Consider the following 475720-nt stretch of genomic DNA (forward strand, 5'->3'; position numbering starts at 1 on the left):
GGGAGGGGTGTCCACGAATAGTGGGCGGGGGCAGGGGGTCCGAAAATCGCAGGGGGGCGCGAATCGCGGGAGGGGGGGTCGCGGGAGGGGGGGGTAGCGGGGGGTGCCACGAATCTCGAGGGTGGGTCATGGGTGAGGGCAGTACCGCGTATAGTGGGGGGGGGGTGTGTGTGCCGCGAATCGTGGGAGGGGGGGTGCCGTGAATCGCGGGAGGGGGGTGCCGCGAATTGCGGGAAGGGGGGGTCACGGGCAAGGTTCCCTCTAATTTTACGAAGGCTGTGTGCGGCAATAAATATTGCCTGTGCAACTTTGGAAGGAAATTAAAATTTTTGTGCGTCACATATATATAACTGGAAAACAACGTTCAGCATTTGTGTTAACTTTACTTCAAAATGATATTAAACATTCAAAACATTTAAACATTCAAAACACAGCGCACAATGTCTTAAATGGGTGAAACTGCAAAAAAGGGGACCACTGCTGCTTTGTGCGCTCTGTTGTAATGTCTGTGCGCATGCGCGGCTAGTTGTGTGCGCGCGCACATGCGCACAGCTTAGAGGGAACACTGGTCACGGGGGTGCCGCGAATCGCGGGAGGGGGGGTCGGGGGGGGGGGGGGGTTTGGTGCTCACCTGGTGGCTGTGGAGTAGCAGTGTCTTTGCCGGGGGGCAGCATGGGGAGTCAGAGGGTGTCTGGCACTGTAGGCTCACTGGGATGGTTCTCTGTCATGTGAGTCAGATGCTCCACCCAGCGTTATAGACACACTCACACATTTTGAGTGACAGATGTAGCCAAATATATAAGAGATTTATTTATTTATAATATTCATATATTCACTGCACTCTGGTCCTGGCTTGTTACGTGCGGGATCAGAGGAGCGGCTTCCTACCCCTAAACACCCCCCCCCCCTGCCCCCCTGCACAGTAAGCCCATTAAACCATAGATTTTGAGTTAAATACTCAGAATGTATATAAATTTATAGAAATGGCTAGTGACAAAGTTCTATAGATACTATACTGTAGGTTTGCAAATAAAGCTGCTCCCAGTTTATAAATCAACATGTATATGCATAAAAAACATTAGGAAGCGCTAAAGTTCTGAATTAATAGAAATCTAAAATATATATTTAATATTAATAAGAAAAATACTTTTATAAACAGATGTATAACCTATATATTTGTCATAAAAGGAAAAGAAAGGGCACTCGCAATAGTGATATACTGTTTTTCGTATTGTGTGGGTTTACATTGCACAGCTATGATCTCATGTATCATGGTACCACTTGTTCCCTTATGGCAGGGGTGGGGAACCTCTGGCTCCCAGGCCGTAAACGGCGCCCGTAGCCAGTTTGACTGGCCAGCCCACCCACCCGACGGCTTGTCCGGGATTCAAGGAAGGGTGTGTTCTTTTGATAGGTCTGGAGATCTTGCGAGAAGTGTCTTAATCAGTGGCAGCCGGAGCATGGGACGGGAGTGTGGAACAGGTAAAGCTGCCAGCCTGTGAGTGGGACTTGTGCAGCAGAAAATTTGTAAGTGTCTAATCTAGATATGGCCCCCGAACGCTTTTTACACATTTGAAATGGCCCTTGGAACGAAAAAGGTTCCCCACGCCTTCCTTATGGGGCCTACACATGGAGCGATTTCAAGGCATTTTCTAAGTGATCTCACTAAATTGCGTAGAAAATGCCTCAGTATCCGTCTGTGAGTTGGGGCTATAGCAATAGCGATGCATGGCCCCATGCGATGCTATCGCATGGAGATTAATATCCAGCATGCTGGATAAATCTAGTTTATCACCGGTCAGAGCCAGTGTTCTTACGGGAGAACACTGGCCCTGACAGATCTTAAGAGAGTAGGAGGCCCGTGTGCAGCCTCCTCATCCAGGCCCTCTCCTCTCTGCCGGGAGTGGTGCCAGGAACATTATGGTCTGAGCGCTCTAGTGTTCAGAAGCACTAGGGCTGACTCACTAAGCAGCGGTAGTTTGCTGCTTAGTGAGCCTTTAAACGCTGATAATGCTCCGAGAACTGGGCGGGTGGCTGACATCCTGTGACATCAGCCTCCCGCCCCAGCCAGACAGGTTGCATGGGGACACCCAGTGTTTCTATCAATGCAACCATCCCTTGCATTATCCTCTACACTTCACGTTTATGTGCTGTAGTCTTGTCCTTTCCCAACACAGACTCATTAGTAATATAGCATAGAATATATTAGAACAATAGAGCCAACAGTCAGTAAGGCAAAGAGAAACCCGAGGGTTAGGTTTTATTTCATATTACCACATGCTCTACAGGTACCTTGGTCAGCAACTGGCTGAACATTTCCTCAATCCTTCCTATGATGTGCCGACAAGCCCTGTACACCCTTTGCTTCTTGAAAAAGGAGGTAAGTACATCCTGATTCATTACCGAGGGAAAGAACTCATAACAAATATCACACACTTATATTTATGACAAAAGTACCATCAGACACACTGGGTGAGATTTAATAGGATGAGAGATTCAGAAAGTGAGAGATTTAGTAAGAAATCTCCAGGTTTTTTAAAGCGGCAATCATTTACACTGCAACATCAAACTGGTTTTGCAGTGTAAATGATTGCCGCTTTAAAAAAACTGGGGGTTTCTTACCAAATCTCTCACTTTCTGAATCTCTCATCCTATTAAATCTCACCCACTATATCTACTGTTACAAAGTTATGGCTTTCAGAATAGAAACTATACTTAGAGGCCCATTTATCATTGGATCGTAAATGCAATGTGATCTGAGCAGCATTTACCGCCCAGGATCGCATTGTAATATGCTATCCTTTTGGTTGAATGCATCATCCTGCAGTCACAGGGACAGAGGCTCTGAAAAAAATCTGTCCCTGCGCTCTGCTTCGCCAGGTGCCGGGGTTCTGCGCAGGTACGGTTAGTATTGATCCTCAGCCGACCTGTCTGACCGCAGTGCCCCATCTCAGAATGGCATTAGCCCAGAAACCCACTGCGATGCTGCCTGATGTTGATACATTGGACAGCATTGCATCCCCCTACTAACCTATGGGTGGAGTGGCTGCAAATGGGGCAGGAGGGATCGCAGCAGGGTTTGGAGATTCCTGCTGCGGTCCCTCCTAAACAGATTTGGGGGAATACTTAATATTTGTGGCTAACCCCTGAAAACAACCATTAGCTGAAATATTATTTACTGAGATGGGAGTTCTATTGAAGATAATAGATAGAGGGCCAGATCCACTAAGCTTCAAACGTGAAAAAATGGAGTGTGGTAAACAACCAACCAATCAGCTCCTGTCTGAAATTTTTTAAACCCAGTCTGTGACATGGCAGATAGGAGCTGATTGGTTGCCCATATCAACATCCCATCTTCAATAGAACGCCCATCTCAGTAAATAAAGCCCTTAAAGTTTTAAAGCTCTGAATATAGTGGAGATGGGGAACATTATTATTTTAAATAATTTGTTATTTTAGGATTACTACTGTATGTACAAAGATATATTTTTGAATTTTACAGATTTCCACACATCCCAGCATGCCCTGCATCAGTTTTAGCATGGCCAAATAGAGCTTTAGCAGGGAATGCTGGGATGTGTAGTTCAACAACAGCTGGAGTGTCAAGGTTAGCCATCACTGACCTAACCCCTTACTGTATATTATGTGCCATTCTTCAGTTATAGTTGAAGGGCTGCAAATTTGTATTGATAGTACTAAATAATCATTAAAGTGCTTATACATAGTGAATGCAGTCTCCGAGTTAGTGATTAGAAAACATGTATACCCAATATGAAGCACTACGAATGTACGTCAGCGCCAATGCTCCATATAAATAAATGTTAGTAAATGTGAGTTTGACACCACGGCTGTAGAGGCTGACTGTTACCAAGGCAACATTCCATGAGGCAGCGTTCAAAACTACTTACCTAGTTACAACATTTATAAAATGTAATGTGGGACTCTCACGGGGACGCTCCTGAAAGGGGGGTGTGACTTACCAAAAGTGGGCATGGATTCATGTGAATGCAGCGCTTGTGAGCCGCATCCCCATTTTCATCACTGTGGGTGCATGCCCAGCTGTGAGCTGCTGGCATTCCCCCAGTCCCTCTGTCTCCTGTAAATAGATGTTGTGCGCATACACACAGCATCTATTCACCATTATAGCGCACGCGGGGGGACTACCAACTGCCCCCCACCCACAGGTGGCACTGTCCCTCAAAAATCGGGACAGTTAAGGCCCCCATACATCAGCAATCACAATTTATGGATTTCCAGATCCAGGGATTTTTTGGCCAGATATATGGATTTTACAATCTATCTGACTTTGCCCACACATTACAGATTTATTTCAGTGATCGGCAGATTTTTCCATCTAAAGATTGCATCTTCATATCTGGAAATTGCCCAATCGATTGCTGTTCATAAGGTAAATAGATGAAGAAGACGAATTGGGAATGCCCACACATATAAAAAAGATCTGCAGATAATACCAGATTATTAAACATGTTTAAAAACCTGATTAAGCAATCGATTGGCGATTTTGATTGGGATTGCCAAAAGGGGGAGCCCATACATCTAAAATTAATTGTGGCAATCATCTCCATATCTGAAAATTGTCACAATTAATTGCTGATGTATGGGGCCCTTTAGGAGGTATGAAGTAAAGTTATGCAGACCTGGACATGACTAAAAAAGAACCTGCTAACAGGTGTATATTTGCAGCCAGTTTAGGTTAACTGTAAATACACACTGGAGACAATGATTTACTTCAACCTTGCATCAGGCCCTACTGTACTGCGCTGAATACTTTGTAATAAAGGCCAAAACTTTACATGTGTTCCATTCTCCACAGGCCAAAGCGCTAAGGATTACTGGCGGCTCCTCAGACAGCACTCTGAAGCACGGCTGATGAAACACATTACTAATGTACCAGGAGCAATGATGGTAAAATATATTTTCGTATAATTTTTAGCTATTAATTTTACCTGTAGATTCTTTCACATGCTTATCACAAACACTTTGGGGGCCTGCAGTGGCGTGCAGTAAGGTCAGTGGCTAGTGAGGCACCTGGCCAGGCTCCCGCACACACACCCCCTCTCGCACCTGCAGCGTGCTGGACTCCCGCAGGGCTGGACTCCTTCAACGGTAGGAGCTTCAGACAAGTTTTTTTTGTTAGGGGGTGGAATAGAAAAAAAATCTGTTTAGCAGCGTGCACCTCCTCCCCACCCCATTGTAGCAGACACCCAGCATTTCTAACATATTGTATGTCAGTGTGCCCCCCACCAGTTGCAGTAGCACCCACCTCTAGATACACTTAATATATTAATAGTAGGCAAGCACGGTTTCCTTTTTAGACTTTTCTTATTGGGTGCATCCTGGGCCTCCTGATTCCACTCAACACAACATGGTAGAAGGAACTATCATGCCCCCTGGAGAAGGCACCTGAGGGGCAGTCCAGCAGCTTACCTAGGTGCTGGGCTTGTCCCCAGCATGGCGATCGGCGGTCCCGGCGCATGGAGATGATATCATCTCCAAGCACCGCTCCCGTTTACACTGCGGGTCGGCACCGCAGTGGAAACGGGAAAAATTCCTGATCCAACCTGGATTTCAACAGTGTTCCATATACCGGGTCGGATCTGGGATTTTGGTGTAAAAGGTACATAGGTCCATGTCCTTTTAGGACAGGGGACTCCTGTCCAACTCCGGCCCTACAACATCATCAGGGTGCCCCAAAGCCTACTCTTTTAGTTGTTAGGGACATTAGTAGAGTTTTTTTTTGCCTGTGACTTCAGTCACTGACAGGCAGACTGGCAAGGTCACCGAAGGCTCACAGCAGCCCTGTTTGATTGACAGGACTGCTCTGTCTTAGATTAGCCTGGCAAAAAAAACAGGGGAACCCACAATTGGTGTTCCAGAATTATAGTACCAGCCTTGTCTGATCCTTTTAGATCCCCCAGTCTGTATTTTTATACTAGTAATCCCCCACTTGTCTGTATATTTCATATAGTGCCCCCCCCCCCCACACACACACACCTATATTATGTTTACTAAGCTCCTTGATCATGCCTTCACCCCTTCTGATTCTATCCAGATTCTGTTGGTATTCCCCAACTCTTCTCAAAAGCATACCAAAGAAGAAGGGCATCCCATGTTCCTTCCATTGTTACTCTTAGAAAATATAGCCATGGTTGGCTGTAATGGAATGACCATTCCTTTAAACCCCAATGCTCATGTATTACACAAATTCTGGGGCTAACTTAAACCAGGTGAAATGCAGGCTTGAAGTCAGCCAGCCACAGAAGCTGTGTAATTCAATTCTCAGTTGAAATGGATAGTATGGTAAGCCTAGTCAAATGTGTACCTGCGATTGCTCATTCACGCAGGTTCCATGCAATATCTTCACGGCCAACCAAAAGAGAACATGTGCAACCCATTCCGTTGCAGGGTAGTGAAGAACAGAACAAGATGGCAGTCTATCATTCATAACTGTACGTCATGTAATACAATATGCACCAACAATCTGATATGGTCTGGGGCAAAGGAAAATCACACCAACAATCTGTATGATTGAAGGTTGTTGTAGTGTGTACCTGACCCAAGTCTAACAGCTCTTCAAGTCCTCTCTGACAGGTAGCATGAGTCAGTTATTGACAGGGGAAAAGGTGGTGGAGGGTTTAAACCAGGCTTGTCCAACCCGCGGCCCGCGGGCCGCATGCGGCCCAGGTTGGCTGGTAATGCGGCCCAGTGCAATTTTGCGGGCATGATCATTCATGTTTCTTCTGATTCCTGAAGTCCGGTCCCAGCAGTCCTTTGCGGAGGTGCGCGAGTGCACGGGTGACGTCACCACGCACCCGCGCACTGGAGTACGGCGCTTACACTATGTCAGGCGTCGGTGGAGGCGGGAACTCTAGTCTGCATGCAGTCGGCAGCCATAGGGAGGGAAGGACGCATGTCTGGCGGCACAGCGCTGTGTGTTGCTGGTGTCTTGGGGCGGACAGCACTGGGTCCCACTGCAGTGCTGAAGGTGGAGGGGCGGACGGTGCAACTTAATACAGTTCTGTTGGGGCATATGTGTTATATGGCACTGTGGGGATATATGTGTTATATGGCACTGTGGGGGCATATGTGTTATATGGCACTGTGGGGGCATATGTGTTATATGGCACTGTGGGGGCATATGTGTTATATGGCACTGTGGGGGCATATGTGTTATATGGCACTGTGGAGGCATATGTGTTATATGGCACTGTGGGGGCATATGTTTTATATGGCACCCTGTGTCAGAATGTGGATTTCAGCTTATTTTCTGTGTCACAATGTGAATTTGTACTCATTCCCTGTGTCACATTGTGAATTTTGGCTTATTCTCTGTCAGAATGTGAATTTCGGCTTATTCTCTGTGTCAGAATGTGAGAAACAATGTCAAACATCTCACTAACTTCATTTCCAAGTAAATTTAATCTGTTAACTATGTTTTCTATGTTTTTTTGGGATGATCAGGTATCGTTACTGTTATTTTATTTTATGTGCGGCCCAAACCAAATTTTCATCTTCTGATGTGGCCCAGGGAAGGTGAAAGGTTGGACACCCCTGGTTTAAACCAAGCACAAGTAACACATATGTTATGTATATGTTATGTATTCTCAATGGTAGAATAGAAGTATTAGTTGAAGAATTTAGGTAGTCCACAATTGTAAGTATGATACAGCCGTATCACTTACTCTAGTGGAGGTGCTCCCCTGACAGTAAAACAGTAAATTTGGAAAAAAAAGTAGAAAGTACTCTCTCTCTTTTGGGGGCACACTTTGGATGATATGATTACAAAATTTAAGATCACATCTTTATTACGTCAAAAGTTTAAAATAGTAATATTGGGGTTATCAGACACTACAAGAAAGAAATTCCCCTATATTGCGTAGATTAATTAATTATCACCTGTCAAGTTTAATTATTTGAGGGAGAGACAGGAGTCTCAAAGCATGTAGTAGTTTTTATGCATATTGTTTTGTTTGTGAATCTACCATCATAAGCCCTTTACGTTTACTCAAACTAAACACTGTCCGGAATGTCTATATTTTTTTGAGTGTATTTATTCCTATTTTATCAATGTTTTTATCCATCCCCCTTCATTAATATAATAACATAGGAGCACCAATTGGTACACAAAAGTTGCATATCAGACCTGCACAATGGTCAGGAGGAATTTTGGACCATTCCTCTTTACAAAACTGTTTCAGTTCAGCAATTTTCTTGGGTTGTCTGGTGTGAATTACTCTCTTGAGTTTATGCCACAGCATCTCAAACTTTTTCTGCCATCATAGGAATTGCTGTGGATCTCAAAAAGATACCTTTATGTGTACATAGGAATCATTCTCTAGGTGACTGTTGTTCCTTTGGTTGTTGTTTGGGGATAGCATAAGTGTCACCCATCCATTCATACCACGTGCCACCTGTAAAGAAACCTTTATAGGAACGTCACCCACATATGTGAGGTGAGTGTCTATGGGTATACCCCATTAGAACATCATCTAATAATCCCAATTTTTATTTTCCTGGGAGCACCCTGGGTGGAAAGGAGAAGATCTGTAAAGACCATCCTGAAAAGATATAGAAGGCCGTTTGTGATGTGACAATGCTGAGGGGAACATTTGTTTCTAGTTTCATTCTTAATTGTAGGTCTTCTGAGAGCTCTTTTGTGTGAGGCATGGTTCACATCAGGCAATGCTTCTTGAGAATAGCAAACTCAAAACTGGTGTGTGTTTTTTATAGGGCAGAGCAGCTTTAACCAACACCTCCAATCTTGTCTCAGTGATTGGACTCCAGGTTGGCTGACTCCACTTAGCTCTTGGAGAGGTCATTAGCCTAGCGGTTCACATAAATGAAAAAGTTATGGGTGAAATTTACTAAGATACGTAGTCTACTTCACATGTGATGTTGAAATGGGCAACCAATCAGAATCTACTTCTTATTAATTTAGCACCCTCTAGAAGATAGTAGACATGGTCTGATTGGCTGCCCATAGCATCTTAGTAAATTTCCCCCATACTTGTTTGTGTGGTATTAGTTTAAGCAGACTGTGTTTGTCTATTGTTGTGACTTAGATGAAGGTTAGAACACATTTTATGACCAATTTATGCAGAAATCCAGGTAAATCCAAAAAGGGTTCACATACTTTTTCTTGCAACTATATATTTTCTGCTTTTTATATTATTCTTATGTAAAAAGATCAGTATTAATGGGAAGTAAATACATAGATTGTTTCTTTCACTTAGAGCTCAAGCATCACTCAACTGGCACCTTCAAAATATTCATCTCGAATCCAAGATTTTCGAAAAACACTGGCATGGATGTGCAGAGCATCAGAGATGAATCAGGACAAAGCCATACTTATCATGACTAATAACCAGCTCCCTGACCTGGTGGCTGGGCAAGAGAACGACACACCAATGCAGTACATAGGCGAAGGCATCTTACAAAGCAAAGAAAGTATTTTAAACATTCAGTTTCTAACGCCAATTTTTGGTCCTTGACAGAAAATGGACAATACAGTGTTGGGCTTGGCAGATGTAACTCCCAAGAGCTTCTTGGCTCCCAGCCCTAAAGGACATGTACATCTGTGGGATTCACGGTGGGATCAAAGTGTGACCACTGCTCTTCCAACAGAGGTGTGCAGCTCTTCCAATGGAGCTCTGTGGTGCAAATAAAATTGTAATGAGCAAAAATCTCTATTTTCACTAGTCCAAGGAGGCTGTTCTTTAAACAATGGGACCAGACTCACAGTGAGTCCTGTGAATCTGCCAGCTGAAGCCATTTTTAAGGTAGTATATTTGTCCAGATCGAATTAAAGGGTTTGGAGCAGTTTTTCACAAAAACTGCTCCAAAAGCCATTTAAACCATTTAGGCTAAGCATGGCCAAACTGTGGCCCTTCAGCTGTTGTGAAACTACACATCCCAGCATGCCTTGCCATAGTTTTAGCCTTCCCTAATAGCAAAACTGGGGCAAGGCATGATGGAACTTGTAATTTCACAATAGCTGGAGGGTCATAGTTTGGCCATGCCTGATTTAGCCGATAGTTAAATAATGGGTACTTGTGAGTTATCCGGGCGTCCGATTTTGTACTTACGATTTGCATGCGATTTGCATGCGATATCGCATACGATATCGCATACGATATCGGATCCGATTTGCGATTTACATGCGATTTACATGCGATTTAGCATGCGATTTGCATCAGATTTGCTATTCATTTCATTACCCCACTATCCCCAAAGTGTGTCTATCAACGTGAACCCGAAGCGTGGCGAGCGCAGCGAGCCCGCGAGGGGCGGCGGTACGCGTCCTCCGACCTTTTCATGCCCTACTATCCACTAGGGCGTGGAGTGAGAATAGAATAGTGTGGCGAGCGCAGCGAGCCACCGAGCCCGAAGCGTGGCGAGCGCAGCGAGCCCCGCGAGGGGACGCGGACACCTGTGAAGCCCGCAAGGGCACGCGGATACCTGTGAAGGTGTCCGCGTCCCCTCGCCACGCTTCGGGCTCGGTGGCTCGCTGCGCTCGCCACACTATTCTATTCTCACTCCACGCCCTAGTGGATAGTAGGGCATGAAAAGGTCGGAGGACGCGTACCGCCGCCCCTCGCGGGCTCGCTGCGCTCGCCACGCTTCGGGTTCACGTTGATAGACACACTTTGGGGATAGTGGGGTAATGAAATGAATAGCAAATCGGTACTTGTGAGGCTCCCGATTTTGTATTTACGATTTGCATGCGATATCGCATACGATATCGCATACGATATCGGATCCAAAATCGGACGCCCAGATAACTCACAAGTACCAAATAATGTTAATAGATTGGTCCCTGTGTGGGGATCTATGTAAAGTTCCAAATAGTTCTTATGTGTGATTTGCCCTTAGCAAAGGAGATGTTCTGGTGATGCACATCATAGAGATTATTATTACTACTACTACTACATTTTATTTATAAAGCGCCTTACATATGAGGCACAGAACAATACAGGGTACACATAACTAAACATTATAATAATTGAAAAATTAAAAAACAGAGCCCAGGTAACAGTTATGCCGCCCATACACAGTGCTATGCGCAATGCGCGTTTTTGATCTAGATTGCCTCACATCTAGTTCAAAACGCATGTGATGTGCTAAAGCAGCATGTGTTTTGAATTAGAGGCAGTGTGGTCTAGTTCAAAAAGTATGTGCAGCACATACATTTTGTGCTGTGAGATATGATGTGTGCGCATCGCATCACACACGTTAATTGCACCATACATGGGCACCTTTAGAACCACAATTCTCAGTACACAGTACAGCTGAGATGTACTAGGGAAGTAAAGGAGTTGTCTGCGTACTACCAGGGAAAGGTTTTAGATGGTAATAAGCCAGGGTTGCTGACTCTCCCGGAATGTCCGTGAGACTCCCGGAATCCTGGGACATCTCACAGACTCCCGGAAGAGGACCCCTTTGTCCCGCAGCTGCTTCTTCGCTTCCGCGGCAGCATCAGCTAGGAGACGTCCCCGTTCTCTGCATACGGCACACAGTACAGTGTGCAAGTGAAGCCGTCCCTAGCAGCAACAGGTGATAGCGGCTTCCATTTCCAGGCAGTGTACAAGTAGTGAAGTCTTTTCCAGCAGCACACAGTGACAGCCGCCTCTGGCTTTCAGACAGCACACAGAGACTGCTCCTTTCCACACTGCAGCACTAAGGTAACGGTGGTCATCCTGTACTTCTGATCCTTCTACAGGGCAACCAGTGTGCTCTTCTCCGGCATTTTACCCCTTCTGGGACGCTCATTCCCCATCTATGCATGTTGGCAAGTGGGGAAAAGAAGCAGTTTTGACTGTGGAGGTTTATGCCACTATTCCTATCACTTGCCTTATTTTGGATACTCATCTAGGGCGGGATGTATTAAAATACATCGCTGCCCTTCGCGCCCCCCGCCGCGATGCCGCCGCATATGTACTAACATAGGTACTTATGTAATATCTGGACTCCACTATATAAAATCAACTCCATGCGTAGTTGGATAGTAGGGGTATGAAAAAATGGGGTGCATTTAACATGGGAGTCCAGATAATACATAAGTACCCTAACATATGCAGCTGGCATCGCGGTGCGGTGACGGAGGCACCCGCGATACCTGGAATGTGGTGTGCGGGGGTTTCCGTCACCTCCCAGCCGGCTCCTGCATCCCTCACGCGGCGTCACGCCGGGGACAGCTAAGGAAGCTGTCCCCGGCGCCTCCTCCTCCCCCCTGCAGCCGGAAGGACGTCCGGCTGCGTCACTAGGGGGAGGAGAGGTTTACATTCCAGGGTCCAGGAGGACCCTTCAGGAAGGTAAGCCAGAGGGGGGGTCAGCGTGGCGGCGGGTTTGCGTCGGCGGCGGCGGGCGGTGAAAAGAAGCCCATAGGCTTCTATAGGGTATCGCCATCCAAAGGTGGCGATACCCTTCACTGCGGTATCATTTTTGATACATAGGAAAATGCAGTAAAACCGGGGTTTTACCGCATTTTCCATTTGATACATCTCGCCCCTAGGCTTCTAAATGTGAGTTCCCTGCACAGCAGATACTTACTCACTTGCCTAAAGGTAAACAGTGGCCGGCAAGCAGCAGCAGCAGAGTTGCCACAATAATATTATCCTCTCCCTCCTTAAGTCTGTCCTCCTCCACCTTCCTCCAGAAAGTAAATGTTACATGTTTTGAGCTTCATGCATATAGGCACATCGCAAAACCATATAGCCCTTTGAGGTCTACAGTGAAGGTGATCCACAGAGATATTTTTCTGATTGGTTGCGGACCATAGTAATACAGAACCATATTTCATGCCCAAACCCAAATCTGTCTACATGCTTATCAAAATACTGTAGGGGCCCCCTGGTGATGCAAGGCCCACCCCCTGGTGATGCAAGGCCCACCCCCTGGCTCTTTTCTCCCCTAAATGATTTTTCAAAAGTAGGCAACCCTGTAGAAAGCTGGTAGGTGGGGCTTACGCACAATAAATGGGGACATCCAATTGCTAGGCAGTGACAAGCCTCCTTTAGAAATTAAATGTGTTAGCACTCTATTCACAGCTCTCTGTTACATTTTACTATTATTTCTATTTTCAGGAATCATTAGATCCTGGGAAACCTTTCCGGTTACCATCTCTGAAGTCCACAACAGTGGCAGCTGCAAAGAAAAACTACAGGTTGGGAAATGTTACAGTTTTTACGTTTAGTCAATGAAAAAATGGTTATTAGACAGATTACTTAGAGTCTTGGTTTAGGAAAGCGAATGATTTCAGGTTTTTAATGAGACTTTGCAATATGCACACTAAAAGGTGCCAATTCAGAATTCTACACAGTCAGTGGCGTAGCTTCAGGGGTCGCAGCGGTCGCACCTGCGACCGGGCCCCTGAGCCAGGGGGGCCCAGCCCCCGCCACTGTCCGGCCGCCTCTGCTCCTCTCTCACTGATCATCAGCCAGTGGCGTAACAATATAGGGTGCAGGGGATGCAGTTGCTATGGGGCCCGGGCCCAAGCTAACAATCCCCTGCACCCTTTTAATGTTTAAATAATTTTGCGGGCAGTGGTAGGCTGACAGCGCAGATGTCCCATGGACAGCGCTGCGCAGCACTGTAGCGGTAGTCCAGTCTCCTGGGGCTCAACGTCACTTTCCAGCCCCAGCGCGACAACATACTTTATAAGCACTTGTGTAGTTTCCGGCGCTGCGGTGAGGACTTGGGAGACCCAGCTTCCGGCTTATGACTCGGAGGCGTGGCGGAGATCAGTGGTGTGCTGTGAAGGAGCCCTGACGGTGCGGAGACCCGTCAGGGTGAAGACTCGGTGTAGAGGACACACACCGCCAGAGGTATTGTCCTCTCCTGGCGGTGCATACTGTACATAGCAGGGAGTGGGGAGAGGAGGTAGGAATATTCCCAATAAAACCCGCACACACGTGTGATCCGTGACAGGACCATGTCTGCTAAGCAGCGCTGCCGCGCTGCTGTGTTGGGATGTAACATATGCACTTTTATTTCTCAGTGAAAGGAAAACGGTCACATCTTTCTCTCAGCCCAAACTCTCACACCTGTCTCTCTGCCCCTAGTCTCAGTCCTCTCTCCTCCCCATGCTTCCTCCCTCTCTTGTTCCTCCATCTCCTCTCTCTCTCTCTCTCCAACCCCTCTCTCAAATCTTACCTGTGCTTTCTCTCTCTAGCCCTATCTCTTCCCAACACCTCTCTGACAGTCTTTCTCCCCAACTCTACCCAGCACTGCTTCTCTTTTCTAGTTACGCCTCTGTCATCAGCACTTCTATCTGCAAATGTGGCACCCCCATCGGTGATGCCCCAGGAGCAGGGACAGTGTATGCTGGGTTGCTAGGCAACCGCAGCACCAGAGGAAACCCCGATGCAGCACCTAAGGGGTTAATAATAGAGGCAGCGGAGCGCGCGAAAAAGAACCCCCGTTTCTGATAACAGAAGCGGGGGACCCAATGGGGAGAAGGCGGGGAGGCGGAGCTAGAGGTCAGAGGTGCCGGAGGAGAAGAGGCACCTGACCAGGAGCGAGGAGACAGCGTGGCGCCCGACAGAGGAGAGCAGAGGGCGGCCAGACGCAGTTCAGCCAGGCAAGGGGACGGAAGACCAGCCGGGAGACAGCCAGCGCCGCAGCAGCACTCAGAAGACGCCGCAAGGTGAGAGAGGAGCGGCGAGAGTCACGGAGGAGAGCCCAGCAGAGCAGGAGCGCGCGGCTGAGTGTGGCAACGCTGCAGTAGCAGCGCCCACACTAGCAGCCCTCCTGCAAGAAGAGGACCGGCGCCAGTCGACTCATATACAAGGGGACCCGATCGCGATGGGCAGGAGCCTGCACCTTGCTCCTGACGCCAGGTACCCCCGTGCTGATTACCCCCTGGCCTGTCTCCCTGTGTCCACTCCCTGCCCCCAATGTAGGGGGGCCCCAAACTGACCTTTCGCACCAGGGCCCATGAACCCTTAGCTACGCCCCTGTACACAGTTCATATGTTCAGTAATATTGGTAACTAAGGGTGATGCTACGTTGTGCGCAAAATCAGTCGCATCTCAGCTAGCAATCAAAGGGTTCATAATAAAGCATTGCCTATTATGAAGGAGATCCCTGACCTCTTCCCACCCTCTAAACGCCATTGACATACCTCGTTTTTACAAGTGGAGCCGAGGCCATTGCCACTTCCTCTTCATTCCCCAAATTGCAGTAGTCTGCCAATCAATGACAGTCTGCTATCTTCCTGCTTTGGACATTACAGGACCTATTCAGGCACACGCAGAGTGTGTCCTGTGCATTTGCAATTGCACCTGATGTCCTCCAGAAAGGCAAGGTCTAGCCACAAAGATAAGATGCATCCAATTCAGCATACATGCAAACATTCACATTTAGGCCCTAATTTAGGTTGGCTCTGTAAACTGCGAATATCACAGCTTGCCTAAGACGCCGCCTGGCCGAGTACCTGCCCCCATGGCTCAATCTCTTCAGCATGCCTCCGCTAGCAGGAGAATTAATTTGATGGTCGCTGACCATCAAATGATTTCTCCTGCCATTTAGGAGAGCTACGACGATAAAGAGGCGGACGGCTGACTTCCTGTAATGTTAGCCGCCTGCCCCCGGTACCCATTGGCCATCCGCGTACTGATTGAAACATCAAGCGTTTTTATGGGGACGCCCATAAATCACTGGTCGTTCCCATGGTCCAGCGTCGTCACTGCCCCGGCCCTCCCTCTCTGTAAGGAACAGCCCGGTGAGTATCTTACTCACTGAAGTAGTTCATTACTGGGGTCTGCACATGCACAAAAATGTGCTTATGCATGCGCAGACCCCCCACCATCGGAACAGGGCCAAATTCACCCCGTTCCGATCATTAATTAATTAAGCCTTTTGTGCAATGTGGAACCTGTTACAGCGGGTTTGTATTCAATTCCACATTAGTCCTTAAGCCACTGGGATAGTGAAGAGTAGAGATGCATTTTATGGCATACATAGCCATGTTCATTCCCTATATCTGCAAAGAAAATAAACAAATGGAATGGAAAAATATCTACAAAGCATTGGTATATTCATTACAGATTTTAAAGATCCACAGGTGGTCATCATGGTTTCACTTGTAATTATGGCAGTGGTTCCCAAAATGTGTGCCTAGGCACCTTGGGCTGGTGGTCTAGGACTAATGCTAATTATTTATGGTCATTGTGATAGGCAACGCCAGTGCTGGACTGGTAGCATTCAATCTTAAACTATGTGGACAAACAGAAGTGAGTCCTGTCCCCAGCTTTAGGTTCAGTTATACAATGCGGAGCACATTAGCAAATAATTAACTATCGGTATATTGGCGGTGCAGTGAGAGAACGATATAGGACATACACAATGACAGATATTGTTCATGATTTCTGCCAGTGTGATGTCACCCGCCCCCTCTGCCATACATGCAGTCACTGACAATATTGTCAGATTGACGGGGGGGTCGTTAACGACCCATGGCCACGTGCATCTTTAGCAATATTGAACGTGCACACTGGACTATATGCACGTGCTGTTGTTAAAGATATCAAAATTATCCATATCAATGATATTTCGCTCCAGTGTGTACCCAGCTTTAGAATAACAAACACAATTTGCTTACTTATTTTTTTTTTTTTATTTCTCAATAATAAACTTTTATCCTAGGGGTGTCCTGAAAGAAATTCTGATACTTTAGGGTGCCGTGATTCAAAAAACTTTGGGAACCACTGGATTATGGGATGATGCTAAATTGACTGTAGTTGCAGGCATCCATAAAAGTCGGGTTGACTAGATTATGCTAATAGGACAGATCATTGGGTTAATGCGGGGGTATGTGCATCTGCGGACAGAAAGACTTTTGATTTTACACCAGGCTCCGCAACCATCATCATAAGGGCTGTCATCAGAAATTGTGGGGCCCAGGACTGACAAAAAAGGAAGCCCCCACACACCTATTGTTACACAAAATATTTTAGTCAGATATTTTGGCTGCACCCCTCTAGTTGGTGCCTCATGGATGGCGCAATCATTTTGAGTTTCAACTAAAAACCTAAATGAAAAAAAGCCTAAATGACACATTGTCGTACACCACAAATGCCGATTACATATTATACCATTTACCGTAATGCACATTATATATTACACCACACAACATAATGTCCATTACAAATTACGCCCCACACCGTTATGCCCATTACACCCCACACCGTAATGCCCATTATTCATTACACCCCACACCATAATGCCCATTATTATACCACACACACTGTAATGCCTATTACACATAATACAACACACCATAAAGCCTAAGCCTTTAACATAATATGCCACCCACCGTAATCCCCATTACATATTATGCCACATAACTGCAGATTACCTACATGCTCGTTGCATGCTTGTTGCCAGGGGTTAAATGCCTGTTGCCAGGGAGCTACATCTTGTTGCCTGGGGGTTGCGTGCTCCTTGCAAGTGGTTTCATGCTTGTTGCCACAGGGTAGGGAGGGGGGTAAAATGCCCATTGTCAGGGAGTTACATGCTCCTTACCATGGGTTTCATACTACTTGCCACGGGAAGGAGGGGGTTAAACACTCAGTGCCCAGTGGGACTTACTTGATTGGTGTCCTGGGGACACATGTTACTTGCCCACGCCAGCGCTCTTAGAATCTGCCATTCATGCAGGTCTGAATCGGGCATAAAGAACGGACTTTTATTGAATTTGTATTTTTTTTTTTTTTTAAGGTAAGTAGTGACATACTGTAGGTAGCAGCTCTGTGAATGCAGTACTGATTTTTTTTTAAATTCAATAGTTTTTATTGATTTTGGCTGGGGGAGGTGATTGGGCTAGGTTGAGCCCTGACCATTTCAGGAGATGGCCGTGGAGAGAGTAGATCTTGCCGGTTCGCTATATCTTGCAGTCTTTGTGCTAATTGCCTCTGAGAGGCCTCTAACCCCTCTAAATGGGTGGCAATCCTCTGAAGCAACTTTGCTCCAAAGTCTGAACCCAAGGTGGACTCCATGTGGCTGGTGCAAACTTATCACACTGGGTGGAGGTTGAGGATTCGTCTCAGGCTGCAGTCTTGGGACAGGCTGCACTGGTTGTGCTAGAAGCTTAGCGGGTAGGATGTAGGACCTACGCATAAACTCTCTGGTCGTGAGTTTTGACTGAACTCCTTGGCGAAGGCATGGAGTCTAACTGCCCAGCAGTCTTCGCAAGGGAGTTTGGACTGGACAGCAGCACTGGACGGCCCCTCGCTAGGAAAACTCACTGGAACTTCAGGGATAACGAAGAACTGAAATGGCTGACTTGGCATAGACAGTCTGGGTCTGAATAACAGATAAATCGAAAGGCCTACTGGGCTTAAAGTGTAACAGAACTTAGGTAGCAGGATAACTTAAAAGGGCCGACTTGGTACTTGTGTATTATCACGGCGCCCGCGAAATCGGCCGCAAATCGCTAATCCATCCTCGCACACCTCCACTATCCAAGTTAGGCCGAAGCGTGGCAAGTGTACACAGTACGCATCCTCCCAACCTGTTTATACCCCCACTATCCACATTGGCGTGGCGAGCGCAGCGAGCCACTGAGCCCGAAGCGTGGCGAGCGCAGCGAGCCCCGAGAGGGGACACGGAAAACGATCCCGAAGGGTGGCGAGCGCAGCGAGCCCTGCGAGGGGACACGGATTACTTGACATGTATTCCGCGTCCGCTCGTCACGCTTCGGGATTTTCCGCGTGCGTTTACCGCGCTTCGGGCTCGGTGGCTCACTGTGCTCACCACGCTTTATAAAATGAACTCCACGCTGACATGGATAGTGGGGGTATGAACAGGTCGGGAGGACGCGTACCGCATCCGCTTGCGGCGATTCGGCCTGACTTGGATAGTGGGAGTGTGCAAGGATGGAATAGCATGCAAATCGGCAGGAAATAGCAGAAAAATCGGCCGCTAAATCACATCGCTGATCAAATCGGCCGCTAAATCGTATGTGATTTACTTTAAATCGGGCGCCGTGATAAAACACAAGTACCGCCGACTTTGCATAGAAACTCCGGGTTCATATAACTGGATATCTCAAATGGCCTACTTGGCTTCAGGGAAACTAAACTTAGGTCGTAGGATAACTCAGAGGACCAACTTGGTAAATGGAGGATACTGGCACAGGCAGAGATAGGAATAACTGAATCAGTACACAGGGATTGGACCAGAACTACTGGTTCTGTACAAGCACTGGTAGAATGAGAGCAGCAACTGCAATTTAGAAGTTGAATCCGCTCAGAAGCACACAGGTTGCTTGGATTTATTTGCCCTGCAACACAGAGATTGGGCAGGCTCACCAGAAGAGGGGATAAGGAGGCCCCACCAGTCACGTGACATGGCCAAGATGGCGGCACCCAGTCCCAGGAGCCAAAGCCACCACCAGAGACCATGGACCCACCAGAGATGCCTACCTACCGGACCTCATCGGCCAAACACCAGGATGGCGCAAGGACTGATGCGCCCGGCGGGGTGAGTAGCCGCTACCGCCACCGGCTTGCAAACGGCCATGACACACCGACAGGAAGGATGGAAGGTTGTGAGGTGGTGCCAGAGGCAGAGATTTGGCTGATAGAAGGTCATTGGTGACTTTCACCAGGGCGGTCTCAGTGGAGTAGAGTGGGCGAAAGCCAGATTGAAGGGGATCAAAGATGGAGTGGTCAGAGAGGTAGCTGGTAAGACACCTGTAAACCAGCCGTTCAAGTAGTTTAGAGGCGAATGGGAGAAGAGAGATAGGGTGGTAGCTTGTGGGTGATAAAGGGTCCAGGTTGGGTTTTTTAAGAATAGGTGAGATCAGAGCATGTTTGAACGGTGAGGGAAACATGCCAGTAGAAAGGGATAGGTTAAAGAGGTGAGTAAGGTGGGAGCAGCCAGTGGGGGAGAGGGAACGGAGGAGAGGGGAGGGGTTTAAAGGGAAAGGTAAAGGTGGGGAGAGGATGAGATGAGAGAGTATGATCACGTGGACGATTGAACCTCTTTATAGAAGCACTAGCCGAGGTAGGTTCAAACCTAGATCTCCTCTGGAGCTTTTGTAGTTGAGCTGGAATGTCTTGTGCCTTTGGTATAGTATTTTTTTAGCTCATTTTTTGAGCCTTTAAAGAATTCTTGACATTTCAGTTGTCGGTTTAACTTATATTTTTCTATTTCCCACTGCATGGTGTGAAATTTGCAAGTGGGAACAAACTAAAGTCCTTTTTGTAAAACATGGATTTCTGGATCGGTCAGTTGGTGCTTTGATAAATTAAAAATTAAACTCTCGGTTGGGCTGGCGGTCTGCCTGCTCGCCCGTGACATTTGCCTCTGCTGTTGTCCCACTCTTCTTTCCCGGCTCTTGGACAGCCTTGGCCATGGCGGGTTCGAACGCCTAAAGGGCGGGCATCAGTTTTAGTAGGGTTATCAACTGTTCCTTTGGAGTCACTGTTAATGCCCCTCTCTTGAGATGAATTGGACGGCCACAAGTGTTTGTAATTCTGGAATTTGAAGAAGCATGCTCACTGCCTCTCTCCTCCATTGGCCCATTGGTACACTCTGTTATATTCATAGTCGCCATTAACTTCAATCATTTTTGTTTTTTTTAAATGTATTAAATCGCTTTTATAAATAGCAATCTGCCCATTAAGTTTATCGACCCAATTCCGGGACTCGACTTTCTGAAATGCAATCCGATGGATTTTTTTGAATGCAGCAATTTTCTCTTGGGAGATGGCCAACTCCCTAGCAGACTCTTCGATGACCAGTAAGAGTAAATCATAGCTACATTTATTTAGTACTGCCATCCATTGTTTGCAAAACTGTGAATTGAATCTGCCTATAGAAGGAAAGTTGCATATCCGGAATCCTCGGCGTATGCACTTTTTCTTTATAATAGGTCGCTGAGCGTTATTCCGTTCTAGAGATGGTCTATCTCTTTTTGCTTTATATGTTGCCAATCCTTGTAAAGAAACGCCAATGTTTGGGCATCAGCATCGTTCTGGGTGCTCAATGCTCCTATGTTACTGGTCCTGCCAGAACATTTATAAAACAGCATCTCGTAGAGCAGAACTCCCAGTAATAAAAAAACATAAGCAGGTGCCTTCCAGGTATCCACAGTGGGATCCAATGAATATATGCACTGTCAGCGGCACGCAGAAATAACTTAATACTTAGACAGGTGTTGCTATGGGCAACCAATCAGAATCTAATTGATCATCTTCTAGATGATAATAGATAGCATCTGATTGGTTGCCCATAGCAACATCCCATCTGATACTCTTATTTTACTAAATTTCCCCCATACAATCAAGCATATATAAAGAACATTTGTGTATAGTCTGAATAAGACATGAGATTTATCACAAACATATATAGTTGTGGGAAAAAATAAAAAGAGCTGTGCTGTAACTTCAAAGCCCAAAGGTTTCCCAGCCACTTTGTTTTCTTTAATTATTTAAAGAGATTGTAAACTTAAATGCATGGAATATCATAAAAGATTTTGTATTTTTAGTTATTGATCAGAGGGGAACGTTGTGCTCAGCATTACAACCCTTGAAATTCAATATGGTATTGTAGCAATTTATTATCTGCTTATATATATTTACATTCATTTATTTTGTAGGTTTCTAACTGAAGAAACATGTAACAGATTTAAAGGGGATTTTTCTAAACGCTGTAGTGAAAGAAGAGAGAAAAACCAAAGACTAGACTGTAAATACACCAGCAATCCAATAACATGTATTCACTTTCCTAACGTTAATGCTGGTAAACATGGTAAGTCTTGCATACCTTTTTACTATATCATATGCTTTTTTACCTTTTATTTGACCTAAACCTAAAACCTAGAAGACACATGAAACCCTTGTTCCTTATTACAACCAGTATCTAACTAAAGGAATTCCACCCTCTGTTGACAAACATCACAGATTAAATATAGTTTGGGATATAGAGCCTGATTCTGGTTCACTCGCAAACGCAGATTCTCTCTCTAATGGACAAAAACATGTGCTCTGCATGTGGGGCAGATGTAACATTTGCAGAGAGAATTAGATTTGGGTGGGGTTTGTACTTCAAACTGATATCTATATTGCAGTGCAAAAATAAAGCAGCCAGTATTTACCCTGCACAGAAACAATATAACACCCAAATCTAACCCTCTCTGTATATGATACATCAGTCCCCTGCAGTGCACATGGTTTTGTCCATTTAGAGAAAGAATTTACTTTTGTGAGTGAACCAGAATCAGGCCCATAGGTTTTTAAACAATTTGCCGCTGTTTTTGCTGATGCACGGACTCTCCGACACTCGATAGTTGGAACATTGAATTCCCACTGTCTAGTTACTATCGGATAAGACAAAACAGCCCAGTATTCCACCTGTCGGGATGCTCCGACAGTCGGCATCACGGATTGAATACCCCCCAATGTGGCATACAGTGCAGGATATAGAGCAGGTTGGATAAGGTGCGGCATATAGGGCCAAATTCAGGTCGGTTTGCAGGTGAGGCAGATGTAAAATGTGCAGAGAGAGTTAGGTTTGGGTGAGATGAGTTCACACTGAAATCTAAATTGCAGTGTAAAAATAAAGCAGCCAGTATTTACCCTGCACAAAAACAAAATAACTCACCCAACTCTAACTCTCTCTGCACATGTTACATCTGCCCCACCTGCAGTGCACATGGTTTTGTCAATTAAAGAAGGAGTTACATTAGGTGTGTGCAGACAGATGCACCCAGAGCACAGATGTGTGAAAGGTACCACTGACAAACACCTATTTATGGCCCTGCATACAGCTATGAGATACAGGGGGTCATTCTGATTAACAAACATCCATGTGTGTTCACACGTGGGTTCAATGTTGAAACTCTGCTTATGCTCATGTGCAGGGCTTCAATGTGGGCGCCTTCGGAGATTTGCATAGTCTTTGTGGCGCTCGCAAAGTGGGAGGTGCGAAGGCGGCATTCCAGTAAGGAGTAAAGGGGGCATTCCAGTAGATAAATAAGAAGGCCTACCTGGATTTTTCTCTACCTTTTCACCTTCTTTGGGGGAGGGAGGAGGTTGGCGCACATTTTATTTAATTTCATCTGAAAAAGCAATGAGAGATTTGCAACTTCACCTTGGGAAGAGTATGCAGGACCCAACTTGCACCTAATTGCATTGACCGCTAACAATTCTAACCCTGAAAATAAATACAAATGAGGGACCTTTATTCTGGTTGATTCACAAGGCTTGTGAGTCCACCAGATGCCACCCTGGAAATGCAATCCCGATCCGATTCCGATGCGCGTTCACGTATCGCAAGGCAGAAAGTCTGCACTATATAGTCAGACTGGTATGCAAATCGGATGTGCCTTGCGATCTGATCCCGATCTGATCTCATCGGATCGTGGATAGTATCTGAAGGCACATCGGACCGTGTGTACACACCATAAGAATTGTCAATTGCATGCCACTTAAAAGAAGTACCACTAGGTGGTGCTATAATAAAGTTTTACTCTATTAATAACATTTATATACTGTACTGTATATATCTGTGGAAAGTGAAATACTGTAGGAGTATGTGCTCTGTATGCCGGTGTGTGAGGAATGCTTAATTTTTCACACCACCCCTAAAAAGATTTTTTTTTAAATCTTATTTACTTTCATTTAAAAGTGAGGTTGTTGGTAGGGTGGGACGTTGATAAAAGTATGTTTCACAAGGTTTTTAGCAGTCATGCTTCACAGTAAAACTGGAGAGTGATAAACAACCAGCCCCTAATTGCCAATTTTATAACCCATCTTGTAATGTGATACTTAAGAGCAAATTAGCTGGTTTTTTTAATCACTCTCCACTTTATCACTAGCTTGATACATCTGGCCCACAGCATCTCTGTGACTGCCGTAAATACAAAAAACATCCTAGTGACCATCAAACAATGCACAGAGCATCCTAGTGACCCCCATACAATACAGAAAATAGCTCCTTTTTAGTAAACATGGTTTCCATTTATTTTAGCTTTTGGGGTAAACGAAGATGATCTTGTGTTAGAATTCAAAACGTAATAATATTTTAAATATTATTAAAAGAAATCTTACATTTACATACAGTCCAGTTTAGAAGAAATATGTAAGTGTTCATAATCTTAATTTTAGTGCGCAGTGGCCTGATCAGTGTTCCCAAATGCCAGTTTCCCTAGGGTGCAGTCTGACCAGCCTATTGGTTGTTTTGATATGGATGACAATCACATAAAAATCTACTTTAAAAAACATGACATTTTGATATTTTATATCAATATTTTACAGAAACCACTTGCAAAAGAATGCCAGGAGATAAAGGAGGAAATCTCACTTGGGAGCCCCTCACCTACAGAGCATTGATGGATTACAGACCCTCTAGAACACAGCCTGGAAAAGGTTACTTTACCGCCAGTAACTTATTCATTTAAAAGCAACACTTAATGAACCCTACAAATAAGCTGAAAAGGCCAGTAAACAGCTTGTAATTCAAAGCATAAGATAACAATACAGAACCAGGGCTGGAAATACCATTCGGCAGCTGCATATGGGATCCAGAATCTGGGGGATAACTCTGAGGTGTGCCCCACCCCCTAAATTCACCACTGATGTTATTCAATACGTGCCAAATTTTCCTATAGTCAGAAAAGTCATTTTGGCCAAATTCGACAATCTAGGTGCTCCAAGCACTGTCTTCTCCATTATGGGAACAGGAAACTGGTCGCTCGACCCGATTAACCCATTCACACTGCAAAGCAACATGAGAACGAACCAGTAAGAACCCTTTTTTTACCGGTTGGTATTGCTATGTTGCTACTGGTGGTTTGCTGGACCCGGTAACCCCTTTCATATCGCACCAAGTACCGGATGAAACCAGCATGAACCCAGTAATTAGGTGCGATGTGAAAGGGGTATAAGCCAGAGGCATACGAGGACTGCAGACGACATTGCAAGGCGGGTTGTGTGCATGCGCACAGATTTATGATAACCGGGAATGCTGCCACACTCCTGCATCCATCTCTGAATAAGGCCTTATGTACCAGTTTTTCATTGAATTTCCATATTCTGGAGTTTTTTTTAAGTTAATACTAGCCTGATTTTACATAAATAAGTCAATCCTGCTTTAAATCTAGCTGGAAAAAAAATCATCAAAAACTTTTTTGGGAAAATTCAAAATCGTACTTAAAACTTTTAGTTTTGCTATAAAAACAAGGAGCACACAAACGACAATCTAAAAACTAAAATAAACCGCTCAAATTTACCTAATTTCCAATCACTCTCTTTTTGGTCTTCAAGGCAATCTCAATTTTTCCTTAAGTAAAAAATGAGTGGTAGCAATTATTTGGATAAAAAAATCAATTTGCACTGAAAGGACAATGTGTTTATTGTTGTGAAAATGTTAAAGATTTTGTATACAAATTGTAAGCTTGTTAGTAGGGCAGCTTAGTTATTATCTAGTCTTGTTTGTTCCCAATTGGTAAGCAGTGGAAAAGTATGCTAGGTTAGGATTTCAAGTTATACAGTACATAGTATAATAGTACAGCAGTTGAGGACATGCAAATCATTTTATATTGTGTAACTACATACATTAATACACTTTTGAAGCTCTTTTTATTACATTTAATTTATTAATGAACACTTTTCACACAACTATAATTAATAACTTTAGATGGGTTTCTGGCAAGAGCACCAATAAGGATTTGTATCACACTAAAATATTAAGAAAAGGACTCCTCTTCTTCAATATCACAATATTCTGCTGCCACTTCTTCATAATCCTTTTCTAGGGTTGCCATATATTCTCTTGCTTCAGAGAACTCCCCTTCCTCCATCCCCTCTCCCACATACCAATGTACAAATGCTCTCTTGGAATACATTAAGTCAAACTTATGGTCCAGTCTGGCCCAGGACTCTGCTATAGCAGTAGTGTTACTCAGCATACAGACCGCACGTTGAACTTTGGCTAAGTCTCCACCTGGGACCATGGTGGGTGGTTGGTGGTTAATTCCCACCTTAAATCCCGTAGGACACCAATCAACAAACTGGATGGACTTTCTGGTTTTAATTGCGGCTATTGCGGCATTGACATCTTTGGGCACCACATCACCTCTATATAACAAACAGCAAGCCATGTATTTACCACGTCTGGGGTCACATTTCATCATTTGGTTACAGGGCTCAAAACAAGCATTAGTAATGTCCGTAACTGACATTTGCTCAAGATAGGCTTTTTCTACAGATACAATTGGTGCGTATGTGACTAAAGGGAAGTGTATTCTAGGATAGGGTACTAAATTAGTCTGGAATTCAATAAGGTCCACATTTAGTACTCCCTCAAACCTCAGAGAGGCAGTGATAGAAGATACTATCTGCCCTACAAGTCTATTTAAGTGTGCATAAAATGGACGCTCAATATTCAAGTTATGTTGGCATATGTCATAAATAGCTTCATTATCCACCATGAAGGAACAATTGGAGTGGTCCATAGTTCTATGAACAGCTAGAATGGAATTATATGGTTCCACCACTGCAGAGGACATTCTTGGTGCAGGATAAATGCAAAACTCCAAAATGGACTTTTTCTGATAGTCTGCAGCTACTTTTTCCATCAACAAGGAGCTAAACCCAGACCCTGTGCCACCGCCCAAACTATGGAAGACTAGAAAACCCTGGAGTCCTCCACATTGATCTGCCTGTTTAGAAAAAAAAGAAAAAAAGTAGGGATGATTTCAGAATGTTAAAGATATGCCTGTAATTCATATAGATTTGTTTTCCTAATACATGAGGAATAAACAAAAAAAATAAAAATCAGCCCAGTATATATGGATGCCTAAATAAACAACTATTATTGAACACTAACCTATCCATGGTAGTCCATGTTTTTTTAGATCCAAAATACTAGAACACTCATCAACTCAAAAAGAAACCAGATGGCACATATTGTATCCAAAATTCTGTGAAAAGTTCTGAAAGGAAATATACCGGAAATATACCGTGACCTATACCCAGATTTATTAGCCACATTTGTTTTAACTAACCTACAGGTGCTACAGTCTATTTCATAATAACTGGTAGAGCACACTAGAAGCTTCATGTCTGGTGATCATAACCGGAAGTGATCACTTCGGAAAACATTCCCTTCCTATTAAATTGTCCAGAAAATAAAAAGGAATAGATCAGTCTTAAAAAAAAACAGACAGACAGAACTAAGCATACGATAGGGAGTAGCAGCACAAACTATTAGCTGGGTGTTTATACTTGTGTTAGAAAATAACTAGTTGCAATAAGGGAATAATTTGGTTTAAGTTATGAGAGAGATTCAATGAAAAGCATACCTACTGTATACTGGATATGAGGCCTGATTCTGAGTGGTCACCTCCTTCTTTAAGCATTTCACCTGCTTCTCATTTAACGCTCCATGCTCTCATTATTGGCTGCTCCAAGCCCCTTGTCCGACCTCCCCTTCCCTGCACCAATCTGTCCTAAATGTCATGGCTAGCCTACAGTTACTTCCTTTCTCCGCAAAACAGCTCTTAGTAACCTCCAGAATCCAATTCAAGTTACTCCCTTTCAAAGCCCTTACTAATATCTACCTGACCTTGGCACAATATACTGATAACCAATTCACTCCATGACGTCAACTGCTCCCTTCTAAAATAAACTCATCTGACTGTAAACCTGGAATGTTTTAAGCATGCTCTGAAAACCACCTTCTACACCCTATCACCACCCAACTCTACACATTACCAGATACAATATAATTAGAATATCTTCTGAATGACCAACTCCCTCTAGTTTGTAAATATTTGCCTTTTGAGGTATGAAGAAATGAATGAATGCACCATCATTTCTTAAGTGCAAACAATTTAATGAAAACAAGATTCTTGGAAGAGTCACTGGTGCAGATATTGATTCTTTCCATGTTATCTACTAAATAATCAAGAGACTATACAGTGTATATACTTGCCAGCTTCCGGATACGATCCATAACCTTATCGATCACCTGCTTTCCAATAGTGTAATGACCACGGGCAAAATTATTAGCTGCATCTTCCTTGCCAGATATAAACTGGTCTGGGTGGTACAGGGAGTGCATTTTACCTCTTCGTATTTCATCTGTAAATATTTAAGAGAAGATATTCAGTGTCCAGTCTACATCCGCAACTACTACAGTTATCAAGTAGAGTAGTCAAATGTAGAGATCTATGGCTGAATTATCAAAATGGAAAAAAAGTCCTATAGCTGCCAGAAACAGGAGGGGGAGAATATCCAACGATGTGCAAACCTTGTATACAACCTTGTAGCATACATTCAGCACAGATTGTTTTTAAGCCGCTTTCAATCTGCATTTGATTCGATGTGTGCTCCCGTTTTCTCTATATCGAAAAGAAAAATAAACTGTGCAGGCAATCACATTCGATCCAGTATATCGAATGCACATCGACATCGATATTGAATGCAAAAGTGGAACTGGGGAAATCAAAAGCAAATCGAATCAAACTCAAATCGAAAGTAAATTGATGCGTGTGTACACACTTTTAGTTCTGCATAATGGGAGGTCATTCTTCTTACCAATTACTGACGGTTCCAGGTCTATGAACACAGCTCTGGGTACGCATTTTCCAGATTCTGTCTGTATAAAGAAGGTTTCTCCAGATGAATCATCTCTATCATCCACAATGGTTCCATCTAGCTGTATCCCATGTTCCAGGCAATACAGCTCCCAGCAGGCACCACCAATCTGCACTCCAGCTTGGCCGATGTGAACAGATATGCATTCCCTCTGCAAAGTACATAATACGGTACTTGTTTCCTATCTGGGCGCCCAGGTTTTCTACGTACGGCACCGTAATGAAATCGGATCGCATCGCATCGGATTCGGTACTCGATGATGTACGATGGTATACGATGCGATGCGATCCGATTCGATTTCCCATAGGAAACAATGTGAAATAGCTCAATTTAGCCAAATTATCATAGGAACAATAGTAAATGGGCCAAAAACACCCCTGAACATTGAAATGTCCCCCCAAAAGTAGTTGACGCCACCCCGCCATCAACGTGAACCCGAAGCGTGGCGAGTGCAGCGAGCCCGCGAGGGGCGTCGGTACGCGTCCTCCGACCTTTTCATGCCCTACTATCCACTAGGGCGTGGAGTGAGAATAGAATAGTGTGGCGAGCGCAGCGAGCCACCGAGCCCGAAGCGTGGCGAGTGCAGCGAGCCCCGCGAGGGGACGCGGATACCTTCACAGGTAAACGCGTCCCTTCGCGGGCTTCCCAGGTGTCCATGGCGACGCGGACACCTGGGAAGCCCTCGAAGGGACGCAATTACCTGTGAAGGTATCCGCGTGCGCTCGCCACACTATTTTATTCTCACTCCACGCCCTAGTGGATAGTAGGGCATGAAAAGGTCGGAGGACGCGTACCGCCGCCGCTCGCCACGCTTCGGGTTCACGTTGATGGCGGGGTGGCGTCAACTACTTTTGGGGGGACATTCCACTGCTCTGTGGGTTTTTTGGGGGTTTCTGGCCCATTTACCATTCTTCCCTATGCTGATTTGGGTAAATTGATCCATTTAACATTGTTTCCTATGGGAAATCGAATCGGATCGCATCGCATCGCATCGTTCAATATCGTGTATGTGTATTTGTGGTATCCGATGCGATGCGATCCGATTTTTATACGGAGAATAGCACGGTGCGCAATTAACTTAGCGGGCGCCCAGATAGGAAACAAGTACCCATAATACAGTTAGATTAATATCAACACATCCTGAGATGGTTAAAATTAAAAAATATATATTTTTTTTAATGATGAAAATAGTAATTTAAGGAAGAGAATCAAAAGTTTGCCTGCCCCCACAAGGGTCCAATTTATTAAACAGCCAATTAAACCTTAAAAATTTACCTGGACTGTTTGATGAAACCCAGACAAGCACATGGAGAACAATACAACTACTCAAATAAGTTGGCATCAAATACAATAACGATTGTGCTGTCAGTTAAACAAATAACAAGGAGACACTGTGATCCTAATAAATGGGGGTATTTAATCCCTGCCGCTATTTCCGTCAGGAAGGTGCCTATTCAATACTGTCCTACCCGACAGCATTGAAGAGACAGCTGAACAGATTGGACCTGTTTTCGCAGGCACTCCCCTTTTCACCAATCGGCAGGCTCAAAGCTCAAAAATAAATTCTAGCCTCAAAAAAACAATTGAAAGAAGCAACTGGGGTTTATTACAGATCTAATTTTTGGTTGCTCTGGGTAGATGATGCTTGCATTTAGGACAGGGGTGGCCAAACCAGTATCCGGACTCATGATAGATTGACTCTAGGTCGACAGTCATAAGGTCAACTACTATTGGCCGACAAGGTCAAAGGGTCAACATGGTCAAAATGTCGACATGAGTGTTTTTTTTTTTTTATTGAGCCGGCATGTGCCGACAGGCGCCATTTCATGCCCTACCATGCACTATAGTGTACCCAAACCATGGCGAGCCATGCGAGGTGACGCACTACACTTAGACGGTGTCCATACCGACCTATGTCGACGTAAACGCCCAAAAAAACATGAAAAACTCATGTCAACCTTTTTCATTTCAACCTTAAGACTGCTGACCTTCTGACTCTGTTGACCTTTTGACTGTCAACTTTGACATTGTAGATCTAAAATACCATAACCGGCCAAACCAGCTCATGTTGCCCAGACCTCCTGTGGATCTGTAGAATGCAGATCCACAGTTAGGAATGACTGCCAGCTCGCTGGTCTGGAAAACAGTTTTTCCTATTCAGGTCTCAGTGTCTTAATAAGCATTTCATTTAGCAGCATTTAGTTTTTTAACTGTTTTTATTTGATTGTCATTACTTCATGTTATCAATTTATTATTACATTGTGATTTTATCACTTAACAATATTTGGCACCCCAATATTTACCATTTATGGGATTATAATTTGAGGTACTTGTTTCCTAGCACGGCCCCCGTCGTGGTACATCGCATGCCTTAAGTTAAGGTACTTAAGACATGCGATGGACGCGATGGACCCCATTTTCTGTGTTTAACTGGCTCAATTGCCGGTAAAACGGAAAATCTAATAAGGGGCCGCGATACGACCGACGCGATCAACGCGATTTCCCCATAGGGAACAATGTTAAAGTGAAAATCAGGTTGATAGCGTCCGACGCGGGTCATTATAATGGCCCGCGATGCGATCAACCCGATTTCACATAGGTGACAATGTTAAATGGGCCAATATGGCCCATTTAACATTAAATATGTTAAAGCATGGTTAATGTCCCCCCCCCCCCCATTTTAAACGCCACCCCGCTATTGACGCCAACCCGAAGCGTGGCGACCTTTTCATACTACTATCCCCGTCGGCGTGGAGTTGAGAATAAAAAGTGTGGCGAGCGTAGCGAGCCCCGCGGATACCTGTGAAGCCCGCAATGGGCCGCGATACCTGTGAAGGTATCCGCGTCTGCTCGCCACGCTTCGGGCTCGGTGGCTCGCTGCGCTCACCACACTTTCTATTCTCAACTCCACGCCGACGTGGATAGTAGAGGTAAGAAAAGGTCGTAGGACGCGTACCGCTGCGCTCGCCACGCTTCGGGTTGGCGTCTATAGCGGGGGTGGCGTTAAAATTGGGGGCCATTTAAAACATCAGGGGGGTTTCTATACAAATGGGGTGTTTTGGGGCATTTCACATTAAAATCAATGGAAAATCGAGTTGATCGCATCACATTTGGTTGGCATGCGATGGACGCAATTTTTTCCGATGCGATGCTCACAATCAAAATCAGTGGGGCCGTGCTAGGAAACAAGTACCTAATTTGATAGCCCTTTGATGTACACCGCAGCTTGGCAGGACCACCCATCTACTGTGCCTCATTTTGGTAACCAAGTTACCATCCTCTTCTTTTTTTAAACCAAAATGAGTAAGAATGCATGGGAGTATAACATACTGCAGGTGTAGTTTCCATGGGGCTGTATTTACACAGGAAATTTGGGAACCTTTCTTATACAAAGAGATCCATAGTAAGCCGTCATTTTAATAAACAATCACACTTTTTGATTACTCGTAATAAAGTTAAAAATGATCAATGTGTATACAGTATATTAAAGATTTTCATTCTATGAAAGATCTTGATACTCCTGTATACAGGTTCTGTAGCTAGCTGACTTCAAGCCTACATTTCACTTGGTATAATCAACCACGGAACTTGAATAACACGTGTCCCAGTTTAAAGGGAATAGTATGAACCCTAATCTAGCCGTAAGAGAACCATAACCATTCTATAGCAACATTGCTGCCAACATTTTTAAATGTATTTCAGGCATAATTTTTCATGAAAGCAGGTTTGGTCTAGCTCTACACTAATGCACTATAATCCTAGTCAGGACCGCAGTACTAAACTTCATCATCAATAGAGAATGGTTTTAAATACTCCTAGAAATATTGATGGATAGGAGGGTCAAAGCATAGCAAGAGATAAAATTGTGAGATATGAGGTACCAGCCAATCAGCTCCTAAATGTCATTTATCAAAAAACCCTGTAAAATGTACATTTGAACGTGATTGATAAGTACTTTATCCAGAGGGGAGTGTGCTTCCCTGCACCCATATGTGGCAGATTAACCCTGACTTTATCACTTAACATTTTCTCTCTCACCACACTTTAATAAATACACCCCTTAGAAACAAAACAAGAATAATGAGGTGTTTTACAAAATGAAGAGGGTTGTGTGACTTGTTGTATTCAGGTAAAAGGAACATTGTGCAGTGATTTTATTGTATTAGCAGTTCTCCAAGCATATCTGTAAAATCTGGGAATCCCACAGAACATGACAACTACAACACAATATTTGAAACTGAAGAAAATAACCTAGTACAAACAATTCAATGGATCATGGGCAGCAAAACTATTTCCAGCTATTGCATTAGAAGTCACTCACCATGGTGTAGAAAGGGTTTAGTATTCAGTAGAAGAATTTGCAGAGCATTCTTTCATAGATTCAGTTTATGACAATTGGTAAGTTCTGGTCATTATTTGCAACACAGCCTTAAATTGAAGAATATATTCTAAATCAAATAGTGATTCCTAATTCAGTCACAGTAAACCCTCTGACAGAGTTCCTCAGTTCTTTTCCTGAAGTACTACAACAAGACACAGTCTCCTGATTCCTTAATCGTATTCATCTGGATTACTTCATTTGGCTGGGTTTGAATTCTGTCACACCTGCAGAATGAAATCTATTAAGAATGATCTGTTTGGGCTACCAACATTTATAAATGATTAAAGTGCGTACACACTGGCCGATATATTGGTAGTTCGACTGAACAGCCGATATATAGATGCACCATCGGCCAGTGTGTATGAGCGATATATCTGTAAACGGTGTCGTTCACAGATATATCCTTTCAGCTGGGTACACACCTACAGATTTATCTGTCCAATCTGTCTGTATTGGAGAACATGACAATCAACTATTTGCTGCCAAACACTGGAAAACAGAAAATGGTCATTCAGACATATTGGTTAAATCTGTTTAATTTAACAAATGTATCTGGACAATATTTTTTGTCCAATTCCCAGCAATTGGAAAAAAATGATTAATTGTCATTTGCTCCCATACATTACCAGATTTGCGATCACACCAGTAGGGTGACCAACTCATCCCTTTAATCCGGGACACATATTAATTACACAGGTTCTGTGGCTGGCTTTCACCTGGTTTTAAACTGCCACAGAACCTGTGTAATTAATATGTGTCCCGGATTAAAGGGATGAGTTGGTCACCCTACACACCAGACAGATACATTTATAGTTGTGTACCCAGCTTTAACTAGCTAAATAATCAGGAGTAAATATTTCATTAAACTTGCCTTTGTGTCCCAAGAATTTTCTTAATACTTTGTTTGCAAAAAAAGTAATACATATTACTAGGGTTACCACCTAGTCCCTTTAATTCCGGACACATATTAATTACACAGGTTCTGTGGCTGGCTGACTTCAAGACTCCACTTCACCTGATTTTAAACTGCCACAGAACCTGTGTAATTAACATGTGTCCGGAATTAAAGGTCCTAGGTGGTAACCCTACATATTACCCAAAATCTGTAACATACTTGCCTACCTGACCCTCTCCATGCGGGAGAAAATACTCTGTTTCTGGACTTCCCTGGTAATGTATGATTGCTATCACCTGTGGGGAGCTAGGTAAAGGTGTTTCACCACAAGTGATGGCAATCATACATTACCAGGGAAGCACAGGAACAGAGCATTTTCTCCCGCATGGAGAGGGTCAGGTAGGCAAGTATGATCTGTAATGTATTAAGCTTAAACTGGGTACACACTGGGAGATATATCTGCAGATCAATCAGATTGGGCAGTGCGTTCTCCATACACCCGATCCGTCGGGACTGACATCTAAAATGTAAACGCCCATGAAACGTGGGGCGTACGCATATGGTAATGAGCCCAAACAGCCCTTCACGCCCCTCTCCGACCCCTGCTCGGATGGTTCCTTACGATTATTTTCTGCACGGACCTCACGCCATGTTCGTTCGTGCGAGGCAGTCACACATGTGCAGATACGCCTCTGCTCATGCGCAAACACCAACCATCGGCTGTCCGTCCGCACTCGGAGCCATCCGACTCAATCAGAATAAAGGCCAGTGTGATGTGAAGATATATCTTTAGTGTTGCAAAGTCGACGCAATATATCTGTGAACAACGCAGTTCACAGATATATCGCTCGTACACACTGGTACACACTGGCCGATGGTGCATCAATATAATCGAACGGCCGATATATGCACCTTTAAAAACAAGGGCTGAAAATGTGCACATCCAATCAGCAAAAAGTGTGCACGTCCAATCCTTGGGAGAGATGCAGTGGTGAAGTTGCCCATAGCAAGCAATCCGCTAGTAGTTAAGGTGAGAACGGTCATAGGGGGTTATGATTGTTGCTGTGCAAATTTGCAGAGCCCTGCGATCAGATAGCTGCCATTCTGGCTGGAGCTGATGTCACACACCCTCTTTAAAAATGCCTGCGTTTTCATGACACTCCCAAAAAATGTCAGGTTAACACCCCCAAATGGTGACTTCCTGTGAATCAAATTTTGGGCAGGCTGCAAATAAAAAAAGTTGCCAATTTTTGGCTCGGTGTGTGGTCGCGCACCAGGCTGCAACCCAGATGCATGCGCAGTTGTTTGATAATCAATCGGCTTGCAAATTCGCACAACAGCGATCAGGTCTATATAACCCCCATAGTCTCTTGGGAATTTTAATCATAAATCTTGTAAAATGCCTTTTGATTTGTTTTATAGGAATCAGTCTTTTTAACCTTACCCTTACCCTAAGTTGATTATAAACTGTCCATTAGGTTGTCAAAAGCATCAAGTATTTAGTTTAGATTCAGTTTGGCCACACTTTGACAAATTATAGTATGTAGATGTAATTAGAAGGGATGCGCACCTGCCACTTTTCGCGTTTTGGGTTCTGATTACCTTCAGGTTTTGGGTTCCAGGGTCGGAATGGCTCCCGTAACCGGCATGCGGAGCAGCCCCCCCGCGGCCATGTTTGATTTGGGCAAAGTGCTGCGGCCACTTCCCATGGCCCAGCCAGCCCAGGGGCGAGTGCTGCCGGACCCTTTTTTAAGAGTTTTGGGCCGGCCCACCGGGAAATAGCCCGGTTTCCCGGTGGGCCAATCCGCCCCTGTTGGGTACTACTGGGTTTTACCAAAACACCCCCTCAACGTTTTGGTTTTTGGGTTCTGATTTTTTTTTTAAAGCATAAAAAAACACTAAAATAACAGAATTTAGGTGTTTTTTTTTTTCTCCTACGCTATTATTAACCTCAATAGCATTCATCTCCACTCATTCCGGATTCGGTATGAAATCCCGACGGTCAAAATCCCGACAGGGTCAAAATCCTGAATTGGTCATAATACCGACAAGAACAAAATCCCGACATTTAAAATCCCAACAAGGTCAAAATACCAACATATAGAATGTGCAGGGGAAACAGTCAACATGACTTTCCGTCGACAGGTCGCGACTCGACATGGGTTTTTTCACTGTTTTTTTTTACCCGAATGTCAACACAGTCGACATGGACACAGTTGGCAGTGAACCGCAGCCCCTCGCTGCGCTCGCAATACTTCGGGCACGGTGCCTCGCTGCGCTCGGCACACTATTTTCTTCTCCCACCACGCCCTAGTGGATGGTAGGGCATGAAATACTGCCTGTCGGCACATGTCGGGTCAAAAAACAGTGAAAAAACCCATGTCGACCTCGCGACCTGTCAACAGAATGTCATGTTGACTGTTTCCCCTGTACATTCTATATGTCGGTATTTTGACCTTGTCGGAAGTTTAAATGTCGGGATTTTGTCCTTGTCGTATTATGACCCATTCGGGATTTTGAACCTGTCGGGATTTTGACTGCATCCCCTCATTTCTAGTCAATTCTGAACACCATACACCTCACAATATTGTTTTTAGGACAAAAGGTTGCACAGAAGTAGTTGGATAACTATGATAAGCGACACAAGTGGACGGCACAAACACTAGACTGATACGGCACACTTAATAGCACCCCTGGACTGATATGGCACACTCAGCATCACCCCTAGACTGATATGGCACACTTAGCATCACCCCTGGACTAATACAGCACACTTGGCAGCACCCCATGAATTATTACGGCAGACTTGGCTCACCCCAGGATTTATACGGCAGACTTGGCTTACCCCAGGAATTATACGGCACAGATGGTGGCACCCCTGACCTGATAAAGCACACATGACGGCACACATGGTATTATACAGCACAAATGGCGGAACCCCTGGACTGACACAGCACACTTGGAATTATACGGCACACATAGGGCCTTATTTTGGTTCATTCTTTCTGACAAAATCCTTCTTAGATGGGCAAAACCATGTGCACTGCAGGTGGGGCAGATGTAACATGTGCAGAGAGAATTAGATTTGGGTGGAGTTTTACTTCAAAGTGAGATCTATATTGCAGTGTAAAATTAAAGCAGTCAGTATTTTCCCTGCACAGAAACAAAATAACTCACCCAAATCTAATTCTCTCTGCACATGTTACATCTGTCCCCCTGCAGTGCACATGGTTTTGTCCATCTAAGAAGGATTTTGTCAGAAAGAATGAACCAAAATAAGGCCCATAGTGACACTCCTGCAGTAAAAAGAGTTATTCTTTTAATAAAAAAATGTCAGCACCCCTGGATTGATACAGCAGACTTAGCAGCACCCCATAAATTATACAGCACACTTGGCTCACCCCTGGACTGATACGGCACACTTAGCATCACCCCTGGACTGTGACGGCACACTTAGCAGTACCCCATGAATTATACAGCAGACTTTGCAGCAACCCATGAATTATATGACACACTTGGCTCACCCCAGGAATTATGAGTCACACATGCGGGCATCCCTGACCTGAAACAGCACAAATGGAATTATACGGCACAGATGGCGGCACCCCTGGACTGATACGGCACACATGGCGGCAGGCATGGAATTATACGGCTGACAAAATCCTGCAGTAAAAATAAAATTATAGATTATTTTAATTAAAAAAAAGAGCAACACACCTGGAATTATACGGCAGACTTAGCAACACCCCATGAATTATACAGCACTCTTGGCTCACCCCTGGACTACAGCGCATTTAACAGCCCTTGCAGTAAAAAAAAAAATAACACCTTATTTTTATTTTCATTAAAAAAAGGGCAGCTCCACTGGTCTAATACGGGACACATGGGGGCACCCCTGGAATTTTATGGCACACATGCGGGCACCCCTGGACTGATACGGGACACATGGGGGCACCCCTGGACTGATCCAGCACCCATGTGTGCACCCCTGGATGGATACAGTACACATGCGGGCACCCCTGGACTGATACAGCACACATGTGGGCACCCCTGGACAAATACAGCACATATGTGGGCACCCCTGGATGGATACAGTACACATGCGGGCACCCCTGGACTGATGCAGCATCCCTGGACTTATACTGGGCTCTGGCAGCAGTAATTAAAATAATGCAGCCCCCTCTGTAGCACTAGCGGCCCCGTCTTTGCATTAATAACCCCCCCCCCCCCCCAGCAGGTTTCCCCCTCACCCCCCTCAGCAGACAGCACGGACACATCCGTGCTGTCTGAAATCACCAGCCTGTTTGAAAATGGCGCAGACCGCCGGGAACTGTATATCCCCAGGTCTCACGAGAATCCGACGCAGGATGATGACGTTTTAGCCTCGATTTGGACTCGGAAAGATGGCAGGAACCGGTGAACTCCTCGGATCCGGCCGCGGATCAGGTAAGCTTGGGTGCGTTCGGATCTCTAGGATCTGAACCCACTCATCTCTAATTAGAATCTTCTAGCTTAGGTAGAGGTATATAAAGGGTAGTCAGGTGATCCATCTTCCTCTTGAGTCTGGATTTTTTCTGCAAGATCAGGGGACACATCGTGCTGCAAGGGACAGGAATCAGAGCTAAGTACCAGGCAATTACTAGTCACCTATTGCTGCCCACTGCAAACACTTTCTGCCCCCAGCACCATGCGCCGCTCTCAAAGGCATGCCCCCCCTCCCCGCTGGCTCTCCGACGCGGCGCGTCCCCTGTCTGCTGCAGCAGCGCGTGGGGTCACCGCTCGGGAGTCGCGGCCTACCGCCGCTACACCAGCCAGCCCGCTTCTGTTCTCCGGGCGGGCTGCCTCCTCAGCGTCCCCCTCCCCACCTCCAGCGGCGAGCGTGGTAGGCGGGTCCTTGCCGGCATCGCCGCTGGATCTATCCGGCGTGCGGCCTACGCACGCGCCGAGCGGGGCGCGGGGTGTGCACACGGTTGCACCGTCCCCGGGCCCCGCTCTGCCGCTCGGATCACCCAATTCAGCCAGCTCTGGTAGAGCTAGCGCTACATATCTCCCCAGCCCCCTCGCGGCAGGGAATGAGCCCCGAGCGGTGGCTGGGGGTCAAAGACACCGCACAGGAGCTCCACTCCGGCGGTCATACAGGCCCCCTCCACTCCAGACATTAGGTCTGATTGGCCCATAATTCAGGGGGGTGCCAGGACACCCGTGCAGGGGGGTGGGTATGATCCCATACAAGACCTTCTTGCCACAGGCCACGGTACTCTAGCACCACCTGCTGGGCATCTGGCCTCCATGCTCTCCCAGGGTCCCATTAGGGTGCACATAGGGGGTTTCCTGCCTGGCCAGGGCACCCCGTCCGCCCGGGCTCCCCTGGTGGGGCCCTTTCACCAGCTCCCCACACTGCCACCCCCGGGTTGGGGGGGTCTTGGATGCCATCACACGGGGCCACCCGCAGCAGGGACCCACTGCAGGTACCCTACCCCGGGCCACTTCACCGTTTCCCTACTGTGTTCCCACCGGTGCAGGGGCAATAGTTCACCCCTCCATGGCCCTACCCAACACAGCAGGTACAAGGCCCCGATATGCAGCATGCCTACCAGCCGCACTGGGTGTACCCCCACGCAGCGGGTCAAAGCCATCAGGGGTTCCAAGGATCTGGTATGGGGGGGCACTACCCCAACTACTTCGGGCAGGGCTGGCCAAGCCAGCAGCACTATCCCCCGCAGTTCCCACCGGGCTCACACTGGGGTTTTAAGCATAACTTCCCGCCCCCATCCAGTTCAGGGTATCACCAGGCCCCGGCTGCTAGCAGCGCCACCATGACGTCAGCCACGGCCACCTAATCCCGCAGGGAGGTAGGATTACCTGTGACCACCAGTACCTCGTTAACCTTTTCTGCTTCTCCCGAGGTATCGGCAGTACGGCAGCAAGTGGTTTCAGAGGCGGAACGTCCCTCCAGAGACAGCGACAACGAACCAAGGCCGGAGGGCAGGCCAGCATCAGCGACAAGGGCTTCAGCAGCTGACGCAGCTTCGGGCGTCCCTTTGGCCGTTGCAGGAACATCACAGGAGGCCGTGTCGCTGGGCAATGGGGACATACCGGGTGATGGTGAGCACGATGATGACGATGTTGATTCTTCTTGTTCCACATCTGGCCACTCCTCTGATAGCAGTGATGGGTCGGGTACCGGTAGACGCCCCCGTAAACTAGCCAGGTTGGTGGCGCGTGCGGTAGCAATAAAGGTGGGCGGTAGTAAGCAGGCCAGTACAGTCAAGCCCGCGGAGGCACCACAGCCCTCCACAGACATGGTCCATTGCAGCAAAACGGCGGTATCCTGCGGCTTTCGCAAAGGCATCAAGGGTAAGATAGCCAAGGGGAAATTTGTGGACGTCTTCACATTGACTAGCGAAATTAAGACGGAACACGAAAAGGCCAAGAAAGCTGCTGGTGCCGGTGAAAACCCTTACAGGAGTTTTCACCACTGGCTCAAAGGGTTCCTCATATTTGGGTCATGCTACCTCGACACCAGGCCTGAGGAACATAACAATGTGCTCAGGTACATATTTGTGGTGAACGAGACATTCATGGCTTACAAGGGCACGGCGTGGAGGGACTACAACGACAAGTTTCGTCTGACCCACGACGGCACCCGTGTAATGCCCATGGGTCTCAAACATGTCGAAATTTGGTTGGAGGTCATCGGGAAAGGCCATCAGGGTACAGAGGCAGCCCACAAGAAGCCATTTCTTGCGGGGAAAAAGGGGTCCAAGCCCGCCGCCAAAGGCAGATGCTATGCGTTTAATGACTCCAAATGCGACAGGGCGCGAAATGCCGTTTTCGCCACGAGTGCCGCAACTGTGGAGCCAACCACCCCGCCAAGTCCTGTAAGTCAGGCACGGGTGGCGAGCACAACGCTGGCACTAAGTAAGGCCCCCTCCCCCATAGTCTTAGACGAGTTGGTACTGCGGTTGCGTTCCTACCCCAATAGGGAGGACGCTTTGTTTTTATTACAAGGTTTTCGTTATGGCTTTAGTTAGGTGGTGAGACAGAAGGTGCAGGCCGAAGTGGCGTTGGGCAGAATGGTTGGCCCATTCGCCTCCGAGCCATAGAGCAACTTGTGCTTCTCGCCGTTAGGCGTGGTGCCCAAGAAAGCTCCAGGTAAATACAGGCTCATCCAGCATCTGTCTCACCCTCATGGGTCATCCATTAACGATGCTATTCCTGATGAGGTGTGCAGTGTTCGTTACCAACTTTTTGACGAGGTACTTGCATTGGTGCGGGGATTTGGCAGGGGCGCCCTGATGGCAAAGTTGGACATTGAGTCCGCTTTTCGCCTGCTCCCGTTAAACCCTAAATCCTTCAGATTTATGGGTTCCTGCTTGGATGGTGGGATATTCCTCGACAAGTGTTTGCCCATGGGTTGCTCCGTCTCTTGCTCCTACTTTGAGAAGTTCAGCACTTTCCTTCATTGGTGCGTCCAGGAAGCCTTAGGGTGCCCTGGAGTGGCGCATTACCTGGACGACTTTCTCTTTGTGGGACCCGGAGACGGGGATACCTGCGCTTTCATATTGTCCACGGCGATCAAGGTGTTTCGAACCCTCGGGGTGCCTATCGCCGATGACAAGACCAAGGGGCCCACATGTGTAATATCTTATCTCGGCATTGAGATCGACACTGCTGCAGGCTGCTGTCGCCTTCCGGCTGACATAGTCAGCAAGTTGCTGGGGCTCATAAGGGAATGTTTGGCCCAACTTCGGCAGGTCCAGTCCTTACTGGGTTCACTGAACTTCGCATGCAGGGTGATACCAATGGGCAGGGTGTTCTGCCGCAAGTTGGAGAGGGCTACAGCAGGGACACGGGACCCCCATCACATGGTCAGGTTGTCACTGGAAATTAGAGACAACATGGTCGTCTGGGCATCATTTCTGGTAAACTTCAACCGGGAGTTGCTCTGGCCCTCTGAACCTGCGCCTAATGCGAGGCTTCAGCTATTTACAGACGCTGCTGGTTCCACAGGTTTCGGGGCATTTTTCCCAGGGGAGTGGTGCGCGGCTCCGTGGCCTCAGTCATGGGTAGACAGAGGTTTTACTGCCAACTTATTGTTATTGGAACTCTTTCCAATAATCATGGCAGTGGGGTTGTGGGCTCAGAGGTTAGCGAACCAGACAATCGTGTTCTGGTGCGATAACCTGGGCGTGGTGCACGCCATTAACAACCAGCGTACCTCTTCACCTCAGGCCCTACGTCTGTTGCGGCATTTAGTTTTACACTGCCTGCAGCATAACATTCATTTCATGGCGTGACACGTTCCGGGGGTAGAAAACGGCATAGCTGATGCGCTGTCGCGGTTCAACTTCGCGAAATTTCGTGAGTTGGCTCCTGACGCGTCCATGTTCTGTGTGGCAGATTGTAGAGCAGACATGATGGGGCTAGCATTGCGATCCCTGGCCCCTTCCACCAGTAGGGCTTACTCTGCGGCACAACAGGACTGGGAGGCCTTTCAGGAGTCCCCGGCGAACCGCGGTAAGTCAGTCGATGACCGTTTGCTGGCGTTCGTATGGGGGCATTACAGTTCTGGCCGGACAAAGTCCACCATGTCGGCAGCCCTAGCAGGGATAGCTTTCCACGCCAGGCTGCGCGGGGCACACGACCCCACCAAGTCCTTTGTATTGGCAAAGGCTTTGCGTGGGTGGGCGAAAGAACGCCCGGTAGCAGCAGATGCACGCAAGCCGATTGATCTGCTGATGCTCCGTAAGTTAATTACCTGTGTACAGGGCATGGCGGAAAGCGCAGCGGAGGCGTCGCTCTTTCGAGTGGCATTCTCGTTTGCGTTTTTTGGGGCCTTTAGGGTAAGCAAACTTGTAGCGGCCAATAAGAGTGCCACTGATTACGGTTTGCGGTATGAAGACATGGTCTTCCAGGAAGGTTTAGTCCTTTGCAAGATCCGCCGGTCCAAGACCGATCAGTTGGGCAGAGGCCGCTGGGTTACCCTGAAGTCCCAGCCGGAAGGGGAAATATGCCCCATGCGTTTGGCCGCGGCATACCTGCCTCTGAGGCCGACCCCTCCGGCGCAGTTCCTTGCGCATGCAGATGCATCACCTTTGACGCGCTTTCAGTTCACTCCGGTGTTTAAGCGATGTGTGACTGCGTTGGGTTTGGAGTTCGCCGACTACGGGAAGCATTCGTTCTGTATTGGTGCGGCCACCAACGCAGCAGCGGAGGGTCTTCCAGTGAATGCCATACAAGAACTCGGCCGCTGGAAGTCCTCCGCTTATAAATCTTATATTCGTTTAGATAAGGTTTAGCACGCGCCTGTGGCGCAGGATACAAAAACGATGTTTACACTCGGTTTTGGAACGGCAGCGTTCCGAAATCGAGGGTGTGAAGGGAATTTTTAACTTTTTCCTCCGATAGTGGGCTGATTACAATTGGCTTCCCCTCTCAAGTCCACCGGAGGTTTTTTAAGGTTTTCCTCTTCACTTGGATTCTAGTGTACTAATTCATGTTGTGCATTATCTGTTTAACCCTAAGTTGTGCATCGTACAGTTTAAGTTTGAATGCTAACAGGTTAGGGTTTTCTTTTTCAGCCCTTCCCCCCCTTCAACAACTCATGCCACTGTCTGGTTCGTCGGGCATTCATTTTCTGGGCATCCAAGCATCAGTTAGCTGTCAGGGCCCGGGTAGAGCTAGGGGCAAGGGCAGTCCATTGGTTTGGTGTCAGGGGTCTCCGGTGGAATGGTCTTTTATCATTGTTGTCCGACAGAGAGCGTCGGTGGGGTCGCCCGGATGTGTTGGTTGTCCACTTAGGAGGGAACGACTTGGGTCAGGGTACCAGCATAGGCCTTATTTTGAGGATCGAGGCTGATCTCAAGACTCTGGTTGGCTGTTGGCCCGGATTGCGGATCGTTTGGTCCGACATAGTGCCTCGTTTTAATTGGAGAGGCTGCTGGAACCCCAAGTCTTTGGAAAAAATCAGGCGCAAAGTAAAATTTGCGGTCTCCAAGGTGGTCATGTCCATGGGAGGTAAAGCTGTCAGGCACCCCTCTTTAGTACTGAAGTCCCCATCTTTCTACAGAAATGATGGAGTCCACTTGTCAGAATCAGGCATGGCCGTCCTCCTTCAGGATTTGTTTAGTTGTTGCAGATAGGAGATTATGTTTGTTTTACTCTTGGTTTGCTTTAGCTTATTGATAGGGTTGGCGGGCTAGGGTTCTGCAGTAATTGTCTTTAACCCCTTCCCGCCGCAGCCTGTTTTTGCCTTCCTGACAGAGCCCTTTTTTTCAAATCTGACAGGTATCACTTAAGTGGGGATAACTTTTTTTTGCTTTTACTTATCCCAGTGATTTTGAGACTGTTTTCTCGTGACACATTGTACTACAAGTTAGTGGTAAATTTGGGTCGATACAGTCTGTGTTTTTTTGTGAAAAATACCAAAATGTCGTAAAAAAATGGAAAATTTAGCAATTTTCAAAATGTTAAATTTTCTGCTTGTGAGACAAATAATCACACCACTCAAAATAGTTAATAACTCACATAGACCATATGTCTACTTTATGTTTCCATCATTATTTCAACATCCTTTTAATTTTTTTGGACACTAGGAGGCTTAAAATATGAATAGCAAATTCTCAAATTTTCAAGAAAATTTCAAACACTGATTTTTTTAGGGACCAGTTCAGTTCTGATGTGACTTTGAGGGACTTGTATGTGAGACACCCCAATAAATGATGCCATTTCAAAAACTGCAACCCTCACAGTATTCAAAACAGCATTTTGGAAGTTTGTTAACCCTTTAGGTGTTTCACAGGAATTAAAACAAAGTGTAGGTGAAATTTCAAAATTTCATTTGTTTTGCAGATTTGCAATTTTAATACATTTTTCTAAGGAACACAGTAGATTTTACTAGAGAAATGTGACTAAAAATTGATTCCCCCAATTATTTTGTTTTCATAAATATCCTATATGTGGCCCTAGTGTGCACGTTGACCAAACCAAAGGCTTCATAATAGAAGGAGCACCTACTTGATTTTGGAGCCTCCTTTTTATGAGATTATTTTTTAGGCACCATGTAGGTTTCTAGGCACCATAAGATGCTAAAAGTTAAGAACCCCCCCACAAGTGACCCCATTTTGCAAACTACACCCCTCAGGGAATTCATCTAGGGGTATAGTGTACATTTCAAACCCCCAGGGGTTTCACCAATTGTGGTACAACTGGGCAGTGAAAATGAAAAATTAAATTTTTTACACAAAAATGCAGTTCTGGCTCAAAATTTTTCATTTTCACAAGGAATGAAGGAGACAAAGCACCCCAAAATATGTGCCCCAATTTCTCCCGAGTACGGCAATGCCTCACATGTGACCAAAAAATACCATTTGGGTGCATGGCAGGACTCAGAAGGGAAGGAGTGATATTTGGATTTTGCAGCACAGATTCTGGTGGAATGTTGGTGGGTGCTATGTCGCATTAGCAAGACCCCCGAAGCACCAATACAGTGGAACCCCCCCACAAGTGACCCCATTTTGCAAACTACACCCCTCAGGGAATTCATCTAGGGGTATAGTGTACATTTCACCAATTGTGGTACAACTGGGCAGTGAAAATGAAAAATTAAATTTTTTACACAAAAATGCAGTTCTGGCTCAAAATTTTTCATTTTCACAAGGAATGAAGGAGACAAAGCACCCCAAAATATGTGCCCCAATTTCTCCCGAGTACGGCAATGCCTCACATGTGACCAAAAAATACCATTTGGGTGCATGGCAGGACTCAGAAGGGAAGGAGTGATATTTGGATTTTGCAGCACAGATTCTGGTGGAATGTTGGTGGGTGCTATGTCGCATTAGCAAGACCCCCGAAGCACCAATACAGTGGAACCCCCCCACAAGTGACCCCATTTTGCAAACTACACCCCTCAGGGAATTCATCTAGGGGTATAGTGTACATTTCAAACCCCCAGGGGTTTCACCAATTGTGGTACAACTGGGCAGTGAAAATGAAAAATTAAATTTTTTACACAAAAATGCAGTTCTGGCTCAAAATTTTTCATTTTCACAAGGAATGAAGGCGACAAAGCACCCCAAAATATGTGCCCCAATTTCTCCCGAGTACGGCAATGCCTCACATGTGACCAAAAAATACCATTTGGGTGCATGGCAGGACTCAGAAGGGAAGGAGTGATATTTGGATTTTGCAGCACAGATTCTGGTGGAATGTTGGTGGGTGCTATGTCGCATTAGCAGGACCCCCGAAGCACCAATACAGTGGAACCCCCCCACAAGTGACCCCATTTTGCAAACTACACCCCTCAGGGAATTCATCTAGGGGTATAGTGTACATTTCCAACCCCCAGGGGTTTCTCCAATTGTGGTACAACTGGGCAGTGAAAATGAAAAATTAAATTTTTTACACAAAAATGCAGTTCTGGCTCAAAATTTTTCATTTTCACAAGGAATGAAGGAGACAAAGCACCCCAAAATATGTGCCCCAATTTCTCCCGAGTACGGCAATGCCTCACATGTGACCAAAAAATACCATTTGGGTGCATGGCAGGACTCAGAAGGGAAGGAGTGATATTTGGATTTTGCAGCACAGATTCTGGTGGAATGTTGGTGGGTGCTATGTCGCATTAGCAAGACCCCCGAAGCACCAATACAGTGGAACCCCCCCACAAGTGACCCCATTTTGCAAACTACACCCCTCAGGGAATTCATCTAGGGGTATAGTGTACATTTCAAACCCCCAGGGGTTTCACCAATTGTGGTACAACTGGGCAGTGAAAATGAAAAATTAAATTTTTTACACAAAAATGCAGTTCTGGCTCAAAATTTTTCATTTTCACAAGGAATGAAGGAGACAAAGCACCCCAAAATATGTGCCCCAATTTCTCCCGAGTACGGCAATGCCTCACATGTGACCAAAAAATACCATTTGGGTGCATGGCAGGACTCAGAAGGGAAGGAGTGATATTTGGATTTTGCAGCACAGATTCTGGTGGAATGTTGGTGGGTGCTATGTCGCATTAGCAAGACCCCCGAAGCACCAATACAGTGGAACCCCCCCACAAGTGACCCCATTTTGCAAACTACACCCCTCAGGGAATTCATCTAGGGGTATAGTGTACATTTCAAATCCCCAGGGGTTTCACCAATTGTGGTACAACTGGGCAGTGAAAATGAAAAATTAAATTTTTTTACACAAAAATGCAGTTCTGGCTCAAAATTTTTCATTTTCACAAGGAATGAAGGAGACAAAGTACCCCAAAATATGTGCCCCAATTTCTCCCGAGTACGGCAATGCCTCACATGTGACCAAAAAATACCATTTGGGTGCATGGCAGGACTCAGAAGGGAAGGAGTGATATTTGGATTTTGTAGCACAGATTCTGGTGGAATGTTGGTGGGTGCTATGTCGCATTAGCAAGACCCCCGAAGCACCAATACAGTGGAACCCCCCCACAAGTGACCCCATTTTGCAAACTACACCCCTCAGGGAATTCATCTAGGGGTATAGTGTACATTTCAAACCCCCAGGGGTTTCACCAATTGTGGTACAACTGGGCAGTGAAAATGAAAAATTAAATTTTTTACACAAAAATGCAGTTCTGGCTCAAAATTTTTCATTTTCACAAGGAATGAAGGAGACAAAGCACCCCAAAATATGTGCCCCAATTTCTCCTGAGTACGGCAATGCCTCACATGTGACCAAAAAATACCATTTGGGTGCATGGCAGGACTCAGAAGGGAAGGAGTGATATTTGGATTTTGCAGCACAGATTCTGGTGGAATGTTGGTGGGTGCTATGTCGCATTAGCAAGACCCCCGAAGCACCAATACAGTGGAACCCCCCCACAAGTGACCCCATTTTGCAAACTACACCCCTCAGGGAATTCATCTAGGGATATAGTGTACATTTCAAACCCCAAGGGGTTTCACCAATTGTGGTACAACTGGGCAGTGAAAATGAAAAATTAAATTTTTTACACAAAAATGCAGTTCTGGCTCAAAATTTTTCATTTTTACAAGAAATGAAGGAGACAAAGCACCCCAAAATATGTGCCCCAATTTCTCCCGAGTACGGCAATGCCTCACATGTGACCAAAAAATACCATTTGGGTGCATGGCAAGACTCAGAAGGGAAGGAGTGATATTTGGATTTTGCAGCACAGATTCTGGTGGAATGTTGGTGGGTGCTATGTCGCATTAGCAAGACCCCCGAAGCACCAATACAGTGGAACCCCCCCACAAGTGACCCCATTTTGCAAACTACACCCCTCAGGGAATTTATCTAGGGGTATAGTGTACATTTCAAATCCCCAGGGGTTTCACCAATTGTGGTACAACTGGGCAGTGAAAATGAAAAATTAAATTTTTTACACAAAAATGCAGTTCTGGCTCAAAGTTTTTCATTTTCACAAGGAATGAAGGAGACAAAGCACCCCAAAATATGTGCCCCAATTTCTCCCGAGTACGGCAATGCCTCACATGTGACCAAAAAATACCATTTGGGTGCATGGCAGGACTCAGAAGGGAAGGAGTGATATTTGGATTTTGCAGCACAGATTCTGGTGGAATGTTGGTGGGTGCTATGTCGCATTAGCAAGACCCCCAAAGCACCAATACAGTGGAACCCCCCCACAAGTGACCCCATTTTGCAAACTATACCCCTCAGGGAATTCATCTAGGGGTATAGTGTACATTTCAAACCCCCAGGGGTTTCACCAATTTTGGTACAACTGGGCTGTGAAAATGAAAAATTACATTTTTTTACACAAAAATGCAGTTCTGGCTCAAAATTTTTCATTTTCATAAGGTATGAAGGAGAAAAAGCACCCCAAAATCTGTGCCCCAATTTCTCCCGAGTACAGCAATGCCTCATGTGTGACCAAAAAATGGCAGGACTCAGAAGGGAAGGAGTGATATTTGGATTTTGCAGCACAGATTCTGGTGGAATGTTGGTGGGTGCTATGTCGCATTAGCAAGACCCCCAAAGCACCAATACAGTGGAACCCCCCCACAAGTGACCCCATTTTGCAAACTATACCCCTCAGGGAATTCATCTAGGGGTATAGTGTACATTTCAAACCCCCAGGGGTTTCACCAATTTTGGTACAACTGGGCTGTGAAAATGAAAAATTACATTTTTTTACACAAAAATGCAGTTCTGGCTCAAAATTTTTCATTTTCATAAGGTATGAAGGAGAAAAAGCACCCCAAAATCTGTGCCTCAATTTCTTCCGAGTATGGCAATGCCTCATATGTGACCAAAAAATACCAGTTGGGTGCATGGCAGGACTCAGAAGGGAAGGAGTGATATTTGGATTTTGCAGCTCAGATTGTGGTGGAATGAATGGTGGGTGCTATGTGGCATTAGCAAGACCCCCGAAGCACGGTGAAATGATGAACCTAATAATCCATAGATGTGTGGTATATTTTAAAACACTCCTTTATACATAGGCCGGGTTTGTCGGGGCAAGTTTCACAGTGGAAAATAGTATCCTTTCTTATTCCCTTTTTATAGCAAACTTTGCACCTTTTTTGTGTCCTGCCCTTTTTTGCAGTGGAGGGGATTTCGTTAGGAAAATGCTGCCCTGGTACAATACGGGGGCCAGTACTAGAAGTACTGGGGCCCTCTGCCTGCTGGTTCCCAAATATTAGGCCCTTTATGACTTCCTCTTGAAAGTGCATAAATGTCCCCCTCTGGCTGGTAGAACGGAATAGCACGTAAGCGTTATACAGTGCCATCTGGATGATATACACGGCCAGCTTCTTGTACCAGATTTTTGTTTTCCGCAGGGGACTGTACGGCTTCAGTACCTGATCTGAAAGATCCACTCCGCCCATGTACTTATTGTAATCTAGGATACAATTAGGTTTTGAGGTGTGGGTACTGGTACCTCGTACAGGGACGGAGGTGGTACTGTCTCCATGAATTGTTGTCAGTATTAGGACATCCCTCTTGTCCTTATATTTGACCAACAACATATTTTCGGTGGATTGTGCCCTGCTTTCACCCCTTCTCAGTACAAGGGCAATGTGCGTTTTTGGGAGGCCTCTTTGGTTCTTGCGCACAGTACCGCAAGCTGCTGTACCTCTTGAACCAAGGGCCTTAAACAGGGGGATGCTAGTGTAAAAGTTATCCACATAGAGGTGATAACCTTTATCCAGGAAGGGGTGCACTAAATCCCAGACAATTTTTCCACTAACACCTACGAGGGAGGGGGGGCATTCTGGCGGTTCAATTCTTGAATCCTTCCCTTCATATACCCTAAACCTGTGGGTGTACCCTGAGGTGCTTTCACACAGTTTATACATTTTTATGCCATACCTTGCCCTCTTACTGGGAAGGTACTGGCGGAATTTAACCCTTCCTTTAAAATGTATAAGGGACTCGTCGATACAAATAAATTTTTCAGGGATGTACATCTCTGCAAATTTGGCACTGAAATGATCAATGACCGGCCTGACTTTGAATAGCCGGTCAAAGGTGGGATCATCTCTGGGTGGGCACTGTGCATTATCGTTGTAATGCAAAAATTTAAGGATTGTCTCAAAACGAGTCCGAGTCATGGCCACACGGTAAAGTGGGGTGCTGTACAGAACATCTGTACTCCAATATTGCCTAATTTCTGGCTTTTTTACTATGCCCATATGTAATACCAGACCCCAAAACGTCATCATCTCTACTGCATCTACAGGGGTCCACCTAGCAAATGATGACGTGGGGTTTTGAGCAATAAACTGCTGGGCATATAAATTACTTTGGTCCACCATTAAATTTATAAAATCATCAGAGAAAAATAATTTGAAAAAGTCAATTTCTCTGAGACCTGTTGAATCAAATTGGATTCCTGGGGTGGCCAAAAACTCAGGAACCTGGGGCTCAAAATTGTCTGGTGGTGGGGTCCATACGGGATCAATCATTTGGGGGGGGGGGTCTCAGCTGCTCTACGGGGGCGTCTTTGAGGGGGTCCCTCATCACTAGAGGAGGAAGATGAGGTTAAGACGAATCCTTCAAATTCCCCGCTTGCATCACTGGCTGTGTCAGAGTCAGAGGCAAGCATGGCATATGCCTCCTCCGCTGAATACATTCTTCTGGATGACTGGGATGACATTTGGGATGACATTTGGGATGCCATTTTTATTTTTGTGTTTCTGTAAGTGTAATGTTTCAACACGTGTATAGTGTAGGGGGGGTACAAACTTTATTTCAACACGGGGGGTATGTAGTGTGTAGTGTGTATGTAGTGCAGAAAAAAAAATACTTTATACAGGAATTTGATCCCAATAAAAAAAAAAAAAAAATTGAAGGGGTTAAAAAAAAAAAAAAAGGTCCTGCGCCAAAAATTTAGCACAGATGTTGGTCAGTAACGTCCGTCACTGAACAGCGCTCAAAGGCAACAGGAATTTGATCCAAAAAAAAAAAAAATTATATCAACCCTGTGCCGAAAATGCTGATCAATGATGTACGTCACTGATCAGCGCTCAGCGGCCACAGGACACCCACAAAAGCAACGTGGGTGTAAAAACTATTTAAAAAAAATAAACCACAGCACTCTCCAAAAAAAAAAACAATTTAAAAAAACTGCAGAAAAAAAATTATATCAACCCTGTGCCAAAAATGCTGTTCAGTGATGTATGTCACTGATCAGCGCTCAGAGGCCACAGGACACCCACAAAAGCAACGTGGGTGTAAAAACAATTTAAAAAAAATAAACCACAGCACTCTCCAAAAAAAAAACAATTTAAAAAAACTGCAGAAAAAAAATTATATCAACCCTGTGCCAAAAATGCTGTTCAGTGATGTATGTCACTGATCAGCGCTCAGCGGCCACAGGACACCCACAAAAGCAACGTGGGTATAAAAACAATTAAAAAAAAATAAACCACAGCACTCTCCAAAAAAAAAACAATTTAAAAAACTGCAGAAAAAAAATTATATCAACCCTGTGCCAAAAATGCTGTTCAGTGATGTATGTCACTGATCAGCGCTCAGCGGCCACAGGACACCCACAAAAGCAACGTGGGTGTAAAAACAAAACCCCACTGCACTCTCCAAAAAAAAAAAAACTGCAGATCAGTGATGCAGTGATGCAACACTGATTAGCAGTGAGGGGCAGCAGGCACACAACTGTGGGTGCAACCTGACAGGGTATATATAAAAAAAAAAACCTGGACCCCCAAAAAGTTGCTGATCAGTTAATTTATACTGATCAGCACAAAAGGGGGGGCAGCAGGGGGGCAGCAGTCAGTTGCACAGGCAGCACAAGCGTTGGTGCAACTGACAGGTATATATATAAAAAAAAAAAACCCTGCACCCCCAAAAAGTTGCTGATCAGCACAGATATACTGATCAGCACAAAAGGGGGGGCAGCAGACACAAAATATAGCACTCTCTATCACTCTCTGTCACTATCTCTCACTATCTCTGACTATCTCTCACTATCTCTCAATATCTGTCACTCTATGACACTGCAGCAGCAGCACACAGGAAGTGACAAGATCCAGGAAGCATCCAGCTGCTGGCAGCACGCTACCAGCGGTGGTCAGGTAAGTATCAGGCAAGGATCAGGTATGTGTATCACGACAGATTGGCACGGTGACCGTTCTGCACGCAATTCCAGACCGGAATGGCGTCTGCAGCGCAGTCACCGTTAGTTTAAATCACGCGCCATGGCTGTGATTGGTCCGTCGGTCCGACGGACCAATCACAGCCTTGGGGGCAGGTGGGGTGAGGTGTGGTCATCACCGGTGACCCCCTCACGCCCCCTCCCACCCGGCGGTGATTGATCCCTGTGTTACCGAGCGTCTGATTCGCCGGTAACACAGGAAAACGCTGCGACTGGCTGTTCACATTGAACAGCCAATCACAGCGATCGCCGACGGGGGGGAGGCATCGCCGACGGGGGGGAGGCATCGCCGCCCCCCCTGGGCATGCAGGGACATGTCTGCTGTCAGGGACAGCAGACATGTTTAAACTGTCACCGCGTCTATAGACGCGGGGACAGTTTAAAGTCATGACGTATATATACGTCATGTGTCGGGAAGTACATCCCGGCCATGACGTATATATACGTCAAATGTCGGGAAGGGGTTAAGTGGCAATTTTTGAACCTAGCTGTGGCGGGAGGGCGCTCTCGATCAGCGGTCAAGTTTGAAGTACAGGAGGTCACTGTGAGGTATTGCCACCCTCTGCCAGGAATGCTGGTGAGTCCTGCCCCCTCGGGACGTTGGACACTTATTAGAACTGTCCTCACCATGCACTAGGAGGGGCGGCAAGACAGTCACAGCGCGGGCTGTGCTTTGAATCCAATGGGGGCGGTTCATCGCCCTGGTTACAAGTTGGGGCGTTGTAGTCACCGCCATTGTTAACGTTTTATGACTTAGCTGGTCTCCAAGCGCTCTCCAGGCCATCCCTTTTCAATAGGGTCATACCACAATAAATACCGTTGACCTTTTAAACTTACGCAGTGGTTGTCCGTGTGATTATTTCAGGTCATGTGTCCGTGTGATTTATTTCAGGTCATGTGTCCGTGTGATTTTCTTCTAAGGGTAATCAAGGTTTAAGTTAAAAGAAAAGGTTAATCACAATAATGCAATAGGCGCCTTATTAAGCTGGGTACATGCAAGTAAATATATCTGCAGATCATAGGGGGAGGGGCCCTAAACTGCAGATCAATTGATGGGATTGGCAGTACAGGAGGAACTATTTAGCCTACAGGGGGGATAGTACACGACACGATAAAGTGGGTACACGCTAAATGATATGCACAATAATATCATTAACAACATCGTTATCATGCATACAGTTGGCTAAAATAACATAGCTTATACCCAGCTTTAGGAGTTGATTGGTTGTAGAACCATTTATCATAGTCTAGGCCAGTGGTAGCCAACCCTAGCCCTCGAGAGCTACCAACAGTTCACATTTTCCAGACAACCTAGCTGCTGCACAGCTGCACTCATTAATCACTGACACAATTTAAAAGATCCACGGATGGAGCTAATTTGCTCACTTGTGATTCTGTGAGGAGACCTGCAAAACATGCACTGTTGGTAGCTCTCGAGTGTGGCTACCCCAGGTTTAAAAGGTGCCCACACACGACAGCAATTTTTTTGGCCAATTTATCTGGCAATTTTCCTGCAAATCATTTGCGATCATAAATGACCACGATACGATGCGCACACCCGCGGATCTTAAGCTGCATCTTCAGATCTTGCATGTTACAGGGAAGATTCGAAGATGCAGCTAAAAATCTGCTGGACTTGCTTGGTGCTTGGGTACTCAGGTGTTATGGGGCAGTCGGGCATTTAGGAGTTGGGATGCTCGGGTGTTCGGGCACTCATTTATTTGGGAGTTGTAGCACTCTGGCGCATTCAGGCTTTAGGATGAGTATTCAAGGGTTTGCTGGTATTTGGGAGTTGGTGTCCTCGGGCGTGCTCACGTACTCAGGCACTCTAGTGCACTCAGGGAGTTGGGATGTTATAGTATTTGGGAGTTGGGGTGCTCAGGTGTTCCGGCGGTTGGACACGTTCAGGCATTCAAGCGTTCGGGCTTCCAGGCTATCGGTGGGGGTCAACGAAGTGAGTGCAGATTGTGCATACCTACAGGTCAGTAGCATGCAATCTTCCGGGGGAGCCTCAACCGGCAGCATAGCTCTCCCTGGAAACTTACCGGGCATACCACCAAAAATCTTTGGCAAAATGTACTCTTTGCACATTCTGATTCATTCACTCGGATACCAATTTGCATCCTTGCGAGTAACCCGAGCGTCCCATCCTGTGATGTCAGCTGCCCGCCCCCCGCATGTTCGTCAAGGCTCTATTAGCATGGGAATGCCCAAGAAATGCTGGGCATTTCCATATGATAATGGGCCAGCCCGCTGCACCCCCCTCTCCCCCCCCACATACACACAAGCATGGGACCAGTTGCACCAAGTGCATACACATGCACAAAAATGATCATTCTAGTGTGTGGGCATCTTAAATTTACTGTATCAGGCTTTAACAGGATAGATCTTGTTTAGGAGTTGGAGCCCACATATATCAAGCTTTTCCTCAGTAATGGTAATTTAAATCAAACTCTTTGTTGGTACTATTAAATGTAAGCAAAGGTCTTCTTAGTTGCTACGGGTTACTGCATGTTACTTCGTATAGCACACTGGGCCTAATTCAGCATCGCTAAATTAAGAAAACGCAATCTAGTAGACCAGGCATTCCAACCACGGTCCTCAAGGCACACCAACAGTGCAGGTTTTGTAGATATCCAGGCTTGAGCACAGGTGACAATTAGTATCTGAGGGATTCTGATTAAACCATCTGTGCTAAAGCCTGGATATCACTAAAACCTGCACTGTTGGTGTGCCTTGAGGACCATGGTTGGGAATGCCTGTAGTAGACTATCAAATGACTGCACATGTGCAATTTTCACATTGTGTATGTGCACCCGCAATTTGTGTATGCATTCTTCTACAATCCATACAGCCAGCACTCTCTGCCTTCACAACAAATCAGGCATGCGGCGATGGCGGTTTTTCTTATACCAGAATCTCCTCTTTAGCTTCCACAATCAATCATATATATGAAAGAGAAAGAAGAGAACAATGCAATGTCTAGTACGTCTATAATTCAGATCATACTCAGGGGGGGGGTTTATATGGTGACCCCAGAAAGATGCGTACCCTAACTCACGTCAAAAGACGTGAGAACCTGTGTATAAAGGTATCTTTAATCCGGGTCACTCTGGTGATGTTAGTAATAGTTCCCTCCACCAGATGGTATTAGAAGGACGTACCGTAAGGCTGCAGCCTTGACAAAGATAGGAGTACCTATCGAAACGCGTCGGTGGAGAGGGGTGCCAACCTTTGTGTACTGTGATCTGTATTTGGGCGGTAAAGTGTTTGCGCATGTGGCCACTGCGCACTTTCAGGTACCGCCTATTATTTCCAACTTCCAGCCACTATTCTGTTTTATGCACCTTGAATAAAAAATTGAAAATAAGAGAGATTCTCTCGTTATTTTTCATTTGCAATACATGCCTGAGTCTATGCCCATGGAGTGACTATCCTAGTCCATGGAGGCCAAGCTTATGACTCTAAAGATAACATTATAGGAGTTATCAAAGTGTACGTTATGTGAGTACGGAACATCCTTCTAATACCATATGGTGGAGGGAACTATTACTAACATCACCAGAGTGACCCGGATTAAAGATACCTTTATACACAGGTTCTCACTTCTTTTGACGTGATTTAGGGTACGCATCTTTCTGGGGTCACCATATAAATTATAGACGTACTAGACATTGCATTGTTCTCTTCCATATATATATATATATATATATATATATATATATATATATATATATATATTTGATTGTGGAAGCTAAAGAGGAGATTCTGGTATAAGAACAACCGCCATCGCCGCATGCCTGATTTGTTGTGAAGATTGTTGCTGAAAAAGGACTGTGTGGTGGTCCTAGTTTGAAGGCTTGGCAGAAGGCATTGGGTAGCGCCTTGGGACTTTTTTTCTTTTCTTGTTAGCACTCTCTGCCTGGCTGCCATTTCTTTAAATTAGCTGTGTCCAGCGGCGAGAGACATCCCCCTTGGCAACGAGCAATTTCACTCCCTCTTGGCAACAAGCATGTATTCCCCCTTGGCAATGAGCATGTAGGTAACAGGCATTATGGTGTGTGGTCTTATCTGTAATAGGCATGTGGCTTTATGTGTAATGGGTATTAGAGTTTGTTAAAATGTGTAATCTAAAGGTTAATACCGTGCCCCTTTTGTGATGCCACGCCTCCTTCCCATGAGGCCACACAGCTTTGCTGCGCAAAGGTCCACCTTGCTTGTATCACAGGGTCTCTGCAATGCTGTCTGAGACACTGCGCCTCTGCAGCACCACCACCCCCCCCCCCCCCCCAACTAGTTAGCATGTTCACCCAGGAGCTGTGTGTTATTTTTGCAGGATTCTGTTTTCTTCACAACCTGCCGTTTTTTTTTTAATTCTGTCAGGGTGCTTTCTGGGTACTCAGAAGCCCCCCCCCCCCCCCATGAGCCACTGCATTTTTCTGTCCAAAAGTATTGCCAGCCATTTTCAAGTACCTATTACGCAACATGTGTCATAGGTAGCCTGTAGGGTAGATGGCATTACCCTTTGCAACTGAACCCCGCTGGGAGGTGCTTTAGAAATCTGTCCAATTTCTATGGTGGAAACAAAGGGCGGTATTCAATGAGCTGAATCGTTTGTCACAGCGATTCAGTTTTTTCATTCGCCAGCCAATCGCCGTTTTTTTGCTGCCAATCGCCATGCATGGGGATTCGTGTGGAGTCGCCGAGTCACCCTATTCAACGTGGCTGAGAATCGCCGGCCCTAACGGCGATTCTCAGCCAACCCTGCGTTTCCCAAAACAGCGTCAGTAATGTCGTCAGTGTTTAAAAAAATGCAGTGAAATGCAAGAGAAATGCAAATTACCCTGAATAAACGCTTCCAATACTGCAGACGGCAAAATCGGGGTAATCTGCACAAAGGGCAAACGAAGGAGTGAGGTGGGGAGGAGAATCATGGGTAAGTGAGGTGCACCATGGGTAAGAACAGTGCTTTGTGGGAGAAAAAAAAAATACCTCAAAAAATTAAATATATATTTGTATAGCACTTCTACGACCATCACATCACACAAGGGCAGCAAATAATAATACATTACACTTGCACAGTTAAATAGAACACTTAAAACCAATTATTTGACATGTTCCTATCAAAGTTCACCAGAAAAAAATGACGAGGGACACTCGGTGAGGAACGGCGATATGTAACAAGAAAAAGGAATCGCCAACTTCACATTGAATACACTTTTGGCGATTCCCCTCGACTACCGTCGATTCCCCATGCAAAATCCTATAGACTAAAAACGGCGATTTTTAGAGAATTACATTTGGCGATTGGTGCTTCATTCACCGGTCCTCAACGGCGATTATAGGTCATTGAATAGGGTGATTCGCTTATACAGCTCATAAAATCGCCGGCACACATGAAAAAAAACACAGAATCGCCATAAAACTTGGCGATTCTGGCTCATTGAATACCGCCCAAAATATGGTGATGTATGGAAGCAGATTACAAAAAAAGGAGTTCTCCCAAAAATTCTGGAGCATAACTTGTTCATACAAAACTTAATCACAAATTTTTACCAATTTGCTATTTTTGTACCCAGCTATACAGTAGTGGTAGGTAATTGGCTTCAGATGACAATAACTCAGGTATACTTACTGCTGTCTGGTAGGATCTGTATTCTGAACACTGGCATCGTAAACCCCCTGTCATTCATAAGTGTACCCAAATTACCCTTTACTCTTATATTAAGACAAAAAAAAAATTATATTCTATATAAAAAATATTGGACATGGTTGGAGGATGCTTTGATAGAACCTATTGATGACATTAGGTAAATATTATTTGGGCTGGTGCTAGGGTGTCTGGCGCCCCCCTGCAAACTATAAATTTGGACCCTCCAATACTTTACAAAGAGACAGTGCTTGCCAAAGGCATACGCTAAATAAAAGTATGTATATACAAATAATGTGCCTAGTAGATGCACTAGGGTATCTAGACATTTAGGTACCCTGTACCAGAAAAGGAAATTGTCCCTGCTCACCACACTCCACATGCACAACATAAAACCAGTGATAGTGTGTAAATTTTCGGCGCACACTATTGCCGATTAAACATTAAGTCACACATCGTAACGCCCATTACATATTATGCCACATGTCGTACAGCCCGTTACAGATTACGCCCCCCCCCCCCCCTTCTACACCAGGGACGTCAGTTATACACTTTTCTCGGGGGCGGGAGTGCTGCTGGCATGAGGGGGGGCAGGTGTCTGCGGCGTGCTGGGATGTGTAGTTTCACAACAGCTGGAGGGCCGTAGTTTAGCCATGCCTGATCTATGAGATGTTTAGCACGTCAGCCATTTTAATATGATTGACCCTTTAAAATAATTGGACAGCTGGTCAAGATAATTATTTTTTTTTATTAGCATCAGATAAACAGTATTACAACTGAATGCAGAAAACAGGTAAACTGTTTGCAGTCTTGTTAATCATTACATACCAAACATTCTAGGCCAATGACAGTAATGTGCCTACAATTCCAATCTAGAATATCCCTGGATCTAAAAGTGCTGCATGGACAAAGCGCAAGTCAAATTAGACTTCAGTATTCATCATCTTCCTCATCTGCACCATCATTAGAGTCAGTTCCCACCTCTTCATAATCCTTTTCCAACGCGGCCATATCCTCTCTTGCTTCAGAGAACTCACCTTCCTCCATCCCCTCTCCTACATACCAATGTACAAACGCCCTTTTGGAATACATTAGGTCAAACTTATGGTCCAGCCTGGCCCAGGCCTCGGCTATAGCTGTAGTATTACTCAGCATACAGACCGCACGTTGAACTTTGGCCAAGTCCCCACCTGGGACCACAGTTGGGGGTTGGTAGTTAATTCCAACCTTAAAACCAGTAGGACACCAATCAACAAACTGGATGGACTTTCTGGTTTTAATTGCGGCTATTGCAGCATTGACATCTTTGGGCACCACATCACCTCTATATAACAGACAGCAAGCCATGTATTTACCACGTCTGGGGTCACATTTAACCATCTGATTTGAGAACTCAAAGCAAGCATTTGTTATCTCTGGCACAGACAACTGCTCATGGTATGCTTTCTCTGCAGATATTATGGGCGAGTATGTGACCAGTGGGAAATGAATTCTAGGATAAGGTACCAAGTTAGTTTGAAACTCTGTTAAATCAACATTCAACGCACCATCAAACCTCAAAGAAGCTGTAATAGAGGAGACTATCTGGCCTATTAATCTGTTTAAGTTGGTATAGGAGGGACGCTCAATGTCCAGGTTCCTGTTGCATATATCATAGATTGCCTCATTGTCTACCATAAAGGCACAGTCTGAATGTTCCAGAGTTGTGTGGGTTGTCAGAATAGAGTTGTATGGTTCCACCACTGCAGTGGAAATCTGTGGCGCAGGATAAACTGAGAACTCCAGCTTTGACTTCTTTCCATAGTCAACAGAAAGTCGTTCCATCAACAGTGAAGTGAAACCAGATCCTGTGCCACCGCCAAAACTATGGAAGATGAGAAATCCTTGAAGGCCACTGCATTGGTCAGACTGAAACACAAAACATAGTATTAGAATAAAGACATAATGTTATTATATATTTCTAAGCACTATCTAGCTTATTTATTCAGACCATGGAGAAGACTTGCAAAAACATAGTACCCAACATTTTTGCAGCCAAGTAATGTTTTATGGTGAGCAGAGGTTACACTATGCTATTAACCCTTTTTATCAGACATCCTTTGTACAATCAGGAAGCCATGGTATTCAGGCAGTATTTTACAGGTCATATGTACAAAAACTTTATACATGATGCGGAAGCACATGAAGTTTACTAGTAGCAGCATGATATTCTAGTAGTCTTTCAGAGTACAGAGGTGTCCTCATACATCTAGCTTCAATATTCCATAGTGCTCAAAGCCACCAGATCTTGTGCACCTGGCTAGCATTACTTATATTTTGCAAAAATGCAACTAACCACACAGCAAGGTGACTAGGATGCACCAGGAGACCGGTGGAATCATAATGGGGCGAGGCTGCAACATCAAAATACCAGATCCTGCAGTGTAACATCACACTGTAGGAGCCAATACTGTAGCAACAGCACAAAATTGTGGGGGCCCCCACAGACTCTGTTGCACACAGATATACATCATATACCGTAGTCTCACATTGATACTAACATTTTTTTTGTCAAACGAGATGCCCGATGCTAGCAAAGCTTCATGGGGCTGGTTTGATGTGACTGCAGAAATGTATTAGGACACATCTGTACCAGAAATGCTCTACCAAATAGGTATTTTTGGGAACAATTAAAACAAAGCTATAAACTGCAATCGTGTTCCTTTAACCTCGCATACTGGACACCTATTGAAACACTTTGCTTACCAGGCCAGGTAGACTTCAGAATGAGGTGTACCCTAGCTATAAACATAATGATGCATGGACTTTGCAGGGGAAAATAGCACAATGTATCGCTAGCCAACACATTTAAATGCTTGGTTTACCGATGTGTCCAATTGGAGAATTAAGGCAAAGGTTATTTGGCTACAAAATATAAGTCTTACAACATCATTGCATAACAAAAAAGTCTTAGTTTATCCAAACTCATGGTTATCAGTAGGTTGCAAAGCCAGTTATGTGCCATTTTCTGATTATAGGCAGATGTACTAACCCCCCCCCCCCCCTTAGTGCTTCTCAAATAACTGGTCCCGCTTCTCCTGTGGAATGAGATGCAGGCACCCATTATTGCCTAGTGTATTAACCCCCAGCAAGCCGATAAGGAGAGCCGTTATGCCCAGCGTTTTGCAGATTTTATATAATGTATAGCTAAAACTGTGGCAGGGCATGCTGGGACATGTAGATCCACAACAGCTGGAGGGTCATGAGTTTGACTACAATGGTCTAAACTTACAGTAGAACCATTGTGGCTAGTTAACACAAGCAGAGTTCTACCACTTACCATTTTACGTAATCTATCCATAACATTATCAACTATCTCCTTTCCAATTGTATAGTGACCTCGGGCATAGTTATTTGCTGCATCTTCCTTGCCAGTAATGAGCTGTTCTGGATGAAACAGTGACCGGTACAAGCCAGTTCTTATCTCATCTGTAATGATAGAGACAAAGAAGTACTGTGCTTAGATACATTTTCTGGATTTGCAAACAAAAATAAAGCATAGTTTACTTTTACAAGGCACTGGACCTGGCACAATAGCAGGCTGCACAGACCATAAAGGAAGTCATTAAGTCACTATCCCCATCCACAAACCCAACCCATTGCAAAAAATAAAAAAGTTACTTAAACTGGGTACACACCTAAAGATTTGTCCAATCTGTCTGGTGGAAACAAACAAAAAAAAAGTGTAATTAAGCAAACAATCAACCATTTGCTCCCAAATGGACAAAAAAAATAAATTGTTCTTTATGAAATAAAACAGAATTTACTGATGTGTGAGCAACCTTTGTCCTTTTGCCAGCAAACTGTAGATTTTCATTTGCTCAATTACATTGCCAGATTTGTTTCCGCCAGACAGATTGGACATACAGTTGTGTACCCTGCATCAAAAATATGGTATAAAAGGGTTTCCATAAATGGAGCCTCCGTCTCCCCCCTCCCCCTCTCATTGCATGAGAGTTTAAATACTTGTAGATAACCTCCCTGCTGGACAGCTTCATTATTTTCAAATGCTGGTTATTTTTAAAAAAATAAAAACACCCCGCCACAAACTTACCAATAACAGTTGGCTCCAGGTCAACCATTACCTTTTTAAAAAAATAAAAACACCCCGCCACAAACTTACCAATAACAGTTGGCTCCAGGTCAACCATTACCGCCCGTGGCACATGTTTGCCTGCCCCAGTTTCACTGAAGAAAGTCCCAAAAGAGGAATCCAACTGTTTAATCTTATCCGGAGCAATAACACCATCAGGTTGGAGTCCATGCTCTAGACAATACAGCTCCCAACAGGCATTGCCCATCTGGACTCCTGCTTGGCCAATATGTATAGAGAGGCACTCCCGCTGTAAAGTAAAAACATATTAGACAGGAACAGTCCCACAAACATTATAATAATCGTAGACTCCCAGCTAGGAGAGGAACCATTCTGCTTACTTAAGGTGCGTACACACGGGGGCGATTATAGCAAATATCGCTGAGCGACCATATTGCTCCCGTTTTCTGACCTTAGTGGTCGCAGGAGCAAGCTCCTGCGACCAGCTGATTTCCACTGCTGGGCTCCCCCGGCAGTTTTTTTAATCAGCGACCATCTCTTGTCGCGGATGCAAACGGGTCTCCAAGCAATATATTGCCCCATGTGTACAGGGCTTTACAGAACCTCCAACTCAAAAGAGGAAAGTATTGTGAACAAGCCAGTTAATCTAGCTTTGCAGGTACATATGCAGAGTTATGTAGGATACACACCAGGACAACCATGATCCCACAGATCATGAAACTAATTCCTTTTAAATCGCACAATGGACTGGAGTACACTAACTGCACCCAATCCACTGTAAACAGCAAATCTTCACTGCAGCAAGTAAAATCTCCAATCCAACAGAGGACTACAGGGGCACCCATCGGATCAGAATCTTACTGAAAACAGGTCAAATTCTGCTCTTTTTAAATAAATCAGTCATACAGTGCATCAAAAGGGGGCTGGAACCCAGTATTACATTGCTATCCACTTATGAAAAAAAAACCCTCACAAAATGGAACTGCAAAAGCACCTTAAAATGAAAGACAGATTTTTTTTTTTTTTTTTAACATTACCACATTAAATTGAATGGACTTCAACCCCACCCCAGAAAAGACCAGAAACAACCACCCTCACCATTAACAGACCTACAACGCACATACATTCTTAAACATTTATCAAAAAAAGAAAATTCTGCTGAGATCTATGGAAAAACTTACAATCAAAAATTCATTTTTAAAACACTACATCATAAAATCAGTAATAAACAGTTACACAATGCCTATAGACTAACAGCTCAACTACAAACTAAAGAACTCATATTCATGCACTAATATGAATAAAAGAAACCCGGTTACAAATAAACATTTCATATCCTCCGTCACTCACCATTGTCTTGTCTTCTACTAGTCTGCTGCAAACAGAATGAACAAAAAGGCTGTACAGGGCCTACTCCCAGCTGGAACTATAAGAACTTGTGCAAATTAAGCAATCCCAGCTGTGGGAGATGGGAAGGGCTCAGATTCTTAAAGTGGAACGAACACGTCAAAATGAAAAAAAAAAAAAAAAAAAACATTTCCACATTTACAAAACAAGATTGGCTGTTGGAATTGTGTTTGTTCTCATTTATCATTAAATACCATACAAATTACAGCAAAAAATAAGACAATGTGCAAGAGCCATGTTTTGTTTACCTTGAGAGCAGGTTATCGTTCTAAGGAGTACATTTTATAAAAGCTAAAATGCATACCCTCCAACATGACCCATTCCATTAGGTACAAAATGCTCTGTTTCTGGACTTCCCTGCCAGTGGCAGTAACAGAGGTGAGGCTCTAGCACAGTCCAATATTCTAAAAGGGGAGCCACACCTACTGCCACCTCAAACATCACTGCCTGGATCACTGGCAGTTGATGTGACCTCCCCTCTTTGAATTTTGGACTGTGCTGGAGCCCCACCTCTGTAACTGCCACTGGCAGGGAAGTCCAGGAACAGAGCATTTTGTACCTAATGGAATGGGTCATGTTGGAGGGTATGAAAATGAAAAGAGGTTACTGCTGTATGTTGCCCATAGCAACCATTTGGATTCTGTCTATAATTTCTTTATTGCATCCTAGAAAATTATAGACAGAATGTGAGTGGTTGCTAATGGAAACATGACACTGCACTCAATGCAAATTTTCCCTAAATTATCCACATTAAATGGACCGTCTGGGTATTAACGTGCAGAGAAGCCCATAGATTCCGGGTACTTCATTCTGATCTATGTGCTCCCCGTGCGTTTGCACTGGGGAGCAATGTTTTGTTTTTGCGCATGCGCATAACCATTTATGCGCATGTGCATGCTCTGTTTGCGAACGGATGTGGTGCCTTGTATAGGCACCGGCCCATTCACACAGAGCAGTGCGGGCAGGGGCATGGGGCGGCGGGCACAGGTTGCGCAACGCTGGGCTTTCCCATGCAAATGGTGCCGTGACGCGGGTGCCTCGGATGGGCAGCTGACGTCACCGGATGTCAGCTGATGTCAGCAGGGCGCTGCAAATCTGAACTCATTCGATGGTCAGCACATGCGTTGGCATGCATACTGGTGGTGGGCGCCATTTAGTTAACCAGAATGACCCCCTGCAGAAACGGGATGCGGTTGGCATATCGACAATAAAAAGGTCAACAGTGAATAGGTCGACCACAATTGGTTGACAGGTGGAAACATGAAAAAGGTAGACAAACCTTAAGGTGCGTACGCACTGTCCTATGTATCGGCCATTCTAGTGAATGGCTGATACAGTATATCGATGAACCATCGGCCACTGTGTACAAGCGATATATCTGTGATCAGCGTTGTTCACAGATATATCTCATCGGCTCAACAACACAGCCAATGCTCAATATATCTAGATATATATTGGCGCATTGCGCGAGCCGACAACCGCCTGTACAGCCAGGCCAGGGGCCATCGGAGATTGACAGCTCAGTGGGCATGCGCATGCAAATGCACCCCCACACTTGTGATGTCAGTTCCAACGTATTGGGCAGTGTGTATGGAGTACATGCTGCCCGATCTGTCTGTAGATATATCTGTAGATCAGTTGATTTATCTCATATAATATTCCAGGGAGCTGAAGGCAGGAAGAAGGAGAATTAAAAACAAAACACATGGAATGGACAGCCGCTAATTGGCTGAGAGGTCTATCAGTCAATCAACGGCTGCCTATTCGTTTGAACGTGTTTTTTTTTTAAATTCTACTGCCACCCGCAACCCACCGTCTGCTGCCCACCGCCCGCCGCAGAGCGGTGATAGCGCCTTATCTTATGCACAGCCCATCCGACTTCCGACTCCTATAAGATGCGCACAGCAACGCGCATTGGATCAGATTGGATGTCAGACACATCCAATTTGGGCCCGATCTCGGCCCGTTCTGTCGGAATCGGGTGAAATCGGGCACAAATCGGACATAAGTATATGGGCAACTTAAGGCTTTCACAAATCTGCTAAAGAAACAGGCTGGAAGAGATCATCTCTGACATCAGAGACCCACCCCAAAAATGCCTTGGCATGCCATTGTTATGACAAACACACCCAGAAAATGCCATGTATCTGCCCCTAAATCCTGGCTTCTCGTATAACTGTACCACATCCCCTCGCTTGCCATGCTTTGGGCACACTATTAGGTTCTCCCTCTTTGTCCATTTGGATATTAAAGAATAAAAAAAAACACCTGTTTTAGAAAAAAAATGTTTAAAACTCACGTCAACCTTTTTCATGGCGACCTTTCCCATCTCGACCTATTGTATGCATCGACCTTTTGATCATGTCGACTTATGGTATGTAGACCCTTTTCATGTGTCGACCTATGGCCTGTCAACCAATAGTGGTCGACCAATTAACTCTTGACCAATTTATTGTCGACCTGCCGACCGCACCCCCTAGATATATGAGACAAAGTAGCACTATGGGCAGAGGGGTAGGCAGCAAATATATAGGTCAGAGTAGTACTTTGGGTAGAGGCAGGGCCAGCACTACCTGCTCAGCAGAGGATGCAGTGCAGGGTGGCACTAGGCTGGAGAGGCGTTCTCCCCACTCTGCCTCCCTTGCTGCTGTGTGTTCAGTTGCTCATGCTGGCTGCTGCTGTACCTGTCACAGGGTAGAACAGGCATCGGCGGCAGCAGCAAGAAGAGTCCTCTCTAACACCCCCTTTGACAGCACCAGACAGCGGGCCCTGAATAGGGGTGGAGCTACATAGGTTGGAGGGGCGGGGCTAAATGGCATAATGGGGCGGATCTACATAGAAGCCGATTTGGGGCCTAATTCAGACCTGTTCACTAGGCTTCACTCGCAGCCTATTGAACAGGTAAATGTTTTTTTGGTACTTGTGTAGTTTCACGGCGCCAGTATGGCTCTATGCGTCTGAGTCCCCTTGCGGGGCACGCTTCGCTCGCCCACGCTGTGGGCTCGGTGGCTCTCTACGCTCGCCACGCTATTTAAAATCAACTCCATGCTAACATGGATAGTGGAGGTATGAACTATCCATGTTGGCATGGAGTTAAGTTACTTTTTTTAACATAGTTTGTGGCGAGCGTAGAACCCGAAAGTAACACGGCGCCATGCTGGCGCCGTGAAACTACACAAGTACCGTTTTTTTTTACTTGTTCCCAAATTAAAGTGGACACTCAGCATTTCTCTGGGCGCCTCCACTGTTTTTGTGGGAGATATGGTCATTGGGTCATCAGCAAGTTGTTAGACAGTCATTAGGCCGACACGTGACGACAGGTGGTATTTCATGCCCTACCATCCACTAGGGTGTGGTGGAAGAATAAAATAGTGTGCCAAGCATACGGAGGCAGTGAGCGTGAAGCATGGCGAGTGCAGCGGTGCACTTTAACCTGTGTCCATGTCAACTGTGTTAACATTCGGGTCAAAAAAACTGTGAAAAACCCCATGTTGACCTTTTGACTGTCGACCTAACCCCTGTTGACCTAATGGTCCTGTCGACCTTATGACCCTGTCGATCTAACCCATGTCGACCTAGACTCATGTCGACCTTCCTGCATGTCGACCTAGACACATGTTGCCCTAAATGCAGGCGACCTAATGGTGTCAACCTAATGACTGATCCACAGCCTTTTGTGGGCACGCCCAGGAAATGCTGGGCGTTCTCATGCTCCAGCCCACTATCCGCCTCCTTCATACTACCGTCTGGGCGAATGCCTCGGCTAGTGTGATACTCACTGAAGGCATTTGCACAGCGGGTCTGCACATGTGTATTTTCACCCAATAGCATGCGTAGACCCGCAACAACGATCCCTGGGCTGAATTTGCTCAAGAACAAGCGGACCTGTATCCACATACCCTCCAACTGTACCGAATTTGCCGGTACAGTACCGTTTTTTAACAGTCTGTACCGGCAAATCCAGTATGTACCGATTTTTCAATCACAGCGGGTGCACGGTGAAATCATTCCTGTTGCTCCCGGGCCCCGCTCCGGCGTGTGCTGCTTGGTCCGCCGGCTCTCCCCTCTCCCCCTCCCGTTCCCATGAGTGCGTCATGACGTCACGCGCCGGCACTGGCACCGCGCACTCAGAGTCAGGGGAAAGGCGGCTGGGCGTCTCTGCCCTCACTGTCTGTCTGGACACCAATCTCTGTGGGGGAGAGGGGTGCGGTGGGCAGCTGAGCCGCGGCACGCATGAGGGGGTATCCATCCCACAGATCCGACTTCACAGCGGACCGTCCAAAGCCTCAGCCGGTGCCACACATCACCTACAATGCAGAGCAAGTAGGTGGCTCTGCTCAGCAGGCTGCACTTTGAAAATCACTCCAGTCTTGTCTATCCAGGGCTGCAGCTCATGTCACATGTGGTTTGGTGGGCTGCTGGCATATTAAATAAGTATACTTATTTATTAACTAAGTATATTTTATTTAATATACTTAGTTAATAAATAAGTATGCTTATTTAATATGCCAGCAGCCCACCAAACCACATGTGACATGAGCTGCATCAGGTGCTGTGCCGGGGGGCATGGTGGCTGGGGACATGACCACGCCCACTTTTACTCAAGGACACACCCACTTTACACATGGTCACGCCCCTTCCTAAATGTGTACCGATTTCTGCCCTTCAAATGTTGGAGGATATGTATCCAGTCCTTGATGTCTTCCACAGGGTCAGCCAGGCATTCTTAGATAAGTGAAGGCACAGTCAGTGAGTGATGAGTGTGTGGCCATTATGTATAGAAGCATCAATACTACTGGGGGCATTATAGGTATATGCAGCACTGCTACTGGGGGCATTATGGACCTTATTTAGGTCCATTTGCAGTGGCCGTTCGTTTGCATGGGGACTAATGTTTGGCGCATGAGCATGTGCATACGCCGGGTGCGTGCGGCCAACATTGCGGGCGGTGGGGCGGGTGTGGTTCGGTGGGCCGGGGTATTCACCCATGGGAATGCCGTGTTCCCATGAAAACGCTGAGCGTTCCCAAGGAAATCGTTTCAATTATACCAATTTCACACCACACAAATAACACGGGTCTGAACTGGGTTGTTCCTGGGTCGACCAGGGTCACTTTGTGGTGTGAAAGGGCCTTTTCCAAGGTTAAAAGAAGGGTTTTTACCCGGGTCAGACCCAAGTTGCTGGGCAGTGTGAATGGGTAACCCGGGTCCGTTCACGCTATAGGGAGGAGGCAGGATCAGCTCCAAGCGCTGCCTCCTCCCTCGTCCCCGATGATGCGCCATAACTCCGACTTATCCACTCCTCCCCCGATAATGTCATCAATCCGGGTTGCTGCATGGAGCTTCCAGGATGGACCCATCTCCAAATCCATTTGCAGTATTAGCAATCTCTGAGCCTCTGACTCAGGGTTGAAGGTAAACCCGATAGACTATGGCCCTAAAGGTGTGTACACATGGGGGCGATTTTTGCTAATATCGCGAGCAATATGGTCGCTGAGCGAGCATATTGCCAGCGATGAGAGTGTGGACCGGCGATATATCGCAGGGTGCGCGCTCCTGTTTTTCCCCCCGTAGTGATCACTGGTTTCCACTGCCAGTGACCAGCTGATTTGCACTGCCAGGCTCCTCCGGCAGTTTCTTTTTCATCTCCGTTCGCTGATGCAAATGGAATACTGAGCGATATATCGCTCAGCGATATATTGCCGAGCGATATATCACTCGGCAATATATCGCTGCCGTGTGCACACAGCTTAATTCAGATCTGATCGCTGTACAAATTTGTTCTCAAAATGGGCAAAACCATGTGCACTACAGGTGGGGCAGATGTAACATGTGCAGAGAGAGTTAAATTTGGGTGGGGTGTGTTGAAACTGAAATCTAAATTGCAGTGTAAAAATAATGCAGCCAGGATTTACCATGCACAGAAACAAAATAACTCACACAAAATGAACTCTCTCTGCACATGTTACATCTGCCCCACCTGCAGTGCAGCATGGTTTTGCCCATTTTGTGAACAAATTTGTACTACGATCAAATCTGAATATGTATTTTAAAGAGCTTTCAGAGTTCAGTGCATTCGCAGTTTTATTATTGGGAGATCATTCGCAAGCGGTTTGGGAAGCAGACCATCTGAAACATCTGTATATAATCTATACCTACTTTCATCTGAACCACGGGCCTAATTCAGACCTAATTGCACTGCAGGTGGAGCACATGTAATCTGCAGAGAGAGTTAGAATTTCGTGGGTTATGTTGAAACTGAAATCAAAATTGCAATGTAAAAAAAGCAGCCAGTATTTACCAGTGACGTGCAGTAAGGGGAGGCAGTGCCTCACCTGTAATAAATGATAACAAAGATATTTATTCCACATATAAGGCCTGATTCTGGTTGGCTCGCAACGCAGTGGTAGTTCGCTGCTTTGTGAGCCATGTAACGCCGCCTGTTGGCCATGTGAACGCCCCAATTTCCCCACAGCACTGCAAATAGATGATTTCTGTAACTGCTGCTAATCTAAGTCACTCTCTGGTGGCGGCTCAAAAAACAGTGAAAAACTCATGTCGACCTAATGACTGTCGACCTAAACCCATGTCGACCTTGGCACATGTCGACCTTAAGTAATGTCGACCTTGACCCATGTCGACCTTTAACCCTGTCGACCTTGGGGCCAGTCGACCTTCCGGGGTCAACCTAATGACTGTCGACCTAAGTCTGATCTGACAGATGACCGTTTCCCCAATATAATATGATGTGTTTGGTAATGTATGGGAGCAAATGGCAATCAACCAATTGCCCTAAAAAGCTGCAAAATGGACAAAAAGAACGGTTTGACAAATTTTTAAATGACATTTTTGGGTTTAAGAGCAAATGTTAAATCGTCATATGCTCCCATATATTACCAGATTTTTGTTCCTGCCAGATAGATTTACAGATATATCTTTAGGTGAGTACCCAGTTTAAACCATAGCAACAAATCCATGCTCTTTCTTTTCCATTACCATTCTACTGTAGTGTCCCTTTAAGTGCTCTTCCTTTGTCAGGTGATGCATTGACTTTCTCTATAAATCAGGGTGTGCATCAAGCACCTGATTCCAGCATCTGTTATACAGGCAGTGTGTGCAGAGTGGAAGGTTGCTGTGTGCCTTTGGGTTGAGGGGACATCATGGTAAGAAGACGTTTTTATGTGTTTGTCATGATTTAATACAAACAGGCAAAGGCGTAACTACCATAGGTGCAAGGGCTGCAGCTGCTATGGGGCCCATCTTTACTGTCTATGTAATATGTTTTACATACATTTATCACCATCAGTTGCTAAATAGGGGGCCCTTACAAACTTTTGCTATGGGGCCTACAAATATCTAGTTACGCCCCTGCAAACCGGATTGTGGATTTATTTTTCTGTGATAATTTATTGCTAGACATTTGTTTCTATGTATATAATGAAACCCTTTATGTACCTTTTTTAAATGAATTATTTGTTTAAAGCCTAACTTGAAACTGTGTTAGTTAAATCCATATTAAGTTTAAGTATAACTGTCTTCAATCCTGGTTGAATGCCTACATAAAAAAATAAAAAAAATTTGTCTTGTAATGGGTCTTAAAATGGAGATAAACATGCCAATGATCGATCATACTAGAATAAGGATCAAGTGCCAGATGCACTGTGTCAAAGTGATAAAGTGGAGAGTGATAACCAGCCATTTGGCTCCTAACTGTTGTGTTGCAGACTGGGTTTGAAAAATGGTTTGTAGGAGCTGCTTGTTTCTCGCTCTCCACTATATCACTTTTTGCTGCTTAGTGTATCTGGTGCCAAATGGTGCAATCTGTGGCACATGACTTATACTTCTCCCCTTTTTTTTAATTTGAGGATTTGGTACTCCTAAAGCTGGGTACACAAACAAATCCTTATCTGACTGAGACCAACGATCTTGTAATGAAAAAAGCATGAAATTAAATCCCCTGCTCACACCATAAATGCTGAAATATGGACAAAAATTATTATTTGGATAAATCTGTTCAGTCAAATAGATAAGTGGTTCTCAACCTTGGTCCTCAGGACCCACCCAACAGTGCACGTTTTCCAGGTCACCCAGCAGGTGTACAGGTGAACGCATTATTCACTGACTTTTTTTAAAAAGATCACAGGTGGAGCTAATTATTTCACCTGGAATTCTGTGTGGAGTCCTGAGGACCGAGATTGAGAACAACTGAAATAGATGACATTTGTGGGTCTGAATGACCATTGTATGTTTGGAAGCAAATGATTGATTGCCATTTTCTCTAATACATTGCCAGATTTTTGTTACCACCAGACCGATTAATCTGTATGTACTCAGCCTTAGAAATTGGAGGACCTGCTTTTGTGTTAAAGAACTGCATGTGTGCTCATTGTGGGTTTTAGCAGCTCAATCAGACCTGGATAAAGACTCAGTTTGCTGTTGAGGGTTGCTATTTATGTGTACACAGGGCCGGCTCTACCATTAGGCAGCTGCCTAGGGCGCCACCAAGTCTATTAAGGGTGTCTATGAGGATCCTTGTTGTACTTAACACAGGTGGCATTAAGTACCTCCATACTTTCCCTTGAGGCTTACTTCCCTACTTTGCTGCCCCCTCCTCCTTGTACTATTTTGTGAGTGGCAAAGGGGGCCTCGAGGGAAAGCAGGGGACTTGCCCACCTTCCCGAGGTGGGTCTGGGAGGACCACCCAGTATTTTGGGAGCCTTCCTGCCCTTGCAGAATGTTTAAGTATGCCTTAAGGGGTTGGAAAGTGAGTATTGGTGGCAATATGGGGGAGAGGGGGGGTGCAGTAAGTTTAAGTTTTGCCTAGCGTGCTGTGAAGCCTTACACTGGCCCTGTGTGTACAGTGTATATATCAGAAATATTTCATAACCCACACCACTCTTTGACTCATAGTAAATGGAACTTGCTAGGTCTCTGAAGTCTTAGTGGTAATACGTGCCTCCTGTGTAGTTGTATAAGGTAAGGGAAAGAAGGGACAAATGTATTAAGCTGTGATGAAGTGGACAGTGGCTGGTACTTTATTAAGCAACCTATAACTGCCATTTCCCAAACACTGGGGCAGATGTATTTAGCCTTGACAAGAGATAAATGCAAGGGTGATAAGGAGAGATAAACGTCCAATCAGCTCCTTACTGACTTTTTTCAAACACCGCCTGTAACATGGCAGTTAGCAGGTGATTGGCTGGACGTTTATCTCTCTTTATAACCAGCCAGCTCTTAATTTTCAGGTTACCAACAGGGGGGCAGATGTATTTAGCCTTGACAAGAGATAAATGCAAGGGTGATAAGGAGAGATAAACGTCCAATCAGCTCCTTACTGACTTTTTTCAAACACCGCCTGTAACATGGCAGTTAGCAGGTGATTGGCTGGACGTTTATCTCTCTTTATAACCAGCCAGCTCTTAATTTTCAGGTTACCAACAGGGGGGCAGATGTATTAAGCCTTAACAAGAGATAAATGCAAGGGTGATAAAGTACCAGACAATTATCACCTAACCAAACTTAATAAATCTGCACCTTTATCATCCTCCACCTTACAACTTTTTAAGGCTTAATACCTTATTTGGCCCAAAAGCACCTAGAGTAGCTTTGAGATTATGATAATAGAGCTTTGCTCCTAAACACAAGGAAACCGGACAATGGTCATTCAGACAAATTGGTTTAATTAATCTAATAAAAAAAGTCAAAACAATACTTTTATTTTTAGTTTTATGGGGCCAGTTTCCAGCATTTTGGTGCAAATGGTTGTCATCTGCTCCCATACATTACCAAACACTGTCTGTCTTCCAGAGAGAATGCATATCCGTTCATATTGGCCAGGCTGGCGTTCAGATGGGGAATTCTTGCTGGGAGCTCTATTGCTTAGAACATGGAATACAACCAGATGGCATCATTACATGTGAGAAGACTACGGCAATGGTTGATTCTTCATTTGGCACTTTCTTCAGTGAGACTGGATCAGGAAAGCATGTACCAAGAGCTATATTTATTGACTTGGAGCAAACAGTCATAGGTACAGTATGCTTGGCAATTCTCTAGTCCTATGAAAGCTTGGTAATCTGTGGCCCTATGAAATATATTTACAAAGCCATGCCATCTGTAAGCTGCTGCTTCTTGGTATGCAAGACTTCAAATTCAAATCTATAAGTGCAAATCCCACTGTTTTGCACTATGTGTGGCTTTAAGTTCTGTGATTAAACTGATAAGCAGAGACATTACAAATGCTGCTTTGGAAGTCGTAGGGCTGCTGGATCCAGCAAGCCCTGCAAGCTAAAGTACTGCAAATTACCTAAAGCTATCTGCTTAACATTTAGACCAATTGCAAAAGGAGATGTGGCATCATTGACTCGGCTCTCCTCTGTGCTTGCAAAAACAAGAGAAGCGCATTTGTTTGTTACTGTATATTTATTACTTTGCAATATTTCCTAAGTTAACTAGACCTTGTCTAAACTCTGAAACAAACTCAGTGGTGCGAGTAGAAAAAACGACTTAGTGGTACTGTGCTGCGCGCCTCCGGCGCGCAGCGAAAAATGGGCGTGGTCAGGGGAGTGGCCATGGGCGTGGTCATATGACACAAGGGGGGGTGGTTACATGCCACCGCCCCCCCCCCCACAGAGTCTGTACTACAGAGACATACTATATAACACCACAATGCCCATGACATACTATATAACACTCCGCGATGCCCATGACATACTATATAACACTCTGCTATGTCCATGACATACTGTATAACACACCATAATGTCCATTACATACTATATAACACCGCAATGCCCATGACATACTATATAACACCGCAATGCCCATGACATACTATATAACACTGCAATGCCCATGTCATACTATATAACACCGCAATACCCATGACATACTATATAACACCGCAATGCCCATGACATACTATATAACACTGCAATGCCCATGTCATACTATATAACACCGCAATACCCATGACATACTATATAACACTGTAATGCCCATTACATACTATATAACACACTATAATGCCCGTTACATACTATATAACACACTATAATGCCCATTACATACTATATAACACTGTAATGCCCATTACATACTATATAACACCGTAATGCCCATTACATACTATATAACACTCCGCGATGTCCATGTCATACTATATAACACACTGTAATGCCCATCACATACTATATAACACACCGTAATGCCCATTACATACTATATAACACAGCGTAATACCCATTACATACTATATAACACACCATAATGCACATTACATACTATATAACACACTGTAATACCCATGTCATACTATATAACACTACGCAATGCCCATGTCATACTATATAACACAGTGTAATGCCCATCACATGCTATATAACACTACGCAATGCCCATGTCATACTATATAACACTACGCAATGCCCAACACATACTGTATAACACACCATACACATTTGACACATAAGTGCCACTTACCTACATGCTCAATGCCAGGGGCTTCATGCCGATGCCAAGGTGGACTGAATTTGCTCGTTGCTCAGGGGGATAGATCTGTGCCACTGTGCTCATTGCCCAGGGGGATATATCTGTGCCACTTTTCTCGTTGCCCAGGGGGATAGATCTGTGCCACTTTGCTCGTTGCCCAGGGGGATATATCTATGCCACTTTGCTCGTTGCCAAGGGGGATATATCTGTGCCACTTTGCTCGTTGCCCAGGGGGATAGATCTGTGCCACTTTGCTCGTTGCCCAGGTGATAGATCTGTGCCACTTTGCTCGTTGCCCAGGGGATAGATCTGTGCCACTTTGCTCGTTGCCCAGGGGGATAGATCTGTGCCACTTTGCTCGTTGCCCAGGGGGATAGATCTGTGCCACTTTGCTCGTTGCCCAGGGGGATAGATCTGTGCCACTTTGCTCGTTGCCCAGGGGGATATATCTGTGCCACTTTGCTCGTTGCCCAGGGGGATAGAACCCCCCCCCCCGGCAGGCAGGCACATACACAGCCCCCTGTGCCTGCCCGCCCGCACGCTCTCGTCTCCCCCGCTGTGTACGCGGGGGAGACGTGCTGCTGCTGCTGCTCCTGATAGTTGCAGCTCCTGCTGCTGGACCGCGCGCTAACCAATAGCCGCGCGCGGTCCAGCAGCAGGAGCTGTAACGAAATCATGAGAGCAGCAGCAGCAGCAGCAGCACGTCTCCCCCGCGTACACAGCGGGGGAGACGAGAGCAGGGAAGACCCGGCGGGGGGGAGCGGCGCTAGCGCGCATATGTAAGTGGCCACGCCCCCCGCCACTTACATATGCGCACATGCGCAGTAAATATTTCGGCCTATTTGTTATGGTGGTACGGGGTACCGGCACCATTTGTTTTAATGGTACGCCGTACCACCCCGTACCGCCATAGTTGCACCCCTGAACAAACTTGACCTCCTAAAGCAGGCATGTCCAAACTATGGCCCTCCAGCTGTTGTGAAACCACAAGTCCCATCATGCCTTGTCACAGTTTTGCTATAAGGGAATGCTAAAAGTATGGCAAGGCATGCTGGTATGTGAAGTTTCATAATAGACCATTGTGAATGAAATTACAAATAGCATAACCTTCCATACTTTGGTACAGTCATCGCTTTACCCATTGGCTCACTACAGTGTGGATCAGGCATGTCAAACTCGCAGCCGCATGCGGCCCAGCTGCCTACATTTGTGGCGCACATGCTGCGAAAATGCTGCTGATGGGGCTTGAAGTTTCTTCTGAAGCCCGGTCCCAGCAGTGCTTTGCGGAGGTGCACTGGTGACCTCACCAAGCACCCACGTACGGCGCTTACACATCAGGCACCAAAGGAGTCGGTGGAGGCAGGCAGTTGGCCATAGGGAGGGAAGGATTGCTGAAGGCAGAGGGGCGGAGGGCGCTGATTTTTTTGCGGCTGAAGGCGGAGGGTGCTGATTTATTGCGGCTGAAGGCGCTGCAAAGTCAGTTGGTGGGGGGGGGGGGGTGGGGGTGAAGAAGGAACAGGGTCTGTTGATCCTACCTGACCCTGTAGGCAAGCTATGCTCACATGTGTTATATGAAATAAAAATTAACACTCGGTGACCCTCATTGGTGGGCATAGCTTGCTTTTGTGGTGTCTAAATCATGGCCCTCCAACTGTTGTGGAACTACACGTCCCAGCATGCCCTGCCACAGATTTTATATAATGGATTGCTAAAATTGTGGTAGGGCATGCTGGGACATGTAGTTCCACAACAGCTGGAGGGCCATGAATTTGACACCGCTTGTAATTTATGGTTTTAGGTGTCAGATGAGATTCCCTGTGCCACAATGTGCATTTGGTGGCTCCTTCCCTGTGCCACAATGTGCATTTGGTGGCTCCTTCCCTGTGCCACAATGTGCATTTGGTGGCTCCTTCCCTGTGCCACAATGTGCATTTGAAGGCTAAATACGTATGTATGTCTCCTTTTTTTTTTTTCTTGCGGCCAACACAAGACTAAAGGTGCGTACACACGGGGCAGTGTAGTATACAACTTAATCTGATGGTCCTGCATACGTATCGATCGGTATTTAACCCTTATTAACCTCCTATGGTGGCTTTATTTCTGGAATGGTCTAGCCTCATTCTCATTAGAACTGCTGTACAGACTAGCTAACTTGTTGATATTTGTGCCTATAATCTAGTTTTGCCATGATAAAGGCCACACTAATGTGAAAGCTTTCTGCATGTTACTTGAAACAGATGAGATCAGAACCGGGCGCTACAGATGCTTATTCCATCCAGAACAGCTAATTACCGGAAGAGAAGATGCTGCTAATAACTATGCCCGTGGACACTATACAATTGGCAAGGAAATAATAGATTCTGTACTGGACAAGATCCGAAAGATGGCAAGTACATTTGATAGCTTCAGTGGTGCAAATAAGGAAAAACATCTTAGTGGCACTGTGTGCGCACCAAAGTGGGCGGGCCACACGGTATAAGGGGCATGGCCATGGGAAATAGGGGCGTTTCGACCACAGTGGGGGGAGTGCACAGGGAGGAGAGAGACCACAGTGGGGGCACAGGGAGGACCGGAAGATCACAAAGGGGAGGGTGGGGACACAGGGAATAGTGTGGAAGCTATTTCCTCCAAACATGAGGCCATCCTTTACTAATTCAGCATTTCCATGTATGACATTCCAATGTGCTTTCAGTCTGTGTTTTTGGAGTGGATACATTTATCACCTTATCAAACATGTAGATGTCCTGTTTGGGGTCTCTTACCATCATTGGGCTGATGATGGGGTCCCTCAGACTGTTGTGATTTCTCTCCCAGGTCCAGCCCTCTCTGGGGAGCTGGGTGGCTCCTTATCACTGGTAGCAGCAAAACCAACAAAGGGTGGATTCTTAATGGCCAATTTAAAATAAAAAGATGCAAAAATGTTGTTGGCTGCTTATGATTTCTGTATACCATGCATAAATGACACTTAAAAGGCTAAACTGTAACTAAACCAACTTATGCTGGGTACACAATAGCTGATTACACCAGCTGCAGATATAGTTTACTAGACAGACTGTCTATATAGTGCTTAAACATGACCCCCCCTGTTAACAACCTGAAGCAGCAGTCTTCGCTAATGATATTGACCGTACACACTAGTCGATATGCATGCCATATCGTTAAGCATTGCATCCATATTTTTAACAATATATTGCTCAGTGTGTACCCAGCTTTAGGCTTTACATTGGCTGTTTTTAATGTTTAATGGAAATGTTTAGTATTGCTCAAATACGGCTCAGGCTTCAATGTTTAAGATTTTTTTTTCTTTTTGTTTGCAGTCTGACCAGTGCAGTGGCCTTCAAGGATTTCTGGTTTCTCATAGTTTTGGGGGTGGTACAGGTTCTGGTTTTACATCCTTATTAATGGAACGTCTTTCTGTTGACTATGGGAAAAAGTCAAAGTTGGAGTTCTCGGTTTATCCTGCCCCTAGGATCTCTACTGCAGTGGTAGAACCATACAACTCTATTCTGACAACCCACACAACTCTGGAACATTCAGACTGCTCCTTCATGGTAGACAATGAGGCAATCTATGACATATGTAACAGGAACCTGGACATTGAACGTCCTTCTTATACCAACTTGAACAGATTAATTGCCCAAATAGTCTCTTCTATTACAGCTTCTTTGAGGTTTGATGGTGCGTTGAATGTTGATTTAACAGAGTTTCAAACTAACTTGGTACCTTATCCTAGAATTCATTTCCCACTGGTCACCTACTCGCCTATAATATCTGCAGAGAAAGCATACCATGAGCAGTTGTCTGTGCCAGAGATAACAAATGCTTGCTTTGAGTTCGCAAATCAGATGGTTAAATGTGACCCCAGACGTGGTAAATACATGGCTTGCTGTCTGTTATATAGAGGTGATGTGGTGCCCAAAGATGTCAATGCTGCAATAGCCGCAATTAAAACCAGGAGGACGATCCAGTTTGTTGATTGGTGTCCTACTGGATTTAAGGTTGGAATTAACTACCAACCCCCAACTGTGGTCCCAGGTGGGGACTTGGCCAAAGTTCAACGTGCGGTCTGTATGCTGAGTAATACTACAGCTATAGCAGAGGCCTGGGCTAGATTAGACAATAAGTTTGATCTAATGTATTCCAAAAGAGCATTTGTACATTGGTATGTAGGAGAGGGGATGGAGGAAGGAGAGTTCTCTGAAGCAAGAGAGGATATGGCCGCTTTGGAAAAGGATTATGAAGAGGTGGGAACAGAATCTGGTGATGGTGCAGGTGAAGAGGAAGATGAATACTAAACCTTGTTTTAGATAAATTGGAGCCACACTGCTTTTGGGATGTTTGTATTAAAGGAGTGTTACATTCTGTAATACTGTATACGAGAAACACACTGTATCAGACCAGGCCCAGAATATAAATTTATATTGCATTGGAATGACATTTATGCTCTTGTATAAATAATAAAAAACAATGCATTATTTTGTTTCAATTTTAATCATTCCATAAACAAAACAATGGCACTTTTATAAACTGAAATTGACTTGTGTAGACTGAGCCTTGGACTGCGATGTGACTGAACACTTAGGGGGTTATTCTAGTTCACTCGCAAAGGCACAATCACTCTCTAATGGACAAAACCATATGCACTGCAGATGGGGCTAATGTTACATGTGCAAAAAGAATTACATTTGTGTGGGGTTTGTACTTCAAACTGATATCTATGTTGCAGTGTAAAAACAAAGCAGCCAGTATTTACCCTGCACAGAAACAATAAAACACCCAAATCTAACTCTCTGCACATGTTACATCAGCCCCACCTGCTGTGCATATGGTTTTGTCCATAATAGAGTGATTGTGCCTTTGCGAGTGAACTAGAATAACCCCCACAATGGGCTCTTTCTTGCCTCTGGAGACCCCCATTTTATTGTGCAGGGAATAACTGTTGAAGACTGGCTAAGAGGGTATCTTTTCATACGGTAATAAAAAATTTTAAAAGCTTGATTCCCACATTTAGAATCGGGTTTGTTTATGTAGGTTGGGTCCTTTTTAAATGTTCTTCTGAAATAACAATATTATGAAACTTTACCTGGTAGTGGAGCTGGGGCAGTGATCTGCGTTTATTAGATGCTAATCCTAAACCTTATACAGGGAACTACTGTAATTATGGCACTTGTGTTTCAGGTATTGTAGGAAGAGGTGTTGCACTGATGCCTAATTACATCCCTGTGTTAACTGACCAATTGTCCAGATCACTATTTGTGAGCCTAGCTTACTGAAGGTCTAAAGCTGGGTACACTCCTACAGGTTTGTCAGTCTGGTGGGAACAAAAACCTGGTAATGTATTGAAACACATGAGTATAAACTATTAGCTCTCAAATGCTCTAAAATAATCACTCAAAGTTTTGTTAAATCAAATGCAATTAACCAATTTGAATGACCATAGTATATTTTCCAGATTTTGGGAGCAAATTGCTGATCTCTGCTCCCATACATTACCAGATTGTTCTCTCCAGACAGATTGGCGAGAAGGTTTTTAGGTGTGTACCCAGCCTTAGACACAGCTAATAGCTGCAACTTAGAAGGGTAAATGGGCAAGGGTGGGTATACACTTTACAATCATTTTGACTTGTTTCTGGGCACATGGGAGTGACTGGATCATACAGTGTACAGTATATGCCTTGGGTCAGTTATGCTGAACCTGGAGATAGCGCATGATGCCGGGTTGCCCACATCAGTCATCTCATGCAAGTATTTACACAGCCCAAATCAGGTTCCAATTGTTTGTTTTTGTTTGCGCGCAAGTGTAAAAGTTGTTTTGATGTGTACCCAGATTAAGTGCCAAGCAAGGTGGGATTTTCAGTGAAGTAGGAGGGTAGGTCCTAACGCAAGCAATATGTGAAATTGCTGATTCCAGCCAAGGTACTGCATGCAATTATTCCTTTTCAGGTGTGAAGTGTGTAATCCTTTTATGGTTCCTATCTTTTCAGAGGCCCAAAAACAGAGCCTAACCTATAAATGCTAGTTTTATCGTTTTCACTGTCTACTTGCTGCATATTCCATGTGATCAGTCGACTGTTAGTAACCAGAATAGCATTGCAATATATGGCTATAACTGCACCTTCAGTCTAATATAGAGCATACACAGGAATGGGCTCTGAAAGGATTCTGTCAATTCAGTATGCTCTAAATCAAGCATGTCCAATGTTGGCCCTCCAGATGTTGTGAAACTACACATCCCAGCATGCTTTGCCACAGTTTTGCTATTAGAGAATGCTAAAACTATTGCAAAGCATGCTGGGATGTGTAGTTTCACAACATCTGGAGGGCCAACGTTGGACATGCCTGCTCTAAATGGTGCCAGGGCTCCTGAACATGTGTGGTGGCCATTGCTGGGAGAACATTCTATGATAAACACTTGGTTGACCGTAAGACATACTACTGAACAGTTTATTAGCTTGCTCAACTAATGCTTAATACCATCTAGATCAGGGATGGGGAATCTTCGTCCCTCCAGCTGTTGCTGAACTGCATGCACTGCTACATTTTTGCTATTCGGTCATAGTAAAACTGTTGCAGGGCATGCTGGGGTGTGCAGTTCAACAGGTGTCCTATCAGCCAGTCCAGTGAGGTAAATGGTTGGGGAGGAACCAGTGAGCAATAGAGCTGGAATTCCACACAATAGGAGTCCTAGGGATCATGTGGCATTGTACACAGCAGTACCTACTGCTGGAAATTTTGAGTCGTGAGTGGAGATGTGTGGATAAGGTAGTGTCTCAGTAGTTCAGAGTTGTTACTATAATACAAAGACCTCTTTGTATTGTAGTAATTTTAATCTTATTTTTATAGTCTAATCTTATGATGAAGAGGTTTGCCATTACTACCATCCTTTTGCTGTTACATCTTGCCTAACAAACTGGGTCAGATGGACTAAACTTCAAAAAAGTGATTAACAACCAACCAATCCGCTCCTACCTGACCTTTTTCAAACCCAGCCCGTGACATGGCTGCTAGGAGCTGATTGGCTGGTCCCATAGTACTCAGGCAGTTTATACTGCCAGTTGCAGTTTGTGACTGACTGTGAATGCCTATTTGAAGACCAACCTGTCAGTCACCAGTAGAAAAGAGTTATTCCTCTCTGGGGCTGCAATTAGCAGGGAGTACCTTTTGATAAGGCTGCCTAGTGCAGCGAAACGCATCGGCACGGTTGCTGCCTGCTCTCTACCTTTTGTATTGGATTGTAGTCTGGACCAGCCCCAGGACCTTATTGCCCCAAAAATCTACATCTATTAGGACCATTGGAATCTGTCGTTTTTCCAATCTCAGGATACTTTTTCAATTGGAAATCCAAGACCCTATAGTAAAGGCTCAATCTAGTGGAATCGTGATTTGTGCCAACTTTTGGGCCGACCACATACATCTAAAAGCCTATACTACCAAAGGCGGTAAATATCTGTTTATGCTATAAAATTGTGGAAGCTGGCTACTTATTTTTAGTTGCTTTTAAGATGTGTATATGATGTATTACATTTTACAAATTTTTTTTATTCTTTAATGTCAATGAAAGACATTTTTTTTTTCTTTGTCAAGATCATCCAATTTTTTTTTTTATTAGCGCTGCTTTGTGTTCCCTTCTTTGTTTGATTAGCAGGGAGTAGCTTATATGCCATGCCTAATCAATCATCCCTAGCTGGCATTTATAGGCTGCAGTCAAGCGGCCACTTGTGTACATCCACTGGCAATGCACTTCCTAGTGCATTACAATAGCGCACTTTCTCCAGCAGGACTATGTAAATAAAACGTGCTTACTTGGTCAGCAGCAGTGGCTTTCCACCTCCAGACAAGCACCATAGCATCCGTAACTCAATGTAGGAGAGATCTAATGTCTAGGTGTCCTTTACCATCACTACACCTATTGCTAAAAAAAAAAAAAGCAAGAGTACTCAGGCACTGTGTGCGCTAATGGTATGGGGCAGAGAGTTTAGTAATGATGAATGTGTTGCCTATAGCAATAATTACATAGCCAACATTTATCGAATATATTCCATTAAATGATAGCCAAAATATGGTTAAAAACCATCTACCGCTTTAATACTTACATAAAAATGCCAAATTGTACCCAGCTGTATTGACTTGGTTTACCACATTGCACTACAACTTGAAATCTTACTGGCTTCAACCCTGCAAACTCACCAGGTTCAGCAGTGTCTGCTAACAATAACTTGGAATCTTCTTCTCTTTGGAAATGGGCTTAATTAGAGGGGTGTTTATGCATGGAGAAAGATGAAGCACTAACCAATCCGTGTCTAAAGAAAATTGTGGGGGAGGATAGACAGTTTGAATACTTTTTACTATTTTTTTTTCTATTGTGTGATCAGCATCTAAGCCCAGGTCAACATCAGATTATGTTTTACTTTTTCTAATGACTATTTTAAATGTTGTCTAGTGTATACTCACCACACTACTACTTCTGTGGCTTGCTATTAACATGATCTAATAGCAGGGGTGGTTTGGTATGCAGGGACACCGGGTAGATTTCCAGTGAGCCGGTCCCTCACTCCCACAGCCATCACCTGTACATGCAGCTTGGGGGGCTGTTGCTATAGATGCCAAATGCAGTATTTGCTGGGTGCATTCATTATTTAGTTTCAACCAGCTTAACCCTATGAGTACTAACATATCTGTGAAAGATGTAAAAAAAAAAATGCAGACCACCAACTCGGACAATTTCCTGGCTGTGGGGGATGGGATTGCATATGATATATTACATGCAAAAGAACCGTATCGATTGTGAATTCTTCCTTTGGAGAAGTTGCAGTAATGTACAGTATGTGGGCCTTAAATCCTACCACGCTGCCGAACCTACCATGATTGCAGAAGTATGTGATAACAGGGTGAGGAGCAAAGGCTATTATCTGCTTGCCACCTGTTCACTAAAGACAATAGATGGTAATGTGGCTAATGACAGTGAGTCTGCCGACCTTGTTCCTTTCCCTGATGTGTGTCACTTATAGCTGCCTACCATCCTGTGTGAGACTCCCTAAATTAACAGCAATCGACACTTGTGTCGTTTCACGGTGGCAGACTATGCTTTCAGCATAGCCCAATGGCTGCCTAGCTTAGTCAGCGTAGTGACTTCGCAGAAGCCTTGCATAGTGTCCCTGTCAGGCAGCTAGTCACCATACTGTCCCTGGTAGCTGCTGCGCTGTCCCTGGCAAGCCTAGCAAGTGCCTCACACAATGCTGGTAACAGCCAAATCCCCTGCGCTGGCGGAGAGGCGCTCCGTGGTGTGGTGGTGCTTTTTCATGCGCAATAAATGTCAGTGCTCCATGTTACATACTGGCAAATGCCTCAATTTCAAACCACCACTATCCACGCCAGCACGAAGTGTGGCGAGGGGATGTGGTACGCATCCCCCCAACTTGTTCATGCCCACACTAACCACGGTGGCGTGGCGAGCCACCGAGCCTAAAGTGTGGTGAGGGGATACGGATTACTTGACGTGTATTCCGCGGCTTGCTGCACTCTCCACACTTTATAATAACAACTCCACGCCGACGTGGATAGTGGGGGTGTTTCAGGAACACATTCACACCTGTCATATCAGGCAGGTTCAAATGGTCAATAGTTTCCACATAATGTAATAAGTGCTGACTGACTACGCTAACTGCCTATACTAACTATGTAAGCTCTGGCTAGCCGCGAACGGGTGGGAATACTACGCTGATACTGACAGGGACCCTACGCTAGCTACGTAACTGCCGCTGTGAAACTACACAAGTACCCAGCAATCTCCCTCTCTCCCTCATTAGTCTAGCAATCTCCCTCATTTCACCTAGCCCACATTACACTGTTACAATTTTGGAGAAAAAAAAGGAATGAGAGACAGATACATTTACATTGTATCATCAGCACCATTTCCCAGCATTGGTGATAAAACACAATGATCCCTGTGTCTTCATGCATTTATTGTGCCCATTTATATGGAACCATGTGTAAAACACAAAAGATGAAATCAGTAACTTTTTTTTTTAACCAAGTACAGTAGCTCTTACTAACTGCTTTGGAGGTCATCTACATTTGCATAGAAGTCATTTTAAAAGATTCCTCTCAGATGTAGCAGAGCACAATATTGCTTCTAGGTCCCATGTTCACAATCTCTCTATATATGGAACATGACATGCCACCTCAATGGGGTGCTTTGCAAAATTCTATAACCAACTATAATCTTCCTAAAACTAGTTTTCATAAGTAGTCAAGTATGGTGTCACATGGTTGTTTATCAAAAGTCTTTTTAGGCCATGGTCAAGTCTAGATCCTGGGTTAAACGATTCCTTGCATCACTAGAGTGTGACATAGCACAACAGGGGCAGGAGCAAGGTCTGAACATGGAGCTGAAATGTACCCTGCCAGTCTTACTTTACTTGTCATTCTTTGAGCATTTGTTTTTGTTTGTTAACACTTGGTAATAGATTGTAACGTCAATAGTGAGTGGGTCTTGTATACTAAAGGCCCCCATACACAGTGCGACAGCACTGTGCAATGCGATGCGTGCTCCTGTGGGCATAGTATCGCACAGTACAAAAAGTATGTGCTGCACATACTTTTTGTACTGCCTTTTGATCGCATCGCACGCATGCGATCCGATGCAATTTAGTACAAAATGCACAAGTGCTATCACACCGTGTGTGGGCACCTTAAGACTTGGAGAGTGATAAATCACCAACCAAACAGCTCATAAATTCACTTTTCAAACAGTCTGTGACAGGATAGTTAACAGCTGATTGCCTGGTATCACTCTCCATTATCACTTTTCTAGCTTAATACAGCTGGCTGAGTATGAGTGGAACCCTTATGTATAAATGACGAAGCGTACGGTGAGTTCACATTAGCTGAAGCGGCAAACAGTGATCGTGCTTTCTAACATCCTCCTATTCATCACTCCTGAGTTCTGGGACTCCTGGCACATAAAGTACGCGTAGTAGTACAATACCACTTGTTGAGCCCTTAGACAAAATGGCCGCCTGCAGGCACGTCAGTCGTACGTTTCAATGACGTAGCTGACTGACAAGCGTCGTGGTATGACCGTGCCACCTCGCTAATCCGTAGCCTAGCAACTAGGTAATCGGCATCCGATTGGCTACTACCTGGCTTCCGCTTCTTTCAAACTAGCGGCGCGGCGGTTGGCGCTGTGGCGGACGTTCCGGATTCAGAGACCGCCGTTTAATAATAACTGAGCCCACCATGGAGGGGGAGGAGGTGGAGGTGATGGCGCCTCCGGCGGACCCCGCTCCACCCACCGGGAATAACAAGTCCAAAAAAAGAAATGTTCCTAAACGGAAATCCTCTGTCAGTAGCTTGGCCAGCCAGACCACCCCGGAGAAGTGCAGCAGGTAGGCGAATGAAAGGGGCCAGCTGGGGTTACTCTGTGGTGGTGATGGTTGATGTGTGATGTCCGGTATCCCTTGTTGTGCCTGGCGGGTGTGGATGTCACCCAGGGCCAGTGTCAACAGCCTTCTGCCCCTCCTCATTGTGATCTGCCCATGGCTGGTAACGCCTGACAAAGGCCCATATGTATGTACTATACCCTGTCTGACATGTTTGAGGATGAGTTAGCTTCTTATTCGAGCTCCAGCTTCTTATTCAGGACATTCAGTTTTGACACCTGAAGTGGACACATACCTGCACACCATATTTAACCATATTGTATAAGTAGCTGTAGTTCTGCAAGGGTTGAAGAGATTTCGGACACAAATTTGACACCTGAAATCAGCAGAGGGGGTGTCACTTACATGTGATCAGCATGTATTTTGGGGTATGGGTAAAATCCGGAATCGGATAAGACACCGGAATGCCGGACTGGACATCAAACTCTGCATTCCGGAGCTTGTAGTATCCGGTCTGGGGGTGTCCTGTCCGGGGGTGCTCCATCTGATGGGGCTGCTCTCGCACCTGTCACCTGGGAGAGGAGAGGGGGGAGAATACAGCCTCACCGCATGGTCCGGGGGTGTAATAAAAACTGGAACGGTCCAGACCACACAGGGAGGCTGTAATCTCCCCTTCCCCATGTCCCTGGTGTGAGCAATCACAGGCATCCCCCCGGACAAGACACCCCCCGCATGGGACACCCCTCGGACCAGACACTATAAGCTCCGGAATGCAGAGTTTGATGTCTGGTCCGGCGTTCCGGTGTCTTATCCGGGTCCGGTTTTTACTTAGTCCCTGTATTTTGTCTGGCCCAACGCATAGACCTAATAATATTTATCATTTTGAATAAGTAGCTGTAGTTTTGAAAGGGTTAACAAGTCTTGAGTCAACAGGTTGGGGGTGGAGATGGTGTCCCTTTACATAGGACCAGTATGTATTTTGTTATGGTAAATCATTATTCTCCTTTTATAAAGGTCTACTATACCTAACTTTTCTGAGATGTCCCCTTCCTTGCAGCTCAGATGGTTTCATTGACTTCCACAGTCAATCTTGTCTCATTCAATCACAGGATCATTAATTTGAATTTGTTCACCCCTTGACTACACATTGAACCGTCATCAACAAGTGTGGCAGATGACTTGTGTAGTGCTGGTCTACTGCCAGCACTCAAAAGTGATAAAATGGAGAGTGATAAACAACCAGCCAATCCGCTTCTGCCTGACATTTTTCAAACACCGTCTGTGACATGGTAGGTAGGAGCTGATTGGCTGGCTATTTATCTCTCCATTTTTTATCACTGTTGAAGCTTAGTGCATCTGGCCCTTAAGCTCCACAGCCAGTATCTCCTCAATCACTACTACAGGGAAGTTAACATCAACTTTGTTCACTGCTTTAGTATCTTGATGATCACTTGGGATGTTTCAATCTATTTAAGAACACAGCTACAAAGGATGTTTGTTTCTTTACTTGGAAGGGATGCAGTTAAAATCCCGGCGGTCGGAATCCCGACTGCCGAAAACCCGACACTTTCTCCCTCCGTAGGTATCCACGACACCCCTGGAGGGAGAATAAATTAGCGTGCCGAGCGCAGCGAGCCCGCAAGGGGGGGCCATCCACGTTCTCCCCCCCCTTGTCGGGATTCCGGCGTCGGGATTTTGAATGCCGGGATCCCGACCGCCGGGATTTCATACTGAATCCACTTGGAAGACTCCTTCCTGATTAGGTTGTTTGACTTATTTGGTTATTTTACGGTATGGTATAATAGTGCCCATACACTTATGTGATTAAATGCGACATCGCACTGCGATGTCCGATTGTATCTTGTGGTGCTTAAAGTACCCTCTTCCAGCACCCGATGTCGCATGCCAACTGCGATGGCACTTTGGGTGCTGGAAGAGGGTGGGCGGTGTCAGTCTGACTAGCTTAGCACTGTGAAGTAGCACTGTGAAGTAGCGCTAGCGGGGGTCAGTTTTGTCGGCAGCATTTGAAAAAAAAAACAGGGTGACCCTCTGGCTGAGAGATTCTCAGCCAATCAGGTCTGCCCAGTATTTGAAACCGTTTTTACAAATTCTGCAGCTGACCCCTGCCACCCGCTAGCACTACTTCACAGCGCTAAGCTACTCACTGATGCTGCCAGCAGTCCCTCCGGTCCCTTCTCACCAAACCCATCGCCAATGAAAGCAAACCCTTTGCCCCCCCCTCCCCCCGTTAAAGACTACATGTGGTCACCTCTGCAATATGGTAGATATTATGTGCAGCACATATCTATCAACGCAAATTCGACCAGTGGGCCCGCCCATCATGTCACCTAAAATGGGCATACAATTGTTTGATTTATCGAACAGATGTGGTCAAAATCTAATGATTGTAGGCAATATAGTGTTCATTTTAGCACTCGCCATCTTTGAAAACCCATGCAGTTTCTGTTCCCTGCCTGGGGTGTCGCTGTCTGCTGTGGTGTTTCTAGCCCAAGTCTGGTTTGCATATCAGTACTGATATACAGATCACACTGTGCTGGAGGCACTACAGCAGGCAGGGAAGTAGTAGTACGTTTATTTATAAGGCGCCGCAAAGTGTCCGCAGTGCTGTACATAGCAAACAAAAAAACAAATTACAAGGTAACGTACAGGGTGTGTTGAAAAATACAGTATAAATAGGGGTATAGCTGGTAGAGCTAAAATCAGCATCAGTTCAGAAGTAGGTGTCAAAATTGTCGAGGAGACTGAAGATGAAGTAGAGGAAGGGAAGAACAGGACAGGAGCATAGGTGAGGTAAAGAGGTAGGGTGAGTACGTGAGTAAGGAGGGCCCTACTCATAAGAGTTAACATACTAAAAATAGGTGGGTGGACAAACGAAAAACAATAGGATAAGTAGGAACGGAGGCAGGATAGGAGGATCAAAAGATGTTAGGAGGAGGGATAGGCTAGTCGAAAAAAGTGGCGGGAGGTTGTTCCAGTGCAGGGGGGCAGCGCGAGAGAAGTCTTGGACACGGGAGTGTGAGGAGGTGATTAGGTGAGAGGTCAGTCGGCGGTCAGCGATGGAGCGAAGAGGACGGGAGGGAGTGTGGATAGAGATCAGTGGAGGAGGAGAGAGCCTTGTAGGTGGTGGTGAGGAATTTTAAAGAGAACTCGGAAAGGAATGGGGAGCCAGTGAAGAGATAGACAGAGGGGGGAGGCGGAGGTAGAGCAGCGGGAGAGGAAGATGAGCCCTAGCAGCAGCGTTAAGAATGGATTGGAGAGGTGCGTGGCGGGTGAGAGGTAGCCCAGAGAGAAGGATGTTGCAGTAGTCAAGGCGGGAGATGACAAGAGAGTGAATGAGAATTTTGGTCGCGTCAGTGGAGAGGAATGGTCTGATGCGTGAGATGTTGCGTAGGTGAAAGCGGCAAGACTGTGAGAGAGCACGAATGTGGGGGGTGAAAGAGAGGGAGGAGTCAATGATGACACCGAGGCAGCGCGTTTGGTCGGTGGACGTGATCTCGGTTTCACCAATGCTGATGGAGATAGTGGGAGAAGAGGGGATGTTTGGGGGATGGAAGATTAAAAGTTCAGTTTTAGCCATGTTTAGTTTCAGGAATAGAATAGAATCAACTTTATTGGCCATGTGTGCTTGCGCACACTAGGAATTTTTTGTGGATATACAGTGCAACATCAGCAGGGATGAAAAGGGGGGGGTGGGGGCATTACATACATTACATTGAGACATTACATGTGGGGAACGCAGCCCGCCGATCAGCACAGCGCCTAGGCAGCCATCCGCGGCGCCACTGGCCGCTGAAGTAGCTGTGGAAGGTAGCAGTAACAGTATGAGCACAAACATTGCAATTAAAGCAGAGACAGTACAGTTATCACATAGGGGGCACGGGGTTACATATGGCTGAGTGCACAGATCCTAGGCAGCCATTTGCGGCGCCAACTTGTATCTTCCTGTCGGTGGTGGTTGTGGTGATGGTGGCGGGAGGAAGGGGCAGAAAGAGTCAGTGAGGCCGGGGGAGAGTCAGGGAGGGGGGTGGAGGGCTCGGGGGTCCTGCAGAGTTACCCGGGGCCGGTGCGGCCTGTCTGGGGGGGATCCTGCCAGACTGATGTGATGTGGAGACCTGCCCTGCCCCCAAACTGCCTTGTTCAGCCATATTCCCCCAATGCAGTGTGCAGGGGATCTTCTGACCCTGAAGTTGTTTCTGGGGGGGGGAGAAGATGGTACTGCAGGTGGGGGGGCCGCGCTGCCCGATGGTGCTGCTGGGGGGGGGGCCCGCAGTGCTGCTCGCTGGTGCTCGATCGATGGTGCTGCAGGCGGGAGCACAGCTCTGTCCGCCTCTGGCCGGGTGCCGCCGCATCCTGCGCCGAGGGGACACGGGGGACACGGTTCTCACTTCTCACCCTCTCCCGCCGCAGGTCACCTCCGACCTCCTCCGCTCTCCTCAGCTCTGATCCCAACGACCGCCTCCTCCTCTCTGCCCGCCGCTGCCGCCACGCTGCTCCGGAGGCCGGGGGTAATGGAGCCTCTCCTGCCGCTGGTCACCTCCGGCCGCCTCCTCCTCTCTGCCCGCCGCTGCCGCCACGCTGCTCCGGAGGCCGGGGATGGTGGAGCTCCGTGGATGGGAGATCGGAGCTCCACGTGATGCGACCATCCCCGGCCACCACTGGAAGTGTTGGGTCATCCAGGCTGAGATGGCCGTGAGGCATTCGGAGACCTTGGACAGGAGTGATGGGGATAAGTCGGGGGAGGAGAGATAGATTAGGGTATCATCAGCATAAAGGTGGTAATGAAAACCATAGGAGCTGATGAGGGTGCCCAGAGAGGTGGTGTAGAGGGAGAAGAGGAGAGGGCCAAGGACTGACCCTTGGGGAACACCGACTGGCTGGCTGCTGGGTAGTAGGAGAGGAGGAGCTCGGAGTGGAGACGGAGAAGGAGCGATCGGAGAGGTATGAGGTGAACCAGGAGAAGACCGTGCCAGTGAAGAGGAACTGCATGGGTTTCAAAGATGGTGGGTGCTAAAATGAACACTACAATATCTCTTAGTGTATGTGCTACATCGGGATGCCGATGGTCGTTATCCCGACTGTCAGGAACCTGACTGGATGAGCGCATTCAAGTCCCCTTGTGGGCTCGGTGGCGAGCTGTGCTTGCCATATATTCTCTTCTCCCTCTATGTGGGTCATGACCACCACTAGGGAAAATATTCCATGTAAATTGGGATTACGACTGTCGGGCTCCTGACATTAGAAGGCCAGCTAAGCAGCAAATTTTTGCAGCTTAGAGTGTCAATCAGAATCACCCCTAAAGGTGTAGAGCTGTAGAACTACCCAAAACAGGGAGCCCTGTACACACTAGACGACAATCCTGGGTGAACGATCTCTGTAAACTATATAGTCAGTGACATCACTTGCCACCTGGCAGTTGCATGCCTTGTTGAAGATATACTGTAGTTAACAGTGAACATGCAGCACAGACCACAAGGGGTGGTTGAGGAAGTGTAGTTAATGATCTAAGCCAATGGTTTCCAACCCTGGTCCTCAAGGACCCCTAACAGTACACGTTTTCAAGGTCACCCAACAGGTGCACAGATAATTCAGGTACATTTTTAAAAGATCCACAGGTGGAGCTAATTATGTCACTTGTGATTCTGTGTAGAGACCTGGAAAATGTGCACTGTTGGGGGTACTTGAGGACCAGGGTTGGGAACCTCTGATCTAAGCATACACATATCCTTTGTCACTGCGTTGTGAAAAGGCATTTTGAAAAATACCATTTCCAGCAAACCAACCTGGATAAAAAGAACGGTTTTACCCAGGTTGGACCCGGCTTGCTGGGCAGTGTGAATAGGTAACCCTAGTTGAGTGACCTGAGTCCTTAGGAGGCAGCAGCATCACCTCAGTGGCTCTCTAAGCAAAAAAATAAAATAAATAAAAGATATTGCTTAGAAGGGCTAAAATGAGTGATACCTTTTTGAAAAGTCATCTAGTGTGTGGAGCTTCACTGTGCTTTAATGGTGTGTACACACTTGTACAATTAGACTATATTACAATTTAGTCTATCTGCATACAATTTAGACTATATAGCAGGGCTGGGCAACACCGGCCCTCCAGATGTTAATGAACTACACATCCCAGGATGCTTTGCATTAGTTTTGCTATGTGGCCATGCTGAAACTGATGCAAGGCATTCTGAGATGTGTAGTTCATCAACATCTGGAGAGCCAGTGTTGCCCAGCCCTGCTATATAGTCTAAATTGCAGATCTGCCCTCTATAGTCAATGCAGCCAAGACTTTCTGGCTGCGATACGGGAGCGCGCATTGGGATCGCAAGGGTTAAAACCTGTGCGATCTGCATGAGATCCAGATGAGATTTTGACTATATGGTCAAATTCTCATGCACATTGTACAAGTGTGTACACAGAAGAGATGAATTGTTCTGTAACCCTATTCGTAAGACTGTCTGATAGAGCTGCCGCTGATTGATTGAGAGTGCTCTATCTCAGCCATTCAAAAGCCGGACAATCATTTTGACATGTTATTTCAAAATTGTAATAGCCTCCGCTGCCCGCTGCACACAGTGACAGCATGCTGATGATCACCGCCGCTCGCCCCACTGTCACCGGCATCCCCCGCTGCACCCACCGGACACTCATTTCAGCGATGCTGCCGCCAGCCCCCACTACCGCAGCTGCTCACTGGCACTGCCGCTGCCCCCCCCCCCCCCCCCCCACACACACACACTGCTCCTCACGGCCCTGCAGCTCCCCGATTTTTTTACATGTGATAAATTGCAAGAGATTTATCACATGTAAAAAAATGGCACTTCAAGTGCCAAATTGTTTGTTAGCCTCCCGGGGTGCTGCCGGGCAGCTCGCAGGAGAATTGGTTCCGACTTGTCCCTAGACAAGTCGGCCTAATGTATGGGGGGCCCTTCGTTTTTTATTTCTGTGCTGAAAGGAGACCCCTAGATCAGATTCAGGGTCAGGGTTTAGGCTTTGCAGAGTAGGTTCCTAGCGGAACTCTATTATAAGCATCCCCTGAGTCATGCTGGAGCATGGACATACATAGATACACCTAGAAGCATCAGTTGTAGAAGCCTTGATTAAAAAAAAAAATAGAGATATATATATATAGATATAGATAGATATATATATATCTCTATCTCTATATCTCTATATAGCAGCACGGTCCGGCGGCACTCAGGAATAATAACTCACGACAGCAGCCTGTGTGTAGTCAACGTTTCAATAAGCTTTACTTCTTTTCGTCAGGACGAAAATAAGTAAAGCTTATTGAAACGTTGACTACACACAGGCTGCTGTCGTGAGTTATTATTCTTGAGTGCCGCCGGACCGTGCTGCTATGTGGGAGCTATATGTTTTCTAATTACGGAGGGCAACAGGGACCAGCTGGGGCAAGTTTGTTTTTCACACTTACCAGTTAAATCTTACTCTGAGTCTATCTGCGGAACATAATGGTTGTGTATGTGAGCTGGATGTACGTCTGCCCTTAGTTCTTCAACCTATCCTTAAAGCCTACTGGGCGGTAATCAATTGTTCCCCATGCCTGCCGACCATTTTTCAATTGTTTCTGCCAACCTGCAAACTAAAATCCTTTCCGCTCACTACTCCCAGGGATGATGAGATAAAATATAGAATGTAAGCTTGCAGCAGGGCTCTCCTACCTCCAAGTCTGTTGTTACCCAGTTTGTTTTATCACTGTCTACTATTGTAAAGCGCAACGGAATCTGCTGCGCTATATAAGAAACTGTAAATAAATGTGTAATACGGCCTACACACATGCCGATATTAAGGCATTTTCTAAGCGATTTTGCTTAGTTTGGCAAAGTAGCTTAGAAAATGCCCTCACATCGGTGTGGGGGCTATATCGACAGCAATGCGCATCCCCGCACGTCTTTGTCGCTGGCTGAGATTGATGAACAGTGTCCATCAATATCGGCAGGGTTCTCCCACCGGAGAACACTGGCGCTGTCTGCTCGCTTAGCACACAGAGCTGACAGCTCGCTCTGTGTGTGGGCTGTCAGCTCTGTGTGCTGAGCAGAACGGCCCGACGTAGCACAGCTAGGTCGCCCTACACACATCGGCATGTGTGTAGGGCCCATAACAGTCATCTGTTGAGGAGCTAAATCGGGACTTTTCGCATCTCGTCCATTAGTTTATCCATTAGTAATGAGTACAATAAAGATCAATTGAATAATGCTATGTGATCTCCCGCCAATGTAGACATGAAATCGGACACAATATAACAATTGAATATCATCCATTAAGTTCAAGCTGAGGAAGGGGTTGGAGGGAAGAAGCTTATATACCTGTTTTAAAAAGTTAACCTATTAAGTGCTGGCTCCTCGATTGTTAGTATACCCCATGGTAGAAGTGTCCCCCAGGAGGACTGGGGGGGGAGATTTAAAGGTAAGTACCAAAAATCTTATTTATTTTGGATGGTGATCCCTAAGCAAATGTATTTGTGGTGTATAATGAACCGACTTACATAGGTTAGCAAATACTGTGATCCCTGTACAAAGAGGTTAGTGGTTTTTAGGCCCGTACAAATGGGTTGATGCAGTCTCTGTGCTAAACGAGATGCATCAGCACAGATTGCTCAGCACGAGCGATGTGTGCTGACTAGTGTTCTTTGGTGAGAACACTGGCGATCTAGCTAGATGTATACTGCATGCCGTATCTATCTAGTCAGGTGATGGCGACGGGTGGGAAAGCAAATCACCATTGCATGAGGGTATACACATTGGCCCTTTAATCTGGTTCAATCGCAAAGGCAAATTCCTTCTTAGCTGGACAAAACCATGTGCACTGCAGGGGGGCAGATGTAACCTGTGCAGAGAGATTTAGATTTGGGTGAGTTATTTTGTTTCTGTGCAGGGAAAATACTGACTGCTTTATTTTTACACTGCAAAATAGATCTCACTTTATAGTTAAACCCCACCTAAATCTAATTCTCTCTCTGTACACGTTACATCTGCACCACCTGCAGTGCACATGGTTTTGTCCATTTGATAAGGAATTTACCTTTGCGAGTGAACCAGAATAAGGGCCATTGAGCGAACCATGCTTAATTTCTAATCTATCTAGTCAGATCCCTAAGAAATAGGGCTAAAATTGCCCCATTTGTCTTTGCTCAGTGTACATGTACTTACAGATGGCGTGCCTCTCAGTCAGCACCAGGAATCGCCAGATTCCCTGCGCTAGCGAGAGCAGGCGGAGAGGCGCTCCATCTGATGGGGACGCGCGTGCGAGCCTGTCAACACTGTGGCAGGGAGCGCGTCCCCTGCCCGTCTCCACTTCAGGGAGGGCGGCAGGGTGCGGGCAGCTGCGGCGGGGAATTGATGGGAGGCGGCGGAGAGCTCAGACGGAACGGGGCACGCAAGCGTCTTGTGCGTCCCTTTCCGTCTGGCGGTTGGCAATAGTATCATAAGGACCCGCAAGAATGAGAGGCGGTCCATATGTACATTTTCTCTACAATTTGTATCATTTAAATCCTTTTTTACATATTTTTTTTTTATTTTTATTGCTGTATAGGTTTATTAAAAGGGACAAAAAAAGACTGCTGTAAAAAAGGGGAAACCTGTAATTAAAGGCAATGGCATCTTCTGTTTATAGGGTTTTTTTTCCCCCCAAAGAATTTAAACCTACACATGAAATACCATGGCTGTAAAAATAAGTCTCAAACCTTTTGATTGTAGTGGATGCATATAGCCACTAGATGGTGCATTATCACAAGACAAAAAAAAAAAAGAAAAGGTTTTGCTATAACTTTTTTTTTTTTTATAACTATTTTTTGATTGTCAGTTGCTCCCATACATTTCCAGGTTTTTGTTCCCCCCCAGATGGATCAGACAGAAAATCTGTACTGCTGCTTTCACATTACAAATCTGCTTTCAACCCGTTTTTGTAAACGTTTCTTAAAACGGGTCTAAAGCCAGTTAAACCCCTTTCACATTGTATGGTGTAACTGGTATATTACCATTTCAATACCGTTTTTGTACCATTCACATTCAACCCATTTTACCCATAGAAAACAGTGGATGACATTTCTGGGACACAGGCTCACATCTGAGGTTTTTTTACAGCATAAAAAGAAGGGTGTGGGTAAAAATTAAGTAAGGTAAAATAAATGAGTATAAATAAATAAGGTAAAAATAAAGTCTCCTCTGCACAGAGGATACAGTCGATGGGTTGACCATAAGATGGTCGACAGTCATTAGGTCGACACTGTTGGGTCGACATGCTAGAAGGTCGACAGGTGTCTAGGTCAACATGGCAGAAGGTCGTAATGAGTCTAGGTCGACAGGGGGCAAGGTCGACAGCTGTCTAGGTTGACACATGCGCTAGGTCTACATGGGGTTTTTCACTTTTTTTTTGAGCTGACATGTGCCGACAGGCGGTATTTCATGCGCTACCATCCACCAGGGCATGGTGGATGAATAAAAAAACACTGTGCTCAAAGCATGGCGAGCGCAGCGAGCCATTTGAGGGGACCTGGTGCACTGTGTCGACATTTGGGTGAAAAACCCCATGTTGACCTTACCCACGTCGACCTTGTCCCCTGTTGACCTAGACTCATTTTGACCTAGACACCTGTCGACCTTCCAGCATGTCAACCCAACAGTGTCGACCTAAGGACTGTTGACCAAATGATCCCAACACCTGCACAGTATGCACTGGGTTAAAAAGTCTCCTCTCTGCTCTTTACTTCCTGCCTGTTCCTGGCGAGATCACAAGGGAGATAGCCTATCACCCTCTGTCACCTGCTCATGACTTGTAAATACCGTTTCAGAGCCATTCACACTACAAATGGATTGGCTCTGAAACGGGTAGGACACTGCTTCTAACCCGTTTTGGATTACAGGTATTTTAAAAACGGTAAATTCTCTCTGGACCTTTCACATTACAGCTAGAAACGTTTTAAAGCCATTTAAAAATATACCGTGTTTTAGCTGTAATGTGAAAGGGGTATACGTGTGTACGCACCTTTATTCCTGATTCACTGAGAAACCTTTAGCATTGAAAAAACTGTTGTTGAATGGAAGCAGTGCTTTGCATGCAGCTGTTGACATTGGTTTTTGGGCCTAACTGGCAAAGAAGATGATTACGATATTCAGCCACTGAAACTTAATGTGTATTAAGAGGTTTTTTTTTTCTTTACTTTTAGTTTGTTTCTATTTTTTTCTTTTGCCATACAGTGGTGGAGAAATTAGTTATAGCATACATACAATACGTTATATTTATATATTATTTATTTAAGTTTCTTAAATAGCTTAAACATATTCTGCAGCGCTTTACAGAGTATACAGGTTGAGTATCCCGTATCCGTTATCCAAATTATTCCGAAAACCATACATTCCAGAAAGTGAAAAAAAAAAAATTTTTTTTGCTAAAAACTCACTGGGGACATTTGTAACAGCACTACTGGTGACATATACCCGCCGAGCTGCACAGCGCCTAGGCAGCCATCAGCGGCGCCACTGGTCGTTGCAGCAGCCGGTAGGTAACAATATAAGCAGGGACAGTACAATATCATGGTGGGTATATGTTCCCTGTGTGATATTGTACTGTCCCTGCTTATATTGTTACCTACCGGCTGCTGCAACGACCAGTGGCGCCGCTGATGGCTGCCTAGGCGCTGTGCAGCTCGGCGGGTATATGTTCCCTGTGTGATATTGTACCGTCCCTGCTTATTATGTTACCTACCGGCTGCTGCAACGACCAGTGGCGCAGCTGATGGCTGCCTAGGCGCTGTGCAGCTCGGCGGGCATGTGTTTCCTGCATATAATGTCTCAATTTAATGTATGTAATGTCTGCCCCCCCCCCCCTCCCTGGTTGATCCTGCACTGTAAAATCCACAAAAAATTCCTAGTGTGCGCAAGCATACATGATACATGGCCAATAAAGTTGATTCTATTCTATGATATGTAACTGGCACTATATATGTGCAAGAAAATGATTGCTTGGCATTCAAATTCAATATCTGAGATAGTACACAAATTTTGTTTCATGTTTTGAAACCTTGTTTTTTGAACAAATAAAATATATTTGTGTGTATTTTATGTGTTTATACAGCATACATGCAAGATACTTCAAAATACATAATTGAAATATTAAAATATTCCGAAATATGGAATAATCCGTTATCCAAAATTCTCCTGGTCCCGAGCATTTTGGATACGGGATACTCAACCTGTATTTGAATATTCAGTCACTGCCCCAGTGGAGCTTACAATCTCTTTTCCCTACCACATGTACACGCACACAGACATTCTAGGGTTAATAGTTGGAAGCCAATTAACCTACCAGTATATTTTTTGATTGTGGGAGGAAACCCACGCAAGTACGGGGAGAATATACAAACTCCCCAGTTAGGGCCATGGTTGGAATCGAACCCATGACCTCAGTGCTGTGAGGCAGTAATGCTTACCATGACACCATTAGAAGCACAACCTGGGTTTGTTCCATGATGCTTATAATTGTTGTAAGGGTAGGCAGTATTGCAGTGTGTCAAGCCTTTATTTTTTTTTTCACATTTTCCTGGGGGAGTTCAATAATAAATCACTCATTTGATTTATTCTCTATCTGCAACTTTTTGAATTAATCTCTCCTGCTTTCTAAACACAATCTCCTTTCATTTGTTCGCTCCCTGGTTACAACAGCCAGATTCACACACAGTAAAGTTTTCAGGACCCTGTCTTTTTTTTTTTTTCATCCTTTTACACTTCTCATTCGTTCATGCCTCATTTACTGGTCTAGCTATATACCCTGCTGTCCACTCGGCACTCAACTCAGCTGTCCTTGGCACTCTAGTTCCCATCTGTGGAACTCCAAGCAGGCCAATTACTTTTATAAATGCTCCCACACTGAGTGCCACTTGAGGATATGGGCTTCATATGCATTCCTTCATTGTATAGCTCTGCCCTCCATCTCTTGTTAAACAGACCCACTGTTGAGTCTTCTTTTTCCCAGTTTTAAAATCTTTAACCAGTATTGTATAAGGAAGCTAAATATTACACCATATTTACATTTTCCTTTCCTATGCTATTGTATATTTGGTTCCATGTTACCTTTTTGTTCTGCCAAAATGTATATTAGTTATGTTTTCTTTTGGCCTATTATCTATAACACACTCAGGGGTACACTTATTGAGATGGGAGTTCTACTGAAGAGGGGAGGTTGCCTGTAGCAACCTATCAAATTCTACTCCTTTATTTAGCACCATCTAGAAGTTAATTGATTCTGTTTGGTTGCTATAGGCAACATCTCATCTTCGATAGAACTCTATTCTATTCTGCTATTTTGCAGTTTTTCCATAGAATAGGAACATTAAAACCCCCTTTTAAATATGAATACGGATATGTGATCTCTGGTATTGACTATATATTTTTCTGTATGTTATTTTTCGATATTATTGTTGTTTGTTTGTGGGGACCCTTTTTCACTGAGTCCCAATTTTAATAATCCGGGATATAGCAAGAGTTTAACTCTACCTGAGTGTTCATTCTATCACCCATCATCTTTTAAAACCAATGCAGTTCCTCTTCCCTGCCTGTGGTGTCACTGTCTGCTGTGGTGTTTCTAGCACAGGTCTGGTTTGCATTTCAGTGCTGACATACAGACCATACTGTGCTAGACCACAACAGACTGCACAAACACTACACCTCTTAAATTTTTGTCATTATTAACACTTATGAGGTGCAATTGATATTTTTGGATAATCTTTTTAAATGTTAAGTGGAAAATAAGTACCTGTCATGTATCAACATTTTGATTATTTGGCATACAGTGTATATATAATCCATTTATTAAGTATGGCATTTTGACATATAAATGATACTAGTTATTTGGCTACATTGTTAATGTTTTCCGGAATCGCTATTTAGTTGTGATCTTCTTCCTTTCAGATACTCACTTAGAAGAGGAAGCTCTTTCACCTTTCTGACCCCTGGAACACAATGGGATTTCACTCTGGTTAGTACTGTGACTGTGTGCATACAGTTGTTATGCAATGTTATAATAAAGCTACATTCTTTAGTCAACATGATTACATAGAATGATTGAACAAGTTGGGATTTCACGCACAGAATTTATATAAATCTGACCTTAGAATTTTCTTTCTCCATGTACTCTAATGGAAATGGCGTTCTACCATTGCTAAAACTATAGTGCTAAATTACCATTGCTTGTGAATTGTGACAAATTGGTTTCCTTTTGAGAGGATCTCAATCAGATCGGTGCATCTTACATGCACCCTTGGGTTTACTCATTAACCCAAGGGTGCATGCAAGTAGATGTGCATGCTACAGGAAGATGCAGAAGTCTCCATTAGTGGGTATGGGATGGAGAGAACCAGTTTTATAAACAAAACCTAGATTACTCATTGCATATTTATCCACCAAACTACTTACGTTTCAAATATTAAATGTAGTTGTGAATTATAAAAATATATATGGATACAATTTAAACCATAATCTACTCTATTATATACTTTGTAAAACAAGTCCACTTTGATTAATATTTGTATCCCAACATGGCATTGTAGGGACTGGGCATGGTGTTTTCTGTGAGCGTCTATACACAGTCTAGCTAGCAGATCTGAATTACCCCCACAGTGTGCTACAATGTAGCAGCGGTAGCTTTTTTCCAAATACAATTTCTGCTCCGTATACAGACTGCGTCATATGCAATATATGAAAATAATCCGCAGATTTTCCTTGTGCATTCCAGTTATATTGTTTTTGTGATGAAGACGCATTTTTGGCAAAAACAGGTTCTCATCTTTAGCAGAGTTGCATGGAAACTGGCTGCTAACTCACTCCATACATCTTGTGCTGTGTGGAACATTAAAGCTAGGTGTATAAGCACGCATCTGTAGCTGTGTGTCTGTACGAGAAGTGTTCAATAAGTTTCCTGATGTGTAGGGCATAGGCAGTTCTATGCCTTGATTTAACTTTGGGTTAGAGATTACAGTTCACAACCAGACAAACAGATTGTGTCTACTACACAATCTGTCTGGTTGTGAACTGTAATCTCTAACCTAAAGTTAAATCAAGGCATAGAACTGTTTATACGAAGCGCTACACACCCAAGAAATCAGTGTATACACAAAATAGGTGTATGAGGCAGTACGTGGAAGTCAAAAAGTGCTGCGGCCAACCTGTGTCTGCCATCGTCTGGGAGAACGTTGCTGTCATGAGGCCCACAGTTGTGGTAGATACCAGTTCGAGAAGGAGATGGGCATCTTATTGGGATCTATCCGATTCATATTCCTGAAAAGCTTGGCCTGAGCAAGGTTACCTGGGTGTTCCACCAGCTGACAGGAGAGTAATTGGATGCTCGGTGAACTTGGTGCCCAGTTTTGGTGGATGTGCAGTTTCATCCCTGAGACCAGTGAGTCCAGTAGACCCCAGTTGGAAGTGCACAGCCACAGAAGATCTAATGTGAGTGCAGCATGGCCAAGCAGATGGTGGCTGTTTTTGTGGCGAAGACTGGTCATGTAGCTGCTGTACCACTGGTGCAGCAGGACATTGTCACTGGGGACAGTAATGACAACCAATGCACGCCGCAAGTGCTGGTTTACTGCTACCATTCAAGTACATGCGCTTGAGGTGTCTTTCTCAATCAGTGCAATGCCCCTCCCCACAAGTCAAGGTAAATTGTGGATATTCTGGCCCATGAAAAGCAACTTTGCTAAGTTTGAGGAGTCCTTAATGTATATAAACTGGAAGGAATGATTTAGATGGTTACTACTAAAAGGTAGCAAACTTTTAAAGAAATACTGCTGGAGGGCACTGATAAATGTATTCCTAGGGTAAATAAAAGAACAAATGTAAAAAGGTAACAAACCTATTTGGCTTAACAGCAAAGTCAAATTTGAAATAGCTATAAAAAGGAGGGCATTCAAAGCGTTTAAACAAAATGCACCCAAATCATTTGCATATAAAGAATGTAATAAGAAATGTAAAAATCCAATCAAGATGGCTAAATTAGAGACTGAACGTAAAATAGCCTCTAATAGCAAAATTCTACAGTTATATAAACTGGAATCGGTTAAGGAAGGAAAATATTGGCCCACTAATAAGCAGGGTACCCTGGTAATAGAAGGAAAACAGAAAGCGGAATTATTCAATTAATTTTTTTGCTTCAGTATTAACAAGGGAAGAATCTTTAGAAGATCTCCTGCAGATTAAATCCTTGGCTTTTGATGTCTCCCAAACTGTGTTTGAATGCGTATATAGTCAAAAGAAGATTACAGAACCTAAATAGTAACAAATCTAGCCCAGACGAAATACACCCAAGGATACGAAAATAATTGAGTTCTGTCCATAGTACTACCATTATATGTGATATTCGAGGAATCAATATACTCTGAGAAACTAACCCTGAAAATTATAGACCGTCAGCCTTCCATCCATTGTGGGGAAAATGTTAGAAGGAATAATAAGAGATATTACCCATATTTTTAAGAACAGGAGAAAGTGATCACTAAGGTTCAGCATGGGTTTGTCAAAAATAGATTGTCAGACTAATTGAATTAGCTTCTATGAGGAAGTCAGTAGGCGGCTGAACTTAAGGAAATCTGTTAACGTACTACTGCTTGATTTCACTAAAGCTTTTGACACCGTGCCTCATAAAAGGTTATTAATGAAAATAGGTAATTTAGGGTTAGGAAACAAAATTTGTAATTGGAGTAAAAACTGGTTGCACAACCGGGGCCAGAGAGTGGTGGTAAATGGCATACAATCCAGCTGGAATAAGGTCCAAAGGAGTCCTGCAAGGTTCAATATTAGGACCCACCTTGTTTAATGTATTCATTAATGATATTTGAAGTGACATAGGGGTAGATTTATTAAGCTTGGTGAAGTCATTAAGTGTCTGTTTTTCACCATCCAATCAGCTCAAACCAAGCCTGTAACCTCACAGTTAGGAGCTGATTGGCCGATGATAAAAAAAAAAAAAACAGACACTTTTTATCACTTCACCAAGCTTAATAAATCTGCCCCTTAGTGAGTAAAATTGCAATATTTGCAGACTACACAAAATTGAGTAAGGAAATTAACTCAGGCAAGCATGTGGAAACACTACAAAGTGACCTAAATAAACTGGAAAGGTGGAAAATGCAGTTTAACGTTCATGTAAAGTTATTCATTATGGGAACAAAAATGAACAAGCTACTTAGACTTAATGTAGTTATTATAGGGAATTCAGCTGTAGAGAAGGACTTGGGGGTCATCATAGATGAAAAATTGGGTAATAGTGCACACTGCTCAAGTGCAGCAACAAAAGCAAAACAGACACTGGCATGCATTAAAAGGGGTATGGATTTAAGGGATGCCAATGTGATAGTGCCTCTTTAGAAAGCATTGGTGAGACCACACTTGGAATATTGTGTTCAGTTCTGGGCACCGCACCTTTAAAAAGGACATAAAATAATTTAAACAGGTACAAAGAAAGCTGACTAAGCTAGTAAAAGGTCTCAAATCACTAGAATAGAAAGATAGGTTAACCAGGCTGAATATGTTTTCACTGGAGAAACGGAGGTGGAGAGGTGATAGGATTAGTATGTTCAAATGCAGGTTTGGGAATCATATGGTACTGGGAGATGATTTGTTCACGAACAGGCCTATACTTAGGACACTCAGACATGTACTGAGGCTCGAGGAAAATAAATTCCGTACTGAATTAAGAGGATTCTTCACCATTAGAGCAGTAAAATTCTGGAACTCATTAGAGGGGATTGGTACGACAAAGGGGGGGTGTGGATCGCTCGCCACACCGCGGGCCCGGTGCTTTGCTACGCTCGGCACACTAATTTAGAGGGAGGGAGAAAGTGTGTCTGGATTTTGATGGCCGGGATTCTAACCGCATCCCCATTAGAGCAACTACTGTTATTGAATTTAAATCAAAACTGGATGCATTTTTAGCCACTAAGGGAATCCTATAGATATGACTTACTCAAGTCAGTAGTTACAAGTTAGATGGGTTGAACTCGATGGACTAATGACTTTTTTCAGCCTCAATTACTATGTTACTATGTAATACCCGGAGCTTGGTCATCCATTGTAGAGTCCACACCTGGCCCCCTGTGGCATAGGTGCGTGTGTGTGTGTATTTATTCTCAGTTTAAGCATATCCATGCTTAAGCACAGATTACTTGATTAATACCTCTCTGTGTTTGTGCCCTGTTGATAAAATCTAAGAAGAAATAATTTTTTTTTTTTTTTTTTTTTTTTTATTCATAATTTACAAAACCTTAAAGTGGTGTTTTTACAGATTAAAATTTGTCAATTTTTAGGGACAGATTTATATAATTGACATGTCATATGTACTGTGTTGGGTTCTTGTTTTTTGTATTTTATAGAAAAGGAAGCGCAAGGAAAAAGAGGACGACTCTTTGAGCCTTTGCAGCTTTGATCTCAAGGTAAGAGCGGAGCGATGTACTAAACAACCTATTGAAATAGGCTACACAATTAATCCAAAGTGAAATTGTCCTAGACATATTTTATGTGCATTCTTTGCAATTTCAATCGTATATTATAATTAAAGCAGACCTATGTGGGGGTACACACTAGACTGTATATATCACCCATGTATATCTTTCCAATGTGAACCACAACAATATATTGATTTTATGATCTAGTGTGTGCACCTATTTATATGCTCCCACCATTGTTAGCATTGCTTCTAGTCAGCCCTGCAGCAGCGTCAATCAGAAGACATTGCTAGCCCATGGTGTCCCTCATTGCTTGGTCATTCCTCCTGCATCCGCATGTGTGCATGCCCTTGCCAAAGCAGGTTAGTCTCCTTTAACATTGGCCAAGTACACATCGCTCTAGTGTGTGTACCTGGTTATAAAAAGATGTCCTCCTATACTTAGCATCTTTGTCATAGTGACAGAGCACCTTCAGACTACTGTGGTGCTTTGATGCTACTATGCGTCTTAGTTACATATTGGCTGCATATACAGCCGCTCAAAGTGTGTGAGAGATGAGAGATGCAAGACCTGCAGCTTTTCTCACAAGGGAATTTGCAGACTTGGCATAATGGAATGTGGGGAAGGAATAGCCGTATCTCCTTTTTATCGGCAGCTTAGTCACACTAAGATGTAAAAGTACAACAATCCTAGTGATCAATGTATGCTAGGAATTTTAATTTTGTGGCATAATTTTATTTTTAGCAAAGTTTTTACAAAACTTACTGTTGTGTCTTATTCATAAGGAGCTCATGTGTATGAGAACATATTTAAAAAAACTATAAAATACTTAGTAAAGTTTTAAATTAAATTAAATTACAGTACAGAGGTGTGTGTGTGTGTGTGTGTGTGTGTTCAGCTACACTACCCGTAATTGCACAGAAATGGCAGTGGCAAATGGCTGCTTGATTATGGCTGACTTGTACTACTTTTGGGATGTGGCCACTAGGTCTACAAGCATTTGGTTGAAAGTCCATTAGGTGTACCACTATAGGTAGACAGTCTCTAGGTTGACACAAGCATTAGGTCGACATGAAAAAGGTCAACATGAGTCTTTTTCCCAAAAAAAAGTGCAAGCGGGCATAGAGAGAGAATAGAAGTGTGCCAAGCGTAGCGAGGCATTGTACCCAAAGCATGCAGTGAACGCAGCATTACACTTATATGGCTGTCATGTCAACTTCATTCAGCATAGACAAAAAACATGATAAAACCATGTTGACCAAATGCTTGTGTCGACCTACTTCATTTATCGTCCTAAGTTGTCGACCTTATGACCCATACCCAATACTTTTTTTTCTTTACAATAGCCACACACACTTTTCCTAAAAACTGCTGCAATTCTTATTCTTTGCTATGCAAAATATATATAGTTAACACTGTTGTTAAGAGAGCGCACATATGACACTTGAAAATTGTTCAGTCAAGCACCATTAATTTTTATTAATAAGCAACAGTCATAAAAAATAAAGATATAACCATTAATTATAATGTATAAAATCAGTAAAGGGCAGTAGACCTTAGACACTTTATAGGAACCTCTTAAACCAGTCCTTTGTATAAGTATATATTTGGGAGGTATATTGGTGTGACTTGGATGTTAAAAGCACAACTATACACAGTCCAGAAGAGTTGGTCCGGCTAATGGCAATTTCAACTAGGAGAAAGTCTTTGGACAAGATTTTTGATAAGGTTTGAGCATATGTAAGCAAATATGGAAGATGACTGTATGTAGTCAAAGGGGTTGCCCAGAGCTATTATGCAGAAATCTGTACTGTTTAATCGCTTTAAGCCTCTAAACCCAGTCTATTGGTGCAAAAGAGCAGTGGGTGCCCAGTTACTCATGTCTACTGGCATAATCAATTAAATATTGCCCTGTCTAAAGTGATGGGAGATTAGGTGCAGAAACATTGTTCCCGTTATCTCAACAATCGATGTTGGGGTCGGCTATGTTGACATGCCAGCTGACCTAATGCCTGTGTCCACATTCTGATGTCAACATTTTGTACCACACTCAAGGGCTACAAATAGTCCCTTACTGAATTTTTAATCACACTAACCAGCTCCATTGATGACAGACATGAGGGCTGCATGATGTATGAGGGCACATCTGTAATATAGCAATTGACTAATAATTATTGTATCACCTTAGTATTATTGTTCTGTTACATGTGTGTGTTATTTGGATTTGTATACCAGTTTTAGGTTGGTGGTAACTTTTATTTAGCAAAGTGCTGGCAATAACTGCAGTTCCCATCCCCCTTCCCCACAATTCTTTGTGATACCACTCCAAAAGACATGTACCAAAAAAGGGTACTTGTGTATTATCACGGCGCCCGATTTTTCCGATCAACGCGATTTTTCCATAGAAATCAATGTTAAATGGTTCCAAATGTTCCCTGACACCCCATTTCACAGTAGGGGCAATGTTAAATGCCCCCCAGGCCCCCCCATTAGGTGTATGCCCCCTCATTATTAACTTCACCCCACCATCAACGCCAACCCGAAGCGTGGTGAGCGCACCGGTACGCGTCCTCCGACCTTTTCATACCCCCACTATCCACGTCGGCATGGAGTTGATTTTATATAGTGCGGCGAGCCACCGAGCCCGAAGCGTGGCGAGTGCAGCGGGGACACGGAATACGAGACCGAAGCGTGGCGACCGGACGCGGATTACTTAACCTGTATTTCGCGTGCGCTCGCCATGCTTCGGGCTCGTATTCCTCGTCCCCTCGCGGGGCTCGCTGCGTTCGCCACACTATATAAAGTCAACTCCACGCCGACGTGGATAGTGGGGGTATGAAAAGGTCCCCCTCTCTATTTTCATAGTACTATCTCTGTCCAGGATCACATTGTTCATGGTTATTGCACTGGGAAAATAGGCTCTTTGATGGATTTGGCATCAGCATGATGAACATGTTGCGTGATAGTCAGCTCTGTATGTTCAGAGTGAAGCCATGCATAAATGGCTAATGATCAGCAAGAGGATATAAGGAATCTCATTTTTTTTTTTTTTTTATTTTGGAAAGTTATATATATATATATATATATATATATATATATATATATATATATATATATATATATATATATATATATATATATATATATATATATATATATATTTTGTACTTTGGAGGGCTTATTAGGGACCACCTTGTTCAGTTTCTATTTTGTGGAGATTTGACAATACAACATACATGTACTAAAAGGAGGCTGCCTGCTGTGTGTGGATTTATGTATCTGTCAAACCGGAGCAAAAAGAGATGATATTACTACATTGCTTCTTTAAAAGTGACTCAGCTGCATGTTTACTTAGTTCAGGTGCTACCCTTGTTTTCTAGCAACCATATCCAACACAAGTTTGCGATAAACCTAAGGGAAGTCTCCCATTGCTAAATCCAAGGCACATGTCCTTTTAAAAACTATTTTTCGTGGAGCATATGTTTGCCTAGAATTACCTATTAAAATTACAATGTTTAAGATGATTTCTAAAGCCCCATACAAACTAGACAAGCTTTTAAAAAAAGATCACCCTTCTGGGCGATATTTTCTAAAAGAAAACAGTCTAGTGTGCGTGCCCAATGGCATTAACAATGTTTGTGCCCACCAATAGGGGAGTTCTTGGAGCAGTTGCATCACAACATGAGAGCAGGGTGCTGCATAAGGTTCCTGGCACATCCAGCAAGTAGTATGGCCCTTAAATGCTGTTTTGTTTTTACGGAGCCGTTTTCTGGGAGTGGCTGTAAAAATGCAGGCATGCCCAGGCGTTTTAGGGAGAGTCTCTGATGTCAGTGCTGACTGCATCCAGCCTGGCTCAGTTGCAAATTCGTAGTAGTCTCGGACCTACTCACATTTGCTCAGACCGCAAAGTTTTAGGATTTCTGTATGGGTCTGCGATGCATTCACAAATTTGCACAGGGCATTTTTTCTATCAGTCTGTATGGAGGCTTTCTGCTGCTTTCCATGCTTAAAAAGGCCCTGAGTTTTTGAGAACCAGAGGGGAACCGGTATGGGTCAGAGGGACGACAATCAAAAGGTCAACCGCTATGGGTCGACACATGTAAAAAAGGTACCTTGGATACCTTGGATAGATATTGTCAAAAGGTCGAGACAAGCAATAGGTCGACATGAGTTTTTTTTTTTTTTTTTTTTTTTGAGTGTCTGTCGACACAGGTCAACATGGGCACCAAATAAGTGTATAGTGTCTCTGTGCATGCTTCAGTCACGGTGCCTCCCTACGCTCAGCACACTATTATAATCTAACTGTATGTCCACTTGGATGGTAAAGCGTGAAAAAAAGGTGTTTTTAACGTGAAAATCGGTGGACCTAAGGTATGTCAACATTTTTCATGTGTAGTCCTATGGCCAGTCGACCTATTGACTGTCAACCATATTACTGTCGACCTGCCGACCGCATCCTGAGGGGAACACTTGATAAATGAGGTAGAGAGATAACTATTGGTGTGGAAAGTACATGTGATAAAGCTGTGGAGATGGGCATTTCTGTGCAGCTGCTGTACTTGTGTGTCCCGGGTTTTTGATTACAAGAGGTGGGAGGTTACACAGTTACTGAGCACACTGGGAGACTCGCTTCTTTGCAAACATCTTACCTCTCTCCACCTTGGAAATGCCACACGTGTTAAGGACCACTTTCTTTGGGCATCTCGCTTCTGAGGGGCAACTTTGGGTTTCACTCAAATTTCAAACGCAATACTGATTGCTGACTTGTTTGCATCACTAAAGGAGGCCACACACGCACCGATGCGGGCGGTGCGATGCTGTACGATGGGGTGCGCGCTCCCGCAGCACCTCATCGTACAGTACAAAAAGTATGTGCTGCACATACTTTTTGTACTAGCTTTTTCTAGCACAGCATCGCATCGCATGCACATCGTATGCACAAGGCATACGATGCGATGCTATGTGTGCTAGTTAAGCCCACAATGCACGCCGGGATCGGTGCGTGTGTGGGCTGCATTACAGGCTGCCTACCCAGTCACTGTTTTAAGATCATTCTTCGTATATGCAGATGTTTTACAGTGTCCTTCAGCCTGGCAAGTTGTTTCCTTTCCGTAAAATATCCTGTCTTTAGCTTTGAGCATATTTAACTTCTGCCAATAGTGGTTTTGCATCAAATAGCCTGTAGATGGCAGTTTTTCCTCTATTCATTACAAGACTGGTTGGCTCAACTGTGTTATACTGCCTGGATTATTATTGATGTTTTTGTCCACCTCCTGACAGGTTTGTGCAGTGTTTTTTCACACAATCCTGTCCACCTCTGAATGGCAACCAAGAACCTAGGCAACTTTTCCATTTCATTTTTTAGGCTTTATACATTTCCTGAACCCAGTATCTACTTCTAGGGGAGCAAATCTAATAATAGGAAACTAGCTTTGGCTCTTTGGAGGAAACGAACAGTGTAGATGCCTTTGATGAACCTTCTAAATGGGAAACATATGGATGACAGTGGGGATGCTGGCATTCAGACTACAGTCACTGGCATCCTGATGGAGGAATCCCAACAGGGTCAGTTCAGTATACTTACCTGCCCACCTCACCCTCCATGCAGCCTAACGCTCCCCACTAGTGACTAATCCTAACCCACTGTTCCCCCACCACCTATCCCTCTCTAAATAATTGAAAGGGACTTCTATATTTTATTCAGCCCTTCCCATCTGCCTGGTATATTAAAATAAATGTTTTGCTCGAATGCAGTATAATCATGAGCGATGGGAGCTTTAGAACACATCCTAAGGTCCTGCCCTTTTTTTGATGGATTTAGGGTCTTGCCTATTTAATCTGTAATTTGGTTGGGACAAGGACAATACAAAGATCTGTTTTTCATGATTTTTCTTGTTGTAAATTAAACGATTCCTATCAAATTTAGCATATATCAGATCCCATCATATATGCAGCCCATGCTCCTTTTATAGCAAATGCCTGTACAGGGCGTAAACCACTTCCCACTACTGCCTAAGTGACTATTCTACGATAGTATTGGTTCATCAAGACGGGAACAAATTAGGACACATTACCATAATTTAGATCCCACCAAATCTCTCCTATGCAATTGTTATGTTACACAGAGCGATATTCAGCCACGTTCTGAGCGATTTTACTAAATCACTCAGAAAATGGTTCAACATCGCTCTGTATGTAGCTCACACAGCGATGCAGTTGCGCGGCCCCGCTGGTCCCCGATTCACAACAGCACCGCTTGTCAATTCTTTAGTGGTCGCTCAGAAGGCCCTGCACATCTTTGTTTGTTTGTGGGGTGGCCTTCTTAACCATCACCGAAGCCGCCCTGCCTCTCCCACCTATGGCCAGGACAGCCACTTGCACCGCACCACCATGCTCAGCAACTCCAGCATGCTCCGCAGCCTGGAAGGAAGTGAGGTGCTGCTGGCCGGAAACTGATAGATGGAGGAAGGAGATGCCGTGCACTGTCCGGGAATAAGGGTAGATGCCAGGATCTGCTACCGTGGCGGTGCACCCTGTCTGAGCCGCTGCATTGGGGGGTAGAGAAGAGGGACCCGCTCTGTTATGGGGAGGCTAGGGTGACCTGCTCCCGTGTGGGCTGATGATCCTCTGCCTGGAGCTGCTATGTGGATGGAGGGAAGGGCCTGCTGTCAGAAGCTGATCTGTGGGTGGAGAAGGAGCCGCTACTGCTGTCACTACCCATATGCACACCAGAGCAGAAGATGTAGACAGACGACTGTTGGAGGCTACAGAACTTGTGATGTGAGCCCCACCCCTGATCTGTCCCCCCTGATCTGTTCCACTATATGGTGCACTATTTGTCTATACTACATCCATGCCCATCAGTCTGTGCCCCGTGTGTTGCTCTGTTTATAAATTGATGACCCCCACCCTTCCTTCTAGGCTGTCCCCTAACCATCTCTGTGCCCAATGAGATGGTGTGTCCATCTATGCCCCCCACCCTTACATCTATCTCTGCTGGCCCCTTCCCTTATGTCAGTCTATGCCCCCATGTCATGCTCTGTCCGTCCGTCCGACCATCTAAGCTGCCCCCGTCAGTCTGTCAATCTGTGCTTGCATATAGTGTCTGTCCCCTTTGCCTGTCATCCATTCGTTTTTCCATCTATGCCCCTGTAAGGTGTTCCGTCCACCCATCTGTCAGTCTTTGCCCCCATGTCCATCTGTCAGCTTATGCCCCTTGTGGTTTTGTCTGTTTGTCCATTAATCTGCCTCGCTCCCCATCTATACTCCCATATAGTGCATTGTCCATCCATCTAATTGTCCTTGTCCCCCATCTGCCCGTCTGTTATTTGTCCATCTATGTCCCCGCATCCCCCCCAGCTGAGATAGCAGCCACGTTCACCGTGTGTGTGAGGGGTCTGTGGCCGGGTGATGGTCCCTGGTACATGAGTGCTGCTGTCCCTCTAATTGAGCCGCTCCCCCCTGGCAGACTAGGTAGGGATTGCGGTCATAGGTTTTAGTTGTAAGCGCTGGCACATACATACAAACTGTACCATAGATGAGAGCGTTTCAAAAAAATTGGCACTTAGACTGATTGGTTGGCATGGATTCCTATGGCGAGTTTTTAAATAGTATGTGCCAAAATTATAATATGTGCATTTTTTTGTATGTCCGTCCTGTTCTGAGGAGCATGCGACTTGGACATATGTATCTTTTGGTGTAATTGGGCTTTTCAGGGTGGGAACTGCAATGCGAGCGGACAGAAACACGATGACTTTCAGAGGAGGTACGGTGGTTTCTGATGCATATATTGTAGGTAGCATTATTTCTTAAGGAATTTTATTTATAAGTTTATTTAGGAAATTACTGTTTATACCATATAACATTATTTTTGTATTTGTGATAAAGTGCAGTTTTTTATGTCCCTTTCTGTGACAGATTTGAAATCTTCCATTATGAATCTCTGGCACAAATCTCTGCGTATGTAGGGCCCTTAACAGTGAGACAAATGCAGATGGAGACCTGTCAAGCAAAACAATAGAACTGCATTTGTAATAAGTTTTTTTTTTTTTTTTTTTTAAATTCAAGAACATTTTAAATAAAAGTAACCTGTCAGGTCTTTGGGATTTTGATGACTTGGGTAAGGAACCCTAGGGCTGGCTTCTGTATTAGGATAGTGTATGAAGTTTGGTGACTTGATGAAGGAGATGTGTTCAGAATCCCAGCGGACAGGAAGTCGGCAGTCTCAGTACCCATGTCGGTGTTACGTCTACTGCAGAAGACCAAGGCCCCAATCCTGACTGTGGGCATCCCAAACATAAGTATGTGAGCAGTGCTAGTGTAGAGCCAGTGTGGAGGGTTAGGTTTAGGCACTAGTGTTGGACTGTGTTATGGAGGGGAGAAGGTTATGATTATCCTGCGGGATGTGTGGAGGGCTGGGCACTGAGAATAGGGGGTTTAATTGTAGGTGGCGTATTGGGTTTAGTCTGTGGGAAGGGATGGTTGGTGGGAGCTAGTAAATATACTTACCTGAACCTGGTCTGGATTCCCAGTATTGGGATGTCGGCATCTGTTCATTCTGACTGCTGGCATCCACACTATCTGTATGTATCCCTGATGGAGCTCCTCATGTAGGTTGGTAGTAATATGGGTGAGCAACAGAATGTGGAGTAGTCTGAAGAGACGCCTTGAAGTCTTCTGTAGCTGAGACCATCTGGATCAGTCCCTGGGATTCCCTCCAAGTCTCTAATTCAATGAGACTAAATGGGTCGATGAAGCAGATAGCACAGGCTAGGTTGGACGGATGCGTACAGATGACACCAAAGTAACAGGAAGCAGATAGGAGTCTTGGCAAGTATAGAGACTGGATAATAGGGTCTTGTGCAGAGCCAGAGGGTATCCGGACTCCTGATAGATTGACACTAGATCAACCACTAATGGACAGTGGGTAGGTTGATACCTTTTAACAGAAGGTTGACACAAGCAAAAGATTGACAAAGAAATGGTCGACACAAGTTTTTTTTGGGGGGGGGGGGGGGTTAGACCAACTTGGTTCATTCTTTACCATCCACTAGAGCGTGGAGTGAGCATAGAATAGTGAGCTGAAGTACACTTATATGGTGTCCATGTCGACAAAGGCATCAAGAAAACCAATAAAACTTGTCGGCCATGTCTATGTCTACCTTTTGCTCGTGTCGACCTTCACTCAGTTGTGATGTCACCGATAGGCTCTATAGCAAGCATATGGGCGTTTGGCTGACTGCCTGCACACACCACACCATTCACTGATATATCGGCCATTGGCTGTGCTGCAAAGCTGATGCGATAGGTTTGTGAATGATGTCCTTCAGACCTATGGTTGGTACATACCTGACAACGTGTCCACGATGTATCGGCTGTTCAGTGGAGTGGCCGATATATTGGCTAGTGTGTGTCTAGCTTGAAATTTCCCCTCTGTGTCAATTGTGGCACCTATACAATTAACAAAACAAGATACATTGTTTTGAGCAATATTAGTAATTGGCAGATTACAGCTGTGGAAGTCTTTTTGAATGTGGAATGAGTTTTAGTTGCCTCCAAGCATTTTGGGGCTATTCTTCAAAGCTCAGAGAGATAAAATTGTGAGAGACACAGTACTAGCCAACAGCTCCTAAATATAACTTTGAAAACACAGTCTGTAAATTATAAGCTATGGGGCCTAGACACAGGGAGACTTGCTGTGCGATGCTAGATCGCTCAGCACACAGCAATGTGTCAGGGCTGTGTGCTGAGAGACCTGTCAGGGTCAGTGTTCTCCGCTGAAAACGCTGGCCCTGACAGCGGAAATAGATTTATCCAGCATGCTGGATATTAATTGCCAGGTGATACACTATGGCCCCTCACTAGGAATGGGTTGGGATCATTTGGTCTATTGCATTATGGTAGAAAGTCATTAGGTCGAATCCATGAGGTCGACATGCTAAAAGGTCGACATGATTCTAGGTCGACATGGGAAAAGGTCGACATGATTCTAGGTCGAAAGGTCATTAGTTCGACAGGTCATTAGTTCGACAAGGTCATTAGTTCGACATTGTCTATGTCGACATTCACAAGGTCGACATGGGGTTTTTCACTGTTTTTTTACCTGAATGTCAACACAGTCGACATGGACACAGTTTAAAGTGCACTGCATCCCCTCGCATCGCTCGCTGCGCTCGCTATGCGTCGGGCACGGTGCCTCGCTGCGCTCGGCACACTATTTTATTCTCCCACCACGCCCTAGTGCAGGGCTGGGCAACACCGGCCCTCCAGATGTTGATGAACTACACATCCCAGCATGCCTTGCATCAGTTTCAGCATGGCCACATAGAAAAACTAATGCAAAGCATCATGGAATGTGTAGTTCACTAACATCTGGAGGGCCGGTGTTGCCCAGCCCTGCCCTAGTGGATGGTAGGGCATGAAATACCGCCTGTCGGCACATGTTGGCTCAAAAAACTGTGAAAAACTCCATGTCGACCTTGTGAATGTCGACATAGACCATGTCGAACTAATGACCTTGTCGAACTAATGACCTGTCGAACTAATGACCTTTCGAACTAGAATCATGTCGACCTTTTCCCATGTCGACCTAGAGTCATGTCGACCTTTTAGCATGTCGACCTAATGGATTCGACCTAATGACTTTCTACCATAATGCAGTAGACCAAATGACCGCATCCCCTAGGAATGTAGGGACATTTTCTAAGCCATCTATTGAGATGGCTTAGACAATGCCCTGAAATTGCCCTGTGTGTAGGCCCCTTTAGAAGCTGATAGGGTAGTACTTTCTCTGTCAGTTTGATTATTATTATTATTGTTTATTTATATGGTGCCACAAAGGTTCCGCAGCGCCTAACAACAATAGTTTGATATAAAGCAACAAGACCTGAGGACCTTTAAATGACAGGATGTGTCTACATTTTGCAAACTGTCATTATGTTTTTGCATATGTTTTACACTGATGCAAGCTTTCTATTGCTTGTTTGAGTACAGCTGAGTTTAATGCCTGATCATAAAGCACTTTATTTAAAAACATATGCAAAGAAACACACTTTCTATGTCATCCCCCTTTTTGTGCAGAGAAAGACTGCACTTCGATTGTTCAGTTTTATAGATCAGTGTTTTTAAATTAAACTGAAAAACAGCTTCTCTTTGGTTAACAGCTAAACAAAGAAAGCAACTACAGAGGTCACAGCTCTAAACTAAATGCAGTATGTAACTTGATCTGTAGAATGTAGGTGTACCAGCTGTCACACAAATGACATGGTATTCCATGGAAACCCGCCCAGCAGGCAGCTGCTTCTGCTCCTCCCACCTTTAAGTGTAGAGCAGTCTGTGTAGACTTTCCAAAGTTCACTATTTGCAGCAAGGGAAGTATGCAGTATGGGAAGGAGCTGTGAATGTTTCCTATCAAACCGAAGACTCGTTTATGAAACGTAGCCACTCCACAAGGAGCTTGGCCTCAACAGTGGATTAGTGGCTACTATTGTGAGGGAAATATTATAAAGTATGGTGGCTCATGATGAAGTTGGGGGTCTCTTGCCTATCAAAAGGACTATTCAGGTGATAGCTGTTCAAAATCAAGCTTCAAAGGAATTTGAGGTATGTACACACATTAGTGATTACATGGTGGTCATTCTGCCTATGTGTTGCAATTGCTGTATGTGGTGTGAATTGTATTTTTCACAGTAAAGAGCATTTTATTGGTATTTTTACTGCAACCTCTACTCTTCATACTTTAAAATCAAGGAGGTATTTAGCATAGCTTGGAGAGAGATACAATTGGGAGAGAGAAAGTACCAGTCAGCTCATAACTGTCATTTTTTCAAATGTCTCCCTTTAAAATGTAAGGTTCTTCAAGTTTTGATACATACCCATCCTAATTGCTTATTTAAATAGAGAACGAGTAATGTATGTTTGTTACTTCTAGACTATATAGTTTCTATGAGCCTATGGATCTCTGACTTTATTTTTTATTGACGTGACCTGGGCTCCTTTAAAATATCTGTATTATAAGGGAATAAATCATTTGTTAGTATATGTGTGTTTCTGCAGTAATAGGTTTATGAAAATGAAATTTGTGTAGATGTTCCGTACGCTGCAGATGCTAGTGGGTCTGGTCTGTAATCTGTTATCCTATTCGTTTCTTTCTAAATAATCATGTGAAGGGATATTCTGCAATACATCCTTTCCAGAGAGAACATTGTGGTGTTGTACTGGGGAATGTAGGACAAGCTACACTCTCATAGGATACATATGTTACGTGGCATATAGAGTTAGTGATGGTTATACTGTCTTTTTTTTTTTTCTTAAAAGGTCACCTTTTATTTGAATGTTGTATAATAAGGAGGGGGTGTCCATGAATTGGAGATTAACACTGTATTCAGCTTTTTCGCAGTGTTGTCTTTTTTTTTTTTTTTTTTTTAATAATCTTTTTGCGTTTTAGTTCTGGTACTTTATAGTCACACAATTCATCAAGTGGTTTATAAAGGCTGCTCCAGGGCTTTAAGTCAGGCAGCTGACCATGACGAGGAGTTTTTACAAGTGCCGCATAGCCTTTACTTTTCCCATGCAAATGATACAACATTCACTAAAAAAAATAAAAATCTATACACACATATACATTTTTAATGGAAGACTGGCTCTGCTGGACATTTTCTTGCTATTTGTGTTCAGTTGTGGCTGCTGCGGACCCTTAGTACATTGATCAGGCAAAACTTGTTTTTTCAGTAGTCGTGTAAACGGTCATAGAGAATAGCCTTATTCTTGAAGGCGGTGTTTATCATTTTAAAACAAGGAGCTCCTTGTCCTGTCTTAAGCAAATGTGGGTTTACCGTGTTGTCAGTGCCCCTGTAATGTGAAGCTGATACATGTGCCTTAAAGACATTAACACCTGTCTTTCATTGGTCATGGGCAGCTATTGTTCTCTATTTGACTTTTTATTAAGTTAGAGGAAAGTATTCTATTACTTTAATTATACATACAATGCTTTAGACTAGTGAAAAAGATCCTAATAGCTAACAGATATGATTCAGATACAGTGATGGTTATATAGTGAGAGGTGTATGTTCCCCTCAGCAAGCCCTTTACTACTAATTATGTGGCATTACTTTGGACTTGAATGTATTGTTGTTGTTCAATAATAATGCTCTAATAATAAATCTGTGAAACATTACGCATACAACAGTTTGTTTTAATGAATAGTTTCATTGGTTAGGTTTGATGTGAATGACTTCCTGAAGGTGAGGTTTGAAGCCTCCAGCAGATATATCATACAATGAGTTAGCGGCTATAATCTGATTGCATTAGGAGTACCTGTTTGTGGTCTTCAATCGTTACAATGGCAGGAAATTGGTTTATTGTGTTTTAGGTAGGTTTCAGAATGTTGATAGCTTATTGCTGAATCTTTTCTATTAAGCATAGATGTGAGCACTAGGCTGGTAACACTACTTTCATAGCTCTAGATAAGTTCAGTTTTGTAATGAGGCTGCAGATTAAGGTTATCGCCATCTTTATTGAAGTATGAGCTTTGCAAACGGAACTACTTACGCAGATTTTCAGGCTCCTTATAAAATAGTCAAAATTGAGCTTGAGTAAGACGGACAGATTAATCACAAATGTATGCAGTCAGCAACTTACCGGTCACTACAAACCTTTGAGAGTAGCCTTAAATCACTTGGCAGACCACTGGGGACTACTTGAAGGAGTACACATTAAATTATCTTTGGGTTCAGATTTAAAATGAAACTTGTCTGCACATTAAAATTCAGCAAAACGGGAACAATCTTTTCATTAGGGTTATATTTTGTGGCTTTTGAGTGTAAGCATACTATACAATGTTAGCATCAAAAATAGTTATGCCATACTCCTCTTTAATGTCCAGTCCTTTGACATAAACACACGGTGTTTGACTGGCTCAGTCCAGCTAATCATTCATGCAAATGCTTCATATATAATCGCCCTAGGTATGTTTCTACATGAAGAGTTTGCCCTTTGAACGTTTACTTGGATTACGTTTGTTTCTGTTTAATGCAGCTTGCGTGCAGACAGACTAAAGTACATAAGGCTGTATTGTCTGAATTCCATTACATGCTAGTTAGCTTTTCACATTTGCTTTGTGTTTTAAGAATGCCTGTGATTTGATAGCATTCTTGTAGCTGCCACGCTTGGGGAAGGGGGAATTGTGGATCACTGTAATAAATGCAACATGTTTTTGCTTTTGTAGGAGCCGAGCAATAAGAGAGTACGGCCTTTAGCACGTGTAACGTCACTAGCAAATTTGATCTCTCCTGTACGAAATGGCGCAGTCCGGCGCTTTGGCCAAACCATCCAGGTAAAATTAAATGTCAAAGCACATACAATGGTTGTTAACGTTTTATGTTACAGGTAACTTCTATGATTGATTGCAGTCATAAAGCACAAGATTGTGCCTGTCTGTTTAGCCAAGTCAATCCAAACCTAGTAACATGGCCTGTTTGGGCTATGGTGTCAGAGTATCTTCTTCTGCCCACTTTTTCTCTTTAAATGTAATATATAAGCTGTATTACCCTTTGCGAGAGCCAGGTGAATTTGTCAAAATAAGTGTAAAAATTGTCAAGCAAACATTTTTATTCATCATAATGACTTGAAATGAAATGTTTTATTTCTTATATTCTATAAGAAACAAAATCTTTTTACACAACTTTTTTTTTTATTATTTATATAACAAATGTGAGCAGCGCTGGCATTTTTAGTAGATATTTTGCGCATCTCTCACATGTTGAAACTCAAAGGGTTCAATATTCACCCTTCCCACTTCACACTGTTGGCATTAAACGCCAATACACACTAGACAATTTGTTCAATGTTTGTCAGTGTTTTCTCTGAGCTTCCTTGGCAAACTATATTGTGCATACACACTGCACGGTATCGGTAAAAGATATCATTCAGTGATGTCACTGTCGACTCACTGAACATGCAGGTCGTTGGCTATATAGCCAAATTGACCTGCATGTTTAGAAGACGGCAGGGGTGGTTGTTGATGCACAGGAGCGCAAATAGTTAACGATATTGAGTGTACACACTAGAGGATTTTGTAAAGGATTGCTTTTACAATATCCTCTAGTGTTTGAGGCTTAAGTTGGTCTCATGGCCTTTACACAATACAGTAAAACACTGTCCAATAAGCATGATTTCCCTTTTATTGAAAATGTGACATAAGGAATAGTTTGAGGGCATAATTTTATTTCACAAATACTGATTTGTTTTCTGATTCCCCTGTCAGTCATTCACAATGCGAGCTGAAAATAAGTCTCCAGGAAGTACGCACAAAACTTGTAGTAAGATGGCTGCACCCACGCCACCAAAAAGAAGAAACAGCGTCCTGTGGTCTGAGATGCTAGATGTCAATATGAAGGAAACTCTAAGCACCAAGGAAATTAAACGGCAAGAGGTATGAATTACATCCACTGTATGTTTGCATAGGATAACCATTGAGATTATTTGGTTTTTAGTAGATTACATATATTGTGAGAATATCAGGTGCTGAGAAAAATAGGATTTCGGTATTGTATCCACCGAAGCTGCTTGGTAGAAGCATTAATTCTAGAGATGGTTAAATGAAGAGCTTATTACACAGAAGCTTTTTGTTTTTATACTTGGGACTAGTAGATATCTTTGCCCACGATGATGCTGATTCACTTTCATTCATTTATATTGTTTTCATTAAAGGCTATATTTGAAATGACCAGAGGAGAGCAAGACCTCATTGAAGATCTTAAGTTAGCAAGAAAGGCCTACCACGATCCAATGCTGAAACTGTCTATTATGTCCGAGGAAGAGCTGGCACAAATATTTGGAGATTTAGATGCCTATATTCCTCTACATGAAGGTACAATTCAAGGCACCAATAATATAGTGAATCGTTCCTGACTTGTATATGTGGTGTGATAAATGTCTTCATGATTTTTTTTTTTTTCTTTTATAGAATTTCTGGCTAAACTTAGAGAGGCAACAATGGCAGATGGGACAGTTGGTCAGATCGGCCACATTCTTATTAAATGGGTGAGTTGCCAAACTTATATTAAGCCAAAGTTAGAAAAAAAAGCAAAGTCTTATTTTGCTTGTATGTATTTTTAACTGTCATTTGTGCTGACTGGACACTGTCTAAATGGATAACTCAGTAGTCCTTTTATTCAACTTTTTTGTTGTTTTTACTAACCAACTCAAAAATCCTATTCTTCTTTAGTTACCTCGGCTCAATGCGTATAAACGCTATTGCAGTAACCAGTTGGCGGCCAAGGCTCTTCTAGATCAGAAAAAATTAGACCGCAGGGTTCAGGATTTTCTGCAGCGATGCCTTGAGTCCCCCTTCAGTCGCAAGTTGGACCTGTGGAGCTTTCTCGATATTCCCAGAAGCCGCCTCGTCAAATACCCACTGTTACTGAAAGAAATCCTTCGTCATACTCCTAAAGACCATCTGGATGTAAAGAGTTTGGAGGAAGCTGTAAGTTATTAGCAAACTGCATTTTTACTAAAGGCAAAATCTCCTACAAAATAAAAATTGGGTCATGTGATTTACTAGATCTACATTTACTAGGATTATTACAAACCAGGTAGAATTAGTCATTAGCATTTGGCCCTGTAACTATACTTGTGGAGAATTCCACACCACATTCTCCACAATGTACGTTTAACTTGTGCAGCTTCAGAAACCATTTTTTTTTTTTTGTACACTTCATATTTTATGCCTTATTAATGTTGTGTTAATACTTTTTTCTGCAGCTATGTTTAATCCAAGGCGTTCTCACAGACATTAACTTGAAAAAGGGGGAGTCTGAATGCCAGTATTATATCGATAAGATGGAGTACCTAGATGATAAACAAAGAGACCTGCGGATAGAGTCGAGCAAGTCGCTATTATGCCATGGCGAATTGAAGAACAAAAATGGGCATGTAAGTGTCTGCTACATTGCTACTAGTGTCAACATTCTTAATTTTATTTTGTTAAACATATTTGGCGTGAGACTTAATTGATCACAGATGCTTCTTAAGTCTGTACCATGCTGCTTGTCAGGGTTCTTGTGCTGTACCACCTGAAGGTCTGTAAACAATAATAGATAAACCGTGAGATCCCATTTTCAAATTTATCAGTGTAAATATACTACATTTCCTCCTTTTGTGTCTTGTTACACAGTACAAAATAAACAAAATGTTGTTTGCAAAATGTAATTATTTACTGATGGAAAGGGGTATTTTGTTATTTTACTGGCTTATTGCAATGTTGCAATTTTGCATCCTAGTGTAACTTTGGTTGCGATGACTATGAAACTTATGTATTGTACACACGGTGCGATTCTGGCTAACTTTATATTCAGTTTTGACTTATAGTTGAAATCAAATGGAATAGACACCCAATGGTTTTCAGCCACATTCGATGCCGATTCACTCCCGTTTAGTGGAAATGAAACCGAAAATAGACTGTGCAGGCAATACTATATAGTACAGATCTGTACTATATAGTCCAAACCAAATTAGTTTTGGTTGCCGTGCCATGCAATGCCAATCGAATCTGGATAGATTTGCAAGGCAATTGCCCAGTGTGTATGCACCTTATAAACTACTTTAATTAAACAAACCCCACCGCTTGAAAACTTTATATTACTATATGTAAAGATATGCAGTTTTTACTTTGCTGGTTTTACAGCATTATATAAAAAAGAATGTTCAATGAAGAGTGGTCTAATGCCACATTGTTCTTTATCCACAGAAGCTGTACCTGTTCCTTTTTCAAGATATATTGGTTTTAACCCGGCCAGTTACCCGGAATGAACGTCACTACTACCAGGTATACAGACAACCAATACCTGTTCAAGAACTGGTGTTAGAAGACCTTCAAGATGGTGATGTGAGGATGGGGGGTTCCTTCAGAGGAGCATTCAGTAATTCAGACAAAGGTATTTCATTTTACTTAGTGTTTCTTGAATTTATTGTATTAGACAAGAACTACCTGCCTGGTCGCTTTGCACCAAATGCCGTTAATGTTACTGTTGGCCTTATTGATCGATGCAGGGCATAAAGAGTTACTGTGTGGTCATGTCTGTAATTATCCTCTTGAACTCCTGTACTTCTATAATATTTTGGGGCATAATGTATGTGGGTGCAGAATATCTCTCACATGGTTTTTCTATTGTTTAATATATTTATTTTTCTCCATCTCAGCTAAAAATATCTTCAGAGTCCGGTTCCAAGATGCCAGCTTAGGACAGAGTCACACACTTCAGGCCAATGATGTGTTTCACAAACAACAGTGGCTAAACTGTATTAGAACAGCCATTGCTCCATACCAACATGCATCGCCAACAGAATTAAAGGAACTGTCTGACCTCAATGAGGAATGTGAAGAAAATCAACCCCCCGTCCTGAACACCAAAGAACAGAGAAGATTGTCCACGATATCTGGCATTGTTGAAATGGACCTTGAAGAAAATGCAAGCAGTCCGGTTGTGGACTCAGCAGCTAGTCCTAAGGTTGAAAAAGCCCAAAGAGCACAGTTTGGCAGCCGGAAAATACGAGAGCGAACACAACAAAGTGCTAAACGAAAAGAGACTTTGGTTTAAGTTGCTAAACACATTTCGGCTGGACTTGTTATTTATAAATATTGTACATTTTCTTCTTAATGTGAGCATACTGGGATTATTTCACTGATCCTACTGTATTTGTTACCCCCATTCCCTTTCAGTGGCAGCTACTGGTATGCAGTGAACACTGTTAAAAAACAGAGTCTTTGGTTTTACTTCATTTTGAATAATTGGGTTAAAACAGAAATAGTAAAACTTTTAGTTTTGAAATGACTCCTGTGTCTTCAGTGTAGACCATTGGGATAATTTCATAACAGCTAAGTTATCATATAATGCGAAGAATGTTGGAAATTCCATGTAAACCCGTATCTAGTAATTACACCTACATTTACGGTTTTGTTTTAATTGGACTTGCCCAGCAGTACACTTAGACTGTAACCTGAGCCAGTAATTGATGCCCAATCATTGCAATTGTTCGATCTATATAAAAAGACTCTAGGTTTTAACAGGTTTTCCATGTTACCTACTGGAATTGTCCTTTTTGTTTACTGTACATTCCTTCATTTCTGTGTTTGTGAGAAGTATTTAATTTTTTATTTAGTATAGAGGGTTTTTTATTTTTTTAAACTGATTTTATTGTATTTTTTGAAGATTCTGAAAACTTTTTTTTTTAGTTATTCTCAAATGCATTTTCAAATTAAATTTTGCAGGGCAGATGAATTCTGAAATGCTATTAAGGTTTGTCTCTATTTATGATAGAATGCTATGAGAAAGGTAGGCACTAGTGAAGGATTTAAGTGATGTAGACGTTGAGTAATGGTTACCGTGTTTTCGCAAGAGGCTTTAGACTTGATGGGCTATGCACATAGCAAAAGTGTGACTTAGGTTGGTTTTCTGTATGTTGTAGAAGGTCAGAAGAAGGTATGTTTTGAAGAGAGAAGCAGAAGTGGGCTAACATAGTTGAATATGGAATGTTTGGTCTAAACTTATTTTTTTGACCAATTTAACATTAGATGGTTTGAGAAACTAATTTCATGTTTTGTCGAATTATGGTAGTTTATATTTTTTTATTTTTTATCCTTGGAATACAAATTTTAATAGCAACTAGTCCAATCAGTGTTGTAAAGACATTCACTGCCTGTATTTACTGTGCTGTAATCTTATACTGTAAATACTACTTTGGATATGGGAATGCATTGTTGGGAATTCAGTGTCTGTACATAAATGAAATGCGTGCGTTTTATGTAAATGTGTACAGCAATCAGTCTTCAAATACAATAAAAAAAAAAATCCCTCATGTTCAAGGAGTAAAGTATGTACATAAATATTCAAGTCTAGTTCCTCAATGAAATACAACTTCTTAAAATATCTCTTGGGACAGCTGCAATGTCTAACAGACACTGAAACACATGTTTCCTTCAGTGTAAAGCTGAAATAACTTGCATTCTTCTCCAGTAAACCTGTTTGTCCCAAACCATTCAGGAACATGTATTTTAATGTAGCAATTATGTTTATTTGTATAACTTTAATCGTAGGAACAGTAAACCAGATTCAATGCAATGCGAGCTACTGACCTCTGTGCACTTATCTGCCGGTTTCAGTGGGCACACTCTGTTTTGTAGCTTGAAGGCTGTGAGTAGATTCTGCCTTCTACAGTCAAGGTTCATGTGGTTTCTAAGCATTGCTAATTTTTATGTTATTTTGAAGGTAGCCTAGTGTCCACATTTGTATGGCCTATATATATATTCAAACAATGTTTTGTGTGGAGAATGTTCATATTTTATATACTGGATGTTTTACATTAGATTGTGATTTTAACAATGCAGTAAGAAATCTATAAAGTTGTAGGTTATCACAATTTGTTTTCTTATCCTATGGGCTGGGGTGCTGGGGCCATTCAGTTACATTCTGGTTCTCTCTAATGGACAAAACCATGTGCACTGCAGGTGGGGCAGATGTAACATGTGCAGAGAGAGTTAGATTTGTGTGTTATTTTGTTCCTGTGCAGGGTAAATACTGGCTGCTTTATGTTTACACTGCAATATAGATCTCCGTTTGAAGTAAAACCCCACCCAAATCTAACTCTCTGCACATGTTACATATGGCCCACCTGTAGTGCACATGGTTTTGTCCTTTGGAGAGAATTTGCTTTTGCAGGTGAACCAGAATCAGGCCCTTTATGCAGATTTCTGTTAAGCCTAGAGGCTACCGCCTGTTTTTTGTGCTGTAACTTACTGTGGCTAATTGATTCTGGCCCTATATAGGTTTACTTGTACACATGGTGGATTTGGCTATCTACAACTTGTTGAGCTCTCTTTGATTGGGTTCTGTGTATGACATTTGACAATCAAATTGATATACATTCATGATTGAATTACAGAAAAATTGTTACAGGTTATGGTTAATCTAACAATTAAAATATTTCACTATAAGAATGGTCCTCGTATACATCACGCTAAATATTTTTTAGTACTGTGACTAGATTTCTATTGGCATTTGTAGATTTCACTTAAACTGCGTGGGCTTGAAAAACAAGAGACTGGCTTTGTTGGAGAAGCAGATTTTTATAAAATCTTGGGAGATCAGAATTCCCTATGTATGATGCAGGCATGTATACAGTTTGGATACAGCTTAACTTTGTTGACAAAAATCTGTGTGTGTGTGTATAGATAGATATTCAACCTCAAAGTCCTGGGGTCCAACTCTACACTCGCCATTCTTAGGATTGGGGTGCAAGTGACCTAATCTCTTACATATTTGTTGTCTGGTATTTGTCGGTCTGTTTGTCTGGTATGCATTATAATACTGCTGGACCGATTTGGACGAAACCAACGCAAGGTGTTTTGATTGGGTCCAGATTAGGTTCATAGCAATCCAATTCCAATTCGAGTCGTGGGGGCTCAAAAAGGGGTTCCACTACTACACAAAGTGAGTCAAGGAAGCAAGTTCAGGACCTTCCATGGATGGAGTTGGATGAGAACTTCAGAGAGGGTTGGCAAATGTTCTGGGATGCCTGTTGGAGTGGCCAGGTCCTCTGTCCAATGTCAAGTCAATGTGCGCTGGGTAGACCTTATACCTGTGGCGTGTGGTCTGGGCCTCCCACTAAATGGAATTTGATGGAAATGTCAAAAACCATGACAACTAAGTGCTTGGGTTCCAGCTGTGACTTCTAAAGGTGCCCATACACGTTACAATTATTGTATACAATATCACATCTCATCAGATCTGTTTTGCGATGAAAGTATGTGCAGCACATACTTTTTATACTACATCTCATCACAAAACAGAGATGCAATATTGTATACAATAATTTTAACGTGTATAGGTACCTTATACAGAAAAATATAGAAAATTCAAAATATTCCCAAAAAATAAAAACTTCTACAAAAATATAGAAAATGCTACAGAAAAAAGGCAAAGGCATTGCCCCCAAAAAACATTGAAGAAAAAAATAGATGCTCTGAGAGTCTGTGGATTATGGCTACAAGCAATATCTAACTAACAAAAATTACACTAGGCAGCAACCTCCTGGGTCTGTTGGAAGAGCTGTCAAGCTTAAAACAAGAGAAGGATAAAGTTCAATTAATGCTAAATACAAAACCAAACCCGAGCAACGCTGGGTACCTCAACTAGTAGTATAAATAAAAATCACACCGTTCAGCACTCCCCATGAACAACTTATTCAGCATAACAAACAGCAGGCTTTTAGTTCTTGAATCCATTTCACTGCATGTCTTATGCAATCACTTCTATATACCGCTCTTATATACAGTGTGTATGTGTGTGTATGTGTGTGTATGTATATGTGTGTATATATATATATATATATATATATATATATATATATATATATATATATATTGTCTAGTGTCTGTTTGTGTGTCTCTGAAACACTGCCATCTGTTGGTGAATGAAACTACATCGCTTTTTCTCACACATTCACAAGGTAGACTAGCTTTCGAAGCCTCTGCATCGAGCAGGCTTACTAGTATAATGTGTGTGTGTGTGTGTGTGTGTGTATAATATATATTCACAATTTGAATGGCAAATATGAAAAATACACACATGCCACATATAGTCAATCCATATGTGCCTTCCCCAAAGTATCCACAAATTAAAGGGATCGTTAAGTAGTATGAACGTGGCCTTTAATGTAACAATTACACTTTTATTCAAAATACACTTCATCAGGTTTTTTGTGTTTTTGCCTTCCTACAAATGTGTCTGCACTTCTACCCTACTGGGATAACAGCCAGGAGTTGGAGCATAGGTGTGTACCTTCAACTACTTTGGGTGTGCCTCTTTGATTTGGTCTGGTGAGTGTAAAGTTAGATTTGTGAATATTTATTTTTCTTATTTCATTGCATAATTAACCATTGTTCTTAAGAGGTGGCTCCACATAATGTATATACATTTGTTAAACACCAAACTTTTCAGTACAGGCTTTCATGTGACTGGCTAAGAAGAACATGGTTTGTGCGGTGACTGAGCTAAATGATGGAATCTAAATACGCGTGCCAACATGGGAGCAATGTTTATTTATTAACTGTTACTTATATAGCGCACACATATTTTGCTGTGCATTACAGGGAACAATCATTCACATCATTCCCTGCCTCAGTGGAGCTTACAGTCTATATTCCCTATCACCTGTGTACAGACATTCTAGGGTTAATTTTGTTAGTAGCCAAATAACCTACCAGTATATTTTTGGAATGTGGGAGGAAACCCACACAAGTACAGGGATAATATACAAACTCTGCACAGTTAGGGCCATGGTGGGAATTGATCCCATGACCTCAGTGCTGTGAGGCGGTAATGCTAACCATTACACAATCTGTACTGAGTCATATGAGTGTGATCCTGTGGACGAATGTGAGAAGCAGTAAAATTCTACTATTTTCCTTTGCTTTTTGCCCCCAGGGTTTGTCATAGCTGGGCTTAACTATACATTTTTAGTTTGCACTTAAATGATTGGTTGCTTTTCAGGCTTGAATTATCACTAGAAATAATGTGCAGGTATATTCGAAGCATGTGAGTCCATAAAAGGGCTCTGGAGTTGGAGTAAAACAGATTGGAAAAGAAAATTTAACAGTGGAAAAGTCTACCTGTTAGAATCTACACAATATTTATTTATGCACTAAAGCAGGCATGTCCAACGTTGGCCCTCCAGATGTTGTGAAACTATACATCCCAGCATGCTTTGCCACAGTTTTGCTATTAGAGAATGCTAAAACTATTGCAAAGCATGTTGGGATGTGTAGTTTCAAAACATCTGGAGGGCCAACATTGGACATGCCTGCACTAAAGTATGAGGGAGAAGGAATATTCTAAGGGACCGCAGCCACAGTTTGGTGTTTATTTACGAAGATGGGAGTTCTGTTGAAGGTGGGATGTTATGGGCAACCAATCAAATTCTGTTATTTTCTAAAAGGTGCTAAATAAGTTGATTCTGTTTGGTCGCCCATCGCAACATCCCATCTTTAATAAAACTCCCATCTTGCTTAGTTTAAGTTGATCTAAATACCAACTGTTAATAATGGACACTTAAGTGTCCCTGGATATTTCATTTGTATGCCCTCTTATGTGGTCCTATTAATTTTGAATCCTAAATAATTGCTGCAATCCTCTAGTCTAGTACACACATCGGATCCGATACGATTTGCCGGCGGTCGGAATCCCGACACTGGAATCCCGACCGCCGAAATCCCGACAAGGGGGGGACATGGATCGGCCCCCCTTGCGGGTTCGCTGCGTTAGCCACGCAGCGGGCCCGGTGCCTCGCTGCGCTCGGCACGCTATTTTATTCTCCCTCTATGGGTGTCGTGGACACCCACAGAGGGAGAAAGTTTCGGGATTTCGGCGGTCGGGATTCCAGTGTCGGGATTCCGACCGCCGGCAAATTAACTGCATCCCCACACATCGGCCAGTTACTGTTCCCCCTAATCTTGCAAGTTTGGTGAAACTTGTGTTGATGATGGCCACAATGTCCCATTCTGGAACAAATTAAATCTGCTCCTCTTTGTCAAAGTTGCCAGAGTCTTTGAGTATGTTTTGTTTGAGAATGCCAGGAATGGGACGAGAAAGTATTAAAGAAGAAAGCAAGTCAGGTCTGTGAACAATGGTAAGACTATTAATATTGACCTCTAATAAATATGGTTTCTCTTTCGTCCGTCCTGGTGACACAGCTTGACCTTGGTATGTAGGACGGTCTGCCAGGGGCCAGGCACCTATGCTAACATCTTTGAGAGGCAGGCTCCTCCCTTCTGCATCCCAGCATTCCTCAGTTTCGTTTTAGGTGCCCACCGGAGTGGGTGCCATGCTGACAGGCTGCGGTAGGCAGCCATGTTGAGAGTAGCTAGTGTTTGTTTTTTTATTAATATTCACATTAGTTAGTGCAGTTTCGCAGTGGGAAATTTCTAACAAGTTTCTTCCACTGACAGCGCAGCAGAGGCTGACAGAAGCACGTCCTGTCAGGTCTCTTGTGTGCGGAGAGTTGCTGTCTGCGCTCTCTACATAGCGCTCAGCCACCTCTTTTAGGGGGTCTCCTCGGCCCTGGGAAGGTTCCTGATCTGACTCCCCGGCTAGGGAATCTTGTGAGACGGACTCCTCCCACGATGGCCCTGCCATTTTGATGGGTTTTTCAGGCAGAAATCCTATTAGTTGATGCATGTGACAGGAGCCCAGCATTGCTGGGCGCTTCCAAGTGATCCCTGAGTGGAGGGGAGTCACCGGAAGAAGAGGAAACTCTCACTGGGAGCGGCTTTAAGGGGGAGGGTGTCAAGACGCGCCCCTCCCCGCTGAAGCAGAGATTTGGTCTCTTCCCAACTCTGGTCTGGCGCCCTTTTCTCCACGTCTGTGTGGAGCTGGAAGGAGGATTTCTCACCACCAGGCAGAGTTACTGTTTCCTCTGTGCAGTGCTTCTCCCGGTGACCGCTGAGGTCCTTACAGCAGACCGATAAGGACTCTGATACATTAATCTGTACAATCGCCTGACTGTGTACACTGTGAGTTATCATGACAGAAAGGTGTAGCACTGCTGTTGTGGGGGAGGGAGCGGCTGCCTTGTTAATAGACTGCAGGTCTTGCAGGGTCAAATTAACAGGTGAACAAATGGACCATGGTGACTTATGCCCAGCTTGTGAGTCTGTGCCCTGTGGTGCCCAAGCTCAGAGGTCTGAACAACCTGAACCTGCGTGGACGGTTGCACTGGGGAAATCTGTTACAGCTCTTGTGCAAGTGTTAAATAGGCAAAGGGATGATCTGGCTAGGTCACATAGGCTATTTTCTTCCTCTCAGCATTCAGGGGGTTCCATTAACCCTTCACAGGGGGACCCTGCATTACTGCAGGTCATGCAGGATACTGCACAGAGTGTGCATAAAATGAGTTCCTTTATGGAACAATTTACTAAGGTCCCTGAGGCATTTTCTCCCAGACACACTGGGGGAAATTTACTAAAGGAAATTTGTAAAAAAAAATAGGTGTATTTGTATCCCGAAATACACTTATTTTTGACATTTACTATCCCGAAAATATAGCAATTCGTATTCATATTGATGGGCTATTAATACAAATATGAATTGCCGTATTTTCGGGATACTAATGTAAAAAATAAGTGTATTTCGGGATACAAATACACCTATTTTTTACAAATTTCCTTTAGTAAATTTCCCCCACTGTATCTACCCTTCCTCTACTTAATTTAGATTCTAACTAAGAGAGGGTGAGCGTGCAGACATGGTTTAGGACCAGAAAGATCAGCTGGAAGCTTCTACTCCAGGTATTGAGGATTTAATTTTGGCTGTTAAACAGACATTAGACCTGGCGTAGCCAATCCTAGTCCTCGAGAGCTACCAACAGTGCATGTTTTGCAGGTCTCCTCACAGAATCACAAGTGAGCTAATTAGCTCCATCTGTGTATCTTTTAAAAGGTATCAGTGAGTAATAAGTGCAGCTGTGCAGCAGCTGGGTTGTCTGGAAAATGTGAAATGTTGGTAGCTCTCGAGGGCTAGGGTTGGCTACCACTGCATTAGACCTTGCAGAGGATGATAAAGTACAGCACCCAGGGGAGTTCAAGAAACGTCACAGAGATTTAGTTACTTTTCCTGCTAATGAAGGCATGAAAGAACTGCTTGGGGAAGCATGGAGAACGCCGGATAAAAAGCATATGATGCCAAAAATGTTTGCAAACTTCTACCCTATGCCAGAGGAACAGGTTAAGCTATGGGAAAAGTTTCCTTTGGTGGATGCCCCCATGGCAAGACTGTCTAAAGCTATGGTATTGCCTGTTCAAGGGGGTGCTGCCTTTAAGGACCCTGTCGATAAGAAAATGGAAGGCTACCTAAAGGCGGTGCTTGAAGGAGTAGGATTTACCCTGCGGCCTATTATTGCTTCAGCATGGGTGTCCAAAGCTATGATTCGCTGGGCTGATTCCCTGTGCTTTTAACTGCAACTTGACTCAAAGGCCTTTGTTTTAGTAGAAAAACTAAAGTGTGCAGCTGAATACATGTGTGAGACTGGAGAAGAGGGCGTCAAGATGGCATCCAAGGTATCGGCCACGTCTGTTAGGGCCTTGTGGCTAAAGGCATGGGAGGCGGACAGTGACTCCAAGAAGTCTCTAAAAGCCCTGGCATTTAAAGGTGAACTTCTTTTAGGATCTAAGTTAGAGTCTGTAATTAAGCAGGCCACGGGAGGTAAGAGTACTTTTCTTGGTACTTATGTAATATCTGGGCTCCCGTTTTTCTTATGAGACCGCATCCCCTCGCGGGGCTCGATGCGCTCGCCACGCTTCGGGCACGGTGGCTCGCTGCGCTCGCCACACTATATAAAATCAACTCCATGCGTAGTTGGATAGTAGGGGTATGAAAATATGGGGTGCATTTAACATGGGAGTCCAGATAATACATAAGTACCCTTTTCTTTCCACCCCAGCAGCTAAACAAGCAAGCTCCAAGTTTGGGGTTTATCGTTCCTCCTTTTGTCCTTCCTTTCGAGGCGGTACGGCCAACAGAGGACAGTCTGCTGGGGCAAATTTCCCTCCACAAAAGGTAGGGCTAGATCCCGTTTTGGTGCCTTTGCGAATAAGCAATCTTCCAAAGGTGGGGAAAAGCCCTCTGCATGATGGGCTGGAGACTCCCTGTTCTGGGAGCAGAGTGGGGGGTCACCTTCTACAGTTCCAGGACACTTGGTTATCTTCCACTCAGGACAGTTGGGTTCAAGATATGGTTTCCAGGATGCAGAATAAATCTAAGAAGCTCCTCCGAAGAGTTATCTGCCTACTCCATTGCCGAAGGAACCTCGCTTGAGAAAAGCCCTGTTGGGGGCGGCAAGGTCGCTTCTGGAAGAGGGTGTGGTTATCCCGGTTCCGAGGGAAGAAAGGCTTTTACTCTATTCTATTCCTGGTTCCCAAACCAGACGGGTCCTTCAGACCTATTCTGAATCTGCAATCCTTAAACCTACATTTATGGGTGGATCATTCCATACTTCCATTTCTATTTTGTTTGTTCTACACAGTGTACATGGAGCGAAGGTCCATGGTGTACGAACAATGCCAAGCAGCACCATTAACCATACATGAATTAGTTTACACACATACAGATGTAGCGCCGCTCATCCAGCGCCGGGACTCTCCAAACCACCCCCACTGGCGAGCGGCGCTACATCTGACTGGGATGCAAATCCAAGGCCAGCCCCTGCAAAGATGAAGGCCGCTTCATCTGTATGTACATCAAATGAATCAGTACAATCTAGCACTGTAGCTTCTCATTCAGAATTTTATTTATGCAAAATAGACCAGTGCATCCAAGTTGCATACAAAATCTAATATTACAGTGTTTTTCAGTAAAACACAAGCTTTTAGTGTGCAGCAGTGGCGGGTTGCCCCAGGGCCCCCACACCCAACCAGCCCCTCCCCTGGTACCCGGCCAGCGTGGGGACTGCCCATCCACCGCAGAGACCCCGCTGCCTCCCCAGCGCTGCATGGACCCGCTGCACGGATCCCTGCGCCAGGCAGGGGAGGGGGCTGACCTAACTCCGTCGGCGGGGGGAGGGCGGATTGTCTGCCTCCGTCCAGGGCCCTTTTGTTGTCCAGGGTCCCCCCAGACCTTAATCAGATACACTCACAGTCACCCACAGAATATAGGCATGCTACATATCATTTCATTTTGCATAAGGTTATTGGGTATCTTATTTTCATAGCTTTGCTTATAAGGTGTGTTTTTAATGAAAAAAGTAGCATGAAAACATGATTTTGCTTTACTGCCAAAAAGAACTGTTTAATGCGTAAGGAGGCTAGATGTATATTGACATCTACATTTTATAGCTTTCTGACAGGTGCTGCACCTTCAGACTTCCATTGGCTACTTTCCCCAGGAGTCTGTGGGCATGCTTACATTGGAAGGAGAAGTGAAGCCAAGTGCTGAGCTGGAGAAGCAATCAGGCCATTAATCTGTTTGTGGTTAGGCAATCCCAAATTCCTTTCTGTATTTATTTTATTGTTTTTAAGCAGTTTTCAATATGTGCTCTCTCTGTTTGCAAAACTCTTGGAAAGTCTACCCCAATTCTGGCCTAATACCTCCTATTAATCTCATTCTTTGAGATTAAGGACCTTAATCTGGCCATGGTTCCTGGGGGTTGCTAACAAGAGTGGTGACTAGCCTTAATTAAATACAGCATCTCTTTACTACATCAGTTATATGCTAAAAATATACTGAAGTCCTTTTCTAATTTTCAGTCGGATTTCTGGTTACAGAACAAATACTGATTACAGCTCTTGCGTGCACTGCAGAAATATTCTTAATCTTAAAAAATGATTAACCCTAAATTCACAACAGGCATAATCCTTTGAGACATTATGATCACAGAGTTGCTAATTTTTGAGCTATTTAGGGTTTTACTTTGCAATTAATTTAAAAAGACTGATCTGGCCATAAAGAAAGAAAATGGAATGAAATTAAATGTTTTCAGGCCTGCCTGATGAGTAATGCCTTTATATAGTCCAGTAGTAAAAAAAATTAAAAAGGAACATAGGCTACACCAGCCCACTGAGCCCCTCTACAGGACATGCTACAGTGACATTCCACAGTGTATGAAATGTCATTTAGATACTGATGACTATTCTTTTTTTATGGCGTTGCAACTATTTAAAGTGCATCTGAAAAGTATTCACATTGCTTCACTTTATCCACATTATGTTATTTTACAGCCTTATTCCAAAATGGAATAAATTCATTTTTGCATTCACAGCCTTTGCTTGGATAGTATTGGCCTGGTGATCAGTGGTGCCTGGTGTCCTTCAAACATGACGCTTAGCATTCACACCAAAGAGTTTAATCTTTGTCTCATCAGACCAGATCATTTTGTTTCTTCATTTAAGCTGTAGGAACCTTTTGAGCTTCATGGCAAAGGCTGTGAATAATTATTTATTTTTAATACATGTGCAAAATCTCCCCAAAACTTTTTTTCACATTGTCATTATGGGGTGTTTATGTGTAGAAATTTGAGGGGAAAAAAATATTTATTCCACTTTAGAATAACTCTGTAACAGTTAAATGTGGAAAAAGTGAAGCACTGTGAATACTTTATGGATGGCCTGTATTGGAAAGGTGTATAGACCATGGGTGCTGTTTGATCCAAAGTTTATTTGTTAAGAACAGTCACATACGACAGTCAAGGGGTATGTGTTAATGATTGGTCTTCCAATTTAAGGGGTGATTCAGGTTGGTTTGCAAAAGCAAACTCCTCCTTTAATGGGCAAACGCATGTGCACTGTAGGTGGGGCTGAGGTAACGTGCAGAGAGAGTTACATTTGGGTGAGTTATTTTGTTTCTGTGCAGGGTAAATACTAGCTGCTTTATTTTTACGCTGCAATTTAGTTTTCAGTTTGAACACTCCCCACCCACATCTAAATCTCTATGCACATGTTACATCTGCCCCACCGGCACTGCACATGGTTTTGTCCATTAAATGAGTTTGCAAACCAACATGAATTAGGCCCTTTTATCACAAAATGGTTCTACATCTCTTACATTTTGCTCTTTTGTAATGTAAAATAAGGTTTGTACTAGGAACTCCACTAAGGAGGCACCAGTCTAAACTGTAGGTATGGATCCATAATTGCATGTAATGCTGATATCCATGAAAGATCTTGGCATTCCATGGGAACACAGACTACTACCTGAACAACAGAATAAAAGTCCCCTAGGCTTCCTCTAATTATAGCAATTACAGCATTCCAGAAGTTGTTCGCACTGCACTTTATTGTACTGGACTCCAAAAACTGAGATGACCGCAATGAATACATTTATCTCATTATTATCATAATTCACAAAAACATTATCACTGATTTTAGTGGATGTTATTAATAACATTACACATTTGGTTATTTTCACTGAAAGTTCTTAAACATGGTATATTTGTTACATTTCGGAGTGGAATGCTGAATAAAAGATAGGACAGTGTGCTTTCTATCTCACCATACAGTTGGGGATTTGTAGCATATTGTCCTGCATTTCTGTGAATGGGTCCCGTGCTTTTCTCTTTTGTTAAAGATTAATACATTTTACTGAAAGGATCCAGAATCAATGTGGTGTTACATGCTTTTTAGGGCCATTCATTGCTTTATTGCTAATTTTCCTATGTCCATACCCTAAATTGTAATGATGGTATTTATTACAAACTAAAGTACGTATCAAGGTGAAATAACAGTTAGCACTGATGTCTTTGACCGCTGGGGTCATGAGTATGATCCTGGCCTTATCTGTGTGCAGTTTGTAACTCGTTCTTGTGGTTATATGAGTTTGCTGTCAGTGCCCCAAATTACTCCCAGAGGTATATTTACTCAAGGTTAATTTTGACTGATTTTAAGTCGATCAAAATGAATGTGGTGTTTCAGGGGCTATAACTCAATTACTAACAGGAATTTTTTTATAATTGATTTAAGATGTATATTTTGGTCCCTGAAACATAACATCTACGTAGATCAATTTTCACTGATTTAGAATCAAACTAAATTAATGTAAATTGGCCTTTAGTTAATATGCCGCCGAGTCCAAAAAATGTACTTTGGTGAATAGGAGAAGTGTGGTTCAATCAGCCATTATATTCTGTTCCTTGAGGGAATACTAATCTTAGACATCAACCATTACAGAATTGCTGTTTACTGATTACTGCAATAGATAACAATCTGGCTGATTGGAAATTAGCTCAGTAATTCCAAGATCCACCACATTCAGCCTGATACAGTTACAAAATTCCTTTTGACTAAGTAACTAGTAAAATATAACAAATGTAACAAACTCAGGCAGGCTGAATTGATTAGGCCAGTGGTTCCCAAACTGTGTGCCTAGGCACCCTTGGGTGCCTCAGGACACTTGCAGGGGTGCCTTGGGTTGGTGGACCAGGATCAATTCATATTATTTATGGTCAATGTACCAGGCAAAACCAGTGCTTGTGGCTGCCAATCATAATATATGTGGACAAACAGAAGCAATACCTGTCCCTCACCAGATAACTGTGACATATAAACACAATGTACTTAATTTAATATTTTATTCCTGAATTTCTCGATAAGAAGCATTTGGCCTAGGGGTGCCTTGAAAATATTTTGATGCTCTAGGGTGCCGTGTTTCAAAAAAGTTTGGGAACCACTGCAGTAGGCAAACTTCATCACTGAGCATTCAGACTGGCTCCCTGGTAATAGAACCACAGTAAACATATAGTTAAAACTAACCTTCGTCACCACGTACCACAGAAGCAATATTAGTGGAAATATTATAAACATTCTACACATCACGGCTCCAGGATACACAAATTGTTTTTGCTCACCTTTTTTTCATCACTTGTCTCATATATTCTTGATTATATGTACCTTTTACTTTTGACTACCTTAAATCCATCATATATTGAAGGTTATTGTTGTACACTTAATGTAATCTTTTATGGGAAAACCAATAAAAATTATTTTTTAATTCTAAAAATAAAAAACGACTAAATGGAACTTTAAACTAAGAATCGCAGAGTGCACCACAAAAGTCTCTATCTTTTCCTCTTTGTTCTGTCCAAAAATGTACTGTAAGTTAATTAGCATCTGATAATACATTAATTAAAATCTTATAACAATGGACCCTTGTGTGTGTGGTAGACAATTTAGGCTGTTAGCTTCAGCAATATACTGTAGGGACTGCATAATTACATATTCTCCATATAACGCAGTGTAATTGGCGCTATTAAAACAAAACAAAACAAAAACTGTTACTAAGCCCAAACCCCAGAGTCAGAAAACGTGAAATAAAGGGAGTATATGCCTTCCATATTGGAAGTTCCCACTAAGCAGGAATTTTTCTTATAATTGATCCAAAAGGGGTAAACTATCATCCCAACCTGTTCATGCTTACTTCTACCCATTCTATCTGTCTGCCTCTTCCCTTTAGAATGTAAGCTCCCATGAACAGGGCCCTCTCCCATCCTCTATTAATTCCATACTCCTTTCAACAGCAACTAGCCCTAGGCCCTCAACATCTCTTAGGCCCAATTAGTTATCGACTTGGTTTTCACTTACCATGTATTTCAGAATTTTGTTGTAATAAATAAAAAAAGAGGCAAATCTGGATGGGTGAATTATAGAACACTTTGCATCTGCTGTGTTTGTTGAGTTAGAACATTATTTTCTTGTCAGATAGGTGGGTCATTCCATGGTAACAAACGCTACATTTTGGCTAAACAGATCAGGTGAAATATATTTTTTGAGCATGTGTTTTGAATATTTTGTGCAAAGTAAATGTTTGTGTGGTACATGTAATGAAAGCTGGTAACAAACATTGGGGTTTATTCTAGTTCATTCTTTCTGACAAAATCCTTCTTAGATGGGGGGCGTGGCCTAGCGACCTAACGAGACAGACGTGCTAAACTGAAGCTCCTGCCCTATCTACCGCGAAAGCACCCTTATCCCCACCAATTCTTAAACCTCAACACCCTACCCTCACCCTATCTCCATTTCTCCCGTGCCCCGATCGCCCCTGACCTTTTCCGCGGAGCCGGGGAGCTCTTTTCAGGGCTCCTGCGGGTTGCGGCCTGGTCGTGAGGTCGGGACCTCGAGTTCCCTGGAGGGGGCCACCGGAAGTCGCTGCGTAGCCGCGAAAAGAATCTTCTGCCGCGGCGGGGGACGAGACTGGGATCTCCCCCGGCACGCTGCCCGCCCGAGCAGGCACACCAGAAGCCCGGGTGCTCTCCCCGCCGCCTGCGACACGCCGGGATCCAGGACTCCACCGGCGCGAGTGACGGAGTTGCGGTGACGCGCCGCGAACTCCCCACCCGCCGCATACCCTGCAGATAACCCTCCGGCGGGGACCCGGAGGTTGAGGAAGACAGCCGACAACCGCAACGGGCTCACAGTACGCCCAATAGGTGAGGGGACCCAGCCACAGTATCACCACCGCCATCTTGGAAGGGGCGCGATCCTGGGACCAGCGCACATTCAGGCATTTAGCCCTACCTAGCCTGCCCATCATACCTGCGCAGCCCCACCAACCACCCCAGCACAGCCCTACCAACCACTAGCCCTGATCACTAACTCTGCACATCTGACAATCTGGGCAGCAGCAGTGGTGCACATTCCCTGTAGTGGGTGACCCCTGCCTTACACTGGTGCAGGCTAAATACCACCACCCCACCAATCTCACCAGGTGCCAGGGCTGACCAGTAGGTAAAACAAAAATAAAAAATAAGATACCACGCTGGTTGGGACTGACATCCTGCATAGCAAGTCTGGCAGCAGTCAGCCTCTCACCGCCTGCCCAACTTCCTGCACCTCACAACTACCTGCGACGCCCAAACTGGGCTGTGCGCAGCCTCTCTGAAACCCGCTCTCCCCCACGGCTACGGCTGGCCCTTTGCTCTGGGTGGGGACCCTCATCCTACAGGAATCTCCGACCAGCTCCTTCCCAAATTTGAGGTGCTGAGGTGTTCAGCTGACCCTCCCTGCACTAGGGAGACGCTTCCCACCACCACTTATACCCCTACTGCCCCGGGTGTCCGCCATACACCGGCCCGAGACACAATGACGTACTCCACTCTGATGTGACTTTAATCTTCAACATGTCACCGCCCATGTGACCCACAACCGCATACCTATTGCTCCATCCTACCACTCTAGTGCGTGTAGCCCTGTCCATCACTGTCTCCAAACCCCAATAGTTACAAAAAAAATAAAAAGAGTATTGAAAAATAAAAAGGGAAAAAAAATATATATAAATAAAAAAATAATAATAATAATAAAAAAAAAAAAAAATACAAAGGCTTGAGATGGCTCCTAAGAAAGCCAAAGGGGTCCCTACTCCCCGAGTCTCCTTCCCTGCACAAAGGGCCACGCAGGCCCAAGGGACATCCCCGAGCACCTCCATGGTAGTGCTGGCAGCTGATACCCCTGTACACGGCCCCGGCCTGTCCTCAACAGCAGGCGTCGAATGTGCACCTGACACCCCGCTCACAGCTGGGCTACTATGTCAAATACTATCTACCTTCAAATCGGACCTGACTAGAGACCTAACAACTGCGATCCGTGAAGTCAAAACCGACCTGATAGCTGTGGGGAACCGAACAGATCATCTCGAGAGAAAAATGGAGGAACTGGTGGCATCCCATAATGACCTCCTCTCCTCCTATGACCAACAACAGGCTAAAATCGAAGCAGTCCAAAACAAGATGGCCGACCTCGAGGACCGATCCAGGAGGAACAACATAAAAATCAGAGGGATCCCAGATTCTGTATCCAACCCTGAACTGGAGGGCTATGTCATCGCTCTGTTCCGAAAACTACTACCCTCCGTGGAAGACAGAGACCTCTTAATTGACCGTATCCACCGGCTCCCAAGACCCCGACAAGTCTCCTCGGCTCTTCCCAGAGACACCCTCCTACGTGTACACTTTTTCACTATCAAGGAGCGAATCCTGAGAGCCGCAAGATCAGCTGGAGAAGCAAATACCTTGGGAGGCCTACAGATTTTCCCAGACCTCTCCACTGTGACACTTGCCAAAAGAAGAGCCTTAGTCCCAATAACAGCAGCCCTTCGAGCCAACGACATTCCCTACCGTTGGGGTTTCCCTGTGAAGCTTTTGATTACCCACGAAGACTCCACGCACACCGTCTCGTCCCTTGACGCAGGAACCGCACTCCTCTCAGAATGGGACATTACGGTAAAACACCCACCTGCATCTAAACAAGCTCCTGCCCCAAGAACAGAATGGGTGGACACTTGAGAGACTACTCCGCTGCCCTCTTCGTGGCATATGACCCATAAGTCCCGGTCCTGGACGTTTTCTCTCCGCACTCCGGAGTTTGACCCCGTGGCTAAGTATCACAACCGTTAGTTCCTTAGTCTCACTGTTTGTTTAAACATTCCATGCTCTTTGCTTTACCTTTAAGATAATATTGTCTTATGTTAGCTGAGATGTTTGATGGTTACGTTGATAGTCTATATTATTCTTCAAGTTTTGCACAGGGTTTGCAGATATGTGTTTTAGTTAATGATTCCTGTGAGGTCTACATGGGCGGTGGCGCTAGGCCACCTTCAAGCCCCCACCTCTCCTATACTACTGCACTTGTTCCCCCTTCCCTCTACCTGCAGTAGTCATGTCGGTCCGATATAATGGACCGTTTTGGTTTGTTCTTTTCCCTCTCCCTGTCAACTTTTCCTTCTCTCTCCCTCTAAGTCAAAATCCCCCCCACCCACTAGTCTCTGTCTTGTACCCCACAGTGTACGCACCTTATATACCAGGTTAACACGCCACTATCTCTGGACCACTACACCCATCATCCTATCCATGTGGATCTATGGCGACTAAGATCTTATCTTTAAATGTAAAGGGACTGAACTCCCCCAACAAGCGTAAACTTGCCCTCACCTTTTTCCATAAACAAAGGGGAGACGTGATCGCCCTACAGGAGACTCACTTCAATTCGGTGAACCCCCCTATCTTTAGAGACAATAGATACCCACTAGGTTTTTTCGCCAATGGTCAGTCTAAGCGTAATAAGGTTGCCATCCTTTTCAGTAATAAAATGACTTTTACTCAACACTCTCTCACGGCAGATAAGAACGGGCGCTATTTGATCCTGACTGGATTGATAGATGACAAACTTGTTACCCTAGTCTCAGTGTATGCCCCTAACTCCAACCAGATTCCCTTTCTGTGTAAACTATTTATTCTAATTCGCAAAGTCGCCAAGGGGTCACTGCTGATAATGGGAGATTTCAACTTAGTATTAAACCCATATCTCGATAAATCCTCCAAATCTTTCACATCTCGACTCCCTCCCACTTCTGGCCCTTCCCTGGCATTTCGAAATATGCTGACAGAATTTGATCTATACGACATCTGGAGAACACACAACCCTTCGGGCCGAGAATACACTTTCTTTTCAAACGTTCACAACTCATATTCTAGAATTGACATGCTCTTATGTGAAAAATGGACTCTACAACATTCCAAGGACATAGACATCCTCCCCATCACCTGGTCCGACCATGCCCCGATCCTGTGGAAATGGTCGTTAAACAACTTCCACATGCCGCCTAGACCCTGGCGTTTAGCTCCCCATCTTCTAATCGACCCGCTGCCCAAAAAAATTATATCTGACTGCATCTCCTCGTACTTTACCAACAACACCCCCCAAGACACATCTATATTCACACACTGGTGTGCCTTTAAGGCGGTTACCAGGGGTGCCGCTATTCAGGCCGGGGCTACCCTCAAGAAACAAAACATCCAAAGACAAACCGACTTAGAAAACAAAATAAAAGACTTAGACAGTAGAAACCAATCTTCCCCTTCAGCTGCCCTAAGGAAAGAGCTTTCCGAAACCCGCAGCCAATTGCAGAAAATGCTCTTGGCCCGAACTCAAATAGCCTTGAACAGACTCCGTACAAAATTCTACCTATCAGGGAATAAATTTGGGAAAATGTTAGCACGCAAACTGAGAATGCAACATGCTAAAAATAGAATTAAGCTCATACATTCCCCCTCAAAGGAGAAACTTCTGAACCCAAAAGATATTTCCAACCAGTTTGCTAACTATTACTCACAACTATATAACCTATTCCTGGACCCAGACACCCCCCAACCCTCCAACGCCACCATCTCCTCCTTCTTAGATGGGGTAAACTTGCCTTCCCTGACCAATGATCAATTAGAAGTCCTTAATGCCCCTTGGTCCCAATCTGAAGTGGACGCCGCTGTCAGATCCCTACCTAGAGGTAAAGCCCCGGGACCCGACGGATTCATCAATAACTTTTATACTACTTACCGTGAAACCCTCACGCCCTACTTGACTAATCTTTTCAACACCATAACCTCTTTGGGATCTTTTCCCAAAGAAATGCTAGAAGCACAAATAATAACCATACCCAAACCGGGGAAGGACCCGGCCCACTGCCAAAATTACCGTCCGATAGCCCTGTTAAACGGCGACACTAAATTGTTTGCAAAACTCATAGCCATCAGAATTAAAAACTATCTCCCCATGCTAGTGCACCCGGACCAGACGGGGTTTGTCCCGGGGAGACAATCCTCTGACAACACCCGCTGAGTGTTCAACTTGATTGACTCCCTTATGGATGATCAGGGCCTTCTGCTGCTGTCCTTAGATGCGGAGAAGGCCTTTGCTCGCTTAAACTGGGAATACATGCAGGCCGCCCTCTCAAAATTTGGATTTCGGAATCAGATTATGTCATCTATTCTGGCATTATATAGTTCCCCCACGGCCCGGGTGTTCAGTAATGGTTTTCTTTCAGACCAGTTTCCCATATCCAATGGAACGAGACAGGGTTGCCCCCTCTCACCATTGATATTTGTACTATCTATCGAACCCCTCGCCTCCAGAATACGGGCCGACCCTGATTTCCCTGGACTCCGATCTGGCCCTTCTTCACACAAACTGAGTCTCTTTGCTGATGACATTTTACTTTTTGTCTCTGACCACCTACGTACTTTACCCCACCTTCACAACATTCTTGACAGTTTCAGCAAGGCCTCATACTACAGATTAAATACCACCAAAACAGACGCCCTACCCATTAATTTAGCGGACTCATACTCAACCCTATCTTCTAAATTCCCATATAATTGGCAGAAAATATCTATACGCTACCTGGGCATAAACATCCCATCAGATACTAGGAAAGTCTTTGAAGTTAACTTACCTCCCCTCCTTAGCTCACTGGTAACCCTCACTAAATCCTGGCTTGCGTTTGACATATCTTGGATGGGACGCATGGCTGCCTTTAAAATGTCTCTACTACCCAAACTCATGTATCTCTTCCACACGATCCCCTACACTTTCCCCAAGAAAGAGCTTGCTGCATGCAACTCAATTATGCTTAAATACATTTGGTCCTCAGGTCCCCCCAAACTAGCCCGTTCTAGAATGACCCTCCCTAGAGCCAAAGGTGGACTGACCCTCCCAGACCTGACACTATACCATGAAGCTTGTAAACTAGCCCAGCTTAAATCTTTCTTTGAACTGCAATCAGAATCTCAGTGGGTGGACCTTGAGAAATCGCATGCCCAGATTTCAATAGAAGATCTATTTAGATTGCCCAAACAACTCCGCCCTGATCTCTCCTCGCTTCTCCCAGCTACTAGGGCCTCCGTCTCAGCCTGGGACTTCCTGAATTCTAGACTCCCACAACCCATATCTCAACTCCCATTAATTTCATTAAAATCAATTTCTAAACTAATACCCAATCTACACCTGGCTAGATGGAATGCTTTAGGTATAACTAAGTTAGGAGATATTTTGGAAGGCCAGTCCGTTCTCACCTTCTCTACCCTCCAGCAGAGACTCTCCCTCCCTAAATCCGAACTACTGCATTAATTTCAAATCTGCCATTGGTGGAATCCCGCCTTAACCTACCAAACACCAAAGGGGATGTTACATTTTGGTACAAATTATTACAAGACATTCCGAATTCCCCTAAATCAAATGCACAGACTAAATGGGAAGCTGACCTGGGTATACCCCTGTCAGATGCTCAATGGAGCAAAATCTTTCTTTCTTCCTATACCATGTCAAAGTGCATAAACCATGCCGAGATGCACACTAAGCTGATACATAGATTATACTTAACCCCAGCTAGACTAAACTCCTTCTGGCCCTCATGTTCTAAATTTTGCTGGAGACAATGTGGTAACATAGGTCATATATTTCACATATTCTGGTCCTGCCCCCTCCTCACCGTGTTTTGGTAAGATGTATTTGACTTCGCAAATCAGGTCCTAGATACAACAATAATGCCCGCTCCTCTAATAGCTTTATTCAATATCTTCCCTGACATGGTCGCACCCAATAAACGCTATGTTCTAGGCCACATATTCATTGCAGCTCGCACAGCCCTGGCCCAGTGTTGGAAACAACCCACTCCTCCCCCACTTTCAAAAGTGATTCAGAAACTCAATTTTAACTACACTATGGAAACGCAATATTCCCCTGACTCCAGCTCTACACCTTCCTTTATAGCCCGCTGGTCGCCATGGCATGTATATATCACTGTTGGAGCGGGTACATCGCATGCTCCCAAATCACCCCAAAGCGACCCCCTTCAATTTAGCCTCAACGAGACACAGGACGCCTCCACAAACTCTCCATGATCCCCTATTCCCTTTACCAGGGTCTACTTGTGTTTATTGCAACAATGTTATTTGCTTAACTACCTCGTTAAATTTGTTTAGACCAGATAGATTTAACCTACATCATTATTATGGGTGATATCTTATCTGTTGTACCTGTTTAGGTTTACTTAACTCTCAATATGTGATGTTGAAGATAATTACTGTCTATGTATGTACAGAGCCTATGTATCCCCCCCCTAAACATCCCCCTGTATCCCCCTCCTCTTTTTTCCCCTTTTTCTGTATTGTGTAACCCCCCTCCTAAAATTTAAATATTTCTCAATAAAATATTGATGTTAAAAAAAAAAAAAAAATCCTTCTTAGATGGACAAAACCATGTGCACTGCAGGGTAGCAGATGTAACATGTGCAGAGAGAATTAGATTTGGGTGAGTTATTTTGTTTCTGTGCAGGGAAAATACTGACTGCATGATTTTACACTTCAATATAGATCTCACTTTGAAGAAAAACCCCACCCAAATCTAATTCTCTCTGCACAAGTTACATCTGCCCCACCCGCAGTGCACATGGTTTTGTCCATCTAAGAAGGATTTTGTCAGAAAGAATGGACTAGAATAACCCCCATTACGTGGAAAGGAGATAACCAAAATGTTGACATGGTAATGGTCCAAATGTGAAAAGTGCATATCAACCTTTTATCAATGTCGACCTGTTGGTGTTGAGCTATTTACTCTTGACCTAGACATTGTTTGTGAGCTGATATACTGTATACCTTCCTCTCCCCATTAAGAATATGTAAAAAAAAAAATCTGTTTAATGCTTTAAAACTGTAACTTTAAATGATGACTCCAAATATATATATATATATATATATATATATATATATATATATATATATATATATATATATATACAGGTTGAGTATCCGGTATCCGGACATCCCTTATCCAAATTATTCCAAAAACCGTGGTTTTTGGAATCATTCGAATTTATTTATTTTTTTTAACCCCCTAACCCTCTTTTCATACTTACCAGGTCCCCGGGCGTCCACAGCAGGCCTCCGGCATCTTCTCCAGGGTCTGCAGCGGTCCCAGGAATGCATTGCGCGAGTGTGCGTGCGCGCCGGTGACGTCACAATGCATTCCTGGGACCGCTGGAGACCAGGAGAAGATGCCGGAGGCCTGCTGTGGACGCCCGGGGACTGCGCGGACGCCGAGGGACCACCGGACACCATCAGGGGACAGGTAAGTATGGCTAAAATATATATTCCAAAAACTGGAAAATTCCCGTATCCGGAATGCTCGTGGTCCCAAGATAGGGGATACTCAACCTGTATATATATATATCGCAGGCCACTGCACCCCAACCTAGGAAGTGTGGGTGCTGTTTGCACCCCATTCATAGGAATGGCGTGTGTGTTGGTACTTCTGTATCTATATATTTGGGTTGATTTTTAATTAACCTCTGTTACTGTGATCATAGCTTTCTCATGCACCCTAGATAAGCTCATTTACCTGAAACCTGTGACAGCTGCCCCTTTAATACTAATTCAGGTGCTGTGTTTGGGATTGTCTCACCTTTAAAAGCCATAAGGTACTTGGCATGTGAGCTTTAACCCAAGAAAAAACACATGTTCATTTTAGCTATGACGTGTCAGCAGTTGCCAGGTTCCCATGAAAACCAGTTGTTAGTGTAGGACTTGCAGTGAAATGGGGTCCCTTGGCGATGGGCTGCAAGCTTAAATGCATTGATCAATTCATGAACTAAACCCCATTATTTATTTAATTGATGATTTGAATGTTAAGGTGAGTTAGTTTGTTTATTGAGTGCTGGGCCCCCTGTGTTTGTATTTACTAGAGTGTGTGGTCACAGGCCACTGCACCCCAACCTGGGAAGTGTGGGTTCTGTTTGCACCCCACTCATAGGAATGGCGAGTGTGTTGGTACTTCTGTATCTATTATATATATATATATATATATATATATGTATATATATATATAGCAGGTTGGTTCGTTCGGCACTCCGGACAAAGGAGCAACTACCTTGGTGCCTTCCCGGGGATTGTAGTAAATACTGTTGTTCCCTTAGGCTCTTGAATTTGAGCTTCAGGAAAAAGAGGCGGCACTCCAAGGGTTTGGTGAAAATAGCAAAACTTTTATAAGTTCATTGTAGGAATTATGGACATCAACAGCATTTTGTATATATATATATATATATATATATAAATATATATATATATATCGTCCACTGTATGTCGGCACGCCGCACATTCATATTTCTGGTGCACAGCAAGTCAAGTGATTGCTGTGCCCTGACAAAGAGGTTGCTACCTCAGTGCTTAATAAAGCCATGATCGTTTGAATTGCTGAGTTTGACTATTTATTTTGTCTGAGTGCCGCTAAACCATTGGGTATGGCTACCAACTGTAACCATACCCCTGCCGAAGTCCCTTGTGACGAAACGTGTTGATTTTTATGAATAGAGGACCATTTGTCTGACGTGGTCATCTTCTTGTTTGAAAAGTGGACGGAAGAACTATGTGTGTTTTTTAAATTACTGATAAACGCATCAGTGGAATGGACTAAATGTGGAAATTGGCTAGATGGTACCCTGATTAGCGCACCCTGATAACCCCTCGTTATATATATATATATATATATATATATATATATATATATATATATATATATATATATGTGTATGTCAAGTGTTGTCTATATAAAATAAACGTGTACATTAACAGTAGTTATATTTGGATGGATCTATAGAATAGTTGTCATATCAACACATTTTAACTGCTGGTCTTGGTAGGTAGCATGAGCTAGCAGCACAAATTAAGAACCAGTAAACAATAACCTATACATTTCAGGTGCATTATTTAAGTTTAGCTATAATATATATTTAATGAAAAAGCAATGTAAATAATTGTCCTACTGTATTTTAGTATAGTACAGTACTTTTATGTACTTCAGTTGATCTGTCAACTTGTTCCTGTTCCTATGTATGTTTTTCTATAAAGACCTTTTTATCTAGATCTATATATATATATATATATATATATATATATATATATATATAGACTCGGATAGAGGATGCGGCACACCATTCACGTACAAAACGATTCTTTAAAGAATCGTTTTGTACGTGAATGGTGTGCCGCATCCTCTATCCGAGTCTACCTACTTCCATATGCAGGCACCCATGTAGTATTCCACGTAGGAGGCTGTGCCAGACACCCTGGATCGCTATATATATATATATATATATATATATATATATATATACATTTTCATCCGGAGTGCCAATCACCTGCTGGACTATATATATATATATAGAGAGAGAGAGAGAGAGAGAGAGAGAGAGAGAACAGACTCTTGTTTCGCGCCACTTATTTGTTTGATATTATACTCTGGCTGCCGTACTCACAAGAACCCCTGTTGGATTGGGTTATATATATATGAGCAATTGAGCCTAGAGTCTCAGTAAGACATCTACAGGGATGGGCAGTTACAGTGGCTCACAACACAAGTTAAAGACAATGGTACTTTAAAACTTTATAACAGTTTATAATAGAATAAATGTATTCCTCAGAAAAGATGCATGAGGACACTTCTTTTGCCAGGATTCTGATAATGTATTTGAGGGCACATTACCAGACAATCTCAGAGGAATCACATATAGCTTCAGTTGTTTGTAGGAAGTGCCTTAGGTTACATAGGAAAATAGAACATCTATTAAGTGTCATATCTATGTTTTATCTGGTTCATTCCAAATAAACTACAGTTGTGAACATATTGGAACATTTTGACAGTTGCATAGTGTTATTTGTGGTTATGTTGGGTGTATTTTGTTTTGCGTTGTTACAATAATTATGAAAATTATTTGTTGCATATTAATGTTTAAATATTTATAGTTTACACCTTGGCCCGAACCTTCTGTATTTGCATTTGTGAAGTCTTCTCTTTATGGTAGACTTTGTAATAGTCATACCTCCTGGAGAGTGTTCTCTTGGCTGAATGTTATGGCCTCTTTCATTTACATTGAGAACTCCTTTGACTCTATGTTGTGGGTTCACTGCAACAGCTTCCAAATGCAAATGAAATCTTGGGATCGATTCCAGACCTTTTATCTGCTTAATTGATGAAAAAATAACAAAGTAATAGCTTAGACCAGGCATGCCCAAAGTCAGGCCCGGGGGGCCAATTGCGGCCCGTGCTGTCATTTCAAGCGGCCCGCAGCCTCCAGCTGGAAGCGGGCAGAGCATCAGATGTACAGATGGGAAGCACAGGACACTAAAATTGGGGCCCCGGCGAGCGCACCTTTACCTTGCTGTCTGCTGCAGTGAGGAGGTGCCGGCCGCCACAGTCAGATGTGTTTGGCGTCCTACCCCTGCTGCTGCAATCGTATATCACCCTACTCCACAATCACAGTGACAGCAGTGTTTGGGGAGGGGGGCAGCAAGGGGGAAGCTTGCTCCCGTAACATGCAGAGTGGAGGAGGGCAGCAGCGGGAGCCCAAGCATCTCCTGTCCTTGCAGTGCCTGCTTTGCCTCTCCTTCCTCTGGCTCACACAAGGGGCTGGGAAACATACAGAGAAGGGAGAGGGCAGATTGGCGGAAATACAGTGAAAGAGGGTCAGGCTGGGGGGACATACAGTGAATGGAGGCAGTAATGGCCATTCAGAGAAGGGGGAGCAGGGGCAGGCTGGGGGACATACAGTGAATGGGGGCAGAGTGGAGTACATAGTGAATGGGGGTCATACAGTGAAGAAGGGTCAGGCTTGGGGACATACAATGAATGGAGGCACTGATGGACATTAAGAGAAGGGGGCAGGCTAGGGGACAGAGTGAATGGGTGCAGAGTGGGGAACATACAGTGAAGGAGGGGCAGGCTGGGGGACATAAAGTGAATATGGGCAGAGTGGGGGATCATTCTGATGTGATTAATGATTCAAAGAATGTCAGGCTGAATGGTCAGCCCCGCACATTTTCACCTCACCATATCTGGCCCTCGTCGCAAAAAGTTTGGACACCCCTGGCTTAGACCTATCCATGAAACAGCTTTTGAGTCAGTTGTCCAATTACATTGGGGGCCTGATTCAGAGCTGTTAGCAAGGATGCAATTTTTGCAGATGTACAAAAGCATGCTGCACTGCAGTTGGGGCAGATGTAACATATGGCTGTATTTCATAAACATTATTTAATGTTTATGTGACTATCCTCAAATTAATGCTCACAGTCTTTATATATATTTATTTTGGTGAGCAGCTAATATGACAAAAAAAAGTGTCAATGGCAAAACATAAATGGACCTTAGGGGCTGATTCTGGATCACCCATAGTGATCTTAATTCGGCCCATGGGGATGCAGTCAAAATCCCGATGGTCAAAATCCCGACGGTCAAAATACCGACAACCATTGACCGAAAGGTCAAAATCCCGACAAGGTCCTTTCTTCCTTCTATCACTACCTGGGTGTCTAAATGCATCCAGCAACATTAAATCTATAAAACTTAGACTCATCATCTTTTGCTGTTGTTGCTACCCCTTTGACTTTATCCATCACTGTCACACTCTCTCCATCTGTCACACTGATTGCCTTTGTATCATCATCAACTTTGCTTCATTATGCATATCCTGTCATAGTCCTGTCATCTATTTTTTTAAACAAATCCATAATACACCCACACAAGACATAACTAAAACACTAGTCCACTCTAACACTAGCTTGCCGCCATGTCGACTGGAAACTCCTCCGAAGGTGGCCTTCCGCTCACTACTGCTTCACTTGCGTCTCACTAACCTTCCTCTGTAATTCACAGCACCACTCCGCAAATCCCTTCACCAGCTACCTATTTTCTACAGAACTGAATTCAAGCTGCTCACTTTAATAGTCCTCACCAAACACTTTCCCGTAACGCATTTCTGATCTCATCATAAGATATAAAGCAGCTCCAACCAACTCCACCGATCCTCTCAACTATGCCTGCCCTGTCCTCTAATTACCACTTCTTCACGCCATCTGCAAGACTTATCCCATGCTTCTCTGGTGCCTTACCCAATCAGTTTCTCACCCAACCTCCACTATTTTAAACACTCCCTCAAACCCATCTTTTTACTAATGCCAACATGTAACTCCATGGCCCTTTCGGAACCAGTTAATTTACTTCTCTTGCCATCTCCCCTTATGATGAAGATAGTACTGATGATGATGATGATGATGATTGTGATGTTTAGGTCAAACTTTGCCACATTTTACACACATGGAGAAAACAGGCAAGGAGAGGGTAGTCCTATAACCTTATTCTGTTCTTCCTAAAGCATCACATAATTATGTTTTTATTGTATTATTTAAATCAACAACTGTTATCTTATTGCATACAATACAAAATGTTCGGTTAGTGTTAAAATGTGCTGTGCCGCAAAATATTGCTGTTATTTGGACACAAGGAAAAGAACATTATCTTCCAATTAGGGCTGCCAGCTTTTTATCCCTTGATTACATCTAAAGAGTTCCTTTTAAATGTCAACATTAAGCAGACTTTGCCTGGTTGCAATTGTTTTCTATATCGCTCTCACAGCAGACCGATGACAAAAAAATCATATTAAGACACACAGGAACTGTAAGTGTTTTGAATGCTACACACTAAGGACCTTATTCAGGTCTGTTCGTTAGTGCATATGCACTAATGGGCGGGCAGCTGACATCACCGGATGTCAGCTGCCCGCCCATTTCAGTGAGAATGTACACGCATATAAAAGTGACTTGAGAGTCACTTTATATATGCGTGTGCGCACCACATCTTTCGATGGTTGTCGACCATTGAAAGTTGTGGTAGGTTCCCACTGGCATGCGAATTGATGTATATGTAAATCAGCCATTTGCATGCCATGTGAACGTACATGCTGTGCGAATGGTGGGCTAGCGTACCACCATTCACAGGGCAGATTCTGGTTGACTCGCGTGGAGGCAAATTCGCAATTCCGAACGGACCTACCAGAATAACCCTCTAAAAGTACTCGCACCAGTCCTGTTATAGAAACCATTTATAGGTTGATCTCATGATCAGATCATTAGCAATCATGTCATTGTGGCTCTGCTCCCCCTGCTCAGAGCAACAGTTTGTAACATATTGCTGCATGGGCAGGTCAATGCAATTTAGTAACCAGGTGGCGAGCAAAGCGGAGTAGAGCAAGCCACTGGGCCCAAAGCATGACGTGGGTAAACTTTGTGTGTCCAGTTGACTTTCCTGCTCCCTCTGCTTTCCTATATGGTATGTCCCATCAGCCAGAACACTTACTAAAGTGGATATATATCCAACCACCAGCAGATACGGCTCTCTGTTCTCTCCTGGCTGCTGACATACCGTACAGTGCCTAATTCAGGAAAAATGGGCTAAACCCTGTGTGCACTGCAGGTCGGCAGAGGTAACGTGCAGAGAGTTAGCTTTGGGTGTTATTTTGTTTCTGTGCAGGTTCTGGCTGCTTTATTTTTACTCTGCAACTGAGATTTCAATTTGAATACACTTCACCCAAATCTAACTGCACATATTACTTCTGCAGTGCAAGTGGGGCATCAGAGCGATCAGGTCTGAATTAGGCCCATAGTATTTTTCTGCCATGTATGGAAATACTGCTGTAAGCGTGGAAATTATCTGGGCAAGCACTGTAAGTGAATTGGGTACTTATGTAATATCTGGGCTCCCGTTTTTCTTATGAGACAGCGTCCCCTTGCGGGGCTCGCTGCGCTCTTGCCACGCTTCGGGCACGGTGGCTTGCTGCGCTCGCCACACTATATAAAATCAACTCCATGCGTAGTTGGATAGTAGGGGTATGAAAAAATGGGGTGCATTTAACATGGGAGCCCAGATAATACATAAGTACCGTGAATTGTTTAAAGTGCATGCTTAATTTTAACATACATTCTTGATCTATACCAATATTTTCCTTGTATTTAGTTACATCAATAAGTCAGGAGGTGCTCCTTATTAATATTGATTCAGTTACTAAAATGACAGCATGTGACAAAGGCAGGGGCAATGAAGGCTAAGCCCTGAAGGGGCACCTGCATGTATAGAAGCCTTGTGTAGTTCAATTGTGACAACTGCTCTTCGGTGAACCCGCTGTTGCTGCTGCATAGTTAATTGGCTCTTACCGAGGAGCAATGCTAACACCTGCAATAGGGGACAGGGCAGTTCCCTTATGATTCTGCTCAGCCTGTGTTGCAGGCGCTGCTCTTGGCCTGTAAAAAGGGACCTGCCAGTGAATGCTGATTCTACATGCTGACCCACCAGCCGTTGTCACACAGTGAAGTAGATACCCAGCCAATTCACTGCAGGCCTTTTTTTGGTACTCTTTACCTAGAAGGGCGCCCACGATTTTGATCGTGGGCATCGTTAGGAAAAACAATCGCGTGGGGAAAAAAAAGTGTGAAATGGCCCCCACAATTGTTAACGCCACCCCACGATCAACGTCAACCCGAATCGTGGCGAGCGCAGCGAGCCGGCGAGGGGCGGCGGTACGCGTCCTACGACTTTTTCATACCCCCACTATCCACGTTGGCGTGGAGTTGAGAATAGATAGTGTGGCGAGCGCAGCGAGCCACCGAGCCCGAAGCGTAGCGAGCCCCGCGAGGGGACGCGGACAGCTGTGAAGCCCGCGAGGGGACGCGTATACCTGTGAAGGTGTCCGCGTCCCCTCACGGGGCTCGCCACGCTTCGGGCTCGGTGGCTCGCTGCGCTCGCCACACTATCTATTCTCCGCGCCGACGTGGATAGTGGGGGTATGAAAAAGTCGTAGGACGCGTACCGCCACCCCTCGCGGGCTCGCTGCGCTCACCACGCTTCGGGTTCACGTTGATCGTGGGGTGGCGTTAACAATTGTGGGGGCCATTTCACACTTCAGGGTGCCTATTTGGCCTCTGTGGGCCATTTAACATTGTTCCCTATGCAAAATCGGGTCAATTGGGACATTGAACAGGAAAATCGGGTCAATTGGGACATTTAACATTGTTCCCTATGGGAAATCGCGGTCATCGCGTCGGTCGCATCGCATGCGATTTTTTAGTGCATGCGATGCTCGCGATGGCCGCGATGGGCGCCCTTCTAGGTAAAGAGTACCCTTTTTTTTAATGGGAGGAGATAGGGGGGCATAACTCGTCTCCGGCTGACTGGGATGAACTTACGCCCCAGGCCAGAGGTATGTCCACTTTCGTTGACAGCAATGAAGTATGATCCCCTTTAATGAAACTGAATTTTGGATATTTAAATATAATTTTATTTTTTCAGGCACAGTTATATTTCCACCAATAGTGTAAACTAGCTATCTTTATTTTAAATGTTCTGATTAAAACAATGGCAATAGTCCTCCTACCTGATATACACAGAGACCTCATTTGACTTTTTCTTCTACATATATTTCAGCTTTTTGCAATAAACATCTCCCATGCTGTATAAAAGGTTAATATGAAAATTAAACTTTGTTCTTAAGCCAACGTGTGTGTGCTTGCTGCACCTGTCAGAGATAAATGTATAGACTCTACCGTCAACCTCTCAAATATTTCTTTAAAGTTTACAGAGCAGGACAAAACATCCCTTTGAACATGGCAGACACTTAATCAATCCAGAACCTTCAGGAATTAGAGGGCACTTTATGGTATAAACTGGAGTCAACCTAGAAAGGTTTAAATAATATTGTTTCATTTATGCAGTACAGCTTGTTAGCGTTACATTTGTAAATTATAAATATCTTCAACACTTAGCAGGCAAACAAGGCGCACCATTTAGTTAAAAAAAATTATAGCAAACTTTTTGCTGCCATTCGCACATAAATACAACCCGGTGTGGTGTATTAGTACGACAGAGTCTAAGTCAACAATGTCCATGACAACACCAAAAGGTCTACACGCACAAGGTCGACACAGGAAAAAGGTTTGTCACAAGTAAAAGGTCAAAACATTTTTCATGAAAGTAAAAAAAAACAACATGGACCCCCAATTAGTTGAGCACGTCCCCTTGCAAGGATCACATTACTCAATGCTTTACCAGTCCCAACTGGAGTCCACGTGGATACTAAAGTTTGAAAATATTCACAAAATGAATCCCCCACCAAAAAAAACCCCTCATGTCAACCTTTTCATTTGTTGACCAAAGTTTTGACAATGTCGATCATATGTATGTTGCCCCCATGGTGTCGAACTATTGACTCTTGATCCCAAAATTGTCTATCAGTCATCCGGTTTCCAATAAAACCACACATATAAGCATAAACACAGACACACAAGCTTGCCAATGAAGTCCAATTTATGCAATGTGTCTATGAGGTTTGTACGTTGGGATCGTTACAGTGCCCAGTAATGTAATCCTACAATTTAATTTACACAATCTGTAGGGCAATGAAATCTGTGCAGTGTATGTCTGGGATGCAGTCTGTGTAAAGGATGCAATAGGCTCCAAGGATAGGTAACTGGTGTGATTTTGACAAGCTTGTTAATAAATAATTTAAAGCAGCAACCAGTTATAAGGTAAAGCTTGCCTTAACTTTAGCAGCAGCAAAATTACATTGGTTCTGTCAGAGGCATATTAAACCCTCCCGGGTCCCGCATTTTACATTGTGATGACAAGTGGGGCCCTCCTTTTGGTACTCTTTACCTAGAACGGCGCCCATCGGGGTGATCGCGGGATCGCGGGCAGTACATAAACGGCCGCGACGCGATGCCCGCGATCACCGCGATTTTCCCATAGGGAACAATGTTAAAAAGCCAGATTGACCGCGATTTTGCATTCAATGCCTCAATGCCCGCGATTTTCCCATAGGAATCAATGTTAAATGGGCTACAGAGCCCAAATAGGCTCAATTAACCCTTAAATGTCACCCCAATTTTTTGACGCCACCCCACGATCCACGCCAACCCGAAGCGTGGCGAGCGCAGCGAGCCCGCGAGGGGCGGCGGTACGCGTCCTCCGACCTTTTCATGCCCTACTATCCACGTCGGCGTGGAGTTGAGAATAGAATAGTGTGGCGAGCGCAGCGAGCCACCGAGCCCGAAGCGTGGCGAGCGCAGCGAGCCCCGCGAGGGGACGCGGATACCTTCACAGTTATACGCGTCCCCTCGCGGACTTCACAGGTGTCCGTGGCGACGCCGACACCTGTGAAGCCCGCGAAGGGACGCGTTTACCTGTGAAGGTATCCGCGTCCCCTCGCGGGGCTCGCTGCGCTCGCCACGCTTCGGGCTCGGTGGCTCGCTGCGCTCGCCACACTATTCTATTCTCAACTCCACGCCGACGTGGATAGTAGGGCATGAAAAGGTCGGAGGACGCGTACCGCCGCCCCTCGCGGGCTCGCTGCGCTCGCCACGCTTCGGGTTGGCGTGGATCGTGGGGTGGCGTAAAAAAAATGGGGTGACATTTAAGGGTTAATTGGGTCTATTTGGGCTCTGTAGCCCATTTAACATTGATTCCTATGGGAAAATCGCGGGCATTGAGGCATTTTACATTAAAATCGCGGTCAATTAGGCTTTTTAACATTGTTCCCTATGGGAAAATCGCGGTCATCGCGGGTACACGATTTTGATGTACCCGCGATTTACCCGCGATGCCCGCGATGACCGCGATTTTTTACCCCCGACGCCCGCGATTCTGATCGCGGGCGCCGTTCTAGGTAAAGAGTACCCTCCTTTTTCTTGGAACCATATACACAGTGGTATTCAAAAGGATAACACATATGCCAAGGGAGCAAATAATCTGGCACAGTGCCAGAGTTTTTGCTGTCAATGTGTTGTGTCATCTTCCCAACGATATCAGTTTGTATATTAATGCAATATCTGTATGGAAGGAATTTATCTGGTTGTACAGCCACAATGTTGCTAGCAATTGACACTGGCTAAATCTGAGGTAAGGAATATTATTATACTCTTGTATTATAGTATTATCCTATATTTATTTAGCGCCACAAGGGTTCTGCAGTGCCCGATTGCAGAGTGCATAAGCAAATACATAAAACAAAAACACAGTTAGTTAAAGTTCAAGACATGAGTACAGGGTATATAAATATAGATGCAGCAGCAAACGACACCAAAATAGGTGTCCTGTTGGAGAAAACTGAGGAATTACAATAAGGGGCTATGGAATAGAAGATTGGAAGAGTTGGAAAAAGCTCATGAGGGGAGAGGGCGCTGCTTGTGAGAGCATTCTAAAGGGGAGTGGCACCAATGAGAATCCGTTTTTACCATAAAGTGTAGAAGTTGGATCTTAGGTGCTCATGGGTTTCATTTTGAAGTGTTGGGTTGTAAAACCTGGTGTATCAAATCATGTTTATGTCTGATATTTAGGGCAATGCTTTACTAGCAAAAGGTCAATTACTTTACTCATTTTACAATGCGATGCTTCTTGAGAAACCACTTGGTCTTGATGGAATAATGTCCCCAATATAACATAAAATGGAAGAAAAATAATAAACCAAAATGGTGTAATATTGCAACAATAAGGACTAACACCAGTAGTGTATGTGAAAGTAAAATATGATTTATAGGTCCATAAACCAACATCAAAGGCGCACTTCACTCAGATGGTCAGACCCTTACTGGAAAACAGTAGCAAAAATGCTTAACACAGTTTCTTTTCCAAGCTGTACATTCCTGAGTGTGGAATTTCATTGTTCTCCCGAATCCTGCAATGTAAGAATAGTAGACTATTGCTACACTGTATGAGAACATGCACACATTTACTAAGTAGAATCAAAAATAATCAAAAACATAGAATAGAGAAAGCTTATTTAAAATATACTATACTTCAAAGATTGTCACACAAAAATATGCTAATAATATAAAGACAGATTGGTCCATTGATAGATTAGTCCATACATATAACAGAAAAAGCAATTGGTTAGTTTTCGAAAATAATTGTTATACCTAATGTAAATTTATTTATCTGGTGAAAACATTAAGAGGGTATCCAATTAGATGCCATCCATTTCAGACAATAAAAATGGCCTAATACAGGGATTTATGACAATGGTCATTATCATGGTATCCAATTAGAGATCATTTTTTCAGTAAATAAAAGACACACAATAGTGCAATAATACATCGGATCCAGGATAGCTCCCAATCCACGTGTTATCGCTGCTTTGAGTATCAGCTTTTTGCGGATTATGCTTAGAGTGGATGAGACACCTGAAGCATAATACCCAAAAAGTGCTGGTATCGGGGAGGAGGAGTGATCCATATTGGGGCCATCTGTATAGGAACCATCGAAGGTATTAGCAGTGGTAAATTGTCGCTGCTAATAGGGATACCCCACTCACAGGAGAATAAAACCCAACATATTAATAAATGTAGTATCGCTTAATCTGTTTTTTTTACAAATAGGCACAATATTTGTCTCACATTGTGATTCTCACTGGGATGGGGTGTGGGTTGGATCCTATCCTCTTCCACTTATTGCCAGGGAGGAAGACGACACAAAGTAGTGATAGCCTCAGTCCTGGCATGAAAAGGAGACACACAGGTGACTCACAGTGAGCACAGAAAGTGCACGTAGAACATGGTTAAATACTAGACGTCTCAGATACTAGCCTGTTAAACACTTGTAAATGTAAATTTCTATAAAGAATACATTTATTTAGTAAGAGCTGATACTTTTAAGGGTAATAGTGTCTCTCTTTGTTTCATTGCAGTAGATGGTAGGGGTTCCTAGACAGGGAAAATGGGTACATATATTTTAGTACTAAACTTTGTAACTACACCCTTGTGACCCCTTTAACTACACCCTTCTGCAATGCTACAGTCATGCAACATGATGAATACTTTGCCATGGACACAATGGTATGCAATGAGTAATAGTCCTCCAGCAACCACTCCCCCATAAACTATGCATGGCCAAAGTCTCAGAGTACCAAGATGGTGGTGGAGGAGCAAAGGGGAGGCGGGGCCCAAAGTATATTTTGCACTTGGCCCACCACTTGCAAGCTCTGCCACCAAACACATCCCTGCTCTTTATGACTTGCTCAAGTAGAATCCATTTCATAATGTAGACAGATAACCACTTTATGATTTGCTGATTCTTTTGGATATAAAAAAAGCTAGTTGTATCCTTTTGTAAGGAATTTTATTACTTATGCAGCAACATGTTATATTTACTGGCATATTGGGGCAGATGTATTAAGCCTTAACAAGAGATAAATGCAAGGGTGATAAGGAGAGATACACATACTGCCAATCAGCTCCTTACTGACTTTTCAAACAGGCTGTAACATAGCAGTTATCAGGTGATTGGCTGGATGTTTATCTCTCCTTATCACCCTTGGATTTATCTATTGTTAAAGCTTAATACATCTGCCCCAATATTACTGTATTAATTATGACCAAATATGATACTAAGGTTTACCGATGAAGTATATATCAAAGCAAATAACTAGTTCAAAATGTTTTAATTCTTGTTTTCTACAGATAGTAGACCCATGTACGGGGTACATCATCATGTACGTCACAGTTGCTTTAACAGTTTATGGCCAAGTTACTTTTGCCAGTATGTTGTCACATGGAGTAAGTTATGATTGTTCTAACACTGTTGGATAGAAATATTACCTTCTATACTTCTAACTAACATTATACACTGCAGAGAAGCTGTTTGTCACAGCGGCTTCATAACACAACTGTTATATTCTGTATAAATAGTAACTCTGGAAGTTCTTCCAGAACAATAACTTGGCAGCTAATAAGCTAAATCTTCTGTGCCCTGTGATAGGCTGCCAGATCTCCTGATTATGTATAAAACTGAACAGCAGAATGCCTTGAATACAAGCTCTAAATCTTGTTTTGCTCTAAAGCTTTGGTTTTGGCTTTGGTTTTGCTGTGTCACCTTCTCCCCTGGCAACTAAAGCTGGGTACACATTATAATATATATCGTCCTAGACATTGGCTTGTGTGTGTACACTTGATATGTCTGAATTACATTGTACACAGACATATCACATCTGGTGTGTCTGAAAGGCAGATGGCGATATATCTTGCAGATATATTGTTACATCTGCTTGTGTGGGCGGCCTACTGACCGACCAACTGATATGACTTCTGCAAGAACTGCCAACAATGTAATCACTACTGGTTCCATGGCCAGTCATGTATGGCGGCAGTATGTGTGGATGCACATATCATTTGTAAAAAATCATTGGTCCAGACGGCCCATCAGGAAGCTAATTGATTCCCAGCCATTACTGCATCCCTTACATGTAATTTATGAAGAGCAAGTCATCCTGTTCACAGTCCAAAAGCACTATAGCCTTGAAGTAGAGGTGTAAATTCACCCCAATCTCCTGGAGGCAGCGATCACACTTGGAGCCTGCTGTGATCCACACAGGTGCTGTTGTACATGCAGGTACCTCTTCTCTGCTTGGAGACAGGAGACTCCATTGCCTTTGGGAGTTACGCCTTTGCCCTCTAGTAGTACTTAGATTTGAGTAAAATCATTCATACCCAGGTGCATAGTTGTACAGTGCAAAGATTTGTATTTGTTTGTACAAGCAAATGGGAGAGTTGGTGCAGTAAGTGTGTTCAACATAAAATACCATTTTTGCACAGTGCGATGACTAAATTGAGACAAAGGAGATGCTTGCTGTATGTAGCGGGGCACAATCATTTATACGCCACAAAATAACTTCATCTTTGCAACAGTTCAGGTAGTATCATATAACTCATAAGGGGTGAAATTTAATGACATGCGATTTTTAAGCATGTATAAAAATCGCACTTTTTAAAATCCCGTTATTGGGCCGATTTTCGCATATTAAATGAGATGCGATTTCGCAGCAAAATAGCGCAATAAAGTGCGATTTTGTGCAATTTTTTAAGTCCTGAAAATGTGCGATTTTCAGTCATGAAAATCGGCACATTTTCAGTAATGTGCGGTGTGTTGAAAAAAGAAAAAAAAAACGGCGTGCGGTCCCCCCTCCTAAGCATAACCAGCCCCGGGCTCAAAAAGCCGGTGCTGGTATCATAAAATCAGAGGGACAAACAAATTGGGGTTCCCTTGATTTAATGAGACCAGCACCAGGCTCAAGGTCCAGCACTGGTTCCCAAAATACGGGGGACAAAATGACTAGGGGTCCCCCGTATTTTAAGAACCAGTACCAGACCCAACCAGCCAGCAGGGTAATGCCACAGCCAGGGGACACTTATTATATAAGGTCCCGCGGCCAAAGCATTATCCGCCGCTTTGTTTTAAACTAAAAAGCGGCGGATAAACTTAATATTCCCTTAGCCCAAACAAGGTTACTCATGGTATAATTGGAATACTGTATCCTTAGTCCAAACTATGTAATGTTGGGCGTAGCTGGAACTCCGTGCTCTTAAATACACACTAAAACGTACAAGACGGTGTATAGACTCAATTATTAGAACCACATATTGGAGGATTGGTGGTACATGTACACACTGTCCAATCACCCCGACAGTGCTGTACCCACCTACATATTAAAGACGGACGTCTTCCCACAAAACTGCCCTGAAAATTTACCTACTACCACATCATACCAGTGAAATATCACTTATAAATGAGAACACATCTGTATTACAACGAACCCCAATAACACACAAAAAAATCTTTTTTGGGGGGCATATCGAGCCCAAGTGACAGTCATTGGAAAATTGTAAACACTGTCACCCAATATTAGGAACATACAGGGATATTATAAACCTGCAAATAAAAGACAGAGCCGAGCAGCGGCCATTACATTTTAATCTTATTTCTGCTCTTTATTTCTTTCTAATGTTTTAATATTTCACCGAATTTTAATGCAAAAATATTAAAAGTTACATTTTATGTAACGTTAAAAGGACTTCCAGTGCACCTACATTATACTTTCTTTCCCTGTGTGTGTTATGTGTAGATATTCAAGTAGTAGGTAGCACCTCCAACTGTTAATATAATAAGGATACCATTACTACAAAATATCAGTATTTGAGGAGATACGAAAATCCCATTATTTAAAAGACTGGTGCGGGTATCACCCTCCCCCCCTTTTCTCTCTTAACCTCACTGTTGGTTAAGGAAGTTTAAGATGGACATTTATAAAGAAAAAAAAGGTGTTAATAAAATGATGCATAATGTGACCTAGGCGCAGGCCTGCATGGTTATGCCACTACTTGGGGCCTGGGGATAGAAAATGAATCTATCTGCACTCTAACATTTCTGTATACATTTAGTTATAAAAATAGGGAGCACTCTTGTTGACTTGTGATCGTTCGTAACCTGTTCTAACCAACTTTTGGCTAATATATTCCTTTCCCTCTTTGTAAACATTAAACAGTGATAATATAAAAAAAATTGTATTCATTCATAGCAGCAGTGATAGGGCTGTATGGTGATGCAGCATGACGTTTCTATTACAAGCAGAGACCTAAGACACCCAGAACATAGGCATCGGATCTCTCACACACTAAGGGCAGCTTGCTGCATCTATGGGAAAGTGTAAGCTGCCTATAACAGGGGCCTAGAAACCTCTGTGCAACCACAGCCATCCTTGGCCTCTTCTCTTCTTTAAACAGTGGCGTCACTCTGTCGCCGCACCTCCCCATCAGCAAAAATCAGACTGTCAATCACTGACAAACAAAGATGGTGGTGACTGCGCTAAAAAAATCTGTGTGACAACATTTTAAATATAAATTACACAATTTAATACAGGAAATAAATAATCATCACGTGGTCATAAACCTCCCCCACGCTGATTGGTCAGGGGCTTGTTACTATAGTGATCTATATTATGGAAATCTTTGCTCATTTCCCCACTCACTCTGATTTCATTGGTTTACAGCCATACCACAATTGTGTCACTTCATGAATTGTTTAAGCTACTGTATTTGTTTCATTTTAGAATATCTACATTGCACGTTTGTTTTTAACATTTTTATTATTATTAAAACTTGGTATGTTAATAAAAGATTTATATTGATCATTTCCCAAGCGTCATTTTTTACATTTATTTCTTGCTCTTTTTTCATGGGACTGACCTCCCCCACTCCTAAGTGGCTGCTCTTGGCAATACACTTCTGTATTACAATTTAATATAGTATAATATTATATAAAAATAAATATAAAACAATGATACAACAAATTGTTATATGTAGGTGACTGTGTAGCTTCACTGAATATACTGTAAGTAGTGACAAACTCAGTCTTTTATATATCATTTTTATAACTAGATCACTCATAAGAAATGCACAGTGGCCCCATGCGTGTGTGGGGTATTAAGCCATGTACATACGGCAGTGATAGGGGCTGATATCGCTGGGAATATGGTCGCTGGCGAACATATTGCCAGTGATTGGAAGTGTGCCCCGGTGATAAATCGCCGGGTGCGCGCTCCCGTTTTCAGCCCCGTTCTAATCGCTGGTCGCAGGAGCCTGCGACCAGCTGATTACCTCTGTGGCACCGCCGGCAGAGGTTTCTTTTCATCAGCGACCATCTCTGGTCACCAATAAAGAGGGGGAATTGAGCGATATATCGCTCACTGATATATCGCCCGGCAATATATCGCTGGGCGATATATCGCCCCATGTGTACGCACCCAGAGAGAGTAAATTCTCTTTAAATATTTCTCACACTTGTCTGAAAGAATCATTTCCACCACATAGCGCACTACACCTGGTATTTAACAACTTCAGTCTAACATGTGGGGCAGACCTGACTTAATAAGCAAGGAATGCACCTTCTGTTCTTTGTGTCTGAAAGTGTCTATGTAAACCTCACACATATATTATTATTATTCAGGTTTAAAGGTTGGGTACTTTGTGAGGCTACATTAACCTTACACAGATATTATTTTTCAGGTATCAAAATTAGGTACTTTGAAAATAAATGTCATTACTCCATTTTATGTACAAGCATTAAATATTACAATCAACTAAACTAGTAATCTGTTAAACACATTGAGGGAAATTTACTAGAATGGGAGTACGATTTCACATAGGATGTTGCTATGGGCAACCAATCAGATACTGTGCCAGATGTATTAAACTTCAAAAGTGATAAAAAGGAGAGTGATAAACAGCCAGCTAATCAGATCCTACCTGTCATGTCACCAAGGACGTAACTACCAATGGTGTAAGGGGAGCTGCTGCTATGGGGCCCAGAGCTGAAGGGGGCCCATCCACAGACTGTGTTTGAAAAATGTCAGGCAGGAGCTGATTGGTTGGTTGTTTATCACTCTTGATTTTATCACTTCTGAAGCTTAGTTCACCTGGCCCACCATCTATTATCTTCTAAAAGGTGCTAAATAATAAAAAGGAGATTCTCATTGGTTGCCCATAGTAACATCACCATATTTGTGGGCACGCCGGTAAAGCACTGGGCGTACCCCTGCACCCTTCCTTCCCGGACGGAACGGCATGGCGAGTATGAAACATCAAGCACAAACCCCGAACATTGGAGACCAAATTCATCCTGTAATAAACGTGTCTGAATCGACCCCTTAGTACATTTCCCACATTGATCCAAACATTAAGGACTGGGTATATTTTTGCCTAAAATCAATTATAACTAATTTAATGAAGTGAGTTATATCCCTTTTACACCAAAATCCCAGATCCCACCAGGTATTTTGAACATGGTTTCAATCCAGGTCAGATCCGGGATTTCTCCCGCTTACACTGCAGTGCCAACCGGCATTGTAAACGGCTGCACTGGGACCGCCGTTCGCCATGCTGGGGGCAAGTCCAGCACCAAGGTAAGCTGCTGGGCTGCCCACAGCCTCCGTGCATCACTAGCCCCTCCCTGCCTCTGCTGCTGTCTGCACAGTACAGCAGACAGCAGCGGAGGCTGTGTTCACCCCCGCCAAACCACTCTACTGACCACAGGGCACTGCGGTCCGGAGGTTGGGCTCCCCCATTGCTGTAAACGGGAGCCAGGTCAGATGACCCGGCATACCCATTAAACTGCCCCTCACCCGGGTCCTCCCCGCGTTCCACCCTGGTCAGGACCAGGGTAGGATTCGCGGGAAAATGGACCCATGTTTTTTTTCCAGCTACCCCTTTTACACACTGACGCTGACCCGAGTCACCCAGGTTTTTTACTTGGTGTAATAGGGTATTATATACTCTACACCTTTCATTTTTCTTTGTGGTTTTTTTTTTTTTCAATTATAGTAGCAGTGTTTCAATATAATGGTTTTAACTATATGTTGTATGATTTATTAAAAGATGACACCACTTTTTGAGGATTCCCTCTTTATTAAGAGTCCCTGACACAGAGATTAACATCACAAGTTTTTGTAAATTCTATTTTTTTTTGTTATTTACTACATACCCATACCACATACATACAACATACTTGGATCAAAGTGTTCTGACCACAAACTTTTCTTTTATTTTTCGATTACAAGCATCTGTATAAATTACTGTAACTCATGGTTACCTACCTGACCCTCTCCTTTGGTACTTATATGTTAGTTGGGCGCCCACTAAGCTTTTTTTTTTTAGTTTTATGCATCCCCTCGCGGGGCACGGGCCTAGGGGCGGCACCTGTCATGGGCGGCAGGCTGCGAACATCAGCCGCCACCAGCCAGGCAGTTCAAATTGACAGCAATGACAGCCGGGCTGTGGGCTGCCCGGCTTTCCTCAGAGCAGGTCCGCACCCCCACCCCCTCCCCACGCCGCAGCACAGATCGGATCTCTCCTCCGATCTGCAGCACTGCGCTCTGCTCCCTCCCTGCTGCGCTGATTGACAGCTGAGCCGCCGGTGCCCTGTAGCAGTACAGGGCAGCCGAGCGACGGCTCAGCTGTTAGTGTATATGCAGCCTGCGTCTCTCTCTGTCACTGAGAGTGGCTGGGCGGAAAGGAAACCTGTTCAAGGAGGCGGGATCTGGGCAGCGTCTGTTACTGTGGTGAAGAGATTGGAGAGGCAGACTCTAGTTCTACTGCTGCTGGGCTGACTGCAACTTGAAGATGAGTAAGGCAGTCAACTCTTACTGTACATCTATAATTTTAGGCAGGCTTTGGGTTATATATATATATATACAATATATATATACAGTATATATGTATGAATATAAGGTAAGAGAGCAAAATGCTCTGATTCTTTCTTTACTCTCCACTTGCACACAGCACTTTCAAAAACGCACGTCCTGAAGAAAAGACCAATGGGTCTTGAAACGTAGACGCTTTGTTTTATTTGTGCACTTTATGTACTATCATTAAAACCTCTTAAAAAAGCCGTGAGAGTGCCGCCTCCTTCCAGGGGACCCTGCCAAGGACCCAGGATACCTGCATTTGTGTACATATCTCAGGAAGGCACCTCGACGCCATTGATTGCATACTGTGAGTGCCGGACAACCTCCAGACTCTATGTGTATATATATATACACCAACTCTCCCTCATCTACAGCCTAACCGTCCGCACCAACACCCCAACACTTAACCTAACTCCCCTGCCCCACATTCTAAATCTAAACCGCCCTTCTAAGTGCTTAAACCTACCCCCCAGCCTAAACCTAACACCCACCCACCCCCCACCCCCCGACAGGGCCCCTTGCTTTCAGTACCCCGGGACCCCCAGAGCCTTTCAGGGGTATTTGGCACTTATGTAGTATAATATGTAATGGGCATTATGGTATGTGGCACAATGTGTAATAGGCATTACGGTGTATAGCACAATGGCCCTTATTCTGATCTGTGCGGCCGGAGCCGCATACGTTGCTCCGGCCGCACAAACCAATCCCCGCCTACAATACGGATCGCCACGGCCGTCCGTACGCGGACGGCTGGCGATCCGCATGAAAATGGTGGGGCGTACGCCTCCACCATGGTGGGAGCTGCCCCCTGCATTCGATGGTCGGCGACCATCGAAGGCAGGGCCGCACGCTCCACCAGCTCCCGCAAGCTTAGACCACACGGACAATCGTCCGTGTGAAAGCTTGTATGGGGGCGGAGAGCTGACATCCGGCGATGTCAGCTTTCCGCCCCCATCACTGGCGTCATAGCCTCATTACCATGCATACGCCCCGCGTTTGCATGGGAACGCCCATGAAACGCTGGGCGTATGCATAGGGTAATGAGGCTATTAAGCCCCTCACGCCCCTATACGCCCCCTTTGCGGCGTATACATTTTTTGTGCGGCGATTTCCCCTGCACATGCGCAGAGTGACCTCTGCGCATGTGCAGAGTGAAAACATCGGCGGTACGGCCGCACGCGGGCCGTACCGCCGAGATCAGAATAAGGGCCAATGTGTAATGGTGCAGTGTGTATAAGGGGCTCTAGCTGGCGGGGGGCATCTAAGGGGCGGCCAAAAATTTTGTGCCTAGGGGCAGCCTGACACCTAAATTCGCCCCTGGCTGAAGGAACTAGTTGGGCTACACTATGTAAACTGAAGAGTTCTCTGCAGACATTTTTCAGTTATTACTGTTGGAAACTGTACAGTATGTATTTTTCAGGTAATGTCAAATTAAAAATGATTAATATCGTATTTTCAATGATTTGTCCATGAAGTAAAAATATTTTTCAGCTTAATGTTCTCCTTAAGTGCTTCCTGAGAGTGATACATTTTTGTAGTTTCTGTAATAAACACAAAGTTGTTTACCTAAGAAAGGAAATTGCTGCCATGGGATACTCCTCAGCTACCCCTTAGAGCAGCGGTTCCCAACCTGTGGTACGCGTACCCCTGGGGGTACGCGTCCACACGCTGGGGGGTACGCTGCGGCCCGGCCTGTAATGGCGGCCGCGGCAGCCAGACAGGTCGCTGGAGGGGAGGAGAGTGCATTGCGCATCTCTCCTACCCCTCAGTGTGCTTCCCTGTGACTGGCCGCCCGTCCGCCAATCAATCAGAGCTTGCGGGCCGGCAGCCAATCAGGAGCCGGCCCGCGAACTTTGATTGACGGGCCGCCCAGTCACACTGAAGGGAAGGAGAGATACGCAGTGTGTTGTACTCTCCTTCCCTGAGAGAAGCAGCGGTGGCAGCTACATGGCAGGGGGACACTGGACTGTCCTCTACCCAGCAGCAGCGTCAATGGTGAGTGTGCTGCTGCTGGGAAATACTATGGGGGCATTGCTGGCACTGTGGGGCATACTTGTTGCTGGCACTGTGGGGCATTGATGGCACTGTGGGGCATTGTTGGCACTGTGGGGCATACTTGTTACTGGCACTGTGGGGCATTGCTGGCACTGTGGGGCATACTTGTTGCTGGCACTGTGGGGCATTGCTGGCACTGTGGGGCATACTTGTTGCTGGCACTGTGGGGCATTGCTGGCACTGTGGGGCATACTTGTTGCTGGCACTGTGGGGCATTGCTGGCACTGTGGGGCATACTTGTTACTGGCACTGTGGGGCAATGCTGGCACTGTGGGGCATTGTTGGCACTGTGGGGCATACTTGTTACTGGCACTGTGGGGCATTGCTGGCACTGTGTGGCATTGTTGGCACTGTGGGGCATACTTGTTACTGGCACTGTGGGGCATTGCTGGCACTGTGGGGCATTGCTGGCACTGTGGGGCATACTTGTTGCTGGCACTGTGGGGCATTGCTGGCACTGTGGGGCATTGCTAGCACTGTGGGGCATACTTGTTGCTGGCACTGTGGGGCATTGCTGGCACTGTGGGGCATTGCTGGCACTGTGGGGCATACTTGTTGCTGGCACTGTGGGGCATTGCTGGCACTGTGGGGCATACTTGTTACTGGCACTGTGGGGCAATGCTGGCACTGTGGGGCATACTTGTTGCTGGCACCATGGGGGTATACTTGTTGCTGGCACTGTAGGGGCATTGTTGGCACTGTGGGCACATACCCAGTACCATGGGGTCATACCTGGCACCGTGGTGGCATTCCCGTTTCTGGCACTGTGCGGGCATACCTGGCACCATTGGAGCATATGTGTATCTGGCACTATTGGAAGGCTAACGTGATCCGTTGGAATGTCTGTTGCTTCAGTAATAGAGATTTGACAAGGTTCTGTTATTTTATATGCTGTCCGCAGAATGGGCTGAGCTTATATTGTGGTCAAGTCATCGTCATTGCCAGTATGACTTGCCCCTGTTAAGCCACACCCATTTTTAGGCCACGCCCCCTGAAAATTTCACGAGGGGGTACTAATAAATGAAAAGCCTAATCAAGGGGTACGGGAGACCAAAGTTGGGAACCACTGCCTTAGAGTGACAACCCCGCTATGGTGTGTCCCTGATTTGGGGCGAGGGAACAGGAACCCTGATACCTCACACTGATTAGGAATAAGTGCTGAGGTAGATAGTTTAAGTAAACTAGTGTCAATTAAGACAGATAGCTGCCATTTATCAATCTAATAAAGTATAAATTGTGCTTAAACTGACCTCAGAGTTCACTCACCTGTCTGTAGCAGTATAATCAGACCTCAGAGAAATAGGGATACAATTGCCACGTGTGTATGCCACATTACACATGCAATTTGGCCTGATGTTTCGGCCTGATCCTCTGGAATCTAGTGAAATCAGGCCGAAATTGCATAGTGTATGGGTGATAAGGAGATATAAACATCCAGCCAATCACCTGCTAACTGCCATGTTACAAGCTGTGTTCAAAAAAAGTCAGTAAGGAGCTGATTGGCTGGATGTTTTTCTCTCTTTATCACCCTTGCATTTATCTCATGTTAAGGCTTAATACATCTGCCCCAGTGTTTTACAAACTAATTGTTTTACAAACTAATTGTTTTACAAACTAATTGTTTTACAAACTAATTTTTACAAACTAATTGTTTAAAAACATATTTCTGGACAACCCTATAAAGATAGATTTTCATATTTGGCTGGTGTAGTCTTATGCCATGCCTGACCTACTGTATGTAACCCATCCACCTGTTCTGCTGTATGATATCAGGATAGTACTGTGCTGGTTGGTCTAGCTTTGGTCGCACATCATGCATTACATTAAGAGAAAATTGTACTTTTTCCTTTATTACTAATGTACTAAACACACGTTGGCTTTTTTTAGTAGAACATCATAAACAAACATTTTTCACAGCATAATAATAACATGGCTGGTCTATTAAATGATGTACGCTTGCTATTTTTTCCATGGAGTAGAATCATTGCCTTTTCCAGGAAATCCTTTCAAGCTGTGCAGAACTTTTGGACATGCTTTCAAGAGCAATCCTTATCTCAGGCATCCACTCCCTCGCAGGAAACTGCCAAATGGAACATTATCATGGCCACCAAATCACATTCAGGCCATGATTATGGTGGAAAATGAATGAAAGCTTTGGCCCAGCTGTATTATGTGGAGGCTACAATACATGTAATGCCAACTGCAACAAGCTGCAGATTATTTATACAGTATATCACAGTATCAGGGTGAAATTTAATAGGATGAGAGATTCAGAAAGTGAGAGATTTGGGAAGAAATCTTCAAAATCTTTTTGTTTTTAAAGCGGCAATCATTTACACTGCAAAATCAAACTGGTTTTGCTGTGTATATGATTGCCGCTTTGCAATTGGGTCATTCTAGAACTGACTACTGAGGAGGACACTTTCAGCAACAGCAGCTGTAGACTAATATACAGGACAGACCCTGCAGCAATCAAACGATACAAACTTTTTATTGCAACGATATCATCTTGTCCAAAAATGATTACTTGCCCTCCCCCCAAAGAAAAGAATACACTATCCCAGTGGTTACCAAACTGTGGGCCTAGGCTCCCTGGGGTGCCTCGGAGCACTTGCAGAGGTGCCTCAGTTTGGTCGTCCAGAACCAATTCAAATTATTTATGGTCAATATAATAGGCAAAATCAGTGATGGTGGCTTCCAGTTTTTAAATATGTGGATAAACAGAAGTGAATTCTGTCCCTCACCACATAACTGGACCTAAGGATGACAAATAAGCACAACTTATTTAATTTAATATTGTTTTCTGAAATGCTCAGTAGCAAACTTTGCACCTAGGGGTTCCTTGACAAATATTCTGATAATCTAGCGTGCTGTGATGCAAAAAAGTTTGGGAACCACTGCACTATCCCCTTGTGTAAATGTTTATCACACCAAAGACTTCATTGTATTCAGGGGTGGGCTGGGCCGGGGGGGCAGGATGCCACGTGCCCCCCGGGCCGCTTTATCAATTGGTGCGGCGGGTTGGTTTAAATATTGAAAAGGGCCCTGGTGGTCCAGTGTATTTAGAGCCGAGCCCGCGCCCGCCCGCAGCCTGGCATTAACTACACTGGCACTCTTTGCTGCGGGCGGCGCACGCTAGGAGGAGGAGGAGGGATGCGCTCGCCCCACGGCACCTCCTGCTTCAGCGTGTGACGTGACAGCCGCGGCCGCGCTGCGATCCCCTTCAGTTACAGTTACCCTGGCATGATATTGACTAGTACTAGTGGTCTCACGGTAGAGACTAGACCCCCTTCAGTTACAGTTACTGGCTACCGTAAGACCACTAGTACTAGTCAATATCATGCCACCCGCAGCGCGGCTGTCACATCACACGCTGAAGCAGGAGGTGCCGTGGGGAGAGTCACACGCTGAAGCAGGAGGTGCCGTAGGGAGAGCTCCCAGCGTGCGCCGCCCACAGCAAAGAGTGCCAGTGTAGTTAGTCAATGAATGCCGGGCTGCGGGCTGGGCCTGGGTGCTGCCAGCCATGGCACATGGAGGGGGTTGAGCCGGTAAGGGACTTTACTGCGCCTGCTGCTTGCCGCCTGTGAGACCACGGTAGTGCTATATCATAAGCCAGTAACTGTAACTGAAGGGGATCTAGTCTCTACCCTGGCAGCACCCAGGCCCCAGTGACTGGCCCAGGCTGTGGCCTGCCTCCCAGGACTTCAGGATGCAGAGCAGCCAATGGCTTTCCTGCACCCCCCACTATGTGCCCTGTTCAGCGGTGCCCAGGTCCCCAGACTCCAGTCAAGTCATTATGTGCCCTCAATTGCACTCAGGCGGCCCCAAGAGCAAGCAGCTCAGCAAGCACGATGCCACCCTTGACACATAGAGCATGCAACCCCAGGTGTCCTAGCATGCGAACCCTGGCATCAAATAAGAAGCCCGTAGCAACGAGCATGTAGGTAAGTGGCACTTATGTGGCATAAAATGTAATAGGCATCACAGTGTGTGGTATTATATGTAATGGGCATTACAGTGTGGCATAATGTGTAATGGGCATTACAGTGTTTGGTATAACGTGTAATGGGCATTACGTGGTTTCGTATAATGTGTAATGGGCATTATGGCATGTGGTGTAATGTAATGGGTGTGCAACGTGTAATAGGCATTATGGTGTAAATTTTTGGCTTGCACTCTCCCAATTTTTGGTTTGCCTAGCTCTTTTATCCTGGCTCCTACATTAACATAAAATTTGTTCAGCCCTGGCATAACGGTTAATGAGTGTCACAGTGTCTGGCTTAACATGTAATGGGTATCACAGTGTGTGGCGTAGCGTGTAATGGGCATCACGGTGTGTGCCGATTCATGAAATGGGCATCATGGTGTGTGTGTGGCGTAGCGTGTACTGGGCATCACGGTGTGTGGCATAATGTGTAATGGGCATTACGGTGTGCAATAAGCCTGTGAAAATTGCACAGGCCTGCGATTATCTGCAAATCCATTTGCAATAATTTACCATCAAATGATTTACCTAGTGTGTGGAGTCTGTGCGTAGCCCAGGACTTACTCTGGTGCTGTGATAGAAACAGGAACAGGGTCGGAGCTGACGTCACGGTCTGTGACTGTTACTTATGGGCCAGTGCTCTGGACTTGCCCCCCAGGCTAAAAGTTGCCAGCCAGCCCCTGATTGTATTGGCTTATTTTACATTGCCATTAACTGGGAATGTAAAGAGAGAAAATGCAGCTCTGATCTTTATATCCAACTGTCAAGGGCCAGTGAGGCACAAATGCTTCCCCTCAGCTATGTACATCAGTTGTACTTGGGTCTGATACAGCTGCACCAGCTGCTGGAAGTCCACCCTGCCTGGCACTACTTTGAATAGACGCTGTGCACACAGCATCTATTCCCGGGGACAGAAGAGCTGGGGGCATGGCCAACAGCTCACAGAACCAGGCATCGCAGGAGCATCGCAAGCATAAGCCTGATTTTGGAGCGTGCCACGGTTCCGCATTTGCTGTTTGAAAAGTTGGGAAGTATGCTATACCTTATATAGCCTAAGGTCACAGCTGCTAACTTTGTGGGACTACTGGAGGGAATAATCCATGATGGATCAAACACCAAGTATAAACTAAAATGTATTGCATTTTGCAGTGGTAGACAGGGCCACAGTGTAGTTATTCATAGCAAATTGCAGAGCCACATGCTATAGTAAGTGAACTTGCCCTTCACTATAGAAGGTGACACAATGCAGAGGAACTGTCTACTCTTCGAGGATCTAGGGAGGACTCCACAACATTTTGGGGTCTTGTGGACATATTGGAAGAGTAGACAAGTAGGATAAAGGTGCAAATTTGATTTGCTTTTGCCCAACATTGGGTGAATTCTGAGTCGCGGCCTGTGTTGGACTGGGGCATGGAGGGCCCACTGGTAAAATGCTGTGGTAGGGGGCCATATTTAGGGATGTGGTCAGTCACCACAGGGGGATTAGGCAGCCAACACAGCTAACCTAACAACATTAGTGATGTGTGTTGACATGTGGCAGACTGGTCATACTCCAGTATACACCAGAGATTTGACTATAAAAATGATTCAATATAAATATCTTCTTTGTTTTGGTCTAATCATTTTTAAAACTCTGAAGTATATTGGAGTATGACAGGAGAGGCACTGCCTCACCTGCCCACGTTGTCCACACATCTCTGATCCAAACTCACCATGTCCTGTATTATATACTGCTCCACCTTTGTATAATGCCCTCATGCACCCTCACGTGTGTGAATCTCTGATACCAGCCAGTGCCTTCCCAGCTATTTACCTCACCTCATGTCACTGCTGCACACAAGATCTGGCTGCAGGACCCATTCTGCTAATACATCTCAGGGGTATTGCTTATAGCTTCGATAAGAAGTGAAACAAGGGTAGCACAAATCGAAATCCCTCCGCACATGTTACACCTGCCCCACCTGTAGTACATCTTGGTTTAGCTTGGTTGCATGATTTATACTTTACATACAAACATGAATTAGGGTATTAGTAAAGCCATGTTGCTCTGTAGCTACTTGCTTTCTTATATTAGGCTTTGCTCCCAACCCTGTATTTAAAAAAAAAAAAAAAGTAAATTTGGGTCCGAGTGTTTCAGTCCCTATGGGCTACGAGAACTTTTGTGAGAGTTTTGGCTGCCGTAATATGCGGCTGTTAAAAAGCCACATTTTAAACAGAGTTAGGATGGAGATAGAGTAAATTTATTCTGCCCTGTGTAGTGTTTAGGTAAAGACCAGATGGTACAAAAAATGATAGAGAGAATTATGTGCAGAATCCTGCTAAGCAGAATAAGAAATTTAATATATCATGGACCAATCTTCAAAAATTTGCCCATCTGTATCAGACATCTAAGCCCCATTTTAAAATGCAGTGCTTAATGCACAGATTGGGTTTCTTGCTACAGAGGACTAAATCACTGTAATTACTTATGTATTCACAGTTGTACTGAATCAGAAGCTTGGCTCTGTTACACATATATATATATATATATATGCAAAGAAATCAAAGAAGAGACGCACCAATGAGCATATATTCAACGTACATTTACTGCACACATAAAGCTCACGTACATTTAAGGTTTAAAATTATATGCTTGCCAGCCTGGTAGTACATATAGCCACTGTCGACCTCTCGTCAGGGGGTGACCGTAGTCGAAACGCGTTGGGCCTGGCTTGTTCTTGTGACGGAGTGATGTCCTTTCTTCCACTGGTGGTCCTGCTGATCCTGTTCGTCCGTGGCGAGGCTCCGGCGTCTTGGTGTTTGATCCTCTGGTCTGCAGCTGGGCGGCGGCGCTTTGTACTATCGGAGAGGTCGAAAGTGGCTATATGTACTACCAGGCTGGCAAGCATATAATTTTAAACCTTAAATGTACGTGAGCTTTATGTGTGCAGTAAATGTACATTGAATATATGCTCATTGGTGCGTCTCTTCTTTGATTTCTTTGCATGTGTACCCATTGGATCTTGGTACGATCCCCCTTCTGAAGAGGACAGCACACATTTATGGAGATTGTCGACATTACACTGCATTATTGAGGACTATTTGCACTGGGTATCCTGTTTTTTATATATATATATATATATATATTTATATATATACATACAGGTTGAGTATCCCGTATCCAAAATGCTCGGAACCAGGAGAATTTTGGATAACGGATTATTCCGTATTTCGGAATATTTTAATATTTCAATGATGTATTTTGAAGTATCTTGCATTTATGCTGTATAAACACATCAAACACATGAAATGCACATAAATATATTTTATTTGTTCAAAAAACAAGGTTTCAAAACATGAAACAAAATTTGTGTACTATCTCAGATACTGAATTTGAATGCCAAGCAATCATTTTCTTGTACATATATAGTGCCAGTTACATATCATTCCCTCAGTAGTGCTGTTACAATTGTCCCTAGTGAGTTTTTAGCAAAAAAAAATTATTTTTTTCACTTTCTGGAATGTATGGTTTTTGGAATAATTCGGATAACGGATATTCGGATGCGGGATACTTAACCTGTATATAGCCAGGGCCGGATTAAAGGGGGAGCAAAGGGAGTCAGTACCCCTGACCCCCCTACAGCTAGGGCCCCCCTGTGGTTGGCATTTATTTAAAAAAAAAATTATCTAAAGGTTTTGTACATGGGAGTGGGGTAGTGCTGCAGCTGCCCCTATCTTCCAATGTGACAATGATTAATGGTGCTGAGCATCGGGAGCCAAGGCACACTGACTGCACAAGTGTGCAGTGCATTACTGGGAGTTGACTACGTCCAATGACACTTTGCACAAGAGGGCAGAGGCTGAGAGGTTTGTGCTGAGCTCTGATTGGTTGAGCTCCTTACATGCTTCTCAGGCCCATGGAGGACAGCAGCAGCAGCCTAGTCAAGGGTTTTTAATCAGAGGCAGCACTGAGCCTATCAGGGCTCCTACAGTCCTACAGAATAAGATGCAGAAGGATAAACACAGGCTTTTCATGTGGTATGTATGTATTTATGTATATATATATAACGCGAAAACACGCCAGACACGATTGGTGCAGACCTCACCTGGGTATGTATAAATATGGTTATTTGTGCACTGTTGTTTATATATCCTGATGAAGAACCATAAATAAAGGTTCGAAACGTTGATAAAGTACTACGACTGCTTTGAGAATTTATTTGGGTGAGTGCCGCCATCTGGAAGTATTGAATAGCCCTGGAGGGCTTGGATGGCACCCCGCTGATTATGTTCTGTTGAGGAAGTGCTGCTCTACACTGGACTCTATATATATATATATATAGGGTAGTTAGATGCTCAAAGACAAACTGCGGCACTCCAGGGTCTTGTACAAAGTCAAAGTGGCATTTATTACTTAAATGCAAGAAAGATCCGACGTTTCGAGGATCAAGTCCCCGTTTTCAAGGTGTAGGTCTCATTTAAGTAATAAATGCCACTTTGACTTTGTACAAGACCCTGGAGTGCCACAGTTTGTCTTTGAGCATCTAACTACCCTAAATATTTTCCGGAGGGCACCGGGGCGATATTGTCTTGGGAGAGTGCCAGGCCGCAACGCCGAGTATATATATATATATATATATATCCCCCTGCAGTTACCCATTGACCAACTTTATATTGCCTTTACTCTGTGTTTTGACAGTGTAATATTCTCCTGTGCAGTTTGCGGCCAGTAATGACAAATGCAAGGGTACCCCTGTCTAAAGTGCCCGGGCCCCCCGAAGGCTTAATTTGGCACTGTATATAGCCAATTGGAGTGCTACACCGTATGTGTTTTTTTGGTACTTGTTTCCTAGCACGGCCACCCCGATTTACATCGGGGTGGTCGTGTCGGAAAAATCGGGTCGATCGCATCGCATGCAATTTGGTCGCATGCGATGCGATCGACGCGACCGACCGATTTTGGACCCGATTTTTTTTTTTAATGAAATGTAAATCGGGTCCATGGGACCCGATTTTACATTGGATTCAATGTAAAATATTCCCAACCCCCCCAAATTTAACGGCGTACACCGCACCCCACGATAGACGCCAACCCGAAGCGTGGCGAGTGCAGCGAGGCCGCGAGGGGCGGCGGTGCGTGTCCTCCGACCTTTTCATTCCCATACTATCCACGTCGGCGTGGAGTTGAGAATAGAATAGTGTGGCGAGCGCAGCGAGCCACCGAGCCCGAAGCGTGGCGAGCGCAGCGAGCCCCGCGAGGGGACGCGTATACCTGTGAAGTTATATGCGTCCCCTTGCGGGGCTCGCTGCGCTCGCCACGCTTCGGGCTCGGTGGCTCGCTGCGCTCGACACACTATTCTATTCTCACCTCCACGCCGACGTGGATAGTAGGGGAATGAAAAGGTCGGAGGACGCGCACCGCCGCCCCACGCGGGCTCGCTACGCTCGCCACGCTTCGGGTTGGCGTCTATCGTGGGGTGACGACGGGGACATCTATAATGTGAAATGGGTCATATTGGCCCATTTCACATTTTTCACATTTTTTCACTATTTCAATGTTAAAAAATATTTTAACATTGAAGCCTATGGAAAAATCGGGGGCATTGCGTCGGGACCATTGTTAATGGTCCCGACCGACGCGATGCCCCCGATATTTTACCTTTCCCGACACGATTTCAATGTTAAAATATTTTTTAACATTGAAGCCTATGGGGAAATCGGGGGCATCGCGTCGGTCGCGTCGTGACCATTGTTAATGGTCCCGACCGACGCGATGCCCCCGATATTTTGTCCTAGCCGGCCAAATGGACCTGATTTCAAAGGAAATCGGGTCCATCGTATGGATCGTGTACCTTAACTTAAAGGTACACGATCCATACGATTGTGGCCGTGCTAGGAAACAAGTACCGTTTTTTTTTAGTTATTTAATTTATATTATACTCTGTGACAAGCTTGGTCTGTTTAGTTGTGGACAGGGTCACTGGGAATGTCAGCAAAAGCTAGTATTGTACAATCTCATTCAAATATTCACAGAGGATTCTTTTTCCTTTCAAGAACTTTGTTTTGGCTTAAACTGTTCTTCATAAGCCTATGGCTCATACATGGCATTGTGGCAGATCTGTAAAGCACTGGTAGAAAGTCATAGCAGCGTTTGGTAATGGCACACAGGTGACTATTGCCTATAATATGAGCATCTATTTCTAAGCATGCATTTCATATGATAGTATATGGAAAACTTGGCCTGTACCAGGGGATATAGGAGTAAGGAAGCAGGAAGTAATGATCATTAGTCCAGGAAATAGCCCGTCCCTTTTGATCAGAGCCATCAGTGACAGCCATGAGCCAGAAGTCAGCTTGATGCCCTTTTGTCTGCTCATTGCTTTTACAAAACTGTTTTTTCCCCCTATGGCACCACTTTAGTTCCTTCCTGAGAATGTGTTTATAAGAGTAACCGGCAACGTTCTATCCTCAATATGTGTGGCTACGTTACTCAATATGGAGCTGTATGAAGTCAGCAGTTCATCAAGCTGCAATCAGTAGGAGTGCAAGTATACAGCAGTACCAGGCTCGCAATGTATATGGAAAGAAATAACATGATTATTGTTGGAAGGCCAAGTTCACTGGTCATATTATCATCATGGTTAGGGTTATTTTAGTAAAGATATCTGGCTGAACATATAAGAAATCAATTAAAAGCTAATTTTTGTGTTTTTTTGTGTGCATATGTTGCCTAAGCAGGAAAAAACATTCTGTCTGCCGTGTTTGTTTCCATGTACCAGTGTAAGGATTCCCAGCACCCTAGGCAAAACTTCAACCTACTGCCCCCCCCCCTCCATACTGCCACTAATAACCCTTTCCAAAAGGGGGCTGCAGAGAGAGGGAGAGGGATGAATCACATAGTACAGTACCTCCTAATCCTGCTTACTCCATGTGTACCTCGCTAAATACCCCCTCCCCCTTCAATTCAAAGCCGCGCGGTGTACCTCATTAGTGCCAGGATCTCCGGCTTACAGCTCCTGCTATAGCGTTCGGCAGCGCCAGTTCTCCCCCCCCCCCCCCACTGACGGCTCCTGCTGTAGCGATCATCAGCGCCGCTGACCCAATTCTACCCTTCCTGGGCACCAGGACTCTCGCTGATATGCGATGTCATGTGGGTAGGAAAGGGGAAGTTCAGATGACGGGGTGCCCAGGAAGGGCAGCACAGCCGCTGCCACTACCTGGCAGCACTGTTTAAAAAAAACGACTTCAGAGAGGGTGCAGGGAATTGCCTGCTGGTCCATGGGGCCCCTCAACCCCCCGGGCCCCATAGCAGTTGCACCCCCTGCACCCTCCATAGTTACGCCACTGCGGGTAGATGTAACATGTGCAGAAAGAGTTACAGTTGGGTGGGGTTTGTACTTCAAACATTATATTTATATTGCAGTGTAAAAATAAAGCAACCAGTGTTTACCCTGCACAGAAACAAAATAACACCCAAATATAACTCTCTCTGCACATGTTACATCTGCCCCACCTGCAGGGCACATGGTTTTGTGCATTAGAGAGAGAATTTGCTGTTGTGAGTGAACCAGAATCAGGCCTCAAAGGTGCTTTGCAAGTGAACCTGAATCAGGCCCAATATTTCTGATGTATTCTTTATCTGCTATATAACCTGTACTAAAAATCTTGTCATTCATTTGCTGCCAATGCAAAATATGGAGGATTATTTTCAACCAGAAATACTTAAAGTTTAGTATTTTTCATTAATGCAAACTGGAATATACAGTATATCTATTTGCTACTATCCATGACACCAAAAAAACGTTTCTTTAGAAAATATGTTAAAGGAAAACAAGCAGAAGCCCCAGCAATGTGCAATTTTAACATTCTCTGTAAGCAAGGGTTCCGGTTATAACTAATGCCGGGTACACTGGACGATATTGCAAACAAATTTGCCTAGAACAACATTTCGGGCCTTATTCTGATCTGAGCTCAGTACAAATTTGTTCTTAAAATGGGCAAAACCATGTGCACTACAGGTGGGGCAGATGTAACATGTATAGAGAGAGTTAGGTTTGTGTGAGTTATTTTGTTTCTGTGCAGGGTAAATACTGGCTGCATTATTTTTACACTGCAATTTAGATTTCAGTTTCAGCACACCCCACCCAAATTTAATTCTCTTTGCACAGGTTACATCTGCTCCACCTGCAGTGCACATGGTTTTACCCATTTTAAGAACAAATTTGTACTGAGCTCAGATCAGAATAAGGCCCTTCGTTTTGACAACTTCTTACAAGTTCTTAAAAATCATCTAGTGTGCACCCACTACATTGCCAGCAATACCCACTCACTCCCGTGGGTCACTAGTGATGTATGGTCCTGCTCCTTCCCTTCCTGCGTCATCGCTTCCGGCACAGGCAAGTGTGTATGCACTTGCCGATGCTGGCTACCCCTCCCAATGCTGGCTACCCCTCCAGTAATGATGTTGAGCATCTTATAATTATTATTGTATACAGTTTGGATGCCATGAAATTTGGAACCACAGAGTTACAGCAGTAACGGGCAGCATAGTTAAAGTGTCCATGGTGTGTAGACACAATGTAATTCCAGGCCTGAGTTTGCTCTCCCGGATATCAAGGTTCACATTACTGTGATAAGTAACTGGTGTATCAAGGACTTTTCTCATATACCAGTGTGTGTGTGTGTGTGCACTGCAAGGAGCTTCCGAGAAACGTACTCCCACTCTCAGTTGTGTGTTTATTAGTTTATGCTGATAAAAGGTTATATTTTATTGCTTGTTATACAATCCAGAATTACTCATGAGATTAGAATGATGCCTGGTACGGAAAATCAGCTTATTTTGAGCACAAATATGTTTGGAACAAACTTCATTGCATCTAAAAATAAAAGGATTTGGAAAAAAAAAAATAGAATTAATCCAAATCTTTTCCAAATAATTGCCACTAAGTCTGTGTTACATACAAATGTGTCCTAATTCACATGACATTTGTGTGGTATCTGATGCATGGAGTGACTAAGGGCCTGATTCAGAGAGGGATGTAGGTACTCCGTTGTATGCAAATTCCCGGTACTATGGGTGCAGCAACGCCAACCACATCTGAATCATTACTTTATTTCTAATTGCCAGAAACCGCCTCCATTTTCTTACCATATCCATCAGTAATTATTCAACTATAGAATGCATTTTAGCTGGTCACTTGTGTCCATATTTTTGAACCCCCTTAAAGCATAAATAATAGGAACATGGGTAAATGAATGCTGTTAGTAATTGCCATTTTCCTTGTTCTTTCCCTTCAGCTTTCCAGTAATGATTAATATTTATGATTAATTTGATAGTATCACATACAGCACATTCTTTATCTCTAATTAATTGGGGTCAATTTAATTAGGGACAAAGTGGACAAATTGCCCTTGAAACAGCGAATAAAAACCAGCAATGACACACAAACTCGCCCTGTTCCCTACCCACTCTCGCACTGGACCATATGGGGCTGCAGTCTGACGGTACTAAAGTTTGACATAGAGGGAGTTATTCTGATTCACTCGGAAAGGCACAATCACTCTCTAATGGACAAAACCATGTGCACTGCAGGTGGGGCTGATGTAACACATACCTCCCAACTTTGCCAGTTTAGCGGGGCGACGAATTTTTTGGGGTGTGGCCTAATTTGGGGGCGTGGCCTACACTTACGGCTCTCCCGTGAGGCCACGCCCTCATTTTGCCGCTATGGGGGCATGACCCAGAGGCTCTGTGAGCCTCTAGCCATGCCCCCAGCCCCTTGGCTGCAGGAATAGACGCTGTGCGCGTGTGCACAGCGTTTATTCCCCGCTGCTTAGCAGCTGACAGGGGGGACTCCCAACAGCCTCCCCACACCGCGGGACACTGCCGCCCGCGGGTGGGACAGCGGGACAGGCCCTGATAATCGGGACTGTCCCGCTAAAATCGGGACTGTTGGGAGGTATGTGTAACATGTGCAGAGAGAGTTAGCTCCTAGTTTAAATGACATCATTTTGATTGTGTTTATCTGTGCTCTGGTAACATCCTGTGCCTCCTTCTCTCTCCTCACATACAGCATATGCTAAGAGTGTGACCTGTTTTATCCATTCATTTTTCTGTACCAACCCTGTCAGGCTGTCACAAATGTAGTGACAGCACTGAGCGGTAAAAGAAGGTGCTCAGTCGCCTCTGGGATGAGCTCCGGCAATGTACGGCACCTCTCTGTAGACTCCAGTGTTAGAAGAATTTAACACACGGGAGTCCACAGAGAGCCATGCAGACACCGCACGCTGCTGGAATTCAGCCCGGAGGTGATGGAGCACTTATTTTTATTCAAATACAGTAAGATACCCCAGGGTGCAGGGGATGCAGCTGCTATGGGGCCCAGCGGCTGGGGGGGCCTGAGGCCCCAGCAGGCAGTCCCCAGCACCCTATATCACTGTCCTGTGCTCCTTTTCAGGCTATGAGTCTGCAGGGGTAGTGTGCAGACCCGAAGTTGTGAGATGCTGCCAAAAGGGAGAAGCAGAGGTAGTGCCAGGGTGACCCGAGATGGCCAATTGGAGACACGGCGCAGAGGAGGAAACGAGTCACCCTGCGCTGCCCATAGGCGGGGAACCCGATGGGAGGAAGAAACAAGGCACCCGGCACCAATGGGCGGGGAACCCGGGGTGCGGAGGATCTAACAAGGCACCCAGCGTCGGGAGGAAGGAAAACGGCACATGGCGCCGGTGAGGAGGGGACCCAGCGCCGGTAGGAGAGAGAGCAAATGACCCAGCACTGTCAGATGTATACAGGTAATTAATTTGTATTGAGGAGGACACACACACAGTCCCTGTCTGCCTGTCACAACCCTTTCAAACCCCTACTCTCTCTCCTCTCCCTTCTCCCCCTCTTCTTTCCCTTCTACCCCTCTCCATTCTTCCCGTCCCTCCCCCTTTCCCTTTCTCCCCTATCCCACCACTCCTTTCTTCCACCTCATCTCCCTGCTCCACTGTCCTCCCCCCTCCTCTGCCCCCCCATCCTATCTCCGCTCTCTATCTTTACCCTCCCTCTCTCTCCCCCATCCCTTTCCTCTCTTTAGCCCCGTACACATGGGGTGATTTAAGCACATATCGCAGAAGATATGGTTGCTCAGTGTGTACAGGGCAACGGTCACTAAGAGTGTGCGCTAGCGACCAGCTGTGCGACACGTGGCTTTCCCATTCAGCGTGTCTCGTTTGTTGCTGCGATTTGGTCGCTGAGCATTATTAAGTAAAAATTGCACATCGACAAAATCGCTCCATGTGTATGGAACTTTTCTCTATTGCCCTGCTCTCTCTGCCCTTTCTTTCTCCTCTATCTCTCCTCTCCACATTTTTTTCTTTCTCTCTCTCTCTCTCTGATGGTCTCTACCTGGCACTGTCTCTCCCTGACACCCTCTATCTCTTTTCTGTCTCCCCCTTTGGCTCCCTTACACCCCCTCTGCCACTTTTTCTCCCAGTCACTCTTTTTTTCTGTGTGGGCAGGATGCTCTAAACTGAAAATGCTGTAGAAACTCCTTTATCAAGGTTTTTACCACATTTTCATATGCTCTCAAGCCGCTCCATCGGGGCACCGCTGCAGCGGGAAATGCCAGTTGCGGCGAGAAGCCTATGGGCTTCCCTACGCAGTGCTGTGTGATGGGTCCTTCACGGATCCCTCTCAGCATGCACATGAGTGACTCCCGGGTCTCAGACCTGGAAGTTCAGGGACAGTGCTCCATAGCAAAGGACAGTTCTTATCGCAAGAGCTGTCCTTTGCGTTACTAACTGTTAGTACATATGCGATTAGTAAGAATGCGGTGGTCAGCGGAGAGGTGCGGCGGATGTTAGAGCATCCCACCCGCTATCCCTGACACCCTCATTCGCTTACTGATTCCCTGCATATTGCAGTATATGTGATTACCAGAAAATCCTGTGTTAAAAAACAGGGGATGTGGGCTCATAGGGACAGTCTAGGATCAGGGACTCCGGTGATGGCTCAGGGCCGCTAGGCTGTGTGGCATTGTAAATCACATGACACTGCGTCAGATAAATCACATGTGATTTATCTGACGCAAATTGGATGTAGAAAACGGCACATCAAGTGTCAAATTGTATGTAGGCCTCCTGGGAAGCTGCTGGGGAAGTTCAAGGGAAATCAGATGCAATTTACAGGTCAGATAAATCTTACTAGTGTATGGGGGCCTTAAAACAATAAATTTCTCCATTGTGAGACGAATAAAGGAATTCTATCTAAACATTGTAATCACCATGGACTCACACTAGAAATGTAGTTCTGTCTTAAGGTGCCCACACACTAGAACGATTTTTGGGCCGATTGGCCGATTTTCGATAAATCGGCCGATATTTACAGATAATCGGTCAAAAATCGGTCGAAAATCGGCCGATGCTCGCTCCCGTGGATCTTTTGCTAAATCTTCTGATCTTACGTGCTGCACAAAAGATCAGAAGATTTAACAAAAGATCCATAGGAACGCACACGGGATCTTAAGAAAAATCTTTGGTAAAGATGTGCGCTTGCCTGAAATCTTTTGTCCAGATTGGACAAAAGATTTGAAGGCTAATTTATGCGCACATCTTAAGATCGCAGATCTTTCTAGTGTGTGGGCACCTTTAGATTTTTTTCCTCCAACCTACATACCTCCCAGAATAAATATTTGTTTAATCCACAGAGGTATATTCTATTCTGTTTTACTAACATATAAATCACATCACTATGGGCTCAGAATCTACACTTTGAATGATTAGTGCCCGTTAGGAACATGTTGTGAAAGTCTAGGTGCACACACGCCATTTTGTGATAGTATGGCCGCCATTTTGGTTCGCAGAGTTGCGCAAATAAAGTTTCCATACCCGAGTACGTGTGACAATGTGGACCAGAAGAGTAGACATACTATCACACATAAATTCATAATAACACACTTACACGAAATGATATATAGTTAAAAGGTTTAGAACGCCACACATAGCTTAGTTAGCCCTGCACACACCTGATTGTATCGTGTTTAGTACCGTTCCGCTCAGCTCATCATGCAAAGTATTCCGGTCATTGCGAATATTTCGCAATGTACACTGTCCGATAGTTATGGATAAAATCCATATTCCAGAGACAGTTTCTGTTGTAAATAGTTAACAAAGGAAACTAGCTCAAACCGGTTCTTATCCTTGCTGACGCCGAAACCACCAAACAAAGGACTCTTAAAGTTCACTCCCCTGCACCTGGTCAGACCAGGTACAACGTCTAACCCCCAATCACAGTGGACCGGACATATGATCTCTGGCCAATGAGAATGGCCTTTGACCTCCCCCTTCTGACCCTATAAGATAGGCGACCCAGAGCAGCCAGGGTCTCTTCGGCACAACTACCTTCCCTGGACCTTCCTACCGGACTATCGCTCATTCCTGAACGATAGTGAGCTCTGACCGGACTGCGCTTCGCATACTAGATGACCACGGTAAACGGTTGCATTTTCACGGTATTTATCCTTGTAGTATTGTTGGCTGGTTGTGTCTTGTATTATTGTATTCTTTCCCCTTAGCAGAGAGTGTTTAGTATTCATTGTTATTGTATTGTATCACTTGTTATACCTGTTTATTCTTAATTCTGTAACCCCCTTTTGTCCATTAGGGACTTTAATACAATCTCTTTATGGAGTTCTAACCTCCTTATTTCTATTCCGTGGTCGTGTCTAGTTATTCGCATAATAGCGATAAGGTACATTAAGGACTCTGTCCTTACATTGCGGACTCTGTCCTTTAAGGTATATTCTCACAATTGGAGACAAGTCCTGCGAAAGGATCTCTTATTAAGGTATCGGTTCTTGGTGTATAACATACAATAGACTGTACGCTGCGCTGCGCTACGTTTTGTTCGCACGCAGTTAGGTATAAAGGGTAAGCAGGTTACGGACACATTACGTAACCTGCGCTTTCCACTTATTGTCTCCTTGGTCATATCATATCAGCATTAACAATTGGGGGCACGTCCGTCCGCTCCACATTCCAGAACTCAGTACCAGGCGTGCGACCCGACCTATACCAGCAAAAGGGTGGAAGTATTATCCATTGCTGGATAGGCCAGGTCCACGGCGGTGCGGGGTTCGGGAAGTGCTAGCGCTGAACCCGGAGCACAATGAGTGAAAGCCACGTGTTTAAAAGCATATATTAAGTGTTTAATAAACTGTACTTCTGCCTGCCACAAGTAGTTTAACGGGGTATAGTGTATTGAGTTGCTTGTTCATTACAGTATATGTACCACGTGCGATAAGGTTCGCACACGTGGAATCTGTGTTTATTATAGTACATAGAGGATCCCCTCTGTGCAAAACTATAATTGTTTATTGCTAGTTACCACAAAAACAGGGACTCCGCCACGTGGCGACAAGTCCTGGGCCTTTTGCAGTAACGTAAAGCGTCTATTGTGTATTACGCAAGGTGCGCGCGCACGTGCCCACATCGGGAAAGTTTCGCATCTTTGTACGTGGTTTACGGATTAAGTACAGGATTTATTTCGCATCTTGATACGTAACTCTCGGACAGAGTTAAGGGATTTATTCCACATTTAGGCGCAATTACTGCGTATAGCGAAACCCGAGCGCAACCTTGCAAATACACTATAGAACACGTGGGTGGCCGATTCATCGGCGGCCTGTGAACAACGCACGTACACACGTGGCTGTTCATTGGTACTGCACATGCAGCACACATAGGAATTAAGAGGTGAACAGTAATAAACCACTAGCTTTATTTAAACAGTATAGTAATATACTGCGAATGAAGCGGTGATTAATAAAAGAAAATAAGTTTTTTTTCTTTTTGTTCATTTTCTCATAAGCAAGCAACTCAAGCATTATTTTAATAGATTCCTATAGTTTATTATAAGGGATTTATACCTGCATAAGAATCTAGTGAAAAGCTACCGGCCTGGGAAAATTTTCTGTACAGAAATATTTCAAAAATTAGCATAAGACCAAGGTGTAACTAGCGCCCAGTGTGAAAAATAACTGAGGCGAACGGGTGTGTGACGGCACGACTCAGCGCAGTGTAGTCCAGTGTAGGACAGTCCAGTTAGGACCGGGTTCACGTGACGACGTGCCCATAGGAACTGCCCCTTCAGTGGAATTAATTCCGCTAGGAGGGTACAAGAAGATATATCGGAACGCACTTGTTTCCGATTAGCTACTTTAGAAATCCGATTTTTGGGGGTATAGGAAAGCAAGTTTGTTATACCCTGGAAAAATTGTGCCGCATCAAGCAAGTTGGCTAGAAGTTCGCTGCTAGTTGAGAGCTTGGTGATTGAGTATCATACCTCGCATTGTGGGCTCTTCGCTTGATTGCGTCGAAGTGTCGCTGTGTGGAGAAGTGAGTGTTTGGGGAGCTCTCAGATAATTAATAACCCACCGATTATCTATTAAGCTGTGAACGTTTATTCCTGTAACTATGGGTAATAACGGGTCACGCTGTGATAACGTGCATGTTAGGGAGGAAGCAAGCCAGCCAAAAGGATCGGCTGCTTTTATTATGTGCAAGAAGCACGGTGAACTCGCAGTTGTTTACCAAAATAAATGGAGAAAAATGACACAAGGCAGCAAGTTAGAATTTCCCAGTGTTGGTAGCTTCGATCCAGAAATCTTATCGGCAGTAAAAGATGAAATATGCCTACTCTCCAGCCGTAAGGAGAGAGTGAAGCATATAGATATTCTTAAATTGTGGCAGAAGGAAGGACAGGAACAATGGGGAATCAAAGGTCTGGCAATATCGGACACAATCAGCCACAATAAAAATGCAACCGTTGCCGCAATAGAATCAACTCCCCCACCCCCATATGTGCCGAAGGGGTTAATGACTTATAAGAAAGACATAAGTAATAAGGTATCTGTTACTAATTTGTACCCTGTCTTACCCCCTTATAAGGAAACCCGAGAGGAGAACGAGCAGCTGTTGGCACTGGCCGTCTCCCATGCCCTTAACATGCTTGAGGGAAAGGCGCAACCCACTGCTGGGGTCCCAGCACAGGAGGAGGAGACGGCTGATGTCAACAGCATAGTATTAGACACAGGTAAGTACACACAACACAGCACAGAGATAGTTGCTCCTGGGATGTTGTCCAATGGTGCAGGGGGAATACAGATCCACCCTCTGCACACAGTGGAACCTCCTTGTGGACGGGGAGACGAGGATGAGGTAATGCCTGTAAAGGATAGTGACGTACACAATACATGGACACGATTGGAACGTCATTCAATCATCAAAAATTTCCCTGATCCCAGCAAAGATCTGGCAAAGTGTCAGAAATTTGTAAGGGAGCGAGGAAATTCAGATGAGCCCACCAATAAGGATTGGCGATACATGTTGAGAGCTTGCCTCCCTTCACATATAGATGTCCAGAAGTTCATTCGAGACAGTGGTGTGGAGGGCGATAAGATCTTAACTGAACAGGGCAACCAGGAAAATATACGCCTAATAAATATACAATTGGGTGTATATTTCCCAGGGACAGTTGAAAATACCCTAGGGTTCACCATCACACAGAAAGATGGTGAGTCCACCAGCGGATATTTCAACCGTGCTTTACAGGCGTTGCCAAAACACTCTGGTATCCACAGCCCCAGGGACAACATACATCTTAAGGGAGGGATTGTCTCTGTGCTGATACAAGGTCCTAGGAAAAATCTGAGAACCAACATAAAAACCATTCACCCCAACTTCAGACAGATGTCAGTACGCACTTTAAAGAAATCTGCTGTTGATCTGGACAAACAACTTATGACAGAAAGACAAAACCAAATGGTATGTTTCAAATGTGGAAACAAAGGACACATAGCCAGACATTGCAGGGTAAGTAACCATAGAAAACATAACACACATGTAAGTAACTGGGAGACACGATGAGGGAAGACAAGTAGGTCTCAACACATAGCCAACGCTGCCCTAAGCATGACACACATATGCAAACAGGGAGTAGGACACACATACACCCCACATCCAGGTAACATAAGACAATATCTGAGGGAGGAGCCTCAGATATGGGTAAGTGGAATAGTTTAAATATAAAGGTTTTTTTTTTTGTATCTAACCCGTTAACAACATTCCCTCCTGGTCTAGGTTGTGTCAAGCAATTAGTAGCAGCAATTGGGGTAACAGGAAAAATACAGCATTACCCACTGACGAAACCAGCAGATGTTACAAGCGGGCCTCTGCATACCAAACACTTTTTTTGTTGGCTGCAGCGGCCCGACTAACCTCCTGGGTAGAGATTTACTATGTAAAATGGGATGTGTCATCTATTGCACCCCTGATGGGGTATTTCTGGACACTCCTAGAAATCTTACACAAGAAGTGCAAGATATGCTGGACAGTCCTCAGAGGCTAATGTTGTATTCCACTGTTATAGAGTCAAATCCATCTAAGGTAGCTAAAAACTACAGCACAAATACCGAGTTCCCTTTGAACTAAAGATGGGAAGGACACAGGATCAATGGCAACCATAGCTTCAATAGAAACCCTGTTAAAAACAGAAAGTATAGCGCCCCAAAGTACAGAATCACCATTCGAAATCTGAGGTTGAGCTGGAAAAATACCCAGTGAAATAACAAGGTTCCCAAAAGAGAACTTTTAGCTAAATACCCCTAGACACAGCCCGTAGTCACAACCACACTGGGAAACAGAAAGAAAGGGAGGGCTTAAGAAGCAGAACAGGAGTTGACAAGGGTAAGAACCAAATAGTTGAGAGCCAATTCCCCCATAGTGCTAAATCCTGGCGTCCTCAAAATAAAAGAAAAATGTTTCTGTTGAAAATAAATGTACACATTACTGTCATTAATATCTTCTACCTTTTTTTTTTTTTTTGAGTTTTTCTCTCTCTCTTTTTCCAATTTTTTCTCCTTCCCCTACCCTTCTGTTCCAGAGACCCACAAATCATAGAAAAACAGTTCGAAGAATCTGTCGCACTCCCAGCAGAGAAATACCATTGTGAATATGCGGTACCCTGTAAAGCGAGTAGTCACAATATAGATATTTTTCAGTAAATTTTGAACAAAGTCCCAATAACTTTAAGCATTACTCCTAATGTTACCCAGGGCAACCACAGCCACCATCTTGTGAAAAACAGTCCAAGTAATGCACAAAGCATTCCCCTTCTACAAAGAATGAAAAGGGTTGTAAAACGCATTTACATATAAATAGGTGCAATCACAATACCCATGTCTTCACAGACAGATGTGGATAATAAAGAAGGAGAAACAGGCCTGACTACAGCCTTTTGCCATGGGTAAAACTGACACAAGAGACCATGTGATTTAGAATATTAGACCTGCTGAGGGGGCGACAGATATAGTGACGTAAGAAACCTGGTGATGCCAGCCTGACCAATGTCGTACTGCAGTGTGCAATTAAACCCTATTACTTAAGCACTTCATATTTGTCTACATAGTGGAGTTGCCATAGCACTACTGGTAAACAAAACTGAGAATGTGGTGTTGGGGTGTGTTTTAACTGTTTATGCTCCTCGTATAGTCTGGACACTCCTAAAATTCTGCCAAAACATGTGAAAAATATTCATCAGCCAAGTTCACTAAATGGGAACTTGCATTGATGTTACCATGAAAAATGGGTAATATTGTAAACCCAGCAACACTCTTACCAGGTGTGCCCACTAAGGCACAAAGGGTGGAGTGGTGCTGAGGTTGCTGGAATAGTGGAATTTAGTGGGAGCCGAGATGAATATGATTGCATGACATGTTTGAATCAGACCTTTGCAGCATGCCCCCAAAGGGTGGTAACAACCCATTGGAAGAGGTAATTCATTTTTTTCCGTTCTTTCCACAACACCGAGAGGGAAAATTGTACACTGGCTATACCGTAATAGATGGAAAAGGCATAGTAGAGGCTGAACCCATTGGACGTCTCACTCAGCAGCAGCAGTCTCATTAATAGTACTGCGAACTGAGAGAAAAACAGCCAATATTCATGCCGACTCCAAGTATGTTTGTTGGGGTAATACAAAAGATCTTAGGCCCTATGGCGCCTCAGATGTTTTGTTTTAGTAGCTGGCACTCCAGTGGCGCAAGCGTTGTAAGTTTAAAAGATTCTCGACAGTCACACAGCTGCCGGACAGAGTGGCTGTTATCAAGTGTAAAGCCCACATCTTCGATGAGGATTCAGTGTCACTTGATAATGAACATGCTGGCAAGGCAGCTGGGTGAGCCATGCGCTCTGCGGATAATGTTTGTGTTCCCCCTATAAATGTCAGTATATTCACATAGTAATACAAGATTTGTGTCCCCTGCAGGAGAAGCAGTCTGGATGCCGAAGGGATGTGGACAGGAATAGAAAGATGGACAAGGTAAACCAGTGACTCTAAGAACATGCCAAACTGTCAGGACGGAGATAGCCCATGGCCTGATTTGTCTTGACAGGGAAGGTATGTGAAAAAAAATTAGTCCAAAATTACTGGTGTGCCCACAGACAGGTAAGACGACAGAATCATGCCTTACTTGTCTGGGGGAAACAAACTGCAACGGCTGTTCCCACAGAGCCATCTCCACATCCCTCCTCCAGCAGGATCCTCTGCAGGTAATACAAAATTGGCTTTGTACAGTCCACTCTAGAAGCATTTAAGTTATTTATTTATTTTTATATATATATATGTTGACGTTTGTGTGTATAGATATGGCAGCCCAGAAGCACCCTTGAGTATGCAAATATATATAAAAGGTTTAAGTCATGTGTTAACCTTCAGGGACTGATGGTACACCCCATAATCTCTTTTTGTAGTAGTAAAATCACTCTCAGAACTCCACCTCACTGGTTCCCATCGAAACATTGCTTGGCGGGCAGCCACAGGTTATGGTAATCCCACAAGGAGATCCTAGACCACAAATGCAAGTGATGTATCCACACCTGGAAAACTGCAGCAAAAGGACTTTGTTGACACCTGTTGTGAACTGTCATAACCATGAACCAGGAGATGTTGTTGTTGTTTCCCCTGCTTTGCCATATACAGGTTGCTTGATAGACCTTTGGAAAGAACCACCCCAAAATCTTGTTGACCAGCACTACCTCAATAACAAAGTCGCAGAGAGAGAGATTCGGGTACGTTCGTCCTACTGCCAAAGGAACTGAAAACCAGAAGGTCCTTACACTCGAGGGCGAAAGAAAGAAATCGCTAAGAGGCACCATTTCGGGAGGACTGGAGAGCAGCTAAGGTCAAGCAACCTGTACAAGCTACAAAAGGGACTGTGACACACCCCACTGGTAACAGGTTGAAAGGATCACTAACAAAATTTTTCCTTTCTCAGTTTTCTCTACTGTTGTGGGTCCTATTCTTGTCTTTCCCCCCCCCACTATCCGTTCTCATCTTCCAAATCAAGGATACCGCCGCCGCCCTGCTGCCAGGCATTGGACGGACGATACAGAGTTCTGAGAGTGTGTTACCCGTCCCAGCTTAGGTTAAGGTAGAATCTATAAACTTGACACCTTACCCAGGACCGGATGTTTTAATACCATCATACTTAAAAGCATATCAAAAAGAGAGACAACAAAGAGTTCAAGAGTCTGTTGTCACAAACAATACCTACCAAAGGATGCCATATTTGTGAACGTGTATATGTTGTAACCACCCCTGTTTTTATTTTTATCCCTAAATTGTACATTATCCTTCGTGACCCTGAGTAGATTGTTCGATAAATGCGGCCCATCGTTTATCCATGATCCTGGATCGGCCGAGAGCAGATGGTTTACTCCCCTTATATGTTTATTTCATGTATCCCAATTTCTCTGTTAGGATTATGAATTTCTGTTTTGTCGTGTGAAATGTTTTGTAATGTAACAGTTTTATATTTACTGTTAAAGGGTGGACTGTGAAAGTCTAGGTGCACACACGCCATTTTGTGATAGTATGGCCGCCATTTTGGTTCGCAGAGTTGCGCAAATAAAGTTTCCATACCCGAGTACGTGTGACAATGTGGACCAGAAGAGTAGACATACTATCACACATAAATTCATAATAACACACTTACACGAAATGATATATAGTTAAAAGGTTTAGAACGCCACACATAGCTTAGTTAGCCCTGCACACACCTGATTGTATCGTGTTTAGTACCGTTCCGCTCAGCTCATCATGCAAAGTATTCCGGTCATTGCGAATATTTCGCAATGTACACTGTCCGATAGTTATGGATAAAATCCATATTCCAGAGACAGTTTCTGTTGTAAATAGTTAACAAAGGAAACTAGCTCAAACCGGTTCTTATCCTTGCTGACGCCGAAACCACCAAACAAAGGACTCTTAAAGTTCACTCCCCTGCACCTGGTCAGACCAGGTACAACGTCTAACCCCCAATCACAGTGGACCGGACATATGATCTCTGGCCAATGAGAATGGCCTTTGACCTCCCCCTTCTGACCCTATAAGATAGGCGACCCAGAGCAGCCAGGGTCTCTTCGGCACAACTACCTTCCCTGGACCTTCCTACCGGACTATCGCTCATTCCTGAACGATAGTGAGCTCTGACCGGACTGCGCTTCGCATACTAGATGACCACGGTAAACGGTTGCATTTTCACGGTATTTATCCTTGTAGTATTGTTGGCTGGTTGTGTCTTGTATTATTGTATTCTTTCCCCTTAGCAGAGAGTGTTTAGTATTCATTGTTATTGTATTGTATCACTTGTTATACCTGTTTATTCTTAATTCTGTAACCCCCTTTTGTCCATTAGGGACTTTAATACAATCTCTTTATGGAGTTCTAACCTCCTTATTTCTATTCCGTGGTCGTGTCTAGTTATTCGCATAATAGCGATAAGGTACATTAAGGACTCTGTCCTTACATTGCGGACTCTGTCCTTTAAGGTATATTCTCACAATTGGAGACAAGTCCTGCGAAAGGATCTCTTATTAAGGTATCGGTTCTTGGTGTATAACATACAATAGACTGTACGCTGCGCTGCGCTACGTTTTGTTCGCACGCAGTTAGGTATAAAGGGTAAGCAGGTTACGGACACATTACGTAACCTGCGCTTTCCACTTATTGTCTCCTTGGTCATATCATATCAGCATTAACAATGTCCCCAGAAACATTTCTATCTGCCTCCTGCAGCATCAGGTTGCTCAATGTACCTGGTGGAGAGAGGGGTGTAAATGTCAGTGTTCGGGTAATCTCACCTCTCCGATAAGGATACAGTAATTGATATCAGTGTAAACAAAAATCTAAATAGGTACACAATAACAATGATACAATATTGTTGTTGAAGTAGATTAACTGAACAATGACACATAATGTCATTAGAAGAAGCAATCAATGATTGACAATACTTGTTAACAGTCAGCATACAATAAAAGAGCAATATTACAGTTATGAATATGTTGACAATAGGTGGCACAAAACAGATGAGACAGATCATATGGGAACTTAACACCTGCTGAGTATATATTTTGACTCAAAATGGAGACAGAGATGGTTGATCCAGAATGGCATGCCTATCTGCTGTGCTCATGCAATTTGCATGAAATGGAGCCGGAATACAAAACTTAGAGGAAATATGGGTGATTCCAACACCTACATACATACATACATACATACATGTTTCAGCAGCAACTTCACTTCCTTATTCATGACATATTTGCTAATTTTTAAAAAGCATTTAAGGGACATAGTAATCAGAATGTAGAAAGAATAATGAATTGCAACTCGACATGACCTGCAATACCTATAGGCGTCTCTAGTTCCAGCCATGGGGGTGTCTATTGAGGCCTTCATCATGGATTTACTTATTCTAAAATATTTTCAAATACAGCCATGAGAGATAAGGCATGGAAAGCTGCAAATTTACTAAAGCCAAAACCACCAGAAGCTGTCAAGAAGCAAGACTTTAAGTATAGAAATCCCTGATTTATGAAGACATTTCAGAAACTGCCGCCAAAACCCTCTACATAAATGACCTGTACCAGGCATGTTTGTAAAAATAACCTAGATCTCTAAAATCTAAAAGTTTTTTTTTTTTTTTTAATAATTCATAATCATCCTTTAGCCTTTGAGATTAGAAGGATAGTGGAAATAAAAATGAGGAGGGGGAAAGGGGTTTAATGTCATGGGATCCTGCCAATTCTTCCCTTATCAGAGGCAACCTAGTCGGTGGAGTTAACAACACAATAGCATGAGGTACCCTACTATAAAGACACTAGATTGGTCAGATAACATAAGCCACAATTAGAATAGGGAGATGGTGCTGTGTTTTATTATTAACAAGCTATGAAATGAACAGTAAGAATCACAATAAAGCCTATTTATTATGACAACCATCAAGTCCAGGACCATTTTTAAAAACAACTTTAAAGATGGTCAGATATTCTGGAGGCAGACATGTTGGAAAGAATGCATAGCCGTTGATGCTAAGGCGGTATAAATAAATAACAGCCTAGACTGAACCCGAGGTATATTTAAATGTTCAGCATTGTGCACTATTTGTGTAACTAAGGCATGATAGATGCTAAATTAACTGTACACTACTACACAGTTTTTACGCGATTCTCTCAGACTGTCCTGGCTCCTGGCTAACAATACACAGAGAGGACACACAGGAAAGATAAATGCAGATGTATGAAATAGAACTTTGATAATCGCTCTGCATTTTGAAGGTCAGGTCATGTTTTTTAAATTATGTTAAAGATGGGAAGTGCCAAGTTTAAATATAGGTTTAAAGGCAAGGTATTGTATTTTAATACTATCCATACAATTTAACTTGGCTGTGCTGAATAAAACATACATTATTATTATAGAAATGTTTAATATAAAATATATTCAGCCTTCCGCCAAGATTTAAGAAGTGTTGGCTTAATTGATACAAATCTACCAAGGTTTGCTCTGAGGGTTACAATAAAACATTATCTAGATACTCTTGGGCCTCCCTTCGCATCATACGCTCATATCGGTAAAATCTGTCCTTAATGTTTCAGTTTGTTAAAGCAGATAGTCAATCAATGCCAGTGTTTCTTTTTCCCTAGTAAAACTGTGCAACAGTGATCCTCTGCCACCATTCCAGGGGGGACAAATTACTCTGTTGCTGGCCTTGACTAGTAATTTATGATTGCTTTCACCTGTATTGAAACTCTTTTCTTATCAATTAACATGTTCAAAACAGGTGATGGCATCATAAATGACTAGGGAAGTCCAGGAACAGTATTGTGACCCTCCTGGGGAGGGTCATGTTGGGTGGTATGTAGTGCGTGATGCCTAGTGTTACTATGCCTCTGGCAGCAATTCCCATTCTGGAATATCATTCCCTAAATGTTTTACCTTAAATTGATTAGATATTTTCTTTCTCTCATAGTGGTATAAAGTAGAAGATTACAAATAACTCATGGCTCTTTTTCCTGAATTCCTTTGATGTTGTTAATTTGTAAATTGATGAAGATCTTCTATTTATTGCCATGGAAATCATAATGGTTTTGAAAAGTATATTTATTTAATTCTTTAAGATTTTCATTGTATGTTACTGGTATACTGGAAGTAGTGCAAATTAACGCTTTCCCTTTGAAGGCAAATACAGTATATGCATTATGTTTACTACATCTTTATAAATGCCAGCTAACAATACAAGTCACATCTTGTGTCATAGTGAGGGTCACATTATTACGAGGGTAGTGTATAAATTATATATAGTAATGCACTTTCATGGGTCAGACCCGATGCCCTCGGGAACGCGCATTGGGTCCTACAGCATGTCAGTCACATCAAATTTTGACGGATTAATTGGCCCGATCCGTCTGAATCGGGTCAAATCTGACAAAATCTCACAAGTGTATGGGGGCCCTTATTGGTGAGCAGAATTTTCAAAGAGGGTGGAAAGACAGCCCTGCACATCAAGAACATCTACAAGGTTTGAATTATTTTCAAATGTACACCAGCCGCCTGTCTATTGTTATATTTTGGAAATCAGATTCTTGTATGTATCCTATTGGCACCTACAGCATATGTTGTCATGTTACTGCTTGCCTGGGGTAGTCATTGATGTTTTTGTTATTCATTTTACAAAGAAGGATTCTTTTTATCACATCAAAGATAAGAAAGTTTGTGTTACCAACAGAAGCGTGACCTGAATGGTAAAATGAGACATGCTCAGCTGTGTAGGCTCACCGGTAACAATGATAATGCATGAATTGTAGCTTCAATAGGTGGAATCTGTGGGTTGTGCTATCAGATGACACCAATTTGCACTAGTAGTAATGGGGCCTACACACAGGGGATTTCAGGGCATTTTCTAAGTGATCTGACTTAGGACCTTATTCGGGTCCTTTCGCAGATTGCCTGCGTTTGCACGGGGTCCGATGGTTGCGCTGTGCGCATGCACATGGGCATTTCTGTGCATACGCAGGGTTTGGGCACCTATGGCAAACAGTCTGTTCTCCGAGTGCACGCACTCAACACAGTTGGCGGAGGGGCGGAGAGGGGCATGGGGTGCCGGTCAGCCCCATTAACATATGGGAACACCTAGCATTTCATGTGTGTTCCGATGAGAACGCTGGGTGTTCGCATGCTAATGGGGGGGGCAGCTGACATCACCGGATGTCAGCCGCCCTCCCGTTTCCTCCCCCACATGCACACATATGTAAGGTTGCTCAGAGCACCTTTACATATGCATGCACCTTCCACATCTTTCAATGGTGGACGGTCATCAAAAAATGTTGGAGGTTCCCCCTGCCCTGCGATTGGATGTTACTGTGTAACTTCCATTCGCAGGCCTCTGCGAGCGAGTCGCCCTTGCAAATGGGTGGCAGCAGCAAGGCGGGGTGGCAGCTGTCCACCTAACCCATGTCGACATAGTGACCCAATCGACCTAATGACCGTATCTTTACTGGTGACCCAGTGACCGTATCCCGTACACACACACACACATTCATTCTAGGGTTAATTTTGTTGGGAGCCAATTAAACTAACAGTATATTTTTTGATTGTGAGAGTAATAAACAATAAAGGAATTACCTCTTTGGAAAGAGCAACATAATTGCGGAGTCCGAAACCTGTAGTCAGGACACAAAACCCTCTGGAGTGGTAACTTTACCAACTACGAGGTCTCTCTTCAATGGGCAGCAGTCACTAAGCCCTGCACATACTATGTGATAAAGGCAAATGATATGCATGAAAACAATATCGGTAATTATATAATTATATTATCGTGCATATATTTCAATGTGTACAATGCATGCCCCCGTGGGTCGTTATCGACCACCCTTATATACTGTGAGGTATATAAAGCCTGCCGGGATGCTGACGAGGATGTACTGTTCATTGTACTGTGTACAGTTCCTTAGCTCTGTGACTCCCCAGGAGAAGATGTGATCACAGGAGGACACAGACCATGCTGCAAGCTGCACTACTCCTACTGAGACTGCTGGAATGCCTAGGCAATTCCTGGGTAAAGCCCACACCAAAAGCCACCTTGCAGCAATTACTATTTTTCTTATTTTAATTAAGGCTATAAAATGACAATCACTTTATTAGAGCCGATGTATGTGTAAAGTTCAGCAGGATCAATTGCTGGGTCTTTGCTACAGACTAGTTTTTCTACATTTTGTGTACTACAACTTTTGAGATATTCTGCCAGCAATTGTCCGTTCTTCTCATCATTGCAAGATAATATTGTTTCCTAATGTAACTTCATACAGACTACATTTCTACACATTATAATGTACACTGTATGAGAGGCAACCTTCCCTAAAGGTGCCCACACACTAGAAAGATCTGCGATCTTAAGATATGTGTATAAATTAGCCTTGAAATCCTTTTATCCTTTCTGCACAAAAAATTTCAGGCAGGCGCACATCTATACCAAAGATTTCTCTTAAGAGTCGGGATGCTCTTACATCTGCAGCCCAGCTCCACCGTACATCGCCGCCCTTCGCATACATAATTATCGCATATGCTATACGCATGGATGTTATTCAGTGGCCAAATAGATATCCTACCATTTTCTTCTTCTTTTCTTGTACATTCAATGATATTTTGATATTGTGTTCAGTGCTTTACTCAGTAAAATGTATTTCTGAAAAAAACAAAAAACATTGAATTAATTTGTGTGATACTGTACACAGAGTGCACCACTAAAAAACAGCCCCTGCAACCCATTTGGGTCACCCCCGTCTTTGTCCTGTTGAGTAGATCCTGGGCACATTCTAGTAAATGTTTAGAAACACTGTATTATGTTCACAAGCTTCAAGAAGGAGATGAGTTGTTATGTGTGCACACTGCCTAAGACGTTCTGCTGCTGATGACTTATGATAGGGATTTCATACTGCGAAACAGCCTCCCCCTCTAATAAACACATTCATCATGCAGAGAAGAAAGCTGGGAGCACAGTACATTGCGTACTGACTAAATATTGTCCTAAGTAGCAACTCCTTGGATGATGATACAAGTCTCTCAAGGAGACACCATGCTTATAAATACTCTATGATCCCAGTTATTTTGTATTATACTACTGACAAATTTTAAGATTTATAAATGTAATTTGTTGCATTAAATCCTGCCAGTGTCCTGTTCTACATCATGGTCCTCATTTTATCTCTGAAAGGCTGAAAAAGGTGAGCTAATACCCAGGGTTTTAAGAGAGAAGGTGGTCTGATACAGTCTCTAAAGATGGCCACCTCCTTTATTTCACCAGCGGCCAGGCAGTGTAGTAACTTAGAGTTACGCAGGTGCTAGAAGACTCTAGAGCAGGGGTGGGGAACCTTTTGGGGTCCGAGGGCCATTTACATTGAGGCATAATGCCTCGGGGCCATTTAAAAAAAAAACGTACAAATCGTCCTGCGGCAGCCATCCCATGCTCCGACAGCTGCCGCAGGTTAAAAGTCGCCGGTCTGGCGGCTGTGCAGGGAGTCTCATAGAGGGGAAATCTTGCGAGAGGTCGGTAGCTCTCGCGAGATTTCCCCTGTATTAGACTCGCTGTACAGCCGTCGGGCGGGTGGGCAGGCCACAAAAACCGGCTCCGGGGGCTGTATACGCCAAGGTTCCCCACCGCTGCTCTAGAGCAATGCTAGAGTATTCTGCGCATGCCCAGAGTTCAGGGACAATGATGGGTTGCCCATTTTTCTGCTGAAACTCCCCTACCTGCTGTGCATGCAAAAAATACTCCATGAAATGGCTGCATCTTCACCTGAGGGGTTGGAGTGTAAGCTCTTTTGCATGGCTGCTGCCTCCCCCTGGATTTCTATGACCTCTTTTATTTTCTTAATCTGGACTGCAATGCTTGTGAGGTTAAAAGTTCATTGCTGCTCCTCCTCAGCCGTTGGACTGCTTTCCCTGCCTCACACTGTCTAATATTAGCCAGGACCAGGGAGTGGAGTAATGACACAGTGAGCTGCTGTTTGCTCACCATGGCCTTTTTTTGGATTTTTCGAAAACTGAAACTGAAAACTGTGTAATTGCCCCACTCACTAATATTTGCCAGCGCAAGTCTGGGGAGGCAGTCCAAGAGCAAAGGAGGAGCGATAAAGAGATCCTGAAGATAGAATATGCTTGTGAAGTCCAAAAGAGCTTAAAAGCCGCCAGTCCCCAGGTTAAGAGCTCATGGCACTTGCCCAGCTCCGCCCACCCTTGTCATACCACTGCTTGGCGGACAGAGAAGAGCAACACACAGCTGCTGCTTCTGCTTCTTCCTCTGAATGAGGTCCAGTGTGTGTTGATAATCGGCTTGGGGTTTGATCTTTCCATAAAAGTAAAATGTTAATTTTAACTAAAAAGTGATTGAAAATAAAACACATGATGTACAGTTGTTGTTAATGTAATTTCTGAACAGCTCATTACACAAATCAAACTAAAAAAAGAGCTGTGCCTTGCATTAACCACGCATCAGTTTGTGAAGTAATCTTAATTTGGCAAATAGAGCATAATGTCTTTATAACTCGTGATCTATGGACTTTAACTAGCACTTGGGGTCAAGGCAGGTTTAGATTAAATCCAGTATATTCAAGATCTCTTTGCACAGGATGTGTATATTATTTTATTGCTCCTGAGAGTTTACATTAGAGCTACTTGCCCATCTATGGAGGTGCCAGCAGTAACTGTTTGGATTACATGGGGCGCATACATTACCAACAGCTGCTTGGAAGCCTTGGTAGAGGAAAGAATTATTACTGAGGAAGTTATTGTTTGAACAATTAAACACAAGCCCTGAATTCATCCATTATGCAAGTGTTACAGAACTCCCTAGTATGCAACAAAGTGCTCTGGCCATGAGGAAATATGTTACTGTTATGTAGATGCACAAAAAATGTGTTCACCTCAGAAACCGTTTATAGTATAAATGATTAAATATATCCCAAAATAAAGTTTCTTGTAATCTGGAGACACATACTTTAATTTTACTTTTGCTTGCCATCCTGACATATTGTTGTCTTCTTTCTTTAAAGGCCCATACATACTAAGTTTGAACAGCTTTCAGCTCAAAGCCGCGCAGTGTGTATGGGCCGGCGATGAGCGGTGATCGTGATGCGTGCTCACGCATCATCGCTGGGAAAGCCGCTCATCTGCTGGTATTACCAGCGGATGAGCGGCTTTGTGGATGGCTTTGCATAGCAGTCATCGATGTCCATACACGCTGGGCATAATCGCCCAGTGTGTATGAACCTTAAGAGAAGGATGTGCTGATTCATGGTAGAGCAGATGCCACACACCCTGCAGCCAGCAGCATAAATACAGCGCGGCTAGACTGGCAAATGTCCAGGGGCCCACATGGTATAGAGGGCCCACTAAACTCTGGCATCTTACCTCTGGCGCATGTATAGGCCTGAAGCTGCAACCTGAATTTTCAGAATCCTATATCATTATCTGAAGCTACCACATTGATGCTGCTGCCTACTGGGCCTACCCGACACCCTGATGTCTACCTCTTACCTGAGGAGGCTCCTCTGTCATTGAGGACTGCCTGTGGAGGTCAGTTTCCTACATGGCGGCTTGTCTGTCCCCTGGGACTGCCTGTGACCAGTGATCTGTACAGCTCCCTTCTCATCTGCTGCTTCCCTGTTTGGTCCCCGCCTCTCTACCGGCAGTCGCATAGTGCAGTATAGCGCTATAGAGTCTGAGTACTAGAGAACATGGCAGACATTTTTTCAGTGCTGTTACCATCGTCTTGAGACTCCATAGTGGTAAGTATTAAAAATATGTATTCAGCTTGTGGACTCAGGGGCCCATGTGCACCGCGCACACTGCACCCATTATATCAATTATATTAATTTATTAATTTATGATATAACACACTTGCTATTTCTGATCAGTGGAAGGTACACAGCATCTAATCAAAAGAAGATTAGAACAGAGGTGTGAAGGCTTGAGAATTCTCCTGTATGGGTGTGTGGTCATTGGGGCAGATGTATTAAGCCTGGAGAAGAGATAAACTGGAGATAAAGTGGAGATAACTTCTAAGAGTTAACGCACCAGCCAATCAGCTGTGTTTGAAATATGACAGTTGGGATCTGATTGGCTGGTGCGTTATCTCCTTCCACTTTATCTCCAGTTTATCTCTTCACCAGGCTTAATACATCTGCCCCCTTGTGCCTGATTCAGAACCAATCGCTGGGCTGTGAATTCCCAGCCTGAACGATTATCGAACAAATGTGCATGCGCATAGAGCATAGGCCTCTGTTTGCACGCTGAATGACAGATGGCAGGCATGGACAGGCATTTTCAGGGAGGGCTTCTGACGTCAGCTCTGGACCTGATCTGCCTGTTTCAAAGCAGCCACAGAGTAAGTCCAGGGTTACACAGTGGTGAAATCATTCTATAGTGAGTGTGCTGCAAATGGATTTGCCAATTTTTGCCAGGCTGCAATTTTTATTGCAGCCCATTTGCAGGCTTGCGCAGGGGCAAGTTTTCACTATGGTGGTGTTGGCAGCTATCTGATCACAGGGCTCTGATTTTAAGCAGCCCTGCATTTGGGTCTGAATCAAGCCCTTTGTGACCTAATGTCAGTGCCTATGACGGTTAGGTTAGTTGCTGCTGGTAATAGTTCATACATCAAGAACGAGGGGAAGAATAAGAAGACTCATTGCTGGGACTCTTTTTATTTATTTATTTATTTATTACCAGTTTCTTATATAGCGCACACATATTCCGCAGCGCTTTACAGAGAATATTTGAACATCAGTTTATGACCCAGTGGAGCTTACAATCTATATTCCCTACCACATGTACACACGCACACACAGACATTCTAGGGTTAATTTTGTTAGGAGCCAAATAACCTACCAGTATATTTTTGGATTGTGGGAGGAAACTGGAGTACCCGGAGGAAACCCACGCAAGCACGGGGAGAATATACTCCGAACAGTTAGAGCCATGGTCGGAGTCGAACCCATGATCACAGTGCTGTGAGGCAGTAATGCTAACCATTACATTCTATAGAGTAACACTCTTTTTTTGCATTACTCTATATTGCGAAAACCCGGCAATCGGGTTTTCGTGCATGGGAAATGCGGTAAAAACCTGATAACAGGATTTTTTTACCACATTTCCCTATAGTGCATCTCCCCCTCTGTCAATCACTGTTACTTTCACAATGGTAATTTTCCTCATAGAACAACCCATATCTGGACTATACATAGTATATTTAAAAAAAATTTTTTTATTTAAAACATTACATTTTTGTATTGTCACTGTCAGTGAACAAAAAACATCATCCTAAATAATATAGTGTAAAACAAACATACTGTACAAACATAGAGCCTTATTCTAGTTCACTCTTTCTGACAAAATCCTTCTTAGATGGACAAAACTATGGGCCTTATTTTGGTTCATTCTTTCTGACAAAATCCTTCTTAGATGGGCAAAACCATGTGCACTGCAGGGGGGGGGGGGGGCAGATGTAACATGTGCAGAGAGAATTAGATTTGGGTGAGTAATTTTGTTTCTGTGCAGGGAAAATACTGACTGCTTTATTTTTACACTGCAATATAGATCTCACTTTGAAGTAAAACCCCACCCAAATCTAATTCTCTCTGCACATGTTAATGTGGTGCCCTGCCAGCCCCTAAAAGACTTTCTTCATTAGGATGGGAGGCTGGGACACGCAGGGTTAAAGGACTGCTGCCGCAGCAGCATTCCTGATTGTCAGTGACCTGGGATTGGCCGTGGGGCAAGAAGGGGTGTACCCAGGTGGCGAGGCAGAAGGAAAGAGAACTCACGTGGGGGGCGAGAAGAGAGAGCCCACGTGGAGATTGAGAGGACACAGGTTCTGGTGTCTCCCCCAGGACTAGCCGTAGCCGAGGCAGAGGAAGAACCGTGCCGCAGTGAGAGAGAGGAAGCAGAAGCCGGGTGACAGGCGAACGCCCCGCGCGCGACATTAGGAGAAGAGGGAGAAGACGCTGCTTGATGCGTCACTCACAGCCGCCGACGCAACGGGGATCGCGGCGGTGAAGAAGAGAGTCCAAGCCCGCCCAGCGACATCAGCCCTGGGAGCCGGAGGAGCCACGGAGTGCGGCAACGCTCAGCGCCCGCACTAGTGTGCTCCCTGGCAGGAAGAAGAGGACCCGCAGAGACCTCCAGCTCCGCGGACGGAGACCAGGAGTGGAAGCACGTGACGGGCTGGAGCCTGCAACCGTGTCCAGTAAAACAGGTACTTTCTCCCTGCCCGTCACCGCCAGCAGCCTCCCCAAGTGCCCGCTACACCTGCCCTGTGGGTCCCACTGGAAGCCACCCACTACCTACCCACTCAGTTGGAGGAGGCCCCGATATTAGGCTCCCAACTGGCCACCAGCCCTCCAAAGACCGGGAGCACCCAAAAAGAGAGCTTCAAGGGCCCTAGCGCATCCCATAGGGACTTGGCGCCCAGGGAATAGTACCCTCTGCCCCCAGCAGACCTGCCTTAACAGAACTCTTCATTTTGCTAGTTGGACAGCGCCACCTAGTGGCTAAATTCCGGAACCTCGTCTCCTTATCAGACAGGGGTGACCATTCATGGGATGTGTTCAACCCACTCTTGGGTCAAGGAGCCCTTATGCTTAGAGAACACCGCGATTCTTGTTATATCAGGAACTCTGGCGGAATCGACAGTTTTCTAAACCCCTGTGCACAGGTAGGCCGGGACTGAGTTACACCAAGGTTGACGTCACCTTAGGCTATTAGTTAGGTTACACCGGTGCATCGGCTAGTCGAATTATTGCTTATTGGTATAGCTGTTGATGTGGCCTGATTCCTGTAAAGTTGTATGTATATTTCCAAGGTAGCCTTCAGTGTCAACGGTACCGTGTCGACTAATTGATCCAGTAGTAACATTAAAGCGGGGGTGTTTGACCCCGAACGCCGTCACGGTACCTTGACCACGTGGAGCCTATAGGCCCAAGTGGGTAAATGCGTAACGTAGTTAAGTTGCCTGTTACTGGTACTGCCGAGCCTAATTGCCGGCTCATAGTCATAACTGTTGTTACTTGTTCACGTGCCTTAAATCCCAAGTACTACTGTATCGTGAGGGTCAGTGGGCACAAGTGGCCTTTTTCCATAATAAATCTGAGTTATACCGCAGAACGTTGTCTCATTTCATCGAAGTGTCCCTTCCCCGTCCACCTGGAGACAGAAGAACAGACGAACCTGAGCCGCCCCTGAAGCCTCGAGGTAAGGGGAACCCGTTCCCTTCACGCACCGGCCACCACATAAAACTTGGCGTCACGAACAGGATCCGGGTGCATCAGGAGAGCGACAGCTCGGTGAAAGATGGAGCAGCAACAAGGCGGAGAAGCGGTGCAGCAGGCAAACCCGCAAAACCAAGAACAACAGGACGTCCAAGACACAACACCGGCTGCGACCATAACTCTGCCATACTACTTCGGGGCCCCGTGGCTCCCGACCTATAGTGGAGACGATGACCAGCTACAGAAGACCTCGTTTGCAGACTTCAGGAACAACATCGAATCCACGTTCCGGATGTATAAGCCTAGCGAGCAGCAGAAGGTGGAAATCCTGATGGGACAGCTAACGGGGTCGGCACGCAGAGAAGTGGCCTCATGGCCGATGGGAGAGAGAAAAAGTGCGACGGACATGCTGAAGAAAATCTTCACCACGTTCGAAACAACGACCATCCCTGAGCTGAAGATGAAACTGTACGCCCGCAAGCAGCGGCCAAATGAGTCCCTACGGGACTACGCCCTGAGTCTGCAGGAGACACTAAAGGCCATCATGGCAGTAGACCCGGAGGAAGTACGAAACGCTGATGAAACCCTAACGATTCAATTCGTTGAAGGAGCGTCCCAAGAGAACGTTAAGGTTCAACTGCGATTGCTGAAGTCACAGATGCCAGGCAAGACCTTCCGGGACTTTAAGACGGCTGCCCTCGCCATCGTCGGTAACCCCAAAGGAAGGGGGGAAGAGTACCCGGAACTGATTGGCTTCAGAGAAGGGGTGAAACCAACGGGAGCCACAGCCAGCGGCACAGAGAAGGCGAAATGGCCCCACGACTTGGCGGTACAGGGTGGCCAACAGCCCGACAGGGACGCGATGCAGACACTCCAGAAACAAATGGAGGGGTTGGCCGTAGGGATGGCAGAGATGCAGAGGGAGATGCGCCGAATGACGAGCTCGCCGGCACAGAACTATTCGGAGCCAAAATGGAGAGCCGAAAGACAAAGACCGGCCCGAAGTAGGTGGGAGCCGCCCCGAGAGTATGGCCGGCAGCCTCCCGACCAGTTTGAGGGGCAGGGACGTCCGATGCACTACCGAAGCCAAGAGGCCGGACACACAGAGAGAGGTTGCGACCAGGATGAAGATTTAAACCCCAATGCCCCGAGGTCAAGGGCCGAGCCTCGGGGAGGACAGGAAGCGTAGGTCCAGCTCCCGAAGGTGGGCAGGCTTGCTGCGGCAGACAATACTATATAGGTGCAAGCGAGTCACCTGCCACATCGGATCGTTACCCTCCAATCCGCATGAAGAACCAGGGGAGAGTGGTCTGGTTTCATGTACAACGGGGATACGGTTTTATTAATTGTGCTGACGCAGAAAGGGATATCTTCGTCCACTTCACAGCTATCGAGAAGAAAAATGCAAGAGATTCTTATCGAAGTCTTGGGGCCGGAGAGACAGTGGAATTCAACATCATCAAGGGAAGAAAGGGCCTCCGAGCAGCCGACGTCACTGGCCCTGGTGGAGTCCCCGTCAGAGGCACCCAATATGCCACAAGAAGGAAGCGCTGCTGGAATTACCCAAGTCGCCGAAGCCGTCCACGATACTACCTCCCGAAAAATCCACCTCAACTGAATGGTATGTACCCCAAGGGAACAGAAGATGGGATCGAAAGAAGTAATGGGAAAACGTCCGGATGTAGCCAACGAGTCCTCAGGTTCGAGTGCTGAGAGAGCCAATGAGGGATGAGCTTTCAAGATTCGAAGTGAACCCCAAGCAGGGGCTGAACTCGTACGCAGTCGAACCGATGTCGACAATGGCGGGTAGCCGGACCTCGAAGCTCGGCAGCGTCCGCCCAGGACCGGATCAAAAGCTAAAAGAAGCATCAAAGGATGATGGGGATGAAGAGCCGAATGGTGAAGCGGTCCTCTCGCCTCCGCTGCCCACTGACCCTTTTGAGCTATTGATGATGGTGGGCTGGCCCACTACGCCACGGCAGGCCCAGCCTAGGCCGCCAGTCGAATTACTCACGCCTCATGTGGCCGTGGAGGTGGCCCCCGAGCTAAGGCGCTCCGAAAGGAGTACTCGGGGTACACTTCCCCGGCGGTACCAGGATTAGATATTTGCCTATAACCTGTTGTGTATGTACTGTAAACTGTAAAGCACTGTCGTAAATACGTGATTGGGATGGTAAAGGACAATGTTCCACTATGTCTTCATGCGCGAGGACATGCATCTGAAAAAGCAGGGGTGAATGTGGTGCCCTGCCAGCCCCTAAAAGACTTTCTTCATTAGGATGGGAGGCTGGGACACGCAGGGTTAAAGGACTGCTGCCGCAGCAGCATTCCTGATTGTCAGTGACCTGGGATTGGCCGTGGGGCAGGAAGGGGTGTACCCAGGTGGCGAGGCAGAAGGAAAGAGAACTCACGTGGGGGGCGAGAAGAGAGAGCCCACGTGGAGATTGAGAGGACACAGGTTCTGGTGTCTCCCCCAGGACCAGCCGTAGCCGAGGCAGAGGAAGAACCGTGCCGCAGCGAGAGAGAGGAAGCAGAAGCCGGGTGACAGGCGAACGCCCCGCGCGCGACATTAGGAGAAGAGGGAGAAGACGCTGCTTGATGCGTCACTCACAGCCGCCGACGCAACGGGGATCGCGGCGGTGAAGAAGAGAGTCCAAGCCCGCCCAGCGACATCAGCCCTGGGAGCCGGAGGAGCCACGGAGTGCGGCAACGCTCAGCGCCCGCACTAGTGTGCTCCCTGGCAGGAAGAAGAGGACCCGCAGAGACCTCCAGCGCCGCGGACGGAGACCAGGAGTGGAAGCACGTGACGGGCTGGAGCCTGCAACCGTGTCCAGGTACTTTCTCCCTGCCCGTCACCGCCAGCAGCCTCCCCAAGTGCCCGCTACACCTGCCCTGTGGGTCCCACTGGAAGCCACCCACTACCTACCCACTCAGTTGGAGGAGGCCCCGATATTAGGCTCCCAACTGGCCACCAGCCCTCCAAAGACCGGGAGCACCCAAAAAGAGAGCTTCAAGGGCCCTAGCGCATCCCATAGGGACTTGGCGCCCAGGAAATAGTACCCTCTGCCCCCAGCAGACCTGCCTTAACAGAACTCTTCATTTTGCTAGTTGGACAGCGCCACCTAGTGGCTAAATTCCGGAACCTCGTCTCCTTATCAGACAGGGGTGACCATTCATGGGATGTGTTCAACCCACTCTTGGGTCAAGGAGCCCTTATGCTTAGAGGACACCGCGATTCTTGTTATATCAGGAACTCTGGCGGAATCGACAGTTTTCTAAACCCCTGTGCACAGGTAGGCCGGGACTGAGTTACACCAAGGTTGACGTCACCTTAGGCTATTAGTTAGGTTACACCGGTGCATCGGCTAGTCGAATTATTGCTTATTGGTATAGCTGTTGATGTGGCCTGATTCCTGTAAAGTTGTATGTATATTTCCAAGGTAGCCTTCAGTGTCAACGGTACCGTGTCGACTAATTGATCCAGTAGTAACATTAAAGCGGGGGTGTTTGACCCCGAACGCCGTCACGGTACCTTGACCACGTGGAGCCTATAGGCCCAAGTGGGTATATGCGTAACGTAGTTAAGTTGCCTGTTACTGGTACTGCCGAGCCTAATTGCCGGCTCATATTCATAACTGTTGTTACTTGTTCACGTGCCTTAAATCCCAAGTACTACTGTATCGTGAGGGTCAGTGGGCACAAGTGGCCTTTTTCCATAATAAATCTGAGTTATACCACAGAACGTTGTCTCATTTCATCGAAGTGTCCCTTCCCCGTCCACCTGGAGACAGAAGAACAGACGAACCTGAGCCGCCCCTGAAGCCTCGAGGTAAGGGGAACCCGTTCCCTTCGCGCACCGGCCACCACATTACGGGCCTTATTCTGGTTGGAGCGGCCAAACGTGCGTACGTTCGCTATTAACCCGTTGGGGTTAAGTCCACCCACAACTCAGCCGCATACGTACGGGCATAAACAACGTAGAAGGGGAGTGGCGTACAAATGAGCGTACGCCAACGTACACGGACGGGCCAGCCCTTACACTCCGACAACTGGCGTACAACTGAGCGTACGCCGCCGTTTACGGACGTCTCTCGTCCGTCTTCCCACCGCCTTCTTGCGGAGATCTGAGCGTACGCCAGCTTGCACGGACGGGTCCCTATTGTTTTTAATAGAAAAGTCAGCTTATGTCACCGCTCGTGAGAGTGAGCGTACGTCCGTGTACGCTGACATACCCTTCATATATATGGACCTGCAAATCTTGCCTTTCAACTATAATTATGAAAATTAATTAATTGATTGAATTAATTAATGTGCAAAATAGTGGTAATGGGCTTAAAACATTGCTGAAACATCCTTTGTAGGTGTTAGATGTGGTTTATGTTATTGTATCCTAAATACAAAACCTATGTTTGTATTAGAGTGAACACGTTGACACATGTCGACTTGTGTAGATTGAGTGTGCTACTGTGTAAAGTCTATGAAAGCACGTAGTGAATGTGTCTAACTGTTTAGCAAATACCTACCTTAGCATATATAAGCAGGTCTTAAAAAGATTCTTACCTTAAATTTAACAAACCTTTACATGTAGAGAAGTATAGAAAGATAAGCTTCCAATGTGTTTGAGTGCTGTGTGTGGCTTGCAGGTAGTGAAATCATGGTTTGGACTTAATAGACTGCAGCATTGCTTATTACATTCAGGTGTATGTGTTTGAGTAGGAATCAGCGTTAATTAGCAAACTCAGGCGCACGCTGGCATGCGGTATCTGTAGGGGTGGTTTGAGATGGCGGTTGGCGGCCGCCTGTTTTGTGTCCAAAATGAACAATGCCTTAGTCGATCGTGCGGTAGTAGCACCGCTCATTTTTGGTGCACACCCCCGTGTACGCCCATATTTACGCCCATTTTCCCTCATTATTTCGGCCGCTCCCCTCTTCACGCCCCTATGCCGCCCCCAATACCCGTACACTCGCGTACAGGTTTTTCGCACGTAGAGACCCGTCCGTAAGCGTTGGTGAGTGGTCGCGCCTGCGCATTAGCGAATGTACGCATGCGCAGATCATAAAAAAACCCAGGACGTACGCGTACGGCCCGGCCGCTCCAACCAGAATAAGGCCCTACATCTGCCCCACCTGCAGTGCACATGGTTTTGCCCATCTAAGAAGTATTTTGTCAGAAAGAATGAACCAAAATAAGGCCCTATGTGCTCTGCAGGGGGGGCAGATGTAACATGTGCAGAGAGAAATAGATTTGGGTGAGTAATTTTGTTTCTGTGCAGGGTAAATACTGACTGCTTTATTTTTACACTGCAATATAGATCTCACTTTGAAGTAATACCCCACCCAAATCTAATTATCTCTGCACATGTTACATCTGCCCCCCCCCCCCCCCCTGCAGTACACATGGTTTTGTCCATCTAAGAAGTCTTTTGTCAGAAAGAGTGAACTAGAATAAGGCCCATAGTAAAATAGGATTTTGTAAGGACTCCCAAGATAAAAAAAGAGCAAGGGAAACCAATTCAAGACCATTTCAAGAGGATGCACTCATCCCTCAACAAAATAAATAGTTAAAATTCATACTTTATTAAGAGGTTAAAATAAAACCTGGAGTCTTGTATCACGTATTCTAAGTTAAGAGTGTATTACAAAATGGGTAATGCACTCTTAACTTAGTATATTATACATGATGCAAGACTGTTGCCAGCATTTAGGGGTAAGAGTTCAGAGCTCTCCATTGCAGGGCAGAGATTTCTTGGCCTCTGCGATGGGCAGCTTGCACAGCACCATGGGTACCGTCAGCAACCAGATAGGACCCAGGTGGGATGAATACTGCAGCAGGACACATCTGCATGTAATAGATGCCTCCTGCTGCATCACCATACCATGCTCTCCTTGCTGCTTCTAAGGCAGGGGTCCTCAAACTATTTTGCTCTGGGACCACATCAGACAATAAAAATAATGACAGGACCCCAGCAAGTTACTGCAGAAGGTCATCACATCACATCACATGTGTAGTCAGCAGACAGCACATACATGGCAGCATTGTGGAGGCACAAAATGATGGGAGTCTGAAGTAACAAACAATTCAACAGATTTCTCAGACTCCTTGAATCACTGACTGTGATTAGAAAAGTCATCAAACTGATGTTCAGCAATATGGGGTCGCGACCCCATACTGAGAAAGTCGGGACCCACTTTGGGGTCAGGACCCACAGTTTGAGAACCGCTGTTCTAGAGGAATGTGTACAATGTACGTACTGTATGGCGAAAACAGGTTGGTATCTGGTCAGTGGCGTAAGTTCGTTGCAGTTGCCCGGAGGCAAGATATATATTGGTGCCCCCCCACACACATACTGTACAACCCTACATATAAAATATTTCTGTTTAGATAGATAGATAGATAGATAGATAGATAGATAGATAACACATATATTTCAGAACTCAGCCACAGAAGCAATGTCTTTTAAATAACTGATTTAAACTTCCAGGGGGAGGAGAGGTGCCCCCTTGGGAGCAGGAGCCCGGCGGCAGATGACTCCATTGCCTCCCAGAGTTCTGCCTCTGGATCTGGTCATTGGGTGACTTTACCAATGACAAACAGTGCAAGGAATTATCAGTTGATATTCAATTCTGCTGAATCCAAATTTACATAATAAGATTGTGCAAACAAACCTTTACTGTAGCATTGCTTGTTGGTTAAAATGTCCATACTATTTAATACCTTAATATACTGTATATATATATATATATATATATATATATATATATATATATATATATATATATATATATATATAATTAACTTAATAGTATGTAGATATATATCATATTACTATATTACTTTCTACTGTGTACTATCTGTGTATATGTTCCAAGGTGCCGTGGATACTGCCTTGCACTGTATGAGCACTACTAAAGCATACTGAGCAGTACGTTACCAAGGACATTTAGTTGTGTAGGAATGTAAGAAATGTAACACGTAATGTAAATCAAATACCAAATCACTTTGTCCACAAAGGTCATCACATCTCATGACATCAACTAAGCATTAAGGCTAACCCTTACTGTAAATGCAAACATTTCAATACTCTGTAGGGACATTTTGTTGCTAGGCCGATGCATCTAAGCATGGCAAAAATGATGCTCTCAGTTGCCTACTATCCCAGTACATTTGTGAGATAAAATTGTTTCCTAAAGCCTCATCCACATCAGATATTCCCCTTAAAAATAACAAACCCAGAGAATAAGATGACATAATGCAATATAAATTCATTATACATAGCAAGAAGATTGTTCTGTGCTTTTGGTCAGAGTTGCAAAATAGGAGCATATCCTTTGCCATGCAGTTTTTGAAAATAATAATTTTGCCTACATAATTAAGTATAAACATACTGTCATTGGTGGCTAGGCTACAAAACAAGGTACTTCCTCATCTTTACGGCCACCGCTTACACTAGGGAACTTACGCAGCATCATCATACCCTCGCAGGCTCGTTTCGCTCACCACACTTCGGGCTCGGTGGCTCACTCTGCTTCGCTCACCACAACTCTACTAAAGGTAATAGATGGTGGCATGGACACAGGAGGGTGGCGTAGACACAGGATTTGTAACGGTACCCTTGCCGAAAATCCTTACCTAGCATGCTAATCTCTCCGTGTCTATATCTGCTTTAAGATGGTTATAACATAGGGGAGAGCAGGGAAAAAAGTTGAAGAATTTGGAACCTTAGTCACTTTTATATGTGGTGTATTTGTACAAGAGATAAGTACATACTGGGCCAGATGCACTAAGCTTCAAAAGTAATAAAATGGAGAGTGGTGAACAGCCAGCCAATCAACTTCTACCTGCCATGTCACAGACTGTGGTTTGAAAAAATGGCAGACAAGACCCGATTGGTTAGTTGTTTATCACTCTCCATTTTATCACTTTTGAAGCTTATTGCATATGTATGCTTAATGCAGTATCCTCACTGCGGTTTATTTACAGCTCGGAAAATCTGAAAATTGCTTTTAAAATCTGATTTCTGTACCAAATTGTATATATATTCTATAAGATTTGTATAAAAAATGCTCCTTCAATTCTTATGCAATTTGCCAACATTACAGGGATTACTAAAATCATCACTTTTCTTAAACATGCAACATTTTACAATCTGTACGTTTCCAGGAAAAAGAGATTACTGTAGGTTGTAGGTTTCTTTTATTACAAAATGACACAATTTCCTCAACTTTACTGTAAATGTAGGTCTGTATAGGTTTCACTTGTGAGTAAATTGCCTAACATAAATCTGCTGTGAAAACCTGTGAGTAACAGTAAGCTGTGTATAACGAGTTTATTCATTAGGAACCATATGCACAGTGATGTTTTAGGAAGTTTATGCCATGACCTGCAGTATACAGTGACCATAAATATCTACTATGCTCAGAAGGAAAATAACTATTAGGTCACTGGCTGCAAGACATGTTGATTGGTCGATGTTATGTACAATTATGATATCATACATTAATCTTAGATAAGGCCCATAATTGACTTTCACAATCTTTACCACAGGCCTCTTATACAGTAAAAGCAATGCTAATTATAGAAAAGACTATAATTTCACAATGTCATGTTACTTCTTTTGTTGAGAGAAGGAGGATATGTTGTGTAATGGTTGCTGAGTGTTTTACTATTCTAAAGTTTCAAGTTTCCATATGAGGCCTTTTTCATACTTTCTGTTCTGCTCATTACACCACATTAGTAGAGTGAGCCTGTGTATGCCCAAGGTCATATTCATTGGAGCATACCAAACATTAAGGTAACACATTTAAGGATCATTATCGCAGGTATTTTACTAGTGTTTTATACTTTAAACAGAGCACATCTAGGACCATATGTACAGTAATAGTTTCTGATTTCCTAAAAATTATGATATTTTTAGTCCTAAAATTGTGCCGCTATATTTGATGAGGCAACTTTTTTTAAGGCCCCATTAAGAGCTGGCAGATATCCACAATAAGGCCCAATGCAGCACAGAAGCCTTCTCCAGAAACAGAAGACAATGGCCCTTATTCTGGTTGGTGCGGCCAGAGCCGCACACGGTGCTCTGGCCGCACAAACCAATCCCCGCCCACGAGACGGATCGCCACGGCCGTCCGTACACGGACGGCTGGCGATCCGCATAAAAATGGTGGAGGCGTACGCCTCCACCATGGTGGGAGCTGCCCCCTGCATTCGATGGTCGTCGACCATCGAAGGCAGGTCCGCACGCCCCAGCAGCTCCCGCAAGCTGAGACCACACGGACAATCGTCCGTGTGCTAGCTTGTATGGGGGCTGAGAGCTGACATCCGGCGACGTCAGCTTTCCGCCCCCATGAGTTGCGTCATACCCTCATTACCATGCATACGCCCCGCGTTTGCATGGGAACGCCCATGAAACGCGGGGCGTACACATAGGGAAATGAGGGTATGAAGCCCCTCACGCCCCTATACGCCCCCTTTGCGGCGGACGAAATACGTCTGCGGCGAAGGGGGCTGCACATGCGCAGATTGACCTCTGCGCATGTGCAGAATAAAAACATCGGCGGTACGGCCGCACGCGGGCCGTACCGTCCGAATTAGAATAAGGGCCACTGGCGGTTCAGCTGAACAGTGGCAGCTCCAGAGAAGGGGCTGCAGCACAGTTCAAAATTCAAATAGGGGAGCCACACCAACTGTTAGTGCGTCAGTTTGGAATGGCAGTTGGTGTGGTGCCCCTATTTGAATTTTGAACTGTGCTGCAGCCCCTCCCCTGGAGCTGCTACTGTTCAGCTGAGATAAATAGTGAAGCACGGTCACGGTTTATCAGCAGCAGATTATTTTAGATTTACAATTACCAGTTCATTTTTCACATCTCAACCTTTCACTGGCTTTCCACTATTTGGCTAGGTTTTTTGTACATTCCATTTACTGCCATTGTATATAATTTTGTTCATTAACAAATCAGTGAAGTGGTATCACTAGGATCCGTGTCACCCACTGCAAATCTTGACCCTATAAAAGGGACACTATCATGCTGGACATTGGAAATGGTGCCAATGCATGTCCTTGTTTTCATCACTCTGCGGGAGTTCCCGGCACTCTCAGAGATGCTGAGCTTCCCCCAGAGACTCTCTCCGCACTATTCTGCAGTTGCCCTTTTTTAGCATTGGTGTCACAACTTAGACATTTCATCAGGGGTAGAAATTGTCAGAATTCTTTGCCTAATTCTGCATGGATCGCTAGTTAGAGAATTTGCAAATTAGGTGATTGTCAAACGGCAGTGTATGTGTACAGTGCGCAAGGGGAATTAGCAACTGAAAATGTGTATGGATCATAAATGCAATGTGGACGAAAATTGACTGACCGGAAGCTGGCGTTTCTGGGTGGAAACCTGACATTTTTCGGGTGTGTTATTAAAATGCAGGTTTGCTCAGGCATTTTTGGGGAGGGTCTATGACATCAGCGATGACCACTTTCAACCTGACTTAGTCACAGATTAGTGGAAGTCTAAGACCTACTCACATTTGTACAGACTGCAAATACTCTTTGAAGTTTAGGGAATTGCAAATGGATTTTGGAATGAATCCATTCGCAATTCACTTGCAATTTTGCAAAGTGGGCAGGAGGACCCTGTCTGTGTTTCCATAAAATGGGGTCATTTTGGCCCCATTTGCTGAAAATGGTAATGCCAGTGTCTATCTGTTCCAATCCAGATTTACTTGCCTTGCAAGCAGGCAGGAGGCAGCGATTCTAAGTAAGCTTAGGCTTCCTCAGATGGTTGAGCTGTAAACATTGCAACTATTGGCAAATGCAGGCTTCACACCTGTCAGACACGCCAGTCACGCACCTCCTACAGCAGCAGCATCAGAAGACTCAGCTGAGGTGGAACAGTGCTTAAGATTTGTACGTGCATAAGTTTGTATAACATCACAAAGCAAGCACAACTCTTTGGGGGAGATTCTCTAAGCTAAAAATACGGTAAAAACCCCGTAAGCATCCCCCGCCTGGTTACCGCGGCAGGGGGCATCGCCAGAAAAATAGCCAATGGGCTTCTATCGCAACCCTCCGCCGCCCCGCGCCGACCCCCCGCCGCCCTGCATCACCCCCTCACCTGTGATCAGTGCAGGGAGGAGGTCACAGGTCTGGGCAGCACTGCGCTGTGCTGCCCGGACCTGTGACCTCCTCCCTGCACTGATCCTCTTCCGGGTGCAGGGAGGAGGAGAGCCCGGCGCAGCAGCAGCAGCGCCAGGTGTGGGAGGGAGGGGAGAGCCGCCGGGACCTGCTGGGACCCGGTGACTCTCACCGCAAAGGACAGCTCTTAACGCAAGAGCTGTCCTTTGCCTTAATTATCGCATATGTTACAGCATATGCGATAATTAAATATGCGATGGGGGGCGGAGATTCTTAGAGAATCTCCCCCTTTGTCTTTTGCCTTCTTTGCACGTTAGCACACAAGTTGCACACCACTACTACATGCAAATTCTGATGTGTTTTTTTACATTTGTCTCAGTCATGGTGCAAATAAAATGTAACATTTGGTACAAAATTGGGACGCACTGCGTAAGGCATTTCGGTTGCATAATCTGTGACTAGCCAAATGGGATATTTACCTCAGACCAAAGTCTGAGGTAAGTTTAGTGCAAATCTGTACATTACAATTACATGAGGAACAGTGTGGAAATGTTTGCTTTAGACTGGAACTAATGAGCTGAATATTTAAGTACCTGAGGATTCCTTTAGGACAGGTCAAACCAAATGGATAATCTGGCTACTAGCAGATGTTAGAGTAATGGAGAGACATTTCCTTTTCAGGACATCAAGTTTCATGCCAGAGTTTTAACAATAGCTCAAGCTCCAGTCAGAATCCAAGTAGTAAAAACAGAGTGGAAAGTAATGTTGGAAGAATTTACTAAACAGCCAAACAATTACACCTGAGACTACATTTGGATCTGTGCGAGGCGCACTCCTGTCTGACTATATTATTCTCACGTTTTTCCTGCACTAGTTTTAATATTAATACCATTTCGAGGAAAATCACTCAGACTTAGAACTTTACAAGTAGCTCAGTCAGCAGCAAGATTATGATTACATGTCTGTGCTGCTATTACAGGCACACGATTACAGACATACACTGAAAACAAGCCAAGCTGGAGAATCAATTTTAAAGTGTCAGCAATTCTTATAAAGACAATTAAAATACAGTAATATGACCTATTACAAAGTCACAGGCTCTATGAGAGTTTGTGTCTAACAGCACTGCCACATGCAATGGATATATATTTCTGTGCTGGATCCCACAATAAATACCTGCAATACAGAACCTTTCCTGTAAGCTCTATATCAGAATCAGAATCAGCTATCTCACTGTGGCAGTGGTAAATATTTTCTAAAGAAGCCTCTACCTATATATTAATGACTTGTACACCATTGCAGTCTAACATCTTGGGTACGGGATCCTGGTGCTTAGGATGCCGGCGGTTAGAAGACCGAAATCGGCATAATGATGCTCACGATTCAGTCACCTCATAGGTAAGTATCCTAACCCTCTCCCCCTACCCTCTTACCTTAACCCTCCCTACCTGCAGCCTAACCCTAGCCATACTACCTTGGTGCCTAACTCAAACCATACCCCATTAGTGCCTAATCATAACCCTACATTCTTAAGTGGTCATACTGGTTTTTACTCACCATTGCGAATTCGCAACGGTGAGCGATGGTGATGAGCAGCACATAAGCATATTTTCTTATGTGCATGTGCAGGCCATCTGTGTGAACGGACATGGGACTTGCATAGTCGCAGTCCCGTTCGCATGGCAAGGGGTGTTGGGGTGGTGGACACAGGTTGCGCCCATGGGAACGTCCAGCATTTCATGGGTGTCCCCATGAAAACTCTGGGCATTCCCATGGTAATTCTCCCGTGACGCGGGTGCTGGGGGCGGGCAGCTGACATCACCAGATTTCAGCTGCCGGCCCTCTTCCGGTGCAAGGGTGATGCAAATCTGAGTCACCAGAGAGTGACTTATATTTGTGAGCGCTGTAGAAACCATTAGATGCTCAGCGACTGTGGAATGATTTGGGCCCCGCACGCAAGCTGCAAATGGATGTTTATGCAAAACATCTATTCACATTCATGCGGAGAAACTCGATTGCGTGCAGCGGGCGTTCGTGCGGGTGGCTTTTAGTTGACTCGCAAAGCTGTGAATTTTTCAGCTCTGCAAGTCAACAAGAATGGCCTTAGTACCTAAGCCTACTGTAACCTGCAGCCTGATCCTATTCCCTAATTCTCACAAATTATCAAGGAAAAAAACTCTTGCACCTTTTTTTTTTTAATTGAGTCTTTATTTATACATTTTTTTTTTTTTAAACAACAAGACAATAGCCATATATATATATCACGAATTATTCACCAATATACCAACAGAGGTATAGATACATTCATGTAGGTACAGGATAAATTACAAATATTACATATGACCCCCCCCCCCTCCCCCCACCCCTCTCCACACATATCCCTGACCTATCATGTCCTCTCTAGCCTTACTTTCAACTATTCTCTATCATTCCGCTCATACTCAAAAAAAAAAAAAACACATCGTGAGCTAATAACCTATTCTTACAAGCGTGTCATTAAACTTGTGATTTGTCTAAATGTGTACAAAATTCCTCTTGGGCCTTTTGATTTTTAATTACATCCTTGATTCCTTATTTGTGTGTCCCTTTTAGTCCCATCTTTCTTTGCTATTATCCCGCCTCCCCCCCCCACCCCCCACTCCTGTTGCTAAACTCCTTCCCTAATTTATCAAGTTAATTATCCGTGATACTTATTATTTGATCCGTGTTGATATTTTAAATATCATACCTATCAGTGTTGTCTCTTGCACCTTAAATACCCATATTATACATGATACCAGCTGCATGGCAATAACTGCCTTCTAGCATGGCTACAACACAAAAAGACAGTTTTACTAGGAGCTTGTTCTCACTTAGGTCCTCATTCGGGTTGACTCACAAAGCTGCGGATTTCACAGCTTTGCGAGTCAATTAAATGCCACCCACCGCTTACATGAACGCCTGCACGCCTTACGCACACCGAATGATTCTCAAGCGCTCACAAATCTTAGTTAGATCTGCGGCACCCTTGTACGGGAAGAGGGCAGGCAGCTGACATCCGGTGACGTCAGCTGCCCGATCCTGGCACCTGCTTCACTAGCGACTTACCACAGGAACGCCCAACATTTTCATGAACCCTGGGCGTTCCCATGGGCGCAACCCATGGGTGCCACCCCACATCCCCCCTGTCCGCACTGCTGCTCGCAAACGGGCCAGCAAATAATAAATTTGCCACACCTACTCGCACAAAGAGGCTCCATATGCGCATAAATGTTTTGTGCATGCGCACTAGATAAGCATCGCTCCCCTGTGCAAAAGCGCAGTGGAGCATATGAATTTGAATGAGGGCCTTTATGTATTGCACAAATGGAGATTGCTAGTAGTAGAGTAATGTTCATGACTCCACTGGAACATTTACTATTACATTTTAGTACATGCAGGGTGTATGGGAGCAACACAGAATGGCAGGGCCCTGCAGGGATATGGTCACTATAATTGTACCACCCCCACCCCAATGCCTATGGTAGTTACACCCTTGGAAAGAGTAATAAAAAAGATATAATCCGCTACTAAAGTCAGAGAGTCTTACTTTTTACCCAGAAATATTCTAGAAGGCGTGGGGATGCCAGTAAAACATGTTAGCCAAACAAGGAACAAAATAACACAAATTGTAGTATTATGTTGTCTACACATCATAATAAGTGGAATTATATTTTGCAGTAATGTAATTACAAAACTTTCCTTTTAGTGGTCTGTGTGATCATGTTTAATACATTTCTTTGTCTTTTTGTAAAGATGTTTCTACATTTAATAATACAAAGGCCCCATGTAATAACAGTGTGGGGAGAGGTAAATCTTGCAGTTTGTACAGTATAATCTCCTCATTATTCAATTCATATTATTACTTTTAGATTTATTATTACTAGGTGACCCGTGCGAAAATTTAGCAAAAGTCAATTTTTAATCTCGATTTTTAAACAATCAATACAATGCGCAATTGTAAATTAACAATTTGCCAGAAGCGGAGAAGTTAATCCTTAAAATGTTACCTCATTTATTGCTTTTGGTTAAGTATGAAGGGAGAAAAGGGATCATCATTTTCACACAGGCCACCAAGTAGGTATTCTTTATTTTTTCCTAAATTTTAGACGTACCTCAGGAGGAGCCCTTAGTAGTAGTTTGTTTATTTATAAGGCGCCACAAAGTGTCCAAGCACCGTACATAGCAAACAAAAAAAACGAATTACAAAGTAACATACAGGGTGTGTTGATAAAATACAGCATAAATAGGGATATAGCTGGTAGTACTAAAATCAGCATCAGTTTTGAAGTAGGTGTCGAAATTGTCGAGGAGACTGAAGATGAAGTAGAGGAAGGGAAGAACAGGGCAGGAGCACAGGTGAGGTAAAGAGGTAGGGTGAGTACATGAGGAAGGAGGGCCCTACTCATTAGAGTTAACAGACTAAAAGGAGGTGGGTGGACGAACGAAAAACAATAGGATAAGTAGGAACAGATGGGAAGGCAGGATAGGAGGAGTGAAAGAGGTTAGGAGGAGGAGGTATAGGCTAGTCGGAAGAAGTGGGTTTTGAGGGAGCGCTTGAAGGATGTAAGGGAATCAGAAAGCCTGATGGGTAGCGGGAGGTTGTTCCAGTGCAGGGGGGCAGCGCAAGAGAAATCTTGGACAAGGCGCCCTTCCCCTCTTATTATAGAAAAGACCTGTCGGGGGGCGTGGCCTAGCAGGCAATGGTGGAAGACGCACTCGCTGCGAGCTCCCAACACCCACAGCCTTGCGCCTACAAAAGCCACTAATCACCCACAGCAATCCTCTCCCCAATACATCGGGGGAGCCCCAGGCACTCTCCGTCCCCCTACAGGGTAGAGCCGGCGGAATCGGGGGAGACATTAGGTCTCCCTGCGGGTTGCGGCCTATCCCTGCCTACAAGCCGGGACCTGGATTAGCGGCCCCGGCATCATAGCGGCGCGGCACCTCCCGTGTCGCGGCACAGCGGGAACTCTACCTCGGCGGCTTCCCACTTGGGGAGCCTCTGTATCGCTCCCGTGCGGCAGCTCAGCGCGGGTGGACACACTTCCCGACCGCCGGTCAGTCAGCGGCGCCCGCCATCTTGCGTCCGCCGGGGTCCTGGAGACAAAGCAGCACTGGAGCCGACGGGGAGACTGAAGCCAGCCAGAGTCCTGTGAGTACCTCCGTACACTAGACACAGGCTTCCCCCCGGCCAAGGTGTCTCCTCTTCCCCACTGTGTAGCCTGGAATCGGCTGGATACTGTTTGAATCCCTGGGGAGGGCTGCGTGATTTGCCTAAATGCTGCACTGTCCCATCAGTGTAGGCAGACTCCTTTAACAGCCCCAATCCCTAATGATCTACTGCCTTCAGAGGACCTTCCTCAGCTACTTGGAGGCTCCCATAACATTGGCTGATCTTTCTTATACAATATATACAAGGCTGCCCTACAGCTATCTACCCAGAGCTGTTGTGAATTAGAAGCTATATCTCCAGCCCCGTTACTAACTACCACATCAGACCAGACTCCAAGCAGGCTTACTTGCATGAAAACCATTACTGTGCCTGTGGCGCCCTCTTGTGGCCTTTATTCATATAACTCCTCCATATAACTGCAAATGCTAAAGGAGATGTTCTGACACACTCCACGCTATTCACCTGGACATGTAACCAGCGCAGTCTGACATCTATCAAAAAAAAAAAAAAAAAAAAAAAAATCCCGCATCTGTCTGTTTCAACCGCATAATTATTTACCTGCACTTAGATACTAACGAGGCTCCTGTCCGAATTATGCCTGCTAAACGCGCCAAAACGCCCAAGCCTGTCCCCCAAGTATCCTTTTTTAAACCTTCCCCGGCAAGATCCAAACCGATGGACGAAGTTGGTGAACACCCATCCAAGAAAAACCTGCCTAACCCCTCGGGGATGGATGCATCGCCACCTAACACCTCTGCACAAGCCGCCAATATGTTGGAGGATAGTCAAGCTCTTACGGTAGGCTCTATGAAACTACTTCTGTCACAATTTAAACAGGATGTTTCCGCAGAGTTTAAAGCAACACTTAGAGACTGCCAGAAGTCAATTGATGACCTAGGCGAGCGAACCGTCCATATTGAATCCAAGATGGGGGAGGTGGTATCCTCTCATAACCACCTAATCTCCTCTCATGAGGCCCTCGAAGCGGAAGTTGCTGCCCTACGAGATAAAGTCTCAGATCTGGAGGACAGATCGAGGCGGAACAACATCAAAATGCGGGGAATTCCAGAATCGGTCTCAAACAGTAGTCTAAACGATTTTGCTGTTAATATCTTCCAAAAACTTCTCCCTAACAGATCCTCTGCAGACTTCCTGATAGACAGGATCCATAGATTGCCCAAGGCTAAAGGTGCCCCCTCGGATGCCCCGCGAGATGTACTAATGCGGATACATTTCTTCCATGTGAAGGAAGCGATCCTCAAGGCTGCCAGACCGTCTGAAGATTCTTTAAGAATTTTAGATCAGCTCCAAATATATGGTGACTTATCCCAAGCTACCCTGGCCAAGAGGCGCTCCTTTTACCCCATAACCTCTGTTCTTCGAAAAGAAAATATTCAGTACAGATGGGGGTTCCCCACAAAGCTGTTAATTAACCGAGAGGGCTCCACGATTGCTGTGTCGTCAGTCGACGAAGGAAAACGCTTCCTATCCACACTAACCCTAGCGAGCCCTTCAACTGTTCCGTCATCTGAGCGCGGACTCCAGCTGGACTGGTCTGCGTCAGGGCCGAACCAGTGATCCGGTTACGCTTAGAAACCGTTTATTTCTCTTAACACTGCTTATTTACAGTTTTAACGATATTGTTTAGATTTAAATCGATATTTTAAGCAGTCTTGAGAACCGTTACTACTGCCTTCACTATTGTAGTTGCTCATTTGCTCTACTTTTGTTGTTATCTGTAGGAATTTACCCCTATTAGGTTACTATTCAAAAATGATGTCAGTTTTGCTAATGTTCGCTCAGTGGGTATGATATCTTTGTATATTCTCTCAGGCCTAGAAAATTCATCTTCAGCTTTCTGGGTTCTGTCCCCCCGGACTAGCGCGGGGGTTGATAGGACAAACTATTGGGAGTAATGGCCATTGATAATATTTACCCAGAGTTTTTTTTCTCTTTCCCTTAGTTAAGTAAGGTTACTGTTCCGGGTGTTAGTATGTTACCACTACCCCCACGTCACTTTCGTGTGCCGTTATGATACGGCGCCCAACTTTACCCCCATTCGGGGGTCCACTCATTTCCTCCTTCACCCCTTCCCCTCCCCTTTCCCCTTCTCGTTTTCTGGTTTTCCCCCCAGACTCCAATTGGATACTCTCGCGCACTGTTTCTAATACATTGTTTTTTTATCTGTCTCTGTTATGTCAAGCTGTCTTCCAAATAGACGATAATGGTTAATGTCATTTCCATAAACGCCAAGGGTCTCAACTCTCCCAACAAGAGGAGGTTGGCCCTTAGGTATTTCCATAAACATAAAATTCAAATCGCTGCTGTTCAAGAAACACACTTTATAGACTCAGCTCCCCCGTTATTCTATGATAGGAACTACCCACACTGCTACATGGCTAATGGCCCATCTAAAAAAGCCGGAGTAGCGATTCTCATATCGCAGCACTGTGCTTTCTCTCTCACATCCCAATACTCAGACCCTGAGGGTAGATACCTGGTTTTAACTGGGTCTCTTGAAAATAGAGAAGTGACAATAGTGTCCTGCTATGCCCCTAACTCTAAACAACTCCAATTTTGTAGAAAACTTTGTACCAAAATTCAGCAATTAGCCAGGGGAGCCATGCTGCTCTTAGGGGACTTCAACTTGGTCCCGGACCCATCTTTGGACAGCTCACGCAATTTATCTCGGTCTTCCAGTCAGCCCTGTGGCCCCTCTAAGGGACTTCGCCAGCTCCTAGCGGAATATGACCTCTTTGATGTATGGCGAGTCAAACACCCTTCAGTAAGGGATTATACCTTTTATTCCCATGTGCACGGCACTTACTCAAGAATCGATCTAGCTCTGTCAGATAGATGGTCCCTAGATTCCTTTAAGAAAATCAATATTCTTCCCAGATCATGGTCAGACCACTCCCCTATTTATATTGAGTGGGAAATAATGGGTAGGACAACCGCTCCGGGCCCGTGGCGCCTGGGTCGCCAGTGTCTCGTTCAGCCGGAGGCTCGACAGGCTATATGCTCGTCAATAGATTACTATCTACAGGAGAACTCCGCCGAGGACACTACAACCTTTACTCACTGGTGTGCCCTCAAAGCGGTAGCTAGAGGCTCTGCCATACAAATAGCAGCCAAGCTGAAAAGAGAGTATGCAAGATCCTTGGCACAAGCCGAATCCGAGCTTTCCACCCTAGAGGCCGACCACAAGTCCAACCCAGCAGATAAAGCCTTATGTAAGCTAATGAATGCAGCAAGAGATAAGGTGAACAGCTTTTATCTGGCAGAAGTCCAGCGCAATGTATACAAACTTAATCAGAAATTCTACCAACTTGGAAATAGGGCAGGTAGGCTATTGGCGAGGAAACTGAGAGGAAAGAAAGCCAAGGAAAAAATCCACATGATCCATTCGGATCGGGGATTAAAAATATATGATCCAAACGAGATAGCCAACGCCTTTTCTGATTATTATTCTAAACTCTATAACCTGAAAGATGACCCGTCCACCTGCCAGCCCCAACAAGAGAAGATAGCTAACTTCCTGGATAGAATCAACCTCCCTAGCTTACCCCCAGAGTCCTATTTGTCCCTTAACGCCCCGTGGACGCTGAAAGAGGTCCAATCCAGTATCGATTCCCTCCCTCCCGATAAAGCCCCTGGGCCAGATGGATTTCCCTCCAACTTCTATAAGACCTTCAAAGCCCAATTATCTCCGGTGCTACTCCAAGTTTTTAACGAGGCCTCTTTGGCCAAAAGCTTTCCCCCCGAAATGTTAGAATCCCGTATCATTACTATCCCTAAACCGGGAAAACCTCCAACTTCAGTTCAGAATTACAGACCGATTGCACTTCTTAACTCTGACCTGAAATTATACGCCAAATTAGTAGCTAACCGTATTAGTCCTCTTCTCCCCTCCCTCATTAAAAATGACCAGGTTGGCTTTGTCATGGACAGACAAGCCCCTGATAATACTCGCAGGGAGCTGGGGGTGATTGAATACTGCTCCTCAAAGAACATTCCCCTTTTAGTCCTATCGTTAGATGCCGAAAAGGCATTCGATAGACTCCACTGGGGGTACATGCAAGCTACCTTGGAAAAATTTGGATTTTATGGCCGGATGCTTGACTCCATCCTGGCCCTCTACTCGTCCCCTTCAGCTAGGGTGTTTGCAAATGGTTGTTCCTCTGCGGGGTTCAAGATATCTAACGGCACCCGACAAGGATGCCCGCTTTCTCCTTTGATCTTTGCACTGGCGGTCGAGCCTCTGGCTGAACATATTAGATGCAATGAAGATATCAGGGGCCCGATAATAGGCAACTCTTCTCATAAAATCAGCCTCTTCGCTGATGATATTCTTGTGAATATCTTAGACCCCGAAGTTTCCCTGCCAGCTCTTCATGAAGTGCTACAGGAATACTCTGAAATTTCATTTTATAAGTTAAATACCAGTAAGACCGAAGCCCTCCCTCTAGGTTTTTCCCCTGAGGCCATCGACAGATTAAAAGCAGATTACAACTACTCGTGGCAAACTCGGTCACTTAAGTATCTGGGCATAAACTTAGCAATAGAACGACACCTGTTTGACTGTAACTACGGCCCCCTGTTGAGGGCATTCGCAGGGCTGACTGGAGACTGGATGATGCAGGATGTGTCTTGGCTGGGGAGAGTTGCTGCAGCCAAGATGGTCCTCTTGCCAAAATTGATGTATTTATTTCGCTCCATCCCGAGAGCCCCCCCAAAACAGTGGTTTAATAAATTCAATCAACTCTTAGCTAAATATATCTGGAGAGGGGCTAAACCTAGAATAGCAAAGAAAATATTAGCCCGGTCTAAAACAGAAGGGGGTGTGGCGTACCCAGACATTGAACTTTATTACGCCTCATGTGTGTTAAACCAAGCTAGGGATTGGTTCAATCTTAAGGAGCCCAAACCTTGGGTCCTTTTGGAGAGCGCACTCGCCCTCCCTACACCGGTTGCGGACCTGTTATGGCTCCCACCAAGCGAGACTAGGAAACCCTCAGCCTTATGCAAATCCATCAAAGCAACCCTAGATGTTTGGTATAAAATGACGGCCTCCACAGCTAAAATAGCCCTCCCTGCTCCCTTTTTATCTTTTAAAACCCTGAAATCCCTAATCCCCAATCTACCGCTACAGAGGTGGATTAACCAAGGAGTTGAATCAGTGGGAGACCTGTATGTCGAGGATAATCTTGTTCCCTTTAACTACATACAACAGAAATTTAATATCCCCAAACAGGATTTCTTCATTTATCTACAAATCAGAAGCTGGTTACACTCACACCTAGGCACACCCTCCAGGAAGCCAAACTTCCCAGCCTTTCTTAAAACAAAGACCTGTGATTACTCACATAAAGGTGGCATAACATGGTGGTACTCATACTTAACCTCCCTGGACAGCAAGTCCAAATTGAAAACTCAATCCCTATGGGAGAGAGATTTGAACAAATCCTTTAATGAAGAAGAGTGGGAGAATGTTTTCAGAACCTGCTTTAAGATCTCACGCTGCATTAACCACTCCGAAATGTTCTTTAAACTCATTCATAGGGCTTACTTTACCCCAGCCAGACTTCACAAGATCTGGCCTACGTCCTCTAACCTATGTTGGAGAAAATGCGGTAATATTGGGGACATTTTCCACATATTTTGGACATGCCCACTGCTGGGGTCTCTCTGGGGTGAAGTGTTCCAGCTAATGAGCTCAATCCTGAACCGACCCATTCTCCCTGACCCATCCATAGCGCTTCTTCATGTTTTCCCAGTACAACTCTCTGTTGCAGACCGATACATCCTAGGACATGTCCTAATAGCCACCAAGGCCTGTATAGCGAAAGAGTGGAAATCGGAGGCTGTTCCATCCATAGAATGTATACAAAACAAGGTGCACAAACACTTTATGTATGAGACCTCCAATGCCAAATACTCCGCATCTGCAGACTCGCTATGCATGAAGTGGCTCGGATGGTCTGTCTTCTTGGAAAGGACGGACCACCCGAACATACACAGCAGCACCCCAGACCTATCAGTACTAAACCCCCAGTAGCTACGTGTTATCTTGTCCAGTGATGTTTCCCAACCATAATAGATGCAGATTATAACATTGGTGTAGTATCCTAACTTGCTGATTTAAATGACATTGTAATGTACTATGTATCACTCCCCTTGTGCCTCCCCCCCCCTTTTTTTTTTTTTCTTTTTTCTTCTGTTTTGTTCCTTTCTGTAACCCCCTGCTATTTTGTTTATGTTTCTGAAAAATGTACAATAAAAACTTAATATTTAAAAAAAAAAAAAAAAAAAAAAGAAAAGACCTGTCTGCAGAGACAGAGAAGGACATATCAGGGCCTGTGTATAGAGGCCTCTCCTGCGATCCCCACTGCTGGCTGCAGAAGGTAAGTAGCCTTTCTTCCCACTGCCTTTGGTTATGTATAAAGGGAGAAAAGGGGATTGTCATCAAAAATCACCTAGAAATAATATAGATGATTCTTCTTTAAAGTGCCTCCTTGTTACATAGGGCCTAATTCAGGCACTATTGGAAGGACTTTCATTGAATGTATGGCATCAGAGGTGGAGGCTGGATTACCCTGAGAATACAGCACATTCTGAACAACAAATATGCAGAAATAACTAGGTTTGTGACATGAGCATTGAATCAGCTCACTGCTGTATTCTCCTGCTAGCTTCAACGAGATGCCCTACTCCTGTAACCTGTCCTACCTTATCTGTGGGGATTTATTTGATATTTTTGCTATATATTTGTTCTATGATCTGTCATTGCATATTGTCATTGGTGTATCTACAATGAGTGCAGGGTGTGCAGTGTACACGGGCCCCTGGGTCATTTAAAACTGTTTAGATGTCACTATTCACATTATAGCCAGGGCCTGCACCACCACTAGGCAGCTTTAGGCATTTGCCTGGGGGCGCCAGCCCATTGATGGTGCATTTGGGAGCAGCTCTCCACCCCCTTTGAAACAAGGTGAGCGGCGCCCGCGCCAAACCCCCCCCCCCCAACCGAGGTCTGACTCAGTGACAGCAGCCGCATCACATCCTCCCCACAGACTCGGCGGTGGTGAGCGGGTGAGCGGCGCCCCCCCCCCCCCCTCCTTGGGTTGCTGCGGTGCCTCGCACCGGCCCTGATTATAGATCATAGCTAAACAATATTTTGGCTTTGCCTATAAAGTGACTCCCATGGAAAATGGGAGTCAGTATTGGGGTTATTGCCAGTATTGGGGCTTATGTAATAAAGTCAGAATTTTAAGACACAACATTTATCTGGCAATCTTGCTGCAGATTTAAAGTGGCAATAACTTAAAAGGCAAACCCCGGCTGTTTATTCCATTGATATTGTTGCCACTTTGAATCTATATATATCCATGTTTACACTTCATATGGTATTTCAACGGTATTTGATTTGCAAGTTCTTTTTCAGATGCAAACCTTATTTTTGCTCCTAGGGTTAGAATGGTCTTCTGGGACTTGAACTCAGTAATAAAAAAAGTGGTTATATTTATACAAGCTACAATGTGTCCAAAATATCCCAGACAGTTTTCTTTGGCTGTGCTGTAATATGGCAGGTTTTACAATTAAAACATGATTTAGTATGAACTTGGAGAAGGATTTAAGCTTTCTTCTGGATTTTCACTTATTTGTTTAAATAGCTAAGACCACACATTCATACACACCGAGGTTATATTAAGGATTTCATACAGCTTCATAGATTCAAATCATACTTCAAAGGGGCTTGGAAGACTGCAAGTACAAACCAGCTTGTCAGTTTCAAGCACAAAAAAGAATATACATTTTACAAAAACATAACACGGAAAAATAAAAACTTAAAAAGAAAAAAAACATATAGAGCGTGAAACAGAGGGCATGCTTCAGAGCGCATTATTAAAGTTATTGGGTACAGTGACAGTACACAATAGAGCCAGTGTGCATAACAATAGCCCTGCAGTCTCCGCAGAGGCATGGAGGCACTGGGTAGGTGTGGGCACTTATGGTCTGAGGGGCTACTTCTACATTGCCACCAGGATAGGCAGATACTTGTCTGCAGTCCTGTTGCATCTGCCTCCATTGAAAATGTCCCTTCCAAAGTGGCTGCTGCCTCAGAGGAGACATTTATTAAGGATGCTAGAAAAGGCAACAGACTTTTTGGGAAAACCCCTGATAATGAGCAGAACTCCAAACTGGAGACCTGCGATGATTGCTGGGGGGGAGGTGGTGGGTAAAATCCTCTTGATAATTAGCATGGGGGAAGGAGGGTGCCTGAAACTTTTGGGGCACATGTTTTATAGTTATGCTATTGAACGTTTTTGCTGCCTTGAGGATTTATTTGCAAAGTGATAGCTGGTCACAGAGAATTTGTTTGCAGTAACTGGGGGTCACCTCTATAATGCATGTACAGTATGTTGCAACAATCTCTGGAGGTTGTCACGGATTGCAACTGCAATTCTATTTACAGATAAAATGGCTTATAACGGTCATGCTGCATGACCACAGGGTTGCACAGACAAAAAGAGAAAATGTAGGTGCCTACTCTAAGCACAAATGTATATTGTGGCCCCGGAATTCTAAAAGAACTGGAATCATACCTCCTAACATGACCCATTCCAGGAGGGACACAATGCTCTGCTCCAGAACTTCACTCTTAATGTATGATTATCATCACCTGCGTTCAACAGGTTAAGTGGTAAGAAAGGTGTTTCACTAGAGGAGCAGAGCATTGTGTCCCTCCTGGAATGGGTCATGTTGGAAGGTACTGTATGCTGGAATGCGTCCCAAACCTTCCTTGTCAGTGTCAAATGACATATGCAATCTGCTTCTCAACCTGGAAGCAGAAACATAGCGCCATCGGTGCCACTGTAACATCTGCTTTCTGCCAGGGATAGACCTTGCACACTACTGTACACCAACATTGACACTGGGAGCCTGCCCAGTTACCGCCGCAGCCTGGACTCCAGATGCGGCAGCCTCACTGGGAATGAAGTGGCAACTAGCTTTAGTCAAGGTAATGGCTTTTAAACAATGAAGTCACCCGACCATTTAACCACAGCATCGGAATGGTTAAAAAGCTCAGCCGAGGCTACCATCTATCTTCAGACAGAGGTAAAGCTTCTATGACTCCCCCAGGAAACCTATCTGAATACTTTACATTGTAAATTTTGTAATGTCGGTTTGCAAGCCTTGCGGCACTCCATTATGGTGTTATAGAAAATGTAAAAGGTTGGTAGGGCTGTAGCTTTCAGTTTTATGTAAATAAATATAGGTCAGTGTGGTGATGGTTTGCAGGCTTATATCTCTCTGTTATTGCAAATGAGTCAGTAATGTTTTCTTTCTGACTAAAAAGTCCACTGACACTGCAGTAAGTTGGTAGGGCTGCAGGTTTCAGTTTTAATGTAAACTTTATTTACAATAACAGACAGATATAAGACTGCAAACAGTCATCACTGAGCTTTATTGATGACATCAAAGAGATGTCAGGTGTCAGAAAAAATCAAACATTGTTTTAAAAAAAATATATATATTTCCATGCCGTCCACACAATCTTAGACCTTGATTATTTGTCACAACTTTGATTTTAAGTTTTGCATGACTGCTCTTAGCACTAAGGGCCTGATTCTGGTTCACTTGCAAAAGCAAATTCTCTCTCTAATGGACAAAACCATGCTGCAGTGCAGGTGGGGCAGATGTAACATGTGCATAGAGAGTTAGAGGGCTGCCCAGTGTTTAAACAATTCTGCCGCCACCGCTGACTGACCCCCGCCGCCCGGCTAGCGCTCCTTGCGCTACATAACGCCGCCCTCTGCCCACCCTCTTCCAGCACCCGATGTGCCATCTCAAGATGGCATGCAACATCGGGTGCTGCAAAGAGGACACTTTAGCACCCCAAGATGCAATCAAGTTTGATGGACATCGCACTGCGATGTCGCATCAAATCCGATCGCACAAGTGTATGGGCAGCATCAGAGTTCAGGCAGGGACAAAGAACTGTAGGAGCTAATTCAGTGGCAAACGCAGGATTTTCAGAAGGGGGTTTCCAGAGGGGCGGAGCAAAGCACGGAGATGGACACTTAGGTGATCCAGTATATGCCGGGTCAGTTAAAGTATTATAGATAGACCAATTGTATATAAATAATAATAATAATAATAATAAAATATATATATATATATATATATATATATACACACACACACACATATATATATATATATATACATACATACATAAATATATATATATATATATATACACATACAGGGGCGTCAACAGCAGTGTAGACCCCTGGGCATAGTAATGTATTGGGGCCCCTACCGATCCTCCAGCGGTAGGGGTGGGGGAAGCTTTGATGTCCCGCGGGTGGTAGGGGGTATTATATCAACCGCTCAGCATGTAGGGCCTGGATCAGTAATTTCAACTAATTACCCCTTTACTGCACAGATGGTGGGAGATGGGGTGGGAGAAGGGGGCATTGGGATGAATGAAGGGGCCCTGATACCTAACTTCCAGGGTGGTAGAGGATGTGTAATACCCAGAGGAGGGGTTTATAGTGGAGTGGGATTATTATTCATAATTTTCTGGTGGGAGGACAGCTTGCTTGACTGTAGATATCTCCAGTTCCCAGAAATAGATTTCTTAGATTTTAATGGAATTAAAAACTAGAGGATCCCACCTACCAAATGGTAATGGGGACTAGGGGATCGGAGTTCAGGAGGCAGAGCAATCTGCCAAGGAGTATATAAAACTACATACCAGGAGTGTGGAGCTTGAGCAGTAACCAGCTGCTGGAAGGCTGATATCTCTGGTTCTAGGAACAGTAGAGGCAAGGTACTAGTGTCCATCAAAGGGGGAGAATCCCAGCTTTTGGAATATACCCTCAGAAAAACTCTAAGTCAGAGAGAACCTGAAATATCTGACTGGGAATAGCAATTAACAGGCTTGGATGGGGACCGCTGCTTTGAAGTCAGATATCTCTGGTTCACAAGGGCCGATTTTTAAAATTCTGGTACCCATGGAAAGAGGGGGCCCTCAGCTTTCAGCCTAAACCCCTTAGACTCCTGGGGGGGTTTCTGGGTACTCAGAACCCCCCCCCCTGCGTGCGCTACTGTAATTTGATATAATAACAACAACAACAACAATAATAATAATAATAGTTATATAGAACTCAAAGTGCTTTACATGTATCTTTACAGCACAAAATATAAAACAAACTTAACAGTGGATATTAGTGAAATGCTTGATTAAATGTTTTTTTGAAAGCTTCTAGAATGTTGGCTTCTCGAACTGTGCAGCGAAGAAAGTTCCATAGAGTCTGAGCCATCATCTACAGATCACAGTAAGGAATCAAAAGCTGCTTCAACCCTGAAAGTCAGTAATCCAATCTTCAAAGCGATATCCATATGCCTGGTGTCTAGGTGTCAAGCCACTATCCAGGAAAACATCAAGATTCTGCATGTTTGGTGTTTTGCAGTTCTTCAAGAGTTAATAAGTCCTGTTTGTAGGTTTTGCTGAAATCTTGTCCTGTGACCTACGTATAATAAGGACCTCTGTTTTGTCAGGGTTCAGTCAAAGCCAACTGGCAGCAGTCTAGGTTTTAGTGATACAAATGCATGTAGATAGATCATCTGATGGAATTAAATACTTGATTGTTTCTCAGATGAAATAATAAGAATTTAGTTGTGGTTGATACTTGATGTTTAGGTGTCAAGCTACCATCCAGGAAAACACCAGTAACTAACTATTCCGCCCCCCCCCCCCCGCAGCACGTTTTTTCGGCGCCCCCCCTCTGCACACACCTAACCTGCCCCCCCCCCCTCTTACCCGTACCCGCACCCGTCTCGCCCGGCTCTCTGCCGGGACCTGCCTGACCGTCACGGTCCCGGCCCCGGCCGCTCCTGCTGCTACAATGAAAACTGACTCTTAGAAAATGGCTGCCCCCATACTGCAGACAGAAAACTGTCTGCAGTATGGGGGCAGCCATTTTCTAAGAGTCAGTTTTCATTGCAGCAGAGAGCCGGGCGAGACGCAGACCGCAGGTAACTATAGCCTCGCAGCCCCCCGACGGCGCCCCCAATTTCTCTGCGCCCCCCCCGCCACCGCGGGGGTTGCGGAGCTATAGTTACACCACTGCTAAAATCTTGTCCTGTGACCTCTGCTCAGCCCGACAGTCATTTACAGTTGGTATTCGGTTCTCAGTACCCAGAGCAAAAAACAGGCATGTTGTGTATCATCTGCATAGCAGTGGTAGACTAGGCCATGACATATGATTATTTCACCCAGTGATAGCATGTATATATTCTACAGGAAGCATATGAGATAGTATAGAACCTTGTGGGAAATGATGAGTATATTCCAGAATACCTTTTATGTGACCTGCCAGTGAGAAATGACTTGAACCAGTAAAGGACTGTGTCATCACAAACATTTTAGGTCCTGAATTAGGATCCAGTGGCCCACAGTGTCATATTCTACAGAGAGATACTGCAGGATATAGATTAAACAGTCACCTCTGTCTGTTGCCATTAGAAAATCATTCAGCAAACATACCAGGGATGTTTGAGTGCTATGGGCCTTATTCTGCTTGGTGCAGTCCGTTCCGAATTCTATCAGAACTGACCGAGCGCCACGCCATGCAGACATTCTAAGAACACACACCCACAGTTCGTCCGCATCCCTTCGGATGGACTCACTAAGAAGAGGGAGTGTCTTCGGACCTCATCCAAACGTGCGTGTGCGGTGGGAACACAAAGATTCTGCACGGTCTTACAGCGTTCGAACGGACGCGAAGCTGGCCGTACGCACCGATTTGGTGTATTTCCGCAAACCTCACTACTCTATTCGGAACTCATGCTTCTGCAACATGACACACTTATGCAATTAGCCAACCTCATTACAAATTGTTTATTTTTACATTTAAGTAATTAATTCCTAATTGATACTTAAACACATTACTAGTACTTTAGATTAACCCTTACATCATGTTAAGTGGTATTACTTAATTGTTGCCCCTTTACCCGTCTTAGTGGTTTCAATTGAACCTGTAAAAAGAGTGTAATTAATCACTAATGAGTAGAGGAGTGGATTGTATTGTGGTCAGCTGAGAGTGCTTCAGGTGGGGGCGTACTAATTGGGCGAACCGAATGCCTAGCGCATGAACAAGTGCTCTCCGCAAATTGAAACTTGCTTATGGACACCGCGTGTTGGTTTGCTTGCAGTCGGTGTCCTGTCCGAATGCACGCCTACCACAGTTCATGCATTCCCACGTGTACGCCCAGATTTACGCCCGGTTTTGCCCACTTCTGGATGGTCTTGGCGAGAACGAGTGCGGAGACACTACGTTGCACATGCGCATTGCATTGCCTACGCGTGCGCAGACGGCTAAAATGCGCCCTCCGAAAGAATTCGGAACGGACCGCACCAAGCAGAATAAGGCCCTATGTCTTCTACTGAATCCTATTTAGAATTGGTCATACAGTGCTATGTCTTCAGTAGAAGACATAGCACTGAAACATCCCTGGTATCATTGCATCGCCACAGCTTATCATGAATTTTGTTTCACCTGCTTCAGTTAGATTAAACCAAATCTCTTAAAGCCGCCCTGTTTTTCTACAAAAACCGAACTATGGCTGGCAGAAACACACAGGACTGGTGTAAGGTTCCACGGGACCCTAAGCAAAACTTCAATCTACTGTCCTTCCCAAAACTACACTGACACCAATACTCACTTTCCAGCCCCTCAAGTGAAAGTGTGGAGTTGACGTCTTAGAAGTTCCACAGCCGCCATCTGTATTAAGTACACCAAGGTTGTCTTCCTCATAGCCATCGTAAATAATGTGGTAGGCAAATAATAGTGCCCTAGGCAGCTGCCTAATGGTAGAGACAACCCTGGAAACATGCATGTTGGACTGGACTCTGTTGGTTTCAGGTATATGGGGATGTCATGATCGAATGGCCCAAATAAAACCATTAAGAGTAACATCAGGAACAATAGCCAGTCCCTAGTCCGATGTTTCTTCAGGGCTAATTGGATATCTCCCTATGTTGGTAGACCCATCAGATTTTTGTGATTTTCCAATACACAAATCCCTTACTATACAAACCATAACAAAATACCAACCATTACAAAAGATATTAACTCATTAACTGTTTCAGGTCCAACATCTAGTCAGTCTCAACAGCCCTAGCACTAGTAGCAGATCCAATGGTGAGCCACTTTAAAATAAGAACATTAACATCGTTCAACATTCAATGTAGACCATTTTTAATAAACAAAAAAAAAAATATTTAGATTAATTTAAACATTTAAACTAGACTGTTTGAATTGCAATTTTTTTTTTAAAGTTACATTTTATATTTATTCTATTAAAAATGTAGCCTTTCTTCTATATGTGGGGCAACGCTATAGAATACACACGTTTCATACATTTGATATTTCTCTCTGCATTATTTGCATTATTTGCACTTGAGGTAACTGATTTGAAAAAGTAGAAGGAAAGTCTACATTCTGCCCACACATGAACCATCATCATCAGTCCTTCCACTTATTTTCATAGATGGGATTCTATAGGTGAGAATTATCAAAGCTTGGAGATAAAGTACTTATTTCTATGCATGTTATCTCTCTACAAGCTTTGATAAATCTCTCCCTAGACATTTTCTTATATATTACATAAACACCAACAACAAAACTGCTAACAATTCATAATTTAATAATAAAAAATTAAATCTATACGTATAAATGAAACAAAGTTTAACTTTTATACAGGAGTAGACACAAGTAACACCCCTTTCATACTACAGCTCTTAACCGGTATATTGCTGATTTTTTTAGCCTTTTAAAACGGTTAGAGCTGCAGTGTGAAAGCTCCAGTCTGCATATACCGGTTACAAATAACCGGTATTTGCAAACGGGTAAAAAGCAGAGTCCTACACGGTTCATAGACGTTTTTCATGCAGTGTGAATGGCTCTGAGCCACTCATTACATATGTGCATATGTAATGAGCACTGTGCATATGCAATGGTCAGTTCATTACATATGTGCATATGTAATGAGTGGCTCATTCATATGCACTGCACTCATTACATATGTACATATGTAATGAGAGGCTCATTACATATGCACTGCGCTCTCATAGCTACTGTCTGTCCTGCTTTTACACTGCAAACCTGCTTCAGACCCGGTATTTATGTGCGGTGTGAAAGGGGTTTAAAACGGTAATATACCGTTTTAAATACCGTTTCAAAATACCGGGTCTCAAATGTTTAGGTAATGTGAAAGCAGCATAAGAAAGATGTATTGTTTGTTTTGTTGAAACATCTTAGTCATCTGCACAGGAGAATTCTGTGTACTCTGGTTCTAGTAAATTGCTGATCTGGCCGCTGCACTTCTTCAGAAGAATTTCATTTAGATCTGTCTTTTATCACATATTATAGGTCTGTGCCTCCCACACTGGCCACACAAGGAAGCATGCATCTCTCATCTCAGTGATGTACCACAGTTGTTCTTACTTCATATTTTTTATAAATAGCATCTTTATCCTTCTAATAATATCCATATTACAACATCACAAACCCAACTTTATTTTAAATTGGCAGCGGCTTCAGCCCCTTCCCACAATGGCAACTTAGGGGTATCACAATTGTAAGTTCAGTGTGGTGTGCCTGAGTAACTCTTTATACAGAACTGTATAATATATTGTATTTATATTAATAAAAGAAAATACCATGGACAACATTCATGTCATACCTGTTTGAGGCCAAATACTATTTTATAATTGATGTCCCCTAATAGTGCAAAAAGAGTATAAGGAAGCTAGGCCCTGTATAAGCAGGATATGTTGAAGCTGCTGCATATGTTTGGGGGTAATTCAGGTGTGGACACAAGTGGCTATTGTATACATGTACTCCTCAGGCTCTGCCCAGAAAACCATGTATGGCAATGTTAGCAATGTTTCTGCAATTATGATCGCAGTGGCCGTTTTGTTTACATGGGTAAGCTTCTGTTCATAATCATATTAGCATATAATTGCAATTGCATATGGCTAATCATTGCAACAGGAGTAGGAAGAAAAACCGCACATGAATGACCCTCTTTGTGATAAGAAGCTTACGACAGTACTCCTGGAAACAACAACAGAAAGCAGTCAGCAGAAAATCAAGTCTTACCGGTACATGTACAATGTACCCACATAGTATTTGTCTCAATAAACTCTTGCATAGCGACTGCAAACAGAGATTATGCTAATTTCTTATTTTATATACACCTTCCCTTCAGGTGTTATATAGCCATTAGTTTCCTACTGTTATCACCCACCTACACGCCTGTCCCTTTCTCACTGTGAAGATCAGCTCTCTACCCTACTCCACAGAAATGTGTCCACACCTTCTCACAGTCAGGCCTACATACAACCATAGGTGCATCTTCTTACTAGTCAGCTGTGTGACATGCTGGCCCCTGCTATGCCAGACCTAATATATGTACAGCTCAAACAATTACTACAATATCATACCCTCCAACATGACCCGTTCCATTCGGTACACAATTCATACATTACCAGGGACGTCCAGGAACAGAGCATTATGTACCGAATGGAATGGGTCATGTTGGAGGGTATGCAATATGTGGCACAAGCTGAGGTAAGCTACCAGCCCTTTCCCATGATGACCCCTTACCAGGAATGGGAGAAGAAGACACATGCCAGCAAGGAGAAAGAACAGCTACTGTACAAGGAAATGTCATGCAGTGCACATGTGAAGATAAGGGCAGAAATAGAAGTAATATACTGTAATTCCAAGGCTAAAGGTTTAATGGTTTAGGGCCAGATGTATCAAGCTTCAAATAGTGATAAAGTGGACAGCGATAAACAACCAGCCAATCAGCTCCTACCTGCCATGTCACAGGCTGGGTTTGAAAAATGACAAGTGGGAGCTGATTGGCTGGCTGTTTATCACTCTCTGTATAATCACTTTTTGAAACATATTACATCTGTCCCTAAGTTACAGTATAAGACAATGGTGAGACATATTAAGGCAAGGTTTTGAGGAGGAGCTTGTCCACTTCACTAACCTGTTTCAGATAAATGGTCACTAGAAACTTTGAAACTATTTTAAACTTCATTTAAAAAAGCGGGGATGAGTTAATTCTTCTCCAGACTTACCCCCCTCCCCCCCCCCCCCAAAAAAATACAAAATAAAATAATGAAAACATTTATTTTCTTCAGAGATGATGAAAGTTGCATGAAGTAACTCTGTAATCTACTGTAGCTACACTAGGCAGCTGCCCTCTGAGCATGGTCAGGTGGTGGTCACACAATCAAAGCAGCTAGACAACATTCTCTACATACTTTGCAGCCTCTGGCTAGGCAGTGATTGGCTGTCAGCATGCTGATTGGTGGATGGCTGGAGGCAGGGGCGGATTTAGGGATGAGGGCGCCCCTAGGCACAACAATAATGTTTACTAAGTAGGACAGTTTACAGGGGCAGTATCTGCATGTCCTATCCATTTACACTCTATTTAAGATGGAATATAGTACAGTACAGTGGATATTTTGCAGTTATTGGTACATTTTGGGCTGACAGTACTATCACAGGCATCCAAGTGCCGCCCCCAAACATGTGCCGCCCCTAGGCCGGTGCCTCACGTGCCTAATGGGAAATTCGGCTCTGGCTGGAGCTACGAACTAATCAGAGCCATTCACTGTATGGAATCATGTGTATAGTTATCCTACTACCGCAGGAGGTGCATGATAAGTTTTTTTTTATTGGTTCCCATGAATTGGTGTTGTAGGGGCAACACGGCATTTCCCAGTGGCTATTGTTATACCACTGCCGATACCTGCAAATACTTGTCTGCAGTACCGTCTCACCTGCCTTCATTGAAAATGTCCCTGTTTTACATTTTTAATGGAAGCACGAACAAAAGACCCACCTGTGATGACTGGAGGGGGGAGGGGATTCCCGTGACAAAAAGCAGAACTCCCGGGGAAGACAGACAGTGGGTCTGACATGTACCATGAAATTGGGGGGCTAAACTTTTTTGGTGTGGGGGGGGGGGGGGAACAGAGTGCCTAGTGTCTAGCTACACCATTGTGCATTGCTTTGCACAGGGCCTACAATGCTTTTAAGATGGCCCTGGTCATATTACAGTTTTTTCACAGTAGCCTGATTATATGCCTTTGGAAAGGCCATGACACCATACCTAGTTGAACTTGTGGATTATCTATTCATGTCTTTCACATCATAATACAGTAGATGACCTATTACATATATATTCAATGACTTTTATGAGCCCATTCACCATTGGGACAGGTTGCAATCCCCCCCCCCCCCCCCATGCCTCTCCCTGCTATCAAACTCACTCAATTCAGTATTGCTCCAGTATGGGGACCCATACTCTGAAAAGCAGCTTTCCCCATGATCAGTATCACTACTATACAGTAGATGTAGCAGTGATGCTTACCTACAGGGCAGGCGACAGAGGGGGTCAAAGGGGACACTCGTACCGGGCCCCGACCAGTTGAGGGGCCCCAAGACTTTGAGGAATTCAGGGTCTGAAAGCATGGCTGCTTGATCACTTGTCTGGCTACCTGTACTAATGAGTTTATTGACATCACGCAACACACTAAACCACACAACGCACAATGCTGTGCCCTCCCACCTCTGACCTCCCGTATTATATTGCATTGTAAATATTAATTATCTATTTACTTCTAATAATAAAAAAAATACATTCAATATGCAATGTAATAAGAATCCGCGTTCGGTGTTGGGGGCCCCCCGAGATATCAGTGTCCCCAAGATTTCTGTTGCCAGCCCTGCTTACCTATGACAGTACGAGCGTCACCTGAGGTACAACACCAGTGGATCGATTTAATCTTATCTGTCATCAAAACCCTGGACCTCCTTCGTAGGGCAAGCGAACCAGTGCCATGTGAAGATACCATTATGTCTGGCAAGAAAAATACAAAAACTTCCAAAAACTTCGTTTTCGGCATTTGCTGAATATTAGGCAGTCCTATCAGATCCCTATTGGGCCTGTTACATTGATTAAACATGTAAAAATAAGTGTTTCTGCATGTGTAATGATTGCTTTGGTGATAATGAATGGCCTCTTAGATACAGTAAATTGTAAAGAAGAATTGAAGACTAATATAGAAGTTCTGTGGAAACATAATTATATTATGAATGTTAACCACAAAAAAACATTGTTTAATATATTGTTGTTCTTTCTCCTGCTGTTTTCTTTTATTACTTTGAGAAAATATAACCGCTATTAATAGTGTGCTGGATGCACACATCTTGGCCTGCTCTAGAAAAACTATTGATCTTTTGTCCAAATACTGTAACTGGTTTGTTTGTTTGTTTGTTTGTTTGAAATAATTATGTCCCTGTAAATGACTGGTCAAGGAAGAACAATTGATTAGTATGAAATATTTACTTTTATGTTTAATTCATCTCATTTATGGCAATCATATGTCTATCGGCCATTAATAGGAGGAAAGTGCATTACTCCAACACAAATAGAACACAAGCCAGACACTTTAAAATCGCTTGGCGTGTTCTCCGCAGCCTGGCTTGGGAATTAAGTTGTGAAACTCCCAGAGCTGAGTAGTCCAAATGAAGGTGCAGTTTAGAAAAACTGGGCAATAGGATTTTTATTAGGATGAATGTTTTTGGAGTAAGTTTGATGCTGTTTTTGGCACTAGGTTATTAGTTAGTAAGCTTTGAAGAATAATTCAGTATGTCATCACATTTCTATAATTAATATTACATGAGATTCCTATGAGAACCATTATAGAAATCATAGAAAGAAGGAGTTTCAGAATAACTGGATAGAAATCTATTCTAGATGAATGTTGGACTCCATAATATGCAGCATTATATTGCTAGTGATTGCATGTTAATATGGATCATGCATCTCTATAATAAATATGCTACAATATACATGTATTTAACAATACTTGTGTAGCAATGTATACTATTTGCATTCATTGGCTGGAGCTATCAACCAATCAGAGTGCTTTTGGCATTTGTATGCCTCCAATAGGGATTAGCTGAAATGGTGCCCTAATCAATGTATCACATTCAACCATCATCCTTTATAAAGGACAATAGATAAAGTGACCCTGAATCACAGAGTGTTAGCTGCATTCGATTCATGTTCAATCCCGATGCATGACCCAGTGGAATCGGGATCGAAATGCACTGTGCAGGAAAGTCTATTTCTGCTTCAATCTGCTCATTGCAGCATGGCCCCCGCACCGTTCCTCACTCCCTGTCAGGTCCTGGTAGCCGCCAATATAAAATCGATTCTGCACAGTGTGTACACACCTTAAGGATGCTGCATCTTGTGTCTTTAAAGAAAAATACATGGTGCAGATGCACACTCCATATTATTAATCAATAATAGAGGCTCTTGGTATATTAATTGGCCAAGAAATATTGCCCACCAACCAGCTTCACGGTGGCCTCATTTCTGGTGGGTCCCTAATACTAAGTTTGAATCTGGGGCGCGGAACCCCGAAAAGGTTGGCATAGGCCAGTCACCCCAGGGCAGCACACAAGTGAAAAACTAAGCTAAAGGTGTATTAATAAGAAAGTAGCAGAAGCTAGAGGTTAAAAAGTGAAGTGCTAGAAAGTATAATATATTAGTGGAAAATAAATAGTGCTAAATAAATGTTAGGGTGTGCCACCCCGAAAGCAACTCAGCCACACCAACCCAAGGGGAGCCGCGCCCCAAATCCATCTCCAAGACTAGCAATTAAAGTCAATTTTAGGTCTCACCTATATTGTGCCTCCAGTTTGCAGTCTGTGGCTACCAGGGACCAAGCTGGTAAAATAATATTCAAATCAGGTGGGTGGGGTGCTACTCTAAGTTGAAGGAGTCCCAACCTTCAGGTGTACAGGTGTACACAATATTAGCTTATGGGGGGATCTTAGAATGTATCTTGGGTGTGCATTCTAAGATCCCCCCCCCCCCCCCCATAAGCTAATATTGTGTACACCTGAAGTTTGGGACTCCTTCAACTTAGAGTAGCACCCCACCCACCTGATTTGAATATTATTTTACCAGCTTGGTCCCTGGTAGCCACAGACTGCAAACTGGAGGCACAATATAGGTAAGACCAGGGCTATTTTTGTGCAGGCTCTAGCAGGAACTGTGGCCCTTATTCTAGTTCACTCTTTCAGACAAAATATTTCTTAGATGGACAAAACCATTGGCACTGCAGGTGAGGCATGTGTAAAACCCCACCCAAATCTAATTATCTCTGCACAAGTAACACCTGTCTCACCTGCAGTGCACATGGTTTTGTCCATCTAAGAAATATTTTGTCAGAAAGAGTGAACTAGAATAAGGGCCACAGTTCCTGCTGGAGCCTGCACAAAAATAGCCCTGGGTAAGACCTAAAATTGACATTAATTGCTAGTCTTGGGGATGGATTTGGGGCGCGGCTCCCCTTGGGTTGGTGTGGCTGAGTTGCTTTCGGGGTGGCACACCCTAACATTTATTTAGCACTATTTATTTTCCACTAATATATTATACTTTCTAGCACTTCACTTTTTAACCTCTAGCTTCTGCTACTTTCTTATTAATACAAGGGGGAGGTGTGTGCAAAATGTGGGGAACGGAGTCACCACAAATTACACTGTGCCTCTGGCGCTGTTATTAAAAAATAAATAAATAAATGAAATAAATCAATGGAGTGATTACTGCTGCTGCATGTGGTTTATGTGAATTAGCTAAAATTCACAGAGAAGAAGAGAAAAACTGGAGTGTTTTGAACCACCTTGCGCTGCTAGTACACTATTTTATACATTGGTAATACCACTGGACAGGATGACACAGGACACACTGCTGAAAGTGTACAAAAATCTTTTTATATAAGAAAAAAAAGAATAATAATAAAACAATTCAAACATATAAATTAATAGCATTGATGAATACAATTTAATAAAATACCTAAATGGCCATTAGGTTAACGTTTAGCAAACTGTGGAGTACTCCGTGATGGATTAATAATAACAGTCACTGGGGATAGCCAGAATGGTAGGGGAATGAGGAGGGGGGAATGGTGCAAATGAAAAAGTAGCAGAGTTAGTGGATGAATGCAAAGCACATGCGGGGTTAATCAAGCTGATACACCAGTGCTCGGAATGAGGCACTGTAAGTGGTAGATGTTATCTCACCCTCCGTTGGTATGGTGATAGGAGGCGTCGGGGAGCTTCAGTTGTTATCAGCTCATACCCGGTAGATGACGCTGCCGACGGGGAGCCTGAGTTGGAGAGGCTCTACCCGCTGTGTGCTGGGTCTGATGGTTTTAGACCAGCTGTGTAAACGTAGCCTGGAGAAATTACGGCTGGATGTAGTTGCTGAGTAGCGGGAGAAGCGCTCGACCGCTGGGTAAAGGAGTGGTGGCTGCTGCCAGATGACGGTGGCTTGTAGGCTGAGGACCGCGGCAGACCAGCTGAAGATGGTGACTGGAAGGTAGGGGAATCACGGAGGTTTGCTGACGTAACCGGAAATGACGTCGACGCGTTTCGTCTCTATGGCAACGGAGACTTTTTCAAGACGGATGTTGTACTGGCTCTGCACAAACCTATTTAAAGGCTGTGTGACACTCGTTAACCAATCAGATCATAAGGGTAATTCACATATAATTAAAACAATTCTAAAAGATCGTGTGTCCAGTGCAATGACTAATATACATGATTTAAGCAGTAGTACATTTTTTTCTTTTTTTCATTTTAGCAAATCGTTTCTACAAATTATACTGAGATTCAATCTTTATATAGTAGGCAATCTGGTGGATTTATATCATTCAAATAGTTATATTTTACGTATTCAGTGTTATAACCTCATTTAAAGGGGTATATACACCCGCGATAGAGTGGAGAGAGATAGGGTACAATAAATTGAAAATAATTTAATATAAACATATAGAATTTTTATACATATATATGTATATCTAGCATATATTTATAATGAAATAGTGGAGATAGAGAATTATATATTGTAAATACCTTAATTAAAATAAATAAATAGAACTTAAATATAATAATAAAAATACACATGTAAATGAAGATCTATAAATATAAAAAATTAGGTATATATATATATAGAGATATAAGGAACTAATAAAGAATAATAATTAAAAGTTATATATATAATAAACTAGAATAATAATAATAATAATAATAATAATAATAATAATTAATGGATAAATAAATATTAACTCAATAAATAAATATATAGTATATTTCATTACTTCAAACCATTGTATTAAATAGTCGGTGTCTTTGTCATTAGTGGGAACCTAGTACAATTTTTTGGAGAACAATTTAGGGTTTTAAATCCGTGGGGGTCGGGGGAAATTTCATCTGCAAACCCGTGGTGTCATGGAGAGGATACCTCTAACCAAGCACCCTGGGTAGATGTCCTTCCCCCCGATCCGCACGGAGCCAAGAGTCAAAAGAAAATTTTAATCACATTGTAAAGGGGAATACCAAGACGAATGAATAGTTAGAGTAGTCTAAGTTCAAAGGAGGTCCTAGTCCATACAAGTTAAATCCAGGGCTTCATTTAGGCCCTGTGGGCTGAGTGTGTCTAGTTTAAAGATCCAGGAGGTTTCGGCTAGGCATAACTTTCTGAACCGGTCTCCTCCTCTTTTAGTATTTGGAATAAATTCGATAGCTGTAACGGTTAATCCACTAGGATCACTCTGATGGTACTGGGAAAAATGGCGGGGAATGCTGTGATTCATATAGTTCTTTAGGATATTTGTTCTATGTTCCCTAAACCTGGTTTTAATGCTCCGTATTATCCTCCCCACATATTGTAATTTACAGGGACACTCCAGGAGATAGACACAATGGGTTGTATCGCAATTAGTAAATTGTTTCAAAATAAAGGTCTTTTTATTGTGTGATGATGTTATATTTTTTTCTTTATTTCTCATATGTTTACATGTTAAGCAGATACTTTTGTGGCATCTATAATTGCCAGGGGGTCTATTGGGGATCCAAGAATGATTTGGAGTTACCGTTAGGGCGGGTAGCAAGCTGGCACCCAGCTTGCTACCCGCCCTAACGGTAACTCCAAATCATTCTTGGATCCCCAATAGACCCCCTGGCAATTATAGATGCCACAAAAGTATCTGCTTAACATGTAAACATATGAGAAATAAAGAAAAAAATATAACATCATCACACAATAAAAAGACCTTTATTTTGAAACAATTTACTAATTGCGATACAACCCATTGTGTCTATCTCCTGGAGTGTCCCTGTAAATTACAATATGTGGGGAGGACAATACGGAGCATTAAAACCAGGTTTAGGGAACATAGAACAAATATCCTAAAGAACTATATGAATCACAGCATTCCCCGCCATTTTTCCCAGTATCATCAGAGTGATCCTAGTGGATTAACCGTTACAGCTATCGAATTTATTCCAAATACTAAAAGAGGAGGAGACCGGTTCAGAAAGTTATGCCTAGCCGAAACCTCCTGGATCTTTAAACTAGACACACTCAGCCCACAGGGCCTAAATGAAGCCCTGGATTTAACTTGTATGGACTAGGACCTCCTTTGAACTTAGACTACTCTAACTATTCATTCGTCTTGGTATTCCCCTTTACAATGTGATTAAAATTTTCTTTTGACTCTTGGCTCCGTGCGGATCGGGGGGAAGGACATCTACCCAGGGTGCTTGGTTAGAGGTATCCTCTCCATGACACCACGGGTTTGCAGATGAAATTTCCCCCGACCCCCACGGATTTAAAACCCTAAATTGTTCTCCAAAAAATTGTACTAGGTTCCCACTAATGACAAAGACACCGACTATTTAATACAATGGTTTGAAGTAATGAAATATACTATATATTTATTTATTGAGTTAATATTTATTTATCCATTAATTATTATTATTATTATTATTATTATTATTATTATTATTCTAGTTTATTATATATATAACTTTTAATTATTATTCTTTATTAGTTCCTTATATCTCTATATATATATATACCTAATTTTTTATATTTATAGATCTTCATTTACATGTGTATTTTTATTATTATATTTAAGTTCTATTTATTTATTTTAATTAAGGTATTTACAATATATAATTCTCTATCTCCACTATTTCATTATAAATATATGCTAGATATACATATATATGTATAAAAATTCTATATGTTTATATTAAATTATTTTCAATTTATTGTACCCTATCTCTCTCCACTCTATCGCGGGTGTATATACCCCTTTAAATGAGGTTATAACACTGAATACGTAAAATATAACTATTTGAATGATATAAATCCACCAGATTGCCTACTATATAAAGATTGAATCTCAGTATAATTTGTAGAAACGATTTGCTAAAATGAAAAAAAGAAAAAAATGTACTACTGCTTAAATCATGTATATTAGTCATTGCACTGGACACACGATCTTTTAGAATTGTTTTAATTATATGTGAATTACCCTTATGATCTGATTGGTTAACGAGTGTCACACAGCCTTTAAATAGGTTTGTGCAGAGCCAGTACAACATCCGTCTTGAAAAAGTCTCCGTTGCCATAGAGACGAAACGCGTCGACGTCATTTCCGGTTACGTCAGCAAACCTCCGTGATTCCCCTACCTTCCAGTCACCATCTTCAGCTGGTCTGCCGCGGTCCTCAGCCTACAAGCCACCGTCATCTGGCAGCAGCCACCACTCCTTTACCCAGCGGTCGAGCGCTTCTCCCGCTACTCAGCAACTACATCCAGCCGTAATTTCTCCAGGCTACGTTTACACAGCTGGTCTAAAACCATCAGACCCAGCACACAGCGGGTAGAGCCTCTCCAACTCAGGCTCCCCGTCGGCAGCGTCATCTACCGGGTATGAGCTGATAACAACTGAAGCTCCCCGACGCCTCCTATCACCATACCAACGGAGGGTGAGATAACATCTACCACTTACAGTGCCTCATTCCGAGCACTGGTGTATCAGCTTGATTAACCCCGCATGTGCTTTGCATTCATCCACTAACTCTGCTACTTTTTCATTTGCATCATTCCCCCCTCCTCATTCCCCTACCATTCTGGCTATCCCCAGTGACTGTTATTATTAATCCATCACGGAGTACTCCACAGTTTGCTAAACGTTAACCTAATGGCCATTTAGGTATTTTATTAAATTGTATTCATCAATGCTATTAATTTATATGTTTGAATTGTTTTATTATTCTTCTTTTTTTTCTTATATAAAAAGATTTTTGTACACTTTCAGCAGTGTGTCCTGTGTCATCCTGTCCAGTGGTATTACCAATGTATAAAATAGTGTACTAGCAGCGCAAGGTGGTTCAAAACACTCCAGTTTTTCTTATTAATACACCTTTAGCTTAGTTTTTCACTTGTGTGCTGCCCTGGGGTGACTGGCCTATGCCAACCTTTTCGGGGTTCCGCGCCCCAGATTCAAACTTAGTATTAGGGACCCACCAGAAATGAGGCCACCGCGAAGCTGGTTGGTGGGCAAATATTTCTTGGCCAATTAATATACCAAGAGCCTCTATTATTGATTAATAATATGGAGTGTGCATCTGCACCATGTATTTTTCTTTGCAGAACTGCAAGTCCCAGCATGATAGCACCTCATGTATCTTGTGTCATTACCCAGAATGAGATTTCCCTGGAGTTGCATGGTGCCATATTTTGACACTCACCAAATGTAAGCAATGGGCTAGAAGCACAGGGACTGCTAGGGAGAGAACAGAGGTGAGACAGCTAAGAGCCAGAGGGTGAGATGTTCTAAAAATTGAAAAGTGATAAAAAGGAGAGTGATAAACCACCAGCCAATCAGCTCCCACTTGTTATTTTTCAAACCCAGTCTGTGACGTGGCAGGTAAGAGCTGATTGGCTGGTGGTTTATCACTCTCCCTTTTATCACCTTTGAAGCTTAGTACATCTGGCCCACCATGGTCAATAATGCTGCTAAACATAGAACATAGGGGTGCAACTATCAGATCTGCTTTAATGAGGGAGGCATGGCTTGATGCAGTGAGGGGGGCTATGTACACACACACACACACACACACACATATACAGAGGAGAGTGAAACAAACAATGACACTCAAAGGTATGTTTCAGCAAGTCGCAGTGTATTTCAAGAAGAATCAAACCAACGTTTCAGGGCTGGCACGCCCTTTGTCAAGGCGTAGTGTAGGGTAACACCATGATAAAGGGGCATGCCAGCCCCAAAACGTTGGTTTGATTCATCTTGAAATACACTGCGATTTGCTGAAACATACCCCCGAGTGCCATCATTTGTTTCACTCACCTCTGTATCCAGTCCGGAGGGCATCGGGGTCAGTTGCATATCTAGGAGAGTGCCGGGTCAGATACAGTAATATATATATATATATATATATATATATATATATATATACAGAAGGAAGATGATTGGCACTCAGGTAAATCCTCTACGTAAGGGCCCCGGTGCCATCCACAGTGTTTCCACACTGAATATGCAGAGTATAGGATCCAGCGGCACTCAGAGGACTTATGGATAAATGAATAAGTCAGAGACTGTCTGTAGCAACGTTTCTGTCTCTATTGACTGCTATCAAGCTCGACAACGGTCAATAAAGTCCTCTGAGTGCCACCGGATCCTATCTCTCTCTCTCTCTCTCTCTCTCTCTCTCTGGTTCATATATATGTGTGCATGTGTGTTTATATCTGGCTCTGATAATAACTAGCATCTCCCCAGCCATTGACCTCACCGCATGTCACTGCTGCCAGTGCTCATGCTATTCAGTGGCGGAGTGCCAGCTAAAATGGATGATGCACATATGGCACCCAGCTGTCTCTAGCTCCACTGAACTCTCCTGTAGGCTCCAGCTGCTGCTTACAATATACTGTAGAAGGGAATAAGATGTCATCACATTGCAATAGAAGATGAAGAGTCAGGAAGAGACAGCAGAAAGAACAAAAATAATTATATTGGAAGAAAAGAGAAGGAGTAAGAAGGCCAATGAGAAGGAGGAGCATGTAAGTTAGTAAAAAGAACAGGGTGTGAACAGGGGTTTGGCTAGAGCTTTTTAGGCCCCATAGCAACATTTTTAAGGGGGCCCCAACTCAGGTCTCCACTAGAGTGGCATACCCTCCAACATCTGATCAGTGTAAATCGGTACAAATCTGGAAAGGGGCGTGGTCACTTGTAAAGGGGCGTGGTCAGAAGCTATGTACATAAAGTTGGAGGGTATGCAACACCATCCAAGCATCATGTAAGTATGCAGGACTACTTTTCCCAGGATACATTGCAATGTACCCATATAACATGCCCGTAAGAAGCCAGCTGCCACGTCAGTCCCCTGTCCCCACAATGAGACTATACAGGGCAGCTGAGTGCATAGTTCCCGGTGGCAGAGCCTGGAGCGCAGAGTTGGGCAGCAGCTCGGACACCGGGCAGATGAGGCTGCTACAGGCAGTGGCTGGAAATATTCCGTTGGGACTGTCGCCCGTGCCGGCATGTAATATGTCCGCGGCTGGGGGGGAAGGTCCCGGCTGCAATGGTAGAGGGCACTGGGAGGAGGGGGGAGCGGCTCACACATGCCGCACCCCACAGGCGTGACGTCCCCCAACCGATGTCTCTCCCTAAGCAGGGGGGGGGGGGGCTGCATGTCCCACCGCCGTGCACCCTGGGAGATGTAGTCCTGGTCTGCTGCTCCCTCACACTCCCTGGGAAGCAGTCAGCAACGGTATTAACTACATCTCCCAGGGTGCACAGGGTCCCTCAGACAGAGCTTAATAAAATCGGTACAATCGGTACACTTTATTTTAGCCGGTACAGACTGTTAAAAAACGGTAATGTACTGGCTAAAACGGTACAGTTGGAGGGTATGGAGTGGGTATGGTTACTTCTGTGAAGGAGCACACTTTAAATTGCCAGATGATAGGTAAATTTTGCTGAGGAGACAGTCCATGAAATTAAGCATGTGGAGAACACTTATTTGTGTGTTGGTATACAGTCCTGCTTTTTTCATTAAGTAAAACAGTCTCTGAGTGCCGCTTTGTCTCTCTACATCTATCTATTGGAGGGCCTTGCATCGTCCAAAAAAGAGGTCACCTGAGCAAGCATCATTGAGTTACTTAAGTCCTGAGTGACGGGTCCACAATGCATCTGCATTACACACATGGGATTAGACACCCATCCCCAGGTATTTCCCAAATGCTACTTGGAAGGCACATCTGACTCCCTTTCCTGCTAAGATCTGTATCATACCTCCTGCTAATTGGACACTGTGCCACCGGCTACAGTGTCCCGCGGGTGGGGGTTGGGGGGGGGTGGGGGTTAGGGCAGAAGATTGGGGGAGTCAGTGATCACCACTGCTTTGCTCTGCATAGCAGCCATGATCACTGAATAGATGCGGAATACATGTGTACGGCATCTAGCATTGCAGGGAGGGGAGCTGGGGGCTGTGCAGCTGCTCAGGGAGTCCTGTGCATGCTCCCAAAGGGACAAAAATAGGGCTGTGCCACTCAGCCTTTGGTGCGGCAGCTAGCGTTTGCCAGGCAAAGGAGATTTGATAGGTATCTTGTATGTCTTGTATGTTTTATGCTATCCTAACATATATGTCCAATATTCCCTATCACATACAGTATGTCCAATATTGTTCTCCCCTGGTCTGTATATCATCTATTGTGCTTTCCCTGCTTTTCCTGATGGATTCAGGCTTGTGGGGGCCCCATGGAAAATAACTTAGGGGGCCCCTACCAATAAAATAATGAAGTTAATAAGCTATTATAATTATTATTATTATTATTATTATTATTAGTTTAAATTTCAAGTAAAGCATATCATTACAATAAGAACTCCAGATTGCTATCATTTTGCTAAATTAGCTTTCTTCTCAACAGGTAATGACCATTTAGTAGGAAATCTCAATTAAGCCTCAGCATTCATGAATACAACTTGATGATTTCCTTCCACAGGCCTCCTGCCAACACCTGTTACTACTCTATGGAATTAATCTGGGTTCATTTAAATTCAATTCTAATGTAGCCAGGGGGTCACAAATCACTGGCTGTGTACAGTATACCGCTTTCCGGGAAATATACAAGTTGAAAAAACAATTGGGACCTCAATTCACCTCGCAGTATGTTTTTTTAATTGACCAACACAAAAGCAGCTTTAAATAAAAGCATATTGGCGACCGGAAGGTGCTTAATTATGAGAATGGGCATTAACCCCTTCAATGGTGGGTTTACCTGGGGCAGGCAGTGTTCTTAACAGCACTGGTTCTGTAGCAGCTTTATTCTATCCCATAAATCAAGCTGGGACCTTTACCCGGCTTCCACTAGGTCTTGAACATACAGATTGTCATGAAAAGGCATCAGTAACAATTGGGTAGTGAGATATAAACACATGGAAACAGTAGAATTGGCACATTCAAAGCAAATATCAATGCAAATCTCTCAACATTTGTGTTCTGGGTGTCGGGACTACCTAGGGTGACCAACTCATCCCTTTTATCCGGGACACATATTAATTACACAGGTTCTGTGGCAGTTTAAAACCAGGTGAAATGGAGTCTTGAGGTGTGGCAGTTTAAAACCAGGTGAAAGCCAGCCACATAACCTGTGTAATTAATATGTGTCCCGGATTAAAGGGAGGAGTTGGTCACCCTAGGACTACCGCTCCAGGAAAGGGGGCGTGATCTCAGATAAAGGGGGTGTGGCTTTGTGGGTATGCCGGCTATTGCAAAGCCACGCCCCAGTTATGTCACAATGGGGGCATGACAATTGCTCTGAAAGCTGCTGGCCACTCTCCCCCCTTTGCCCCCATGAATAGATGCTGTGCGCATGTGAACAGCATCCATTCCCTGGGGCAGTGCAGCACCTGACAGGGGGACTCCTAACTGCCCCCAACCCCCAACACTGTCCCATGAAAATCGGGACTGTCTTGTGAACATTGGGACAGTTGGGAGGTATACTCACAGCAGTCACTGACCCCATCACAACCCACTGTCTCCAATCACTAACTGTATTACTGCCCCCTGCAGATGGCACCTTGTCTCCAGGCCCTGTGTGCCACTTCGTATCTATAACGGTGCAGAGGCCCACACTGCATGCGCTGCATCCAATTATTTATTCAATATTAAGCTTTCCAAAGTCCCGAATTAGCAGCCGCATTAAAGTCACTGAAAAAATGGCCACCACGCACAGTGGCAAATGCAGGATTTTTAGAGGGGGGTTTCCAAATGTAACCCATAATCTCCCACTCTGCAGCATATAAGAGTAAGTATGGGAGTCTGGGGGAGTTGTAACAGTCCGGAAAATTGGTCTGTTAATACACAGGATACTGTATGAAATAGAGTATTAATAATTAACAGTACAGATGGTCTATAGTATAGGCTGTTTCAAACATTTAAATGAGATAAGTGGTCAGGAAAAGGTTAAACATATAATAAATAAATACACAAACATAAATAGAATCAGTATTGCACTTTCTAAGCTCACAACCTCCCACTTCATGGTAATGCTTTTGTCTCTTCTTCCTAGAAGCTGCTCTCTGGTCCATTGCGATGTTTAAGGGCACTGATCCACACATACAGTAACCAATGCTATTGTCATAAATTAAGGCACTTGCCAAGAGGAGGGGGGTTTCTTGGAACCCTCTTCCCCCTGCGTTTGCCTATGACGCCAATAGCATTATACGGATGTGCAGTAAGAAAAAAGCAACTTAATGCTGCATTCTCATTGCCGCCCCTGCAAAATCCCAGGTTTTTGTTACTGTGTTTTTGGCGGGGCACAGAGCTTCTCAGCTCTACAAACCCCATTCATACTGCACTTAGACCCGGAAAATTCCCATGTCTGTCCCGTTCACACTGCTTCCCCTGGTATGCCTGCCATCAAGTGTGTGGCATCTAAGAGTAGCTTTGATTGGATGTTTAAAAAGTATCTTTGATTGGCTGTTTAAAAAGCAGCTTTGAGCAATGCAATGAACTTGCTTATTTGCATTTTGAGAAAAAAACCCGGGTCTAACCTGTTCTCACTGCCACACACCCGTGTATTACCCAGGAAAAACCCTGCAAAAAACCTGTGTGTAATTCCCGGGGCATAACATCCTTTCACACAGAGACGCGACACGGGAAATTACTGCTTGCCCTGGCAAATACCCGGGTTTTTGCGGCAGTGAGAACGGGGTATCAGTAGACTCTAGCACAGGAATTTGCTGCCGGCTAGTGAGGAGGGGGCTTGGAGGGTAACTGTACATGGGTCCCTTCTCAATGAAAAAGCCCCTGGCAAGAAGTATTGGCTTGATCACACCGAGCCAACAGCAAAGAAGAACTTATAATATCATGTCAATCTAGGAATCATATAAGCACATTCATATAAGACTGTTGTGCATGGCATGAATGAGTACTCTGTAGTAGGGGTCTGATACTCACAGATATCTGGCCAAATAACACGTGAGTTGATCATGCAACCTCAGAAATTGCCAAGGATGAAACTTAGCTATCATGTTCCTCACGAGTCTAATCGTAACAAAATATATATTAATCTTAGTCTATTACTATAGTTATTGTAAAGAAGCATTGGTTATCCCACTACGAGGATCAACAGGAGAAGTTTCATTGGAGAGTTGGCAGTAGGCAGAGGTGCTGTGTACTGTAATTAGTTGTGAGCAGACCTCTGAAGGTGAGGCACCTTAATAATTGTACCGTGTATGGCTGTGGCGTAACTATGGAGGGTGCAGGGGATGCAGCTGCTATGGGGCCTGGCTGATTGGGGGGCCCGTCAGCCCAGCTGGCAATCCTTTGCACCCTGTACTATGGTAATGCGTATATAGGTGATATTGCCGCCTGTGGGACTTCAATTCCGGGGCAGAGGAGCAGCACGGAGACGGAGTCCCGGATTGTACAGTGTGCTGAGTTCAGCGCACGGGCTGCAGCTGCGTACAATAGGGAGACTCGCGAGAGCTGAGAGGATGATGTTCTCATCTTGCAAGTCCTCCAGAGGTAGCTCCACAGCGGCGCAGCTGGCGGGTGGATAAGCATTGTCTACAGCAGGAATGCACCATGCATGCGGGCAGAAGACTGTCACATCAATTGGGGTTGGGGAAGAGAACACCAAATATGTGACTTGTAGCAGACGCCTGAGGCTGGGGATGGGGATGGCTGTGGTTTGGGCCATGCGGAAGCAGGACACACTTTGCAGAACCCCCCAGCACAGAGCCTTTTACTCTTCTCACTTTTGGCTTCTCCTCATAGTACTGCAGAAGCAGGATGTGAGTTTATCTGGTCCTCAATGTGCCCTCTGTCTCCATGCCCCAATTTACCTTTGTGCCACTTCTGCCCATGTCTATGTGCCACCTCTGCCCAGGTGTCCATGCCCCTTCTGCCCATGTCTATGTGACCCTTCTGCCCATGTTTCCATGCCCACTTTGCCTGCGTTCGTGCCCTCTATGCCTGTCTCTGTGCCCCTCTGTCTCCGTCTCAATACCACCCTCTGCCTTTATGCCCCCTTTGCCTCTATGCCCCATCTGCCTCTATGCCCCATATGCCTCTGTCTTCATGCCCCCTCTGTCTCCATGCCCTCTGCCTCTGTGCCCCCTCTTCCTTTGTCTCTTTGCCCCTGATATTTGTCTCTTTGCATTGTCTTTATGTCCATTTTGCCTCTGTCTCCATGCCCCTCCTGCCTTCCTCTAAGTCCCCTCTGCCACTCTCTAGCTCTACATCCCCTTTGCCTCTCTCTAGCTCTACGTCCCCTCTGCTTCTCTCTAGCTCTACGTCCCCTCTGCCTCTTTCTAGCTCTATGTCCCCACTGCCTCTCTCTTGGTGTGATGCGCTAAAGCAAAAATGAGTTAAAAACCCTGTTATCAGGTTTTTTACCGCATTTTCGTATTCCCTTACCCCCCCTCCGCTGGGGCTATAGTGGAAACCTGATTTAGGGGGCCCCTTAAATTTGTTGCTATGGGGCCCATAATGTTCTAGTTACGCCCCTGGTGTAAGTTCTTTTATATAAGGCAATTTGGGGTCCATGTACTATGCTTTGGATGGAGATGGCCAATAAGCTCCTAACTGATGGAGATGGCAAATCAGCTCCTAACTGCCATTCCATGTTGAAAAATGCCAGTAAAGCTGGGTACACATTTTAAACAATATTTCTGTTAATGACCATTTGCAAAGACAAATTCTTAAATTTGTCATACAAAAGCTGAGTATCTTCCACTCTGTGAAGTGTAAAACTTAGGGGTTATTCTGGTTCACACCTTCTGGCAAATTTCTTCTTAGGTTGACAAAACCATGTGCACTGCAGGGGGGCAGATGTAACATGTGCAGAGAGAGTTAGATTTGGGTGAGTTATTTTGTTTCTGTGCAGGGAAAATACTGACTGCTTTATTTTTACACTGCAATATAGATCTCACTTTGAAGTAAAACCCCACCCAGATATAACTCTCTTTGCACAAGTAACATCTACCCCACCTGCAGTGCACATGGTTTTGTCCATCTAAGAAGGAATTTCCCAGAAGGAGTGAACCAGAATATCCCCCTTAGCGAGGACATCTAGGGCCAGATGCACTAAGCTTCAAAAATGATAAAATGGAGAGTGATAAAAAACCCAACCAGTCAGCTCCTGCCTGACATTTTTCAAACACAGTCTGTGACATGGAAGTTAGGAGCTGATTGGCTGGCTGTTTATCACTCTCCAATTTATCACTTTTGAAGCTTAGTGCATCTAAACCTTAAACTCATACTTTAGTCAATCACTCACTCATCCTATAGATCAGGGTTGCCGACCCTCCCGGAATTCCCGGGAGTCTCCCGAAAATCGGGTCCTCCTCCCGGCCCCCCGGAAGGGTGGGCAACCCTCCCGGAATCTGGGGGACCCCCCTGAGCCCCCCGAATCGCGGCATGTAAATGCCGCAATCCGCGGGTCTCAGACGAGGGGGCGGGGCTAAAATGGCACAATCGCGTCATTTTAGCCCCGCCCCCTCCATAGAGATCAGTCATTTTTCCTGTTTCCGTAATGGGGGCGGGGCTTAATGACGTCACAGTCAAGCCCCGCCCCCCGATCGGGTAAGAAAGTCTCCTCTCCGGGCTTCTCCCGGAGAGGAGCATTTATAAGTCGGCAACCCTACTATAGATTGTGAGCAGGGCCTTTCTACTGTACCTCTATTAGTGTTTGTTATTACCCAGTTTTGTTTTATATGCGTGTCCAGTTGTAAAGCGCAATGGAATTTGCTGCGCTCAGTGGTGTAGCTAGGTGCCACGGTGCCCGGAGCAAGGGCTTGTTTCTCGCCCCCCCCCCCCCCCCCCCCCCCGATTTGTAGTAGACGTGTCTCTTGCACGGCAAAAAGGGTGCGTGGTCTAACATTATACCACACTGCCCATTGCACATTTTAGAGAATTTTGTAATACCCATTATACACATAAAGCCACATTCCATAATGCCAATTACACACAAGGCCACACTTGATGCATACTATATAACACACCGTACCACACCATAATGACCATCACATGCTATATAACACACCGTAATGCCCATTACATACTATATAACACACCGTAATGCCCATTACATACTATATATAACACACCGTACCACCCATTACATACTATATAACACACCGTAATGCCCATTACATACTATATAACACACCGTACCACCCATTACATACTATATAACACAGTGTAATGCCCATTACAGTATATACTATATAACACACCGTACCACACCATAATGACCATCACATGCTATATAACACACCGTAATGCCCATTACATACTATATAACACACCGTAATGCCCATTACATACTATATATCACACCATAATGCCCATTGCATACTATATAACACACACCGTACCACCCATTACATACTATATAAAACCCCGTAATGCCCATCACATACTATATAACAGTGTAATGCCCATTACATACTAAGGGGCAGATTTATTAAGCTTGGAGAAGAGATAAACTGGAGATAAAGCGGAGAAAAGGTAAAAGGAGATAAAGCACCAGCCAATCAGCTCCCAACTGTCTTTTTCAAACACAGCTGATTGGCTGGTGCTTTATCTCCTTTTACCTTTTTTTCTGCTTTATCTCCAGTTTATCTCTTCTCCAAGCTTAATAAATCTGCCCCTATATAACACACCGTAATGCCCATTACATGCTATATAACACACCGTAATGCCCATTACATGCTATATAACACACCGTAATGCCCATTAAATACTATATAACACACTGTAATGCCCATTACATACCAGGGCAGGCCAGGAATTCACACTGGTGGTGGGCACAAATGATGGAACAGGCGGTGGGTGGATGATGATGATGCAGCCCTCCGGCACAGCGAGGGCGCCGGAGAGCTGCGTCATCTTCATCTGCCGCCTGTCCCGTCATTTGCGCCGCCACCTGTGTGGATCCCGGCCTGCACAGAGAACCGGCAACCGGGGTGAGTATTCTCACCACCCACTGCCCACCTCCGCCGCCATCTAGCCGACTGCCTGACGCCATCCCGCCTCCTTCCCACATCAGAAAATGCAGGGACAATTCTGGTGTGAATGGGTCCCAACCCGGGAATGTCCCTGCTTGTCCCGGGAATGTAATTCCCGGGTTGGTCCCTGCATTTCTGGTGTGAAAGGGGTATGAGAGGTTTGAGAGAAAGGGGGTAAGAATAAAAAGAGAGAAGGAGAGAGAAAAGAGAAGAAGAGAGGAGAAAGGGAGAGTAGGGGGAGAAAGGTGGAGAGAGGGGGGGCAGGGGTTTGAAATGGATGTGAAAGCATGACAGGCAGCACTGACAGGAGTGAAAGAGGAAGGAGGGGGGGGGCGGAGAAGAGAGAGAGTGAGTGAGAGGGGGAGGAAGGGAGCAAGGGGTTAAATACCTTTGTGGCAGCCTGACAGGCAGATCTCTCCTGCACATGGGGGGGAGGGAGTACAGCGCCGGGTCTCTCTTGAAGAGAAGCCTCCGTAAAGTATCAGGGAATCGGTACATCTGTCAGAATGAACTTAGGTCTACAGTCATTAGGTCGACCCCACTAGGTCGACTGGCAGGAAGGTCGACCTGACTTAAGGTCGACATGGGCCAAGGTCGACATGACTTAAGGTCGAATTTGCATAAAGGTCGACATGAGGAAGGTCGACTGGTCATAAGGTCGACATGGGTTTTTAGCTGTTTTTTGATCCGAATGTCGACACAGTCAACATGGACACAGTTGGCAATGAGAATCGGACCCTCGCATCGCTCGCTTCGCTCGCAATGCTTCGGGCACGGTGCCTCGCTGCGCTCGTCACACTATTTTATTCTCCCACCACGCCCTAGTGGATGGTAGGGCATGAAATACCGCCTGTCGGCACATGTCGGCTCAAAAAACAGTGAAAACCCCATGTCGACCTTATGACCAGTCGACCTTCCTCATGTCGACCTTTATGCAAATTCGACCTTAAGTCATGTCGACCTTGACCCATGTCGACCTTAAGTCAGGTCGACCTTCCTACCAGTCGACCTAGTGGGGTCGACCTAATGACTGTAGACCTAAGTTCATTCTAATAGATGACCGCTTCCCAGTATCAGACAGTGCTTGTTCTCTAAACACACAGCACGAGGTCTCCTGCAATAACTTAGTCGCGCTGGGGCTGGTCACTAGAATGTGATGTCAAGCCCCAGCTACTGTCTGCCGGCAGGCTTTCACTTTCTGACAGTTACAGAATACAGACGCTGGAGCAGAGAGCGGCAACATAATAGCAATAGCAGCCGGAGAGCCTGCCTCCGGCAGCCGGCTTGCACAGAATAAGCTCCCTGCGTCCCCATGACACCGGCTCCCCTACGCTACCCGCTGCCCTCACTTGCTGCTGCCGGCTCCCTGAGCTACCCGATCGGAACCGAGAGTTCCGATCGCGGTAGTCAGCCCAGTGTAGGACCTCCGCCAGCCCTAGGCAGGCATGGATGCCTATGCCTAGAGCCGGCTCTAGTCGGATTGTCACTGTCAGCCCGTCGCCCGGCCCCACCGCCCGTGACGCTTGGCGGCAGGGACCAGGCGAGCAGGGCAGGAGCCAGCCTCAGCCAGGCAGTCGCGCACACTGCCCGGCGTGGCACTTGTATTGCAGGCAACATTTGCGGAGGGGGGGCGGGCCGGCGGCGCCATTCGGCCAATCGCCGCCCGGAGCATGAGCTCCGGTGGCTCCGCCCTCCCTACGCCTCTGGCTGCGCTATATAAGAAACTGTTAATAAATAAATAATCTTTACAGTAAGCCAATCAGCTGATAAACATAATTCTTTCTTTCTTTCTTTCTTTCTTCATAGATCATTGTTGCACATGAGCATCCATATATCATGGGAAATGTTGTACAGTATAAGGCAAGCTATGATGGGTGGAATGTGATGTGGGTGGCATTGCATAACTTATCTTTCTGAATAAGCCTTGCTGCTTCTTGAGCCCCTGCAGCCAGCCGTAATGATGTAATGCTAGAAACCTTTGCTGTGTGAGTGGGTAAACAAAAACTTCATTGTCACATGCAGGACAACCAAGATAAGACGGTATTTCCCTGTGTTTCTGTAAATGTATCTTATCATTCCTGTACTGCTTATTACAAGTTTGTAGAAATGAAGTTCTCTGTTGTACTGGTTTCTAGTAAGGAATGTCGCTGAAGGTATAGAAAACCTGGGTCATGTACAGTACACTATTGCTTTGTATGGTGGTAAAAAAATATATACTTATTAGTTGACACGTAATTTCCTATAAAAGACTATAGATACTGTACATCTGAATACAATAGGACAAGAGGACTTGTACCCCAGCGCTTGTAAAAAATAATAAAACAACAATGAATTCATAAACACAACTTTATGTATAGCTAAACTTGCCACACTTTTTGCCTCACCTGCTTATCAGTTTGTATCATAGAAGTGTAAAAGAAGGGGATACATATGCATGACCAGCAGTCAGGATGCTGGCAGTCAGAATACCAATGCTGGCATCCTGAAGGAGGGAATACCAATAGGGGTCAGGTAAGTATATAAGCCCCCAGCCCCATAGCCTATCCCTCTATTCTTAGCACCTAACCCATTCCTACCCACAGCCTAAACCTATCCTCCCCTTCCCTGGCTGCACGCTACCCCTGCCCGCATACTTACCGAGCGGGATGCCGGCTGTGGGGATTCTGATACCTTTTATGTGAACATAGGGACTTTTTTTAAGGTCAGTATTGGATGTACCATCTGTTTCTCCGGTTGAAGTGTCCGGGCTATTTCACACACTTCGGCCCGTATGGCCAGTAAGCCGTGAAGCACACAGCAGTTTAGAACGGAGGGCATGGCCACAGCACGGCAGCCGTCCCTTCCAGTGGTGGGATCAGGCTGCAACCGGACGGCCGGGCTGTGGCCGTCCCGTGTGAATCGACACAATAGTGTCCATTAACAACTACTGTGTGCGGTACTGCTTTTGGCCGTGCAGGATTTCGCCGCCCGGCAGGAGCCGGAGCGTGTGAAATAGCCCTCGGGATGATGCAGAGGGCTCGCAAAGAAGGAGGTGATGTTCCATAAAGAAACCACTAGATGAATATAGGGCATTTCTAAAAGGTCAGTGTGGTGACTGCTAATGCCAACTGGACATAGGAGAAGGCATTCTAATTGACACACTGGTTTAAGTCTTAATAATGTATAAGTCGTTTCCGTTATACAACCTACTCTTTCATAATCCTTTTTTTTTTTTTTTTTTTTAAATAAATTCGTTCATAATATTCTGCATATTGAATGCTTTTTTTTCTTTTAACTAGAAATGTTTTATTAAGTAAACGTCAGATTATCATGCATTCCAAAGCCAAATAGAAAATGTAGTTAAAATATTTTGGCGCAAAGATCTGCGTTCTAAAAATGTTTGTCCCAGAGGCTAAAATTAATTACGGAAACAGAAAATGCCATATAAAACCCTCCTCTTGGTCACATTCATGGTGCTTCAATGAAACCTAATAACTCATTACATACATGAAATGTTTTATTTTGTCTAAATTATTGTAATAGAACTATGCGTTTGTGTAAGAGTTCTGACTTCTCATCATTTAAAGTAAGTGTGTTAAGAAATTTATAGCCTGAGTTAAAACAAATGTTCATTTCTGGAGACTATATTTTATAATTATATAATTTATAATTGCATGGTATGCGTATAAATCCAACAAACAATCAAATGTCATCATTAGTTGCATAATAAACTACCAATGTGACCTGCTTGTAATAGTAACCGTATTATTGTAAGTTGATATTGTGTTTGTCGAGAATCCAAACTGCCTGCGGTATGAAACAGAAAGGTAAGGTGTGACTGCTGATCCAAAATGTAATTTTAGTTTTGCAATAGCCTTGTAGATCAGGCACAATATGTAATTAGCAATCGGTGGTGAAATGATTACTGTTGTTTATGAAGGGAGATGTTTACCTGAGTGACTCTCCTCGCCCTATAATGAGAGCTATCACCTATTATTTTCCCTTATAGATAGATTACTGTGTACTATGTTGTCCTTTAGCAAACCCCAATATATTAATCTTATTGACATCTAACAATACAGGAGAAAATGATCTGTGCATCTGCGAGGTGAGTGCATTAAACTCCATTTTATTGGTGTGTTAAGCATTTATTCTAGTACTTGTAAGCCCGCTCGAAGAAAAAGTTTGGAAAGCTAGTCTGCCACCTTCTGTGTTTGTGAATGTGGGCCTTATTCTAGTTCACTCTTTCTGACAAAATCCTTAGATGGACAAAACCATGTGCACTGCAGGTGGGGCAGATGTAACTTGTGCAGAGAGAATTAGATTTGGGTGGGGCTTTACTTCAAAGTGAGATCTATATTGAAGTGTAAAAATAAAGCAGCCAGTATTTACCCTGCACATAAACAAAATAACTCCCCCAAATCTAATTCTATCTGCACATGTTACATCTGCCACCCCTGCAGTGCACATGGTTTTGTCCATCTAAGAATGATTTTGTCAGAAAGAGTGAACTAGAATAACCCCCTGGGTGAGAAAGAGATGTAGTTTCACTTACGGACACTAGACATATATATATATAGATGATAGAGACTGTGTGAGATTGATGTCCCATGATGACGGGTTGCAAGCTTAAATATTCTCACCAATACATGAACAAAATGGCCATGCCTTTATTTAAGGGATATACATAGATTTGCAGTAAATAAGTGTTAGCGTTGATACCAAAAGACTTTCTGTACAATGCCTTCTACCTGTCACAGTCCTTGTTATCCTGCATACTGTACGTGGTTTGTTATGTGGTCAGCTATGACCTTCAGTTGCTGTAGTCTGTTTGTCCCAGTCTTGCTCCATTCAGACTGCACCGATGTTGACATTTCCTCACTGAGAGACTGTGCATTGCTGTTGATCTGGTTGCTCAGCTGTGAGAACCCTGGTGTGCTGCTGAGAATTCTGTTCAGCTATTGACTCCTCGGTTGAATGTTGGGTGAAGTCATGCAAGTCTCCTATTAAGCATTGATTATTCCATTCGGAGTCCATTTCTGTTATTACAGTTGCCACCAGATTAGTCAGCCAATCAGTACATGACAAGTGGTTTACATTTTCTGCTCAAGCAAACAGGCATTGACTTGAGCAATGTCACCATCCTGCTGCTGTACCTGGTTCCTGTTTGCTACTCCAAATCTACACCATCAGGCTACAGCCTCCAGCCGGTTCCTGGTATTCTGACGCCATCCTGACTCTGTGCCATATCCAGGTTCTTTCAGTTACTGTACCATGATGCGGTGTACTATCCACCATGCAGTCTGCTAGAGAGGTGTACTGAGCTCCCCTGCTAAAACTGCTGTTCACAGCCCTATTTCTTCATTCTTGAGCTCCAGTCTAGTTCCTGGTTATTCTCCGGTACTCAGTATTCATCAGTTCATCAGCTCCAGTCCAGTTCCTGGGTATTCTCCGGTACTCATTATTCATCAGTTCATCAGCTCCAGTCCAGTTCCTGGGTATTCTCCGGTACTCAGTATTCATCAGTTCTTCAGCTCCAGTTCATCTCTTTGTTATTCTCTGGTACTCAGTATTCTTCAATTCTTCAAATCAGGTCCATTCAGTCTGGTATATTCCCTGATCAAGGCTTCTTAAGTCTGGTACACTCAGCCTAGTATATTCTGGATAAAGTCTACTATTCTTCAGCCTCTGTTCCTGCCTTCCTGTTCCTGTATTTTTAGTTCTGTATTCAACAAGAGGGATATCTTTAGTTGACCCATTATTTCCTATGCTAGTTCTGCCAAGGGGGCATGTTTAGTTCCAGAATATTTCTGTTCTATTCTGGCATCCCTGCATTCTATACATTACCAAGTCACTCCGTACCATCCAGTCCAGCTACTCCGTGCCATCCAGTTCTCCTACTCTCTACCCTCCGGTTCTCCTACTCCATATCATCTGGTCCTGCTACTCCCTGCCATCCGGTTCTGCTACTTTGTGCCATCCAGTCCTGTTATCAAGTTTCAACCAGGTTCAAGTCCTTTGCGTTATTGACCGTCAGCTCCTAAATCCTCTTCAGTCATCTTTGCCTGCACAAATCGGTAAACAGAGATCTCCCTACAAGTCCATCCGGTATACACCACTGACTACCACAGTCACAACTGGGTCCAGAAAGTCCACAGTTGTGGCACTACAGATAGAGCCCCCGCCAGCTGCCGGAAGGGGGTGTGCACGCACAAAACGCTCACATGCCCTGTTCCAAAGAAGCTCTCTGCCGCCTCTAGTTGTAAGTAAGTATCATTTATATATATATATATGTATATATATATATATATATCAGAAGAAAAGGCAGCGGCGCTCAAAAGACTTCTAAGTAGTGGAAACGGTAACTTTATTCCAACATGTTTTGGGAGGGTTCTCCCTTCATTGGGGACAAAGTGATAATTCATATACAGATTTTGCAGGTCATAGTCAGCTTGATGGGACTACTAGACTCATTATGTACTTTAATGAGCCTCCTCAGATCTTGCTCCCGACCCCTCCAAAAAAGTAGCAAATCATCTATATATTGATGGTATACCATCAGAGGTTTCTGCAACATTGGGTTCCTCAAAGAACAGGCTGCGCTCGGTCTCCCACATGAACGTGTAAGCGAACGTGGAAGCCACCGCTGATCCCATCGCGCAGCCTGTTTTTTTACGGAAAAACTTCCCGTTAAACAGAAAAAAATTAAGCAACAAAGTGAATTCAAGTAGACTCAACATAAAATCAATATCAGGGCCCTCGTACCGCGCATTCCCCATGACAAGTCGCCTGACCGTCTGCAATCCTGCCACATGGGGAATGCATGTGTATAAGCTCGTGACATCAATAGTCGCCAACACCACATCATCGGGTATAATGACAAAGCTAGAACATTTTTGAAATAAAGTACTGGAATCCTTGAGATAGGAAAGGGTATCCTGTATGCATGGCTGCAAATAATAATCAAGGTATTTGGCTATGGGTTCACACGAGTCACGGGCTGAAATTATCGGCCGTCCCGGGGGTCTCTCTATATTTTTTTGTATCTTTGGGATACTGTAAAACACCGGGACCCTGGGAGAGTCAACCATCAACTTGTGCATAACTTTGGTACTAATGATGTTTTCTTCATTGGTCCTAACAAGGATGTTATGGAGGGTATGTTGAAATTCTGCAGTAGGGGCCTGGTCCAATTGTTCATATGTGTCTGCGTCACTCAATAGCCTATGGCATTCTGCAATATAGTCCTGTGTGTCTTGTATTACTATGGAGCCGCCCTTGTCGGCTTCACGAATGATAATATCCTCCCGTTTGCCAAGCGAGATCATTGCAGAATGCTGTTCCTTGGTAAGATTTGAGTGACATGGGCCCATATTGCGTAATCCCTCCTGTTCTACCAACCGGTGAAAGGTCTTGATCGATGCATTATGTGACACCGGGTCGAAGTGTGATCTGGGGCCCAATTGTTGTATCCTATCCGGTAATTGCTCACTTGCTAGGACATTCATGGGTGTCTGTCTAAAAAAAATGCTCTTTAATTTTCAAGGAGCGTTGTAATTTATATGTGTCTAGTGTCCATTGAAACTTGTTGGGATGATTCATGGGAATAAAACTTAATCCCTTGCTGTGGGAATAAAACTTAATCCCTTGCATCATGTTCGGTGGCCGTCAGAGGTTGGCTGGACAAATTGAATATAAGTTCTTGCTGACCTACCGGGTTCTGGAGCTCTTTTTGCCTCCACTTTTGACCCCCCTGCCTCGTCCTGCGCCTCTTCCTCATCCCCGAGGGGCTGTGGCTGCACCCCTAAAGGGATGGTTTGAGGGGGTGTGGTAGGTGCTCCTTTTTGATCCTCTGACTCACTGGCAAAGGTGCTTGCCCATTCTCCTTCTCCTGAACCTCGGAACTTGTTCTCTTTTACCACTGTATTGCTGGGTAGAGCAGATCCAGGAATAGACCTTGTGTGTGTGGAGTAATCTTGCTGCACCTTGGCTAATTTTTATTTTTTGTATCGCAGTAAATCGCTGCGCTAAGAATCGCATTTTATAACTTTTTACTACAAAATATAAAGTGAATGTTTACAAAATAAAGTATATACAGTAGGTTGTGTATGGTACAAATGTATTACTACAAAGAAACCTATTTTCTCCTCTGTCTGTAGCTCACAATGTGACAGCTAACCAATAAAAGCCTTTGTAGAGACTCAGACAAATCTACTCCTACTGTGTATTCAGAAGTGTTTTATCGACATAGATGGGAGATTGTTAACAATAGTTGCATTATCCACATAAGCGCAGGGCCACACCCAGAATACCACAAGGCTTTGCTTTGCTTGCTTTGTTTCATCTGTTGGAAAAAGGCAGATCCATGCTACAGGGCCAAAATAAACTGAATAGAATAACTCTGCTCACTTCTTGGTATGGACTGGATATTACAGTATACAAATACCTACTGTTCACCAGTGTCTGTAACACTACTGACAATTTAGTAAAGAACCAAGGAACTATAATTTAACAGAAATTAAAATAAAATCTAAAATGTGAAGTAGTAAATATGATGTATTTTTTACCAGTGTTCATACTTTCTGAGGCACCAGTTCTCAAACTCGGTCCTTGGGACCCCACGCAGTGCATGTTTTGCAGGTCTCCTCACAGAATCACAATTGAAATAATTAGCTCCACCTGTGATCTTTTAAAATGTGTCACTGAGTAATGAGTGCACCTGCAGAAGAAGTTTGAGAACCCCTGTTCTAAGGTATTTACAGTATGTTAGACTGAAAACAGAAAATATTCTACAATAATGTGGATATATTACATGATCATTTTTGTTACTGTCATGTTTTGTAAGAAAAGGGATTTGCAATTCCTAACTAGTTCAGAAACCTCTCTGTTCATTGCTTTCATTTAAAGCTTATCTCAGACAGGGGCGTAGGGAGGGCGGAGCCAGTGGCGTAGAATGCGTAAGGCAGCCCCCGCCACCGCTTGGAGGAGCGGGGGCTGCGTGGGCGCCTGCTCCCGCCCGGCGCAATGAGCACTTATTACTTTATGTGCTGCTGCCTGTCGCGCCGCCTGTCGCTACCGCACAGGCTAGTCGGCAGCGGCATGGGCGCAGCCATGACAGTCTGACAGACTCACTGTCAGACTGTCACATTTCTTCTTGATGGGCGGGCGGCTGAGCAATGGGTGGAAGGTTAGGCGGGCAGGCTGCGGCTGCTGTCGAATGAGAGGGCGGGCGGGCGTGTGGGCGTGGCCTGTCACGTAGTGACAGAAAAGCAGCAGTGACTGCTGGTTACACGGGCTGCTTCATTCGCCTATGCGTGCGTGTGACGTCATCACGTCAGACGTCACACGCTGGGAACAGAGGCCACGCTGGAGAGGAGCCGGGATTGGGAAGGTGAGCAGTGAGCACGCAGGCATTAGTTCCACATTAATCCAGATAGAATAAAGGTAGGAACACTGCGCTCACTCCTTCACCCATATAGTCAGTTTATAACAAGCGGATTTGTGCTTGTTATTTTTGTGAGTTGCTTATTTTTTTTAGGGTTGCTTGTTTTTGGGATTATTCTAATATTTTCCAGTAGCTTGTTTTGGGGCTGGTGGTTTTTTTTCTTGTAATTCACTAATTTAGCATAGAACTAAGTAGAGGCGTAAAGAAGTGCTAATGAATCTATGGCTGCCCATACACATCCCGATCCCAGCGCCGCGATGTGTGCTTTGAGATGCGCGCTCCTGCGACATCTCATCGCACAGTACAAAAAGTATGTGCTGCACATACTTTTTGTACTTGCTTTTTATCGCATCGCATTGCATGCACACGCAATGCGATGCACTGCTATTTTAGCCCAGAACGCACGCTGGGATCGGGACGTGTATGGGCAGTGTGTGTGGGGGGGGGGGGCGCAATAAATTTTTTGGCAGGGGGGAGCAGAATTTATAGTTACGCCACTGGGCGGAGCACAAGCTCGGGATGCAGAGAGATCAAAGGGTGCCGGAGCAGTGGCAGCCGGCTCCCCCGCACTGCTTGCCCGCTCCCCCGCTCCCTCCCCCGCCTGGCTGCGGCACTTAAGGTGCCCACACACTAGAAAGATCTGCGATCGTAAGATGTGCGCATAAATTAGCCTTGAAATCATTTTTCCGTCCTGGACAAAAGATTTCAGGGAAGCGCACATCTTTACCAAAGATTTTTTTTAAGATCCCGTGTGCGTTCCTATGGATTCCTTTCGTGCAGCACGTAAGATCAGGAGATTCAGCTAAAGATTCACGGGAGCGTGCATCGGTCGATTTTCAACCGATTATCGGTAAACATCGAAATCGGCCAATCGTCCCAAAAATCGTTCTAGTGTGTGGGCACCTTTACAGTGCTAGTACTGTGAGGAGGACACTGCCGGGATTTAGCAGCTGTTAGATGCGGTAGAGACTAGATCCCCTACAGTTTTGATTACAGGATATGATGTTCAGTGAGGGCGGAAGTTGTTAGATGCCCTCACAACGTTTTTTATTTTATCTGTAATTCACTTAGGTTATATTGTTTTATTTTAGCTGCATTGTACCCTCGCGGGCGCGCTACACTCGCACGCATTATATGCACAGATTTATAGTCCCCCTCCAGGTATACGTGGACCCAGGGCATGATGGGAAAATTGCATACCCTCCAACATCTGAAGGGCAGAAATTGGTACACATTTAGAAAGGAGTTTGGCCACATGTAAATGGGGCATGGTCATGGGTAAATGGGGGCGTGGTCATGCCTCCTTTCCAAATGTGTACTGGGCCTTTTTTTTCTTTTATAAGGGGATACTCTTAACTTTAAGGAGCACTTTCGCTGGTGCCCGGCTGCTCTTTCCCCCCCATGCTTTGTCCTTGAGTGAGCCCCAGCGTCCCCTACCAGCCACCACTTACAGCTCCTGCTGCAGTCCCGACGGTATCACCTCCCCACTGGTCACCGGGTAGTCCATGGCGTCCCAACAGCAGGGAGAGAGAGAACACACAGAGTGGCCCACACCTCTCAGCCACCGGGCTCCCACCCCCAGTAACGCCTGCCGCAAACTTCATACCGGACACCTCGCCGCTGCCTCATGGTCACGGTGTGGGCGACACTCGGATCAGGGGGAAAAAAAAGTTATTTCACTGCCACTGAGCAAACTGTGCAGCTGGGGCGGGACGCTGAGGCGCGCTCCCACGACCCTGTTGTGCACACTCCCACCAGTCCTGGTGCGCCACCAGCTCTCGCACAGGCCTAGCCTGGTGACGTCAGCACACCCCGCTCAGCGGCGGCGATAACAACAATACGAACAGGTTGTGTCTGGGCGCAGCAGGAGGGGGCATTGCTTACACGCTACAGCAATGACCGATCAGGGGGTAAGGATCGGATCGCTCATTGGTCCGAGCTGGGTAAGGGGGCGGAGACTAGTGCATGGAGTCGGGTGCTTGGCGCACCACTGACAGCCTGGGGGAGTCGGCTAAGGGCAAAAAACCGGTACTGTACCGGAAAATTGGCTTTGCGCACCAATGACAGCCTGGCGGAGTCGGCTAAGGGTTAAAAAACGGTACTGTACCGGCAAATTCGGTACTGTTGGACGGTATTAAATTGTCAAAACTGAAGGGGATCTAGACACTACCTTAGGACTATATGGCTGTTCTCTCCCTCCCCCTACCTCCCCTAATCAGCAAGGTCAGCAGCATGAGGAAGAGGACTCCCCTGCTTCGTGCACAAAATGTGATTTTTCACTGACAGGGTAAAGATCCTTTTTTTTTGTCTTGGTGCCCCCCCCCCCTCCTCCTCCCCTTTCCCCAAAACATTATTATTATTTTTTATGTGCTGTTTTGCAGTGATAATTTGCTCATTGCCAGGGGTAACGTGCTCAGGGGGTTTATAACTAGTTGCCAGTGGGGTTTCTTGCTTGTTGTGAGGGGGTTTCTTGCTGATTTCCATGGGGTTACTTACTCATTGCAATGCAGTTACACAAATCGCACTAGTGCACTTCCATGTATTGCTGTATGCGCTGCCTCCCCCTGACCTGGCAGGCAGGCTGAAGTCCTCCTTGGCAACGAGCTATTTAGTCCCCCTTGGCAACGAGCAGTTGTAGTCCCCCTTGGCATCGAGCATTAAGCCCCTGGCATCGAGCATGTAGTTCCTAGCAATGAGCATGTAGGTAAGTGGCACTTATGTGTCAAATGTGTAATGGGCACTGCGGTGTGTTATATAACGATGTGTTATATAGTATGTAATGGGCATTACGGTGTTATATAGTATGTAATGGGTATTGCGGTGTGTTATATAATATGTAATGGGCATTGCAGTGTTTTATATAATATGTAATGGGCGTTGCGGTGTGTTATATAATATGCAATGGGCATTGCGGTGCGTTATAGTATGTAATGGGCATGTGTGGCCTTATATGTAATTGGCATAATGGCATGTAGCTTTATGTGTTATGGGTAGTACAGAGTTCGCTAAAGTGTGCAATGGGCATTACGGTGTGTGGTATAATGTTAGGCTGAGTCCCCCTTTTTGCCATGCAAGAGCCCCACCTACTACAAATGGGGGGGGCGCAAAACATGCCCTTGCTCCAGGCACCGTGGCCCCTAGCTACACCACTGATCTCAGATAAAGTGATACTCCCCTAAATAAATATTTAACACTACTCATCACCCCTGGAACGCCCTCCCTGGTCACACACATTTGTACCCTCCAATCTTGCAAGCAGTCGACCACTTACCTTTACAATTTACTAGATTACTCCATTCTCTTGCTCAGCTTGTACGTTTCTTGCCTTTCCCTCATCATGTCCATATCCATTCTTCCCCCATCATAAGATTTTCCATCCTTTCACTCCACTTTTCCCTTCCACTACTGTCCTTTCAGTACTATTTTCTCTATTAGCTTTTCAATCCTTCTTGTTCCACTTCTGTCTCCTTAACCTCTTGGATTGGCTTCTTTTGTTCCAGTTATGTCTTCAAACTTTGTTGACTTTTATATTGTATTATCTTGTGTTGTTTTTTCTGCTATAATTCCTTTTACAGCTTTGTTGTTGAAAGCAAATATGCCATGTTGCTACTCCTTCAGGGAAGCTTCATTCTATGTAACAAGATGGCCACCAAGGATACTACTGAGCATGTGCAGAGCTAACTTGTAACTATGGGTCTGATTCAAGCTTACTCGATCCCATGCAAAATTGCTGCGGGGACCGAGGTTTCGGGAATATATGCATGTGCATACCCGATGTGCAAACGCCTTCGGAGACTATCACAGTTGCCAAGGCGTTTGCACACAGCGGGAAGGGAAGTGAGCAGGCAGGGTTAGCCCAGAAAGATTCTGGGAGTCCCCATGCAAATGCAGGTGTAGCGGAGCCTGCATAGGGCAGGCGGCTGACGTCACATGACGTTAGCACCTGCCCCATTCTTACCATTTCCAAAGCAAACAAAGGTCAGTCTAGACAGACTTTTATTTGCAAACGGGGAAAAAAATCATTTGATGGTTGGCGACTATCAAATGATTTTTCACCTGTACGCCTGCATGTGAATGGATGTATAAGAGTACTCATCCATTTGCATGCCGGCACAGACATTCGCGCGATGGGGGGCGAGCATTCTGCGGGTTGCATTTACCCACTCGCTAAGCAAGGAAAGAATGCTGCTTAGCGAGCGGGTATGAATCAGGCCCTATGTGAGACTGCCCCAATGGAAGACAGGATCTTACACTCAACTTCTGGGCCAAATGCACTAAGCTTCAATAGTTATAAAATGGAGAGTGATACATATGCAACCAATCAGCTCCTGCCTGACATTTTTCAAACACAGCCTGTAACATGGCAGGTAGGAGCTGATTGGCTGGCTGTTTATCTGGCCCCCAGTGAGACGACATTACCTGCTGATCCACAAGGGTTTCCTGCATCACTCACTACATGGTACCTACATACACTCAGCACCTTGTGAGCTGTATAACACCTCGGTGGCACAAGACATTACCTGCTGATCCACAAGGGTTTCCTGCATCCTGCATCACTCACTACACGGTACCTACATACACTCAGCACCTTGTGAGATGTATAACACCTTGGTGGCACAAGTTCCACTCCGCCTACCAGTGTGTATAACAGTGAGTACGGCTGTACCTGCTTTATCCTCAATAAAATCCACTCCATTGTTTAAGTAACTGGATTTTTTGTAGTTGAAAGGCATCTGCGGCTGCATACAGAAACTCTGCTATATCCTCAAGCCTGTACGCACATATGCTATGGCCCCGATGTGGACTAATCCTTCTGATTCAAGCCTGTATACACATATTTCTAACATTTGGCACATTATAAATAAATGATGATGATTTAACGAGAGAAAAATAAATAAAAGATAACAATTACTTCACAGAGCTTTAAAAGAGTGATGTTTTTTATTATATATATGAAAATGTGCGGGGTGAGTGTATAAGTTTACAATTAAGTATTATGAATGGAATTTCTATCATTTTGTTCTGCTGCTAATTGAAACCACATCACAGAGCAGAATGAACTGACAGTGTTGTCATCCATGTTCTGTTTATGGGCTATAAGTCTTGTAAAATGTGGAACGCTATATCCATGGAAAAGCTGAAGATTGTATATCACTGGAACCTTGCCCCTCTTCTTCCACTGGGAAATGAGGTTTGTGCAAGAATCCAGAGCAAATCTCTACAGCAGTGTGTTAGTAGTAGCATGCAGTATCTATAAAGGATCAGCAATTTACATAGTGGTGTGTACTTTGTAAGGGGTACCAGAAATGATACAATAAAGCAGACCATTTAAAGAAGTGTGAAGAGTACGCTGCTCATGGGTGCTTGCAATGTGTGGGCTGAGTAGGAGCATGCACATGGTAAATATCCATGGAAAATGGTGTACTAAGAGCAGTCGGTTTAAGCTGCTCTGAGAAAATAAGTGCTCAATGAGTACTTTGATCTAAAGACATGACTAAAATAACAAAGAAGAGTATTGAGTGTAAAGATTCTAATCATGTATTTGTGACAGGTAGTGAATGACAGGTTTTAGGACTAAAACAATGCCAGTACTTTAAAATGTTTCTATGTTTGTAGGATGAGTTAGAATTGCAGATGACTTTATAGATAGTGGACCATACTATATTATAAGAGGTACTGTAGATGGCACTAGCGCAAGGATTGGCACAGTGGGGCAGTTATGATTATGCGATGGCGGAAGAAATACGCCTTGAAGAAACCCTTCTATTCAATCACTGTTCATAGCTTTCACAAGGGACGGTAAAGTAACAGAAATTTAGGTACTTATGTACTAACTGGGCTGCCGATTTTGAAATCGGGTCCATCGCATCGCATCGCATCCGACCATATCGCTTGGGATGCGATGCGATGGACCCGATTTTTCCATAGGATTCAATGTTAAAATGGACTGAGTCCATTTTAACATGGAATTCAATGGGAAAAGGGGTCCTTTTCATACCCCTACTATCCAAGTGGGCATGGAGTTGGATATAAACCTGTGGCGAGCGTAGCGAGCCACCGAGCCCGAAGCGTGGCGAGCGTAGCGAGCCCCGCGAGGGGACACAGAATACCGTTCCCTTTGCGGGGCTCGCTTCGCTCGCCACGCTTCGGGCTCGGTGGCTCGCTACGCTCGCCACAGGTTTATATCCAACTCCATGCCCACTTGGATAGTAGGGGTATGAAAAGGACCCCTTTTTCCCATTGAATTCCATGTTAAAATGGACTCAGTCCATTTTAACATTGAATCCTATGGAAAAATCGGGTCATCGCATCGCATGCGATATGGCCGTATGCGATGCGATATCGCATCGCATCGCATCTGATTGTATGCCTTAAGTTAAGGCATACAATCAAAAAATCGGCAGCCCAGATACTACATAAGTACTGAAATTTAGAATAATCAAGCCAATCTATAATAAGTGACAGTATTAGGACTTCGTGGCATTGTGTGCCTGAAAGGGGGGAATGTTTGAGATGTTGGAAAAGTTAGATTGCCAAAATTTGGTACATGGTTAGGTTTCATTGAGAAAGAAAATATACTGTACAGACCAAAGATTACCACCATAATGCAATCATAGGGGTAAATTTACTAAGAATGGATGGGTACAAATGCACACATTCGATTTTAATCATGGCCAAGACCCGCACATCGGCACATATTTAAACAGCCAAATTCGCCCGAGTTGCTGTTTTTTATGAAAAACAACAAGCTCAGCCGAATTTGGCCTTACGAATGAATAGACAATCGGTAGAACTCTGCCATAAAGGGCCATAGAGTTCTATCAGATTGTCTAATTTACTATCATTGGTATGGCTGTCTATGAATTCAGTTAAAAAAATACACAGCATTTTCCAAATATGGACAAGCCTGAAGCATCGCACAAATCAATCAGATTTGTGCAATGCTTCAGGCTTGTCAGTATTTGGCTGCTGGGAAACATTAGCTAAATACTAATGACTTCAACATTGGATAATACGAATCTTGAAAATTTGGCAGCTTAGTAAATTTGCTGAGTTCTCGGGACGTATTTTCGGGCCGATCACAGATGATCCCATTCGTACCCATTCGTACAGGAGATCGGACTTCTTAGTAGATTTCCACCTTAGATTCATAATGACATAAAATGTAATTAATGCAATTTACAAAAATGCTAACATGCTACTTGTTCCTAATTTAGACCTGATCGCAAAGCACATTTTTTTTCTCAAATGGACAAAACCATTCTACACAACAGGTGGGATGGGACAGATTTATTATGTGCAGAGAGAGTTAGATTTGGGTGCGTTATTTTACATTTGTGCAGGGTAAATACTGGATGCTTTATTTATACACTGCAATTTAGATTTCTGTTTGAACACACCCCACCCAAATCTAAATCTCTCTGTACATGTTACATCTGCCCTACTTGCAGTGCACATGGTTTTGTCCATTTGATAAAAAATGTGCTTTGTGATCAGGTCTGAATTAAGCCCTGTGTCTGCAAAATGTATCAGTTTTATTGGGTTTGATGATACTGTAGCACCTTATTTTTTATTTTGTAAATAAGATTACAGAAGTAGAGAACACACACGTCCTGTCTTCGAATAGCTTGTCTAGCAGGCAAATGCAAATGGATAGAGAAATTCTGTATCTGATTTTTAAAAACAAAAGTACTAATGACCAATATCTATTTCAGGGGTGGCCAAACCTTTCCTCAAGATCTACCAACAGTTCATGTTTTTCAGGCAACCTGTGGTTCTATAGTAGGAATGACTGGAGCAAGTTTGAAAATGTGACACTTAGTAATGACTACGTCCGTGCACCAGCTAAGCGATTTGGAAAACGTGGACCGTTGGTAGATCTCGAGGACCGGTTTGGCCACTCCTGATCTATTTGAAGCAAGATGCATCTGTAATCTTAAACTCTTCTTTCACAATTATGTTAATTGTTTTTGAATACTATTGTCCATTTCATCTTGTAGGACCTTAGACCTATAGGTTACCCCTATTTAATGCAATTTATTTCCATAAAGGATATCTTCTGATCAGTGTTGTAAATGAGCAGCCCTGTGCTGGCCACAGCCTACCAGGTCCCTGACCAATGGTGTCATAAATGTTGCATGGCACTCTGGGAGGCCGCACAATCTACAAGATGCTCCAGGAGGCACTGCAGTAGATATTCCATTCACCCTGCTAGCCAGATGCAGGGACTGTGGGGCAGTGAAGGTGCTCACATAACTCTAGTTATGGCATCGCATAACCCTAGATGTGACCCTGCTTTTGATGTAAAAGTATTAATCGATACTAAAAAGCCAAATATGTACTGACTGTAGAGAACAAACAATCTTGATTTTCACCTGACTAGCTTCTTATAATAGTCATGAGCAATGTATTAAAAAGCTCACTGTGTGGAGACTAGCGCTGTATCTTCCTTGTGAGGCCTCCTGTTATATACTGTAGGTGTTATAGGTCCTGGTGGTTTGTCCCTTTCACATGGGGGCATACTAGTTGTCCTCATTCCTTCTTCAGTTGCTTGTTCTCCTCCTTCCCCAGTGTTTGTTAACTGCTTTACTGTAACAATTGGCCAAATATCTCATTCTCTGGGGGAGATTCAATTGTTTTATTAAGCGCTCTAAGTAATGGGAACCCAACTGACCTATTCAATTGTTGCTCCAATTGGGTGTGACTGCTGAAAATACCCATTACTTATCATGGTTTTAGTGCCCAAAAGCACCTAGTTTGGCACCCAAAACACATATGTACTGATGATTTCTGCTTGAAACCTCAATAGGCTGTGAGCAGGAATTTTATATGAGTAACCACAGCATTTGTTCCCATCTGCAGGATCAATTGATTTGCTCCATTGGGTGTCAGACACCAAAAAAGCCCATCTGACCACTAATGTTATTAATCACTTCAGTAATGATGGGAAAATGCTGTATTATCAACTGACATATATCTGTGGGCCAATAATTGAAGAGTGTTTAGCTGCAGCCAAGCAGTAATGATCAGTCCGTTGGACATGCTGAAATAGTTCAGTATGTCCACAAGATCTGATAATTGGTAAAGGCCCCCATACACTAGCCGATTTTGGTCAGATTTCAGCCAGATCAGTCGGATCTGGCCGAAATCGGACCAAAATTGGCTAGTTTTGATGTCCCCTCAGATCCGATGCGCGGTCCCGTGCGCATCGGATCTGCGTCGGGTGGTCGGACCTGCTGCACGTCCGACCACCCGACTTGGGACCTAGTGAGGCGGCGCGGCGGTGGAGGGAGCAGGGGGGGCTGGGGACGCTGCGGGGGACACAGGCGGCATAGAGCCGGGCAGGGGGAGCCGGGAGCTGTCAGTACTGAATTTTAAAAAAAAAGCCCATACAATGAATGGGCGGCCTGTGATTGGCTGAGCGCTCTCTCAGCCAGTCAGCAATTGGCTGAGAGAGCGCTCAGCCAATCACAGGCTGCCCATTCATTGTATAGGCTTTTTTTTCTAGCACTGACACCTCCCAGCTCCCGCAGCGTCCCCAGCCCCCCCTGCTCCCACCAGCAGCCCTGCTCTGTAGCCCCCCTCCCCCCTGCTCCCCGGGTTTTTTACATTTGATAAATCGAGACGATTTATCACATGTAAAAAATGGCACATCAAGTGCCAATCTAATCAAGCTCCCCCGGGGAGCAGCCGGGGAAGCTCAGGGGGAAGTCGGGGGCGACTTGTCCTAAGGACAAGTCACCCTAGTGTATGGGGGCCCTAAGTCTCAGCTGGCAGTGTATGTCCTGACCTGCCTGACATTTCCCCTTTCCAGAGGAGGAACAGAAAAATGTCTCCTCCCCAGGGGAGGAACATAGATATCACAGCCATAGAATTTGAGAGATCTCATTGTTTATGGCCATGATATCTGATGGCTTTAGTTTGTTTGATGCAAGTACAGCATTACACAAAAACAAATTATACACATATATATGCTTAAGTACAATGTAACATATTTTATAGAAATAAACATCTCCTTCTATAGCAAAACTCCCAAAAAAGGAATTTCAGTTATAACTGATGCTCTATTACATCATATGTACAGAACTGGTTTGGGATTTCTCAGAAAATAAAACTAGGAATACATTATCATGCTGATACTGTCTGTTACTATGTTGACAAAAAAACAGAATGTGGATCTTAGCAACAGAATGCATATACCACTAATGTTCTAGTTATCAATAGTACATCTCATGCTAGTGTATGAGAAACATCTTATTTTTGTTAAGGGCCCATACACTAGAGCAATTTATCTGAGGCTTAAAATGGCTTCAGATTTCCCTTGAACTCCACGGCAGCTTCCCGGGAGTCCTGCATGATTCTGAGGGCTTATTTCGCATCTGATATATTGCATGCAATGTATCATCCCACGTCTGATGGGCTGTACTATAAATTATTTAAAAAAACGGAGTGGGGTCCCCCCCGACTATAACCAGTCCTGGGCTTATTGAGCCAGCCCTGGTTACAGAAATACAGGGGGAAAAAAAGATGGGGTTCCCCTGTATTTCTATAACCAGCACCAGGCTCTTGGCACAGTGCTAGTTCCCAGAATATGGGGAAAAAAGTAGTAGGGGTCCCCCGTATTTTAGAAACCAGCACTGGGCTCAAACAGCAACCGGCCAATGCATGATCACCCTGACTGGTCAGCCCAGACTGGGTCCCTAGGGAGTGAGGACCCCCCCAATAAAGCGGTCCCCCCTTCATGGAACATCAGCCCGGGATGAAGCCCGGGGCTGTCCCCGCCACCCCAGGGCTGTGGGTGGCGGGCTGATGGCATTATAATAAAAAAACATTGGTGACTAGTGGAAGCAGCAGCCTTGGATTTTCTCCTGTCAGAGGGTGCTGCTTCTGCGGCGCCAATGGGTGGGAAGAGGGATCATGGACGAAGGGGAGGAGGTGTCCTCCCAGCTGCTGCCGCCGGGGGAGGGAGCACCGAGAAAGGGGGGGATGCGTCCTCCCAGTTGCCGCTGCTACCGCCAGCACAGGAGGGAGCACGTAGGAAATGGAGGAGGCGTCCTCCCAGCTGCTGCTGCTGCCGCCGTCAGGGGAGGGAGAAGAGGCAAGCCCTGCTGTGATGACTCGCAAGCAGGAGCTTGCACTCCTGATGACCTGGCGACCCAGCTACCCGGAGACAGATTTCACCGGCGGAAGGTACGACCAAGGAGGTGCAATGCAATGCACACGGGAAAGCGCGTTGCATCGCACCTCCTGTCATGTACATGCAATCTGGGCACATAACATGCGATTTATTGCTGAAAATCCATGTAAATTGCCCAAATTGCATGTATATCGCCCTAGTGTAAGGGTGCCTTTAGATACAGCCTCCTTCTTTAAAAGACAATTTACAGGTGAGGTGACACCAAGAGTTACTACTGCCCACAGTTGGCTCATTTCTGTTAGCCTGCAACATTTTGATTGTTGCTCTTCCATCAGGAACATTAGAAAAAATACTATATGGGTATAGTCAGTCCTAGGGGTGGGAACAAATGCTTATCCAGGCACAAGCCAATAGAATTTTACCTTTTCACTGCCGAAGCTGCTCCTGCCTACATTTTCTGACCTGCTTTATGTTTTATCCCCCAGGACCCTCTCCCGATGCCATCACCACTGAAAAGAGTTGCCCACTACTTCTCATTCTATAAAAACAAAGTCAATGCTTATTTTTTACCCTTGCTTTATAAAGTGGCTATGTCACTCCGTGCATGCCACATCCCTCTGGTTCTAAAGTTCTCAGCCAACCCTAGTGTTTCTTACTTCTTCCAAAGGCCAAAAAAAACCTGCTGCAATTCTGCATGCAGATGACACTTTTATGGGGTTAATTAAATTAGCTGCGAGCCGACTAGCCATTCGTGCATATGTCACCCTTATGGAGACCTCTGCATGAAAAAGTCCACCATTTTACTGACAAATAGGGCCATAATAGAGGTAAGTAAGCAGGCCCTCTCCCTCTAGTCAGTAATGGCTGCAAACTGCAAAGGAGGAATTTTGCACTGTCAAAACACTGAGTAACGGCAGTATAAACTTCAAATCCATAGAGCCGCTAATATAGCAGATAAAAGCAAGTGGCAATATTAGCAGGAAAGCCTTGCATTTGGATCATACATACAGTATGTATAATCTCACTGACTAGTACAATTAAACTAGGAGGCAAGTTCAATGTAAGGACGTTTTATAAAGCAAAGGTAGGACCATTGTACTAAGAGAGTATATGTAAACTCCAAAGTTGTTGGGAGAGTACATGTAAACTCCATGGGTACTAGTCAGGGCATCTGGATTATCAGAGAGTTGTACCCATAATATATGCGTTCTACAACTGGAGGTGGTCATAAAGAATAGGGAAAAATGATGTGGGAGAGTACGTACAAACTTGCTGGTATTAGATTTGTAGGATCTACAATGTACAACAGGCTGATTATCTGAAAGCTCTAATAGGGAAGTGCCCATAAGGGGCTCAGGTTAAAGGATCAAAAGTCAATGGATAATTGCAGGGGGGGGGGGGCAGAGATACAATACATATAAAAACCACATGGAAAGCCTGTTTTTGGCCCTCTGTACCTTGCTCTGTAGGAGACCTCACAGGCTCAGCGCTGCCTCTGATTAAAAACCCTCCCATAACGAGGCTGCTGCTGTCCTTCTCAGGCCTGAAATGCATGCGATGAGCTGCATCAATTAGAGCTCAGCACAAGCTTCTCAGCCCCTGAATCTCACAATGATGGAAACCCAGGATACACTGGCCGCCTCCTCCATGCCCACTGCAAACGCCTTGGAGACTATACAAGTCTCCGGATGTGCCCACAGAGATGACCTGCACATGCGCATAATAGCTTATGTGCATATCTTCAAAATTGGTCACCGTTGCGAATTTGCAACAGACCGATCAAAGCAGAGTGACCCCCATTATGTATCTTTTACATACATTCGGTCATAGATTGCTTCTTTTTTTTTTTAATTGTCCACATTTTGTGTCCTCTTTTTGCTTAACCATAGTTATGCCCCTGAAGTTGGAAGATAATATAATGTACAGTAGTGTAGAGCAGCTGCGCACAGAAATGTGAGTGAGCTCAGTTACCAAAATAACTTCACATTTCCTTTAAATAAGCAAACAGCTTATCACAGAGTATTCAGGAATTCCCCGGAAAAGGGATGCTTTCTTTCATGTACTATCATTTTCCGTGAAAACACATTCATTTACACAGCATAGTATATTAAATGTAAAATGATCTGGTTGCAGACACCATTGATAAGATTAGTCACAAATAATAGTCATCAGGAGTAATCCAATGGGAAGAAAGAGGTAACCATTTTAGATGTTGTAGTTTTGTTAATCACCCTGCGTTGCATGATACACAATTTAGTAAGGGATTTGCAGGTCTTTGCCTGTACAGCAGTATCTTGAGTAATAAGGGAGGAGATGCTGAGCCTGATATGCACAGACAAGCCTAGAGCAGATTTACTATATAAACACTGGCTTTTTCACCTGGCAGATGTTGTAATTGGGATATTTAGGTATTGGAAAAAAAACACAACTTTGATAGTACTAGTATTTCACACATATGTTCTCCAAGTTAATGTGAGCTGGGTAAAACAGACATGTTATCAGTGCATATATTCAAAGTACCAGACAAAACTGGTGAGAAAGTGCAGATCAACTAACCACAAAATTCCCCTTGAAGTGGTTGCGAGTTTAGCTTGGCTAAGAGATGACTAACAAGCAGCATAGGTAGGGTGTGATACTGTCATCATTCACTATGTTGTTGAGAATAAGATGGATGGACTTGTGATGTGTGGTGACTTCCTAAAGAACGCTACTGTACATCCTTGAGTGTTTGTTTCCAATAGTGAAGAGTTCTGGCTGTTCCATTATGTGGTGCATAGCTGCCTACCCTCCTGCATTCTGCTGGAGACTCCCTGAAATAGCAGCAATCTCCCTCTATCCCTTATTAGTCTACCAATCTCCCTCATTTCTCCTAGCCCACATTACACTGTTACATTGTTGGGGAAATAAAGGAATGAGAGACAGATACATTTACATTGATTCATCAGCACCATTTCCCAGCACTTTAGCAAGTATAGTTGTTCTTACTAACTGCTTTGGGGCTCATTTGGATATAAGTAATTTTAAAAGATTCCTGTCAGATTTAGCAGTACGCACCCACACTTCTAGGTGCCACGTTCACAATCTCTTTTCACAATCTCTCCATATATGGAAATAGACACGCCCTTTGGGTGGGGCATGACACGCCCCCTCAATGGGGTCGCTTTGCTAAATTCTATTACCAACTATAATCTCCCTGAAACTCCTTTTCAAAAGTAGGTAAGTATGATGTGGCGGGAGGCATTTTCCTACTATAGTTTGGTCATCGTCATGCCCAAGGAAGCAATGGCTACTTAGTTACTAGAACTATAAAGAACTGAGGGGTTGATTTATTAAGCTTGGTGAAGTGATACAGTGTCTGGTTTTTATCACCGGCCAATCAGCTCCTACCTGTCATTTTTTATACCAAGCCTGCAACTTCACAATTACGAGCTGATTGGCCGGTGATAAAAAACAGACACTTTATCACTTCACCAAGCTTCAATCTGCCCTTGAGTAATCGTCTTTTGGTTGTAGCATTTCTATTTCATCTGGACGCACTTCTTCCTGGAAGACAATGGCCCATCCAGAGAGAATGAGAATAATAAATTCAAGAATCAAACTAAATGGGATATTCTGGAATGATGCCTGAAAATGCGTTTTCCAGTACACCACTATCAGCCAAATTCATTACTTATGTTTCAGGCCCCGAAATGAACGTTCCTTCTAAACTCTCTTGAAAAAAATAATGTGAAAATCTAAAGAGTATTTCTGAAATCTCCATTGGAAGATATTGGATCTGCTTCTGTGATGGTCAAATTGGTCATACAGCAAAATATTGGAGAAATCTGACAACTTGTATTTTCTGACAACGGCTTTATAAAAAATAGGCCCCTTAGTCACAACATAAACATCCGGGTAGTAATGGAAGCAGTATGAATACTAAATTATTTTTATTCACTTCATTTGTTACAACACTAGTATGGTTAGTAAATAAAACAAGTACAGTGATTTTGGCATGTTGAGTGCAAATTGTCTTTTTTTATCTTTCCATTAAATTAACTGCACTTGTTTTACATGTGTCCCAAAAAGGAGAATGCAACTAAAGCAGATTTATAGAGTGGCAAATAGCTATGTGAAAGCTCACATGCTAAAATGGTCATCTAATAAACCATTTGTAGCTCTTTTTATATATATCCAGGGTTACAGTATTACTAAAACTTTTTTTTCTGTACTTAAGCTAAAATTATACACAGAGTTGAATTCAAGTCTATTTATGGAATGTATCTTGGGCCTGATTGATATGTGGATGGAGTTGCTATCACTGCTCCCTTCTTCCTTGATGGCAGTGACATGTTTTGAAAAAGGGAGTCTGTTGATTCCACTCTCCAGCTCCCAACTACAACTAGACTGCCAATCACTGACAGGCATCTGCCATACTGTGTCATACGTTGCAGACCCTTACTGCACACGCACACCACGGCTCCAGTGCATGTGCAAAGTACAGAGAATCTTTGCAGTACTTTGCAACATGAGATGTACCTCCAATTACATCTGAATAAGGCCCTTTGTTTGTATTTGCACCATATATATGGGGGTTAGGGGGAGTGGGATTTGGACTACACACCCTACTTTTAAACATAATGAGAGGTGCTACCATGCTGTAGTACCACACATAAAAAAGAGAACATTAATGTGCACACTGTATAAACTAAACAATGGCAATCATCAGAATAATGAAAATAAACTCTGCAGCAGCAGCTATGTATTGAGAGTGCTACATACTGTAGGTGAGAGGTAATAACTGCCGATTGCCCCCGCATGCAACCCATTCACAGGACCGTGTAAAGATGTAATGGGCCCCATACATCAGCAATCACAATTTATGGATTTCCAGATACAGGGATTTTTTGGCCAGATAAATGGATTTTACAATCTATCTGACTTTGCCCACACATTACAGATTTATTTCAGTGATCGGCAGATTTTTCCATCTAAAGATTGCATCTGGAAATTGCCCAATCGATTGTCATTTCAGCTGTTCATAATGTAAATAGATGAAGAAGATGAATTGGGAATGCCCACACATATAAAAAAGATCTGCAGATAATACCAGATTATTAAACATGTTTAAAAACCTGATTAAGCAATCGATTGGCGATTTTGATTGGGATTGCCAAAAGGGGGAGCCCACACATCTAAAATTAATTGTGGCAATCATCTCCATATCTGAAAATTGTCACAATTAATTGCTGATGTATGGGGGCCCTTAACTGTGACTTAAGGGCCCCATACATCAGCAATTAATTGTGACAATTTTCAGATATGGAGATGATTGCCACAATTAATTTTAGATGTGTGGGCTCCCCCTTTTGGCAATCCCAATCAAAATCGCCAATCGATTGCTTAATCAGGTTTTTAAACATGTTTAATAATCTGGTATTATCTGCAGATCTTTTTTATATGTGTGGGCATTCCCAATTCATCTTCTTCATCTATTTACATTATGAACAGCTGAAATGACAATCGATTGGGCAATTTCCAGATATGAAGATGCAATCTTTAGATGGAAAAATCTGCCGATCACTGAAATAAATCTGTAATGTGTGGGCAAAGTCAGATAGATTGTAAAATCCATTTATCTGGCCAAAAAATCCCTGGATCTGGAAATCCAGAAATTGTTATTGCTGATGTATGGGGCCCATTAGATAGTGAGCGCTGTAATAAAAAAAGTAGTCCCCTGTTTTGATGATTCTTTTTAACACTCCTCAGTAGTCTTAAGGGAGCCATATATGCAAGAGAAGAATTTATACAAACACTTTGTGTAATACTGATAGGTTAATTTCAGTGTTATACATTCAGTTGGGAATAACCCCTTATTCTAGTGCATATAGGTTTGATAGAAATGAATTCGGGGAGTTATCCCCTTTCTAGTAACTCACAAGTGTCTGAGTTAATCAGGCGTGTCACAATATTCTTGGTCTGCTTTGTCCAGGTTATGGATAAAGATGGTTCATATGCCACAACTAGGGTAAAATAGTTTGACTTTTATTACATACTGTTAAAATGCCAAGTGTAAAACAAGTGGGGTACTCATCTTTGGGTTTTGCAGAGGTCAGCTGAGAGATGGAAATAACAGGAAGAAACGGGGCCCCGTTCCCTGGAGTGGTCACTTGGTGCTGACTTACCTTTTTGGGGGACCTCACCATTTTGGGACAGAGGACTACTGACCACTCCAGGGAACGGGGCCCCGTTTCTTCCACTGACACTGCCCATATTAACTGTAGTTAGTAGCTGCACTGCGCCCACTGACCCCTTACTTTTGACTGGTGCCTGTGAAATATTTTTGTTTGGGGGGGGGGGGGGGGGGGGGCACTTCCCTCCCCCACACCCTGTCTCAGGGCCAATAGCTATCAGTACCAAGAAAGAAAAGATAAAAAAAAATAGATTTAACTGATTTCTACCAGACATCCCCCACTATGGAACACTGGAGAGAGATGGGATGGAGCTAGAGAGAGATGTGAAGAGAGAGAAAAATAAAAATCCATTTGATACTGGGCCCAATAGCTAGTGGTAGATATGGGTGTATGGCAGGGTGTAAATATGGCATATCTACAGTATGGACGAGTGTCAATGTAAAAATATTATTTAATAATCGCTCTTATGAATGCCATTATTTAATCCTAAGCAAAATCTTTTAACAAATTGTATATCTACAGGGTAATTCAATAACATTACTTTTTCGGCTATCAGCATCACAGAGCATTTGATCAGGTTTACCAAAAGAGTCAGTCAGTCTCCCACATGCTCGGGGGTTTGGTGACTGATGATGTAAAGTCATTTGCACTGTATTAAATCATCATGGCCACACCCCACTGTAGATAGCAAAGGCCAGACCCAATGATGTGATCATGGCAACATGCCACCACAAACCTCAGACTTACTTTACCCCTCCTAATCTCTCTTACAGGGTATTTTACAAATGGTGGCAAGCATAGATTAGTGTTAATGCTCTTGTTTATAAAGTTTAACAGTCAAAACAGGTTTTAGTCACTGTTGTACTGTTGCTGTTTGCTGGCACACATCTCATGTGTTACCTCATGTTTGCAAAGATTCTATTCAAAATGTTAAAATCCATATATAGCAGAAGAGCTGGAGGGTATAAGGAATTCTACTTTCCTGTATGATGCTGTGTTGACTCATCTGGACGCACCTAAGTAGTTCACAGTGATGCATCTGAAGTAACCTAAAAATCAAACACACACAAAAAAAAGATAATTCCCAATTTCCTCAGCTGCTAAAAACCAGATCAAGTCATATAATCCCTTGCTTACACCTCCACCATCTGCAGTCGGGCCGGAAGGTGAAAAGTTGTTATACTACAAGTCTATTTTCAAATGTGAATGTTGTTATTTAATAAAATAGATTTTTTTTTTTTTTATAGTCAACATTATTCTGGGTGGGAGATTATGATATGACACATTTATGCAGCCTTGCGAGTCCATCAGTCGCCACCCACCACCCGCAGTGCCAGCCTTCCCCCCTCGCACGCGGGACCCCCCCGCACACCTGCAAATGGATGATTTACATATTCATCCATTCCCAGCGCTCGTAGTTCAGAGACACCTATACGGTGTATCTAAACTGTGGGTGCCCTGTGCGAGGATAGGGCGGGCAGCTGACATCTGGTGATGTCAGCTGCCCTCCCCCCGGGACCTGCATTAGCCGGAGAACGCCCAACGTTGAGCGTTCCCATATGCTGATGGGGCTGCCTGGAGACCCCCCGCTTCTCCACCCGCCGCCCACTGTGTATGGTGCGTGCACCTGGCGAACAACGTCTGCACATGCGCGTCTGCACATGCGCAGAAATGCAAACACACGGAGGACCAAATAAATCGGAATAGGGTCCTTAGTCCCCAATTTATCAGTAATGATTACAGTAAACAAGCGATTCCTTGGCGTCCCCAAGGTTGTGTTCTTGGGCCTCACCTATTCTCTCTCCAGCACCTCTCGTTATGACAAAAGGGCACTTGGGCTGTACAAATACTGTTTCTGCACATTATTAACGACCATTATAGAGAGTGCATTATGAGAACTATACACACAAATTGATTAAATCTGGAGAAGTGATAAAGTGGAAGGTGATAGTGCAGCAGCCAATCAGCCCCCAACTGTCAAGCCAAATGCCTGGCTTGAATAATGCCCATTATGGGGTTAACTGACTGGTGCTTCATTAGTTTCATAGTAGATCTGCCCTTGATTGTGCCTAGTGATATGTTAAGGTTTAGTTCATGGCTGTATCATCGTAATTGTGAGATCTCTTCTTTCAGAACATCCTGAGTTTCATGGGTCAGAAACAAGTTGTTATATATTTTAAGTTAAATCAAACTAAATATGGCATGCATCACTATTAAAATGTAAATAATTCTTGAAATATTTATCCCTAACTTATGTTGCATACACTTCCATATATGAACATGATTAAAGGTTAATGATGTTTACACCTCATGTCTCTTTTCCTTGCAGGGCACAAAAAGTTTAAACATGGTTTGTGTGACAGCTATAACAAAACCATGGCAATTAAAGTCTTAATCAATCTGTCAAGAAGAACCTGCCCAACCTAAAGAGTGCGGTGGGGATTGATGACAGATATTTTCCAGGCTTCCCATAAAAACACAAGAATATCAAGTACGGACTTGCCAATATGTGTTTTAGTAAGTATATTCCTTGCTCTTGTGTTGTTCGTAATACTGTAGCATTGGGTCTGTTTATGGTGGAGAAAGATACATGGAAAGTTGGGTGCTAGCGGTGCAATGCAATCATGTAGTATAATCCTGTACAATGGAAAATGTACCCTGTAACATCTCATTGCCATCCATGCACAGCCCCAGCCAGGGTGTTATACCTAGGGTGGCCAATCACTGGATTGGGATCGGTGGGATCCCGGGACTTTACCTCAAAATCGCCTGGATTTCAATCCTGGAATTGGAGGTCCCAATCCTGTGATTTCCAGATTAGACTGCCCATGCACAGTCTAATGCTGGGCAGTGTCTGAGCTCCTACTCAGACGCTGCCCGGATTCCCCCGACGTCAAAAAGCTGCACCGCCGCTCCCGGACACGGCCGCATTGACTTTCGGCTGCACCACTCAGCTCCTTCCTCACTGCTCACCGCCTCCTGAGTTTTGCCACACCATATGTAAATATGCAGGCGGCCGGGGCATTATTTTAAATAGGGAAGCCTATCCCAGGATCCCGGGAATACCGGAATTGAGCATTTTTTAATCCCGTATCCCAGGATTGAAAAAATGCCCCGGGATTAGAATCCCTAATTATACCCCTTTCACACTACCAACAAATTACAGGGTTAAAGCTTTCCAACCCAGGAATTTGCTGAAAACCCATGTTTTTCTTTGGTGTGAAAGGGTTAACACAGATCTTAAATCCCGGCACTCTAACCCTGCTCTTGACCAGGATCAGAGTGCCAGGATTTAAGACCCAGGTTGACCCTTTCCCACCACAGAAAAACCTGGGTTTTTCAGCAAATTCCCGGGTTGGAAAGCTTTAACCTTTAATTTGCGGGTGGTGTGAATTGGGGTCAGGTTGCACCCGGCAAAATGACCCGGCACTTAAAAATGCCGGGTAATTGCCGGGTGGCCGGTGTGAAAGAGGTATTAGCGATGAGTGGATCCTGCCTCTTCATATTCTATATCTTGTCACTCAAATGTTCTACTGATGCATGCATGCGCAGTAGGTCCACAGTAGGTCCACGTGACCAAACATGCGCAGTAGGTGCACAGCATAAAAGAAAGTGCTTCCTGATGTGAGTAAATGGGCACCTTAATGTGGTATTATCTGGATAGATAGATAGATAGATAGATAGATAGATACTGTAGATAGATAGATAGATAGATAGATACTGTAGATAGATACTGTAGATAGATAGATAGATAGATAGATATATCTGTCATCCAGTAGGTGGTGTGGTGGGTATGTCCAGCTGCCCCTGAGGCCAGCGATATAGGGTCACAAAAATAAAATTATATCCTACCTTCAACCAAAAATTTGTGGCACCCGTGGTCATAAGGATATTTTTTCTCAAATGCACTTGCTCACAGAGCAAAAATCAGGATCTGTGCTGGTGGTGGCTGCAAGATGCTCAGGTCTGTATATTCTGATGGACTCATTAGGCATTGTTAGCCAAGTCGGTCCTAGCCAAATGCTGCATGCACAATGAGGTATTTATTATAGATTTGTACATTGAAGAGAGTGTATCTAGGGGCATATTCAATATTAAACAATATTTGCGGGTGTGTTTGAGGTGTACCCTCAAATAGTAACCGTCCATTGGATGTACCATTTTTGGTAGCAGAAGAAGCCCCAATATAAACCTATGCTGTCTTCACATTTTGGAGCTTGGCTCCACCAGCAAAAGCCATCTTACATATTTCTTGGTTCATGTCATTCCACAAACCATTAATCCCCTGTAATCATGTCATATCATTTCCATGAACTCTACCATAAAGCCATGCATTTTGTATAGCTTCTCTACGGTCTTTTGGACACTATATAGACTGCAGCAAAACCCTTATAGATAGAGTCCATACACTGCCACACATTGAATTAATCAGCCATGAATGATTTCTATACCTGAATAATTATTTTTTTACTAGAGTTAGCAGATCAATTTACGAAGCTGCATTATCCTATGTAAATGGATGATACTTAATTCTTCCTACAGTACTGTAACTTCCACTAAAAGTGCTAAATGTTAATAACCTCTGAGTTCTGGAGGTGCGTGGCATTTGTGTGACTCTGTATGTTTTTGTTTTTTAAAGCAGCAATCATTTACAAGGCAAATCCAACCAGGTTCTGACTTATAAATTATTGCTGTTTAAAAAAAAAAAAAACAGGCAGACTGGTAAAAAAAAAGCCCCACACCTGGAATTCTGAGACTTTTACATTTAGACCCCACTGTAAATCGTGTCTATTATCAGCCCACTGCCTATTGCAATATAAACTTCTCCACTTACAAAACTATGGCCCTTATTCTGATTGATGCGTATTTTTCCGCATACTTTCGGATAGCGTCTTTACGGCGTCTGCGCATGCGTGGAGAACGCCACGCGCATGTGCCACGCATGGACTCCGTACCTGTTCGTGCAAATCCCGTACAAAACTGTGCCCCGCAATCAGTCTTGAAATATGGGCGTATTATGGGCGTCATGCGGAATGAGACATGGGCGTAGTTTCAAAGTGGGAAAAACTGGGAGGAAACATGGGCGGACACGGGGGAGTACACTTATGTTGGGGGGCGTACATTCGGATAGCACTCCGAATGCACGCGACCAAAACCGATAGAAATGTGCGGTGTCCATAAGTCAAGTATTGCTTTGCGGAAACCACTCGGTCTTGCGGTAGCCGAACGGAACGCCTAATGACTACTAGCATTAACACCTGAACCCAATACAATCGACTCCTTTACTCATTACTCACTAATAGGACGCTTGTCAGTGCTTTAATTGAAACCATTGCTGCTTCAAGGAACCTTTACTAAACACACACATATGCTGTACTTGTCCCACACTTTTAAACTGCTAAGAATGGACATCACTGAATATTAATCCTATCAATACACATGTGTATTCTACATGTACTAATTAAACCACACAATTTTGATAAAGTAAAGAAATTTATTTAAAGACATTTCACACACAATGAAACTGTGAAGCAATTAAAAACAACAACAAAAAAATAATACCAAAAACCATGGCAGGAATGTACCAAAATAACTTATAATCCAAAATAAATATAATTGCACACATTCATAGCCACAGCAGAATCATTTGGAACACAACCGGGGACTTAGCAACATCACTTCAAGTACAGCTGACAGTAATGGCAGGCAAAAGAGGGCAACAGGGGAACCAAAAATGACATATGAAGCATATGTTACCCTCAGCACGTGATTGGACACAAGAAGCTGACACACACAGCACAATGAAAGAGTTGGGACCACATAACGGTGGAGATTAATGCAGCCACAAGTTCATTTGCGAGCACGTTTGCCCTTGGTAGGCTCCTTGGCCTGTGCAGCAGCTCTTCGGCCACGGCCAGATGCTGGGGCAGGTGGAGCAGATGCTGGTGAGGGGGTGGATGGTCTACCCCTCCTGCCAGCAGGGAGTGTTGCAGGTGGTAATGCACCAGAAACAGATGACATTAGGACCCTATTGCTGTTAACTAGCTCCACCATAAGCTCATTATGGTGGAGGAGGAGATCATTTTGACGCGTGGCTTGCTCGGCCAGCACCTGAGCACTTGCAGCCATGGCCTGATGCGCCTGAACCATGGCCTGATGCGCCTCAGCCATGGACTGCATGCTCCCAGCGATGGACTGCTGGGTGCTGACCAAGCTCGCCATGATCTCCTCGGTCCTACGCATCTGTTCTGATGCCAACTCTCCCTGCTGGTTAATGTCCCCAAGCATCTGGGCCAAGCTGGCATAATCGGCTTGGGCCGATGGCTGCTGCTGCACACGGCTACCACTGGGGCCAGGTGGCACGGACTCCTCCACCTCCTGAGAAGACTGTTCACCAAGCAGTGGGGTGTCTGTTGAAAATGAGAAACACAATTAGGACACATTCTAAGATAATTACTTGCACAAGCTTATGGCATGACAAATATTTACCTTCCAGAAAAGACGCAAACACTTCAGCTGGGGCCTCGCTATCCATCGTGCTCACCCCCCTGACCTCCTCAACTGCTACACAGCTCTCGGCCATCAACTCCAGGGGGGTGAACTCTAGCCCTGATGGCATGGGCCCGGCCCCAGATCTCTGGCTGTGTTCCCACCGCTTGGTCATCTTCCTCTTCAGGTTGGTTTTGAAGTCGTGCCACCTGCAATGTAAGTTGACATATTAATACATGTCACTCCAGATGTTTGATGTTGCAGCCATTGCTCTGTGCTACATATTACGACATGTGCTTCATGTCAAAAACATGACATTACATTCAACTATGATATCAACCGTTACAATACACATTCACACTCACCCTACTCTAACTCTCAACTAAATAACATGGCAATCATGTCTGTGTATCGTACCAACCTCACTGGCCATTTGCCAAATCCATCTGAGCATTAATTCAAACATTACTTGTCTATTACTGGGCACATGTATCACAAAACAACTTGCCTCTTCTTGACATGCTCCGCCTCACGAACTTGTGGCGCCACTTCATTAATCTCTGCCGTTATGTCTTCCCAAATCTTCCATCTGCGTGTGTGTGTCAGCCTCTCCGGTGGACACTCAATCCAATCACGTGCTCGCGGAACCAGGATTGCAAGCTCCTGTGCTTCATATGCCTTATTTCGGGAACTTGGTTCCTCTGTTGGCCTCTTTTTCCCCTTGCCACGTCCATGCCCACGCCCACTGGCACGTGGCGCTGTACTTGAAGTGCTGCCCATGGTAGTATCTTGTGAAGTCCCCGGTTGTGTTCCAAAGGATTCTGCTGAGGCTGCATATGAGGCAGCTGCAGGTTGCCCTGCTGTAGAAGGGCCAGGTGCAGGTTGCCCTGCTGTAGAAGGGCCAGGTGCAGGTTGCCCTGCTGTAGAAGGGCCAGGTGCAGGTTGCCCTGCTGGCGAAGGGCCAGGTGCAGGTTGCCCTGCTGGAGAAGGGCCAGCAGCCTCAGCATTTCCCACTGCCTGCATGTGCAGTGGCACATAGGAGGTGCTGGAGTCCATCTTGTCAAAAAGTAGCTGCAACTCTTGGTCCACCTCTGATTGGGATCCAGACATGTTAGCAGCAACTTTGTCACATTCTAATACACCTTTATATACTGTTTGTGTATCCTGTTTGGCGTACATCAGCGGCAGCTGCGTTCCGTGCTCGAGCATAATGGCCGCCTGCGTACGGCGTGGTTTTTTCGCGCCGCATACGTTGCGGAAATTCCATTGTGTAAAACCTGGCGAAACTTCTACATGAAATATTGGTCACCAATTCTAACATTGCATAGAATCTTCGGATACACCTGTGACTATCGCACAATATACATGCTATTTGGTAGCATGACATGACATTTGGTTCATGACTACTGTGGTATTGTTGATTTTTATTGCAATCTAAAAGTAGCCCAATACCTTAGAAAATCCAGGCCACAAGTCATGCAATACTCATCACTACTGTTATAGACAACACATGTGAGAGGCCTATAAATAGTGAATTGCTGCTAGAATCATTTGTCTCCAGATCTGTACTTGTCAGGGTCTAAGGTAAGCTCTTCCATGGTCCTTGTAGATATGATATCCATTAACAATGTAAGTGTATGAATGTATGCACCATTGCCTCACTGACTACAGATTGTTGGGCCAGCAAAGTGTTTGTAGCATTATAGCAACATGTCACATGTTCACTATTTCAATCACAGGTCTTAAACCTGTGTGTGTCCATCTATTGCAGGACAACATGTCCCAGCAATAGGTGAAATGTGTCAGAGTACATGATGTCGGCAACAAATGCAGACACCTTTGATACTCAAGTAGTGTTTAGTAGTTTGATGTTGTAAGCATCTGTGTGTTTAGGACGGTGTGTATTGAGTTCATATTATTGTTACATCATTATAGAGTCAAATGGATCTTCGCTATTTGACGGGGCGGCCATCTATTGTACGTATTGAAGCCTACAAATCTATTTGTTGTCGGATATGGCCATTATGTGCATAGGTGCATCATTATTTATGTTCATTTCTTTCTAGGTTGCTGAAGCAATGATGGCATTCATGGAAAGGAGGCTAAGGGCACTTGCGGCTCTCCCCACTCGTCGCCCAAGGAGGCCAGGACGTGCTAGAATCTATCGCACACGGGTGACTCTGTTTGGTATGCCCGATGATGAGGTACTTACTAGGTACCGGTTACCGCCACATGTCATTCTGGATCTGCTCTCGTTAATTGAGAGTGATCTGGAACCTCTACACGGGATCACGACAGCAATTCCGCCTCACACACAGCTGCTGGCGGTGTTGCATTTCTGCGCCTCAGGATCATTCCAACAAGTAGTGGCAGTACTTGCTGGAATATCTCAGCCGGCCTTCTGCCGAATCCTGAGGCGTGTGACGTCAGCCATGTTTAGGCGCAAGGGGCACTTCATGGCCATGACATTTGCCACCGAGACCCTGCGCAGAAGCCAGCAGGCCTTCCATCAAATTGCTGGCTTCCCTAATGTGATAGGGGCTGTGGATGGCACCCATGTACCATTTGTGCCTCCATCTCGAAGTGAGAAGATATATAGGAACCGCAAATTGTTCCACTCACTGAACGTGATGGTGGTATGTGGCCCATCCATGGAAATTCTCGCCTTCAACTCGAAGTTTCCCGGAAGTGCCCATGACTCTCATGTCATCCGACAAACCGGGATATGGCAAAGACTACAAGAGCTGGAAGGCCGTGATGCGTGGGTTCTGGGTGACTCCGGTTACCCATGTACGCCCTGGCTACTTACGCCGTACAGCTACCCAGCACCGGGCCCACAGGAGGCATTCAATGGGGCGCATGTTGCCACCAGGCAAGTGGTGGAGCGCTCAATTGGCCTTTTAAAGGGTCGATTTAGAGTGCTCCACCGCACTGGTGGGGACTTACAGTATGCGCCTGAAATGGTGTCGAGGATCGTGGGCCTGTGTGTATTTTTCCATAACATTGCTGTGCGGCGTGAGATACCCTTTGATGAGTGGGAGGTTCCATCTGAGCCGCAAGATCCGCCCATGCGCCCATCCCGCGCCCCTGAATGCCGGAGGGGATACCAGCTGCGGGACTCTGTGGCGCAAAGATTCTTCAGGTACATTTTATATAGTTGACCAGAACACACCAATTGTTGTAAAAATCACCCCTTCAAATAAGTACAGTGTGTTAGTTGTCAGTGTTACAAAACGACAATTAGCCAGCCTGCCCTCCTAATGGCAAAGAAATTGTAGATATTTATCATATGTGCTTAGTTTTGGTGGAAGTACAATATAGGTGCTCATTATTATACCTTGTGCAAGGGATCTTATGTGTTTGTTATATCTTCATTATTGTAGTTGATACTATCCCTGATGTCTGGTGAGTACATTGATTTATTCTCTAATGTGGTGGGGACTTTTTTCTGTGTTGATGTATGATTTGTTTGCAGATATATATATATATATATATATATATATATATATATATGATATTGGAATTTATGAACATGTTTAAAAATTTCAAGGAGCAGCCAGGCAGCCAGGCAGCCAGGCAGCCAGGCAGGCAGGCAGGCAGGCAGCCAGGCAGGCAGGCAGGCAGGCAGCCAGCGCTGGTGTATAATGCTGGACTCAGGATACCTGCAAGTATGTGTATGTGTCTTTTAAACATAAATGTACGCATACACATAGATGCATAGAGTAAGTAATGCTAAGTACAGCTATGCGTTGCTAAGCTATAGCACGCGTTGCTTGGCGGAGCGAGGCGTTATTGGATTTGCAAAGTGCATACACACTGTGTTTTATATATATCAGATTTGTTCATTGCCATACATCAGCACTACCGTTTTGAAGGCATGCGAATTTGTCACCATTTGTGTTGGCGCAGAGACGCTGTTCATGTCAAGATGAACAATAAAGTTATTAACAGAAATAACTGTGATAAACCAATGCCACCACATGATTGGTTGATTGATGCCATTGTTAACATGGCGGAGACACGCAGGGCAGAGCCGTTTTCGCCTGCGGAACTGAGGGCTCTGGTCTCCGTCATGGAGACAAGGCTGGGCCGTGCAGGGCCGTTCATAACAAATGGCCAGAAGCGGCGGGCCTATGCTGCGGCAGGGCGCCGCATTTTCGCCCGCACTCGGGTGCGGAGGACCATCGGCCAGCTAGAGAGGCGGTGGTCAGACCTCCGCAGGCGCCAGCCCCAGCTTCTCCACCAGATTAGGAGGGAGATAGCTGATTGTGAGTATTTTAGCTATGAAATTTCGCACTGACATCATAGCATATATAAACTATAACAATTGTTTCATGATAAGTGGGTGTCCATGGGTTTAAAAGTCCCTAGACTGTTATGTGTGCTTCTTCCTGGTTAACATGCAGTCATGTGCCTTTTATATGTAATTACATAGCATTCATGATTCTGATGCATACAATGTGCCAGATCTAATATGTGTTAAACATTGATAAATGCCAGGGTTGTAATGATTGAACAAATTACTAACAATCACATAATAACTTAAATGTCACACTTTGGAGTCCATTAACAGTAAGGAGCTACTTTCAAACATCGTTTGCCAACATTATCACCCTTCCATGTATGTCTTGTTATGGATTAATACATGTGCCCCAATGACCCTACATTGACCATGATTTTGGTTTCTTCCACACAGCACGAGCCAGAGCACGACAGGCACGTGAACAGGCCGAGGCAGGCCAGGCCGAGGAGGAGGGGCAAGAGCCTGATGAGGAGGTGCCGCCGATGGTGGAGGAGGAGCAAGTGGAGGAGGAGGAGGAGCAGATGGTGGGGGAGGTGGAGGAGATGGTGGAGGAGGTGGAGGAGATGGTGGAGGAGGAGTATGTGGTGGAGGAGGTGGTGGAGGAGGAGGAGGTGCCTGAGGAGGTGGTGGTGGAGGAGGTGGAAGAGGAGTTGGTGGCGGAGGAGGAGGTGGAGGAGGTGTTGGTGGCGGAGGAGGAGGTGGAGGAGGTGGAGGAGGTGGTGGCGGAGGAGGAGGTGGAGGAGGTGGAGGAGGTGGTGGTGGTGGAGGAGGTGGTGGTGGCGGAGGAGGAGGTGGAGGAGCTGATGGTGGCGGAGGAGGTGGCGGAGGAGGGGGCTGAGGAGGCCACGGTTGCCCCGGAGTTGGCCGAATCCGAGGGGGAGGAGGCGTGTGAGGCGCCGGAGGCCCAAAAAATCGGTATGTATACATAATGCATCATTCATGAAGTAGTTGTACTGGTATTTGTTATGTAGCACTGGTGATGGTAAATTTTGTTAGAATACTATTAATACAGAACCCAAAGTGGGTAGCTACAGATACAGGTACGGGTTAGATGGGGTGTCCAAGGCATCCCTTTCATCCAGGACACCTCTGAATTACACAGGTTTGTGGGATGGCTTGGAGCTCCATTTTGACTGCCACATAACCGTTGTAGTTAAACAGGATCCTGGAGTAAAGGGATGAGTGTATCATTTGTGGATTAAATTCACCTGCTGCAAGCGTCGATTCTGACCCATCATATAGTGGAATGTATCTTTTTGTTGAATGTTATTTATAAACTATATGATGTATGCTATAAATGGAGTATGGGCCGGCCTACCTTGGAATGGAGTCACAAATTGCCAGTGTCCCTGGAGCCTCCTCTACCTAAACACCCCCTGTAGTTCCGATTGTTTTTTTGCCCTCACAGAATTGTAGGTTGGTTTAGACTGAATTATGATTTGGAGGATGTGTACTGTGCATTCCTGACATTTGCATAACTCCCATGCCACGAACCATCACTGAACTTAGACTGAGGAGATTGTGACAAGTTCTTATTGACGGAGGCCATGACATGCTTGTCATTGGTTAGTCATGGGTGGGTTGTGAATGAGAAGAAACACTATGACTGTTATGTCTTCTGCAGAGTAAAGGGTAGAGGGACAAAAACACAGTATTAATTAAATAAGTTTGCATGTATGTATATATGTATGTGTCATATCTATTTATCTATGTGTGTCTCTATCTCTCTACATATATATATATATATATATATATATATATATATATATATATATATATATATATATATATATAGAGGTAGATTCCTTAATCCAGAAGGACTTCAGAAGGACCCGCACCAATCAAATGGAGGTACTCAATTCAATTCAAATGCATATAGTAGATTTATTCAGCCCAGCTCGCATCTCAGGTAGAGCACATGGGGCACAGCATTATACACCCAACAGGCAGATACATGACATATACATTACTGGCTCCTCGACGGCCGTTTCGGTGCTAGAGAGCACCTTTCTCAAGAGGGGGCATATTACACATGTCACCTAGCATTTCTGCAATTTATGTAGCAGTATGTGAAATGTATGCATGAATATCATGACTAATTTTTGCCCCTTTCACATGCCCACAGATGCCACAACACCGGCAGATGAGGGGGTTCGTGGGGCCCTCCTGCGGATGGGCCACCATTTGCGGCTCCTAATAGCCGACCTACAGGACCTCCGAGATTTGTGTAATAACCTCTGAGTTCTGGAGGTGCGTGGCATTTGTGTGACTCTGTATGTTTTTGTTTTTTAAAGCAGCAATCATTTACAAGGCAAATCCAACCAGGTTCTGACTTATAAATTATTGCTGTTTAAAAAAAAAAAAAACAGGCAGACTGGTAAAAAAAAAGCCCCACACCTGGAATTCTGAGACTTTTACATTTAGACCCCACTGTAAATCGTGTCTATTATCAGCCCACTGCCTATTGCAATATAAACTTCTCCACTTACAAAACTATGGCCCTTATTCTGATTGATGCGTATTTTTCCGCATACTTTCGGATAGCGTCTTTACGGCGTCTGCGCATGCGTGGAGAACGCCACGCGCATGTGCCACGCATGGACTCCGTACCTGTTCGTGCAAATCCCGTACAAAACTGTGCCCCGCAATCAGTCTTGAAATATGGGCGTATTATGGGCGTCATGCGGAATGAGACATGGGCGTAGTTTCAAAGTGGGAAAAACTGGGAGGAAACATGGGCGGACACGGGGGAGTACACTTATGTTGGGGGGCGTACATTCGGATAGCACTCCGAATGCACGCGACCAAAACCGATAGAAATGTGCGGTGTCCATAAGTCAAGTATTGCTTTGCGGAAACCACTCGGTCTTGCGGTAGCCGAACGGAACGCCTAATGACTACTAGCATTAACACCTGAACCCAATACAATCGACTCCTTTACTCATTACTCACTAATAGGACGCTTGTCAGTGCTTTAATTGAAACCATTGCTGCTTCAAGGAACCTTTACTAAACACACACATATGCTGTACTTGTCCCACACTTTTAAACTGCTAAGAATGGACATCACTGAATATTAATCCTATCAATACACATGTGTATTCTACATGTACTAATTAAACCACACAATTTTGATAAAGTAAAGAAATTTATTTAAAGACATTTCACACACAATGAAACTGTGAAGCAATTAAAAACAACAAAAAAAAATAATACCAAAAACCATGGCAGGAATGTACCAAAATAACTTATAATCCAAAATAAATATAATTGCACACATTCATAGCCACAGCAGAATCATTTGGAACACAACCGGGGACTTAGCAACATCACTTCAAGTACAGCTGACAGTAATGGCAGGCAAAAGAGGGCAACAGGGGAACCAAAAATGACATATGAAGCATATGTTACCCTCAGCACGTGATTGGACACAAGAAGCTGACACACACAGCACAATGAAAGAGTTGGGACCACATAACGGTGGAGATTAATGCAGCCACAAGTTCATTTGCGAGCACGTTTGCCCTTGGTAGGCTCCTTGGCCTGTGCAGCAGCTCTTCGGCCACGGCCAGATGCTGGGGCAGGTGGAGCAGATGCTGGTGAGGGGGTGGATGGTCTACCCCTCCTGCCAGCAGGGAGTGTTGCAGGTGGTAATGCACCAGAAACAGATGACATTAGGACCCTATTGCTGTTAACTAGCTCCACCATAAGCTCATTATGGTGGAGGAGGAGATCATTTTGACGCGTGGCTTGCTCGGCCAGCACCTGAGCACTTGCAGCCATGGCCTGATGCGCCTGAACCATGGCCTGATGCGCCTCAGCCATGGACTGCATGCTCCCAGCGATGGACTGCTGGGTGCTGACCAAGCTCGCCATGATCTCCTCGGTCCTACGCATCTGTTCTGATGCCAACTCTCCCTGCTGGTTAATGTCCCCAAGCATCTGGGCCAAGCTGGCATAATCGGCTTGGGCCGATGGCTGCTGCTGCACACGGCTACCACTGGGGCCAGGTGGCACGGACTCCTCCACCTCCTGAGAAGACTGTTCACCAAGCAGTGGGGTGTCTGTTGAAAATGAGAAACACAATTAGGACACATTCTAAGATAATTACTTGCACAAGCTTATGGCATGACAAATATTTACCTTCCAGAAAAGACGCAAACACTTCAGCTGGGGCCTCGCTATCCATCGTGCTCACCCCCCTGACCTCCTCAACTGCTACACAGCTCTCGGCCATCAACTCCAGGGGGGTGAACTCTAGCCCTGATGGCATGGGCCCGGCCCCAGATCTCTGGCTGTGTTCCCACCGCTTGGTCATCTTCCTCTTCAGGTTGGTTTTGAAGTCGTGCCACCTGCAATGTAAGTTGACATATTAATACATGTCACTCCAGATGTTTGATGTTGCAGCTATTGCTCTGTGCTACATATTACGACATGTGCTTCATGTCAAAAACATGACATTACATTCAACTATGATATCAACCGTTACAATACACATTCACACTCACCCTACTCTAACTCTCAACTAAATAACATGGCAATCATGTCTGTGTATCGTACCAACCTCACTGGCCATTTGCCAAATCCATCTGAGCATTAATTCAAACATTACTTGTCTATTACTGGGCACATGTATCACAAAACAACTTGCCTCTTCTTGACATGCTCCGCCTCACGAACTTGTGGCGCCACTTCATTAATCTCTGCCGTTATGTCTTCCCAAATCTTCCATCTGCGTGTGTGTGTCAGCCTCTCCGGTGGACACTCAATCCAATCACGTGCTCGCGGAACCAGGATTGCAAGCTCCTGTGCTTCATATGCCTTATTTCGGGAACTTGGTTCCTCTGTTGGCCTCTTTTTCCCCTTGCCACGTCCATGCCCACGCCCACTGGCACGTGGCGCTGTACTTGAAGTGCTGCCCATGGTAGTATCTTGTGAAGTCCCCGGTTGTGTTCCAAAGGATTCTGCTGAGGCTGCATATGAGGCAGCTGCAGGTTGCCCTGCTGTAGAAGGGCCAGGTGCAGGTTGCCCTGCTGTAGAAGGGCCAGGTGCAGGTTGCCCTGCTGTAGAAGGGCCAGGTGCAGGTTGCCCTGCTGGCGAAGGGCCAGGTGCAGGTTGCCCTGCTGGAGAAGGGCCAGCAGCCTCAGCATTTCCCACTGCCTGCATGTGCAGTGGCACATAGGAGGTGCTGGAGTCCATCTTGTCAAAAAGTAGCTGCAACTCTTGGTCCACCTCTGATTGGGATCCAGACATGTTAGCAGCAACTTTGTCACATTCTAATACACCTTTATATACTGTTTGTGTATCCTGTTTGGCGTACATCAGCGGCAGCTGCGTTCCGTGCTCGAGCATAATGGCCGCCTGCGTACGGCGTGGTTTTTTCGCGCCGCATACGTTGCGGAAATTCCATTGTGTAAAACCTGGCGAAACTTCTACATGAAATATTGGTCACCAATTCTAACATTGCATAGAATCTTCGGATACACCTGTGACTATCGCACAATATACATGCTATTTGGTAGCATGACATGACATTTGGTTCATGACTACTGTGGTATTGTTGATTTTGATTGCAATCTAAAAGTAGCCCAATACCTTAGAAAATCCAGGCCACAAGTCATGCAATACTCATCACTACTGTTATAGACAACACATGTGAGAGGCCTATAAATAGTGAATTGCTGCTAGAATCATTTGTCTCCAGATCTGTACTTGTCAGGGTCTAAGGTAAGCTCTTCCATGGTCCTTGTAGATATGATATCCATTAACAATGTAAGTGTATGAATGTATGCACCATTGCCTCACTGACTACAGATTGTTGGGCCAGCAAAGTGTTTGTAGCATTATAGCAACATGTCACATGTTCACTATTTCAATCACAGGTCTTAAACCTGTGTGTGTCCATCTATTGCAGGACAACATGTCCCAGCAATAGGTAAAATGTGTCAGAGTACATGATGTCGGCAACAAATGCAGACACCTTTGATACTCAAGTAGTGTTTAGTAGTTCGATGTTGTAAGCATCTGTGTGTTTAGGACGGTGTGTATTGAGTTCATATTATTGTTACATCATTATAGAGTCAAATGGATCTTCGCTATTTGACGGGGCGGCCATCTATTGTACGTATTGAAGCCTACAAATCTATTTGTTGTCGGATATGGCCATTATGTGCATAGGTGCATCATTATTTATGTTCATTTCTTTCTAGGTTGCTGAAGCAATGATGGCATTCATGGAAAGGAGGCTAAGGGCACTTGCGGCTCTCCCCACTCGTCGCCCAAGGAGGCCAGGACGTGCTAGAATCTATCGCACACGGGTGACTCTGTTTGGTATGCCCGATGATGAGGTACTTACTAGGTACCGGTTACCGCCACATGTCATTCTGGATCTGCTCTCGTTAATTGAGAGTGATCTGGAACCTCTACACGGGATCACGACAGCAATTCCGCCTCACACACAGCTGCTGGCGGTGTTGCATTTCTGCGCCTCAGGATCATTCCAACAAGTAGTGGCAGTACTTGCTGGAATATCTCAGCCGGCCTTCTGCCGAATCCTGAGGCGTGTGACGTCAGCCATGTTTAGGCGCAAGGGGCACTTCATGGCCATGACATTTGCCACCGAGACCCTGCGCAGAAGCCAGCAGGCCTTCCATCAAATTGCTGGCTTCCCTAATGTGATAGGGGCTGTGGATGGCACCCATGTACCATTTGTGCCTCCATCTCGAAGTGAGAAGATATATAGGAACCGCAAATTGTTCCACTCACTGAACGTGATGGTGGTATGTGGCCCATCCATGGAAATTCTCGCCTTCAACTCGAAGTTTCCCGGAAGTGCCCATGACTCTCATGTCATCCGACAAACCGGGATATGGCAAAGACTACAAGAGCTGGAAGGCCGTGATGCGTGGGTTCTGGGTGACTCCGGTTACCCATGTACGCCCTGGCTACTTACGCCGTACAGCTACCCAGCACCGGGCCCACAGGAGGCATTCAATGGGGCGCATGTTGCCACCAGGCAAGTGGTGGAGCGCTCAATTGGCCTTTTAAAGGGTCGATTTAGAGTGCTCCACCGCACTGGTGGGGACTTACAGTATGCGCCTGAAATGGTGTCGAGGATCGTGGGCCTGTGTGTATTTTTCCATAACATTGCTGTGCGGCGTGAGATACCCTTTGATGAGTAGGAGGTTCCATCTGAGCCGCAAGATCCGCCCATGCGCCCATCCCGCGCCCCTGAATGCCGGAGGGGATACCAGCTGCGGGACTCTGTGGCGCAAAGATTCTTCAGGTACATTTTATATAGTTGACCAGAACACACCAATTGTTGTAAAAATCACCCCTTCAAATAAGTACAGTGTGTTAGTTGTCAGTGTTACAAAACGACAATTAGCCAGCCTGCCCTCCTAATGGCAAAGAAATTGTAGATATTTATCATATGTGCTTAGTTTTGGTGGAAGTACAATATAGGTGCTCATTATTATACCTTGTGCAAGGGATCTTATGTGTTTGTTATATCTTCATTATTGTAGTTGATACTATCCCTGATGTCTGGTGAGTACATTGATTTATTCTCTAATGTGGTGGGGACTTTTTTCTGTGTTGATGTATGATTTGTTTGCAGATATATATATATATATATATATATATATATATATATATATATATATATGATATTGGAATTTATGAACATGTTTAAAAATTTCAAGGAGCAGCCAGGCAGCCAGGCAGCCAGGCAGCCAGGCAGGCAGGCAGGCAGGCAGCCAGGCAGGCAGGCAGGCAGGCAGGCAGCCAGCGCTGGTGTATAATGCTGGACTCAGGATACCTGCAAGTATGTGTATGTGTCTTTTAAACATAAATGTACGCATACACATAGATGCATAGAGTAAGTAATGCTAAGTACAGCTATGCGTTGCTAAGCTATAGCACGCGTTGCTTGGCGGAGCGAGGCGTTATTGGATTTGCAAAGTGCATACACACTGTGTTTTATATATATCAGATTTGTTCATTGCCATACATCAGCACTACCGTTTTGAAGGCATGCGAATTTGTCACCATTTGTGTTGGCGCAGAGACGCTGTTCATGTCAAGATGAACAATAAAGTTATTAACAGAAATAACTGTGATAAACCAATGCCACCACATGATTGGTTGATTGATGCCATTGTTAACATGGCGGAGACACGCAGGGCAGAGCCGTTTTCGCCTGCGGAACTGAGGGCTCTGGTCTCCGTCATGGAGACAAGGCTGGGCCGTGCAGGGCCGTTCATAACAAATGGCCAGAAGCGGCGGGCCTATGCTGCGGCAGGGCGCCGCATTTTCGCCCGCACTCGGGTGCGGAGGACCATCGGCCAGCTAGAGAGGCGGTGGTCAGACCTCCGCAGGCGCCAGCCCCAGCTTCTCCACCAGATTAGGAGGGAGATAGCTGATTGTGAGTATTTTAGCTATGAAATTTCGCACTGACATCATAGCATATATAAACTATAACAATTGTTTCATGATAAGTGGGTGTCCATGGGTTTAAAAGTCCCTAGACTGTTATGTGTGCTTCTTCCTGGTTAACATGCAGTCATGTGCCTTTTATATGTAATTACATAGCATTCATGATTCTGATGCATACAATGTGCCAGATCTAATATGTGTTAAACATTGATAAATGCCAGGGTTGTAATGATTGAACAAATTACTAACAATCACATAATAACTTAAATGTCACACTTTGGAGTCCATTAACAGTAAGGAGCTACTTTCAAACATCGTTTGCCAACATTATCACCCTTCCATGTATGTCTTGTTATGGATTAATACATGTGCCCCAATGACCCTACATTGACCATGATTTTGGTTTCTTCCACACAGCACGAGCCAGAGCACGACAGGCACGTGAACAGGCCGAGGCAGGCCAGGCCGAGGAGGAGGGGCAAGAGCCTGATGAGGAGGTGCCGCCGATGGTGGAGGAGGAGCAAGTGGAGGAGGAGGAGGAGCAGATGGTGGGGGAGGTGGAGGAGATGGTGGAGGAGGTGGAGGAGATGGTGGAGGAGGAGTATGTGGTGGAGGAGGTGGTGGAGGAGGAGGAGGTGCCTGAGGAGGTGGTGGTGGAGGAGGTGGAAGAGGAGTTGGTGGCGGAGGAGGAGGTGGAGGAGGTGTTGGTGGCGGAGGAGGAGGTGGAGGAGGTGGAGGAGGTGGTGGCGGAGGAGGAGGTGGAGGAGGTGGAGGAGGTGGTGGTGGTGGAGGAGGTGGTGGTGGCGGAGGAGGAGGTGGAGGAGCTGATGGTGGCGGAGGAGGTGGCGGAGGAGGGGGCTGAGGAGGCCACGGTTGCCCCGGAGTTGGCCGAATCCGAGGGGGAGGAGGCGTGTGAGGCGCCGGAGGCCCAAAAAATCGGTATGTATACATAATGCATCATTCATGAAGTAGTTGTACTGGTATTTGTTATGTAGCACTGGTGATGGTAAATTTTGTTAGAATACTATTAATACAGAACCCAAAGTGGGTAGCTACAGATACAGGTACGGGTTAGATGGGGTGTCCAAGGCATCCCTTTCATCCAGGACACCTCTGAATTACACAGGTTTGTGGGATGGCTTGGAGCTCCATTTTGACTGCCACATAACCGTTGTAGTTAAACAGGATCCTGGAGTAAAGGGATGAGTGTATCATTTGTGGATTAAATTCACCTGCTGCAAGCGTCGATTCTGACCCATCATATAGTGGAATGTATCTTTTTGTTGAATGTTATTTATAAACTATATGATGTATGCTATAAATGGAGTATGGGCCGGCCTACCTTGGAATGGAGTCACAAATTGCCAGTGTCCCTGGAGCCTCCTCTACCTAAACACCCCCTGTAGTTCCGATTGTTTTTTTGCCCTCACAGAATTGTAGGTTGGTTTAGACTGAATTATGATTTGGAGGATGTGTACTGTGCATTCCTGACATTTGCATAACTCCCATGCCACGAACCATCACTGAACTTAGACTGAGGAGATTGTGACAAGTTCTTATTGACGGAGGCCATGACATGCTTGTCATTGGTTAGTCATGGGTGGGTTGTGAATGAGAAGAAACACTATGACTGTTATGTCTTCTGCAGAGTAAAGGGTAGAGGGACAAAAACACAGTATTAATTAAATAAGTTTGCATGTATGTATATATGTATGTGTCATATCTATTTATCTATGTGTGTCTCTATCTCTCTACATATATATATATATATATATATATATATATATATATATATATATATATATATATATATATATATAGAGGTAGATTCCTTAATCCAGAAGGACTTCAGAAGGACCCGCACCAATCAAATGGAGGTACTCAATTCAATTCAAATGCATATAGTAGATTTATTCAGCCCAGCTCGCATCTCAGGTAGAGCACATGGGGCACAGCATTATACACCCAACAGGCAGATACATGACATATACATTACTGGCTCCTCGACGGCCGTTTCGGTGCTAGAGAGCACCTTTCTCAAGAGGGGGCATATTACACATGTCACCTAGCATTTCTGCAATTTATGTAGCAGTATGTGAAATGTATGCATGAATATCATGACTAATTTTTGCCCCTTTCACATGCCCACAGATGCCACAACACCGGCAGATGAGGGGGTTCGTGGGGCCCTCCTGCGGATGGGCCACCATTTGCGGCTCCTAATAGCCGACCTACAGGACCTCCGAGATTTACTGTTATAATTTATTATTTTTTCCTTTTATATTTAAATGTTAAATTTTCTAATCAATAAATGTTTTATGCAAGGTCAAAGTTGTTGGTTTTATTTGCACATTAAACAGTATATGTGTAGATTGTTTATAATATTTTACACAGGGTCTAATACAAACCATTGCACTTCAATTGCTGTAAGGGTTAATGTGTGCAATGCATGTGTTAGGCATGCTTGTAAGGATATATTGGCATCTAATTGATTCCAATTCCAAACAGGCATTTTTGTATGAGGATAGGTAATTGAATAAGTGGGTCATGTGATGTATTGCAGAATAGACATAATAGTTTGTAGTTTGGCGTAAATACACCGCTTCCGTGCGGAAGCACCGCTTGCCATCCGTTTGGATGCGGGATTCCCGTGCATACTCTGTAATACCGTGCAGAATCGGAGTGTTTCACCCGCACACGTATGGTTTGTATTTCGTCCGTAAACACGCCCTGTTCTTAAAGAGTGAGTCCGTCCGAATGCGGAGGACACGTGGGCGTTTCTACGGACGATGGCCGCACGCGGCAGCACACCGTGGCGTGCGGACCGCACCGTAAGAATTCGGGAATATCCGCATCAATCAGAATAAGGGCCTATGTCTGACACAACATGAGTCTCATTGGCTACCTGTATCAACCAGAACCCAATTAAAATGTATCACGCTTATATACAAAGCTTGCACCAATACTCTCCCTCTCGCATCACTTCTTACAATCACCTCTCAGACATCTCTCATGCTGATACCTAGTTATGGAATCCCCTGCCACACAGGATCAGAACTATCCAAACCTCAACTATGAGCCACACTCGCTCTTCTTGTTTCTTTTCCCTATTTCATTTAGAAGGTAAGTTCTATCATGAGCAGGACCGACAGACGGAGGCTGCAAAGGCTAGTAAAGTCAATAGAAAAGATTGTTGGGTCCGACCTCCCTCCTGTCCCGGGTCAAGAAGCCTACTGGGAAAATTGTGGCAGATAAGCTGCACCCTTGCCACAACCTATTTGAAATGCTTCAAGACGCTACAGGTCCATCCATGCAAAGTTGACCAGAACCGCTAAAAGCTTCTACCCAATAGCTGCCCGTCAACTGAACAATATCTAATGCGTAAAAGAACATTTAATCTGTCTTATATGTCAAACCCCCTTTCCACACTCATAGATGGAGAAAGTGTCCACATTGATCCTGCATGTGTAATGCTTGTAATGTGTGTTATGTATGTTCCCCTACATATTCGTGCTTGTCATATTCCTAGTACATGTGAAGATACCGGCCAATAAAGTTGATTCTGATTCTGATATGTCTACATGTACCTTGTATGTTTCTGTTATTACAAATGTCCAAACAAGTGTATGTTTGTTATACATTTATTCATCATTTCAGATGCAAAAGTTTCTAGAAAACATGTATTTTGTTTCTGTTATTACAAATGTCCAAACAAGTGTATGTTTGTTATACATTTATTCATCATTTCAGATGCAAAAGTTTCTAGAAAACATGTATTTTGTTGTTTAAAAGAGATCTCACTTGATTTTGTTTCTTTAGATTTGTGACCCCAGCCACTTTCTTCCCTTCCATCAATGGATCAACTTAAAATTCCTTCCTTCCTTCCTTAATGTTGTGTCTAAGAAAAAGGACAACACTGTGCAGACTTTAGAGTAAGTCATTCAGTGCAACATATTGATGATGTCATTCTGACCTACAGGAAGCCTGTCTACATTATTACCAGAACATTTTAACAAAGATGTTACTTCTAAATGAAGTATGAGATTCTCCCTTGGTAAACTACGTACTAAGCTGCCATGAATGGCATCCATTTACATATAAAACTATATTATTTTATTAACAGCCAAGTCCTAAATATTGGAGAACATGCAGAAGCAATACAATTTAAACAACATGTTTGCAGTTTGGCTTACAAGACATACATTATCTGTCTGATATTACATGTAAATTAAATATGATCTAATGAAAACCTGTTTTGTTTTTTTAAATAGTTCAGAAAGAATGTATTTATGTCTTTGTTGCTTTAATTGGACTGGGACTAATGTACTGCGAATATTAAAACTGGATGAAAGCATCAGATGGTTATATTACTCCAGCGGAAAGCCTAACATAGTAGTTTAGGTTGAAAGAAGACTTACGTCCATCAAGTTCAACATTTTATAGGTTAGCGGGTGTAGTCTAGATGTTAAATTCTCATTTTAATTTTTACTTCGATTCCACTTTGTGCTAAATTATGTTTATCAGCTGGAGCCCTGGATGTTTTTATCCAATAAATGCTTTTCCAACCTTCTTATAAATGTATTTATTGTGTCTGCCGACACCACTTCTTCTAGAAGAGAGTTCCATAATTTTACTGTTCTGACCGTAAAAAAGTATTTCCTTTGAAGGGTACTCTGATAGCATCTTTTCACATGAAAGTAATATGGAAGATCCATTCCAGGTTTTAGAGCAGCAGGAGCAGTGGTGTAGCTAGGTTCCACGGCGCCCGGAGCAAGGGCATGTTTTGCGCCCCTCCCCCCGCCTGATTTGTATTAGGTGGGACCCTTGCACGGCGAAAAGGGTGTGCGGCCTGACATTATATCACACACCGTAATGCCTATTGCACATTTTAGCAAACTTTGTAATACCCATTAAACATAAAGCCATGGAGTGGAGGCACTGGCAGAGAGGGAGGAGGCACTGGCAGAGGGGAAAGGCACTGGCATAGGAAGAGGGAGGCACTGGCAGAGGTGGGATTCACTGGAAGAGAGGGAGGAGTCACTGGTAGGGGGGGTGCACTGGCATAGGAAGAGGGAAGCACTGGCAGAGGTGGGGAGGTACTGGCAGAGAGGGGGGAGGCACTGGCAGAGAGGTAGGGTGCACTGACACAGGAATCAGGAGGCACTAGCAGAGGGTGGAAGCATTGGCAGAGAGGGGGTAGGAACTGGCAGAGGGGGGAGGCAATGACACTGTCACCAGGACTGAAGCAAACTTACAAATTCCTTGGGACTTCATTCCTCATTCATCCTGATTCTTCGGCTTCTCCTTGTCCTTGGTGCTCTTGGGGGAAGCCAGAGGGCTTCCTCCATAGCCGCCTCTCCCATCTAGCTGACCATGCTGCTGGCTCACTCAGGAGCTGGGGGGGGGGGGGGGGTGGTGTCACTCAGGAGCTGGGGGGGAGTGCTGCTTATGCCTTTAGCTGCGGTGGCGGTGACTGCTGTACATGAGCTGCTGCTGTAGAGACTATCCCCGCAATTCTCCCGAGTCCCGGCCACCCTGGCGCTGCTACTGCCACCCCTGACAGCTCGTCCTCTGCAGCACACATTCTGTGGAGCTGCGCACCACAGGAAACAAGCATGAGCCGCCAAGCACCCACCAGCTGTCCGATCACTGCACTGACAGCTGCCGGGGCCAGGAAGTAGTCTGCCAGGCAGCCCAGAACAAGCCCTAAGCGAGCACTTTACCAGCATAGCGGTAAATCCGCTACTGGGAGGCACTGGCTGTCTGGTGGGTGGGCAGCCGGGAAGGGGATGGGGGGTGTTCCCGGCTGCTGGTCTCGCTCTCGCCAGTCTGTGCAGCTTTCTCAGGAGAACACTCTGCTCCGGCTCTTTGGTCTCCTAGGCTACGGTGGTCAGCGGAGCAAACAGAAAGCCTCTCTCCTTGTCAGCGGCTACACCAGATTTTCCCCACTGACTGATGCCGGGGACAGCGAGGAGCAGGCGAGCAGGGCGGGGGAGCCGGTGGCAGAGCTCCGGCGCCAGGTGACATGTCGGCGCCTGGAGCTTGTGCTCCGCCCTAGCTACGCCTCTGAGCAGGAGAAACTGATATGATCAAAGTTCGGAAGATTAAGCAGCACCTGTGGCTTCCTAACAAAAGTGTTTCTAGGGCAGCGGGTCATTGCTCTTGATGGTGGAATAGCTGCCCAATTAATAGGCCAGGGCCTTGGCTATGGTAGGGACCACTGGAGCTTTCCAAAGAGTTTGTACTATGATGTGACACCTGTATGCTGCAATGCTGCTTTGCATGCTACGAAATAAAGACCAAGACTTTAACTTTATCCAGTGTATGTGATTCCTTGTCACAGTATGAAATCTCCTCTCCTCCAGGCTGAGCACACGCCCATGTGTTCTAGTCTCCACCCTCAAATGAAATAGGGTATCTGACAGTTTGTTATATTGTCCCCTGATATATTTGTACATTTTAAGCATTTCTCCCCTTTTCCAGTTTAAACCTTCCTAATTCGGCTAATCTGTCTTCATATCTTAAAGACTCCAACCCTTTTATTAGCTTGGCTGGCCTTCTCTGGACTTTTTCAAGTTCTATAAAGCACAGAGTTGTACTCCAAATTCTAGATGGGTGCTAACCAGTGCCTTGTACAGTGGCATCATTATGTCGGTGTCCCTAGCTTCCATGGACCTTTTTATACAGGCTAGTATATTGTTGTTCTGTATTTATCTAGTATATTGTTGGCCTTATTGGCTACTACATAACATTGGGCACTGCACCCCAGTTTGTTGTCAATTTGGACTCCTAGGTCCTTTTACAAATCTGATTTACCCAAATCTACACCGTTTTGATTGTAAGTAGCACACTGGTTATGTCTCCCAAGACGCATAACCTTACATTTATCAACATTGAACCTCATTTTCTATGTTTCTGGACACTCATCTAGTTTATTTTAATTCCACTGTAGTGTGGAGACATACTTATCTGTTCTAATCACCCTGCACAGTTTTATGTCATTTGCAAAGTTATATACTCTTTGCTTAGTATTCCCTCCTCTATATCATTAATGAATATGTTAAATAGAAGCGGCCCTAGCACCGATCCCTGTGGTATGTGACTTAGGACAGGTATCCAACCTGAAAATGCACCGTTTTCCACCACTTTCTGTTCTCTGTCCTTCAGCCAATTTCTTACCCAGCTACAAATTTTTACCTCTAGACCCAAATCTTCCATGTTGTTGATCAACCTCTTATGTGTCACAGTATCAAAGGCTTTTGCAAAGTCCAGGTAGACCATGTCTACAGCATACCCCATATCTAAGTTCCCCGTAAAAATGTATTAGGTAAGATCGGCACAAAATATTTTCTAGAAAACCATGCTGGTTTTTACTGATTATTCAATGCCCCTCTAAATATTTCAGGGTACATCCATTAAAATTCCCTCAAATAGTTTTGCCCCAATTGATGTTAAGCTCACAGGTCTAACATTCTCTTTTTCATTTTTTGAATAGTGGTACTATTTCCGCTATTCTTCAGTCCTTTGGCTCCATACCAGATGAAAATTATTTATCAGAATCCTACAGTATCATAAGACATTTTAAACCAGGTGGAGGCCCATATGCAATTTATGTAGACCCCTTCACCCGTGGAAAAAAAAATACAAAAGCACACAGAAGAATCTGTCACTGTGTCAGTCGTCTTGGCTGCACAATATATTTAATGTAGCAAGGTAAGTAAATGCAATGGGTGCAGGATCTGTAATGTTGACCGCTTTGGCTCAAGGGCTATATGCACCATATACCCTTCACTCACTGTGCCTATACCTGTGTATACGTTCCAATTCACACCCATAGCTGCTTGATGAACAGTATAAATTTAGTCCCAGCTTTGTAACATTCTCCTTTCTTCTGGAAAGGCTTCCCACAAAATGATTATTAGGGCTTGATTGACAGGTGGGTGCAGTTGCAATAATGACAGCATTGTATGCCACTATGGCATTAGTGCTAATTTGCCAGTGTCCGCACATCATTGCACAAGAAATATGGAATATCCGTCTAAACATGGCTGCCCATGGTTACCTTGTGTGTTATGTTATCAATTTCATTGGTTTTTCCTAGGCAGTAAGAACACTTGCAGTGTAATTGATTATAATAATAATAATAATAATAATAATAATAATAAAAACAACAACAGTATACAAAAACATAGAAATGAATATGCAGTGTTTCTTGAGAGCATTATATATATTTAGATACATATCAAAGCATATGAGAACTAGGTTAATAAATCAAATATTACATACTCCTACTATCAACATTATCATAATGCATACCGCCAAAAACAATGAACAATGGAAAAGTGATCGTAATGGAAAAACAACCAACTTCAGTCCTATCACAAGTATTTAGTGATGATATTAGTTGAAAAGCTGGTTATATCAGTAGTCAGTGAGGGAAGGAAACTTGGCTAATTTGTATTCACATAACAAAGACTACTTTTATAGCGTCACCTAGAAGAGTTGTCTGTAAAGCTCACATGAAATGCTTTTTCTACAAGTGTGTTTTTTTAAAACCACAAATGCAGTGACTCTCAAAGAACCTCTCCTAGGCTCTGTAGTTATTGCGTGGGGCAGGTGGGTGTCACATGACGTCAACGCACGCCCCCTTTTCAGCCATCTCTGGCTGAAATAAAAGTCGGATGAATTCCGGATTAATTCTCTCCTCCCCTTCAGCCACATGTGAAGGGATGTGTTCTTGGATGCATCCCCTCGCATGTTACCAAGGGAACATAGGCAGCTCTAGTGTCGTGGGCGGGAGGCATTCCTCAAGCAGGGTTTACCCACTCGCTAGGCAGCAAGTGGGTCTGAATCAAGCCCACAGTTCTCTGTTTACCATCCACGGTGGAGATATCCAAAGCAGCAGTTTTGTCAGCAAATGGTCGTTTCTACATAATGTGGCTCCCATAGGTATTTACAGCATAAAAGGGCATGGTCCTGCAGGAAAAGACTATGTTACACCTCAGTTTTTGTCTTCAGACATTGCAAGTGGCAGCAGGTGCCCTGTGTGATGTGATTCTCCTGGGCCTATAAACAACCATGTTGTCACCAAATCACATGCAGCATTCAAAGCCAAAGCACTGTGTTTGCACCCTAAATTCCACAGTGCACACCAAAATGTGGGGAGGTTTGATTGGCATGTGAGGAAGTTTAAGAGTACATGTGGGAGGTATTTAATGGCACATGTCACTCTAAGTGCTTGTGGGAGCATTTTGTGGCAAGTAGTTGGAACAAGTTAGAACTAATGCGGGGTGTGTGGCAGCATCTTGGATTAGTGATGTGGATTTGCTGTACTAATTTTTTGCTTTTTTTATTCTTAAAACTAAGACGTCATTATGAAGTTTGGAGCACTGCACATATGGCCATTGCATTATTAGCCTAAAGAGGACCAACAAACCAGATGATTTAGCAAAATAAGAGGTGTAGCTTGGAACCAAGACACATGGAGAAAGCATATGCTATGTTGTTCCCATCATTCTCCCCTCCACTCGCCCATCAATACTGAAACATGTCTGTGGAATGTGCATGAAGACCTGTGGGACCAAGCTGAATAAAATAAGACATAGTTGGCCTTGGTCATGAAAGGCCCAATTGTGGAATGCATTGTTAGGGGCTCAGAATTGTGTTTGCTGTGGTGATGTACATGTAATGATATAGGGCAGGCTTTCCCAACCTCGGTCCTAAAGGGAAACTAACAGTGCAGGTTTTAGTGCTATCCAGGCTTAAGCACAGGTGACTTAATATGTACCAGAGTTATTTAGGAAGGATACCACTAACACCTGCACTGTTAGGGTACCTTGAGGTCCATGGTTGAGAATGCCTGATAGAGGGACAAAACCAGCCAAACCATCTTGCAAAGCGATATCCTCATTTGTACTGTATCCAAAGCTTAGTTGTTAGGAGAGGGTGACAGTGGTGGCATGTCACCTCCTGCCACATAAATGTGGGAACGTCACCTGCATAGAGGTAGGACAAGGATCCAGGTTTTTCATCTGTTGTCTGGAAAACGGCAATAATAATTTCCCAGGTGTGACTGATGGACTTATTCCATCATTTGAGCGTATTTCCCAACCTTCCTTTTATGTCCGGAATGTTGGTATATTACCTTTTTGCTACAACAAACCGTAACATTTGCTTGACTACTGTATACAGTACTTGTGCAATCAACTTATGAAAATAACAAAAGAAGAGTGAATACATCAAATAACCACTCTTAAGTAAACATTCCCTCCTCTATGAGCTGTCTGATAGATTGCATGATGGAAATTTTACAGCCCTGGTTACAAGAATCTACGCAGACTGGGTGGAGGCCCATCAGAGGACAGGTAGAAAGCTCACTCATGTATAGTAACAAGTCCCCCAGACCACAGGATTTCAAATAAATATTCCTCATTTAAATTGCTTCACATCAACTGATTTATGTACTGTAGTAACTTATGGTGTTACTGATAGGAAATGTAAATATAATCATGATTAACTCACTCGCTAAAACTGCAGTTGAGGAGTTACACGCTTTGGGTCAAACTCTAAAGTATGCGCAGTAGTGTCTATAGATCAATTATGTTCTGTACATTCATTTGTCCAAATGTGCAAAGATATACACACTTCTGTGAATAATGTATTACCTATAGGTGTGTGCTTATCCCCCCACCATCGGTCACATTATGGAAACTAGCAAGTCCTATGGCAGGTATAGTTTCTCTGCCTGACCATGGCCACCTATGCCTATGTGTTTATGTTTATGCAGCCATTTGTATTGACATGCCCACAACACTCCCTTAACACACCCACAGAATGCACCATTTTTGTGTACATTTCTTGCCACCTACCAATCACTGGCCAGGAACGCCTGTTATCCACAACATTTCTGATGCCATCTGTATGGATTGCAGTAGCGCCTTTGTGTGCACACACCTGTATAATAAATGTTGGCACTTCTAAGTGATATTGTTCATTATCTTGCCCAGTGTGTATACTCTACCCAACAGCTGATGTGGGCTCCCATGGGCCAATAATGACCCCTCCATCATCTGTGCGTGTACACATGAAGGAGTGGATCATTAACAAAGGCCATGCAGTAGAATGCTGCATAGCCCACAGAAATCTGCATAGTCCACAATCCGGTCTATATGACCTCACTTACCTTAAGTGAAATGTGAATGCTTCATTGCCACCCATTCATGCCCATTGCGGGTGGAGCCGCCGTCATCTATCCCTTTCTCTGCACGATGAGAATGTTGTGTGCGTGCTTGTGCGATGCTCGTGCACCCCATTAGCAGGAATGGACACATAAGCGCATGAGACGGCACGCCAAGTCCGGTCGCTTTAGCGCTTAGGCTCCATCAGTATATATATATATATATATATATATATATATATATATATATATAGACTTGCCCTTTGGTTATTGGAGAGTACACATGCACAGGCGATACTGAGGGGATCTTTTACTCCACCCCAATATAACTAGAAAGTGTCTACACCATTTATTTTGAGGTTTGAGAATTAAAGCCCTGATACCAGTTTACATCATTGTCTCACACCCTAAAGTTAATAAAGTGATCTTTTGTTGGTTAGGTAATAGGGGACTTTGCCATAATTGCCCACCCTGATCCATATCAGTATGATTCACCCATCTGTTGGGTCATTCCTTTATTAAAGTCTATTAGTGATTGGGATCACATTTTGCACATAAACGGTTCAGCTACACTATCGTAATAAAGACTAATTATATATATATATATATATATATATATATATAGGTAGCAGTATAAATCATACAGCGGCACTCCACAGGCGATTTTAAAGAGGTGCTTTATAGTGTCCAACGTTTCGGGGGATGGATACCCCTTTATCAAGGTGTACAAAGTGCACTTTGTACACCTTGATAAAGGGGTATCCATCCCCCGAAACGTTGGACACTATAAAGCACCTCTTTAAAATCGCCTGTGGAGTGCCGCTGTATGATTTATACTGCTACCTATTCTACTGTGCCAGGAGGCACCCACAGCAGCTGTTAAAAGTTCTGGGAGTGCCAGGCTGAACGCGCATATATATATATATATATATATATATATATATATATATATATATATATATATATAAAATCCTCTAATTAAGGAATAAGTACTACAGTATTAATTTGCGTTACATTTGGAAGATCCAGCGTGAATAAATCATTCAAATTTCCTTACAAGTTAAAAACATCATCTTATTGCTTAAAGACTATATCAAACCCCTGATGAAGTCTCATAAAGAGATGAAACGCGTCGGGTTCTTGGTATGATCCCTATTCCAAGAATGTTCTTCTAATTCCAAGTGTATTACCTTATTTTATATATATTTTTAATAAATGTTTTATATTTGAAAGAAGTCTTGGTTGATGATAATTCTACATTGAGTGGAACGACTGAAAACATTGTATTGTTGAATTGTACATGGGCGCTTAATAACACTATTGGGTTGTGTATTGGATTGTGTGGATCCCTCTAGTAGGGGATCTAGTGTTAATAACTAAAAACCTGGTAACTACCGGTGCTTGGGGTGTACCACTTGTAATTTTCTTGAAATCGGAGATACATTCACACACCCACGGACTGGCAAGATTTATAAAATTAATCTATACGCGCAACTCTTCCTTCGTGGTCTACCTCATCAAATGTCCTACGTTGGTAAGACCACCTGTAAATTCAAGGAGCGCATGGCACAACACAGAAGTGCCATCCGATTAGCCATGGAGGGTAAGGACACTGAACAGCCTGTGGCTAGGCACTTTCTTCTGATGAAACATGGTCCATCGACTATTAAATATAAAATTATTGACAGTGTCCCTATGAACATACGAGGCGGTGACCGCTCAAGGATTTTATTACAAAAAGAGACGTGTTGGATTTACAAACTGGATACAGTCAATCCTCACGGATTGAATGAACAAATGAATTTAAATAGCTTTTTTCGATTTTTTCTTCTACATTTTTCTTCTTCTTTATATAGAGTACTATCATCATTTAGCTTAATATTGATATGAAATACTGCCTAGGTTTTACATATGTATTTCTTAATTCTCCCCACTATTTATTTGTTTATTTTTCAAAATTGTTTCCCTTTAGTGTATGGTTTCCCAGCAGCCGACTGACACAGAAGGCGTCACCTGTAATATGTCAGTGCGCTTTCCCGGACACCACCAAAGGTGGAAGCAGGGAGCCTGCAGCTTTACATTGTACGTGGTGCTCCCTAGCAACCTTCCGACACCGATGACTTCATCTGCACTGCGCCATAATGCTCTCGGGGACGCTGGCGGTGGTGGAAGCGTTGGACTGATGGCTGAACACTCCCCTTGCTAAGGTATCTAAGTTTGTCTTTTGCCAAATGTATTTGCTTCTGATGAAAATTCTTTGACGATATGAAACGTGAATCGAAGCAAACCTGCTCCTGTGTCTTTATTATCCGTGAGTGCCACCAATCAACTGACTACTTTCTACTGCATACCCAGGGGGGCACCCAGAGACTGTGTTATATTAGGAGTGAGTGACGATATCATTGGACTTTATATATATATATATATATATATATATATATATATATAGCTATGTGTATTGTAGCCATTTTGAGCAATAGTTTCAGGACCTGCAGAAAAGTGGGGTCCCGAGAAAGGGGGCTGCAGGCTTAAATGCATTGATCAATTCATGAACTAAATCTGCACTATTTATTCATATCAGTTAATTTAGTGAGTGCAGAGCCCCTACAATGTCTGTTTAAACAATGTGGTCACAAGCCATAGGGCACCCTAAGACTAGGAAAGGTGAGTGCCAATGTTTAGTGTATATATTGTTTATTAGATTATTTTTTAATTAATCTTATTGTGGTCACATTCTCTCATTTACTTTCTGGCACAGAGAACCAAAAAGTCTTGATACAGGTACAGTATGTGTTTCAAATAAATGTGTGTGCATAAGAATATACTGTTGTAAACTTTCTCCTTGAACTTCTATCGCTTTCTCACCTTCTTCTTTCTTTTACATGCCTGTTTTCACGTATTTGGATTTCAATATTTGCCGTAATGCATCTTCCTGACCTCATCCTAAATTTCTGTGATGACTACTCTGTCTGCTTTCTTACTTCCTCTCTTTTGAAATACCCAGCATTCTGTCACACTCCCTAAGACATGCTATGTTCATTACCATTCAGAAGAAAATCTACAACTGTCTTGGTAGCCTGCAACACATCTCATTAATCCCCTTCATAGTTCTAGAATTACTGTTTTAAAACCATTTTAATCACTAACACCCTCTGAAAACAACTCATTTAACTATTTGTAATCCAACACTTAAATTAGAGACTTATTACTACATTTCCAAATGAGGGGAGGTGTGTGCAAGGTGTGGGGAACGAAATCGCCACAAATTGCACTGTGTCTCTGGCGCTGTTATAAAAATAATTAATATAGAAGAATATATGGAATCAATTGGGAGGTTACTGCTGCTGCATGTGGTTTCTGTGAATAAGCAACAATTCACACAACAATTTCCAAATGACTTAATCAATGCCAGACCAAATAGCCTCTTTATCAGTTCAAGACTTGTAGCAGTTCTGACACTGATGTCTACCATACCCTCCAACATGACTCATTCCATTAGGTACAAAATGCTCTGTTCCTGGACTTCCCTACCAGTGGCAGTTACAGAGGTTGGACTCCAGCACAGTCCACAATTCAATGAGGGGGGTCACATCAACTGCCAGTGAGTCCAGGACAGTGATGTTTGGAGCGGCAGTAGGTGTGGCTCCCCTTTTTGAATATTGGACTGTGCTGCAGCCCCAACTCTGCACCTGCCACTGGCAGGGAATTCCAGCAACAGAGCCTTTTGTACCTAATGGAACGGGTCATGTTGGAGGGTATGGTCTACTTTCCCCTCCACAAACCTCTCTACTCTATTAACCTTAGGAATTTAACTAATTTAGCATTTGATGCATTTTGTGACTTCAGTGTTTAGAATAAAATTTATGTTACAAAACGTGTAAAAAACACACACACACACACACACATATATATATATATATATATATATATATATATATATATATATATATATCTCCAAACACACCAATGGCACTCGCAGACTTTTAGGACAAATAATCAGACCACCCGTTATGGTTTAGTGTCAGCAATGTTTCAATGTAATCACATTGTCATCAGGCTTACAATAAAAAGTATAATCTATACCTTAAATAGGGACATCACCCACAGTGAACAGCAGCACTTCCGAACACGGGACTGCACACCCGGCCCGCCGGCGCTTGCATGACCTCATTCTAGTGTTCCTGTTGCCAAGGATACTAGTTAGCATTGGTCTGTGTTGTGGTTGCCTAGCAACCTCAACACCACAATACAACATAAATGTGTGAAGAATAACTATGAACAAAATAAACAAATAAACAAAAACATACATATACAAGTAGAGTCTTAACACACAATATCCAAGTGTAGTTGTAAAAAACTCTTTTGCTAGTTTAGAAACATCTTATGGTGTGTACACACTTGTACAATGTGCATGAGATTTTGACTATATAGTCAAAATCTCATCTGGATCTCATGCAGATCGCACAGGTTTTAACCCTTGTGATCCCGATGCGATCCCTATGCGCGCTGCCGTATCGCAGCCAGAAAGTCTTGGCTGCATAGACTATATAGTGCAGATCTGCACTATATAGTCTAAATTGTATGCAGATAGTCTAAAGGTGTGTACACACTTGTACAATTTAGACTATGTATACAATTTAGACTATGTATACAATTTAGACTATCTGCATACAATTTAGACTATATAGTGCAGATCTGCACTATATAGTCTATGCAGCCAAGTCTTTCTGGCTGCGATACGGGACTGCGCATTGGGATCGCAAGGGTTAAAACCAATACAATCTGCATGAGAATCAGATGAGATTTTGACTATATAGTCAAAATCTCATGCTCATTGTACAAGTGTGTACACACCATAAATTGTATATATTGTATGCAGATAGTCTAAGTTGTAATATAGTCATGATTGTACAAGTGTGTACACACCTTTACAGTAAACCTATTTGATCATTTAGCCCAAATGGAACCATCATTTGTAACCTTATAATCCATTGGCTTTCTTTTCTAAGTAACACTGCACCGCGATAACCTCCCCATTTTAATGGTGGGACGTAATCAATTATGGTGGTAACGAATCAAAATCAAAGAATGTTTCCTTTCCAAGAAATGCCTAGCGACCGTCTTGCCTACATAGGACAATCTGCAATATATATATATATATATATATATATATATATATATACATATATATATATATATATATATATATATATATATATATATATATATATATATATATAGTCCAAATGGATAATGGCACTCGCTATAAACACAATCCTGGTCCTGTTGCCCTCCGCAATTAGGAGCACTCGGTCCCCACAAATAGACAATGTCCGGCGGCACTCAGGAACTTGAAAGAAGGACACAGCCTCAGGCGCTCTTAAGCCAACGTTTCAATAAGTTTATCTTATTTTCATCATGCCCTGATGAAAATAAGATAAACTTATATATATATATATATATATATATATATATATATATATATATATATATATATGTCAGTGGTATTAATAAATGTGAAATCTGCATTTTCCATATCAAATGTGATGAAAAACAAACACATGTATACTGTTTGTATAGCCACCATTTATCACTTTAGATTTACAGGGGCACCGACAGGTCGGCCGGCCCTGGTTAAAATTGAGGTAGTGTGGCCACCGGACATGGCATCCAGGAGGGGGTGTGGCCTTGCCCCCTTGGAAAAAAATAAATAAGAGGGAGAGAGATGACAGGCTGCTGCTGCAGCTGTGTCTCTCCCCAGCTCAGCACACAGCTCTGAGTAGCGTGTGCTGAGCTGGGGTGAGAGGCTGTGCTGCTGCGGCAACCTGTCATCTCTCTCCACACTGCCTGCTCCCTGCAACTGGGGAAAGGGGGCAGACCCGGGCCTGGGTGAAAAGTACCCACCCCTCCCCTCGGCACCACTGTAGATATACAATGGGAGGAAATTTACTAAATTGGGAATTCTATTTCACATGGGATGTTGCTATGGTCAACCGATCACAATATACTTCTTATTTATGTAGCACCTTCTAGAACAGAGGTTCCCAAACTGTGTGCCGTGGCACCCTGGGGTGCCTTGGAGGACTTGCAGGGGTGCCCTGGGTTGGTGGTCCAGGATCAATTCAAGTTATTTATGTCCAACATAATAGTCAAATTGTGCACAAACAGAAGTGAATACTGTCTATTACCACATTACTGATCCTAAGGATGAGATATAAACACAATATATTTTAACTTAATATTTGTTTTTAACTTTCTCAATGAGAAACCTGTAGCCTAGGGGTGCCGCAAAATAATTCTGATGCTTCGGGGTGCCATGATTCCAAAAAGTTTGGGAATCCCTGTTCTAGAATATAATAGTATCTGATTGGTTTCCCATAAAAACATCTCATCTGAAAAAGAACTCCCATCTTAGTAAATTTCCCCCAATGGAATCGTATTATCCAGAGTATACTAAATTCTAAAGACTAATAATTAATCCAAATAAACAGCCACAACTATGTCTTCCAGCCACATACTTTCCTTATCCAGAACATACTGTGTTCTAAACAACTAGGTGGGATGTGGGGCAGTGGTGACAATCTATGGAGTAAGTGCTCAGAGAAATGTTTAACTTTAAATACAGCTACTTGGGATATCTACATCTAGCAATGGGGATGTGAACTTAGCATGTACTCATCAGAGGATCTATGCTCTAGCCTAGGATACTCCTATTTCAAATTTAGCATAGTGCTGAGTAGGAAGTACTCAATATCACCTCAACTCAGCCATAAAGGGGAAAAAATGTAATATAAAAGGGAAATGTTTAATATAAACATGGGCTCAGTTATAGTTAGATGGAAACTTTAATAAAAAAATTAACAGTCTAAATTAACATTTCATCCCCAGATCACCACCAAAAATGCTTTTGTTATAAAAATCTCCAATCACTCTGGAAACCTGTCATGGGCTGGTTGATACTACAGCAGCTCTTATGTGTTTCAATGTTGTAGTGCCAATAGCCCTGGCAGGCACAGAGTAAATAAGTCCTAGTTGCTGTGATAAGATATATGCCAACTGTGTATCTGCACTTTGGACTTACATCACTTTTTTAACCATCTGGCAGCTGTGGCTTGTACTGTGCCCCCTTACCTACTCTCCTGTCTGCTGGTGTCTGTGTTCCTCTGCCAATCTCGCCCCACTCTCCCACCTGGCTGACCAGAGAAATAGGGCAATGAGATTGGAGATGTAGGGGGCAGTGGAGTTAGAAAGGGCCTTGTATGTGAGGGCAGAGGGTTATGTCCCAGAATGTAAGCCAGTGAAGATTTTCTTGAAGAGACTTTGCAGAGGTGGAGCAGCAGGAGAGGAAGATAAGTCCAGCTGCAGAGTGGAGGGGAGCGAGCTGTGAGCATGGAAGGGCAGTGAGTAAAATGTTGCAGTAGTTAAGCCGTGAGATGACCAGTGAGTGAATAATAAGTTTAGTTACACTCTGGGAGAGCAACAGCCATATTGTGTATCTGGAACCGACAGGATTGAGCAAGAGATTGGACATGGGGGGCAAAGAAGAGGAAGGACTCAAGAGTGACATCCAAGCAGCGGAGTTAGGGAACAGGGGAGATAATGGTTTGTCAAAAGTAAAGGAGATATGGGGCGAGGGGTGGAGACTCTGAAAGAAAGAAAAGGTGATGATTTCGGTTTTGTCCATGAGAGCACTCAGACATCTAGGAGTAAATGGCAGAGCAGCAGCTGGATAACAGGAATAGGACAGAGGGGTCAAGAGGTACAGTTGTGTGTTGTCAACATAGAGGTGGTATTAAAGGACAAAGGAGCTTATAAGTGCACCAAGGGAAGAGGTGTACAAGTAGAAGAAAAGGGAGGATGATTAGGGGTGAGGTGGAGCCAGAGACAGATACTGAGAATGAGCAGTTAGTGAAGTAAGAGGTGAACAACACCAGAATGGTGTTAGAGAGGCCAATAGTCTGGAGGTTGTGGAGGAGAAGAGGGTGATCTATAGTGTTGATAGCAGCAGAAAGGTCCAGTATGATAAGCAGACAAAAGTGATCCATGAACTTGGCTAAAAGTAGGTAATTGGTGACTTTGACAAGGGCAGATTCAGTGGAGCGAGTGGGTTATAGCTGGTGAGCTGGCAGTATCAGCTGCTCAAGTGGTTTGGATGTGAATGGGAGAAGAGGTTTGGCAATAGCTAGCGAGTGAGGAAGGGTTAAGGTTGGGTTTTTCAATAATAGGTAAGACAAGGGCATGTAAGAATACCAATGGAAAGATGCTGGTAAAGAGTCATAGTTGAGTAAGGTGAGAGAATGCAGTGGGGGAGATGGAATGGAGTAGGTCAAGCGGAAGGGGTCCAGGGGGCTGGTGGAGAGTGGAGGAGGATAGGATAAGATAGTGGACTTCCTTGTCTGTGATGAGATAGGAGAACAAGGTGCTATATCAGCTCCTAACTGCCATGCTACAGGTTGTGTTTGCTATTTTATCTCCATGCACTTTATCTACATTGTAGGCTTAGTAAATAGATCCCTTTGGCCTGCATCTTCCCCTCTTTAAACCTGAATCTACAACTTGGGTGATACACATCTATACAAGTTATAAAGAAATAGTGGGTGCTACCATAGTGCATTTAATTGTGGATGGGTAATATCTCCATTTCTAAAAAAAAAAACCTGCACTTTATTAAATATTCCCCTTACAGTAGTGTTAAATAACAACGTGTGACCAACATAATCCTATAGGTTATGTTGCTGCGGCTTGTAATGTCAAGGTATATATAATAAAGAAGATACACTAATAGGAGCAGGCTCTGTGCATACTGAAGACAAGGTGAGAGGAGGCTGGAGGGACACAGATGTGTTGCACTACTATGTGCTGTAATACGAATCAGGGGCACTACATGTTGGTACTGTTGTGTGACCAAGGGCGTAACTACCATAGGTGCAAGGGGTGCAGCTGCTATGGGGCCCAGAGCAGAAGGGGGCCCAGAGCTGAAGGGGGCCCATCTTTGCTGTCTATAGTAATATGTTTTACATATATTTATCACCATCAGTTGCTAAAAAGGGGGCCCTAACAAACTTTTGCTATGGGGCCCACGAATATATAGGTACGCCTCTGTGTGTGACTATACCCTTGTGAGACCACTGTCCCGTAAATTATGGGAGGTAGGGCACAAATGTATTGATTCAAAAACTTCTTTATAAACTAAAAAAGACTGTGGTCAGTGTTAAAACTTTGATAGTAAAATAAATCATATTTTATTAATTGAAAATACATATTTATAGAAGTGAATTATGTTATCTGGGAAAAATGTACAGTAGGATTCTTAAAACTATATATACATTGCAAATAAATAATATTGTAACCTTTGCACTATTTAGTACTATATTTCTCACCAGGGAACCTGTTATTGTCAGTGCAGTATAATTTTTCAGTGCGTAGATGGGGAGGAATCCTGAAGTGGAGGTAGGAATGTACACATGGTATCAGCAGGGAGCAGTCAGTAATAAACCTCTTCTGTGACTGTTAACAGCCAGACAAGACAGTAACATAGACTTATTGTAGGTAACCTGCCCCCCACCACATCACCTCCCATAAAGCTTTTTGTCTCAGCACTGACAGACCATATGAAGACTATATAAATAAGAAAAAAACACATCTAAATATGCTTAAAACATTTTTCTAGAAAAAAATAATGTAACCATAGAATAATTTATTGTACTAATGAATACATTTTGTAAATTGATACCTCATTTTTTCATAAAGATATTATTTAAACTAGGGGTGTGCACCGGGTAATTTTTGTGTTTCGTGTTTTGGGTCTGTATCTCTGGCCGTGTTTTGGGCCTGGATCTGTTTCAAAACACCACCCTTCCGTGTTTTGTGTTTCGTGGTTTGGATCTGGTATAGAATTTGTTGGGGGGGGGTTTCCGCTCCTATGCTATTATTAACCTCCATTACATTAATGTCCACTCATTTACAGTCTATACTGAGCACCTCACAATGGGGGTTATTCTAGTTCATTCTTTCTGACAAAATACTTCTTAGTTGGACAAAACCATGTGCACTGCGGGTGGGGCAGATGTTACTTGTGCAGAGAGAATTAGATTTGGGTGGGGTTTTACTTCAAAGTGAGATCTATATTGCAGTGTAAAATAAAGCAGTCAGTATTTTCCCTGCACAGAAACAAAATAACTCACCCAAATCTAATTCTATCTGCACATGTTACATCTGCCCCCCTGCAGTGCACATGGTTTTGTCCATCTAAGAAGGATTTTGTCAGAAAGAATGAACTAGAATAAACCCCAATGTTATTTTTATTCCAAAAGATTGCACGGAGGTAGCTGGATGACTATGATAAGCTACACAAGTGGGCGGCACAAACATGTGGCCCATCGAGGAGTGGCACTGCAGTGTCAGACAGGATGGCAGTTTTGAAAAACTAGGCCCCATGTTAGGAGCCATTTATTATGGCTCATTTCTGTCATGTCAGTTCTGTGGTTTTTGCCTGGCATTGGACTCTCTGGTGGCCTCTGGTGGGTAGTCTGTGCCATTACAGCTCAACTACATCTTCTTTGGTTCAAGATGAAATTGTCCTTGAGCCCTCACACCCACTCTTGTGTAAATAGGACACATACACTGTCATTAAAAAACAATAATTTCGGTCTCAAGGTCTGCCACACGACTGTGGCTGAAAAGATTGGTTTGTTTGGACCAGAAGAAATTCATCTCTCCCTGTACAATCCGTCTTTACATAGGCAAGATGTCGTCCTTATCCTCCAATTCCTCACACCCTTGTGTGTACATCCTCATCCTCACAGATTATCAATTCATCTCAGTTGGACTCCACAATCACAGGTCCTTCTGTAGTCTCTGGAGGCTGGTCTTCATTGTAGAATTGATCATTCATTTTGATGAACATCATCTTCTCCACATTTTGTGGACGCAACATCTTACGCCACCCACTGACCAGGTTCCCAGCTGCACTAAAAACTCTTTCAGAGTACACACTGGAGGGGGAACAACTCAGGTAAAATAGGACCAGTTTGTATAGGGCATCCAAATTGCCTCTTTTTCCTGCCAGTACAGGAATGGACTGTCTGACATGCCTACTTGGATGCTGTCACCAAAGTAATTTTCCACCATTTTTATCAATGGTGACAGCACTCTATGCGGTGACAGTAGACATGTCAGCAATTGTTGGCAGGTCCTTCAGTACGGACCAGATGTAAAAACTTGCTCCTGCCTGCCCTGCATCACTGCCAGCGGGTTAAGTAGGAAATCTTAGTTGTTTCCTCACAGCCACAGGTGTGGGAGAAATTGAAGGAAAACCTGTTGCCGTGTCACGGTCCATTTCAGATGACAATCTCCTGACCAGCAGGTCTTTTCACCACTGTAGAATCTTGGTCATTTAACGCTGTTGTGGGGGGGGGGGTTGGTCTGGTGGTATCCGGGAGGGTTGCCCACCTTTCCGGTGGGGCTGGGAGGGGGACCCTATTTTCACCCTTCCAGGTGGGTAGGCAACCCTGGATGAGGTAGCAAATCTTCATAAAAGCACAGGTTGCGCATAGCATCCAACCAGCTTCTGTCATTTTATAGACTGTGCTAGATACTGTAAATGAGCAATAATAATGGACTGCATGGGGGGACAACCTGTGGAGGGGAAACATGTTGATATAAAGTGCGTTCAACAGGAGTGCATGTTACTAATATATTGCATATTAAAATTGTGAGGATCTGGTTAATGGTCAAAGAATATACCCAAAATGTGAGCATGCAAAGTACACAGGATGATGTGTTGATGCTTCTAGAAAAGTAATGAGAAATAGATGCAAGAGATAAGGGAATAGCAATAGATCTATTTAGGTCATTTCACTGGTTACGCTGCATCCAAGTCATGATGACAGATAAGAATCAGTAATATTATATCCTTAGTAAGGTGTAAGCTCAGGGGTAGAGCAATGACTGAGTAATGTCAGCGTAGATATAGTGGCACCCTTATGTACTTGCCACTGTTCCGTGCACTGTTCACCAAATACCAGCATAAGTTCTAAAAACAATGAAAATAAACATGTCACATATTTGTTATATAACTGAATACTTGTCAAAATGGGTTTCAGTTTATGGATGCATGAATAGAAGTTAAAACAACAAAAAGGGTTATAAACTGAAATGCTTAGTCTAGACACCAGTATTTGCTACAAGCTACAGCAATTATTCCCTCAATACAGGCACAACTACAAAGACAAAGAACAAATAAGCTCTCAAATTCTTATACCATACAAAATTAATAATTATTTGTAATCATGTTATAACTGTTGCTGGCATGAAGAAAGAAATTGTAATCCTTACCAATTCTTATCCTTTTCTAATATTTCGACTTTTTCCTACCTATAAAATTTTAGCTGGGAACTTGCAAGGAGAAAAAGAAAGCTTTGTGGTTTCACAGCATAATTATACTGTATGTCTTGCAGATGTAGGTGTCAGACACTGTCTCCCGGGTGCCAGGGATTCCGGGAGAACGGTGGTGCGGGGGCAGCGCAGCAGCGCCAGGAACACCGCCCGGCTATGTCCCAGCAGCCGCCGTCCGGATACTGGGGATTCCGGACGGTCGGCGGGGGGCGTGCACAACGCAGGGCCGGATTATAATGGAGGCACAAGGGGTCAGTGCCCCTGGGCCCCCCACTAGGTAGGGGCCCCTGTGGTTGGCATGTATTTTGAAAAAAAAAAAAAATTAGTTAAAGGTTTTGTGCATGGGAGTGGGGTAGTGCTGCAGCTTCACCTATCTGCCAATGTGACAATGATTAATGGTGCTGAGCATCAGGAGCCAAGGCACACTGATTGCACAAGTGTGCAGTGCATTCCTGGGAGTTGTCTAAGTCCCATGACACTTTAAACCAGAGGGCAGAGGCTGAGAGGATTGTGCTGAGCTCTAAATGGTGTAGCTCATTACATACCCATGGAGAACAGCAGCAGCAGCAGCAGCTTAGTCATGGGAGGGTTTTTATCAAAGGCAGCACTAGGACTGTGAGGTCTCCTACAGAGTAAGGTGCAGAGGGACAAACACAGGCTTTTCATATGGTATGTATTTATGTGTATGTGTGTGTATATATGTATGTATATATATATATATATATATATATATATATATATATGCAGTTACCCATTGACCAAGTTTATACTGCCTTTACTCTGTGTTTTGACAGTGTAATATTCTCCCATGCAGTGTGCGGCCAGTAATGACAAGTGCAAGGGGGCCCCCCTGGCTAAAGTACCCCGGGCCCCCCGAAGGCTTAATCTGGCACTGGCACAACGGCATGCCGGGGGACGTCACTAGGCAACGTCCCAGGCCGCAATCTGACGCCGGGCGTCGGGGCGTTGCTAGGCAACGCACCCGGACTTCCGCCTGGCGACGTCAGACGCCAGCCTCAGTGAAGAGGCGCCTTATTCAAATAAAAAGCCGGCGTCTGCTGCACACAGACGCCGGTTATAGCTCTACCTAGCTGTCTCTGGTCTCCGGTGTTTATCAGCTTCCTGGTCTTCCTGGCAGAGGCTCTCCAGTGTGCCTGCTGTCTCTCTGGTGTACTGCCTTCAGACCCGGTTCCTGGTTGGTGCTTATTGTGCATATTGGTTCAGGCATTTTTCCAGCTGTTGCCTTCGGATCCACTATATCCTTCCCAAGTCATGTAAGTGTTCCAGTGTAGCCAGTATATATTTATTTATTTTCCAGCAGTCTGCTGACCATTGTATCACCTGTCTGGCTACCTGCCTGTTTGTTTTATTTTGAGGGTTCGGGCCTCTTCCCCGCCGTGGGTCTTGCCTGTCACCCTTCCTGGTGGTTACCAGGTTCTACTTCCTATGTTATTCATTCTCTTTTAGTCTTTCTGTAGGAAGGGCTTTTCAGAGTATTTCTGTTTTGGGAATTCGCTCCCTCTCCTGTTGTGTTACCGTGGAGATTCCCTTTATTCTCTCTGGTGTTTGCGACTGGGTCGCGATCCCGTCCTTGGCCTGGTGCCGGCAGATAGGGGTTATTATCAGCTTAGGCCCGGTAGTTAGTCTTTCCTTTTGTGCCCACCTCTGACAATTGCAAGCTCTTTGTCCGTACATAGACCTAGCTGCATCGGGGTTGGAGCGGGCATAACTCGCTCCTTCGGACGCGGCGGCAACAGGTGAAGACTAGCATCTGCAGGGGTTTGCCATCTGTCCGAGGGGCTCAACAGAGAGAGTGTAGGGTTCGCCGTGGCCATCCTAAACAGCGGTCACGGCCACGGGCTCACGCTTGACCTCCCACTCCCTTCTCCCTGGTGCACTAGTGCACAAACCTCAGTTAAACGTAACAGCAGGGCAATTTTGTAAGGTTGATTACAAGAGAGAATATAACGTGCTATTACGGTATGTCACCATTCAATTCTGAAAATGTTCAGCAATCCTGAATCTGCGACCATGTAAAAAATATGTTTTAAAATGTGCCTACCGTACAGTAGAACAAAAATAAAGTTTACACCAATCAGCTTCTGTGATTTTTCAAACATCCAGCAAAATGACAAAAGCTGATTTGTCCTTACTTTATCTCTCCCCCCTTATTTCTTGCTGAGGTTTGATACATCCAGGGTGATTATCAGACAGACATCAGTTGGGTACATAAATCATAAGTATTAAAATTGCATTCCTATTTTACACATTTGGTCCCTCTATGTGTTGCTGACATACCCCCCTGTCCCTTTCTCCCCCAGCGTATGGATGCTGTGTGTATGCACACAGCATCTATATATTGCTCCTCTGCTAAGCAGAGCAGCAAGTGAGGGAAGGTATCTCAACTGCCCACCCTACTGCGGGACAATGCTGTCTAGACCAATGCTGTGATGCCACTAAAATCGGGATAGTTGGGAGGTATGGTATAGTGCAGGGGTGGGCAACATACGATCCTGCCTGGCCCGCTGCCCCCGGCCCCTCCAGTGTACAATGAGAAGCAGCCCAACTGGCTGAGCTGCTTGTCACTGGGCTTGGGAGATTACAGCGGGTTCTTCCGCAAACCTGGATGTGTGTAGCAGCGTCCAGAGGAGAGAGACGCAGAGATTCCAGTCTCTCCAGCCAGCGGCAGTAGCGGGGCTTGCTGGTAGTGGCATGCATAACTATAAAGTGGGTGTGGTGCACTTGCTATGGAGTCCAGCAAGTCACCCTGTGATCCTGCTGCTCATCAGCCGCAATGCTGAGCCGCTAGCACCAAGGGAAAGCATCCCCCAGTGTATATTTGGACCTGTCTAGGTGCACTAGAAGCAACTCCAAACAGACATATACAGTATGCAGGGTCACAGTGCAGCTTCCTACGGCCACACCATTCATGGAGGCTTTTTAGCAGGAGCTGGCTGGAATTAAGGCATTTGCCTCCTGACCTGGTGCCTCTGGCAATTGTTGGTATTCATGTACAGAATGCTGCCCAGCTGCCTGACTGTGAATTACACAGTGACCAGGCAGTATTCACTACCTTTCTCCCAGCCTGCAACCAGATAGTGATGGTGGCAAGAATGATGATTGGTGGATGATTGGGTAGTTTTTGTTTTTGCTGGGGCAGTGTCATTTTTGGTCACTGTCCCACTCACTGGCTTCAGTGTCCCACGGGTGAGGGGCAGGCATTATAATGGGGTTGAGCAGTTGTAAATGGATGCCACACATGTGCATGGGGCAAACAGTGCTCATTCTATAGACTACAGTTTATCATTCAATATTTAGTGGAATTTACCCTGTATAATATATGAAGGCAGCACCTCATCAGATATCCCCAATATGTTCTGCTGCTGCTGCTCCTCTCTGACAGTTCCTAATTGGGTCTGAAATACTAAGACAAACAAAGCCATTAACAAAAGTACACAAGTGACAAGTCTTTAATTGTTTCAAAATATCTCACAACAATCTCTCTGCTTTGGTCAAGATCTGCACTTTTCATGCCCATTCAGCTTGCCCCCAAACCCTCAATTGTTCGTTTGAAGCCCACCTCTTCTAGCGTATAAAATTCCCAGCTCACTATTGTAAACCAATGAGGTTATTCTGCATACTTCACACCTCATTGCACAGTTCACTCACCTAATACCAGTCCTCAGCAGTAGGGTATATTATTGGGGCTGCCAGCCAGGAGCACAGGTGAATATATCAGTATGTGTTATAAGAATCAGTGATAAATGTCCATGCACTAGGGAGACTTCTCCGAAAGGAGAGATCATCCGTGATCCAACTTGAACTGCAGTCCTTTTGCATACAATGTATCGTATGCAATCCCAGTTAAGCTTGCCAAAATGCTTGGCGATGCTATATCTATTGTGCAGTCCGTGCCATCTTCGGGCTCCGATGCGATGCTAACAGGACTGCACATCACATTGGACCTGATGTCAAACACATTAGATTTTGACACTTGTTTTCCAATTTCTCACTGAAATCGGATGAAAGTGACCAAATCGCTGTGGATCACTCTAGTGTATGGGCACCTTAAGAACAAATTTGTAAAACATTTTCTCTCTATATTTCAGGACCCATTGTCAAACATTGGCATAATGAATTATTTATCAGTATTTCATGCCGGGCTTATTCTCCCTATTTGCAGGCTTGAACTTGTTCAAATTTGTCAAACTTATTATATAACAACTTAATTACACAGACGTAAATTGCACCGTAATTGTTGAAGGTAAGCATTGCGCAAGTTTTACATCACATCCGTTTTCCAGACAGTTGTTAAAAAAATAAATACAATTTAAACGATAATCAACAAAAAAGCCCTGAGAATCCCAGTACTGTATATCTTTTGTCAGGATAATAGTACCTGAAACAATAAGCATACAAATTTGTTACCAGATACTGGCTTATTTTTGTTCAAAGTAACACAGACCTTAACAAAAACAATGGACTGATTGTTCACTTATACAGAGAATGTACTACAGCAAAACCAGGATCCGGCATATAAAGGTGACCACTTCAGTGTACAGTGACTGTTTAAACTCAAAAGCTGCCAAGAGATCTGACAAGGTATTCATAGGTGGTGAGTCAGTTAGGGTGTGCTCCTGACATACTGCACTGTTAGAACTTAGAACACTTTTAGTCATTGGGAATGTTAACTCTTTCTCTGCTTACATTTCTTTACTTAAGTAATATCTAGCCTGTTCTATCAATGGAATCAGTGCAACAAATTGGAGATATTGTTATTTACCACTGATATAGTAAAGATACAAGCAAATAATAAACAGAGAAAATTGAGACTTTGCAAAGGATAATGCAGCATTATCAATTCAATATAAAACATTCAATTAATTACGATAAAAGATAAAATCTTAAAAATATATTTCTAAAAATTGCCTTTAGCATATAATTGTGTGTGTTATCATATCAATAATTAGACTGATCAACTATCCCAATTTAGACACAACAGTCCTGATTTGTCCCACAGATTGGAAAGTCGATGTCCTTCCTCCAAGAGCCTCCCACCAGACCAGGAGATATGCAATCATTGTGACTAGTAGCAGTGGTGTAAGTTCATCCCAGTTACTCAGAGGCAAGGTAAGTACTGGTGCCTCCCTCCCCCCCCCCCCCCCCCCCCCCCATAGCTCATTCAGTAAAGGTGTCTGTCTCCAGTAAGGTCATGGGTCTAATACAGGGTGTGACACTTGCAAAAATGATGTTAGAAGGGGGGGTAAGCCACATTAGCAATATCAACTGCTTTCAATTAACTGATTCAAACTCAAAGGGAAGGAGAGGTGCCCCCTTGGGAGCAGGAGCCCGGTGGCAGATGACTCCATTGCCTCCCAGAGTTGCCTCTGACTAGTAGTAGTAACACTTTTGCATTCCCCAATTATTTAAACTTCAAAATCTGGATATAATAAGCTCAGCCACGTAACCTCTTTAAAATTCACACATTGGGTTTGTCATCCCATAATGAAGAGGGATGACATTGTAAGGTTTTATTATATGGAGGTTTTGTAAGGTTTTATTATATGATGGTGACTTCATAGCTCTGTGACCAAACATTACAGAATACTACATACACCTCTACGTCTTTCAGAATAAGAGTAGCACTACACAATGCCTACAAAGAGCGCAGAGCTAACAGTAGCACAGACCGTAACATTGTTGATTGAAGGTATGAGGGGGCAGACCAGGTCCAGGTACTTGTTTCCTAGAACGGCGCCCAGATTTTCTACGTACGCAAACGTACTGAAATCGCATCGCATCGGGACTGCCTTTGGTGACTGGCAGGTCGGACTTCCAATAGAAAGTCACTGACAATCACAGTGAAGCCAGTGCAGTCTCACAGACTGCATCTAGCTTCACACTGTGGTGGATTTTACCCAGGGGGCCTGCAGCCCATAGGTAAAAACCGCCACTGGTCATGGCCACTAGAGAGGGCACGGCTATGGCCCTTTGTATACATTACTATGATGAAGGGAAAAAAATAAGATAGCATGTTAAAATACATATAAATTAAACACAGAAAATATCTAAAATAATTATATTTATTGTATAAAAACACTTTAGTAAAAGCACCTGGGGTATTTCAGAATACAACCACAAAAGCACAATTTATATAGTAGACCTACAGTAAGCAATCATGCAGGAAATGGTATATATTTGTTGGCTTGTTCCCTGGAAACAAGGTGAGGAGAGGATCCAAGCCGCAGACCAAAACCACTGGCCAGTGAGTTTCACTATGTGAGTCTGTGCAAGGTCCTTGAGTCCTCAAGGGCCCTAATGCAGTGGACCTTTTAAACCACTGGTAATTCTGCACTTGTGAGCATGGTTGTTCATCTTCAGAGGCACACATTTTTATGGTGAAAATTTAATTGGTTGAGAGAATCCGAAAGTGAGAGATTTGGTAAGAAATCTCCAGTTTTAGTAAAGCAGCAATCATTTACACTGCAAAACCAGTTTGATTTTGAAGTGTAAATGATTGGCGCTTTAAAAAACTGGAAATTTCTTACCAAATCTCTCACTTTCTGAATCTCACATCCTCTTATATTTCCCCCAGAGTCTTTAAAGAACGTTAAATGTCCCCAGTGTGGCTGGAGGTGGAAAGAGGCAGTTATCCATTGCACGTAAGAAAGCTGGAGTGACCTGGACAGAAAGAGAAGCGAGAGTTACAAGATTTGGTCTTGGTCTAAAAATATAATAGTAACCTTGTCTTGTGTTTACAGACCTGGATACACGTCAGCAGGCTTTCATATACAGATGAGGACAAACATAGGAGAACATTAAAGAAGATTTAAGCAATGGGGTGTATCCAATTAGGTGCGATGAAACGTTAAAGGCAAAAAACTTAATTTTATGCAATTTCTCTAATGTTTCACTGATATTTTTATCCAGTGAAATCTCAATGTAAACCCTGTGTGTTCTCACCCACAGCCAGCTCTTATTTTACTTTGCCTGCAGCAGCCTGAACAACCTGCGCAAGTGATCACGTTTGTGGTCAGTCTTCAATAAGGCTCATAGTACTCATCTAGGTAAGGATATGGGGCCCCTTCACACTGCCCTTGCTGCATGACCAAAATGATATTGGTGCATTCACACAGTGTTCAAAGGTGTTAAGATTTTGTACTTTAAGATTCTCAAAATTACATATGAAAAATAAATAATTAGACCCAGACACTGGGGTACATACCCAGAATATCGAGAGGCTCTGGGGCTCCTGCACGTGGAGGAATAAGAGGCAGAGGGGCACTGCACGCCAGTACCTGGACTCATACTTGCAGGAATTCATGTGGCGCAATACCCTAGGGGCGGAGGACGCTTTCCTGCGCATTTAACATGCACTGACTCTTGTCCCAACTGCCGACAAAGCAGCCAATGCCGAAGATGATGCAGCTGCGTCGACATCAGCTGCATCTGGAGGGACTGCTGTGCCAGAGGAAGAAGTGTTTTGACCTTTCTGGGACTTGTTGCTTTACGCTATTATTTAACATTGCTCATTGTTTTTCTTCTTTATTCAGTCAGTAAAATCCATTTGACAGCTAACATGTGTCATCATTATTGTTTCAGATGGATGGCATTCCTGAAACACCCCCACTATCCACACCAGCTCGAAGCGTGGCAATTGCAACAAGCCCCCCATGATCCATGTCAGCGTGGAGTTGACTTTATAAAGTTTGGCAAGCGCAGCGAGCCGCCAAGCCGAAGCATAGCGAGAGCAGTGAGCCCCGCGAGGGGACGCGTAAAATGAGCCCAAAGCGTGGCGAGTGCAGAGAGCCCCACGATTGGATGCTGATTACTTTACGTGTATTCCGCGTCCCCTCGCAAGGCTCGCTGCGTTAGCCACGCTTTGGGTTCATTTTACACGTCCCCTCACGGGGCTCGTCACGCTTCAGGTTCTTTATATCAACTCCACGCCGATGTGGATAGTGGGGGTATGAATAGGTCAGAAGGACGCGTACCGTGTCTCCTCACGGGGCTCGCTGCGCTCATCACGCTTCGGGCTGGCATGTATAGTGGGGGTTTGAAATGGAGGCATTTACCAGAGCACTGGTAAATGCATTCTTTATTGTGCATGAGACGCACTTGCACCCACACCCCCCTTTGTGCATGAGACGCACGTGCTATCGAAACCCCTAGCACGTGCATACCCTGCCGCAAGAATTACTGAGATGGTAGGTACTAATAACCTGGATAGAGGGTGGTTGATGAAGCCAGGCACAGCTGCTGAGTGGGTCAAATGTCCCTCTTTGCAATGCTGCAGAGGAGGACAAACCCTCCTGGATTTGGACCTGCCCATAGTACCCGGGAGCCACCCAATTCTCGGCTGCACTAAGTCAGCATTATTAGGTGGAAATTTAGTTAGTAGCCATTATTTACCCTGGACTAAATGATCCCCAAGGCTAGCCAAATAGCCCCAAAAGCAGCCACAGGCTGCACTTATCTGGGATTTTTTCCAGATCTCAATGGACCCAAAGAAGATATCCTCTATAAATTCCTGTTTTCAGTCACCACGATTGAATTAATTTGCAGATTCAGGAACTTATCCCATTTTCTGTGTGCCAGTGCCCGAAAAGTTAAATTAACGGGCATCAAGAAGGGGCTCTAGTTGAATAGCCTCAGATAATAAAACCTGTTTCTACCACCCTTTCTCACATGTTATATGTACAGGCAGTGGCGGATTCAGGGGGGGGGCACCCGGGCACGTGCCCCCCCTGTCATTCTTTTTGTAGATGAGGACCAGAGCTTTCCAACGAGCCCAGGCCCATGTCTCTAGCCCCCCGGGAACCGGAGATATCGCCTGGCAAAGCTGTAACATTTTTTCCCATAGGATAATATGGGACCCGTCAATTCCGACCCCCACCCAGTTCCGGCGGCTGCCAGTTCCTCCCCTGGCATCGCAGAAGCTTGTGGTTGATGTCACTCAATTCCAAATCGTTGGGCCTTTAATATGATACCAGGATGGTCCATATCGGTCAATCGGTTCCAGAGATATTACGTGTAAATCGATTTTTTTTTTTAAATGTAATTTCATGGCAGTTCATGTTCTTTGAGGGCAGATTACTCTGGAACCAAACGTTCCAGTTTCACTGGACCAAAATCATTCAAAGCCCACTCAAAAGTTCTTCAATATGATACTTGTCTCATGTAAATGGGTCAGTTATGCTGTGTACACACGGGGGCGATAGGGGCTATAATCGCTGGAAATATGGTCGCAGGCGACCATATTGCCAGTGATTGGAGTGCGCACCAGCGATAAATCGCCGGGTGCGCGCTCCCGTTTTCTGCCCCATTGTAATTGCTTGTCGCAGGAGCTTGCTCCTGCGACCAGCTAATTACCTCTGCAGCTCCCCCAGCAGAGGTCCTTTTCATCAGCGACCATCTCTGGTCGCTGATGCAAAGTAGACACTGGGCAATATATTGCTCAGGAATATATTGCTAGCAATATATTGCTGGGCAATAAATCTCCCCCCTGTGTGTACGGGGCTTTAGTTCCGAAGATATAGCCGGTTAAATGAGATAACTGGTTAAAGGGGGGGAGGGGTGGTTTTCTCTCTCCCTCACACCAGAAAATGCAGGGACTAGGCTGGTGTAAAAGGGGCGAACCTGGGAACACATTTTCTGGTGTGAAATGGGTATTATTTCAAATAGCCGGGACCTGCAGTGCTCGGAATACAGCCAGGCTCTGCCACTGTCAGTGGCTATCACTTCTGCCTGGCGGCGGCTGTCCCCCATTTACCATGAGCATGTATTCCCCGTTGGCAATGAGCATGTAATCCCACATGGCAACGAGCATGGAACCTCTGGCAATGAGCATGGAACCTTGGCAATGAGCATGTAGATAAGCAGCACTTACTGTATGTAGCATAATTTTTAATAGGCATTATGGTGTTTGGCATAATACATAATGGACATAATAGCGTGTAACTTAACGTGTAATGGACATTATGGTGTAAATGTTTAATGCGTGCCTTTGGTGGACAATGTCCCTGTTTATGAAGTGTATTGTGATATTTGTCTTAATCCGTGTGGCATTATGTGAATTTTGGCTCAATCCATATGGCATTTTATGAATTTGGCTCAATCCATTTGGCATTATGTGAATTTTGGCTCAATCCGTGTGTTATTATGTAAATTTTGGCTCAATCCGTGTGGCATTATGTGAATTTTGGCTCATTCCATTTGGCATCATGTGTAAGGGGCAAGTATAATGGGTCTAGTATTTTGTTGCATAATGTGTAGAAGTTAGAAGTTGTATATGGTGTTGTACACTACACTCAAGGACATGCCCCCTGTTGAGTGGCCACACCCCCTTTTCCAGAGCGCGCCTTCGGCGCGCGCACAACTGCATCCTTCCCTTTTGTCGCCATGGTCGGCCTGCGTACTTTAAATGCCAGGGTCTATTTTTAATCCCATTGCCACCCTCTCTCTGCCGCTCTCTTAGTATGTACACTGGCACCACTAACACTGGCCCTCCCACACCTTTTATCATGGTGCCCCCCCTGTCATTTTATCCTGGATCCGCCCCTGTGTACAGGGCTAATTGAATATCCAACTCTTTTACCACAACTGTTTAGACTTGCTGGTATTATGGTCTGATATGTGCAAAATGCATGTGGACCTCATAGACACACAGACGTGTTCACTTTCTGGTGTACAAGGTACACTAAGCAAACATGTTTATTTTGAGAGATGAAGGTATGAATTCTAATCCAGAATGGTTGCAACTTCAGTCACCCTGTTAAGAATAACTGGTTCATAACATTAATTTGATAAAATATTGGCAAAATCAACAGTCCTCTGCTGTAATCACTAAGGGCCAGATGTCCTAAGCTTAAAAAGTGATCAAATGGGGAGCGATAAATCACCAACCAATTAGCTCTTACCTGCCATGTCACAGACTGTGTTTGAAAAATGACAAGTGAGAGCTGATTGGTTGATGGCTTATCACTTTTATAAATTTTCAGGGCTTGGTACATCTCACTTTAATTAGGCACATAGACAAATGTCATTGTTTGCTCTATGTGTCTAATTAACCCCTTCAGTGGTGGGTTTTCTTTTAGGGAGCCCTCCCCAGTGGGCAAGTTTTTTACGGGGAGTGCTCCCTAAAAAAAACCCACCCTGGGTCCGGGCAGCGCCGCTGAACTGTCAATCAGCCGCTGCCAGGCCCTGCACCCCGGCTCCTCGGCCTTACCTGCTGCGACCTGTCTTGTCAGAAGCCGGCGCCGCAGGCTGTAATGTAAAAGCCGGGGGGGGGGGCGGGGTGAGCCGGGGGCATGGCGGAGGGGAGGGAGCTGCCCGCTGCTAATCACTGGCAATCCCGAGAATTTTCCGGGCTTGGTAGCCTGGGCGGTACTTATGTATTATCTGGGCTCCCATGTTAAATGCACCCCATTTTTTCATACCCCTACTATCCAACTACGCATGGAGTTGATTTTATATAGTGTGGCGAGCGCAGCGAGCCACCGTGCCAGAAGCGTGGCGAGCGGACGTGGTCTCATAAGAAAAATGGGAGCCCATATATTACATAAGTACCGCCTGGGCATTAAAGCATAGCCCGGAAAATTCTCAGGATTACCAGTGAAGGGGTTATGATCTCAAAAGAAATTGCCAATGCTACATATATTTATCCAGATTCAGCAGTTTTATAGTTCATTTGCAAGTAATTCAAGCTGCCATAACATCTACTGTATAGTAATTACCACATTCGTTTGGGATGCCTTGAAGACCGTTTTTAACAGACATATGATGAAGGTTTTCTAATAAAACGAAATGTTAAAGTCCAGTGATACTGATTTATTATTAGAAGACCGTGAGTGCTGCCCGTCTACTCCTTGGTACATTTACAGGGAGGTCACCCGTATTTACCTACTGTATCGAGAGTGCAGAGTGGAAATCACTACTATTGTGCATAGTGATGGACTGGCCCTAGACATATGACTTTGTGATTCAGACATTGCTATTTATGTACGGTTGGATGGCCATAATATAAAAAAGGTCAATAGAGATGACACAATATAGGAATCAGTACAATTATATCACAAATAAGATCACTTCAGTTGCTTCTGAAGGGGAGTCCATTCCCTATAAAAGGAAAGGCATACCAGCACTTGGCAGGATACAGAATGTGCCAAGCTGATTTCATGACACAAATCTAGCTAAGTGGTGATAAGTTTACACAAAAAGCAGATAGCTGTGACGCTCCATATCTGTAACCAGATAGTTTTCGGATGACTTCATATCATACAGACTAGCCATGGAATGTATTACAGCTCCTGTTGGGTGACACTTTTCATGGTTCGGTATCAATAATATTCGTCAGTGTAACTTTCAGAAAACAGCAACTTCACCAATTTACTCAGAAAAAGTTGTTACTCTGAATATATACACAATTAGATATTTACATGCAATGGCATGTAGTGTATTTCTGTTGTATGTATTGCATCGTGAATATAGGGCCTGATTCTGGTTGACATCCCCTTGCATGTGCCCGGAACCGGAGAAATCATTCGCCTACCATCGAATGATTTCTGCTGCCTTCGCAAATATAAGTCAGTGGAGACTGAGACATACTTGTGGGCACTGAGTCAAAGACAAGGTGGGACACACTTCGTCTTGCCCCCATTCCCATAGCCCAGTGTTTTTATGGAGACACCTATGAAACGCTGGGCGTTCCCATGGCCCAGTGCCGCCACTGCTCCTGATCGCCTCCCCACTGTGAACTGCCTGGCGAGTGAGCAACTCAATGTGGGCGTTCGCAGTCTGAATTTGTACATGTTCAGAAATGCGCCTGCGCAAACCCCGACCATCGAGGCAGGGGCCGAATTCTGTTCACTCGGAGTGAACCAGAATCGGCTCCAGAATATAAGTGGAGGTATGAATGTACATATCAATTAACTCAAATTAAAACCCTATTGTTATTGCAGTCAGCTAGGAGTATGTAACAACAAAGCATTTTTCACAGAGATCAGTAATCTCTACGTTAACAGTTGTTCACTTTGCATTCACAATGTCGTGTTTAACCTCATAGCACAGCACTGGGCATATCAATTGTTCACCTATGCTACACACGGAGCGATACCTGCAGCCGCAGATATCAGAATGGCCCTCTGAAATAATTTCTCTGTAGTAAAATAGACTGTGCCTGCACAATTATTTTTACTTGCGATACCGACCTCTCAGGGCTGCGCGTCGGTATCGCAAGCCCCTTAATAGTGCGATTTTGCCTAGATTTCCTTACGATTTTGACTAAACCACACCATGTATATGCCCCTTTAGTTCATTTATTTCTTAAATACTCTTTAATATCCATTTCATTCTACTTAAATGAGGGAGACAAAAGCATGTTCTCAAACTCCTGGGGTTTCCATGCTACTCACAGAATCTCAAGAGAAATAATTATCTCCACCCGTGGATCTTGTCTGTGAGTAATGACTACACCTGTGCACTTACTAGGTGACAAAAAATATGCAAACTGGTGTCCTGAGACCCAGTTTGAGAAGCGCTGTTTTAGAACAAAACTGGTGACTTTAGCGTTGTGCTCAGTAATAAAGTTCTTAAAAAGGTATAAAATGATAACAACAAACTTTTGTGACCACCTTGTTACAGACTGGAACACAATTGCTGGAAAATAGGAAGACAGAAAGATATCCTCATAGCCTCACTGACTGGCTAGCATCCAATCTGATGCTGTCTAAGCCTCTTAGATAGGGACTCTGCATTATGTTATTTGTATTGGAGTGACAAACCAAGAGCACAGTGCATTGTGGGAATCTGCATTATTTCACTTGGCAGCTTTCATATTATGATTATATCCATGTCCCAGCATTACCTCTGACAATAAACCTTTTTACCAAATAAAATAAATTGCATACAATACTTTAAAGTGTTTTCTGAGAAACTACTGATACATTATGTACTAATGCTAATGCTAAAATACTTTTTTGTTAACTTTTATAATACTATACTCTCTTAAATGAGTGTTTGCTTTACTCCAAAACAATGTTTTTTATTTTTACTTTGTCCTAACATGTTCCAGTTCAATTGCTCACCTGACTGTTAGCTAACATTCGTTACTGTAATGTGTATATAAACATCTCTAGAGGAGTGTTATGCTGTGTGCACACAGTGGGATTCAGGGTCACTTTCTATTCAAATCAAATAGAAAGTGACCATGAACCAGACATGTACAGGCGCATTCGATCTAGATCGAAAGGAGGGCCCTACCCCCCCCCCCCCCACTCCCACGCTCCGTCCCTCCCTCCCTGCCCTACCACATCGCACCGTGTGTACATGTTAATTTGACAATTTTGGGTTCATCCAGCATTCATAAGAGTTTAAGGTTGGTACAGCTAGTGGGACAGCTTTATTAAGCCTGGTGAACTTAGTGATTACATTATCACCAGCAAATAAGCCCATAACTGTCAGTTTTCAACTCCAGTCTCTAACTTGGCAGTTGGGAGCTGATTGGCCTGTGATAAAGTACCAGCACTTTTTCACTTCACCAAGCTTAATAATTCTGCCCCACTAGCCCTTAGCCTCTGTCCTGCATATTATAGCCGTGAATTTGAAAAACTTTGCATTACATCTAGATTATTTAGGGGGGTTGTATTGTGAATACAACAATAGAAATTGACATCTGGGTATGTGTTTGCCACTAAACCTAAAATGCAACATGATTCATAAGGAAAATACATTTTATATAATCTATTTACAGTATATTTGAAGCTTGCTATGTCACATAATGTATTGTCCTTTGTAGAAACCAATTTATGGGGAATATTCAGTAAGGATCTTAAAAATCAATATCTTTCTTTAATGGGAAAAACCATATGCACTGCAGGTGGGGCAAATGTAACATGTGCAGAGATAGTTAGATTTGTTAGTATCATGAGCATGTAGCATTCGTTCCATGTTATTCTAAACACTCATGAGCTCTTTAAATACTTCTCTACATGTACTTTCACATCCACATCTCACCACCAAAACACAAAAAAACACAAACAGCCCCCTATATCTATCTCTTCTTTCTAATCTTATTAGCTGGTGATATATCACCAAACCCAGGCCCCAACCAGCTGTCCCACTCAGATTTAACTGTTCCAAGCATTATAGAAACTCAGCTAACCTCATTAATATCACATGCCTCCCACCACCCACCAAACAACTTAAAATGTGAACCTATTGAATGCACGCTCTGTTTGTAACAAATAAACATCCATCCACAACCTTTTTATCTCTCATACCTTCAAACTGCTGGCCATTACAGAAACCTGGCTCACACAGTCAGACACGGCCTCCCCTGCAGCACTGTCACATGGTGGTTTCCACTTCACTCATACTTCCAGGCCTGGTAACTGTAAAGGAGGTGGGGATGGTATATTACTGTCCCAATCCTTCATGTACTCCGTTCTACCACCAGTTCCTTCACTCACATTCACATCATTTGAAGTACACTCTATTAGGATTTTTTCCCCTTTCTCTCTGTGTGTTGCTGCCATCTATCGCCCACTTGGGCTTCCCAAATCTCAATTTCTGGAAAATGTGTCTGCATGGCTCCCCCACTTATCCTCTGATCTCCACTATCATCCTGGGTGACTTCAATATTGCTATTGACAGTCCACAATCTCTGCAGGCTTTCAAACTCCTCTCTCTAACCTCTTCTCTCGGCCTCTCCCAGTGGTCCGACTCCTCTACTCATGGGGAAGGCCAATGCCTTGTCCTTGTTTTCTTCAGGCTGTGCTCAGTCTCTGATTTTACTAACACTCCCTTCCCTCTCTCTGATCACAATCTCATTACCCTCTCGCTCTCCTCCATTACCCCAAGCTCACTGACACTGAAATCATGCAAGCCTACTCTAACCCACAGAAATACCAATGCTATTAATTTTCCACAATACCTCCCTGCAACAACAGCTCTCACTAATTTGTACATTTACCTCTCCTGACTCTGCTGTTTCCCACCTCTACCAGAGTCTTGAAACAGCCCTTTATGAAGTGGCTCCAGCCACCCATTACACCACACGTAGACTTAGCTGCCAACCATGGCACTGCAAAACAACAAGACAACTACGAAATCAGTCACATAAAATAGAACGTCAATGGCGTAAATCTCGTTATATGACTGATTTCCTCACATATAAGACAAGCTACCACTCCTACAGCAATGTTTTGTACACTGCCAAACAAACATACTACCAATCTCTCATCTCTTCTCATGCCACCAACCCTAATTGACTTTTTAACACATTTAAGTATCTTCTTTACCCTCCCCCTCGTCCCCCACCGGCTACCATCAGTGCACAAGAACTTGCCTCCTATTTTAAGGACAAGATTGATAACATCCAAGATGAAATGGTATTCTCTTCCCCAACCTTTTCCCCTGCTGAACCCTCTGGCACTTTCTTTTTATTGGAGCCCACAAATGAAAATGAAGTATACACACTCTTCTTATCCTCCTAATCTACTAGCTCTCCTCTTGATCCTATACCTGCACAAGTCATTAAAACTCTATCTCCTGTGCTTATTCCAACCATAACTAAAATCTGCAATCTCTCTCTTGCTACTGGTACTTTCCCTTCTCTGTTCAGACATGCAGTGATTAATCCCATTCTGAAAAAACACAATTCTGACCCTAACTCTCTCTCTCTAACTACTGTCCTATCTCTCTCGCCTCACACACTTTCTTAACTCTCATGCCCTATTAGACCCACTTCAGTCAGGCTTTCGTTCCCAACACTCCACTGAGACAGCACTGACTAAAGTGGTGAATGATCTGGTAACTGCTAAGTCTAAAGGACATTACTCACTACTTATTCTTCTAGATCTTTGTGCTGCGTTTGACACTGTGGATCACACTCTTCTCTTACAAACACTACACTCCCTAGGTCTAGGTCTTAACGATACAGCCCTTTCCTGGTTCTCATCTTACCTATCTGATCGCTCTTTCAGTGTTCGCTTCTCTGACTTTACTTTATCTTCACTACCTCTGTCAGTTGGAGTTCTGCAAGGCTTAGTCTTAGGTCCTCTGCTTTTCTCAATCTATACTTCCTATATGGCAAACTAATCAGCTCTTTCGGATTTCAGTATCACTTACTGTATATGCGGATGATACTCAAATCTATCTATCAACCTCAGAGTTGTCACCAGTGGTTTTGGGCTCTGAATGCCTCTCTGCCATCTCATCTTGGATGTCTTCTCGACAACTCAAACTCAATATTTTCAAAAATGGAATTACTTATGGTACTCTTTACCTAGCACGGCGCCCACGATTTTGATCGTGGGCATCGCAGGTAAGAAAATCGCGGGCATCGCGGGCATTGAATGCACTAAAAATCAGGTGCGATGCGACCGACGCGATGCCCGCGATTTCCCATAGGGAACAATGTTAAATGTCTCAATTGACCCGATTTTCCTGTTCAATGCCTCAATTGACCCGATTTTCCATAGGAAACAATGTTAAATGGCCCACAGAGGCCAAATAGCCACCCTGAAGTGTGAAATGGCCCCCACAATTGTTAACGCCACCCCACGATCAACGTGATCCCGAAGCGTGGCGAGCGCAGCGGTACGCGTCCTACGACCTTTTCATACTACCACTATCCACGTCGGCGTGGAGTTGAGATTAGAATAGTGTGGCGAGCGCAGCGAGCCACCGAGCCCGAAGCGTGGCGAGCGTAGCGAGCCCCGCGAGGGGACGCGGATACCTTCACAGGTAAACGCGTCCCTTCGCGGGCTTCACAGGTATCTGCGTCCCCTCACGGGGCTCGCTGCGCTTGCCACGCTTAGGGCTCGGTGGCTCGCTGCGCTCGCCACACTATTCTATTCTCAACTCCACGCCGACGTGGATAGTGGGGGTATGAAAAGGTCGTAGGACGCGTACCGCCGCCCCTCGCGGGCTCGCTGCGCTCGCCACACTTCGGGTTCACGTTGATCGTGGGGTGGCGTTAACAATTGTGGGGGCCATTTCACACTTCAGGGTGGCTATTTGGCCTCTGTGGGCCATTTAACATTGTTTCCTATGGAAAAATCGGGTCAATTGAGGCATTGAACAGGAATATCGGGTCAATGGAGACATTTAACATTGTTCCCTATGGGAAATCGCGGGCATCGCATTGGTCGCATCGCACCCGATTTTTTAGTGCATTCAATGCCCGCGATGGCCGTGATGGGCGCCGTGCTAGGTAAAGAGTACCTTACTTATATTCCCACCAACCAAGAACAGTTACCATCCTGATAGCTCCATAACTCGACAATCTACCCTACCCCACAAGCTTGTTGCCTAGGGATCATCCTCAACTCTGAATTGTCCTTTCTTCCCCATATTCAATCTGTCTCCAAATCATGTTACATGCATCTAAAAAAACATATCCAAACTACGACCCTATCTCACACAAGACACTACCAAATCTCTTCTCCATGCAATCATTATATCCCGCATTGATTATTGCAATAGTCTCTTAAATGGTCTTCCCAAGAACAGACTCTCACCACTGCAATCCAGTTTAAATGCTGCTGCTAGGCTGATCTTCCTTGCAAGACGTTCATCGTCTCCTGATCCGCTCTGCCAGTCCCTCCATTGGTTGCTGGTATCTTAACGTATTCAATATAAAAAACTTCTACTCGCATATAAAGCTACTAACCATACTGCACCAACATATATCTCTTTACTTATCACAAAATATCTTCCATCTCAACCACTCCGCTCTGTACAAGATCTGCGTCTCTCTTCTGCACGGATCACTAGCTCCCATTCACTATTACAGGACTTTCATCTGCTGCACCCATCCTATGGAATGCTCTTACACGCACAATAAGACTCTCCACTAGCCTCCAAACTTTCAAGTGTTCCCTGAAAACTCACCTCTTCAGGCAAGCCGATCATATTTAAGTTCCCTACGCATAACCTTCTGAGGTACTTATGTATTATATAGCTTTTCTTCTGGACTTGCAACTTGGTGGGACTGCAATGCTATTACTGGTGCCTGTCCTTGTGTTTCCCTCCTATGTCCCTATAGATTGTAAGCTTGCAGCAGGGCCCTCCTACCTCCAAGTCTGTCTGCTGTTACCCAGTTTGTTTTATTACTGTCTACTATTGTAAAGCGCAATGGAATCTTTATAAGAAACTGTAAAGAAATAATAAATATTCTGAGTAGTGCAAATGGAGAAGGGCACCTGTGCTAGCTGTAGCTCTTGAACCTAGCATGGTGCTAATGCAAGTGCCAATACTTATGATGATGGCAGTATAAAACCAGAGGGTGAAGCAACTTCCAATTTGAAATCACACAGATCATAGCATTAGCCCTAATTAACTTGTATTAGCATAAGGTATTAAATCAGCTTTCGGCAGAATCAGCCAAACAGCCCCTTTGTGTCCAACCAGAGCCGGCCCTAGGCATAGGCATACTAGGCAATTGTCTAGGGCGGTAGCCTATGCCTAGGGTCGGCAGCTTTACTGGCGCCCAGACTCACAGTTCTGGTCCACGTTAACGCCGCCCTGGCACTGCACTCAGCCGCAGCTATAACTTCTGCCCAGCCAGCCCACTATCACAGGCCTATGAGCGGCACCTTCTGGGGGCGCAAGGCATCCACCCCCCTCACGCAGGGCCATCCTGCTGGCGAGCGCTATTATCACCCATCCGCCCGCCCTATTACCAGCGACAACTGTTGTCCTCTGTGGCTTGGGTGCGCTTCCCCCAGTGGGGCGGGGCTACTGATGAGCGGCCACAGCGCAGTTATGTGCCACAGTAATGTGCCGCCCTGGTACTGCTGCTGCGGCTGGTTACAATGAAGACTGGATCAAAAGAAGTCTCAATCCCACACCCTCCAGCTCCTTTTTTTGTGAGGTAGTTACTGTATCTGTGATGCCCTCCTTCAGAGGAGACCCTCTCCCCTAGTGTCATGTGGATGCCATAGCGATGTACAGTACCTGTAACACTCACATACACATTATTATTATTGCACTGATGTTTGTATGAAGGTTTTGTTCACCTTACGTGCTGAATTTGCTACATATAGTTAACAGGTACAGATACAGGTTTTATAGATTTGGAACCTTTCTGAAAAGTATTATTAAAAACAGCAAGAAATAGATTTATAACATTCAGCAAGCGTATCGTGATTAAGGTTTGAAGTTTGTAGGGATGTTCCAAGGGGCATCAAGATGAAATGTCATGTAACCTGCTTAATTAGACTAGTATAGCAGCAAAGTACCTGGAAAATATAAATACAAAATGTTGAGTATGACCTTGAGTGGTTGCGTCAGAAACACACACACACCACAGCTTAAATACCCCATTCTCCCACATACACATGGCTTTCATACCCCCTCCCCACACATATGGCTTTAAATACCCCCTTCTCACACACACACACACACTACTTTCTCTCTTGCTCACTCCCTTTCTCTCTCTCTCATTTATCTCCCTCCCTACAATAGGTCGGGGGGGGGGGGGGGGGAGACTCGCCTTTTTGCACGGTTTCACTCGCTATTTTCACCTTGCTGGAAAAAACCCAACAAAAATCTTGCCTAGGGCATCAAATTGGATAAGGCCGGCTCTGTGTCCAACTCAGAATCAGCCTATATGTGCGGTCAGGGGAGGCAGAAGAGGTAAAGCCTCACCTGTCAAACTACAGGTGCTTATAAAAGTGATAAAAAGAATATAAAGAAGATATTTATAACTTAGTTATATATTCTTTGTATTTTCATATCATCTTTGTATTATTCTAATTTCTATAGTCAAAACTCATCACCAAACCATATTTACAGTATGGGAAATCTGGCTCTGATGCCTCCACAGCCATTGTCCTCACTGCTCATCACTGAAACCAGCCTCTATATATAATAGTGGCTTGCTCTAATGAGAATCATCTCAACCTTGAGTAACTGACATGGTTAGTTAAAATCCCAAACATTTTTATACTGTATAATATCTAATCTTCAAAACATACATTTGGGCTGCATGCAGGAAGGACTGAGAAACAATGTATTAGACGGGAATATTTTAGGGTATTCTTTCTTGCAGAATGTTTCCAAAGTTATAAGATAACAGTGAACAAATATCCCCTTTGTATTGCTTGTTAGGAAAGACAAAGTCATAAGGTAGGAACAAATGCTAACTATCCCTTTTATTCTAATTTAGACCAAAATGTAATCTATTCAGCTTGTACCCTAAAGCACAAATCTGTTAGTCCTAGAATAAATCCTTGATGGTCATTTCCCATTACAGTCAATTGATTGTAATTCCATACAATAATTGCCTAGTATCCGGAAATTGGACAGATGTGAAATCATTTTGGTTGTGAATAAATGAATGGTATTCTGTTCAAACAAGTAGTTTGTTAGAGTCTGGATAACTGGCCATTTAGTAGCTAGCCAATTATAACTTTCCAAACATCCCTGCACAAGTACGGCTTGCTAAACACAAATCTGGATGTGGTTTGTCATAGGAGAATTAAATATTATAATTTCCCTCAGACTCTTTGTCTTCAAATTCAAAAACAAAGATTAAAGCCCATGTATGCATTCATTTCCACAGAGCACTGTGCTATGGATCAACAACATTTAATGATAATTGTTCATTATAACAGACATACATCTAAAAAGCATGGTATGTATATCATCAAACAAATAGGTTTTTCCAGATTTGCATTAAAGACCTTTGTGGTCCTTCACATTGATGCAACCTTGAATGAAAATGTAAATGTAACATAGTTCAATCTGAATAAACATAAATCTCTTCTGAAATCTAGTTAGAACACTAGTATATTTTACAATGAACAAGGGCCCTTATTCAGATCTGATCGCAGTACAAATTTGTTCTCAAAATGGGCAAAACCATGTGCACTGCAGGTGGGGCAGATGTAACATGTATAGAGAGAGTTAGATTTGGGTGAGTTATTTTGTTTCTGTGCAGGGTAAATACTGGCTGCATTATTTTTACACTGCAATTTAGATTTCAGTTTTAACACACCCCACCCAAATCTAACTCTCTCTGTACATGTTACATCTACCCCACCTGCAGTGCACATGGTTTTGCCCATTTTGAGAACAAATTTGTACTGCGATCAGATCTGAATAAGGGCCAATGTTCAATCTTTCACAAAAGTGAAGATTTTTTGGGATCTAAATATACAGCATTACAAACATTTGAGCCCAACAGTGAATAAAAAGGATTGGGTAAAAACCAGACTGGTCCAGAACACAGAAAGGGACACCCCCCCCCCAGATGGGGATGGATGGGGAAGCTTTCTACCATCTCCACAAATGCTACAGAACTCCAGTCTGGCGTTCCTAGGTCGAGAATGTTACAGTTTTTACACAATCCCACCACGATCCGTGGCAGGTGATCATACCAATTGACGCTATCATACTCCATTACCTATTTTCTATTCACTTGGATTCCCAATATAAAAATTATTTAAACCAATTCGGGGTTACAGGCAAAGTGTGGGCACAACTGCATTCCCGCTTCATACAGGGAACTAGTTGTGGATACTTGCCAGCATCTATGGCACCACATCACCCTTTTTTTAAATAGCAACATCCATATCAGCCTCATTGCTGGGGCAAGAGGTCTGTATATTATCAGGAGGAAGTCTGCATAGCATACAATCCTGACCACATGCTTACCACTTGAATCACTCCTAGTAATGTGCACTCAGCAATGTAGCATACTGTACGCAGTGCTAAAAATTGCACAATCCATCCTCAAAATGGACTGGTAAGCTACTGTGAATCAGTCCCGGAATTTTACATTTAAACTTGAGAATGTTTTAATAAACATAAAGCAAACAATAATGAAGTAATTTGCAGAGCAAACTCTTATTTGCCAAACTTCTTTATCCCTTATCTACTGAGCTCATACATTCAGTTCTGTATTTAAATGGAAAATGTCAGGGGTTTATCACTCTCCCAGGCTCCAGATACCACCCAAACAGGACTGGTTCTAACGTGGAAGTAAAGTAAGAATAATTAGATTTATATGGACATTTATAAGAAACAGACATTCATACATTATAATGTAACATGTTCAAATGCTTGCCTCAACTGAGAGAATGATCTGTTCCTCTGCAGAAATAACATTGTTTTGCATTTCTGTCTCTTCTTTCACTGTATGGCATGGAAAAGACCCTGGGGGTTATTCAGAACAGATCGCACAGCTGCAAATTTGCATTTTTTGATAGATTGCACATGCATATTGATTGTAGCGCGCATACGTAAGGCCTTCCTGCGAAGATATCCTGCTAATTTTGAATTGCTGGCTGTACGCAAGTTGATTGATAGGAAACAGGACATTTTCTGTGAGTTTCAGGGAAAACACCGACGTGCCCAGGCATTTGAAGCGAAGTCATGTGACATTAGCCCTGACCCTGATCCGACTGCTTCTATAGCAGTCACCGAGTCCTGGGCTACGCAAACAGGCTTGCAGGATTTCACTCATATTGGGCAGTGGCCATCTACTCCCAGAGTGATCGCAGGGTGCTGCTAAATCGAGCTGCAGTGATCAAGTCTGAATAACCCCACTGTCTACGCTAAAGGTAGAATATAAGAGCAAACAAAACATGTATTATTTAAATCCATCCCTTCTGGTAACTAATAATGGTCTAATCAACAGTATGTTGATAACAGCTATAGTGCACTTTTTAAATACCCCATCCGCAAATGTACGGAGAAGAGGCAGCACAGGGCAGTGGTGGGTGACATACTGCTTAACAATATAGGCCCTTTCACTGTTTCCGTGGTTGGGGGTGGAAAGGATATATGGTCATAAAGGACAGATAATCTTGGAATGCATAAAACTGCCTCCGTTTACCTACCAGCAAGGACACAATTTCATTGTGCTGGAGTACTAGAGATAGTACCTAGAAAGCCGTGACCCAGGGACCATGTATCTGAGGTATAATATGGCAAATATGATGCGGATGACATGAACGTCAGTGGGGTTGGTTAATGATAGTGAATAATTAACATGAAAGGGAGTTCTGTAGGATATGGATTATATAATATTCGTTAAAAGGTACTGTACATATACAATGGATAACAGAATGGATCACTTTGGATTATATATACGCGACCAGAATACTGTGTGCATACGCATACGCACCCATGGTAAACCCTACCAGCAGCTGCGAGCGCGGGGGGGGGGGTGATTGTGGCCCGGGCTAGGTTTGGTGGACTCTCAAGGCTTCACAGCCTTGCGAGTCAACCAGAATAACTCCCTATATACTGTACAAGTAGTGATTAGTTGTGGTTTTCAAGGCTAGATATAAAAGGACAATAGTATGAGTTATGCAAGCTAATCAAACCTCATTTTCTGTATATTACTATTTCACCTTAAATCCTGCCTTCATTCCACTAAGAATCAGCGTTAAAACCCCTTTAGAAAGAAAACCTCTTTGTGCTAATATTGTAAAATGGTCAGATATAACGGAAGAAGCCCAGGAAGGGTGAGACGCTTTGGCTGCTGTGGAATCTGCTTGGTGAGTAGATGGTTACAGTTCAGCTGATGTCTCAGGGCTTCTGGAGGTCTTTAATTGAGTGAACAACGTTCAGAGCAGAGTCCTCCCCTAGTTCTGAAATCATGTCATTGAGAACATGCTGGAAAATTTGCGGTTTCCAGTTTTTCAACTTTCCTAATTATTAGTCTCCATAAAGCATGAATTGGGACATCTTGCTTTAATTATTTTAGTCCATTAAGAAATGACTGTAGCAATTTCTATTCTTCAATCCTGTATTCTATTTAAAATGTGCAGTAATACGATACAACATGGATCTTCAAACTGTGGCCCTCCAGATGTTGTGGAGCTACATGTCCCAGCATGCCCTGACAGTTTTGGCATGCTCTTATAGGAAAAAAATGTGACAATGCATGTTGGAACATGTAGTTTCACAAAATCTGGAGGGCCACAGTTTGAAGACCCATGCAATACAATATGGGGGTTATTCTGGTCCGTTGGTATGGACCATACATTTGCATGGGGACCAATGTTTGGTGTATGAGCAGCTGCATTTCTGCTCATGTGCATATGCTGGGTGTGTGCAGCCACGGCAAACAGACTGTTCACTAGGTGCCGGCATGAAAATGCTGGGCGTTCCCATGGAAATAACCCAGTGACTTGGGCACTGGGAGCGGGCAGCTGACATCACCAGCTGTCAGCTGCCCACCCAGTTCCTGCCGAATGTCCATGCAGAACCAAGGTTACCTGATTACCTGAGAGTAACCTTAGATGTGCGTGGGCCTTCCACATCATTCGATGGTCGGTGCCCATCGAATGATGTGGGTGTTCCCCCACAGCCTGCAAATTTATGTTTTTGTTAAACATCTATTCACAGTCCGTGCAAGGGGGGGGGCATGGCATTTGCGGGATGGCATCTGGTGGACTTGCAAGGCTACTAATTTGCAGCCTTACAAATCAACCAGAGTAACCCCCTATGTGTGGGGACATAAATATCTGCCACCAATACACACACCAGCCAGCAAATGTGTACAAGCAAGGAAATAAGACAACAAGTTATCAGGTGTGGCTGCTTAATGTAGAGCTGTTGAGCCAAGCTGCAGTTAAAATAAATTGGGACGTCACTCACAAACAAATATAAAAGAAAGTGTGTGGTGATACTGTAACTGCCCTGAAATTCAGCTGCTGCAACAATTATTAAAATTAAATATCACAATTATAAGTAAAAATAAATTCATAAAGTGTAAAACAATGATGATAATAATAATAATAATAATAATAATAATAATAATAAAATTAAAGCTACAGTCCATTAAAGCACCATATAGTCCAACTGGGCTGTTTGATTGTCCGTGTCTGTACCTATTTTGCCTCACTGTGGTAGTGGGGCAGATGTATTAAGGCCCCCATACATTAGTCCGACTTGTCCTAAGGACAAGTCGGCCCTGATTTCCCCCTGCAGCTCCCCGGGAGGGGGACACACGATTAGGCACTGATGTGCCAAGTTTTGCAAATGATACATCGCATGCGATGTATCATTTGCAACTCCCGGGGAGCTACAAGGTGGAGGGAGCAGGGGGGCAAGGGACATCCAGGTGGCGGGTGGAGGATGCTGCGAGGTGGCTGGGGGGGCGCTGCTAGTAGCCCAGAGGCAGCGGACACTGCAGGGGACACAGGCGGCAGTAACGTAGAGGCAGGCAGGGGGAGCGGGAGCTGTCAGCGCTGGAAAAAAAAAAGCACATACAATGAATGGGCGGCCTGTGATTGGCTGAGCGCTCTCTCAGCCAATTGCTGACTGGCTGAGAGAGCGCTCAGCCAATCACAGTCTGCCCATTCATTGTATGGGCTTTTTTTTTTTTTCCAGCGCTGACAGCTCCCGGCTCCCCCTGCCTGCCTCTACATTACTGCCGCCTGTGTCTCCCACATCGTTAGCTGCCTCTGCGCTACTAGAAGCGTCCCCCACCCCCCCTGCTCCCTCCACCGGACGGAGCATTGACAGCTCCCTGCTCCGGTTCCCCCTGCCCATCTCCCTCGTCAGCATCCGCCGCCTCTGTGTCCCCTGCCCGGCTGCACATAAGATTTAGCAAATCTTATGTGCAGCCGGTCCAACCTCCCGACTCTGACCCGATGCGCACGGGACCGCGCATTGGGTCGGACCGGGTGTCTATACCTGCGATTTGGCCCGATATCACTGCCCAATCCATCTGAATCGGGTGAAATCGGGACCAAATAGCATAGTGTATGGGGGCCTTTAAGCTTTAATAAGAGATAAATCCAAGGGTGATAAGGAGAGATAAACGTCCAGCCAATCACCTGCTAACTACCATGTTACAGGCTGTGTTTGAAAAAAGTCAGTAAGAAACTGATTGGCTGGACGTTTATCTCTCCTTATCACCCTTGCATTTATCTCTTGTTAAGGCTTAATACATCTGCCCCATAGTTCCCAGACTTGAGTTCAGTTCTTACATGTGAATTCCCCTTGCTATTGGCTTGGTGGGGTATTCAATCCACCTGCAATCCCAAACTGTACATGGTTTCTTTCAGGGGCTGGTCCGGTCACTGGGATGGTAACGGTGAAGGTATTTTAGGAAATGGGTCTGTAGTCATCACCCTTGTTGTCCATCAAAGTTTTGCTGCGTCAGTAGCTTTTCTTGTACCCTGAAACACCTTGCGCACTACAGGCTCCATACTGCAGGAGCATTGTATTCCCCACCAAACCATCGGCAAAGGGACTCCACACATAAAAGCTGAACTCAATTCTGGGAACTATACCACAGTGAGGCGAAATAGGAATGGACACGGACAAGCAAACAGCCCAAATGGACTTATGGGTGAACATATGTTGCTTTAATGGTCTTTGGGCCAGATGCACTCAGATTCAAAGTGATAAAATGGAGAGCCAATCAGCTCCTATCTATCATGTCACAGTGGGGCAGATGTATTAAGCCTGGAGAAGAGATGAACTGGAGATAAGTTAAAAGGAGATAAAGCACCAGCCAATCAACTCCCAACTGTCATTTTCAAACACAGTTCATTGGCTGGTGCTTTATTTCCTTTTACCTTTTCTCCACTTTATCTCCAGTTTATCTCTTTTCCAGGCTTAATACATCTGCCCCAGTGTTTGAAAACTATCAGGCTGGAGCTGATTGGTTAGTTGTTTAGCACTCTCCATTTTATCACTTTTAACACTTAGTGCATCTTGTCCTGTATCTTTAATTTCACCATTATTATTATTATTATTATTATTATTATTATTATTATATGAATTTATTTTTACATATGATTAAAATTGTGATAGTTAATTTTAATAATTGTTGCAGCACCTGAATTTTAGTGCAGTTATCACAACATACTTTCTTTTCAGCAAATGTGTACAACCAGCCATATACACATCAGCTTCCCACATGTGTACACAGGATTGTCATCATGGAAAAATGTTAACTGAGTGGTTATTAAAGATGAATTTATTATAGATCAATCTTCTGCAAATGAATTTATCATAGACCAATCTTCTATCTTGACCCAGAACAGCTCATATGACTGCAGCCTGATTATATCTGTCTAGCAGTTTTTACAACCTTCCAAACTATTAACATATGGAATTGGAAAACGAAATGCACAGCATGTGATATAATACTCTCTCACATCAATGTACAGTATTATGTATATAATGCTGGTAGAAAACATTGTTGAGTTTATTTTCTTCATTCTACTAGCACATGGAAGAACACCAAAATGGATCACACATGTGTTTCTCTTGGGACTCATGCTACAGCATAATTGCCATCTGTGTTACATTTTCATTTATTCACACATCTTCTTATTTTACTTTCATAAAAGAGAAAAGCAATCCTCTGTTCAATGTAATTATGTTCACTTTAAATTATTCAATGTAATTAATCCTCATAGACTTGCAAGTATTTAGAAGGCTGGAACAAATTAGCAAGGAATAACTACAGCATGTTATAGGTTTCCCTGGGTGGTACAGTAACTGATTTGTGCAGATGAAACATTTTAAATAATTGACTATGGGGCAGATTTATTAAGCCTGGTGAAGTGTCTGGTACTTTATCACTGGCCAATCATCTCCTAACTGTCAAGTAACAGGCTAGGTTTGTGAAATGACATGAGCTGATTGGCCATGATAAAGTACCGGCTAAATAAATCTGGCCATATATTTCTCTAAGAGTGGCTATATTTCTAGGGTAAGGGCTATAGTTCTAGGGGGGGTGACTATATTTCTAATGCAGTGGCTACATTTTTAGGGGAGTGGCTATAAGGAGGCACAGAGACCTCTGCATCTAAAAGGAAGGTTTGTTGTAACTGGTAACTGGTGACATAACGAGATTCAAAAATAAATGAAGGAGTCTAGATACATCTTATGTGCAAGAGAAAATTCTATTTAAGAGTAATTAGAGGAACGTAAAGCATGCCATGCAAAAATGCATCCTATTTTGGCAATATGGGGGTATTCGATCCCGGAACGTACCGTTAGTCCTGAACCTGGCTCATTTGCATTTTGCTCACCTATATATCGATTACATATCCCGTCTGCTGATTGGCTGAAAGGAGGTGTGCCCTCGTAAACGTCCATGGATTGTCGAGATACGCCCGTGATCACGACAATCTACGGCCGTTCTCGGCAAAGCGGGCCAGTTTTTGCCGATCTGCCTCTTCAATGCTGTTGGAAAAGACAGCATTGAATAGGTGCCCGCCGCTATATCCCCAGTCGGAAATAGCAGCGGTGATTGAATATCCCCCTAAGTCTTTATTAGATTTAAACATAAGACAAAGATGTGCAATCACAAAAACTTCCAAAAAGTTAGTAGCACTTAGGAGGGTAATGAAGTATTTTAATAAAATCAATATTTAATATTTCAATATGTGCATACCATAAAGCTTAACATATCTAAAAAATTGATTTATATTGATACACTATACAAATTGTACCCATATTATAGTGATAAGCATCATTGGAGGGGTGTAGCCAGAACTTTTCAGGTGTATAGCCAAAACTTTGTTGGCTCCATAGAAACATTTTTAAGAGGTCCATTTGCAAAGCCTCCAGAGAGACACCGCTCTTTCAGTAAGAGCACCCTTGTTAATTGTATGTACCATACAGGAGTAGTGCACTAGCTCATTTTATGCCCCATAAAAGTTCTTATTGTATAAAACACAGTGTCACCAGTTCATATAATGCCACATTGTACACCCCCCCCCCCCCCAATTTACTGTGTGACACTATAGTGCTGTCACTACACATTACGGTACACAGTGCCTCCTATTCACATTATGCCACAAAGGAGTCAGGGACAAAGCAGCTCTTCCCTGACGGGGATAATTCCTAATGTAAGAAATTCCATTTTGAGTGGAGATCTTTAAGCACACCTAAACTCAGAGCGCAAGTCCCATCCCCCAGCTTCCTATAGGCAGTAATCAAGGAATGAATAATAGAGCAATTCCAAAGTTCTCACATTCAAGCTCCTTCTTTTATAGATCTATTTTCCTTATTCATCCCTCTGGCAATAAATCATAAACAAGAGGAAACAAAAATATATATGTTACTATTTTGGTCTATAAGTTCCCACAATAAACCAAAGGATGAATAACCCCAAATGTGATAGAGTTCCTCATTTAATCATATCAGGTCCTCCCTCCCATCTCTGCTGCCTGATATGGATGTGATTTGTTGTTTTAGTGATACTTAATAAACTTCTTTGTATACTCCATTATGGAATCTCTGCGATTCTGAGTAAAGAAGTATGGTCCAGAGTTACAGTAACCCAACAAAGAAACCTCGATGCGCACAGCATAAAGTATGTTTTATTCATGTAAGCGTGCTTAGCAGCCAATTTTGAGACAACTATATGAGCTGGGAGATGGACCCGCTAAGCTTCTGGGCCCCATAGCAATGGTACCTCTTGCACCTACTATAGCTACCCCATTATAATAACTTATATGTCAAATGGTTCCCAGCCTCCTGAACATTGTGACACACTTATGTAAAGATACCATTCTCCAAAATGAAAATATTATTCCTGGCGGAGTTGACAATGATAGGTGTAACTGTCTATATTTATACCAACCTCCAGTGCTGTGCAACTCTGTCTCAGGGTGGTAAATGGAAGAGCCATCAGTACAGGGCTTTCCTCCTACCTTTATAAAAGCACATACCAATGGAGCCTTCCTGATTTGTCTACTATGGGAAATTCCAAATCATATAAATAGGAAACTAGTAGAGAGCTGAATTTGCAATTGTTATTTAAACTAGATTTCAGATGTTGCCTATATATAACATGTAAGTGGATGCTGTGCCTGAGGCAGCTGCCTTTCCGGCCACAGCAGAACAGTAAAAAGCTTTGTACACTAAATTTACCAATAGGATCATAATTGCATTTCCTGCATCCACAGGCAAAACAAATCTGCTAGATTATAACCATCCAAGTATTTCTGTTCTCTGCGGTCATGTTTGCTAACTGGCCTGTTGAACATGCAAATGTATGCCCATGCCGTAACAAACTTTATACTACATTTGATGCCATTATATTTGAACTTAATGACACCAGACTTATAGTTACAATAATTAGTGTACTGTTTTCTAATCATTCTTTCATTCTTGGCCGGTGATAAAACCAGACACTTTATCACTTCACCGAGCTTAATAAATCTACCCTTCAGTCTCTGACCGTCACCTGACTGCTCCAGCCCTGAACCTCTGCATCTGAGGAGGACACATTGGGCAGAGGTTCAGAGCTGCTGGGAGAGCACTCTGCATGTCTTCCGGCCACAAGCTATAAGCAAGTACAGCATGCCTGAGGCCCCAAACAGCTGCACTGTACTGGCCCAAGGGGCAGATGGCACCCTTGCCCCCTGTCCAGCCCCCCCCCCCCCCCCCCCCCACTGGCTCCAGGGGAGCTCCGGCAGCTCCATAGAAGCCCATGTTATGAATTTAACATGGGCTTCTAAGGTGGGAACTGGCAACTCTCGCTGACCCCATTGAGGGCACTGAGTTGCTGGTTCCCACCATGGAAGCCAATGTTAAATTCATAACATGGGCTTCTATGGAGCCGCACAGAGAGTTTTTTTGTCACAGCCGTGGATGCTACTGGTAGGAAGAGGATGCGATCTACACCGAAGGGATGGTGAGTGTATTTTTTCACAGGTACCCTATTATTTATCTACTGGAGAAGAGAACAGACCTACCAGGAAACCCTATAGGTGGGTATGGATGCATATGGGGTGTAATACATTTTTACTTTATTCTGTGTATGTTCTTGGTGTATTGGTTCTATAGTTGGACTAAAAGTCCCAGCGAGCCCATTAATTCCCTGCATGCTGGGACTTGTGGTTCTCCAAGTCCCAGCATGCAGTGAAGGCTTGCTGGGCCTAGTAGTTTGACTACAGAACCCAATATGAATTTTTCCACAGCCATAGCCCAGGGAAGCCAGGCACAGTTTTGGGCTTCAGCCCAGGATGGCAGCCAGGGTGTCATGTTTTGGCAAGGGGAACTAATATAAATAGATTCCCCCGGCTGTAGCATAGAACCGCTGGCTGTCAGAGTCTGATGCTGGTGTTCTAAATAGGCAGGACCCCTCTTTTGTCCCCTGTATTTTGGGGGACCCCATTTGATTTATCCTCCCGTATTTCTGCAACCAAGGACGGTTCAATGAGCCCGGGGCTGGTTATGCTCGTGGGGGGAACCACCGTTTTTTTTAAATAATTTAATTATATTGCTATTTTTTACACTAAGAAGTCAGATTCGTGCGATGCCTCGGCCTCATCTGTATTTGGCTGCCAGGAAACTTGGCAGCCAAATACGAATCACTTCACCATCGGAAAATACGAATCCAGAGAATATGGCAGCTTTGTAAATTTGCCATATTCTCTGTTTGTATTGTTGGCTGATCCCGCCCATACCTGATCTGCCTTAATCGGCCTTCTAAGTAAATTTCCCCAATGTACAGTATTTTGCATTTGCTCAGTCCCATTATCACAGTGTTACTAGAAATGAATTCACAAAATGAATGTAAACATTGTCATACATGTAGTTTTATAACAACACTTAAGACAATGTAATTTACAATATTCACAGTAAAGGAGGTGAAAGCTCTCTTTAACTACATGATTCCATTTTGGCATGCAACCACAGAAAGTGAAAGGGCCAAAGTACACTTTCCTCCATGTAGCTGTGTTCTATGAGCAGGTTTACGTGTGATACAGTACGTGCCTGCACCTGTGTGTGCACTGTGACTCTACACTTTTCCACACAAAGGATAGCTGAATAAGTTAATCATTTGTGAATGTTGTGGCACTTTATTTTGGTTATTGCTAGATGGATTTTCATCAGGGATATTTATACAATGTTATAACATAGAACTTCCGTATTGCATGCATTATTATGCCAGGTACAGAGCCCAAGGCAAGGCTACTTTGTTCCCCTATTCTGAACAACTGTTCTAGGTGTCTATAAAACCCCTTGCGTGTCTACTTTGTTTTTCAGCTCTCCAGGACAAGCTTCAGGGGGCGGGGGATGGAGTTTGTCATTATTAAGCCCAGCCCATTACAGAAAATGCTGTGATTTGCGTGGGAGGGGGGAGGCTAAAGTGACACAAAATGTTGCAAGTTAATTAATTTTAGGACCTCTAAAAGCTGGGAATTTCAGGTAGTTGATTGTTGGAGGGGGAAGATGCAGGGGCGATCTGGAGGGCATTCCGAAGGCCGAAGTACTACACAATTTTCGTGAGCCACCCACATTTTCTGGATACATAGTAGACGTCTTTTGTATACGCACTGCATAGTTAATGATACTGTTCACTGTCAGCATCGGCAAGTGCATATGAGCTTTCCAATGCCGGCATCACCCTTAGGTCCTGCCTAGGGTCTAGTCTAGTGCATAGCTCCCAACATTTGATGTCTGCAAGGAGGTCACCTCTTTCAAGCAGGTTCTGAGCACTTCGGAGCCTCATACCACACCCTGCACAAGGCCATCCTCCAATAAAATCCTGCTGGCTATAGAAAATAGTGTCACCGGATGTTTTCTGGGAGTGGTAGGCATGCCCAGGCGTTTGAAGGGAATTTGTGGCGCTAGTTCCGGACGCGAGCATCCTGTTTCTGGCTGCACACAGTGAAAAAAATGACTCAATGGTTAGCGGCTTGTGCATTGATTTGCTACTAATCACAGGACTTCGAGCTCTTTGCAAGCCTTGCACAGGGTAGGATTTTACTCTGGCTGGGTGCTGATGGTCACAGTATAGATGATAGACAATGTATAGATCGACAGTCACCAGGTTGACCATTTGTGGTCGACAGTGACTAGGTCAGCACCAAAAAAAGGTTGACACAAAGCTTATAGTTGACAGATAAGGTCTACAGTCAAAAGGTTGATGAGTTTTTCATGATTTTTTGGTGTCTATGTATATGTATGTCGACATGGACACCTTTTGATTGTCGTCCTTGCCTATGTCGACCCTTTGGCAGTGTTGATCTAAAGTAGGTCAACCCTTTTTTCAGTGTCGACCATTAGTGGTCAACCTAGTGACTGTCGACCTAGACATTGTCTATACACTACAAACAAAAGACCACTCTAGGGCGGTCAGATGGGCGCTGATGTGGGGTGTGAGGTCAACGTAAAGCTGCTTCTTGAGGGACTGAGTAGGTCCCTAAGTTAAAGAATAAAAAAAAAGGGAAGAAAAAGTAGCGCTCACCAATGAGGAATTAAAATAAAAACATTTAGGGGGAAATTTACTAAAGGAAATTTGTAAAAAATAGGTGTATTTGTATCCAGAAATACACTTATTTTTGACATTTACTATCCCGAAAATACGGCAATTCGTATTCGTATTGATAGCACATCAATACGAATACGAATTGCCGTATTTTCGGGATAGTAAATGTCAAAAATAAGTGTATTTCTGGATACAAATACACCTATTTTTTACAAATTTCCTTTAGTAAATTCCCCCCTTAATGTACATATGGATCACAATACAAATAAAAATACAATTATAACACGAATTTGAATAAAAATCTCATTCACGGCCCTCTGTTAGCCACTGGGTGTTGGTTAGGATCCTCTCATATATATACCGCCTGAATGGTGTAACAATTTTTGGAAGGTGCAGTTCATATGGGGGAGTTGGTAAACTTTCCACTGGATTCAAAGTAGTTTTGGGGGTAGATATATTTACCACTGCGGGTCACCATGGAGTCTTGTATCCATTTAGGAATGGCATAGGTAGCTGTTATCTCCGATAGGTGAAAAAGATAAGCCTTTCTCCGCTTTGAGAATCACGATGTTTGTGGAAAGTGGTAGGTATCTCCCAAGGAACAGTTGTCCAATAGCAAAAGATGAAAGAAGGCTGGTTGAATTCAAAAGTGCACAGTGCAACGATGGCAGTTAGGGGCCTGAAGAGTGGCAGCTTTCAACGCGTTTCACTGCCTCTAAGGGCAGCTTTTTCAAGGATGGTCTATACACTGACTGCATAACGGTGGTGATTACCTGGCCACAGGGCTCTACAAATTAGCAGCCAGGCGATCAGTTCTGAATAGCCCGTTATAGCTGCACCATGATCACTTTGCTGGATTGTAACTGCAGAACTACCGACTGTATTCCCACTAGAGAAACTGCAGTCCCATAGTTTCCACTGCCAGAAGCCTATGCAGTGTTCCTTCACTATGGGTGGTCTGATAGGCGCAAGCACATAATCCTTATATAGAAGGAGTGGAATTCCAGCTTAATTTCTTCCAGGTTACTATTCATCGAAGCCAATATACAGTACTAATAAGCACTGGAAAAAATGCTTTGACTTTTCATTGCTAGCAGTCAGCACAGGGAGACGGTTGGACAGACACTGGCGGCACACTCCGTCCCATGGCAAGGCCGTCAGGATGGCTCCCACCACACCCAGGGGTAAATGTATTATCTGGCGTTGTGGGGCATCTGCGCTATCCCCCTGCGCTAAAGCAGGGGATAGTGCTTCACTGCATCTATCAACCCCGCTGTGCGGGTACATTAACGGCAGCGATGTGTGGGCGGCGGCGTAGCGCATGTACTATTTGAAGTACAGCGCTTAACTGTCATACCTAATTTATGAGCAGTCAGCATCGCTGACCGTTCCGCCGCCTCGAGCTATCGACTTATGCCCTATGCCCACAGCAGGGACAGCGCTGTCCCTGCTGCTGGCTCTGAGCTGCGCTGGGGATCTCGCGTGAGTAGCGAGATCCCGCGCATGCGCAGTCCAGCCGGCCGGGCAGAAGCAGACAGCGCGTCAGTGTTAACTGATGCGCTGTCAGCTGGAGGAGGCATCGCCGGAGGGGGGAGTTAGTGCTCCCCTGCTTCGGCGGGCAAGATCTTAGTAGATCTTGTCGCTCTACCCTCCTGCTTCGCCGCTATAATAAATCTACCCCCCAGACAGGTAACCATATGGGGGTGGGGGAGGGTGCTGATACTTTCACTCATTCTCACCACCAGGCTGCCTGCGACCCCTCCTCCCCCAGGCAAGTGTCAGCCTGCCTTTTTGCTTCCCTCCACATGTATCTGGCATCCCCCCCAAGTGACTGCCTCCCCCCTCCCCGTGCTCTCTTGTATGTGTGCCTGTGACCCCCCTTTGCAGGTGAAAGCCTGTCCCTCTGCGCTAGCTGTGTGTGCCTGCGACACCCCCCCCCCCCCTCTGCAGGTGACAGCCTGCCCTGTGCCTGCGATCCCCCCCCCCCCCCCCTTTGCAGGTCTAACCCCTTTGGGTGTCCCCCTATTTCTCCCTGACAACCCCCCTGTCTCTCTCCCTCCTTTCTTTCATTCCTTTTTTTTGGGGGGGGGGGCTATCAGAAGACCAGAAGACATAGCTAACAATCACACCTAAGCATCAGCAATTGTATATGCATTTGTGGATGCAGGTTCCCATCGCCTGCCAACCTGATCGGCCACCTACACATCGTTCAGATGTGTAGCTGGCTTAAGCAGCTTGTATCAGTAAAGGCAGTGGTGGTAATTGCATTCACTCACACCTCAGAGGAACATGTGTGCCACTTCTATGCAGCACAACATGCACTAAACAAGATGGTGCAGGGACAAACGTTACATATACTCAGTAAGGGTATTGGCAGCCATTTTGGTAAACTAAAGGCCCCTTATACACTATGCAATTTAGGCCCGAGTTCACCCAATGCTGGCGGATCAGGCCAAGAAATCGTGTGAAATTGTCCCAAATCTCAAATGTATGACATCCGATGTGCGGCCCTGTGCTTTTGATTGGTTTTATGAATTCTCATGCCCCCCCCCCCCACACACACACACACACTACTGCAACTCCCCAGGAGTGTGATAAATTGCATGCTGTCGATCACTTTGCAAATAAATCCTGTCCGACTGTCATCGCAAGACCAATAATAATATAAAATGAATAATTATTTCTTGTTTCATCTAGGGTGCAAATTGTCAAAGTCGCCAAATCATATTAAATGCTGTAAATTACTTTTCATGATTAATTCACAGAAAATTAATGAGTAAACCATAGGAAGAAACTGGAAAATTGATACTGCAGATGTAAATGCAGAGGAGAGCATGTTTGGAATCACGGTTCATAATCCTGATAGGATTTTTCTCTGGTAACTGATATGACACAAGACAGCTGCCTCATGTAAAACATATGGCTGGCTTATTAGCAAAACATTTGCTTCTATGAAATACTATATGGATGTCAGCTTCGTGCTTTTCCTTTATTCATGTTTGAACTCTTCACCAGGTATAAATATCCCTGTGAGGTTTATATTTTAACTTTTTTTTTCTATACAACAATAGAATAATGTAAAGTGTCAGTTGAGGTAATTTACAAGGTGCATGAATAAAGGTGCATACGCACAGTACGATGAATGCTGCCGCCGATATCGGTGGCAGTGGGGACCTGGCGGGGTGCCGGCATTGGCAATTGCATACACACTTGCTGATGCCGGCTGGCGATAAGCAATGGTTTTGTCCATTGGAGAAAAAAAGGGCTTTGTGATCAAAATCTGAATTAGGCCCCATGTCACAGTTCTTTGCACATTTTTGGTGTGATGTTCTAACCTTGCTTTGTACATCCCACCAAACATCACATCAATGCTAATCGCATATGCACTAACATATACAATTACTATAGCATAGGATATATAAGGACTATAAGGATATATAGGACTATAAGACATAGCTCCCAACTTTCATTGGTGGTCCAGCGGGACCTATGTGCCGCGTGTCTAAAATTTTGGAGGCATGGCCTTGTGGCACTTGTGTGAGACCACGCCCCCGGTTTGCCGCTGCTGCCCCTCTGCCTGCGCGCAGCGTCTATTCCCTGCTGACAAGTGGGTGACAGCAGCACCTTCCAACTGCCCCCCTTCCGCGGGACACTTCTGGACCCGGTCGGGCCGCGAGAACTTCCCAAAAAACAGGACAGTTGGGAGGTATGCAAAGATCATCTCTGCCAGTAAGAGCTGTCCATTGTACTCCGATCCATGGACTTTCTGGTCTATGGTGCGGGAGTCCATCAATGCATTAAAAAAAAGGACGTAGCATGCTGGTTCTCCCGATTGAATGCCTCTGACAGCGCAATGTGGTAAGAAGGCCATAGGCATTCAAGAGGCCCTGCAGCAACTTTTATTTTAATAAGTTCATTTTTCAACATACAATTGTTTTTTAAGTGTTTGATATTACAATTAGGTTCTTTTAGTGATAAAATCATCACTCTTCTCACTTGTGCATTTTGCCACCAAAAATCAGATTTTCACCTTATTGTTTTTATGCATACTGTATAGTTATAGCTCGTCAACCACACCATGGCATCGAGGCTTCTAGTACAGCACAGCTACTATTACAGCTTGGACGTGCAAAAATATCTGTGTGACATTCCCAGTAATGGTGAAACCAGCTTGGGAAGGAGGCTGGGAGCAATGAAAGGTGAGAAGGAGCATGGGACAAGGAGACATATAATAAGATAAACTTGCAGGCACTGAGCGGTGTCACTGTCAGGTGTGATAGAGTAGTGTATGCAGAGAGAGGGGGTTTAGGGAAACAGCGGTAATTGCCACAGGGAAGGGGGTGCAGGATAGCAAAGGGTCATTGTGGTGTGGTGTATATTGTGTAAGGGGCAGTACTATAAGGAGGAAATATATCCATTAATGCAAGGGGAATGAATCGGGAACAAAAAATGTATTGTTTGACAGAGGGGGAAATCAAATTGGTATCTTGCCTAGGCCACCATTAAATCTAAATCCAACTCTGCTGCTGACTGTACCATGACCTGACCTGTTTACTCTAGCAGCATGACTAGGGTGCAATCCCTACATACATCTTGGAACCCAGCTGCATCCCCTGTACCCATGGTAGTTATGCCAGTGTTAGTATGTATATCTAACCGGGCAAAACACTAGTACTGAAAAATATGAATATTGACAAAGAAAATAAACCTGTTTGATAGCATCATGTTTTGTCTAGCATACTGTATGTATTTCCTTGTATTTGACACCATAAGGAAATGTCATTTTATGAAGTTAAAGTGGTAAAGATTTAGCAAATCTTTGAGAGATATAAAGGTAAATGTAAACCTCTCACAGTTTGGGCAGTATTCAATGTAAAAAATCGCGGTGTGCAGCGAATCCTGTTTAGGATTCGCTGCACACTCGCTGTGTTCCGGAGGGCTGGCTGCCACTCTCTCTCCCAGTATTCAACGTCGCAGGGGCTCGCAGCGAATCTTAACCCCTGCAGCGGACGAGCGTCCGCAGCAGGGAGCTGTGGGACGGTGGCAGGCAGGGAGATTGAAGTCTCCCTGCCTGCCCCAGAACGTATGTGGAGGGGAGGAGGGCTCCCCAGGACCCAGGCAGCACAAGCTGCCCCCCACCCCCAGAGCCAGCAGGGAACCGGGTATATTCACTATGCATATGCACAGGGCTATTTTTCAGCAGGCTCCAGCAGGAACTGAGGCCCTTATTCTAGTTCACTCTTTCTGACAAAATATTTCTTAGATGGACAAAACCATGTGCACTGCAGGTGAGGCAGGTGTTACTTGTGCAGAGATAATTAGATTTGGGTGGGGTTTTACACCTGCCTCACCTGCAGTGCACATGGTTTTGTCCATCTAAGAAATATTTTGTCAGAAAGAGTGAACTAGAATAAGGCCCTCAGTTCCTGCTGGAGCCTGCTGAAAAATAGCCCTGCATATGTAATGATCGGGTGCAGTGAATATATGAATATCTAATGAGATATCTGCTGGCTGTTATGTGTCAAAAAAAAATATATATATATATATATATTTTTTTTTTTATTAAATATATATTCATGTGCTATAAGCACATGAATATAAATAACATGCCCTTTCACAGAATAAAATTCCTGATTTTTAGACACCAAACTTAGAACAAAAAACCTTTTACTTTAAAAGTTCACATTCCACTTCTCCATGAAAAGATGGAGAATTGCTACACGGAGAGACACAGCAAAAATCACTTAGAAAGATGGCGAAAAGTGCACGTTGAATAGGGTTGTTCGCTTTTTGAGACGAAAATTCTCCGTCCAACGCAAAAAAAGCAGAAATTCACCATAAAACACGGCACATTTTCTTCATTGAATACTGCCCTTTGTCTGACAGGAAACCAGCGTTTAGGGGTGGAAACCTGCCATATTTTTGGAGTGTTTTGCAAAAGACAGAGGCATGCATAAGCATTTTTGAGGAAAGTCTGTGATATCAACGATAACCACTTCCACTTCCTGTCTCTGTCACAGATTAATGGACGCCTCAGACCTACTCACAATTGTACGGATGGAAAATCTCTATGGTCGTTCGGGATTTTCATATGGATTTACTAGTTGATTCCCATTAGCAATCCATTCGCAATTAAGCAAAGGGATTTTTCTCCTCACAGTCCACTGCAAATTCTCACTTTAGCATTCCATGCTGAATTAGCTGATGCTGAATTAGCCCCATTAAGGGTAGAAATTGCAACCAATGTGCTTTTGTCATTTCTCTTCCACAACCTGTCGGTAGTGTGCCAGTTTCAGGGACCATGTCAGAAGATGCACTTACACTGGCACTGAAGGCCATGTATTGTCGGCCATTCGAAGCATGCCGATGAAGAAACATTCACTGCCCTCTACCTTTAACAGCTGATAGTTACAGGGAGTCTTGGATTGGGGAGTGATAGTATCCACAATTCAGAAATTGACCTTTTACCCAATAACTGTGTCTGCATGCTGAACCATCTCCCTGCATACTGAAATATGTGTTGTAGCATAACCTATTGTATTATTATTGCTTGTTTATATAGAACCAACAATTCACACTTACTTTTGAAAACTAGAATCAGGGACATTACAGTAGGATGTGCCATGCGAGGCGCCTCACACTGTTGAGGGAGCGGGTCACATTCTGCCCAAAGGGGGTGTCCAGCTCCACATATGGGTGTGTCTGTTCTTAAATACTTGCTGTTACAAGATATTTCTGTATAACAACATTAGTAACAATATTTTTTTAGAAGTTTTGCAAGTATTGATACAAATATTGCTGTCTGCAATATGGGGTTTCTTGTTTGCAATTATATATTTGCTGTGCTATTTATTTTGTTCTCAATACAGCACAGTATACATGATAAATGTGATGTCTATACAATATATCTCAAATGCAATTGAACCTTGTGTGAACTCATCCCTAAGCATACAGTATATAGCTAATGCTATAATGGTATGTAAATAGAAAATCTAATAAATATAGTTAATGCCTACAAGATGCAGACAGTCCAATGTTCACAATAAAATAACATTTACTACACCGAAAAACATACTTGTCACACCCTGATGAAAAATGTATCAATACATTTGAGATGTTGGTTCACTATGCTTGACTGCTGAGTTTCTGTTTTGCTGGAGTGCCACCTTTATGCATGTGGTTTTATCTATGTATATATATATATATATATATATATATATATATATATATATATATACAGGGCTATTTTTGTGCAGGCTCCAGCAGGAACTGAGGCCCTTATTCTAGTTCACTCTTTAATATTTCTAAGATGGACAAAACCATGTGCACTGCAGGTGAGGCAGGTGTTACTTGTGCAGAGATAATTAGATTTGGGTGGGGTTTTACACCTGCCTCACCTGCAGTGCACATGGTTTTGTCCACCTAAGAAATATTTTGTCAGAAAGAGTGAACTAGAATAAGGGCCTCAGTTCCTGCTGGAGCCTGCACAAAAATAGCCCTGTATATATATATATATACATATATAAAACCACATGCATAAAGGTGGCACTCCAGCAAAACAGAAACTCAGCAGTCAAGCATAGTGAACCAACGTCTCAAATGTATTGATACATTTTTCATCAGGGTGTGACAAGTATGTTTTTCGGTGTAGTAAATGTTATTTTATTGTGAACATTGGACTGTCTGCATCTTGTAGGCATTAACTATATTTATTAGATTTGCTATTTACATACCATTATAGCATTAGCTAAATCATTCTAGCCACCAAATACTCTAATTAAACAAATGTGTTTAACTAATGAAAGATTATGAACAGGAATTATTTCAATAAGTCACATCTCAGTAACAGCAGCAGCATGCTATTGGTCAGTGCAGACCAGCTAATATAAGAAGACCCTGCGTGTGATTATGGGCCTTATTCTGGTTGGTGCGGTCCGTTCCGAATTCTTTCGGAGGGCGCTTTTTAGCCATCTGCGCATGCGTAGGCAACGCAATGCGCATGTGCCACACATGGTCTCAATACTCGTTCTCACTAATACCGTGCACCGAATCAACTCGGGAAATATGGGCGTAATATGGGCGTCATTCGGCCCTACACAAGGGCGTGGTTTCAAAGTGGGAAAAACTGGGCGTAAATATGGGCGTACACGAGGGAGTGCACAAACTGTGGTAGGCGTGCATTCGGACAAGACACCGACTGCAAACGAACCAACACGCATGAAATATGCGGTCTTCATAAGCAAGTTTCACTTTGCGGAGAGCACTTGTTCATGCGCTAGGCATTCGGTTTGCCCAATTAGTACGCCCGCACTCTATTTCGTAGCTTCAATTAGAAGCATTGCTGCCTAAATGGCACATTACTAAATACACAAATATATGCTGCAAACACGACTGCATGATGTAAGGGTTATTCTAAAGTGGTAGTAATGTGTTTAAGTATCAATTAGGAATTAATTGATTACAATTAAAAACAATCCCTTTTTATGAGGTTGCCTAATTGCATAAGTGTGTCATGTGGCAGATATATGAGTTCCGATTACAATAGTGATGTTTGCGCAAATACACCGCATCGGTGCGTACGGGCAGCTTCCCGTCCGTTCGGACGCTGTAAGACTGTGCAGAATCTTTGTGTTCCCACCGCACACGCGCGGTTTGGATGTTGTCCGAAAACACACCCTCTTCTTAGAGAGTGAGTCCGACCGAATGCGGACGACCTGTGGGCGTTTGTTCGGTACTTGTGTAGTTTCACGGTGCCAGTATGGCGCCGTGCGTCTGAGTCCCCTTGCGGGCTCGGTGGCTTGCTACGCTCGCCACGCTATTTAAAATCAACTCCATGCCAACATGGATAGTGGAAGTATGAACTATCCATGTTGGCATGGAGTTAAGTGACTTTTTTTAACATAGTTTGTGGCGGGTGTAGAACCCGGAAGTAGCACGGCGCCATGCTGGCGCTGTGAAACTACACAAGTACCGTTTGTTCTTACAATGTCCGCACAGCGTGGTATTCGGTCAGCTCCGAAAGAATTCGTAACGGACCGCACCAACCAGAATAAGGCCCTATGTGTTGCTGTCTCTCTCCTGTCAGCGGTTATTATTAGGGGATAATAGGAGTCATCAGCAGAGACCCCTGAGCAGCTACAACAAATCAAAGTAACTACATCAAATAACTGTCTCTGCAAAGAAAAGCCTTATGCCGGGTACACACCAGGACGACTAGGGCCCGATACCCTCAATCTAGATCCAATTCCGACCAATTGGGTGTAGATTGTGTGCTGATTTGGCCCTTTTCTGTCCTGGTGTGGACCGATACCGATCCGATGCGCGGTCCCGCGGGTCGGTCGGTCGTTATTGAGATCCTACCTGCTGCAGGTAGGATCTCAATGACGACCATACAGCCGGGTGCCGGTCGCCATCGGATCGGACCCGCTCACGGTGCACATCGTGAGTGGGTCGTGCCCCCCCCCCCGCGTCACCGTGAGCGGGTCGGATGAGACACTGACGACCCGCTCACGATGTGCATCGTGAGCGGGTCGCCCTGGTGTGTACCCTACATTAGTTTCTGTAAAACCCAGGAGATCTGTGGAATCCATGAGATTTGAAGTACAATGCTGGCAGCAGGAAATTAATGACCGAAACAGCAGATTCTGCATGAGGAGTAGGCAACTATGCACCAATTGTACAGAGAAAATGTATCAATCATCAGTCCCTCCCTCATTGGAGCTTAAAATCTAGGTACTTCCTCAGAAAATGCCAGGGCTTTCCAGACACATAAATATAGTTACAAATGTCATCAATAGTATGTTGCAAACGCACTGAAACACTGATATTAGCATTCCCCTGTTGCTGTCCACTTTTATTCTTTCATTCCGCCCCATCCTTTACATTTTTTATAGCAACCTGCCAAGCACAGTGGTCATGTGACTGCAGAGTAAGGAGACGATAGGAAGATGTATTATTGAGAACAGTTCTGACAATTGGTTACATCAAAAGGCAGCAATAGTATTACTGATTTATTTACCTATGGTGGCTACAATTGTATATTACAAAACATTCAGGAAAGTTCCAATATACTAGATAGATAGATAGATAGATAGATAGATAGATAGATAGATAGATAGATACTTTCAATTTTCGCTTTCTTTTTACTGAAAATCTGTTTCCATGAGGAATTTGCAGCCAAAATATGTGTGATAATAAACAAATTTTATTGTCTTTTAGAACATATGGCACACAAATGATAATGTGAAAGTTTAGGCTGCAGCTTCCTAAACTTGCCTTTTAATTATTGTGGCTGTCTTTCCTGCGCAGGAATTAAGTTCTCGGGAGACTAGAGCAAAGGACTCATTAAAAGACATAAGAACATGGGAGAACAGGGAACATAGATCATGTAGTGCAGTGTACAGTATGTACTGTAATTAATACATGCACAGTGAAGGAAAATATCAGGATACTACATTGATAATCTGCTGAGATAAAACGCAATAAACTGTAATAAAAGTTACTAATTTATTCCTAAGGACCTCATTCAGAGATGTATGCAAATCGGGTTTTCACACATCACTGAATGAGCTCATATGACCAGTCAAGGTTATGCAATGTTGGCCCATACCGTTCTACTTTTTATAAACCCATAGAGGAGTGAAAGGGGGGCGGGACGAGGCTACATTTCGGGGGCGGGATGAGGCTGATGTCAACAAGCCCCACCCCCATGACAGTCAGCTGCGTTAATTCGTGGGTCCGTGGATGGGGGAGTGGCTAAATTGACGCAAAATGTCAAGATTCATGTCATTCTAGCCCCGCCCCCTCCAGCTGTGGCGGTGATGCGGGAGACTTGTCCACCTTCTGGGGTGGGCGGCAGAGGGACCCAATTTCCAGGAGGGCAGGCAAGCATGTGTTGGCCACTTTCATGTGGTATACAAATCACTGGGTATGGTATATTAGGTCACCAATGAATAGGTTAATAGTGTCTAAATCGACCCCAAAAGGTTGACAGTCACAAGGATACCTCCCAACTATCGGCTGGCAATCACTGAATACATGTGGTATGCATCTATCAGCGTATGTGTCACAATATTCAGTATTCTGCTCTCTCTTCCTCTGTTCCATGCTGCTGAACAGTTCTGCATTAGTGTGAACACTGCAGACTGATTGCAGCACCTGGGTGAGACCTTGCACAGTCTCCTTGATTAGCAACCTGTGAGGTAATAGCCCAGTGTCTGACAGCTGAGCTCATTAGCTCCTTATAAAAGGAACTTCCTGGCAGGTATTCCCTGCCAGAGTATAGGTTCACACCAGCTCCAGCGTTCCTGTGCCTTATCCATTACCTTGAGATTCCTGACTATTGTATTTGACCATGGCTTGTTTCCTGACCACTCTCCTGCTTGATCCTTCGGTACTTGACCTGTGTTATCCAGTGTATGATCTCAGCTTGCCAAGTAACCATTCTTCAGCTTCGTCTTAGTGTACTGCAACTGTGCTTTCCTGTGTATGACCCGAGCTGACCTTGGACTCCCTTTGCCTTACCCCTCGGTACCTGCTTTGTCCATTCTGATCTCGACCCGGCTAGCCGACCACGCGTCCATACTTATACCAACTCACAAGGGAAACCTGACCAGGGGGCCACGACCGATGTGTCGGGCACCACAGAAGCCCATATCCCGATTGGTGGGGTCATTGGCAGAAAACCCTGGTTAGACTCTACACTCCTGCGCCAGGTCACGCCAATTCACGAGTAAGGTATAACAGTACTTCAGTTTGTGACAGTATGGCATCTACCAGTGCAGGGAGGGGACCCAGGAGATTCCCACCTGCTCAGGGAGCACTAGTCACACACCCAAAATGACAAAAAAAGGAAGGTACTAGGCCACGCCCCCTCTTTGCTCACTCTGGCACCGCAGATACCTGTTCAGTACAGAGCAAAGTTAGGAGGTATGTATAAGGCACAAAAGGTTAACACGGGCAAAAGGTCCACATGAAAATGGTCTACACCTGAAAAAGGTTGACATGGTGTTTTCAGGGGGGGGGGGGGGTTGGTGTCAATTTGTAGATTTGATTATAAAAAGAGACCACAAATGAATGTATCGCCATGGTTCTGGAAAGGTTCTTCACTCCACTACCATAGCGCTTGGTGCACTTTACCAAATAAAGTTCACATGGATGGTAAAGTATGAAAAAAGATTTTAAAATTTTAATTTTTGAAATATGCATGTCAACCTTTTTCTTGTTTTGACATTTTTTTAGTCAATGTCGCCCATATGGTATTGACCTGTTGACCTATCATTGGGATCCCCAAATTATTACCTGACTTTTCTTGCATGTGTTATGTTTTGTCCAACAGAAAATCAGTAGGAAATGGCAATCGATTTGTTATTATTATTATTATTATTAGTTATTATTATTTGTTGAGGGGAGGGGTTTCATTTATTTTAAATGGAACTGAAAAAGACAATCGTAAACTACGCACGACTAAAAATCAACAAACAGTTTAAAATGAACTCTTAGTAATTATGGAATTCAGGGGCAGATTTATTAAGCCCGGTGAAGTGATAATGTGGCTGGAACTTTAACACTGGCCAATCAGCTCCAAGCTGTCATTTTTCAAACCCAGCTTGTAACTTGACAGTTAGTAAGCCACATTATCACTTCACCGTACTTAATAAATCTGCCCCATGTACCTCGAAATACAGTACACTGTTGATTTTGATAGATTTTAGATCAATATTAAATATAATTATCTAATCTTTTATTAACATGCAAAACTCTCTTAAAACATTTTTTGAAAAAGAAAGTGGAATTTCAAGAAATGAAAGAACCATTTATTTTGTAAGAAACACACATAAGAAAAGTGTCATCACTAATATTATAAAGTGTATATAGAACCGATTCTGTGACATTGAACACTGCACCCCAGCTTGTTATCTATATGGACTCCTAGATCCTTTTCAAGTGCTGTAATACCTAATGCCTCCCCGCTTAGGTTATAACTAGCACACTGGTTATGTCTCTTGAGATGCATAACCTTGCATTTATCCACATTGAACCTCACCTTCCACTTTTTAGCCCACTCATCTAGCTTGTTAAGATAATTTTGAAGTACGTTCACATCCTCTGTTAATTTAATATCTCTACTCAATTTTGTGTAATCAGCAAAGATGGATACATTGCTGAGTATCCCCATCCTGATACCGTTAATATATATGTTAAATAAGATGGGCCCTAGTACCGAACCCTGTGGCACTCCACTTAGTACTGGTATCATAGTTGATACGGCACTGTTCACAACCACTCTTTGTTCTCTATTACACAGCCAGTTCCCTACCCATCTACAGATATTTGCCCCTAATCCCAGGTCCTCCATTTTATTTATCAACCTCATGTGTGGTACTGTATCAAAAGCTTTTGAAAAATCAAGGAAGACCACATCTACTGCGTTTCCATTATCAAGGTTTTTGCTGACATCCTCATAGAAGCCTAGTAAATTTGTCTGGCAGGAACGATTTTTCACAAACCCATGTTGGTTAATACTAAGTAAACTATGAAGGTCTAAATAGTCCAGGATACCATCCCTTAAAATTCTTTCAAATATTTTACCCACTATTGATGTTAAGCTCACAGGCCTGTAATTAGCTGGGTCATCCCTTTTACCTTTTTTGAATACTGGCACTACCTCTGCTATTCTCCAGTCTTTTGGTACCATACCTGTTGATAGTGAATTTTCAAAAATGCAATATAGAGGGGTCGCTAGTTCCTCCCTTAATTCCATTAGTGCCCTAGGTGATTTGTTAGTTTTTATTTTGCTGAGCCTCAATATTATATCATCGGTCCATATTGAGATCCGACTTGTTTGTCCCAGTGGTGGTATCTGTGCTTTCCACTATCTGCTCTCCCCTAGTAAACACTGATGAGAAGAACCCATTTAACAGTTCCGCTTTTCTTTTATCCTCTGCAAAACTTTTACCATTGATATCGGTTAATGGGCCTATGTTCTCTTTAATTATTTGCTTACTGTTTATGTACTTGAAAAACTTTGTGGGGTTAGTTTTGCTTTCTGTGGCTATGCGCTCTTCATTTTCCCTTTTAGCTAATTTGATTACTTCTTTACAAGTTTTGTTTGTTTCTTTATACTTGATGAACTCCTCCTCATTTACGTTATTTTTATAGAATTTAAACGCTTTTGTTTTATTGTTGATCGCTGTCCTTACTTTTTTGTCCAACCATGATGGCTTTTTTTGTTGAATTTACCCTTATTGACTTTTGGGATGTATTTAATAGTTAGTGATTCTAGCACATTTTTAAATGTATCCCACATTTCCTCTGCATTCTTCCCTTCAAATAACTCTTCCCACTTAATTTCTTTTAGAGCTTCCCGGATTAATTCGAAATTAGCTTTTCTGAAGTTTAGTACTTTACCCGGTCCTGTATATTGTAGTTTACAGAAGTTGATTTCCAGTGAAACCATGTTGTGGTCACTGTTCCCTAGGTGTTCAATTACTCTGGTGTTTGTAACAAAATCTATGTTATTTGTTAATACTAAATCCAGTAGTGCCTCATTACGAGTTGGAGCTTCTACCGTTTGTGTGATAAACTGATCTTTGAGCAAGTTTCGGAATCCACTGCTTTTAGATGATTTACATGTCTCATTTTTCCAGTCAATATCTGGTAAATTAAAACCCCCCATTATTAGTATCTGCCCCTGATCTGACGATTTTTTAATTTGGTTTAAGAGTAGAGACTCGTCCCTATCTTTCACGTTGGGCGGTCTGTAGCATACCCCTATTAAAATGATATTTTTGGGTTTTTTATTTTTATTGGTTATCTCTGCCCACCCGGCCTCCGTGTTATCTTCTTCGGTATCTGAGCTCATAACTTTCCCACAAGACCGCTGGGTCTTTTCCGGCCCCTCCCAGTAATCTGTCCACCCAGTCCGCGATATGCCGTACCCAAGCACCCTGAAGACAACAGACTGTACGACTATCACGGTCCCGGTAGCAGATTGCCCTGTCTGTCTTACGGATGATAGAATCCCCTACCACCACCATCTGTCTTGTGTCCCCCACTATGTCTGATGTGCCGGTCCTCTGGTTGCTAGAGGTACAGGTCACATCCGACCCCACCAGTATTGAAGTAACATCTGCAGTAGCTTTGTCCAGTCTGGGGAATCTACTGGGATTGGTTAAGTCAGCACTGGCCTGCCTCTTCCTCCCCCTACTACCCCTTCTGACTGTTACCCAGCTAGCTGGTTCATCCTCCTCATCTACTGCTAAAACCCCCTGATCCTCCAAAGTTTCCACTGGAAAGATGGTGCCGCCCTTGCTCGTGATAGTTTGAAATGTGCTACTCTTACATAATATCCCTTTGTAAAAACAAGAACGGATGAATTGCAGTCAATGTGATCACGTGAATACACACAATGCCATTCATTAGCAATGCCCCACTATTGTGATCCATTTATTAATGGCCGCCTGAGAGTATATATTAAAAGACATCCCTTTGTGCATCCTTTTAAATAGTAGGTCTATGTATAAACAATAGGTACTGAGAAGCTTGCAATCATGCATGCCAAGTACTGCACCCAGCGGATACATCAGTGGGTGTACTTTGCTCTAGACCATTACCTTTCATGAGAAAGGATGTTCGTGGGATGATGAGTGATTGAAATCAGTGTCCAAGTTCACCTGAGCATATCCTCACATCTCACAGCGGACAGATACAGCATGGGCTCCCGGCATGTCTAATGTGTAGTGCAATCTTAGCCTGCTAGTTTCCATGAAGGATTCCAAACACAATTGATGAAATGGATGCCAGTATACACACGATTGGTAGTTAGCTTCTTTATTTTATGTTTAATGCAAAAATAATAATAATATTCTTATAAAGATAAGCATTTATTCTAAGCTAACGGATAATATGATCTTCACCATGATTTCAGATGTGGTGCTCTGCATGCTGCTATAAAATTAATTTTTGATTTTTAAAATTCAGGTATAATAAACACAACATTCTAAATTATAACTAATAATAAGTTGACAAATCAATATAAACCTTTACATATAAAAAGTAGAGTAAGGTGATATTCCAAGCTTCCCTATAGGCCCACGCTATAGGTGATTATGGTAAAGAAGACATACTGGGTGAGATTTAGAGATTCAGAAAGTGAGTGATTTGGTAAGAAATCTCCAGGGGTTTTTTAAAGCATCAATCATTTACAGTGCAAAACCAGTTTGATTTTGAAGTGCAAATGATCGCCGCTTTAAAAAAACTGGAGAATTCTCACAAAATCTTTCACTTTCTGAATCTCTCATCTTATTAAATGTCACCCAGAGAGACTAAGGGGGATATTCAATCTCCGTCGAGCATCTCCCGTGGGGGAGATGCTCGACGGGCCCTATTCAATGCTGTCTTCCCCGACAGCATTGAACAGGGTTTCCTGGCAGAACGAGCCCGACATCTCTAGCTGTCGGGCTCGTTCTGCCGAGAACAGCCGGGAAGTGACGAGATGCCGGCTGCATCTCGTCACTTCCCGGCCGCAACTCGCGGCCACGCCCCCTTCTCGCCCCGCTGCAGGTGGGACATTGAATCCCGCCTGCGTGTTCTCGGTCGAGCTGACCGAGAACGGGACTGGGTCACGACGGGCGAGCAAGCTCGCCTGCCGTGACCTGAAGATTGAATATCCCCCTAATAGTGTGTACACACGGTACTTTTTGCCTTCCGATGTTGACGATATAGTCAACATCGAATAGGAATAGGATGCAGATCGCAAAGGTTTTAACCCTTCAGATCCCGATCTGATTCTGATGCGCGTTCACGTATCGCAAGGCAGAAAGTCTTGTCTGCCATGACTATATAGTGCAGATCTGCACTATATAGTCAGACTTGTATGCAAATCGGATGTGCCTTCAGATACTATCCACGATCCGATCGAATTGTGGATAGTATCTGAAGGCACATCTGACCGTGTGTACACACCATTAAAGGATAAATTACTGACTGCTTTATTATTACACAGCAATTTAGCAGTTGAACCCACCTCACCCAAAATGCACATGTTACCTGCAGTGCACACGGCTTTGTCCAGTTGTGTACTTTTTTTTGATTCGCTAACAAACCTGAATCAAGGCGGTTATTCTGGTTTATTCGATTGGATGCGAATTCGCATCCATGCGAGTGAACCAGATCCTGCAAATGGTAGTACTCCGGCCCACCATTCACAAGGCGCGTACGTTCACACTGGCTGCAAATGGATGTTTTTTCCTAACCATCCATTTTCATGGTACTGGGACCCTCCCACATCTCTCGATGGTTGCCGACCATCAAAAGATGTGGAAGGTCCACGCATATGTGAGGTTGCTCTAAACAACCTTACATATGCGTGTACACTCGGGGGGACACTGCCTGCTCTGGTTGGGATGCGGAACAGTCACATAAAAAACTGCCCTGTGAAAATTGAGAAAGTTGCGAGGTATGCATAGTGTAGTAACAAGACTGCCTAGCAGTGCCTTTGCCTCAACATCCCTTAGAGGGTGTTAAACTACAGTAGGCTGTCATAGTAATAAAGTGATCTATTAACTAAAGCTGACCATACACCTAAAGATGTATTGTCCAATCTGGCTGGTTGGAACAAAAAAATCTGGTAATTTATGGGAGCAAATGACAGTTGAACCTTTGCTTCGAAATGCTGGAAAACTGGCAAAAACGGTCATTCAGATATTACCAAAGTTTTGTTCCAACCAGCTAGATTGGACAATAAAGCACTAGGTGTATGGCCAGCTTAAGCCCTGAAGGGAGCTAAAGTGGACATAAATAAAGTACCAACAAATTAGCTCCTAACTGTAATTTTGTAGGATTGGTTTGAAAATTGGCAGTTAGAAGATGATTGGTTGGTACTTTGGGGGAAATTTACTAAAGGAAATTTGTAAAAAATAGGTGTATTTGTATCCAGAAATACACTTATTTTTGACTTTTACTGTCCCAAAAATGCGGCAATTCGTATTCTTATTGATAGCACATCAATACGAATACGAATTGCCGTATTTTCGGGATAGTAAAAGTCAAAAATAAGTGTATTTCTGGATACAAATACACCTATTTTTTACAAATTTCCTTTAGTAAATTTCCCCCTTTATCTCAGTCCACTTTAGCTCTCTTCAGGTCTAATTAAAACAGACCTCAAAGCAATATGTATTAGGCAACCAAATTCCAAAAGTTATAACTGGCTTAGTAGAATAACTTAGTAGAATTTACCCCTCCACGTAAAATCCGCCACTGTGCCCTAAGTGAAGCTGTGACTGGCAAGGAACTTCCTATTGGAAGTTTGACCTGTCAGTCACCCAAGGCAGTCCCAATGGGAGGTGTTCCCTCCCTCCGGGATGCCTCTATGGGCTACTATTCATCAGTCCAAAGAATCCAGGGTCTGCGCAGTACAGAGGCTGATACAGCGCATGCACTGGTCTCTATGCCTGACATCTGCAGTGTACAGGTGCTGGGACAGTATTTCAGCTTCTACGGGCCCATAGAAGCTGGGAGTTAACACATGCACAGTACTGAGGAAACTACTGTGCATGCGCCACTCCCACAACTGTGGTGGGACCCAGCGGGGGGTTGGAAGCAGTGACCAGCAGCAGATGGGGGGTTGGCATCACAGCCAGTGGCAGCCCTCCTCCTACTCCGAGGTAGGAGTAGGAGGAGGGCTGGTAACCAACCCTGGATTTTTTGGGTAAACAGCAGATGCCACTTGATAATAGATCTGTAAATATTTAATGATAAATTAACTTCTTGGTGACACTATACAGGATTTAGGGACCAAAGCACTTGCAGGTAGACCAATAACCAAGAAGGAAGAAGCCTTCTTAAGCTGTGTACACACGGGGCGATTTTAAGCACAGTTTTCTGGCAATATGGTCGCTGAGTGACCATATTGCCAGTGATTTGTATGTGCTGTGGGCGATAAATTGCCGGGTGCGCACTTCCGTGTTCAGCCCCTGGTCGCCCTGCGGCCAGCTATTTCCCCCTGCGGCTCCCCAGGCAGAGTCTCCTTTTCATCAACGACGATCTCTGATCGCTGATGAAAACAGGACACTGAGCAATATTGTTCTGTTGTTATTTACCACTGAGCAATATATTGCACCATGTGTACACAGCTTTACATACAGTAGATTAAAAAGGGAGGGCTTTTTAAGTTGTCTAGGCAGGTCGTGCTGCACAGGCAATTGCACTACATCAGCCCTTCTGTGAAGGCATCTGATCTCCAGACCCTTCAGTCAACTTTTTTTGTTGCAAATATATTATAACAAAATTTGGACTGCACATGCGCAAAGTGCCGGGGGCAGGTGCCAGCAGCGACCAGCGCAATGTCATGATGTACCGGGCGTCGCTGTCCTCTTAAATGACAGCCGCTGCGGAGACTGGCAACACGGAGAGGGGAGCATGAGAAGCAGCGGCGGTATCGGTGAGTGACGGCCACTGCAGGAGTCAGAACTTGCAGCAGGGAGAGAAGCGTGGGAGCGACTGGAACGGCAGCTGTGAGTACCGCTTTTAATCTTATTAGGTTAGTCACACCCATGGATCCGCCCCCTTTTGTGTCATGCCTGCCGGGACCGCACCCTACTTGATGGAGCTGGCTGCCCTCTCCCAGAGAGGGCAGCTGAAAGGTCGGCAACCCTGCATTACATTGCAGTTACATGTTCTCGCCTCCCAGCTACAGGGGGGGACACACCCGTAGTGGGCTGGCTTGTGAGCCACACCCAATTAGACATTTTCTAGCCTTAATTGTAAGATGCCATGACAGCACTAGGCAAAATGTTTTGAAACAAAAGAGAAAAGAATATGTCCACGCTCAGGTTTACCCATATTAATATGAAACCAGCTGCATAGCAATATCAATGCCATATATGTATACAAAACAGAAACACATTTGTTTGCTCTCGGCGCTAACAATAAAACTGCAAATCTGTTTGTATGTAGCAAATAATGCAGAGGGGATGTGGTCATATTTTGATCAAAACATTTAATCATAATTACATGAAAGTTTGCATTTAGCAGGGTATTAATTACAGTATGCACCCAGCCTTACTGAGTTCTATCTGCAATACACTCTATTCATATTGAAGGGTATCTACTATCTCCTCTCAAATCCTAATTTTCAAAAGAGTCCAATCAAAGTTCTATTGTTAAGCTATAAAATTGTGTTTTTCATGAGTACGATGTAGCATTCTTAACAAGGTTATATTTTAAGTTTTTAAGCACAAAAAACACAATTATGCGGAGGTGTTTGGTTTCACATATTTGGTTTTTACATATAATAACACAACTAATTGTAATTTTTTTTTTGTAAATAAGTGTCATATGTACTATTTTATTACACAAATGCAATGGGGTATTTATAATGGATGCAATGTGCGAAGTGCACATGGGCCGTGCACCCATTCTTTAATATTTACCCGCCTGCAATGATGCCAGAATCACTGGGAAAATGGCCGCTGCGACATTTTTCCGGCGGTTCGTGCATGAGCAGTAGCATCTGAGTGTTCAGTGCTCAGTGCTCAGACTCTACTGCGCTAGGTGTTAAGGTGGCCATACATATACAGATCGATTGTCAGATTGGTCTGGTTGGAACAAAAACCTGGTAATATCTGAATGACATTTTGGCAGTTTTCCAGCATTTCAAAGCAAATGGTCAACTGTCATTTGCTCTCATCAATTACCAGGATTTTGTTCCAACCAGCCCAATCTGACAATCGATCTGTAGATGTATGGCCACCTTTAGGCAAGCAATGTTCCTGGCAGAAAGGAGGGGGCCCGGCCAGTAGAGGCAACAAATGGGCCTCCTCTCTTAAAGGGCCCCTGCACAAATAGATAGATAGATAGATAGATAGATAGACTCACACACAAGCATATATAAGGAGGCAACATCAATAGGAATGACAAGGAAAAATGAGAGAATGCTTTCTGAGAAACACCAGTTCTGCAAAATATAGTAACATGTTATAATTATTTTCTGTTCCAATGAGATTATATCTGCCTTTTCCAGCTAAAAATAAAACAGTGGTTCAAATGTAAAGTATTAAATATTTGTATGGTAAACATAGCTATATGTCTAGAAATTAGCACTAGGGATGATGTTTTTGGCTGGCTTTCATTTCCCAGGAAAGCTCCCAAGGGACATTAACATTTAGTCACTGGAACTAAATGGAAAATGATAAGGTAACAAACATTATTTCTGTGAATTAGTGTCACTGAAACACCCTACATAAATGAAACAAGAGATATGATTATGACAACAAACAGGGGTGTTGCAATAAAAATAAGGGGATAACATTTGAAAAAGAGCTGTGCGAGTAAAAAATAGATACATGGGTGAAAATGGGACAACAAGGATAATTTAAGCTATGGTTCTAAAGGCCCCTTTACACTTGTTCGACTTGTGGCTTAGACAAGTCGGACCCTTGAACTTCCCCAACATCTCCCTGTGAGTCCCCGCAACCATTTTGGCACTTGATATACCAATGTTTACATATGATAAATCACATGCTGCCGGGGGAGTTTAATGGAAAGATACATCTGACAGCCGCGCATAAAATGTATCTTATGTGCAGCACATCCAACCTCTGATCCAATGCACACGGGACTGCGCATGTGGTCGATTCGGATGCCAAACACATGCTATTTGGCCAAATTGCAGTAGTATATGTGGGCCTTAAGTTCCATTGTTAATTTTTTTTTTATAATACAGGTCGAGTATCCCGTATCCGAATATCCGTTATCCGAATTATTCCGAAATACGGACATTCCAGAAAGTGAAAAAAAAAATTTTTTTTGCTAAAAACTCACTGGGGACATTTGTAACAGCATCACTGGGGACATGATATGTACCTGGCACTATATATGTGCAAGACAATGATTGCTTGGCATTCAAATTCAGTGCTGAGATAGTACACACATTTTGTTTCACGTTTTGAAACCTTGTTTTTTGAACAATTAAAAATATATTTGTGTGTATTTTATGTGGTAATAAAATATATTTGTGTGTATATTATGTGTTTATACAGCATAAATGCAAGATACTTCAAAATACATCATTGAAATATTAAAATATTCCGAAATACGGAATAATCCGTTATCCAAAATTCTCCTGGTCCCGAGCATTTTGGATAAGGGATACTCAACCTGTAATAATAATAATTGCAACCCTAGCTAAACTACAATGACCTTTACATTTCCACAGATATTTCACCTAAATCTCAGATAGAGAACTAAAACCAACTTCATGTTTGCAGCAGGCTCAGTACATGCAGAAAGAAATTTACTTCTGTTTTGCAGAAGATCCATTTAACTTCTGACGAGTCAATGAACAAACGCAACTGATACCAGTTATGTTCATAGCCCAGAGCCCCCATGACTGAATTACCATTTTATTTTATAAGCATTATCAATTAAAAAAATTCTGCTTATTTACTGTATTGTGACACTTGTAAGAAACATCCAACAGGTAAGGAAAAAGCAGCAGGTTTTTATACAGTACCTCTTCTCACATGGTAGCAACTAAGCTACAGTATACTGTAGGTCTTTTTTCTCCTTCTACCTCTTAGTACAACACTGCTCCTAAACATGTCACGGAAACGGCAGTCTGAAGAATAAACTACTTTTTTTAATCCAAAGCAGAAGCCAACACATATTTCCCAGCTGCCTTAGCAGCATCAGTTCATATTATTTTATCTGAATTATTTTCTTTTAAAAATTCGGTATGTTGCGCTGCTTTGGTTTAAAAATCTTTAATGAATTTGCAATAGTATCCAACTAACCTGAGCAAGGTTCTAAGTTGTGTTTTCTTTACTGGTTTGGTCCATGAAGATATAGCCTCCACTTTATTCATTTGGGGATTTACCTGTTCATGGCCAACTACATATCCAAAGTATTTAGCCTCTGACATAAAGATGGTGCATTTATCAGGGTTGGCAGTAAACCCATGTGTCTGGAGAAAGGAAAGAATGACCTTCACCTTTGAGAGGTGTGACTCACAGTCTTTACTAAAAATCACAATGTCATCTAAGTATGCAGCTCCATACTCTGGATAAGGCTTAATCATTGCTCTTTGAAAAGTTAAAGGAGCCCCATGAAAACCAAAAGGTAACACTCATTACTAAAACAATATCCTGACATTCAAATGGCCATTCTAGACTCTTAGTTGAATCGAGTGTAGTCAATATTGACTTTTGGCTTACTTCTCCACCAATTGAACAACTCAAAGCATATGACAGACGGTGAACTGAGAAACTGTATTCAATTGCCTAAAGTCATTAAAGAATCTCCGAGCTTCCAACCACTTAACTATTCTTCAATTGGTACAAGCCTTTCTACAGTTTTTATTATGAAACCTGAGTTATGTGTAATACTAATCTTGCCAGGGTTTTAGCATGATAATCATGTTCTATCTTCCTGGTGTACCTTGTATTTGACTGGCCTTACCACTTAAATAAACTTGTATTGTTTATGCCAAAAGGCATACGATTTACTTTCTGCTGTTGGAACAAGAATTGATACCTTGTTTTAATGACTGAACTACTGCAGTTATGTCATAGTTGTGTTTTCAGCACTGCTGAGCTTGGTCCATATGCCACTTTTTAAAAGGGACTTATTTATCTTAAATGGTTATACAGGTGTGGTACAAACTGCCCAACATAAGGTTCCTGGTCAGGTTGTTGATCCCATTCCTTTTCAACAGGTCTAGAACCTGGAGCTGTCTCCCATACAAGAGTAAAAGATTGAGGCAATTCTTGCAATGCAATTTTGCAAACACAGATCCCAATCCAGACCATCTTGAATTACATCTAATCATTTGTTTGTGTTTGACCCGCTCTACCAATCCATTGGTTTGTGGGTGGTACACCAAACTCGCTATCCTTTGTACCCCTAATAATTGACACAGGTCTTTCATCAATTTGGACATAGAGGAAGTTCCCTGATCAGTTAAAATCTTGTTAGGTATACATAGAACAGATGCTACAGGTATATCAAGGCAACTATGGTTACTAGTCATAGTACATGTCCATTAAACATCACTGGAAATTGTACCCAGGAATATTCTTCCATAGCCCCATGTACACAGAGAACCTTCACAGTAGGTAATGCTCCTTTTGGCACTAACTTTCTGTACGCAAATGTCAGTTTACTCCCAGTATTACCCAGAGCCCAGGTTTCACAGCCTTTTATTTGTATTTCCACTCCGAACAAAGTTGACTTCCTAAGTAAGGGAAGTGTTCTTAACCCATGGATCGCGCAATGGGAAAAATAGCCAGACCAGCCATTAACATGTGCACATTAGGTTAAGAACACTTTGGACAATTGCAACAAACACACATCGTTTTCACTACAGTTTATGCCAGTACCTAGGTGTGGGGTCCAGGTATAAGTTCTGGGTCCTGTTCAGGCATTTTTGTTATCTTTCCCAGTGTGATGTAACACTCAATGACTATAGCTAAGCCTTCGAAGGTCTGTGGGTACGCCTGAAGTGCCCGCCCAGTGCAGTACTTGTATACATGGCTACTGTCACTAGGTGGACTGTATTCACTTCAGACTTCAATTCTGGCCAACTCTGCTAACTGGAGTTGAGGTGTTTCTGATGGGGTAAACTGCCAGTCGTGGAATATTTGAGCATTCCTAGGCCCTGTCACCACTATCTTAGCAAGTATAGTGACTTCTATTTGGGTATATGAAGCAACTTGCTGTTCAGGCACGGCAGTGTAAGTTTTTTTAACTGCTACCGTAAAATATGGTGTTAACCTGCTGACCCATGCCTATGCACACCAACCTAACCTCTTCACTATTGTCTCAAATGTGTACAAAAACTCCTCAATGTCTTGACCCACTTCCATTATCAGGACAAACTCATCCTGCATCATTTTATGTGCTTGTATTTTGGATTATATCATCTGTATTTGAGCTTGCAAATAAAAAAAGAAAAACTATTTTTCCTTTGGTCAGTTCACCCTACTCACCCAGCTACTGTTGTACTCTCCCTGGCAGTTCCCTGTCTGCTTGAATAAAGCAATGAAAGACTATTTTTCCTTTGGTCAGTTCACCCTACTCACCCAGCTACTGTTTACTCTCCCTGGCAGCTCCCCATCTGCTTGAATAAAGCAATGAAGTGGGGTTTCACCTTCAACCACAGCTGATGTACACAAGAACAGTGGATCTTCCTCATCCTGGCACCCTGATACCAAACCCACTCCCACACAGCCTATTGGTGCTTACTAGTATGGTTGGTGTAATGGTTAGCATTACTGCCTCACAGCACTGAGGTTATGAATTCTATTCCCACCATGGCCCTAACTGTGTGGAGTTTGTATATTCTCCCTGTTCTTGCGTAGGTTTCCTCTAGGTACTCCAGTTTCCTCCCACAATCCAAAAATATACTGTTAGGTTAATTGACTTCCAACAAATTAACTCTAGAATGTCTGTGTGTGCGTGTACATGTGGTATGGAATATAGATTGTAAGCTCCACTGGGGCAGGGACTGATGTGATTGTTTAAATAATCTCCGTAAAGCGCTACAGAATATGTGTGCGCTATATAAGAAACTGTTAATAAATAAATAATTCCTGGCTGATGATCTCAGCCAGCTACAAAACCTGGACCAGACCTGTCGTACACCCTACACCCAGTTAACCAGGTGGTGTATATGTCACAAATACACCTGAAAACCATTATTATTATTATTATTATTATTATTATTATTATTAATAATAATAATAATAATAATAATAATAATAATAGTAATACTAATAATTTGAAATTGCAAAAGAGTGAATTTTTAAAACTTGTAACTACTGTAATTGTGTAATTATTCTGGCCTTAGCAAAGATTATTTTTCCATATAGGGCCTAATTTATGTTCCGCAATGGCCAATGCTCACTCAACAGATTATATGCTGTAATCACATGTGCCAAGGTGCCACTGTGATCATAGGCGAATCTAGGGGGTGGTCCGGGGGTGCACAGGACCACCCATTAGCCCATTTTGTAGCTGAGGGCTGGGGCTTTCCAACGAGCCCAGCCCCGTGTCTCTAGCCCCCTGGGAACCAGAGATACTGCCAGGCAAAGCTGGAACGTTTTCCCTATAGGATAACATGGGACCCGCTAATTCCGACGGCTGCCAGTTCCCCCTTCGGCATCACTGAAGCTCGAGGTTGATCTCAGTCTAACCCAAATCGCTGGGCCTTCAATCTGATACCAGGCTGGATTCATATGGGTTAATTGGTTCCAGGGATATTGAGGTTAAACCTTTTTTTTTTTTTCATTTCTTAAATGTAATTTCATGACTGTTTATGTTCTTTGAGGGCAGTCTTCTCTGGAACCAAACAGCCCAGTTTCACAGGACCAAAATCATTTAAAGCCAACTCAAAAGTTCTTCAATATGATACTGGTGTCATGTAAATGGGAGAGTTGGTTCCAAAGATATAGCTGGTTGGTTAAAGAGGGGTAGGGAGAGGGGAGTGGTTTTCTCTCCCCTCACACCAGAAAATGCAGGGACTAGGCTGGTGTACAAGGGGTCGGCCTGGGAATATCCCTGCATGATCCTGGGACCATATTCCCGGGTAAATCCCTGCATTTTCTGTTGTGAAAGGGGTATTATTTCAAATAGCCGTGACCTGCAGTGCTCTGAATACAGCCGGGCAGCCCCCTGCTCTCTGCCCAGCTGTCAATGACTATCACCCCTGCAGCTTCTGCTCCAATTCTTCTACCCGCTTTCACCTCAGCCCGCCCCCCCTTTAATCATGTTGTGCCGGCGCCCGGCGTGCTCCCCCGACGTCACACACAACAACAGCGCGCACAATATTTCAAATGTCCACTCGGCTAGAGGAAACACCAGGAGGGGAGTGGGAGCGTGCTCTGCACTGCATTCTGCTCTGCTCTGCTCCTTTTCCCATAGAAGCAGCTGCACCGCTCTCCATCTCTCCCTGCAGCATCAGCGAAGGCTCATATAAAAATTTACAGTAAGTGGCACTTTTGGGGGCATTGCTTAAGGGACGCTACAAGTGGCGGTATGTGGGGCATTACGCATAATGTGTGGCTTAATGTGTAAGGGGCATTACGGTGTGCAGCATCATGTGTAAGGGGCATTATGTGTGCAGCATCATGCGTAAGGGGCATTATGTGTGCATCATCATATGTAAGGGGCATTATGTGTGCAGCATCATGTGTAATGGGTACTATGGTGCGCGGCATCATGTGTAATGGGTACTATGGTATGCGGCATCATGTGTAATGGGTACTATGGTGTGCGGCATCATGTGTAATGGGTACTGTGGTGCGCGGTACCATGTGTAATGGGTACTATGGTGCCATCAAGCAAGAACCCCTTAGCAATGAGCACGTAGGTAAGCAGCACTTATGTGGCAAATATGTAATGGGCATTACGGTTTGTTATATAGTATGTAATGGGCATCATGATGTTTGGCACAATGTGTAATGGGCATTATGGTGTGTGGCCTTATGTGTAATTGGCATTACGGCGTGTGGCTTTATGTGTAATGGGTATTACTGTGTATGGTCTAAAGTGTAATACCACACCCCTTTTTGTGATGCCACGCCTCCTTCCCATGAGGCCACACCCCCTTTTTGATGCGCGGCTGCGCCGCGCAAAGGTCCCCCTTCTGTTATGTCTAGATCTGGGACCACCCATTGCCATAATTCTAGATTCGCCTATGACTGTGATCCCACCTGATCCCACCTGTAGTAAGGATATTATGAAAAAGATATTGACAGGAAGTGATTGTTTTGGAGGTGTTAATAGTGAGTTAACATGGGTGTGGAACATTAGGTGACAGTGTCTAGATCTACAGTCAAAAGGACAACCATTATTGGTTGACAGGCAGAAGGTCAACAAAAGAAAGGGGCCGACATGCATTAGGTTGACATGGTGAAATGGTGGACACAAGCAAAAGGTCGACATGAAAACGGTCGACATGGGAAAAGGGTAAACTTGAAAGTTTCATATTTTTGTATGTCTATGTCGACATGGACAGCATATTAGTGTATCGCATCCCCTCTCATGGCTCGCTGCATTCCTCTTGTTTTTGCATGGTGCCTCGCTGTACTCAGCACATTATTATATTCTCCCTCTATGCTAATCGGATGGTAAAGTAGGAACAACAATAAAAACATAAAAATGCATGTCAACCTTTTCCAAGTTGACATTTTGCTTGTGTCAACCTTTTGCCCATGTCGATCTAATGCATGTTGACATTTTTCATGTGTCGACCTTCTGCCTGTGGACCAATAGTGGTTGAACTTTTGACTGTTGACCTAATCCTGTTCTCAGGGAGTGGTGGCAATAACGGCGGAGTGTCAATGCCTTTTTCAATTTTCAGACGTCACCATACAGAACGCTTTCATTTGGATAAGTTTTGCACCATCCAGTCTTGTACTACCTATAAAAATGCAGCGGTGTTGGGAATAATTAATGATAGGTATTTTGCACCCTTATTTATCCCCTTAGATCAGGGGTGGGGAACCTTTTTTGTGCCAAGGGCCAATTGTATGGTGGAAAAATCCTTCGGGGGCCATATGTAAAAATTTCTCTTACAAATTGTCCTGTTGCAGCCGTCCCACGCTCCGGCGGCTGCAGCTGAATAGGACTGACAGTCTCTGGCTGCTGTTAATAAAGAGGAATCTCGCAAGAACTACTGACCTCTCACAAGAAGTCCTCTGTACTTGACTCCCGGCAAAGCCACCGGGTGGGTAGAAGGGCCACTCAGACCGGCTTCGGGGGCCGCATATGGCCCCCGGGCCTGAGGTTCCCCACCACTGCCTTAGATTATCATCTGTCACCTTGTTTCCACCCGCTGTGCCAAAACCCTTTTACTAATGTATGTTGCATAAGAATAGAGCAACAATGGTGAATAGTATATCTAGAATAAAATCAAATGAATAATATGTCATTTTATATTTATAAAGAAAAAAAAGGGATATATTTCATAAACTGCATATGCAGTGCGATATTAATTCGGCTGTATTTAGATGATCCTATATTCATCTGTAGCATCATTTCTCGGATATTCAAAGCAGTTTTATGGTGCATGCTCTCCTAATTCTACAGACTAAGCGGAAAATATTTTCAGATCATGGCAGCTTGCTGGTGAGCATTGTTTGGGTTGGCAGACAGCACCTGTTGAGAGTCCAAGCTGTGCTGTCAGGCGCTCTGTCAGTCTCCTACATTTGTTGCCTTACTGTAACTATTCTGTCCAGTAGGAAGCAGTGATTGCAGCAGTAAGGACTGCAGACTGATTGATGAGAAGCCATATAAAAATAGCTAGTGTAGAAGTCTAAAAATGCCGAAACAAGCAGTTCCAGTACAATGTGTTCCATGCACTCATACGTCAGGTCTTACAATGCGCCACACACTACTCTAGTGTTCTGTAGAAACCTTCCTGTGATCAGCAGCTACTGCATTGGGTGACTGTTTGATCATGTAACGGTGACTATGATTATATGCTGTTACTCCTTAATTTCAGGGAAATCTAGCTGTCTATTATGTGTACAAAGAGGGTCTCATTATGCATACCACAAAGTAACCTACAGGAAAATGTACAGTTATACTTTTGCAAAAAACAAAAAAAAAATGGTAAAAGGTAAATATAAACTTTACGTATTTTACTACTTGATATTTTTTATGTCCTTTTTTTTGTTCAAAATGTAACTATGGATTTTATTATATACTTTAAATCACATGCACATGCTATTCCATTACATTAGAAAGGAAGTTTGGTCCATAATGAATGTCATTTGATTCAGTTTACCGCACTATTGCTGATACTGAGCCAAAACTCTTGAATTCATTGCTTTAGAATCTTAATTTTTTTTTAGAAAAGTGATTTGTAGGTCCAAATATTTTATTCCATGATTTCCAGGCATTGGTACAACAGTTGCTAAAAAAAAAAATTACATTTTAAGGATAAACTGACCTTGCTGGAAATCATGTTGGTGCTGACAAATCACAGGCTATTATATTTACACATTTAAGGTTCCGGGATAAAGGGTCAAACATGTTTAGGTTGACAATACCATGATCGACCACTAGTGGTTGATGGCATCTAGTTAGACATCTAAACTTGGTTCATCACCTTTAGATAAACAGCGATGTAAAAGTGGTAGATTCTCCAGGAGCCAGCTGCTACCCACTGGACCATTTACCAAATGATGTGGGTGGTCTGGTTGGCCGATGACATGATGTGCACTGATTTGTGTAATCGTAGCAGCACCAGAAGAGTACAATGCTTGTAATCTCTTCTATGCCATGAATTGCCACTGAACCCCTAAGTTGTGACTTGCCCCCTGCACCACCCATTGCTGCACTATTTTGGCTGTCATCTCCCAGAGCAGCAGCCAGAAAGCCATCAACAATGGGGTATCCTGGTATCTGCCCCTCCTCTGTATGTCTACATTATATAAACATAGTTGTTCAGTGCTCTGCATGAGAAAGAGAATTATCAGGCCTCCAAGCTTTATTCTCTCTCCTACAACCATAGTTGGCACTAGGCTTCCCAATACAATTTTCCAAAATCCCAGGAGTGGGAAAAACAAGAATTCAGACCGTATCTTCTAGCACATCTACCCTCCTATTCACCTTTATATGACTGGGACAAGCCTGAAGGTAGGACACGGCTGGCGAGGCGTGAGTGGCTGGAACAGAGGTCATAGTTACAGACGGGAGCAGATGTATTAAGACTAGTGAAGTGATAAAGTGGAAGGTAAAAATGCAGCAGCCAGTTAGCTCCTAACTGACATTTTGTTAAACTCAGCCTTTAACTTAACACTTGGGAGATGATTGGCTGGTGATCCACTTTATCACTTCACCAGTCTTAATACATCTGCCCCTTGGACTTGTACCCTGGAGAGGTTTAAATAGGTGGTTCTAGGATCAGATAGGCTGCAGTGATCATGTGGAGCAATGCAGGTACTGGATTGGAGCAGAAGCAATAACATTATAAGAATAAATATAGCTGTGCCTGGCGAATAGCTGAGATTGTGTGGATTAGGGGCTGGGCTTTGAGAGTCAGCCTTGTCCCCGCCCCCTGAAGAGGAAGTTTGGTTGTCCTCTCCAGGACACTCCAGGAAGAAGAGGCTGATTGACGGTCTTATTGGCGTGCAGCAGCGGACTCCATCCCCTAGTTCCGGACTGGTATATGGACCTGTGACTGGGTCTGCCGGATCCACCTGACTGTTAGCAGCTTTGCCTGTGGGTTTGTTACCTATGCTGTTTTTAAAGTCTACTCTTTGTAAGTGCGGACTTATATTAAATTCTTTTTTTTAACCAAGGATATTTTGCACTACAGTATGTTATCCCTTTATTCCACCCACTCACATGTATTGTGAGATTTGGTGGTTATCATTTCAGGTTACAAATCCTGTCTAGTGAACTCTCCAATTAAGGAACCAGTTGGAAACAAATGGTGATATCTGCTTGTATTTATTCCACTGCTTTGTGAGGTTATACACTGAGCGCTGTGTGTAAAACACCTTTCTTTGTATCTATTGTATCTCTATTGGGGTATTCTCTGGATGTTATGCCCTTGGGTGCAATCACACTAGCCGCACTCTGTTTTAATTGCGCACTATTGATGGTACGCCCCCTGAGATGGTCGCTGATGAAAATGACACTATGCCAGGAGAAGAGGCAGGGGAAGTCGTTGGTCGGAGGAGCATGCTCCTCCAACCAGCGACCATTAGGGGCTGAAAAGGGGAGCGCGCACCAATCCAATCGCTGGCAATATACCAGCGATTTTTGCCCGTGTGTACACAGCTTAAGAACTGAAAGTGGTTTGCACACATTTAAATTAAATGTGCAGCTACTCTCTCTGGTGCGACTAACCATTCAGAACCACAGACACAAACACAGCGCATTTAGTAGGAAAATCTGTGGTCACTGGGCATGTGCAGCAAGTCTATTGCATCCTTTAAATGAAAAGTAGTGGCCACTGGCCAGGCTGTGGGGAAGGGGGGTTTCCAGGTAGCGGAACACCTTACCTTGTGTTTGCACACAGTGTGCAACATGACACTGTGAAAACTGTTATCGTGCTTTGGTAAACTGGTAAATATATAGTTATTTTACAATAAAGGCTTATTTACAATAAATGTGTGTTTGTCATCAAGGTATTAAAAACTGTCTTATATTCCAGCTTTACTTACCAATATACAAGAAAATCCAGTCACTTGGGCAAAGTTCTGGGTCACTGGAGAAATGCGTATGGCCACATTTGATTGGCCATAGCAACAGTGTGTGCAGATAGTACCAGTGGCACAGCGAGGTGGGGGAAGGCACTAATTACCTGGGCCCTAGCCTGATGGAGGGACCTGGCAAGGGTACAGGTCCCCCACTGCCCCCCACCCTTACCCAACAGCTATTCTCCTTAAACCAGTCACTGCTGTGTGCTGGGCTACATTGTGGCAAGAGAGACTGCTGCTGTTGAGCAGCAGCAAACCCCTCTGCCTTTAAGGCTCGTGTAGCAGTCACACTGATTGTTCCCCTCCTGGATTTACCCCTGGTTGAGGGGTTCAGTGCACCCGACACCTCGACAGCACCCAACACTCCTTTTTGCCACACTAGATTTATTTTCTAAAGGGACATGACCAAGCCTCCCCACAATGATGCATCCTGGAAAACTATCTGGGCCCAGCCAGGCTCTCTTCAGTCCTGGATAGCACTGTTGGTCGGTTGGATGATGATTGCCCATACTTCCTACCAGGCCTAATTCAGCATTGAGTCAGAGAGAAAGCAGTTGCCTGCAATGAATAAGTCACTGTCCAGACAGAAAAACCGTCCCTTACCAAATAGTGAATGCATTGCAAATAGTGAACCATCAAACAGCCTTTTCCATCTGCTCCAGCCTAGGACTTTCACTAATCTGCTCAAGAAGTAGGCTGGAAGTAGTCATCACTGACGTCAGAGACCCACCTGGGCATGCCTGCGGTTTCACACCCAGAAAACGCAATGTTTCCTCCCCTAAATGCCAGATTCTTGTCAATCAAACTGCAACTACTCTGCAACTTCTATGTGTATGGATTTTTATTTGCTAATTGCCGCAACGCATGTGTATTTTGCGAATGCTGTGCGCACACAGTTGTTCCATAATTGAATGACTTGTAAAATTCTCTTATTAGCAATCCAGGAAGCACTTTTTTAACAATGTCCCTCTTAAGTGTTTTGATGTATAAAGCAATTATATTTTTTTGTAATAATTACATTTATCAGAATCCTTCTAAACATAGGGCATAAGAGGGTTCAGATGTTAATCAAGAGCCTGTCAAAGTTCTTTCTTTTCAAACGTTCCTATAATTTTCTTTAATAGATACATCTTTCCACTCTTCTTCAGGGACAAAAAAGAGTGTACTTTGTGCTCCTTGCTTACAGGAAGTCACATTTCTTTCATTCGCCAATAATTAGTGTTCCAGAGGCAGAAAAATACAGGCTCTTCAACACACTGCCCTATGATCTAGCAGTTGTAAGTACTAATTAGGGGTTCCCACTTAGTAATTATTCTCAGTGCTAACGTATACAGCATTAAACTCTAATTCTAACATGGCAATATAATTATATATAAACTAATAATTGCACATGCTCAGTATTTAGAGAGAGCGAGGGCTGCCTAGGCATGAGGGAATATAAGAGTCGGTGCAGTTTGAGATGGTATGACAAAGATAGAAATCAGAGTGTCACTTACCCATAGAAGTGCAGTGTAGATGGGGTAGCCAATCAGGTGTAGAAGGGGTGGTAGCTTAGGTGGAGGTATATAAGAGGTAGTCAGGTGATCCATCTTCCTCTTGAGTCTGGATTTTCAGGATCAAAGGGCGCATCTGAAGGAGAGATAATTCAAAAGTTAAGTGCTAAATTGGTCAATAGCTCATATTCCCCTCCTCCCAGGAGCTATGCGCCGCTCCCTTAGATCACTCCCCCCCCCGCTGGTTTTGCCAAGTCTGCCCGGCCATCAGCTATGCGCCGCTCCCGTAGATCACACCCCCCCCACCCCCGCTGGTTTGCCGAGTCTGCCCGGCCACTGTCTGCAGCAGCGGCACAAGGTGGCGGCAGACAGGCACAGCGGACTACGGGGACAACTACCTATAGCCCTTTGCGAGCACCGCAACAAGTGGGCTCTCCCAGCACTCCCTCTCCCCCTCCAGCGGCGGGCAGATCACCGCCCGGCGCGCCGCTGGACCTGTCTGCGTCCTCTCGTGCGGCGCATGCGCCGAGCGGGGCGCGGGGGGTGCACACGGTTGCACAGTCCCCCGTCCCCGCGCCTCCGCCCGGCTCACCCGGCTTCTCTGGGGAGCCTTCCGGCGCTAGTGCGACTACTGCTCCCCACCCCAGTCCTCTTTTGGGTGCTATAAAAACGTGCCCGATCGGCAGCAGGGGGGTCACATGAGCCGCCCAGGAGTTCAACTCCAGCGGCGGGCCCCCAGGCCAAAACACCAGGCGGGGGGTCAGGCATCCCTGTCGTACAGGGAGGGGCCAGGTCACCCAGGTATGAGGGCGGCCTGGATCCCCTCCAAGGCATCCTGGCAGCAGGCCATGGAGCTCTGGCTCCCTCTGCTGGCAGCTTTGCTTCCCTGCCATCACAGGGCCCTATTAGCCTGCACATAGGGGGTTACCTGCCTAGCCAGGGCACCCCCGCTACCCACAGGCCCCTGGGTCCATCAGGACACCGCACCTCCCACAACGCCCCCCCCTCCGGGGTCAAGCAGGTTTCCTCGTTTGGGGGGTCGGGTACCCGGTCATGGCGCTGCCAGTGCCATAAGCCCATGGCGGGGGCTCCCATTTATTATCAATCTCACAATTTACACCCCGTCAGGGCAGGGGGCACCATGTGCATCGCCACAAGGCAGCACGCCCGCACAGGTAACCCATCTGGGTATTACCCAAGTTCCGGGCCCATTTCCTTGCCCCGGACCTTCAGACCCAATACCCGTCCCGACGGCACTTCGGGCACATCTACTCACCCGTCCCAGTCAGTGGTTTTCCGTGCGGGGCGGTTTCACGGCCCTTACGGCCGAGATTGGGCAGGCCTTGGGCAGCATGCATGGTGAAATGGTTAGTATTACTGCCTCACAGCACTGAGGTTAGTGGTTCCATTCCCACCATGGCCCTAACTGTGTATAGTTTGTATATTCTCCCCAGGCTTAAGCGGGTTTCCCTGGGCATTCCGTCCAGCCACACCCGGCTCCCACCAGTCAGGCGGGTATCCACGCCCAGCCCTCAGGCCCCTTCTAGCAGAGTTGGCTATGGTGCTACATCCGCCCCCTCACAATTTCAGGGTGGGGTTGTGTTTTGCACTGGTCATGAGTGAGTCGCTAACCACTTTGCATGCTTCTTTCGAGGTCTCATCAGTTCCCCGGCGGGCAGCCGCGGACGTGGACCATCATTCTGGATAGAACATCACGCAGGCAACTGCAGCTACAGCGGGGACGCAGCATGAGGCCGGGTCTCTGGATGCTGTCGACCTTCCGGGTGATGGTGAGCATGATGAGTATGATACCTCTGAATATTCTGCGGGCCATTCCTCCGCCGCTGCGAGGAGTCAGGAACCATTAGACCCCCCGCAGGTTGCCAGGCTAGTAGCGCGCGCAGTTGCACAGCAAGCAGGGGCGGGGGGAAGCGGGCTAGCAAGTCTAAACCCGTCGCTGAGTCCCAGCTTTCCTCTGACATGGTCCATCGCAGCAACACTGCAGGGTCCAGGGGTCTTCATAAAGGCACAAAGGGAAAAATAGCCAAAGGGAGTTCGGGGATGTTTTCACGTTAACTTATTGCGGCAGGGCCAAGAAATCGGCCGGTGCCGGTGAAAGCTTGTATCTGAGTTTTCACCTCTGGGTTAAGTGTTTCCATCTGGCTAATTTTGACCCTAGACCCAAAAAGCGCAACAACGTTCAGCGGTACATGTCCTTGTGCACAAGTTTTTTTTTCTAGCTTACAAGGTCACGGCTCGGAGGGATCAGGACGATAAATTTAGTCTGACCCACGCCGGCGCACGGGTTACGGCCGAGGGCCTTAAGCAGGTCAGGATAGGGTGGCGGGCCATGGGTAAAGGCCACGCTGCTTATGAGTCCCATCCCGAGAAGCCAGTTTCCCCCTGGCAAGAAGGGTACAAGCCAGCCGCTAAAGGCAAATGCTTTGCCTTCAACGATGCAGAGTGTAATAGAGGCGGCAAATGCCTTTTCGCCACGAATGCTGTAATTGGGGGCCAGTCACCCAGATAGGACCTGGAAAGCCACCCCACTGGCGACGCCAGCACCAGCTCTAAGTAAGGCGACATCTTCATAGTCCTGTTCCAGCCGGAACCCCGTATACATGCCTTCACTAACAGGGAAGAGGCCCTGTTGTTGTTCAAGGTTTAGTTACGGTTTAGTTTTCCCATCCCCGGCCACGTCAAGGCAGCGCCACGCAGGAATTGGAAATCAGTGGTGTATGCCCCCGAGGTGAGACGCGAGGTGTGAGCCTAGGCAGCGCTAGGCAGAGTAGTTGGCCCGTGCACGGCTGACCCATGGCCCAGCACGTGTTATTCACCCTTCAGGAGTAGTACCCAAGAAGGCTTCGGGTAAATACCGGTTAAGCCAGCACCTGTCTCACCCTCATGGGGCATCCACTAACTATGCTAGTACTGATGAAGTTGCTAGTGCGTTATCAGCTGTTTATAAAGTACCCGGTTGGTCCACAATATTTTGGCGCTATGCACTTAGGGCCAAGTGGGACATGGGTTCCGTTCCTGCCTCCTCCCGTGACACCCTAACTTAGGGGTGCCAGTGGCCGACGCCAGGACCAAGGGCCCACCGTGCGTCATGTCTTGCTCAGTGATTGGCCCTGCAGACTGCGGCCGTAGCCTAGCCGGCTGACAGAGTCTACTGGTTGCGGGTCCCTATCCAGGGCGTCCGGACCATCAGGAGGGCCAATCTAAGGCAGGTCCAGTCATTACTGGGGGGTCCCTTAGCCTGGAGTGCGGGGCCGCCCCCCAGGGGCGGAGGTTTTTGCCACAAGCGAGAAGGGGCTACAGCGGGGACTAAGGTTCCCCAGCCATGGTTAGGCTGTCCCGGGAGACACGCTATGACCTGGTCGGCTGGTCTCCATTGCTGGTGGACGTTAATGGGGTACTGTTTTAGACCGCAGAGCCTTCGCATACGGCCAGGCTTCAGTAGTACGCAGACCTCGGGTTACGGGGCATTGTTTCAGGGCGAATGGCGCGCAGCACCATGGCCTCAATCATGGATTGGGAGTGGTTTCACGGCCGTTTTTCTGCTATTCGAGTTCTTTCCCATCATTGTAGCGGTGGGACGGTGGGCTCATAGATTGGCAGGCCAGATGGTAGGTTATGGTGACATAACCTAGGAGGGGTGCATAACACTAACAACCAGGCACCCCCTTTTTCACCCCTTACACCGCGTGTGCTCGGACGTCTGGTATTATGCTGCTTGCAGGGCAACATGCATTTTATGGCGCAGCACGTTACAGGTGTGTCAACGGCATAGCCGATGCTCTGTCGCGGTTCTAATTTGCAAAGTTTCGCGAGTTGGTACCGAGCGCTGCGCCCCTTTGGCTCACTTCTCCATGTCTTGTAAGGCAGATCATAGAGCAGACATGAGAGGATTACCTTGCCATCCCGGGCCCCCTCCACCAGCAGGGCATGTGCAGCCACGCTGCAGGACTGGGCGTCCTTTTTAGGAGTCCCCGGGGAACAGCGTAAGTAGGTTGATGACCATCTCTGTTTCGTGCGCGGGCATTATAGCGCGGGACTGTCATTCTGCCATGGCTGCGGCATCAGCCGAGATATATTCCGTGCTAAGTTACGCGGAGAACGGGGCCCCACCAGAGCCTTTGCGCCAGCGAGGGTTTTGATTTGCGGGCGTGAGTGCATACAATGACAGCGTATTCCCGCAAGTCCAGCGAGCGTAGACATGGTGGGAATTGTAGCCTGTGTTCAGGGTACAGCGGAGAGCGCGTAAGAGATGTCGCTCTTTCGAGTGGCGTTCTCTCTTGCGTTCTTTAGGGACTTCAGGGTCAGCGAGCTGGTTGCGGCCAGCAAGAATGCCACTGATTTAGGTGCGGTTCGAAGACATGGTCTTCCAGGACGGTTCGTCCTTTGTGTGCTCCGCCGGTCTGAGACCGATCAGTTGGGCAGAGGTCGCTGGCATCCTTTAAGTCCCAGCGGGAAAGGGGGTCTGCGCCGTGCGGCTGGCCACGGCATATCTGCCTTTGAGGCCTGCCGCTACGGCCCAGTTCCTCGCACATGCTGATACATGGCCGTGACGCGCTTTCAATTCACTGCTGTGTTTAAGCGCTGTGTGGCTGCGTTGGGTTTGGAGGTCGCCGATTACGGGACGCATTCGTTCCGTATTGGTGCGGCCACCAACACAGCAGCGGAGGGCCTTCCAGTGAATGCCATTCAGCAACTCGGCCGCTGGAAGTCCTCCGCTTATAAATCTTATATACGTCTAGATAAGGTTTAGCACGCGCCTTCGGCGCTGGATCCGAAAACTATGTTTACAATCGGTTTTGTAACGGCAGCGTTACGGAATCGACGGTGTGAAGGGAATTTTTTACTTTTTCCTCCGATAGTGGGCTGATTACAATTGGCTTCCCCCCCCCTCAAGTCCACCGGAGGTTTTTTAAGGTTTTCCCCTTCACTTGGATTCTAGTGTACTAATTCATGTTGTGCATTATATGTCTAACCCTACGTTGTGCATTATACAGTTTAAGTTTGAATGCTAACCGGTTAGGGTTTTCTTTTTCAGCCCTTCTCCCCCCCTTCAACGACTCATGCCACTGTCTGGTTCGTCGGGCATTCATACATTTTATGGGCATCCAATCATCAGTTAGCTGTCAGGGCCCGGGCAGAGCTAGGGGCGAAGGCAGTACATTGGTTCGGTGTCAGGGGTCTCCGGTGGAATGGTCTTTTACCATTATTGTCAGATACAGAGCGTCGCTGGGGTCGCCCGGATGTTTTGTTTTGGTGATACACCTAGTAGGTAACGACTTAAGCCGGGGAACCAGCATAGGCCTTATTTTGAGGATCGAGGCTGATCTTAAGACTCTGGTAGGCCTTTGGCCTGGATTGCGGATATTTTGGTCCGACATAGTGCCTCGTTTCAACTGGAGGGGCTGCTGGAACCCCAAGTCATTAGAGAAGATCAGACGCAAGGTCAACTTTGCGGTCTCCAAAGCGGTCACGTCCATGGGAGGCACAGCGGTTAGACACCCCTCTTTAGCACTGGAGACCCCATCCTTCTACAGAAGTGATGGTGTACATTTGTCGGAATCAGGCATGGCCGTTCTACTTCAGGACTTGTTCAGTTGTTGCAGATAGGGGATTAGGTTTGTGTTACTCTGGTTGACTTAGTTATTGATTGGTTTGGCGGGCTTGGGTTCTACAGTAATTGTCTTTAAGTGGCAATTTTTGAACCCAGCTGTGGCGGGAGGGCGCTCTCGATCAGCAGTCCAGTTTGAAGTACAGGTGGTCACTGTGAGGTATTGCCACCCTCTGCCAGGAAGGCTGGTGAGTTCTGCCCCCGAGGGGGGACGCAGGACACTTTTAGAACTGTCCTCATTAGGCCCTAGGAGGGGCGGCAAGACAGTCACAGCGCAGGCTGGCTTTGAATTCAATGGGGGCGGTTCCTCGCCCTAGTTACAAGTTGGGGCGTTGTAGTCGCCGCCATTGCTAACGTTTATGACTGGCTGGTCGTCAAGCGCTCTCTAGGCCATCCCTTTCAATAGGGTCATACCACAATAAATACCCTTTACCTTTTTAAACTTATGCAGTGGTTGTCCGTGTCGTTATTTCAGGTCACGTGTCCGTGTGAGTTATTTCAGGTCATGTGTCCGTGTGATTTACTGCTAGGGGTAATCAAGGTTTAAGTTGAAAGAAAAGGTTCATCTCAATAATGCATTAGACGCCTTAGAGAGAGCGAGGGCTGCCTAGGCATGAGGGAATATAAGAGTCGGTGCAGTTTGAGATGGTATGACAAAGATAGAAATCAGAGTGTCACTTACCCATAGAAGTGCAGTGTAGATGGGGTAGCCAATCAGGTGTAGAAGGGGTGGTAGCTTAGGTGGAGGTATATAAGAGGTAGTCAGGTGATCCATCTTCCTCTTGAGTCTGGATTCCCACCCTCCCTCCCTTGTGCTAACCTACCACATGGCCTTTCGGCCGTCACCCAAATTTGGCTCTCATCAATTTTAATATTAATTGGCGGGAGGGCGCTCTCGATCAGCAGTCCAGTTTGAAGTACAGGTGGTCACTGTGAGGTATTGCCACCCTCTGCCAGGAAGGCTGGTGAGTTCTGCCCCCGAGGGGGGACGCAGGACACTTTTAGAACTGTCCTCATTAGGCCCTAGGAGGGGCGGCAAGACAGTCACAGCGCAGGCTGGCTTTGAATTCAATGGGGGCGGTTCCTCGCCCTAGTTACAAGTTGGGGCGTTGTAGTCGCCGCCATTGCTAACGTTTATGACTGGCTGGTCGTCAAGCGCTCTCTAGGCCATCCCTTTCAATAGGGTCATACCACAATAAATACCCTTTACCTTTTTAAACTTATGCAGTGGTTGTCCGTGTCGTTATTTCAGGTCACGTGTCCGTGTGAGTTATTTCAGGTCATGTGTCCGTGTGATTTACTGCTAGGGGTAATCAAGGTTTAAGTTGAAAGAAAAGGTTCATCTCAATAATGCATTAGACGCCTTATAAGTTACATTTACCTAGTGAATTTGGGTGCACATACTGTAGCTTATATCCTTATTGAAAGCAGTGTGAATACCTGTATCTGTACATCTCTGACAGGAAAGACTGCATTTGTAGCTTGTGACTATTACTTATGCACATCCCTGGGACAAAAGACCCAGTTATCATTTCATTTAAACCTTTCAACCAACTTTGAGACTCTTTGGGTGAGATTTAATAGGATGAGAGATTCAGAAAATGAGAGATTTTGTGAGAAATCTCCAGTTTTTTTAAAGCGGCAATCCTTTACACTGCAAAATCAAACTGATTTTGCAGTGTAAGGGCGGGATGTATTAAAATACATCGCCGCCCTTCGCGCCCCCCCCCCCGCCGCGATGCCGCCGCATATGTACTAACATATGCTGCTGGCATCGTAATGCGGTGACGGAGGCCCCCCGCGATACCTGTACTGTGGTCTGCGGGGGGTCTCCGTCACCTCCAAGCCGGCTTTTGCTGCTTTCACGCCGGGGACAGCTAAGCAGGCTGTCCCTGGCGCTTCCTCCTCCCCCCTGCAGCCGGAAGGACGTCCGGCTGCGTTGATAGGGGGAGGAAGGGCTTACCTTCCGGGGTCCAGGAGGACCTGCAAGAAGGTAAGCCCAAGGAAGGGGGGAGGGGGGGTCGGCGATGCGGCGGGGTTGCGGCGACGCAGCGGGCGGCGAAAAGAAGCCCATAGGCTTCTATAGGGTATCGCCACCCAAAGGTGGCGATACCCTTCAATGCGGTATCATTTTTGATACATTGGAAAATGCGGTAAAACCGGGGTTTTACCGCATTTTCCATTTGATACATCCCGCCCTAAATGATTGCCGCTTTAAAAAAACTGGAGATTTCTCACAAAATCTCTCATTTTCTGAATCTCTCATCCTATCAAATCTCACCCTTTAAGTCCGTGGACCATTTACATGGCTTAAAAGAATTGCATGCTACATATACTAAGGAATGTTAATTAAACATTACATTATATAATAAGGAATGTTGCTATATACCAGCTGGTTCCTGGCTGTATATACCTCTGGGATACTCTGCAGTGCTCAGCAGGGAGTGTATGAGTGACTGCAGAGTAAAATACAGGAGGAATTTGGAAGAAATGGAAACTTAATTTGTTACTATTGTATAATGGGCATGAGGAACTGCCTTATATGGTAAACCGGTAAAACTATGCAATGTTCCTTGAACTCGACAGAGCGCAGACCCTCTGATATTGACTGTACACAGTGTGATTTTGGCTATGTACGATTTTGGCTATACAGTGCACTAGATTGCAAGTTTTGTAGTCAAAATTTAGCTACCCAGGGCTGGATTAGGGGGGGCTCAGGGGGTCAGTACCTAGGGGCCCCCCTCAACCTAGGGGCCCCCTGAGGTTGGCATATATTAACCATGTTAAAAAGTCCCAATTCCGCAATCCCTGGCAGGATTGGGGATCAGGATCTTTGTACATGTTCCATATGTGGTATCTGGTCCCCAGGTATGGCAGCCAGCATATATCTTACATACAACTTTGCAGGTTTGTTGCTATGTGCTGGTCGGATCCCCTTGCAATCTTTGGTCAGCACCACAGCCCAGGGTAAACACCGGGGCAGCAGATGCCGCTGCTAACAACTGCTATGATTGAAAATAATTTGCTTCTACTATTTAACTTGGAATTTGTACTTTCCCAAGCTGTTGCTATAAACTCACCATCAGCAATCTTTATGCCCCACACTTTAATAAACGTATCTAAAATCTTAACACTAAAATAACGAGACAGACACAAGTGCTGGCATTTCAAAATATGATGTCAAATTTATTAATTGACAGCTATAACTTGACTATAAAGAGTGGCGGCCCTAAAGAACGGTCATAGAAAAGAGAGATGGGTAAGATCACAACACACCATTCATACAATGTTGGTGTCCAACTCTCCCCTCGTGACCCACCCTTGCGGATGGTGCAGCCCATCCCCTGTCCAAGGGGCATGAGCTAGCAACATATCGATGTCGGGAGAGTGCACCCCACTATCTTATGTCATGTGAAAAAGTAGGATGTAAGATTAATATTGGCTGGTTTAGGCTATATGTTGTTTTTTAATATATTTTAGGAGTAAGAATTTATGTGAAATAATAAATATATATTTTTATTGGAGTTTTTAGCATGATACATTCAGAATTTTACTATTACATTGGCACCAGATGCTGTTTTTTTGTTTTTTTCCTTTGTTACATTAAAAATGCACCCTACTCCATAGATATTATACAATGGACGCTCTGCATGCACCAGAAAATAGGGACATGGCCTCACTGTAATGGGTTTAGCCTCACTGCAAGTGGTGTGTGGCCTTGCACCCAAAACAGTAAAGCCCCTGGTGTCATATTATGCCCTATACAGTAATGCTCCTGACACCATATTAATGTTGTCCCTCGCATAGTAAGGCTCATGCCCTTTATACTGTAAACTATGTCAATGCCACACTACCTGCTCCATTGTCAGGGATCGAAACCATTTCATACCAGTTGCAGCATCTTGATTCAGATGTGACACGTACACCTCCTCCCACCCCGGTTCACCGGCATTTGCAGGGAGTGCTGTTCGCTCCTGCCTCCTTTCCCCAAAGCTTCATCTAGTAAATGTCTCTCCCAAAATGCCCAATGCCTCCTCTAGCATCCTTCACAGCTGTCTCCTCTATGGAGGTGAGAGGCACATTTTCAACAGTAGTCTATTTGGTTGGCCAAACCACATGGAATACTGCCCAGACACTGGGCGCAGATGCCCTCTACAATTGCACAGATCACTTGGCCCTAAAAATAGCCCTATATAGCTTATCCTGATTGAGTCCATCAGGCGCCTCCCACTGCATGCAGTGCCGGCCGTTTCATGTGTCGAACTCCTGATGACGTTCAGTGCTCGTATGGGATTCGGTATGAAATCCCGACGGTCAAAATCCCGACAGGGTCAAAATACAGACAAGGACAAAATCCCGACATGGACAAAATCCCGTCATTTAAAATCCCGACAGGGTCAAAATCCCGACATTTAAAATCCCGACAGGGTCAAAATCCCAACATATAGAATGTAAAGGTGAAACAGTCTACATGACTTTCCGTCCACAGGTGCGAGGTCGACATGGGTTTTTTCAATGTTTTTTTACCTGAATGTCGATACAGTCGACATGGACACAGTTGAAAGTGAACCGCAGCCCCTCGCATCACTCGCTTCACTCGCGATGCTTCGGGCACGGTGCCTCGCTGCGCTTGGCACACTATTTTATTCCCCCGCCACACCCTAGTGGATGGTAGGGCATGAAATACCGCCTGTCGGCACATGTCGGCTCAAAAAACAGTGAAAAAACCATGTCGACCTCGCCCCTATAGACTGAAAGTCATGTAGACTGTTTCACCTGTACATTCTATATGTCGGGATTTTGACCATGTCGGGATTTTAAATGTTGGGATTTTGTCCATGTCGGGATTTTGTCCGTGTCGGTATTTTGACCCATTCAGGATTTTGACCCTGTCGGGACTTTGACCGTCGGGATTTAGACTGCATCCCGTCGTATGAATGTATGTCAATCTTCATAGTGGCCACCTAGTGACCATATCCCCATTTAAACCAAAGAAACTGAGGACAAACCTTAATTCAGAAATGTTGTACTAGTATAATACAGGGTTGCCGACCCTCACCGGAATTTCCGGGAGTCTCCCGAAAATCGTGTCCCCCTCCCGGCCCCCCGGAAGGGTGGGCAACCCTCCCGGATTCAGGGGGGACCCCCGCTGTCCCCCGGATCGCAGCATTAAAATGCCGCAATCCTCGGGTCTCAGCGGAGGGGCGGAGCTAAAATGACACAATTGCGTCATTTTAGCCCCGCCCCCTCCTTGGAGATCCCTGAATTTGCTGGTTTTGCTGGCGGTCCTTAGTGATGTCACGCTTAAGCCCCCGCCCCCTGAGTGGCTACAGAAACTCTCCTCTCCAGGCTTCTCCCGGAGAGGAGAATAAGAAAGTCGGCAACCCTGGTATAATATACAGTTAGGCAGATGTATTAAGCCTTAACAAGAGATAAATGCAAGTGTGATAAGGAGAGATAAACGTCCAGCCAATCACATCCTAACTGCCATGTTACAGGCTGTGTTTGAAAAAAGTCAGTAAGGAGCTGATTGGCTGGACGTTTATCTCTCCTTATCACACTTAAATGTATCTCTTGTTAAGGCTTAATACATCTGCCCCAGTATGAGAAACAAATACTGTTTGAACAAACATACAATAACATTCAGAAAAATACATTTTAAAATAGCTTTTCCTGACAGATAAAAATGCTTACAGTAAAAATAGATTATAATGTAGGTGTGGCTCTGATTTTTCTCTAAGGCATATTTGCCTACTCTTCCAGATTGGCCCAGGAGGCTTGCAAAAATCGTGAGGCTTTCCCGTAAAAGGTAGGCAGCAGGGGCGTAGCTAAGGGTTCATGGGCCCTGGTGCGAAAGGTCAGCTTGGGGCCCCCCTACATACAACAAAATTAAAATCTCGGTCTGTTTATATTTTAATACATCAAGTATATTATGTTAATAATAGAACTAACATTTAAACATAGGATAGTAGTTTATTTAAATAAAATATTAAAAGAACAAAGATGATAAAACTGGAGAGGCCCAGGTCTCTGCACTTCCCTGGTAATGTATGATTGCCATCACCTGTGGGGAGCTAGGTAAAGGTGTTTCACTACAGGTGATGGCAATCATACATTACCAGGGAAGCCCAGAAACAGAGCATCTTCTCCCGCATGGAGAGGGTCAGAGGAAGGCATGTATGGTGAGGAGGGAGCTGGGGACGGAGCAGAGAAGGTGAGGGACGGGTGGGTGGAACAGGGGACAAGGCGTCGGTTGAGGGGAGGGGGGGGGGGGGGGGCAGGGCCGGGGACGGAGCGGCGGGAGAGGGAGGGGAGCATGACTCAGACTCACCTTGTACGTAAACGCGCCACAGAATAAGTTCAAATATAGGGGGTGTGCTCTTTTGTGTGGAGGGCGGGGCTCAGAGACGGCCGTTGCACGACGGAGGGGGCGGAAACATGTAGTACGCACTCGCAGCGGCCGTTGCCTAGCAAACGTACTGGGCTCCGTGCAGTGACGTTGCCGCGCAAAGGAGCGTGCTTCTGTACAGTTACGTCGCCGCGCACAGGGGCGTCGTTTAGTAGTGACGTCTTTGGTGAGAAGCGTGTTTACGCTCGGCTGCCCCATTATAGTGGCGGGGGTTACAGTGGCGGGGGTTGGGCCCCCCTGGCTCAGGGGCCCGGTCGCAGGTGCGACCGCTGCGACCCCTGTAGCTACGCCACTGGTAGGCAGGTCTCCTTGAGCTGGCCTCACCCACACAGCCATCCCATACTTCCTGCCTAAGCCACACCCCCTCCTCCCACAGCCATCCTTGAAAGTAGATGATCCGTGGAGGCTAGTGACTAAATTCTGATTTGGTTCAAAGTAGCGACCCCCCCCCCCCCCCCCCCCCACGCGCTATGCAGTGGCTTCAATTAGAGCATTTTATAGCGGAACAGGTCCACTATGATGCAATCTCACATCCCCGCACAACCCTCCCATGATAAGGCCACCCATACATGCAATGCTTATTAGGAATTTCAGACCAACCAATAAACAAGGCATACGAAAAGCTTTGTTAGTATTGTCATAAGTAAACAGAAACAGCATAAGGGAAAAAACAAACCAAAGCTGTGTAAAGCAATGATTAACAATAACATAGAAGAACAGCACAGAATAATTATAGAGTCACTTAAATTAAACATACATTTGTGCAGCGTAGTCAAAACATTAATCATAGGAGGAAGACCTCTCGCATTACTGGTAGACTAAAGCTACTACGACTTGTCTGAAGCTCAAGTCGCATCTGATTTCCCTTGAACTCCCCCGGTAGCTCCCTGGGAGTCCTTCCATTATTACTTGATGTGCTATTCTTTACATGTGATTTATCACCAGGGCCGGTGTAAGCTGTTTCAGCGCCCCAGGCGACGCCCCCTGCCCCCCGCCCTGACCCGGTCTGGCCGTTTACCTGCGGTGCGGAGGGGATGCTGGATGCGGCCACCGCCGCCTATCAGGTGCCGTTTGCAGTGATCCACAGAGGGAGGGGGGGCGCGGGTGCGGCACTGGCCAGCTTCTCCTTACACCCCCTCCCTCCCCGCAGCACGGCAGTGGAAGCACTCTGCAGCTTCTCGCGCCTCTGACCCAGTCTGGGGGGGAGGGAGGGGGGTTTGGAGAGAGAGACAGGGGAACCCGCCTATCTGCTCCACGGCACTGGCCAGCTTCTCTCCACACTCCCACCCTCCTCCCCGCAGCGTGGCAGTGGAAGCACTGGGCAGCTTCTCGCGCCTCTGACCCGGTCTGGACAGGGTGGGGGGGGGGAGGTTGGAGAGAGACACAGGGGAACGCTCACCTGGCTCCACGGAGGTGCAGGGGCTGCCGCTTCCATACGGCACTACAAAGTGCCGCCCTCGAGAGGCCGGCGCCCTAGGCAAATGCCTAGAGCTGCCTAGTGGTGGCGCCGGCCCTGTTTATCACATATAAAAGGACTCTTGGGGAGCTGCTGGGGGGAGTTCAATAGAAATCATATGCTATATATCACAGGTGTTAAAAAGCAGCCGCGATGAGCACCTGATGCCTGCAATTCTGATTTAACTTATGTGCAGCAGGTCCAATCGCAGGGGAATGTGCATCAGATCGGGTGTCAGATACCAGAGATTTGGCAACTTTTAATCAGATTTTTTGGCCTGAGCCATCGGAATCAGATGAAAAGTGCCTAAATCTCACTAGTGTATGGCCAGCTTAAGATAAATGTGCAAGAGACAGGGAAGGACCTGGGAAAGAACAGATCAGATTGACATAAATGGATGCTGTAGGAAAACATGGGTCTCATACCACAGTGTGTTTAAACCTTTAGGCTTTAGGCCAGGGGTGCCAGCAACTAGAGGGCGACAGGAGGGAGCAGGATGGAGGTGAGCAACCCTAACTGTCATTTTCCAAACCCAACCTGTAACATGGTAGTTAGGAGCTGATTGGCTGGGTATCACTCTCCACCTTATTACTTTTTGAAGCTTGCTGCATCTGGCTCATTGCATTTTCAGAAAATATGATAAGTCTTTTAGTACTAACACATAATAAAATATAACCAATGTAATAAAAGTGCATGTATTAATTTTCTAGATAAATACCACAAAGGAATATTTTGTGCTTTTTATGAAAGAAAAATCTGAAAACAATACTTTTTATTTTTATTAATGTTTGCCATTTAATTTTAAATGCTTGCCTATTGCATTAAATGGGGGAGTCCTTTATTTATATGACTCTATATGGGTGGGGTCTCAGCTTTACATCCCGCTGCATCTGTGGAAAATTGTATTATTTGTGGTCTGTTCACCAGACCATGGAGCATTCTTTATGTATTTATAATATGTGATGTAAACCAAATATAAAGAATCCTTATAGCCATATATCACGGTAATAAGCATTCTTTTCTAGCTCAAATATATACATTTAAATAAGTAGGAAACAATAAGAGCCTTTCCCAGTAATTAACACATATGCAGTCACTTTAATTTCATCATCCAGAGGCGGAACTACCATTTGGGCCCCCTCCTCCTTGGGCCCATATTATATTTTTTGCACCTGGGCCAACCACTCACAAGTTCCGCCACTGCTTCCACCTATAGACAGCTAGTGGTTACTACTCATACGCAGCTTTCTATCACAATGGGGAACAGGCTGAAATTTGCAAGATCCCTCTCTGGCAGGGCTGTCCCATTACAGTTATTTGTGGATCTTGTTAAAAAGTTAAAACCATCCTCCATATGCAGACAGGTGCTTAGTGCCAAATAATTAAAAAAAAAATGGGACTCCCTTTCAAATGTAGGAGCCTTTAAGTTTGCACTGCAGATGCCATTATAGGCATGAGAGAGCAAATTTAGTGCCCTTCCCTATAGAAGGAAATGCTATGTTCTCTGTAGTCCTGCGTGTTATATTGTCTGGCCACCTCAAGTTACCACAAGTGCAGATGAACAATCTTCCTAAATATCACTGGGAAGATGTCACAGGCCAAGGAAGGACCCGTTGGCTCCCCACCCCCACCCCCCAAAACCCCCCCTTAAATGGCCAGAATTATTGAATTTTAGGCTACTCCCCTGATCATTACTGGTTCCCCGCTGGATAGACCTTTTCCATCTGCGAAAAACATAAATTATGCCTAATCTACCACCCAATTTTCAGGAGCCTATAGGATGTTCCCGGGATGGTAGGAAAGTATGTTTGTAGTTCTTGACTTGGCATGTCATATACCGAATAGAACATTGTTTCAAATACTAAGAGAACGTAGAGGAAAACATGCCATTACTCTGGCATAGAGACAGAGGTACATGTAGTAAGGATTGACCTACAGTCTCCTAGGTAACATTGTCTATCGAACTTTTTTTGCTGAGAGCACCCCCCTTAACACTTTCTAGAATTGTGGGATGTCTGTTGCCTGTGTTCTCATGGGTGTTGTTTGATTTTAATTACCAGTATTCAGTGTCCTTTGTAACAAAGCTAGTTAGAGTAGGGCTAGAGATGTACTAAGCCTTGAAAAGTGATAAAATGGAGAGTGATAAACCACCATGTTACATGGCAGGTAGTAGCTGATTGGTTGGTGGTTTATCACTCTCCATTTTATCACTTTTCAAGCTTAGTACATCTGGCCCTGTATGAAAAATAACAGTTATTCACTCCATGACCTCTCACCTGCTTCTAGTTTACATATCCCCATTTTCAATAGTTTCAGACCGTGAAAGTACATTTCTAGAATGAAACGTATTGAATGTCTGTTTCACATACTGTGGTAATGTAAGACATATATGCACACGGCACATACTGAACAAGGAAATGTGTCTGAACAACATGTCCCTGAAGAATGCTGAACAAAAGTGTGAAGGTATGCAGGCGGTACATACAGCGCTCGGAAATCCCAAGCAGACACAAGTGCTAGAGGGAAGGGCTGAGCATAAGTCCATTTGCTGCATAATATGCTCCTTATCAGGCGAATTACAGGGGATGATTCAGACCTGTTCGCTTGGGTCCGAATTAGTCCCCGATGTTCGGGATAATGTGCATGTGCAAACCCCGGGAGCGAGCGGCTTCGGCAAGTATCACACTCACTGGGCCATTCGCTTTGGAAAGGGAGGGCCGGGGATGGCAGCCAGGGGGCAACGCCCAGAGTTTTATGAGCATCCCCATAAAAATGCTGGGCGTTTCCCAGGTGTGGCGATGCCTGCTCGGGGTGGGCGGCTGTTGTCACATGATGACATGGCTTATGTCGACACATAAAATACCTAAGGGCGACATGGTTGGCAGGTCGACACAAGCATTAGGTCGACAATGGCAAGGTCGACAGGAGTTTTTAATTTTGGAGCCAACATGTGTCAACAGGCGGTATTTCATGCCCTTCCCAAGCCATGCGAGGGGACGCGATACACTTAGATGGTGTCCATGTCGACTATGTCAACATTCGAGACAAAAAAAGTGAAAAACTCATGACGACCTTGCCATTGCCGACCTAATGCTTGTGTCGACCTTCCAACCATGATGACTTAAGGCATGTCAACCTATGTCATGTGTTGACCAAAGTCATGTCGACCTTCAAGCCCCATACACACGGGGGAGATATATTGCTCAGTTTCTCCTTTTCATCAGCGACCAGAGTTGGTCGCTGATGAAAAAGAAACTGCCGGGGGAGCCCGGCAGTGGTAATCAGCTGGTCGCAGGAGCATGTTCCTGCGACCAGCGATCACCACAGGGGCAAAAACGGGAGCGCGCACCCGGCGATATATCGCCGGTGTACACTCCCATCGTGGGCAATATGGTCGCTTAGCGACCATATTTCCCGCGATTTTGGACAAAATGGCCCCCTGTGTACGCACCTTTAGTTTCCTAATGCATGTAACCTACAGTAATATTGGTCGACCTAATGACCCATACCCGAACAGAGGTCCCAAGATTCTGGGGTAATAATAAAATTTCCAAGTCAGAGTGCTTGAAAAATATGTATTTAAGAGATGGAGAATCAGATTCTGATTACAGGTAGCTGGGGGGGGGTGGGGTCTTGAGAAGACTAATGGGTACTTATATGTTAGTTGGGCGCCCACTAAGCAATTTGCTAATTTTTACGCGTCCACTCGCCACGCTTCGGGCTCGCCACACTATATAAAATCAACTCCATGCTGACATGGATAGTGGGGGTATGAGTGTAGTAACTATAGTGGGCGCCCAACTAACATATAAGTACTGACTAATGCCAATTACACACAGAGGGCCAGATTCTCTAAGCTTCAAAAGTGATAAAAGGGAAAGTCATAAACAACCAGCCAATCAGCTCCTACCTGTTATTTTTCAAACACAGTCTGTGACATGGCAGGTAGGAGCTGATTGGCTGGCTGCTTATCACTCTCCATTTTATCACTTTTGAAGCTTAGTACATATTTGAAAGATATCGCTCATTTTGGCTTATCGTTTGTAATATCGTTTGTGTACGCTCAATAGTGGTAACGATGCGCGCTCCTACTGGACATTAACAAGCACCCCCTCATCTGTGCATGAAGGTCAATCTTGACTATATCATCAATGACGGCATGTTCAGTGGGGACCCAATGACATCACTATATGACCCATTAGCATTCGTACAGGAAATCGTCTCGTGTATGGGGCTTTAGAGCATGCATTTAGAAAAAATAATCAGCAAAATGGTTATTTTTATGTCTACAAAACACCTTACCCACTGATGCTATATAAATAACCTTAAATATATACACAAGAGACTGGCCATGAAATGTGACACTGGCTCTCCACTGCCAAATGTGTCGCACAGAACAAGTTAAGTGCGACAGGGAGTCTGCAGCTTCTCTCCCTTCTGGTCTCCTTTTATACGAGTTTCAGTATTTTAAGCTGTATCTGATCCAGGAATTCACACTGCTCATGTGATAATTACATTCTTTACTCTCATATTACCTTCCAAATCTGGATAGATTGCACAAATGAGACATCACATTACTTTGATAAACAAAATTATGATCAAGGCGTCTGTTCAATTCTATCACGGCAAATAATAGTTTTAATCTGTTAAATGTACTGCAGTTCAAAAGGCCAAAGTAAAATAATGCTGCTAAATGAACTCCCAAGTCCTATTTGAGAACGTAAAATGAACAATTAAAGGCAAAACTCTCCAAACAAGTTTTTAAGTTTTATGTAAGCATTACATTTAGCCATACTTGCCGACTTTTTCATTCTCCTCTCCAGGAGAAGCCCGGAGAGGAGACCCCACAGCAGCCTGTCAGGGGGGCGGGACGGGCAGACATAATGAAGCCCCGCCCCCATGGCAGTCAAACCATTGCGGGTCCGTGAATTGGGGGGGGGGCTAAAATAAAGCAGAATTACGCAATTGGCATCATTTTAGCCCCGCCCCTCGCCGTGAACCCGCGAAAACCGGTAATTTTATGCAGCATTGAAGGGGTGTGCGGGGGCTGTCTGGAAAATTGCCCACCCTCCCGGGGGGGCCGGGAGGGGGCCCAATTTTCGGGAGCTCCTGGCAATTCCAGGAGGGTAGGCAAGCCTGCATTTAGCAGATCTTTGCTATCACATTATTCACTAAGTAGTATATAGAAAGTTATAGAGATTATATTTTTACACCTGGGCCACTGGGAGGAAATATGAAAAGTGGTCAGGATACAGCAAACTGCATGCACATAAAATAAAAGTGTAAACAAAATGGAAGGTTACATGGGCTCTGTATATACTGCATAATATACAGTATGTGTGCTATGCAATATCGGCAAATGTATAAATAAATATCACAAATGCTCAGTAGTAAGTGATTTATGATGCTTCTGTCCTGTTTATGTGCAGTATGCTTTGCTTGCTACTAGTTCTCATCATCCTAAGGACAAGTCAGACCAGTTTGCCCTTGAGAACCCCCAGCAGCTCCTCGGGAGGCTCACTTGCGATTTGGCACTTGATGAGCCATTTTTATATGCAATAAATCGCATGCGATTTATTGATAGATAGATAGAATTCCTTTATTCGTCTCACAATGGAGAAATTTACAAATGTTACAGCAAGGTAGCATATAAAATAGCAAATAAGATAAGAAGTCCAAATAATATAAATCTAGAATCTAAGAACATGTAGGTCTCTACAGACCATGACCGTTGTACATTCTGATTGCAGCAGGTAGAAAAGACCTGCGGTACCTCTCCGTTGAGCATCGAGGGTGAAGCAACCTATCACTGAAAGTGCTACACAGATCCGTCAAAATATTTTTGAGAGGGTGTGAAGCATTATCCAATAATGATGTTATCTTGCTGATCATTCTCCTCTCACCCACAATCTCTACAGAATCCAAAGGCATTCCTAGGACAGAACTGGCCTTCCTTACCAGTCTGTTTAGTCTCTTATTGTCGGCTGTTGAAACACTGCTGCCCCAGCAGACCACTCCGTAGAATATGGCCGATGCCACTACACAGTCAAAGAAGGTCTTCAGGAGCGCTCCCTGCACTCCAAAGGACCTCAGTCTCCTCAACAGATAAAGTCTACTCTGCCCTTTCCTATACAAAGCAGCAGAGTTATCAGTCCAGTCCAATTTATTGTTCAGATGAAAACCCAGATACTTGTAAATTCTTGTAAGATTAATTGCATGTAAGATTAAGATTTGTAAGATTAATTGCATGTAATCCCGGGGATCTGCTGCAGTGGCGGGGCAGGGGGGGGGCAATTAGCAGGGTCTGGACAGGTGGTAGTGGCGGGGGGCAGGCAGTGGGCTCAAACCACCTGCCGCTTCCTGCCCCGCCAGCCGACAAATGGCGCTACTTGCTCCCAGTCACCACTCAAACCCCACAGAAATCGGACCAAATCAGCCCAGTGTATATGGGCCTTTAATATATGATTGCCGTCACCTTGGTGACACAACTTTTTAAAGAATTAACTAGTTCAACACAAAGGATGTCAAACATAAATTAAGAGAGAAGTCCAGAAGCAGAGCATTTTGCATCATCAGTGTGCACTTGCACCACTCTGTACTACCATAGCTGCAAAGATATTGTGTGTGAATCTGCCCCCTTCAGTAGGCAAAATATAAAGTTTTCAGAGGGCCTCAAGATATACAATGAGATGGATCATATGCCCCTACATGTTTGGACACCCACCCTAGGCTAGTACCCGGCCCAATGGAACTCTTTATGACCATGTTTATTAAGTGCAAGATGCTTTGATCATACCTTAATTTGTGCATCTGCACTTCTAGTCTTACCAGACCACAAAGTATTGTGAAGCAAATTTGCCTACGTGCTGAAGAGCTCTACTAAAATGGTAAACAAAGGGGCATAATTTAAGAGGCAGCTCTAATCCCAGTAGCATTTAAAGAGACATTGAGGTGCTCTAGTCTAGAAAGTATAGGGGCATGAGGGGGCTCTGATGTTATAAAGGGGCTTTATCTGGCATATAATAGGGTATGAAACATGAGGGTTGCTTATGGTAATGGCATATAAAGGGGATGTTATATAGGGCATCACTCTGATGGCATATCAATGGACATATTGGTGCCTTAATATTAAATAAGGGTGATTTGTTTGCATTGGTATATAATGGGTATGAGGGGACTATGACATATATAGGGGCATTAATGGACAATTGACTGGTGGCATATAAAGAGGATGAAAGGGGCTCTGATGACATAGAGGTATAGTGGGCTCTTGCATAAATAGGGGCATGACTTAGGTGGATCTGATGGCATATGGTGGCATGAGGGTACTTTTGTATAAAAAGAGAGGTTTTTTGGCTGTTACATATACTGTAAAGAGAGACATGAGATCTGCCATTTATAGGGGCTTGAATAGGTCTCTGAAGAGGCATGTTGGGCTCTCTGATAACATATACAGTGGCAGGTGGAGGAGAGCTCTGATGGCATATAAAGGGGCAGGTAATGGCATAGAAATATTTGCAGTCCTAGGGCGGTATTCTCTAAGCTAAAAATGCTGTAAAAACCCCGTTATCAGGGTTTTTACCGCATTTTGAGATGCTGTAAGCATCCCCCGCCGGTTTATCGCGGCGGGGGGCATCGCCAGAAAAATCTGGCGATGCCCTATAGAAGCCAATGGGCTTCTATCGCAACCCTCCGCCGCCCCACGCGCCGAGCCTCCGCCGCCCCGCATCGCCCCCTCACCTGTTTTCGGGCAGCACAGCGCAGTGCTGCCCGGACCTGTGACCTCCTCCCTGCACTGATCCTCTTCCGGGTGCAGGGAGGAGGAGAGCCCGGCGCAGCAGCGCCGGGTGTGGGAGGGAGGGGAGAGCCGCCGGGACCTGCTGGGACCCGGCGACTCTCACCGCAAAGGACAGCTCTTAACGCAAGAGCTGTCCTTTGCCTTAATTATCGCATATGTTACAGCTAGGGTGGCCAATCCCGGGATCGGGATCGTCGGGATCCCGGGATTTGGCCCCCAAAACGCCGGGATTTCAATCCCGGGATTGGAGTTTCCAATCCCGGGATTTCGGGATTAGACTGCGCATGAGCGCAGTCTAATGTCGGGCAGCGTCTGAGCATCGCTCAGATGCTGCCCGACTTCTCCCGGCAGCACTGTGTGCAGCGTGACCTCTCAGCGTGAGATCAGAGGTCACGCTGCGCAGGCAGAGGTCGCGCCCGGCATTGTAATGCCGTGCCGGACAGCGCGCCCACCCACCCGCTCAGCCCAAGCACCCAGCCAGCCAGCGCGCCCACTCGCCCAGCCCAAGCGCCCACAGCCAGCGCGAAGCCAGCACGCCAGCGGCATGGACGACCCGTCCCCCCACCCGGCAACCAAGTTTGTGGGGCAGTCTTTTAATTAGGAAAGCCAATCCCGGGATCCCGGGAATCCCGGTATTGAGCATTTTTCAATCCCAAATCCCGGGATTGAAAATATGCCCCGGGATTGGCTTCCCTAGTTACAGCATATGCGATAATTAAATATGCGATGGGCGGGGAAGGGGGGGCGGAGATTCTTAGAGAATCTCCCCCCTAGTGTGGTTTGTACATAATACTGGGCATGCCCGCATGTGTGCGCCAATAAAAAGGAAATGGTATTAACCCTAGGAGCAGTAGAGAAGTCTGATTGAGTAAGTGAGATAAAGGGATGGGGAGGGAGGATATGCACAGTCATTTCCATCCTACAGAAGGGCTTGAATTTTGAACCAGCTCTTAGCTGGCAGAGGTCAGCTATTGTTCCATACTTGTAATGGAACTTGTTTGGCTGCTGCATGTTGCAATTTGGCAGAGGAGCAGATGTTAGTCTGACAAATTAATATATTTCATACACGAAATTGCCACCTGTTTTAAGTATAGTTTCCAGTGCACTGTTCTTTAAAGTAAATATAAGTGGGAGCTGATATATTGCGTTCTGAAAGGAATGAAAAATATGAATTGAAATAAATGAAAATCTTCACTGGCCAGTGGCCACATTACAATGTCAATGAAGAGATGCTATTCCATATATTCCATACAGAATAATGTCACTTTAAAAAAAAAGGTAGCAGAGGGAATCAGAAATTGTGTAAGAACCATACTTGCCTACTTTTGAAAACTAGTTTCAGGGATATTATATTTGGTAGCAGAATTTTACATAGCGCCCCATTGAGGGGGTGTGTCATGCTCCACTTAAAGGGCGTGTCTGGTTCCATATATAGAGAGATTGTGAAAAGAGATTGTGAACATGGCACCTAGAAGCGTGGGAGTGTACTGCTACATCTGAGAGGAATCTTGTAAAATGACTTATATCCAAATGTACAGATGTAGCGCTGCTCATCCAGCGCCAGGGCTCGCCAGACCACCCCCACTGGCGAGCGGACACTACACCTGACTGGGACGCGCGACCCACCCGCACGCGCATCCCAGTTTTCCATCGGCAGGGGATGGGAACCCTGCCCGTCTCCGCTTCAGGGAGACGGGCAAGGTTTGCGGACTTTGCCCGTGTTGCACCCCTTCAGTGGAACACACTCCCTCACTCCATTAGACTCTCCCCAACCTTGCAAAGCTTCAAACGGGCACTGAAAACTCTCCTATTCATCAAACTGTACCCTTCTACTGCATATACTAGTCCTGCATAAACCAGCTGGTTCTCCGACCCCTTGTCTGTTTACATTCTGCTATCTAGCCACCACCCACCCACTTGCGTGCATCTCTTGCAATCTGTCTGTCTCCCCTTCCTACTAGATTGTAAGCTCCTCCAAGCAGGGCCCTCTTCCCTCCTGTTGTCAAAGCCCTCTTCTCTTCACATTTCACTCACAGCTCTCCTATACTCAAACACTGTGACCATCTTCGTCCACATACTCATCTCCATCATTGGCCACAATAGTATGTTGATTGAGTCCTCACTACTTATATTTATGCTGTATTGTTTATTGAATTGTTGTACTCTATTTTTGTTATTTATTCAATGTTATGCCAAGCTTTGTCTCCCTGTACTGTTCCTTTGTACGGCGCTGCGAAACACTTGTGGCGCCTTAAAAATTAAATTATAATAATAGTAGAAGGTTAGGGGGAACGGCCATGGGGGATGGCGACGAGGCGTCGGGGACCCAAGGGGAGCTCCGGTTGAAGGGGTGGCACATGCAACTCGTGCGTGCGCATCCCCTTGCGGTGGCTGGCGAATCCACTGCCAGCCCCTGCAAAGACTACAGGCAATCCATCTGTAGATGAGCCCCAAAGCAATTAGTAAGCTACTATACTTGCTAAAGTGCTGGGAAATGGTGCAGATGATTCATTGTAAATTTGTCTAGCTCTCATTCAAAAATGTAACAGTGTAATGTGGACCAGGTGACATGAGGGAGTTTGCTAGACCAATGAGGGAGAGAGGGAGATTGCTGCTATTTCAGAGAGTCTCCAGCAGAATGCCGGAGGGTAGGCAGCTATGGTATGAACATAGCACTTTATGTGTTATTTTCAGAGAATGAGAACTCCCATAGCCACTATTAAAGTTATAGGAGGGAGGCTGCAGACGTCCACATTCCCCCTGACTTCCTCTGGCTGAACAAACCTGCCTTTCACAGGACTTTGTCTGCATGGGATCAAGAGACGGGAAGTTTCTCAGGTTAAAATTACCAGAATAGTTGTCACCCCAGCCAGGCTGCTTTGCGGTGTGAAATTCAATCTCGCAGTCTGGCTACGGCGAATAAATTAAAGAGATTTTTGACAGGCGGTCTGCTAAGGAGTTCAACGCTGTTTCGAACAAATACGTCCCTATTTTACTTGCTCTTTCCCAGTCTGAGAAGCTAATTGGCCCCGCTCTCTCCAGGATATTAGACCGGAATTAATTATTCAGCAGGCTAGTACTTTTACTGCATGGTATGTGTTATGATCGCATAAAACCCTGTTTTACAGTGTCAGTGGCCAAACAATCTTTTCCATCCAGTCTAGCATGCAGACAAAGTTTCTGCCCAAACTATGATCAGTTCCAGATATGATTTAGCTCTGTCTCCTCTTGATGTATTTAGATCCTTACCAGTTGTATGCAACCACTGGCACTCTGTTCACCCACACAATTTGTCCATGACATTAGGAATTGGAGAATTCATGTATGTGTATTTATGTTTTTTAACCATCAAACTCATTTTATGCCTCACTGTCATTACTACATTTTAGTGCCCCACTGTAATCTATGCAGCAGCTGTATGTCAGACTGATGTGTTTGAAGAAAGCAAGCAATTGACACGATGAACTGTAATAAAGAACTGTGCTTCTCATGGGTCACAGATGAAGTCCTCTGATGAAAATTAAGAACACGATGCCCAATTACCCATATGTAGTACTTCAAAACACAAAAGTAGAAAGACCTGTAATGTGAGGTGCAATAAATGTAAGCACTTTCCCTCAAGCTTGTATCATCCCATAGTAAATACCTACAATTATATACTCAACTCATTAATTTTGCTTTTATTTGTATAGTCTGTAATACAGTATATCACAATTGAAATGTGTTTCTAAAAACATTTTAATTAAACGTGCAGAGGGTTGTGCTGCTATATCATTTAGAGCACCTGAAGATTATCAATGAACTAGCTACCAGCCCATCAAAATGATGGAACAATGTAACAGTAATGGAAGCGCCGGCAGCTGTACACCCCTGAACTGAGCAACACTTGAACTTGAGATTCTGACATGCTGACACACAGATGCTGACACACAGACCAATGCTAACACATGGGGCCAAATGTAATAGGGTGAGAGTTTCAGAAAGTGAGAGATTTTGGGAGAGTTTTCCCATGATTTTTAAAGCAGCAATCAATTACATGGCAAAATTAACCTGGTTTTGCAGTGTAATTGATTGCTGCTTTAAAAAATCTCTCACTTTCTGAAACTCTCACCCTATTACATTTGGCCCAAGGACTCTGACAAATAGACATATAGACCGATGTTGACACACTGGCCAATTTGGGAGGAACATTTTCATTGCTGGCAGGAATGATGGGAAGGCAGACAAGTATTTTGTCTGCGGTCAAGTCAGTGTTGACAATATCGCCCACAGACCCCCAGTACCCCCAATCCGCCTGGCACCTCCATATACCACCTATCTGCATATACCTCTCCATTAATCCTTTCTCTGCCCCATTCATTACCTTCATCCTACCTGATCGCAGAGAGGTCCCTCACACAATACAGCTGTACAGGGATAGTATAGCGCTACCAGAAGTGGTGGCGGTATATGTGAGGCAAAATGTGTTTAGCTGCCATTAACCTGTGTGACTTAATGACACCTGGTCAGTGGGACATAGAATGAGGCTAATATAGCAGAGCAGGATCAGTGCTGTTCCAGCGTGGAAACAGCCTGGTGCCATCCTGCAATCCATACCCCAAGTCCTGCTAACCACTTTGCATCAGCCTTGGCCCAGTGCTGGAAGTGTCAGTATGCTGTACCGTCGTATAGCGCATTGGTGCTACCTAACTAGAGGCTGCTGTGTGCATTGAAAGCAATAAGCAGTTTCATGCAAAGGAAAGTAGCTCCCATAGGTAAAATCTGTTTTTTGTAGGGTAAAATGGTGTCCCTGAGATCTGTCAGCCCTTAAAGTTAGAACAAGCAAAATTTTGTATTGATTTAAAATAAATGTTCTAGGGATCACATGAGAACTATTGCTGGGAAAATTAAGGGTGGGAGAAAATGTTTCCACATTACATCTTTACTTTCATAAACTGCACAAATTACTTATGTAACCCAATGAAGGGGTGTCAGGTCTCAACATGTAAAGGTGAAGGGCCCCTGCTCCAGATGGCCTCAAAGGTTTTTCTTGCATTCTGAAGGATGATGTAGTTGTTATATATATATACATAATAGTTTAAACTAAAAATGGTAGGGACTCTCATCAACCCAGCTTTATATTCCTTATTCACTTTGCTGTTGAGATGTTTGAAAAAAATAATGTCTTGGTAAGTAACCCCAATCAACGTTTTCAGTGTTTTTTTATATATTTTTTGAATATCAAGCGACTGCGCATGCATACCAATCAAATTGCACATATACAAGGGGAATTAACAACAGAGAATGCATATGAATCGGAAACGCAATATGGACGGACTTTTACTGACAGAAAGCTGGGGTTTGGGGGTGGGAACCTGCTGTTTTCCAGGTGTGTTTGAAAAACTCAGACGTGCCCAGGTGTTTTTGAGGAGGCTCTGTGATGTCAGTGCTGACCACTTCCACCCTGTCTCAGTTCCAGATTAGTGGAAGCCTCTGATTTAAGGCCCATACACAATGAGCGATTTTGATCTGAAAGCAGCTCAGTTTTTCCGCCCAGTGTGTACAGGCCAACGATGAGCATTGAGCGCTGATGTGGTATCAACAGCAGATGAGCAAGGGGGTGGACAGCTTTCCATAGCGTTCACTATGGGAAGTCATCCACCACTGGGAAAATCGCATAGATGGGCAATAATCGATCAGTTTGTATGCACTGAGCGATTTTCAGCCCATCGATTTTCCTCATCATCGCTATCGGTACACGCTGGGCAAAATTGCCCAGTGTGTGTGTATGCAGCTTAACTCACATTTTCACAGACAGTAAAATCCTTTCAATGGTTCGTGAATTGTGTATGGATTTGCAAGTGAATGGCAATTAGCAATCCATTCACAATTTTGTAAAGGTCGGTTACTCTTTCTGTCTGGTTGGCAGCTTACAGTCTATTGCGAATTCTTACATTAGCGATCAACTCTGAATTACAGATGTAGCACCTCTCATTCAGCCTCTGTATACAGGATCTCCTATTTGCGGTACTCAGCAGTAATGAGCTGCATTAGGTGGACAATTGGAGGGGACCCTAACTACGGATGCTTTCCGCTTCCCTTCCTGATGTCCTATAAACTGCTCCTTAGTCTCTTCTGTAAGCCAAAAGTCTCCTCAAGTCTCTAGGACAAAGAACAGGAGATATCAGGGTGCAAAGTAGACACATTTTTCCCAATTGACTAAAATGGACCTGTTAATTCAGACACTCCGTCAATAATGAGTCGCTACAGCGTCTTAGACACTCACATTGTGGTTTAGTGTTTAAGGTATTGTATTCAGCCCACCCCAACCCCCGCCTCCCTTTGCCCTTCCTAGAAGGACATTTCACAGAGAATGCAATGGAAGAGGCTGATTCAGTCAATCGTGCTGGGGGAAGGCACTATACAAACACTTTGCATTACACGGCATGCTCTATGGTTCTTGTGTATAAACTCACTCAAAAATGCTTTTATGAAAACTATTTTTTTATGTTTGTCTAGTTTTATTAAATATAAGGTTTGTAAATGTTTCAATGAAAAAAATAATTATAATAACAATAAAAAACATTGTTCCTAGCACCTCCATAGAGTTTTTCCTATTTGAGTAATAAGTAGCAAGTGCTTACTCAATAGCACTTTGTGTAATCAATAACACGAACAGCTTTTTTTTGTACTCTGCTGCAACAGTTACAGCTATAAGTGATAGCAATATAAGTTTAATGGGGAGACATAAAAGCTCCTCCCTAAGTTCTTGAATGCAAAAACACTGTCTTTAGCCTCTCTATACAGTATTTCCTATTTGCGGTACTCAGTAGTAATGAGCTACAGTAGGTGGACAATTGGAGGGGACCCTAAATACGGATGATTGCCGCTTTCCTTACTGATGTCATATAAACTACTACTACATAGTCTACTCTGTAAGCGAAGAGTCTCCTCTTTCATATGATACCAGTCTCAAGTCTCTAGGACACATAGAACCGGAGATATCAGGGTGCAAAATAGACACAATTTTCTCCCATTGACTAGAATTGACCCATTAATTCAGACCCACCATGGGTTCTGATGTTTGCAGTTACCCTTTCCGGGGTCTCAGAAACTTGGGGTTCATATCTTCTGGTAGATAAACTTCTCCTCTTCCATAGAAACCCAGTCCTGAGCCAATTTCACCACCGAAACCTGAAAAATTAAGCTTTAAGCTAATTTAATATAAATTGTAAGCTCCACTGGGGCAGGGACTGTATATGATCAAATATTCTCTGTAAAGCACTGCAGAATATGTGTGCGCTATACAATAAACTATTAATAAATAAATACATTTTAATATATCCATATAGCACTAACATGGGCCCTTATTCTGATTGACGCGGACTTTACCGCATACTTTCGGATCGCGTCTTTACGGCGTCTGCGCATGCGTGGAGAACGCAACGCGCATGTGCCACGCATTGACTCGGTACCAGTTCGGCCAGATCCCGTCCAGAACTGTTCACCGCTATCATTCGGGAAATAGGGGCGTATTATGGGCGTCATGCGGAATGACACATGGGCGTAGTTTCAAAGTGGGCAAAACGGGGCGGAAACATGGGCGGACACGGGGGAGTACACTTATGTTGGGGGGCGTACATTCGGAAACCACTCCGAATGCACGCGATCAAAAAGGGCAGAAATGTGCGGTGTCCACAAGTGTACTATTGCTTTGCGGACACCACTCGTTCATGCGCTAGGCGAACGTACGCCTAATGACTACAACCATTAACACCTGAACCCAATAGAATCTACTCCTTTACTCATTACTCACTAATAGGCCGCTTGTCAGTGCTTTAATTGAAACCATTGCTGCTTCAAGGAAACCTTACTAGTCCCCCACATATGCTGTACTTGTCAGACACTTTCAAACTGCTAACAATGGACATGACAGAATATTAATACTAGCAATACACATGTGTATTTGACATGTACTCATGAAACCACACATTTTGGGTAAAGTAAACACATTTATTTATATTCATGTCACAGTCAATGCCAGTGTGATGCAATGACCATAAAATAATACATACAAACAATAAACAACATGGCAGGAATGCCGCAAAATAAATAATAATACAAAACAAATATAATTGCACACAGATGGACTCCAGCACCTCCTATGTGCCACTGCACATGCAGCCAGTGGGAAATGAGGAGGCTGCTGGCCCTTCTACAGCAGGGCAAGCTGCACCTGACCATTCAACAGCAGGGCACCCTACACCTGGCCCTTCTGCAGCAGGCCAACCTGCAGCTGGCTCATATGCACCATCAGCAGAATCATTTGGAACACAACCGGGGACTTCACAAGATGGTACCATGGCCATCACTTCAAGTACAGCTGACAGTAATGGCAGGCAAAAGAGGGCAACAGGGGAACCACAAAGGACATATGAAGCAAGGGCTCAGCTGGTTACCCTCAGCACGTGATTGGACACAAGAAGCTGACACACACAGCACAATGGAAGATTTGGGAACACATAACGGCGGAGATTAATGCAGCCACAAGTTCATTTCCGACCACGTTTGGCCTTGGTAGGCTCCTTGGCCTGTGCAGCAGCTCTTCGGGGACGGCCAGATGCTGGGGCAGGTGGAGCAGATGATGTGGAGGGGTTGGCTGGTCTACCCCTCCTGCCAGCAGGGAGTGTTGCCGGTGGTAATGCACCAGAAACGGATGCCATTAGGACCCTGTTGCTGGTAACCAGCTCCACCATAAGCTCATTATGGTGGAGGAGGAGATCATTTTGGCGGGTGGCTTGCTCGGCCAGCACCTGAGCACTTGCAGCCATGGCCTGCATGCTCGCAGCCATGGACTGCTGGGTGCTGACCAAGCTCGCCAGGATCTCCTCGGTCCTACGCACCCGTTCTGATGCCAAGTCTCCCTGCTGGTTGATGTCCCCAAGCACCTCGGCCAAGGCGGCCAAATCGGCTTGGGCCGATGCCTGCTGCTGCACAGGCCTACCTCTGGGGCCAGGTGGCACGGACTCCTCCACCTCCTGAACAGAGTCGTCACCAAGCGGTGGGGTGTCTGTGGGAAAAGATAAACACAATTAGGAGACATTCTACGATAATTACTTGCACAAGTTTATGGCATGACCAATATTTACCTTCCAGAAAAGACGCAAACACTTCAGCTGGGGCCTCGCTATCCATCGTGCTCACCCCCCTGATCTCCTCAACTGATATACAGCTCTCGGCCATCACCTCCAGGGGGGTGAGCTCTAGCCCTGATGGCATGGGGCCGGCCCCAGATGTCTGGCTGTGGTCCCACCGCTTGGTCATCTTCCTCTTCAGGTTGGTTTTGAAGTCCTGCCACCTGCAATGTAAGTTGACATATTAATACATGTCACTCCCAATGTTAGCTGTTGCAGCCATTGCTCTGTGCTACATATTACAACATGTGATTAATGTCCCATATATAATATTACATGCAACTATGATATCAACCGTTACAATACACATTCACAATCACCCTACTCTAACTCTCAACGAAATAACATGGCAATAATGTATGTGTATCGTAACAACCTCACGGCCCATTTGCTAAATGCATCTAAGCATCAATTCAATCATTACTTGGCTATTACTGCCCACATGTATCACAAAACAACTTGCCTCTTCTTCACATGGTCCGTCTCACGAACTTGTGGCGCTACTTCATTAATCTCTGCCGTTATCTGTTCCCAAATCTTCCATCTGCGTGTGTGTGTCAGCTTCTCGGATGGACACTCTATCCAATCACGTGCTCGGGGAACCAGGATGGCCAGCTCCTGTGCTTCATATGCCTTATTTTTTTTGGGTGGTTCCGCTGTTGCACTGGCTCGCCCCTTGCCACGTCCCTGGCCACGCCCCCTGGCACCAGTCGCTGCACTTGAAGTGCTGGCCATGGTACTACCTTGTGAAGTCCCCTGTTGTGTTCCAAACAATTCTGCTGATGGTGGATATGAGCCAGCTGCAGGTTGGCCTGCTGCAGAAGGGCCAGGTGTAGGTTGCCCTGCTGTAGAATGGTCAGGTGCAGGTTGCCCTGCTGTAGAAGGGCCAGCAGCCTCCTCATTACCCACTGCCCGCATGTGCAGTGGCACATAGGTGGTGCTGGAGTCCATCTGGTCAAATAGTTGCTGCAGCACTGGGTCCACCTCTGGTTGGGATCCAGACATGTTAGCAACAACATTGTCACCTTCTAATACACCTTTATATACTGTTTGTGTAATCTGTTTGGCGGACATCAGCGGCAGCTGCGTTCCGTGCGTGAGCGTACGTCGCTGTATTTTCGCGCCGCATACGGTGGCGGAAATTACATTGTGTAAAACCTGGCGAAAGTTCTACATGAAATACTGGTCACCAATGCTAACATTGCATAGAATCTTCTGATACACCTGTGACTATTGCACAATACACATGCTATTTGCTAGCATGACATGACATTTCATTCATGACTACTGTGGTATTGTGGCGTTTTAGTGCAAGCTAAAAGTAGCCCAATCCCTTAGAGAATCCAGCCCACAAGTCATGCAATACTCATCTCTACTGTTATAGACCACACATGTGAGAGCCCTATAAATAGTGACTTCCTGCTAGAATCATTTGTCTCCAGATCTGGACTTGTCAGGGTCTAAGGTAAGCTCTTCCATGCTCCTTGTAGATATGATATCCATTAACAATGTAAGTGTATGAATGTATGCACCATTGCCTCACTGACTACAGATTGTTGGGCCAGCAAAGTGGTGTATCATTATTGCAACATGTCACATGTTCACTATTTCACTCACAGGTCTTCAACCTGTGTGGGTTCATCTATTGCAGGACAACATGTCCCAGCAATAGATGAAATGTGTCATAGTACATGATGTCGGCAAAAAATGCTGACACCTTTATCTGTGTGTTTTGGACGGTGTGTATTGAGTTCATATTATTGTGTCATCATTAGAGAGTCAAATGGATCTGCGGGATTTCACGGGGCGGCCATCTATTGTACGTATTGAAGGCTACAAATCAATTTGTAGTGGGATATGGCCATTATGTGCATAGGTGCATCAGTATTTATGTTCATTTCTTTAAAGGTTGCTGAAGCTATTATGCGCTACATGGAGAGGAGGCTAAGGGCACTTGCGGCTCTCCCCACTCGTCGGCCAAGGAGGCCAGGACGTGCTAGAATCTATCGCACACGGGTGACTCTGTTTGCTATGCCCGATGATGAGGTACTTACTAGGTACCGGTTACCGCCACATGTAATTCTGGATCTGCTCACCTTAATTCAGAGCGATCTGGAACCTCTACACGGGATCACGACAGCAATTCCGCCTCACACACAGCTGCTGGCGGTGTTGCATTTCTGCGCCTCAGGATCATTCCAACAAGTAGTGGCAGTACTTGCTGGAATATCTCAGCCGGCCTTCTGCCGAATCCTGAGGCGTGTGACGTCGGCCATGTTCAGGCGCAAGGGGCACTTCATGGCCATGACATTTGCCACCGAGACCCTGCGCAGAAGCCAGCAGGCCTTCCATCAAATTGCTGGCTTCCCTAATGTGATAGGGGCTGTGGATGGCACCCATGTACCATTTGTGCCTCCATCTCGAAGTGAGAAGATATATAGGAACCGCAAATTGTTCCACTCACTGAACGTGATGGTGGTATGTGGCCCATCCATGGAGATTCTCGCCTTCAACTCGAAGTTTCCCGGAAGTGCCCATGACTCTCATGTCATCCGACAAACCGGGATATGGCAAAGACTACAAGAGCTGGAAGGCCGTGATGCGTGGGTTCTGGGTGACTCCGGTTACCCATGTACGCCCTGGCTACTTACGCCGTACAGCTACCCAGCACCGGGCCCACAGGAGGCATTCAATCGGGCGCATGTTGCCACCAGGCAAGTGGTGGAGCGCTCAATTGGCCTTTTAAAAGGTCGATTTAGAGTGCTCCACCGCACTGGTGGTGACTTACAATATGCGCCTGAAATGGTGTCGAGGATCGTGGGCCTGTGTATATTTTTCCACAACATTGCTGTGCGGCGTGAGATACCCTTTGATGAGTGGGAGGTACCATCTGAGCCGCAAGATCCGCCCATGCGCCCATCCCGCGCCCCTGAATGCCGGAGGGGATACCAGCTGCGGGACTCTGTGGCGCAAAGATACTTCAGGTACATGTTATCGAGTTGACAGAACACACCAATTATTGTAAAAATCACTCCTTCAAATAAGTACAGTGTGTTAGTTGTCAGTGTTACAACACGAAAATTAGCCAGCCTGCCCTCCTAATGGCAAAGAAATAGGAGATATTTATCATATGTGCTTAGTTTTGGGGGAAGTTAAATATAGGTGCTAATTATTATACCTTGTTCAAGGGATCTTATGTGTTTGTTATATCTTCATTATTGTAGTTGATACTATCCCTGATGACTGGTGAGTACATTGATTTATTCTGTAATGTGTTTGGGATTTTTTCATGTGTTGATGTCTGATTTGTTTGCATATATATATATATATATATATATATATATATATATATATATATATATCTATATATATGATATTAGAATTTATTCACATGTTTCTACATTTCAAGGAGCAGGCAGCCAGGCAGGCAGGCAGGCAGGCAGGCAGGCAGGCAGGGCTGTTGTATAATGGTGGTCTCAGGATACCTGCAAGTGTGTGTATGTGTCTTTTACACATAAATGTACGCATACACATAGATGCATAGAGTAAATAATGCTAAGTACAGCTATGCGTTGCTAAGCTATAGCACGCGTTGCTTGGCGGAGCGAGGCGTCATTGGATTTGCTAAGTGCATACACACTGTGTTTTATATATATCAGATTTGTTCATTGCCATACATCAACACTACTGTTTGGAAGGCAAGCGAATTTGTCACCATTTGTGTTGGCGCAGAGACGCTGTTCATGTAAAGATGAACAATAAAGTTATTAACACAAATAACTGTGATCAACCAATGCCACCAGCTGATTGGTTGATAGATGCCATTGTCAACATGGCGGAGACACGAAGGGCAGAACCCTTCACACATGCGGAGCTGAGGGTTCTTGTCTCCGTCATGGAGACAAGGCTGGGCCGTGCAGGGCCCTTTATAACGAACCGGCATAAGCGGAGGGCCTATGCTGCGGCAGGGCGCCGAATTTACGCCCGCACTCGGGTGCGGAGGTCCCTCGGGCAGCTGGAGAGGCGGTGGTCGGACCTCCGCAGGCGCCAGCCCCAGCTGCTTCAGCAACTCAGGGGCGAAATTGCTGATTGTGAGTATTTTAGCTATGAAATTTCGCACTTACAACATAGCATATATAAACAATAAAATGTGTCTCATGATAAGTGGGTGTCCATGGGTTTAAAAGTCCATAGACTGTTATGTGTGCTTCTTCCTGGTTAACATGCAGTCATGTGGCTTTTATATGTAATGCCATAGCATTGAGGATTATGATGCATACAATGTGCCAGATCTAATATGTGTTACACATTGATAAATGCCTGGGTTGTAATGTGTGAACAAATTACTACCAATCACATACTAATTTAAATGTCACTATTTGGAATCCATTAACAGTAAGGAGCTACTTTCCTGCATCGTTTGCCATCATTATCACCCTTCCATGTATGTCTTGTTATGGATTAATACATGTGCCCCAATGACCCCACATTGACCATGATGTTTTTTTCTAACACACAGCACGAGCCCAAGCACAACAGGCCCGTGAAGAGGCGGAGGCAGCCCTGGCACAGGAGGAGGCCCAAGACCCGGAGGAGGAGGTGCCGGCAATGGTGGAGGAGGAGGAAGTGGAGGAGGAGGAGATGGTGGTGGAGGAGGAGGAGGTGCGTGAGGAGGTGGTGGAGGAGGATGTGGAAGCGGAGTTGGTTGCGGAGGAGGAGGTGTTGGTGGCAGAGGAGGAGGTGGAGGAGGAGGTGGTGGTGGTGGAGGAGGAGGAGGAGGAGGAGGAGGAGGAGGAGGAGTTGGAGGAGGAGGTTGTTGGTGCAGAGGAGCTGGCGGAGGAGGGGTCTGAGGAGGCCACGGTTGCCCCGGAGGAGTCGGATGACGATGGGGAGGAGGCGTGCCAGGCCCCGGAATATCAGCAGATCGGTATGTTAACATAATGCATCATTCATGAAGTAGTTGTACTGGTATTTGTTATGTAGCACTGTTGATAAAAAATTTTTGTCCCATACTATTCATATAGACCCCAAAGTGGGTAGCTACAGATACAGGTACGGGTTAGATGGGGTGTCCAAGGCATCCCTTTCATCCAGGACACCTCTGAATTACACCGGTTTGTGGGATGGGTTGGAGCTCCATTTTGACTGCCACATAACCGTTGTAGTTAAACAGGATCCTGGAGTAAAGGGATGAGTGGATCATTTGTGGATTAAATTCACCTGCTGCAAGCGTTGATTATGACCCATCAAATAGTGGAATCTATATTGTTGGTGAATGTTATTTATAAACTCTAGGATGTATGCTATAAATGGAGTATGGCCCGGCCTACCTTGGAATGGAGTCAGAAGTTGCCAGTGTCCCAGGAGCCTCCTCTACCTAAACACCCCCTGTACTTCAGATTTTTTTTTTGCCCTCACAGAATTGTAGGTTGGTTTAGACAGAATTATGATTTTGAGGATGTGTACTGTGCATTCCTGACATTTGCATAACTCCCATGCCACGAACCATCACTGAACTTAGACTGAGCAGATTGTGACAAGTTCTTATTGACGGAGGCCATGACCTGCTTGTCATTGGTTAGTCATGGGTGGGTTGTGACTGAGAAGAAACAATATGACTGTTATGTCTTCTGCAGAGTAAAGGGTATAGGCCAAAAAATACAGTATGTAGTAAATAAGTTAGCATGTATGTATATATGTATGTGTCATATCTATTTATCTATGTGTGTCTCTATCTCTCTACATCATGGGTCCTCAAACTGCGGCCCTCCAGATGTTGTGAAACTACAAATCCCGCCATGCCTTGCCACAGTTTTAACACTTCCTTATAGCAAAACTGTGGCAAGGCATGCTGGGATTTGTAGTTTCACAACATCTGGAGGGCCGCAGTTTCAGGACCCATGCTCTACATAGATATATATATATATATATATACACACATGTCACCTAGCATTTGTGCAATTTATGTCGCAGTATGTGAAATGTATGCAAGAATAACATGACTAATTGTTGCCCCTTTGACATGCCCACAGATGACACCACACCGGCAGATGAGGGGGTGCGTGGGGCCCTCCTGCGAGTGGAGCACCATCTGCGGCTCGCTCAAGCAGACCTGCAGGACCTCAAAGACCTGCTTATTTAATTTATAATTTTATATTTTTTTATTTATGTTAATTGTCTGGTTCAATAAATTCTTTATGCAAGTTCACAGTTGTTGGTTTTATTTGCACTTTAAATAGTATATGTGTAGATTGGTTATAATCTTTTACACAGGGTGTAATACAAACCATTGCACTTACATTGCTGTAAGGGTTAATGTGTGCAATGCATGTGTTAGGCATGCTTGTAAGGATATATTGGAATCTAATTGATTCCAAGTCCAAATAAGCAGTTTTTTATGAGGATAGGTAATTGAATAAGTGGGTCATGTGATGTATTGCAGAAGATACTTCATAGTGGGTTGTTTGGCGTAAATACTCCGCTTACGTGCGGTAGCACCGCTTGGCTCCCGTTCGGATGCGGTATTCCCGAGCATACTCTGTAATACTCTGTAATACCGTGCCGAATCGGAGTGTTTCTCCCGCACACGCATGGTTTGTATGTCGTCCGTAAACACGCCCTGTTCTTAAAGAGTGAGTCCGTCCGAATGCGGAGGACACGTGGGCGTTTCTACGGACGATGGCCGCATGCGGCAAAACACCGTTGCGTGCTGACCGCTCCGTAAGAATGCGGGAATTTCCGCACCGATCAGAATAAGGGCCATGGTCAGGTTCCCTTATCTGTATGCCAAATAGATTAAGTGCAATTTAGCTTTAATGCACTGTGCACTGACTACGCGGTCAATGCCGCCTGATGTGTTAGGAGAGGGCTGATTTCGTGAAAGCCTCTACTCCGCCTTATTGCCGACTCAGCACATTAGGTTAGCGCTGGGACACTTAAATGGTTAAATAGTATTCATTGCCAAAATTCATTATCACAGTACACACACAACAATTATACTAGCACACTGCAGAAGTACAGTTGTACAGTACAGTTGGAGCCACAGCGTTGTTCACGGGGATGAGACACACGAGCGTCTCATACCGTAGTATACTGTGTAAGCCCGCTCCGCTTGGTGAATGTCGATACCGTTCCATCGGTACAGTATATCAATCCGCCGCTAGATTGGTGGAGCACTAGCCACCCAGAGGTGGCGACTTGTATTGCATGGTGAGCATCCACGCCCCTTGGCGGATGGGAGCGCAAGAAGAAGAGAGGATCGCCAAAACCTCTGCGATGGTGCGCTGGCGGCAAGAATGAGAGGCGCTCCATCTGTAGGTCTATTGTAATGTAAAAGCACTAACGTCAAAGAGATTAGAAACAGAATAGGACTGACATGCCCCATTAACAATTTTTTTACACTTTGATTGCGTAAGAAGCACCAGCAGTGTTAGACTTCATATGCGAGAGGAGGACAGTGGCAATAGGATTTTGATAGACACGGAAATGTACAATAATGTTAATATATAAACTACTACTCCAGATGGGTTTTAAATGAGACTTTAAGCAGATGGTAGAACCAATATAAAGGGTATCCACAACTAGGGCACAGAGTAATGTTCTGGAGAAATTGAGAAACAAGTAGTTGGATACACATAGGCACGGTGTCCACAGAATGGGTACAAAGATGTCCTATTCATCCCTTTGTATTAATAATCTGGCTCCACAAAATGAAATCTTATTTGTATATCTTAAAACAAATACTCCCACTTCACTGAATGGTTCCCCGTACCTCTGTAAGTCTCTACAAAGGCAGCCATCTTTCTCCATAAACAGATGAGCCAATCAAGGAGCATGATATGCCCAAAGCCGGATTTGTACTGCAGACCAGATTTTGTGCTTCATAAATGAGCTCCTAAACATAATCTATGAACCTTGTTGGGTGGCTACATTGAGCTCCATATTTTTTGTACACATTCCAACAAAAAATTGGAGCAATTAATAAACATAGTACCATGCCAACTCTACAAGGCACTAGTTAGACCGCATCTGGAAAGTGGAGTGCAGTTCTGAGCTCCACATTGCAAAGAAGACATGGTGGAACAAGAAAGCGTTCAGAGAAGGGCAACCAAGCTTATAAAATGGATGAAGTGTTTAAGCTACGAGGATAGATTAGCCAAACCTGGAATGTTAACGCTGGAGAAGATACGATTAAGTGGAGACATGCTGCTTAACATGTACAAATAAATCAGAGGGCAATATTCTGAACTATATGGCAATGTCTTTTCTTTGAGGATGGAAACTAGGACACGTGTGCATGCGTTCAGACTAGGGGCAGGATGCCCCAACATCCGTTGCCCCTCTGCCCAGGCTAACACATTCATACTAATCGCATATGCTCTAACATATGCGATTAGTAGCGCAAAGGACAGCTCTTGCGATAAGAGCTGTTAGTTTGATGCAGCGCCGTCCTTGGACTTCCGGGTCTGAGACCCAGGAGTCCCTCTGTGCATAGGTAGAGTGACGGCCGGACTGCGGGGCATGCTGGGATGATGGATCCCTCACACAGTGCTGCAGAGAGAAGCCCATAGGCTTCTACATGGTATCACCAGCAAAAGCTGGTGATTCCCTCTGCGGTGCTGCCCCAAAAGAGGGGCTTTAGAGCATACGAATAACAGGGTTTTTAACGCATTTTTGATTTAGAGCATCCCGCCCTAGAGGAAGGAAAGGCTTTTTTACGGTCATTTAAGGTATGGAGCTCTCTTCCAGAAAATGTGGTGATGGCAGACATATCGAATACATTTAAAATAAGGTTGCAGAAACATTTATTGGAAAAAAAAACATTCAGGCGTACAACCAATAACCACTATTTAGTCAGTGCTTATATATTTCTAATAGGGGATGACAAATCTAGGTCAGAGGTTGAACTTGATGGACATTCGTCTTTTTTCAACCTCAACTACTATGTTACTATGGCCCTTATTCTGGTTGAAGCGGTAACGGCCGCTTGCGGCCGTTCCGCCGATGTTTTCGGTCTGCGCATGTGCAGAGGGCACTCTGCGCATGTGCAGCCGAAATCGCCGTACACGTATTTTGTCCGCCGCAAAGGGGGTGGATAGGGGCGTGAGGGGCTACGAAGCCTCATTTGCATATGCATACGCCCCGCGTTTCATGGGCGTTCCCATGCAAACGTGGGGCGTACGCATGCTAATGAGGCTATGACGCGTGGGTACAGGGCGGGCATCTGACATCGCCGGATGTCAGCTGCCCGCCCCCATACAAGATTTCACACGGACAAGTGTCCGTGTGGTCTTGTGCTGCGGGACCTGGTGGAGCGTGCGGCCCTGCATTCGATGTTCGGCGACCATCGAATGCAGGGGCTGCTCCCACCATGGAGGAGGCGTATCCCCGTCCACAATCATGCGGATCGCCACATGGCCGCGTACGGACAGCCGTGGCGATCCGTATGGAAGGCGGGGATTCGTCTGGTGCGGTCGGAGCCGCATATGCGGCTCCGGCCGTACCGATCAGAATAAGGGCCTATGTTCTTATCTTTTGCTGACTTTCATTCTGGGCCAGATGTACTAAGCTTTAAAAAGTGATAAAATGGAGAGTGATAAACCACCAGCCAATCAACTCTCAATTTTTAATGACATGTCTGTGACATGGAAGTTTGCAGCTGATTGGCTAGTGGATTATCACTCTCCATTTTATCACATTTCAATCTTAGTACATCTGGCCTTCTGTCATTGTTGACATCTTGAATGTCGACATTCTGAACATACTGTATACCCTTTAATTATTTGAGGAAAACAGATGTATTGGCATTTATGGCTGCTGTAACCAAGGTTGATTCTATAATTGGTGTATATATAAAGCAGTGTGCTGTCAGCTTGCTATTCTAGTACTGTATCTTAAGTTATTTGTCTCTCAGTTCACTTTTCTATATTCAATGCTCTTATTCATTCACAGGAAGGGCTAGCGACACATAAACTCATAACCCTAATTGCTGCATTTGCAGTCCTCACTGTCTACTTTCTGAGGAAACTTACGGAATTATATTTATAAAGAGCCTTTTTATATTTAAGAAAAGGAAACCCATTTTAAAAGGGAATGATTTTATATCAGGGCCATAGCCATTTGGGTTATGTTAAAATATTTATTTGAAAGAAATAAAGTATTCTATATATGCCATATCCTTTACCTCATTATCATAATCAAACATAGTAGTGTACATTGTTCTGAACATAAAAGCCTTATTATGAGGTTACATGTAGAATTCCATTTTTTCCTATCTCACAAACTAGATGACAAACATTTCATATTTTTTTATTTAAAACTGCATATGGCAGTGGCACCCATTCACTGCTGCCCTGCTGTGCCAGGCAACGTGCAGCCCGGAGCCAATGAGTTATATAGTGGTCAGTAGTACTACTATACACAAGGGAATAGGCTCAGGGTCCGATTCAGATCTGATCGCATGGCTGCAAATTCGCACAGGGCCGATTATCGATACCCTGCGTATGCGTACAGGTCTCAGTGCGCATCCAAGAGACAATCCTTCTATGAAAGCCTGCTTCTTTTTCTGATCGCTGGCCTTATGCAAGGTGATTGCCAGGAGGTAGGTGTCTGGGGATGGTAACCGGATGTTCAGTGGGAATGCTAAGAAAAAGCAGACGTGCCTAGGAAAATGCTAGGCACGCCTGAGCACTTTAGGCAGTGTTGCCTACCCTCCCGGAATGTCCGGGAGGCTCCCCCGGGAAGGCAGGCAAGCCTCCCGGAATCCCCCCAGCCTACCACAATTTCCACTCGGTGGGGGGTCTGTGGCGACCCGATGATGCAAACCTTCATCAATTATTGTGGCCCTGTCCCTGCTCTGCAATAGCTGAAATACCGGCATTGTAATGTGGGGGGCGTGGCCATTGTGATCTCATCATTGTGGCCCTATCCCTGCTCTGCAATACCTGAAATACCGATTTAGGGGATATGGGTGGTGTGTGATGTCAGTTCCAGGCTCCAGGTCTGAAATGCCTTTTTCCAATGCACTGCTGAGTAAGTCTTTGGCTACATTGAGCCTGTGATGACTTGTGCCCAGTGTAAAAATCCTTAGATGGTGAGCCTGTTACGATGGGTTTTGGACATATTTACATGGCTGCGAATGGATGTGTAACCGAATGAATCCTTTCACACAGCGAGCACATTAATTTGCAAGGGGGGATTTGAATTTACCGGGGTGCCACCTTCAGGGCAGGCGACAGGGGGGGTCAAGGGGGACAAGTGTGATGGGCCCCAGCGATCTGAAGGGCCCCAGAGCTTCCATGCCCCATCACGGCCACCGTCTGTTCTAGCTGGCCTGTCAGTGACCCTCGCGGCCCGGCTGTCGTACTATCTGTGTATGGCTGAGACTGACTCACTGTGTGCCAATGCTGTCTACTGTGTGTGCACCCTGCCATTCGGCACTCAGAGCCATCTACTCTGTGTGTACACACGGCCTGGGGCTCCAGCCGCACAGCCGTACCCGCCACTGGCACTGTGGCCTCAGTCTCTGGCTCCTGTACTTTATAGTGCAGGTCGTCTGTTCAGTGCCTGCTCATGGCTCGTGCTCAGCATTCTTTTGTGAAAGTGACAGGCCAGCAGAAGGCAGCAGCCAGGAGCCAGGCCAGCAGGACTGAGGGAGAGATTCTCTAAGCTAAAAATGCGGTAAAAACCCCGTTATCGGGGTTTTTACGGCATTTTGGGATGCTGTAAGCATCCCCCGCCGGGTTACCGCGGCGGGGGGCATCGCCAGAAAAATCTGGCAATGCCCCATAGAAGCCAATGGGCTTCTATCGCAACCCTCCGCCGCCCCGCGCCGCCCCCCCGCTGCCCCGCATCGCCTCCCTCCCCCCTCACCTGTGTCCGGGCAGCACAGCGCAGTGCTGCCCGGACCTGTGACCTCCTCCCTGCACTGATCCTCTTCCGGGTGCAGGGAGGAGGAGAGCCCTGCGCAGCAGCAGCAGCGCCGGGTGTGGGAGGGAGGGGAGAGCCGCCGGGACCTGCTGGGACCCGGTGACTCTCACCGCAAAGGACAGCTCTTAACGCAAGAGCTGTGCTTTGCCTTAATTATCGCATATGTTACAGCATATGCGATAATTAAATATGCGATGGGCGGCGAAGGGGGGCGGAGATTCTTAGAGAATCTCCCCCTGAGAATGAGAGAAGTCCGCACTTGGAAGCAAGATCTGGAGCAGCAAAAGGTTAAATGAGGTTCGTGCAGAAGAGGGTTGTGTGGATTTGGGATTAGGTGGGGGCCCCAGAAATATCATTGTACAGGGCCACAAGATTTCTATTGCCAGCCTTGGCCACCTTAGCTAATCGCTGGCCATGCGAATTAGCAGCCATGCTAGGTCTGAATTAGTCCCTCTGTGCTGTACACTGGCCTCCAGGGACTATAAATCACAGAGCACAGTGACCACAAGGGACTGGACTTTGTACGAGCTTAAAGAAGATGTGAAGTCTCCATCAATGCTTCTTCCTCTGAGGCTAGCAGTCAGGCAACTCATTTGTGAATAGACCTGGGTGTTTGCCAGAGTGTACTGTGCATACAAAGGTCTCTGGGGAAATTGTGTGGTTACAATGTTTCCTAAAACTTTCAAAATGCATATACAGAAAATTCCAGGAAAAAGGCTGCTACTAATGTGATGGTATGCAGCCAGTGGATAGACAATGGCAAGGCCGACATTCACAAGGTCGACCACTTATAGTTGACAGTGACTAGGTCAACACCTAAAAAGGGTTGATATACGTTAGGTCGACAATGCCAAAAGGTCAACATACCTAAGGTCGATACTGCCAAAAGGTTGACACAAGCTTATGGTTGACATAGGCAAGGTCGACAGCCAAAAGAGTTTTTCATGATTTTTAACATCCTTCTCTCCGGGCTACCGCTCGCCCGCCTCGCCCCTCTCCAATCCATTCTTAACGCCACTGCTAGGCTCATCTTCCTCTCCCGCCGCTCTAACTCCGCCTCCCCCCCTCTGTCTATCTCTTCACTGGCTCCCCATTCCTTTCCGAGGTCTCTTTAAACTCCTCACCACCACCTACAAGGCTCTCTCCTCCTCCACCGCTCCTTACCTCTTCACTGATCTCTATCCACACTCCCTCCCATCCTCTTCGCTCCACCGCCGCCTGACCTCTCACCTAATCACCTCCTCCCACTCTCCTGTCCAAGACTTCTCTCACGCTGCCCCCCTGCACTGGAACAACCTCCCGCCACCCATCAGGCTTTCTTACATTCTTCAAGCGCTCCCTCAAAACCCACTTTTTCCAACTAGCCTATCCCTCCTCCTCCTCCTACTCTCTTTTGCTCCTCCTATCCTTCCTACCCTACCCCTCCATCCATTCCTACTATTCCTATTGTTTGTCGTTCGTCCACCCACCTCCATTTAGTCTGTTAACTCTTATGAGTAGGGCCCTCCTTCCTCACGTACTGACCCTACCTCTTTATCTCACCAGCGCTCCTGCCCTGTTCTTCCCTTCATCTGCTTCATCTTCAGTCTCCTCGACAATTTTGACACCTACTTCAGAACTGATGCTGATGTTAGTTCTACCAGCTATACCCCTATTTATGCTGTATTTTATCATCACACCCTGTACGTTACCTTGTAATTTGTTTTTATGTTTTCTATGTATGGCGCTGCGGACACTTTGTAAAATGTATAAATAAAAAACTACTACTACTATGTCCAAAATGACTGCAGCATCACTGTCACAGCCTGTCCCTGTGTTCCTCAAATTCTCTTTATGTACGCAGGGCACCAAAATCTGCATGTAAGGTCCTGCTTTGGTGTGCGCAGGTGTGCCCTCCTCTGTCTACAGCACCCTGCCTAAATAATTCCTACAGCAAACCCTATCTAATCCTCTGAAACTGCTAAGGTAGGGCTTGTTAAGTTAGGAAAATGCCTTAACTTTTCTTTGTGTGTGACCTACAGTGATGTGCCAGCCTTATCTAATACCCCATTCACACCAGCCTAAATTCCCGGGTTGAGTCCGGGAACAACCGGGTACTACCTCTGGTGTGAAAGGTACCCAGGACAAATTACCGGGCTAATTTGCCAGCAATCCAACCCGGCTAGGTAGCAGGGTTGTACCCGGGTTCAATCCGGGGACCTGGCTGGTGTGAAAGGTGTAGGGTATACTTACCCGGGTTGCCATGTCCTCCGTGTCCTGTCCGACGGGAATTAATGCAGGCGGCGGGCGCAAATGACAGGACAGCCGGTGGATGATGATGACGCAGCTCTCCGGCGGCAGTGAGGACGCCGGAGAGCTGCGTCATCTTTATCCACCGCCTGTCCCATAATTTGCGCTGCCGCCTGTGTGGATCCCTGGCCTGTGCGGAGGACCAGCAACTGGGTTGAGTATTCTCCCCACCTCCTGTCCACCTCCGCCGCCATCCCGCCGACTGCCCGACGTCATCCCGCCGACTGCCCGCCTCCTGCCAGCCTCCTTCCCGCCCCTTCACACACCAGAAAATGCAGGGACATTTCTGGTGTGAATGGGTCCAAACCCGGGAATGTCCCTGCTTGTCCTGGGAACTAAATTCCCGGGTTTGTCCCTGCATTTCTGGTGTGAAAGGGGTATAACAGATCCAACCAAATACCAAATGTCTGACCATGGTACATGTTTAAGTTCCCTGCATGATGAGCTCTGTTGTGTGTTTTTTTTTAATACAGGGAATGATAAGTTATTATTCTGATATTGATCATAGTTGTTAGAGCATAGGCTAAGAAGTAGAAGGAGTCAGGACCAGTAAGGGTAGGAGTCTATACAGTAGTAGGATATAACAGCAAGCTACTGCTGTGACCACACCAGTAGCATGCTGTTATATCCTACAGTAGGCGATACAAATTTACTCCTGAGGATCAATGTTTATTGTCATTGGTGTTGTTGTCTAACTGCACGTACAGTACAGCAGATTAGATTATACTTTATTATACTAAACAGCATGATTTAACCTGTGTTCCAGCAACACAAATCGATAATGGTTAACCGCTGAATCTGCCACTCCATCTTTGAATGAGTTGTGTGAGCTGGCCTCCCAGCTAATGTGTGCACATGTAATATTGTGTTGCCAAATGTATGTTCTAAGGCACCACCTTGTGGTGACAGTGTTGCAAGTTTGTATAAAAAAATAAAGAAAGTGACTAAAGCAAGTCTATAAAATATTAACTTTTATTGTAGAATAAAACTATATGCTTCACTGATCATATAAATCCCAACATTTCCTTTTTCCTTTAATGGAACATCAAATAATCAGATTACACAGCCTAAGAACACAGGTTTCTCTACCGGATCTCATCATAGCACAGGAATGCTAGGTATGGCTGCTCACTGTGACTGTAACCCTTAAGTGACTAAACAGATTATTTGTGGCCAGTTTAACACGCAGCTGTTTAAAACCAATGTACCTAAAGAGAAAACAATGTATAATGATGCCTGACATTTATAAAGAACATTACATAACACAACCATTTATGTACCTTGGAGGCTTGGACCAGCCAGGAGAGAGTAGGAATGTTTGGTTGCTTAGTGGGATATTCTGCGTAAGAAAATCGCATCACATGGGCCATTTTAGTGCCATGCCATGCGATTTTCCTATGTAATTTATACACTGCTCTCTCAGCCCCCGGGATCGCATCGCATGGCATCGCACCTCCTGCAAAATCGCATAGGGGGAATAAAAAGGTCATAGGACGCATTCCGTCGCCGCCCGCCATGCTTCGGGGTGGTGGAACGCGTCCTACGACCTTTTCATTCCCCCACTATCCACGTCGGCGTGGAGTTGAAATCTATATAGTGTGGGGAGTGCAGTGAGCCCGAAGCGTGGCGAGCGGATGCGGAATACATGTAAAGTAATCCGCGTGCACTCGCCACGCTTCGGCCTCGTGGCTGGCTGCGCTCACAACAATGAAATCAACTCCACGCCAACGTGGATAGTGGGGGAATAAAAAGGTTGTAGGACACGTTCCACCGCCCCGCGTTAATAGGGGGAGGGGGGGCCTAAAACATTATTGTATGTCATCTAATCATATTGTGGTACAGCTAATGTCATGGGATCGCACACCCTATAAAATCACATGCGATCGCATGCGATTTTGCAGGTCATGTGATGTAATGCGATGCCCCGGGGCTAAGAGAGCAGTGAATAAATTACAGTAAAAAATCGTAGCGCATCGTATGACCCTTAAATGGCCCATGCAATGCGATTTCCCTACGGTGCCGCACGTAGCAAAACTGGGCGCCGTGATAATACACAAGTACCGAATGTTTGGGGGGGGGGTTTTGCACCATATTAATAGAATTGATATAAAACAAATTGCTTCCAGACTGAACATGAAAAAAAACATGTCAGGGAAAGAGGTGGAACTAGGTAGAGGGAAGACACTGTTTGCGAGAGCTTACAGTGTAACAGTTAGTGGTGAATAGAGGGTGAAGGGTTGCGCGGAAGTGAGTAGGGCCAACTTGGGGCAGTAAGAATGTAATAGAGGGTGAAGGGTCAGCGGTAAAGTGAGTAGAGGCAGCTTGGGGCAGTAACAGTGTGATAGAGGGTGAATGGTGGGGGGGGGTGAGTAAGGCCAGCTTGGGGCATTAAGAGTGTAATAGAGGGTGAAGGGTCAGTGTGGGGAGTGAGTAGGGCCAGCTTGGGGCAGCAACAGTGTAATAGAGGGTGAAGGGTCGGGGGGTGGAGTGAGTAGGGTCAGCTTGCGGCACTAAGAATGTAATAGAGGGTGAAGGGTCAAGGGGAAAGTGAATAGGGCCAGCTTGGGGCAGTAGGAGTGTAATAGAGGGTGAAGGGTCAAGGGGGAAAGAGAGTAGGGCCAGCTTGAGGCAGTAACAGTGTAATAGAGGGTGAAGGGTCAGGGGGGAGGAGGGAGTAGGGCCAGCTTGGGGCAGTAAGAGTGTAAATGGTACACTTTTTTTAAACTTAACACCTTGTGGAGCATTCTGCTAGCACATGTAGGGTGGAGGACAGAAGAGAACTGGAGTGAAGATTAAAGATGGATAGGAGTGGGGAGTGAGGGCGTGGATCAGGGATAAGTGGGAGACAGGAACAAAGACGAACATAGAGATTGAAAGAACAGGGAGGCAGAAGTAGTATTAAGAGGGACCTAGGCATGCCATGGATGTGCATTTACCTCCCATGCTGTGACAATACTCATTCTAGTGGCTGCACAAGGTCTACATACAGCTATACAATCCTACATATGGTACAGGGGCCCAATATTTTTGCTAGCATTCATGGGCAGAAGTGGAGGGGTTGAAGAAGAAAATCAGTCTGACTGCATGTTGAGGATGGATTAATCAAGAAGGCAGATGATGAGCGTGTAGATGAGAGGTTTGGTTAGGCCAAGGGTGAGAATTATTGTCATAAGTGGTAATGTCTCAAAAGCTGAAGATACACGTTTTTGAAGCAGACTGGTGATAGGGAGGGATAGAGGGGATGGAGACAAGTGTCACACTTTGGGAGCAGACATGAGGAGTAAACAGAAGTAGGAAAATTGATAACTACAGTATTAAACATATTGAGCTTTAGGTAGTGATTGGACATCCATGGAGAGGTTGGAGTCAAATGAAATATTTGGGTTTCATCAGCTTAGAGGAGAAGCGTGGCTCTGGTGAATAAAGAGTTGAATAGTTCATAATGGAATAGATGTACAGAAATAATTGAAATATGGAGCATTAGGACGTGAAGTAGGAGAGCAGTACTATCAAGGACTATGGAGTGGAGGCTGTGCTGGAATACAGGGTGTAAACTGTGTCTAAACTGAAGGAGATGTCCAGTAGGATAAACATGGAGAAGGGACCCTTACATTAAACTAATTCGCTATTTGGTTTTATTTCAATAGCACCGTCTTACTATACTTCATCTACATTTGCTCATCTCTTATTTCCAGCCTTCTTCAGGTGCAAAGCTAAATCTAGATACAGTATGTAGACATATGTCTTTCTTGGTGTGCAAGTACAGTACAAATATGTATTTTACACTTAGCATACACTCAGCCTGGCATGAGCACCTGGTATCCATGTTGTATTGCTTCTACAGATTTGAGGGTCCACTCTCAGTACTGGAGGCAGGGGGTTTTACTTAGCCACAAGTTATTTGGAGGTCTGTAAAACCACAAAAGATTGGAATCTACACTTAAGTGCACATTTGCGTTGTGTTTATTGGTAACACTAAAAATATATATCTAGTCACTAAACATCTCGAAGAAAAGTATTTCCAGTTGTCCTTAAATGACCAGTACATCCATCTGTGGGATGCTTCAGGTGATCCAATAATACTCTGCTCAGTGAAAGTCCATGATATTCTGTTTCACTTGTCACTATTTTCCGCCATTCTCCCCAAACTGTTCCAGCAAACACATCAGCACTTTTCCCAGACTCTTGTAGATTATTTCTACAGGACTGTTAATAGAACGACTAGCAAAATATGTTTTCCAGCTGGGCTTCTACTATGTTATGCATTGGCCAGACATAAAGTTAGTTTTTGTGGTAACTGATGTAAGAAATAGTTCCCAAAGGCGGCCGCAGAAGCAGCCTCATAAACTTGTCTTAGCTATAGATTTATTTTCATTAGAGCTTAACATATTTAACTGCTGGCAGGAATAGGACTGTAGGACTTGTGTACCAGTCATCACAACAATCAAAGCTAAGAATAAGTGCATGACATCACCCTAACCATCTCTCAGCTCTCTGACTTGGCTATGTAGGTAATACTATATCTACTTCGTAAACATAGTACAGGGTCAACGTACTGCAAGCCATACTAGAAAAAAGTAGTGCGTCTATTATAAACATGCCAATCATGACATCATTGCTGTATAGAAATAGATCACGTCAAAAGGTCAGCAGTGGGATTTTACTTTACATTATCTTACACGTGGCGTCTGATATCTGCACTGGTGACTCATAGTTATTGTCTGGAAAGTGCAGCTCGTACCCACAAAACCTTACTGAAATGAAATGCTGGATGCACAGCGCAATAACTATGCTTTGCCCAAGAAAATCTCAATTTGCATTATGCACACGTGCCAATCTGCTACCACTTGAGTGTCACTCTTTGTCAATCTTTTCCAATGTCTTCTAAAATACTGCTCAGTTTACCATCATTCATGGCTTAAATGAATAATGAGAGTGAAGGGACATCGGGACAGGGATTAAAGTGTGTGGGGGGGGGGGGTGGAACTCAGTTCCATCTCCTGTTGTGTTAGTGGGAACTTAGTTCCACCACCACTACAGCCCTGCTCAGTAATTCCAACAGAAAAGCCTGTCCCAGCTGCCTCCTTGCCTGGCAGGGCGTATGTAATGTCAGGACGTAATCGCCACTGAAGTGAAGAAAAAAGTAGGTACAGAGACAGATGTGTGTATAAAGGGCATTCACTGTGGACATTTTTGTGTAACTATATCTGTGGGCATTATGTGAGTAAGCAGTACTACTGTGGGCATTAAGTGTAAGTGACTTCTATGTGGCATACATGAATAAGGGGCACTACTGAGTGATGTGATGTAATGTGAATAAGGGTCACTACTGTATTATAACGTGAATAAGGGGCACTACTGTTTGGTGTAATATGAATCAGGGGCACTACATGCAGTGTAATGTGAATATGATTGTGCTACTGTGTTGCGTAGTTTGAATTGGTGATCATCATTGTCCTTGTGAGATAACTGCCTCTTTATAAAATATGGAAGTTGGATCACAAATTTTGTAGTTTGCAGGGGGTGCCTAAAAACCTGTCACTGTGGGGGGGGGGGGGGGGGGGGTCGGTGGCAGGGTATATGAGTTCCACCACCTCATCAGTGACTTGTTATATATAATTGATGTGGGAGACAGTGTGTATGTAATTACTGTGGGAGCAGGGGTGTAGCGAGGGTGTAGCCGGCAGAGCGCGAGCTCTAGGCGCCGAAGAGTACCAGGACACCCGGCACCACACTCGCTGCCCACCAGACTGCCCTCTGAATGCCGCCCGCCAGTCCGAAGTAGAGGCGCAGAGTCTCTATCTCAGTGAAGCAGGAGGACCAGCGACAACACCTGTGGTGTTTTCAAATTATATACCACAGCTGCCCTAAATATTTACTTGGGGGTGGCCAGGCGATGGAGCTGGAAGCCTGGTGGGCCGTGCAGCTGTGTGGCCTGCGCAGTGTGGCCTCTGATCTTGTCACGCTGTGCAGAGCCACACTGCCGAGGACAGGAGAAGACAGGCAGCATCTGAAAGGGTGCTCAGACACTGCCCGGCATTAGACCGCCCATGCGCAGCCTATTCCCGAAATCCCGAGATTGAAAGCCCAGCATTTTGGAGGCCAAATCCCAGGATCCCGCCGATCCCGATCCCGATCCTGGATATGCCACCCTAGTTGTAACAATAGGGCAGGTGAGCAGTCTGCCTCCAGATTGTGTGTATATGCAGTTAGAGCAGAGGTTCGCAAGCTGTGGGTCAAGACCATCTCAGCATAGGGCAGGCATGTCCAAACTTTGGCCCTCCAGCTGTTGTGAAACTACAACTCCCATCATGCCTTGCCAAAGTTTTGCTATTAAGTAATGTTAAAAGGCATGCTGGGATGTGTAGTTTCACAACAGCTGGAGGGCCACAGTTTAGACATGCCTGGCATAGGGTCTCGACTCCATGTTGCTGACCATCAGGCTGATGACTTTTCTGATCTCTCAGTTAGTGATCCAAGGAGTCTGAAACATCAGGAGAACTGTTTGTTACTTCAGACTCCTTGCATAACTGGCTGAGATCTGAGGAGTCATCGGGCAGGCTTCCTGCTATCCTCTGCTTCCCCATGATATTCACTGCCATCCTCAAAGCCTTCAAGGCAGAGATAAGCTTTTACATTCACATGAATATATTTAAAAAAAAAACTCACGCAGGGCAGGGAATCTGAAAGATGCTAGTCTCTGCAATTGTGTGGGAAATTAGGTGATCGCATTTGCAGTCACTTCGTTTATGTTTTGTGCAGAAATGGATTGGGATGGAGAACCAGCCTAAAGGTGCGTACACACGTACAGATTTTTCTGTCTGATCTATTTGGTGGGAACAAAAACCTGGAAATGTATGGGAGTAAATGACAAAAAATTGTTCCCAAACACTTGAAAACAGACAGTGATCGGTCAGACAAATTGTTTAAATCATTCTGATATAACACATTTATCAAAGCATATATTGTTTTATGTTTTCCTGCATTTGGGTGGAAATTTTTGATTGTCATATGCTCCCATACATTTCCAGGTTTTTTCCAACCAGATAGATCAGACAGAGAAATCTGTACGTGTGTACGCACCTTTAGGCTGGTCGCAGAGACAACTGCACCTTAAGACATTTCTGGAAGCAGCCTTCGGTAGGATGGGATCTTTCCAGTTACGAGACCCCTCCTCATGGGTTCTGATTCTGAGTTGGACATAGTTGCAGCCATCCTTGTATCTATTCCTGCAGTTGTGTCTGCGACTTTATGCTAATTCGACTGTCATGCTCTTCCTTTTTGTGCTTCCGTAATGTTGCCGTGCATGAGCGGCCTGTTGACCACGCATGAACTATGGCCATTCTGTGTTAGCTTGCTGGGGTCTCCGAACATTAATGTTAACTATATGGTACAATGTAGCCACAAGTGTTACCACGTGGTGGTTACAGTGTAAACAGTTCTGTGGTGGCATGTATATAATATCCAGATAGTCTCTGAGCAATGAGAGTCTTATCCGGATCTATAAATTTACCATATTTGATGTAAAACAAGACCCGTGTGACAAAAACAAAGGATGATTATTTCATTTAAACTGAATGGTATTGTATTTTTTACACACTGGAAGATTATCTTTCCAATCTGGCTGGTTTGACTGAAACTCTGAAAATTTGGGGGATCAAATGAAAATTTACCATTTGCTCCTAAACATGGAAAACAGCCAAAGGGCCAGATTCTCTAAGCTTCAAAAGTGATAAAATGGAGAGTGATAAAAAGCCAGCCAATAAGCTCATGTCTGACATATTTTAAACACAGTCTGTGACATGGCAGGTAGGAGCTGATTGGCTGGCTGTTTATCACTCTCCATTTTATCACTTTTGAAGCTTAGAGAATCTGGCCCAAGAAATGGTCCTACAGACAAATTGGTTAAATCAGCTTATGCAGATGATTGGGAGCAAACGGGTGATTGTAATTTGTAAATTTCCAGATTTTCATTCCAACCAGCCAGATTGGAAAGATAATCTTCTAGTGTTTATGAGCTTTTGTAGCAACAGAAATGTAACCCAGAAAATGTAATTCAAATGTTGGATAGGTCTAATATACATCTGCAAAGTAGTTTACAGAAAAAACGATATAGTTGTGTCTTTTCGTTGGTCATATTACTAAATCACCTTCACCCTTATGTGCTGAAAAGAGGCACTGTACCTAAATAGAAAAGGCGTATTGATAAGAAGTCCTGTGTTTTTAAGCACTATTTTAACTCACTGCGCAGTCATGTTCCCAGTTGCATGTGTTTATCTTGGCGGCCTATGTTTGGTGTCCTAATGGAGGCATGTTTTCTTTATTTGATAAGACAAAGCCTCAAGAAAGGAGGAAATGGAAACAAATCTGATTTCAAGTTTGTGATTTTTTTAACATCCAGACATAATAATAATAAGGGTCATTTACTAAAAGCAGAAGTGAAAAATGGTAGAGCAAACAGTCTTTTGTGACTTCAGATTAGTTTGCATAAGATTAGGGATGTGCACCGGCCACTTTTCGGGTTTTGGGTTTTGGGTTCTGATTACCTTGAGGTTTTGGGTTCTAATGGGTTTTGGCAAAACACCTCCTAAGTGTTTTGTGTTTGGATTTTTTGGGTTTTGGGTTCTGATTTTTTGTTAAAAAAAGCATAAAAACTGCTAAAATCGCAGAATTTTGGATTTTATTTTTTGCTCCTACGCTATATTAACCTCAATAACATTCATTTCCACTCATTTACAGTCTATTCTGAACAGCTCACACCTTACAATATTGTTTTTAGGGCAAATGGTTGCACCAAGGTAGCTTGATAACTATGATAAGCCACACAAGTGTGCGGCACAAACACTAGACTGATACTGCACACCTAGAATTACCCCTGGACTGATACGGCACATTTAGCATCACCCCTGGACTAATACAGCACACTTGACAGCACCCCATGAATTGGCAGACTTGGCTTACCCCAGGAATTATACGGCACAGATGGTGGAACCCCTGACCTGATACAGCCCACATGGAATTATACGGCACAGATGGCGGCACCCCTGGACTGATACGGCACACATGGCGGCAGGCATGGAATTATACGGCAGACAAATTCCTGCAGTAAAAATAAAAATGTGTATTCTTTTAATTATAAAAAAGAGCAGCACACCTTACTTAGCAACACCCCATGAATTATACAGCACTCTTGGCTCACCCCTGGACTACAGCGCATTTAACAGCCCTTGAAGTAAAAAAAAAAAACACCTTCTTTTTATTTTCATTAAAAAAAAGGACAGCTCCCCTGGTCTGATATGGGACAAATGGGGCACCCCTGGAATTATACGGCACACATGCGGGCACCCCAGGACTGATACAGGACACATGGGGGCACCCATGGAATTATATGGCACACATGCGGGCACCCCTGGACTGATACAGGACACAAGGGGGCACCCATAGAATTATACGGCACACATGTGGGCATCCCTGGACTGATACAGCACACATGTGGGCACCCCTGGACAAATACAGCACACATGTGGGCACCCCTGGATGGATACAGTACACATGCGGGCACCCCTGGACTAATACAGCACAAATGTGGGCACCCCTGGACAAATACAGCACACATGTGGGCACCCCTGAATGGATACAGTACAAATGTGGGCAACCTGGACTGATGAAGCACACATGCGGGCACCCTGGACTGATGCAGCACACATGCGGGCACCCTGGACTTATACTGTGCACTGGCAGCAGTCATTTAAAAATTATTTTTTTTGCTGAATTAAAATAATGTAGCCCCCTCTGTAGCACTAGCAGCAGCCCCCTATGCATAAATCATCCCCCCCAGCATGTCATCCCCCCCAGCATGTCACCCCCCCCCCCCCCCCCCACTCCGCTCAGCAGACAGCACGGACACATCCGTGCTGTCTGAAATCACCAGCCTGTTTGAAAATGGCGCCGACCGCCGGGAACTATATATCCTCAGGTCTTGCGAGAATCCGGCAGCGGGAAGATGACGTTCGGCCTCATTTTGAACACAGAAAAATGGCGGCGACCATCGAACTCCCTGGACCCGGCCTCGGATCAGGTAAGTTCGTGGGGGTTCGGATCTCTAGGATCCGAACCCGCTCATCTCTACATAAGATTGCTCCATTTTACAGGAAACCAGTAGATTTGCAGCCAAAATGGCAACATCTGCAAGGGAGGAAGATTTATACTGGATCAGAAGAGAATGGCAGTTCTGCAGGCTGGGGCAGATCCAGAACAAAGTATTGTGGCCGCATAAGAAGGGGTGTCACCTTCATTTTTATTTATACAGTTTCTTATATAGCACAGCAGATTCTGTTGTGCTTTACAATTGAGGTGAATGCCATATATGTGTGATGGGGAGAGGGTTATGCCTGAAGAGGCACAGGGTGACATATGAGGGAGAAGGATATCAAATTTAGGTACCACTCACATAACCCTCAGAGGCACTCGCAGCAGGGCCCTCCAACCTCTAGGTCTGTCTGCTTTACCCAGTTTGTTCTTTCAGTGTTGTCATCAGTAGTAAAGCGCAATGGAATCTGCTACGCTATATAAGAAACTGTAAATAAATAAAATAAATAGGGAGACAGTGAAGTAGGGGAGAGGCAGAGGGAGATATTTTCTCAAGAAACCGCCAAGTGTTGATTGTGGATATACCCCAGACTGACAGAGAGTCAGCTGCGACGTTCTCCCTCCTCCTGCAGAGTTCCATTGAATTGCACCGCTGCCTGCTGGTTCCCGTGAGGAAACTCCTCGAAATTAACATTGCTGTACTGCTAGCGGCTATTACAGCCATACCCAATGAGTTTGGAACCTTGGACTAGGAATGTGACATCATCCTGGGGAAATATCAAGCTGGTGAGCATAATCAGTGTAAGGTTTTTCATTAATTGATTGACACACCAATTTATGTACCACCCCAGTCGTAGAATCACCACCCACTTCTGCCCCACCCCCAAGGTTCCTATACTATTCCTATAACAACACTGCCCACCCTTAATGCATAGCCTTATCTAATGACTACTACCCTTAATGGAGACCCATAGCTAATGACTGCCCCAAACACAGACCTCTGTCAACATCCCATCAACACATTAGCAGATCCTTATCTAATTACACCCTACGCCTAATGTAGAACCTTATCTATTAACCCCCACCATTAATTTAGACCCACATCTAATGAAACCCCTCCCATAATGCAGACCCATGTTTAAATTACCTCCTTCCCTTAATGTAAACCCTAGTCTAATGGCCCCTCTCCCCTACTGCATACAATAGTCTAATGACTCTCCTCCCCTAATGCAGATCATAGTCTATCTAGTATAGTAACATGGAATGGTAAATTACAATCTCTGTAAATCAGTCTTCGTAAAAACTGAAACACTCAATTTTTCCATGTCAACAGATTTAATTGGCAATCTTTACCATGGTACGGGAAGATAAAGTACTCCTTGTATATAACCCCTTACAAGGTGGGTTCTACAAGTTTGCTGCAGTAGAAAATAGAATTAAGTTCACAGAGCGGGCATGAGAACAGAATTTTTCCCATCATTGAGATGCCAAGTGTCCAGATGGTCCTGTAGGCTTCTGTCTGTATCTCTTGGTGGCTGTGTTTAACATTGTACATATAATAAACATGTCAATTATCTGCAGTACAGAAAATTGGAATGTTTTAGCCTTGGAATGGGTCAACACAAATCTATCATTCTACGAGTAATAAGAATAGGTCTTAGGAAAACATATACATTTTAACATTGATTTATTTATCATTTTCAGAAATAAATGCAAATGTGCGAAATGATCATAACATGGCATTTGTACATTTTTATTTTTAATACTGGTTAAATTCCCTCTTAGAACAACCAATAAGGGTCACCACAACTGAAGTAAAAGAAATGTGAGCAAGGGACTACCATGACAGCAGGCTTTGGCTGGATTTATCAAGGGATCCTTAGGTGGTCCTTTTACAGCAGAGATTTCCAAATGTGGCCCTCAAGGCTCCCCAATGGTCCAAGTTTTAAGTATTTCCATGCTTGGCCATAAGTGACTCAATTAGTACTTCCGTCAATTTGATTTAACCTTCTGTGCTTAGCCAAGGAAAGAAGATGCGGCACATCCCTATTAAAATGGTTGGGGTGCCTTGAGGACCACGTTTGAAAATGTCTGCTTTACACAACAGAAATATGATTAAAAAAAATTCCAAATACCGGTTGTCATGGTGAAAGTGATTAAGTGTAGGAATATGAACTAGCAACCAATATTATGGCATAAAGCAAAAACTATTCTACATTCTCTATTCCTGTTCCATATATGAATAATTGCAACCTGCTACCTTTCATTATTCTCACGGAGAATGAAGACAATGTAATCAGTGTGTTGTCTAATGTGTGAAATGCTTACAACTGCCATCCCACAAAACATAAATATTTACATGCAGTCTCTGGCACACATAAGCTCATTTATACCCTAGCCATATGTTTCCGGAATTCTGCTAAAAATAGCGCCTTTAAACAATCAACTTCAAAGAAAGCAGTTATCAAGCAGTTAATCCAAAAATAAAAACATGCTTCAAAGACTCAAGTGAATAATTGTTCTGTTGTATTTATGGATGTCAGGCATTAAAGGAGTGACGATATAACTCAGGGATGAATTAAGACTTGGAGTTTGTATTATTAGATACATCTCGTTCCAGTGTAGGGCGTTTTGGGGTAAAAAATGTCAGACAGTTACACTTTTTTATTTAGTAAAATAGGCTTCATTATAAAGATAGGGCATTTCAATTCCTTGCGTCTGCACAGTGGCCACCTACTGGCAGGGGTGGGGCTTACTTGCCCATTCCTGTGACCCGCCCACCGAGAGAGAGACCTTTGGTCATCTTTTAGCAATATTCAAAAAATGAATTTAGTGGTAATATATATTTAAAATACTATATAATGGAATATAAGTAGAAGGGAAAGGACCAGAGCAATCACTTGTATTGGCTTCTAGAAATAGCCTTGATCAGAGGTCAGTATAATAACAGACCAATGAATATTGAAGCAGAAGTGACAGTTATTTTTTTTTTCATAAACACTCTGAAGGGTACTAGAAAAAAAATGGTTACTTTTCAGAAGGTACTGTAGCATAGCCAGGAATGTTGACGTGGTCCCATGACTCAATCCTAGTGTAAGTTTTTTTGTAGAATTTTACTTGAGATATTTCTGTGTGGCATCAACTTTTATAGTATGTCCTCCCTACTCTCAACTTTATTGGAAGCTGTTGGGGGGAATTATGGATTACTAGTCTATCCTTTCTCGCTTGAGAAAATGTGATGGCCTTGTGGGCAGATTTTGTGCAGAACTTTAGCTGCAGTCATACGGCACCTGTGCCCGCCCCACTGCCTCCCCGTCCATCACTGTGACGGCCGCCGCGTCATTTGCATATTGAAGCCATGACGCCGCAGCATCATGACATCATGACACGGCGGCCGCTCCTGAGCCCGCCCGCTGCCTCCTGTCTTTGCTGCATGGCCATCACAGTCTGCGCCGCCCGCCAGCCCAGCATTACCATGACGCAGCGGCAGTCGCTTCTGAGCCCGCCCCGCTGCCTCCAGTCCTGGCCATCACAGTCTGCGCCGCCTCAGCCGTCATTACCATTTTATCGTCATTATGCTGCAGCGCCATGACGCTGCAGCACCTGACCCGTCAGCGCCACCACATCCACAGTGACAGTCCTGAGAAGGGGGGAGACAGACTCATCAAACATCATTTCCAGCGGCGGGAGAATCTGCAGCAGGGCGCCATGGCGGCGGGGTTCTATTTAAGCAGAGGGCTGGGCAGAGCCAGTCACGTGGTGAATGTAGTTGGAACCATCCTGCAATGCCAGTGCCACAGTGAAAGCCAAGACTAGTAAGTGTCCTGCTCTTGTTTTTTGTCTATGGGGCATAACTGTGTGCAGCATATTGTGTATTGGACATTACGGTGTGCGCTTAATGTGGAATGGGCATAATGGTGTGTGGCATTATGTGGAATGTGCATAGCGGTGTGTTCCATAATGTGTAATTGGCATAACGGTGTGTTCCATAATGTGTAATGGGCAGTGTAATGCCTCCTTTTTGTGATACCATGCCTCCTTTCCATGAGGCCACACCCCCTTTTCGCTGCACGGCTTCGCCGCGCAAGGATCCCGCCTACTGCAGGTGGACAGTGGCGTAAATAAGGCTCCGCAGCCCCAGCGATGGCGGGGGGGAGCCGATGCCACAGGGGCGCAGGAGCCCCGCTGATGCTTGCAATGCACACTGCTGCTGCAGCGGCAGCCCACAGTTTGATCTGATAGATGGGAGGTGTTCATTAACCCCAGCAGGCATCCTGTCAGCCTGAGCCGGTGCCGGGCTCCCTCGCACACCGGCGCCGCTGATCAGGAGTCCGGCGCGCACAGGAAGCCCCTAATGCATGCCCTGCACCGCCCACAACTATAAACAGGACCACCGCAGTGCCATGAGTGCTGGCTCTCATGGATGCTGCTGCTCACCCGCCCGGCGGATTCCACCCCCCCCCCCCCCCATCCCTCCACATAACGCCGGTGGGAATGGAGTCTGTACGTATATGCGGGTGCGTGCGGTGTGAACAAGCTGTGCCTCATTGTGCCCATACGTCCACCCGTGCTTGCTCTCTTTCCTCGGGCCACCTGTACTCGGCTGCCTGGGCTGGTGGGGGAAGAGAAAGGGCTGCAGCCGAGGAGAAAATGCCTCTCCACAGCCCCAACATGTAAGTTGAATTTAAAGCAACTATTAGTAGCAGGCAGGCACAGCACTAGGGCCCTTATTCTGATCGGTGCGGCCGGAGCCGATTATGCGGCCAGGACCGTGCGTGCGAAACCCCGCCTTCCATACGGATCGCCAACTCCGTCCGTATGCGGTAAGAAGCTGTCCGAACGGACCGCACGTGTATTTTTCACGGAATACGCCTCCTCCATCTAAGGGAACCTCCCCCATCATTCGATGGTCGCAGACCATCGAATGCAGGACCGAGTGCTCCACCAGCACCCGCAACCTCAGACCACACAGACATTTTTCTGTGCAAAAGCAGATATCTGGGCGGGCAGCTGACATCCGGCGATGTCATATGTCCGCCCCCTACACGTGCGTCACGGCCGCATTACCATACGTACGCCCAGCGTTTTCATGGGAACTCCCATGAAACGCGGGGCGTATGCATATGGTAATGAGCCCAAATAGCCCTTCACGCCCCTCTCCACCCCCTGTTCGGAGTGTTCACATATCATGCAGAATTTGGCCGTATGCCCCGCTCGCACATGCGCAGAGACGCCTCTGCACATGCGCAGACACAAAACATCGGCGGACCGAACGCACGCGGATATATCCGCACCGATCAGAATAAGGGCCTAGGTTTCAAAACACAGTATGGGGAGATAGAAAAAATGGCGCAATAATGTACTCAATTTCTTTTTGTGTGCTACAGGCTTCTCCTTAGATGTCACAGCAATAATTCTCACGTTGATGTGGATAACCGGATCCAACCAAGTATTCAAATGAAAAAGAACACAAAAATAATAAATTAATATATATAAAAAAAAAATTGTGAGTGTTGTTTATTATAAACCATTCCTATGGTGATGGTAAAATAGGTTTTTAGGTTCCACAAGCGTACCCAGACTCACGTAGTATCGTGGGGATGTTCCTCTCATCAAGGTATCTTTGGGGCGTCTTGTGGAAATTTTTCTGATTTTTTAATCCGATGTTGAGTATTTCACACTTGTGCTCAAAAAAATAATAGGAAATGTCTTAGATTTCTACTTCGTTTGAAAAAATTCCTTTAATTAGCAATAGTGAATGAGTGGGGTGGCTGAACATAGATAATGAACCTGCGACAGTGTTTAAAGTGAGGGAGAACACATGTAAAGGTTTCTTTATAGTTGAAGAAAAGAGGGCGTACCCCTTTTCACGATGTGATTGGATGGTTTCAAACCTAAAAAGGTTTCTTTACATAGGTTTCTCCCTGGTGCAACGCATCATATGTCTTATGTGGGTCCAAGATATTTCAGGAAGAAGTGTTGGAAATTCCTCACGTGCTCAAAAAGATATAAATGAAGGGTGTCTGAGATTCCAAACTTGCTTTAAGTGCTTATTTTAATTAAATAAATAACAAGTGTGTGAGGAGGTTGTATAGGAACAACCAGCTAGTGCCAGCGTACCTCACTTACTAATAAGAGAAGAAGGAAACACATATCAAGGTTTCTTTTTCTTAAGCAGAAAGGAAGGAAAGGGCGTACCCTTACTCACGGTGTAAAAGGGTGATTTCAAGCCTGTAAAGGTTTCTTTATGTAGATTCTGCCCTAGTGCAGTGAATGGTGTAGCTGGATGGATCCGGTGTATGACATTTAGGCCTTGGGCTCCCCGAATATGGTTTCCATAAAACAAGAGATATATTTCAAGATGAAACTGGATATATCAATTGATAATAGAACACCAGTTTTAATCCCAAATTTTAGAGGCGTACCTTACTCACCCCTATTAGTGGGGGAACACGCTCATATCGGTTTCTTTTCCGGTAAACTTATTTGTGGGTATGACAGAAAAATAGAGCCCCGAGGCAAATGTAAAAGATGGTATCACAAAGTTTTAATCCCGAAAAATTCTTAATACAAGTCCCATAAAATGGATTTTGAGGACAAAGACCTCACAACTCCAATTCAAAAAAGCTTCTTTACAAAAACAAACAATAAAAAATTCTTCTAAAAAATGAGTAAAATCGATACATACAGAACAATGAAGTGTGGCTGTTTACTCTCTCCTGGCAAGATCAACGCGTTTCGGTCCCTGTGACCTTTATCAAGATATGCCAGAATGGAGTGAATAGCCCATATTTAAGTTATGAACAGCCAATGGGAGGGAAACAGGAAGTGATGTCATTCTTACTACAATCCTGTCCTCCTTTAAATAAATTCATATCCAACTCAGTGCAGTATGTTATGAAACACACAACAATATACAATACATGATTCAAGAACAAATTTGTAGCGTATAAAAGTCTGTAAAAAGTCCGGAGGATAAAGTCTGTCACCATGGAAACCCGGCTATACATCCGGTCAGACGGTGGTTTACATCATGAATGAAGAGGAATATATAGAAGCTAGAGGGATGCAATCAAACCAGCTCCTTGTATATCCAGCATGTTACCCTTCCAGTAACGGTGGTGAGATCTTAGAGGGGACCTGCTGGAAGCCGTGGCACGGAGATTTACCGATACCCGGAAGCGTCTGTGAACCGCAGACAGCCAGAAGTGTGATCTTCTGAATGGATCTCTGTGGTACGCATAGTATGCGTCTTCCGGTCCTGCGGTCTCCTGCTAATTAACTACTTGAAAGTATGACAGTCAAGCGGATTAGTGAGCTGATGGGAAATGGCTGAAAATTTTCTCTGTTGGTCAGTCACTAGTTATGTGTAGAGGTCATGATTCAGGCCTGTTCGCTGCATATAGTCGCTCACTAAATCCCTTGCATGGGACCAAAGTGGAGAGAAATCATTTGATTTCCCCTCTCAAATTGCCCCCTGTCCGCACCTGCCCTCTAGAGCGAATAGCACAGCAAGTGTGAAACCCGCCAAAGCCGTTCGCTCTGGGGTTTGCACATATGCATAAATGTGCATGCGCAATCCCCCCACCATCGGATATGGGGCCAAATTCGTATCGCTATGAGTTGGTCTGAATCAGCCCCTTAGTGAGTAGCTCGCAGGACCATTGGTTACTATTATATAACTTCATTTTTTTTTTAAGGTATTCATTCTTTTTTGAGGATTTTTGTTTTAACGTTATCACTGAAGAAACAGCTTAACGCAGCACGGGTGTGGATCGTATTGTCTACAGCAACTAGGTCGACAAGCATTGGGTCGACACCAATAGGTCGACATGCAGGAAGGTCGACATGTTCCTAGGTCGACATGGGACAAGGTCAACATGGGTCTAGCTCAACGTGGGTTAGGTCAACAGGGTCATTAGGTCGACGCAAGCATTAGGTCGACATTGGACAAGGTCGATAGTCAAAAGGTCAACATGGGGTTTTTCATAGTTTTTTGACCCGAATATCAACACTGTCGACATGGACACATTTTAAAGTGCACCGCATCCCCTCCCATCATTCGCTATACTCGGCACACTATTTTATTCTCCCACCATACCCTAGTGGATGGTAGGGCATGAAATACCACTTATCGGCACATGTCGGCTCAAAAAACAGTGAAAAGCCCCATGTCGACCTTTTGACCATCGACCTTGCCCTTGTCGACCTAATGCTTGTGTCAACCTCGACCCTTGTCGACCTGCCTGCATGTTGACCTAGTGAAGTCGACCCAATGCTTGTCGACCTAGTTGTTGTAGACAATATAACTGTATCCCCGCAGCACGCCCTGCCATTTATATCTGATACTGGTCACATACAAGTCAGCGCTACCACAACTATAACCCATAATGTGGTAAAGTTTGTGACTCAGGTTTGTATTGGAATAGGAGCAGATTTGACTCCAAGGACACTCCAAGTAATGTCTTGAAGGAATAATCTCCTGTAAAATAGCAGGCTGTAGCAAGAATCAAGAATAGCATGTAGTGTGTTTTTTTCCAAAGAGCTTTCACAAGCAGCAACTGTTTATACAGGTGGCCTCGCTTCAGTTGGTTGAGGTCACAGTGGAATTATTACGCAGACCCATGATAACTCTGTGCTCCCTGATTTGTGTAATGTCTGTAACAGACTCCCATATCTCACCCTCCCCTCCGCAGCCCCATAAGGCTATTGTGGCTATGGAATGGACAGAACCAGCATTGTGCATGCACTGTAGGGCTTATAGCACGATGTAACATAGAAGTAATGCACAAAATGAATACACCAAGAATATTTAAACACTTTGTGGTCTATTAACATATAGCAAGATTTAAGCATGTACTAAAATTTTGTAAATCTGTCTGTAAAATATTGCAACAAATTACTGTGCAAAGAATGATAATTTGGGCAGAATGCATGAAGGTAGAGCAGCAGGAACTGCACCTGTAGCTGTCCAGACACTGGGCAGAGGCATAACGCTGGGAGGCAATGGAGTCAACTTCCGCAAGGCTCCTGCTCGCAAGGGGGCACCTCTCCTCCCCTGCAAGTTTGAATCAGTTAATTTAAAGCCATGATTATTGCGTCTGCGGCTAACTCCCCCTCCTACCTGGGCAATAGACATCACACTCTCCATACTTTTTGCAGAACCTTCTGCCCCTTGATAATGGGGTCTGTGTACCACAAAATGTTGGAAATCTTTTTTGCATGTGAATTTGGGATAAAAACTATTTTAAATAATCAAACAGTCTCCGCTTGCTGCTGCTTATCGAAAATTTGTATATACTGGAACTAATTCAGACATGTTTGCAAAACACCTTTTTTTTTAAATGGACAAAACAATGCTGAACTGCAAGTAAGGCAAATGTAACCTGTGCAGAGAGAGTTAGATTTGGGTGAGTTGTTTTGTTTATGTGCAGATTAAATACTGGCTGTTTTACCTTTACACTGGGGCAGCACGGATGGTGTAATGGTTAGCATTACTGCCTCACAGCGCTGAGGTCATGGGTTCGATCCCCACCATGGCTCTAACTGTGCGGAGTTTGTATATTCTCCCCGTACTTGCGTGGGTTAATAAGCAAATAGGCTGCTCCTGTTCTTAATATCCAGCTTGTGTAGTACTGAGGTTAGAGGATGTAACACTGCAGTTTTAGAGAGTACTCTATGAACGCTCTTAGGATATCTTAATTCTCTATCCATCGATGTCAACATCATCCTAACAACAGACAAATAATGGGTATTCCACTAAAGATGTAGCTGAGAAATGTGTGCACAATGTTCAAGATTATCACTCGCCATGTACCCCTAGAAAAAGCTAGGCTGCCACAGGTTAACAGTTAAATTGCAACATTTGGAGGAGATAAGGCCCAGTACAGTCCTTCAGGTGGTCATAGAGTGATACAGTTGGGATAAGGATTGTTGAACCGGAAGCTGAACAGTACCCCAGGTTGGTCTACAATGTAAGCTGTTGCACAGGAGTACACCATAGCAGGATGTGGCAGTTGTGCAAGGTGTGTAAAGTCACAGCAGCATGGAGAGTAGCCCTTGGGGTAATATGGCTCACCTTGCTCCATAGGGATGGCCCCTCTCCAACAGAGTGCTAAGGGACCTTCAAGGGACCCCCGCTAGATGGAGGCCTCCCAGGAAGTGCATGGCTCTGGTCCAGGATCAAAGGCTTTTCCAGATCACTAAATTGTCTCCAGGGCTTTTAGGCCTACTCAATCCATGGCACAGGGTTAGAACTGAAGGCCCCCGAGGCATCCATAGTTTCAGGAGACAGCACCCCACAAGCACGGGTTCCAGGAAGCAGTGGGTAACTGCAAGCCTTGTAAAACATAGTTGCCTACCCTCCTGCATTCTGCAGGAGACTCCCTGAAATAGCACCAATCTCCCTCTCTCCCTCATTAGTCTAGCAATCTCCCTCATTTCACCTAGTCCACATTACACTGTTATATTTTTTGGGAAAAAAGGAATGAGAGGGCAGATATTTACATTTACATTTACATTGAATCATCAGCGCCATTTCCCAGCACTTACTAACTGCTTTGGGTCTCATCTACATTTGGATACAAATAATTTTAGAAGATTCCTCTCAGATGTAGTAGTACACACCCACGCTTCTCCACGCTTCTAGGTGCCACGTTCACAATCTGTTTTCACAGTCTCTCCATATATGGAACTAGACACACCCTTTGGGTAGAGTATGACACGCCTCCTCAATGGGGTTCTGTGCAAAATTCTATTTCCAACTATAATCTCCCTGAAAGTAGTTTTTAAAAGTAGACAAGTATGTTGTACAAGTGATTACCATTTTATAGATGGATTGCAAATTAACACCCTACAGTTGACAGACATGTTTTTCGTTTTCAGTTACAAAGCACGGTGGTGTTGTTTTGAAGTTAGTGCTCTTAACCATCCAGGACATTCAGTTTACCATGCTAGAAAATATATATACTAGTGTTTAGCAAAATTGAAAAGGTCCTTTTTATTTAAGGAATATCTTTGTCTTAATAAACCTATAACCTGCAACAACAGGCCTTATATAAACAGAAATAAGAGATTGGGCTATGACATCAGTGTGCCTGAACAATGGATACTGCTATTTTCTTTCAAAGGGTTCTAATAAATATGTTTGCTGAAGTATTAAAGCCATGAACTAGAAGTCATGCTTGCCTGAGGATGAATAAGAACATGTTTGTGCAAGTGCACCTAGGAGTTTCTGAACAGTTCATCTTTCTGTAAGGATTGTCCAAAGTTCCCTCAGACCTGGGCATGGTGCCCACTGCCAGCCAAACAAAGGAAAGTAATGACATCTGAAATACAGTTTCAACTAAAAATGCTAAAATTAAGGAAGAGTTTGCCAGACATACACAGATAACCCTAAATAGTAGGGAAGTCAATCCCGGGGTATTTTTTCAATCCCGGAATTCGGGATTGAAAAATGCCCAATCCCGGGATTCCCGGGATCCCGGGATTGGCTTCACTACTATTAAAAACCCGCCTCGGCCGCCCCACATATTTACTTCTAGATGCGTGGTGCGGCCGGGTGGGTGGGCGAGCCGGGGTGATGGAGCCCGGGCTGGTCCGCTGGTGGGCAGGTGTGCCAGCAGGTCCGCTGCTGGGTGGGCTGGTCCGTTGCTGGGCAGCTGGGCGGGCTGTACCGGGGACAGGACGGAGACAGACAGCCTGTGCGGCCTGCGCAGCCTGACCTCTGACGTCGTCACGCTGCGCAGAGCCGCGCTGCCCGGGACGGGTGAAGCGGGGCAGCTGCTGAGCACCCACTCGACTGAGCACGCATGCGCAGTCTAATCCCGAAATCCCAGATTTGGAAACTCCAATCCCAGGATTGAAATCCCTGCGTTTTGGGGGCCAATTCCGCGGATCCCGATCCCAGGATTGGCCACCAAACTAAAGTATGTTTGACCCACAAAATAGTCTTAGGGGTATGTGTATGTGTGTATATATATATATATATATATATATATATAAGTGTGCCAAAAGATGTGCCTCCACCAGCTTAATGAGCACTTATAAGTGACAGTATATCAATCGGCTGGGAAATTTTAACAAATGTAATAAAATATTAAAGAAACAGTAGTAAATATTATTTTCAACACATTTCACTCCATAGATTCAAATGGTATGGTTCATAACAGTAGTCATCAAAACCCCGACGCATTTCATCAACAAAACTTCATCAGGGGTAAGACTCAGTGACTGTATGGAACCTGAGTGCACTTGCAGCTCTGAAGGGATTCACATAGCAGATCCTTGCCCGCAATATATTTGACTAGTTGAATGCGACTAATTGATAGCCTTTGGAATTTGCAAAATTCTTGAACCACAATTGATACCAGTGAATTTACACTACCCGGTACATATTTTTCTGAATTGTATACCATTCAAATATACTCACATTTCGTACAGCTACTGAGTCTTACCCCAGATGAAGTCTTGTTGACAAAATGCGTTGAGTTATCCTTAATACTACAACATTGTTGTGTCCAAAAAGAAGAATAGGCAGCACACGTACTTGATAAGTATTGTAGTGAAAGTTCAAAGTGGTTATACAGCTAAAAGCCTTTTCTTCCGCACAGATAAAAAAAGAAAGTGCTAGTGCAATGTGCACTTCATTGCACTAGCACTTTTTTTGCCATCTGTCACTTTTGTGTAACAAGGAATATATGCTATCGCTGATTATTTAATCAACATAACATATAGTTTGGATTTGGATTTCCAGTCGCAAATTCAATAGCAAAAAGATTAGCTTTTGCATATTAATGCAGTGAATCTGGAACAATTTGCTATAGTAGATACAACCATATTCACGTGTGAATAAGACACTGAGGGGTAGATGTATGAAGCAGTGATAAGGGAGAAGAAGTGATCAAGTGTCTGGTACTTTATCTTCCGCCAATCAGCTCCTTACTGTCCCTTTTTAAACCCAGCCTGTATCTTAACAGTCAAGCGCTGATTGGCCGGTGATAAAGTACTAGCCACTTTATCACTTCTCATCCCTTATAACTGCTTCATACATCTATTCGTGAACGAAGAAGAAAGATAATAAGGATGATAAAGAGGAAATATTGGAATACATAACAGATTTCCAAATTAATAATATGCCTTCAATGCAAATTGAATTCTATTATACCAAATAAATGTAAAAGTTCAACATATATAACTCGGTCACATACTTTAGTATTCATTTTGAGGAAAATCATTTATATGATTTAAAGGTAACCCAAAACTTTTCTATTGAAAAAGCAGCTAAAATTATAAATTCATCTAAAACAAAGCCACATAAATAGTATCTAACCATTTAACCTATAACCTGGTCGGATTTTCATCAATCTTTAATATTAAGAAATATATACTCTTTACATAATAAGTCCCTGATTTTTATGTTAGATGGATGTTGATGACAGACTAACACTGTTGATTTATAAATTTATTGGCAAGAAAAGATAAACCATATTTATTGATGTGACCTATATTTATTCTCCCACAACAGTTGCACATAATTGGTACTTGCTGACAGATATATTTAATTATCCCCTGTTAATTGAAGATGAAGAAAACAATGCAGCAACTTTTTCCATACTTCTGGATTAAATAGAAACATAAAAAGTAAATATAGATAAACTATATTGAAAAGGCGCTTGGTATGGGTGTGCTTGGCCAGAAGCAGCAATCCAATAAAAAGGAGGAGTCACCTCCAATACAGTATGCACAAGAAAAAGGGGGATGGTTGGATGCGCTAGTGAATAATTGTAACAATAATTATATATGAAAAGGAAAACCTGGTCAGGTGTGAAAAAGAGGAATATGCAATTTATTATACAATACGATAAAAAAGACAGTGTAATACACAATATAAAATTTTAAAATTCATTTAGGACAGAAGGTTAATAGTCACCCATTTTGATGTCCTTGTGCCAGTCCTTGAGAGGAAAAACCCCAGAGGGTAACTCTTGTATATTGGTCCAGGGAACACGAGATTTGTAATCCAATTGGTATGTACTCTTGGGAAAGTTGTAGGAATAATTTGGTGATTCCACAACGAAGTGCCGGGCCTTTAGGAGGTGGCGTACCTCCAAGAAATTTTGTATGCCACGGATGTTGGTAGTATGAAGAGTGAGTATATTCTGGTACTTTCCACAACGAGGTGCCGGGCCTTTTAAGGAGGTGGCGTACCTCCAAAAAATTCTGTATGCCACGGATGGTGGTATTGTGACCAGTCCACTTTGTTCTCCCAATACGATTTAGTAATTAACCACTTTCGAGTGGGATTCCTTGGATTTGTCAGGTGTATAGATGAAATAAACACTGGCAAGGGTTGTTGCTGGCAGGGGTGAGATTAACCATGGGTCCTTTTAGAGTAGTCACCAATGCGTTTCGCTGGCTACAGCAGCTTTTTTTTAAAAAGCTGCTGTAGCCAGCGAAACGCGTTTAATTTAAGAACCAGGACATTGCTGGCACATAAAACGGTCATAAAACTGTGCATCCAATGGACCATAGGTGCAGAGAATAGCCCTAGGGTTCTGCCCTCGGCTTGAGATTCCTGGGGGGGGGGGGGGCATTATTTTGGGTGGTCCCCTCTTTCCCAGGGAACTTGGGCCAGTGCTTATTGATTGGGGGATGGAAATGTTATGGACACAGGGACCAATATAAGCAGGTTCACCTGCTGTAGCATTAGCTCTTTGGGTTTTGAAACCCCATGCTGGTTAAAAAAAATTCCCCTACATCTTTTTCCACATATTTTGGAACCAGGAGTGGTTCAAGAGCCTTGTGCTAGTTCTTTAAATCAGGGAAACCTTGCACATTTTGTACTGCAGGGATCTCACTAACCTGTGCAGGCTTCATGTAGTGGAGTGTATGGCTGCAGGTAAACTGGGCAGCCAAATGCAACTGACTACACTATCGGAAAACACAATCCCATCAAACACAGAATCATAGTAAATTACCATATTTAAAAATGAAAATAAAAAACACCCATGTCTGATCGATATAACCCGTGCCTGAAGCTTTGGGAAGAAATATCAGCTCATAGCTGCAAAAACACAGTGGTTTGGACTCTCAAATAGAAGTTTGAAAACAGCAAAAATAAAACAACACATAAATGGGAAGGGATACAAAAAAAGAAAGGGTAAGAAATCACAACAGGAATAAAAATGAACATGCACAATACAAATTTATTTGGTTCTTATGAGACACATACTTCTTGGGGAATGAGTAGAGAACAAAACAAGAATTTCACAGGCTTTGAAGTAGCATCATGGCACCATCCCCATCAGTAACAAAGAGGCAGAAAAGGAGTATGGTACCATTTTGTATAGAATTATATAAATGAATGGAGGGGACAGGAATCTATATGCTGCTCAATAACAGCCCAGGTAGCAATTAGAATATGTCCCAACATATACTGGGCTAATTCAGATAGTTCAGGGGGGGGGGAGGAGGTGGTAGAAGTGATGGAGCACATGGCTCCATGGTCACCACACAGTGATAGAAAGTTTAGGAATGGCCAGACCTACTAAATTAGACCAAGTCAATATGTGGTATTCTATCTGAATCAGAGAAAAATATATTTTGGAGACCTGTATAGTTTTTGTTTGATTTTTATTGTCGGGGGAAACAATTACAGGCTTGCGTCTGAGCATAAGCAGAGGAAATTAGACTGAAGCCGCACATGTGTAGAACTGAAAAATGTATTTTGCTGTCAAGTAGGAATCCACTGATAGAGATAAAACTTTGATGATTGATGGCCATCTGTAACCTGGATTGTATCCCTAAAGCTGTTACCCCCAGTTACTAAACCATCCTTCTCCCAAAACATCAGACCTGGCAGCCACCATGGTGGTGTGGTTGGAATTAGCAGATTCAACCAATTACACCTTCAGGGTCATACGCCCCTGAGCAGTCTGTTGTACGCCGCCGTCCGGGTATCCCTGCACCCGGACGGACGGCGAGTGCAGCGTCATCTGATGCTGCGGATGCAGCGGCATCTGACGCGGCGGGGGACGTTGCCGGGCAGTGTCCCAAGCCTCACTCTGAGGCTAAGCGTCGGGGCGTTGCTAGGCAACGTCCCCTCACTTCCGCCCGGCGGCCAGGGACGCGTGCGCCTGACGTCAGTCAGGCGGCGCGAAATTTAAATAAATAGCCGGCGTCTGCTGGGCACAGACGCCGGTTATAGCTTATGCACCAGTTGCTATTAGCTTCTACAATCCGGTCCCCTGGGTCCTTGGTCCCAGTTCTCCTGGCTGCAGATCTCCTGTGCAGCCCGCCTGGTCTCCCAGCCTGTCAGCTGTGTTTGCCTGTGGATCCCTTGATTCCAGTACTTCACCGGACTCCTCTGCTGTATTCCATTCTCAGCCTGTGAGCCTGCAGCGGACCCACTGTCTCCATCTTCCGTGGGTCACGTAAGTGCTCCAGTGGAGCTCTGGTCTTTCTCTTCTTTGGTTCTCTGGCCCTCCGTGGCTAAGCCCCTCCGTGGGACTATCCTTTGTTATCTTCTTTTGTATTCCTGTCCCCGTCTTTTGTATGTGCTCCCTGGCCCCCGTCTGTCATTAGTGTTCCGTTTAGGCAGGAGTGTCACCATTCTTCCAGATCCCTGCTTTGGGAGTCACGGTCCCTTTGGAGTGTTCTTGGGGACTCCCTTTTATCCGCTGGTGTCTGCGACTAGGTCGCACTCCCCGTCTTGGCCTGGTGCCGGCAGTTAGGGGCCAGTTTACAGTTAGGTCCAGTAGTCAGCTTGTCCTCTTGAGTGTTCCCCGTGGCGATCGCTTACCCCTTGTCACCACATAAGACCTGGCTGCATCGGGGTCGGAGCGGGCTTAACTCACTCCTTCGAACGCGGCGGCCACAGGTGAAGCCTAGCTCCGCAGGGGTTTGCCATCTGCCTCGGGGACTCAACAGAGAGAGTGTAGGACCCGCTGTGGCCGTCCTAACCGGCGGTCCCGGCTTTGGGCTCACGCCTTATCCTCTCACCGTCTGGAACCCGTATTGTCCCTGGTGCCCAGGCCAGGGCAACGTAACATTATAACCAGCCAGATTAAAGACAGGTCTCCCCTGTCAAATACCTGGAGGGGTAGTTATTTGTGCCGTTTGGTATTATGAGTACCCCGTCTCAGACATTTTCTGATCAGCTTCAAGGGCTTACTCAGATGGTCCGGGAATTGTCCTTGAAGGTAGCGTCCCAAGAGCAGAGGTCGCGACCTCCAGACGCAGGGGGTTCAGATCCCAAAATGAACTTGCCTGATCGGTTCTCTGGAGACCGCAAAACCTTTTTTAATTTTCGTGAGAGTTGCAAGTTGTATTTTCGGCTCAAAACACGCTCCTTCTCATCCGAGGCCCAGCGTATTGGACTAGTTATCTCTTTGCTCCAGGGTGACCCCCAGACCTGGGCCTTTGGATTGCCTTCGGACAGCCCAGCCCTGGCTTCCGTAGACAGTTTCTTTAGTTCTCTCGGGTTGTTGTATGATGATCCTGACCATGAAGCCTCAGCAGAGACCCATCTTAGAGCCCTTAGGCAAGGGAAAGACCCAGCCGAGGTTTATTGTACCGAGTTCCGCCGATGGGCGAATGATTGTGGGTGGAACGACCCTGCATTACGCAGTCAGTTTCGTTGCGGTCTTTCCGATGAGATCAAGGATTGCCTCATTCAATACCCGGCACCTAAAACGTTGGACAAGTTAATGGAATTAAATAGATAAATGGATAGCGCACTCTATGTGTGGTATGTATAGCGAAATGGGTGGGGAGGTAAGGTAAGGGGGGAGCGGTGGGAGGATGTGGGGAGTGGGAGACGGGAGAAGGGGATGGGGAATGAATGGTGGGGGGGGGTGTCGGGGGGTGTGATGATATCTAATGACAGTCAGGAGGAGAAGTAGTAAATAAGAAATATTTATTGGTATAAACAATAGTAATGTTAATAGGCGGGTGTTCCGCTATGGCTGGTGTTGACACAGTCAAACGAGCAATGTCGGTATATGTCGATGCACACTTTACTGTCCCTATAGGAGCCCTTGTGGGGATTGGGATGCCAACAGGTTCCCTTTTACCATATGTCCTAAAGGGACATATGTCTCCTATTGAGATACAGTGAAGTGTGGAGTCTCTGTGGTAATTGACAGCATGCTGGTGGTGAGGAGTCCCTTTTGGGGATCAGGGTGACACTTGACAAAGGCTGTCTCACAGCTGAAACGCGTTGGACCGCACAGCATCCACAGGCACATTGCCGCTCAACACATCCATCCGCCTCCGTTACCTCCGTGTCAGCACGAGACGCTGACGTCATCACAGCGCGCCGGGACACGCCGCGTACGACAGACCGGCAACCCGGCACCCGCTAGGAGCGGAGGAAAGACCGCACACCTACGCTGCACTAGCTGCAGTAACCAAAGGACCGACCGGCACTCCCAGTGAGCCCAGGACGTCTGCACAACAACAGCTAACAGGGTAAGAAGCAAGTTGCGGGACGCCGCTACTTGCACGTTTTTCTTCCCTGCAGAACTGTTTTTTTCACCATCAGACTTTTGAATTGATCAGCACACAAAACATTGTAGGAGACATAAGTCCGTCGGATTTATGGTAGAAAGGTACCTGTTGGCACCCTGATCCCCAAAAGGGACTCCTCACCACCAGCACGCTGTCAATTACCACAGAGACTCCACACTTCACTGTATCTCAATAGGAGACATATGTCCCTTTAGGACATATGGTAAAAGGGAACCTGTTGGCATCCCAATCCCCACAAGGGCTCCTATAGGGACAGTAAAGTGTGCATCGACATATACCGACATTGCTCGTTTGACTGTGTCGACACCAGCCATAGCGGAACACCCGCCTATTAACATTACTATTGTTTATACCAATAAATATTTCTTATTTACTACTTCTCCTCCTGACTGTCATTAGATATCATCACACCCCCCGACACCCCCCCCACCATTCATTCCCCATCCCCTTCTCCCGTCTCCCACTCCCCACATCCTCCCACCGCTCCCCCCTTACCTTACCTCCCCACCCATTTCGCTATACATACCACACATAGAGTGCGCTATCCATTTATCTATTCAATCTATAACTAAGGGGTTCTGGACAACCCCTAGGATCAAGCAGCACCACGCACACTTAGCAGGTAGAGCGCAATATACCCCCACCTTTCATCAAGTTAATGGAATTAGCCATTTAAATTGATTGTCGCTTCCGTGAGCGAAGGTCGGAACGGGGCTCACTCACTCGGGTGGTTCCCTATGTTCCGATGACCCCTGAGGAAAGTGAGGAGCCCATGCAACTTGGGGCAGCTCGCATTTCCCCGGAAGAAAGGGCTCGCCGATTAAGTTCAGGTCTGTGTTTATACTGTGGCTGTAAAGGTCACATCTTGAGAAATTGCCCCAATAGGCCAGTAAAAGGCCGGGCCAAGTGAACGAAGAGAGGGTTCACTTTGGCCTCCAGCTCTTTTCCTCTCTAGATTCTTTACTAATCCCGGGGCATATTTCTTTTCAAGGGGGTAATTTTTCGGGGTCAGTATTTATTGACAGCGGCACGGATGGTAATTTCCTGGACTCCTCCCTCGCCCAGAGTTTGGGGATTCCGCAACTCCAGCTTCCTATCCCCATTACCTTATGGGGCTTAGATGGTGGGGTTCTGTCCAATGGGGCCGTTACATTTCAGACTCCACCCATACAGTTGACCATTGGTCTTTTTCACCAGGAGGAGATCACTTTCTTGTTAACCTCATGTCCTTCGGTACCCATCGTGTTGGGTTTGAGAAAACACAATCCCATCATTGATTGGCACCTTGGGGAGATTACCCAGTGGAACCCCAATTGTCAGCAGAAGTGCCTTCATATTTTGCTCCCTGTGAAATCCACCTCTTTAGTGGGGATTCCCATTCCCTACCGGGATTACGCAGACGTGTTTTCAAAGGGTAAGGCCGACAGTTTACCTCCACATCGGCCATACGACTGTGCCATCCAATTGGTCCCCAACGCGCCATTGCCCAAGAGTAGACTTTATGCATTGTCTCTCCCGGAGACAAAGACCATGGATGAGTACATCCAAGAAAGTTTGTCCAAGGGGTTTATTCGGCCCTCTAAATCTCCGCTCAGCGCCGGCTTCTTCTTTGTGGAAAAGAAGGATGGTTCTTTGAGGCCGTGCATAGATTTTCGGGCCCTTAATAAAATTACGGTGAAAAACACCTATCCCCTTCCTTTAATTACGGTGCTGTTTGACCAACTACGTTCCGCTACCATTTTTTCTAAAATTGACCTTAGGGGGGCTTATAACCTCATAAGAATCCTAGAAGGGGACGAGTGGAAAACGGCATTCAGTACTCAGACGGGGCACTATGAGTACCTGGTAATGCCGTTCGGGCTATCCAATGCCCCAGCCGTTTTTCAGGATTTTATTAACGATGTCCTTCAGGAATTCTTGGGCAAGTTCGTGGTTGTCTATTTAGATGATATTTTAATTTTTTCCCAAGACTTGGACTCGCATAGGACACAAGTTCGTCAGGTTCTGCAAAAATTGCGCGAGAATCAGTTATTCGCTAAATTAGAGAAATGCGAATTTGAGGTGACCCAAGTGTCTTTCTTGGGATATATAATTTCTTCGCAAGGGTTCCAAATGGACCCCAAGAAATTACAAGCCATTTTAGATTGGGTGCGACCCACCAATTTAAAAGCAGTCCAACGATTTCTTGGGTTCGCCAATTATTATAGGCGATTCATTCATGCCTTTTCTTCAATTGTGGCACCCTTGGTGGCGTTGACCAAGAAAGGTGCGGATCCATCAGCATGGACTCCCCAGGTAGAACAGGCTTTCAAGACCTTGAAGCAAGCCTTCATCTCGGCTCCAGTTCTTAGGCATCCCAACCCTGAGCTGCCATTTGTGGTAGAAGTCGACGCCTCCGAAGTTGCGGACGCAGCGTCATCTGACGCGGTGGGGGACGTTGCCGGGCAGCGTCCCAAGCCTCACTCTGAGGCTAAGCGTCGGGGCGTTGCTAGGCAACGTCCCCGAGCTTCCGCCCGGCGGCCAGGGACGCGCGCGCCTGACGCACAGACGCCGGTTATAGCTTATGCACCAGTTGCTATTGGCTTCTACAATCCGGTCCCCTGGGTCCTTGGTCCCAGTTCTCCTGGCTGCAGATCTCCTGTGCAGCCCGCCTGGTCTCCCAGCCTGTCAGCTGTGTTTGCCTGTGGATCCCTTGATTCCAGTACTTCACCGGACTCCTCTGCTGTATTCCATTCTCAGCCTGTGAGCCTGCAGCGGACCCACTGTCTCCATCTTCCGTGGGTCACGTAAGTGCTCCAGTGGAGCTCTGGTCTTTCTCTTCTTTGGTTCTCTGGCCCTCCGTGGCTAAGCCCCTCCGTGGGACTATCCTTTGTTATCTTCTTTTGTATTCCTGTCCCCGTCTTTTGTATGTGCTCCCTGGCCCCCGTCTGTCATTAGTGTTCCGTTTAGGCAGGAGTGTCACCATTCTTCCAGATCCCTGCTTTGGGAGTCACGGTCCCTTTGGAGTGTTCTTGGGGACTCCCTTCTATCCGCTGGTGTCTGCGACTAGGTCGCACTCCCCGTCTTGGCCTGGTGCCGGCAGTTAGGGGCCAGTTTACAGTAAGGTCCAGTAGTCAGCTTGTCCTCTTGAGTGTTCCCCGTGGCGATCGCTTACCCCTTGTCACCACATAAGACCTGGCGGCATCGGGGTCGGAGCGGGCTTAACTCGCTCCTTCGAACGCGGCGGCCACAGGTGAAGCCTAGCTCCGCAGGGGTTTGCCATCTGCCTCGGGGACTCAACAGAGAGAGTGTAGGACCCGCTGTGGCCATCCTAACCGGCGGTCCCGGCTGTGGGCTCACGCCTTATCCTCTCACCGTCTGGAACCCGTATTGTCCCTGGTGCCCAGGCCAGGGCAACGTAACACAGTCTTTCTTTCTCATTCATTCGAATTTTATTCTGTTCCCTTCTTACATGATCATCACACTTATTACACAGCCTCCTACACCGTAGTAGCCTATGGACTTCTATTGGCATTGTCTATGAGATGGAACTAATCAGATCCCCCATCACCTCTCCACCATGGTGCACTTTAATCGGCGTATGTGCAGAAGGACTCCTGGGCCCCAAACCTGGAAATCCTTCTTTTGCAAAGGACAGGTCTGCTGTCAATCGCAATTTCAATCACATTTCTAGGGGATGTAATCAGCACTAGTGGGGGGTTAGGATTTGGCTGTGGGGTAGGGGGGGTTAGGTTTTGGCACCTACAAGGAGGGATAGGGTTAGGCTGAGAGACAGGGGGTTTAGGTTTAGGAAGCAGACTGCGGGACATAAGGTTGGTCATTAGCGGGAAGATTTAGTGTTTGGCTGCTAAAAGAGAGGCTTGGCGTTAGGGCAAGGGCATGTGGTCGGTAAATATATTTATCAGGTTTCTTTTCTTGGTAATGCCCATGTTGGTATTCTGACCACTGGAATCCTCACCACTGGTCATCTGTATGTATCCCATATTTAGGGACATTCTGCATTATTAACACTGGAATGTACCTGATAAGTGTTCGGATATGTTGCATCATCGATATGATGCTTTTTTGCATCCTACCCATAGACATAAAAATATTTCAAATTAATGTTATACTATCAAAATTCCTAAAGCTTTTGGGGTCTATAAGTCCGGCCCAGTGATGTATCTATAATGGGCACATTGTGCGCAGTACACACAAGCCCCTGAGTCCCAGGGGGCTCCCACGCTGCACCCATTTTTCTAATACTTACCCTCCAGCATCCGGAGGCGGCAGCAGGAGCGCTGTGGAAATTGCAGTGGCCATTTTTACGGCTATCTGCACATGCACAGTAGGGTCTGAGCTCTCTAGTGCTCAGACCCTACTGCTCCCAGCAAAGAGGAGGGGATCTGTCCAGAGGATGCTGCACAAGGGCCTCCTCCTCTCTTGAAACCCCCAGGTCCAGCCACTCATTCTTCTGCTCCATGTGAGGTTTCTGTCCTCCCTGAGGTTGGCCTTAGGACCCTACATTACTGTTTGACAAGTGTACTGCCCCAGTCAAACTAAACACCTGCACTTGTCCCAGCACTTCTTAAGCCTTACCCTTCAAGAATAAACATGCTAAGGAGAAGGGGGATCCTGAGCTGAGTCTTGGCCCCAGGTAAAGAAAAGTGCTGTAAGAGGTATATTTGTGCTATTTTTTTAATTCAAAATAACCTGGTGCTCTACCCAATATTATTCAAATTGACCTTGCTCTCTATAACGCCTAATGCTGGTTGCTGTGTGCAGGGTTAAAGGAATGTCTTGTCTTCATATCAGAACTGAGTAGATAGAACACAGCTGATATTGATAATGCATACCCTCCAACATGACCCATTCCATTAGGTGCAAAATGCTGTCTTCCTGGACTTCCCTGCCATTGACAGTTACAGAGGTTAGACTCCAGCACAGTCCAAAATTCAAAGAGGGGGGGGGGTTGTCACATCAACTGCCAGTGAATCCATGGCAATGTTCGGGTGGCATTAGGTGTGGCTCCCCTTTTTGAATATTGGACTGTGCTGTAGCCCCACCTCTGCACCTGCCACTGGTAAGGATGTCCAGTAACAGAGCATTTTGTACCTAATGGAATGGGTCATGTTGGAGGGTATGATAATGCAGTCTTTGCTGTAAATGGAGCCTTGGCTAAAAAGTCGTGACTGATATCATCTAAGTTTCAATGTGTACAACGCAGGTTTCAATGAAGTCAGAACAAGCACAGCCTGTAATAGACTAGGACATTGATTTGCCAAGTACAGCGAAAACAAATATTTTACAGTAGCCAAATATGGTAAAGTCATTGTTAATAGGCAGAGGTCCTGTTTGAAGTCAAATTTCAGATTTACAGGAGTTACATATGATCAAAATGACAGAATACAAACCAAGGCTAAAACATTTACAAAACATTTTCCACTTTACAACCACTTAATAACATCTGGAGATAGACATTTGGGATTGCAGATTCAAACTATGGCCCAGATGTAACCACATTGAGAATATGAAATGTACTGGATTTCTTTGGAGGCGTCAATGGCAGATTATGAGACAAATACAGTCGACTTCTTGCTAGATGCAGATTTGCAGTATTTACACCTTGCTTTAACCCTTGATTGCAATCTCTAATCACAGATGCCTAGAAAAATTGCAAATGAGGGACATATTTTCATCGCTGTTGCTGCCTTTCTAACTGCCGCCATGATTTAAGTGGGAAAAAGTGAAGTGGTAGTAGTGATACCTCCATACAGAGGCGGAACTAACATTGGTGAAGCAGGTGCTGTGCACAGGGCCCCTGAGGAATAAGGGCCCCACTGCTGCCCATTTTCACCCTCTTACTGTCACCCACTGTTTTCCATGTCTCACCCTGCCTCCGCTTGTCACCCTCTGCCTCTCCCTGTCAGCCACTGGCATGTTGCATATTGTGAACTTGGGTTGGGGTGGAGGACAGTTGCCCAAAATATATTTTTGCACCTGTGCTCACCACCTATAAGTTCAGCCACTAACTAAATATATGTCCCTCTTCTATTACTGGTACAAATAATACTGAAATTGAAAAACTCCTTAACCCCTTCCCGACATTTGACGTACATTTACGTCATGGCCGGGATGTACTTCCCGACACATGGCATAAATGTACGTCATGACTTTAAACTGTCACTGCGTCTCGAGACGCAGTGACAGAGGGACGATGTCTGCTGTCCCTGACAGCAGACATGTCCCTGCATGCCCAGGGGGGGCTGCGATGCCGCCCCCCCGTCGGCGATCGCTGTGATTGGCT

General features: G+C 44.6%; 4 protein-coding genes and 1 long non-coding RNA gene across 13 annotated transcripts; 2 read left to right on the top strand and 3 right to left on the bottom strand.

The window, feature by feature from the left end:
• Nucleotides 1–25362: 25362 nt before the first annotated feature.
• LOC146074820 (tubulin alpha chain-like) lies at nucleotides 25363–34958 on the bottom strand. Of its 2 annotated transcripts, none has more exons than XM_083183339.1 (5): nucleotides 34817–34958; nucleotides 32950–33233; nucleotides 28569–28779; nucleotides 27960–28112; nucleotides 25363–26685 (listed from the first exon to the last, which is right to left on the bottom strand). In XM_083183339.1, exons 2-5 carry the CDS (start codon nucleotides 32950–32952, stop codon nucleotides 25715–25717), a joined length of 1338 nt encoding a protein of 445 aa, XP_083039465.1. In that variant the 5' UTR covers nucleotides 32953–33233; nucleotides 34817–34958; the 3' UTR covers nucleotides 25363–25714. The 2 variants fall into 2 exon arrangements, with proteins under 2 accessions (XP_083039465.1, XP_083039464.1); XM_083183338.1 differs by lacking the exon at nucleotides 34817–34958 and adding an exon at nucleotides 33432–33533.
• A 23949-nt stretch (nucleotides 34959–58907) lies between these two features.
• LOC146074821 (tubulin alpha chain) lies at nucleotides 58908–63773 on the bottom strand. Of its 2 annotated transcripts, XM_083183340.1 has the most exons (4): nucleotides 63623–63773; nucleotides 62342–62561; nucleotides 61499–61647; nucleotides 58908–60087 (listed from the first exon to the last, which is right to left on the bottom strand). In XM_083183340.1, exons 1-4 carry the CDS (start codon nucleotides 63623–63625, stop codon nucleotides 59110–59112), a joined length of 1350 nt encoding a protein of 449 aa, XP_083039466.1. In that variant the 5' UTR covers nucleotides 63626–63773; the 3' UTR covers nucleotides 58908–59109. The 2 variants fall into 2 exon arrangements, with proteins under 2 accessions (XP_083039466.1, XP_083039467.1); XM_083183341.1 differs by lacking the exons at nucleotides 62342–62561; nucleotides 63623–63773 and adding an exon at nucleotides 62273–62300.
• Nucleotides 63774–70767: 6994 nt separating this feature from the next.
• On the top strand, nucleotides 70768–79748 carry LOC146074822 (tubulin alpha-1 chain-like). Its single transcript, XM_083183342.1, has 4 exons — nucleotides 70768–70841; nucleotides 73486–73708; nucleotides 77406–77554; nucleotides 78486–79748. Exons 1-4 carry the CDS (start codon nucleotides 70839–70841, stop codon nucleotides 79461–79463), a joined length of 1353 nt encoding a protein of 450 aa, XP_083039468.1. The 5' UTR covers nucleotides 70768–70838; the 3' UTR covers nucleotides 79464–79748.
• Nucleotides 79749–86279: 6531 nt separating this feature from the next.
• On the top strand, nucleotides 86280–124873 carry NET1 (neuroepithelial cell transforming 1). Of its 3 annotated transcripts, XM_083183343.1 has the most exons (11): nucleotides 86280–86555; nucleotides 100489–100555; nucleotides 104946–105005; nucleotides 119242–119349; nucleotides 120280–120447; nucleotides 120726–120885; nucleotides 120982–121058; nucleotides 121243–121500; nucleotides 121779–121949; nucleotides 122764–122950; nucleotides 123216–124873. In XM_083183343.1, exons 1-11 carry the CDS (start codon nucleotides 86407–86409, stop codon nucleotides 123611–123613), a joined length of 1803 nt encoding a protein of 600 aa, XP_083039469.1. In that variant the 5' UTR covers nucleotides 86280–86406; the 3' UTR covers nucleotides 123614–124873. The 3 variants fall into 3 exon arrangements, with proteins under 3 accessions (XP_083039469.1, XP_083039471.1, XP_083039472.1); XM_083183345.1 differs by lacking the exon at nucleotides 104946–105005 and having other exon boundaries at nucleotides 86281–86555; XM_083183346.1 differs by lacking the exons at nucleotides 86280–86555; nucleotides 100489–100555; nucleotides 104946–105005 and adding an exon at nucleotides 116359–116618.
• Nucleotides 124874–157139: 32266 nt separating this feature from the next.
• LOC146074824 (uncharacterized) lies at nucleotides 157140–396718 on the bottom strand. Of its 5 annotated transcripts, XR_014473460.1 has the most exons (6): nucleotides 396531–396718; nucleotides 396136–396268; nucleotides 199197–199273; nucleotides 198214–198343; nucleotides 158580–158676; nucleotides 157140–157861 (listed from the first exon to the last, which is right to left on the bottom strand). It is a non-coding gene; the product is annotated as an uncharacterized LOC146074824 (long non-coding RNA). The 5 variants fall into 5 exon arrangements; XR_014473461.1 differs by lacking the exon at nucleotides 198214–198343; XR_014473463.1 differs by lacking the exons at nucleotides 158580–158676; nucleotides 198214–198343.
• Between the last annotated feature and the right edge of the window lie 79002 nt (nucleotides 396719–475720).

This window comes from Crinia signifera, chromosome 4 (assembly GCF_055691185.1).
Source record: "Crinia signifera chromosome 4, ASM5569118v1, whole genome shotgun sequence".
Classification (NCBI taxonomy): Eukaryota; Metazoa; Chordata; class Amphibia; order Anura; family Myobatrachidae; genus Crinia; species Crinia signifera.

Excerpts from the sequence above, each read along its gene's own strand:
- LOC146074820 (XM_083183339.1), bottom strand. Across the intron at positions 28,113-28,568 it reads CCTGGAACCGTCAGTAATTG|ATGAAATACGAAGAGGTAAA; the intron begins GTAAGAAGAATG and ends AAATATTTACAG. Across the intron at positions 26,686-27,959 it reads TCGTATCCGGAAGCTGGCAA|ATCAATGTGGAGGACTCCAG; the intron begins GTATATACACTG and ends CTAAACAGGCAG.
- LOC146074821 (XM_083183340.1), bottom strand. Across the intron at positions 61,648-62,341 it reads CCTGGAGCCAACTGTTATTG|ATGAGATAAGAACTGGCTTG; the intron begins GTAAGTTTGTGG and ends CTATCATTACAG. Across the intron at positions 60,088-61,498 it reads TGGATAGATTACGTAAAATG|TCTGACCAATGCAGTGGCCT; the intron begins GTAAGTGGTAGA and ends TTTGTGTTTCAG.
- LOC146074822 (XM_083183342.1), top strand. Across the intron at positions 73,709-77,405 it reads CTTGGAGCAAACAGTCATAG|ATGAGATCAGAACCGGGCGC; the intron begins GTACAGTATGCT and ends TACTTGAAACAG. Across the intron at positions 77,555-78,485 it reads TGGACAAGATCCGAAAGATG|TCTGACCAGTGCAGTGGCCT; the intron begins GCAAGTACATTT and ends TTTTGTTTGCAG.
- NET1 (XM_083183343.1), top strand. The coding sequence starts at position 86,407 with ATGGAGGGGGAGGAGGTGGAGGTGATGGCGCCTCCGGCGGACCCCGCT. Across the intron at positions 100,556-104,945 it reads CACAATGGGATTTCACTCTG|AAAAGGAAGCGCAAGGAAAA; the intron begins GTTAGTACTGTG and ends TGTATTTTATAG. Across the intron at positions 121,501-121,778 it reads TAAAGAGTTTGGAGGAAGCT|CTATGTTTAATCCAAGGCGT; the intron begins GTAAGTTATTAG and ends TTTTTTCTGCAG.